Raw genomic sequence first — 576,716 nt, forward strand, 5'->3', positions numbered from 1 at the left:
TATAAAATTGATAAAGAATCAAGTTAGAACCTTTCAAGAGTGGACTTTGAAGTTAACAAGAGGGAACCAGAGAACATTTAAAGGGGAAGATACCTATTAAAACAATGGAACAACACTATCTGGCTTTAAAAGAAATTAAGTCTGCTTGGGAACAATACACTTACTTTTAAAATATCTGCTACTGCTAAACAGAAGCTTTATAAAGTGAATCTATTTGATCAGAGTTAAATTGTATATGTTGTTTCTGATAGTTATTAATGGGTTTTTCTTTTTGATCAGGACTGTATGATGAGGCTTTAAGGATTTGTCTATAAGTGAAGAGTTTTTTCTTTTGTTACATTTCTTAGAGAAAGAAGTTGGTTTATAAAATTGATTTTTTTTTATTAAGGTTAAAATGTATATGTTATCTCTGGTAGCTCTTAATAGAACTTTGCAAATTAGGATTAAATGAAGATTTCTTATATTTTGATTATTAAGAAGGGATGTGATATGGAAAGAAGAGGGTTTTTTTTTCCTTTTTTCCTTATTAGAGAAGATGTTAACTTACTGAAATTGTTTATACTTGTCTGGAGGGGAGGGGGGGTTATCTTTTATTTATCTTCCTTTTCCCTTTTCTCTTCATTTCTTTGTATTTCCTTTTTTTCTTTCCTTTTATATTTTCTTAGTTTGTATTAGTTTTTTATCTTTGTACGTGTAAACTTTAATACAATTATTATTAAAAAAAGAATCAAGTTAGAATCTTCCAGAGGCTTGTAAAGTGGGTAATTTCTTTAGTCTCTGAACAACAACTTCCAAATGTTCAGCCTTTGAGGAATACTTCCAATGTTAAGCTGCTAACTGAGCAAATCTTATTAGCCCCAGAACCTAAAATCTTGCATATTTCTGAGAAACCTCAGGCATCTTCTCGAACAGGAGTTCCCAGCTTTGGAGAGCTTGTTTACCTTCGTCGTTTTATAGATAGGTTGCTACATCTCCAAACAAACACTGGGCTTTATCTGCCCATCATTTTAATTTTGTAAAGAAAGCTTATGAAGCCTGTTTAGAGCCCGAAGACAGCAGTTCAATGAAGGGCAGTAAATCCCTTGATGGAAAGTCAAGGTTCTGCGAAACAGATTCCATATTAAGGCCCCACAGTACAAGTTTCCCATGCTTGATATGAATTAGCTTGATGTGAATTAGCTTCATGTGATTGATCATTTTCATCCAAGAATTTGATTTATAAGGAAAAAAAATGCTATTATGTGATTTGTGCCAGAGTAGTCAATTTGTGCCAAAGGTCTGGAAACATGCCAAGGCTTCTTCCCACCAAAATCCCTTTCTGCCCTCATTCACACATTTACCATCATGTGGTGTGGTTGCTCCAGTTGTACATATTGCCTTCCACTTACTTCTGCACCTGAAATAGCTACTATTACTATGGTGTCAAAATGGCCATCAACATCTTGTTCAAACCCTTTACTCAAAATGAAAAGGACTTCTCTAACACCAGAAACAAAGCTGGACATATTACATCAAGCCAAACATGTGGAAGGATCCTCAGCTGTAGGGCAAGCTTTTAATCTGGGTGAATCTACTTCATGCAACAGAATTCCTCTGTATCTGGGAATTTGTCATCTTTGGTTCTGAATGGGGTTGCACTGCCCCGGACAGACCCGGCACGGAATCTGGGGGTCCTCGAAGAGCAGGTGGCAATTGTGGCCAGGAGGGCCATTGCTCAACTTTGTGTTGTGCATCAGTTACGTCCCTTCCTGGATCAGGAAGCCCTCCAATCAGTCACTCATGCCCTAATCATCTCCTGTATAGACTATTGCAATGCACCCTACATGGAGCTACCCTTGAAGAGTATCCAGAAGCTACAGTTGGTTCAGAATGTGGCTGCATGAACAGTCTTGGATGCCCCAAGGATGGCACATGTAACACCTTTGCTGTGAGAGCTGCATTGGGTGCCAGTTTGCTTCCAGATCCAATTCAAGGTGTTGGTTATCACCTTTAAAGCCCTACATGGCATGGGTCCAGGTTACCTGAGGGACCGTCTCATCCCCATTACACTGACCCATCCCACCCAGTCAGGCAGAGAGGGCATGTTATGGGTCCTGTACATGAAAGATTGTCAATTGGTGGGGCCAGGAGGAGAGCCTTCTCTGCTGTGGTGCCCACCCTATGGAATACTCTTCCCCCAGAGGTAAGGCGGGCCCCCACTCTCCTGGCCTTCTGGAAAGGGGTAAAAACCTGGCTCTGCCATCTCACTTGGGGCAGGAAGTGAGGGAGCCAATCCTGGGGGTGGTTAGCACCTAAAGAGGCTCCATGATTTTACACATTTAAATTAAGAACTGTTAATACTGCCATCTTGGATTTTATATTTTTTATTTATATCTATATCTGTATTCAAGAAATACGGTTTTTTAGTGTATTTTATTTTGTATTTATTTTTAGTTTTATTGTAAACTGCCCAGTCACTTCATGCGAGATGGGCGTTGATGAAATTTGAAATATAAATAAATAAATAAATAATGAAGAATGATATAAAATGTGTAGTGATACCTCTTTGTCTGATGTGATACTGTACACAGAACACAAGACAAGAAAACATATTTGAGTAACCTAGTGCTTAAGAATTAAGGGTCTAAATATCTATGAGCACGTTTGGCTTACAAAATTGGACACCATACCCAGCAATCCCGTTTTTATGGTCTTGGGGATTAACAATCTCCATTACCTCATGGGCAGACATGCAAGCAGGAAGTGCTGCAGGAATGCAGCTCCTCGCCCTTTCTATTCCACATAGAAAGTGTCTACAAAGAACCAGTGATGATTAAGTGCTTTCTACTATGAACCTACCTGTATCCAGATCTACTGAATAAACGTAAGCTATCTCTATTTTTTTATTCATCTAACTACAGTGTGAAGACTGAATTTGTTTCTGAACGTAATTAAGTTTGATGTGCAAGTCCTTTTTTGGTTCACGCTTCTACTCTGCAAGATTGCTGTTTGCTGCTTGCTGCTCTTTTATTAACCTTTAAAGACTCCATCATTTACCACTGGTTCAGTGTCTCACTTTATGTAATACATTTGGGCAATGTAATGCTAGCATAAAGCGAGGGAAGCCTGCATCTATGCTTAGACTAGAATCCAGGAGTTGGAGGAGCCATTCAGGTCATCTAGGCCAAACTTGAATTTTATTTTATTTTTTTTTGCTGTGGGGTCACTTTTCTCAAATATTAGTTTCACTCCTAGATCATGGATTTCTTGCATAGAAAAAGCAGGCTATCCTTTCCTCTTTGGCCTTCTCATGCTGCAATCAGATAACTCCCCGTGTTAAGTTTTCAGAGCAGTTCTAGCATGTTTGTCTACAAGACATTTGTTGTTGTTTATTCGTTTAGTCGCTTCTGACTCTTCGTGACTTCATGGACCAGCCCACGCCAGAGCAACACCCCCAGCTCCCCCAGGGATGAGTCCATCACCTCTAGAATATCATCCATCCACCTTGCCCTTGGTCGGCCCCTCTTCCTTTTGCCCTCCACTCTCCCTAGCATCAGCATCTTCTCCAGGCTGTCCTGTCTTCTCATTATGTGGCCAAAGTATTTCGGTTTTGCCTTTAATATCATTCCCTCAAGGGAGCAGTCTGGCTTTATTTCCTGGAGGATGGACTGGTTTGATCTTCTTGCAGTCCAAGGCACTCTCAGAATTTTCCTCCAACACCACAGTTCAAAAGCATCGATCTTCCTTCGCTCAGCCTTCCTTATGGTCCAGCTCTTGCAGCCATATGTTACTACAGGGAACACCATTGCTTTAACTATGCGGGCCTTTGTTGTCAGTGTGATGTCTCTGCTCTTAACTATTTTATCGAGATTTGTCATTGCTCTTCTCCCAAGGATTAAGCATCTTCTGATTTCCTGACTGCAGTCCGCATCTGCAGTAATCTTTGCACCATTTACTCAAAGATTAATTTCTTTTAACAGTTAAACCTTTGCTTTGGAACTCACTCTTATAATGGCAAGCCAGTTAGAGCCAGGCAGTGGGCATTTTATGTAAACAGGTAATTTTCCCTATACTGAATAAATATGACCAGTAATATTTTTATTAGTGCTATACAATTATTTTACCCATAAAAAATGAAATGTTAAGAAAACTAATTAAATTTCATTGATGCTTATTCTCTTATACCAGTACCTATATTTTACCAAACAAACAAACAAAAATCCTATTATCTTTCTATCCTAGTGTCTTTATTCTTTATTCAAATATTAACTTACTGTACAAATCAAGTGCCAACCAGGAGAGAGTTTGACCAAATCTTTCCATGCAATGTGAGAGGAGAATCACTAACTTTTTTATTCTAGTTTTCTTTTTCTTTTATCCGTTCTATTGTGCCCAATTCTCAGAGACTGCCTGGACAAGTCCCTGCAGTTTTCTTGGCAAGGTTTTTCAGAAGTGGTTTGCCTCCTTCCTAGGGCTGAGAGGGAGTGACTGGCCCAAGCTCACCCAGCTGGCTTTGTGACCAAGGTGCAACTAGAATTCATGGTCCCCCGGTTTCTAGCCTGATGCCTTAACCACTACACCAAACTGGCTTTCATCAGTTTTCTTAGATACGTACAAATAGTAAAATGCATAACATTTTGTAGAATGGTAGGGACAAGAAGATCCAACCAGTCCATCCTCCAGGAAATAAAGCCAGACTGCTCACTTGAGGGAAGGATATTAAAGGCAAAACTGAAATACTTTGGCCACATAATGAGAAGACAGGACAGCCTGGAGAAGATGCTGATGCTAGGGAGAGTGGAAGGCAAAAGGAAGAGGGGCCGACCAAGGGCAAGATGGATGGATGATATTCTAGAGGTGATGGACTCATCCCTGGGGGAGCTGGGGGTGTTGACGACCGACAGGAAGCTCTGGTGTGGGCTGGTCCATGAAGTCACGAAGAGTCGGAAGCGACTAAACGAATAAACAACAACAACAAACAGAATGGTGGTTTTGCTTTATTGAAAAATATTCCTTTCTGTACAAGTCCAGATAACCCATTTTCATTTATAATCTTAGGCCCTTATGTCCCCAACTCCCTAAAGCCAGTTTTTAATTTATTTTGTTATTTAATTTTTATCCCACCTTTATTATTTTTATAAATAACTCAAGGCAGCGAACATACCTAAGTCTCCTTCCTCTTCCTATTTCCTCCACAACAACCACCCTGTGAGGTGAGTTGGGCTGAGAGAGAGTGACTGGCCCAAGGTCACCCAGCCGGCTTTCATGCCTAAGGCGGGACTAGACCTCACAGACTCCTGGTTTCTAGCCCAGCACCTTAACCACTAGACTAAACTGGCTCTCATCATCAGGGGATCTTTAACACAATAATGTAAGTCTGCAACAGGCAGTAATGTAGACTCTCTTGAGCTGAGCTGTCCTCCCGGTGACTATATGAACTGGCAGCAATAGCAAAATGATTTATGTTTGCTTTCTTCCAAGTTTTTTTGTTTTTACTCCCCACTCTGGCCAGAGCTCTGGTATTCTTTGATGGTCTCTCATCTACGTTGCAGTGGGGCACATGAGGGGTGGCTTGAGCACCTACTAATTCCATTAGGGGTCTCCTGATGTCTAGCCAGAACATCCTTCATTGTACTTTTAACCCATTAGTTCTGGTCTTGCCCTCTGAAACAGTAGAGAATTGGTCCACTCCTGTACATAGAGAATACAGGTTTTCCTTGGCTTATGACTCTTCATTCAGTGACCATTCAAAGTTATGACAGTGCTGAATGATGGGGTGGTCCTTATGCCTGGTCCTTGGAGCTCCGGCTGTTGCAGCATCCTCATGGTCACGTGATTGTGATTTCTGATGTTTTCTGCCTGCTTCCCACAAGCAAAGTCAGTGGGGATGCTGGCAGGAAGTCAGAAGTTGTGGTCATGTGAGGTCCTTGCTTAACAATGGCAACTGGGACTACCAGAATTGCTGTTGCTAAGCATGCGGTCACATGACATCACACTTTATGACCATGTTGCTTAGCAAGAGAAATTCCGGTCCCAATTGTCATAATAAGCTGAGGACTACCTGTAACCCCTTCTCTTTAGTTTTGTCCCTCACAGTCTCTAACAATTATGGCAGTAGCCACTTTCACAATTATGGCAGAGTCCAAAACCAAACGCTTACCTCACTTGGATCAGATGGAATATCCAAATGCAAGAAGCTCTGGTGAAATTAATGTATTCAGAGCCTTTGTGAGTTTACTGTCAACACAACCTTCAGCTTTATTGAAAAGCTGTTATTCTGGAATAGTGTCAATTATTAATTAGTAAATTATAAAATCTCTTGAAAAGGATGGTAGATGGCATGGTCCAGCTCAAATTTCCATCTTCTGGATCTGGGTTTGATAAAGACTGAATACAAATAGAAAAAACCCTTTTGAGACATGTAAAATTCTGTAGGGAAGAAAACCATAGTATTACTTTGTAAATGTTAATTAAATGCAGAAATCAATATAAGGTCTCCTAAAAAAGCAAATAGAAAAATATTAGTGGAGAGCTGTCCTCAATTAATTCAGACAGCCAAAGAGAAAAACACACGTTACTATTCTGGCTAATTATTAATTATCTGGATTTTTGCAGTTCAGATATGGTAGCCCACTTTTGAAGACTAGTCTCCAATTGTATGTGTTTTGTTTTCCTCCAGGATAGGCACTAGAGAAAGAAAGCACCAGAGCCAGTATTAAGCAAAGACCATGGGATATGGATCACAACTGCTTATTTCATTGTTTCTAAAATACTTTAATTTAGATAGAATCAAATGTTCCCTGAAGTCAGTGGATCATCTACTCGGTTGAACAATTTTAGAAAAGCATTGTCCTTGAGCTTCTGAGGAAGCTGAACAGAACATCCCCTTCTAAGCAGGATAGTCTATAAGGTACTTCTACCTTACCTAGATAGCAAAAATTAATTAACCACTAGATAGCAAGTGAGTTTTCTGTATCTTTTTGCTGCCTTCTAGTGGTCATCCAGATTTTGCAGCTCAGTTTATCACCTGTAAGAACAGGTGGCTCTTTTTTATGGTTCCTATTTTATAGGGCTACCACATGCCTCAACCCACTTTTTTGCTTGCTAGTGCACACTGAGCTTAGCATAAAGGCTACTGAATTTTGTGTAGGGACCTGTAGTGCATTGCTGCCCCTTGATTCACATAAGGCAGCTTCCCTTATCCTTTTAAACTGCATCTGAGACACAGGGGCATGCAAGTTTAATAAATTAATTTTTTTAAATGTTTCATTATTTTATGTCTGGATAGTTTTCTGCTAATTTATATTATCTTGCATCAGCATGTATATGATCTGGTCATTGATGAAATGAAGTGATTTGATTGTATCATGCAAATGCCTCTAGTGTCTTGTTCCCTCATTATCCCCTTGTTTCCCTTTAGAACAACTTACCACTATAGCTTTCAATTCACTCAGAGCTGGACAATGTTTTGGGGCTATGGGCCTATTTGGAATTTTGAACACCGCACAAAATGGCAGCCATGTGGGGTTCACATTCATAAAATGGCTGCCATGATGGAGATGAACAGTCAGAAAACAACCATTTATCAAGAGGCAAATTAGTGAGGTTGCCTGCCACAGCCATATTTATCCTCCAGAACTATTTAAACCCCTCTTTACCTTTGCCTTTTTTCTCTGTAAAGGGGTCCGCTTCCAAACAAAGAACTTGGCTGTATCCATCCACAATTTTTATTTTCTAAAAATATCTATGGGCCTGGGAAAGTAGAAACTTCTAAAATTAAAGCAGTATGTTTTGAAAATAAAAATTTGGTGGGGAAAGTGGCTATCAAGAGAACTCTCCAAGGCCATATTGGTAGACACAGGGACAACATACAGTATGTATTTATGTCTTATCCATAACGTCTGGAGATTCCAAGTCTCCCAAATGATTTTTAAAATCCCTTTCTTTGAGGAGAAAAAGGTGTTAAGTCTCTCTGTGTATATGATGGCCTCATCCATGCTGTCTTTCTCGTCTTCTCTTTGATAGCAAACAATAATATGAATCCGGCCTTTGTGCATATCAACATCCTCCTAAGGTGCCTTATTAAGCCACATTATGTGCAAAGCAGAGGGAAGGAATGTTTGCTCTTCCTCCACAGGATTTGGTGATTACTTATTTATTACACAGTCTTTTATGCTGCTTCAGTCACCAGATCCTAAGTGACTTACAAGCAACAACAGACCATCTAGAACAATGCAGTAAACAACCGAAGTGTCAAAATTATCAATGCATCAAAAAATACATTCAGCAATTATAATATTACAATAATAAAACTTTGATGCCTATATCAAACAAGCAGACTAATTCCAAACTAATATTTCTACCCATTCTTGCCTCAGTCCTCAAACACACATTGAAAAAGCCATGTTTTAAAACCTTCCTGAATATTAGAAGTGAATCCTGATAGCTAATGGGAGGGTGTTCCACAGAAGGGACTCCCTTTTCATCTCGCTTTGCAAGGAGTGCGAACTCTCAGCAAGCACTCTTTATACACACATCTTAGGTGGGCAGATTCTATATGGAACAAGGACTTTTATAGATAGCAGGTCCCAAGACATGCAGGACTTTAAAGGTGATCACCAGCACCTTGAATTGCACCTGGAAACAAACTGGCAACATACCAAGCTATGCTTGTTAACATGCAGGCCACTGTATTTTGTGCTAGTTGCAGTTTCTGGATGGTCTTCAAGCAGTCTCATGTAGAGTGCACTGTAGTGTAGCCAGCACCTTTTGCTCCAAGAATCCTTGACTGATGCACTAACTGGTTGGACAAAGGTGTTCTTGATCACAGCTTCCACCTCCTGTTAATCAAGAACTGAGAGCTCAGAAGCACCCCCAGATTGTATACTAGCTTGTTCTAGGGAGCAAAACCCTATCCAGAGCTAAAGTTGGCATCATCCCAGAGTTATTTTCTGAACCCTCAGCCCCTCCATTTTGCTAGGGTTGACTCTCAACCTTTTCTCCCCAGCCAAACCCCGACACCCTCCAAGCACCAAGACAAGGCTTCTACTGCATCTCCCAGACGGCCTGGGACAGAGATGTATAACTAGGGTATCATCAGCATATTGATCACACTAGACCCCAAACTGTTGAGTGACCTCCTCCAGCAACTTCATAAAGATGTTAATAAGAAGTTGGGGGGGGGGGATCTCAAGACTTGAGGCACCTCTCCTACTCAATGTGCACTGATTGAAATCACTCACTTAGGAAGGAGCTAAATTACTGAAGAACAGGCCCCGTTTTCCAACCACTGTAGGCACTCCAGAATGATACCATGGTTGATGGTACTGAAGGCTGCCAAAAGCCCTAGCAAGATTAGTACAGTTGTGTTTCCCCTACATTTAAGCCTCACCATAGAGCAACCAATGCAGTTTCCATCCCATGAATATATGATACAGTTCACTTAAATTTTAATTTAAAAGATGGAAATTCTTAAAGTCTTGACTTATGAAAATGTGTTTGGGACCTTCCTGAAAACATGTTCATGATACCATTACTTTAACATTTAACTAAAGTTTCTTTCAGTATTATGTGAAGAATACAAAACCCACAATGACTACATCTTTTAAAGAATTATTTTGATAAATAGCAATGACCCTCCTTATTTGGAGGAGAGATGCAAATGCCTAAATGCAAGAAACAATAAGGATTTGAAAATAATTTTAAGTTAAGCTTTACTTGATTTCCATTACTCAGTGCATTAAATGAGTGCCTGCATTGTAATTCATAGGACTTAAGCACTTACCTTTGTCTGGATCATGCACCCTATTATAATTTAAAAAAATGTTCTTGCAAGGAAGGAAATTAGAAAGCATATGCTACTTCTTTACAGGTTTTGAGTTTGTTTGCAAAAAGAATTTAAAATAGGGCAAGAACAATATAAACAGCGCTTGAACTAAATTCTGCTTCCTAATACTAATTGATGCAACATGGAAATATCTTGCAAGCCTAAGATCCTCTATGAGTTGATGGTTATAATAAAATATCAGTAAGGTGTGGCCTTTATTTCCTACTGTCATAAACTTCAAAATATGATTCAAGCTATGTATTTTAGATAATTACACAGTCTACCAGTTAAAAGGCTGTGTATTATTTTTCTTCCTGGAAGAAGATGAATATTTTGTACCAACATATAACTGAGAATAAATAAAGAGAAAGAGCTTGGTTAAAACCTGAATCCACCCCAAAAAGGAATTGTTATGGTCTTTTTTGGTAAGTACTTGGCCAGTTTTTTTCTTGGTTTAATGTCATTATAATTTGGAAAAGCAAGGATGATGTATCTATTTTGTACACATTTCTCCTTTGGGCAGTTTTAAATATTAAGAATTTTTAGATAGTCCTCGACTTATGACCACAATTGGGACCAGAACTTCGTTCGCTAAGCGATGCGGTAAGTGAGTTGCGCCTGATTTTACAAGCTTTTTTGCCGCAGTCATTAAGTAAATCAAGTGGTCCCCCATTGATTTTGCTTGTCAGGAGCTGGCTGAGAAGGTCAGAAATGGCAATTATGGAAACCTAGAATGATGCAACTATTGTAAATACATGCCAGTCGCCAAGTGCCCGAATCATGATCACGTGACCGTGGGGAACGTTGCAATGGTCATGAGTGCGAGGACTGGCCGCAAGTCACTTTTCCCAGTGCCATTGTAACTTTGAACAGTCATTAAATGAATGGTTGTAAGTTCAGGACTACCTATATTTAAAACTGTTATTCACAAGAATTAGCCAACATGTTCTGTACTAGGAACCAGTGATCAGTCCTGGACCAAATAAAGCCCGACCGCATCTTTGAGGATTGGTGTGGAAGGGTGAACTCACCACCTGGAGTGCGCAGGCATTTTTTTCCGTCCTGGGATCCAGAGTTTGGGTGCTACCTGGGAAGGGGGGTTAAAACTCCTTAACTGGAGAATTTATTTTATAAGAAGGGAACTGAAAGCAAGCAAGTGCAGGCGGATGTCGAGAAAGGAGTTATGCCAGGAAAACAGGAGAGACTCGGGAAAGAGAAACCTCTACCCCAAAGGCAAGCACCTCAGCCCCTCAGACAGCAAGAGCAAACTTCAATTCTTGGAGCTGCGAGACCGCTGAGAGGCAGAACTGAGAGATGGGGGAGGCCAAGAGCCCGACCAGAGTCTGCAGACCTAGCAAAGCCCATTGAGTACAGCAGCAGCCCAGGCCAGGGCAGAGGTCTACAAACTGGCTTGGCTTTTGGAGACCAGCCAAGTATTCCCTTAATTGACATTCACCCCATAAACCCTTCCCTATTTCTGTATTATTTTTTTCCTGCATCAGTGAAAGCGTGAGCTCACATACTCTGGGCATGGACGGTTTTTTTTTTTCACCTCCCCAGCCTTCTACAGCCCTGAGATTCCTTGGAGGGATCCCTGCCAAGTTGTAGAGGCCCAGCCCTGCTCCACTGCCCAGCCCAGAGAAGGTTGGCCGGGGGGTGGGGGGGTGGGGGGGCTGTCCCAAGGCTAAATCCCCCAGTGGCTCTCCCCCCCTCCCAACAAGGAGTTCACCTGAACCTTCCACTCCTGTTGCAAATGCAACACGCCCAGCTATTGCACACCATCTCGGCAGAAGACCGACTGGTGATTTTTAAAGCAGCTGTTAAAGTCACCGTTTCGCTTTTGTGCTTGTTTTTTCGGTCCGTGCGTGCTCAAAAACAGCCAACCGTTCGCCTGTGCCAGCACCCTGTTTCCCACAGGTACCTTCAGAAAATCTATACAATGGACTGGAAGACAAGAGCATTTTCCCGGTAACCTGGGACCGGACGTAGGTAGCAGGGTCCAGCCCGTGACCAAGCTGAATGCCCCGGAGCCCCGAGCGGCTCTCTTTCAGCACCTTCGGGACGCTTTGGCGCCTTTTCCTCTAATTGCTTCTCGGGCTCCGGTTGCCAAGCGCTGCCTCTGCACGTTCTAGGAGGGCTCTCAGCGGCTGCCTCCGCCGCCACTTCCCCTCAGCCCCCTCCCCAAGCCGCGCATCCGCCAATCAGCTCCGGCTTGCAGAAGCGCCTTTCCCTTCAGTGCGCTTCCCCTCTGCGTCCGAGATGAGCGGCGAGCAGGAGCGCGGGCAGATGCCAGGCAGGTGAGTGTGAGTCTCCTGGGACAGCAAGACCAAGTCGACGTGCAGGGCAGAGCTGGAAGCGCCGCGAGAGAACAGAGTTCCCTACGCGGAGGGCTCGCCAGTCCCAGCGCTTTAAAAGTCTCGCCGCTCGCCTGCGAGAAAAGATGTGCCGCGCGCGCGGCTTGTCTTCCTGGCACCGGTTCCCAGCGCCTGGCGCTGCTGGAAGCACGCTCCGCTCGGTGCAACAACAAAGGAAGGGCGCCATTGCATGAGGCACGACAGCGGAGGAGGTTTTGAAAGAAAGAGGCGGGAACCTTTCGTGGCAGCCGGCCCGTCCCCGCGGGGCAAGAAAGACGGTCGCCAAAGACGTTTAGGCCGGGGAGAGGAAGGGGATGCTTGCAGAATAAAAGCAAAACAATCGCCAGCCCCCCGTCCTAGAGATGATGCGCGTGCGTGTGTGTTGACGGGGCGGGGCGGGGCGGGGCGGAGGGGAGGAAAAGCCTCTCTCCAGCTTAGCGTCCCCTTGCACGGACGCGTGGGAAAACTCCCTCTCGTTCTCGACCCCGAGTCGCTTCCTTTGGGATAGGGCGCCTCAGGGGGCTTATTTATGCTCTGAGTCGGGCAGAGAGGAGTCGTTTTTGAACGACGAATTTACAGAAAGTAAACTCTCTTGCTTCTTCGAGGGTTCACGGCCACATCCATGTAATTTTCTTGGCGGCAAAACTAATTTTGCCATTGTCGTCTTCCTGGATTTGTTTTTGTTTTGTTTTTTTACTTTCCTGCTTAATCTGCAGCCTCGCTCGGTGATTTCCTAGCGATCTTCCGTGCAGATTCGACCCTGCTTGGCTTTTGGACACAAGCCTAATTCACTTAATCGACATTCATCCCATAAATCATTCCGTATTATGTTTTTTTTTCCGCATCAATAAAAGCCTGAGCTCAGATGCAGTTTACTGACTGACATCAACACAGTACTTTTAGCATCAGTCATTTCACCTAGAGTATGGCATTTTTAAAAACTCGGATGACTTTTGTAAGGGTTGCTGACAGTTTATAGGAAGCATTTAGAGAATTTGAATACTCCAGCTACTTTTATTTAACTTTTAAAATGGGATCCTTGTTTCACTTGGTATATCATTGTCACTTCCTTTAGGAAAATTGTTTGGAAACATCAAATACATCACTTAAAATACATAGATTTTAGTAGCAGTCTTTGCTTTTCAACTTTACAATAATATCTGAAGGTCAAATTGGTCTTCTCATCCATCACCTTGTTTCTTTAGCCATTCAAACCAATATTAGAGATCAGAAGGAAACCAGATCAAATCTTAGTGTAACCATTTCCCAGTTTCCATCTCAACTTCCATTTTAAAAAACTTGAGAGGGAAAAAGAAAATGAAAGAAATCGTAGTCTTAGCAAAATGCATTCATGAAATAGGAAAAAAACCTTCAAGCAAATACTGTATACAAATTCATGAAACACCTAATGTATTTTGATAAAAATACATATACAAAGCATTACATTAACTGCAACAAATCTCAAATTTCATTACAGTAGCTTCCTTTTTTCTTCAGTTTCACTTCCCTTTCTTCTCATCTCAGCTACAATATTACTACTTTCTAAATTCTCTTTGATGTTTGTGCCATCTGGGCTCAGTAACAATCAAGGCTGGTGGAACCTCTCCCACCTCTATGCTGTGTCCTGCCAAATTTCTCACCTGCTGTGAAATGCATGTAAGTACTCCTGTCATACATACCAAAAAAGCCAAGAACCTCAGTAATGCTTAAAGGTGGGACTGGCACCAGGGAGACCCAGATTCAAGTATGTGTTGGCAGATTGCTAGGAAAGCCTTTGGCCCAGGTTGTTGTTTATTCTTTAGTCACTTCCAACTCTTCATGACTTCATGGACCAGCCCACGCCAGAGCTTCCTGTCGGTCGTCAACACCCCCAGCTCCCTCAGGGACGAATCCATCACCTCTATAATATCATCCATCCATCTTTCCCTTGGTCAGCCCCTCTTCCTTTTGCCCTCCACTCTCCCTAGCATCAACATCTCTACAGGGTGTCCTGTCTTCTCATTATGTGGCCAAAGTATTTCAGTCTTGCCTTTAATATCCTTCCCTCAAGTGAGCAGTCTGGCTTTATTTCCTGGAGGATGGACTGGTTTGATCTTCTGGCAGTCCAAGGCACTCTCAGAATTTTCCTCCAACACCACAGTTCAAAAGCATCTATCTCAGCCTTCCTTATGGTCCAGCTCTCGCAGCCATGCGTTACTACAGGGAACACCATTGCTTTAACTATGCGGGCCTTTGTTGTCAGTGTGATGTCTCTGCTCTTAACTATTTTATTGAGATTTGTCATTGTTCTTCTCCCAAGGATTAAGCGTCTTCTGATTTCCTGCTTCGCACCTAGAAATACAAAGTCTTTCACTGCTTCTACATTTTCTCCCTCTATTTGCCAGTTATCAATCAAGCTGGTTGCCATCATCTTGGTTTTTTTGAGGTTTAGCTGCAAGCCAGCTTTTGCACTTCCTTCTTTCACCTTCATCATAAGGCTCCTCAGTTCCTCTTTGCTTTCAGCCATCAAAGTGGTATCATCTGCATATCTGAGATTGTTAATGTTTCTTCCAGCGATTTTAACTCCAGCCTTGGATTCCTCAAGCCCAGCTTGTCTCATGATGTGTTCTGCATACAAGTTGAATAGGTAGGGTGAGAATATACAGCCCTGCCATACTCCTTTCCCAATCTTAAACCAGTCCATTGTTCCGTGGTCTGTTCTTACTGTTGCTACTTGGTCGTTATACAGATTCTTCAGGAGGCATACAAGATGACTTGGTATCCCCATACCACTAAGAACTTGCCACAATTTGTTATGGTCCACACAGTCAAAGGCTTTAGAATAGTCAATAAAACAGAAATAGATGTTTTTCTGAAACTCCCTGGCTTTTTCCATTATCCAGCGGATATTGGCAATTTGGTCCCTAGTTCCTCTGCCTTTTCTAAACCCAGCTTGTACATCTGGCAATTCTCGCTCCATGAATTGCTGAAGTCTACCTTGCAGGATCTTGAGCATTACCTTACTGGCATGTGAAATGAGTGCCACTGTTTGATAGTTTGCCCCAGGAGAGATCAGAAAAGTCACACACCAGGCATTTCTATAAACATAATTTTATTTACAGAAAGCAAACATATTTGCAGGCTCTCAGTAAGAGCTGCTTAACTCTCTACATGCCTACACAGAAGGGAAACTGAAACTAAAACAAGTCCAGGCAAGTTCTTCTCCCCAGGTGCAAAAATTAACGTCTGAAAAGAGGACAATTAAATTCAACCTCTTCACCCTGCCAAAATGATTAGTTACCATAGTAACCTTAATCTGTAGTAGAAAACATATTAACAGTATGCCCTTGGCCTCAGAAGCTCACTGGAGGACTTTACACACTCACTCAGCCCAAACTACCTCACAGAGTTGATGCTGGGAAAAAATAAACTTTTGAGGGAAGGGGTACTAAAGGAAAAGCAGGATAGAAATCCAAAAAATAAATGAGAGACAAAATTCCTGTGGAATTAAATTTAATTCATTAAATTTCCAGAGAAGATTCTTTCAGACACACAAAGAGGACTAGACTTCAGTAGATTTTATGCAATATGGTGATAAAGAACAATAAACTGGGCTGAAAAATAATCCTAAATCTTGAGTTAGGTAAAGGTAAAGGTTTCCCTTGACGTAAAGTCCAGTCGTGTCCGACTCTAGGGGGCGGTGCTCATCTCCATTTCTAAGCCTTAGAGCCGGCGTTGTCCATAGGACACTTCTGGGTCATGTGGCCACATGACGACACGGAACGCCGTTACCTTCCCGCCGAAGCGGTACCTATTGATCTACTCACATTTGCATGTTTTCGAACTGCTAGGTGAGCAGGAGCTGGGATTAACAGCGGGAGCTCACCCCGCCGCACGGTTTCAAACCGCCGACCTTCCGATCGACAGCTCAGCGGTTTAACCCGCAGCGCCACCGCGTCCCAAAAATCTTGAGTTACTTAGCTAGAATTTATTGAATGAATCATGGTTGGGTTCACTGAACATACTAAGTCACAGGCCATAATTACAAACAATGGTAGGCTTACTGATAATGCTACATCAAAATCAAGCAGACCCCTTTATAGCTTAGGGCGATAGGTGTACCCTGTCCTATACTACATTCCATGAAAATGGTTGTAGTTCTTCAACCAGAGTTAGGAATGTCCTACTGTGGAAGCAAAGATCAATGCAGAACTTTGTAATGGCTTCATTACCACTTTGCATTTATCCGTCTCTCATGGCTGGTTCATATGTTCACAGATAGAATTTAGGTTTGAACAGTTATCCATAGTTATGTGCAGGAACAGTGCAAGCCCCCTTCCCATTGGCCATAGCCACACGGACATCCAGTAAGTATGCTCTTTGTCCCTCAAAGAAAGGAGGCAAGGATCAGACCAATATAATGCAGATGCATATTATTTGCATCACCCATTGGCATACCAGAGGGAAAGACCTTGTGCTAGGTCAGGGCAGTCTGCAGTGTGTGGTCAGAATCAGCAAGGTGACAGATGGAGCATCGCAATTAAAGCCCCATCCTCTTTTCTAAGTGCATGTACATAAGGGGAGGACATTTGATCATAACCTCATATACATCATCTTGCAGATGTTGGCTCACCCCATGGATGCCTACGTTGGGTGAATCAGGTATCCAGATTTATTACCCTTTAAAAAAATCTTCATTTAACATTTAATGGTTACTGTTATTCTCAGCTGAAAACTGATCTTAGAGTCTCTCTTGCTTTTTTTTCAAAAGCTTAATACAGAAAACTAAGGACTTTATTTTGTGACTTGTCCAACACATTTTGTGCATAATATTGTCTATGCTATTCTGTTTCATAGTCTTATGAAACATTTATAAGATGTCTACATATTATAAAATGTTGGTGTATCCAGACATGTGCATAATTTGCTATTAATAATAATAATAATAATAATAATAATACTCAATAATACTGATACCCCATGACAGGCCTACTTTCTAGTTTTCTGATGCAAATACTTAACGTAATGAAACCCTTTGCTTTTTGTTCTGTAGGAATTCATTTATGTGCATGCTTTCACCTATTTGCCTACAGTTTTGGCAAAAATGTAAATACTTTAATATACTAGTATTTCTTGTCCTTTTGGCATATAAATGAATTGGTTATTCAATAGGTATTATGGAAAAGAAGTAAACAGTGCACTGTTTGTATATTGAGAAAAACAATACAGTAATGCACAAATTCAGGCAATATATTCCAGCATAGCAATGTGCAAGTATGAAATAACATTAAAATATGAATTAAATGTTTTATACATTTATTTTATCATAATGTCCTGGTTGCCACATGCCAGATTATGTCATTAGCATCATCTTATCCAGTTTTTGGATGATGGCAACAAAGCTCTAGAAAGATGTCACTATTTCAGCAGTTAAATAGTTACCTGCACAATCCTGTGACTTCAGTAGAAAGCCGGAAATCTACAGCTCTATCCCGCCTGGCTGTAGGTTTATATAGGCTTTAACATGGAACTAAATTTCTGAGTAAACTTGAATAAGATTATAGTGTAAACTGATTAGGTACAGTGTGGAGCATTGTATTATTGTAAAAATAAGAGCCTAAATTAAATCTAGATCCACAGTATTCAAAACAGAATAAACGATATAGTTATAAAAAATGCTTTAGAAAATGTAGTTAGAAGCTGAGGTATATATTTTGTAAAGTTTTAGTATGTTTCTTAACATTAATTCCATTAATAAAATGGAAGCAATATCAACACTGAATTTATATAACAGCACTGTTGCTGAATATTTTGTTTTCTGCAGCTTGTTCAGTTATTATCTCATAGAAACAGTCACACAGTTAACTGAATGCAAAGGAAAATAAAGTGTTTGAGTCTTTTCCTTATCATTCCAAAGTTTGCATAATTTGCACTGTCTTACTCAGCCTGCCTTCAGCAAAGGATCGTTACCTTGTCGTGGTGCTGGAGCTTGAGCACCTCAATGATGCCATGAGCTAAACCGTGAAGGGCCACCCAAGACGGGAAGGTCATGACAGAGAGGTCAGACTAAATGCGATCCCTGGGGAAGGTAATGGCAACCCACCTCAGTATTCTTGCCGTGAAAACTAAATGGATCAGTACAACCAGAGATATGTCGGTATACCATCGGAAGATGAGACCCCCAGGTCGGAAGATGGTCAAAATGCTACTGGGGAGGAACAGAGGATGAGCTCAACTAGCCCCAGACGTGATGACGCAGCTAGCTCAAAGCCGAAAGGACGGCTAGCGGCTGATGGTGCTGGTGGTGAACGGCGAATCCGATGTTCTAAGGATCAACACACCATCGGAACCTGGAATGTAAGATCTATGAGCCAGGGCAAATTGGATGTGGTTATTGGTGAGATGTCAAGATTAAAGATAGACATTCTGGGCGTCAGTGAACTGAAATGGACTGGAATGGGCCACTTCACATCAAATGACCACCAGATCTACTACTGCGGACAAGAGGACCACAGAAGAAATGGAGTAGCCTTCATAATTAATAGTAAAGTGGCTAAAGCAGTGCTTGGATACAACCCAAAAAACGACAGAATGATCTCAATTCGAATTCAGGGCAAGCCATCTAACATCACAGTGATCCAAATATACGCCCCAACCACAAATGCTGAAGAAGCTGAAGTAGAGCAGTTCTATGAGGATCTGCAGCACCTACTGGACAACACGCCTAAAAGAGATGTTATTTTCATCACAGGAGACTGGAATGCTAAGGTGGGCAGTCAAATGACACCTCGAATTACAGGTAAGTATGGCCTGGGAGAACAAAACGAAGCAGGACACAGGCTGATAGAATTTTGCCAGGACAATTCACTCTGCATAACAAACACTCTCTTCCAACAACCTAAGAGACGGCTTTATACATGGACTTCACCAGATGGACAACACCGAAATCAGATTGATTACATCCTTTGCAGCCAAAGGTGGCGGACATCTGTACAGTCGGTAAAAACAAGGCCTGGAGCTGACTGTAGTTCAGATCACGAACTTCTTCTTGCACAATTTAGGATCAGACTGAAGAGATTAGGGAAGACCCACAGATCAGCTAGATATGAGCTCACTAATATTCCTAAGGAGTATGCAGTGGAGGTGAAGAATAGATTTAAGGGACTGGACTTAGTAGATAGGGTCCCGGAAGAACTCTGGACAGAAGTTGGCAGCATTGTTCAGGAGGCGGCAACAAAATACATCCCAAAGAAAGAGAAAACCAAGAAGGCAAAATGGCTGTCTGCTGAGACACTAGAAGTAGCCCAAGAAAGAAGGAAAGCAAAAGGCAACAGTGATAGGGGGAGATATGCCCAATTAAATGCAAAATTCCAGAGGTTAGCCAGAAGAGATAAGGAATTATTTTTAAACAAGCAATGCGCGGAAGTGGAAGAAGACAATAGAATAGGAAGGACAAGAGACCTCTTCCAGAAAATTAGAAACATTGGAGGTAAATTCCAGGCAAAAATGGGTATGATCAAAAACAAAGATGGCAAGGACCTAACAGAAGAAGAAGAGATCAAGAAAAGGTGGCAAGAATATACAGAAGACCTGTATAGGAAGGATAACAATATCGGGGATAGCTTTGACGGTGTGGTCGGTGAGCTAGAGCCAGACATCCTGAAGAGTGAGGTTGAGTGGGCCTTAAGAAGCATTGCTAATAACAAGGCAACAGGAGACGACGGCATCCCAGTTGAACTGTTCAAAATCTTGCAAGATGATGCTGTCAAGGTAATGCATGCTGTATGCCAGCAAATTTGGAAAACACAAGAATGGCCATCAGACTGGAAAAAATCAACTTATATCCCCATACCAAAAAAGGGAAACACTAAAGAATGTTCAAACTATCGAACAGTGGCACTCATTTCACATGCCAGTAAGGTAATGCTCAAGATCCTGCAAGGTAGACTTCAACAGTTCATGGAGCGAGAATTGCCAGATGTACAAGCTGGGTTTAGAAAAGGCAGAGGAACTAGAGACCAAATTTCCAATATCCGCTGGATAATGGAAAAAGCCAGGGAGTTTCAGAAAAACATCTATTTCTGTTTTATTGACTATTCTAAAGCCTTTGACTGTGTGGACCATAACAAATTGTGGCAAGTTCTTAGTGGTATGGGGATACCAAGTCATCTTGTATGCCTCCTGAAGAATCTGTATAACGACCAAGTAGCAACAGTAAGAACAGACCACGGAACAACGGACTGGTTTAAGATTGGGAAAGGAGTACGGCAGGGCTGTATACTCTCACCCTACCTATTCAACTTGTATGCAGAACACATCATGCGACAAGCTGGGCTTGAGGAATCCAAGGCTGGAGTTAAAATCTCTGGAAGAAACATTAACAATCTCAGATATGCAGATGATACCACTTTGATGGCTGAAAGTGAAGAGGAACTGAGGAGCCTTATGATGAAGGTGAAAGAAGAAAGTGCAAAAGCTGGTTTGCAGCTAAACCTCAAAAAAACCAAGATTATGGCAACCAGCTTGATTGATAACTGGCAAATAGAGGGAGAAAATGTAGAAGCAGTGAAAGACTTTGTATTCCTAGGTGCAAAGATTATTGCAGATGCTGACTGCAGTCATGAAATCAGAAGACGCTTAATACTTGGAAGAAAAGCAATGACAAATCTCGATAAAATAGTTAAGAGCAGAGACATCACACTGACAACAAAGGCCCGCATAGTTAAAGCAATGGTGTTCCCTGTAGTAACATATGGCTGCGAGAGCTGGACCATAAGGAAGGCTGAGCGAAGGAAGATCGATGCTTTTGAACTGTGGTGTTGGAGGAAAATTCTGAGAGTGCCTTGGACTGCAAGAAGATCCAACCAGTCCATCCTCCAGGAAATCAAGCCAGACTGCTCACTGGAGGGAATGATATTAAAGGCAAAACTGAAATACTTCGGCCACATAATGAGAAGACAGGACACCCTGGAGAAGATGCTGATGCTAGGGAGAGTGGAAGGCAAAAGGAAGAGGGGCCGACCAAGGGCAAGATGGATGGATGATATTCTAGAGGTGACGGACTCGTCCCTGGGGGAGCTGGGGATGTTGACGACCGACAGGAAGCTCTGGCATGGGCTGGTCCATGAAGTCACGAAGAGTCGGAAGCGACTAAACGAATAAACAACAACAAACAACTCAGCCTGCATACGTGTGGATTCTGACAGTCCATCATGTCAACATGGTTGATAGTCACATTTTTTAAAGTCTACTCTATTAACTTCCTTCTAAAAACACACTGAGACCCAATATGATACCATTATTGAGTTGTTTGCTGAAGTAGAAAGGGTAAATGCTGCATTTTAAGCATTTTTAAAAAAAATCTTGGGTCAGGTAGTCTAAAGTTTGTATCTGTATTGATGTTTTTTCCTGTTTAATACCATATATAACTGGCCTGTGGGATATGTAAGGTAGGAACTGAACCAGAAAATGGAAATACCATTCCAGTGCAGTCTCATTTAGCCATTTACACATCTCCCCAAAAGAGGAAATGCGTAATAAAAAAGAAGGCATATTGGCATTCAATTTGCATAGATATCAGACATTTTTAAAAGAATTACCGTAATTTTAATGGTAACATCATATCAGACATGGTGAGTTTGTAACCAAATGTCCTGTGTATTTGCTTTGTTTGTTTCTGTTGAGGTACTAAGTGGTGATGGTCCTTGCCACGCATTCTTATGATTCTTTAATAGGAAAAGTCTTCAGATGGTACACTTTCCAAAAAGAAGAGTGTAACACAGGATAACTTGTCACAATCTCTGGTACAATAATAATCCTGTTTTGAATTACTCCAGATGCTATATAAAACTATGTGCTATGTAATGTTTGAGTTGGTACCCAAATTGGAATTACACATTCATGTATTAATCAGTCAGCTTTAGACAGAGCCTTGTATTGATCCTGCTGTAATTTGACCTTGGTCTAGTAATTCTTGCACAGAGCTTGGGTCATACTTCTATGAACAGCAGGGGTTGTTGATTAAAGAAACTATAGAACTTTTACTAAAGAAATGTCTCATTCATAGATTTACATAGCAAAGCTATTTATGACATTATGGCTTTATGTGATAGTCAACAAAGAAATGCTTCAGATGTTTGAAGGAATACACTCATTTTTCTTATTAAGATGCATTTAATAATATTTAATATTAGAATGGATCTCATCTATTTAAATGTTAATTGATTTGATTTTTTCAGCGAATCTGATGGTACATCGCAGGATGACAAAGGTAATTAATTTTTCAAAAATCTATAGTTCTGTTCAAACAGCAATGTATCTTTTATTAGGAAAGGTAAATTCATATATTAATTAAATATCATTATTTATTCTTTTCCTGGAAAGCTGAGGAGGAAGAGAAAAGGGAAAGGTGTCAGAAAAAAGAGATATACAGAAAAAAAAAAGAGAATTTAGGGTTTCAGAAAGAAAGAAAATGGTCTCTCCTTAGCAGAGTGGAGTCTTGGTCACTTATGTTTTGTTTACTGGCCTCTGGGAGAGGAGCTAAGATATTTTCGTTGATTCCTCCTTCCCTGAAGCGAGGACTCTCATGCTCTTCAGAGTGTCTCTCCAATCAAAACAAATTTTCACGAGTTCATTGGATGAGTGAATTTGGCAGAAATTGATGCCTTTCCTCTTCCAATCCCATTGTTACAGTTCCTCACTTCAGCAGTCTTGCTTCTCAGACCAATTACAGGTAGTCCTCACTTAACAACCATTCGTTTAGTGACAGTTCAGATTTACAGTGGTGCTAAAAAAAGACGACCAGTTCTCACACTTATGACCACCACAGTGGGGAGCCCCCGGTCACATGATCATGATTTGGATGCTTGGCAACCAGTTCACATTTATGGCCGTCGCAGCATCACGTGGTCGTGTGATCACCATTTTCGACCTTCTTGGACAGCTTCTGGCAAGCAAAATCAATGTGGAACTGCATGTTTTGCTTAATGCCCATGTGGTTCACTTAATGCCCATGGTGATTTGCTTAATGACTGCTGCAAAAAAGGTCATAAGATTGGGTTGGATTCGCTTAATGGCTGCTTCACTTAGCAACTGAAATTCCAGTCCCAGTTATGGTCATTAAGCAAGGGCTACCTGTATTCCAGTTTGGTCTAATGGTTAAGGTGCTGGGCTAGAAACCAGGAGTCTGAGTTCTAGTCCTGCCTTAGGCATGAAATCCGTCTGGTTAACCTTGGGCCAGTCACTCTCTCTCAGCCCAACTTACCTCACAGGGTTGTCGTTGTGGGGAAAATAGGAGGAGGAAGGAGTATTCAGGCCCGCATTTAGGGTCTGTGTCACCTGGGGCAAACATGCATTCCGCACCCATTTTGGCACCACCCCAGCGCGGTGCCCAGGGTACATGCCCCGGTTGCCCCCCCCTCCCCAGTTGTGGCCCTGGGAGTATTAGGTATGTTCGTTGCCTTGAGGTATTTATAAAAATAATAAAGGCGGGATAAAAATTAAATAAATAAATAAATTCCATTTTGAAATGTTCATCTTGTACTATTCCTACTTTTTCAATTACTATTATTATTATTTATCAAATTTTATTACCCTGAAAGGAGGGACTCTGGGTGGTTTACAAAAATAGAATTAAAATTCAGTATCAATATAAATACCATAATAAATATACAATAAGAATGAAGTATAATAAAATATAGTAGAATCCAGATGGCTAAAAGTTGTGTTTCAGTCCGTGAGTAAAAGTCATCCTAGGGTGCTAGCCATCCCCATGAATGGCTGTTCCCCAGCCTGCCCCAGGTATGATGACAAAACCAAGTTTTTGGCTTTTCGTGGAAGTCCAGGAGCAAGGAGGCTTGTCTCACCTCTGGGGGAAGGATTTTCCAACAATTATGATTGTTATCTCCTTTAATACTTTTTTATTTGCCATTCTATTTAAATTTTTCTTGATTCAGATGACTCTATTACTCTTTCCAACATAATAATCAAATTCTGTGGGTCTTGTTTTTGCACACCCTTCTGTGTGTTTGCCATGCAAACTCATTCTTCCCTGAGACTCTTGTTACTTCCCATAATGTTTTGGGAAAGTGATTCAAGTTGTCCCTGACATCTTGTGATTGTTGTGGGATTAAGAATGAAGGCCTGGCCAATTTGCATTGCAGGTTGATGAACAAATGTACAAATGAAGTATAAAGATACCGATTTTTGCTTCATTTTTATGGATGGGATCAGGGTACAGCTCACAAATGATGACCTGGAATCACTCTCAGTTTCACACAGTTGGATCACAAGGATGCATTAAATTTCATTTGTTCCTTTGTTTAAGGAAGGGATAGACATTGTTTTAGAGCAGCCTTTCTCAACTTTTTGACCCTGGAGGAATCCTTGAAATATTTTTCAGGCCTAGGGGAACCCCTGCACATTCAGGCTCAAATATAGGCCGGAATTGTCAAAAGTATTATATTCATTTCATGGATAGCCCTGTATTACAGGCATTCACTGTGTTCTTAAACTAAAAATAAAGAATGAATGTTACCTCTTTAATGTGAAGTTGTCCAAATTTGAAATAATTTTTTTAATAAATTGTGATCTCCCAGGGAACCCCTAGTGACCTCTCGCGGAACCCTGGGGTTCAACGGAACCCTGGTTGATAAACCTGCTTTAGAGGCTGGAGGCTGCATTTAACATTTTGAGGGGGAGGAAGGCTGCAGTGAATGGGCTTTAGTGTATTTTATTGGATTTTGGCAGAGTAGTGTTCTATGTTTTTTAAACTTGCTAATTCAGTTTTAGGCTTACACTACAGTTCTTGTATGCTTCTCATTCAAAATTATGGAAAAATCTTAGCTCCATACGAGTAATGCAATTGTGCTGGAAAGAATCCATTTGCAAAAAACAAAGGTAGTTTGTGGGCCCTTTTCACCTTGGGTTGCCCACCCCTTTTTTAGGGGGACAATGGATATTTAATTTTGTATTCTTTTCCCCCAAATTACATAGCTACACCTGTAACAATAAAGTTGAAGATTTTGCACGAGAAAATGTTTATTTATTTATTTATCAAATTTGTCACTGCCCATCTTCTCTCACTAGAGGTACTCTATATTATCTTCCTGATAATAATGCTACTGAAAACTTCTGCCAAATAAGGAATGTTGTTTTAGGTTTAGTATTTTATGCCTTCATTATTTCTAGTTTTCAATTATTGTTACTTTTAGGAATTGATTATGTCCTCAAAGGACACTTTAGGAATTAGACAGAGGCATCGTTATGATTTATTTTTAACAATTTAAATATTTTGGATTGTATCCAAACAAATTTGAGCTGAAGGAATAAAAAACATTTGGATGATTATTAACTTTTTGCACAAAGTCCAGTATAAAGCTTTTTCCATACCGTAACTACACCAACCAGCTAAGGTCTGAACTAAAAGTAATGCAAATTTTTTTGTTAACATCTTTTTTTTTTTACGTAATAGAACATGTGTGCAACATTGATGCATGGATATTTTTGTGTGCATACTATTGTAGTTTTGGAAGGAAGGGTCAGATCTCCCATTCCCCATATGGTGTGATCCCAATCAAAAGTTTATCTCCAGACTGCTGTTTTCTTTAAGAATTTCTATATCATCATATTTAGCATATGATGGAGTTTACCTTAAAAAAATCATGAGTAAGTAAAATATAGGTTGCAGTGCCCAAATTCTAGTGGGTCACTAAAGAGACTTGAAAATGAGCTCATAGGAGTTTGTACAAATTGGAAAACTCATCATTTTTCCATATACCATTTTCTTATAAGTTCAGTACAGCCATATTTTGAGTGGGCAAAACTTTTTAGATTACACTCTTACGTTACTTTCATTTGTATCATTTTAATCTACATAATTATTTGTCTGTTACTAAGACTAATATGTTTTCATTTTATGAAGGTAATGACAGTTCCAGCAGTGACTCAGAGAGCTCTGAAAGCGAGTCTGGTCAGTAATTATACAGCTACATTTCATGAACATTAAAAATTAATTGGTAATTTTAAGTGGGGGGGAAGCTTAAAGGGGAAACTTCTCCATCCAAATTGTCTTGAGTAGTGATGGTGAGCAGGAGGGGGCCCCTATCCAGGGGGGAAAACACACACGTAGTACTGAGGAGTTAAGCAGCCATTCAAAGAGACACAGATCAGACCCGCCTTGACTTTTGGGGTTTATCTGTCTGGGTTTTCCCACGCTTCTTCAGTTTGTTAGGATTTTCTGTCTAATGTAGCAGTAATAAAACACTAGAGACCTATTCCTTGTCTCAGCGTGGTTCCTGACTGTTAGGACACAAATAGCTCATAAGGAACTGTCAGCCTTACTCGGTAGACCGGACAGGAAACACGACCAGATGAGCTAATTCTACTTTACTGTAAAGCTACATTAACAGAACCTTGCAAGTCTGAAAGTACTGCTCTACCCCCGTCTCTTTTACAGCCCGAGAAACTAGGGAGGGTCTCTTCTGAACCTCTTGCCCTTGCCCCTATCCAGCTGTGGGCTGTGCTGTCTCTTATCTGAGTGCTCCCTAGGCAGCGTCTCTTGGCCAAATCTCCATGGTCTTTCCCACATAGCATTACAGGAACTGAGCATGTTAAATGAGCATAGAATTCTTCTTATTGACCATTTGGGGAGCAAGTTGAAAAATAGAGGAAGGAGAGGAGAAGGAAGTAAAGTATCCTGGGCACAATATGGCTGGCAGAATGGGACTGGAGCATCTAATTCTGCAAGGTTCCACTTACTTACATTGTCTTATCCTATTTTAATATTTTAAACATTATTGAAACAGCATCCAGTAGCTATGTATGTAAGTCAGCCTTTTGCCTCTAACAAAGATAGTACTTTTCTGCTGTCCTTTGTATATGTTGTTCCCATGGTGTTTTATGAGATAAGTGAATGATATTTTATCTCAGCAAACAGTTTTCTATCTCAAACATAATAGTGTACAAATGAGACTCTGTGTCAGGGTGCCACGACAACAGGTCCTTTGAGATTGGCAGGAAAAGTGGCAAAACAGGATGGTCAGGAAAAGAATTGAAGGAAATGGTTGCTGTCACTGAGTGACAGACATAGTTGATGCACATGTGTTAATATCTCTGTACCTATTTTTATTTTAAATGAACAAGTAATCCCAAATGTTTACAAGTCAATAAGTCTTTCTGTCTCACCAAGTCAACCTTTTTATTTGCAGAGACAGATGAGGCAAGTGTAAATGAACCACGTAAGTATATTTAGCATTAATTTTAGTTTTTGTGTGGGAAAGATCTAGCAGAATTGCTCCACAAGATGGCAAGAAGATACTTAGACACGAAGGCAAATTATTTGACTGTTTATGTTAAGAAGGACACAACATAGTCTGAAAACAATTAACAAAGACCAGGGCATGATACTTGCTCATTATAGTTAAAACTTTAAAAAGTATCCCTTGCTGTTTCACTACTGCTAAAGTGCTATTCTTCCTCAGATTAAGAATTGAGGAAATTATGGTTAAGTTGATTAAATAGTAATAACTATAATAGTTGGGTGGGGTTCACATACTCAGATTGCCAGAGATTGAGGATGATAGTATGTCAAGTCTGTTGTGCCTGTACTCAGAACGGCACCCGGGCTAGGAAAAGTGAGTGAGTGAGTGAGTGAGCGAGCAGACTTCTGAATTACAGGAGACTTTGGCTGTAGTCAGATGGGCTCTTATTCTTTAACCATACAAATAGAAATAAATATCTATTGCAAATGTGTAATATTTGACATACAATTTTTAAGATCAAATATGTTTTGCATGTGGTACTCTTGGCAACTAAAGAAAAGGTAAAGGTAAAGGTTTCCCTTGACGTAAAGTCCAGTCGTGTCCGACTCTAGGGGGCGGTGCTCATCTCCGTTTCTAAGCCTTAGAGCCGGCGTTGTCCCTAGGGACACTTCCGGGTCATGTGGCCAGCATGACGACACGGAACTCCGTTACCTTCCCGCCGAAGTAGACCTATTGATCTACTCACATTTGCATGTTTTCGAAATTTCCATGAATCTCTAAATGAACTGAAACTGACACATTGCCTGCATAGTACAAAGTTCAACAAGAGATATTTTGGCAAATTTGAATGCATACTTACTTTTATGTGCAGTTGTTTGTTTGTTTACGGATTCAGATTTTTTTTTTTAAGTGACTATAGCAGACTTTGTAACACTTCCTTTGGCAGAAAGAATAACTTCCACAAGTTTCCATCTAAGAGTCTTCCTAGTCTTCCCCTTCCTCTCATTCTGGTTTGTTTGTTTGTTTGTTTGTTTATTTAATAAATTTATATAACTGCCCAACGCACACACAGTGACTCTGGGTGGCTTACAAAATTAAAATCCACAATATACTCTGTGTGTGTGTGTGTGTGTGTATAAAATCGACCCCCCTCTTCACAAACATTTTATTCCTTGCAACAGACCCTCTGCCATTCTAGCATTTGCAGGCCTTAAAATCTCTCTGTTTTCCCATCTTTAGTAAATATTTTATCAAGGTATTCAAATCACCAGATTACTCTTTTTTTTTGCCATTTATATATAACTTGCAATTGCAATAATTATATTAAATATATTAAACATAACCAAGGGGACATCACATATCCTTATCTTACTCACTGGTCAGTATTGAACCATTTGTGAAGCATTCCATTTATTCTTGCGTAGGTTTTACTTCCATAATATACTGCTCTAATTGCATTCAGTTAGCAAACTTAACTCCATAGTAATGCAAAATGTTCCATAAATCAAGCCTGTACAGTTTACCATACACTTTCTTTAAATAAAAAAGAATACAGTCATACATTTCTTAATGACTTGCTAAACAGCAAATCTTTAGTTTTCTCTGCCTAGTCCTCTGCTCAACATAAAGTTGTACTTCAATTTCCAAATTTTTCTCATAGTTGCTCTTGTAACCTTTCAATCAGAATTCTGCCAAATACCTTTTCCAGTATAAAACTTGATAAACTAATCCCCGCATGGTTTTTGCATTTACTTTTGCTACATTTCTCTTTGTCTAAGGGAATATTAGGAGCATTCTTCCAGTCATCAGGTACTGACATGTACATTAAATAAATTGCACAGCAATTCTATAAGCAAACCACAAGTAAGTTTTAGCATTTCTCCGGTTACAACATCAATTCAAGCAGCCTTACCAATTTGCAACATTCTTACAGAATGTATCACTTCCTTGTTATCAGTTTTTACTAGGACACTAACATTTGTAGCATTCATCTCAATTCCACTCTTTGACATACCATTATAATTCCTATTCAGTTCTCTAAAATATTCCTTCTAGTATTCCCTCACTTCAGTTTTATCTCAAATCATTTTATCAATTTTTTTATATTGCTATACAGGCAGTCCTCGACTTATGACCACAATTGGGACCGGAATTTCCATCACTAAGTGATGTGTTCGTAAAGCGAGGCATCATGTGACCACATTGCGTAGCGACCACAATCCTGGCAATTTCCCTTGACATAAGTGAATTTTACCAGTCGTTAGCCGAGGACCCACCCCAATCTAACCATTCCAGGCTTGGCCTCCTTGCCCCAAGCCTTGGTAAAGTAAGGTGCCTGTCATGTTCACTGTTTCAATGTACACTGTACATCGTAACGTTTCACATGCCATGGTGCTGACGCGCGTTTCTGTTTGGGAGGGAGCTGCCGTGAAACCTTGTACCAAGCTCTGTATCTGTGTTCATTACAATGGAATGTGTTTGGGTTATGTTCTCTGTTCAAGGACTTTTCCCGCAGACCATCAGAAGCCGTTAGGAGCACCTGGGATTGTGAACTTGGGAAGATTCTACGGGGGGAGGGATCTCATTTGCACCGAGGGTTTTTAGTTTGCATTTGGTGTGCTTTTATCATTCTCAGCTTTCTTTGTGATCCTGCATACTATTCTTTAATAAATCAGATATCTTTGAATTCCTGCTCATGAGTCTGATAGTGTTTTAGAATAGGCATTCATTACAGTGCCTCCAACTCCCCCACCCACCTATCTCTCCCCCATTTCTGCCCTTTTGGCCTCCCTGCACTCTGCGTTGTGAGGCAGCAAGCATCCCTACAACTGCACGGCTCTGAGGCTGCTTGCCATGCCACTGGAATCTGCAGCTCAGCCTCCCCAGCCCAGTCCCAGCCAGTCGCCCTTGCCACCCTGCATGTCCTAACAACCAGGAAACATGCTGAGACAAGGAACTGGTCTCTAATGTTTTATTGCTAGTACATAACAGGAATCCTAACAAACTGAAGAAGCATGGGAAAAACCCAGACATATAAAACCCAAAGGTTAAGGCGGTCCCGATCTGTGTCTCTTTGAATGGCTGCCCAATTCCTCAGTGCTACGCATGCGCTTAACAGTCTGGATGGGAGCCCCCTGCTCGCCATCCTTACTCATGACACTGCACTTTGCTGCCCCAGCTGACCTTCACCATCTTCTTGCTCCCATTGCTGACAAGGTGTGCTTGGCCTGGCTGCTAGGCTGGTCTTCGGCTGCGAAAAAATAAAAACCCAAAGCAGCCCTTTTGCAAAATGCTCCTAGGCAGGGCTGGACTTCAGGTTCCAAAAAGAAAAGAAAAAAAAAAAAAGCCCAAAGCAGCCCGTTTGCAGAGTTCCTGGGTGAGGCTAGGCTTTGCATTCCCCCCCTGCAAAAGCCCAAAGTGGCTCTTTTGCAAAAAGCCCACCCTGCTCAGGAGCTCTTTGCAAAGGGGCTGCTTTGAGCTTTTTTTATGCAGCCAAAGACCAACCCAGCCTGGCCCAGCAGCCAGGCCAGGCATGCCTCGTCAGCAGCAGGAGCAGGAAGACAGCAAGGCCAGCCAAAGTGGCAGAGGGCACGGCAGCAGGGGGCCAAAAGGGCATAGGTGGTGGTGGTGGGGGAAATAGGCAGGTGTGGAGAGTTGAAGTGCCCCTGCAGCTGTAAGTTGGGCAGGCTGCTAAGTGCCCAAATTTTGATCACAGGACTGCAGGGGTGCTGTAACTAACTTTGGGCACCGGTCGTAAGTCACTTTTTTCAGCACCGTTGTAATTTTGAATGGTCACTGAACTAATGGTCATAAGTCATGGACTACCTGTAGGCTCCTTGTTTAGCCCTCTTCACCCACTACCACTTCCAAAACTATTTTTTATCTCCATCAAAATTATTTTGCATTTTCCTGGACTCTTTTAATCTCAACCATTCTTTGCTTTCTTTAGCTACATTCTTTTTGCAATTTTGTACTCTGTATATACAGCTAGAGTTTCTCTCTCATCATTTTTGCAGCAGTTGTTCTCTTACAAGCATTTTTTCTCATCCTCGTCCTCTTCCCTTTTGTCATTCCACCAAGTATTCTATTTCATACTTCCTGCTGGCATAACTCCATACACTTCTGTGGCACTCTGTAACAGAATCCTTTTCACTGTGTTCCAAGGTGCTTCCACATCCTCTTTCCTTCTATCCATTTCCCATACTCGGTTGGGAGATTAATCGTATCTTCTAAGATTTTTTTCATACAGGTCTCATAACTTTTTCTGTCCGCAGTCTTGTTACATTCACTTATTTCCTTTTCTTCCATGTCCATTTTTCCCATTATTCTCTTCTGACACTATCTTGAAGAGATCTACTTCACATTCAGAACCTCGTCACCCTTGTATCCTTCAATTGTTCTCTCAATCTCTCATCATAAACAATCAAATAAATTATGTGTTTAGATTTATATTCATGCTATGGCCATGTATATATATGAACAAGTTTATACTTAAGCCACATGTTCAAAATCAACAGACCTTTTTCTGAGCAGATACTCATCAGTCCCCATTCAATTCATTATTGGTATCCACATGGGCCAATCACTTTTTCTGTACTGTCTCATCTCATTCCTATTTGGGTGGCATATGAATTTAATAAGCAAGCAAACAAACAAACAATAATCTATTCCCCTAGAAGACTTTTTTTCTCGTAGACAACATTCATTCAGAATGTCATGCAATTTTTCTGAAAACTTATATTTGGTTCTTACATTTTCAGAATTCACTGGAATGTAACATACTACCATCATCAACCTATGGATTTCTATTTTTATAAGCATGTCCAATACCTAGAGGAAACCAACTTATGCATGTTAACCTTTTCATTCATAATTAAACCTATCCTTTATTTCTCTGCATGTATTTACCAATTCCACTCTATGAGATTAGACCATGTTCATTCAGATTTGTTGTATCTTTCCCTTTTCTCTTAGTTTCACAGTTACTAAACACTTTTTCCTTTCTTTCTTTCCTTTCATTCATTAATTCATACTCTGTATGATTTTTCCTATTACATTCCAGGTTACAATTTTCCATTTAGCATGGTCATTACCAGATATGCTCCTAGATATTGATCTCTGCTGCCCATCATGACATTGGTCAATTAGGGCTTTCACTAACACTTTTACTTAGAGAAGATGTAGACTAGGTTACCCATGTTGCCTGCGGCATTTCCTACAAATGATAAAGACAATTTCTGTTAGTTTTTGCGCGTTTGGAGCAAGCAAAGCCTAATTTTACCCCAAACACGTTTGAACTGTTCTATTCAAACTAGGAGTCTACCTTGAAATCCAGCATACTATCGCCTGCATCTCACCGACTACGAGGCATATGCAGTGTTCTGACATATACTCAGAACTTCATGCCATGCTTGCTTTATTTATCTTTACCTAACCATAATTTCCTATTTTTTTCCACTATTAACCAATGTTCTCTTTCATGTTCTTTTCCTTTTGTCCATGTCTATTGTTTTGCATTTTTCCATTTCTCTTTAATCTTCATTCCCTTTCAGTAGTACTTTACAATCAACATAAGCATGTTAGATATTTAAACCCTAACTGATTATATTTTCTGAGAGCTTCATGGTGCAAATCTGGTTATTAATGTCCAGTGATATAGAGTATGTGATCTGAATCATTTTAGGAAAGGTTGTTGGGGAAATCCATTTAAGGTGAATTAACTAAAACAGAGTGGTGAATGGTTAATGCCAGCCTTTTCTCTAATATCAGAAGTCACATTTGGACTAGAATTCTGGAATTCAAGAATTGTCATCAGCTGTAAGATGGGGAATGGAATGTCAGAGAGCTGCAATTATTAATAAGTTAAGAATATGGTTGCCATTATCATCTCTCACTTTTGTAACAAACTGGAAAATTGATTATATAGGAACAGGTTAGGTCTGTTAGGTCAGGTCAAAGGTCCTAGTAGTTCAATATCCTGTTTCTGTCAGTAGTCAGTCTGATGCCACTAGCAAGCTCACAAGCGAGCTACTAAACAGTAACTCTCCACTAGTGTTTTATCCAGGGCAGCAAGTATTAGCTCATCAGTAAGGAACATTTAACGAACTGTGACGGCTAATAGCTGTTGAGGTCTATCACCATGTTCATATTCTTTGTAGCCAGTTTAATGTGATGGCTGCCATATGATAGCACAGCAAATTATGTAGATTAATTATACTCTGTGAGAAGAAGTATCTTCTACTGCCCTAAAATAATATGAAAACATTGCGACTGCAGAACTTAATTTTGCCCAGAATTCTGGCAAGTGGAGCACAGGCAGTTGATTAAAGTGAAATGCATGGGTGGGGCGGAGTGTGTGTGTTGGGAATCTAAAAGGAAAAAGCACTCATCAAAGCAAACCTGATATGACCTCAAATTACAGGGATCATTCACATATTGTTTTGATAGTGATTTAAATAATCCTATCTGATTCAGTTTATGATTCAGTTTATTTTTTTTTACAGTTGAGCAACCAGAAAAGAAAGAGTTACAGATACATTGTGGTGAATCAGGTACAGACTCTTTCTTAGAACATGGTATATTTTGCAATGTTAGTAAGTTTTAATTTAAAAAATCTAATTTTGTTTTATTGTTTCATTTTAGAAGTTAACATCCAACAATGCTGTAAACACTGCACAGTCCAAGAAGTAGGTGTGGAAATTTCAGATAGGACTTTGCCTTAATTATTATTTCATAAAGGTAGCCCCGATATTTCAATAATTTATTTTTCTTTTCTTTTAAATACAAAGAAGCAACATGAACAAGTCACCCCCAAATTTTTGAAAGGACAATTTTGGTAAGTATTATCCAATATTATTATAACTGGTGACATGCAAACATTTCTGGAATTGTTTTCTTTTTTTATGCCTACACGTACATAATTGTGCAGGTCCAAATTTACATATGCATGCTGCCACTTATTAGGGGAGGCAGGAATGCAGATTGGGTTAGCTGCTGCTGTTCTATATGTTCACTTAAACATTCAACAAGTATTTTGATGGGATGGAAAAAATGAGTGGAAAGATATAGGTTGATACGGAAAAAGAAAGAATATTCATAGAAATTGCTATATACACCTTGTTGTTTCTAGCATACTGTTTTTAGAGGTTTTCAGACTTCATGTATTTCTAAGTAGAATCTTTGCAAGGCAAATTGTATATTCTGATATTATGAAAATGAAGCCTGCTTAATAGAAGATGGAAATTATGAACTTAATGATATACTTTCTAGCTTACTGTTACTTATTAAAAGCACATTAAAATACATTCATTGAAAACATGGAATGTAAGAAACACAGTCTAAGAGGATAGTATTATTATGCACACTAATTCTACTAATTATATTAGATTTGCTTGCTAAGTGTTTTTGTACTGAAAAATAAAATTTGTTATTTTCATCTTTTTTGTATTGTTAAGAAATGGCTTGTAGGATGATACTTTTAAAGCATTTTTAATTAGTATATTATTTTAACCAGTAAAAGCCAACAATGGATTATCTTACTGTTCATAGGAGGAAGAACTTCGCTAGCATCAATATTCCATTTATGAGTTTTTAAATATTTGGAAGGATTAAAAAATGTAGAGAATAAACATCACATGATCCGCTTTGTAATAAACTATATTATAGACTCTTTAGAGTTATCTTTTGTGTGTCACTTGTTTAGCTTGAAGCTGGATGATGAAGGAACTTATGAATGTACAGCAACAGGATTAATTTTTGAAGTAACTGGACCTGTTACCATTGAATATTCAGTTTTGTCTTGGACCAGATATGCTGCTTATGTTAAAGATCCTTGGATTATTGTGGGCCCTATATTTGATATCAAATGTACATCCTCCATTCTTACTTCCATTCAGTTTCCACACACCCTCTGCCTGAATGGTAAGGTTCATTGCGAATATTTTATTTATATTTATGTATTGTGGCACATTATTTAGAAAGATCTAACATTTTGGAATTTGTATGCAGATCATTTGTCTGAGAAGCCCTTCAAAGTATTCCACTTCAAAAAGAATGGTCCAGAATTTGAATGTTCCATTGATCACTCAACCACACATGTCAAATGGCATGTGAGCTCACTATCTCCAGTTGGGCCAGTAATTGAGAGATATGCTCCAGTATATTATCATGGGGTAGTCATTTTATATAAAGTTATCAATGACCATCCTTCCTTGAAGTTCCGTGTGTATATAGCTACAAATAACAATTCATTTATAAAGGTAAGGTCAACTTTTTTTTTAACTTGTATTTGGAAAATATAAATAATATTTGGTTTGAGCCTACAGTACAGTCCCAGTGCCCACAAGAACTGCCAGGTCCTGAAATAAAATATTCTAGCAAGTGGGTAGAGTTCAGTAACAGATTAGGAGGTAGAGCCTGTTTCTATCCAAAGACTGAGCTCACAGAGAACACCTTGTTGATCAAGGTTTACAACAAAAACATGCATTTTCAGAGATGTAATACCTTTCTAAGGAGCAATTAAATTAATTCAAATGTGTATGCAAACTTTTTAAGTTGTCCCAAACCATTCCTCAAGCCAAAAAGTGCTATGTATAGCTATGATTCAGCATGGATTTTATTTTTTTCCCCAGTGCCCATTGCATCTATGATTGATAGACAGATAGATACAGTAGGTAGGTAGGTAGGTACTTAAAGACATGGATGGATGGATAGATGAATAGACAGATATCAAAAAGGAGATAATGCAAAAAGTAAATTCACATTACAAGTCAAGCCATACATTTGCTGTATATTAAAATTTCTTTCATTAGTTGATATCAAGATACCACACAGGTTCTGGACAAGAAGACGTTAACTATGGTATAATTATAATGCATGTAATTTTCATCAACAGCTTGACATAACAGAATGGAATGGATATACAAATAGCCAAATCACTGCTGGAACCCCTATTCCACTGCAATGACAGTAATGAGTTTCACTTCTAGTATTAGCACATAGAGCCATCTCTATTCTATTATACCCCAGTGCTATTTTTTTTTCCTTTTCTCAGGTACAGTAGGTCTTCAGAGGAGCCTTTAATCACTTGATGGCTTTTTCTAACAACAACAAAAAACTTACAATTAATTATGCCAAAATGAAGGTGTTCCTGTCTGCAAAAAGACACTCTAATTGCTAACATTAAGAGCAAATTAACAGCATTAAAACAGAGAAAGTATATCCTTTCAATATCACTTTCAAATCCTCCTCCACATGGAATGAACACATCTGCAAAGTTTCATCTCATGCACAAAAAGCTATGAATGAGATAATTAGATATATATGTAGTAAAGTTAACAATTTTGTCCCTGCAGCAGATAAACTATTTAGAGCTAAAATGATTCTGCTTTATGTTGCACAATTCTGCCCTCATAAAAACACAAAGCTTTTAGAAGCAGTGCTGTCCAAATTTATGAGAAACATTATCCACATCCTTGATTTATCCCCAATACCCTACTGAGACTTAAATTAGGATATACAGTACTTCAATAGCCACTTGGATGAGAACATGCCACTTAAGATAGTGGAACTAATTATGCAAATTATTCATTGGCCCAACTTGTCCTTATACTTAAATGAGATTTCTCATTTAAAAAAAACAACCAAAACAATGATTTCTACCTCTGTGGCTTCTCAGTTCAAGCACTATGATGGGTCTGGGAAAAGCTATCTCTGAGGTCATACAACATATCCTTGATGTTGACTTACAAGTGGGCAAATCTAAAGTTCCAAATTATGCCTCAGGGAACTTTTAGATCTTCTTTGCTACTCCAAACTAGTGTTTTAAGATACTTTTCCCCTCAAGCAGAAGAGTGTTTACATTAGCTGGGTTGAGGGCCCTATCATTGATCTTGATGATGGGGCAGCTCAATCACATCTCATATCTGGATGATATGCTGAGATGCAGTCATCAAAACCATAGACCATATCCTGTTGCACTACTGCCCACCATGTCAAGACTGGCAATCTATATTACTGCATCCTTGTTAAATCCAGGGTCTGGGCCTAGTCAGAATTATATAGTTCTTTCTACTGTAGTGGATACTTAATAAAAAGTTCTAAGAAAGGCACTAGGTTTGGCTGTTGCCATTGCCATTAAAAGTCAATGGATTTAAACTCACCCTACCCTGGATCAGCTGAGTGCCCTTCAGGAGACTGAAATGGGGTTTCCAATGTCCTGCTTTACTGCCTATCATTATTTTATCATTTTACTGTTTGGATTTATGTACATATATTTTATTCAACTCCATGTGTTTTTAATATAATTTATTTGTTTTGTATGTACTTTTTCAGATTTGGTCTGTGATCTAAAATAAAATAAATAGTGGGAAATCTTGCCCAACAAAGGCCAGGCAGATAATTAAATTAAATGCTATGTTTATATGCCGGCCCTACATTGCACAACACTTTTAGGGTTCCTACATATGTGTTCACAACTGGCAAAGTATAATTTCTAACAAAACAAATGGGAGCAAGAACATATATAATGTATGAATTTAAAATGTTGGGCAGGTCTAACCCCTTTGTAGATTGAGATAGGTTGACAAACTGGAAACCTAATATGTCTATTATTATTCTTCCTTTTCTTGATGTGGATAATTCTAAAAAAAATTGGTTTAATTTTAGGATATATCCAAAACTGTAAGACGATCGCTTAATAAATTCATTAAAATTGAAAAACCTCCTTGTCATAAATTACTGCAAAATGGAAAGAAATACAGATTAAATAGTGATCCAGAAGCTGACATAACCCCTGAGGTATGTTTCTCATTTTTTGATAATTGGTTTGTCAACATATGTAGAGTTTGTGAAACATGAAAATTTCATCATTTGTAGTTCCAACTTTAGGGCAGTTTTTATTTTAAGTGTGCTCTGGCCTAAGTTACAGCAAAATGATTTATGCATTCATAAAACTTTAAAGAAGAAAAATATTTTGTCACAGTAAGCAGATTTTTTTTAATATTTCAATATCCTTTTCCTAGGAAATTCAGTTTGGAGATGACTCCACCCTGGCAGAGAAACCTTTCTTTGAAGTATATTTAGAACAGCCAGTGGAACTTATGTTATCTCTGGTGAATGTGGAGTCTGAAGAAGTTGTGTGGAAGGCAAAGCTAAGAGAATGTAAGTGTATATTGAGCACAGTCCAGTGCATGCTGCATACATCTAGAAATTCTATTAAAATTTTAATAATGGATTTGAATCAACAAATCTGCCTACAGTACAGTCAAAATGTGTGCATCTTATGTTATTTTGGGTTTTATTTATTTTTCTAAATAAAATCAGCTTCTAGTTCAAAAGCTCCTACAAAAAACATCCAGAGAATGAACATAAATCTATGTTTTTCATATGAAAAACTAGTTTGGGAATTTTAGGTAACCAGAGATTGAATTAAAATTAAGGTAACAATGCAATACATGAAGGTAAATGTCTATCTGCTGTCTTACACAATCACCAAGCTGTCTTTTGACCTTAGTGATTATTTTAATGTTTCTGTGGGTTTGGTTCATGGAAAAGCCTTTGCAAAAATTTTAGATACAAACACCTATTTGAATTTAATATTATTTTCTATTGACAGAATTATCAGCATGGGACATAGGTATTTTTAAGTGATTGGCAATCAGTCATAGGTAATCTATGGAAAGAGAATTTCAATAAATACTGTATTTACATGGATAGGGCACAAAGTACTTTCCTACCGGACAACCTAAACCTTTACAATCCACCATGAACTCTCAGACCTTCATTGACTTGGAAGGTCTGGCTGCAATCCTAACAGTTAATTCTGTCTTATTTTTAGTGGAACAACTTGCAGCCAGATTTGAGGCTGCCCCCTCCTTCTTTCAGTTTAGGAGTTGCCTTAAAATATTCCTTTTTATTCAAATATTTGAATGGCACATACATTTTTAAAATTAATAAATTAATAGTAAATTCAAGGGCCATGAAAGAAATGGAGTTTTCTCATTTATAATACATGCAGTGCTGACCCAGGTCAGATGCATTGATTTTATTTGATAATAAACTGTTGAATGTGTATTTGGCCTGTGTGCTTAGTTTTGACCTTATCTGAGGTACTGTAATTCCAGATTTTTTACAACAGTGATTTAATCCTGCTTTACTTATGAAGCAATGAAACCAGATTCTGATCTTTCCTGGTTGCTCCTGGGCAAAATTAAGGAAGGGAAATGTCATGGAAGATTTCATACATTCTCATCCCTACCATATAAAGATTAAGAAGTAGCATTTAGTTCCTTTCAACAGTAGTGGCAACATTTGCAGTTGCAGGAAAACCTTTGCTAATGCTGAGTTCCAGACAATTCAGCTGGTTGTGAGCCAGAAATCTACATCCTGCACAAGGGATAAAACTTTTGGAAAACAGACGCATACACTTGACTTCAAGCATTTGGAAAAGCTTCCCATGTGTGGTGGCAGAAACTCCCAACTAAGATAGGTGTGAAAGCAAGGGTCCAGAAATTGCAATTAAATTTTAAAAACTTCCTTTATTTTTGACTGATATTGATCCCTTTCTTCCTTCTTCTCTGAGTGTTTGAATGTGCATTATAATCAGGGTAAGGAAAGCCCCAATTGCCTGAGTTTTATAGGAGGAGGGGCAGAAGTAAAGAATGAGAATCATGCAGTTTTTTTTCCTTCTACAGAAAATAGCTCCTTCTGTTCCTTTGCAGTTCCCTGCATATACCTTACAACTCAGGGAAATGGATTTCTCTCTTCATTGCTTATGTCTCTAAAACAGCCTTTCTCAACCGTTTGACCTTGGAGGAGCCCTTGAAATATTTTTCAGGCCTCAGGCTCAAATATAGGCCAGAAGTTACAAAATTATGATGTTCGTTTCATGTGTAGGTGTACATATATATACATACATACACATACATACATATACACACACATACATACACACATACATACATACATACAAACATACATACACACACAAACACACATGCATGCATTAACAGTGGTCTTGAACTGAAAAGAAAGAATGAAACTTACTTCTTTAATGTGAAGTTGCCCAAATTTGAAATCATTTTTTAAATAAATTGTGATCTCCCAGGGAACCCCTTGTGATCTCTTGTGGAACCCTAGAGTTCCATGGAACCCTGGTTGAGAAACCCTGCTCTAAAAAACTTAGTACAAAATGAAAAATGCATACTCTTCTTTTCTTTGCTCAGGTTCATTGCATTTATCAAAGGTTTTTTGCATCCTTGATATTGCAGGTACCATAGCAAAGGTACCTTGCATTCATTCTTTTCTGCAATGGCTGAAGGAAAATTTCATGCCAATCCTCAGGGCATTCTTTGGATATCAGAAACATTATGTACTTTGGCTTTTTCCATTGCTATCAGATACCTAAATGGTCAGGGCAGCTGGTCCTATATACATAACTAGACCTTTCTGTTTTAGCTAGCTGTTTTTGAGTAGTAGGAAACTCGACTTTTACATTTGTTTTAAATTTCTTTGATTAGTTTCTGCTTTATGAACTGCTTTGAAGGTGTGGGGCACGTATTTTTAAAAGGCATAAAATAAAGATAATTGTACAGTAAATGGCCATTTGACCTGTAACATTCATGTGATAATTATGTATTGCAAATTACCACATGCTTTCATTTTCTTTTGCATTGGACAGGTGACTGGACCGCACATAACCAGAACGATAATGAGCAGAAAAAATCTCTTAACTGTAAGTGTTTGGAACAGATCCACTTGAAACCTGTTTTGTATACCATATATTTATCATTCACTTTCTATGACTTCCCAGTGGGAGCATTCACATGTCTTTGCACCTGTAAATAAAACGTAGGAAAATTGTGGCCATCTATTATTCCTGAGACACAACACAGCCTCATAATAATGTCCTTGTTTAACCTTGTGTTCTGTCTCAGACAAAATATAATCCAGTTACTGTCTATGGACTTTTCAATGTTTTACTAAAGGTGTAGGAGACAGACAAATAAGGTATTTAAGAATCGATACGAAGATTGAGGGAAAAAGATAGTGATGACCATTCCAAATTGGATGGTAAAGCTTATTTGGGGCTGCAACTTAATCCAACACTAATTATTACAAAAGCTTAGCTGTTATAGTCATTGTTTCAACCCACGTTCTCAGGCAGAGGCCTTTATACAGACAGTACCCATCAACTATAAGGATGACACAGACTACTTAAAAGGAACAACCCACCATGAGAAGACCACTACTCCCAAAATATCTTCTCCTGAAGCCTGGTGCTTCCGTGCTTTTAAACCTGACAGCACCTTCACTCTATGCCCATAGCTGGATATATTCAAGGACTACAGTCTCAGGAGTTGTGTATATTAACACCATCCTGACTTCTGCACCAGGACCTGTGCTTTAATTTCAGAGGACTTGAAAGAACCATCCTCTTCTTTTGATGACCCCATGCTAACTGGAGTGCTGCAGGTTGAAGTAACATCATTTGTGGGGCACAGGGTCCACATCCCTAGCTTTGATAATGTTGCTGCTGGACAGATAGCACTTCTACAGGTATTGGCTGATTTTCAGTCCTTCCCGTTGCGGTTCTCATTCCCTGAAAAAGCTGCTTTGGAACTAACTTTGAAGCTAGTTTGTATTGGGGATACATGGGACTGAGAAAAAAGGAAAGTTTCAGCAAAGGCTTCACTCCCTATAAAAGCCTGAGAGTCTTGGGGTGGTACATATATTTAGAAGGCATGAGAGACTGTACACTTTGATTCCATGTTTTTTGCCATGCGTGCTTTAGATCTTGGGAAACGAAAATCTAGCACCAGTCTAACAGGTGAACTTTGCAGTAAGCGACAAAAGACTGCAGACACTTCAGGTAAATAGTTTTTCCATATTGTGGAATAATACATTTTAAAATTAGATAGGTGTATTAACAATCTAAGCTACAGAAATGTAATGTTTGAATGTCTGTGCAAGCACCCTTGTTGTCCATTTTTATGTAATATTATTGTATTTGTAAATGTCCACAAGAGGGAGATCTTTGATTTCTGTTACTTTGATAATTTGAAATGGGTTATAGCAAAGGCAGCTTTCATCAGCACACTAAAATTCTAATTAAGATGATATTAGTTATATTTTCCTTATCTTTGATAATTATTAACACCATTGTTAATAGTGAGCTCTGTCACTGGAATTCTTTCATACCCCTTTACCAGCAGTGGCCATGGAAGGCATATCTACCCTCTTCTGTATAACAAATTGTGTGTGTGTGCATGTGCACGTGTGCACATGCACACTTTCTCCCCAGGGACTAGTCAGGATGGGGACATTCACATTACCTATATGTTTATTTTTTTAAAAATAAGTTTATTAAATATTAGGGTTAGGGTTAATTTTAATAAAAATTAAAAGAAACAAGAGTAGAAAGAAGGAGTAAAAAGTACAAAGGAAAATAAAAATAAAAAACAGAAAAAAGAAGAATATAGTAAAGAAAAAGAAAATAAATATATAAAGAAGCAACTTCCAACCTTCATCACAAGTATAAACAATTTTAGTAACTTTTCACCTCTTCATTTATAACCATTGATCTCTTCATCCCATGTCCCATCTCTTATCTATAAACAAATCCATAAAGCATCATCATTTCAGTCCTGGTGTCAGCAAAAGTCCATTAGGGGTTGCCAGAAATAACAACATGTCTATTTTAACCTTGATCAAATAGACCAACTTTATATTCATTCCTTTTATTTCTAACAATCTTAATATTTAGTCCATTCAAATAAAGTTGTAGAACTTGATTTCTTTTCATTTCTTTTTCCCCTTCTCACAAGATACATCCAAGCTTTAACAAACCTCTTTTGTAAATCCAATATAAAAGAATTACGCAGGTCACTCTCTTGGTTTATTATTTGTAATTCCCTTTTGATCTTTAAAGCATCAACCAATTTCTTTTGTATGTCCAGTGAAGCATCTTTTTCCATGTCATTCTTGTAGTCTGTCATTTGTAGATCCACTTTCAGTGTCAACTCTGTCTCTGTCTTGTCAGATAAAACTTGTTCCTCTTCCGTCATTTCTTCCAAAACATCTTTTGGACACAGTCTATCCATAGAAGCAAACATTGCTATTGACATTGTTGATATTAACTTCTGATTCCATTTTTCAAAAGTGTCCTTCAGTATTTCCAATGTTATATTGTTATTCTGTAGCTGTTAATCAGGTTTATGTGTTCTTCTCCTTTAATTAATATCTTTAGTTCCCTCTAGTGTCCAATATTTAAAATTGTTTTATCTCTTTTATGTTCAAAACAAGCTGACTTTCCCACGGGAAGGATTCTTATAATTAATTCCAAAATCTTATTTCAGATTTATCTGGAACCTTAATCCATTTATAACTTTCTAAAATTAAAGTCTTAATTAGCTTTTTGTTGTTTATTTCACATTTTTAAAGTTCTTAAGCTTGTAGTTAAAATCTTCTTTCATTAAGAATTGAAGGCAGACTCACCCGGTGTTTTCACACTTGTCAATTCAAAGGTTTCTGATAGCTGAAAAGCAGTTAACAAACAATTTCTGAATGTGATTAGACAAGGAAGTATGTGAACTTAGTGTCCTTTTAAAGGTGCCAAGCTTGGTTTGAACCAGCTGGCTATTCCCTCGCCTCCCAGTGCTCAAAACCTGCCAGAGACTGCTGTCTCCTTGTGAGAAGCAACTGTCTGGAGGACTTGTGGGTGATCTCCCGTCCTCTCTTTTTCTGGAGAGCTGGTTTACTCACCGACTCTTCATTCTTTGCCATGGTTGTTGGCTCCGCTTTTTGCAGAACTGTCTTTAGTGTACCATTTCTTCCTCCGGAAGTCCCATATTACCTATATGTTTATATGTGTGTCTATGAAGGCTTAATCAGGTGGGTGCATATGTGTTTTCTTTGAATATGTGCATGTACGTTTCTGTACTTCCTTGTGTTGAGTCTGTGTATTTTTATGTATATGTGGGCATTGGGAAGTATGGGGTGAGTACTGTATACTCTCCTCCGGGTCATGTGACTTGGAAGGAGGTGGAAGGTGCTTAGGGTGGAGTTATCCAAGGTGCTGCACGACTACTTCTCCCAAAGGTATCTGTTGGGATTTTTTTCTTCTGCAGACCCCAGCCTGATCTAGCCCATTTTTTAATGCAAATCTTTCATTTGCTGCTTTCTTCTGCACACCAAACTTTGTTTCGTTTTATCCAGTTTTCAGAGAGTTATCTTGCTGCTGGACAAACAGGCAGACAAACAGGCAGATTCCTGGACCCCATTACATAACTCCCTCCCAAAATTCTGTTGGCTGGGAAAAAAAAGAAAATTCTGAAACGGCAATAATCTTTTTTAACATCCAGTGAGGAATGTACATGCATTGCTGAGTCTATTGTGATAATGGTGGGAGTAATAGAATTGAATAGTCTCCTGTGCAAGACAGTATCACATAAAGGAGATTTTAGCTTTTCCTGCTTTGAAGTAAATGATAACAAGGTTTATTTAATATCTTAATGGAAGAGCACATGCTTTGCACATGTGATACCCAAGTCCAGTCCTCTGGCATTAACAGTCGAGTCACAGGCACAGCTTCTTCCCAGCAAGAGTTTTTACACTTTTAAATGAAAAGGATAGAGCCAGGCTGGTGTGGTAGTTACAGCAGCAGACTAGAAACTGGGTGACAGAGAGTTCTAGTTCTGACTTAGGCGTGAAGGCCAGTTGAGTGAGTTTGGGCCAGTTACTCTCTCTCAGGCCTAGGAAGAAGGCAACAACAAACCACCTCTGAAATGCTGCCAAGAAAACTGCAGGGCCTAATCCTGGACTGACCAGTTAAGACTGACTTGAGGGGATAGAGATTTGCATATTTTTATTTTATTACTATCACAGAACCAGCACTACCAAGAATATACCTTCAGTCTTTAAAAGAAAAGGAATAAAATTTTAAACAATTTAAAACTGAATTAAAAGTAGGATAACAACTATGATCCCTCAGTGACTGCATGGAGTAATCATTAACTTTGGAAACTAATAAACTGGCACTGTGACACAATACATATTTACTTATGTATTTATAGAATAATTTATAGACTGCCTACTTCGTAGTGATTCAAGGTGGCTTACGATAAGAATAAGAAAAAAACAGAGTAACAGTCTGGTTCATGCTGACTTCAAAGTACTTTATTTCTGTCATTGACCAACCATCAGAATAGAATAATACAGCATTAAAGGATAAGATAAATTTTAAAAAAATGAAATAAAAAAGAGAAATTGAACATGACTGGCATAGGTGAAACCTTTTAGTTCACGTAAACCACTTTGAACAGAGGCTGTTAGAGCTAAGCCTTCAGTGAAACCAATAAACCGAAAGCAGTTATTACTATTAATCTTGAAGCAGGTTTAATCAAGTCAAACTGTTCCTAATGAGGTTCTCTCAAATCTTCATGAACTTTGAACTTCAACTGACTAGTTTTGGGGAATATCCCTCTAGTTTGCTTTATGCAAATGTTGTTTGTTTTCACAGACACAGGTCGGATTAGGAGACTGGCTGAACATAAACTTCTCTGAAACAAAGATTGTGAAGTATGTCACATGATTGATTAAATACAGATGACAGATTAATAGGCAGGCAAGAGAGCAAGAGGAATGTTATAAACATCTGGGAATAATTTTTCATGACCCAAGACCATAGTGTGTGCAATTGTCATATGCAATGAATAATGCACAAAACACTGTCTCTGCCACCCTGAGATTTCATCACACAGCCATTATTCCCTTAGCATTATAATTTTAATGCCCAAGTTTTACTTTACTTTTGCTGGACAGAGTACAAGGCTGTGATTATCCCTATTTTTAATATGAGAAACTACAAGTCCCCCACCCCCCAAATTTCTTCAAGTACCCAAATGTAGCACTTAGTTAGACCAGGCGTTTGTGGAAGCTACAGCCTGGATTCTGTTTTTTTGTTTTTTGTTTGTTTGTCTGTTTTTTTGTTATCTGTTTAAATTACTGTTTTACCAAGAAACTTAGCTGTACTTCTTTGGTTGATTCCTTACTTTTAGCCTGGAGGTTAAATGGGTGAGAATTTTTGTCCCCCTTATTATTTAGTGTCTCTGGAATTTAGGTAAGCTAAGGAGACAATAAAACAACAGATTCTAGACATAGACTGACACAGTGATATAAAGCTAGGAGGTTGAAAAATTGGGTTCCCATCACATGCCAGCTACTTATCTTCACTCTGTGGAGTGCCAGAAATTAAGAATTGTATTTCACTGGCAGCTCTGATGCACTGTCAACAGCAGTGATAGAAGGACATTCCAATGAAAGATCACACCTGCCCTTTGGGGCTTGATCAAGTAGAATCTTTAGCCCACATCTTTCTATCCTGCTCTGACTCAAGTCTACTCGTACTGTTCCCCTAGTATCTAAATTCCCAGAGTGCACTGAGAATATGTAAGTACTTTACCATGAGTAGATAGAAATATTCTCCACATACATAAAGTTGCTAAATCCAGCTGGTACATCAGTTATGGGCTTTGGGGATGGAGACTAGAGGGTGATTTGCCAGGCAACCTAGGTGGTGATAATGCTGCTGTGAAGAGGCAACATATATAATTAAATAATTTATATAGATGTTAAATAATCATGGAACTAACAAGTAACGTTGCTCAATACATTTTTATTATGGATCCTGTCTGACAGTTTGCCTCCAGAAATTGACTGGGTATCACCACACAGATTATATATTAATAAAGGCAGCTGTCTGAAAATATTAATTTCACCCAGTGAAATTCAGCTGTATCTCAGTGCTGACTTGAAATCTATCAAAGCAACAAACAGGACTGTCTTAGAAATGGACTTACCTTTTTCTACTCAGTGAGATAGGACGAAAACCTGACTGAGTTTTCTCTGAAGCTTGCTTGCTCATCTACTAAAATGTTATACTGCTGAAATTAATCTTGAGGTTTCAGCAATAGATTCTTGCTGTAGAGTTTCCTTAATAGCTTGATCAGATCTCCCACCCTTTAATAGGAATAATAATCATTAAATCCCAATATTTGGGTAAGACTGTAGTGTGATCTGCGGTAGTAAAAAGTGGTGAATAGAGGAGCCTACCATTCATAAGCCTGCTTTAAGAGTATCTGTGTGAATCAGGTCATTGCCAGAGGCTTTGCAGATTGAAATTGTTTAATCAGTTCAGAGATCTTCTCACTGTAACCAATGGCCAGTCTTTAGCAATTCCCTAGTCAAATATAAAGACTTGGGTAGGAGAAACTTGCAAAGGTGGACCTAGAATAATTTAGCAAGATTTAGCTTCTCCTTTGGCCAGGGCTCTCCCAATCGCTGCCAAAATAAGGCTGGGCTTGTTTTTGGTTTTTTTCTTTTTGTTTTGGCTGTGTAAATTAACTCCTGCCGAACATGTTTCTGCTCTCCCCTCTTTTATATTTTTACCTGTTCTTTTAAACTGGACATTTCTAAATAAGATAAGAGGAGGAAATAGATGGAAGACCTGCATATCTATATGGTTTGCAAGCTTTTAGCAGATATATACTTATCAAGCCATTTTTTGGATGTTAGATTAGAGGCATGTGATATAGAAGCTAAATTAGTGTTTCCTGTTGGACTTTGATCTGTCAAAAAAACCCCCAGGGCATTGATGTAAGACTTTGGACCCCCCAAATCTAGAAATGTTGCTTTCATAACTTGTACATGAATTGGTTTTATAAAAATAACAGTGTAAACAAAGCAGGCAGGTAGAATTAAACCGAACAGCCAGTGTAGATTGCATTAGTGCACAGAGGACCCCTAGTGACATTTATATATAATTTGGTGGAGATCCAAGTGGTATTTCCTTTGCTTGATCTGCCTTTGCCAATGTTTGATTGGCCTTGAGTGAAAAGCTTGGAAGCCATCAGTTGAATGACATCTGTTGCTCAGGACTCCTGAAAAAAAGCCCCATTAAATTTTCCACTTTCAATATAATTTCAGCTTTTTCTTCTTGTGACGGAGTGAATAAAATTTCCATCATAAAGTTTTCATCATGTCCCTTTCTGTTTATTCTCTGCTTTGCGCCCTCCCCCCGCCCTGCCATGCATGAACATTGATTGAGTCTGTCCTTGAAGAAGATCTATCTGCCTTGCTTTATTGGCTAAGATCCTGCTTTATACTCAAACCTGTTTTCTCTGGTAGCAGCTGTGTTTGATGAGTAAACGTTAAGGACTGTCTTTTTGGTATAATTAGATGAAAGCAGCTCGAAGGGAGGATCTTGAAAAACTCGTAAAACTGTTATTTGAAATCTTATAAATTCTCCCATTTTCAGTAGCTTTGTAGATTTTTAAAAGAACAAACAGAATTCTAAACCTTCCATAAAGAGAAAGCGAACATTTCCATAAAGGGAAGGAAAACATTCTAGCACAGTTAAATCAATATATAGTTATTGTTAGATTTTTATAGTTTATTGTTAGTATTAAGCAAGCATACCTAATACTCCTGCCTCCTATTTCCCCCCCCAAATTGGTTTACAAAGCACAACCTCCCTCTATTAATATCATTACTGACTGTCTGCAGAAAAAATGGCTTTAATTTAAGAGAGCTCCTACGTTTAGGCTATTGTGGTTGCTTGGGTAGAGGATGTAGACTTAGAGAAGACCATATGTTCTCACTTCACTTCGCTTCCTTAGATTATATTGCACATGTGCATCAGAAAGCTTCTTCAGATCATCATCTTTATAATACACTGTGCTTCATTGTTCAAGCATAGAAAACATGGTCTGAGTAGTTAGATGGCATTGCTGAACTACAGAATCAGTTACAGGCTCACAGGATATGGTAGACTATTTGCTGGTAGAGTTTGGTGTTCTGCTGCTGGATCTGGGGTAGATAGCATCTCCTCTCCCTTCCAGCCTATCTTCTCATGATTGAATGAGGAGATAGGAACATAACATCCATTAGAAAACTTCACTCAAACCTCATTATTTGGTTTATTTACTGAGGGTCTGGTGGGTGACTGTGGATCAATTCTTAGTTACCTTGCTGCTCTGGTGGAGACTTAAAGAGACATGCTTGTTCCATGACATGTTTTTTCCCCTTGGGTTTAACTCCCATTCCTTCTCAATTACAATACTATCTCAGCACTGGAGATTATGTTCTAGTTGAAAGCGAATCACAGAGCTCGGTAAGATCTCCAGCCAAGACATAACAGACAATCGTAGCTAGACGCAGCATGGAACACAGCTAACTACTAGCTACTCCTACCTTCTGAGTAGATGGGAACTTGTGCTGGTTAATGACTGCAATAAAGACTGCTGCTGAGTAGATGGGAAGGAATATCCCATAAGGTACTGCATTTGTATGTTATCTTATCTTCCATACAAACCGAAGTGCCATTTTTATCCCACACTGCCAGGTTCCTTAGTATAGACAAAGTAAAAGCAATTGCTACTTATAACCAATATCTGCTTTTATGCATTTAGATGGAATGAAAAGTAAACACGTGTTAACTGATCAGCAGCTTATGATTCTTGCAATGAAAATGGGTAAAGACTGGAAAGTCATTGGTATTGGATGCCTGAAGTTGTCCATTGAAGATATCCAACAGATTGAGGCAAAGGAAGAAGATGTTAATATGTATAAATGTATGATGCTGCGGAAATGGAGAGATTCTGAACAGAACAACGGAACAGCGCGTAGTTTATATGAATGTCTTAATGGTCAGGCATCCCATGAGGTGCTAGAAATTCTGAAAGGTACCAGCTGTTTGTATCCTATGTAATCAAGAATTTGTTATTTTTTTGGTATTTCTTACAAATACAGAATCAGGACCCAGCAAAAGAAATTTTAATCTTACACGATATATTCTCATATTAGTGCCCAACTTCTTGATGTTGATATGGAGAACTATTCACCTTTAAGAGTTTGTTTACTTATTTATTCAATTTGTCCCCACTGTAAAAACAATACTCTTGGATCTTCAGAACAAAATGAATGCAGTAAAAAATAAACCCTAAAATCCTCCAATATAAAATAAAATTTTAAAAAACCATCCATACATCAGCATCACCTCAGTTACCGTAGCCCTCCAGAACAATTGTCTCCAACAGTTTCCAAAGAACCACTATTCTGGGGGCCCAACTTGCCCCCAGAAGGCTCTTAGCATGGATTCAGTCCCTGAGAAACAACAGTGGTATGCCTCGTTCCCCCTCCCAATGTGCTAGTTGGGAGGCAAAAGCAGTTTTTCTTGGGATGTATGAGTTGGAGAGGACAATTCCAGCTGGAGAAGGCAATCCTGAAGGTATTTGGTGTCAAGCCATATAGGACTTTATAGATTAAAGCCAGCACTTTGAATTTCACCTGGAAGCAAATAGGAAGCCAACACAGAGCCTAAAGCATTTGTATTATGTGATTGGGATAGAAAGCTAGCCTGGTGCTGCATTCAAAATTAACAGAAACTTCTGAATGGTCTTCAGAGGAAGCCCAATGTAGACTACATTGCAGTTGATCCCAACTAGGATTGCTTCCCAGTTAAAGTCAGGCAAATCAACATGCCACATTCCTTCCTTAACCTCAGTATTGTAAAATGCTCTTCTGTTCAATATGGACCTGAATTTGATACTGGTATTTATAATTTACTACATCTTTTAGACTGTTCCATAACTAGAATAGAACAGCTTTCATCAATCTTGAAAATGTTCAGCAGTATATCCTATAATTCAAATAATTATGATCAATAAATTCAACTCATTCTCTATTTACAGGTAGTCCTTGTTTAGCGACTGCAATTGGGACTGGCAACTTGGTCATTAAGTGTAGTGGTCACTAAGTGAAACTGCAACCATACTTATGATCTTGCTTCAGCTTTCTTTTGCTTTACAGACCTGCAAAGGTCGTAAATGTGAGAGTTGATCATAAAGTTACTTTTTCATCACTGTCATAACTGAATGGTTGCTAAATGAGGCAGTTGCTAAATAAGGACTTCTTGTAATGGGGCTGTACACACTTCAAAAATTATTTCAAAGTAGCAGACCTCACATGAGAATCTTTTGAAGTATATACAGTCCTATTTACCTAAATTCCAAGTATTGCCTAAAACTTTACTGCTTTATTTTTTCCAGGTTTTTTACAGCAAATGTGAGATCATGCGGAAACAGCTTGAAAAACAGGAATACTGGAAATATTCTTCAGTAAATTTTCCAGTCGCGTAAAAGGAATTTTGTTGCAAACTTGACTACACTTTAAAACTAAAAAAAAGAAAATGATGGACCAATTATTGAAACTCAGGGTTAAATATACTATGGGAAGGAAACAAAGTGAGTGGAATTGTAAACTTCTACAAACCCTTTTACCCCTACTTTTTACTCAAGGCTTCCCAGAGACATTTGCACAATCAACCTTCACACCCAGGAGAACTGATGTAAAATGTTTTCAGGTCTTTTTATTTGGATTAGGGTTCTTCCCTTTCTGTTTGGATTAGGGATCTTCCCTTTCTGCCTTTGTTTTCATTCCACACACACATGATAATCACCAACCTGACATAGTGCTGTAAAGACCCTTTTTCACTGTGTGTGCCTCAAGATGGAAACATTCAATCTTTGCCAGCACCCTCAAATGTTCTCATTCTAAATTCTATCCCTACAGTAGCATTCTTGCTGCAGACCTTTTTCTAGATACCATACTTAGAAATGAGATTTGCAGTGCCTTGAGACAAGTTTGGTTTCATATTGTATAATAAACAAAACTTGAGGTTCCTCAGAAGTTTATTAGGAATTCTTCAGTGAGACAAGTAATAATGAAAGATTTGTTTCTTGGAAGATATTATGATTGTCTTCACTGTTCTTCTGCAAGATGCAACTGAAGGGCATATTGGACATATTCTATTTTTTGGGTGGTATTTAAGACAACAATGGACCTTGTTCCTTGGTTTTTATTGAGAGGGCTGGCAAAATATTGTTTAGAAATCCCCTGCTTTCTCCTTCAAAAGTATAGTAAAGCAGTTCAACATTTTCTATGAAGAAAAACTGATCTTCAGGGGATTTGTATATGTAATTATACAAATTTGCATAAATAATACCTGTTTTAAATGGCAATCTGGCTTTAGTGGGAGGTGAGAAGCATTGATGACACCCAGTTGTCAAAATACTGGAAATACTTAACCATTATTTCACCTGAAAAATTTAGTTGGTTCCCTATTTTGTAATTTTGTGTCATGTGCACTCTTAACAGAGTGGCTGCCGTGCTAAACATAGGCAGATTGAAACTCGCCCCCATTTTCAAGAAGATAGAACTGTTGAGGCTAAGCTAAAAAAAAATAATAATTTGCCCCAGGAACTAAAAAACAAGATGTAAGTGAAGTCTGAACTAACACAAAATCACTTTTTATAAAACCACAGATTTCTATTTCAACTCCCATTTTACAGTAATTTCTCTGATGCTCAGAGAAAAATGGCTTAGGCAAGAAACTGAAGACAAGCGATGTGGTTTGTGGGTTGAAAGTTGCTGCTTTTTAAACCACAATGAAATATGAATGATTTCATTCTGTAAAAAACAGAGAAACAAATGTCAGTGCAAAAAGGGTGGGCCCTATTACTACTTACCTCCTTTTAAAATCTGAGTAGTGCCCATGACACTCACTTTTTGCTTTTCCTGGATGGCCAAGGATGTTTAAATGAACTGTTGTTAGGGCAGCCAATGCTGGACTGTAAAATTTCAACTATTAAGAGGGTGCAGAGAGAGACAGAAAAGTCTAACTCTTTGCTGACTTCTAGTGGTTGCCTGAATTTTTGCAGTCTAGATACAGTAACCTTAACTCTTGAGCACAGCACTTTTATATTAAAACAGTACCTTTGGATATAAAAAGGTTACCAGAGATTGACCCTTCATTTTCCATCATGCCACTCTGCCTTTGTCCTTTTTTAAAAATTTCAACAAAAATCAGGAATTCTAGGACTTGGCCTAGAACACTATGTTGGAAATCCTAGGCATGTCTGAATGAATATGAGGACTAAAAATTATGTGAAAGTGGACAATTTTGCACTCAATAATCCTCTGTATTTTTACAAATACTTTTGTAGAATTATTATATCTGTACAGATTTGCTATTTATTTACGTAACTGTTTCCAAAAGTTTTCTTGTATTAGTGGATGCATTTGATGATATAATTCATCACTGCAAGTAATGTAGTGAATACTCCTTTCAATGAATCTTTGGTCCTCAAAATCCTGCAATCATAAAGCCATATTTTGCCATGTAAAACTGGTGTCAAATTCCATGTACCTCTGATTTTTTTTTAAAGAAATCAAGATTCTATTTGTAACTGTGGATAGCACGTACACACTGGTCCCTAACTGTCATATATTTTTTGTGATAGGCATCTATCCTGTACAGAGACGTCATGATATTATGTAGGTTTAAATAGGTTGTATTTTGTATTTTTTTTTTAATTCATTAAAATTAAATACATGTACGTGCCAGTGTGTAGTCTATTTATATTTAAGCAGTGTGAATGGAGTAGCCACTGATGCTAGGCCAACTATGCCTTGCAGTTTCTCAAAAGTTGTATTCCCCTACAAAGAGGCTTCTCTTTTTCTGCCTCACTTTCTGGGTCCTTGAGAAGTTCTTTGGAATTTCTCATTGTAGTACTTTAAGGCCTACTTTATTATTAGAGATAATAGTGGGCTTACTTTATTATTGGGCATAAAGTCTAATCCTAATTTATTGTCTTTAACACTTTTAATATTAAAGCCTTTCTAGCTGTCCACATTTCCCTATCAGAAAAAAAAATCTGTTTTTGTTGCAGAAATACTGCGAACAGCTGGAAATATGATTGTACAACCAAAAAATAATAAAACGTGAGAGTTGGAAGGGATTTGGGAGATCATATAGTCTAACCCTCTGCCCAGTACAGGAACCTGTTACTCCATCATCCCTGACAGATGGCCAGCCTGTTGAAATACTTCCACTGAACAAGAAACTATCACCTCACAAAGCAGTCTGTTCCAGGACACTCACACTCACAACATCTACCTTGTGATTTAAAAAGTGCATTAGCACCACAGTCACTTCTGAGATGTTTATTGTAGGAGCGTTAATTGCAGCATATGTTGGTCTATCCAATGGCATCCACAGGGGCAGTCAAAACAGACAAGATGTCACAGATGTATAAAAGGATGGGGCTTTGATTGAAATGCTGCGACCATCATCTTGCCTGTTTGGTCCAACCCTCCCCCCATGGATGTCACTAGGCCCACTACATATATAGCTACTTGGCCACCAAACAAAATCTCCTTTTTTAAGGATGCTTTAGTGATTACATAATGACATTTCCTCTTCACCTTTGCCTGTGTAATGATTTCCAACCCAGCCACCAATGCTGGATTGGAAGTACCATGAATTCCTTGAGCAGAAGTGGGTGCACTACAACTGTCTATATGTGTCGTTCATTCCATTTATATCCGTCCTCAAAAAAGCATCCCAGACTCATTTAAAAAACACTGAAATTAGAAACAACCCAACCCATGATAATACCACTAAGAAACAAAGCAGAAGTTAAATAAAAAAGCAGTGAAACTGTAGAGAGAAGTAGTGTGGTAGTAGAAGAAACTTGGCAAATCAACTCAATATTAACATTAATGTGGACTGGTAGCATATTTAATTGCCCACAATTTACCTTTTTATGAAGCCTAAAAAGCATTGTACATACAAATTTTACAATCATACTTTTGTTACCCTCTTCATAGGCATTAATATTAAATTTGAGATGAGACTTTTTTTCTATTTTTATAACATTTTATTTAGCCATTCAAATATATGGAGCAAAAAACAATGAAGTGATAAAAATTAATTATCTGTGAGAGAGCAATAAATCTAAATAAGAAAGACAGGGCAAAAATGGGCTAATGAAGTGACAAATACAATAAAAGGAAAAATGATGAATTGTGGGTTAAAATGAACAAATCCTTTTTATTCAGTTACCACTGAATAAATTGATGGAGATACCAACAACTAAACTATGGTTTCACAGCAATGCACCTGAAGAACCATGTCAAATAGGAATGATGAAGGATATCTAACTGAATGCAAGTGTAAAAACAAACAAACCAAAAAACCATAAAACGAAGAATGTCTCTAAGAATATCTAAAATATTTTTCTCTTTTCTTGCCATTGAATAACTGCAGTTTTGCATAGTGATGGTAGATCTGGTTAAGAACGTTAAATCTGTGACTTAATGTCTTAGGGAAGTCCTCTTTAGATGGTAATTTCTTAAATAAACTTTACTTTAAATGACAAAGAATATAATTGTTGGGCTACCGGATCTGGACTGCAAAACTCCAGGTGACCAATAGATGGCAGCAGAGACTCATGTATGGCTTTATGAATCTCTTTGTTGCCATCTAGTGGTCTCCAGCATGTTTGCTTCCGAAAAACAAACAACCCCAGAAATCCTAACTGTTCTCACGTGTGTGACGTACATTTGCATCGGTGTTCCTCCCCTTTGCAATCTCCCATCTCACCCCAAATGTTAAGCATGGCTCTTGGCTATTAGAAAGTTGCACATCTCTGTTACAAAGATCCAGGGGCCTCAGGAAATAAACATTCCAAACATCTTTTAAATCTTAAATGGAATGTCCTTTTATTATAATTGTACATTAGTAATGAAGAAAACACACTATAACTTTAAATTATAATTTATTATATCATAAATATAAATTAATTTAGGAGGTATTTTATAAATTACATATAAATTATTTACTTATAATTAGCCAGTATCATCAAACAACATGCCACTTGGTAGTAGGATAAGCATAAACCTATTACAGATCCAGTTTCTTTATCAAAAAAACTCTTCATGAAAGTACAATATATATTTTTTTCAAATAAGTAAACAATATGATGAAATATAACTAAAGTTTTAGTGCAGTAGACAGAGACAATAATTGCCAGAATAAAGAGCAAGACAATAGCCACTTGGACTAAAATAGAGTCACATTGGAACATTCAGTTGTTTGAAACTGTGAACTTATAAACACTTCCCTGAATGAGTCCCATGGAATCAACTTAGGGCTTAGGAAGAAAAGCATAGAAAAACATGAAAACTATTCTGAACTTTTTTAGCTTATTTTTCTCACAGGCAATATGAAAGTAAGTGCAAGGTATTATAACTTAAAACAGGCCTTTCTTGGTCTATCTGTTGTGATAGTTCATTCATGTATTTGTACACAGATTGTTGATAAGAATTAGGACAGCTATGAATAACATAGCTTCAGCTCCCACAAAAGTCCTGTGTAGACACAAAGCTGGAGAGTGCTCTCAGGAAGCACAGTTTGAATGGTATCAAAAAACAGCAGATGATTGTTCTGGTCTTTGATTGCCAGAAAGAAAGAGGCTGGGTTCAGATTCAGTGGACCCTGACTTGGATAAAAGTCCTGCTTGTCTCTCTTTTCCTTCTGGCAATCAATGGAACTAGAATTTGATGCATCACCTGTGGTATACAAGGACTCAGAAAGATTATTGCAATTACACTGAAACCCAAAAACCAAAATGAAGATCAGATTTATGAAGATGGGGAATGAATGGGAAAAAAAGGCTAAACTCTTGGGAAGCCCTGCTTTTACAATTATAGCCAGGCATTGCAATCCTGGAAAGCTGATATTTGCTTAAAAAGAATTAGCAGGTAAAAAATAATAATTTTGTATATGGCACCCAGGGATTCCTGTATATTAATTCTCTACAGATGGTATTGCCAGTTTTCTGCCTATATGTAACAAAGGACGGGATTGTGTGCATTATCTAGCTTTCCTTAAACCACTGTTCCATCTATATGGCACCGCCCAATTGGTGTCAGCATGAGAACACCTTGTAGGCAATCTTGGCTTCATGAATTTTACTCCTGTGGTTTGCTTGAGGCATGCTGCAGTGTGGAATTATCTGTTATAGATATTACTAATCCTGTGTCAAGGGATAAAGTTGGGAAAGATTGTGCTTGCAGTCTACCAATGCATTTTTTTCTCTCGTAGATTGTTTGAGGATCAATAATTCTTTTAACAGAATTTAAGTTGTCTTCTTTTAGGTTTTCATTTCTTGAAATTTTTGATGTTTGACAAATTCCTGTGGATGGTTTTAAAGAGCTGTGGCAAAATTAGCAAAGTATTGCATTTCTTCATTTGCACTTCAAAACTGTTAGTTAAAGGGTGCTGTGGTGAGGGCAGAGGTTGAACTTGGATGTGACTGTCATTCAAAGCCTGAAAAAGATACATAATAAAAAAGAGAAAGATGAATGCCAAATATTGAAACTAATCTAGCACAAGGCCTGTTTAAAGCAGTATCACCAAGGTTTCACATTTTTACTGTTCAGTGCACTCAGTATAAGTAAGAAAGCTTTAGCAAGAGAGAGAGAACTATTTTGCTTTTGTTTAGATTTGTTTTCTCTAGTATAATCTTTTTGGGGCCGAAGCAACAGAAGGGCGAAACTGAATTTAAACATGAGTGATGCTCTCTCTTTCTCTGCCATCCCTTGTTACTCTCTGAGATCGCTTCATGCAACAATTCAACACTGAGCTACATATATTCTGGATTCTTTTCCTTTTTTCCTGCCCGCCTGGGAAAAAGAGGAAAGGTTATCTGATTTCTTTTGAAAATCCATGGCTGCATGTTGCTTGCCTCTGTGCTATAGCAGATGAGGGTGGCGCAGCAATCCGAATTTGAAAGTGAGAGGATGTTTTGGAGCATGTGGGAGCACTCATGTGGACTCTGGATCATATTTCCTTCTTTGAATCTGGATTACTTCCCAGCTCTATAGGACATCAAAAGGGTCTGAGATTGAAAAGCACCGTGTCTTTGCCCACAGAAATACGAGGTAAGTGGCCAGGGGAATAACAGTTTTATTTTATACAAACAGATGAAGTCACTCCAACGCTCATTCAAAAGACAGGTCCATTCTATGCAACTGTACCAGCTGGAACATAGGCAGTTGCTTTAGGGCCATGGGTCTGTCTACCCAGTTTTGTCAATACTAACCAGCAACTGTTTCCTAGAACAGAATCCTATCAAGAATCTTTTAGTCCCACTTATAAATGCTAGTCATCAGAATTTAGCCTTCTATACGTAAAGCAAATTTAGCCACTCTCTTGCATGAAAGCAGCTACTTAAATACTAAATTATCAGAACATTCTTGTATACATGATAACTCTCCAATATTTGGGATAACGTTATAAAAGCATACCTGCATCATAGCATTCATAGCATTCAAAAGGTCTGGAGAATCCAAATACTTGATATCTGTTATATAGGACATTAGAATTTTATAGATGGTGTCTCTGCAGGAAGTCTGTAAGACACAACAGCAATTAAGACAGGAAGAAATTTTTTTAAAAAAGAATAAAATTCCGTGAGGCAAGAAACATGAAGAAACTTACAAATGTCTGAGAGTCATGATTAATCTGATGATAATTTTTTCCAGAATAACAGTTTTCTTTCGAACAGGCCTTTCTGATCATGGGTTCGTTCCCAGGATTTTCAGTGGGATTGTGTTCCAGGGTACAATTAAATACTTTCTGTATATGAGAGGAGAATATTAATTGGATCAGTACTATTTATATTAATGGCAATTAAAATTATTATTTATGGTCACTCCACATTACTTGGCTGTATCTCTTTACAAATTTCATATAGAATAGTTCTTTCTAAATAAAGGGGAGAGACAATGCAGGTGAGTTCTACTTCTTCAACTCATGCTTGGCAATTTAGCGCACCTTGCTTCTGTACTGGGACATATATATGTTCTGTCCCCATCCATTTCCCTCTCTCTCTATAATATGGAACTTGGAACATGACAACAAAGTGCAGAAAGAGGAAATGTGTGTTTGTGCTTCCTCTCCTTCTACTTGTTCAAATCTTTGAAACTGCTCACAGTGAGATAAAATATTTCTCCAGCCAGATGTTCTCACAGTGCAATCCCATGCATGTTTATCTGGAAATAAACCTAGCATCTTCAGAACACTTAGAAGGAACTTGCTTAGAATCACATCCCATGTTGTTTCTTCATATATTTATATCTATCTATACCTCTCTATCGCTATCTATATCATGTATGTTTTAAAGAGAACATAAAAATTAACACAAACTAATGCAGAGTAAAGAAAACAAAGAAAGAAAAAGCCAGTTTGGTCTAGTGGTTAAGGCTCCAGGCTAGAAACCAGGAGACTGTGAGTTCTAGTCCTGCCTTAGGCATGAAAGCCACTGGGTGATCTTGGGCCAGTCACTTTATCTCAGCCCAACTCACCTCACAGGGTTGTTGCTTTGGGGAAAATAGGAGGCAGGTGTATTAGGTATCTTTGCCACCTTGAGTTATTTATAAAAATAATAAAGGTAGATAAAAAAATCTTTAAAAAGGAAAGGATAAAAGAAATAGAAAGAAGCTTCTGATTTCCTTTGCAGCAAATATTAAGTATGATTACAAAATTATCTCTTACTCTATGACTACAAACAAAAGCTCACTTTTTTCTATTATCCAATTTTTTTTCCTAATCATCAAAACCACAAATCATAAGTGCATTTTTTTTGTTTCATGCAAAAAGTCTATAAGGGGTTTCCAGTCAGCCATAAATGTAGATATTATTTTTTTTCTAATCAAAGAAGTCAATTTAGTCATCTCTGCAAGTTACATCATCTTCACCAACCGTTCCTCTATTGTGCATAGGGTCAATTAGTGTATGTATTTGTATCCAATTTTTTTTCGCTGTTTTACATGTCTACCATACATGATAAAATGTCCCTTTATATTGTTCACATTTCCAGTAAAGATTTGAAGTACCTTTATTCATTCTAGACAATTTCTCTGGTGACAAATACCAACAATACATCATTTTATAAACATTCTCTTTAAGACTAGAACATCATGTAAATTTCAATCCTTTCAACCATATATGGGAAAATATCATTTGTATATTATAGCCAAAAAGTTTAGCCCATTTTATCATATATTCTTTCACTTGTTCTTCTGTCTTATACCAACAAAAGTTTATACATTTTAGCAATAACATGTTAATCATTTGTACACAGTTCTATTTCAAACTCAGTCTTGCATTGTTCAAAACCATAAAATCTTTTATCCACTTTAAACCTTTCTGATAATTGTACATAAGAAAACCACTGACAAGTATATCCTTCTGTTATCAAAACTTCTTTAGATATATTTTACAATCCCCTTCAGAAAATTCTAGAACATCATAAGTTAACTATTTATGTTTACTTATCATTTCTTGTCTATAAAATGCCCCTTGTGCTGAAAGCCACAAAGGTGTTTTCAGGCACATCCTAGGTTTACTCCATACTCTAAGAATGGCCCACCTGACATAATGACTTTTGAAATCTACATTAACCTTAGCTTTATCATACTACAGGTACCCAAATCTCAGATCATGTCCTTCTAACTCCAATAATCTATTTCTTAACAACACCCATTCTTTCATCCAAGCTAAACAACAGGCAGCAAAATATAATTTCAAATGTGGTAGACCTAATCCTCCTCTTTCCTTTGCATCTTGTAATACCTTATATTTAACTCAGAGGTTTTTCCCCTGCCATACAAATTTAGATATATCCTTCTGCCATTGTTTAAATGGTACATCAGTTATCAGAACAGGTATTGTGTGAAACAAAACTTAACATTCTAGGTAAAGATTCATCTTAATCACAGAAATTTTCCCCAGCAGTGACAATTTTACTTTGTCCCATCTTGACATATCTTTTTTAACTTCATTCCATGTCTTAACATAGTTATTTTAAAATAATAGATAATTCATATTTGCCATAGTAATACCCAAGTATTTTACCTTCTTCTCAATCTTAAAACCCATTTTATTAATCAATTTGGTTTGATCTTGTATCTTCATGTTTTTTGTTAACATCTTTGTCTTCTATTTATTAATCTTTTAAAATTTATTTTATTGCTTTTTAATTAATAACAAAAAAGAAAAAGAAAAAAACACAATGATAATACTGATGGAGATACATACATTGTCATAGAAAAGAAAGAAAAACTTAGAAAGTACTTTACAAAAAAGTAGAAGTACACAAAACCCCCCAGAAAAAAACAGTATAATATGTCATTATAGCAGTGAAGGTGAAAGGTCCCCTGTGCAAGCACTGAGTCATGTCTGACCCTTTGGGGGATGCCGCTTTCGCAATGTTTTATTGGCAGACTATAACGGGGTGGTTTGCCATTGCCTTCCCCAGTCGTCACCTTCCCCAGTGAGCTGAGTGCTCATTTTACTGACCTTGGAAGGATGGAAGGCTGAGTTGACCTGAGACAGCTACCTGAGAATCCAGCTTCCGCTGGGATTGAACTCAGGTCGTGGGGAGAGTTTCGGCTGCAATACTGCTGCCTACAACTCTATGCCACACGAGGCTGGTTACAATTCTATATATACTTATCTAACAGAAATATTATTCAAGGATGCATATATTTCTAATACATTTGTATGACTATCATTTTTTAACCTACTATAATTTGTATAAACGAGTCCCGTATTTCATTATACTTGTCCGCAGAAAGTCTATGTCTTTAGGCAATCTGCTCATAACGGGCAAGTGCAATCAGGTCTTCAATCCATTGAGTAAATGGGGCCGTACATTTATCTTTCCAATGCTACAATATCAGTCTTTTAGCCATAGTAAGGGCACGGAGAATCCATTGATATTGTCCAGTTGTTTAGGTACATACTTCAAAAGAGTATTATCCTCTGAAAATTTTAGCTTTTGTTGCACAGTCAGATTTATGTGGTCCACTACTTTCTCCCAAAACTTAGTAAGTATAGGACATTATAAAAATATGTGTTTTAAAGAAGCATTGTTCTTATTACATTTCCAGCAGAATGTTGTCTTAGACAATCCTTTTCTATGCAAATGTACTGGAGTCCAATAAATTCTCAATATTATATTTTGTTGATTAAGTTGTAGTTTAAGGTCCAGCGACACTCTTGCTAAGAGAAGTTAATACATTCTCCCATTGTCCAGACAATATAGGAACCTCTAATTCTTTATTCCACTCATGTCTTAGCATCTGCATATCAAATTGATTTATTGATAGCAAATATCTATACAAACTGATAGTAGTTTTTTTTAGTTTTAAAGGATTTAACAAGTTGTTCTAGCATCTCAGATGTCTCAGAAGCTGAAAATGCTGCTGGCCCAAACAATGCTGTTAACAAATGTTGTAACTGTAAATATGCCATTGAGTTATATCTGGTAGATAATATTTATCTCTTAATACAACATATGTTAAAAATTCATCTTCATCATCTATCAATTGATCCGAAGTCAATATCCCTGCTTCCATCTCATTTTTCCATATTACCATCTTTTCCCTAATTTTTAATGTTGGGTTTCCCCATAAAGTCAATTTAGCATGGGAAAAAGGATTAAATCTTTTTTTTTTATTAAACATTACATTTCATAGCTTTCTAACTGACATAATTGTTTCCAGATATACGAGAGTTCTATTGTATTTAGATCCTAATACTGTCCATCCAACCCTATATATGTATATTCCAAAGTTGCTCAAATCGGAAAGTTAACACCAATTGTTGGCTTCCAGGATTTAATACTGGACAATAGGTAATCTTGATGATACACCTCCAGATTCAAAAAACCAAATCCTCCCTCATTATTGGTAATTGCATTTTCTGTAAATATATACTTGGAATTGAAGAACCCCATAACAAGTTTCTAAACAAAGAATTTATTTTCTGAAAATATTTTCCAGATACTTGAACTGGAATTCCATCTTTTGTTTATTAATCTTAAAACCTGCTAATGCCCCAAATTCTTTTAATTTACTCATTAAAATTCAATTTCCTTTAAAGGGTCTGCCAAAACCAAAACCAAGTCATCTGCAAAAGATGTCAACTTGTATGACTCCTTCTTAAGCTTTATGCACACAATCCTCTCATCTTGTCTTATATCTCTACTCAATATTTCATGTTGTTTCTATGGATGCGCCAGAAGGAATTCCACTGCTAATTCTTCTGATTCTGAGCCACTATGCTGTTTCATAAATACCTGGAAATGTAAAGCTCAAAATGTGCAGTATTTCTATTGCACAGTGTTTCAACCCTCTGTAAAAGGCTGTAGGTAAACAGATGATGCACTTGTGTCAATAACTCTCATCATCACCAATTATAATAGAGACAGGAACATTTTTGTGGTCAGTTGTGGCATTTTTCCAGGCTTCTTTTGGCGCTTTGAGTGGGAGAACCTTGGGGTAGGTGTGTGGAGGAGGGGATTTTAATAAAATCAATATGCTACGTGTAGCAGAGAGTTAATGTACCTATTCTAATGTTTTTGTTTTGAATTAAAATAGTTCAGCTGAAAATAAGTGATTTGGCATTGGGTAGTCAAAGGAATATGACTTGAAGCAACATAAGGTTGTGGATTTATGGGTTAATCACTTCTAATACAGAACATATGTGATAGCATATGGCAAGATAGTTGCCATTGTTACACTGACTTCTCGACACTCATAATACTGTATACGATGCCATTTTTTCATTCTCTAATTTACTGAACATCTAATTCAGGAGTTTCTTACAAACAGAAGACCAGTGATCAACACATTTAGCTACAAGGGCTTCCCCGTTAATATCTGTGTATCTATACAGAAATAGTATGTGCATCAAGGATTGCTCTGTGTATTGACAAGGAAAATCTCAGTCACACGTTCTATGCATACTTCAGTTTAAACACTCAGGGGCAAAGAACAGTAACTTTAGCTTAGATCCATTAGCCTGGAATACTGCCCAACCTTTTGGGATTAATGAACATATTTGGAAATCTGGAAATATGTCTCTGATAAGGTGGGCATACTTTCAAACAAAGCATTGGGCTACAACAACATTTTTTATTTTCTATGAATGAGTCTGGGAGCTATGGGGACCCAAGGGCATTCACAGAAATAAGCATGAGGAATGCGAGTGTGCTATTTAAAAAACACAGAATAATTTAAAAACATGAAATAAAATAAAACTAGGCATGGAAGAGAGCCAGTTTTGTATAGTGGTTAAAGGCCCTGGGCTAGCAACCAGGAGACTGTAAATTCTAGCCCTGTCTTAGGCACAAAGCCAGCTGAGTGGCTTGGGTCAGTCACTACTCTCAGCCCAAGGAAAAAGGCAACAGTAAGTAAAAATGCTGCCAAGAAAACTTCAGGGACTTGTCCATGTAGTTACCAGGAGTTTTGACTTGAAGGGGAAAAAAGGCATACAGCTTCTGTGGCAGAGAGGCATGGAACACTGGCACTTTGTTCAAACCAGCTAACCAGTTTTCCAAGCAGGAAACAAAATGTGTTTTGGAAAACAAAGTTGGCTATTTTGAGTGTTGTTTCAAGTGTTTTGACTGTTCCAAGTACCACAGTAGCTGTTTTGTGGCTTGTGAGAGAGTTGCTTTTTTTCAAACTCTTTCAGGCTTGCCCAGTGCAGCAACAGGGACCAGTCAGGATAATCTGTATCTATAGATAAAGTTAGACCACGTGGGTAATGTGGAACTAGATTATTGAGAGGTAAGAAACAGGCCAGACAAAAGAAAGTTGCATGACTGTCAGACTCCCTAAGTAAGTTACTGCTTTAAAACAGTGATACAACAAATTTAAAGTTCATGGGTGTGGATAGGTGGTTTGAACATACACTGGGCTGTTTTTTATTTTGCAGGCAAGTAGTGCAAAGGTATGTGTGTGCATATACTACTGTACTTCACAAGTAAGTATTGCCAGTGCTGCTGAGGTTGCGCACATACAAGGCTCCTTGTTGATTTTTAAGCTTGGATATACATGTGTTTTCTATGCATGTTTCTGTGCCTTGTTAACATTGAATTTCATAATGCATTTAAAATGCAAAGATTCTATATCAGTTTGGGCTAATTTGTAGAGCTGTGATGTGGTGTATACTTCTGTGTCTTGGTATTGTAGTACTGATGTTATTCATGCAGTTAAGAAGTCCCCATTTTTGCAGCCAGTGGCCTCCCAAACTGCAAGTAAAAGTGTCAGTAAAGAATAAATGAATTAATTTGTTGCTTGATCTTGTAGTATCAGTGAAGTATCAGAGTCTACAGCATGATTCACCCAAGGGATTATTTATCAATAAATAATAAAAACAGAACATCAAGAAAATCCCGCAGAGATTTGCTAATTGAGCAGCAAGTTAGAGAAATTACTTACTCTCTGTGTTCTATAATTTACTGGCTGAGTGACTCAAAGAGTTTATTTAAAAAGAATTAGGCTGAAGAACCAAGCTAGTTAAATGTGGACTGGATTGCATGAGAATTAAGTGGATATATAGCTGACTTGAAAATCATAGTAAAAAAGAACTCATTCCTCTTAAATTGGAGAGAAGTATGAAATGGTCTGTCCTGAGTCCCATACTCTTCAATATTTTCATTAATGTTTTGGAAGATGTGGAGGGAACACATACCAAATTTGCTTTAGATTTAAAACTGGGTGGAGAACAAGTACTATTTAGAATGATTTTGACAGCTTGAAAAAATGAACTGAAAACAATAGATCGACATTTAACAGAGATTAGTACAGATTTCTTCATTTAGGGAATAGAAATGAGATGCATATGTTTAGGATGGGGGAATATTTGATTTGGTAATATACTTGAGAAAAAGAAGTTGGAATTGTTTGTAGCTCAGAAAAGCCAAAGCAAATTTAGCTTACATCAGCAGAAGTAAAATTTACAACTCATGGGAAGTAATTATTGCACTCTACTAGATCCACCCTAAGTACTGTCTCCAATTAAGGATTCAGAGAAAATTGGAACAGGTTCTGAGTAGTACAATGAAGAAGATCACATGACCAGAAACTAAGTCCAGCGAAGAGAGATTTAAGGACCTAGGTGTGCTTAGCCTTGAAAAATGAAGAATGACTGTGATTGCACTCTTCAAATGCCTGAAAGGATACAATATAGAAAAAAAATGTCAAGTCCTCTTCTTTTTTGTACCAGAATTCAGGACATAGAATAATGGATTTAAGTTACAGGAAGGCAGTTTCTGATTGGATGTTAGGAAAAACTTCCTAGCAGTAGCAGCAGTTAGACAGTGGACTCTAGGACTCAGAAAAGTGGTAGACCCAACATATGTCAAGTGGATGCCTTTTGAATCTCAGAACTGGAGGGAATTGTACAAAGTGGGTGATGTCATGAGTGAGGATGGTGAGCAGGGGGCTCCCCATCCAGGCTGTAAAGCGCAGGAGTAGTACTGAGGAATTAGGTGGCCATTCAAAGAGACACAGATCAGGCCCGCCTTAGTCTTTGGGGTTTATATGTCTGGATTTTCCCACGCTTCTTCCGTTTGTTAGGATTCTCTGTTATGTAGCAGTAATAAAACACTAGAGACCTATTCCTTGTCTCAGCGTGGTTCCTGGCTGTTAGGACAGGTGCCAGTAATAGTTAGGTGACAATCTACAGGCTGTGGAACAATTAGCAAGGTTTCTTCCATTATCTCAGCAAATCACACAAGATGATCCATCAGAAAACCTGATTCCCTGGGAAATCATTATTTATTTAAAAAATTATTTCAAATTTGGGCAACTTCACATTAAAGAGGTAAGTTTCAGTCTTTATGTTTAGTTTAAGAATACTGTGAATGCCTGTAATACCGGCCTACTCATGAAATTTTGTAATTTCTGGCCTATATTTGAGCCTGAATGTGCAGGGGTTCCCGGAAACCTGTAAAATATTTGTTCCTCCAGGGACAAAAAGTTGCGAAAAGCTGCCTTAGAGCAATCCCTTTACACTTACAAGCCCTTTGGCCATAAGGGCACTAGAAACAAACAGCAGTAGTTAAGGGAAAGGTCCTTCACACAATCTCTGTGCCTCTCTCTTACCTACTTTACTGTTAGTAAAATCAGTTTTTAATTAGGAGACTAGGGAACTTCCTGTTTATTTTATCTTTCCACTTCTTCAAAATGTCTAGGCTATCCTATCTATGCATTTCTTAACAAATCTACCTTTTATTCATATATAATGTCTGTCAGCAGTGATTGATTGCTGGGCTAAGCCTACACTCTATACCCAAGATCATTTTTGAATGATATACAATATTATGAAATATTATGACCTTTTTTAAACAGGACTTGCTACTTAATACTTGGCATTCTTTTAGCACTCTGTATTTGCTCAGGAGCACATGCTCTCTCAGTGGCTCCTGCTGAACTGAAATCTCCAACACTGTCCTCCAAATCCTTTTTCAGACACAATATTTTCTATGTAAGACCTGTGCTTTAGATTTTTAGTCCTCATACCTTGCAAGCATAACATACAGATGAATGACACCTGCATACAATGTTTCTCTTAATCATCTGATACCATGTATAAATTAGAAGGAGAATGGGACCTTATTGTCTTTTTCAACACTCCCTGGTTTTTAGAAATGATCATTATGAGCTGCTTTAGCTCAAAGTGACAGAAAATAGGAAACAGGGTTAGGACTTCATTAGGAGCCTCCCAACCGTTCTTCCTATTAAAAGAAACCTCCTTAGTTGTCTTTCTCCCTCCCTTCTTTAATTTTACATTATAAGCTCCTCTAATAGGGACTTGTCTTTCTTCTTACATTTCTTTGCGCAGGGCCAAGCAGGGACATTGGATTACACAGCAAATCATTCCAGCAAATGGTTTATTTGCATTTGCATAAAAATAGCTCACTCGCTTCTATCCAAGAATATGTCAGAGATGATAAAAGATTTTCAAAGAAAGGGAAATCTCCCTCCCACCATGACTGAGAACATTTAAATTATTTTGGTTTCTGTCCAAACCAGATTAAGTAATTTAGCTGTGTTTTAAAGTTAGTAACAAAATGACCGACTGAAGTATAAACCCAGGCTTTATAAAATCAGTGGCAAAAGAAGAACTAACAGAGAAAAATAATGATTTGCTGTCAAACACAAGTGTTGGAGTTCACTATCTAAACTTGGCAGGAAGGAATCACTGACAGTTAGTAATTATTCTTTCCTAAGCTGTATGATCTGTTAATAAATGAAATGACTTTTAAAGAGATTAAGTAACAGTTACGTGCATGTTATAATCCTGCTAATCCCAGGTTTCATTCAGGATTATCTCTTATGCTGTTAAACTGCAGATCCATTACGATCTGCAGTGTAAGACATAATGTAGTGGCTGGGTTCACACATTGTCCTAAGCTGTGTTTGCAGTCAGATGGTGCCTAAATCAAATACATTAAATTAAATGTTTTGCTTTGTACCATCCTTGGCTGAATAACTCACAATGGCTAAAGCCAAACCAACCACACAGACAGGGCCTTAAAAAAAAACAAAACTCCCCTGCCTGGCGCCACCCAAATCTCCAGGTAAGACAGGGAGCACCTGCGATGGGAATTTATGGGAGTTGTAGTCCCTGGCAAACAAATTGGAAAGTTGGCTTCCAGTGCTCACACGCCTCTGAACGTGACCGAAACCATCCTATCTCAAAAACGGGACTGCCATGGTGGCGTCTTTTCCTGAGCGGCAATAAATCATTGTGTACCTGCGTGTGTGTTGCGGGCACATGCTTCTGTCAGGAAATAAATGCCTGGCTAGAGATTTAAGGCAGTGTTTTCCAACCTCCTCAGACGTGAAGGCTTTAACTCCCAGAATTCCCCAGTGTGGGAATTGAAGCCCACACATCTTAAGAGTTGCCAGGGTTGAGAAACACCGCCACCAGGCTGCTTCTTCTCAGTTCTCTTTAGCGTGGTCCAGCTCGACCGGCATGACAAACCTCGAGTTCCCCCAGCTTAGACGCGCGCGAGCACCGTGGGACTGGAAGCCCGGTAGGGGGAAGTTTGCCGCGCGCCTGCTCGCTCTCGCTTCTGGCGAAAGCCAGGCCAGTCTCGGGGCTCAGGTTGCCCCCCGAAGCCCCCTGCGAGAGCTGCGCCTTTCTCGGCGGGCGGCGCGGTGCACTGACGCGAGGAAAGGAGAATGCGCCCGAGGACAAACGCGGGGCGGGGAGAAGCTCCGGTTGCTTCTGCTGGGATGCCAACCTGAAACGACCGTCGCTTCCCCGAGTCTTGCCTCCCTGCTTCCCTCGCTCCGCGCTTTACGGAAAGGAAGCCAACGGACGCGGAGGCCGGCAGTGAGTCTTACCTGGGCCACACACATCTCTCGACCTTCTCCCTCCCTCTCGCTTCCCTCGCCGTCTTCCATCGGGTCTGGGAATGTTCCGCAAGGTGTGGCCAAAAAAGTGCGAGCGAACTGCCGCCTGTTTTTTATGAGCGAGCTTTGGTTGCACCGTGGTGGCCGCCAATCTTAACTCTTTTTACCTCACTTTGTGTACCCCCGCTGTTCTCTCCACGCCAGGCGGGTTACCTTGGCTTCTGAATTGTGATTGCAACTGTTCATTTGCACGCTTAATTCTAATTTTGTGCATTTTGATCCCTGTTTCTGTTAATACTAAATAAATAAGTATTCAGGGTTGAGGATGCATAATGGTTTAGAATTATGCGTTAAATCCAGATTTACTCTCTCTATCCTGTTCAGTACATGGGAATAGAGATGCTTGAGGACAAACACTCCCTTTCCCAAGTGTGTATTTTTGGGGGACCAAGGACCACATTGTCTTTAAGGGTTGAATATCAAAAAGTAGTGGATGAACCAAGGTAAAAATAGGTGATTTGATTTCATGAACATTTAAATGAAACAGAATTTATGCAAGTACTTTGCAGTTATTTATTTAATTACATCATGTTCTCTTTCTGTTGCATTCGAAGTTATAATTTGCTAACACTTTTAGAACTATTGGAAGACCTGAAAGACCAGGTTAGGGACAGATTATCATGGACAAAATCTTCGTTGTCGCTAAGAGGTAACAGCTACTTGATGACACATGATAATCAGTCAATCAGTCAAAACACTTTTAGAAGCCTAAAACCTTAGTTTAACAAATATAGTTCAAGAGAGAATTGCTGTGTAATAGACAATGGAATTAGGAGTGATGGCAACCAGCATAAAACTTCTATTTAATCATGAATCACTGTATAACCTCCCTGGAGAAATGTAGCAATGGGTTGGGTAGGTTAGTAGGGACTGCTTTTGAAATGGTTACTAATGTCCTCATGCCAGACACCCTAGATGAATAACCCTTGTCTCAAAAGTATGTCGCGTGTGAGATGGCCACTTGTGACAGATGAATCGCTTGCTAGATGGGCGGTATAGAAATGTGAGAAACAAACAAATAAATAAATAAATTTTAAAAAATGTTAATACTTTTATACAAGGTCCTTCCAGACTTTTTTGATGAATGGAGATCTGTTAAGGTTGTTTTGTGCCTGGATTTTTTTTTTCCAAAGAACGCTCTGATACTGACATATTAAGGGCAAGGTGTTATAGTTTGCCAAGGAAGAATGCCATACCTTGAATTGTTGCAATGCAATCTCTGACATATTCATTAATTGTACAGAAATATGTAACCAGTCATTTACATCGGCTGTGCATCCTTCGGTGCTGGGTTCTTCGGTGCAGATGGAGGCCTCCAAAGGGCTGGAAAGGGTTAGGCAGAGGAAAGTAACCAAAAGCCAGGCATCTGAAACAAAATCAAGAATCGTATATAGGAAGTGGGTCACAAACTCCCTGTGGCCTGGCTCAATCAGTCATCCATCCCAGACTCTTTCCAACATATTTTCTGTTTTATCAGAAACTATACATATTTTTGAGTTTCACCCAACCTACAGATTTTCTTTCAATATATTTCTACTTTTAGTACAGATATTGCAGAACAGTGTTTAGTTACATCAAAAATATTCAGTCGAATAGTAATATATGAAGCAATTACTAAATTTCTGCAAAATCCTCTTAAAAATTAAATAGCTTAACAAATAATAGTGTACCAATCGAAGAGAATATTTGTAGCTCAGGGTTGAACTGACACAATACCCTAATCAGGGAACTATTAACTCAGTCAATCAACCAAGCAACAACAGCCCAATCAAGGAACTCCCAAGAAGAGAACAACACCTTCACCAACACAAACTGGACAAACCACGGTATATAAACAGAGAGCAAGGCCCATTCCCCTTTCGCACTGAAGATGTTGCCTAGTCCGACAATGAAACGTCTGCAAGCAGACAACAAGGCTCAGAGAGCACCAAGGACTCCACAAATAATAATTATTAGATTTATAAATATAAGGCCTGTGTGAACTTTGTCCATGTCGTGAAATGGCTTCAGCCACTTGAGAATGGTGAAACTGCTGTTTTAAGGGAGAGTTTTAGGGCTTTTGTTCAAAGAAGAGCAAGGGTGGGAGGTGGGGCTGAGCAGGTTTGAGTTTTGACCTAGATTCATGGGGGACTCAAGCTCCAAGGCTGCTGATTCTGCTGCCATGGATTTTGACCATGAGACAAAGATCCAGCCCATAAGGTTTGCATGTGGAGGTAAAGAAGTGTTGGGTTGCTAGAAATAGGTTATGCTACAAGACAAATGCAGAACAAACAGGGCACTATCTGTTGTCTCCTACAGCTACAAATTCAAAGTGCTAGACAGAAAAATTGTCCTGATTTTTTTTGCTACTAGTTCTCATTCAATTTAATTTTTCAAAATTCCAAAGGAGAAATGAATTTTTTAAAAATCAAATTGTATGAGAGCTAGTGACAAAAAAATCAGGATAATTCTTGTCACCTTACTTTAGTTGTAAGTTGGTCGATGAGTGTGAGAATGTCTTATCTTTCTTTGTACATTTTTTTCCAATGATGTGCAGCTTTCCTACTTCCCACAATTCAATTAAATTCCAAGGGAAGAGTTCGTGAGGGAACATTTACCACTGGGAATTTTTAGTAATGGTGCTGCTGTCAGTACTAAGAGGAGGTCCTGCCCCTGAAAAACTCTTGTTGGGGAATATTTCTCCTTCCTGTGGAAAAATTTAGAGAAATTGCTCATTCAAATTCCTTCTCCACAAGTTTGACAGAGAATTTTGAAAAGCTCTTCGTGTTCACCTTTAGTTAAAGTCAAGTGATCATCAGTGATCCGTAACCCTGGATAGTAACACTCTCCTTTAATAGTCTATGAATGGTTGATCTTATGCTTGCCAACAGTTGATCTACCAATCTAAAAGAGCTACTGATAAATACATCAGACACTAACACAGTGATACAGACACAGGAACTAAATTTTAAGGAAGATTCAGATAACACCAGTCATAAGTTCATCATATCTTCCAGTGCCTCTTCACCTTATACTTTACTTTTAGATAAGCTGCCAAAATCTGTGTAAAGTAAAAAATGGATACAGATCTGATACTGGAAATTGCATATTCAAAAGCCATTATGAGAACATTTCAAATCCCTAGGTTCAATCTTGGGATCATGAGCAAGTTAGCCATCACTGAGAAAAGACATGGAGATCTGTTTCATTGCAAATTGGTTCCGCTAGAATTCATTACAGGATGTAACACATTTTTGCAGATTAATGAGACTTAATGCGTTAACTGACTTATCAGTGCAAGAATTTCTGTGTTACTTCTAACTGCTGGTTTTTAAAGGTCCTTAGGAATACTTCTGTTTTACTCTTCTGCCCTTCCTCACCTAGAACAGTTGTGTGTGTGAATCTAAAATACACCTTTCTAGGATCTGTTCACTGCATCTGATGATGAAGTGAAGTCCAGGAACATTTATGTTGCAGTACATTTTGGTAGGTAGGTAGGCTGGTAAGCCTTTATGTGGTGTTTGACCACAGTTTATATCTATAAAAAATGGATACAAATCTGATATCAGAAATGGCATATCCAAAAGCATTGTGAGAACATCTCAAATCCCTAGGTTCAATCTTCGGATCATTTTCAGAGACTAAAAATGCCACAGACTAGTGTTCCCTGTGCTGCAGATCAGGGTTCTACACTATGCTGACAAAGTTGATGAGTGACCAAGATTTGATGAAAGGGTGTACTTTGTTCTCATTGTCAAGGCTTGATCTTAGGAGCAGATGATTTAAGGACAAACAGGAGAGCCCCAAAGAAGCATGATCTGAAAGTTTATAAACGTCTTGACAGTGAAGTCCCTGCCATCATTTGTCTAGAAAATAAGCACCTGTTTAAAGCTCTGCTGCTCCAGATCTATGGAGGCAATTCTAAAAGCAGATTTAAAAAAGATGTAACCACCAAGGACCCTTGTCTCTTTCTCTTTCCTGATTAGAACAAGACCGGGGAGGGACAGATGCAGGAAAGTAACAGCCACTCACCTGACGTTCCACTCATGGTTCTGCAGCAGCTGGAGGCAACAGTGGTCCACTGCAGGGCAGAGATTTGGAAATGATGTGCTTGGATCCCTCGCTTTTGCTATCTCTTCTGACCTTGGTTTCTGCCTTTATAGCTGATGAGAAGCCAGGATTTTCCACTCACTCTCACTCTCTCTTTCTCTCTCTCTCTTCCTTTGAAACCCTGCTTGGGCACAGGTATGGTTTTAACATGAGGCAGGGCTGACTCATGTTTCTTACATTGCCACCTTAGGAAACCATTCTTTGTTCACTGGAACCTATTTGCCAGTTCTGTGTTATTTCTATTTCTATTTCTATTTCTATATAGTTTTAAGAACAATAATAAGAACTACAACAAACTAAATCAGAACAGAAAAGGTGAAAAAGAAAAAAAATAAAATGAAAAGCTAAAAGTGCAATAAGAACTGAAAATAGAAGAAAATAGAAAAAGAAGATATAAAGAAGTGGCTTCTGGTATTCTTCATAGCAGTTATAAGTACAATTATATTTTAACCTCTCTCTTTCAAGTTACATCATGACTCTCTTCTTTCTATAATCTATCCTGTCTAATCATCAAAACCAAAAATCACAAGTTCATTTTTTTTTCATTTTTATGCAAAAAGCCCATAAGGGGTTTCCAGTCACCAATAAATGTAGACAGTGTCTTTTCTCTAATCAAAGAAGTCAGTTTATCCATCTCAGCAAGATCTATCAATTTCACCAGCCACTCCTCCATAGTGGATAGTGCCAAATCTTTCCATTTTGTGCATATAATAATCTTGCCGCAGTAATCATACATTGTAATAATCTTCCATGACTCTTTTCTGTGTATCCATCAATCCTAAAAGGAAAAGTACTGGCTTCAATTGAATATTAATCTTTAAAATCCTCTGTATCAATATATGTATTTGAGTTCAATTTTTTAAAGCTTTTTTACATGTCTACCAAGCATGATAGAATGTCCCTTCACATTGTTCACATTTCAACATACATTTGAAGTGCCTTTATAGGTGCTGCAGGAAATGGTCCAAACAAAATTCCTGCGATCAATTTTGGCCGCACCCAACAGTACATCAAATGCCCAGTTAAGGCTCGAGACAAGAATGCCGTCAATCCAGGTGAGGGCCCGGGAGCTGATGATAAATTATTAGCTAATTTAAAATCCAATTTTTCCCAGTTGGTTTAACTCCTTTAGTCCTAGCAGTTAGTTTCTCTTCACCCTGGAAGCAGGCGGTAGAATATAAGCTGGCTTCGTATGGACTCTCTCCTCTATTCTTAACATCATTAGGCTATGATCAAGCCAAACAAATAGTCATCCAAAGAATAAAGGACATGGAGTTCCAGAAAGAACTCAATAGGCTCCCACAACATAACAGAATTTGGATAAATGGGGGCCTAGGGGAACCAGCAAGATATCTCCTAAATTTAACATTTCCTAAGTTGAGAATCTCATTCTTTAAAGCCAGATTCAATGTTCTCCCCTCTGTACTACTCCAAGGCAGATACAACAAAGTCCCCACAGTTGAGCAGATCTGCCCATGTGGTGAAGAGGAAGTAGAAACCATTTTACATGTACTGCTACATTGTAAATTTTATAGGGATATCAGGTCAACTTACATTTTGCCCCTAATAGAAAAACTTCCTGGGTATCCAGATAATTTTTATGTGAACTATCTACTTCAGGATTTAAAACCTTACATTACATGTACAGTTGCCAAATTCTGTGTTGCTGCAATGAAAATAAGACAAATCCAGACAACTCCCTATTTTAAAAAGTACTTTTAAATTTGAAATATTTTAATTGATAAATTGTCAGGGGATATATATTTTAACTTTTATTTTATAAGTTCTTACCAGATAATTTCTAATGTTTTAGGCTCACCCCATAAGGTAACAAATATATTAATACAGTAATAGCAGAGTGAATGCTATATTATTATGTGATATATTTTGTTAGTTTGTAGTTTATTATTGTATTTCCTGATTGTACTTTGTTTTTTTTTTAATTTTGCTGGTCATTGACCGAATAAATAAATTTACTTACTTACTAATACAAACAGCCTTATATTTTTGCTTTCTGTACTGAAATAAAAGTAGATCTTCAAGGTGTGCAACTATTATGTTTTGCTACCCATTACTGGGCCTGTGAGAACAGCTGATTTATTGCTGGTGTGACCAGAACAGCAGGATCCATGGAGGAAATTCAAAACAGGCAAGTTGATGGATGTGGCATTACATTCCAAGCCCAACTTTTTTGTACATGTGTGCAATGTCAACATGTACGAATAGTGTGGCACTTGGATTGCGCTGCCATATCTGTCATCTTGCCTGTTTTGACCCTTCCACAGATACCATGGGGCCAGAGTATATCTTAGAGTTCATCTGTACATCCAATTGTGAAGACACCCCACAAACTGTTGGTTGAAGACATGATGGTGTGATGTTATCCTCCACCTGTTCCTGGCCTGTTGTGAAGACATCCTCTGCCTGTAATTTCTTTTGCTGCACAAGGGGTGTTTCTCACTTTTGCTGCTACAAGCCAAGCTGAGCAGTCAGTCTACAATGAATTCTTCCAAGGTACGTTTAGAGGTGGGGGTCTTTCATGCTCCTCTTGCCATCTGAGTCTGCTGTGGACAATTGGACTTCAGGGCCATTACCTTTTGGAGTTAGGAGAGTCAGAGATCTCCCTCTTCTCCTGCCATGGATGGCAGAAGAAGCAGGAGACGAGGAGAAATTGGTCTTTGGTACCAGTTCTGCCAGCAGCAGAAAGGCCTGCTTCTTGTCCAGAAAGTCTGCCATACTGCAGGTGTGCTGCCTGCACAGGTAGTTCTCCTGTGTTACAGCTGCCTAGTCCTCCATTGCTTAGGTGCTGCTGTGCCTGAACCATGTTTGTGTGGGGTTGCTTTCATACTGCAAGGGCTGTTCTTGACACACGTGCAACAATCTACTGGTAAACCCCTGGACAGGTCTATCAGTAGCTGCTTCCCCAGAGGGCTACCAGCAGAAAAACTTGAAGTTCCCACTAAAGCAGTGCTGTTCTGCTGGCAGTCCTTGGAGAAGCCCATGGACAGTTTCCCTGGGAAACCTGCAGAAGAGAAATGAAGCTGCCCACAGAGCTATTCTGCTACACCTGTAGTAGGTAGCTTGACCACAGGAGGGCCACTTCCAGCCCACTTGCCTTTCCTTGTGGGATGGGAAGCAGATAAAGCAGCTTTTCAGCCACTGCTCTGTGGACTGGAATCCCAAAGCCCTCCTGTGGCTGTTCCTGCCACCCCCAGATGGCAGGAGAAGATGAAAGTGAAAGAAGCGGAGGAGCATGGCTTCTTGGTTGACAATTCTCTGATCCCATTCCCTGGGAATGGTCACTCCCTGGGATCAGAGACCTGACAGCAGAAGACCATCATCACTGAAGGGATTCCATCTACGGGTATCTTGAAGCAGGGCCTTTTCAATGGTGGCCCCCTCGTGGGGAACAGCTTGCCCACTCAGATAAGAACTGCCTTCTGCATTTCTGGAAAGAAGTGAAAACTTGGCTCAGGAAGACACAATCTGGGGGATGTTGAGAGAGAGAGAGGTTACACACACTGCTCCCAGGTTTGCCTTATGGTCACTCGCTCACACACTCACAGCCTATTGAGGCACATGGATCTTGTCAGCCCCCCTTGCTCTCTACCTGGGTTTTCCAGATAGGTGCAGCTTGAGCAGCAAGACACTACTAAGTGGGTGGGGGGTTCCATTTGCTCAGGCCCAACTTCCTTTGTCTGGTTCAGGTGACATTTTTTCCTTTACGACTTGCTTCCTTCCGGTCTACCTCACTGAAAGGATCTTTTAGACAAGGTTCCTCTCTGCTTACGTGACTGCCTCATCTTTAGGTTATGGCAACTTCAGCCTAGTCTCACATATTCCTCCCCTTGGCATTGAGTTAAATAGGAGATGCCACAAAATGGGGCTCACTCATCACCACTCAGAGCATTACAGGGTTTTTTTAGGTATCCTTGCCAATAGGTTTGCTGTCCAGATGACATGGAGATATAATATCTCAGGAAAACAGATTTAACACATTGAAAGATTGAGGAAATTAATATAAAGGCAAATAATACAGCAAGATTTGAACAATTTTCCTTCCCCAGGATCCCAAGTCCGGTAACCAAGATGTGAGCCAAGACCAGTTCCATCCCTCTGGATCTTGGGAGATGTGAGAGGCTAGAATTTTAAGCTTGGCTAGTTTTGCTTCAGTGTAGTTCTCATTGTTGGTTAGGTTAAAACAACAACAAAGTCCCTGAAAGGATTTGCAGCCCTGTCCTGCCCTCAATAGTAGGTAGTCAATAGCCACATGGTTTTGGATGTCTGCAGCCCTGATATCAGTCATTTCTTCAGAACTACAGTGAGGGAGAATGTGAGGTTGACACTCTTAGCTAGGATACAGGCCACTTTTCTTAGGTCCATGTAAGTTCTTTTGCTTAGTGCAGGGACCCCCACTAACGAAAGGGCCAGAGCCATGACTTCTGTTTTGGATAAGAGTGTCATGTTGCTCTCACAAGCAGATGATAGTTCCCGTTTAAGTCAGGTTCATGGGCTTCCCTGCATGGGAGGCAGGGCATATAGAGAGGTCAAGCCCACAATGGCACAAGGCCCCCCTGAACTGTAGGCTGGGACATGAGTATGGGCCTCATGCCCACATAACAAAAAGAAACCTTTAGGTAAAAATAAAGGGGTGGAGGCATAGGAGATGTTATAGACTTTTCACAGGTAAAAACAGGAGAGTTGGAGGGCAGGGGGTGTTTATGATTCCCAAGGTTAGTGAAATATATACATTGAGTTGCATTGGTTACCCCTAAAAGATTCAGAGTCACTCTCCTCTGGTTTGTCCATGGTTCAGGTTCTGGAGAAGATCCAAAGTAAAAGAACATTCCCTCCCACGAGTCATTAGTGAAATTCTTTAAAGCAGTAAGATCTCTTGATGTCTCTAGGCTTGAAGGTTCTATCTATCTATCTATCTATCTATCTATCTATCTATCTATCTATCTATCTATCTATCTATCTATATCTATCCTATCTAATCTATCTCTGATTTCTCTGCCTCCCATCTCGTACCCAATGACTCTCCAAAGAATCAGGTGGATGTGACCCCTCCCACTGTCAAAAGTCACCCTATGCAAAAAGCTGAGCTGTTCATAGCTGCTTGTGCCAGTTCTACAAAAAAATGTATTGTTAGAACTGTGCTGCAGGACTTCTAGACATTGTCCCAGGAGGAGTATTTGGATGTAGGTCTTCATGGCTTGGATCCTGTGGATAAAATCAAAAGGAGGGGGGACAAATAAAAGGGGGGGGACAAAAGAGGGAATGGAAGACAAATCAAAAGGGGAGGAACAAAGAAAAGGGGGAACAAAAGAGGGAATGGAAGAAAATCAAAAGGGGGGAACAAAGAAAAGGGACAAAGAGGGAATGGAAGACAATTCAAAAGAGGGGGGACAAAAGAGGGAGTGGAAGACAAATCAAAAGGGGAGGAACAAAGAAAAGGGGGAACAAAAGAGGGAATGGAAGAAAATCAAAAGGGGGGAACAAAGAAAAGGGACAAAGGGAATGGAAGACAATTCAAAAGAGGGGGGACAAAAGAGGGAGTGGAAGACAAATCAAAAAGGGAGGAACAAAGAAAAGGGGGGGGACAAAAGGAGTGGAAGACAAATCAAAAGAGGGGAGAACAAAGGGGGGGACAAAAGAGGGGGTGGAAGACAAAGTAATCTAGCATTTTTACACAGGCTTAACTTGGGAGCGATGCCACCATCTGTTTGTGTCCAGGTACACTAGGTGGGGTGAAATTACATCAAGGACTGTGTGTGGTCCCTTCCATCATGGTCCCAGGGCTCTTCCTGGTTTTCCTTTTTTCACCATAACTTGATCCCCTGGTTTAATGTCACTTGGGATAACTTTGGATTCTCCAGAAGCAGCATCAGCTTGTTCTAAGGCTTTAGCCATGTCTGTTCTTACTTCTGCTAGGTTTTTAAGCCATTCTGGATTCCAATCTGCATACCCTCCCCTGGTTTCCCAGTACACCCCAAGGTGCATAGGGAAACCAAACAGGATTTCATAGGGGCTGTATGCAGCTGAGCTGGAGATGGAGCTTCTAATGGCTGCTAGAACAGTTGGCAGAAAGTCTGCCCATGCATGTAGGTGTTGGAAACAGAGTTTCCTTAATGCAGTCTTAATGGTCCCATTCAGGCGTTCACATTTCCTACTGCTCTGGGGCCAGTGTGCCACATGCAGTTTGCGCTTGATGCCTAGCTGTGAGGTAAAGGCTTCAAAGAGTTGACTAACAAAAGATGTGCCCCTATCTGTCAAAATCTGTAATGGCAGGCCCCAGAGACAAAAGACCTATTGGTACAACAATCTTGCAGTGGTGTTTGCAGTATTATTGCGTGTGGGGAAGGCTTCCACCCAGGCAGAAAATCCATCTACTACTACTAAGAGATGTTTACAACCATCCCTAGTTCTTGGTAATCCCTACCAAGGGACATACAAGTCCAGGAAAATTGTATGCCTTGGACCAATCTGTCTCTGACCATAAAGTGGGAGTTGCAACTTAGAGTAGTCCCGTTTCTGGACTTGGCATTCCAGGTAATTACCAACAATGTGCTGAGCCATTTGTTGCTGATTGGGCCACGTTGCATCTTGACATGCCTTTGCTAAGGTTTTCTCTACTCCCTCGTGAGCCATGTTGTGCAAGTCCAAAATAATTTGTTCTTTTTCCCCCAACTTACTTATCACTGCTAAGACATGCACCCTTGAGCAACCTCTTTCGTATAGGCATCTGCTTCTGCATTTTTGGAGAAGAACCAAGTCTTGAGACCAGTGTGAGCCTTAATATGGAATCATTCAGGTGCTGCCAGTTATTGTATATATCCTGACATATTTCAGGATGTGCTAGCGATTTGCCTGAAGTGACATTCACTGATCCCTTGCCCAGTATTGCATGTAATGGGTAAATCCCTTTCATAACATACTCCTTCCTTACTCATTTGCCATGCACACACACACCCGACACTAGCAGATAATTTTAATGGTAAGTGGAAGAGATATAGTCTGGATAAGTTGCATTTTTATGGCTTGTCACAGGAAGCCCTCCAGCCTTTGAGATACGAACAAGCCAGGAGAATTCTGATACAACGTGTTCTTGACAATGGAAAGACAACGAGACCAGTCTCTCCTGCCTAGCAGTCAGTCTTATATTGTGAAGTATCTGGAGAGATCCTTCAATTCTGTCATGGTGGCCAAGTTAAGATGAGCTTTAACAGTGGCTCTTCCAGGATCAATTGAAGTGTTCTCTTATCCATGAGTCAAGAGAAAAGAGATCAGATTAGATTTTGCTGTTTCTGTTGCCAGTTCTATTTGTCTCTGTTATAGCCTGAGGACTTTGACTTCATTTTCCAACCTTCCAATAGGTATATCTGGTCAAGATGGAAGTGCCATGGCAGAATAGGGGTTGGAAATAGAGTCAGCAGCTCCTTAAGCCAACAAAACTTCCTGCCAGCTGCTGCAATGGACATGTTGGCTTAAATCTACCCCCCTCCCCTTTGCTCAAAGGTCAACCTCAGTTGTGCTCTTGAACTTGGAACAGGGAGATTCGGATCTGCTTTACACTCAGTCTCAGCAATTCACTGGATGTCTTTGGGCCAGTTGCTCTGTGTTCTTTGTTGCATGCGTAGTAGCGAGAATTTGAGCTGTCATTCAAAGAGACACAGGACACACCCGCCTTGACTTTTGGGGTTTATCTGTCTGGGTTTTTCTGTATGGGCTTCTTCAGTTTGTTAGGATGTTCAAAATCTTGATTTATGGTTTTCTTCCAGGCTCAATTGAAGTGTTCTCTTATCCATGAGTCAAGAGAAAACAGATCAGATTAGACTTTGCTGTTTCTGTTGCCAGTTCTATTTGTCTCTGTTATAGCCTGCGGACTTTGACTTCATTTTCCAACCTTCTCTACATCACCATCATGTGATGATGGGTAATGCCACAACTTTGTCCTGACAGGCAGGAACCACGCCGAGACGAGGAATAGGTCTCTGGTGTTTTATTACTGCTACAGTAGACAGAAAATCCTAACAAACTGAAGAAACCCATACAGAAAAACCCAGACAGATAAACCCCAAAAGTCAAGGCGGGTGTGTCCTGTGTCTCTTTGAATGACAGCTCAAATTCTCGCTACTACGCACGCGTTTTCCCCCCTGGAGAGGGGCCCCCTCCTGCTCACCGTCAGTGCTCATGACAAACTTGCCCCCCTCCCCTTACTTCTGGTGTCCAGATTTGGAGACTTGCATCATCCAAGTCAAGCACAGAGGGAAGGTTGTGTATGCCAACTCCCTCTGTCTGCCATTTCAGCTCACCTCTGTTGTCCAACCTGTTTCTGACCATGTTCAGCATGTTCAAAGGCGTTTTAAGCCTGTTTGAAAGAGGTCCAAAGAACAGGCAACAGCCACAATGAATGGTGGTGGTGGTTTGTGGGATCCAGCTGTCTGCCGCTTCACTGTGCTATGTCAACCACCCCAACTGTCATGTTTGAACCCAGGTTTAGTGCTCTTCTGAAAGTAGTAAATCCATGTTCACAGCAGAGAAAGAGCAGGAATCAGATCAGAGCCCTGATGTGTGCAAGTGAAGAGCCCAGTTTGAAAGAATGGCCCTGGAGGGACCAGGTGTTACCTCTGCGAGGTGGTCCAGACAAAGAAGCACACCCAGGAGGACTAGTTCTATCTTTATTGTAAGGTTACATTAACAGACTCTAGCAAGACTGAAAGTATTTCTCCCCTCCTTTTCTTTTACTCTCTGGAAAACCAGGGAGGGTCCCTTCTGAAATGTTTCCTATGCCGTTCCCCCTTCTGTGGGCTGGGACATCTTTTACACGCCAGTTGTCCAGTCTCCGGCTCTTCCTCCTGTCTCCCAGGGTCATTCCCACATTTCCTTACGCCAGGGCCTAGAGGGGAGGAGGAAGGCTCACACCAGGTTAAAGTGGCTGTTTGGTGCTGAGCTGCTTCAGTATTTAGGGATAACTTGAGAGCATCATCAACAGAATAGTAATGAAGTGCACTTCCTTGTACCTATGGTAAAACATGAATTGGGTGATTGACTGTGTGAGGGAGAAAATATTTTACCACTGAAACAGCTAAGGATGACTTAAGGCTGCCTGACTGGAGTGAAGGCCATGTCAAGGGGATATGGCAGATAAAGGCACTCAACATACTAGGTTTGTACTGTTGTAAGTGGGGAAAGGCCCTTTGTTAGAATGTATCTCCCAGTCTTGTGCTCATTTATTTGCATGTAAAACACAAGGGGAACAGCATGGCTCTATGTTTCCAGTTTCATGTACTAAAGAGAGAGAAAGTTCAAAGAAATCAGATTTATTTCACCTTCACAGTCTCACTTCCATATTTTTGAAATCAGCCCCTTTCTGCAATGACCACTCTGAAGCACAGTACCAGATAGTAGGTGGGAGGAAGTACAAACAAACATGCCTAGGGAATCCAAGCCAGAGTTCTGTATATATTAATATCCATATATGTGAAGTGTGGCATGAAGACAGAGACAGAGCTGAGGGAGAGAAGCAATAATAATGTGACAAAAGATATTGCTACAAAGGCCAATAATTACAGCCTAATTTGGCATCCTGTGACAACATACGGTACAGAGGCAGTGTAGGTGTTGATCATCTGGACAGCCAATTTTGCGCAAGAATTGCTTTGTGCTGATTTTAGTCCAATGTTATTATAGCCTTTGGTCAGCAAAGCTTGTGCTGATACAAGGAAGGAAGGCTAGCTCTTTAAGTTAGGCATTGGGAAATGGCCAGAAGAGATTCCTTATATTGCCTGGCATTGTACTCCCCACTACTTCTGCTCATGGCTCATCTACTTACATTTTAGCCACTTTGGGATGATGCAGCTGGTTGAGGTTGAGTTGGGTCTGTTGATACCAGGTGTTGGTGGGTTCATTCAACTCTGATTCTAATTTAGGACCCACCAATGCCTCGGTGCACTGGTGAGGATGGATAGATGCTCCTTCTCTTAGGCAGCCATTATGGCTGGGTTCACACAAACCCTAATCTAGCATTAACAAAATACAATTGATATTTTCACATAACATGCTTTCTCCAAGCAAAGAAATTCCCTCCCTCCCTTCTTTCCTTCCTTGAATTTATGTGGCTGCCAATCTCAGTCTAGTGACCTCTGGATGGTTAACAATACATAAAACCATAACATAACACAATATACTGTAAATAAACAATAATACAATGCAACTGAGTCGCCTAATAAACCACATCTCATCTCATCATAATACATATCAGGCTCTGCTAACATTCTGGCTCCAGTTCCTAAGGGAAAAGCCTGGCTTTCAAGGCCTTCTGGAAGACTAACAAGAGTTTGGGCCATCTGAATCTCAGGGATGATGATGTTCCATAGGGCATGTGCCACAACAAAGAAAGTACGTATCCAGGGTCCCATTAGATGGCATTTTTTTTTCATAGAAGAGAGCTAGAGCATGCTCACCCTGCTGGAACTGGTGAATGGACAGAGACATTGAAGATAGGTGGTCCCACAAATAACCTGGTCCTATACCAGGCAGGGCTTTACAGGTGACAACTAGTACCTTGAATTGCACTCAGAAACCTACTGGGAGCCAGTGTGGGCTTGCGAAGTAGAGGTGTTGCATAGTTGTACCATGATGTGCCTAAAACTGTATGGGCCACTGAATCCTGGACCAGTTACAGCTTCTGAATGATCTTCAAGGGCAGCCCCATGTACAGTGTATATTTTAGTCTAACATGTACAAATCTAATCTTGTGTTTTTTTCTGCCTTTTCCTCCTGCTCCAGTTTACTTGTTGCTTCTCAAAGTAGGCAAATTAATCTTCCTTGCTTCCCTTTTCTTTATACTGTATGGGCCATTCTCCAGCCTCAAGAACTTCATGGGGCAGAAGGAACTGGGTCAACAAGTTATATAGATATGCACAAGCACACCCATACATAACTGCTCCCTGCTGGGAAGGAGTAGAGAAGGGTTCACACTTCTTCTTAAGAAGTAACAACTATAACATGGGTTTTGTTGCAGAGAAGGTTACTTCTCCCTTACCTTCATCCTACTCACCAGGCTAGGGATAATAGGATTTGTATTCCAAATATCTGGAGAGCATTAGGTTAGGAAAGCCCATCATAGTGCACATACTGCATTGTTGCATCATGGGTTATAGCCTGGCATGTGAGATATGAATGTGCTTGAATGAGAGGAACATGGTCACTTAGTGACAGCTTTAGAGATGTAACTGGGAACATGAAGGATTGTGGCAGAGAGCAGTGGGGCAGAGAAACCTAAGGGAAAATGAAAGAAAGACAGCTGTAAAATTCCAAGGGAGTAAAACAGAAAACTGGGAATGAAGTGCTTTTCTTTCCAGGGAGGGAACAATCACTGATGGAGGTCAGCTTTCAAGTTTCTGGTCATCATTTGTGAACAGAAATGAATCTGTCCTCTTTCCCACTCAGCAGTAGATAGAGATTTACTGGAGGTGGTTTTTCCTCTTCCTAATTTAACATTTAGTACTTGGAATGGCCAACTCTATTATTATGAATAAACTTTGGTGAGGTAGTAGTAACGCATTGGATGGTGCTGATGCAATAAGTTGGTATGCAGCTGAAGATGAAAGTGGTAAATTTTAATAGTTACAGGTAGCCAGTGGCAGAATTGCAGGGAAATGAGAAGGACATTTGGCTGGGATTAAACCCCTCCTATATATGAATAAATGATGCTATGAATATAGGAAGGTAGGATGAATGAGAAGAGGTAGAGGCACAACAGAGTTGAGATAAAAGAGTTTAAAGACAAGGAACAGATAAGTGCCCATAAGTCTCTGGTGTAATGACATCTTTTGCATGATGGCATTGTGACACACATGGTGTCACTTGTTCCCTTTCCCACTCATGAGCGTGCCTAATAAAATACATGTCAGTTGCTCACATACTGAATCATAAATGGACTTCATAGCATTGTTTTGTGTTTTGCTTAGAATGCTCTTCAATCCAGACAATATGGCATCTAAACTATAATTTCATATGCTGTGTAAACCTCCAAAATGGTGTTTTTTATAATCTAGGGTCAAGCAAACATAGCTCAATGTTTTTTGTGTCTACAGCTATGTTTGTGCTCTATAATTGCTTTATGTCCATGTTATTATGGACGCTAGGCTTTGTAAGTTGCTTAGTGGCACAGCTATTAATTGGTTAGATTCCCTCATCAACTCTCCCTCTTCCCAAGACATAGATTATGTGATTCTGACTAATTTGTACATTCCATTTTATGTGCTTGCTTTTGGTTGACAAAGCAAGCATTTATTTGTTAGATTTATAAGAAGCTCAAGATGGTGTACATACAGTAGCACTGCTTCCTCCAATTTTCTCCACAATAGTTTTGGGAAAGTTTTCAACTGTAGCTAGTTCTGTCCATGATATCTTAAAGAAAAGAACATAGTCTAGTGAATTATTTATTCTTATTTGGTTCTTCCAGATTAAGATTTCCTTGTGCAGTTGCTCTGCGTTGTTTGCCTAATTTAATGGAGGTTTAGGCAGCATTCTATCTCCCACTTGGAATCCTCTCATGTTTTCCCATTGCTTCTTCCATCTTTTTTCTCACCACAGAAGATCTGTGAAAGAGAAAGATAGAATAGTTGCAAACCACTCCAAAGCCTTTGGTTTGAAGTATCCTAACTCCATATTTTTATAGAAAATCTGTGGTTACACATCTGCTTTGGCATTTTGGGTGGTCTTATTCCCTAGAAGAACCTGTTTTAAGCATGTTAAATGAGAGGAAGTGAGCAACATTTGTGGGGATTTGAGAACAAAGCAGGCTGTTTTATATTTGTGCCAACATGCTTACAACTTCACAGAGTATTTTGTAGTGAGAATATATATTATATATTATAGTAATTATTTTTGTGAGCCAATTGCAACAAAATTTCATTTTAATGTGCACCTTGGTGTATAGTGGAATGACAATAAAAGTTTATTCTGTTCTGTTCTGTTTGGTTTCCTGTACTTGGACTGAAATCCCTTGGCAAACTGTTCTGCAGTTGAAGGCTGGACACTGGCAATTGCCTTAGGGGACTGAGAGAGGAATGGCTGAATTGTTCCTACTGCTTACTACATGATTTCAAAAGTACCCCACTCCATACTACATGATTTCAAAAGTACCCCAAGCCGGTCTGATCAAAGACAACATGCATGTCTGTGAACTTCAAGAGAAGGGCTTTCTTCTCCCTCAAACAACTGTTTGCCTCTAGCCTACGATGGCTGAATTTCATATGAACAGATACAAATATTCTTTTTAGAATAAACAATGATTCAGTTAGAAGTTTTCAGACATTTGAATTAATTTGCACTGAAATGAGTTGAGCCACATTTTGAATGCACTTCCCATTGCGGTGGGCCCCTGGATCTCTGCTCCAAAGTACTGCTATAAGGAACATTGCAGCTAAGGCAATATTTTTCAGATCAGCTCCAGAGATGTCCTCCCTCCAGCCTTGGATTGAATTACAGTTAGGTTTTGTTCTAAACCCACCAACAGTAAGTTTTTGCATGGAGAAGGAAAGTTAACTGCCTTCAGAAGGCATTTCCTGTGCTTCAGAATGAAGAGTCCCCCATGAGGGGAAGATGGGCGGTGATAAATTTATAAAAAAATAAAAATAAAAGTAAGTGCTTGGCATGCTTTTTGTAAACGCAGGGAAAATTCAGACTTTTTGCATCCGGATATGTCTGTTTTGGTGAAGTCCTTGAGGTGCATTGGGATAAGTGGGTGGAGAACCCATGGTCCTGCAGATGTTGCTGACCTTCAGTTCTTAGGCCCTGGTAGTTCCAGGCAGAGAAGCAAAGGACTAGATAGGCAGATGATTTTGTTGGCTATCATCGTATTCTGTCATATGTTGCAACTGTAAAGGAAGTGGCAGGACAAAATTCTAAAAGTTGGTGGTGAGCTTCCTTCAGTATTACCCCAATCTCTTATTAAAACAATAAGGTTAGGCCTCAGTGCAGGGCTTTATGCAGAGATAACAGGAATAGCCTGTCATGAAGGTCTAGCCTGAGACATTTTGCTCTTCAGGGTGGGGCAATAAATCTACTATTCCCCTCAAGTCAAGGGGCACAACAAACAATGCTAGTCATTGTTGTTTAACAAAGCAAATAATAATAATAATAATAATAATAATAATAATAATAATAATAATAGCTGGACCATAAGGAAGGCTGAGCGAAGGAAGATCGATGCTTTTGAACTGTGGTGTTGGAGGAAAATTCTGAGAGTGCCTTGGACTGCAAGAAGATCAAACCAGTCCATCCTCCAGGAAATAAAGCCAGACTGCTCACTTGAGGGAATGATATTAAAGGCAAAACTGAAATACTTTGGCCACATAATGAGAAGACAGGACACCCTGGAGAAGATGCTGATGCTAGGGAGAGTGGAAGGCAAAAGGAAGAGGGGCCGACCAAGGGCAAGATGGATGGATGATATTCTAGAGGTGACGGACTCGTCCCTGGGGGAGCTGGGGGTGTTGACGACCGACAGGAAGCTCTGGCGTGGGCTGGTCCATGAAGTCACGAAGAGTCGGAAGCGACTAAACGAATAAACAACAACAAATAATAATAATAATAATAATAATAATAATAATAATAATAATAATTTTATCTTGTTGTTTAGTGGTAGAGCCAGCTTGACTCCTCTGTGGTATTTCTCACAGCACAGTAATACTTTTCCTGCAAAAATCGAGAAATTAAGATAACATTTATTTAGTTATAAAATTTATAAACTGCCCACTCCAGAGGCAGTAGGTGATGTACAAAATCGAACACAACAGAGGAAAGAATATAATGTAAAATAAGAAACAATAATGGCACAGATCTTCGCCTGAATGTTCAGTTACCATAGGGTTTCCAGAAAGGCCAGGTTTTAACTATTCTCTAAAAGGCCATAAGAATGGGTCATTCTTGCCTTGGGGGATAGGTTGTCCCGAAATTGGGGAGAAGTCACTGAGAACACTTGCTTTTGGGCTCCTTCCTAGGAGGAGCACGTGTAATAGGAGAGTACTTTCTGCAGGAGCTCCCAAGTTAACTTGGTCGTGCAGGTAGAATTTACTTGGAATGTTTATTTATTTATTTATCAAATTTGTATGCTGCCCAATTCCCAATGATTCTTAGCCATATAGAGCCATAAAGATATCCACGCCCTTAACCAAATAGAGTTTTATAGGCAATAACCAGCATCTTGAAACACATTCAAAAGCAGACCATCAACCAATGTTTCTTCCATGACAAAGGGTTATATGACGATATTGTGAATGTTCAGTAAGTGGCCAGTTGAAGCTTCCAGGTGGTCTTCAAAACCAATTCTTTTGTAGGGCAAATGGCAGCAATCCAGGCATGAGTAACCATCTTCAAGGCATTCTGTTCTAGGTAAGGATACACTAGCCAAAGCTGGGCAAAGGCTTAACTTCCACCTGCTCCTTCCACAGGGGCCATGAATTCAGAAGGACCCCTGATTGTGAGCTTGCTGTTTCAGGGGCAACATATAACCCCATCAATTCTGGTGTCACCTCAGAATCCATTGGCTTCTGAACCAATAGCCACCCTGACTCGCTTGGGTTGAGTCTGAGCCTCTTTTTTCCCATCAGAGCCCAGACAGCCTCCAGGCCCTCAATGCCAATTCAGCCTTGAACTTGGAATGAAAATAAGTGAATCCCTGAGGAGAGTATCTAGGTAGTCATAACCTGCACTTGATGGGTTGTCCTGCCCATCCTAAACAGTGTAGCTGGGTAGCATTCCATAGATGCAATAAGAGGCAGAGAAATAATTCCACTTCTCCACCCAAAGTAAGTTGTAACTTCAGCATGTACCTGTGTCCAGTTATATTTGCTTCTTATTTTATTTCAGCACCACTCCAGGCACCTCTATATTTCCTGAGGCTCTTTGATAAACCAAAGGGCTCCTTGGGGCCTGCAGATGGGGAGAAGCTGCCCAGGAGCAATCCCATTAAGTGCACAGTTTGCTGCCATTGTCTAAAGACTATCTAGATGCCCCACACAACTGCCTTCAGGTTACTAAGAGATTCCCCCAAGTCCCTTTGGATCCATTAGGTGCCTGAATTAAGCCACCTCAATTGGCCTGACCTCCTTGCAGAAGTTAGGGGCTCTGGTTAATAGTCATGATGAAGTGATCTCTCCATCGCAAGGGACTGATGGATATGTGCCCCAGAACCAGATCATGTCTCATCTGCTTCGAGGTGTGGCCAGCAGTGTGGGTCAGGACAGTGATATCCTAGGACATATCCATGGTTGTCATGGGGACTATGAATTCCTGAGTCACCTCAGAGCCCAGAAAAAGGAGGCTGATCACCGAATTCCAACCCAGCAATGAGATCCTGGAGATTGGTAGGGGGTACACATATGCTACTGGGAGAATGGTACAATAGCAGCCCCCCAGGTCCCCTTCAAGCCTAGCCTTACAAATAGGGCCTCACATGCAGCTATGGAACAGTGCTCCTTGGGCCTGGAATTCCTGGCACATAAGTGCTACTCTCCCTCCCCTGCCTATGGGCAAGAGTGAAATTGCTGTGTAGCCAGAATCATACAACCAAATGCTTTGCTCTCCAGTCCAGAATCATCTGCTCTTAAAGAATAAACAGCTCTCTAGAATCCCTGCTGTCTGATTATTTCAATCTGAAATTTGGAGGATTGAAAGAACAATGAGAGGAAATGAAGAAAATAGATATATTAAACACACAATCAAAAACTAGACAGTACAGGAACATTTTTATTGAGAGATTGCATGCTATATTATGTACAGAACAAGGGACAATAGTTACCCATGTGTTCAGTCAAGCTCCTTCAGTCTTTGTCATTTTCCCACAATGCAGTGATTTTAATAGGTCTCAGCTCCTTGGTAGACTGACCCAGAAAAGCTTCTAATGTAGGACCATTTCAATATAACATGTGAAATCAAATATCATGTCATACACAGGAAGTATACTCAATCACTATAGAAGTTCAGGAGATGTATCCACTACCATATATTAAAGGACTTCTCTTCTACTTTGAAAGCAACTTTAGACCATGCATGGTCAGCAGTGCTGGAAAGCCTAGATGATTCATCTCTGATTCAGACGCAGTGCAACTAAAACCCCACCAGTGCCTGGTTTCATGGAACACGGCCACTCTACTTCTCAGTGTGTGTGTATGTGTGTGTGTGTGTGTGTGTGTGATATTCACTTCACCTCTTCCTCCTCCTCCTAGTTCCTGAATTGCAGTTCCTATATAGAAAATGTTAATTCTTTATGCAGATTGAGATTTTGCTTAAGGGATGTGGTTTGAGCAGAATTCTATTTCTGCATTATTAACATCAATAAATATTATTGATTCTATCAGTCACACATGACAATTTTGTACTGCAAAAGCTTCACATATTTAAGTTTTGCATTTATATATTGTTTATGTTTTTATGATACATGTCTTTTTTAATATATTGTTTGTTTTTTGTTGTATGCTGCCTACAAAAAAATGAGTTGGGCAGCCTTATAAATCTAGTAAGTAAGTAAGTAAGCGAGTGAGTAAATAAATAAATAAATAAATGTGATGTTTACATGCTTCTGGGAGATAGCTTGTACAACATGAGAAGATTTCATGAGCTGATGTGAAAAGAAAACGTGTCAGCTTCTGCAAATACTTTTGAGTGCGTTATCTTCTATAAAACATATATCTCCTCAATTCTTCCCCTTCTTTTAAGTAGGTAGTTTCATACCAAAGTCACAATTTGGGAAAAGCTGGTTAAGAAAATGGGTAGTACCAATACTGTTCTTCGGGTTGTTCAGACAAAAATAGTGCAAATACAAGGAAACACCATAATTTCTATTTGGTCCCACTGCCAACTAACACTGTAGAACAGCAAGATAAAAGAAATTTCAGTTCAGCAGATAGAGGAGGGAATACGTCTTTGGTTGGCTTGTTTGTTTCCTTTGGAATTGAAGTGAGCAAGCTGTTGTTCCTTCACTTTGGAAACTGGAGAGAGCTGGAACTTTCTCCTGAGCTGAAGAGCTGAAAACTGAAGAGCTGAAGAACCAGAGGGAGATCTGAAGAATGAGAAAAACAATCACCCAGCAGGAAAAAGCAGTGTCATAGCCATGAAAAGGTCCAGCAGCAGCAGTGGAGTGGCAAGGCTTAGTGGCCCATCAGCCAAGTGCTTCCAAACAGGCTTGTCATTGGACTTGGCCAGAAAGGCCAGAAGAGGCTCAGTGAAAGAGGTCACTGAAGAAGAAGACCTGTGGCACATCACATTGGGGATTTATGTGGCTGAGGAGGCCACAGCAGCACTGTTGGACTTGGTGGGAAATGCCAAAACAGCCTCAGCTGGTAAGGACACCAAGAACGTCTACAGCAGTTAAGGCTCCAGCAGCAGCAGCAGCAGTGAAGCATCAAAGAGGTTAAGCAGCAGAAAGCAAGTGCCAACTGCAAGACAGGCCAAGACTGGCCAGGGTGGGTTCTTGGGAGACAGTGGTATGAGACGGTGGGGCACAACGGGGAGAACTGCCGGGACAGAGCTCTAATCAGGTCCAAAGTACCTAGGTAGCTCTAGCTAGTAGCTAGCTAGTGGACAGAGTTCTTAAAGGAACACTTGTAGACTCTGTCAACCTACTATTATGGAGGAAGAAGAGTTAGGCTGAGTGGAGTTAGTCTAGCAAGGGAAGAAAAACACAACGTAACTGTATCCAGCCTCTAGTGAGCACCCAATTCTTGAGATTTGTCACTCAAATAGATTAAACTTGGTGTTATTCAAAATGAACCCCAAAATAAGCGTGCACAGGATAGAAGCTAAAGGCTGCAATTATGTATTCTCTTACCTTGTTTAAGCTCCACTGAACATTGTGGGATCTACTTTGTAAGTATAAATAAGACCAGACCTTAAGAATATTTTATGGAGATACTTAATTTCTATTTGAGCTTTTGCCATATTTATTTTAATGTTTTTAATAATAATTTTTATTAAAAGTTTTAGTTACAACAGTAAAAGATAATACAAACTAAAAAAGAAAAAAGAAAAGCAAAAAGGTGCAAAAAAGCAACCCCCCCCCCCAAGAAAGCAAGTTCCTACCCCTCATGATGACAAGTATAAACAATTTCATAATCTCCACTTAATTAATGAATATAAAACTCTTCATCCCTTAACTCATTTCTTACCTATAAGCAAATCCAAATACTGTATTTATTGTAAGGTTTTGTCATGAGTAATACGGTAATGGTGATATGACGTATTAGTGCCTGCAGCACTTTACTATTTATAATGCACAACTGATTGAAAGTTGAATGCACTGTATGTTCTAAAATCACAAAGAGATTTCAAAATGTGAACTTAATAATGTGGCTTGTCATACTGAAACTTTGGTCTTCTTCCTCTTCTACCCACACACAGTTACAAGGAAAACTTCATAACATATTTATTTAACAGCATGATTTATGCTTACATACATTTTTGGCCGTTTCTTTTATATCTATCTGCCTCTACCTATTTATCTATCTATCTCTATTTCTAACTTCACTGATATTTTATTTTATTCAATTTGGTGGTGCTTGACTCTAGTATGATTATGACAAGCTTACAGTATAAAAACAAAATACAAATACAGTAAAATGAGTAAGAAATACAAAAAGGGGAAATAACAGAATAGCAATCTAGACACTAATATCAACAAATATACAACCCATTTCAGACACCTCAACAAGGGTGGTTCCATCCACCCTCCACCAAAGCCTGGGAGAACAGTCAGGTTTTCAATGCCTTCTGGAACACCATCAGGATGGGAGCTGTTTGGAACTCAGGGGGGACCTCATTCCAGAGGACAGGTGCAGCAAGAAAGAGGGTGCAGTTCCAGGGTCCTAAAAGATGACACTGTTTAATTGAAGGGACCCAGACAATGCCCACTCTTACCAGCTGGGCAGAAACAGCAGGAGATAGGAGGTCCGTCAAACAATTGGGCCCCATACAATGTAGGGCTTTATAGGTAATAACCAGCACTCTGAATCACACTTGGAAGCAAGTGTCAGCCTTAGGAGGTAGACCAGACAGGAAACACGACCATATGAGCTAATTCTATTTTATTGTAAAGCTACATTAACATAATCTTGCAAGTCTGAAAGTACATCTCTCCTGCCGTCTCTTTTTCAGACCAAGAAACTAGGTAGCATCTCTTCTGAACCGCTTGCCCCATTCACATTCCAGCTGTGGGCTCAGGTGCCTTTTATCTGACCTTGGCTGGGTATCTTCTCCCTGTCTCTTATGTCATGCCCACATACCATTACACAACTGGTGCAGCTTGGGAAGCAGAGGTGTCACATGGGCATGTCAAAACAGATCTACCACTGCTCATGCCACTTCATTTTGGACCAGTTGCAGCTTCCAGTGGTCTTCAAAGGCAGCCCCATATAGAGCACAAGGCAGTAGTCAAGCCATGAGGTGACAAGGGCATGAGTGACTCTCTGTGAGGCTGCCCATCTAGGAATAAGCAGAACTGGCATACCAGGTGGAGCAGAGGCCTTCTTGGCCAGAACTACCACCTGCTCTTCAGTAGGACTCCCAGATGATATATGGAAGGATTTGCTTTTTTTTTGCAAGATACTTGTACAAGATTCCTATTGTTACTGAATCATAGAGTCACAGAGTTGGAAAGGGCCATTTTAGCACTGACACATCCCCTTGCTCAGATCAGGACTCCAAAATAAAGCATCCTTGACAGATGGCTGGCCAGACTTCTCTTGAATACATCCAGGAATATGGAGTCCATCTCAGCCCCACTGTTCAGTGGTCTTTAGTATTAGGAAGTTGTTTCTTAACATTCAGCCAGATCTACTTTTAATTGTGTATTAATTTGTGTCTTTAATCTGGGACAATGAGACTTTTTTGCTGAGACACTTTTTTGCTAGACCCCACACTTGTTTTTCTCATGTCTAAACATATCAGCTTAGTTCAGACTCTCCTTGTAAGATTTCCAGGCTGCTGATCCTTTTCCTTTTCTGGTTGTGTTCTACTAGTTTGAATTAAAGGATGGTATCCAGCACTGGATCTAGGACTTGAGTTGATGCCTAGTGAATGGTGGAATATCTTTCCATTTTATTTGCCTTTTTTTTCTTTTCACAAAAAGTGTGTAAAGGAAAAGCAAGAAGGCAGAATAGTAGCACAATATATTTTCAACAGTAACATTCACAGTTTTGTTTACATGCAATGGTGAAAATAACAATTCACGCTCACTTCTTCATTACACATTGCAAAAGGCAGTAGTGGGCAACTGGTGGCCAAGGTCCTCTTCTTCATGACCCTCGGATTCTGCTACTGAAAATCAATAGTGCAGTTTCTCTGATTTTGAGGCAGGAAGCATATGAAGCTGTCATGTACCCCCTAAGAATAGCCTTCATACAATTTACTGGGGAAAAAAAATCTAAATTCCAAACCTAGATATAAAAGCCCACTCCTATCCACACATTTGAAATAACTATATCCACTTTGCACTCACACTGCTCATTGTGACCCACATCTTTCCCATTTGTTAAAGGTGTCCTCTCCTACCAAAAGGTTGCCCATCCCTGGTTTTAAAGCTTTGCTGGATTTATTTATTTCCTATAGACTGTCCTACATCATTTGTGTTCAGGACATCCTAGAAAAACATCATTGCCCTGCTATGAAAATGAGTGAAATGGTAGGTAGCCACTACAAAATAGACATGGTGCCCATTATGTTACACCTATATATATTTGTGCATTAAAGACGTAGCTTCACCTCTTAGCTCAAATAGTTAATTTGTACAATTTAAGAGCAGGAAACTGATAAATGGCAAATCATTTACTTATATTCATTAACATTTTTTCAAACACAATCTGAAAAAGATAGGGGACCACAATTTTTCAGGATCATGGGTTGGAAAGTAAGGATTGCTGGCTCTCCCAAGCTGAATCCAAAGGAAGGATAGCAACCATTAAATTTGGACTCAACTCAATTGCAGGATTTTGCTTAAAGAATAGGGAATACCAATTTACCTTCCAATGGGTGATTATGAACACCTTGCAAAGAGTTTGTGATGAACGCCTACTCAAGTTTCCAACCAGACTCACACAACAAGCTTATGGATATCTGATTTATTACTGGATAGTGTGCAAGTTCAAGAGCAAAGCTGAGAATGGCAAACATGCGGGTCTTTCAAACAATTAAAGCGTAGACAGTTCCAATCCCTCCCCCCAGAATCAGTAAGAGTCCACTCCCCGCAGCCTGCAGGTGTTCCTAACGGTTCCTGCCGGTCTTCGGGAAAGTGTCCTTGAACAGGCGAGATAACCCAAATAGACATTCCAAAGCCTCTACATCAGTGCCTGGTACAAAAGAACAAGAGCAGCGCCCTCCCAAACAGTAACACCTGTCAGCACCAGCATGGCATGGGAACTGGTTACGATGTTCACAGGAACATTGGAACAGGAACCATGACAGAGTTATCTCCAGAGAATAACACACATAGGGGGCTAGACTTTATTAAAAGCAGCTTAGAATTTACCCTATCACCATCAATTAACTCCAATGTAACTATTGTTATTTTGCACATCCTATATTTACCCAGGAATCAAAATTAAGGTAAACCAAACAGCTATTCATCATCTTCTTAAATACTTTCAGTTAAAGAAGACCATGGCTGATTAACACAATTAATTAAGAGGCCAACTCTGCATCTGCCAGAAACATGACTGATATTTCTCAGGTCACAACAGAACACAGAATCCTGGATTAGAGATCCAGGATGGTTCTACTTAACATATTTTACAACTGCCTTCCCCATCCTGATTGTCATGAGTAAGGATGGCGAGCAGGGGGCTCCCATCCAGACTGTCAAGCGCATGCGTAGCACTGAGGAATTGGTCAGCCATTCAAAGAGACACAGATCGGGACCGCCTTAACCTTTGGGGTTTATATGGCTGGGTTTTCCCACGCTTCTTCAGTTTGTTAGGGTTCCTGTTATGTACTATCAATAAACATTAGAGACCAGTTCCTTGTCTCAGCGTGTTTCCTGGCTGTTAGGACACTGATGTCCTCCAGAAAGCATTGCAGTTCAACTCCCAGAATATCCAGCAGCAGTCTGATGTGGCTGGCTGCTGGTGAAATTATGCCTTGCTTTTGCTCCCTTGCACTACACTCTCCATGGACCCAATATGATCCAGCCTACAAGGTGACATTACACCGAACGTCCATTTCCCTTGGAGTAAATCCATTTACCCCAATAGGGACAATTTCTGATAAATGTAAGATTTTTCCAAAGGAGCGGAGAGCAGGAAGGATACCGACACAAGATCAACAATCCCAATGTGATCCTTCTCCTGCTTTGATGCTAGTCTTGTCTCAGTCACAGGCTATTATTCAAGACCTTTCCAGTGCTCTTCCTTGTACCTTAAAACACTGGCTAGCAGCAAAACAGAGGAAAGACACTCAGGACAAACCATCAGAATGCCAGCATCTTATTCTAGGAGAACCTCAAGGCTTGGGTCCCAATAAGGATCCTTAGTGAGCCAAGGCCCTGGCCTGTGAGAACAGCTGATTTATTGCTGGTGTGACCAGAACAGCAGGATCCATGGAGGAAATTCAAAACAGGCAAGTTGATGGATGTGGCATTACATTCCAAGCCCAACTTTTTTGTACATGTGTGCAATGTCAACATGTACGAAAAGTGTGGCACTTGGATTGTGCTGCCATATCTGTCATCTTGCCTGTTTTGACCCTTCCACAGATACCATGGGGCCAGAGTATATCTTAGAGTTCATCTGTACATCCAATTGTGAAGACACCCCACAAACTGTTGGTTGAAGACATGATGGTGTGATGTTATCCTCCACCTGTTCCTGGCCCATTGTGAAGACATCCTCTGCCTGTAATTTCTTTTGCTGCACAAGGAGTGTTTCTCACTTTTGCTGCTACAAGCCAAGCTGAGCAGTCAGTCTACAATGAATTCTTCCAAGGTACGTTTAGAGGTGGGGGTCTTTCATGCTCCTCTTGCCATCTGAGTCTGCTGTGGACAATTGGACTTCAGGGCCATTGCCTTTTGGAGTTAGGAGAGTCAGAGATCTCCCTCTTCTCCTGCCATGGATGGCAGAAGAAGCAGGAGACAAGGAGGAGAAATTGGTCTTTGGGTACCAGTTCTGCCAGCAGCAGAAAGGCCTGCTTCTTGTCCAGAAAGTCTGCCATACTGCAGGTGTGCTGCCTGCACAGGTAGTTCTCCTGTGTTACAGCTGCCCAGTCCTCCATTGCTTAGGTGCTGCTGTGCCTGAACCATGTTTGTGTGGGGTTGCTTTCATACTGCAAGAGCTGTTCTTGACACACGTGCAACAATCTACTGGTAAACCCCTGGACAGGTCTATCAGTAGCTGCTTCCCCAGAGGGCTACCAGCAGAAAAACTTGAGCTGTGCTGCCAGTAGCTCCAGAATGAAGTTCCCACTAAAGCAGTGCTGTTCTGCTGGCAGTCCTTGGAGAAGCCCATGGACAGTTTCCCTGGGAAGCCTGCAGAAGAGAAATGAAGCTGCCCACAGAGCTATTCTGCTACACCTGTAGTAGGTAGCTTTACCACAGGAGGGCCACTTCCAGCCCACTTGCCTTTCCTTGTGGGATGGGAAGCAGATAAAGCAGCTTTTCAGCCACCGCTCTGTGGACTGGAATCCCAAAGCCCGCCTGTGGCTGTTCCTGCCACCCCCAGATGGCAGGAGAAGATGAAAGTGAAAGAAGCGGAGGAGCATGGCTTCTTGGTTGACAATTCTCTGATCCCATTCCCTGGGAATGGTCACTCCCTGGGATCAGAGACCTGACAGCAGAAGACCATCATCACTGAAGGGATTCCATCTACGGGTATCTTGAAGCAGGGCCTTTTCAATGGTGGCCCCCTCGTGGGGAACAGCTTGCCCACTCAGATAAGAACTGCCTTCTGCATTTCTGAAAAGAGGTGAAAACGTGGCTCAGGAAAACAGAATCTGGGGGATGTTGGGAGAGAGAGAGAGACTATTTTGACGTTTTTAGTGTCTCTTTCTGTTGTATGCTGCTTGGAGCCATTGGGGAATAGAGTGGTATGGAAATACTAGTAATAAATCAGTAAATTAAATTTCCCCACTCTGTTTCTCTCCTCTCCCAACTTCTGGTCCAGATGCGACTAAACGAATAAACTAAACGAATAAAGCGACTAAACGAATAAACAACAACAACAACTGCTAGTTTTGTCATTGCTGTGTATTCTCCAAGTTTAAGTTCCCAATCAGATATTGTCAGTACTATGTCTTTTTTCCAATGTTCTGCAAAGTTTGTTCTCCCAGTTCTGAGCATGTATCTTAATTAATTATGGTATTTTTTATTGATATGTTTTGGAATTATACCTAGGAAAAAGTGTTGGGGGATCATTTCAAATTTGATTTTTAAGAATATCTGAATGGTGTGTGTATGTCTTTCCAATACTTTTGAAGTATTTTGCATGTCCACCACATGGGACAGAATGTTCTTTCTGTCTTGTGGCATTTCTACATTTATTACTGTATTATTTGTCTATTTTGGCAATTATAGATGGAGTTGTATGCCATCTGTAAAACATTTTATACCAGTTTTCTCTTAAATGATAAGTTGGGGTAAATGTTATAGATTTGTTCAGCATTTTATTACTTTTTCCTAAGTGAAAAAACTTTGCTTTGTCTCTGTTAAAATTCATTCTATTTTTAGTTTTCCTCTAAACTGTCAATATTATTTTATATTTTGCTTCTGCCTTCTAGAATATTACTGAACTCACCCAATGTCCTAACTGCCAGGAAACACGCTGAGACAAGGAACTGGTCTCTAATGTTTTATTGCTTGTACATAACAGGAATCCTAACAAACTGAAGAAGCGTGGGAAAAACCCAACCATATAAACCCCAAAGGTTAAGGCGGTCCCGATCTGTGTCTCTTTGAATGGCTACCCAATTCCTCAGTGCTACGCATGAGCTTAACAGTCTGGATGGGAGCCCCCTGCTCACCATCCTTACTCATGACATCACCCTCCCCTCCAGATTCACATTCCATTTCAGCCCCCTCCCCTCCAGAGTCTTGATAAGATTCGCCATCTGCTTCTAAGGTCCCATGGGAACTGGACAACGATGGAAAGTCTTCAAAGGAAAACTCCTCCAAGGACGAATCAGTGCTGCTCTCCAGGTCTGATAACGCTTCTGGCCCAGGTGGCTGCTGCTGGAAAATAGCTAGATAATTAGAAGAGTCGTCCCCCCTCCCCCCTGGGAAATGTAAGCCCGAGGTGGAGGGCTGCGGTTCCCCCACCTCCTCTGTAACTGGAGTCAAGGCTTCAGGTGGGGCAGGGAGGGGCACACTCACGAACTCTTCTGCTTGGGATTCTTTGGCCTGCTCAGCCAAAAGAGGAATCTCGGGTAGAGTGCGAGGCTTGGGTTTGTGAGGAAAAAGCTTATGGAAACGATGAACCAGTGCTGGAGCATGTACATCTCTGGCATTCTCCCCTGTGCGCTCTTCCTCAGGGTACCCTTTCCAGTGTATGAAATATTGGATGCCCCTTCCCCTCCTCCTAGAGTCCAGAATGTCCTCAACTTCGTATTCCTCCTCCCCCTCCACAATTACTGGAGATGGGGGGGGGCAGTTGCGATCGCAAGGCACTTGGGGGAGGGTCTTTGGCTAGCAAGGCTCTGTGAAACACTGGGTGGACTTTCATGGATGCTGGGAGCTGTAAATGATAAGCCACTGGATTTATCTGCTGCGCCACAGTGAAAGGGCCCACAAACTTAGAGTCCAATTTCTTGGAGGGTCTGGTAGAGCTCAAAAACTTGGTAGAGAGCCACACTTTGTCTCCTACTGCAATCGCTGGCCCCTCTTATCTGTGAGCATCTGCAGCCCTCTTATAAGCACTCTTTGCCCTGTTCAGCTGCTTCTTTAACAACTCCTGTGCAGCTTGTTGCTTTTTAAGAAAATCAGCCGCGGCTGGAACAGTTCCCTGCTGGGAGGAGGTGGGCAACACCCGAGGGTTAACCCCGTAGAGTGCCTGGAAAGGGGACATCTTGGTCGAGGACTGTACAGAATTATTATAAGTAAATTCTGCCATGGGTAGCAGGGCTGGCCAATTGTCTTGCTGATAAGTGGTGTAACACCTGCGATACTGCTGTAACCATTGGTTAATTTTCTCGGCTTGCCCATTACTGGCAGGATGATGCGCTGATGACAGGTGGATCTGGACCCCTAATGACTGGAAAAGGGCCCTCCAGAACCTGGAAGTGAACTGTGGGCCTCTGTCACTCACCAAGTGATTCACCATGCCTCTATACCTAAAAACGTGGTCCATGAACAACTGCTCTGTGGCTGGTGCAGATGGGAGGCCCTTGCAAGGAATAAAATGCGCCATCTTTGTGAAAAGGTCCACCACCACCAGTATGGAAGTCAGCCCCTGGACTGGGGGTAAATCAGTGATGAAATCCATGGAGATAGTATCCCAAGGCCTACTGGGGGTGGGTAGGGGTTGCAAGAGTCCTGTGGGCTTCCCTGGGAGAGGCTTGGCTCGTCTGCAGGTGTGACAAGAAGCAACGTAACCCTTGATGTCTGCAGCCATCTTAGGCCACCAGTAGTCTCTCAGAGCTCTATGGAGAGTTTTGAAAACACCTCTGTGGCCTGCCGTTTGATGGTCATGGCAAAGTCTCAGTACTTCTTTCCTCAATGAAGGGGGAATATATAATTGCCCACTATGCCAGAGGATTCCTGCCTCCACATTGCATGGTGAGGCAGTGTCTTGCGGGGCCCTCTGGAGGTCATCCATCCTGGCCCTGGCATACAGGTCTTGTTGCTGCTGAGCTCTGACTCTTGTAAATAGGTCCTCTGCTTGTCTGCCTGCTGCTAAAATCTCTGTCTGGCTCCCCCTCATAGACTGATCAAAGTTGTGAGGTTGTAATATAGTAGCCTGTACCTCCTGGTGAGTGGCGGGGGTTGCCTGAAAGGATCGAGACAGGGCGTCTGCCAAGCAGTTTTGCGCCCCGGGCACATAAGAAATAACAAAATTGAAACGGGAGAAAAACTGGCTCCATCTGATTTGGCGTGGGGTGAGGGATCTGGTGTTTTGTAGAAGCTGTAAATTCTTGTGATCGGTACAAACTTTCACAGGAAGGGTCATCCCTTCGAGCCAGTGCCTCCACTCTTGGAATGCTGCTTTAATTGCCAGCAACTCCTTGTTAAAAACATCATAGTTTCTCTCTGCTGGTGAGAGCAAGCGTGACAAAAAGGCACAAGGAAGTAATGTACTCTCGGTTTTGTTTGTATATTGCAATAACACTGCCCCAATGGCAATATCTGAAGCATCTGAATGCATTATAAATTGCTTTGTGGGATCAGGGTGTCTTAACAGCAGCTGGGATGCAAAGAGTTGCTTAAATTCTTGGAAGGCTGCTTGCTGTCTCTCCCCCCAAATGAATTTTGATCCCTTCTTCAAAAGCTGTGTGAGGGGTCTAGCCCTGTCACTAAAGTTTTTTATGAACCACCTGTAAAAATTGCAGAACCCTAGAAATCTTTGTACATCTTTCACATTTCAGGGGGGTTGCCAAGAGAGAATTGCCTGGACCTTAGAAGGATCCATGGATATGCCTTCTGTTGATACCTTATAGCCCAGGAAATGTAATTCAGTTAAATCGAAGGCACACTTCTCTAGCTTGGTGAACAGCTTGTTCTCTCTCAGTCTTTGTAAGACATTACGTACATGGGTTACATGAGTTGTAGCATCCTCAGAGAAAATTAATATGTCATCTAGATAAATGACCAGATACTTATCTAGTAAATCAGAGAAAACTTGATTCATAAATGTGGAAAATATGGCTCCTCCATTAGACAAGCCAAGGGGCGTAACAAGGTACTCAAATTTACCAAACCTGGTGTCGAAGGCAGTCAGATATTCGTGCCCCTCTTTCACCCGGATCAGATTGTACGCACTCCTGAGATCCAACCTGGTAAAAATGTGTGCCTTCTGTAAGCGATCTAGCAGATCCGAGATTAAGGGCAGAGGATAGGATTCTCTTTTTGTTTGTTTATTTAAAAAACTGAAGTCGTGGACCACTCTCATGGGTGTCTCCTGGGTTGCAGGTGCCAACGGGTCAGGCTTCTTTGGTACGAAGAAGGTAGGAGCAGACGCTGGGGAAGTAGATGGTCAGATAAATCCTTTTTGGAGATTGGAGTCCAAGTAATCCTTTAAGGTGGCTAGTTCCTTGGGAGACATGGGATATTGTTTCCTTGCTGGAATCCTGGCTCCTGGTATCAACTCAATGGTGCAGTCACAGTCCCTATGGGGGGGTAGTGCTGTGGCCTCTTGTTCGCTGAAAACATCTGCAAAATCTGCATACTTGGCTGGCAACTGGACCCCCCCTGCTTCCGTGACTGCGTTGGTTGCTGGAGAGCGTGGAGCGGCTTCCTTAGCTGGGAAGGAGATTGCTCCTGTAGTCCAGTTCAGCAACAGGTTGTGGATCCTCAGCCAAGGCGTGCCTAGGATTACCAGCACATTAAGCGATGCAGTAACATAAAGCTGGATCCACTCAGTGTGGTCTCCCATTGTCAGTTGCACCGGTTCTGTGAGTCTTCTAATCGGCCCTGCCTTGAGGGGCTGGCCATCAATGGTCTCCACTTCTATGGGGCATGGTAATTCTCTGGTCGGGATGTTGAAGTCTTGTACGGTCTGCACATCAATAAAATTTGTTGAAGCTCCGGAATCCACGATGGCCTCTAGCTTGACCTGGTGCTCTGGGCATGATTATGGGTAAGTAGTAAAAGCTTGCCTGGAATCCTTGGAATGAGCCCTTCTTAATTGATTGATGGTCTCCCTGCTGAGCTCTGTGGAGGGAGACCGATGGAGTTTCCCTGGTTGGAAGCAGAGGCGGAGATGGTTCCTGTTTCAGCTGCTTGCCTTGGGGGTCTTACTGAAGTTGCTTGGCCTCTCGCTGGGCAAGCTCTCACCATGTGCCCCTGGGCTCCGCAGTAGAAACAAAGGGCTCTCTCTCTCTCCTTCTCTGCCTCTCAGCCTCGGAAATCAGTCTCCTGCTCGCCCCAGTGTGCATTGGTTCCTCTTGTGCTGAGTGAGTGGATGCTACGGAGAGAGCTGGAAATCCTGGAAACGCTCTGAGGGTCCTGTTTCTCCCCAGCTGCATCTGCCTGAGCTCCTCTAGTCTGGCATCTATGACCACCGATAACTGATATAAGGCTTCTAGGGTAGCTGGTGTTCCCTGGCGCACTAATTCATTCTTAATTTCTTCATCCAGCCCCTGTTTGAATTGGTCTTTTAATGCACTCTCATTCCAGTCCAGATCTCCTGCTAACAACTTGAAATCAGCAATGTAGATTCCCACCCTCTTGTTACCTTGCTTGAGCTTCCGAATTTCCTGGCTGGCCGTGGCCTCTCTGATCGGGTCGTCAAGGTGTGCTCGGAACCCTGCCAAAAAGTTCTGGTAGTCATTGAGAATCGGGTCATTGTTTTCCACCATGGGAATAGCCCATTTGGCTGCTGGTCCCTTTAGCAGGCTTAGGATGAAGGTGACTCTGGTTCTGTCTGTGGGAAACTCTGCCGGTCTGCTGTCGAAAAACATTGTGCACTGTGTGAGAAAGGTTCTCAACTGTCCTGCTTCTCCTCCGAACCTCTCTGGTAGACTGCCCTGGGATCTCAAGACTACTGGCGGGCATGCTGCTGCTGCTGCTGGCGCTGGTTGTGGGTTAAGTGGAACTGGTTGTTGTAACTGCTGTAGCATGGCAGCTTGTAATGTGTTAACCTGTAGATCTACCTGTTGTTGGTGTTGCTGCAGGGCTGCTGCCAATTGTTGGATGGTGAGCCGCATTTCTTGGTTTTCTGAAGACATTTCCAAATGTCTCTCCTTAATTTCTTGTTCCTCCCTCTTTCGATGGGAGTAGGAGTTTGTTAGGATTGATGTCTTAACTGCCAGGAAACACGCTGAGACAAGGAACTGGTCTCTAATGTTTTATTGCTTGTACATAACAGGAATCCTAACAAACTGAAGAAGCGTGGGAAAAACCCAACCATATAAACCCCAAAGGTTAAGGCGATCCCGATCTGTGTCTCTTTGAATGGCTGCCCAATTCCTCAGTGCTACGCATGCGCTTAACAGTCTGGATGGGAGCCCCCTGTTCGCCATCCTTACTCATGACACCCAATTTGGCATCATCTGCAAATTTGATAAGCATTTTCTTCCCTTCTTCCTCTACCTTATTAACAGAAAAAAAGTTAAAGATTGCTGGATCCTTCACCAGAAGTTGTGGCATTCCATTTGACATTACTTAAGTGTGATAAGGAAGTATTGATGAACACTCTGAATATAGTTTTCAAGCCAGCTCTCCGGCTACCTAACAGATATGCCATACAGCCATGCTTAAATATCTTGCTCATTGTTTTATTTATTTATTTATCTAATTTATCCCCGCCCATCTCCTCCTGTCGGAGTTGTTTCTCCGGGTTGCTGAAATCAAGAAATATTATGTGCAGAATGCCCCAAGAGCTTTCTGATTTCTTTCTCTTACTTCTGATATGCCTTCTTATGAAAATAGGGTAATTTCTTTCTGGTCCACATTGAGAAATATAATTTGAACTTTCAAGCTTTCCATGCAAACAGTCCTCTGGGGATTCATTCTCTATTCTTTCTGGGTTTCTTAGAAAGATTGAGGGATATCAGCAGAGCTCTGAAACATTCAGCTCTGCTTAGGTAATTTTATGGGGTTTTGCCAATAATAGAATGGGAATGTGAATGCCAAATTGCTAGGTTTGGGAGATGGCAGTTATAGAACTAGCAACAAAAAGAAACAAAGGCTAGACCCCATTTTTATTTGATTTACTCATCAAAACAAGTTGAATAATGTCACTGTGGAACAGGAGTAGCAACGTAAATATTATTGTTCAATAAAAAGTAGTTGACCTTAGCTGGATTGACTTATTAGGCGTGCAACCTACTTGTGATTGGATAAACGCGTGCTCAGGAGCATTGATAAGGCAAATCAGCCAGGTAGCTCCCTGGAGGCATCCAGGTATTCAACAATGCACAAAGGTCGAACTGAGGTTCAGGCTTATTCTGTCCATCCCCAGAAAGAAAATTTTATTGAAGGATGTGTTTCAGATGTAGTTTTAAGATTTTTTTTTTTCTGGAGCACATGAGGGCACAAACAGAGCTTGCAACTCTGGGCACTTGCATCATTCGCCCCAGTCACATGGCCTGCAGGAACCCAGGAAAAGATGCAGCTGCTTTAAAAATTGGTATGTCCCTACCTGCTCTGAAGGACCTTTTCAGAATTGAATTTAAGTGTTGTACAGTCCTAATGTTAATACTTCTTTAGATGTAAGTTCACCAGAGTGAAATGCTTAAACACAACACATTTCTTAACTTAACTCCTAGAGTTCAATCAGAGTGATCTGTTCACTGTCTGACTGCCTGTTTGCTAAGTCAGTAGAGGGAGAAAGCTACTTTTTAAAATCCAAGTCTGGTTCTAATTAGACTGGGAAGTTGAAAAAAAATATCAAAAGAAGGTCATTGCAAAACAGTTCTGGATTGTTGTGAAGAAAACTACATGGATGATACCATGAAATCACTAAGAGTTGAATGAAAAGCCTCTTCTGAGATTTTGCCTTTTATATATTATTATCTCCATAAGGGATCATTGCAATAGTATGTGATTTCTGGCACTACTGCTATGAAAGTGTTTCCCTAGTTGCAGTCTGCCTGATTTTACTGGCCCAGTGAGGTTGACTCTCGATTGAACGTCATAACACTTTAGCACAAAACATGCAGGAGTACCATATGCAGTTTTAGTGGCCATTATAAATCATCTGTATATGTGAGCATGTTCATGCAGAAATCCGGGATGGACCTTAAAACTGGATCTAGTTGTATTATAAAGAACTGTTGCATTCAGTCTGTCTATGTCAGCCTTTTTCAACCTTCTGATCCTGGAGGAACCCAGGCCTCGCAGAATTTTTCAGGCCTCAGGGAACCTCTGAACATTCAGGCTAAAATATAGGCCAGAAGTTACAAAATTATTATATTTGTTTCATCTGTAGGCCTGTATAACAGTGTTCTTAAATTAAAAATAAAGAATGAAACTTACCTCTTTAATGTGAAGTTGCCAGAAATTAAAATAGTTTTTTAAATAAATTGTGATCTCCCAGGGAACCCCTGGTGACCTCTCGCAGAACCCTAGGGTTCCATGAAACCCTGGTTGAGAAACCCTGCTCTATGTGGTCATTGGGAATCGAAAATGATAGCACATAATCAATCAATCAATTGCATTCAAGATTCCAGCTGTGTAAAAGCCTGGCAAAGGATCTGAGACTCTTGCTACAGGATTAAGGCATAACTCACTTATAACAAATCATGTGCTCTGAATGTGCATTACAAACACCAAAAGAAAAGCACGTAGCAACCACACAATGTGTTTCCTGAGAGGAAACTCTACTTAGATTGCAACAGGCAGGTTTCCAACATGAAATGAAGTCCATGAAACTGAAATGGTTATTGAGAACATCCAGAGGAGAGAATTTATTTCGTGGAATAGTTTGGACATCCACAGAAAAACCAAACACGTGCTAGTTATAGTTTCACACAGATTTGTCTTGGTTCTAACACACCTTTATTGAGATTAGTGAAGTAAATTGAAATGTACGTCTTTCAAACCAGATAAAAATCAGATGAGGTAACCAAGTAAGTCATCACTTTCTGAAAATATCCGTTTGAGTTCTGTATCTGCCTCCTCTGTATGTTGAAAAGGCTTCATTAACATATCCAGGTTAACTTAGATTTATTAGATCATGAAAAGGGCTGTCATTTTACACAACACACATATTTCAAAAGTTGGTGTTTTCCTCTTGTGGTTCATGAATGTTTGGAAGAACTGAACTTCAGGAGAAATGGTAGGTCATAGTGGAAAAGACCGGGGGAAGACACGGCAGTTATAAACCAGGATTGCTTTCACCAAGCTTACTTTTGAGTTTATTAAGCAACTTATATATTGAAACCTTTGGAAACCACTAGTACCTTTACATTCACATCTATGAAAAAGAACTTGAAAGATAATGAGAGAATGCAGCCTGGTCCAGAGAAATTCCAGCACAAGTGTTTAGGCTTAGGTTTAGGAAGATGATATATACAGGGTCAGATTAGAGATCATTCTGTTCCTATGATTGTTATGGCCCTGCTGAACTTGTTTTCTGATAAGGAGGAGGAGGAAGTAGAGCCAGAGACATTGAGGGATAATAGGGTGGTAATAATAGGGGGGTGATGTTGTTGTGTTGAAGCCAATAACTCCCCTCTGGCTGAGGCAGATCCAGCGAACTCCCAGGACTCCTGGCCTGCACCCACTGACAGCCTCTCAGACTCTGAGGTTCACCCACCCAGTCCCAAGCAGAGGCATGCTTGACAGATACAGCAGCAGACGGCTGAGCTCCCCAGGTCAGATAGGCTGGCCAAGAAGCAGGTTGGCAGGAGAATAGACTCCAGTGAGTAATGTGCCTCTGCTGTGCATTTGAGTGGTATCTCAGCATGGCTGATTTATCGGCCTCCCTCCCTGAGAGAAAACACTGAGAACAAGCCACAGCTCTGCCAGGTTTACCTTTCTGTGCCCTCTTTGAACTCTGGATTCCACCTCACTGTGTCTCTCAGCTTCTCCCTTGGATTTGTCACTTGTTTATCTGCTTCTGGCCTCAATCCGTGCCAAGCCTTGACTATGTTACATTTGCCGTCTTTAGCTTTAGGTAAAAAAGACTCTTTGCTTCTAAAATGTGTGCCTGAATTTGCATATCTCTGGACTGTGGCAGGCATCCAGCACTAACTAGTTGGCTGGCAGCCAGCAGTGCTGGCACAGAAAAATCTTGGCCGATTAAATCCCTGCTCTGAGTTTAGTACAGCTTGCTTGGTTCATATCTTTTATTGATTGGCATTTAGTATTAAAATACTAGGTTTCTAATGTTTGTGTGTGTGTGTGAGTGTGAGTGAGAGACAGAGGGGAGGACAGTCTCTCCAATCAAATTTCTGTATGGCTGGGTTATGTCTGCATTCCCCATAATAAACTTTCACTTAAACTAGCTAGCCCCAACATTGTAGTGATTCCTCATAGTGGAGTTGATCTTCCCCCTAAATAATTTTAATTGCCTATTTCTGTACCTTTTCCATCTCTTCAACTTAACTTGTTGAGGTCCAGGAACTAAAACCAGTGCAATTGTGCCATACAGGTGGTCCTTGTTTAACAACCACTCTTTCAGCGACCATTTGAACTTGCAACGGCACTGAATAAATGATACTTACAACCAGTCCTAGAAGTCCTGGCTGTTGCAGTGCCCCTACGGTCACGTGATCATGATCTGGACACTCAGCAACTGGCCTGGATTTCCAACCATCGCAGCGTCCCACAGTCACATCATCACAATTTGCAACCTTCCCTGCTGGCTTGTCACAAGCAAAGTCAAAGGGGAAGCCAGCAGGAAGGTGGAAGTCACGATCATGTGAAGTCCTTGCTTAACGACCCATGCACTCCTCACTTAATGATGGTAACTGGGGCGTGCTGTAGCTGCTGTTGCTAAGCAATGGAGTCACATGACATCACGTTTTACGACCACATCACTTAGCAATGGAAATTCTGGTCCCAATTACCATCATCAAACAAGGACTACCTGTAGATTTAAATACTGTCAGAGTTTTCTAGTATACATAGTTTTAGTATAAATGTTCTCCCTTCTTACAGTTGTGGCACACTGAGCCAATATTTTAATTCAGTTATGCACCATGACGCCCAGTCTTACTGCTGCTGCCTGCAAGATTTGTCACAGGATAGGCCAGCCCAGAGTCCTCTTTTTGGGAGAGATGGGTGGTGATAGAAATTTGAAAAATAAATAAATAAATAAAAATAAATCCGGCACATTCAATATTTGGAAAAACTTATTCATTAAAACTTATGACCAGCAGGGTCTGCAGAGTCAGATGGACAAAAACAGCATTGTGGCATAAACCTTGCCCTTTTTTTACATGAATAATGATGTTGCATATACATTCCAAAGGGGTGGAGCTTGTGGTGTGATGCCTCAATGCTGCTTTGTCATTCTGACGAAAATGATAAGGTTGTACAAATGCTTCTGCTTGTGCCTATGCTGTGTTCTATAGATCTCATTAATAAATCACCTTATTTTTTTAAACAGTTGCTAATTTAGTTGATTCAAAGAGAGTAAGAATTACAGTATTTTAATCCCACAGCCCTCTTTGGGGAATTTAACTAAATACAGGCAGTCCTCATTTACCAACCGCATTTGGAACTGGCACTTCCTTTGCTAAGTGACATGGTCATTAAGTGAAACATGTCAAAACCTGAACCCAGAAAAAAACATGACAATTGTATGAACTAGCCTTTAGCAGGGTGTAGGGAACAGAAACAAAAAGTGAACTTTTGCATCATTTAGGGATAATATATTTATAACGTGTTTTGAGGCCTAACATTCATAGATTGTCAGTGTTTGATGGATGTTGCCCCAATAATGTAATGTTTGAATTCCCTGACATTTAAGCTTATCTGTCTTTCTATAACACTGGCATGTTTTCCCCAGTTTTAATTTCTGTAGGTGTAGAGAGCAAAGGAACCTCTTCCTTTCTCACTTGCTTCAACTGCTAGGAAGAAGTGGGAATGTTTCACTGGACCATAAGAATCACTTTTTGTGGTTTTGACTCATATTTTCTCTGTACTGCCTGTAAGTTGTTGAACATGTGCCTCCACTTTTTCTTTCTTTTTCAAGAGAAATGAAAAGCTTAGAATTGTGGTTTCATTTCTCTTCTTTCAGCAACAGCACCAGACGAGTCATTTCAAACAATGAATTGGAACCAGCGTGGTGATTTTAGTGCTGTCCTAAGAGCCGGGAGGTTCTAGTTCAGCCATATAAGCTCATGGAGCACTTTTGGGACTGTCGCTCTCTCTCCATCCAACCCACTTCACAAGGTTGCTGTTATGTGGACCAGTGGGAGGAGAGAGCACCATGTATGCTGCCTTGAACACCTCTACAAAAGATGGGACAATCAACAACAACAACAAAACCCCCCAAACCCTACTCTGCCAGCAATCAGGGCAGTGATTGTCTCCCAAACTTTTGACGATGGCACACTCTTATTTTTGTTGTTTGTTGTGAGTTCTAGGCATGCTTCCTGATTAAAAGTAGCTACAGAGGGTTGCAAAATGTCGCAGAGCTGTTAGAAGTACTGTCCTCAGATTGTGGGTGGTTCTGGACTGCCTCTGTGTAGCGGCAAGGATGAGGTCTCCAACCTTCTCTCCCAGAAGCCCTCTGCTTTATCTATCCAGGGCAGTGTTTTTCAACCTTGGCCACTTGAAGACGTGTGGCTGGCTGGGGAATTCTGGGAGTTGAATTCTTCATGTCTTCAAGTGGCCAAGGATGAGAAACACTGATCCATCCTGCCTTCCTGCCTGGGTATACATGCTTGACAGGTACTGCTGCTACCACTTATCCTCCAGGGGAGCATCTCACCTGGTGTAACCTCCCTCTAATCTTGGCATGTGAGCAGGATAGGGCCCTGACCGCTTATGAATCTTACTGGGCAAGTAAGAAAGTAAATCAGTGAATGAATGTATGAATGAACAACACAACACAACACAAGAGAGAAATAAATTCCATGTATCATCTTCTGGCTCCTCCTTTAGGACAAAGATCCAACTCAGAAGGTATAAATAGAATCAACCTTTATTTTAAAAAAGCAGGAGATGAAAATATAGAATGACTAAAATAACAGGCGGCCTCTTAAAAGAATCCCCATGTATGTGATATGGGGGCCTGGTTCTTTACTTGTATCATCTGCCTAGAAATGGGAAAAAAATGTTATAGCTCTTCCATCCATCAAGCACCTCAAGAAACCCACACAGGACTGCTTGAACTAAGAAAGCTTTATGTAACAAATTTTATTAAATTTAAGAAGAAATAAAAACTACAAAAAACTACAAAGAAAAAAAACTAAGAAAGTGCAAAAACACAAAAGAGAATTTTTTTCAATTTTGCAAAAGGACAAAATTTTAAACAGCAAGGATATACAAAAATTTCAACTATCAATCTCTTACTCTATATTAAACCCAAAACACCACATTATTTCTATAAATCATTCCACTTTAAAACTTAATAAAAATCACTTACAGTTACTCCTCCCCTTTACATTAAAATAAAAAGAAAAATTTATATAAACCTTAACCCTCTTTCTCCCCTCCAAAAAATAAAACCTATTTAATTAATCCATTCCTATCACTATTCTATACATTTCTGTCTACTATAATAAGAATCAAATTAAAAAGCTTAAGTTGTCTACTATTATACTTAATACTACAGCAATTTTAATAATAATAACCAGATAAACATTCTTTAACCCTAATACAACAGTTTTAGTAATTTTAGTCTTGATAAATCCATAAAAAACAAATTCAAGACAATAAATCCAAACCTTTAAAGGCAAATAGCATCAGTCAAATCCTTGAAGCATACCAAATAAAAACTTTCCAACCCTTATCCCCCTTCATAATAAACCAAAGCAGTTACATATCCCCACAGTATGCACAAAATTTCCTTTTACAAAAATCAACCAGCCCACCTGCCCCCCTCAAAAATTCCAGGTTCTTTTTGTGGCCTTCCACCAGGAGATCAGTTTTACATATGGCTTGCAGATCACTCTCTCCCTTGGTTTTCTCCAAGTCCTTTGTCCAATCTTCATCCAGCATCTCGATAATAATTCCAATCTCAGTCTTAAAAAAATGTTGCTATCGCTCTTAAATTCTTCAGTTTCATCCACCACTTCCCCAACCTGAAGGCACATTTTAGATCTTACATTTTCCACAATGTCCTGGATGTCTTGCATAAAAGCACAGTAAAAGTCAGAAGAAATCTGCTTAAAATCCTGATGAAAATCAGAAAAGATCTGTTTGAAATCCTCCATGTCTCATGCAGTAGATTACAGCACCCCCTAGGTACTTAACCAGCAAAAGTCGAAGATATAGAAGAATGTGTTTAGACTAGCAAAAGTGGAATAAACAGACAATTCCCCAGGGAAAGTAGCAGCAGAAAACTAAAAGTTCAGAACAGCAGATTCAATGTGTAGGAAAATGCTAATATCTTCAAATTTAGCACAAAAATAATAACAGGAAGACAATTGTTTAGTTTCAATCTTTGTTTCCTTTGGAAGGAAAATGAAATCCAAAACTTGAAAGAATTTTTTTATTAAGAAGTAAACCCCAAAATAATGTTAAGCACCAAGAGAGCCAGCTTCTCCTTGCTGTAAAAAGCCTCTCTTGGGGTATATATGCTTAAAAAAAAATTCAAATTTGTGATTAGGAAATGGGGTGGCTGGACTTAGTGTTCCTTTAAGGCTACAGTGCAGCTTGGAAATGATGAAATCCCATGCCTTCCAGCTGATCTTACCAGGTGGATGCGAAGCTCGGTTTGCAATCTTCTGGCTACAATCAGCCATTTTGGAGGACAGATGGGGTGATTCCAGGAATTCTCCTTAGTCTGGAGAACATTTTTCAGCTTCAGGAAGACCTGCCTGAGCCCCAAAAAAGTCACAGCACTGTCAGTTCTGCCCAGTGGATCAGTGGGCATAGCCGTTCAGTCCGCCATTCTCACCAGAAGCCCTGAACTAAGAAAGCTTGAGTACACCAGCTTGTAAAATTTAGTCCAAATTCTCATAATACTTTTCTTGGCTTTTTAAAGCTCTGGATGGCCAGACGAGGAATGAGCCTTCCAAACAAGTTTTGGCAACTTAATTCTTGCTAATTTACTGTAAACAGGAGATGTGTCATAACCAATTTTGATCCATTTCATTATCTCACTGCAAAATAAGTAAGTGAAAGAAAAGCCAGGCAGTTCACCAATGAGAAGCAACAAGGTGTACCTCAGCCTCTGGCAGTCTGATGTATTTGCTATTATGGATTACTGCTGGCATAGAATTCAGAAGGATGCACATCAGAGCTCAGGAGAGAATATGTAGGTGGAATGCAGATATATGTAATCATTACCTTTGATGTTGAAGAATTAGTAATTGCTGATGACATCACAGCTTCTTAGGTAGGAATTGAAACAAATACACAGACAAGTGACTGAACTGAATAGAAGGGAAAGCTTGAGCAAATTATGAATTGATGGAACTGAGGGGGATTTCAGTAAGAGAGAGGTAAGAACCACTCACTAAATAAAGTGGTGTATGGGTGTGGTGAAAACACTAATGATTTGCAGAGTTAGGCATGTATAGTTCTACAGAATGGCATTGACATATATGTACATATACAGGTAGTCCTCGTTTAATGACCACAATTGAGACCGGCAACTTGGTCATTAAGCAAAGCAGTTGCTAAGTGAAACTGCAACTGTGCTTACGCTCTTACTTCAGCTTTCCTTTGCTTTACAGACCTGCAAAGGTTTTAAATGTGAGGACTGGTCACAAAGTTACTTTTTCATCACTGTCGTAACTGTGAATGGTCACTAAACAAGGCAGTGGCTAAATGAGGACTACCTGTGTTTGTACCTTCAAGTCACTCTTGACTCCTGGTGACTGCCTAGACAAGGGTCAGCAGTTTACTTGGCAACATTTTGGGAAGTGGTTTGCCATTGTCTTCTTTTTAGGGTGAAGAAACAGTGACTGGTCCAAGGTCACCCATCTGGCTTCACGCCTAAAACAGGATTAGAACCCACAGACTCCCAGTTTCTAGCCAGTTTCTAGCCAGTTTCTAGCCAGGTGCCTTTGACCACTACACCAAACTGGCTCTCTTTGGTATCTATTAGACTTAGCTGTCCTTCTTTTTTCTTAACTGACTTTTTATTTGGCTTACTCTTTCTTTCTCCTTTTGCTTGAAAACAGAGTGTTATGTTGTTGTGGTGAAAGCTCTTCCTCTTTCTACATGCACACTTACAAAAGGGGCAGAGTTTGTGTTGCAACAGTACAACAGTGCTTTCTTCATTTGCTCCCCCCTCCCCTCCCCTCCCCTCCCCTGGGGATGCCACTGCCTGAAGGTAATAGCATGAAGGGTACGTACACAGGTAGATGTTTGACTTGAGCTTCTAGATTATTTTCCAAAGCGAAAGATTGTAAAGTTCACCTTGCACATTGGGCTATGGATTGAGGCTGTGCATATAGGACTCACAGTCTCATAGGTACTGCTATTTATTGGTGAGATACTAGTGCTCAGGGTTGTCATTCGCTGAGGAACTAATAAAACACTGAAGAACATTCTTCCAAATAAAAGAGTTCTACTCGTATTTGTTAAAGAACATCAGTATATTTTATTAGCAATAACAATGAGAATGAAGGACACAAACATTAAGTATATTTATGTCATACCTATGTAGTGTCAGTTCTTAGGCTTCCATAAGCTGTGCATCATTCCTAGCGCATACCTAATTCTCTTCTCTGAAAGCACTCTTCACAGAGTAAATACTGATACATCAGAGTCCCATTAAAGGGACTGATTGAATATTAGTTACTTAAGTCTTTGAGACAATTAGTACCTGTGTTAATTATTCCTTATACACTCAAGAAGATACAACAGAGGATTATTTTAGCCAACAGCCAGCCAGGACTCCCACTGATGTCAATGGAATTATTGGAAAATATAAGCAAAATTAAAACTACATTATTCAGTCACCTAAAGGTTAAGAAAGCCCAGGGCCTTTTACTGGCAATAACACTGCCACAATGCAGAGTATGATGGAACTTAGTCATTTTGTCTAAATCATCTGATCATCAGGGGGCAGATGCTCATGACCCAAACCTTTAAGCTTAGTGTGTGGTGCAAACACAGCTGCCGACTCTGCATATAGACATTTCAGTTTTAGCTATCACATTTAATTTCAAAGAGCTCTCTATGAATATAGCATTTTTTAAAAAAATAAAATACAAATACCATCAAAACGTTCTGTGGCAATTCATAAATTAAGCACTGAGAGAAGCGTTAGTTATTTGTTTGCTCTGAAGTGACAGCCAATTATTTCTGTCAGAAGACTTCACTTTGCAGTGTGTCTAGATGGTAATTTGTCCACTCACTCTGAATACTGAATGTCATCAGTATTCAGAATTTTTCTATACTTATATGTTTTAGCATCATTAGAGTCGCTTTGTGCGAGATGGGTGGTGACGAAATTTGAAATATAAATAAAAATCAATGAATCACTAATCCTTTAAATAAACTTACCGTCCTATTCTACTTACAAAACATCTTGAGTATACTATTGAAAGATCTCAGTTTCCCTTTCTGCACAGAAAAATGGAGGCTAATACATTGGAATTAATAAACACATGTATGAACATTTGAGGTTAGTATATTTTATTTTTATATCAGAATTCCAAACATTTTGAAGACAAGATGGCCTCTGTTATTACCTCTGAAACATGCTGTTACGGTGCTGGACAATATCATCCCAGTTTTCCAGACTCTGAGCCACTGTTGTTGGTCTGCAGGGAATTGTTACATTTCTAAGCCCAGTTTGCATTTCCCATACAAACACCTACTTTGCATTAAGATAATTCTCTTTGGGGATTAAAGATAGAATCATAACCTGACACATTAGGACAGTGTTTCTCAATCTTGGCAACTTTCAAGCTGTGTGGGCTTCAACTCCCAGAATTCCCCAGCCAGCCATGAAGTCCACACAGTTGAAGTCCATACAGCTTGAAGTTGCCAAGGTTGAGAAACACTGCATTAGGAGAAAGGAAATAGTTACAAAAGGGCAGTGAAAATAAATTGTAACTGTAGAATAATTGTTAAACACAATAGTGCCCTCCTTCGAAACTGTGAGGATACCAACTAGCCAGAAAAAACACTGTATCAGACTCTGTTCCATAATGTGTAGAACTATGGAATTGTTTGCAGATAGTGTTCTTTGTGTTTCATATTAGAGCTAGGCCAGAAATTTCACCTGCATTTTAAAAACCTTTCTAATAAAAATTGATATAAAAACGTTCAGTAGTAGTAGAGAATATACATAGTTCAGAGTTAAACTGTTGGGTTCTTGGAGTTTTCTCAGCATGGTTGTTTTCTTGTAGATGTTTCATTTACCATGCTAGGTAGCAGGCCTGCAACTAGAACCTGTGTCACCCAGGGCAAACATGGATTCCACGCCCATTTTGGCACCCTCCCAGAGCTCATTTTGGTGTCCCCCCAGTGCGGCGCCCGGGGCACATGCCCCGCTTCCCCCCCACCCCAGTTGCGGCCCTGCTAGGTAGCACCATCAGTGCATGGGAGTGTGAAATTTGATGCTGGTTTAGATACAGTTGCTTGCCTTGCCAGTCTTGGTTAGGACATGGTTTATTATTTATTTATTTATTTATTCCTCAATAGTTCCTTAATTAGGGTCTTGTTTCTTCTTTGATCTTTGATCTGGTACTGTTTCCTGCTTATCTGGGTGTGGGCTGCTAGGGAAAATGCGCTCTGGCTGTTTGTTGCCTTCCTTGACTTTTGGTTGTATCTTTTCAATAGATGGAGTTTATCTCTATGTGTCTGTTGATGGCTGATCTGTCTGAATGCCAACTTCCAGGAATTCCCTGGTATTTTTAGATTTGGCTTGATGTAAAATATCAACAGTTTCCCATTGGAAATTGTGGTTAAATGTGTTGAGATACTAAGGAATTTTCATTATGTCTTCTCACTGCCAGTTAATGTTTGGAATGTGCTCTGCCAACCTTCTACCTGTCTGTCCAACATAGTGGCTGTTAAAGAATGCCAGGCTTCCCATCTAAATCCCAAGAGAAAACTTCATGGGCAGCCATGAAGATTGCAACATGATGGAGAGGCCTATAGCAGAACAACAGTTCTCACTGCCATCACAGAATCCTTTTTCAGGGAAAGAAAATGTCAGTTCATATGAAATTGCTTTCCCTCCAACTGCTCATCTAGTCTTTTTACTCTGAAAAGTTTACTGTGGAAGAGAGCAGGACAGCCTTCAGCTGTGACTCTCCAACAACTGGTTCTTGAGAGAGACAAGGTTTCTGAACATGGGGTTTTCCTACAGAAGAAGGGAGGGAAAATTAGATGGCTGGATGGGGCTTTTCTTCTCTCCAGTTAATTATTCATATCCATTGACAAGGTAGAGCAAGCATGGAGAACGTAACTTCTGGAATTCTTTCCAATCCCTTAAACATAGCTCTGCTCACCTGACTGGGAAGGAAGAAGGAGGTAGGCATAGGAGGAGGAGTTGGCAACATTCTCAGCTAACCCCCATGTACTTTCTGGGATTTTATTTTTTGGATTATGATTTTTTTTTCCTCTTCACAATCTCTGGCCAGAACCGGCCCTTTTTCAAATTCAGCCTTTTGTCTCCTCCTCCTCTACTTAATTTATTCCATTCTGTTCAGTTTTGGACATGAACAAAGACCCAAGCCTCTTCATATAATTTATTTCCTACTTTTTGTTGGGCATGGCTGGAAAGAATACAAAGCAACAACAAAACTAAAAACTCCTTGCTGACAGAACAAGCAAAAACATTTTTTTCCCCAATCTATTGGCTGCGGTGTTGGATTTCTTTCAGCAGGGCCTTTATAACATAGATTCACACCAGATGAGAGCATCTAACTAACTGTGGCTGATCTTGAGAGCTGAGCAAGGTTAATCCTGCCATGACTTGAATGAGAGACCTCTTGGGAACTCTAGAGCGGTGGAGTCCTTGGTGCTTTCTGAGTTTGGTTGTTTTCTTGCAGACATTTTGTTACCCGGCTAGGTAACATCTTCAGTGCTAGTGAGTGTGGGGTTTGCTCCCTGTTTATATACAGTAGCTTGTCCTGCCAGTGTTGGTGGGGGTGTGGTTTTCTCCTTGGTAGTTCCTTGATTAGGGCATTGTTTTCTACTTGATGATTTGATGTTAATCCCTGCTTATCAGGGTGTTGGCTGCTGGAGAGGATGTGTTCTGTTCTTTTTGTTTCCTTCTTACCTTTTTTATTGTCTCTTTTGAATGGTGTGTAAATGTGGTTTAGACACCAAACACTCACATGCACTCAGGTAATGAAACGTCTGCAAGCAAACAGCCAAGCTCAGAGAGCACCAAGGACCCTGAGCTACATATATGTTGTAGGATCGGCTGAGGCAGTTGCAGAAAATCCCAGGGTGTTAGCGGCAACAGTAGTGCACATAGTTAGGTGAGCAAAGTATTACGAGGCTGAGACATAACTTCCTTGTATCATTATCCCTCCCTATGTCCCTTGATGTCACTTCCTTGCCTGCTCAATAAAAGGGAGGTGCGCAGTTGTTCTAGGCTCTCTCCCGCCTAAACGAACCGTTGTGCTGAGTGTCATTCTTCCCGTGAGGAGCCCGCCCGGTCAGACCAGGCCGGTTGCGCCATCACCCGTTGGCACCACATCCCGCAGAGGACCCGCAACGCCACAACTGGTGACCCCGACGTGATCAATTCCAAATGCACGGCGTGACCCCTGTCTAGGGGTGCGCTGCCTTCACTCTCATACTACGCACCTGGCATAGGCTCGCGCATCGTAAGTATGGGCTCCGCACTCTCTCAAGTTCAACGCAAACATAGGGATGAACTTCTCTCATTAGTGAAGAAGGCGAATTGTTTACAAAAGGTTAACGGCACAACTGTATACCCCGTGTCAAAGAAAAATCTGACCCTCTTTTTACAATATCTCGATAAGCATTGTCCAGCTTATCCGGCAGAGGGGACCTTTAAGCGTTCCACATGGGAACGTATGGGAGTTTGGCTTCATAAACCGCCTAGAGCTCCACCCGACTTCCTTTGTGTGTGGCGTGCCCTTATGGCAGCCCTCACGACTTTATACCCTGACCCTTCCACCCTGCCCCTATTAGACCACGGGACCTCATTGCCACCGTCCGACTCCTTGTCTTCGGCTGAAGCCTCAAAAACAGTCACCCCTAACCCTCCACCCCCTTATGACCCTTCGGCCTCAGGCCCCTCCACTCTTTATCCGTCGCTACCGCCAGAGCCGGCGACGACACCCACTGCTCCTGCCCCAACCCCGCGTCCGCCTCTAGATCGCCACCCCCCCCCCCGGTGTAGAACACCCCCCAGGAGGGCACGTCTTACAAGCTTTGCAGACCGCTCACTTGGCGGGCGAACTCGACCCCGATGAGTTTGAGACGTGTGCCGCTTTTCCTGTCACTTGGGGGCCCGCCGGGCAGCCGGCCCATTCCCCCTTGAATTGGAAGCAGATTAAGGATCTTAAGGAAGCGGTCCGGAATTATGGTCTTCAGTCCAGGTATTCTTCCGGCCTCCTTATGTCAATGTCTTCCCACAACCGAGAGCTTTGTTTGGGGGATTGGCAGATGCTTTTTAACATGATTTTAACCCCCGCCCAGTATGTTCTTTGGGAGTCGGAATATGGCAAGCAGGTCATTATTCACGTCAACGCTGGCCTGCCCCCCTATGTTACCATTGACGACCTTAGAGGGACCGGTAACCGGTCTACGATAGCCCAACAGCTTATGTCTGCCAGGGCCTCTTTCCCGCTCATAAAGGAGTGTGTCATGGCGGCACTGCGGAAAGTGGATGACGTGCAGTCACGGCCCGTTCAGACCTTTTCCAAAATCATCCAGGCCCCGACGGAAGATTACTCCTCCTTTGTCTCTCGTCTCCAAATAGCTCTCGAGAGGCAAATTGACAACGTGGAGGCCCGCCATGAGTTGCTTTTAAAGTTGGCTTACGAAAATGCCAACTCCGATTGCCAAAAGGTCTTGCAGCCTATTGCTACCAAACCGGGCGTGACCCTGGCTGAATTTTTGCAGGCTTGCCGAATCGTTGGAACTACCGACCACAAAATGGCCACCCTCGCCTCCGCCATTACCACCACCCTGCGCCCGCCTTCATTTCCTGCCGCCAACGCGGCGGAAACGTATCCGGTGACCCGCCCTCCAGGAAATTGTTTCAACTGTGGTAAACCTGGCCACTTTAAGGCGCAATGCAGAGCGCCAGGAGGGGGGGCCAACACACCAGCCCCTAGACAGCCTCTCAAGCCGAAAACAGTTTGCCCGCGGTGCAGGAAGGGCTTTCATTGGGCGAGCCAATGCCGCGCAGCCCCCCCTTCGCCGAGTCAGCCGGGAAACTAGTAGAGGGGCATTCAACCAGCCCCGCCTCCAAGGTTGACCCACTAGAGGGCGCTGTGGTCCCATCCTCCATAGAGATGGTTGCTAACGATACCGTCACTTATTCGTTGCCCGCTCATGTATACCACCTTTTTATTTCGCCCCGCTCACCTCTCACGTTGCCTCCGGGCCTACCAGTCCTCATATTTCCCAACCTGGACCTTGTATCTCAAGGAGTACTTGCCGCGCCGTTTTTGCGCAGCTCTGACTCCTTTTCTGATTTGGCTTTAGCAATTATGATAAATTCCCCGATAACTATAACTCAAGGCGAAGTGGTAGCCACTATGATAATACTTGATCGCCCCGCAGATTGTCTGGCTTTAGAGCAAAATCTGAGACCCACCCGACCTACAGCCACCTTTAAGCTCAACGGCCGCTCTTTTTCTGGTCTTTTAGATACTGGAGCGGATGTTTCGGTTGTTTGCTCGGCTGAATGGCCCGCTGACTGGCCTACCGACCCCGCCCCGGCAGTTCGAGGGGTAGGCGGCACCCAGACTGCCCTTATTAGCACTAACTGGATTGCGGTCACTTCTCCTTCTACTGCTGCCACTGCCTTCATCAAACCCGTTGTGTTGCCACTACACACCAACTTATGGAGAAGGGACTTGATGTCCCAATTTCAGGCCAGACTCATTCTAAAATAGTCTCCCCGTCATGCCTGCCCCCTTTGTGCTCCGCTTGGACCTACTATCTCAGGCGCCCGTTTGGGTAGACCAATGGCCCCTGACCGCCGACAAACTGCGGGCCCTTAAACAAATGGTCCAAGAACAGCTGGATAAAGGCCACATAGAGTCTTCTACAAGCCCCTATAACACCCCCGTGTTTTTATTAAAAAAGAAGTCGGGGAGCTGGAGATTGCTGCACGATTTGCGAGCCATTAACGCCATCATCAAACCTATGGGAGCGCTTCAATGCGGCCTCCCTAACCCGAATTTAATCCCCCACTCTTATGATATGATGATTATCGATTTGAAAGACTGTTTTTTCTCTATTCCATTGCACCCTAAGGATACCCACATATTTGCCTTTACAGTGCCGGCCCTTAACTATTCCCGCCCCACTTCTCGCTTTCAATGGAAAGTCTTGCCGCAAGGGATGTTAAACAGCCCCACCATGTGTCAACACTTTGTGTCTCAGGTATTACAGCCTTACAGGGATGCTTATCCCGCTTTTTTAGTTTATCATTATATGGATGATATCCTGGTCGCCGCACCGGGACCAAAGGGCACTGTTTTTAAGACCTTGCCTCACCTACAACACGTATTACGCCAAGGGGGCCTATTCATTGCCCCAGATAAGATTCAAATTGCCCCCCCCCTTTAATTATTTGGGGCATAAGGTCCTTGCATCACATGCCACCCCGTGGCTGCCTGACATTCAATTACCTGCCACCCCGACCTTATTACAATTACAACAATATTTGGGGTCCATTAATTGGATACGACCCTATTTAGGCCTCTCTACCGGCCAACTCTCCCCACTTTTCGCGGCGTTAACAGGAGGCAAACGCCCGACAGATGTCGTTCCATTGCAATCTACCCAATTGGAAGTTATTAAATTGATTAATCAGGCCCTGCTTACCAAATGGGTAGACCGCATCGAGGATAATGTCCCGTTTTCTTTATTATTAATTAACACCCTCACATTACCAACTGCGGCTCTGGTTCAAGTGACCTCGTCTCTGTTGATCCTTGAATGGATCCACCTCTCGCACATGCCACGGGTGACCTTGACACCCAAGTCCTCTCAGTTTGCCTTTCTTATTAATAAAGGCCATCAGAGGTCAAAAGCCTTGGCGGGCGTGGAACCCTCCGCGCTTTATGTGCCATGTTCACTTGCGACGTGGGAGCTTTTATTCGCTTCCAGTGAGCAACTTCAATTCGCTCTTGTTGACTGGCCCGGCATTGTCTCTTGCCATCCCCCCCCTGACCCACGTCTCCAACTGTTGAAGACCACGCCTTTTGTGTGGCGCTCGCCTTTTTCTTCATTACCCCTTCTGAATGCTGTTACGGTTTTCGCCGATGGCGGCAAGACCTATGGCGCGTGCGCCTGGCGGCAGGACGGCCGCTGGCACACTCAACTTACGCCCCCTCAACCCTCTGCCCAACGTGCAGAGCTTTATGCCTCTCTACTTGTTTTTCAAGAATTTTCTGACCAGCCCTTTAACCTCATATTGGACAGTCTTTATGTCTCTCAAATTCTTTCTCACCTTTATGAGGCTTATTTGTCCCCCTCCATTGAACCCACCCTTATGTCCTTATTTTTGTCATTGCAACATTTTATCTCCGCCCGCATCCACCCTTTTCATGTTTCCCACATTAGAAGCCACCAGCCCTTTCCTGGGTCTATCCAGGAGGGCAATGATGTTGCTGATGCTGCGGCCGCGGCTGCGTCCTCCCTTTTTTGCCTTTCCCTAACCACGGTTACACCATGGGAAAGTCACTCGTACTTCCATCAGAATAAAAAGGCCCTTATTAAACAATTTCAGATCTCTCCAGGAGAAGCGACGGCCATTGTCCAACAATGTCCAGCCTGTAGCAAACAAGCACATTCAATTCCCATGGGGGTCAACCCTCGTGGGACAGAATGTTGCCAACTCTGGCAGATGGATATAACCCAATATGCTTCCTTTTCCCCTTGGAAGTATTTGCATGTTTCCATCGACACATTTTCAGGGTTCATCATGGCCACCCCCCAGAGAGGTGAGGCCGCTAAACATGTGATCAATCACTCTATTCGGACTTTTGCGACGCTGGGATGCCCAAAGCAAATCAAAACAGACAATGGGCCCGCCTACACGGGCGGTGCTTTTGCTGCCTTTTGTCAAAAATGGGGAATCACTCATAAACTTGGCATTCCATACAACAGTCAAGGCCAAGCCATAGTGGAAAGAGCAAATCAGACCTTGAAACATGCTCTCGATAGATATATTGACAACAAGGGGAAAGGGCCCCCCAGCCTCCCAGCGGTGCAAGATATTCTCAATATCTGTCTCTATACTATCAATTTTCTCAACCTGACCAGACAGCCAGCGGCCTCTGCCGCTTCTCGTCACTTCGCATCGCAACCCACTGCTGATTGCCAACGACCACCTGTCTATTATCGACAGCTTCCTGACCTGACGTGGAGAGGTCCTGTGCAACTCATCACTTGGGGCAGAGGTTACGCTGCTGTTCAACTTCCAGACCGTGTTCTCTGGGTCCCTGGACGTCACATTCGACCGTACCTGGTGAAGTCCGCCCCTCGATCACTTCCAACCCCCGACCTTGCCTCCGAGGTTGACACAGGTAACCTCGCCTTTCAAGATGCTCAAGAGGAGTGATGGCCTTGTGTTTGGCCTTGTGTTTCTTCCCCTTCTTTTGTCCGCTTTGGCGCGACCCCCCCGTTCATGAGGCCCACCGACCTGTCAACTATACATGGACTGTGCGAGACTTCCAGGGTGTGTCCCTATTCAGCATTTCAAATCGAACTCTTTGGCCGTGGTTCCCTGATCTCCATTTTGATTTTGCGGAAATGGGCTCTGGTTCCACTGCTTTTATAGATAAAAGCTCCTGTACCCCGTCGCCAAAAGAAGTGTCTCACTTGTATCTTTATTTTTGCCCTGAGCAGCCCGCGACGCCAGCCCGGTCCAACCAGTGCGGTGGCGCAGGCCATTATTTTTGTCGACAGTGGTCCTGCATTTCCACCGGTGACATATATTGGGACCCCCCAACAAAACGGGACTATATAGCGATAACGCGAAGCCATGGTAGACCCACCATGTCTTGCAGGGATTGGCACTGTTGTGGCCAACGAAAAAATCCAATGAACATTACCTTCACGTCCATTGGTCAAGCGGTTCCTCAGGCAACATGGCTTGCTGGCGTGCGATGGGGCGGCAGAAGATGGAGCGGCGATGGTGATACCGGGCAGATCTTTTCAATTCAACTTTCTATCACTCCTGGGTTTTCGCGACCCATTGGCTTAAACAAAGCCTTTCCTTCCAACCCCCTTATTGCTCTGGCTGATCCCCGACGAAACACCCTTTATAAACTTCTCGATGCCTCTTACCACATGCTTAACACCTCCCGACCCAGTCTCACTAATTCATGCTGGCTTTGTCTCACTGCTACCCCTCCTTTTTATGAGGCCTCCGGGTCTTCGGAAGAGATTACCACTAGTACTCAGGACACTGGCTGTCACTGGGGCAACACCTCCCAAACGATTGCTGGCCTGTCGGGCCGCGGGTGCTGTCTCGGCCTCATACCTGCCAACCTCACTCAATATTGTTCCAACTCCTCACGCTGCGATATGTATACATGCTTCACACCCCGCTTCGAAACCTTCAAACCCGTCTGTAGTTGGGCCTCGCCCTGGCGATCCGCCCAGTCAACTGCCAATTTTTCCTCTGCGTTTGCTAATCAATTCTTTATACCAGGCAATGACTCTATGTGGGCATGTTCATTCGGCTTGTCGGCGTGTGTGTTTGCACCAAAACTCGTGACTGATAATCATTATTGTGTACAGGTTTATCTCTTACCTAAGATTTCATATCATACTGACTCTAACATGCTTTCCCTTTTTGCCTCACCTAATCCTACTGTTAAACGTGAGGTGGTCACAACATTAACACTGTCTGTCCTGTTGGGCTTGGGGGTGGCCGGGGCAGCCACAGGCATCGCCGGTATTGTGGCTGGTCAACAGAGCTACCAATCTCTTCGTCTCAGCATAGATGAAGACCTGGAGAAGATCGAGACTTCCATCCTGCATTTACAGACATCCCTCACCTCCCTCTCGGAAGTGGTGCTCCAGAACCGCCGCGGTTTGGACTTGTTATTTCTGAAGAATGGAGGGTTATGTGTGGCCCTTCAGGAAGAATGTTGTTTTTATGCTGACCATTCTGGGGTAGTCCTAGATTCCATGAAGGAGCTCAAAAAAAGGCTCACTGATAGGAAAAGGGAACGTGAGGTACAGCAATCTTGGTTTGAGGGATGGTTTAATATCTCCCCTTGGCTCACCACACTTATTTCGGCTATTGTTGGCCCTTTGATTTTGATTCTTATTATCTGTGCTATTGGTCCTTTTATATTTGGAAAGCTTATAGCATTTTTGAAACGTCGCCTGCTGGCCATAGATACCGACATTACAAAGATTAATTTGCTGCTCAAAATCGAGGCCGATGCGAGGCTCTCCTCGGAAAAACAATCCCTACTGGCGCTCTCCTCTGATTCGGATGACTCAGGGGAAGAGTTCCCGCTCAAAGACAAAGGACCTCAAGTTCTCATGTGTAGCTGAGCCCTGGACTCGGAGGAGGTTTAGCCCCCGGAGACACAGGAATAGGAGGTCTCTAAACAAATAAAAACAGAGGAGATGTTGTAGTATCGGCTGAGGCAGTTGCAGAAAATCCCAGGGTGTTAGCGGCAACAGTAGTGCACATAGTTAGGTGAGCAAAGTATTACGAGGCTGAGACATAACTTCCTTGTATCATTATCCCTCCCTATGTCCCTTGATGTCACTTCCTTGCCTGCTCAATAAAAGGGAGGTGCGCAGTTGTTCTAGGCTCTCTCCCGCCTAAACGAACCGTTGTGCTGAGTGTCATTCTTCCTGTGAGGAGCCTGCCCGGTCAGACCAGGCCGGTTGCGCCATCACCCGTTGGCACCACATCCCGCAGAGGACCCGCAACGCCACACATATATTCTCTTCTGTTGGAAATTCTAGAGCTGTCAGCAAGTTTGGGAAGAAGGCAACAGCAAAGCATTTCTGTGACACTCCTCCCCAAAGTGGACAAACACCATCATTATTCAGCTTTTTTAATCTTTTTTTTTTAAAGCAGAAATTCATAAATGCGACCAGCCATATCCACTGGGACAAGCCAAAGACCATACCTCAGTCTAATAAGGTACAGAACATGTATACAAGGGGAAAACTTTTTTTTTTACTAAAATATATTTGCTCCATGTCTTATCTTATTCTTTTTTACTTATTCTTTTACTTTGCTAGCCAATTTTGACCATTCTTACTACTCCTGAAGATAATTAAATAGCTATAACACCCTGAGCATCTTGGAATTGAATCTAATCCCTTTAACCATCAAAGCAGTCAAACATCAACACTTATATGCTGGACAAAAATCCATAAGTAAAATTAACAACAAAACAAATCCTATCTACTCTATTTATTCCTCAAATAGAAATGAAATCCTGAACTGGAATTTGGAAACAGAACTTTAAAAACAACAAATCTTAATGCTCCCCTCCTCTCTTCTTGAGGAATTAAATAATCAGAATGAATTCCTGCCTTCAATATCTTCCCCCTTCTGAAGTAGCTGTTGTTCTCTCCACAATTTATTCTCAGAGAGGGACGAGCAAGTTATGTAACCCTGAAAAGAATTTACAACAGAGTTTACAGCTAGACAATCCTTACTGACTGTAAAAGCAGTAATTTCTGTCTTTTGAATATTTAACATCTATAAACCAAAGTGTGAACTTCATAAAAACAACTTTTGAAATTTTTGTGCAGAGCGACGCAGACAAGTTAGCAGCACTCACATAAGCTCAAAACATTGGCACTAAGGATCAACAGACCATGATTAGTCAGGAAAAACAAACTAATGGAGGAAAACAAACCAAGGTCAGTAAGAAGGGTGATCAAATACAGGGAGAGCTTTTGGTACTACATCCCGCAAAAGTGAGTAATCTTAATAAGCAGAACCACATTCTTTAAGCAACTCAAATTGCCTTACAGATTACACGATGGATGCTGACTCACCAGAAAAGTTTTATTTTATCATACTTGTCCAACAATAAGTATAAATCTTTCCAACATACCTTCTAGGCATATTTTAATTTATTGGAGAAGGCAAAGCAGTGTTACTATTAGAATATTTCATGAACCAAAATCTCCTGAGTATTAATTGTTATTTTTTAATCACTGCTATCTCTACCTTTACTGACTGCTGCTAAGGAATGCTCCTCTTTGCTTAAGCCTGACTTTCCTTCTGCAGAGTCATTGGGAGTTGGGCGGCATACAGATTTAATAAATAAATAGATATAGATAGATATGTTTGGACATTATTTTGTATTGCAAATTCAGTTGATTTGAGCTTGAGTCCCAATGCTCAATTCTAACATCCCCAAATTTAATGATTCTAATGCAGGAATTTTCCTTCTCTCCAGTTTCAGAACAGGAGTAGCCAAAGTGACCACTGAGTATCCTTACACTATCAATCATTTCTATCCTTTTTCTTCTTTCCTTTATTCATCCCTTCTCCACTCATTCCTACCTTTAGTTACAAGGTTGATAAACTGTTTTCTTTCCACTGCTTTTTTCTGAGTCTTACAAATGTGCTTACGTTATATATACTCGTTTAAAAACTCTTTACTTGATCCTTCTGTATGTTCTAACTTCTCCCAGTGTCTCACCTTCCTGTTTTATCTGAGATTCTTGAAAGCAGAGTTCTTTTTCAGTTCTCGCTTCACTTTTCTGCCAAATCTTATGGACCTAATTGGACCTCTATGGAGTGTTCATTGGCTCATGTTGCTAATGGCATATTATTTTAATTGATTAAGTGTATTCAAGTCAGTGTGGACTCTTAGAGACCACATAGATAGGCTTCCTCCAGGATGAAGTGTCCTCAATTTGGCCTTTTAGGTCTATCAGTGGTGCATTCATTGTTGTGATCAGGTCTATTCACCTTACTGCTGGTTGTCTTCTTCTTTTTCCTTCCATTTTTCCAAACATTATGGATTATGGAAGAGAGCAAGGTCTTCGCATAATGTGTCCAAAATATAACAGCTTGGGCTTGGTCATTTGTGCCTCACGAGAACTCTATGATGTGTTTGTTTTCTTTGCTACTCATGGTATTCTCACGTGTCTTCTCTAACACTCAAAAGTGTCCTACTCTTTTTATCCTGCTTTTTCAAAGTCCAATTTATGCATCCTTAGATTGTCTTAGGAAAAACGACTGCCTACACAATTCTAATCTTCAGATACATAGATATAGGCACATCACAGCATCTGAGTAACTTATTTCTTCACTTTTGTTTATAGATGTTAAATATTCAAAGATAGAAATTACTGCTTGCAGAGTCAGTAAGGATTGTATAGCCATAAGGTCTGTTGAGAAATACTGGTAATACTATGTTGAGCTGAGTTCTTGGAGAGGATGTCAAGATTCAGAGATGTCAATGTGTTAATCTATGATCTGATAATTTGGAATTAACAGTCTATAAAAAATTCTGGGCAAATTGTCCCTGGATTGTTATGAAGATGATAATGTATTCCTGGAAAGAGAGATACCCTAATCTTGAGTTTAATGAAATTTTTCAACTCAGCCTTTGTTTTTAGTTTTGTTCCAATGGATAGGCTGAGTTGGGCAATATGATTCCATATGATATAGGTTAAACTCAGTATTTAAAAATTCAAATTTAAATACTAAGGTTTAGCCTCCCAGAAATTTTGAAAACCTGAGTTATTCTGGAGTGTCCATGGCAAGTGATAGGATGCTCAAGACTTTTTGGGTTTTATGTTATGGCTTATGGTTTAATCTTTATTCTAATCCCTCTGTGGATTTTTAATACAGTTAAGAGCAAAAATACAAATGAGGTAAACTGTAGAGAGTCTCTGTAATTATAGAGGTATACATGTGATAAATAAATTGTACTGATTTGTATAAATACATAATAAAGACTTTTATATTCAAGAAAACTACTGAACTCTCAACATCTTAGATTCTTTTTTTCCTTTGTTTTTAATTTAGGATTTTTCTCTGTTCTTCTGTTTCTTTTTTCTCCTTTTTCACTTAGTCTTGCTTAGGTTTTTTCCCTTTATGCATACAATATTTCCTATAATACTGCTATGGTTCATGTATCTCATATGTGTTATCAATAGTAATGTCTTTATAAAGCTCAATAAATAATTTGTAAAACTTGCCATATCAAATGTGCTATTTAGCATTTAATTCAAAATTTATACATAGTTAAGCAGCAATGTTATTTTAATTATTCAACTTACAAAGTCCTTTTTGCTAAGTTTAAACTTATCAATTTGCCTATCATTGTGAATGTGCAGTGTATGCTGAGTAACAAAATGGCAAATGTTTAAAATGATAGACAAGTGCACACACATTTTTTGGTGATGAAAATAGTAGGACTTCATGAACTTCATAAATGGTCAAATATATGCCATGTGTCATCATATAGTTTCCACTAATCAACAAGAAGGCATCATATGAAAGAAATTTTTAGTTTTTATTTTACATATTTATACATAAAACTTTCAATGTAACTCTTTCAACCCAACTGCATGTTAAATAGCACATCTAAAAATGAACTTCCGGTAGTCAACATTCACAAAATGTTGAAAACTGAGTAAAATATATATATATTACTGAAAGCTACAAGTTCACTACGAGGCAGGCATGTATGTTTTTTCTTTTACTTGTATAGCACCTTCAAATTACAGTCTCTTGTTTAAAACTACGGTGAAATGATAAAAAGTAGTCAATGGTAAAGTACTGTTTAACTTAAAAGTCTCTAAATGAACAAAAATAAAAGTTAAACTATCCTCCTTCTTTTCATGTTTGCAATGTTTATAAGTATTGTACATTTTGTTCTACAATAAGATTATTGAAAAGTCCAATATTTAGTGGCACAAGTAAAAAAAAAAACCCCAAACCAACAGCAAATAAATTAAAAAGCAATTAGGCCAGTCACTGGACATAAAGCTTCAGATAGTAGGGAGCAATTCACCAAGCACTCTTGTGCATCCACCATTGTCTTAAGGAGGGGTTCGTGCAGGGTTCCTGATGCTTGGTAGATTGTGCCCATAATCAATGGCTAACACTGATTTTCTTGTGCGCCAGATGTGGAACATCAGCATTTGTACAACCACAGAAGCAAGAAGTTCTAGTCTGTTCTTTAGTTAGATGGCTTCCCATTTTATTTTGTTGGCATTTTTTCAGTCATGTGCTTCTGCTGACTTTCAGCATGTCTGGAGAGAAATGGAAAAATCGCATTACTGCACAGATAGACAAAATGAAATATTTTTCCATTTTAATGTAAAAAGACTGCACAGAAGAATCATCTTGAGATAGGAAAGACAAAGAAGTTAGTTTAATCTTATATTACTTCTGTTACAATTAAATAGCCCCCTGAAACAGTCTTATCCTATGATTACTGATTGCTTTAAAATGTATATATAGGATGCATTAATGTTAACACATGTTTTGTTTCTGAAGGCTAAAGGGAAAAGACAGCCCTTATTTTCTTCCTCCAGAAATTAATCTTGTTAAGCTATCTCCCTTCACACTGTAGCAGAATATCAATATAGCACTCCCAAACAAAATACAATAAAACTACCAATAATGTGTAGAAGAACATGAGAAAGAAACAAGTGTTAGGGTAGCCTAGTGATAATGCACCTGAAAAGAACTGGAGAAATCCAAATTAAAATTCATTCATTCATGAATCTTTCTGGCTTGTCTCAGCTTAACCTATTTCACAGAGGTAGACAGAGAGAGAACAACAAAATATGCACCATTGTGTGGCCTCAAATGTCACTTGGCCTTGTCATACTCTGCAGAACTTACCTGCAACATGTCTGCCGCCAAACTGAAACTCACCCTGACCCCCCAAAGTAGATGAGAGCATCAAATTGTTCTCGTTTTCGTGAGACTTTCCTAGTCTTTGTCTTCATAAAAGGAGTGCCAACAGAAGGCATTTTCTACTCTCTGTTTCTTCTGCATAAACCCGTTTAAGAGCTGCTTTGACACTGTATGACAATGTTGGGCCACTTCATATTTCAGTTCATCTATAAGGCAACAACCTTCACCCTTTTATCCCTTCACTCAGTGATAAAAATCCAGAGTAAACACTGGGCTATTTATTTTCTATTTCTTTTCCTTCTCACTAACAGTAGCCTATTATAGGACCCACCAAAATTACCAGCAGGGTTGGAATAGCAGCTCCAACAGGTACATATATGGCAAGAGTGTTCTCAAGCCTGTTACCTCTTGCTGCTGAGGAAGTGAATACAAGGACACACACAGAAGTTGTGGGTTTACAGACTGGCTCCCTGATTGTCCAAACCTGCATCAAACATTTTGTGCACGGACTTGTAAACATGAGCACTTCTACCTCAACCACAGGGGAACACACCCTGCGCCTCTAGGGCTGCACCTGTCCTCAGATAACTTCAGGTGTTCTCTCTGGAGTTGTTCAGAAGCTTGGACCATACTGTCATTTTAAACGTGAAAGAAAATTATTTAATTCATGGGAGTAATTGTACTAACTAGTTTCTTTCTTTAATGCCCCATCTTTCTCCTTCATGATTGAAGCCATGAACTAATATTAGAATATACCCCTCAAAACAAACAGAACAAAAAGCCAAAAAAAAAAAATCTATTAAAAGTAATAGAAAATTAATTAACTAAGTCTGATCCTGGCTGGGGAATTCTGGGAGCTGAAGTCCACACATCTTAAAGTTGCCAAGTTTGAGAAACACTGCTTTAGAGCCTTAACATTTAAAATGGATGCCTTAAAACTGTGTCTGGAAAACACATGAACCCTTAATGCTTGCCTGGAAAACATACAACTGTAGCCTAATGGCTGCATTTTGTATTTGTTTTTTAGGAGTAGCTCTAAGTACAACATACTACAATAATCAAGATCAGTCATAGCCATAACAATAGCCAAATATTTAGGAATAGTGACAGGAGGCATACTACTAGCCATATTTGTGCAAATGTGCTCCTTATCATAGCCACACCTTGCTCATTTCCTTATTTTGGAGAGTGAGGGTAGGGGGGAGATAAGAAAAATGCATTACCATGGCTACATCCACCCATCTCCATGCTTTGGCAACAGCAGGTTTGGGAGTCTGTCTCCCTGAAAGTGCAAATCCATGAAAACACAACTATGGTAAAACTGTATTGCGTATGTATTACTTAAATATGTATGAGTAATATACATTTTCGATGCTAGTACTGGCAATAACGTTGCCCTGTTTGATATCAAGGAGTGGAATGAATCAGTGATTCACACTTCTGTGCTGCTGGACTGTAGACACAAAATTTCTCAAAAAAACGATCTGTCTTTGGTGGTCAAGCTTACCCATCCAAATTAAACCATCTCCCAAAACAATGTATTAAGTTTATAACAGACCAGCAAGTTTTTGAGATGTTGTTATTGAGCTCAGAAGTTTTCACATCTCCTTACAGCTAATCTTTAGGACCTAAGTTGCAGGGTTGTATCAAGTCAAACAATTGGTTCATTTAGTTATTTAAAAATGCTGTAGCATTCAAAGATCTCAGGAATAGGTTTCTTCTACTCTCTATTATCTAATCATTTTATCTGATAGAGACTTTAGCTTGTAAATCATGTTATTTTATAATGGAGTTATAGCTCCACCTCATGAATCTGATGCTTTAATAACTTATGGCTTAATAATGTTAGCTCCCCCCTGCCCTGCTTAGCCAACTAGTACCTTGCTAGGTATCTGTCCTTCTAAGCTTCTAGCCTCTCCATATTGAGCTTCTGCTTGGTTTGGTTATAGAAACAGGGTTTCAAGGAGACTTTTACTCTCATTTAAGCAATTGTGAATAAACACTCCCTGCAGACTTCCAGATGCAACAGAGGGCAAGAGATGCTACTGGCATATATAGTCCTAGCTTTCTGATGAATGCTTGCTCCTTTTACCATTTTGAAGCACAACATTTGAACAGAGATATTTCAGGTCCAAACAAGACAGAAGGCAAAAGGCATCATTATAAAGCTCTTTAGTTTTTTTAATTTAGACAGTAGCAATTGCCATCTTAATTTTAACTCTCTAATGGGAACTTGCTTTTTTCAGAAGCTATTAGCAATGAGGGCACTTCTATTGAGATTGCAGCAAGACAATAGAGAGTTTAACCAACCCTTTCCATGCTGCAATTCTTTTAAAAATCAAATCTTCTTAGAGCTTGGTGTTAACTACAAACAGTGAAGTAGTTTCCTAATGATATGCTTAATGTCTATCCACTTTGGTCCTTCATAGCCATATATGGCTGTTTTTTATAACTGAACAAAAATGCATTTCCTACTTTTGCCCATAGAGGGCAAGCAAGCTATTTCTATAGATGGTACCTATTCTCTTTCTCACTATGTACCAGCTTCTTTTTCTCCTCAACTTCAGGAAAAGCTATAATAGAGAATGCACTATCACTATAAAAACTATAAACATATTAATGACAATACCTGTCATGTTCTCATTCTAATGTCTGGTTAACATTGTAACGTTTCACATGTCATTCTCTGTTCCGTGTTCCTTCACCCGGAGTTTTTTTTCATTCTTTCGCCCTCCATTGTTTTGAGGGCTTGGAATGCATGTTTGGGTTTGCGCTCCTGTTCAAGGTTACTTTCCCAGGCGCGTCTAACGGCTTTCAGCACCTGGGAGGGGGAGCGTCCTGACGAGCGACGGGGCGGGACCTGCTCACAAGCAAGGCTTTTAAGTTTGTATTTGGCGCGCTTTTGCTCATTCTCAGCTTTCTCTGTATTTGCATACTATTCCTTTAATAAATCAGTTATCTTTAAGCCCGAGCTTGTGAGACTGAGTATTTGGGTTTAGGCAATCATTACATAAAGCTGAGAATCATTTTATCCATTTTCCGCTAGCCCCATCCAATCATTGGATAAGAGGGAACGCTAGCGATGACAGAACCTCAACCTCGCGCAAGTGAGGGAAGCGAAGAAGAGCGGGAGGCGGCCAAAAGCCGGCCAGTGCTAACTTCAAGAGCGCAAAGAGCAGCACGTCGGGAGTTGCGAGATATCCAATTGGACGAGCTGCTGATATCCATGCAGGAGAGTCTTAGGAGTGATCATAGAACCGTTATGGAAAGAACACAGGGGAGGGGGTCTCCACAATTGACCTGGGAGCACGAAGTCCCCTTGTCACCGAGGGTGGTGGTAACTAACCAACCCTCGGAGGAGCCAGTCACTCCGGCCCGAATGAGGGCATTAGAAGATAAAATGGAGTTAATAGTGACGATCCTCAAGGATCTACCCAAAGAGGATCTACCCAGAGAGGCAGAGCCCAACCTGGAGGATTGGGAGGAAGAGCCGTCACAGTACCCCAGGCATAGTACCATGTCGACCCGGGGGAGAAGCAAGACTCGATCAGCCCGTCAAGGAGGGGAGAGAGAGGCAAGACCTCCTAGGGATCGACCACCCATGGGGGCTCGGCGCACGCTGACATTCGCGGCACCGCCACAGCCAGCTGAGCCGGCAAGAACCTTCCCACCCTTTGGAGTGAAGTTCGATGGGGATCCCACAACGCTCTCCTTCTTTATTACTAATGCCAAGCACTATATAGAAGATTGGGGTCGGAATTTTCGGTCTGGACATGGCGACACCTATTGGAAGGCACTTCAAACCCTTTTGAAGTCTGGACTGACCATAAAAACCTGGAAGCCTTAAGCACCAGTCGGAAACTCAGTCCCAAACAGCTGCGCTGGGCTGAGTTTTTCAGCCGCTTTGACTTCACTCTTAAATTTATACCTGGCAAGAAAAATTTTTTAGCTGATGCACTTTCGCGCAGACCCCAAGATGCTGGCCCAGGGCCAACGGTCCAGGGCACCGTCTGGACCGACAAACAATTAAGTTTGGCAGCTGTGACTCGCAGCCAAACCAGAGCGCAATCAACTCCGCCTCCAACCGCTCCGCCTTCCAGCCGCCCGCCGTCCTTGTCAATTCCCTCCGATTTGCAACAACAGTTACTTTCCCACCTTAAAACAGATACTTGGTTGCAAACCAATAAACACATTTTAACTTTCACAAATGATCTTGCCTGGCGCAACGATCGTCTCTATGTACCCGAAGCAATGCGAAAAACCATACTCCAGCGCTGCCACGATGACAAGCTAGCTGGACATTTTGGCTACGTAAAAACGTTGCACCTCGTTCGCCGCCAATTTTGGTGGCCAACTTTACTTAAAGACCTAAAGGAGTATGTCACTGCGTGCCCTGTATGTGCGGCGATAAAGCGCAAACCAGGCAAGCCCCAAGGTCTCCTTCAACCCGTGGCCACTCCATCTGTCCCTTGGCAGGATATCTCCATGGACTTTATCGTTGATCTACCCCCTAGTCAACGAAAAACCGTCATTTGGGTCGTTAAAGACTTTTTCTCCAAACAAGCTCACTTTATCCCGTGCGCTTCTATCCCCACCGCACAACAGCTGGCACGCCTCTTCCTCATCCACGTGTACCGCCTCCACGGTATCCCCGCCCGTTTGGTGAGTGACAGGGGCACACAATTTACGTCACAATTTTGGCGGGCATTTTTGAAACTTTTGGGTACGAAACAGTCGCTGTCTACAGCCTGGCATCCAGAAACGGACGGATCTACAGAGGCGGTTAATTCTACATTGGAACAATACCTCAGGGCTTTTGTTAACTACCAACAAGACAACTGGGTCGATTTACTACCATTTGCTGAGGTCGCCTACAACAATGCCATTCATCAAACCACCGGTCAAGTTCCCTTTAAAACTGTTTTTGGACGAGAATTTGTTCCGATTCCTGAACTTCCTCATCCTCAACCGCTACCAGCCACCCTCGCTGGCTGGGCAGACTCTCTCAAAGACTCATGGTCTAATATTCTCCTTGCTCTCAGCCATGCCCAAGCTACCTATAAACGACATGCTGATGCGAAGCGTTCCCCAGAACCATCCTTTGCGGTCGGGGATAAAGTTTACCTATCAACTAAGTTTATCAAGTCCCCTCAACCCTCTAAAAAACTTGGTCCTAAATTTGTCGGTCCTTTTCCAATTGTTGCTCAACTGAACCCTGTTACGTTTAAACTTGATTTGCCTCACAACCTTAAACGTTTACATCCTGTTTTCCATTGTAGTTTACTCAAACCCTGCCTGTCGTCAGACCGTTGGCATCCACAACCCATTCCTCCACCTCCCCTCATGATTGACAACCAGCAACACTTCGAGGTGTCATCTATCCTCGACTCCAGACGCCAGCGCTCCGCTTTACAATACCTCGTCCGCTGGAAACATTTCCCTCATCCTGAATGGGTTGCTGCTCCAGACGTGCATTCTCCTCGTCTCGTAGCCCGCTTTCACTCTGCATATCCTGACAAACCGGCTCCCTAATTTCTTTTGGGGGGGCAATATGTCATGTTCTCATTCTAATGTCTGGTTAACATTGTAACGTTTCACATGTCATTCTCTGTTCCGTGTTCCTTCACCCGGAGTTTTTTTTCATTCTTTCGCCCTCCATTGTTTTGAGGGCTTGGAATGCATGTTTGGGTTTGCGCTCCTGTTCAAGGTTACTTTCCCAGGCGCGTCTAACGGCTTTCAGCACCTGGGAGGGGGAGCGTCCTGACGAGCGACGGGGCGGGACCTGCTCACAAGCAAGGCTTTTAAGTTTGTATTTGGCGCGCTTTTGCTCATTCTCAGCTTTCTCTGTATTTGCATACTATTCCTTTAATAAATCAGTTATCTTTAAGCCCGAGCTTGTGAGACTGAGTATTTGGGTTTAGGCAATCATTACAATACCCAATTTTGAAACAGTGCAGTCTAATCTTTCCAAATGTCTATAGATAAGGACCCTTTGATCATCAAGGGCTGCAAAAATTGCAGAGAGAATGTAATGCTCACTGTGTTTTAAAGATAGGACTCCAAAATACATGAAACGTTAATATGGTTCTCTAACCTGGTATTCTTCTGATATACTTGTATTATGATTCTCAGATTTCCTGGCTATTCCTGGCTCCTATATTAGGAATTCTGAGAGTTGTAGTTCCAACATCTTTGAAGAACACCACTATAGATCGGGAAAAGCTAGCTCAGATATTTCATTGTCTTTACAATGTGCATATGCAAGTATTTACTGAGCTCTGATTAACATGGATTCTTTCTATGAATGTACTTCATAATGAATGTCCTAATGAATTGGAGATAAATGTATACTTCACTTTTTTTTCAACATTCACAATTAAAACACTGCAGCCCAAACTTTTAATGCAGAGAAATTATAAATTTGAAAAACATTTTGGTTAAAATTAAGTCATGGTATATGTGTAAAGGGAAATTTATGAACTCACTTTTCTTGCAACCTGAAGTGATTTTTCCATCCAAATATTTCAGATCTTTAGGAAACTGAAGAGTTCAAAACTCTCCTAAGTTCTCAAGTTGTTATGCAGAAAAGTATTGGGAAAGAGAGCTTGAGAAAAGAAGGGGCAATCGACATGCATTTGTAAAATAATTAGTTATCTCTAAATTATCTCAGCCAAACCTTGGCTCCATCAAAATGACTGCTGCTTAATAATGTTAATCAATGGCATGCCATCATAAATAAGCACCAAAGATACTGTCTGAATTTAAATTCCTGAAGTTTTGAAGGTGTTATGTCAGTGGTAGAGCGGACAGACATCACATGGAAGAAAGTTACAAGAAAGACAATTCAGCATATATTGCTGTGAAATTACTACAGAGGCTTTCTTGATAAGACAGTCTGAGAAACATGAAAGTAATCTGGAGCAAAGGACAACAAACGCTTTACAAAAGGGGAAAAGAGAGGGTATATTGCATGAGGAAGGAACTGGATAAACGGAAGTTTTTATTGTATTTTACCTTGTCGGTAGCAATGGTGCTAAATTACCATGCAATTGATAGGGAGCCACACTGTAAGAGAAATATTACAGAAAAAAACATAGTTGGGTTTGCTTTGGCTCAGTTAAGTCTTGGTCCACAGATGATGAACTCTTCCCATTTAGGATTAAAATCTATCACAAACTGAGGAAATCCCAAATGAAAAGTCCAGCAAGAGCAAAATTAATTAATTTCAAGTTATTTTATGTACCCTACTGGTAAGATTCTATGAATTAATCACAGAAGAGCAGCTCATATTATGGAACATGTAATTTGTGAATTTTCCCAATCATATTTAATTCTTTTCAACAAATTCCATCCTCTGATGAGAAAAATTAAAGACTTTTTGGATAAGAAACACGATAAATAGATGTTGGCGCTGTTACTTGTCTCTCCTCTTTAACCACTCAGAATTGGGAAAAAAGTAAAGATGGAGCTGCATTCAGAAGCTTCACTTTATTGACTTTCCTGTAGTCATCTTTGGGGTTATCTTGATTGGTTTCGCTCCCTCAAGTCGAAAAGTTACAAGGTCATTTTCTATGGCCAGCCATGGTTCCATTCTTTAAATAATTAACAGCAACCTTCTGGAAGGATGGACAATTCATTAGTGTATATGTAACCTATCCCATGAAGAAAGAAGTAGGAAAAAAAGGAAAAAGGTAATTACCTTTAAAAAAGGTAATTTAAGGCTTATCCTCAAGTCCTGCTACCTATGGCATAAAGATACCCCACTGTTTTTAGAGAGTATGTCCTCATAAGGTAGCCTACATGTTATTCCCAACTTACTGCAGAAGCGCCTAAATTAATTCTGGCAGCAAGAGCACTTGTAAACCATGCTTAGAAACAGCTTGGGTGACATGTTATTGGTGCAAAGCAGCTCTGTACCAGTGACTCATCACTTGGGCAAATTGAGAGGCAGCTAAAGACTTCATCCCAGGCACTGACTCACACTTGCCCAAGCCTGCCCTCCCACACTTCAAGTAGAGTTATTGGTGGGATCTGGAGAGAAGGTGGTTGGGAGGAGATGCAATGTTAGGGGAACTCACAAATTGCTGCTCTTAAATTGTTCTGTGATAAAACTGTAAGGACCTGATAACCACAAGCCTCATTACTAAGGCAGATTAGAGCTTAACTGTCAGGGCAGCACAAATTATATTGCCGTACTTTTCTGGCAACTGTTAATGCAGCCATGAGAAAGAGCCCTTAGAAAGAGACAGCGGTTAGGAAAAAAGAAAACAGCAGCTAGATGATTGAGAAAGGGATGTGATAGAAGTAGAATCAAACAACAGCTGGAATTCTAGTTAAGAGGAGCATCTCAAAGCAGACTCTAGGATAAAGAATCACTACCCTTCAAGCGATTCTCTGGCAAAATTTACCATTTCCCCTAGCCACAACATCTTCCCAAAGCAAAGGTGGGAGGGACAGGAACTATCTCACTAGAAGTGATTAGAGAAAATACAAAGTGTTGGATTCTAAATTACAGATTGATTCAATGATTCAAGAAGCTCCATTAATAACCAGATAGGGAAGTATAAATCACAAACAATTGTTTTACTGGCAAAATCTTCATCTTCTGATTTTAAAAGACAAAGCCATTCACATCAAATCATCACAAATGAGGCATTCGTATGGTCAAAAATATAGCAGCAAAACAAACAAATCCAGAACCAAAAGCCCTACCAGTGACAGATTCCTTTTACCAAACTAGATGTTTCTAATGTTCTAAACTTTGACTCCAGGAGAACTGAGGGACAGGTGGGTAACTATCTGCCCAAACATTTTCTACAAAAGGAGGAATAGTAGCAGTTCTTTGGTCCAACTGTTGGGTGCTTCAGCTTAATTTGTCTGGCATCAACTGAAGCTAACTAATTAATGCAAAAAATCTCCTGTATTGCATCTTAAAGAAGAGGGCAGCTTTTTTAATCACCCGCCCCCTCTCACCCAGAATTTTATTCCTTCCCATGGTTTTTACTCAACGTTACTCCAGAATAACTTATTACTGCTTATTACTGTATGATATTGATTTGAACAATAAAACAGAAGTAGGCGTCCGAAGTGGGGCATGATGAAATGCACATTGTTATGTAACGGGCTGAGCTTGTGTTGTGACATCATGGTGCATGTTTCATCACTTTGATGAAATCTTGGCTTGCTGTAAATGCCACTGTTGTGTAGCCCTAAAAAAATAAGCCATTTTAACCTGTATACTCACAGGTCTTAGAGACTTTTTGTGGCTTTGGAGATATGATCCAAGCTTGTATTGATGAGAAAGTAGCTTGAAGAATTCTGAGCATTTCCTCTCACCTGGTAGCAGTGACAGGTCACTGCCCCATCAAATGATTTTCAGACAGACCTTACCAACAGAACTTAACAGACACTGATATTAACCTGGTCAAGTCTTCAATGTCTACCAGCATTGCATCCTGCTCTGTGTGCAGTTCATCTCGAATAAGCAGCAGTTGGACCAATTCTTCATTTAAACCTGATTTTAAAAATGGGGAAAAAGAGGTTTAATTAGACTTTATTCTCTTCTGTGCCTAACATTTTGGATCCTGTTAGCCATTGTGGGGCAGACATTCAATAGCTCATTCAAAACAATATAATGGTTTCCACTAATTTTTGGCTTACATATAAATTAGGAAGGATATGAAGTCATCACTTAAGAATAGTAGGTAGCAAAATATTGAAATAATACTCTTGTAGGTCTCATGGGATAATCAAGGACAAATTTTTGAAGCAGCATAGAATCTTAAATTGTTAAGTTGACAGGCAATCTATGGAACATCTGGCTTTCCTTCAACTGAAGGAATTGATGGAAAATCCTCAATACTGGATATATAAGGAACTAAAGCTGCACTTGCCCTCAGCAGATTGCCAAGGACAGAAACTGCATTATCTAAGAGGTCATGCCCCCCAATTGTTTTGGGACCAAATGTCTATGTTTTAATGCCAACCCATCTGGAGCACACCAAGACAGGAAAGACTGATGTAAGATGCTGCCCTGGCTCTACAGATACATGAAAGCAGCTATTGTTCTTACCATAACAACTACTGATTTCATATCAGAAGAAAACAACTAAAACAAATTTCTCACTTCCTAATTAAATAAAGAGCTTGCAGCATTTCCCAACCTGTCACTCTCCATGTGTGTCAGGACTGTAAATAAATGATGGCAAGTTGCAGCCTCACCATATCTAGAAGGTGAACACTTATTTATTTATTTACTAGATTTATAAGGCTGCCCAACCCAAACAATGTGTCTCTGGTGGCGTACAACAGAAAAACAAACAATAAACCAGAAAAAAAACACATGGTATTAAAACATACACAATATATAAATATGATGTATTTATGTATAGCTGCTGGTACTTTAGTGAAATTCACACATTCTGTATGACAAATTGACCCAATCTTTGTGGCCAGGGTGGGAAATTAAAGTAACAGAAAGAAGGCAATGGCAAACACTAACACAATACTGCAGGGATGCAGATTCCAAAAGTTGAATCCAGACTGTCTTTACCTTTTACTCCCAGAAAAAAACCCAAGGTCTTTCATATATTGCTGGACAGGATGGATATTTTCATCTCATGAACTTTGCTTAGAATGCATGTTTGGTTTGGGGACAATTCCATTCTCTCCCCCCTCTCCCATTAACTTGTATAAATATTTTTAGACTCTATTTTCCCACGTTAGATGAGAATATTAATATCAATTTACTAATATCAATTTATTCAGCTGGGATGTTGAAGAAGAACTCTGAGGAAGGATGTATGCAAATGATGAAATAACAATTGTTTCCCAGGCTACTGGGAGGAGTATGGTATCCAATCATAAGATTTATTCTTGCCCAGTATTTCATTATAAACTTGCCATGGAGCAATGTAACCCAATACACTTTGAAATTAAAATACTGTGAATAATAAAGAAAAAATGCAGAAGAGGTATTTTCCACTCACTTTCTATCTGTGAATGAAGATCATTGACTATCACTTGTAGTTGCCCAATTGTCATATCTCTCAGATCTGTGGGTTTTAAACTTCTTTTCATCAAGCATTCACTTATATGAGGCATATGTGGCAGCTAAAAATAACATTAAAACATTTTAGGCATGCATCATTTCCAGCAGCACACCCTTCTTTTGCAAAGATCAACTTCCTTAGCATATTTTCCTATGTCAGAACAATACTAGTGACATCGATAAAAATCCATTTTATATTAAGTGTCCTGAACAGCAGATATTGTGCATATACAGTATAATTTCTCGATTCTATACCTGTATACAGAATATATAGTCCTATAAGTGACATTTAGAACATATGTGTTAAGGAAACTCCCTATGCACCAAAATGGTATATTGATGAAATTCACACTTGCAGCAGAATCATATGGTGCTCCACTTCCTGAGCCACATAAGATTCCACATCCCCACAATTTCAGACTGGAGGTGGAAGAGAATCTCTTCCATGAAACAGGAAAATTTAAAAATATATTTTTGGTCCTAGGGTTACGACGGCAATTGGGACCAGAATTTCCATCGCTAAACAATGCGGTCATAAAGTGCAAGATCATCAAGGGTGGATGTTGCAGTGTGACTGGGCAGGGAGGGTGCTACTGCCTGGTGCAAGTGTGGCCAGGCAGGCATGCACTATGGAGTACAGGCAGGGGGGTATTGTAGGAGCGGGACCGACTTATGTGAGTGATGTGCAACCTTTCCTGCTGGCTTCCCCATTGACTCTGCTTGTGGGAAGCTGGCAGGGAAAGTCACCAATTGTGATCACATGATTGCAGGGTGCTGCAACCATTGTACGTGCAAGCTGGTTGCCAAGAGCCCGAATCGCGATCACATGACTGCAGGGACGCTGCAACAGCTGAAACTCTGTGGACTGGTCGTAAGTCCCCCTCATTCAGCGCCATCATAACGTTGAGCAGCTACTGAAGAAGTGGCTGTAATTCAAGAACTACCTGTATGTCATTTTAAAAAATATTCTAAGTCTATAAAAAACAACACACGCAGTTTAATACATATACACCCCCCCAAGATTATGGAGAGTTGTTGAACCCAAAAATGTAAAGAACTGATAGGCATTGAAAATTTATGTAATACATACAAGGTCAGCTACTGGAGATTTTTTCCTATTCTGTTTTTCCACCTCTACTTGCATTTTGGCCATTGGCTTTGCCATTGCTAGAGCCATTTTGGCTTCAGCTTGAAGTTTCTTTTGTCTTGTGAGAAAATCCATGTCATCCAAGGATTCAGATTCCTCTTCAGTAGTATCTCTGTCAGAATAGGAAGAGCTCTGCTTGCTCTAAAAAAAGGATGTAAAATAAACATGGACATGTCAGTTTGAAGATCCCACATACTGATGTAAAAAAAGGATTACTCTGTAATTAGTCAACATATGAACAAATAAAAAGAACCACACATTTATGTAATTAATATAACTGGGCAGAACTATTGTGTGTGTGTGTGGATGCACCCACACATATGCACGCACAAAATCGCCTTTGGCAAGCGTGATTGAAGCCCCCTTTTCTTCTTTTTTTAATTCCCATCTGGGTTTGTTATCTCTGGCCTCTGTTCTTTTTTTATTTTGGATTGTTTTCTTCTTTTAATTTTTTTTAACAATTTCTGAGTTGTTTAAAGTTGCTGGGAATCAGGCAGCAGATAGATAGATAGATCTCTATCCTTCCATAGGATTTGCACCATGCTCTAAATCGTGATGGATTGCAGCGGGTAGGGACATGTCAGAAAAATTAACAGGGCCAGGAAAATACATGGAGCCACATCCAAAAATCGTTTTAAGAATTAAAACCCCCTAACTGAAAATCCCATGTTTTAATGAGGAATTGAATAATGAAGGAAAAGCATTGAAAAGTTTGAAACATACTTAAACGTCACTGTCAAATTTAGATAGTATATTGTGCATTTTAATTCTAGAGAGCTGCGTAAGGCCTGTCCATTGGTTGCCCAATACAGTTTCAAAACATCCTTCGGATTAGTTTATCGACATCCCAAGCCACTCTGGAGCAGCCTTCCTTGCCATGCATATAACTCCCAGTGACAGTGATGCCATCAGAAAAGTATTCATTATTTTTTATACTGGTGTTTCTCAACCTCAGCAACTTTTAAGATGTGTGGACTTCAATTCCCAGAATTCCCCAGCAAGCAACTGGGGAAGTTGAAGTCCATGCATTTCAAAGTCACTGAAGTTGAGAAACACTGTTTTACATGTCAAACTCCATATACACAAGGGTATTGAAAGTCAGGCTTCAGTTTGCCAATAAACATATTAAAAATATGTTGAAACTATGATGGAAGAAGGTGGCTTACCCTTCCCAACATTTTTGAAGGGTCTAGATGTGCTTATCAGATTGAGAGTAAAACTCACCATAGGAGATAACGGTGTATCTAGACTAGTTTCAGTCTTGCTGTCATCAGCATCGCTATCTTTGTCACTTCCACTGTCATTGACAAAACAAATTTGTAAATTCATCCCACTCTGTAACCTTGAAAAGAGAGAGGAAGAGTGACAGCTATCATTTTCTGCAGGGATACTAGATGCATTTAATCACTGTAAGTAGATTAAACATGGAGTTAAATGTCTTCTGAAAAATTCTATCCTTTACCAGTTAGGATTATTTCTGATCATAAAGTTGAAATAAATGTACTTTTTGCATGTCACATTAGAAAATACAGTTCTGTAGCAACTTTTGGATGGCTTCAGGGGCTATATCTATGTTTCCAAAGGTCACAGCTGGCCTTCATGGGTCCACTAAGGCTTTACAGGATTAAGTATGTCTACTTATCACATAGGAAGAATGCTGATTCAAATACTTAAGACATCCACTTGTAAAAGTAAGAGGAAAATATATTGCACAAATGTTTATACCACAGACTTAGTCATAATATAAAATAATGTGGGATTTCAAACAATGAGAAGACGAATCTGTTTGGTTTCAAGGGAGGTCTGGAAATACTACATTTTCAATGAAATATTTGTTTTTTCTGAAGTTTTGGAAATTAGGAGTTTATATATTCATTTTAAACAATGGCTAATTTCTGTGATTTTGAAATGATTGTTTAAAGTATATATTATGTCAATAAAAACTTAAGATAATGTAATCAATTGTTCTAGAGTAATCAAATATAAATAAGATAGGCAACTGAATTGTAATATGAGATAAGCAATGGAAATTCTACATACAAATGGTTTTAAAACATATTGTGAAGAGGTTTTAACAAACTAATCCAATCAAATCTCTAGAATATTCCCAGAGAAGATTATCTCCTTATTGTTGAAAACCGGATCCGCAAGACCACACATACTATAGTTACAGCAAAATAAAAAATATACCAGAAATCACAGCATATTCAATCTAGGTTGTAAAATCTGTCTAAACAAGAAATGCTTCTATCTTTACAGCAACTCAGAGGCCTCCTTGAAAAGTTAATTGTGCAAGAGAGACACCACAGGGATGGGTCTGCTGCTGCTGAGCCCTGCTAAGTAGCAAAGGTAAGGCACCTTAAATTAAGAAGGAAAGAAGAAGTAGGGTTTTAGTATCTTCTCTATGGGCCATAAAAGGTAAAGAAAGTCACCCTCCAGTTGATCTCAGCTCTTGGTGACTACATAGACACAATCATGTGGTTTGCTATTGTTTCCTGGATGTTTTTCAGCTCTGCAGTCCAGTCTATTTCCTCAGGGTCTCCCGTCCAAGTCCAAACCAAGTCTGGCCCTTCTTAGGTTCTGAGCTCAGACAAGCTGAACTAGGTGTTGCCTCTGCTGAAACTTAGGATCTAAAGTATCCATCTTGAATATAAATCATGAAACGTATTGTTCAAATAAACAAAAATGCACTTTTCTGCACCTAAACCTGGATATAATATAAATATAGGTATAGATAGGGATAGGTCTAGTTTCCAAAGTAAAATTGCTGGACTCTGAGTCAGCTGACAGAATTGTATTTTGCTTTAAGCGTTTATTCATTGATAATCTGCAATATCTATTTTATAAACTTGACAAACAGATATGGCATGTATAATTCTTAGTGGTCTGCTGTATTAGGAGTTAAGTGGTTTAAGCCTGATTACAGGTTAACTGTAAAATTAAAATTAATTTTCCTTTGACTGTAAGACACACTCTCTCTTAGAGGTTTTGGATTCAAACTTGCAGCATTATATCCAGCACTGATGTTGAAGTCCAACACATCTAGAAAGAAAAAGCTAACACTAAATTAGGGTAGTATCACCCTAATACTGTGAATCTGAGTAACTCTATTCCCTTTTTTTTTTTTTTGCCTATCCCTACATCTAAAATATAAGAGATCTCTGCAAGACAAATTACTTGTGCTTTGTTTGAGTTAAAATTATTGAACCTTAAAAAAAGAGGGGAAGGAAGAGAAGTAGAGTGGTAAATGCATGCTTGTTACAAAGATACCTCTAAACCCCTGGTTTAGAAAGAGAAATAATTTACTAGATAAGGGTATCAAATACATTACCAGGCTGTAGATAAGCTAAATCTGGAATTTTAGAATTTGGAATTTTAAAATATTGTCCTAATTTAGACAGAAGGAATGGACGAACTACAGTGATGTTGAAAACAATTTACCTGGTTCAGTAATAAAAATACAGTCGCTTCTTCTTAGGACACAAAATGCAATGCTTTAACCACACATTCCTGGTATATGTGCACAATCTTCTTCTAAATCAATCTTTTGCTCAGCCACAAGGTGGCTTATAGCACTGAGTGCAATTTGCGACATCAATTTATTACATGTCACGAACACATTGCTATGGAATCCACATACATATTAAAGGACTACATTTAAAATTCAATGATCAGACATCTATTTGTGTTTACAGAGAGGCATTTGCTACAGCATTATTAACTTGCATGTGAGGCAGAAATAAGGCAATGTTTTTAAAAGGCGTATTTCAATAATACACGCTGCTGGCCTATTACAAAACAATTGTTCCACAAAAGTATTTATTATGAGGCTGATGCTCTTATCATTCTGGACATCTGGACTTCTATTCAGCCTTCTCATTTAATAAATTCCTGAATTGTGTGATGTCAAGCCATAAAACAGTTACGTATGATATATGGCCACAGAGACAGAGTAGGTTACGTAGAAAGGCATGCTTTTTCCAGGCATATATATGTAATATCTATGTAGTAATCATAATTTATAGGAAAATTATTCCAAATTTGTTATTTCATTAAGAACTTGAAATACAGTGGAAAATGAAAGTAATCACTAAGCAAAGAAGACATAATAAACATATGCTTTGATTTATGTTATTCCTTGATAGCTCCCCCCCCCCATTTAATTTTGTATTACTCTTCATGGAAATGGACAGTAAAATATTACTTTCCATTTACTTTAATGCTTCTTTGGATGCATTATTAATATGCAATATATAATGAATAATTATATGCATACATTTTTATGCCATGCCCTTTTCTGTTGAACAAGGTTTCAGTGGATATTAGATCTAAACTTTAAGCCTTAGGGCATAAATTACAGATACCCAGAGACTGTTCATCTCTTTGTCCTAGCATTGTTTGCAAAGGGAAAAAGACTAATTCCTAGCTTTTCTGCATGAGTCATAATATCTCTGACAAATGCGTAAGCACATTCTTAATTTCAGTTATAGAGTAAGACAATTTTAAGGAAGCTTATCTGTAGTCCTAGTCACTTTTTTTTTAACCTGGAAACAAATTCATAGAGTTTAATAGAAGTTACTTCTAAGTAAGTCCATCTCTTGGATCAGCTCAAAAGGCCATCTATGTAGTTCAACATTCTGTGTAACATAGCAACTAGCAGGAAACTCATAATCATGAAATGAGGGTGTATTCCTCTTCCACAGTTCTTTTCGGAAGCTGTGTTTCTGGAGGTACTATCAAGAAGAATAGTACTCATAGATCTATTCTCCATGTATTTTTCTAGTCCCCTTTAAAACTTACTTGGTGACATCATCAAGTCTAAATTCCATTTTGTTTATTCGTTCAGTCGTTTCTGACTCTTTGTGACTTTATGGATCAGCCCACGCCAGAGCTTCCTGTCAGTTGTTGCCACCCTCAGCTCCCCCAAGATCGAATCCGTCACCTGTAGAATATCATCCATCCATCTTGTCCTTGGTCAGCCCCTCTTCCTTTTGCCTTCCACTTTCCCTAGCATCAGCATCTTCTCCAGGGTGTCCTGTCTTCTCATTTTGTGGCCAAAGTACTTCAGTTTTGCCTTTAATATAATTCCCTCAAGTGAGCAGTCTGGCTTTATTTCCTGGAATATGGACTGGTTTGATCTTCTTGAAGTCCAAGGCACTCTCAGAATTTTCCTCCAACACCACAGTTCAAAAGCATCTATCTTCCTTCTCTCAGCCTTCCTTATGGTCCAGCTCTCGCAGCCATATGTTACTACAGGGAATACCATTGCTTTAACTATGCGGACCTTTGTTGTCAGTGTGATGTCTCTGCTCTTAACTATTTTATCGAGATTTGTCATTGCTCTCCTCCCAAGAATTAAATGTCTTTTGATTTCCTGGCTGCAATCAGTGTCTGCAGTAACCTTTGTGCCTAGAAATACAAAGTCTGTCACTGCCTCTACATTTCCTCCCTCTATTTGCCAGTTATCAATCAAGCTGGTTGCCATAATCTTGGTTTTCATAGTTAAACTAAATGTTCCATTATACTACCAATGTGATGTATGGTTGTGGCTGCTGTTCTTCTGGGTCATCATTTAGCTGACAGATCAGAAAATATTGATATTCAGAGTGTGACAGTGACTGGGAAGATCTATGGGATCCAGAATGTGAACATGAATGAAGAAGCTGACCTGATACGTGTCATCAAAATCTGTCTGGGCAAAAATGTGGGTGTCAATTTGATTTAATAATGACGACCAGGAATTCAAGCACAGAAGGGGAGATATGATGGAGGGAGAAGTGAAATCACAGGATATTGAGCTATCTTGTCTGTTATGTGTATTTGGTAATAGCATAAAGCAGAACTGAGACTCAGTTGTATATTGGCCAACCATCTCACTGCCTGAACTTGTTTCAGAGGCAGGGGACATATCCTTCCCAAATGACTGTGTCTGAGTATTTAATATTCAGACTGAGTCCCCATCATGAGGATCAGCTCAAAATGTCATGGCAAATATGAACCTGTCTCTATTATACCAGACCCTGCATAACCCAATCTAGATTTTTGCAAGTTGGTTTTAGGTCAACCTGAGTAAGCAGGGCAAAAGAACCCCATTGTCATGAACATATCACAATCTGAGTTCAAATTTTCTAGGATACTTAATTAAGGGGTCTGCCAACTGAAGCCATTCAGATGAGCTGGGATTATAAATTGCTAGAATTCTTAATGATTTATCAAGTTGGGGAAGGTGGCTATATTTCTGGAATGCATAACTTGCTTTAGTTACTATTTTCAAATGATGCACTTGAGAGAATGTATTTTGCTAGATCTTATGAAAGCTGCATCAACTCACCCCTGTACCAAGATGTTTGGTGACATTTATTTTATATATAATTATGTCTACATAAGGTTTTTGTAACCATCAAAATTTTAACACAACAAATGACCCCACAACTGGAATTTGAATGTGGCTTACAATATTACCAGTTAGGCAGGAAACTTAACTTCTCATAAAACAAGGCTGATAGAACTTCAGTTATAAACCTTTTAAAATGTGTTTTGAAACCAATTTACCCAATGTTTCTTTGTTAAAGTGACATTTATAAAAGAAAATGTTGAGTCCCAGTTGTTCCACTGAAATGATCAGTCTTCTGTTAACTTTTCAGGGAGTATTAACTTCCTTTGTATCTTACAAGGCACTTGAAGAATACATGATTCATAAGGAAATTATACAACTGAATGAGGGTGGAGCTTTCGGTGATTGTACCAAAATCAGGAGGTCCCTCCAAAGTCCTGGAAATCAGTTGTTGGAAATGTAGTCTCAAACTGGGCTTGGAAGGTGAAAACTAGAGACTAAAGTACAGCAATTAGAAAATAAAGCATTGACACAACCAGAAATCTATAAACACCATCTGGATAAATCAAGAGGCCAATATTATAACAAGGCTTAAAAAACCAACTGCGATATAGCCAATGTGGTATACATTTGTAGGATATATATGTAAATCTAATAAATAAATAAAATCCAGATGCCAAAATTGTAGATCTTGATTCCAGTCTACTTCTTAAGAGGCAAAATAACCTTTATTTCATTTCACAAATTCTATGGCTTATCATTTACTTATAAAAATATTTGTTTCTCAAATGGTTAAAAAAACCCTATGTCATGAAAAAAACACTAAAACACAGATCAACAATAGAGAAAGAGAAAGAGCCTTAGAGAAAGAGCCCACAAACAAGACAGCAGCAAAAAAAGGTCATATAAAACATTCTTCCAAGCTATTTTTTAATTATATATTTTAAAAGAGTAAAAGAAATAGGTAACACAAGCACATTGTAGCATAATTACATGTATACAATTGCAGTCTAAAAATGGTTTCAATTTTTGCTAATTATATTAAGCTGCCAAACATAAAAACGTAAACATTTATTAACAGAAAATCCTCTGACAAGCAAAATACAAGCATTTAATTGCTTGTTGGTTTCTTGTTCTAGAGGAATTCCTGAAACTTGGGGACAATCTAGTTTCAATTCTAAAAATATTCTAGTTTTCCTGGAATAGTAAAAGCCTAGAAGTTACTCAACCTAAAGAAAGTGGTTGTGTGTATGAGGGTGTATGTGCATACAAAGGTGCTCCAATGCTATGTTTATGGCCTTTAGATGTCACTGTAGGAGAGAGCAAGTTACTCATTTCATGCAATGCTGTTTGAAAGGTCAAAGACAGATTACCAGATTGCCTGGGCTGATCCCTTGGCTCTTCTCAAGCAAGTGTAACCTACCTAGATTCAGATGACAAGAACACAGCTCTTGGACAGCAGTGTCTGGGGAAGATCCCCTGCAACATTTTGTGGGAACCAGAAGAAACCAAGTATGATGTCAAGACTCCAGATTGCTATTTATGGGATTAGGTTGAATTAAATCCACCACAGTGGAAAACCCCTGTAAATTCTTTGCATCTGGCATTATGTCACAACCCAAATATCATTTAGTACACAGCAACGTCTTTTCATATATAGTACAATATAGATGTCAAAAGCCTTGTGACCTACATTGGGAGTTCAATTTATATCAGGACGGAATGTTCTGAATATTTTTAGAGCTTTAAATATTGAAGAAATGATTCATAAAATATGCTACTGGCATTTCTTTAAATATTTATATCTTGTCTCTTAAGCTCAAAATGGCTTCTGGAAAAGAATATAGAAGGCATACATTTTCCAACACATATTGAAGAAAGTCAGACCAAATGTCTGGAAAAACTGCTCACATTTATCAAAGTGAAAACACACATGACATTTGCACAGTACAATAAATACCACTAGAAATTAAATAAGTTTAAATGCTCACAAAATGGAACTCAGATACCTGAGAGGGGTCTCTTTGCAAAGCCAACGTTATGATTTTCTCAAAGCACAAACTTAAGCTTTACATATGATTCTGCCATGCTCTAGACTCTTATATGATGAAAGGCATTAAAATGGGAAATGTGCCAAGTGCTGCATTACTTACCGAGAAGAAAGGCTTGGCTTGCCACTTTTACTACAGCTGGTATAAATTCCTGGGCCATCATCAAAGAAACTTCCAAGTGCCAGTTTTTGTCTGATAGATTCTCTTTCATTTTTCTGAGCCTAAAGGGGAAAAAATGTAGTCAAGCTACTGATAACAAACCACATTTCTCTTAATCATGTTTTTAAGTTGATTAAACATCAGCACTCATAATTTAAAACGAGACATACCAGAACAGTTGCAGACAATGAGCTTACTTACTCCCACTGTTCCTTGCAAATACTGAATAAATGTAAAAATAAGCCTAAGTGCTTTAGAGCTAGAGATGCTGAGGCTCAGAAAAAGGGGAAAAATTTGATCCTTTCCCCCTTTTTGTTCCCCAGCCCCCCCCCCACTTTAAAAGGTGAAAGAACTTGGGAAAGAGTTAAAAAAAAATCCTTGAAGTAAATATTTTATTTTAGAATAATGAAGGCAATAAAAGAAGGTGCTCAGATATCACTATCCTTTATTCTCCCAAATTGTTTACCATCAGTTGTAATAGTAACGGTATTTTTATCTATTCTATGTAACTCACTGAGAGTCTCTCTGTATTGTGGTAGCATAGAAATATATTTAATAAATAAAAAGGTAAATAAATAATAGGAAAACTTTTATCTAGAGTATTAGAGCACTATTGTTTCTGATCACAGAAAACCAACAGTGCTGTACAAATCTCTAATCCAAAAGCAAGGTACATTTTGCTCCCCTTCCCCCCAAGCGCTACCATTTTCATCAAAGAAAGAAGAGGATTCATAGAATCACAGAATTATAGAGCTGGAAGGGACCACAAGGGTTATCTAGTCCAATGCTAGCAGTAAGAACTACAATACTGGCAAATGACTGGAAAACACTACAGATAGTCCTTGACTTACGACCATTTGTTCAGCACTGTTCAAAGTTATGACAGTGCTGAACGAAGGGATTTATGACTGGTCCCTGAAGTTACAGCCATTGCAGCGCTTCTGAGGTCATATTATCACAATCTGGATGCTTGGCAACCCATTTGCACTTATGACTGGTTGCCAAGCACCCTGTGATCCTGTGATCGCCATTTGCAACCTTCCTTGCCAGCTTTCCCAGAAAGTCAATAGGGAAGCCGGCAGGGAAGGCTGCGATTTGCTGAAGTCAGTCTCTCCTGCCCCCAACCTTCCCAGCCGCTCTGTGCTCGTGCCGTGCAGCCACTCACACACCCTACCTGACCCACATTGCAGCTCCGCGTGTCCTCACCAAACCACGCAGCATCTCTCACGCACCCCAATGCACCATTTCTGACCTGTGCTGCACCCCTACGCACCCTCCCTGACCTGCATGGCACCTCTTGCGCACCCCCGTGCATCCTTCCCAAACTGGGCCACACCACCACACGTCTTCCCCATCCTGAACAACACTTCTCATGCACCCCCTCCCCCCTTCCCCACCTGGTAGCAACCACTTACCTGCCTGTTGGCCTAGGACTTGCAACTTCTTGCTGGTTTCCCCACTGACTTTGGTTGTGGGAAGCCAGCAGGAAGTTGCTTCACCTAACGACTGTGGAATTCAGTTAATGACAGCAACCAGGACTGCAGAAATTGCCATCGCCAAGTGATGCTGCCACACTTTACGACTGCATTGCTTAGCAACAGAAATTCCAATCCCAATTGTCATCATAAGTTGAGGACTACCTGTACTTTACAACATGGATATAGACTTGTACTTTGAAGGATCTGAAGTCAGCAACTACCAAGAACAAGAGAAATCTGGCAAAGAAAAAACAACTGAGGACAACATTTTGAAGTGCTTAGAGGAGGATACATCTATGCTGAATGTCAGACAGTGACAGAGTTGCAGAGGCTATGGGTAGTAACAAGGAAAAGAGTGACAAGAATTAAGAGGAAGATTTGCCGCACCTAAAGTTAAGTTACTGATGTTGAGATCCCATCCTGGTGACATAAATTCACAGACTTCCCTGAATTTGAAGTCCAGCTTTACTACCCCTACTTATATGCTTTTTGGAAAATACTGAAGCAGCATGCTTCCATGGCACAGTAAGATACAATATATCATTAGCATATATTAACAATTCATGTCCAACTCCACCAGCTGTTATACCTAAGGCAGGACTTGTTTCAAATATTTCCAGTGCACTGTATCAAAAGCCTTTTCTGCATCTAATAAAACCACCACTGATTTCCATTTCTGAAAATATGCTGTATATAACGAGAATGTTAGCAATCTGATATTATCAGATGCTGGGCATTATTTTATAACACCACCTTGTGAGGATGGATAATATCACCTGTAATCTACATGTCAGCATCACTGTCAAGATGAGCTTGCACAGTCAGCAGAAACTTTACCAGCCTTGAAAATTGCTATAAGTTTCACTGAAGAAGTTGGAAAAACATATTTTAAAAGGTTTTATTATAGACCTCCAGTAGAATTAGAGAAAATAACTCAACATATGTCTTATACCACTCAATGAGATAATCATCTGGACTGGAGCTTTCCCAATTTTCATAGATGAAAATTGCATCTTATTATTTCTTGCTGACATAAAAATGCAGCTAAATACAGGGCACAATTATCTGTAATCTTAAGAAAAGCTACATTATGAAAAACATATTAATTTATTCCTCAATTATGTTTGATTAAATATTGTACCATTATAATTAAAATTATAGTAATAAAACCTGCTTAAACTGTGTTTACATGTGTTTGGTTTAGAGCACTGATGATGTTACCTAGTCAGGTAATGAAATGTCTGCAAGCAAACAACCAAGTTCAGAGAGCACCAAGGACTCCACAGTTGAACCCTGAACTACAGAGATTCTCCTCTACTGAAATTGTGTTTAATCTGGCCACTGTAAAATAAGAGAGCCACAAAACCGGGACTCACAAAACCATTTGTATCACCATTCCATTAGTCCAAATTAATGTGTTTATGTACATTTACATTATAAAACAAACAAAACTAAGTATTATCTGAACAGAAAGGGGACAAAAATGATATTTGAACACATAGCAAATGGGAGCTGGTGGTCAACACACAACACTCTAAACAGCTGAAAAGGTGCAGGAACTTTGATTTACACTTAGAAATACAGCTCAGAAATAGAATACAATGATTGCAGTCATGCATCAATCATAAAGTGGTAAGCTTTTAGACAATTGTGTGTAACTTCTGCCTGTTTCTGCAAGTGGCCAGACTGGTGTCACATTCAAACCCCTGATGATGGTTTAGCAATGGTCAAAGTGTGATATCTAAATGCAGGATGCTATTTCACACCACTGCAAACCACAAGGTATTGCTAAATTAAACAAACCTATTGAAAGTAGCCTCCTCCTACTGTCAAACTGCTGGTGAATAAACTGGAAACCGTATCTTTCCCACTGCTGGTAGGAGCCAAAAGACAAGCATGGAGCAAAATGGCCTCTTGTATGTGTGGTTTAGCATCTCAAATGAAAAGCTGATAGGTACTACAGATGGGAAAGATTTCTGGCAGAGAGCTGTTTGAACCCCTTCTTTCATCAATGTTTAGATTCTTACCTTGTTTGTTATAGCTGGAGACAGACACCACCTCTGCATCATCTCAAGCAATTACAGCAAGGTCTACTTGCTTAGTGATTCTGAGCAGCAAACCCTTAGCAACACTCATTAGTCATGTTGCTACATGACTAACTGAAATCTATTCCCCATCCCTTTCAAGAAATATCTGCAGTAGTGCAAAGAGCATCATACATCTGGCATACAGCTTTTCTGTCTCAAAAGGTGCAGAGGCAAACAAACTGCAACATGAGGGAAAAACCAATGGCTTTAAAAGCACATTTGCTGAACTTAATAAGCTGGTATATTCATTTTTACTTCACCACAAGTGCTGCTACAAAGTAAAAGAAACCTCACAGGTCTCTTTCATTGGATATTTTTTTCCATCCAATCTTTTGAGGCTACCATCTGTTTTTCATGGTAAACTGAATTGATGAAGATGGGAAGATTTTTAGGCTGGAAGAATCTATAACATTACGAAAAAAAATCTAAATATAACATCAACTTAAATATAAACTAATTATTGCTAGCATGTTTGTGTCCTTCAAAATATTTTTCTGCCTTCTGAATAATGCTAGACAAGGACATATAAATTTCCTTGGCATTTCAGAAAAGCATTAAGACAACTTCTTTTTCTTAATCTGGTTCCTTTCAAATGATTATTGGTTGGTTTAAAAGCTGCTTTAATGTATTTTTTATCTTGATGTAACATATTTTATATACTACTGTTCTTGGATTTGTTGATGATGAAAAGTGATATTGAATGCTTTTAATAAATGGACAAATTAAATATTAAAGTAATGTACAGTAAATGCAAACAGAACAGCAACAATGTGTTCAAAATGGTATCCAACAAGACAGAAGAAATTAGGATCATTAACATCTTTATAAAATGGAAGGCAGGAATATAGAGCTTTGGCTGTAGCAAGCTTCCTCAAGCAGAAGATGGAAGAGCTATTAGAAAATAATTTTCCATACGTCTTAAAAAGAGAAATGTATATGCATGTATGGCGCAACAATAGTTGGTTTTAGTACTGAAAACCACTGCACTTTTCCAATACTGAACAGTATAAAGCAAATGTTCTATGTGAGTATCAGATATTTGGTAATTATACTGTGAATTTTGGCAGTAAGATCACAGTTAAGTAACCAGGCCAAATCTCTTCAAACAATCTAAATGCCATCTATTATGTCACAATTACAACTCTGCTGGTAATTATTTATATATTGTAAAGTTGTTTCATGGCTCATTTATCTACTTTTTAAAGTGTAGGTATTTTTAATTTCTAGAAGTTTGAGAACATTTTAGCCTCTAAAAGGCTCAATGGCCCTTTGCTATAATGGACCAATCATATGCCAAATAATTATGGGTAAGTTTTTAGATTCATAGATAAAGCCAATGTTATAACTGATGAAGAAGCACTGTGGCCAATGTGCTCAATTTACAATTCAGTATTTGGTTACAAGGGATACTTAAGATCTTTTCCCAATAGTATCAGACCTTGGCTCACATGGAAGCCAAGCAAGTATAGATGCATGTATGAAGACTGTTTTCCTACAGACATATGGGCTCATAACAGAATCAAAAGGGTTTTTAATGTGGCCCGTGGACAATACAATTACACTCAAGATGAAGAGAACATAACCAGCTGGGACCTTTCTCACTATATAGCAGCAGAGTGACCTGTCTGTACCATGATCTGGTACAGGCTCCATTTCTTTCACATACAAAATATAGGTTGTCATCACATTTCAAGTTCTGGAGCCAACCAGATGAAGTTTTAACATCTCCTTAATCAAAATTGTAAATCAAACATGAAACACAGATTGCTGGTTTGGGTAGAATTGCAAAATATGCTTTGCTATGAAAAGCAGGAAGCTAGGGAAGAAGGGAAAATGTCAACTGAGCATGGAATTACATCTTAATTGGACCAAGGCCTTGCCCAAAGCAACCTAGTTGTTTATGAGCCAGATCTGAATCTACTTATAAAGTCATTCATTATCTGATGTCTACATAGTCATTTTAGACAGCTTCCATTATGAGATCTGTAAAAAAACAATTAACTGCCCAGTCACATCATATCAACCAAGAGGGATAGGGAAGTCTTTGTGGAAGACTCATGTAGCCTTAAGACACCCAAAGACTATATATTCTTAACATCCTTGCATTTTCCTCTATAGTATAAATACAGCCATTCAATTTATGAGACTGTACTCATCACGTCCATATCCATATAGAATGGATGTATATATTATCAGGAATATTGATAATATGGAACTGAGAGTAAGTGAACAGATCTGAAAGCACACTGACAGAATCTACAGAGATGCCTACTAGACCTGTAACCCATGGGTCCCTCCCCCAATTTTTGGTGCAGCTTTATTTTCCCTCTTTGGTTAACACCAGTATTTTGATAAATGAGTAAAAATGTAACGTAATAGTTTAAATAAAAGGTAAGATATAATTATGTGGATTGAGAGACAGAATCTACTAAAATTGTGGTTTAAACCACATTTAACCATAACAGCTGCTTTAGTGTGATTTCCTCCTATTCTTAAATTGGCAGGAAAGTATGTGCTTCCCCTATACCTGAGCTTTTCTCCTCACAGTTTCTATTCACAGGAAAGTTTCAGAGCAGTGATTGGTGGATTACCTGCTACCCTTTCCCTTCCTATTCAGCATCATCCACTGGCAAGAAAAACCACCACAACTCAACCTCCTGAAAAGATGGCAAAGAGGGTTTGGAGTACTCTAGAGGTTCCCTCTGGGACTCTTTCAGGATGTTTTTTAAAAAACTCAGCCTTAATTTTCCATATCTTTATTTTGTGCAGTAAGAAGAAAGCACCTCTGCCCTTTGCTCAACTGACAGTTCCTTGCTGTTGGATTTAGATTGTCCATGAAGCTCTGCTGGAAGGAGGAAGAAAACACCTCTTCCAAGCCTGGAAGCTGAAGATGCGTTTAAGTTGCCTCTTCTGTAGGCTGGGGATGAGGTGAAGGCAACATCTTATAGACATGTCCCTCAAAAACAATTAGTAAGGCATCTTCACTTGGGGAAAAGTAGACATGCCTTTCTCTCCTCTTCCAGTGCCCACATGCAGCGTATTAGCTTCCAAAAAGTTACCATGTATAAGAAGCTTTGCTGATTTTATTAAATACTCAGATTTTGTAGTTATCGCTATCCATAACTCATGTTCCTTGTTTGCAGGAATATTAGAGTATGTTTTCCTATGATGTCCTTCATATCCTTGAGGTATCTTACAAAAATGTAATCAGGCTCAAAAGGTATTTTTCTGTTAGCTTTTTTTTCCCAAATCAGAGATGAAGAATTACTCCTGCCATCACATCCAAGGAATACAGTTTCCTAGTTTTCTTGGAAACTGCCAGGAAAACTAACAATTTTATTATGTTTCAAGAAATGAATGTCTGCTTCATCTTTCTAAAAAAATAGGATTTTAGGAAAAGATTGCACCTTGCGTCAGATCAGGAAGTGAACAGAAATTCCCCATATCCAGCAGTGTGTATAGTCTGTCCTATAGTTATATCATTTCCTATCAATCTATTCTGACTTTTTGAACCCTCAGTAGTTTTGATTATCATTGTTTTTACAGTTTTAACAGAATATGAAGTCAAAATAATGTGACTATGTTATTTTGAAAGAAAGATGAAGAAAACTCCAAATATTTTTTTGGCTATTATTTCCAATAACGTTTCTTAATATGCTTCAGATAAAATTTACTGGATAAGTTTTATTTTGCTTTTTGCCATGTTTCAGAAATGCTGCTGACTCATTCCTATCATTTTGTCTGAGCTGTTAAGGAAAGCTTGAGCTCCACAAAAGCTAGCAGGATCATTAATTGATAGCTCACTCAGCAGCAATAATAGATAAGATAATTTTACTGAGACTTTTAAAGTACACTTTATTCCATATATTACCAATAAATGGGTTTTATGTGTTACTAGTGAATACCCCTAATGAGCTTTATACAGTTTTTATGCAGACCATGGAAATATGTCAACATTTATATGAATCTGGCAAGTTTCTTATTGGGAACTATTCCTTGCCTGCAAGTGTTTTTGGCTAGAAGCATTATGTGAATGTTTTCATGGACACATCTCTAAACACTCTACAATGGCCTGGCATTTACAGCATATGGCTCCAAAGATAGAATCAGTCCACAGAATTTAGATCAAGAAAAATTACACAGAATGTAGTGTGTATAATCTGTAATTCAATAGCATTTACACGTTCTTTATTTAAAAACAAATGAACAAAAAACACAATTAGTGTACCTTTCAGCCCTGTGGGAATATGGAATCCATTTAACAAACTGGGAAATTTTTCAAAGGTCTAGACTCCAAACTTATTTGTAAGATATCAGTTCTGAGATTTTTTTAAAAAAGCATTCCTTTTCAGTATCAACATTAGATTACACCCCTACTGTTTTATTCCAACTTTATATGGAAAAATAATTTGATTCCAATATTGTAAATGTGTAGAAATCTCAGTGCAAAGATTACTGCAGATGCTGACTGTAGCCAGGAAATCAGAAGACGTTTAATCCTTGGGAGAAGAGCAATGACAAATCTTGATAAAATAGTGAACAGCAGAGACATCACACTGACAACAAAGGTCCGCATAGTTAAAGCAATGGTGTTCCCGGTAGTAACATACAGCTGCAAGAGCTGGACCATAAGGAAGGCAGAGTGAAGGAAGATAGATGCTTTGGAACTGTGGTGTTGGAGGAAAATTCTGAGAGTGCCTTGGACTGCAAGAAGATCCAACCAGTCCATCCTCCAGGAAATAAAGCCAGACTGCTCACTTGAGGGAATGATATTAAAGGCAAAACTGAAATACTTTGGCCACATAATGAGAAGAAGATGATGCTAGGGAAAGTGGAAGGCAAAAGGAAGAGGGGCCGACCAAGGGCCAGATGGATAGATGATATTCTAGAGGTGACGAACTCATCCCTCGGGGAGCTGGGAATGGTGACAACCAACAGGAAGCTCTGGCATGGGCTGATCCATGAAGTCACGAAGAGTCGCAAGCGACTAAACGAATAAACAACAAATGAGTAGAATAGCAGATTTAGATTTTCTATCCAGAATCATGAAACCACCATATAGTTAGTCAATTAATTAATTAATTAATTAAATTTATATCGCCGCCCATCTCCCCCAATGGGGGACTCTAGTTCATGAGGTCAACAAGTTCATGAGGTCAACAATTCACTGGCCAAGTATTTCATATTATTCTGATTATCAGTCTTTTTTCTGGATCGTTGGTTGTTTCCAGTCTTGTAATAGGATACAGTATATTAGGACCTCAATGTGTGACTTCCTGGATTCTAATTATGTACACCAACTGAAGCTATAACCTCTCCAAGGATGGACAGTATGCGCTATCTGATTTTAAACTGCAGTTTTCTTGCCTAAAACATTTAGCTTATATGTAGACCTTCTTGCTACTTGCACAGTTTTATCTTTTATTATCTGCTTACCTGATTAACAATTCTGGAATAATCATAAGCTTACACATTCTTTTGTGCCATTTTGGTTGGGCTTAATAAAGGTATAATGCATCTATGGAAGGTGACTCAACTTTCGCAAAGACCACTCACCAAGTTATTTTGTTCGTTTATTTTTGGTTTAAATTAGTTTTCTATTAAACCAAGCAAATCTAAGAGGCAAACATAACTTGATGGCATATCATCATCATCAAACCAAGCAAACTCTTTAAAATACCAAAAGATTTTGGTTACTTTAAGACTAACACAATGAATTCCCTGTAAACCAACTTTTCAAGTCACCAGGGAAAGTATATCCAGACAGCGAATACCTGTAAAACCTTATGAGCAGATTTGTAAGAAATGAGTGCTGCTCAGAACAAAGACAACAAAAAACTTTTTGCCCTCTAAGCATGAGGAGGACAAGCTTGTACTTGTAGTTTGATGTCAAGACCTTAGCCATGCAAGTAAAGTTATTTTTAAGTGTGCCTGTTATTACCAGGCATAGAAAATTACTATATTTAAAGTTCCATATCACAGCTGGCATGCTTTTTTCAAGACATGCCAGTATAGCAGTTTATAGAAACCTCCTGTACTCTAGCAAACTCAGTCCTGTTCAGTTTCAAAAGGTTATACTACCTTAAAAGTAGGGAGGGTGAAGGGAAAAGGAAAAGTTCCCCTTGCAAGTCTCAAACATGCATCAAAGCAATATCTAAATGCGCTGTGGAAATTTTTTTAGCAGGCTGCAATCTGCAGGAAGGTAGTCTTAGCAGCTAATCTTAATCCATGCTAAGAACAACTAAGTTCTATGTAGCTTAACCAAAATTTTGAACTCTACTGAGTGTAAATGTCCTGACAATAAAGAGCATTTTGTGGCAAAATAAAGGGACACTATGTGTTTTGCAGCCTTCAAGTTATGTCATGCAAATGGCTCGCTTGCTCCAGCCCTTTGGTGCAAGGCTTTGATTTGTTTCTTTTCTGCAAAAATGGAACTATTGTGCCAAGACAAAAGAGCTCTTTCCTTCTCTTACCTTTTTATAATTCCCCTCCATATCCAATGTGGATACTTCAGTGACGATGTCATCCATTCCATCACTGTCAAAATGCATTCTTTACTTTTTGAAGACCAAAACAGTTAAAAAGAAAATCACTTTTTCCTCCACCTCCTGCATATCTGGAGCAGTCTCCCTTCTCCTGGCTTACTCTTTAACTGCCATAAGTAGGTGGCATATTATTTTTTTAAAAAAGGCCAAGAAATTTAGATGTCTTCTTCATTCAGAGGAACTTTCTGATGTTATTTTTCCACCACGATGGAAGGACAGCTTCCATTCTCCAAAAGAATGTCTCATCTTTAATGATGCTTGAACCAGTCTTAGCTGCTGCTATCACACATCTCTGACTGAACTACGCTGTTAGAATCCACTCCAAAGCAGCCTTCTTTTTGCCTAATAAAGGCAAGGCTGCTTCCTTTAGACTGCAACCAGCTTCTCTGCTGTTTGAACAAGGAAAGCGACGGTCTTCCTCCAGTCACTGGCAGTTCAGGATAAAAATAGACGGAGGCCTGCCTAGCAGACTACACCAGAGCAGGAGGCGGGGGGGCGGAGGGGGGGGAACAAAAGCCCAAATCATAACCTCCTATTTTAAAAGGTACAAAAATCAAAGACGCAGGGAACTTATTTATTTACTTTCTATCCCACCTTTATTATTCTTATAAATAACTCAAGGCAGGGAACACACCTATTACTCCTTCCTCCTCCTATTTTCCCCACAACAACAATCCTTTGAGGTAAGTTAGTCCTAACCAATGAACCAAAGGATATATGCATTTGTAATTACAGAAATCATAAAACAGGATTGTGCTTTCACGATTATATAAACCTGATTCCTAAATCTGTTTTTTTTCCTCCCAACCATCATTTCTAAAAATTAATGGCATTGTTTCCTGCCATTTTTGAGGCAGGAAATAAATAAAGTGTAGTAAGTGTAAAAATAATTTTAGCCCAGTTTAAATTCAGCCTGAGAAGTACACAAAACTGTGGTCCTACCCACAGGTTTGACACAACCCTACCAGTGACTCATCCATATTAAGTGTTAAAACACTGCCCACTTCTGTCCTAAAAAATACACGTAGTTACCTGAAACAGCTGAAGGAATTGTCCCCTCCACCCCGCAAAATCAGCTTGCTTTTATTCATATTCAGAAGCATAGGGCAGTAATTCAGAAGCAGAATACCTGCCTTATATTCAGGAGTGCTGAGGCTTATCTCCCAATTAAAAAAATCTCAGTTGTCTGAGATGTTCTTATCTAAAAAGAATTCCTGTTTTATCTATCTCTTTGGACTGTGATCAGTTACTAGATTTATACCCTGCCTTTATTTTTTAGCGCTCAAGATGACTAGGTCCCTCCTCCTATTTCCCCACAACAACCCTGTGAGGTGGGCAGAAGGAGAGTGATTGGTCCAAGGCAGGCTTTCTGCAATGATGAAGCTTTTCCCCCCCTTTTTGGAAATCCCATTTTTGATAGGTAGTTATTACTGATAATGTCTTAGATAATTAATAGCATAAATAATTAATAGCACAGAAGAGCTATTGGGAAATTACAAATTTGCCACTCCAACTAAAAGAAGGTTTTTCATAGAACATATTTCATAGACAATCTTCCTTCTGGGTCTAGAGTCTAAGTCCTTGGTTCAGGGAGTTCTCAGAATATTTTTTTTTCTTTCTAACATGGTAGTAACATGGCATTTCTGAAATTCAGCTGCACCTTGGAAATACTATTGTTTGGTAGCAAAGAACAATCAATTCATAGAGACAAGAGTCCTCTGGAATGAACAGGTGCCAGTTCCTGCAGTGCTTGGGATTTTGGTTAGTCTGCTTGAGCAAACATTTTGGAGATGTTTTGACATTCTTCACAGCCTCTCCAACTGGACATCTGGAGCTGATTTGGCTTTCCCACAAAACTTAGAAGCAACCCTCTTTGAAGTTCTGCCGTTGGTTAATTTTATAAAAGTAGCTTCTTATTTCCCTCTTGATCTTGTGCAAACTTAACTTTAAATTACCATTAAGATTCAGAAACAGAAGATTACCAAAGCAGAACTCCCTGTGGCAGAAACTTGTTTCATGTTAAATATCATTCCCTCAAATGTTAGTGAATTACATCATCCTGGTATGAAGAATTTGGGCAAAATGATGTGGGCTAAGCCATCTTGAGAGAAATTTAGTTATTAGCTGTTTAACTTTTATCTTTTAATACAGGGTTGGGCAGCCTTTTAGCCTAGAGGCCACATGGGACCTGTTAGCACCACTTTTTAAACAATTGCCACCAACATTTCACTGTCAAAATTCAGCAACAAATTGGGTGGCACAATTATAATGTTAAGTTCTCATACTGATAAAAATTCAGGAGACAGTTATATGAATAGCCAGCTGCAAGCTTTTCCATTATCGGTGAAAATATTTCCTTGTTGATGGATCACAGGAACTTGTTAGAAAGAACATAAAAAAAGGTCACTGCCCGAAATAAAGTGGTTCTACCTGGAAAATCATTCATTTGCCCAAATTCTTGTAACCCTATCTCTTTCATCTCAAATCAATCCAAAGAAGCCTCTTGGATTGCTTGCTTGGAAAGAATTATTTTCGGATTGAGGCAACTGCCAAAAAGCATAATAACAATCTTCCAAGTTTTTGTGTTAAAATAAGCAAAAATATATACTCAAAGAGTTATCTAGTTATCTATCAATAAACAGGTGCAATTTATTATTCAAGTTACACTTTTATGACTTGACTTTTTGGAAAGTTCTCGCTAGCCTCCACAACTGTTTAATTGAGGAAAGCCCTTTCATGCTGTTATCTTTTATTACAGGGGTAGGGAGACACATCACCAGCTTACACTTGAAGTACTATGAGAGGACTTGGAAATATTTTGCTTCAGACAGGGATTGGGAACAGGGGCACTCCAGATGTTGCAAAGCCACCATATCCAGAAACCACTGCCAGCAGGGCCAGGGGTAATGGATAGTGAAAACTGTAATTCAGCTACTTCTGACGGACATGTTTCTTCAACTTCTGCTAGATGTTTCCTCAGACAATTTAGTCAAAAGGACATTTGTTCTTTAAGGCAGCCTTTTTTAAGTTACTACTGTTCAGATGTATTGGCAGAATTTCCAGCTGGAAATTATAGTCCAAACACACCTAGAATACGGTATCAGTTGGGAAAGGTAGTTTCAGTGAGGGTAGTTTAGATGTCCTCCTTGTTCCATGAAGATTTTTACTGTCACTGAATAATGATGGTTGCATTTGGATATACAGTAAATTATATTTTTATATATTACTGGAACTAGCTCAAGGCCAACTTAGGTTCCAGCATGATTGTGAGAAATTCAGAAAAGTTTCCTTTCATTTTGGATTAACTGCAGGTCAATGTTTTGTCTTAAGTCAATCCAAACTACAGTATGCTTTTTTTTTGAAAGAAGCCATTTCTATTTTTCATGGTTTTGAATCTACTTTTTCCAAGGAAACCATACTTAAGATTAGCTGCAGAAAATTAGGTTCAGCAAAATGATATGATCTATTTATTCAGAACTTCCAAACCTGTCCTTCTGTTACACTTAAAGAAAGGAAAGGATTGAGTGACAAATAGTTATCAAGACTTGCCCCTGTAATGGTAAATCATTTTCAGAAAGTTCAGAATGCAATGTTCCTGGCATTCAATCTGTTAGGTCTCATCAGCCACAAAAGATTATATACAGAAGAACAATGAATATGAAGGAAAAAAATGGATACTGTTTTAGGATTTTCTGTTTCTAAGTTTCTAGTGCAATTGAGATTTCAGATATGCAAATGTTGCTGCTTAGCAGCTTTAGATATCTACTTATATCTATTTTAAGTGTTTCAGACCTGAATAAGTGGCTTCCACTGCAATGAGTAAAATTATTTAGAAAAATAATGTGGCTAACCCACTTAGTAAAATAAAATTAATTGTGACATGAATGTTATCTATAAACCAGAATATCAATAAAACCGCTATTAACATTTCCCTTTCAAACCTCCTACTAAATACACAGAAAATATTTAATCCTACAGCACATTTACTACCAACTGTAAAAGACTTAAAATCTCTAGCTGTATGTACTATTCAAAAGTTTAAAATAAGAAGACATGCATTAATATGCAGGGCAAGCTAAATTCAATTATTTTTCTTACAGGCTTCTGTGTAATTACTTTTCTGCACATAGGAATTATGTTAATATGCTTTACTTTTTTATGGCTCCCATCTTCACAGCTGACTCAGTGTGTCATTTCCTAGTGTTACTAAAATTAATTCTTCCTTTTTCCTGTTCAATTACCAGGCAAACAAAAGATAAATCCGTTCATTTTCTGCAAATCCATTCATTTACTAGGGTGGAGATCTAAAATATGTTTTATTAGCTAAGAATGTTAAAATATGACAAAATCTTCATAAGATACCACTGACAACTTTTAAAATTGTTATACACTTCTTTTTTGTGTTTTAGTAAGTATAACGATAGCAGAAAATCATGCACTTTTCTGTGGGAATAATGTATTGTAATTGAATATCCTTGCATCACAAACGAACTTTTATGCCTGTACTGCAAACAACATAGTAAGATTTTAAAATATAATCTTAAGCACGATTCCTTAGAAATATGTTCCAATGAATTTTATGGGACTTTACCTTCCTAGGGTGCTTAAAGATAACCAGTCTTCTGTCTCACAAACCCTTTTGATTCCAAATTATAGCCTCAATATTATTCTATTCCAACTCAATATCATTCTAGGCTGTTCTGACCCATTTAATTAGTGGGACTTAATGCCTTGTTCTATCTCCTCAGTGTTGCATTAAAACATGAACCCCTTCCCCCAGCTGTAAAATAAAAAAGGAGTACATTTTTGCTGTTTCTAGGATCACTGTGATGGTATAATGGTTTCCATGTTTTCCATATCTTGCATGTACAGGGTTGAATGAACCACAGGGCTGAATGAAAAGTAACGCCTCTACCTCCATAACTTTGGTTTAAATAGGATTGTTTTAATAAACGAAATAGGAAATCAATACTTGAAATGAGCTCTTTTGTTACTTGCATTTATTTCTCCACATAAGCATCACAATTCACTCCACACTTCAGCCAGTAATGGACAACAATGGCTTTCTTAAAGCCTTCACAAAAAACTTCACACTTTGTCTCTTCAACAAGGCCCTTGCAGTTCTTTCCACCTCTTCATCTGAGTCAAACAGATGGCCATGAAGGTATCCTTTCAATTCTGGAAAGGTGGAATTCACATGGCACCAAATCTGGACTATACGGCAGATGGAATAAGACAGTGAGACCCAACCTTGCAATTGCCTCTTGGATGGTTCATGAGATGTGAGGGCTAGTGTTGTCATGCTGCAGCAAAATTTCCTTCTTATGTTACTGTGAACTCTCCTTAATCACTGTTTCAAAATTGTGAGTTTTGCAATGTAGTAGTCTGAGTTGATAGTGGTGCCAGGTTCAACGAAATCATGTGAATAACACCATCTGCATCTCAAAAACTGTTAGTACGAGTTGCTTGCTGAAGACTTTTTTTTTCACAATTAAAGCTTTGAGATGATATTCCATGGACTGATGTTTACTTTCTTCATCATAACAATGAGCCTATGTTTCATTGGCTGTTGTTATGCTGTGAAGAAATTCCTCTCCTTTATTTTTGTAATGTGACAACCGCTGGCGAATTTCAGCTCTTGAAATTTTTATCTCTGCTGTTGTCATGCAAGGAACCCTTCTTGCCCAAACCTTCTGATACTGAAGAACATCAATAAAGTAACCCATGTGTTTCTGTGAAATGCCAAGCTTGACAGCAATTTCTCTTTAAGTGATACACTGATTGTCCTTCATAGGTTCATTAACCTTTCTCATGTGAAGCTTGTTGGTTATTGTCACAAGTTGCCCACTTCATTCTTGATAACACTAATCTAAACTTCCCGTTTCACCATCTTTTACATTTTTAGCCTAGTGATGCACAGTACTCATATCAACACTCATCACCATGAACAACATACTTTTGGCAGTGAATTTCAATTGAAGTGACTTCTATTGCAGTCAAAAAAATTAATCATGGCATGTTCCTTAAAACAGACTGATAAGGGTTCACTTCAGGCTTCCATTTCATGTGCAATAGGTTTCTTACAGAAACCTCCTACTAACTAAAGGGAAAGAACAGGTGTTAAAGAACATGTCAGAGCTACTGCCATCTGTTGGATGTATTATTTTTTATTCAGCCCTTGTAATATAAACCTATTTCAGTAGTGAGAATTGGTGCATTAGTTTGTTCATATAAAAAAATCAACCTTCGTGTATGTTTTGATGTGGCTTGGTTCACATTAGGGAAACAACTGTAAGTTGCTTTAATGAGGCATTTCCTACCACAGAATCAGTGAAATCCTTGAAGTGTGAGGATGTGTTTTGCCTCAGAGCCTCACTGATGCTTCCAGTAGCTGCCTGGAAGTGTCAGAAGAGGCTTTGGGGCACATGTGGAGGCTTTTCAGGAATGCTTTCAAAAACCAGTACTTCCAAACATCTTTGGACTGGGTTTCTCACCAAAGTCTGCTAAATAAGATTGGTTTATCTGTAAGAGAATGAAAACTGGGCTAGGAATATACAGAATACTTTGACAATGGACTGAATTAAACAAAATTCCTTACAGCTCTCTCTCTCTCTCTCTCTCTCTCTCTCTCTCTCATCCAGCTGTAAGCTAGTGACTCTTGGTGGCTAACATGGTATGAAAAACATTAAAGCACCTTCAGTAAGTTTAAAATAAATGAAAACAAAATACTGTATTGGGAACAATACCATAAATTATCTGGAGTCAGCTATGAATACCAAGGTATCTATATTTGCAGAATAAGTCTGTGCATGTTTATGTGTGTGAAAAACCAAGTCGACTGTGATAAGCTTCAAAATCATCTTAAGTGTAACACTGGGTCATTCCTACATATCATCAGTCATACACTAATGGATTCTGAATGTGTTGTGATGATGTAACAGAGACAGGACAATAGCCATGAAAATGTAAAGGAGATAAGAATGGTAAAAATTCATCTTAGGAACAATTAGAAAGCACTGAAAATAAAATATCCAGTACAATAATAATTTCAATTTCTCCCGATAGGGTTTAGTTTTTGATGCCCTGATCATCATCATTGCACTAATCCAATTTCTCTGAATCCTTCTTAATGCGTGGTTCCCAGAAGTGGGCATCCACTTGAAATGGAGTTTGGCCAAAATAAAATAGACTGCAAAGTTGTATTTCTATTGATGCAATCTAAAATTGAATATTGTTTTTAGAGTCATAAAAAACTTGCTGGCTCATATTCAGTTTGTAATCAGCTTCAATTCCAAGACTGTTTTTCCAAGTACATTACCAAGCCAGGTATCCATCTGAGGCTCCAGCATTTGATCTTTGTTTGCTAAGTACTTGCTTCTGCTAAATTTCATTTGGTTACTTTTAGTCCATTTTTCCAGGCTACCGAGATAATTTTGAAATTTTGTCTACGAATGGGTTTACACAGTGGACTATGCTGTCTTGCAGTTTGGTATGGATGGCCATGAGGTTTCAATCCAGCCTTTCTGGTTTACAAGAGACCATGATTAAAATAGACTATACTTAGTACTGGAGTGGGCATTAGAAACTTTTTGAAGTACTTTTATGGCTGGACCATAATCACAATGGGTATGTGAACCACAACTTTCAGCCACCCCCTTTTTTATAGAGTTGGATTTTAGGAGGGGAATTTTTCTTTATAAACAATGGATAGGTTATTTTAGGTCTTTATCTTCCAGGTTTTACCTGTTTCCTGTTGAAACTGATTAGAGATGTCTTTGTGACTGCTTGCAATACACCTGTTGCATATCTCTGGCTCAGTGCAAAGCAGGCTTTCTCAACTTTTTGACCCTGGCGGAACCCTTGAAATATTTTTTCAGGCCTTGGGGAACTCCTGCAGATTCAGGCTCAAATATAGGCCAGACATCACAAAATTATTATATTTGTTTCATGAGTAGGCCTGTATATACGCATTAACAGTGTTCTTAAACTGAAAATAAAGAATAAAACTTACTTCTTTAATGTGAAGGTGCCCAAATTTGAAATAATTTTTTAAATAAATCATGATCTCCCAGGGAACCCCTAGTGACCTCTCATGGAACCCTAGGGTTGCAGAGAACCCTGGTTTGAGAAACCCTGGTATAAAGTATGAACCCAGCTAATTTGCTGGCATGTGTCCAGCCTTCTTCAATTTGGTTCTTTCCAGATTTGTTGGAATGTAATTGTCATAATTCATTAGCCATCATTTGTACACCCTAATAAAACCGCTAATAGTATAGTGATTTTATGAAGTCATTTTGGTCCAGAAATCTAGATTCTATATAATATTGGTAGAGAAATTTGTACTTGAACTGATATACTAGTAAACAGAATCTCTAAATTTCTACTTCTGCTAGAACACTCATTCAAAATTCAGAGCAGCACAGGATCAACACTTCTAAACAAAGAAAATAAGGTCGCATTTTAAATTATGAAGGCACATAAGAATCCTTATTTTAAGCTGAATTTATGCATTGATATTGATCTTCTCCTCTCTCATCCCCGCTTGCCAAAAGCAGACAAACTGGAGCAAAAATTCAACAGTTGACTTTAAAATGTTCATTTCCAGTAGTCAAATACATTTTGGAGCTACTGTACATACAAAACTGGTCCTAATGCTCAAAGGATAACTCAAAACCACTCTCATAAACTTATTACATATGTTTGAAGCACTGCTTTCTGCTGGTTTATCCTAGTTCTAGTATTTTCTCTCTTCATAGTTGTATAAGTCTCTGCTCAGAGGAAGAGGCAATTGCTTGGGGTCTGTGAATGCATTTTGAATGTTGCAAACATTTCACAGGTGCTCATACAAAATGGCTGCCCTGGGGCAGGGGTGGTATGTTTGCAAAATGACTGCCATGCCATGACAGTCACAAGACATGTTCCAGAAGTAAAACGGCTGAGTTCTGCTCTCTATCATCCACTCTAGCCCCCTGGTTCCCTTATCTATTTTTTCTGGGAAGGCAGACCTCAAAACAGAACACTGGGCTGCAGCCACCTACCATTTTTAAATTCAACAAACAAACAAACAAACAAATAAATCTAAGAATGCTGAGGGGGCTTCTGTGTAACTCAGCAATCTTGTAAGGATGCAAGCTGGAGACTTGGCTTTGTTTTGCTACATCTTAATTTCCCATTCCTTTTTAAAAATTAAATTAATCCAGAGAAAGCCATGAATCCTAGCTTAATAAACTAGAATGTGCATAAGACCTTTTGCATAGAGGGGCAAAAAGTCTACATGGACCAGTAGACTTTTTGCCCCTCTATCTAAAGAGGGAGAGTTTTGTGTGAAAAAAGAACCTAGGCTAATGATTTACAAGCCAATAACAAGCTTCAGGTTCAAAGCTGGTTTTCTAATCCTGGTTTGTTCAAACAAAATAAAACAACCTCAGGTTTGGACCTCATACAGAATTCTCTCATTTCTGGCTTGTTTGCCCACTTGGCACATAGAAAAGGGCAAAATTAAAGCAAACAGGTGATACGTTATCGAGCGGTTTGTTCACTCTTGGTTATTAAGCCACAATTCATGGATTATGATATATGGAGGAAAACCAAAGTGTGGAAATGTCCTTACTACGTTTATTTTTGGTTCTACATCAACGAAGAATCTAACATTTAAATAGCTTATCTTTAAAAAGGGTGGAGCACTATATTTTTAATAGCACATAGCTGTTGACTCAATGTACCCAGAAATCTCCGAATGAACTTGATGATGCAAACAAGGCATTTATTATCTACCCACAGATGGCAATGATAGCAGCTTTTGAGATTTTCCTTTACCCCACTGAAAGAAGCAGCCTTTACTGCTTGCCTTATGGGAATCTAACCATATTCTCTTCCAATTGGACTCTAAAATCTAGATTCTGTATCACAGTTGGATTAAAAATATGATCTCAGAATTAACATGTATCGACTCTGTTTTTGCCTTTAGTTAACAATGTTGTGCTACCCCCTATGTTCTTTTTAAAGTAACTTTGTTTATTACAAAGATTTTATCTATTAACATGCAATTTATAATCCATATCAGCTTCATTATGCCAGGCACCCGAAGTTGAAATACTGAACTATAAAAAGCTGTTCATTCTAATATCTCTAATGGTGCTCAGTGTACCTTCTGCTAATCAAACTTGCTAAAGAACTGAGTTCTTTTTCAAAAGAGACAAAAGATGACCTTTAACACCAACCAGATTACAAAATATGGCTCTAGAAGAATTCTTTGTGAGCCAGCTGGGGCATTTATTAAAAAATAAAAAGATAGCTGTTGTTTATCCCTACACTGTTCTTAAAATAACATTACATTTTTACATTGCCACCTAAATGATTATATATTATATATCTCATCAACTTTTCTTCTCCATTATGATAGCTTCCCCTACAGTTGCCCATTTCTCTAAACAATCTGAAAAGTTGAAAATGTACATAAAATACATTTTAAAAACAGGGAGTAGCAATATATAGATTAACACTTCTACTAAAACTCCATTGAAGTGTTTCACTGTAAATACACCACAGGAAAATGCTGATTAGAAATGAAAAAAATCTGAGTTTTGTTTGGCATTATATATTGCTTCAACTATAAATCCTTCACACCACTGATCCTTGATACCCCCTTCCAATTACACACAATCTAAACACAATACAGCTCAGTAACTCCTACCGGAGTCATGAAAAGTCCCTGTGCAAAAAGATACAAAATGGTAGAATATCATTTGTCAAAACTGTATGGTACCTACATTTTATATATTTTGTTTTTTGAAGTATCTATGCATATAATGCACATATGAAAACCAGTAGTAATGTCCTTTAGAAAAGAAGTTAGTGACTTCTTTCCACTGAGGTCAGTAACTAAAAAAGTAAATGTAAGTACTATAATCAAAAAACACTATCTTGATTTTAAAGACTAATAACAGTAAATGGTTAAGGCTGATGCAGCATATTTGCATATTTCTCACTGGTTTAAAATACACATATACTGATGCTGCTGACAAGTGTAAAGTGAGCTGGAATGTAATATCCCCATTATAGACATACTTTAACAACACTTATTTTCCACCAGTTAACCTTTTTCTCTGAACATCCTCCACACACCCAATATCATCTCTTATATGGTATAAACTGAAGTCTATACAGTTTTTCATCCCCAATAAAATGCTATTAGGAAGCAGAACTAATTATTATTTTGTCCAGAGTTGTTTTCATTCACTCTAAGCAGGCACATAGATACAGATTTAGCAGATACTTGAAGAAAAATATGGATTATTTCCCCCCCTTGCTCATCATACCCATAGCAGCTACACTGAAAAAAGAGCAAGAAAATATAAGCTTAAAAAAAGAAAAGAAAAGAAAGGAAAAGAAAAGGAAAAGCTACCCAATTTGGCAGAAGCCAAAAAGAAGCAACTTGCTGCATTGAAAAAAGGGCAGGCCTCTTTTCTATCTCATCCGAGAGGGATGATGGAAGATTATGGTAAAAGAGATTCCCTTCTTACCTGGTAAGAACAGTTTTCCTGGTGTACCATCTCAGTGCATCATCCAGAAAAGCAGATAGGAAGAGCTGAGACTGTTTACCGAAGCTGCACGCTGAAAACCCTGCAGGGTCTGAAGAAGAGGAGGACGGCTTTCTAAAGCGAGAAGCTTCCTGCAGATTAAAATGGATGCTGCTTCTGCTGTTTCAACCTGCGCAATGGCACTGCCTTTGCTAGCAAGGCGCTGTATAGCAGAGCAGTTCCTCTCAGGGAACCAGCAGCGAGGCTTAATAATAGGTAGCCAAGGCTGTTCTGGGGGGAAAGGAGGGGGAAGCAGCTCACTCGTTGCTAGCACAATCAGCCAATTATATAATAGGCACAAAGAAAACGATCGGCGTGACGCAAGGGTGATCTTTTGGTGCTTTATGAAGACAGTGAACAGGGGAAATATTCTAGTCCTCATTAAAAAGGAAAAGGAAAGGAAAAGGGCAAATTAAGGCCCTGCTGTGAACTATTTTCCATGCAGTCATTTTTCTTGACAAGTACACTTCAAATCCTACCTGAACATGTAACGCCTACGTTCTAAGAACTTTTTCAAACTCAGCCATCTTAATAAAATACCAAAATGTTGCTTTGGTAACTTTAAAAAAAAGAATGAAGATGAAATACTAAAATCAGGAAAAAGATGTGATCTTTTTCCTTCAGCAGAACCACCATGCAATTCACTAAAATCAGATTCATGTGTTAAAGAGATTTTTCACTACTAATCTCTGAAACAATTGGATTAACAATTTCTAATTAACAATTCGATTTGGTGAACTTTTCAAAAATGGTCTGATGCCACCACAGGATGCACCGCTATCGATTTACTTGTGTGTTCTGTTCAGCTATACTTATCCAAAAGGGAGGTGACTTGGAATGTCAGACAATTTCCTGCATGCAAAGATTAGATAGGAAGAACTCATCTGCTTGTGTTACTGAATTTTAAGACAACCTTTCCATTTTAGAGATTAATTATTTACCTAAAAGAAAAATTAGGTATGGACCAATGTACAGCTCAAACAAGAAACGTTGGCTACTTTAAAAGAAGCTAAAACCTCCAGTTGCCTCTTGGTTGCTCCAGGGAAGAAACTGAATGCGTAACTGAGCATTGTTGCTATACATGTGTCACAGCAGTGGATCCTTGGATGGGCAGCTGTTTTGAAAGTTATAGGCATGCATAACCATGTCACTCTGTTGGTGGTCCTAGTGCAAGTATTGCCTGTGCATGTACATGTATGTGTGCATAGCTGGGAACAGCTTTTGCAGCAGCCTTCCAATGGCTGCTATAATGCTTTGACTTATGCTAATACACTTTGTGAAGCACCTCAGTATGAAGTATTATTGTCTTAATATAAAATAATCCAACCCCTTAAAACAGTTTTTCACAATTTCTTTTCTCCACATTCTGGCTAGAAGTGATGAGAGTTGGCATCCATCGCATCTGGAACCGAGGCCTAACACTTTTTTTAAAGGTTATTTTGTCAGCAACCAAGGTCCGTAAAGAGCCAGGAAATAACAACATGGCATGAGAAGAATTTTCCAAATGATTCTGTATGTTTGATTTTTACTTTTTAAAAAGCATATTATATGTATTAGCCATTTGGTTGGTGTACACATCTTATTTCTTTTGTTCCTGCCAAAAATCAATGGAAATCCTGCTTCTGATATTTGCAGCATGATTTCTGGAAGCTTTAGGACTTGCAAAAAAAGGAATTAGGAACTCAGGAATTCAGTGGTGCTGGTAAAATAGGCTTATAAAAGGAAACTTCTAACATGTTTTAGTGTCATGGATATATCCCTGTTTCTTTTTATTCTGACAGCATAATTTTGAAAGAAAGCGTATTGTACCATTTTCATTGTATTCCTTCAAAATAAAACACAAAAAGGCTAACTGGTTTGTGTGTAGATGCAGAAAAGAAGTGTAGGATGAGTATGAATTTCTACAAAAGGAAGTCCTAAAAATACAATTGCAAACAATTCCAGCAAAGGAAAACATGGAATTTCAGCAAAGAAAAGAATGGAACAGCCAATATGACTGCTCCAGAAATGTAATGGAAATCTGAAACACAAAAAGGTTCTTGGAAGTAGAAAGAGGGACAGCCAAGTGGGAAAAGTACTTCCAAAGGACATGGATTTCTAAGGCTAACGTTATTTATTAATTTATCAAATTTATCACCACCCATCTCCCCTGCAAGGAGGGACTCTGAGGGACAATAAAAATAACCACAATACAATATAAATAATATACAATAATATCAATAAACAGTAAAATATAAATATATTAAAATATAATAGAATCCAGATGGCTAAGGTTCTCTCTCTGTCCACAAGCAAAACAGGGCAATTCTAAGGAGCTAACCATCCCCAAGAGGAACTATTCTCTTTCCTGCCCCAGGCATGTTGACAAACCCAAGTTTTTAAGTTTTTACAGAAGTCCAGGAGCAAGGGACCTGCCTCAACTCCGGCGGGAGAATGTTCCAAAGGGCAGGCGCTATTGCAGAGAAGGCATGCTTCCGCGACCCCGCCAGATGGAACTCTTTAACAGATGGGATCTGTAGCATGCCCTCTCTGCATGCCCGGGTGGGACAGGTTGATGTGATGGGAATGAGATGGTCCCTCAGGTAGCCTGGCCCCATGCCATGTAGGGCTTTAAAGGTCATAACCAACACCTTGAATTGGACCCAGAAGCAAACTGGCACCCAGTGCAGCTTGCACAGTAAAGGTGTTACCTGTGCCACCCTTGGGGCACATAGAATTACCCGCATGGCTGTGTTCTGGACCAGCTGTAGCTTCTGGATACTCTTCAAGGGTAGCCCCATGTAGAGCACATTACAGTAGTCTATATGGGAGATAACAGGTGACTGTCTGAAAGTTAGGAAAGCTAAAGCAAAAAATGAGTTGAAATTGCATGGTAAGAACAAGAGGAAAAAAAAATCTGGGAGCTCCAGGACCTTGCAAACAAATGAAGAGAATTGCTATAGAATTCATGCTTGATAGAAACATTGGAAAGACATAACTATTGACCCTGGAAGAGTTTGAATATCTAGGGCAATTCCTGATGGTGGCGGGGGAATTCTGGGAGTTGAAACCTACACAGCTTAAAGTTGCTGAGATTGCAAAACACTACTCTAGGAATCGATGCACCGCTTCAGAGAGTACTGAAGGAACTCGCTGATGGCCTGATCAATTCTGTTTGAGAAATCCTACAGAATCCATGTAGTATCAGATGACAGGAGGAAGGCATATACCCCTATCTTTAAAAACAGTGGAAGAAAGCATCCAGGTAATAACAGACACCTGGGAAGATTTTACAGCAAAAGGATTGATTTGAAAACAATTCTGTAACTTGTAATATCAGCAGGGATATATTAAGAATAAGTCTTATCAAACTAGTATTATTAGCATTATTAATATTACTTCATTTTTTTAGAGAGTTAACTTAATAGATTCTGGGAATGTTGAGGTCACACTATATCTTGATTTGAACGAACATCTGACATTTGTATGGAACAGATAGCCAAAAAAAAAAAAAGTACCAAGAGTACCCATCAATGGTTTATCATTAAAATGGACTGAAGTATTAACTGAGATGGTTTTGGAACTCTCCAATAGTTTCATAAATAATGGGGTAAGGAGATGGAAGGAACATTGATCAAATCTGTAGATAACACAAACTGTGTTAGCTAATGGCATACAAAACAAAAATAAAATTCAAAATGATATTGAAAGATTAAGAAGCAAGCTGAAAATAGAGGGAGGAAATTGAACAGAAAAATGCAAAGTCATGTACTTAGGAAAAATACGCTGAGAGAATAAAGTACAGGATAGGGAATACATAATTTGATAACAGTACCTGTGAAAAAGATTTTGGAGCAGTAGTTAATCACAAGCTGAATATGAGTCAAAAGTGTGATATGACTGTTAAAAAGACAAATATAATTTTGGGCTGCATAAGCATGTGATAACAGAAGGACCACCTGTACAATTTAATTACTTGGATGAGAATATTTGTGAATAAATTATAAAAAATCTGCAAGGAAAAGTACTTGGTCACAGGCCAAACAAACAAACAAACAAAAGAATTCTAAGAAAAACAGGTTTAAGTGACAGAAATCAACTTGCATTCTCTGTCTTAACTCTTATACTATTATAGTATATGGTTACACCATTATCAGTGGAACCCAGAGCCTGCAAGCACTATAACATGAGGGGGTTTCAAGTCATAAATTCTTTGCTTGATTCTTAGATAGGTAGACAGACTTCCACAAAGGGACAGAGAAATCGTGAAAATACTGCACAGGTATTCCAGAGTATATACTGATATAAACCTATCTTGGGAATTGATAACAAAGTTTAACATATACATACCCCTCACCTTACTCCCTTTCAGAGTAAGCAATAATTTACAGAGGGAAGGAGGAGTAAGAGATAGTAAGCCGAGGAAATTAAAGGTTAGTTAAGAAAAAGGAAAGGAAATATTGCTAAAAGTAGTTTATAAAAATACCATAAATTAGAACCCTTTATCTCTTTGTATCCTCGCAGATAAAACTTGCTTCCACCATGCCCATAGACTAGTTCAAATAGTGGCTTTTGTTCTTTAAACTTCTCATCTCTTTTTCAGATCCTCATCAACTGCATCCAAACACATCTTTCTCATTTTTCCCTTCTTCTCAACCTATTCATCCTTTCTTCTTTTATATCTTTTACCATTTATATTGCTTTAACTATATTTTATGATTATTTTTATTATTTTTGTAACCTAACCAGAGTAGCAATGTGTACATTTTCCAGATAAAGGAATAAATTTATTCTAAATAAATAAAAAGTTGGATTCCTGCATTGATTATGATTTTATTAGGATTATGAAAAATATGTGAGTGTGTGTTTCTCTCACAAATGTCTTTATATATAGTCTCTCATATTATCTATCTCTTCATGACACATATGTCATAAACAATCTTAATGAAATTACTCCTTTTTTCACAAATTTGTGTTATATTAACAGCCAAATGACTCAGAGCTGTTTCACACTGCACAAATTGCTCAGAGCTGTGGCCTGCACTTTGCCAGGTACACCTTTGGTGTAAAAAGCAAAAGAACAGCACATATAACAGCTGATTCCTTTTAAAATGGGCTGACTTTGATTTTCTTTCTGCAGATGTCTTTGTAAGGATCATAAAACTATGGTCTACAACGTACTTGCATTTAGAACCCATAATTCTCAAGGAAATGTAGCCTTCTTGACAGGAAAAACTATCCCACCCTTGTAAATAAAAAACACGTTAAGTGGCTATGAATACAACTGTATAATGGCTATTCAAAAAATTGCTGGTCAGCGATGAACCCAGCAAATTTTTCATACAACTCCACAAACATTTTTTGTATTTCTGTCCATTTCTAGAGTACATGCATCTCTGTGCCTATCTCCCTCATCCTTTCACTGTTATATTCTCCAAGACCCAAGGCACCTGTTGAGAGCTTTTCTTCTTTGGCCACTGCAAAGAGAAATATGGAATTACTGAAGAAGTAAGTCAGATGGAAGATCTAGTCTTAGTTGTAGGGGTGAGTGACGTGAGATAATCTCCTTCCTTGGAAATATTCAAGAAAAAGATTGAAAGGGGAGTTATAAGAAAATATGTTATTTTGGTTTAAGACTTTCCCCTAATTTGATAATATAGTTCACAGGCATTAAAAGTGTCTTGGACTTTAAACCATTTTAAAAGCACTACAATTATTTAATGTGCAAACTGACTAGAAAAGGTATGAGCATGTGTTCAGTAATTCCTCAGTGAGCTCTGAGAAACTATCCCCTCCTCTGCCTTACATTTAGCTGAAAAAAAAGTGAAAGAGCTTTTTAAAAACCGAACTGGGAAACACAAGCTGTTTTCCACTTTCTGGTATAATAGGACAATTTCTTGTAAATAAAGCAGAACATGGGTTGGTGCTTACAGGAAAGGGTTGACAGGATGACAACTGGGAAAATAATCCTTCAGCTAAAGGAAAGTCTCCCTGGACTGAAATTTGACTCTGGTTACTACAAGGGCACACATCCATGTTGTTGGCAACAATATGGAAGAGGCCTTCTTCTGGGAGGTTTTTTTAAACCTTCCAATCTAGTCTACAGTTTAGGGATTTTCTGGTTGGTTAAGCATTTCCAACTCTGCTTAACTTTCAGATTAGCCAAGATCAACTAGGTGCTTCCACCTGCTGTGGCAATATATTGTTGGTATAAAGTGCTCTTCTTACTGTAGAGGGCAGAGGGGATTGCCTTGAGGGACAGGAGAAACAGCCACTACCAAGAAAATGGTCAGATAAAAGAGGACTGAGTCTGGGGCAGGAATGTAACCTGAGTAAACACCTCAGAAAAGACCATCCCTAGTTCTCATGAAGATAAAGGGAAAGGGGGGAAGCGCATTCAGACTTGCAAGATTCTGTTACTATAGTTTTACAATAAAATTAGTACTGACCTACATGACATTTGATTCCTAGTCTGATCTTCCTTGAAGGGCTGACACTTACATTGTTTGGATAATTATTATCATATGCATCAATATAATTCTCTCTCCATACTTAATAGTTGGTTGAAAGATAGCCAATAAAGTCATGGCTAAAATAAGATTTCAACCAGTAACCATCTTCATTTGGCTCACCAAGTGCTGCAGACCACCACCTAGTGGTCAAACTGAAAATATAATTATTTATTGCATTTTTCTTCAGATAATTTTTTTGAGCACAGAGAATGCAAGGATAGCAAAAAACAATGAACAATGGATACTGCTGTATTCTATTATTTTAGCATCTGTCTACTTTGGACAGAATTCTCTAATTACCAGTTAGAACTGTCAATAATAAATTTATACCCCTTCCTCTTTTTCCTCCTTACCTGGATATCCCAAAATCCCAAATTTGGAGTCAATATCTGTATCTCTTTGTCTCGCTCAACCACAAATGCTTGGGAAAACTCGGCTCTAGAAGGAAGAGCTTCATGTCATTTCCTACATCTCTTGAATATGAATTGTGCAACTGGATTTTAATGAATCCCAATGAATACCCCATCATGATTGTTTATTTTTTCTATTAAAAAAGTAGCCAATGCATCAAAAAGAAAGAAAAAGAAAACGAAAACAAATAAGAGATATAACATCCATTTCAAGCCGAGATTTTAAAGTACAGTATATGTTTAGAATATCAATCCAGATAGTTGAGAGCCAACTACTGCAGGAAACTTACTAAATAAAACTAGCAAAAATCACACAAAAAAGTCGAACCTTCACCTTACAGGCCAAATGAATTTCAAATGGTTCTACAAAATAAGGGTGATCATTTAGAAGGTCCACTTGCATGTTGATACCATACTGACCTCAGATTGTAAGGTACAGTTGGATTCCTACAGGAGCATGTAGTCTTTTATGTACTTAGCATCTACGTCATTTAAAACTTTCAAGTCCACAGCCAGCACCTTGAATTGCACCTCTGATTGATCTTTTAAAGCCAGTAAACCTTTGGACCAATTATAGCTCTCAAAGGAACTTCAACAGTAATTTCTGCAGACAGCACTATAATGTAAGAGGTGGCAAGCACATGGATCTCCTGGGACATTTCAGAACTGGTCACAGTTGATATACTTCCCAAGAATGAGGAAACATTCCCGATGCCACAGCAGTTACCTGGATTGTATCAAGGAGCATATAGATAAGCATATATCAATATAGAAAGATATATGAATACATCTGTGTGTGTGGGGGGGGTGTAAAATAGGAAACTGTCAAACTCAACTGCATGATAAAGCACTTAGGAAGTCAGCCTCCCTTAAAAAGAGGTCAAAATATTCTTATCTCTTCCTTCTGTGATGAGTACAAATAACACCTTTCCAGTGCTTAAATTCCTACATGCTTTGAATTCAACAAGCTGGCTGAAATGTTTCACTGCCTGAAGGCTCACTGTTACACCCTATCCTGGCATTTCAGGAATTTCTATGACTTTTAGCACTAATCCTCCAAGCTACTGAAAGGAAAAAGAACAGCTGTAGCTTGAACGAATGTGACTAACACGCATCTATTATTAAATGCCTGTACAATAGAAGCATTTTTACACAAAGTTAATCTCAAGAGAAATTAGTTCCCTTCCCTTTAGTCAGGTAGGAATGGAAGAGCATGTGTCATGTATCAGAAATTATCTTCCATAACTGTGGAATAAAGACGAGACAGACACTGAAGCCCAAGACCTGACATAAGCAGTAATTTATTACAGTAATTTCTTTCTAATTATAAAGAGCAAGCTCAGCTTCTACCTTTTAAAAAAATCAGCCTAGGCATAACTGAAAAAAAAGATGTCTACCAACTCTGAATGGGTTCATCCATTTGAGATAAAAAAATACTGATACCAGTTCAATTATTATAGTTTCAAATAATAAAAAGCAAACAAATAAGCAAACCAACCAACCAACCAACCACAAAGCCTTCTTTGAACTGAGTTTGATTCCTGCTGACCTCATGGACATATCCATGTAGTTTGTCTGGCAGCAATGACAGAAGTTTGCCACTGTTTTCCTCTATGATGTTTTCAATCTATAGCCTTAGTATTTTAGGGGGTTTCCCATCCTCTGGAAGTCCATCTGGCTGTACCCTGTTCAGTTTCTAAGCTAAGCCAAAATCTGCCATGTGGTCTCACCTGCTGCCAAGATAAATCTTAATTAGGTATGTGCAAAATATTCCACCGCTGTAGAGAAAACATTCCAAGCAACTGTGGAACATTCTTTTCTTCAAGTGGACTAGTTGGAAGGTAGTTCAGAGGTAGTTGGGAGTTTTCCTAAAGTAAATCCATATGTCTTCTGGAACACTATAAACCATTCCCTTTTCTAGAAAGTCTACTTTAGAAAACTGCTGGGCCATCTCAAAACAGCTGCTCTGGTGAGGCCTGGAGAAAGAATGGCATTTTCCTGGGTTCCTTGGAATGTCCCATCTTGAATCTACTTAGTTTTAAATTGCATTTGTTTAGAATATAAATCATTATTTGAAATTATATTCAATTTATACTACTGCAAATGTACATTGTTCAAAACCATCAACATGATTAATTAAATAAAAGTGTTTTTATGCATGTGTATGAGTTTCAGCCTATTTTTAGTATGTAAGAAACCAGGAAGCTTCCAAGTATTCTTGACATGGAACATCTAGCTTCTTTGTTCTGATGTCAAAACTAGTTTTGAAGTAGCGATAATAGGTGTTTCTTGATTAGCACTGAGATACATTAATATCTTATGGATTAATTTTTTAAAAGATAAAAGCTCAGCCTAATTCATCTTTGGTCCAGTGAATCAACTCATTCTAGAGAGGTTCTTGAAGTCATTTCTGAGTGAGAGATCTTTCTAGAATAGGGCTGGGAAGGAGAGGGCTGAGAAATCTGCTAAGCATACCATACAGTGGGTTTTTAAAAGTGTTTTGTTTTAACTTAGCTCTCCTGTACTGTGTGTCCTACCCTTGTGCCAGGTATAAAATCCTGTACTGACGGGAATATTGTAGGAGAGTTGTGGTGGTCTATAGTGACAAAAAATCAGGAGTCTGGTAGCACCTTTTCTGACTAACAAATATTATTACAAGGTATAAGCTTTTGTGAGCTGCAGCTCACTTCATCAGATGTATCTGATGCAGCTCGCTTCATCAGGTAATTGATGAGAATATGACATTCTTTCCTAATGTAATGCGATTCCGGAGTCTCGATGGGCGATCAGGGGGATTAGCGCTGATTATCTCTGTCCTCTTCCTGTGTCCAGAGCAGGTGTGTCCCCCATGGTAATGCAGAGATGTCAGGGAGATAGGATGATGGCTTCCCGGGTCAGGGCAAAGGTATGGCTCCTTTGTCCTTTATCTGTATTGTCTTTCAGTGCTTATGGGATTAGCACTGATTCTTTCCTCCCCCCTCCCCTTCACGGGAAAGGCATGTTCCCCGTTGTGATGTATGTATACATCGCAACGGGGGACATGACATACTGCCTCCCCCAAAAAATCTTCAAGGCGCCGGTTTGGAAGGATACACTGCATGGAAGCGTGTGATTAGCCGTTGCGCTGAGACATCCCAGGCATGCACCCACTCAGGGTGGGGGAAATGTCTCCAGCGGACCAGGTACTGAAGGGTGCCCCGTAGCCTTCGGGAATCTAGGACCTCCTTTATTTCAAAGTGCTGCTGCCCATCGATCATGATGGGAGGAGGCGGGGGGGGTTTGTTATGCCACTTTGAGGAGGTAGCCGGTTTCAGTAAGGCACAATGGAACACCGGGTGTATGCGTTTCAAGTTGTGTGGCAATTCTAACTTAAAAGTTACCGGGTTGATTATTTCCACTATTGGAAAAGGGCCAATGAACTTGGGGGCTAACTTCTTTGAGGGCTGCGGAGACTTAATGAATTTAGTGGAGAGGTAGACCTTATCTCCCACTTTGAAGTCTGGCTGCGCAGCCCTGTGGTTGTCCGCATAATGCTTGTAGGTTGCTTGGGCTTCGGAGAGAGCCAGCTGAATGATTGGCCAAACGTTGGCTAGCTGAGCAGCCCAGTCATCTGGGGAACAAGGCGGGGTAGCTGGCTGTGGCAACTCCGGGATCGGGACGAAGTCTCGTCCATGGACTACCCGGAAGGGGGTGTGGCCCGTGCTCTGGTGCACTGCATTGTTGTATGCCACCTCAGCAAAGGGGAGTAAGTCTACCCAATTATCTTGCTGGTAGCTTATGAAGGAGCGCAAAAATTGCTCCAGGGTGGAGTTAAGGATTTCTGTAGAGCCGTCCGTGTGGGGGTGCCAAGCAGTGGACAATGCCTGCTTGGTGCCAATCAACTTCAAAAATGCTTTCCAGAATTGTGAAGTAAATTGTGTACCCCTATCTGTGACCAAGCGGGAGGGGGTACCGTGTAATTTGTAAATGTGATTTAAAAAGAGGCGTGCCAGCTGTTGAGCGGGGGGAATGGAGGCCCATGGAATAAAATGGGCCTGTTTCAAAAAGTAGTCCTTAACCACCCAGATGACCGTTTTCCGCTGGCTGGGTGGCAAGTCTACAATGAAATCCATCGAGATTTCCTCCCAAGGGCGGGAGGGGCTTGCCACCGGCTGCAATAGTCCCTGGGGCTTACCCACTTTTCACTTGGCCATAGCACATGTAGGGCAAGCAGCGACATAATCTTTTACATCCCTCCTAAGTGTAGGCCACCAGAATTGTCGCCTTACCAGATGTAACGTTTTTACAAAGCCAAAGTGCCCTGCCGTTTTGTCATCGTGAGAACGTCTAACCTCTGCTCACAATTGCTCCGGCATGTACAGGCTATTTTGTTTCCAGGCCAAATTATTTTCAAAGGAAACATTGTTTTTATTGGTTTGCAACCATGTAACCGTTTTTAAGGCTTGTACGAACTGCTGTTGCAATTGCGATGAAATTGACATGCGTCTCCCTCCCCTTGCGGGCAGTTGTGCCGGTGTACGCTGCATTCCAGTTTGGCTGCGCGTGACAGCTTGGCAACCCAGCTGTGTGTCGGTCCACACAGTACCTATAATGTCTGATGCCTGACTGGCATCCTGGGGCCGCCTAGAGAGAGCGTCAGCTAAGAAGTTCTTTCTTCCTGGTATGAACTTCAGCTGAAAATTAAAGTGGCTGAAAAATTGAGCCCAGCGAACCTGCTTGGGGCTGAGGTGTTTCGGGGTACTGAGCGCTTCCAGGTTTTTGTGGTCTGTCCAGACCTCAAAGGGGCAAGTGGCCCCTTCCAGGAGGTGTCGTCATGCCTCTAAGGCAGCTTTGATGGCAAAAGCCTCTTTCTCCCATACATGCCATCTCCGTTCTGTTTCGGAGAACTTGCGGGAGAGGTACGTGCAGGGCTTCAGCTGATCATTTGGATCCCGCTGAAGCAAGAGCGCCCCAATTGAGAAATCGGAGGCATCTACTTGGACTACAAAGGGCTTGGTGGGGTCGGGGTGTTGTAGAACCGGTTCGGTTGTGAACAGGCTTTTGAGATGATCAAAAGCCCTTTGGCATTCAGGTGTCCAGTTAAGTAGTGCTCCCGGGTTTCGTGCCTTGTGCGTGTCTCCCAAACCCTTGGTGCGGAGTAAATTAGTTAGGGGCAAAACGATTTCCGCTAGTCCCTTGATGAACCCCCTGTAAAAATTAGCAAATCCCAGAAAACGTTGTAGTTGCCTCCTAGTGCACGGGCGCTCCCATGCCAGGATGGCCTGGACTTTCCCAGGGTCCATTTCGATGCCCCTCTCAGAGATTCTGTAACCCAGATAATCTAGCTGAGATTTATGAAACTCGCACTTAGAAAGCTTGGCAAATAGCTCGGCTTTGCGGAGTTTCCTGAGCACCTGCTTAACCAAGCGTTCGTGCTCCTCTTCAGTCTCAGAATATATCAATACATCGTCTAAATACACAAGGACCCCCTTGAACAAGTGTTCATGCAAGACCTCGTTGATCAATTGCATAAATACACCTGGTGCCCCTGCCAAACCAAATGGTAATACTTTATATTGGAATGATCCCAGTGGGCAATTGAAAGCCGTCTTCCACTCATCCCCCTCCCGTATGCGTATGCGGAAATAGGCTTCTCGCAAGTCCAGTTTAGAGAATATTTTCCCCTTTGCCAGATGTGCTAATATGTCTTTGATTAGGGGCAAGGGATATTTGTTGGATATGGAAACCGAATTCAATCCGCGGTAGTCCGTACAGAGTCTTGATGTCCCATCCTTTTTTTCTCTGAACAACACTGGGGCTCCAACTAGCGAGTTTGCGGGCTCGATGAAGCCTCGTGCTATGTTCTTGTCCACAAACTCCCGCAATGTTGCCAGTTCTTTCTGGGTCATTGCATAAATTTTTGGCTTTGGCAAGGGTGTGTTGGGGACCAGTTCTATTGCACAGTCAGTCTTTCTGTGGGGTGGGAGTTTGTTTGCTTCGTTCTCCCCGAACACATCTGCAAACTCAGTGTACTTGTCCGGCAAGCCTTCCAGGGCCGCTGTAGCCAGATGTGTGGTTGTAGACGCCGCCCTCCCCACCGCAGCATGGGGAATTCGGTCCCCTGTAGGTGCTTGGTAGAAGCCGTCTGCAAACGTGATCGTCCTGGTTTCCCAATTTATGTGTGGGTTCCTTCGTACCAGCCACGAAATGCCTAAGATGATTAAAGGGTGGCCCACCAGTGCCACGACAAATTTCAGTCTCTCCCAGTGGCTGCCTAACTGCAGCGCCACTTCTCCGGTGAATTGGGTGACCGGGCCCCCTCCCGCTGCCGAACCGTCCAATTGCATGAACACTATGTGGTGCTGAAGTGGAAAGCAGGGGAGATTTAAATCGGCAATCACGTCCGGGTGCATTAGGCACCTAGAACAGCCCGAGTCTATTAGGGCCCAGACTTCAACCGACTTCTCAGTGGAACCTAACTTAACTTTTACGTACAGGGTGGGACAGTTGGCACTCACCCAGATGTCGCTGCGCCCATTCTCCTCCTCCATCTGCCCTCTGGCGTTTCTCAGGGCAGGTGGCTGGCGTTTCCCGCCGGTTCTTCCTGGTTGTTCTCCTCCTCTTCACTGGAGTAAGGTAGTTCTTTTGCTCCAATCTCTCCCCTGGCCGCTGGCATCTTTTTGGGCCCTACGGGTGGTTTGCCCGGCATTTTTCCTGGCCTGTCAACTACCTTTGTTTTCGGGCACGCCACCGCTTTGTGGTCCTCTTTCCCGCATTGAAGGCACTGCCCCTTGGCGAACCGTCGCTCCCTCTCCTCTCTCCAGGGTTGGGATGTTGGCCTCATCGGTCCTGCAGCGGTTCGGGGTCCCTTTACCGTCACCGCTTGTTGCGCCGCCCTCTTGGCTTGTAGGAAGGTTTCCTGGGCATTTTCCGCCTTACCAGCCAGCAGTATCCACTCTTGTAGAGTGTTTGGGTCATCTCTGCATAATGCCCACCTCAGAACGTCCAAGTTCAGGCCCTCTTTGAAACGTTCAATTACGGTAGACTGCGACCAGCCCACCACCTTTCCAGCCAGTGCTTTAAACTCCATGGCATAATCTGCTACAGATGGTTGCCCTTGGCTGATTCCCCTTAGGGATCTCTTCGCTCTCTCCTTTTCTAAGGGGTCTCTGAAGTGCAGATTTAGTGCCCAGAGGAACTCGTCGAATTCATCGAGCTCTGGGGCTTCTGCCTGGCATAGCTACACATACCAGTCAGCCGCCCTTCCTTTAAGTTTGTTAGTAATGGCATTAATTTTGCCCTTTTCTGAGCGGAAATATGGCCCAAATTCTTCCATGTAGTTCTTGGCATTTGTTAGGAAGAAGGATAATGTTGCTGGGTCCCCGTCGAATTTGACCCCAAAGTCTTTCACCCCCTGGTGGGCTCCAAACCACATCTGGTCGTCTGGACATACCTTGGGCTGCTGGGGTTCTCCGGTCTTGGTGTGGGGATTCCCCAAGCCGGACTCCGGGCGGCGTTGCCTCAGTTTTGTGCCGGCTCCAGCCTCTTCCCAGTGGTCGCATCTCCAGGGTGGGAGGGGGGAAGATGACCTCCTGGCGGATTCCGTGAGGTGAACTCTGCCCGGTGCTGCCTCAGCCTCCTGCCATCTCCTTCCTCTCCCCGGCTGTCGTGTCTCAGGGGTGGGAGGGGTGGTGATGAACTTCTGGTACCTGGTTCCGCCTCACCCCTTCCTCGGGATTCCCACGCCACCATCTCAGGAACAGCTGTTCAATTGACTCCAGCCTCGCCTCCATTATCCTCAGCCTCTCAGCTGTCTGGAAGCCTTCCTCGGTTCATCCGATCTGGCGCCTTCCCTTGGCTCCTGTGATCGAGGACAGCAGGTCCCGTGGCTTCCTAGACGCCCCAAGCGTCCCTGGCAGGGATCCCGGTGTCTCATCCAGGGTGACCCACTCACCCTGCGACTCTCTGGTGGCTTCAGGTGTCCTGCTCCTTCTGGCCTCCTCCTCCTCCAAGCTTGATCTCGAACCCTCCTGGATTTCGTACCATCTGGGAATAGTGTTCTCACCGATCGCCCGTGCCGTGGAGTCGGGTGCCCCATTGCCGGTCCTCTGGTAGCCACCTCTTCGTGGGTTGAGTCTTTCCATCGCCAGCTTTGATCCCTCACAGACGAAGTCTGGAATGGTGCTAGCGGAAATTTTTTTTTTGATTCCTGTCTTTCTGTGATGGTTGCCTTATTCAGAAAAAACACAGACTCACCAGCCAGGGCTAAGGATATCTGGTTTATTAAGAATAGAATGCAGACACAGAGAAAGACAGGAATGAGCACATGGCGTGTGAGGTAGCCAGTAAATACCCGCGGTGCGGACCTGATCCTTCCCCACCCCCATTGTCCCAAAGTCCTGACCGACGGTGAACCCGGAGTCTCGATGGGCGATCAGGGGGCGATTCCAGAGTCTCGATGGGCAATCAGGGGGATTAGTACTGATTACCTCTGTCCTCTTCCTGTGTCCAGAGCAGGTGTGTCCCCCGTGGTAATGCAGAGATGTCAGGGAGATAGGATGATGGCTTCCCGGGTCAGGGCAAAGGTATGGCTCCTTTGTCCTTTATCTGTATTGTCTTTCAGTGCTTATAGGATTAGCACTGATTCTTTCCTCCCCCCTCCCCTTCACCGGAAAGGCATGTTCCCCGTTGTGATGTATGTATACATCGCAACGGGGGACATGACACCTAATCGTACAAAATTCCCCATTTTTTCCAGCTGGGATGATCTCTCTAAAAACACCAGAGACAGAAAAAAGGCCTTGATGAAGAACATACCTCATGGGGCACCTCATACTCCAAATGGCCTTCAGGTATAAAGTTCTATTATTTCATTATATAACCTAATGAATACATCTGCAACTTAAATTTGCTGATGCTTTTTCTCTTCTATTCCTTTCATTTTAAATCTCACTTTTTGCCATTATTAACTGCCTCAAGGGTTTAGATTGAAATTCACAATAGGATATGAACATAATGCAGTCTCCCCAAATGTACCTGGATGTTCAGTTCAAAATATTTGTAATTGAGATAGAAATTCTGGGAGGTGTGCTTACAAATGGCTGAAGGGCATGTGTTTGGGGATGGATGGCGCAATATGCATATAAATGTGATCCAGGTTTCAAACTGATAAGGCACAAGAATATTATTAATCAGAGGTTCCATGCACCTTTTAATCCAAAAGTAAGCCTCATCATTTATAAATATTTTTCAGGCATATAATCCCTAAATATTTGAGCTCATAAAGATCTGGCAATAATGGTATTCTCCAAGAGCTCCCCCACTATATCATTTTTGTATTAAATAAAAATATCTGCTTGCTGGACTTTTAGCGTAATCCACAATTTATTCTATGGATTAGACTCGCCCATGTGTCACCTCTTTTGTGGGAGCTGCATTGGTTGCCTATTTGCTTCTGGGTCCAATTCAAGGTGCTGGTTATCACCCTTAAAGCACCACATGCCTTGGGTCCAGGTTATTTGCAGGACTGCTTTTCCCCAGTCACATCTACCTGGCCCACCAGAGCAGGGAGGCAGGGCATGTTGAGGGTCCCTTCAGTTAGGGAGGTACATCTAGTGGGAGCAAGGAAAAGGGCCTTCTGCGTAGTGGTTCCCTCTCTATGGAACACCATCCCCCCAGATATAAGACTGGCCCCCTCCTTGCTCCTGTTCTGGAAGGCCCTGAAAACGTGGTTTTGTGAACGGGCCTGGGGACCCCAAGCTGCTTCGGAGCCAATCAAGTGGCTGGTATGAATGTGTTTGCTGCTGCTGGGGGGTCTCTATTATGTTTTTATGGTTTTTAATTCTGTAAGACACCCGGAGTCACCGTGTGTGAGTTGGGCGGCCTTACAAATTTGTTTAATTAATAAATAAATAAATAATGAGTAAGGCAGAACTCTATGTTCCTCTCTAATTTACTGTAATGATGCACATGAGAAATAGTAATAAATTAGTCATTGGCTGGTCCTTTATGAGGGGCCTGAAAACACCTATCCCTTATTTACAGGAATGACACAACACATTTTGTTATGCATTCCTGTCCATTATTAGTCATACTTCTTGAATCACCAGTTTTTGGAATATCAGTTATGCCATTATAAATTCAAGTCTTTCTGAGTCACAGTTAGGGTTAGAAAAATGACATAATGTTATAACATTAAAAATACATATATTGTCTGTCCACAATCTGGAACAGAGTCATGAATGTGAGATGGGCATCTATATACACTGAATAAATAAATAAAATAAACAAGCAGTTTCTATATACAGAGATTTCATACAAAATCACAAACATCAATCTTGCCATATATTATTGTTTGTCCCAATAGAAGCGAATTATTGTTTGTCTCCCAACTAAATTTATATGAACCACTAAGCAGTCAGACACTTATCCACAGTTTATCCTAATCTACCTAAAGCTGTTTTGAATGCATTGCACAGTCACTACTGTACCTTGTTCTGTAGGAAAAAAAAGAAATAAAAAGATTGTTTCAAGAATGTACCAAAACATGAACCTGCAACAGGTGATATTCCAGTGTGGAGGACAACATGTTTTCTTGTTTGCTTTATTCCCCTGTTACCAAAATTGCATGCCTCTAAAAATATAGAATTCCCCTGATGAGCTCTCTTTGGCTCAAGATTCTATGTGCTCTTTCTTAAATAAGCTGGTTTCTGTATTCTTCCACTGCATTTACTTCAGGCTCTTAGCTTCCAAGAAAAAAAAAATGCAAAAAAAGGGTAGATGATGGTAAATGTTTCTCAACCTTGGCAACTTTAAGATAAGTGGACTTCAACTCCCAGAATTCCCCAGCCAACCATTTCCTTCTAGTGGGGAATTCTGGGAGTTGAAGTCCACACAACTTACACATCTGGTATAGATGATTCAAAGCCCTCAGATGAGGACTGCTTCATGGATCTTTTGTCCCAGTGCAGAATTTTCTCCCACATGTTCTCAATAGTTCTGTATCAACATTCAGAGAAGAGTTGATGGGGAACTAGACTTCTTGGCAAAATGGCAGTGAGACTGGGGCCCCTTCCATCTTGTGTTGAGGAAAACTGCAGCAAGAGTTGCTGTTTTTTTGTTACTATTACTACTATTATCACTGAGTAGGCAAGTGAAAAAACAGCTGAGCTGCACAAGACTGAATGGCATTTTGCAAATGCTAGCGTAAGTCTCTGTTTGAGTTGTATCAGCTTGCGGGAAATTAGGGCTTGAACAAATTACTGTTTGTTAACAAATTTTCCTTCTGTAGAGTGGAAACCCAAAAGGCAACAACTGAGGGTGCAATTGGAGGTGTGATTATCTTTCTTTCTCCTGAATTTTAGAAAGCTATTCTTAATGAACAAAGCTATATTATACTTATTTTAAAATATAAAAATAGCAGTAATACAAGTACAAGCCCCACTCATATGTAAAACCATGGATGTACCTATGCATGAATTTACATAAATTGTTCTATGATTTACTTTAACGATTACGTTTCTTATGCTGCTGTCTAAGGAAGGCTTTATTGCTGAAGCCTTTCCTATCTGACATTATATATGCCATCAGCATTCATAGGGGGTTTGCTCTTAAGGAAAGAGAATCTAAACCGCCAGTTGGGTGCCAGACGCTCAGATTGAACACTCCACATCACGATCAAGCAAGCAAGATGAAGTGTAAAGACACTGCAGACCAGCTGGCTATGAGTGAGATATAAAAGGGAGGCAAAAGAAAGCAAAATCCCAGCTACAATATTGTGAACTGTAGCACAGTGAATGTGTATATACATTTGAATTTGATCAGAGCAAAAGTTATTATGTACCCAGTCACTACATATACAGAGTATTACATTAGTAATTTGTAATTGATCACAGAAGCATCTCAAATTCACAGAATGGACCCTCCCCCAATATACTCAAAATTCTAATTTCAATTAAACAGCTTTCACCATTTTTTAAAAATTGTATGGCATAGCAGTTCGGTGGTCTTGCTGCTTTTTCTTGCTGTCAAGTGATAGTTTTGAGCAAACTGATGAGCTGAAGGAAAGATCAGAACTTTGTTTGCATATACTGGGCACTGATATACAACTTTGGGCAAGGGACCCACTCCTCCACAAAGACTACTCATGATGATGCATGAAGAGGTTTTCAATAGTGCATTAATTTTCTTTCCTTCTTTATAAATATAGGATTGTATAAAATGTTTGATTGGTACTGTGATATCCTGAACTTATGACAGTTGTTCTTTACCAGGCTGATCTTTTGACTGTTTTATTGCTTAATTGGTAAAGTTAAAACACTGCTCATCTTTGTTTACATTACTGCTTGGTATTAATAAATTATGAGTCTTACATTGAGAATATAGAGAAAGCAAAGATCCCAATTTGAAGAGGAGTAGTACCTTGTGCTTGAAGAATTAAAACCTGCCTTTATTCCTGACCCACATGAGAAAGTAGCAGAGAAAGACAGAGAAATAAAGGTATGTGAAATTGCTTGATACTTTAAAAGGTCTTTCACATGATTTACAGTCTTTTAGAATGACTGAATTCATGCAGATGCAAATTGCAGTCGCTAAGATACCACAGAACTTTTTGGAGATGAATAGCCACCAAGATTTTGGCTCAAAAAATGGTGGAGTGAAAAACATTAGTGATTTATTCACATGAAAAATATTGTTATGAACAATATGCCACAGACCCTGAAACAGTGTTGACAGCAAATAAATATATTCAAGATGAAGTCACCTGTCTATACGGTCTATTTCATAGAAATAATTTATGATTTTTAAACCTGCCTTACAGAGTGAGCAGCATCAATCTACAGAAAACTTTATGGAGAAATGTATATTTGAGATTATTTTCACAGCCAGAATATATATTGAAACCACTTATTCTGTGGGGTTTTGTTTTCATACAGTATAGAAAACCAATCCTATTACGGTGAGTTTTGAAAATCTTCAGTTTAGGATCAAATCCTGCCTTTATCTCAGCAAGTCAGCAAGTGGGATCTTTGGAATAGAAAGCAAAGAAATTCCAATTTTTTTTTTCAGATATGCATCCACAAATGGTTCAGAAGTGCAAGATCTTTTGTTTGCCAATAAAACAAGAAAAACATTTTTTTCTGTTTCCAGCAATCCATTTTTGGATTTTGCTGCGAAAACGTTTTTTGATTCTGCTGCAGAATTGTATACCGGGCTGGAATAATTTGAAGGAAAGAAGCAGAAGTCTTTTTTATATTTTAACAATTTCAGAATCACCTAGTGATTTTAAGCAGATCACCTAGTCTTGGGGGGGGGGGATAATTCCTGCACTGCATTTTTAGTACAGCCCATCCATAAGTTCCCATATGTAAAGTTATAAAAAGAAAAAAAAAGAGAAGAAAACTAGAGGAAAAACAAGTAACAAAAACAAATGGGTATACATATTAATAGATAAACATCTACATATGCATTTCAGTAAATGATAGCTACATTTCATTATAATCCTCCATAGTTAATCTACAATGATCAGCTGTTCAAACAATTTATTTGTATGTTGCTAATATCACCAACTCTGGAAACTACTGAATACTTGGGGGCTTCCCTGCAAAGTTGAAGAATAGTCTTTTAGCTTTGAACAGGGAATAGAGAACCCACTTTTTTCTTATTCAGATATCTGTCTGTCTGTCTGTCTATCTATATTTTATTTCCGTCCATCTCAGCAATTCTATGCAGTACGGATATAGTTCAGAAGGATTACAAACATCTACAAATATTAAATCTGTATTTCACAGTTAAGTTAATGTGTGTAATATCTTTCTCTCCCCGCCCCCCAAAATATAGGACATATGGTAATTTTCCTACTTTTTTGTTGAAATACAAAGTCTGCCAGGGGTATAAATATTAACAGGTTTTCAAAATGTTTAGTAGAACAATAAATATTTTACAGAATATTAAATGTTTTAATGCCAATTGAAGGCATTGAATTTTTTAAGTATTATGGCCCTACTAAGGACAACCAAATGTTTTACACAGGTGTTTTGAATGTCTTTTAGTTGGGTTGTGGATTAGATAATAATGGCTGGAGATTTTAATCAAGTTTTAGCTCTTTGGTTAGAGCTATTACTCATACTAAAGTTGGTTCTTATACACAGGACAGTGCTATAAGCTTATATGCTAAAATCTCTTTTGGTGAATAGATGGCAATTTTTCGATCCTACAGAGGTAGAATGAGTTTATAACCCCACATTCAGACTTGTTCCCAGCTCATTTATTATCTTGATCCATAGTTGATTGGTGTCATGAGTGCCGTTGAGCTAAAGTCATCAGCGCAATGGCACACATGACAATGACAAGGAAATAAGTGAAGGGGCACAAGTTAAGTAGCCATCAACCCACAACGACTAACGGCTAACAAACAATAGCTAAACGAATCACGGAGCCACCCAAGCCATCAGCGGCAATACAACGGGGATCGCCCAGCTGAAAGCAATCAGCAGAAGAATGGAAACCTGAGGATGGGCGATCCTGGAAACCCTCAACCAATGGCAGGGCAACGCATGGGACAAAGGGGGGTGACGTGACCGTGAGCGAGGGGGCGCTGACCGGCGCGGGGTATTTAAACCCCGCACCAGCGCGCTCCTGTCACTCTCAGCTTTTTTCTACCAACGTTGTACCTGCCCTGAAATAAACCAGAACCTGATTTGCAAACCAGCGTCTGAACGTTATTCAGAGGTAGGCAGCGCATGACATAAAGCTGAGAGTCATAAACTCAGCCTCGCCGAGCCCCACCGGACGACAACGAGCCGCGGGAGGAGTAGACGGCGAGAAGACCAGCAAGATGAGGCCGGAACGGCGCGGGCAAGGAGGGCGAGCCGCGCGGCAAGAGACAGAGGAGGACCGACCGAGGCCAGAGGCACCGCGGACTCCCGGAGCCATGGACGCCCACCCCACCCGACCCGAGCCTCAGCTCCAACCCCAAGGGGAGATGGCGACGGAGGCAACCCGACCGCGGGAGGGAGCAGCACGACTTCCGAAACCAGCGGAGGACCCCGCGCCCCACATCGCACCCCAGCAACGGGCGTGGAGCGACAGCCCCACGGTGCTCAACACGGAGGAGGACGACGGAGACACCCATCAGACGGAGGAGGAAGCGGACCCGCGGCGGAGGGACGATGAACCCCACCGGCAACCCACCCCCGAGGACGCGCCAACGGAACCGGCCCCAGCGGCGGCGCGGGCTGTGGACGAGGAGGCACGAGCTGAACTCGCGGCCATGCGGGCTCAGCTGACGGAACTCCGGACCATGCTCCAGGCGCTTATGCCCCCCGCGCCACCCAACGACGTCCCCGCACAAGCCCACACCCCGAGCGAAGCACCGAACCCACACGGGCCAGCGGAGAGCCAGCAGACGGCACAGGCGGCCGACACCACACCCCGGGAAGCGAGAGGCGGGGCCGCACAAAACGCCCGGGCCCCAAAGGACTTCCCCATCTTCTTCGATGGGACCCCCTCAAAACTCTCGTTTTTCGTTACCAACGCTAGGGAGTTCATGGGGAGGCACGGACACTCCTATGACTCCGAGGCCGACAAGATCGCCGCCGTGGCGATCAAACTCCAAGACAGGGCGGCGGACTGGTACGTCCAACTGTACGAGTCCAGCTCCCCCGCCCTCGCCACCTTCCCTGCTTTCATCAAAGAGATGAAAAACTACTTCGAAGACCCCCTAGCTAAAGTACGGGCGAAAAGCGCACTCCAGAGACTTAAACAGGGCACACGCACGGTCCCTGACTACGCCCTGGAGTTCAAAGCCCTCGCGGGAAAGGTCTGCGACTGGTCTGAGACCACCCTGCTGGAAATCTTCAAAAGGGGGCTCAACCGCGACGTCCTCCAATGGGCCCTCTACCGCGACGACCCAGAAACGTTACACGGGTGGATCCACCTCGCGGGGAAAGCCGAACACGCGCACCGCACCTTCCTTATGACAACCACGGAAGACACAAACTATGTCGGGAAAAAGGTACCCGCACCACACGGGGGGATGGCCGGCCCCATATACCCAAAAAAGAAGTTCAACCGGGAGCCCTGCGGGAGGTGTGGCAAATTAGGGCACAAGACGGCGGATTGCTTCGCCAACCGACCGACCAGCGCGCCCAAGCCCGCCCCGAAAATTAGCCCCAAACCACCCAACCCGGGGCCGCCCCCTCACCGCCGAATGACCGTGGCCACAGCGACACCGGAAGAGGGCTGGGACGCTTACTGGGGGGAAGAGGACAATACCGACCCCGACGAGCCGGCGGGAAATGCTCCCCGCTTGCTCTGAGACGCGTGGCGAGGCAGGCGGTGGGACAGCAACGCGGACCACCTCAACGAAACGACAAAAGCTCCGTAATATTGGCAGCAATCCAACTCTCTGCCGGCAACGGAGCCACCACGGCCGCGGCACTAGTGGACTCGGGGTGCTCAAAAAACCTCATCCACCCCGACCTAGTCGCCAAACTCGACCTCCGCTGCTTCCCCCTCCCCACGCCGCTGGCATTCCACCAGCTGGACGGCTCTACAGCGGGAGGGAAACCAGCCACGCTACAAACCGAGCCGGTCACCCTGCAAATGGGCACTCACACCGAGCGCACATCGTTCGTAGTCACGCCCATCGGACGGCCCATTGCAGTCCTGGGGATGCCATGGCTCGCGAAAAACAACCCGCGGATCAACTGGGCGACCCGCACCTTCACATTCGGCGACGGCGAGTATCGAGCACCAGTACCAGCTGGCAAAAGCAACCCCACGGTAGGACGAGCGGAGGCGACCACACAAGACAACGCCGCTACCACAGCAGACCTACCAGAACAATACGCCGACTTCTCCGAGGTCTTCGGAGAGGCAGAGGCAGACCAACTACCCCCCCACCGCAAGACGGATTGCCGGATCGACCTACTGCCCGACGTCCCCCTACCTAGACCAAAGATCTATTCGATGACCCCGAAGGAGATGGCAACCCTCCGGGAGTTCATCGATAAAAACCTAGACAGGGGATTCATAGAGCCAGCATGCTCACCGGTCGGAGCCCCCGTCTTATTCCGGGAGAAGAAAGACGGGACCCTACGGCTCTGCACCGACTACCGGGGCCTAAACGCGGCTTCCCTGTCCAACAAATACCCCTTACCCCTGGTGAAGGACATGCTCGCCCACCTGTCCACGGGCAAAGTCTTTTCCAAATTGGACCTTCGCGAGGCGTACTATCGCATCCGAATCAGGGAGGGGGACGAATGGAAGACGGCGTTTAACTGCCCCCTAGGCGCCTTCCAGTACAAGGTACTGCCCTTCGGACTCGCGGGGGCCCCTGGGGTGTTCATGCAGCTCATCAATGAGGTACTGCATGAACATCTGTTTAAAGGGGTCCTGGTCTACATCGACGACGTCCTCATTTACACAAAAACACACGAGGAACACGTAACCTTAGTCAGGCAAGTCCTCGACAAGCTCAGAAGGGCGCAGCTCTATGCAAAGCCTACAAAGTGCGAGTTTCACAAAGAGCGCCTAGACTATTTGGGGTATAGAATCTCCGGGGACGGCATCGAAATGGACCCCGCAAAAGTCGAAGCGGTGCTAAACTGGGAGCGGCCCCGCAACAGACGGCAACTACAGAGCTTCCTGGGATTCGCGAATTTCTACAGGTCCTTCGCCCGGGGGTTCGCTGAGATAGCCCTCCCCTTAACGGACCTCCTCAAAACCAAAGGGGTGGGGGACACCCGACGCGCCAAGAACCCAGGCACAGTGCTGAATTGGACTCCCGCGTGCCAGACCGCATTCGACAAGCTGAAAGCGCTGTTCACGACGGAGCCAATCCTCGCGCACCCGGACCCAGAACGGCCGTTCGTGGTCCAAGCCGACGCCTCAGACTTCTCCCTGGGAGCCATCCTGCTACAAAAAGACTCCACGGGGCTCCTGAAACCATGCGCCTACCTGTCAAGGAAGTTCTCCGAGACAGAGAGGCGATGGCACGTCTGGGAGAAAGAAGCCTTCGCGGTGAAATCGGCACTAGAGACATGGCGTCACCTACTCGAGGGAGCCACCCAACCATTCGAGGTCTGGACGGACCACCGGAACCTCGAGGCCCTACGAACGCCTAGACGCCTTAGCCCAAAACAGGTCCGATGGGCCCAATTCTTCAGCCGCTTTGATTTCCAGCTGAAGTTCATGCCGGGCAAGAAGAACTTCCTGGCCGACGCCCTCTCCCGGCTGCCCCAAGACGAAGAGCCCGCCCCAGACACCAATGGGACGGTCCTATCCGCCTCGCAACTGGGGATGGCCGTGACCACCCGAAGCGGCGCACGGAGGCAGCTCGACGCTACGGCGCAGCCGACGGCGGGACAACCGGCGACGGAAAGAAGCCAACCGCAACTACCAGGGGGAATGCGCACGGACCTCGCCGCCGCCCTCAAAACCGACCCCTGGTTCCTGGCAAACCCCGACAAGGTAACGATGGCGCAAGACCTGGCATGGGGGGAAGGCAGAATCTACGTCCTGGACTCGCAACGCCAGGCGATCTTGCATAGGTCACACGACGCCAAGCAAGCGGGACACTTTGGGTTCCTCAAGACCCTACACCTAACACGGCGCCAATTCTGGTGGCCCGCGCTCAGGCGAGACGTAAAAACCTACGTGGCGTCCTGCCCAACGTGCGCTAGGGCCAAACGGGCACCAGGCAAACCCGCGGGGCTATTGCAACGGGTGGCAGAACCCTCCCGCCCATGGGAGGAAATCTCTATGGATTTTATAGTGGACCTCCCACCCAGCCAGAAGAAAACGGCCATTTGGGTGGTGAAGGACTACTTCTCAAAGCAGGCCCACTTCATCCCCTGCACGTCGGTCCCATCCTCACAACAACTAGCCAAACTCTTCCTCATCCACGTGTACAGGCTACACGGATGTCCCGCACGTGTGGTGACCGACAGGGGCACACAGTTCACCTCCAAATTCTGGCGGGCCTTCCTGAAGCTGACGGGGACCCAACAGGCCCTATCTACGGCTTGGCATCCGCAGACGGACGGAGCCACTGAGGTTCTTAATGCCACCTTAGAGCAATTTATACGGTCATATACGAACTACCACCAAGACGACTGGGCTGAACTGCTCCCGTTCGCCGAAGTCGCATACAACAACGCCGTCCACACGAGCACGGGGAAAACCCCGTTCGAAGTAGTCTCGGGGCGCGACTTCGTCCCCATACCGGAGCTACCTCAACCCCCGGAACCCCAGGTGGACGCCAGCGACTGGGGACGGAAGATCGCGGAAGCATGGCCAGTAATCACGGCGGCGCTGAAGGAGGCACAGGCTGCTTACAAAGAGCAGGCCGACAAGCACCGGCGCCAACAACCGACGTTCCAGGCGGGGGATATGGCCTATCTCTCCACCAAGTTCCTAAAGTCAACCCAACCCTCGAAAAAACTGGGGCCTAAGTACATCGGGCCGTTCCGAGTCACGCAAATAGTGAACCCGGTAGCAATACGCCTGGACCTGCCACACAACCTCCGGAGACTCCACCCGGTGTTCCATACCAGCCTCCTAAAACCGGCAACCACCTCCCGATGGCACCCAAGCACGCCACAGCCCGCACCGCTAATGATCGACGGGCAATACCACTTCGAGATCAGGGACATCCTCGACTCCCGCAAGCAACGAGGAACTCTACACTATCTGGTCAGGTGGAAACACTTCCCCCACCCGGAATGGGTGGCGGCGCACAACGTTAACGCGCCTGACCTGACCAGAGCATTTCACCGGGCATACCCCGACAAACCGCAATCAAGGTCAGCAAAACCAACCCCCCCCCCGCAGGCCCCCCCCCGCCTCCCGTGCCCCAAGGGAAAGGGCCCCCCCCAAGCCCGCGACTTGGGTGGACCTTCCCCCCCCCGGGACTCACTCCCCCCGCCCCGGGCCCACGGGGTGGTGACAAACGATCGCCAGCACCCTCCCCCCGCCCCCCGGCCGCGGGGGAGTGGCAAGCAAGTCAACAGGGCAACCTGGGGGCAACGCCCAGGAGACACAACAAAGGCGACGCACTCTAAATAAGAAAAGAAGGGCCCTACCTGGAGCTGAGCAGCACCCGACCAGCCACGCCTCTCGCCTCGCCGAACTGAGCCAAACAAACAGGGTGTGGTTGGAGCATGCGCAAGCCAGGTCAGAACCCGAGCATGCGCACCATGGACACACCCTGGGAAGGCACGCGGTAGAGGGAGGAGCAAAGGGAGGGGCGACAACTACTCCGGCGGGAACTTTGAAAAAAAAAAAAAAAAAAATGTGGCGTTTTGACAGCTCCACGGGGAAAACCAAGAAAACCGGGGGAGAACACTATTCGAAAAGGGGGCAGTATGTCATGAGTGCCGTTGAGCTAAAGTCATCAGCGCAATGGCACACATGACAATGACAAGGAAATAAGTGAAGGGGCACAAGTTAAGTAGCCATCAACCCACAACGACTAACGGCTAACAAACAATAGCTAAACGAATCACGGAGCCACCCAAGCCATCAGCAGCAATACAACGGGGATCGCCCAGCTGAAAGCAATCAGCAGAAGAATGGAAACCTGAGGATGGGCGATCCTGGAAACCCTCAACCAATGGCAGGGCAACGCATGGGACAAAGGGGGGTGACGTGACCGTGAGCGAGGGGGCGCTGACCGGCGCGGGGTATTTAAACCCCGCACCGGCGCGCTCCTGTCACTCTCAGCTTTTTTCTACCAACGTTGTACCTGCCCTGAAATAAACCAGAACCTGATTTGCAAACCAGCGTCTGAACGTTATTCAGAGGTAGGCAGCGCATGACAATTGGATAACTAAATATAACATAGATCCTATTCAGTGTGCAGTCATGTTACTATCTATTATAAGAAAAGCTTGGCCTTGTTTTTTTCAAGATGGTACTTACTCACCCACAAATCATGCCATTTTGTCTTAATATCCAGAAGTTTGTTAAAGAGGTTTGGTTTTGAATGATATATCAAAAATATGAAAATTATCATATGAAGGACTATGGATTTATCTAACATGGGGTATAGCAAAACTAAAATTATTCTTTTAAGATATAAAAAGGGCTACATCTTACAAATTTCCAAGTATTTATAATATTGGATTAACAATATGTGTTTGCTCTCTTCTTTATCAATATAATAGAAAGACAGATCAATATTATTTTGTGTGGTCACAGTTTATAGTATTTAAAACTAAGGTTTTTTTAGTGCATATTTTTGCTTTTTTCCCTATCTATTTTTTTGCATATAATAAAGCAAAATGCACACATATAAGGAATGTCAGTCCTAATGCTATCAGGTACGGTACACCAAGTTCATGACATAAAAGAATGTCACACTGGTGTGCTTTAAAATGATTTGACTTCTAGTTTCCTAAAAGTTGGAAGCAGAACTCCAGGGAGCAGCAGAATACTGAAATACTGACTACATTTTATGTATAATCTTTTTATACTGTAATTTCAATGTCTAGGGCTGCCCACTCGTCAACATTGTTGTGTGGGTAACAATATGCTAAAATCCTTAACACAAAATGGTCATACTGGTAAAGAAAAACTCTTAAACATAAGTATTACATATACATCTTTGACAAAGGATGCACACCATCATAACCTAGGCCGTGGGAAAGAGCCAGGTCTTCAGGGCTCTTAAAGAGCAGCAGGGTAGGGCCATCCAAATCTTGGGGAAAACTCTCTTTCAAAAGTCAGATGCCATGATAGAAGAGACACATAATATGGCACAACATGCTAATCCTCCCTATTCTTATATCATGGGCAGAAATAATGAGAGAGGTGTGGTCCCTCCAATGTCCCAGCCCCCATGCCTTCTTTTTAAGCTGTACTACATGTATTAAACCAGACCGGGACTGGTCTTTAGTCTGGTGCACTGCTTTTTTCTTTTACTTACATTGGTCTGCCTGTGGCCTCTAGATTTTTATTATGGCTCTCAAGAGTTCCCCAATATCATGCCACTGAAATTAGTCAGTTTGATTTTCTGCAGTTTTAAGTGAAAAGAAGAAAGAAGAGAAATAAATACTGGTGTTAAGCCTCCATTTATTTAATATCCCTGGTTTATTTTTGATTTTCAACAAAACCTGAAAATTCTGGCCCCAATCCCTCCAATGTCATCACTATATCCACATCACACTGTCTGCTGGCTCGTGATCACATCCTCCCAGCTGCAAAAAGGTTGCTTACTCATGATCTAGAAAGAAATTACGGTGGAATTCCCTCCATCCCCCATCCAATTTCCTCGGATATTAAATCTGCAAAGCATAGAAGGGAACAAAAGCAATAAACTCCTAGAGGGTGACTTTTCTTCTTCTTTGGGGGGGCGGGGACATAGCATCAGCATGTTAAACATTTCTGCACTAACTAACTTGCCTGAATTCACACATAACAGCTGATTTTTCCCCCACTTTAGCAACTCTCTATATTTCCCCAAACCCTTAGCCATAGAAAAAACACTGATATTGTCCAGTCAAGATAGTTTTCAGTCATTAAAAGGAAAAAGAATGAAAGTGAATTAGATTAGAGAATGCATGCAGATTATGGAATCTAAAAGAGCATCTTCACAATATGGCCTAATTATGTAGTGTGAAATCACTTTTGCAGCCATATTCATGCTGCTATATAAGACAGACTCACGTGGAGTCTGCCAGAGTGAAGCGAAACACATCAGTATCACCTGCAAGATCAAAGGATGCAATGCAATTTTAATCACTAGAGGTCCCTATCACACAGTGTTAGAATACAGTGCTTGAACAGCAGGAAAGAAACAAACAGATTTTAAACTGCTATGTTCCCCAAAGAAAAAGCTATTAAATAAGCCAAATACTGATGCGTCCTTATACAGTTGTTGTTGTTATTATTATTATTATTATTTAATAAACTTGTATGCCTCCTGACTCTCAATGACTCTGGGCAGTTCACAACAATCAAAGAAATTTCAATAAAATCAATAAAACATAAAAGACAAAGATAAAACATGGCAAGCGCAATGAAGCAAGGGGTCTAACTCTCCCCCACCAAAGGCCTGGGTGAAGAACCAGGTCTTCACCAGTCTTCTAAACATTATTATTTTTTTAATCCGTTCAATCATGTCTGATTCTCTGAGACTGCCTGGACAAGTCCTTGCAGTTTTCTTGGCAAGGTTTTTTAGAAGTGGTTTGCCATTGCCTCCTTCCTAGGGCTGAGAGAGTGACTGGCCCAAGGTCACCCAGCTGGCTTTGTGCTAAGGTGGGACTAGAACTCACAGTCTCCCGGTTTCTAGCCTGGTGCCTTAGCCACTACACCAAACTGGCTCTTAAACATTTAATAACATACTACTTTTAAATGGCTTACGGTAATCAATAAAACTTACTCTGATATGTACACCTGTAGGCTTGTATATATTTCAAAAATAAACCTTTTGTCTTCTCTTCCACTAAAAAACTTCATATTAACATTTCACTAGCAGCCAATAGCCCTATTAAAGTCAACAGCTCTAATAAACTGCATTTAAAGCTCAGCAGTCATCTGTTTTTCTAATCTCCTGGGTTTAATCACATTGTCAACCTGGAATTTAGTTGACTAAGAGAGGTGGCCTAATCACATGCCCATGTTGTAGAAATAACATTAAAATGACATGTTGAGATTTGTGTATAAAATTTTAAGCAGTTGAGTAATTGAGGGCCTGGTCAATTTCATTTTATAAAAAGCTTCTCTGTATCTTGGGGTGGGGGAAAGGGAACAGTAGTAGTAGTGAAGTTTATTGTTGTAACCACAGGTCGTAACATAAGAATGCAATAAAATACAATAACATATATTAACATTAAAACAATAAAATGATGAAATTATAAAATAATAAAAGAAGCATTAAATATAAAAAAAGGTTACAACAAAATAGAGCCAGAGCTACAACTAAGAACTTAAATAAAGGGAACAGTAGATACTGCATTTACAACATTACAAACTCCAGGGAGAACAGATATGGAAATGTCAAGAATTTGGGAAGCAGGGCAAGAAAGAAAACCTATTCAGCATTTTGGGTATGTACTAAATTTTGCCTCTATAAAGTTTGGGATGGATGTGTGTATATCAGGCAGTCTATATTTTGAATGTAGAAAATTGACAAAATCAAACTCCAGTATTTACAGGAAATATAATGATTTGACTATAAAATGTATGGCAAAATCAGAACAAATCAACAGACCTGAATGGTCTTAAATTAAATTTTACATTTACACAGTATTCATTCTGGTTGTTCTCCAAGTCTCAATTTAATAAATTCAATACAGAACTCACATTAAATAAAAATATATTTCAACTAAATTTTTAATAATGCATTAAAAGCACTTCTACTCTTGGTAGACCAGAAGCACAGCTGAAACAAGCCATTTTGTATGCAGAAATGGTGGGGGCTTTGGATGTGGTCTCCTTTAGTTAATGGCCAGACTGGTTACATGCTTTTCATCACTCAACCTGGCATTGCTCTGAGCTACCAGCATTCTGTTGCTCCTTTTGCACATTAAAACATGAAGATTTCCATCCATAAAGCTACTGTGGCTACCAAGGTTATTTACTAAGATAAGCAGCACTTACCCATTTTACACAGATCACTTTTCTTTCTGCAACAACTACCTTTTTCAACCTCGTTTGATTTTATAACTGAGTTGGTAGCTTGGTGCCCTCCAAATGAACTTCAACTCTGATTAGCTCCAGCCAGCATCAGTGCTGTCAAATCCTGTGTAAGGGGTTAAAGAGTCTGGAGAGTTGTGATATACTGCTGAATCCTAATGTGAAATGGGATTTAGAAGACTGATGTTTTGGGAGTTCCACTCTCTTCTGAATAATCTGTTTCTGAAGGTGGTGCTGGGGGACACCTACTGAATACTTTGGCTGTGATCCCTTAAGTTTCTATGTAATTTTAACATTGCTTTGATACATCTATTCTGGTTGGGTGGTGTTGCCTAGAAGAGCCCCAGTGATTTATTACTTCTTGACCTTATTGCCAATCAGTACCACCAACAGGCTGATAGGCATTTTAATCCAGTATCAGCTGAGGCTCCAATCTTAGGAACCAGTGAGCTAAAGAGACCCTTAGAGTCATGCAGCAGAATTCTTTGAGTCTCATGCACAAATGTAGGTAGCTCTCAGGCTTATTACAATCCAACTGAGCAATCAGAGTTTATTAGTACTACTACTATTATTTTACTGAGAGCTGAAAACATCTCAAGAAAAACCCCACGTTTTTCTTTCCCCCACATTTTTTTCTTTCAAGGAAAAGAAAAAAAGCTTGTAACTATATATTGCATCGCTTTTGCCAAGGGCTAAGGCTAATCGTACCTTTCACTGAGGGCTGAGTAAAGGTGCTTTAAAATAAGTAGACAAACCATCAGAGTAAGAATGTTGCAGAATAATTTAAGGCTTGAGTTTCAGCACCCACCATCTTGCTAACAGCAATAGGGGTATCAGTTACATGCAACGATCACATGCAAACTGACTAGTTGTTCAGTTCATTTTAAATTTACAATAGAAATAAGGTCCTGATCTTCCTTCTGAAGAAATAGAAATACAGTCCTGCTCTTCCTTCTGTGGAGAGATGAGATGAGCCTGTGTCCATCTACTGATTTGAATTAGGCATGCATCACTGGAAGAGACTGAATAGGAAGGTAATCTTGGAGGAGAGATATTTGCACTGCAAGCAATTCACATAAAAATGAAATAACTTTAATCTGATTGCTAATTGGTATTTGTCTGGGAAGTCCGAAGTGAGTCCTGAAGTAGATGTATTTGTGGCGTAAACCACTACCCTTGAGGGAATCTTTATAGATTCTTATTCCAGAGACAAGAAAAATTGCCAATTCCAAACACTCCCAAAACACTCTAAAGGAATGCTGCTGCCAGATCAGATGCATGTAGCTCAATAGGCAGATAAAGATTAGAGTCACACCATACAATATCTAGGCTCATACAATACACTCACACAATACACTGTGTGAATCCAATCATAAGGGTACTAATTTTCTGACTATACATTTTATTAAAAGGCATAAGTTTTCAGGAGCTGCAGCTCACTTCATCAGAGGCATGAAAGCTTATGCCTTTTAATAAATTTTGTTAGTCAGAAAAGATGCAACTGGATTCCTCCTGATTTTCTCCACCATGGACTAATGTAGCTCTCTTTCTACAATGATCTTGGTAAAATGTAGGGAATTGGCTTCCCCTCCTCCTCCTCCTTGTACTAACTCAAATTCCCTTACTGGCCTTTCAAATTTGTTGACAATGAACCCCCTAATTCAGTGATTCTCAAAGTGTGGTCTGGGGACCCCTGGGGGTCCCCGAGGTCCTTTCCAGGGTCTGTGAAGTCAAATAAATATTTTAAAATGTCTCAGTTTTAATTTATAATACAGTAAATATCAGTAGATATAACCTATATAAATCAAAGGTCTTTGGGGTCCTCAATCATTTTTAAGAATGTAAAGGGGTCCTGAGACCAAAATGTTTGAGAACCACTACCCTAATGAATGTAGCAAATGTGATTGTAATGAATAAGACGAAGAGCCAAAACTTTATATGGCAAGGATGACCTCAGAAAAAAACAAAAGCAGGAATTAGCTGGGGTAGTCTAGTAGGAAAAGCAAACTAAGGGCTGTAAGCAAGTTACATATTTGTTGATTTGCAATAAACAAAGTTACTGTGGTTTAACTGAAAGATCACATGAGATAGATGGATGGATGGATAGATAGAAAACATGTGATTTTCAGTTACATGGTGGCCTTCCAGGCTTACGACAGTTAGCTTGGCAGTTCAGAGAAGCTGAAATCTTGCTAGGCTATGTGGATTATGGGCTTTGTCCAGCTTTACATTCCCAATCTCTGGAAGTTGGAAATTAATATATTTGTGAAGTTGATTATTGGAATAAAATAGCAGTTACAGTAAAATGTTCACCACAGTACAACACATAAACCAGGTTATATAGAGATCAAAGTTTTAAATGCAATTATTAGAACAGTTCACATATAAGGTTAATGATGTAGGATGTTACTAATCTCTACACTATTTCATTTTCTAGGAAGAACAGTTCATAACCATAGCATCTCTGTGTCTACAATGCCAAATGTTATGGAACATAATATATACTTAAAATATACTAGATTTGCATACATGGCCAGAGAACAATATTAAAGTGATGTGATCCATGAAAGTTATTTAACTATCCTGTTCCCTGCTTCAAATATTGCCACTTGGAAATGTTTTGTTTTTAATTTAATATGTAAAACTGAGAATGTACATATCCTAGTATTCTTAAAAGATTGTCACAATTCACTTCCCACATTCTCCCCAAAAAAGGCAAAAGCTGCTTAAATTTCCAATACCACCACTACAATTGGTCTTTGAAGAAGCAGGATAGAAAGAGTATTGACACATTTGAGTCTTGCAGAAGACTCCCAAGAATACCATGGATAGCCAAGAAAACAAACAAATGGATCAAATAAAGCCAGAGATGTCACTCGAGACATACATGATCAGACTTAAAATATTGTATTTTGGAAACATTATGTGAAGACCTAGATCTCTTGAGAAGTCTAATGCTGGGACAGGTGGAAGGAAAGAGAAGAGGATGACCAGCAGCATGGTGGATGAAGTCGATTACTGCAGTTATGGGTGTACCATTGGAAGACCTGATGGGCCAGACTGGGAAACAGATCATCCTGGAAAAGGTCTGTGTGGTTGCTAAGAGTTGACACCAACTTGATGGTACATAACCAATTTTTAGAAATCTATATAGTACTAAAACTCTCATTGGGTTTATCTGTTTGTACCCTCAACTTAGCCCAAATGGTGCATTATACTGCAACAATTTTTGAATCAAGGTACCTAAAATCCACTAATTTAAAGAATGCTTTAAAAATCCAGGATCCATTACTCCTGTGAAATGGAAATTTTTATGATGTTCAGACCAATTTTATTTGCAAAGTTGTGGCCATTGCAGAGTCCCCGCAGTCACATGGTTGTGATTTACGACACTCCCTGCCAGCTTCCCACAGGCAAAGTCAATGGGGAAGCCAGCAGGAAGTCGGAAGTTGTTCCCGCTCCCACTGCTTTTTTGCCCACCCGTGGTCATTCTGTTTCTCTGTTTAGGTAAGACAATATTGACTTATTATTGAAGTTCGTTTGCCACTATAATTATTTTTCTATTTATGATATATACTCTTTTTAGATGATCATGGGACCATCCAGCATAGGAGGAAAAAAATATGGTCAGCCTAAAATTTAACATTCATTCTGGTCACATCAGACTGCACTACATTCCTCTCAAAGGATGACCAAACAGGTCACATGATTGTCTAGTGTAATATAAATTGTTTCAAATTTCAAAAATCAGTTATTATTGTTATATATCTTAAGATATGAACATTTGGAAATATTTTGCCAGAAGATGTGTGGCCTTACATGTGAAATGGGGTACCAGGCACCAGCTAGCAATGATACTGTTGTACCATCCGCCCAGCTGAATAGTGCCATCCCTGCCTGAGCTACTTTGATTTTACTGCAACCTGGTGGTAGGACTGGAGGTGGTTCAGGGTTTCATGACTGCCACGATAACCATATCATGTGGGATACATGTTAGATCTGATCTATATGTTAGAGCATCTAAGATGTGACCTGATGATGGCAAATATATGAAATAGTCCCTTGTCCTGGATAGATGACTTTCTGATAACCCTGAGTTTAAGGCCTACTAAAGAACTGCTCTCCAACCTCTGCTTTTGGGAGAAGGTTGCTAAAAAGATGACAGGGCATCAGATACATATGATGCTGGAAGGAATAGATTATTTAGATCCTTTTCAGACTGGATTCAGGCCATGGCAAAGGATGTAAACTGCATTGGTCACTCTCATGAATGACCTATGGCAGGACTTGGACAAGGGGAGCATGACCCTCCTTTGTCTTGCTGGATATCTCAGTGGGCCTTTGGTAATATTAATCATGTTGTCCTTCTTGAATGCTTGCTTGGGTTGGTAGTGGTGAGATCACTCTTTTGCAATGGTTTTGCTCCCTCCAAAGTGGGCAGTTTCATTCAGTGTGAGGGGGGAAAAGACAGTCCCTTGGGCACCTCAATATGGTGTGCTCCATAGTGTAACCTTTTCCCCTTCTATTAACAGCTACATGAAATTGTTGGGAGAGTTAATCCAGCAACATGGGGAGTGATTTTCATCAATATGCTGATGACACCAACCTGTGTATCTTCACAACAACCCTAATGTGGTGGAAGTGTTGACCTTCACCCAGCTTCAGCTAGCATACCAATTGCAACCTTTCCTGTAGTGTGGGGGGTCATGCTGTCATCTCATGTCTAAGCTAGACTATTATCATGTACTTTTTCATTTTCAGTAGATAAACATTATTTTGTAAAGTGAAGCAGTGCTTCAAGCAAAAGGCAGAAAAAGTACTACTGATAATTAAATGGTACCAATGAACAAAACCTGTATTAGGTCAATACTTTATTAGGCAACCTCAGAGGTCTCAAAAACTTTGCAAACTTCTAAGGTCATTTCATCAAAGAAGAGATGGAGAAGGGGAAAAAATGTCAACACTGTAAAGTTGGCCAAGTTAGAGTTTTAAGACAGATGTGATGGAATACAAATATACTGATTAGGCTCTAGCTGGTACTGAGATAATTTCAGATAAAATTCATTGACAAGTAAGGGTTTGATTCCCTGATTTTACATATAAAGCAAGTTATTAGTATCTATCCACATATTTGATAAGCAGAATGAGGAACTAGGCAATTTTCATATTCAGATAATTTTAGGAAATACATGTATTAGGGTAAAAAGTCAATTAAAAGCCAGCTAGTTTCTCCATAGTTAGAAGGTATGCATCTCCAGAAAATAAATTAATAGTTTTGTAGTAGATTCTAGCGAAGAATCCTCCTAAATTTGATATTTGAATGCCTAAAGTTAGTAATTGCCAAATCACACAGAAAGGAAAGTTATTAGCCATAATAACAATTCCAATGTCAGAGCACTATCTTTATTAGACCAGTTCAGAGATTTTTTTAAAAATATGCCTGTTTTCAGGAACTGATCTTTTTATCAGGTATAGCTACAGAAAGCAGATTAAGAAAAGGAGTAGGGAAAAAACCTCTTACTTGATACTGAAGTCTCAGTCTTCAAATACCTCTACTTTAACCAGCGTTTCCTGACCACCTTAACAATCCTAAGTATATCCCTGTGAAAGGCGAAAGTCCCCTGTGCAAGCACCGAGTCATGTCTGACCCTTATATTGTTTAATATTTGCAAAAAAGAAGAGAATGTGCCTTTAGAGCCAATTTTTTTGCAAGCATACAAAAATATTATTTTATTCTTAAGTTCATAAACCAAGTAGCATTAACATATGGGTGAAGGAAGTGCTATCAGAAGAAATGGAACAAGTGAGAAATATGACCGAATGGCAGACATAATATTGATGGTGCACCATCTCTTTTAATCATTTCTCCCCTACATCCAATCCCATAGATTTCTTAAATTAGCAGAAAAAAGCACATAGAAGCATTTCATGAAATGTGGCTTTCACTGAGATATAAATGTGGCTTTCCCTGTGCATGGGTCATACCACTTCAGACAGCAAATGGAGACTGATATGAATCAATGCTGTTTCACAAAAAGGAATTGACCAACAGATAAATTCAAGCATGTCAGGAACAAAGCTAGATCAATACCTTGTTTTCCTATGTGGGAGAACTTTTTTGTTTTCCAGAGAGAAGCATCTTCCCACAACCCAGCTGCAAGTTCTGCAACCAAGCAAGAGGTAGTCTTAAGTAGAACAACAACAAAATAGGACTGAACATTCCAGAAACTTCCTGGGCCATCCCCTCTCATGCAGTGAGCAGGAAAATCCTCATTGGAATACCGGTTGGGCAATACCTGTATAATATGTGCTGCTGCTGCTAAGAGATAAGAGTTGAGCTGAGCAGCCCCTGTTCCACGGTGTATACTTTTAAAGCCTTTTCCAATACTTTAGAAAGTATCAGGGACATTAGTAGCAGCAGAATGTGGGATATTCTCCTGTGATCTTCTTTGCCCTAACTGAACGATCTTCACTGGCTTCCGGCAAAACACAAAAGGTCTGTAACAGTCAACCCAACACAACCATTGTTATAATTCCAATGTAGTATTATTATAGTCTCAAGTTTTCAGAATGCATCCAATTATCCTATTCTTTAACAATAAGTCTTTCCTGTATTTTTAACGGTAAGAGTATTTGTTGTTTGACAATTGGGTAATGATAATTATGGCATTGGGATGCAACATCATGACAACTTACTCCAGTCTGGACTATAACTCCAGTCCAGAAAATGAAAAAAAAAAATCATCGATTTAAGCCACTGACTTGGCTTAAAGTGTGTTAGCCTGATTGCACTATAAAAGCTTGTCTCTTCCTTTTCTTTTTCCTCAGTGTAATTAGACATTAAGATGATGATAATAAATTGACGGAGGGGGACAATGCATGTCCACTTATTTTTTTTATGTTTGCGGAACAATTATGCATAGAGTATGCAGGTGGTCTTACAATGGGCCACAAACCTTTACACCCATCCATTATGAAGGAATAAATAGCATATATTAAAAACAATTTCAAAACTGCTCAGAAGTTTGGGTCAAGAATGCATACTGGCAAAGTCATATGTTCTAGCCAATAGGTTGCAACACAATTTGTAATCACTTCCTCTGATTCCACCTAAATTGCTCCTTATGGATGTGGGGCATGGTGAATTGTATTTATTATTTATGAGCTTTGTCCCCCTCCCCCCCTCAAAAACCCCTACCGGATGATTTTCTTTCAGGACTCAACCCAGCAGACAGAAAAAAGAAGTACCCTGCAAGGACCAGAGTGGTTCTTTCAGACATTTGAAATGTAAAATATGTGTTCACTCTTGATGTGTACTGAAGCAATTTAGAGGGAAAAGAAACCTTCTGCAGCTGTAGGTGGGCCATGCTGCTTTCCTACCCGTAATATTTATTTTATCACTTTGTGTTAGGCACCTTATGGACGTGGGGCATGGTGAATTGTATTTATTATTTATGAGCTTTGTCAGCAGCAGTTAACCTGTTTGCTCTGGACATGCAATTACTCCCAGTGCAAGAGCAGCCTGGCATTTCAGTGTTGATTGCTACACACAGAAAAAGCTTCATGCTTCGCTGAGCCTACATTTTCATTAAACTTCCCCCAGTTTACAAACGATTGTTTAAAGGGCTGTGAGGTTTTGTATTATGGCAGGTGTCGTGCACATTATAACGCTGCCGCAAGACTAAAAGTTACTACTTTGCTTTTGTACCAAATGTTTCGTATCACCATAAAAACAATAGTTTTATACTACAGATGCTGGTGGAAAGCACTATAAATCCTAATCGTGTTAGGCTTTGTCCACTTGGACTTTTAATGTGCAAAGCAGATGGTTAATTGTGGCAAGTTTACAGAGCCTTCAGATGACACTTTTTTGTATAGTGAATGGCCAAAATTTTACCTCCCTTCCTTCTATTTAAAAAAAAAAAATGACCAGGGACAAGCCTTTTGAGTAAGAAGACAAAACAGAAGAAGCTTTTAATGCTGTGGATGGAGAGGTGGCTTCCCCTTCAACAGTAATTGGTTCAGCATCTCCCAGAACTGAACATGCACCCTTGTATCACACTTATTTTCATGTTGTGCAAAATTCTGGAACATCAATTTCATCCATCCACCCACCCACTCAAATTGTGCGTGCAGGCTGACTGTGTGATTGCTCATAACAGCTGTGAATGGTGGGGAGGGAAGGAGGAAACAAAAAGGAGAAACAAGACATGAAGCTGACCATGACAAAAAATTAGGAAGATAAACATTATCTGCTTAAAAACTGTATTAAGATACAGAAGATCTATCAACAGGTGCAGTATGAATCAGCAATGAAATGTATCGAAGACTAAGAAGTAACATTTTGTAAGAAATAGTTTATTTCTGCACATACATGGAAGATATTAACAGCAGGATGAAAGTTATCTAGAATTCTCTCATGCAGAGCACTGTATATTGTTCTAACTCTTGTCTCCCCAAATCTGTCTTGAAAAAACACACAAAAGACCCATGATCGGTCTTTTGAAGTTTACTTCCAGCAATAGCTATATTTATTCATTATCACTTTTAACTTCGTCTCTTCCCATCCTTGTCCCTACTTTTCCTCTGTCTAACTGGGGCCCGGGATAGGACTTACTTCCCAAAGTAGTATAAAGTATGTACAGGTACAGGAGGACTTTAATAATTTGTTTATTCAGAAAGCAACCTATGATTCAGAGATGTATTCCCAACAGATGTTAAGGATATACTTAACCAGTGTCAGATAGACTTTAGTAATCATGACTAAGCAAGTGGTGTATCTCAAATCTCTACCCTCTAAATATGTTGGCAAATTCTTTCAGCAATACAGTTGATGCTTATTTATCCAGATTGGAGAAGTAGATGATGTTTGTACTATCTTACATTGTAAAGTATACTGATTATGCTGTATCACAAATTTTGATTCCTTATGCAGGGTACAAAAAAAGAATATAATTTGAATAAATAAATAGTTTAAATCAAATTTAAATTCAGGCTTGAATAAATTACTTCTTTATATGCAATTTCCTCAACTTAGAGAGGCATGGGTGAAATACAAAATTATTAATGTTAAATAGAAACTTTTATATCACCTTATACAGCATGGAAACAGTACCTATCACTGCTTCCAGAAAGTAGGATGAATAATCCTGACAAAATATATTCAATTTTTAATGTAATACAGAGCCACCTTTCCATCAATTATTTTAGCAATAACCATAATAATTTCTCTTTATCAAAGCATATTTAAGACTTTTAGTGAAGAACTCAAATAATCTTGTCAAGTCATTCTTCTATACATAATCTTTCACTATATACTATATTAAATTGTCACTTACCCAACGAAGATGAAATGCAATCAACTGATTTGTTGCCATATTGCAGAGCAGAATGATATTGGTAAAATATACTTATGTAGTCATGCTTACCCATTTATACATGTTTAGGTATTATGGAACTCCATAGTTATTGATAGTAAAAGGCTGGCTGTAGTTATATGAGCCAAAATTCTATGATGAATGCCTAAATCACTTAAATTATTACATGAAAATCTACATGGCATGCAACCTATAGGTAGTTTCCAGAAATACGCACCTAAAGAAAACCAGAACCTTGCCAGCCTCATTCAACCTTTGAACTGGGTGAAAACTGGCCAAAGTGCATCAGCATCTACTATAAATAAGTACCATCAAATCAGACGTGTACTCTTAGACTAATAACAACATTCCTTTGTGCTGACATTTAAGAGAAAAATCTTATCTTAACTGTACCAGCAGCAGGAGTGGGGACAGGAGTCATTTCACTTTTAGTGCTCATTTCGGCTCATAAAAAAAAGTGGATTAAAAGTTCAGTTTTGTCAAGATTAAAGATAGACATTCTGGGCGTCAGTGAACTGAAATGGACTGGAATGGGCCACTTCACATCAAATGACCACCAGATCTACTACTGTGGACAAGAGGACCACAGAAGAAATGGAGTAGCCTTCATAATTAATAGTAAAGTGGCTAAAGCAGTGCTTGGATACAACCCCAAAAACGACAGAATGATCTCAATTCGAATTCAGGGCAAGCCATCTAACATCACAGTGATCCAAATATACGCCCCAACCACAAATGCTGAAGAAGCTGAAGTAGAGCAGTTCTATGAGGATCTGCAGCACCTACTGGACAACACGCCTAAAAGAGATGTTATTTTCATCACAGGAGACTGGAATGCTAAGGTGGGCAGTGAAATGACACCTCAAATTACAGGTAAGTATGGCCTGGGAGAACAAAACGAAGCAGGACATAGGCTGATAGAATTTTGCCAAGACAATTCACTCTGCATAACAAACACTCTCTTCCAACAACCTAAGAGACGGCTTTATACATGGACTTCACCAGATGGACAACACTGAAATCAGATTGATTACATCCTTTGCAGCCAAAGGTGGTGGACATCTGTACAGTCGGTAAAAACTAGGCCTGGAGCTGACTGTAGTTCAGATCACGAACTTCTTCTTGCACAATTTAGGATCAGACTAAAGAGATTAGGGAAGACCCACAGATCAGCTAGATATGAGCTCACTAATATTCCTCAGGAATATGCAGTGGAGGTGAAGAATAGATTTAAGGGACTGGACTTAGTAGATAGGGTCCCGGAAGAACTCTGGACAGAAGTTGGCAGCATTGTTCAGGAGGCGGCAACAAAATACATCCCAAAGAAAGAGAAAACCAAGAAGGCAAAATGGCTGTCTGCTGAGACACTAGAAGTAGCCCAAGAAAGAAGGAAAGCAAAAGGCAACAGCGATAGGGGGAGATATGCCCAATTAAATGCAAAATTCCAGAGGTTAGCCAGAAGAGATAAGGAATTATTTTTTAAAAAGCAATGCGCGGAAGTGGAAGAAGACAATAGAATAGGAAGGACGAGAGACCTCTTCCAGAAAATTAGAAACATTGGAGGTAAATTCCAGGCAAAAATGGGTATGATCAAAAACAAAGATGGCAAGGACCTAACAGAAGAAGAAGAGATCAAGAAAAGGTGGCAAGAATATACAGAAGACCTGTATAGGAAGGATAACAATATCGGGGATAACTTTGACGGTGTGGTCAGTGAGCTAGAGCCAGACATCCTGAAGAGTGAGGTTGAATGGGCCTTAAGAAGCATTGCTAATAACAAGGCAGCAGGAGACGACGGCATCCCAGCTGAACTGTTCAAAATCTTGCAAGATGATGCTGTCAAGGTAATGCATGCTATATGCCAGCAAATTTGGAAAACACAAGAATGGCCATCAGATTGGAAAAAATCAACTTATATCCCCATACCAAAAAAGGGAAACACTAAAGAATGTTCAAACTATCGAACAGTGGCACTCATTTCACATGCCAGTAAGGTAATGCTCAAGATCCTGCAAGGTAGACTTCAGCTGTTCATGGAGCGAGAATTGCCAGATGTACAAGCTGGGTTTAGAAAAGGCAGAGGAACTAGAGACCAAATTGCCAATATTCGCTGGATAATGGAAAAAGCCAGGGAGTTTCAGAAAAACATCTATTTCTGTTTTATTGACTATTCTAAAGCCTTTGACTGTGTGGACCATAACAAATTGTGGCAAGTTCTTAGTGGTATGGGGATACCAAGTCATCTTGTATGCCTCCTGAAGAATCTGTATAACAACCAAGTAGCAACAGTAAGAACAGACCACGGAACAACGGACTGGTTTAAGATTGGGAAAGGAGTACGGCAGGGCTGTATACTCTCACCCTACCTATTCAACTTGTATGCAGAACACATCATGCGACAAGCTGGTCTTGAGGAATCCAAGGCTGGAGTTAACATCTCTGGAAGAAACATTAACAATCTCAGATATGCAGATGATACCACTTTGATGGCTGAAAGTGAAGAGGAACTGAGGAGCCTTATGATGAAGGTGAAAGAAGAAAGTGCAAAAGCTGGCTTGCAGCTAAACCTCAAAAAAACCAAGATTATGGCAACCAGCTTGATCGATAACTGGCAAATAGAGGGAGAAAATGTAGAAGCAGTGAAAGACTTTGTATTCCTAGGTGCAAAGATTACTGCAGATGCTGACTGCAGTCAGGAAATCAGAAGACGCTTAATCCTTGGGAGAAGAGCAATGACAAATCTCGATAAAATAGTTAAGAGCAGAGACATCACACTGACAACAAAGGCCCGCATAGTTAAAGCAATGGTGTTCCCTGTAGTAACATATGGCTGCGAGAGCTGGACCATAAGGAAGGCTGAGCGAAGGAAGATCGATGCTTTTGAACTGTGGTGTTGGAGGAAAATTCTGAGAGTGCCTTGGACTGCAAGAAGATCAAACCAGTCCATCCTCCAGGAAATCAAGCCAGACTGCTCACTTGAGGGAATGATATTAAAGGCAAAACTGAAATACTTTAGCCACATAATGAGAAGACAGGACACCCTGGAGAAGATGCTGATGCTAGGGAGAGTGGAAGGCAAAAGGAAGAGGGGCCGACCAAGGGCAAGATGGATGGATGATATTCTAGAGGTGACGGACTCGTCCCTGGGGGAGCTGGAGGTGTTGACAACCGACAGGAAGCTCTGGCGTGGGCTGGTCCATGAAGTCACGAAGAGTCGGAAGTGACTAAATGAATAAACAACAACAAAAGTTCAGTTAAATAAATTAAATAAATTTACAGGCAATATGTTGGGCTGTCAAAATATATAGCAATAGCCCTCAAGTGGTACGTATCATCCAGGAATAAGTACTACTGTTAGGAGGTTGGCAAAGTATCCAGCTGCCCTTCCTCTGAATCTTACCAGCCTGAAACACCTGAGAAATACAAGAGGACAGAAAAGATCTGGCAAAGTAAGGAAAATAAATGGCACCCATCAGGAGCCAGGATTTGTCTTAGAAACCACTATTTCAACGGCCTTTTATTTAAGAGAAAGAAAATCAGATTAAGGACAGTTGGGGCTTTATTTTTATTTCCTCTACATCAAACTTACAAAGCAAATATTTTTATTTCCATCCAACTTTCAGTTTTTGTAGGAAATCCAGTGCACTGTCTCCCAACTAGTCTCCTTGCAAAGTTCTCAAGTTTACATGGAATTTTAAAAAATTAAATAGAAAGCATGTTTCTATAGAAATACTCCTAACAATTTTTGTTATGATGATAAAGTGTGAACATATCTTAAAGAGAAAAGATGGAGATACTGGAAATCAGACATTAAAAAGACTCCCCTATCTCCTGGGTTATTTTCACAAGGAAGGACCAATGAAAATGTACTTCTTTGTACACTTTTCTTCATGATAAAAATGGCTTGGATAATTCAACTCATTCATGGCAGACTCAGATCAGCTATTATCCATGACAACACAAAGAAATATTAAAGTGCAGGGACATTGACAACAAAGGTAACAAGGCCATGGCTTTTCCAGCTGTAACATATGGCTGTTGTTAGACCATCAGGAAGGCTGAACAAAACAAACAAACAAGCAAAACTTTAAATTGTGGTGCTGGAAAATACCTTGGATCACAAGAGCCAGATGAAGTAAAACCAGAGTGCTGTTTGACCACTGTTGATAAGCAGAATGAACTAGAAGGATCTCTGGTGCAATCCATCAGGAGTATTCTAACATTTTTCCACATAAAGCAAAAAATTGTGAGGTCTCACTGGACCACATGTGGCATACACCTCTGTACACTTTAGATATTATAAAGTCTTGCCTAGCCACGAGATCTGGACAACTACCACTTCTAAACAAACATATGGTGACCAGAAAGAACATATAACTATATTCATTACCTCCTGGAAAAAATCTCTGTAATTCACTCAACATATAATCAATAGACTTGATATTCTGTGAAAATGATAACTGTGCTCCACAGAGAAATGATGAGAAGACTGAAGCTAAACCTATTAAAGCTAATGTTGATTTTGTAAGAAATGTTATTGATGTTGAGAATATAAGAGGGCTATTTCCTATTCATAAAAGGCATCTTATTATATCCACTGCTAAGCATAATAAATCATGCAATGACACATTTGCTATTCTGTGTAATATAAGCTAAAACCTGGACCTGGCTATAAAAAAGAAATAATGGTATCAGTTTTCTGCCCCTGAATGCTATTAGTTTACATTTTGTTCCCATGAAATGTTAGAAATAAAGCTTCTTTTCAAAGGTTAGGGTTGAGGTAAGTACCATACATATGCAAGAAGTGATTGCCCTGTCAGTCACAGAACTGGAAGGGGCCATCTAGGTCACCAAGCCCAACTGCCTGCTCAGTGCATGCCCAATAGTTATGCAGCTTCTGCTTGAACACATCCAGTGAAGGGGAACCCACCTGTTGAATTGTTCTTACTGAGCAATCAGTTGGAATCTGCATTCCTGTAACTTAAATCATTATTTTGTATGTTGCACTCTGGCTGATGAGGAGCAACTCCAGACCTACTTCTGTATGAAATCCCTTCAGATATTTGAAGACTGCCATCATGTTCCCCACCCTGCAGCCCTCAAAGATTCCTCAAATTATCTGTCTAGATAAATAGGCAACATTTAGGCAATATAAACTAATACCATTGGCCCAGTCCATTGTAAGTACTCCTCCCAACAGTTTGCAAAATATTATGTGAAATAAGAGACGTGTAACTGTAATGTATCACTGCATTTAACCATAATATTTCAGTCACCCAAAAATTAGTGATATTAGGAAAAGTGAGGACAAGGCTTTGTAATGTTGACCAGCAGGTAGGCAGCTTCCTTAACGTTCAATACCAAATATTACCTTTCTGAAGTGAGCAGATCTGCCTTCCATGCTTTTGCCCAACAAAAGGTGACACATAAATTCTTCTTCACATAAATAGAGATGCAACAGATTTGTTTGAAGCAGCCCATCTTTGCAGCAGCAATAAACAGCTTCAGGGAATTGCTATCACTCTGAGCAAAGCCAAGAATAATGTAGGCTCAACTGTAGCCTTTCCTTTCTTGCTTATCATCTATTTTTGGTTCAGCTCTGTTATTTCAAAACAAGTTTTATGCTGCAGTGTCATCAGGCATAACAAAGCACCTCCTGTAACATCTGCTTATTAAATATCACATGTATAAGCTGAGGAAAAAATGTATAGAATCGCTGAAGTTCAGCCAAGTAAGAAGGGATAAGTGGCATTCACACTGTTGCCCAGTATCTCTTATTTGGCCTTTATCTTGCAATGTTACGCAGAAGTTCTTGGCAGGAACTATTACCGTATCTAGCAGAATTTATTTCCTAATGAAACATTCCTGACTGCGCCAAAATCATAGCAACCAAATACAGGTCCAAGCACCAGGGTTAATGCACATTTTTAAAATGTATTTGAATTTATCCAAATGTAGAACACTCCTCCATGTAGGAATTTTTTTAAGCAGTGGCCAGCTTTCCTTCATGAAGATTCAAGTTAAATTAATATGACATTAATGTTAATTAAGATGTCAGTATAGAGATTTAGTTTCCTCAGATTTAGTTTTGGTGAGCCAGTGGACGTCTACCTGCAAAGATCCTATTATTTAAAAGATTTAATAGAAGGAAGTCATAGGCCCATTATTAAATTCACAAGAAATAACACCTGACCTGCTGCAGATGCAACATTTTCCAGTTAGCAAAGCCTTTAAACTTCACTCTGTGAAACTTCTGATAATTGGAAAGTAGGCAAAATGAAAGAATGCCACTAAGTATTTATTAACCAAGGTAAGTTGGCTTGTTCCAGTAAACACTTCTTTCAGAGACAACTACCTAGGCTCAAAAATCAAGCTAAGCTATAATACAGGTAATCCTCAATTTATGACCATTTGAAGTTACAGCAGCACTGAAAAAAGTGACCAGTGACCAGTCCTCACACTTACAACCGCTACAGTGTCCCTCTGGTCACATGATCAAAATTCAGGAACTTAGCCACCAGCATGTATTTATGATGGATGCAGTATCCCAGGGTCACGTGATCACCATTTGCGACCTTCCCAGCCGGCTTCTGACAAGCAAAATCAATGGGGAACCATATGATTCACTTAACAACCATGGTGATTTGCTTAATGACCACTGCAAAAAATGTTGTAAAATCGGGTGTAGTCACGTGATGCCTCACTTAACAACCACACCACTTGACGAATTTTCTGGTCCCTATTGTGGTCGTAAGTCAAGGACTACCTGTATAGTTCCTTTGTATATTGTTTGAACTCAGCCCTTTTAGTCTGTCAACGTCATGGCTTAACACAATGTCTGGTTCTACTTTTGAGGATGCCTTTAGCGTAGTGCTTTCATTTTTTTAAAAAATGTGCCCTGTATGTTATTGTTTCTTCTTTTATAATGTTGTGCATTTTTATTTGTTTTTTGTATTTAGTTAGTTAATTAATTAATTAAAATGTAGTATTGCAATCAAGTGCTGCAGTCAGGTTGGAATTTATATTGTACTTTTTCACATTTGACTTTCAATAATCAAATGTAAAAGGCCTTTGGAAGCCTTCTGGTAGAATAGTGGGCAATACATATTAATAGAAATAAATATTACAGGTTTAGTATAGGATACTGCAATCCGTGACCCAAGTGTACTTCAGTCCTTAACACCCCTAAATTTAAATTTGTCATTGCTTGCACAAAAGCACTGTAGTACAAAATCTCATCTCTGGCACTAAAAAAAATTAGATGTGATCTTTGTGTCAATGATGCACCAACTTGGCAACAGCATAATGGTAACTTTTTCCTCTGATCGCTCTTTTTGCTCCTGTAGCTCCTCAGATTCTCAACAGATCACACCTTTTCTTTATCTCCCAAGCAAGATAAGAGAGCAAAAGATTGCTCCAAGGTGCTTTAACGTTTTCTTTTCTGAATTTCCTCCCACCTTCTTCTCTGTCTCAAACCCTTTTGCAAATATTTTTGGAAAGTTTCCAGGATTTTTTCTCACTTCTCCCCTATTTGAGTCTATACATATGCTCTGAAACAGTTAAGCGATTTAAAATACCCCATTTCAGCCTTCACGAATCCCTATTTTCTGACAACTTCTGAATATCCAAGATGTTCCAGAAGCGTTTTTTTTAGGCTATTATCATAATACAAGGCATTCTATACTGTCAATTTAAATCTACTCCTGTTCTGTCAAGTACAGTGTGAGTTATATTGCATAGCATTTTCTTACTAAACTTTACAAATTTGTACTGGTTAAAATTAAAGAAAAATCATAGCTTACTGGAATATTTAAAAACTGATGCAAGAGATCAATCCTTCTCAGCTTTTTATTTTTTTAAATCCTGCTAATCGCACTGTCAAAGAACCTGGTCCTACCAAGACAGAAACAAATGGCTCATTTTTTTACAAAATGGACATTTATAACTTTACATCCATTCTGCTATTACAGTTTTTGATTATGACACATTTTAAGTGCCTAAAACATTGCAGTAATACTACTGACAATAATTTTTTATTGCCATAACTGTAAAACACGAAGAGCAGAAATAATTTTATCACCAGGAAAAATGTTATAAAAATTCAAACTTATTAGTAGGAAGCCCGTGAGGCCCTTTCACTGACTAGCATCTCATACAAAAAGAAATCAAATCTCTCTTTACACAGGAATAACACAATATAATAAAATGTTGCTTCAGTCAGAAGAAAAGAAAAACTCTATTGCACTGGAATAGTAAGACTGTGAAGTGCCTGTTGTCTTAGTCAAAGAAGATCTCAGCGTAGCCTTAACCTAACATGGCTGAATGAGGATTTGAACCTGGATCTACTCAGTCCTGGTGCAGCACTATAACATCTTCTGGTCATCAATACAGAGTTGAGATAAAGGGAGCTGTAATCCAAAGCATTTGGAGGACACTAAGTAGACATCTAAATGAGACATATTTTCCCAACTACTGTAGTGGGAAAGCTGTGCCTAGTTATCTTGCCAGCTGCAACACTGCCATCCCAGCCACAAGGTCTTAGTACATTTTACTGGATTAGAGGTAAGCCATGACCTTCCCAAACTAATTCTGTGTATCGCAGGCTGAAAAACTCTTGCAGGTTTAATACTGCATTTACTATAAAGGAAACAAGCAAGTTGGATACTTCTGACAAAAGTAGTTCAATAAATAAATAAATAAATACCACATTCTACAAATAGAACTCACTTCCTATGAAAGCCTGACAAACAAAGCCCCTTCTCTCTGTTCACCGAAGCATGTCTTGCCATGTTTTTACTTAGGAAGTCCTCTTTAAAAATTAGATTTAACCTGTAGGTACTGGCGTGATTTTTCACCAAGCTATGATTCTGTAACTCAAGCAAAGTTTTGAGTAAATACAGTAATGAGTATAAATGCAGAGTAAATAAAATAATGAGTATAAATACATTTAATAAAGTATATATAAATAAATACTATCCAAAGGATAAAATGTGTAAGGTTGGGACGGACAGATCTGAGACCTAATCTTTCCTGTTTACACAAATTAGGCAACCACTGGTTTACCCTATTTCTCTGTCCCCAAGTACAGAAGACAAGTTCCAGTGCTTATTCCCTCCTCTATATCCCACACTTAAGTATATGGTGAGTACAATTATGCTGCAGAGTACACTGGTCTTCCATTGGGAGTTGTCATCCTCTCCTGCAAGAAGTAGAAGAGGTGGGTGAGGTGCTCAGGTTGTCTGGAATGGGAACACAAGAAGTTCATAAGCAGGATGCAGCAGGATGCTCTTCAGAAAGAATGTTTGGGTACTACTCTACTAATAGAGCAAGTCTGTCATTCTATGGTTCTCCAGATTTCCTGGTGCTGGTCATCTGGAGAGGGTTAAAGGCTTTGTAGTGCACAGCACCTGAAGAGCACCAGGTTGTCTACCCCAACCTAGCAAATAAGTCTCTTAATTTTTCATTAAATAAATGCAACTTAGAAATACATACTTTGGTTGATTCACGCTCATAAATATATCAACAGTTATGTACTGTCATCATTCAAGCACTTTCTTCCCTCCCCCCTCCCCACCCCAAAGGCTTTTAAATTACTATTGCTATGACACGTTCACATAGGCAATTGAAACAAAATTTATTATGGACTGAGTTGCTACACAATATAACTTTTCCTTCAAGAGAAAAATCCATGCATCCGGTGGATGACTGGCACTTTGGTGCACTGCATCTCTCGCTCGGCTGAAAAAGAGAGTTAGCCATATTGCTACCAACACCGCATGCTAATTAGACATGAAATGCAACTGAAGCATTTACTGATTTTGCTTAAAAATATCTCTATGAAAAGTTCTTTGCAAGGCCTATTTTCATTAATTACAGTTACTGTGACTGCCTGTGGTACCAAAATGTAAAGTGACCAGGTACAAATAACGAAATCAAAATAAAAGGTATAAAATGTAAATTAAGCCATTTTTCAAATGTGAGTAGAATGTTTGTTAATTGAAGTTTCTGGAAATAGGTAGAACAAATTTGACTGTCTATAGGTTTAGCAGATTCAATACATTAAAAAAACCCTCTACAGTGCTACACCAACTAATGAAAACAGGAGAGAAATACAAGTGTTCCATACTGACAGATCTACCGTTCATAAATTCCTCCTCCAGGTGATTTATGTGCTGCAGCTGAACAACAACAACAAAAAAAGCTTGTCCTCCAGACTGGAGCCTGGATGCTACATTTGTTGTAGGAGAAACAGATTAAGTGGTAACAGGAATCTTGCCAAAGGGACACAGAGAACCACAATCCTTCCAGCACAAGCAACAGAGCAGGAAAAAGTATCAAATTCACTTCTGTAGGACCAAAGAAAATAATAAGCATAACCAAAGAAAATGGGATTTGCTGCTTGAGCCCAGGGTTGGTGCTTACTTCTTCCTTTTCTGATTTACCATTACTAGATATGCAAAGGTCAAGTTTTATATCAAATCTTACATAAGTTGCCCAGGACTTTATTACACTCCAGCTCCTACAGTATGATTGAAGTATCATTCTGAAACATTTTTTAAGTGTTTCAATGGATTCATATCCATTTATTTCAAAATCCTTTTGGCGAATACTCCAAAACCCATATTACAATGCAAGGGAAGGGCTCGCTTTAGGCCTGAACCAGGAGTTTCTCAAAATTCAAATCATTGCGATGTCAGAGCTTCCCCTTGAGCATGACAGTGAATCTCTCCAGGAATGCAAACATTGAGCTTAGCAGTGGAAGATTCAAGGACAAGGCAGAGATAGGTAAGCTGCTGTTACTGCAAATGTGAAAACAGCTCTAATAATGAGGAGTATCTCCTATGGCAGAATCTAGGAATCTAGCCATATGTGTATGTCAGCTCCAGGGCTTAAAACCTGCATTATTTATTACATTTATAAGCTGCTTGACTTGGTCATGACTATGGACAGCATACAGTATGAAGCAACTTAAAACAATAAAGTACAATAATAAAAAAAAGGAACCTCTGGAAAACACAACAACAAAAAAATCTGACAAAGCAATCGTCCCAAAAAGAGTCTGCCTAAGGCCCGGGGGAAGTCTCAGTTTTTAAAGGCTTGTTTAAATAAGACCAGGTTAGTTAGTTAGTTAGTTAGTTAGTTAGTTAGTTAGTTAGTTATCTATCTATCTATCTATCTATCTATCTATCTATCTATCTATCTATCTATCTATCTATCTATCAAATCTGTCACCGCTCTTCTCCTCCCAGCAGAGGGACTCTGGGCAGTTTACAATAAAATTGTAATAGGATAGGGGGGCAAATAGACCTAGGAGAAGATATTGTTACAGAGAGCAGGTAGTGCATCACTGTTTAACTGATGGCTCCCAGAGCATGCTAACTCTATGGATCATATGGGATGGACAGAAACTATGAAAGACAGGCGGTCCTTTAGATAACCAGGCCCTATGCCATGAAGTGCTTTATAGGTGATAACCAGCACCTTGAATTGTACCCAGAAGCTTACTGGTAACCAGTGCAGTCCACAAAGCAGAGGTGTTATGTGGGCATACTGAAGAACACCCGTAACAGCCCCTGGTGCTGCAATCTGGACCAGCTGCAGCTTGCAAGTGGTCTTCAAGGGCAGCCCTGCATAAAGCACATTGCAATAGTCCAAATGACCAAAGGTAAGTAAGCATAATGGCCTTCCTGGTCCAGGTATAGGTGCAACTGGCACACTATGAAGGCCTCTGAATGTGTGAAAGCCTCCCTGGCCATAGTGCCACCTGCTCCTTGAGCAGGAGTTGTGACCCCCAAATTACATACCAGTCCTGAAGGGTGAAGTGCAACTGCATTCAGTACTTAAGATGAAATATCTCCAGACCTGGGTGGTCTAAGAGGCCTGAGCCTCTTCCACTCCATCCAGACCCAAAGAGCTTCCAGATACTGGGACAAGACCTTAACAGCATCACCTGGTTACCTGCATCTTTGTCTCCCACTCTTAAGTGGTGACTGATTTTTTTCCACCTGTTTCTCAGCCTTGGATGCTGACCTGCACAGTGTTCTGAAAACAGTCTTGTTATCATTCTGGCCTTGCCACTTTCAGCTCTCACGTATGGTGAACAGAGGTAGAAATGCTCATAAAAAGCAAATTGTGATGATGCCTAAGCCACTAGCTGGATTCATACATCACATTAAGCCATACAGGTAGTCCTCACTTAACAACCATTTGTTTAATGATGGTTTGGACTTACAACTGTGTTGGAAAGAAGACTTACAATTGGTTCTCACACTTATGACTGTTGCAATGTTCCCACAGTCACGTGATCACAATTTGGGCGCTTGACAACCAGTTCGCACTAATGACCATCACAGAGTCCTGTGGTCATGTGATCGCCATTTTTGACCTTTCTGGCCAGCTTCTGGCAAACAAAATCAATGGGGAACTGTGTGATTTGCTTAACAGCCACATGATTCTCTTAATGCCTACTGTGATGTGCTTAACAACCACCACAAAAAGGTCATAAAATTGGGTCAGATTCACTTAATGACCACTTTGCTTAGCAACCGAAATTCTGGTCCCAATTGTGGTCGTTCAGTGAGAACTACCTGTAAGCAGTTTTATTTGATTTTGGTTTAATATGTTCTATGATCCAGCAATGTGGTTTGCATACCATTGCTTAGCACAATGCATAGAGCCAGCTAGTGAGTTTCTGACTCTTTGCAGCTTTGACAACATTATTAAAGAACCAAAAAATTATCAATTAAGTTATTTCAGATGAAGTGATATAGAGGCTAATCATTTAAATATAGCAATAATGGAAGTACAATTCACTAGTCTTTTACTGATGCTATTGGGTGGAATACCAGTAAAAAATACAAAATCAAGCATTAAGTCAACTTAATGGAAATTGACAAGCAACCAAAAGGTGCAGATGATAAACAGGAAGAACCAAATCTTATTTGGATTGTCATAAAGGATTAACTGAAGAACATATGTAGATACATGCCAACAGCATTGGCAATGGTTTCACCAAAACCTGATTTGAACTGAGTCACTTTCAGCATATTTATGAAAGTTTATTTTATATGGCATCATTGGACCCTCTAACATTTCCAGAAAAACTTTATAGTTGAAATAGAGTCTGGATAAGCTAAAAACTTCCTGCTGCTCCTTGAAAGATGGAGCATACTGGGATGCCAACGTTATTAGATTTATATACCACATTTCATTCAGGAACTCACAGTGATGTATCTTGGTCAATGTATCCCAAGTGAAATATTATGGTTTAAAAACCAGAGCAGTTGTGTGCACACTATACACTGTGTCATATTATAGCCTTGGTTCCACAACAAGATAGAAAAGTAAGAATGAATGGAGGTGAGGATATTAGGTCTAGTCATTTAGCAATATAGAAGGGTTCTCAAGTTGCCCACTCCTGTCTTAGAGCAAGGACTATGTGAACTTTGGCTTGGAATTAATTGTAGAAACTCAGTGGATACCACTGTGAAAAACACTGGCTAGGGATGATGGGAACTGGCATTCAGCAAAAACTGGGATACTACTGTGTATTCTTGGTCTTGACTCAATGTTTGGCATCTATTAATTATTTGGAATTATAATACATTAACAGAAAAGTCCAATTTAACTAAATAGTCAAACAGACAATATTCCATAATTTTGCTTATTGTAACATCTTTTTGATCTTACTCATAGAGGACAGAGAGAAGAATCTCTGATGCTGATCTTAAGCCTGTTACCAGGTAAGTATGAGATTTTGAAGCAACTGAAATGTCTTCAGATTTACTAAATTCATTCCCTTGCAACGCATCAGCTATACACCTTCCAAACAAATTCATAACCAATCTCTTAAAAATCTGTGATGAACTGCATGGCTGAAACATTCAGTCCCAATAATACTTTCATACCACATCTGGTGGACTTCAGAAATAGTATTATTGATTACAGAGACCTCACACTTTCTCACTGAGTATATCTGCACAACATGACAAAACATGTTATAGTTTGGCTTCCTATGCTCTCCACTCAGACCATAGGTTATATTGTGGTTAGGAATACCTTAACCATTATGCATGGTTAGTTGTAAATTAGCTTATCTTATCCATGGTCCATCAAGCTGTATGAACCCAGAGTGAAGGTCTGGAATCTTCTAGGAACACGAGATGCGGAGAGTGATGGCAGAGATGGAGCAAAGCAAAGAATGGTTTCTGTACATCTCTGCCACTCCCAGTGGGCATGTGAGGATTAGTTTTCAAAACAAAAAGTTTTACACTAATCCATTGTTTTAACTATGGTTTGCTGAATAAATCAAAATGACTTGGTTCTTACATCACTCTAAGCTACCTCATTTAAAACCATAGTTGCTGAGTTCACAAAAAATCCTCTTATGGATAAATATAATGCATGAATCAAGTCAGATGTAACATTGGTTTTTTCAACATGAAGATATTTATATATTAAAACTGAATCAATTATTTAGTCCTGATTATCATTTAACTATTTTTCAGCCACAACTTGAACATGTTTACATGTTGGAAGGTACCCTTTGGATCTAGCCATTTGGACTAGGCAGTCCACTTTTCTTGAGGTCCTCAGTGTACAGAAAGGAAAGAGGTTTTCAAAGAAGAAACATTTAATAGTAAATCAGTTAAAGTCACATGTGAAGACTGTCATCAGCAAGTTCTAAACTTCCAACCCGCCCCCCAAAAAAACCTTGGGTAAACATTTAAACTTGGAAGCAAAACTATAATCTTCAAGTCAAATAATCACACTTAATTTAATTTTGTTAAGAATGCTTGTGATTCATTGTGCAGTTCCATGGCATCATTTAAGTAAACACTTAAGTAAGTCTCAGTGTGCCACATTTTGGAAAATATATCTACAGATAATTTATAAAAAAATGATAATGCATTAATGCTTTTTGACAGGCAAAGCAGATTGACTGAGATCTAATTTAACTAGAGTGTTAGGAAACATGAATTGGGCATCTTCTCACAAGTCATTACCAAACACCTGCTAGTCTGAAAGATCTGCAAAAGTGAAAAAAACCAGAGCTCTGTCCATATAGCAGGCACCAAAAAGATTTTGAAGCCTAGAATATAAGTAATGCTTCTTTTGCTTTGCAGAACAATATCTAACTTTTCTATACCAGCAGGATACAAAGCTGGACATTTCACTTATTTCTCTTGATTCTCTTATCTACAGGCAAAATACTCCTTCTGAAATCACATACTCTCTCCAAAAGTACAACATATTTAAAATGCAGTGTCATCAGCATCTCTGTTGAATCTAACATTATTGAAGTTACAAATGCTGGGATAATATCACTGTTTTACTGGCCTTTGCATCTGATCTGTTTTTAGAGGAATTTTTAGATAAAAGAAAAAAAACCTAGAAAGACAGCTTTCCACCTGCAAATCAAGTGAAGATATTTCTTCCCCTTCTATTCAGTATGTATAGATAAAACGTTCTGGATGCAAGGGGAAAAAGGGCAATTAAAACAGACTGTGATACGGAACAGATCTTCACTAGTTCCATCCATCAGGGGAGACACAAAACAAGTCCCCTTTCCTTTGCCCTTCTCTTGCTGGAAGCAGCAATGCCAATTATGCTGAAAAATGAACTTACTTGTCATGCCTTAAAGTCAAAGCGTGTTGCAACCCAGTCCCCAAGAGCCGAAGGCCCTAGATTCTAAAGCTGCATCCTGAGGCAAAAGCGATGCAACGTTAGCAGAGCTGTTAGCCAGATGAAACAAGGCATTTTTGCAGGCCAAAGCGCATGTTAGAAAAATAAATAAATAACCTACCAAAGTCTGCAAGTTTGGCTGTATCTCAGCAAGGAAGTCAGTTGGTAGGAAAACATGCCTCAGATAGTACAAGCCCTTTCACTAGAGCAAATCCACAATGAGACAAGCACCAGCTGGCTAAGATTCCTGCTTACATTTCTCTCCCCCCCCCTTCTCCTCCTCCTCTTAATGCCACCCACATGTCTGGCTTTTCTGAATGCAGCCAGGGGTTCTTCTGATAAGAAACAGGAAGTGGTTCTGGACCACCCACCTCCCAGCCCTCTCCTCCCTTCCCCACACAAAAGGTCACCCGCCAAAGCTCCTCTCTTATGCCCTAGTCCTTGAGGCCACTCAGGCCAGTCAACCAACTCCTTCCTCCCTTGCAGAACAAAAGGGACAAGGAACAACCCTTCTCTCTTTCCTGTCCAGATCAGAGTCCAAGGGAGCCATTCTCCACTCCCCACAACCCACAAATGCACACAAAGTCCGGTCTCCCTGCAAGCCGAAATGCCAGGACATATTTGGAGGGAGAGGTGGAAGCGACCAGCCACCCCAATCTAAGTAATCACAGCTGCCCTTTGGAAATTACCTTCTATGGGAAAAACGTAATAGCCCAGTGCCCTCCCCCGGCCTGGGAAATGACTCACCCGCCTGAGGAACAGCAATTCCACAGACATTAACCCTTTCCTTCTCCTCTCCCTTGCTCTGGATGGGTGAAATGGGGCAAAGGGGAGCCAGGGGAGAGGAAAGGAGACCAACTTACGGAGGTGTAGTTGCTCTTCTGGCTCCGGATCTCCTGCTCTCGGAACTGCAACCCGGCCAGGTGTTTCTCCAGGGCTTCCCAGTCCATGGTGGGCAGCTGAGGCTCCTGCTCTTTCAAGGCATTCCCTCCCAAGGAGTTCTCCACGGGGCGGAAGGAGAGCAAAGGACCTCCCTGCTGGGCTCTCTGGAGGCAGGGGGCTTTGCTGTAGCCCCCACCCCCTTTGTGTCCAGTCCGGTGGCTGGATAGGGGCACCACGTTGGCATTGTGCCTGAGGTCCAGCAGGTGACGGGGAGGCTGGGGATGCTGGGGAGGAGGGTTGCTGCTGGGAGCTGGGGGGGGCATGGTGGCAGTGGGGAGGGTGAGGCAGGTACTCCTCAGCTCCTCCAGCTCTTGGGCTAAACTCCTCCTGGTAGGGGCGGTTTTGGCATGGCAGCGGGCACAGTCCCCATCCTCCTTCCACACATCAATCACTTGCCTCTCGGCGGACTCCTGGAAGTCGTCCTCCTCGTCGGCCTCCTCCCCCTCCCCCTCTCCTTCTCCTTCTTCTTCCTCCTCCTCCTCCTCCTCCTCTGAGTCCTCCAAAGCAGCCAAGTCCAGGCTGGTAGGCGACGGGGAGGATTTGCATTCCGAGCAAGGAGTCACTTTGCTGGAACTGGATCCGGAGCTGGAGCGGCTGCTGCAGGGGTCGCTCCCTAGATCCATGCCATCCTGGAGAAGGAAAACGAGAGCGAGACCAAGGGCATTATCGGGGGGTTGGGAGGCGGGTGGGGGAGCGCGATCGAGAGGCAGCGCAAGAGACAGACTTCTTTTTGTGCTGGGCGGCAGCTGCTTCCACCGCTCAGAAGTACCCAGCCCCACCAGGCACAGCAAGCGCCCGGCGCTCCAGATGCTGCCCGAATCTTAACGGAAGGGGGAAGGGAAGGAAGGGGGGATGCCCCCGCCACTTCCCAAAGTTTCCTGCAAAGCCCCCACCCAGGCACGGGGATCACTTTTCCAGGACGGAGAGGGGAGATCTCCCATAGGACAAGGGATGGATGCCCCTGCTCGCCCCACCTAGACACCCATCGGGCACAGCCGCCCAGACGCCTCTGATAAGGTCGCCTGGTGTGATCGGGGTAGGAACCGGCGGCGGCAGCGAGACAAACGCCGCCAACAGTTTCCACCGCTCCGCCAGCAATTCTGCCCGCAACGGCACCGGAAACTTCCCGGCTCCTTCGCGCCCAGTTGCGAAGACGGAGCCACGCCGGTAGCACAGGAAAGGAAGCGGGCGGGGGCGGGAGGAGAGTGGAAGAGCCGGAGAGCCGTCCCCACGTAAACGGCGTAAAAAGAGGAAAAAAGTCAATGAGAAAACATCGCCCCCTGCGGTATCGCCGGAGAGAGCCCCGCCGGAGAACGGCACGCCGAACGCAGAGGCAGGAAAGTGTGGGAGGCGCGTCGGGGTGGCGGGTGAGTTTAGTTGCCCCCCTCCCTCCAAATTCCAGAATGCCACATGCGTTATCGCCCGCTGGGCCCCACCCTTGTCTCCGCGCTGGGATGCGTAGACACAGCGACGGATTGGGTTTTGTGTCTAGGGAGGTGGGGGGGAGGCAGGGCGGGCAGTCTCTCGCTCTCTCTTTTCCATAGTCTGAGGGCGAAATAACGATTTGAGCCCCCCTTTTTCTCTTTGCATCCTAGGTCAGTGTCCTTTTCCCCATTGTTTTTACTGTCATTAAAACCAGTGGTCCAGGAAACAGGAGTGTCTGTCTGTGGCAAAACCCTGAACAAACACTTGGGGTAATATTTCTACTGATTCGTTTTTACCACCTGGAATGAAAGGTATTAAACATCCACCTGAACATTTCCAACAGAAGACGGTGCTTTGATCGGCTTCCCTCCCTCCATGTGCTGCCCCTGGCCAAATGCCCCCTGAACTCTCTTTAAAAAAAGTCCTTGGTATCACTGGAGTTAAAAGAAAAGTGACCTCTGAACATATGCAGAATGTTTTCTCCTCCTGGCAATCGAGCAGCTGCCAATCAGAGGCAGGGTAGTTTTTATTTCAACCCCAAAGTTATAAAAACTACCATTGATTCATCTTCAACGACATTGTTAAAGATGACCCAGGGGTAGGGGCTGATAAGGAAATCCTGTTGTGCATTTATTTGCACCTTCCTTTCAAACACAGTGAAGTCTGCAAGAGCAATGAGAACTTTTCAGCTTTTGGAGAGCAGCTCGTGTATTCCCTTCGTAGGGGCTTTAATGAAAGCAGTGGTGGTTCTCTTTTCCTTGCTCCATACCAAGAAGAAAATAAGTGCCAATCTTTAAGTCCCTTCATTAAGTGACAGATGCTTCTTACAGATGGTCTGTATTGTGAACTCAGAAGAGCAAGTTTCCCCCCTGATTCTCACTAATATTGGCAATTCTGCAGCATTACAAGCATTTCAGATGTACACAGAAGAGAGGCTAGCTATGTATGGAAAACCATAATACTGTATATGAAAGCTAACTTTCTTCTTGGCACCAAATATAAGATTTGAAGACCTGGGTGCTCGCCCCGGCCTTCGGCGGGGGTGAGCGAAGTCCCCTTGGATTGTGTGGGTTTGTTTCTTTTTCATCCCTGACCAGTTTTTATTGTCTTTGCCATCTTTTATCCTTTTATTTTTGTCAATTTGTGTTTGTGTGTTTAATATTTTTACTTGTAAGCTGCCCAAAGTCATTGGGAGTTGGGTGGCAAACAATTTTTAACAACAACAAAACCAACAGTGACAATAATATACCTACCTATGAAGAGAACAAGTCACAGTGAAGTCAAATGATTTTAATAAACATGCTTAGCCTTGTGTTGCAGAATTCTTTCTGATTTCTGTCATCATCCCTGCTTGAATATCTCTATAGATGAGTCATATTTTGGCACCTTGAATTCAGTCATACCTAACTCAGCCCAGCAACCTTCAGATTTGCTGGTCTGCGCTTCCCTGAATTCCCCAGCAGTATGGCCATGCTGGTTGAGGCTTCTGGGAATCATAGTTCAACACATTTGGAGAGCACCAGGGTACGGAAGATGGATTGAATACGAAACACAAACTAATTGATAGCTGACCTCCCCATCAGTTTCCAAATATGAAGAACCCTGCAGAAGTTGAACAAGGACTCCTTTTATGCACAATGGTTATGCTTGTGCACCATACTGAACCATGAATTGGCTAATTAGTTGACTATAGGATGGTGAGCTTAGAAACTACCTACTGCTTTCTCCAGTCTTGAACTCATGATCGAGTTGGAGAGACTTTCCTTGTAATCAGAATTTCACTGTCCTCTTGAGTCAAGGCCTCAGAAGACACACAACTAATACCACTGGCTTTCATGTGTTTCTCAGAGGAATGTACCTCAGCACAATCTGATGCAAAAGTAAGTGCCAATGTGTTCCGTATTTGCTTTTAAAGTGGCAGTCTTACATTTCATTCTGTATATGTGTACTCAGAATTCAATGTGATGTAACTCCTAGATATATGATTACAAGGCTGATCAACAAAGATGATTATATATAAAACATAGTGAGTAACATTTATTTTGATATCACAAAGTCTTAGCAGGATGCACAAGCCTTCTGTCCTTTAGAGGTCTTCTCCTTTCATTGTTAAGATAAATGAAAAAAAAAGCTAATGAAGATTTTGATTTATATAAATCAATTTTTAGTATATACATCCAGACCTCTAGGCATCCTGCCAGCTTTTTAAAAAATGTCAAACCATGCAATATGAAAAACCCATGTAGATAGGTTAACCTTCATAGAAGTAAAATAAATTCTTCAAACAAATCACAGTTGAAAAAAAATCCACCTTCCTCTGAAATAATAATAGTAGTAGTAAAAGAGGAAACAAAATTATATCCCTGAAACTTCTAACTAGGAAACTCCACTCCCCCCCCCAAACCGCCTGAGGAAATGGATGAGCTCTGCAAGAACCCAGAAGGTCAACAGATTCAAACTTCTTATAAATCAAGGGAAGTTGCACCAAAGACATCTTTGTTGATCACAAAACAGCTCCATAACTCAGAAGCTGCTCTTAACAGGCAGACACACTTGTAACATTCTGAAACTATACAACTGAACCCCAATACATTGATCTCTGTCTGAAAGTAGCTGGTAGGTGGAAATGGCTGTGACTGCAAGAAGAGGTAATCATGGTAAGATATCATTATGGCTGCACGCCTAGATCCTCTCCCCAGAAGTAAGTCCCAGTGATACCAAAGATGATAACTTCTGAGTAATAGACTGAGAGCCAATGTGGTGTAGTAGTTAGGTTGTGGAACTGGAACTAGGGAAACCTAGGCCTTGTCCACCTGCAGCCATGGAACTTCACTGGGGGATTTGGGGCCACACTCCCTCTCCTGGCCCAACCTACCTCACAGCATTGTTGTTGTTAGGGAACAATAGGAGGGAATGCTATGCATGCCCCCTTGAGCTCCTGCATGAAAGGCAGGATAAAAAAAAAATATGTATATGGTTGCCCTGTAAGCAACATGCACGGTGCAGCTTTCATAGGCTGATAGCCAGCACACTGTATGACCCTAATTTTAAAACTGCACATAGTTTACATTTTGCTACTCAAGATCAGGAGCTGATACCATATTCTAGGGGCACTTCTGCCCTATCACTACTTCTACTCTCAAATCTCTGAAAAGCAGTTTGCAGATCTCCTCAAATCTGTGAAACTCACAATGCTTCGTATAGTCATATCCAATAAATGAATGGCAAGAAATCTCAGCAGTTTCTATGAGGAGAAAGTGAAGAGACATCCCAAGTACTTTTCCTTTTGAAAGATCTGAAATAATACACTAAACTTTACACTGGGTTTGCTTTCTGAGTAAACTGCCCAGAGTCCCTCTTTTGGGGGAGAAGGGCAGTAATTAACTTTGAATAATAAATAAATAAATAAACATCCAAAATGTTGCATTGTTTACGATATGCTTCTAAAAGAGAGATATGTTTCTAGTTATATCCTGTCTTCTTTTTATAAGGGAATTCAAGGCTGCATATATAGGGATTCCTGGTGATTTCTAAGATTGCTGCATCATGTATCTTCAGATTATGCCACTTTATAAAAAATATGAAAGACAAATTAGTATCTTCTAAGAGAAGCGTATCAGTCAGGTTACTCTTAAGTGATCATCAGGCATGTGTACTGGTAGTACATACTACCAAAATACTCACTAAAAGATTTACAGCTAGATGGAGTATCATGTCCTATAAATACAGGTGAGAGTTTATGCTAGCTATCTCAAGTGGGAGAATCACCTGGCTGATCTTATCTGGGCCTGGAAACTAAGCAAGGTCAGACCTGATCAGTACTTGGCACAGAGACTACCAGGGAATACCAGGGATGTAGAATAGACTGGAGAATTGAAAAGCATCCTGGAAGAAGACAGTGGTAAACCATACTGTTGCCAAGAAAACTTCATAGGTAAGTCCACAAAATCCCCCAAAACTGAGCTTTACTAAAAAGAAATTTTATCTTTTTTTCTGGCAGCCAGAAAGAGACCATTTCTGCTCTGCCCTGCATTAGAACTGATCTATACTATCAGCTTTTCACAACGTTAGCTATATGTTTTCAGGAATTAATATATTTTTACCTTTATTGTGATATATGGAATGAATGCCATACCATCATGTTCTCTAACGTAAAGGAATGTGTGGTAGACCATGACATTTATGCCTGAGCAGCTATACTTGAGAATAAGCCTCAGGACTTCGAGGATCTGGGTGCCAACCTTTTGACTTGTAGCAATAAAGTAAAATAAAATAAAAACAAAAAGGAACTAGCCAGTTTTAATAGCCACCTGTGTGGAATCCTTTATGACATCTATATACATTTAGAGATTTCACAGAGTAACAACCATGTATCTACAATCATAAAGCATTTTTAAACAGTTTGGATTAGGAAGTACCAAGGTCAGTATCAAAGCAGCATGTGGCATACATCACACACGCATGCCCTTTGCTACGATATGAAACAACAGAACATAAAAGTAATGGCTGGCATTCTCACCAACATGCATTCCGATTAATTTTTTTTTTCCTAGTCACAACTTCTTTTGGGAACTAGCAAGCCTGTTATGGTGATCAATTTGTGAGAATATCCACAACACAGTTGGTCTCTGATACAGTTATTGATTGATTGATTGATTGATTGATTGATATTTATTTTTCAAATTTCTATCACCGCCCATCTCTCCCAAAAAGGGGACTCTGGGCGGTTTACAATAAACCATACATTTGGCAGTATGGAAGTATAATAAATGTCCCTGACACTCCAAAATGTTGTGCAAGGGAGAGGAAGAGAACTCATTCAAATCTGTAGCTGTACAATTTCTTTAACCTCCTCTCAGCAATATGGAATTAATATTATTGGTTCATCTTGCCTGCAGCAATTTAGACCGAATGCTAAACTGGTTTAGTGTTCTGTAAAGAAGCTACAGGTCCATAAGTATGTTCCTCCCCTCCTCTGATATGCTCCTGAATGGAAGCTTTTGCTCACATTTCAGCTGACTGTGATTTGTCATTATGCCTACACTGACTCAAAATATGGTTAATATTATCTATAAAATGTGGAATGCATGATTAATAACATTATTAAGCATGTAGAATGGGACATGATGTAGAGGATATCTATTCCTTCTAGCCCTATATCACTAGTCATTTAGAGCTCTTTGACCATAGGAATGATCAGTATATACTATATTTACTTTTTTTTTACAAAGTCCCTCTCCAAAGATTCATGGTAGCTATAACAGGAGAGGTTCTCTTATGAACTGTTGTAGCTGTTCAAATAACAGGAAAGAGGCAGCAGAAATCGGTTAGTTCTCATAGTGAAAGGTTAAAATGATATAATCACCACCACCACTACCCCTTAAATAATTTATGAAACTGGACTGGTGAGGATGCTTGATGGATCTCCAAAGCCAAGGAATTCCATAGTGAAATGGTCCTTGCTCAAGGAACCACTGCCTGACATTGGAGACATCTTGAATTAGACCACATCCAATGGGAGAGTACATATATGGAAAGAGATGGTCAATAGACATTTGGGTCATGTTTAATCGTTAACTACAGTTAACTGGAAAAAGAAGCAAAACTTTCCAGTTTCCTTACAACCACTCTGGAGGATGAAAAAGTAGGGTGGAAGATACCCAAGCAAAAATCTCATTTAGAGAACAACACTGAACATACAGTATGTGATTTGATTATTTATATGTAGTATGTAATGGGTACATATTAGTTGTAAACAGTCCTGAAAAACATTCCTAAAAAAAATTAACATACAAGGAAATTAATTCTGATGGGTGGTCCCACTCCAATTTCACCTGTTTCAAAATATATTCCAAAGCACGTTAATTTTAATGTTTTTATATAGGCTTCCTGTGAAATATCATTAGGTTTCCTATTTTTTTTAAGTGTAGACTTTGAAGGAATTTTAACTCTGGATATTGCATACAGCTGCACTAGAGGATGTAAATATAGGTAGCTCCACATAATTATAAGTTTACACTAACTTTGCGGTTTATCCAATTTTTTAAATTGCAACTAATTACCAGTAGCCTATAAATATCTTAGTTAAAAAGCTAATCAGCTTTATTATGTCCTGGTTCACTGAAGCTTGCTCTATAGTACAAATTTGTAGTCTTCAAAAAATAGTCTTACAAAGGAAGGCTTTCCATAATGTATATTTAATCAACTTTCAGTTTCAGCAGAAGCAACATTTTCAATGTTTCATTTGCAAAAATAAAGCCATGTGCTCTAACAGACAGTATTTGTCAGCTTTAAATGTGTTGTCTGTATTTATCTTGGAAATATAAAGTTTATTATGAATAAATAGAAAGGACTGTCAAAAGACATTGGACAGCCCACTCTGTTTTTCTGAACTCAGTGCCAAGCTAAGTGGTTTGTTTAATTACAGTAAGCAAATTAATTAGATTTAATTAATTAATTGGGCTAGATGAGCTGATGAAATTCATTGACATTAAGAATGTCATTGTTGTAGCTATTTTAAACCTTAGTTGGCATTTGAAAAATGGGTTAGATTTAAAAACGAGTAGTTTTATTAATCAGTATTTATTTATTTATTCAATTTATTTGGCCACCCTACTTGCAGATGCAACTCTGAGCAGCTAACATTGGGTTCAGACTGGCAATTAAAAAAACTCTCAAAACAATAGAGATAAAAACATAGCATGTCTAACCCTAACCGCCCAGAGTCCCTCCTTGTCAGGGGAGATGGGCGGTGATAAAAATTTGATAAATAAATGTCGGACGCTAGTCTCAATCCAATAACCCCTGAAGACACTCTGGCATGATGCCCAAGAGAAAAACCAAGTTTTCAGTCCTTATGAAAGGCTGGCAAGAACAATGCCATCCTAATCTCAGGGGTATGCTGTTTGCAGGGTAGGTGCTTCAACAGAGGATGCACATTTACTGGCCCATCAGCTGGCTTTGCTCAATAGAAGGACCAAAAGCATGCCTACTGTGTCGGATCTTGTGGGATGGTGGAAATCATCAGAGATGAGATTAGTCTCTCAACGAATCTAGTCCTGTGCCATGAAGGTCTTTATAAATCATAACTAGCATCTCAAATTGTACCTGGAAGCCTAGTGAGTGAGGGTAGCTTGCAAAGCAGTGGTGTTACATGGGTATACTGCAGTGTACCCATAACTACCTGTGCTGCCGTATCTTAGACCACTTTTGGCTTATGAGTGTTCTTCAAGGGCAGTACTGGATAAAACACACTGCAGTAGCCCACAGAGGAGGTAACCAAGGCAAGAATGACTACGAGCATGGCCATCCAATCCAGTAACAGGTACAATTGGTGTGCACAATGGATTTTTGAAAAGCTCTCTTGGCCATATCTGCCACTTGCTCTTAGGCAGCAACTGAATGTCCAGGAGGAGCCCCAGATTACGTACCAGTTTTGTCAGGGGGGAATGCTACTTCAGCCAGAATTAATGATCAAAAAGCCCCAGATCAGGGGACCCTAAGTGGTCTTGCTAGGGTTAAGCTACATTCAGTTTCCCATAGTCTTCAGACACTGGGAGGAAACACTATCCCTTGTCAACCAGGGATAGATGTATAACTGAGTATCATCAGCATATTGATATTTGACACCATGCTGACAGATGTTTTCAGACAGTGCTTCAGGTAGTTCTTAAATAAAAGTGGGGAACCACACAAAGCAGTTGCTAGACCTCTCCCTCCCACCAACAGCAACTGGAGTTGGGCCCAAAGGAAGGAGGAGAACCCAGAGGAAGGAGGAGAACCACCCCAACATTGTGCCTCCCCTGAACCTTGCCACTCCAGAATGTTGTGCAAGAGAGAGGAAGAGAATTCAATCAAATCTATAGTGTACAATTCCTTCAACCTCCTCTCAGCAATATGGAATTAATATTATTAGTTCATCTTGCCTGCAGAAGCATTGATGGTAATAAAGGTCACTAAGAGATCAAGGATGTCCAGGATAGAAGCACCACTACCATCCCAGTACCACTAGTTACCACCAGCAAGTGTGACCAGTGCTGTCTCAGTATTATACAGTACATAGGCTTGAAACTTGACTGAAAAGAGTCCAGGTAATCTATTTCTTCCAGGGACCTTTGAAGTTGCAATCCAACCACTTTCTAAACTGCCCAGAATCCCTCTGGTGGGAAGAGAGGGGAGGTGACAAATTTGATAGATAGATAGACAGACAGACAGACAGACAGACAGACAGATAAGCAAGCAAGCTTTTCAAAACCTTGTCTACCATCATCAGTCCAGCAATGGCTTCTTGAAGAGGGGACAGACCTCTGCTTTTTAAAGTGTCTGTGTGATTCACCCCCTCTCTTGCCCTGACACTGAAGGATGAATTTACCACTGTGTGGATCAAGGCACATGTTGCCTCCCAGGAGTCCCTGACCAACTGAAAGAGATTTGGATCTAGTGGACAGATGGATTTAGGAGACACTTGGCTACTATTACCCCAAGTACCCTCTGAATTCCGACAGGGTCCATTGAGTGTCTGGAGCAGACTGAACAAACAGTTCCTATCTCCCTGACCATAGCTATAGCTTAGGTTCATAAAATGTGCTAAGTTATAGTTTAGTTGTTGTTGTTGTTAGTTGCTGTTGAGTCGTTTATGACTCATGGCGACCCTATGTATAACAGAATGAAATACTGTTAGGTCTTGCACCATATGCCTGACTGTTTCAATGTTTGCATCCATTGTTGCGGTAATTGCATCAATCCATCGCATTGAAGGTCTTCCTCTTTTCTGCTGGCCTTTGACTTTAAAAAACATGATGTCCTTTTCAAGCAATTGGTCTTTCCTGACGATGTGCCCAAAGCATGAGAGTCTAAGCCTAGTTATCTTTGCCTCTAGGGAACATTCTGGTTGTACTTCTTCTAAAACTGATTTGTTTGTTCTTCTGGCAGTCCATGGTATATTCAATAATCTTCGCCAACACAATTCGAACGCATCAATTCTTCTTCTATCTTCCTTCTTTAATGTCCAACTTTCACAGGCATATGTGGCAATTGAGAAGATCATGGTATGAGTCAGACGCACCTTTGTTTTTAAACTGACTTCTTTACTTCTGAAAACTTTAGATAGGTCTTTGATGGCAGATTTTCCCAGTGCACTACATTGCATGGTTTATTGAATAAATCAAAATGGCAGGGCTCACACAACTTACCTACAAACCACATTATATCTTAGTCCACAGTTGAACAACCTGAGTTCCTGCACCTTTTTTTTTTGACATCTCCAATACCCAAACACATTTTGTTTCAAGAAATACCAAAACTGTAGCATAAAACCTCAAAGTAAGTTTGAAAATCTTGTCAAGCCTCTTTCTTTCAAGTCAAGCTCAACTTCCAGTAATTTCATAGACACGTCCATGGAGTTTTCTCAGCAGTACTGCAGAAGAGGTTTGCCACTGGCTTCTTCCAATAATTGTTTTATTATTTTCTAGTCTAGGCCATAGACTTGGAACTCCTTGATGGTCTTCTATCCAAATGCTATCAAGTCCAACCCTGCTTACCTTTTTGAGATCAGCCAGGTTGACTAAATGCTGCCAGTAGGTTCAACTTAAAGTGGGTCTAACATTAAAAAGATCCAACTGAAAATTCAAGAAAATACAGAAATTCTTGCCCTACCCATGGAGCCTACCACCCTGGGCTCAACCCATCATTTTAGATATCGTCCTTCCCCAAAACTTGAAGTATGGCCCTGGCCCATGAAAAGATGGCCCACTCACCTGGTCTTAACAAAGTGAAGGAGACTATGATGGAGAGGTAGGACTGATGACTAGATACTCATCTTCCCTCTTTGCTTCCTATCTCATAATACCTGAATAGGTCCACTGCTTGATCAGATTGTCCACCTCCCTTCTGTTTCAGAGATCTCCTGTACTTACCTAGGGAGGGCTAGACTGCAATAGTACTCAGACCCCAGTGTCTGACTTAGCTCCATGTGTCTATGAAATTACTGGAAGTTGAGCTTGACTTGAAAGAAAGAGGCTTGACAAGATTTTCAAACTTACTTTGAGGTTTTGTGCTACAGTTTTGGTATTTCTTGAAACAAAATGTGTTTGGGTATTGGAGATGTCAAAAAAAAAGGTGCAGGAACTCAGGTTGTTCAACTGTGGACTAAGATATAATGTGGTTTGTAGGTAAGTTGTGTGAGCCCTGCCATTTTGATTTATTCAATAAACCATGCAATGTATCGCGCTGGGAAAATCTGCCATCAAAGACCTATCTAAAGTTTTCAGAAGTAAGAAGTCAGTTTAAAAACAAAGGTGCATCTGACTCATACCATGGTCTTCTCAATTGCCACATATGCCTGTGAAAGTTGGACATTAAAGAAGGAAGATAGAAGAAGATTACTGATAGACAGGAAAGAAGGTATGAAGTGGAAGCTTGTGAGACACTTTTTAAGCATTCCTCTATTTGCCTCAGCTTTAGCTTCCAAGGGTGATGATTTTAAAAAGGAATAAAGGGGTTCTGAGTTTATAATGGTTGTTCAAATGGTTTCCTGATGCTATACTTAAAATCATTTTTGGAACACTATAACACTAATTGCACAATCTCCCAAATCTGTTTATAACATAAAGCAATGGATAGTCATCAGCACACATGCATGCACTGTAGGAAGCAACTTCACTACAATTTGTACTCTGCAATTTAAAGATTGTTGCTTTATTTCTAAATTGTCCTGTCTCTTTATCATGTTATAGATTTGAAGTAAATGTTTAAAATACAGAATAAAAAGTTAAAATGCAGTACACACTCATTTATTCATGTAAATCGTTTCTAGATAGCTTTAATGAATAGATCCAATAATAGCCTTTTTAAAAAATCAGTAAAAGCAAGCAGTAATAACAAAATTAACAATCAATCCAAAAAATACTAAAATCAAATACACAGCTGAAAATAATAACTAGGAATCATCACATTCCAAATATAATGCAACACAAGAAGCAACCGAAGGGAAAAAGGGGTGTTCACTACAGGGCTTTCCTAAAGATTGCAAGGATGGGGCTGAATGTGTCCAAGATGCTGATATATTTCAAACTGTGAACCTCCTGCTGAAGGAATCCTGTTTCAAAGGTGATTAAGGTTCCTCTGCATTCATAGGAAAGAGGACTTCTCTTTTTCAATTACAGAGAGAAAATGGAGCTGGCTGGCCAATCATACATTGCTGGATCATCAGCACTGAAATTCTAGGAAATACATAAATCCCAACCCACTGGGGAATAACAGATTAGGGAAAGTTAATGTGGAATGTGAACCTGGGCTTGTTCTTTGAGTAATGTTAATAGACTACATGGGCTTCTGCAGGGGCCATGAGGTGGGGTCAGTAACATTATTTGTGGATCTGTTTGTCAGTGGATGGTTTTCTGGAACTTAGTTACCTTTTAACTAAGGAAGAGAGGCCACAAAGATTTTGTTCTGCTCTTTCACCTCCATTGAAGACAGAAAGTCTTGTGTGGCTAGGACCCTTCATTTCTCTTAGTAATAATCCTGTTCTATCCCTCGAGCAAACAAGCAAATAAAAGAGAAAAACAATAAAATATTTTCAATTTCCCAAACAGAGAATGCTTGTGAAAAATGTAGAGGACAAAGAGAAACCTTGTGTGATTAATAAGTTTGAACGTATCACATTTTTGTCTTCCACAGATAGCTAGGGAGCAGTTGGGTTTTCAAATAACATCCCTTGGTATTTTTAGACAGATTAACTATTTTCAAAACAAATGGAACTATATGAGGCATTTTAATGTAATATTATTTTCACTCCCCCATAGTAGCTACAGAGAATCTATTTGTCTGCTTATTTTTTGAGTAATGTATGACATCTAAATTCATAATACTAGTTAATAATAATAACAACAACAACAATAATGCCTAGAACAATGTACTTTTTGGACTGACATTTTTCTTAACTGTTACTAAAGATGGCTAAAAGCTCATTTTGAAATGCATTTGTACCATGCATAGTATTAAATTGAAGTAATTGATTTATTGCTGTTAACTATTTTGAGCATTTGACTTGCTTGTCATAGAATTAGTGGTTTTCCAGATGTTTTGAATTAAGAATTTCCAGCAACCCCAGAGTTTCCAGAACAAACAAGTGGCCACAGCATCAGGAACAACAGCTACTGCACCAAGCTATTCTTGGATACTCCTTCAAATATGGAGAATTGGGTTTTTTTCTGTGTCTTAGACCACTAGTTCTATAGCAGTTCTATAAATATAAATATAAATATAAATTCTTGTAAATTTTAAGAAGCAAATTGAGTTTAATTTTAATGAAGACCCTTTGCTTCTGCTAAGTGAAAATGATTAGATTTCTTTGCGTTTAGCTATCTTTTCTTCATCCACAACATATCTTTCTTCTATCAAGGTCAATATTTTGAAGAACCCAAGCTTCTGACATTTGTCCAGAGAACTTTCATTTCCTTTGAACAGTTAAGATCTTAGTCTCAATGAAGCAATATATAATGTTGACACAGTATTCTTTCAGTCTATGACACACGTTTATGCTATAATGACAAAAAATGAAGTCTCTGGAAAAAAAGAAATCCAGAGTATTGGTTGATACAGTGAAAAGGAAGGGTAAATATGTCTCTGTTAATTTTGCTAGACATAAGTGAAGAGGAAAACTTTCTAGGATATGGTCTGAAACAGGTAAGACAACTTTGCTGAAGGTAAGTGAGTCAAACCAATGCCTGGATAGAAGAACTTATATTTCTCTGCATATTGCCTTGATGGTCAAATATGGCATAGTCATTAAAATGTGTTGGACTCAGATCATGGAGATCCAGATTCAAACTCACCTCAACCAAGAACCTCATTGACTGACTTATGGTCACATTACCTCACATTACTTTACCTCACAAAATTATTGTACAAATAAAGTGAGCAGAGACCCTAATTTGTACAGCCTTGAGTTTTGAAGAGGAAAGGCTTGGACATAAATGTAAAAATATATAATACAATTGGAAAATAATTAATATAAAATGAAAATGAATATGAATATGAAATAACTATAGATCAATCTAAAAAGAAAGATATTTAATGGAATGGAATAAATAAAGGGGTTGATGGCAATGTGTATGGACTTTCATATGAAATATCAGTGGAATTATATATCAGAGAATTGTAGAATAATTAAGTTGGAAGGTGCCATTTAACCACTGTATCCATTTCCCTGAGAGTCAGTTTGGTGTATAGGTTAAGGCACAAGGCTAGAAACTGGGAGACCGTGAGTTCTAGTCCTGCCTTAGGCACAAAGCCAGCTGGGTGACCTTGGGCCAGTCACTTTCTCTCAGCCCTAGGTAGCAGACAATGGCAAACCACTTCCAAAAAACCTTGCCAGCAAAACTGCAAGGACTTGCCCAGGTAGTCACCAGGAGTCAACACTGACTCGAAGGCTCCAAAAAACAAAAATCCATTCCCCTGATCAACGTAAGAATCCAAGACAAATGGCTGCCTAGCCTTTGCTTGAACACATACAATGAAAAAGAGACTACCACTTCTTTGGGTAATTGGTCCCACCATTGAACTGCACTTATTATTAGGAAGTTTTTCTAGTCAAAACCTGCTTCCTGTTCCTTGAATCTATTCTTCTATGTCCTGTACTGTAGTGTTTGAAAAGTGCTCTCATAGTCCCCATCAATGCTAAACATATCCAGCTCCTTCAAACTGTATCTTCATAGTTTCTAGTCCCCCTGTTCATCCTCACTGACATTTTTTGGATTTGTTCAGCTGCACTGAATTCTTCTTAAAGTGTGGTGGTACTCAAGAAGAGTCTAATCAATTCAGAATAAAGTAAAATGATTACTTCTGAGATTTGAAAATTATCCTTCTGTGGACACAGCCTAAAACAGCATTTCACTTTTTTGTGGCTGTCATCTCTTTTTCCCATGTGCTTTTTGTTTCCTGAGTGAAGACCCTTGTGATTGTCTCTGTTAAATTTCATTCTGTAACTTTCAGCCCATTTCCTAGTCTAACAAGTCTATTCAATTTGAATTTTATTTCTGTCTTTTAGAGCATTAGCTATCCCACCCTGTTTTGTATCATCTGAAAACGTTCCCCTCATCTCTTCACCCAAGTAATTAATAAAAATATTAAAGCACAGAGATCCCAGGATTGATCCTTGTGGTAACCCACTTGATACCTCTCTCCAATTTTATGAAGAACCATTGATGAACACTCTTTGAACACAAATTTCAAGCCAGAAATATACCCATTTAAATGTCATACTATCTGGCTCACAATTAAGTAGCTAATCAGCATGTGATGGAGTACTTCATCAAAAACATTGCTTTAATTAAGATACGTAATGTCTATAGCATTCTCACACTCTATTAAGGAAGCTATCCAATCAAAAATGAGATAAGAATAGTCTGGTAAGATTTGTTCTTGGCAAATCCATGCTGACCTACATTGAAGTCATCGTAGTCATCCCATCAGGTCTCTGTTATACCTATTAAATTATATTTATCTTTCTGTACTAAGAAGTCAAACTCATCTTCTTTCCAATAATCAGAGTATTAATATGTAGACAATTAGATGAATCAGTGTATTTTCTGATTTTCCAAAGATTGGTTTAAGAAGCCCCATTTTAGCAACACTCCCACTTTTTACACAGTAGAAGTCTATCTCCTGTACTATAGTGTTTGAAAAGTGCTCTCATAGTCCCCATCACTATGGGTCCTTAATTCAGCATTTTTTTATTTCTACCCCACCCCAAATTTAGTTTAAAGCCCTGACAATTAAGCAGACACTTTGTAATTTGGGTTTTATGGGTGTTATATTTTTTGTGTATGTTTTTATTATTTTTGATATTGTTAGCCACCCATAGTTACGTATGTGAGATGGGCAGCCATATAAATCCAAAAATAAAATTTAAAAAAATTATTTTATTAAAATAAAATAAAAACTAGTTTTACTAGTTCTTGTGAAGTTTGGCCCTCTTGTGCCAGCAGTCTGTTATCTGTATAAATTAAGCATAGTCTTAGAAACTAAAGCTTTTCCAGCAACACCATTTGCATTGTCAGTATTCTTCTTTCATTTTCTATTCCTACTTCACGGGCTGGAAGGATGAGTGAGAATATTGCCTGGACCCCCAAGGTCTTCTGAGATTTTCAAACTCCATGATGATATCATTGAAGCTGTTGTTTTGCTCCCGTGTATTTTAATAGGAATAGAATATCAGTGGACTTGTCAGGTCCAAACTGTACAGGTAGTCCTTGCTTAACATCCACTCATTCAACGACCATTCAAAGTTACAACGATGGTAAACAAAGGGGACTTATGATGGGTCCTCGTAATTGCAGCTGTTGCAGTGTCCTGCAGTCACGTGTTCACAATTTGGGCGCTTGGCAACTGTCTCGCAATTGCAATGTTGCAGTGTCCTGCAGTCATATGATTGTCATTTGCAAACTTCATTGCCAGCTTCCAACAAGCAAAGTCAATGGGGAAGCCTACAGGAGGTCACAAATGGCAATCACATGACTGTGGGACGCTGCGACTGCACGGGATTCACCTAACAATATCAACTGGGACTACTGTTGTAAGTCAGTGTGGTCATATGATGTCACACCTTATGACCATGTTGCTTAGCAACAGAGTTCCCGGTCCCAATTATCGTTGGTAAGAGAGGATTACCTGTATACATTCGTTTCAGCTTATTGTAACAGAGTCATCAGCCACTATGACTTCTCTCTTTGACTTCCTATAGGGTACAGTTGTTCCTTCTCAGAATTTAGGGCTCCCTTGTCTTGCTTTCTATTCTGCAGTGTCTGCTTTACTTACTCTGAATGCTCAGAGCCTGACAACTGTTTTTGAGTTCTGTTGGTGCAGAATATCTTGCACATCTCCAGCTTCTGATGGTTAGATGAGTGCATATGCATCTGACTGTCACTCTACCTCAGTGTATATTCTCCTTGCATGCCCAGGCAGTGAATACCTTGTGGGCTACTATGGTAGCAAAATGTAAAGCAAGGATATATGGAAGGTCAAGTAACAATGTTTTCCAAAAAAAGCATAGAGAGTCTTTTCTAAGTAGTAAGTTGAACAGAATTGCAGATGGACTCCTACTATAGGAGTAATTTCTTCTTTGCTATTGGTGACAAGGTATGAATTTTCCCATAGCTCAATATTGCCTGACCATCAGAAAAACATCAACCATCACATACAAAAGCCTTATGCCTCTTAATTCTCTCAAGGTTGCTTCATTCATATTCAGATATACTGTAGATTAGTGCAAAGATAACTGCAGAAATCTCTAGATACGCTTATGTTTGGTGGCTTCATCAGGTAAAGGCAACAAATATGAGTTGTTCATTGTTGCTTCTATTTTGTATGCACTTAAAATATTTAAGTGCATACAAAACACCGGGACGCGGTGGCGCTGCGGGTTAAACCGCTGAGCTGTCGATCGGAAGGTCGGCGGTTCGAAACCGCGCGGCGGGGTGAGCTCCCGTTGCTCGTCCCAGCTTCTGCACACCAAGCAGTTCGAAAACATGCAAATGTGAGTAGATTAATTGGTACCACTTCGGCGGGAAGGTAACGGCGTTCCGTGAGTCATGCTGGCCACATGACCCGGAAGTGTCCTATGGACAACGCCGGCTCCAAGGCTTTGAAACGGAGATGAGCACCGCCCCCTAGAGTCGGACACGACTGGACTTTACGTCAAGGGAAACCTTTACCTTTACTTAAAATATTTAAGATGAATAGTGGGAAGACCACATATTTCCAGTATTAGCCCATGATTATTCTGCATCAACTACAGACATTTTTCATGATGATAGGAAGAGGAAGAGCTGTTACCAAGACAATGGTCATATAAAAGAGGACAGAGTCTGGGACAGGAATGTAATCTGAGAAAGTGTCTCAGACAAGACCCTCTCTAGTTCTCATGAAAGGAGATGGGGGGAAACACATTTGCAAAATTCTATTACTATAGCTTTACAATAAAAGTAGTATTGACTTACACAATATTGGATTCCTAGTCTGATCTACCTTGAAGGGCTGATACATTTTGAACCCAGTGAGACTCCTGGATAGGTTTATGTAGGAAATTAATATTTCTTGCAACATAGAGTATGCCCTACAATTAAGATCTGAGCTCTTTTTTAGTCATAATTGAAATTCAGTGCTCCATCTTTGGGATGCTCACCAGAGACCATTCCCCACTTAGGCACTATGCATTTGCTTGTCAAACTTCCCTCCATGCAGTCTAGTTTAAACCAAGTAGTTCAAAGAACAAGAATCTAATATTTATGGATAAATATATAGTTTATGTACTCATAGCAATTGCAAGCTTTAGTACACAATCCAGTGCTCCCTGAGGCAAGGTCTCTGAGTTCATAGTGTGGTTCGTCTTCCTTCTCCAAAGCTGGAGACAGGGATCTGAGTTCTGAAGAGGAACACATGAGATCCAACTGCCTCCTTGTTTTTTCTGAGGTTGGGAAATGTGGTTTTTTCTGAGGTTGGCAAAAGTGTCACAAGTGTGAATTAAGGGCTGGGCAGGGTGAAAGAGCTAAGATCCCCTACTCTGATCTGGGAGGAAATTTAGGCCAGAATTTTCTTTAAAAAAGACTCAAAAGAAGAGGCTTTTTTCCATTCTCTTTTCTGCTCTGCTCTAACTAGAAGAACTTATGCAGGAATGTTCACACTGGACTATTCCGTAAGGTTGCTCTGTTAGCTACTAGAAATGAAACTAGATTTAAATTTAAGACTTACTTCCAAAGCATGATTCTGTTGTTAACCCTCAAGTTAATCAATTGGCAAGGTAAACAGTTCTGCTTGTTGTGTGCACATTTTAAAGGATGTGTCTGAAATATAAGTCTACTTCTTGGATTTTTTTTTTTTTGTGAACCTATTATTGTTATGGCAAAACATAGCAGTGGGACAGCCTTCCCAAAGACTATGCATTGGCTGTAGAGTATAGGAGCTGAAGTACAATGCTTCTGAAGGTTGCTGGGAAAGGTTGAAATATGGAACATGAACCAATTAGATTTAACCTTTCCTTTTAACACTGAGTAGTAGCTATTGCTTCTTGCAGATTTACTGAAATGTCAAGGTTAAAGAATCAGTTGACTTGTTGATGGTATTTGATTATTAATTACAATTCTGCTTTTGCTGATTATAATAAAAATTGGGTGATAGTATGGACACATGCAACTTCCATCACAATTAAGAGAGGTTCCCATCCAGATAGGTTAATAGGTCCCCAAATGTTTGGAGCCTGTGAAAACCATTTTTGTATCTATATAAAGAGATTTAATATATGTATGTAGGTAGGTAAGTATCAGGGATAGAGAACCTGTGGCTATAATGGAATTCTGTGACACTGGGAATGAAAATGGAAGTTTCCAAAATATTGCAGAGCAAGAACAGATGGGCTCTTTTGTGGCATCAAAAAAGCAATTAGCATCCTCCCCATTAAACCAAGACTCTCTCAGAAAAAGGATGAAAGGCAATAGGGAGGCCTTTAACATACCTACAGATAAATGAGGGCTAAGGCACAAATCAACAGTTTCCATGATTCTGTAACCTAATCCCCCTTTTTCCCTTGCAACAAACCTGCCTAGCTGTGGGAAACTGGCTTTCTAGACTCTCTGGGAATCTGGCTTTCTAGATTGTCATGGGATGTTGCAGATGGAAAAGAGGCCTGGCCATTGTAGCCCTGAACCCCGGTTTCTAGAATCTCTGCATGCACAACACTTCTCCACCCAACACCAACTTTTAGTAGAAAAAAGAAAGGAAAAATGTTGAAATACTAACAAGTCCACCTTCCTTAGAATAAATTTCCACTTTAAAAGGTCTCCATAATCCACCTGCTTGTGTTGCTGAGCAGTAAACAGAAGACAAGCAAATAAAAGCTCCAAAAGGACCCCCTGAAATAGGGAAAGTGAGATTTCTTCTAAAAGTTTATTAAGTGTCAAAGCAGAGATGATTCTGATCTGCTTCCAATCTCTTTAAGAAAAATGCAGAACAAAAACTACAGAAGTGATCACATTTAAAAATAATCACAATACCTCAGAGACTGAAATACATAATTACGAAGCATATATTTATAACAGAATGGCTTAAAAACACATGCCATTCCTGATTTTAAAAACTGCATTTTTAAATATAGAAAGCCCATTTGATGCTAGTCCCATGCATAAATTATCATATTTGCCTGAAAGCTATAGCAGTCCTCATTCTATTTCTGGTGGGTATTTTGCTTGCTTTTTCAGTTTGGCATACATTTAAACAATGAGTTGGAAGCCTAGTATGTATTTATTCTAGGGCTGTGCTTGGCCTGCCTGCCTTGTCTTGAGGCTGGATCCTCAACTTGGAAAGCAGTGCAATCTGCTTTTTGCTACCTTGGGGTAATTTTGTATTTGTTTGTCCTGACATCTGGATTTTGGAACATTGTTCTGGAAACGAGAGCCTAGAGCCCTTCCCTCCCCTTATCTAACATAAATAAACAACTATGTTTTTTGTTGTTGCCCTTTTATTCAGAATGGATTACATTTCTGGAGAAAGTGTCTGAGGTTTCATAGAAACCTGTGGAGTTTTTCAGCTATTTTGTTTATTTGTTTTGAAATACTAGTAATGAAATTTGCAGCAAAAATAGGCCTTACTGTGAGGAATGTCAAACATATGGGTTAATGTTTTTTTTATATGCAAAAGGAAGTTCTAGGGAGAAGGTACAATGGTGCCCCTTTATGAATGAATTAAAGCTGAGTATGGGAATGAAATTTTGGTGAAATATTAAAGGTTGACATTCATTTTTTCCATAAAATAAAAAAATCAGGTAAGACAACTGCAATATGTCTTCTAAGGATGGAGATGGGAGACAGTAGAGCAATTTTACCTCTCTCATGGTCTCTTCATCCAATCCCATAACTTCGTGAGAAGATCATTTAATCACAACGGTCAGTATGATTCAAGGGCAGATAGACCTGCCCATCGCTGAAGCCACTGTTCCTTCCTCTCCAAAGTATTTCAGGGACGTATTAAGGAGTAGTATTTTAAAATATAACAATTTCACCCCTTTCTTGAAGGTGGTTTCTTCTTTCAAGATAGCATGCTGAGCTCTCAGAGGATTTTAAATCAGGGAGAGGGAGAGGGAAAACTACAGATACATGTTCTTCTTGAGTGACTTTTCACATACTTCAAATCCAGGGTTGCCCTAGATTCAAGCCTGAGTTCAAGAAGAACTCTTTTTTATATGCCTCCATTTATATGGTGCTGTCCAGAAGGATAAGGGAATATTGACCTTCAGTACTTTCAATGACAGTGCATTTCTGGTCCAATGGAGTGGTGTGGGATTGGAATCAGCATGCCATCACTATCATGCATGGTGAACTTGTGAAAAAGGGGAAAAAAAGGGTTCAAATCCATACAATGATGCAAAAGATACTGTGGATTAATATTATGATGAAACCAGAATTATTCCTACTGGGTTTTATGGACAAGGAATTAGAAAAGAAATATGGGATATTGTATATGGTAACTGCAGCAATATTATTGTATGCAAAAGTTGGAAAAGCAATGAAATATCTACAGTGTAAGACTGAATTATAAAATAACTGAACTTACAGAAATGGCAAAGCTGACTAGTTTGGTCATAGAAAAAATGGTAAAGACTTTTTGAAAGACTGGAAATCTTATATGGACTTTTTGTTGAAAGAAGAAAATGTCTAATTGATTATTTCAGGATTTGGGAATTAAAGAGGGATGAAGAGGTTGGGGGAAAGATTAAGATGACAATTACTCAATAGAAAGAAGGGCAGAAGGCATAATTGCACATTTTTTCTTTTTCTAATTTCTTTCTTTTCTATTTCTTATTTACTATCTTTGCTTTTGTTTGTAATGTATATTTTTACCACACTGAAAAATTCTAATACACACACACATAAAAGTGTGCCATCACTGAAACAGGTATCTACTGGCAGCTTTTACCAATAATAGCAACTAACTGCCACATTTAGAGACAGTGTGCTACTTAGGAATGATAGGCAGATCATACTGAACATGGGCTGTTGTCAGTGTGTCACTCATTCAACATTAGTTTGCACTGTCAATTGTTCTGTGACTTTTTAAAATCAACAACACAATCTGCATTTGTTGTCATACTTAACATTCCCTAGAATTTGCATTTCATACGTATCTTTCACTAATGTACAGGTGCTTGCATACCTCTTTTCCTACTATCAGTGCTTTTATATGCACAATTCCTAATGTTTCTTTTAGATGCAACTTTTCCAAATATTCACTGGTTTATATTATTGCAATTAAAAATATTTATATATTACTATTCACAAAATAGTAATATATCTGTTAAAAAAATAAAATGCAAACACAAACACTAAAAGCAATGCTATTTAAACCCTGCAATTTCAAATCAATCATCAATAAACCACATACTCTGCTCCTTGTCCATTGGAATGCCACAAGCAAGACCTTCCAAAGATCTTAAAGGATGGGCTGGATGACACTGGGGGAAAATCCAGCCAGAGCCTGCGGCTCAAGACATTTAGACTGTACAAGTTGACATAAATAATAGAACTGATTAGACAGTCAATGCAGATAGAAATGAATATGACTTCAACTTTGCATCTATGCCAGTAACTGGGTGATGGCATTCTGCACCAGTTCAAATTTCCAAATTCTCTTCAAAGCCAGCCCCATGTAGAATAAATTGCAGTGGTCTAGACATAAATACGTAAATACCTGCGGACAACCTATTCTGATCCAAAGAGCCACTTTGCTTCCACTAATAAGATTGAATCCAGGTATGACTGTAGCCTACATACGGTCTTCAGGGGGAATGCAACTCTGACCAGAACAGCCTGACTTCTCTTTACCTGAATATAGAAATTATCTGCTAATAGCACCTCCATCCAGTTTGTCCTTCAATCAACCCATTATATGTCATTGCATACCACTCCATGAGATATATACATTTACGTACACAATTTTTGACCTGGTGAACAGTTCAAAATGGATGCTGTTTGAAATGATGTTTGTGTGGCAATAAATTCCATTTTGGCAGATCATTTCCATGACCTTTTAAAAATATTTCTTTATGATCACCATTTCTTTGTACCAGTGGAAGAAGGCAATAGCTTTCATATCCTGCTTTCAGCTCATTCAGCCAATGTGGAAACAAGTTACTAAAATTTTGCCCAAATTCATGAGGGTTCTTGATATTTTCATGGATATGTCTTTTACTGAAGACAAGTAGAAGGTTAATTGAGATGTATTAGGAGATCTTTATGTGATTTTCAGCAGACCTGGAAAGGTTTCTGATCTGCAATTATTTTTCAAGGAATGTATAAAAAGCTACATCTCACTTTGGCCACTTTAAATATAAAATCACTTGGTACATTATATCTACAGCTGTAGGGTGCAAATGATGCCATTATTATTTTTTACTGTGATATAAGAGCACAAGGACCCAATCTGGATTGCTTGATGGAGCTTAAACTTTTCACTTCCATCCATTTATGTTGGAATAATCCCACGTGTGGGTCTTTTTAAAAACCTGAAGCTGCAAAAAGCATTTTGGTCCATTCAGGATAACCCTTTTCTTTAATTAACTCTTAGCAGAGCCAAGCTTCAGATGTTTTGGGAGTTCTGTTGTATGAACTATCTGATACCATATAAAGGATTGCCATGACAACGATGTTGGCTATATTCCTATATTATTTTTTTCTCCAAGAAGCCAAGGCCAGTGTATATGGTTCCTCTTTTTTTTTAGCTTGTCCTCGTATCAAAATCAGATATGTTAATCTGAGATGCAGTGCCTGACCCAAGGTGCCTTAATAAGCAGTATGATTAAATGGTAATGTTCCCTTTCCTGATTTAACACTATCTCATTGACTATACCTTTGACAGACATCGGGTGTCAATATTCTAGGCTATAAAAAGGAAAGAAAATGATGGCAGGAGTGTAGTGCAGCTTGTTTAGATGGTGTGCAGAAAAATATTTTGCAATTTGATGTATTGAAAAGAGAATGTAATAGGTACCAAATATAATTATGTTATTAAACTGAGAGATTTCCTTCAGTTTTTCATAATCTCATTTAGAGTTTCTGATGTCAAGCTAAATTGTTTTTAATTGCTTTTATGAAAAATATCAGATGCATTAAGATTTTCTGAACTATCTCTCAGAGTGCACTTTTGAGAGACAATGTCTTTTTTCTGCTCTAAAAAGCTTGTTGATGTGCATGTATCAGTAACTGGAATGACTCAGCCAGTAAGAAATCACAGCGTTCTTATCATTAAGGAAAGCACACATTGTCACATCCTGGTAATATTCCTCCTCCACACTGCTTCTTGTTGGACATGGAGGTAGTGTTAAACATTAATGCATGTTTCCTTTGATAGCTCAGCTTAAAATACCTTTAGAGTCAGTGAAAACTACAACAACAGTGAAGCTGTATATAATTAACCTCATACTTTAATGCACTAGGAAGGAGGCAGCATAGAAGCACACACTCTAAAAATAAGATGTGTATAAGGGAAAACCTCATTTTGCAGGACCTCCATGCAATGGATTTTGCATGCAGTAGATCAAATTTTGGCTGCAATTTGCATCATTTCAATAATGACTGCATCATTTACATAACAATATGTGTATCAGTTTATGTCATCTGTGTCATTAAATCATTTTGCAAACTGTCATTTGTGCCAATTTTGTAATGGTTTGTTCTGCAAATGACATAAAATGGTGAATTTTCATTGAGTCACAGAATCATAGAATCAAGGGGTGGAAGATACTTTGGAGATCTACTCCAACCACCTTCCCAGAGGAGGAACCTTCAGACCATCCCAGACAAATGGCTGTCCAAACTTTAGTGGAAAATCTTTACGCTTCTAGATGAACTGTGGTGTGAGCACGATGGAGATGGTGCATCCATCCTTGCTCTTCTGACCTCTCAATGGCTTTCAATGCCATTGACCATGATATCCTTCCGGACAAGGTTGAGGAGTTGGGGATTGGTAGCACTGTTTTGTGCTGGTTTTCATCCTTCCTCTAGGATCAGTTCCTCAACCATTTCTTCCCTATTCATAAGTCCAGTATACCAATTTTCCTATTACCCTCTTCTACCTTTTGGATGATAAATATTGCATCATTTGTCTGACAACATCATCCAACAAATGATGTAAATTCCCATGATACCCTCCTCTTCAGTTCAATGGACATTCCCAAATAATCCCTCCACGCATTAGCCTGTTAGAACAAAATTTCACTGTATAAGCATGCAACCATCACTTTGACATTTTAATTAATTCATGGGCAGTATGATTGTACCTTATCTGGCCATACGTCTTCTCTTGGTGCAACGCCTTCCAGCCTATTAGCAAAATCTCCCCTTTGGACTGAAGCTGAAAATAGATCATCATCCAGCTCATGCAGTGTTCTCTAGGGATGAGGCTGGCTGGTCTACATGTTTGGAACTTATGAGTACCAGACAGCCTACACAGAGATACGGCTTGCTATATGTTTGCCTTCTATTTCTTGTCTCCTCCAGTGTGCTGTGATCCACTCTATCATAAATTTTATCTTCTTTTTCCCTCTGTTTCAAGGCTTTGGCAGGTTACCAAGGTAGCTACTAAGGATGCATCAATGTTATTGGCTTCTGCGTTTTCCCTTGCATAACATTTTCACATTATTAAAGGACTGTTGTGAAGGATTAATATTTTTGTAGATCAATAAGTGCATAATTCAATGCATTATTCCATTTAAAAACATGCACATATAATTTCTTATTTAAAACATTTCAAAGTGGTTTCCAGTAATTACACTTCTGTAAACCACTATCTGTCTTTGCATAAAGTGGTAACTGCACAAAAGGAAGAGAGAGAAATTATTTAAGAAAGATGAAGACAAAGAAAAAGGTTGTTTAAAAGTTATTGCTTTATACATATATAATTATGCTATATGAAAGTGCTAATAGGAATGTGAATACTAATAGCATGAGGATTCTGACATATGTTATCACTATGAAATCTTATTTTTTGCTTTAAAATGTTATAGGTTGTTCTCTAGCAGATTTTTTCCCTGAAATTTCTTATTTGGCAAATGTTTATTTGTCTGCATCACAGACACCACATGCATGGCTTCTGCACCCAAGAGACTGCAAAGAAATGCCTTCAGAAATAAAAACAGAACAAAACACCTGAACTATTAACAAGTAGTAAAGGTAAAGGTTTCCCTTGACATGTCCGACTCTAGGGGGCGGTGCTCATCTCCGTTTCAAAGCCGAAGAGCCGGCGTTTGTCCGTAGACACTTCCGTGGTCATGTGGCCAGCATGACTAAACAGAACGCCTTTACCTGCCCGCCAAAGCGGTACCTATTGATCTACTCACATTTGCATGTTTTCAAACTGCTAGGTTGGCAGGAGCTGGGACTAGCAACGGGAGCTCATCCCGTCACGCGGATTTGAACCACCGACCTTCCGATTGGCAAGCTCAGCAGCTCAGCAGTTTAACCTGCAGCACCACCGTGTCCCTTTTATTAACAAGTATAATACGTAAAAATTGTCTCAGATTCACAGGATTTATATTTAAATCATTTTTGGATACAACTCATTTTTTTCAAGCACAAGCCTATCATGGGTTAAAATAGGCTAATTGTAAAAAAAAATATCAAAAAGTAGATTTGCATTGTATAGCATACTCCTAATTAAAAAATTAACACATTTCTACATTTCTTTTGCTTGCCAGGTCTGAGACACTAGCAAGAAGGGATGAGCTTTCCTGAAATGGCTTTTGCTTAAATTTCTTTTTATATGTTTTTATTTTCTTAACAATTCATGTTACATTAGATAACCTAATACTATATTATTATCTCAATTTTTTTTTTACTGATATCTACATTCTTGAAATAAAATGTAAGTACTCTACCTTTTAATCAGACTTTGGGGCTTTGGGGCTTATTCATTAAATTTATATATCACTGAATCTTGCAACTCATGGTAGTTTAGAACAGTATCACTCTGCATTGTTTTCAGTCATTCTTTTCACAACTTTCTTTTATTAACTGGAGGCCTACTATCTAAAAACACACACATCAATGCCTCTGACAGCCTAGATTTTACGATTCTTTCTAGTGCTAGTTTCAGTTAGCCACGTTCATCAAATGTCAGGCAAAGAAATTCAGGATGGTTTCTGTCCAATTCATTGTGATTCTCTAGTGATAAAATTTTCCTGAATGTCATTTGGCGATATTTGTATGACAAAATATTATTCCATTGAAGATTATAAGCATTTGATTCACCAGTATTCTCTTTCGGATTAGAATATGCTTCCCCTGTCAAAATATTTTTTCAGGAAACTATCTTTCAATAAAGCTTCCCAAGGATATGTGAACTTAAAACTAAGACAGGTCTTGCAATTTCAAAGAAAATAAATTGTTTGCAAAACTCACTTTCTAGCAAATAAACATTAAATTATACTGATCAGCAATTAACTAACGGCCATGAGAATGTGAACCCAGCCAATTATAGTTTATTCACTAAACCATGTTTAAATGAAGCATGATATGACATTATATCCAGAAAGGCTACTGACTGTATTTATGCATCATTAAGCATGAAATGCAACTACTTGTGCCTCATCCCCTCACTTCCCACAGATAACACAGCTGGCAAACAGCCATTGTTTAGCTAGGATTTAATGTGCCATCTGAATATACAGCACATTCTATTTTTGCAGCTGCCTAATCAGAGAATATAACTATGGTTTGCAAAAAGTGTATTTGTGGCAACATTCTCTGGTTAGCAAGAGCAGACATAAACATGTACTGTATATTGTCTTCAGGCAACATGTTAAGCCCTAAACTAACCAGTAGGGGCTGTTTGGTTTGGGGCACAAACTGGGAATGAGAACTGCCTCCAGTCTCTAAGAAGGTCTAAAAAGTCTGGTGCCTAACTTTCAACAAAACCTCTGGCAAGTCCAGAAGTAGACCCTTTGTTCATCTCCACTCCAAAAATGCAAGCCCAACTAAATGATCGTAAATTTCTTTTGGAATCTGCCATAAATAAATCATAAAAACAAGAAAATGAATGTATTAATAAGAAAACAGCTAAGGCTGTTGACTGTATTAGACGTATTACTGAAGTTCTCAACATCAAGTATTTACTTTTCTGCAAGCATTTATGGCTTGTAGCATCTTGAATAAAACTGTTCTGCCCATTGAAATGCCTTCATAATCAGCATTCAACGTGTAGTACTTCAATTATATTAGGATCAGTAAAAATTTAATCCACATCTTGATAGTTATATCTGTTTACTTAATACAGATGTTCCAAGGCTGAAGCCCCATTTTTCAAGAGTCCCTGAATTGCAAATGAAGACAGATTACATATTTTGGAAAATGCAGTCACATTTGCATCTTTGGTAGGAAAACTCTTTCTTATTGATGAGCTGGAGTATATCTTCAAAAATTAACACTCATAAATGAAGTATATTGATTCAGCTTTATATTAATAGTTAGGCCAGGGGTCAGCAAACTATGGCCTGTGGGCTAAATCTGGCCCACCATCTGTTTTCATATGGCCCTTCTGCTAAGAATAGATGGGTGAGAGGGTGGCAGATCACCAGGACTGAGCCTCAGCTGAGCTCCTGGGGTAAGGGGCGGGACTGAGGGTTGGGGGCAGGGCATATTGGACAGCAGCCATGGCCAATCACAGCAGGTTGGCACCATGCGATGGCTGACACATGCCTTGGCCAGCAGTCTTGCCATCTGAGCCTGTGGAGGAGGGATGGGATCTGACTCTTTACAAAAAAAGTTTGCCAACCCCTGAGTTAGACTATAATGTATACAATAAATATGAATGCAAAACCCTACCTAGGAAAAATTATATGGAAGTGTTGCTTCTCTTTTTCCATTTTCTCTTTTTTTTAAAGTATGCATAGCTGCCTAACAATAGGAAGAATGTGCAGTGTGGAAGATGGTATCAGGTACCACCTGTGGGAATAACTAACTCACATTAAATGGTATTTGTTAGATATATATCCCACCTTTCCTTGAGGAACTCAAGGCAGCTCATGTAAGGTTTTCCCTCCCTTTTATCACCAGAATGAAAAAACTCTGTGGAATAAGTTGGGCTGAGATAGAATAATTGGCCAAAAGTCACCCAGGGAGTTTTCATGGCTGAAGGCGAATTGAAGGTGGCTGAAAGTTTATCCGGTCCTGGTTTAATATCTTAACCAGAGGGGTCTGCAGGGGGAGTCAAGGGGGAGAATGGCAAAAGCAGCATTGCGTTGCCATGTCACAAGCTTCATCCCTTTTGAACATGCATTGTGATTTTGCACATATGTACAAAAATGTTGGAGTTTGTGAGGCAACTCTGCTTTCATCATTTTGACAAAAGTGTTGGATGTTGTGGATCCTTCTGATTTAACCACTACAGCACACTGTTTCTCACTTTTCTCTTTTGCAAATGTCTGTTATTTCTTGAACGTGGAAGGAGCAGCTTCTAAAATACCTATAAGCAAAAAACAAAAACAAAAAAACCGCAGAATTATTTTGAAAAAATGCACAGCCAAAAAGTTTGCATAGAGGGAAAATTAGATTTAAATACCTACTACCTTGACCTATGAAAGCAGATGTAAATACTCATCTTTTGGGAAAACAGAATCAAAAGCAAGAAGTTCTGTTTGGACACAGGAAAAATTTCTGAGAACACAACTACGCTCTTGGAACACAGCTATCATAGAAGCCCTAAAGTCATGTCTCTTGTTTGCTTGCTTGTTTGTCATATTTTCATTACCGCCCATCTCCTCCACTCAGGTATCTACCTACCTTGGTACCAGAAAAAGGAAGAAATTGATAAAATATTATGACAAATACTGCCATCTATCTTCTTGGGAAATTGATGAAACAAAGACTGCCCTTTATTCTCATTGTAATTGATATCTACCAAAGACTTGCCAAGAGAAATCCAGTATATTTGAGGGAACAGTGATTATGCCAAGTACATGCTTTCTTGAATAGACCTTTTAAAATACACTTGGTACAACAAAAATGAATCAAGCACACATGCAAACTATCCATTCCTATACATGTTTGAACAGGAACATTACTTGCTGGCATGGTTTAGAGCAGCCTTTCTCAATCTTTTGACCCTGGAGGTGTCCTAACAGCCAGGAACCACGCTGAGACAAGGAACAGGTCTCTAGTGTTTTATTGCTGCTACATGACAGAAAATCCTAACAAACTGAAGAAGTGTGGGAAAAACCCAGACATATAAACCCCAAAGGTTAAGGCGGGCCCGATCTGTGTCTCTTGGAATGGCTACCTAATTCCTCAGTGCTACGCATGCACTTTACAGCCTGGATGGGAGCCCCCTGTTCGCCATCCTTACTCATGACAGGAGGAACCCTTGAAATATTTTTCAGGCCTCCGGGAACCCCTGCACATTGAGGCTCAAATGTAGGCCACAAGTTACAAAATTATTATACTCGTTTCATGTGTAGGCCTGTATATACTGTATGCATTAACAGTGTTCTTAAACTAAAAATAATGAAACTTACCTCTTTAATGTGAAGTTGCCTGAATTTGAAATAATTTTTTAAATAAATCATGATCTCCCAGAGAATCCCTAGTGACCTTTAATGGAACCCTAGGGTTCAACTGAACCCTGGTTGAGAAACCCTTGTTTAGACCAATGTTTCTCAACCTCAGCAGCTTTAAGATGTGTGGACTTCAACTTCCAGAATTCCCCAGCCAGATCCTGGCTGGAGAATTATGGGAATTGAAGTCCACACATTTTAAAGTTGCTGAGGTTGAGAAACACTGGTTAAGGCAACACAAAAACTGTTTCTATAGCTCCAAGGAACCTACAGTAATATTCAATAGGAGAAATAACATTTAACTGCCAAGCATATGCAGCATGCACATAAATTGATCATTTGGGACATTTATGACCAACTCAGTTATTTTCCGGTGTTTACGTTGTCCTCTAGACTGCCTGTTTGCATCCAATGGGCTAACGATCTGCTAAGAGCAATTGTTTTGCCTGCATCGCATGATCTCTGCAATCAGTGATCAAGTTTGGATAATTTCCTACAAAAATTCACAATAAACCAACATTTAAACTAGATAATTAAAATGTCTGGCCATAGGTTAGGCTGAAGACGTTAATATAAAAAGAGTGATAAAAGCAATTGAGAATCACAACTTTATCAGTTTCATACCTTTCCTTTTAATACACACTGAAAATGCATAGTACAAACAGCAGAGTTGCATGATAAAATTTCATTTTCTCTGGTTCCATAATGCAGGCTTTCTGTTTTGCTGGACAGCAAATAAAACCACTTTGTCAAGACAAGCTGGCTGTATTTATATCTTGAAAGCAGGATGAAGTTTTAGTTCTGCGGGGTTTCTTAAAACATAACTGACAGCTGGACCTGAGGAACTATCAGGATGTCAGCAGGCTGTTGACTTGACATAGGATATAAGATTGTGTAGGTGTACAGGTTGCTAGTTTGCAGTGGTTCCCCCACCCCCACCAATTCTTTAAATAGAGAGTTAGAAAATGCAGCAATGATGTTACTGTAGATTATTTCCTGCTAAGAAATTAAGAAGAAGGCACCAGGATACACTGGTCCTGGCTAGATTAACCACTTGGGTAAACATACTCTACTCAGGTGTATTGGTAGGGAGTAAGTGCATCCTGTTAACACAGCTGTTTAACTTTAGGGCAACCTGTCCTCTGATTGTGCTTACTTGGATGCCTGATTCAACAATAGGGTTCATTTAGTAAAGGCCTAACTGTGTTATGTCAGCTGAGCCACATGTGGTTGGAAGGGTTCGAGGACCTCTCCCTTTTCCTTTTCTTAGCAAACCGCCATTTTCAAATGTCTTCTCCCAATTGACGCTTCCCACCAAAAACACTTCCTCAGAATTGGGTAAGAAGTTGGAAGCTCCAGGACAAAAATAGAAGGGAAACGACTTAAACATAAGGATCACAATAGAATAATAGGAGAATACCAGCATGAGCCATAAAGGAACCGCCCGGTAACCTGATCAAATTCCCTGCAAGCCGATCAGGTCAGGAAACTGAGAGGACAAAGGCAGAGAGACAACACCTTAGCATAAGTAAAGGACAAGGGGCTTCCCCTTGGAATAACAATAATCTGAACCCAATGGGCCAAAGCCACAGCCCTGCAGAAAGCTTAACTGACTAAAGAGCAAGAAACCGCAAAACAATAGGGGGCGCCACCACAGGAATGCCTCTGATCGTTAGTCAATTACACCCTCTCAAAATTCATAGAGAGCACCCCCTTCCAGGAAACCAACTAAGTGTGATCCAGCTAAGACAAAACATCGTCTTTCGCGCTCTTTCACTAATAATAATAAGACCTGCGTCCCTATATAAAGGGCTGGTGGGGAAATACAAGTGTGGCCACCTCCGACAGCTGACTCCTCTGTATTTCCACTCTCAGATGGTAAAGCAATCACCTCTGTTCAAGCAACGGCCTGTGTATCTTCATTCCTGACTTGGAATGGATCCTGGTAAGATTTCCTTCCAAATGCCTGAAGTGACACATAAAGGACTAGTCTTACCCTAGTAAGCTGCATGATCACTTTGCTGCAAAGAGAGAATCATAGAGTTAGAAGTGTCATTTAGGCTATCTAATGAGCTAGTGTGAAGAGCTAATGTTCTCCAGAATTAGCTGTACCAATTGCCTTGCATGGGATGCATCAACTTGCTGGTATCGCCCCTTCAGTAATCAGCAAATCTCTCTTTACAATAGGATTCAGGCAAATATGAACTATGCAAATGATGAAATATAAATTACCTTTCAGATAAGATTGCAACCATCTCAGACTAAGGGAGCTTTGTTCAGGGTTTGAAAGAAGGGGTGTAGGGAAATCTCAGATTGCAAATTGTATGTATATATTTCACATCCATATAACTAGTCAAATGCATCAGATATTCCACACAGGGCTTGGTTACTTTGATTTCCCTAAATCATATTGTCAGGGACAGAGACACCAATTGATGATGAGAGCTGCTTACAAATCTAATTAGAAAAGGCCACTTTAAAAGTCTGTTTCCTTTTCATTCCTGGCTCATTTAATAATGTCTCCTGATTTTATAGTCTGTATCATTGACCCTGCATGCACAGTGAAAAGAAAAGCAGGAGCCCTAACTTTTTTTTAAAAAAAAAAGAAGAATAAATCAGTAATGCCAATGCCGGTTAGGAATCCTAGGATTTGTAGTCCAACATATCTGGAGGATGGTTGCAAAAATGATATTGGAAATTTCTAATGATACATGATTAATGAGTCATTTTTTGTAGATGTTTATAATAAAGAAGCAATTGGAGATTACTTTGATGATTTAAAGACAATCAGGGACCTCACGGCATTGCTCTAAAACATAATAAATTTATGCATGCATTTTGCCTTACCCACATCACACCCATTCCACATATTTAGTCCCCATCATCATGGGGAAGCTTTATAGAACCCATTGTTTATGTTTACTTGAACCCAAGGAAAATATGATCAGAAAACCTGATTCAACTTCTTTTACTCTTCCAATGAGCTTGATCAGAACCCAGGAAAATCAAGGACCAAATGTGTGGGGGCACTGGGAATAAAGCTTGTATTTAAGCCCTTGTCTCCACTGTCTTAGCACTCATATAAACAGGCTGAACAGATGCAGCAAGTTATTGTCATTTTTTGCTGTAAAACAAAAATGCTTAATCAAATTGAAGCCTGCTTCATATAACACATTCAGAAACATTGTTTGTCTGATTTTGCCTTCGCATGATCAGCATTACTGATTGTAAACTGTGGTTTACAGCAGAGTGCCTTTTGTGTACCCAGCCACTTGTACTTCATTCAACAGAAATTATGTAATTAACTGGGTGGAGAAGTCTCCTTTATCCTGCAAGGCAAGGGAGGGTTCTCTCTTTCAGTCTGTTGGTAGGCTTTCGACTTCAGCTGACACCCCAGTGATTAGACTTGCATGAAGGAGGGAGATCTGCTAATTAACACTCCTCCTCTTACTTGGATCTGCCACTCTCAGCATTCTGGAGGCAAAGCAGGGATTCTAATAGCCTCACATCTACTTCTTGCAGCATCCCAGTAGGCTCCCTGCTTAGATCTTGGATCCTTCCAGTGCCTGGAGGGGAATGGAGCCTGGTAAAAGAAAAAACGCTAGAGAGGAGCCAATGAGTAAGCCCTGTTCACTCTCTAATCATTTTAGGGTAAGAAGGGTTGCATTTGTGACTTACGGCTCTAGCTATCACACAGTAATCTAGTTTACACAACATGTCCAGACATACAAAGGCTTTTGGCTTAATGAATTGGGCAAACTTAGCTGTTGTGGCTTATAAACTATGGTTTATTGCTTAGTATAATGTGTGAATCCAGCCAATTGTGGTTTATTCCATAAATGGTCAAACCAACAATAGCTTAATACAAATTGTGAACTGAATCACAGACTTCATCAACCTCAGCACTCTGTTTCTGACAGTGACTGAAGAGATGCTTTTGGGAAGCTCAATAATATGGTGTTAAGGAAAAAGCTGCTGTTTGCCACAAAATCTCTTACCTAAGGTTAACGGCATTCTGAACATAAAGGTTATATTAAATTATCATACTTAATAAACTGATTGCTGTTGATAGGACAAAACAATTAGCCATTGCGATGCCCATCTCTTCTGAAACTGCTATGCAAATTTCAGTGTCTGGTTGTTTCTTGCCTCCTTTTGAGTATATTTTCCCAGCCTGTACAGGCAGATTCTGAGCACATAACTGTGCCCATTTTAATATCAGATTTCCATCCACTCTCTCTCCCTCTAGGTTTTGTCATGGCACAAACTGTTCTTTGGCATTTTGCATGGGCCAGTGAGACTCCAAATGGGCAAGAAGATGAATGGGTGATTTCACATTCCCTTCTGTTGTCCTTTGGCAACTCTATAATGCTGCCTTTTTATTATCACAATTAAAAAGACAGTTACTCAAGCTTATCACAATGAATGGAGATGTCGGGTTCTATAGCTTCCCAGAGGACTGTCACTCTCACATGGTGGGAGGGTTTAGTAGCTTCATTGATCCTGAGAGCAATGCTGATGGGAGTGGGAGTTCCTGGTAGGGTCATCTTGATCAGGTGTGAGTGGACCAGCCTGATAAAGAAAAAGAACTCCAGAATCAAACCTAGAAGAAAGCATCAGCAAATCATTTCTATACTCTTGTCAAAAAACCTGTATGGACATGACTCAAACATTTAAACAATTCTGGGCAACAAATGTTAAGTCCTGAGAATGGAAGATGCTTCCTTCATTACTGAGGAAGAATGTCAAAATTTCATGAATAGACCTAGAGACCTATGTTTAGACCAAAACTATAAGGAATTCAGGGCCCTCGTTGATGATGCCAGTACTGAAGATGTTATTTCATATTTTGTATGGACACATATAGTACAATTGGGTCATGGAATGTGAGAAGTATAGAACAAACAAAACTTGAAATTATCAAAGCAGAGTTGAATGTTTAGGGTATAAATAATCTTAGTGGTCCAGAATGGGTTCATTTAAATCATCTGATTACAAGATTTACAGTTCAAGGCTTGGGATCATATGAGGAAATAGGCTGGCAGTGATACTCAAGCAGGTAAGTCTTGGCTGTAATCCAGTGAATAAAAGGTTCATGACTATTCAAATCAATGAATATCCAGTGAGCATCAGAGTTATAAATACCCTTACTACAGATTCACTGGTGGAAGACACTGAAGAATTTTCTGGCAAATTGCAAGAACTGCTAAATGCCATGTCAGAGAAGAACATAGTAACAATAAAGGATGATTGGATTGCAAAAGTTGGAAAAATTAAGAATCCTGGAATTATAGGAAGGTTTAGATTGGCTAAATGCAGTAAGGCAGGAACCAGTTTCATAGAATTTGTGAAGAGAATTATTTTGTTCATTTTTTTAAACATCTGCTTAAAGTACCACAAGTACAATTCTACACTTGTACATTACTGAATGGACATTAGACTCAATTATTCTAAAAAATGAAGATGGAGAAATGTAATCCAGTCAACCTGTACATTTCCAGATGCAGATTACAGAACAGACTATGAATTACTGGTGTCAAATATCTAACACAGAATATTAAAGACAGTAGGAGTGCCAGCAAGATTTGACCTGAAGGATGTATGTTCACAATATAAAATCAGTGTAAGGAACAAATTCAGTATGTTTAACTTACTAAAAAGAGAATCTTATGGGATGAGATAAGTGACACAGTGAAAACTGAACCAGAAAAAAAAATCTCAACATTTCTAAAAGGAAAAATTAAGTGACTTTCAGAGCAAGCTGTCATGATAGCTAGTGAAGGATGGAGAATAAAAGCCTTGAGCAATGAGATGGGAAGTATGATGACTGAACATAGACTTTCAACATCAGGCAAGAAAAGACAAGGCAAGATACAGTGTCTCAGTCAAGAATGTCAACAAATAAAAATAACAGGAAAAGGAAAATAAGGGATGTTTTTAAGAAGTGAAATCACAGCTCAGGTAGGACTGGACAAGAATAATCAAGGACGAGATCTAATAGAGGAAAATTTATTCATTTATACATCTATTTGTATGCTGCCTTATCCAAAGATTCTTGACAGCTAAGATCTAATAAAAATTATAAAACATACAGTAAAGCAACTACAATCCATACATCATATCAACTACTATAAAAATAATCCCTGCCCAATAGTTGTTTCTAGTTAAGTAGCATCCTCTACTGCTGCTGCTGTGAAAGCTGGATATTGAGAAAGAGAGCAAAGATAGAGGACTTCAAATTATGGATTTGGAAACAATTACTAAGAGTACCAATAGACTGCAAGAAGAAAAAAATCAATAGGCCTGGGTGAAGAAGCCTGATTGCTCCCCTGAGGTGACAATCAGCAAGCAAAAACTGAGCTTATGAAGGGCTAGAAAAAACAACTGTGATTGGCAAGACTGAGGAATGTAGCACATATACAGTGGATGGATAGTAGAATCCATGACTGGAATGTTGTTGGAAAAGCTGTGGATTATCACCAGGGAGGGGTCAACATGATTGGCGTTTGTCCATACAGTTGCTAGGGCTTTGCCCTGACCTGATGGCACCTAAGTATGGTATACACCAAGATATGCAGCATTATCAGGTTTTTTTCTGGATTAAGTTTCAAAGCTTTGATACAGATTGGTGTTCAAAGCTCAGTTGGTTAAAATCTATAATGTATAGACATTGCTAACCTGGGAACAGTGTAATCCAATCAATATCAAGCATCTGTAAATTACACTGATTCAAATACTGCAGGTGCTCTTTCCCTACTACATATTGAGTAAGAGGTCAATTTAGATAATGTGTTATGTGTTTTGCATCTGGATTTTTTTGTGAACCCAGCTTATCTTTGGTTTGCACTTCATCCTATACCATAAACTATGAGTTACAAACCACAGTGGCTGGGTTTGTACAACATGCTAAGCCAAAATCAGACATGCCAAATAATAGCTTAATGTGACATGTTAAACCAGTCATGGTCTTGCAATTATTCTACTACACAGAATTGTGCTGCCAGGTGAATAACAGTTAAGTTATTTCCTTCAGCTAGAATCTATAGCTCTAGAACAATATCTATCCCCTCTCTCTCCATCCATCTACCCAATGAATAAATGAATATTGCATTGGAAGGAAAAGTCTAATATAAAGCTATATATGCATACTTAGGAAATAAAAATCAAATCCATAGGGATTGGATGGGGTGTAACTGGCATGGTAATGGTATTTGTGAAAAAGGTCTTAGAATTGCAGTTAATTGCAAATGGAATATGGGTCATCAGTGTGATGAGGATGCAAAAACTTTATCTGCTATGGTTGGACTCTTCAGTATTATGTTCAGTTCTGGGAATTAACTTCAAGAAATTGATTCAGAGAAGATTCAGAGAAATTGAAACTGGTTCAAAGGACAATGACAATGAAATCTTATGAAGAGTAAGGAACTAGGTATTTTTAACCTTGGGAAAAGAAGACAGGGAAATATGATGGCACTCTTCAAATATCTAGAAGAATGTCACATACAAGGAAGTCAAGACCTATTTATTGTTTCAGAGTGGAGAACACAGAATAATAAGGTTAAGTTACAGAAGAGCAGATTTCAATTAAGTATTGGGACAAAATCTCTACACAGTAAGGACAATTTTTTAGTAGAACCAAAGGAGGTGGAAGACTCTCCTTCTCTCATTGGATGTGTTTAGGGCAAAGCTATTTAACTGTCTCTTAGGAATGCTTTAATATGAATGCCTACAATGAAAAAGGTGTTGGACCTGACCTAAATGGCTCTTTCCAACTTTATTATTTAGAACCATTGCTTTTCTTAATGTATAACATTAAAAAAAAAAAAAACCTATCACACCCCCCCACACAAGCGTTCTACCATTTTTCATGGAAAAATAGAAAATACCCTTGCTCATTCACATAGACCTTGCTTTGTTTGAATAAGTACTCATAAACTGAATAATAAATAGCATAATAATTAAGGATGTAAATTAGGAGATGAAACATTTCTAGGTTCCACTCTTCTCTTTGCCATACATTAACTGGTTGTACGTAAACTCTCATTCTCCTATCTCTTGCGGTACTGAAAAAATAAGAGCTGAGGACACTGCCTTCATTTTGTCTCATGGAACCACAGCCCAGTGCGTTATACTCAGACAACCAACTCAGAGGGTATTTTTAGTGGCATTTATTTTTATATTTATAGATTGCTAAATGAAGAGGTCTTTTGTGGGGCAGGAAAGGAATCAAGATTTCTCCTTGAATCATCAGATCCTATGGAAATTAAGCTTACTGACACATGGAACTAAAAGCTAATACTGTCTGAATGGATTTCAAAAGACAAATAATCCAAATAGCAGGCAGTGATTCATGTGAACACACACAAGCTGATCTATAAGCACATTTCCTCTGATGAACTGTGAAGCTAATTTTTAAATGCAAGTTAAGTATAAATCAATTATATATCTAATTAGCTACAGTGGGGTGCAAAACTAGCTGGAAGTGAGCATTATGGTTTTGATTTGGACCAGTATAAATCTAGCTGAGTTGCATTACCCAGTTTTGTTTTCTATACCAAAATGGCAGGATCACAAAGCAGTCCATCTGAAATGGAAAATCTAGAGTTTAAGATATTGGGCATACCCAGTACTTAGAAACAGTATGAGTAATAGAAGAGATCAATCCAGCTGAGAGAAGCTCATTTAAAGAGTCATTTAGGATTTACCCCCAGATGCATCTTGCGGATATTCTGTTTGTTCAAACTGTGCTTAATTTTTAGATTTCCCATTCTAACACAGTTTTGCTCTGTAATTATCAGTCGCTCTTCTGAACAAGCAGAGCTGGAGGATTTTACTTTTTATTTATTTATTTATTTTATTTAATCTTTATCCCTTTATTATTTTTATAAATAACTCAAGGTGGCAAACATACCTACTACTCCTTCCTCCTCCTCTTTTCCCCACAACAACAACCCTGTGAGGTGACTTGGGCTGAGAGAGAGCGACTGGCCCAAGGTCACCCAGCCGGCTTTCATGCCTAAGGCGGGACTAGAACTCTCATACCACTCCTGATTGGCTCTTGGGCTGAGAGAGAGGGACTGGCCCAAGGTCACCCAGCCGGCTTTCAGGCCTAAGGCGGGACTAGAACTCCCAGTCTCCTGGTTTCTAGCCCAGTACCTCAACCACTAGGCCAAATTGGCTCTCCTCTCACTTTCCTACTTGTCAAAAGTGACAAAGCCTGAAAAATGGATTATGAATTGCACCAAATCATAGATTTGCTATTTATTTCCTATCTTTAAAGAAGCTGAAAAAGCTAACTAGGGTATGTTTTTTTATTGGCCACTTTAGAGATATGAAATTCTGAAAATAAAATTGCTTCTTGCAGATTAGGTACTGCTGTGATACGATTAAGGAGTGCTAAATCTGTAACAGTTCATCAGATTGTGGATATTATTTGTTGCCATATCTTAAATTCCCTTCAAACCCTGAGCTAAAATATATATAGACATACTAAAAAACAAAGCCAAACCAAAGTTCCATTCCAAAGGGCTTGACTAGTCCATGCACAGTTTAAACAATTTGCTTCTGTGGCTATTGTCAGTTCCAAGGGAAATTTAAAAAAAGCATTATTATAGCCCAAAATGATGTGAAAACACCATTCTCTCTCCTCTCTCTCCCCCCCTCACACACTTTAGCAATACTCACATTCATCTTCTATAAAAAGACCTTCCCTTTCAAGCCATTTTGTAAAGAATTCCAGTCATTTCACTGGAATAAATAGAGTCCTGTTCTTGGTATGGCTGCCTAGAGTATTGTTCATCATCTCCCTTTCCTTTTGATAACCATTCCTTTAGGATATGGAAGTTGAGTTCAGAAATAGACTCCAATTCACTTGGCATCAAACATGCAGACTTGGCAGCTGTCGGGCTCTCACTGAACCCAACCTGGTGCCAATAGATTTCAATGCAATCTTTTCTTGGAGTGACGAGCTGGTTCGTTATGTTGCATGAACTTGCCTTAACCCTCCAGATGGATGGTGATCTTTCAGCAGCGTTAAAAGAATATAAGCTGATCTATCTTAAAGCCTTGTCTTTTTCATTCATCAACCTTGCAAGACAGACTCTGAGTCTCTTTTGAATTATTCATGATTCCTTCCCTTTCACTATTTCTAGTATATTCTTCAAACTACAGTATTTAATATGGCATGACTTTTGCATTACAGCTTTTATAAAAATGAGAAATCTGTGACAAAGTTCAAAGGCAGTAAAATGTATGTGTATTTTAAAATGTATGTAAATATGTACACAGGTATATGTGTGTTTTATACCACAGGAGGCCATCCTATGCATGCTTATGTAGAAATAATCCTCACTAGGAAAATGACTAATTTTGGGGTAAACATTCCTAGGATTGAGATGTCAGGATAATAAAATCTATTTTAAGAAAAAAGATCCTAAGTTTTAAAACAAATTAAAAATTAAAACCCTCTTTTGAAATGATCTCACAGAGTCCCCACCTGTGAGACATAACAAAATCTATAGTACTTCAAAGAAACATAATATGAAGCTTCAGGGGATTTTACTTTTGTGACCTTTATTAATAAACACTATAGTTTATATTATCTATTTCCTTGCATCCAAAAGGCCAATGACACAGCAAGAATGTATGTACAACTGTACATATGTAGCTTCTTTCCTCAAATTCATCATGATTTGCAGATATTGCTACTAGCAGAGATGTTTCACAATAAAAGCCAAATATTCATGAACATCTAGAAAATCTTTAGCACAAATATAATACTTATTCAGTTAACCAAAGAATTTTATTGGAAAACCTATTCTAGGTGTGGATCTGTATGCAACTTCTTACTCTACCTGGTAACCCATAATGCAGGTAGATAACAAAGTTTCTAGAATACCATCAGTGATGTAAAAAAGACTTCATTTTTCATGGTGTGTATTCATTCCAGATTTTTCAAGGTGAAACAGTCTGTATTCAGGAGAAAACTTGTTCTTTGAAAACAAGAAAATTTCAAGGACAATTGAGTGTACATGTTTGGGCATAGTTACTGTATATTACTTGAGATGAAATATATCACAGGTTAAAAAAAACTAGATGAAATGTTTCACAAGATCCTTGATAACTCCTCTGCAGACATTTAGCCTGTAAAAATATGGTGGGAGCATGGAAGTACATGCAAGACATGTCTCCAGGCATGTAGATCCTTTAAATCAGAGGTGGGCAACTTGCAGCCCTAGGGCTGCATACAACCTCAAGTTCCCTTTTTTGTGGCCTTTGGAATTCTCTCACCATGACTGTTAAAAACTGGCAGCATAATTCTTTACCATTTTAGATAGGAAACTTGAAAACTGTTGTGCATCTATATGACCTAGAATTTCTCACTGTTATGAGGAGACAAACATAAAAACTGTACTGTCACTTCCATAGGTGAATAACCATTAAAAAGCAAACAGAATTCCCCAAATATTATCAAAACCCCAGCCTTGCCCACCTGTGCAATGTGGCACCATCTATTTTGTAGCCTTCAGGTTCCCTTAAATTGTTATATGCAGCCTTTGGTCTCTAAAAGATTGCCCACCGCTGCTTTTAAATAAAGACTGTAAAGACATTTGCAAACTCCTTCCCCAGTATCTCTGAGAGCATGGATACTTCAGAAGACCTTTGAATATTAAGTACTAAGATCTGCATAGGGTTGTAATGTATTGTGTATATTTATAAGACTCACTCATTGTGATCAAAGCCCAGCCTTGTCAGAATTCACCTGAAGGGGCTTACAGACTACCTTTAGATCCTCCTGCTCAATTCATGATGACCTGCAGAACAGCCAGGCATATGTAGATGTTGGATTGTGCTTTGTACCGTTTTCTGTCCCATATCTTAAACTCTCAAACCCTTCTGCATTGAGGCTTGGAGCCAACATTGGAAAAGAAAGTATGGTAAACCAGGGATAATTTCATTTCATACTGAATTCTATGGCAATCTGCTTTTAAAAGTTTCCTGCAATATTTTCCTTTTTTTCAGCAACTGGTAATCTGTATAAATGAGAATGACATGATTGAATCAGTTTCGGGGTCAGCTTGTATTGGACATGGAATGGAAGGGAGGTTTTTTCACTTGATAAAAATATTAAGAGTTTAGATTTATATAGTGAAAGCAGTATCCATATATGGTAGGATTTTGGATTTACTTTCTGACTTTTCGCCTAGGCAGTAATCATAAAACAGAATTACCTTGCCTAAGGAATTCCCTGAAACCACCCACACAAGAATCTTTTTAACCTATATTTCCTAGAGAATAGAAACAATCACCATGGCAACTGCATCTGCATTCTAAAGCTTGTCTCTAACGGGCTATAAGTTGTTTATATATGGATGGCACTTATTAATTTAAAACAGAATCTAACAGTTTACCTACAGGAGGCTAATGCCTCATCCAATCCCTGCTGCTCAGCTTATGACTAGACTGTTTGAGATGTTGGCCATGTGGTTTCTTTCTTTCTTTTTTTTGAATTGCTAAACAACATTTCATCAGCAGGGAATTCTTTTGAATAAAATAACAGTGCAAAATTACAGCTTTTTTATTATCAATTACTGTATATTACATTTCTGTCCTAGATGTGGATTTATTGCAGGTTTTTTTGTGTTTTTGTAACATCAGTTTTTTTAAAAAAATATCCTGATGTAATCCCAGAATGCTGTAACTTCATTAGAAAAAATTGACAAGAAAGGTTTGCTGAACCTGTCACATTTGAGGAACATCAGAAGCACCAAACACATTTATTTAGGACATAAAATAAATGAAGCACAGACAGCAAATGGAAGTAACACTTGGGGAAGTTTTTGTGCAGGCGAAATGTGACCCACAAGGCTAATTTAGGAGCCAATCTTTCACAAGAGTTCTCTGATGTTGGTCTTCACTGATAGGAGATTATTAATTAGAAATGAACAGGGATAACTGCTGGGAATGTAATAATTTGAGAATAATGAGTACTAAGTATTAAAGGATCTTGAACATGATCTCCAATTACAGTATATATTTTAAAATAAAAAAAAAACAAAAATGTACAGCAAGTTGTATCCAATATTAGTAAGAATCATATCTATTAGATTGAATTAAAACTTTAAGAAAATGTGTTCCTGTTTAATTTCATACAAGAACTGTAGAGAACAGAGACCACTTTAAAAAAGGCATTGCCGTACTGTATCTATTTTGCCCAGAATGACTCTTTTATAATGGTAGCATACATTTATCACTGAAAGGTGTATCTTTAAAAAACTTTTTCCTCTGAAGCTTTTTTATTTTATTAATGCAGATGCATGGTACAATCCTGTATAATGGATATGTTAGAGGTAACTGGGTTTGGGATTATACAATCCAACTAATCAGATGGATTAGAGGTAACTGGATTTGGGATTATACAATCAACTAATCAGCTAAAATTTATGTGAATAAACAAAAAGGTTCTGAGAAATGTTAACTGTCATGGATTTAGTGAGTTGCAGACCGGCTGGTAACCCTGTTTTACAACTCAAAGATTCATTTTTCCAATGGAAGGAATGATGGTGAGATTCAGACTCAGAGGTGGAGCTAACATTTCTGTGTGGGCTGTATGTCCTGAGATCAGCAAAGACCATAGGAAGCAGCATCCTAACAGAGCCTGAGACTCAGTCCTGCTGCCCAAAAGTCCTGGGTGAACAATCCAGTAAAGTAAAATTGGCAGGGAAAGCACAGGCAGAAAGCTCAGTGGAGGTGTATTTATTCTCAGTGTTACTTGCTCAGAAGTGTGGTTTTATGTTTGTTTACCTTTTCTTATGTTGTTATATAAATTTCCTTGCAAATACTTTACAGAAGCCAAACAATACTGAAAAATCAGCCATGGGCTTCACTTTGGTTTCTGAGTCCTTCTCATCTAAGAAACAGCTGAATAATTCCAAACATCACTGCAGACCCTATTCAAGAAGGCTTAATTGCTAAAGAATAGAAAAGAACCCAACACAAAAATGATATTCCAGGATCCACGTTCTTTATGAGTGAAAAATAGATTTCCCAAAGGAGATCTAGAAGCATCAATCTCCAACACTGGGTAGACTTACTCCTCTGAGGAACTGACTCTGTGAATTTGAAGTTAAATTAACCATCCTCCATATATTAAATGAACCCCAACCTGAATCCTACTGCCTCAGTTCTGGAACTTTATATATGCAAAGCATGACTTCTTATGACATGTGTATTTCCATTTTTTAAAAAACCCCAAACTCCCAGTTCTCAGGTTTTAGAAATTTCATTGTTTTGCTTTGCTCACATTCTTTCCGGAGAGAAGTCTTTTTTATTCCTTCTTCCCTGTCCTGATATAACAACCATTATTAGTGCCATACGTCCATGGGGGAGAGCAATCACAAAGTGTGCATGGTGACATCAACCGATACATGCCATGACTTGTGTACTTATGCCAGATCTTGGGGCACAAGTACAGAATTGCTGTATGTACATATCATCATGATTTGCTGAATATGCTAATGTTATGTAAGTGCCGAAAAGGTGTTGCGAACACCTGCTATGTGGCTTTTCACAACAGAGCATCTCTTCAGCTGCTCATAGACCTTACTTCTTCACCTGCCCCAGCCTGTTCCTCTTGCTCCATGTTCTTGACCCTAAAAACTCTTCTGATTTTCTGATCCTACTTCCCCTTGCCAGGCATACATATACATACATACTAGTTCATTCTCACCTTGACGCTTGAGTGCCTGGCAATAAATCTTGTTCTACCTCCTTGTCTCAGCACTCTTAAAGGCTTCATTCTTCCAGCCACGTAGTCAAATCTGGGGATACTTATTATTCTTATGTATCAATATATATATATATAAACTTGCAGTAACGAGGCTGTCCTGTTAATTAAGGTATGCTGGTGGTTAGGAAAAGAACACAGGACATCTATGACTATATATATCGATAACTCTGAAATGATTACCCCCCCCTCCCTCAGTTTCCTACTTTCTGTAATAGTACTCCACAACCTTGGTTCATAGCTTCTTTAAAGTCCACAGTTTTGTTATCTTCTTCTGGAATGCATGCTATCAGCTTTTTCTCCCCACAGCCTTTTCTACTCTGAACTACCTTGCCTATCTTTGCCTTCCTCTTTAGAAGCCAGCATTTCTCCTGTGTCACGTTAACTCTCTGCCTTCTAACATCATGTGTCATTGTGACTCTTCAAAAATGCTCATAAACTGAGAACACAAACTCAGCTAATTGTGGCTAAATGGTCTTGTTTTTCCAAGTTTAACAGTTGGGGCAGTCAACCTTTTTGAAATCAGGGGATTAAACTGATTTTTTTTTTCCTTTGTCCCTTAGGAGGTTTGGCTGGAACTGCATCCCCCCAGAGATCACTATGGTTCCCACCCTGATGACATTCAGAAAGTCATAGAAAACTTGACTATGCTCCCAGGCCTTTGGGTAGAGTGGTGGTTGAGCCCCTGTAGGATGTTTTATGGTTATGCAGAGTTTGCCCTCTGGATGCTTGTGATCTGTTTCTTTTTAAATTTGTTCTTACTTCAATAAATAAACAAATAAATAAATAGAAGCCAGTCAGAATCCTCTGGAGTCAGGCAGCCTCTAAATTTAAATAAAAAATAAGTGACATCATTGGAGGAGGTGGGGATGATGTTTTGAATTCATTTTTCAAACATGGAAGTGGTCTTAAAAAATCAGCAGGATTGCATGAAAACTTGTGAGTGGCAGGTTGCCAATTCCTACCTGATGGTATATATTAGGTTTTAAATATTAGGTTTTAAAATGAAAATATATTTGCATAACAGCATCTCTGATTCCAGACTGTCAGATGTCCTCATGGCTGTTTTTCCTTTGGTCCACACTCCCCTTGATTTGACTGCACTACCCTCAATGACCAATGGGAGAATGCTAAAGACAGCAACTGGACAGTGCCTGTGTGTCATCCATATTTTTCTGTAGCTACCTATGTTTTCTATGGTGAGCAAAATAAAACAGAAAGCAGCCACTGTGTGTGGGGCTGCCCTTTGGAGTTACTGAAACAATAAGGGAATGGAGGCAAAGTGCTATGGCATTTGTTATTAGGAAAGAAGAGAGAAGTCTGAGGAACTGGGAGGCAAAGCCAGGTAGAAGTTCCATCTGATGGTAAGCTGCCCACCAGGTTGTTCCAGAGAAAATACTTCTGCATGATCTTTGCAGAATTTCCTCTGAAGCAGTAGCTGAGCTGGAAATTTATTTATTTATCATATTTTTATCACCACCCATCTCCCACACAGGGGGGACTCTGGGTGGTTCATTTGCTCAGAAAGGACTGTAAACTTCTATGGATTGTACATATCTCAGAAATCATCTATTCTAAATGAACGACTGGATAACTAACTGTTAGGATGCAACTACAGATCTTTGATGGATCGCTATCCAGCCTCTGCTACTGGGTCTGGCAAATCCATCACTAGGTGATGCGGTTGTTAAGTGAGACATAACATGACTGCAACAGACTTATGACATCAGTTCTGCTGTGATCGTTAAGCAAATCACCTGTGGCCATTAAGTGAATCATCACATAACCACAACTTGTAATTTTACTGCCCGCTTCTCCATTGGCTTTGCTTGTTGGAAGCCAGCTGTGAAGCTTGCAAATGATGATCACATGACCACATGACGCTGTGACAGTCGTAAGTTCAAGGATTGGTTGTAAAATTGCTTTTTCAGTGCCATCATAACTTCAAATGGTTGCTAAACAGGGCAATTGTTAACCAAGGACTACCTGTATATTATTAAACAGTCCTTATGATTAAGGCATTACCCTTACTATTTTGTCAAATTCTACTTCCCTATAATTCCAAGCTTTTGGGAGAATAATGCTAGGACTTTGGCACCATGGTTTATGATAGGAAAGTGTAAAATGAGGCATTTTTTGTCTTCTCCATCCTGGTCTCCCACTTTCTGCAGGGAATTATTGACAAAAAGTTGACAATAACATACGCAGAGAACAATGCTACCCTTTTCTATACTTTCAGAATCGCTATTCCTTTTTTTCCCCTAGTGGAATTCCTGTGCTTTTAATAGTTGTATAGAAATAAGTTATCATCAGGTGAACTTTTGCATGGTGCTTCAGGAATGGGAGAAAAAGGATCTCCTGCCTGTTTTTGCCTTGTGACCATCTCATTATGAGGAAGAAATATAATCAATTAATATTGGCGAACCAACAGCAGCAGTAGCTTAAAGGCATTGTGGAAAGATTTGGGTGCATTGTTGCCATCATGAGGCAACCACATAATCCCACTTTGGCATTTTGTCCAAAAGGCAATGAGTTGGATCTCCCCACAGTTGACTCCATATACTTCTCCCAGCTAGAACACCCACATAACCTTTTTCAAGAGAGTAAAAAGCTGTATTTCTAACTCTGTACCCACCACTGGCCATGCAATCCCATCTTTTTGAAGGCATATAATAAAGATAGCTAAAAGGCCAGACAGTCAAGGGTGGCAGTATTGCATGCCGGCTTCTGCTCTTCGTTCTGCTTGTCAGATTTGTAACCCTGGATAATACCTGCATTGAAATTTTGTGTGCACATATCTGAGAGGAGATGACATTTCATTGCTGCTATTACTATGAGATTAAGCTTCAGAAATCCTGACTGATCTACTGCAGTGTTTCTCAAACGTGCTGCTGGGGAATTCTGGGAGTTGAAGTCCACACATCTTAAAGTTGCTGAGTTGAGAAACACTGATCTACTGTAAATCATCCGTATCTATTTATCTATATTTATCTATCTATATCACAGGGATATTGTTTCCTACTTGATTTCCCATAAACTTTTATGCCTGCTACTAATATAATTCCTAGTTTTGATGCTGAATTTCCTTTCTTTCTGGTTGTAACACCAGAAAGTGTTACAAGTGGTACCCTAATTTATTTTGGGTTAGAAACAACGTAGGAGCCTTATCTTTGGTATATCCTATACATGGAAAAAAGACAGCCCTCTTGCATTCTCCTAGACTGTGTTAATGTAACTCATTCGTACTCCTCAGATAGATGATTTCCACTGTTGGCAGCACCCAGCTGAAATTCCACACAACCTCCAAGAATGGCATTGCACGAATGCTGGGGCTGGCTACATGGCTGGGTAGACGTATTTAGAAATGTCATAGCTTTAAACGTAATAGCTTCCTAGGCAAAATTCTTATGACTTTAGGGGCACACAATTAACATTATTATTTAGACTGATACAGCTGGCCAGCACATGATACACTCCCTATGCAATAGTAAAAAGAAGCCTATTTTAGTTATTTAAAAAAAAAAAAACATTTTCATAACAATCCCCTAATTTAACATTAGAAACCAATGTGCTGGTTCATCATTCATCATTTAGAGAGGCTAATGAATACATTATGTCTGATGCACTTAAAGGCAGAACTCAAAGAACTGAAATCAATTGCCAGCTGCTAAAAGTAGAAACAGCAGCAACTGACTCTTTCATCAAAGGAATCATAGTTTAGCTACTTTAGTGTCACACAGAGGTGAGGAAAGCTGGGCAAAAGTACTGAATGCTAAGGTCAAAAGGGAGGATGCTAACAGGGAGAACGTAGCTAAATGTTAAGTGTAGATTACCTTGGCTGTGGTTGCAGAAGGAGCCAGATAGAGAAAGCTGTTTTAAATGTTCCTCATTACGGGAAGCAGGGCGAGATGGCTGGGAAGCTAACCAGCTCTTTGAGTTCAGATTGTGCTAAGCACTGATTTGTTTTACTAAGGGTCATTATCTGGATTCACAATGCATTAAGTTCTAAAATGTGGTATGCAAAACACAGTGACTTGGTTTATGCATTGCATTAAGCTACAATAAGCAAACTATGTTAGGACTAAGCACGATGGGTGTGCCATTGCTTTCACAGGGGTGCCCCCTAGCTTAAAACTACATATATTAATCCAAATGAAAGCCTTTAGAGTTTTGAAACAGTAGCATGGGAGAGCCAGGTAGGTGCTGATTAAGATCTCCATTCATTTCTCAGCAGTTTTTCTCCCACTGAAAACTAGCCTAATTGTCCCTTTCATCACATTTACAGCACCTGAAGAAGGAGATCAAAGTAAGGATTCACTACTACACATCTTTCACTCATTTTCCCCACAGCTGTTTGTACTGCAAGATAAGCAGACTGCACAGGTCTTCTACATCACATCTAGTTGGGTCCCAAATAGCTATACTGGCTTGTTTATTGATCTGCTGCAAAGAGAGAGAAGCACGCTTAGTTATCTCAATTAGAGCAAATTGAATAATCTGGAGTTAATAATTTATTAGAAGTGTTTAAGCCTTTTCTGCTGTGGGAAGTGGAATATTCAGGAACAATTTGTGATTTCTTTCTTTCCTTCACTGATTGGGATGAATGATTTAACTCAGTTTCCTGAGTTCCATTTAGTTGTGGAATAATTGCCAATACTTAAAGATTTGAGGAGTGCTGCATATTTGGAGGACTTCAGTATCTATTGATTTCTTTTTCTAATTTTGTGAGAAAAGGCAACAGATAGTACTACTGAAATGAGATAATTTCCGACTATCTACAATGTTCATTTATTTTTACAACGGTCCTGGAAGATAAGATGGCTGGGATAGCACAAGGTTAACAAGTAAGCTTTTATGTAAGCAGGAAGTTTAAACTCAAATGTGGAAGTCATATTGCCTTAGTATGATGTCTTTGTTAAAGTATTGGTCAGGGAATAGAGTCCCCATTTCATGGATGACAGTGGCTGGCAAACTTGTCATTTACTGAGCATCATATGATTTTGCATGATGGTCCCCAAACAAACAAACAAACATCTCACTTCAAACTCTCATGAGATTTCAGCATTCTCATATCAAAATCTTGTGAGATTTTGGAATACTTGCCTGAAATCTCATGATAATTTGGTTTTCTCATCTGAAATCTTGGGCAAGAATATTATCTTCTGAGATGTGATGGTTTTGCAAGATTTCTCATATCTATCTATATATAGTGGGAGGGGTAGGGGTAGATAGGTTGGTTCCATGGACACTGTGGGAATACTGTTACAAATATTACAGTGAATTAAAATTTTTATTTATCTTCTATCCTGTTTCCTTTTTCAGCATAGGTTACATGCTTGGCTAGGAGAGGAGAAAGCAAGGTAATTTGGAAACAGATAATGTCGCCATATCATTTAATAAATATAAGCAATCACTAAAAGCAAGTGTTTTGGGTTTTTTTGTTTGTTTTTGGTTTGCCTTTGAGTCAGTCTTGACTCCTGATGACCTCCTGCACAAGTTTTCTTGGCAAGATTTCAGAAGTAGTTTGCCATCGCTTTCTTCCTGGGGCTGAGAGGGAGTGGCTGGCCCAAGGTCACCCAGCTGGCTATGTGCCTAAGGAAGGATGAGAACTCATGGTCTCCTGGTTTCTAGTGCCTTTAATCACTTCCCCAAAGCAACTCTTTGAAGAGGGCAAAGCTATATCATACCCAGGTTGTACTTTGCAGTCTATTTTACATACCAGGTACATGTGTCTGTAACTAGCTTGATATATCATGCTAAACTATGGTTTAACTTAACAATTATTTATTAAATAAGCCACAGTTTACTTGTTTTGCACAAAATGATTAGTCAAAATGTTTTGGTTCAGCACACAATGCATCTTACTTTTGGCTGTGAAAGAACAGTGTGTTTGGGGAACCTTGAATAAATCTGAATTTAATCCTGGATTTAATCCTTAATCCTGCTCAACAATGTCATTCAGCTCCAATCCTCTCATTTAAGAACTAGAATTTTTGTACCAAATAGTTGCTGTTTTGATTGATTTGATACAAAGTCATTGTTTATGTATTGTGCTAAGTGAAAATTTCCTTAACTATGGTTTCTTGTATGAGCCACAATTGGCTGACTTCATACCTCATGCTAAGTCATAAACCATGGTTTCCAAACTATGTGGCTAGGTTTGCACAACACTAAGTCAAGATCAAATCAACCATGTCATGGCTTATCATAAATTGTAGATCCTGTACAAAGTCCCACTCAGTGGGCTCTTCCTCATGGATGCTTTAATATGTTTTCTTCCTCTCATGAGTAGGGAGGAAACTATATCGAGAGACAATTCACTGCCTCCATTACCTGCTTTGATTGAGCTCTAGCGGCAATCCCTGACTAAGGAAGGGTAGTTTCAGACTTCCATTGTCACCTTTTCCCCTCCCATCCAGCATCACCTGCTGGTGAGAAAAGCAACTCCCAATACTTTCCTGGACAAGGGCAGGGCATGGCTGGGGCTATTGGGCATTCTCTTCCTGCTGTCCCTGTCTCTCTTATGTTCCCCAGCCAGTCTTCTGAAATATTTTGTTTTTTTGTGTTTTGAAAACTCAGGATCAATATTATTTTTTTATTTACTGCCATGGGAATACTGCTCTCTGTCTCCTGGAAGATTAGCAGCTTGTTATTCCCATGACAAAAATAACCTGTATCTTTCAAAGCTGAGACACTGAAACCCCTGTGAAGCTTTGCCAGACCTTTGCCATTTTCCCTCATCGCCTCTTGGAGCTGAACTGCGTGTCTTGGTGGCCCTTCACTGGCTTATCCGGACTTCACTCCCACCCCTTCAGCCACTGAATTCCTCCTTCAGCAGCCAGGTGGCCTCCTACCAGGCTCACATCTATGATTTCAGTGCTGATCTATCTAGCCTTCTCACACTACTGACTGCTGCCTTTTTATGGAACTAGCCCTTCCTGCACCAGAACTGGGACCTAGTCTACCCATTTGCTTGTGTGATTTGCAATTACTCACCTGCTCTGCTAACTTTGACTCCTGGTTAAGCCACGTGTCCAGACTGGACTCCTACCTTGCCTCAAAGAAAGGTGGATAGATCAATGAGTATGCTGGTCTATAGCCATAATATTGATTAATAAATTGATTGATTCAATGTCTCTTGGACAGCAGCTGACAGAAGCCTCTCCACTCAGTCTAATTACCTCTAGGAGGTAATTAAGAAGGAAGTACAGTCTGGATCCTCTTCTCTTGGATTTGAGAAGAGCTCTGTCACCATGTCAACAGGCCTATGTGACTTTTTGAACCACACAGCATTTAGAAATCAAAGCCATAACATAGTCCACATTGAAAAGAAATGTAAGAAGGCCAAGTTAGCTATATAAATATGGTGATCCTTCTCAGTTATGATTTTGCCACAAATTATTGTTTTACAAGATAAATTACATCTTCTCTTTACTGGAATGCCATAAGGATTGGGTTAATTAAATATTTCTAATGCATGCTATTAACAAATCAGGATGAAAATGTTACAAGAGTGCAAAGCATTGCTTTTTTTTCTGCCCGAGGCCATAAATCAGAAAGGTTTGCTGAGCTCCAAAGGTTACAAATATAAATAACAAGATAAACTCTTGCAACCAGAATGTTTTAAAAGAATTCAAGCTCCTGAAATTCAAAAGGAAAGTCTAACAATTGTGCTGGAATTTGTAATCCTCCCTATGAAGGTAACTACCTATGGTATTACTTGCAGCCCAGCAGCTTTCTCTTAATTTTTCTCTTTCACATGAACAGCTTTGATCTTCTCTCCATATCACTGTCATAGATAAATCTGATGTGTGAATTAAGTCACAATCACAGAAATAGCCAAGGCTTTTTCCATGATCATGGTGCCTGGGAAAAAAAGTGCTATATTGTGTGAACCTCATTTTTGATCACATAATTCTTGATTCAGTCCTATGCCTATTAACTAACAAGACCCACAGTGGGGCTCAGTTTGCAGGTACACCCACTCCAAGACTAAAGCACATTGTGCTAAACCATGGTTTGTTGAACTTTAATTCCACTGTATTTTATCTGTTATTTAAATCTTTAATAAGTCATCATTTAACTTATATTGTTGTATTTTTAGATCATTTTATTTTATTTTTTTATAAGCTGCATTGAACATTTTTTTGAAAAAGGAAGATGAACTAAAGAGATTTCAAATAAATAAAATCTAAATTAAACAATAGTATCCTGTATTCCATGCATTCGTATGGAAAAGTTAGCTGCCCTTTTAATTTTAAATCAAAACTATATAATTCAGAAAAGGTGCTTCAGAGTGCACCTGACTACAACTCTTTAAAGCAGCTGTATCTTTCCCCAGGATCACACAGTTACCCTCTGTAGCTATCACAATTCCAGGAAAAGATGTGGCTGCTTTAAAGAGTTGCATATGGATGTCATGTACATGCCTCTCATGCTTTGAAGTACCTTTGTCAAGCTGAATCCAATTGCAGTGGCCTAAAAAAAGCAAACCCTTTTGCTATTATTCCCTATTTTCTTTCTCATTGTTTCCCCTCTACCTCTCTTTTTGCATAGCATTTAACTCTGTTACTTTTCGTTCTTTTATAATAACTTGGATGATTATCATTGTATAGGGATGGTATAATGAACTGGAGAATTTCACAGTGTTATACAGTATAGCCAATCAGATATATCTTTGTGATTATACAACAGGGAGAATCGAACGAAGACTTAATTTTACAAGTTTGTGAAAAAAATGGCCAAACAGAAGCAAACAGAAGCAAAATATTGTATGTTTGTTGTTTTAATTGATTATTTTATTGTAAACCACCCAGAGTCCCCCGATGAGAAATTAAATAAATAAAATTAAAATTAAAAAAAATTATATTCAGGTGAAAATGTTAAAAAATTGTACTGTGCGCTCATCTGAAATCTCAAGCAATTTATCTCTTTTAAAAAGAAAAAAATAATGCTATTAGCCATTTCCTCAGATATTAATAAGAATTCCCTTTTGGAGAAAAGAATGTCAGGGGTAAGGCTTAATCTTTCTTTGAATGCTGAAGAGTTTTTACACAATCATATAATATGTGTTAAATTATTACTGAAGTTATAGTAAAACACAAATTATTTTCAGGGTCTTACTAATGAAAAAGTCATTGAGCAAAGTCATGGCTCTGTCATATAAGAGATTTGCTACAGTAATTCATGCCTGTGTGCTTATGCAGGATAAACTAGCTAATGTTTTATGAAGATATGCAGTGACAGCAGTGACCAGATATTAGTCAGCTATAAATCTCCATCCATATTTTGCTTAAGATACTATGATGCAATTAACTTAGCTCTCTATGCATTTGATTAGCTAAGAGCCAACATGCAAAAGACTGAAAGGTCATTTGGCTTTATTGGGAACAAGTCTCTGCTTTCCAATCAATTTACTATCATATGTTTCTATAACTTCATTTTTTGTATTGTTGAAGACTAAGTATTGGTTATACATACCTTTTTGCACTTGTTATTAAACAGAATGGCAGTATACATGCACAGCAAAGGCCTTTGATACTTTTCTTACACATTATCTTCTTTTCTGAAACATCACTTAACTGAAAGAGTTTTCTTGTTTTGATTTGTCACTCATAGTTATGCTTACAAAAACCATGTTGAGGATGCAAGAATGGCAGCAAAAGGGAGACACACCTAAAGTCTCATGTTATAAAAGAGACAAGAAATAGCTGAAGAATAATGCATGGTTAAGAATACTAAGAATACTGATTTGGCCAAAATTGTGAAGGATGAATTGAGGCTGAATTTAACAAACCTTTGGTGCATGTGAGTGCACCAAAGTCTCAGTTCTGAATTACACTTCTGGCAGAAGATCTGCTGTATTTTGAAAAAGATTCACAGAGTGGTTCAAAGCCTGTGCTAATATTCTTTTGATCCTCCCGTCAGTGAAGATAGAAACAAGTATGGAAAACATAGAGAGGAAGACATCTTTTCTCAAGAAGATATCCACATTGACCACACAACCTCAAGCAGCTCTATAATCACCTTTCTCCAGCTGTGTCTTCGGGTCAGAGACACAACAGCCACTATTGCATGTTGTATGGGAAACTGCCTTTGGAGACTAATAGGGCTCATCCACACTGCCTGCTTACTGCTGCGGCAGGCTGAATCTGGTTCAAGGTATAAAAGTAGTCTCTGACTCTGACAAATGAAACCATTAAAGTAGTTCTCTCTGAGAAAATGGAAGGAGACTTTCCATCCAGACAATCCATTGAATCTGGAAAGGGGGGGGGGCTAAGCCTTCCTGCCCTTGGGAGGAGATCTCTATGGACTTCATTGTTGATTTACCTCCTAGCCAGAGGAAAACTGTCATTTGGGTTGTGAAAGATTTTTTCTCTAAACAAGCCCATTTCATCCCATGTACCTCCATCCCATCTGCACAACAGCTAGCCCGCCTCTTCATTGTACACATGTACAAAATTCACGGATGCCCCGCCCGCTTGGTGACGGACAGAGGTACACAATTCACGTCCAAGTTTGGTGGGAATTTATGAAATTACTGGGTACTAACCAAACATTGTCAACTGCGTCGCATCCGGAGACTGACGGAAATACGGAGGCGGTCAATTCTACCCTTGAACAATATCTGTGTGCTTTTGTCAATTACCAGCAAGACGATTGGGTCGACGACCTACCATTTGCAGAAGTTGCCTACAACAATGCTGTTCATCAAAGCACTGGCCAGGTGCCGTTCCATACCGTTTTTGGCCGTGACTTTGTCCCGATCCCAGAACTGCCTCAGCCAGCCTCCCCCCATCTTCACCTGCTGATTGGGCTACACGTCTGGCGGCTGCCTGGCCAACAATACAACAGGCGCTTGCTGATGCTCAAGCCACTTACAAACGACATGCCGATTCCAAACGATCCACCTCACCACCTTTCCAAGTGGGTGATAAGGTGTATCTTTCCACCAAATTTATCAAGTCTACGCAACTGTCAAAAAAGTTGGCACCTAAGTTTATTGGCCCTTTTCCTATTGTTGCTCAAATTAATCCTGTTACTTTTAAATTAGATTTGCCTGCAAATCTTAAACGCTTACACCCTGTCTTTCATTGCAGCCTGCTTAAGCCTTTCCACGAATCAGCCCGCTGGCATCCACAACCTCCACCCCCTGCACCTATCATGATTAATGGTCAACAACACTTTGAAGTCCGAGAAATCCTGGATTCCTGACAATGTCGTTCTGTCTTATAATACCTGGTTCACTGGAAACATTTCCCTCATCCTGAGTGGGTTGCTGCCCACGATGTTCACTCCCCTATTCTAGTTACCCATTTCCACGCTGCTTATCCTGCTAAGCCTGCTCCGTGATGACATTTCCTTTCTTTAAGGGGGGTGGTATGTCATGTTCATCGTTCCAATGGTTTGCATACATCGTAACGTTTCGCATGTCATGGTTCTGATCCGTGTCTATCACCTGCGGGGTGGGGAATTCCAGCCCTGCCAGGCTGTTATCTTGTGTTACCCTGAAGGAATGTGTGTTTGGGTTATGACATGTATTCCTTTCTGTCTCTGAAAATTTACGGGAGAGGTAAGCACATGGCTTTAACTGTCCGAGGTTGTCCCTTTGCATTAACAGAGCTCCAATTGAGAAATCAGAAGCGTCCACCTGTACCACAAATGGTTTGTCAGGATCAGGATGCTGCAGAATGGGTTCAGACGTAAACAGCTGTTTAAGGGTCTGAAAAGCCCTCTGGCATGCCGGTGTCCATTTTAGCAGCGCTCCTGGATTTTTCACCCTCCGTGTGTCCCCCAAACCTTTAGTTTTGAGCAACTCAGTGAGGGGTAGCGCAATTTCCGCGAACCCCTGGATGAAGGGCCGATAAAAATTCGCGAATCCAAGGAGACTTTGGAGCTGCTTACGCGTGCGTGGCGGCTCCCATGCCAAAATGGCTTCAATTTTAGCGGGATCCATTTCAATTCCCTTATCAGAAATCCTATAGCCCAGATAATCAATATGCGACTTATGAAATGCACGTTTTGACAGTTTAGCATACAATTCTGCCTTTCTCAGTTTGCTCAGAACTTGTCTGACTAGAGATATATGTTCCTCCATCGTTTCAGTATATATTAAGACATCATCTAAATATACCAATACCTCTTTAAATAGGTGGTCATGCAAGACCTCATTGATAAGTTGCATAAAAACCCCTGGCGCCCCCACCAATCCAAATGGTAGTACTTTATATTGAAAAGCACCCAAAGGACAATTAAACGCAGTTTTCCATTCATCCCCATCCCGTATGCGGATACGGAAATATGCCTCCCTCAAGTCCAGTTTAGAGAATATTTTCCCCTTTGCCAGATGTGTTAGCATGTCCTTTAATAGGGGCAAAGGATATTTATTTAATATCGATACTGCATTGAGCCCACGGAAATCTGTACACAGTCTCAAAGTGCCATCCTTCTTTGGTCGAAACAGTACAGGTGCGCCTACTGGAGAGCTGGCCGGTTCAATGAAACTCCTAGCTAGATTTTTGTCAATGAACTCTCGTAGTGTTGCCAGCTCCTTCTGGGTCATAGAATAAATTTTTGGACTAGGCAATTTTACATTAGGAACAAATTCTATGGCACAGTCAGTTTTGCGATGAGGCAGCAGCCAATCTGCCTCTTTTTCACCAAACACATCTGCAAAGTCCTGGTATTGCTCCGGCAGCCCTTCCAGCGGCTCGAGGACTTGCAGAGAAGTGGTTGCTGCCCGCCCCACCTCATTGTCCTCTAGTTGGTCTTTTGCAGGGGCTTTATAAAATCCATCTGCGAACGTCACCGTTCGATGCACCCAGTTTATGGAGGGATTTTGCCGTACAAACCAGGGCATCCCCAAGATGACCAAAGGTCCCCCTACCGGTGCCACAATAAACAGTAATTTTTCCCAATGGCTGCCCATTTGCAAGGCAACCATCCCGGTAGAGTGGGTAACTGGTTTCCCCCCTGCCATTGTCCCGTTCAACTGGGTAAAGATCATTGGTCACTTTAAAGGGAACGTGGGTAACCCCAATGCAGTAACCACGTCGGGGTGCATCAAGGACCGTGAACACCCTGAATCAACCATGGCCCACAGTTCTATGGTTCGGGTGCTGGACCCCAACTTCACTCTAACGGTCGGGGTAGGGAAATCCCCACTCACTGAAACATGGTTGCGCCCATCTTCTTCTTCTTCCACCTGCCCCACGGCGCCCTTCAAAGCAGGTGGCTGGCGTTTCCCACCGGCTCATCGGTCTCCTGTCCCCTCTCTTCTCCAAAGAAGGGGATGCCTTCAGGTTCCGCCTCAGCCAGGGCGACTTTCATCTTCCTTGGTAGGGATGGCGATTTCCCAGTCAGTTTAGCTGGGCGATCCTCGGCTTGTCTTTTTGGGCACGCCGCCGCCCGGTGCCCTTCCTTCCCGCAGCGCAGACATTGCCCCTCAGCAAAGCGATGCTCCCTCTTCTCTTCCCACGCACACTGGCTGGGTCGTCCTGAAGAGATCGGAGTGCGGGCGCTTTTGATGGTTTTGCCTTGCTTCACCGCCTTACGATGTGCGAAGGTTTCCAGGGCATTTTCAGCGCTGCCCGCTAGTTGAATCCACCCATACAAAGTCTTTGGGTCATCACGTCCCAGAGCCCACCGAAGGACCTCAGTTTCCAGCCCGTCTTTAAACAGCTCTACTAGGGTGGACTGGGACCAATCCTCAACTTTTCCGGCCAGTGCTTTGAATTCTAATGCGTAGTCTGCCACTGAAAGCAACCCTTGGGCCAGATTCTTCAGAGCCCGTTTCGCTCTTTCTTGTGCCAGAGGGTCCTCAAAGTGTTGTTTTAGCGCCCACAGGAACTCCTCGAAGTCTTCTAGCTCTGGGGCCTCTGCTTGATACAGCTGGATGTACCAATCCGCCGCCCTCCCCTTCAGCCTATTTGCAATGGCATTGATTTTCCCCCTCTCGGAGCGGAAGCTCTGCTCCCAATCCTCCATGTAGCTATTAGCATTGGTAATGAAGAAAGACAGCTTCGTAGGATCGCCGTCAAACTTCACAGGAAAGGGGGGGGGGTCTCGCCGCCTCCAGCCGTTCGGCTTTTCCAGTCACGTCTAGGGTCCTCCTCCCTGTCGCTGACTGTTGGAACCGAGTCCGACCTCTTCTCCGCGGAGATGGGGGTGGTGACTCCGGGTTAGCGCTCTGATCCCTAGTGCCCTTTCGTCTTCCCTCAGCCACCCCTGACTTCCCACGGTTTTCCCTTAGCATCACCGCCAAAGACTCCAACTTCTCCTCTAAAGCCTTCATTCGCGCGGGGGTGACCGATTCTTCGGCCACACCGGTTACCACTACCACTGTAGGTGACAACGGAGGTCCTGGTTTCCGGACCTCTTGGGCGTCCCCTACAGCGGAGTCCTCGTCCTCGTCCCCCGTTCTATATTCGGCCCCTGACGTGCCTGTCGTTTCCGACGTTACCTAACCCTTTGGGAAATTTATCTCTTAAATGGAGGATTGTATCTACAGAAACAACCATGTATATATAAGGGACCCCTAGCTTTAGGTATTCATGTTAGGTACAGTTCAGAGCAGATTTGTTCTCTGTTTCAGTAAAGGACCCAGCACACAGTATGACCACAGGAAGAAATTTCAAATAAACTAAGCATTAGGACAAGTTTTGAAATTATATAAGCTATTTGACAGTATAAGAAACTATCTTGGAAGTTTGTGGCATTTCTTCTACCAGGGATATTTAAACAGAAGTTACATGGGTAATTTGGCTATCAGTTCATCTCTCATTGTGTTACCTGGAATTTTAGGCTTCACGATTAGCTTTTAAATAAAGGAGATATTAGCATTTTAGAATGGCAGCCGGGCCTGCTTTTGAAGTTCAGGAAACCATGTTTTATCTTTTAGTCAAAACAATTTCCTTTGTTGTGCAAAAAACTAGCCTATTCAGAAACTAAACAGGGCTGTATTCTGATGTCCCTGAGTGTTGCAAGTGTTATAAAAACAAGTCTGGGTGGGGAAGGGGAAGATGCAACATATTTTAAGGGTGTCTGTCTTTTCTCACATCAAATCAATGCCTTTTATTGTTTGATATGTTACTTTCTGACATGTCACATATATCCAGTGTATGTTTCATTTGTTTCTGAACCCTATATAAAGACGTGACCCCCTTTAATAAAATGCCTTTTGCTTTGCCTGAAGTACTTGTGGTTTGTATTGTTGGCAGTGAAAGGGCAAAAAACCCACTTTGCAAAGGTATTGTTTCTCTCTCAAATTCAGCGACTAGGCTTTTTCCAGCTCCACGCCACTCAGGTGCCCGAGTTTCATAGGCAACAATTGCAGAACTTGCCCAGACCATGTTGTTGTTGTTAGTTGCTGTCGAGTCATTTACGACTCATGGCGACCCAATGTATAACAGAATGAAATATGGTCTTGTGCCATATGCCTGACTGTTCCAATGTTTGCATCCATTGTTGCGGTAATTGTATCAATCCATCGCACTGAAGGTCTTCCTCTTTTCTGCTGGCCCTCGACTTTACCAAACATGATGTCCTTTTCAAGTGATTGGTCTTTCCTGATAATGCGCCCAAAGTTAAGCCTAGTTATCTTTGCCTCTAGGGAACATTCTGGTTGTATTACCTACTATATTCATTGCAAAAGATAAAACTTATGCTTAATCTCTCATTGAAATTAGTAAGTTTTACATAGGGTGACTCATAACCCCAAATGATCAGTTTCTATCAGAAGAAATACTAAGAAAAAGAGAGAAACTCAGCTTGTAGAAATAATACTCTAGAATTAACCAGCTCATTTTGCATGTAAAGCATTACTCTAAAAACTCTGGACAGTCAAGAAATAAAATGCCTGTAGGTCTGATTTCAACATAAGAAAGGATGGATATATGGAGCACCAAACTGCAAATGAACCAGATGCAAATGAACACAAAACCTAAAACATTGGATCAGAGGTACATTAATCTTAGCAGCCCAACTTCTGGCAAATATCATGGCAGCTGTCACATCCCCTGGAGTTCTGTATATGGAAAATCTGACATCTGATGAAAAAAGTTCCCTGATCTTTGTTGTTCTGAGCCAGAGAATGCAACAGGAATGATTGTGCAACTCTATTTAAAAAAGCTTTATTGAGTACCATGCCTCTGCCCTCTTTTAGATCAGACAAAATGCAAGACAATTTATTTTTGACATAGCCTCAATGTTCTGGGAAATTACTTCTACTATGCCATTACTGGAGAAAGTTAAGAAGAAATATATGGTGGATGAAAACAGTTTCCTAGAAGCTCAGACAAGAAGTAAATGATGGACCTAATAACTCCAATGTATTTTATTAGAGAACTTTCTGAATAAGATGATATCTTAACTACTTTTGGTAGCTGATGAAAATGTACCCTGTGAATGAATTTCCAGGTTCACATAACTTTTTAAAGTGTCTGAATAGATTAAGAACATAAAAACATAAGAATTCTACAAGGCCAAGCTTCTATGTAAGCCAGTATCTTCTTTCTCACAGTGGTCATCCTGATGCCTCTGAAGCCCACAAATGGCAAATGCTAAAATTCTTCAGCAGCTGGAATTCAGAAGCATGCAAGTGTTCCCCATCCAACAGCAAATAGCACAGACCAAATGGATTTCTTCTTGTCTAAGCAGCTATAAGCAACACATCATCTGTCTGTTTTTAATCAACCAATTTGTACCCAGAGACAGTCATTGTAGATCCTATGGCTTGCCAGCAATTTTTAAAAATATTTTTACTTACCAACAGTTCCTCACAAACTGTAAAATTTATCTCTCATTCTCCCTTAGGCAAAGCTTCTCTGACATCAGAACAATCAAGCCAATGGGAGCCAAGGGATTATAAATACCTCTCAGAGGGTCATGATGACATGAGAACAAATCAATTTCTTCTGTTGGAGCTATGCTAGCAATAGGTATGCATTCTGAACGTAAAGAAAGTCAATAGGCAAGGGTAGTGTCAAAGCAAATAAACCAGGCGCCAGGAATTTGTTTCTTTAAAGCTAATGTTGAAAATATTCATGTGAGTAATCTAGCTGTGTGAAAAAGAAATGCTGTGAATCTCTTACAATGTATGTACAGAGATGTTAAAAAAAAGAAGGCAATGCATATCAGAAATACCTGTACTTCATAGTGCGAGTAAACGTAACTTATATTTTTACACATATAAATCTGTTTGTAGCATAACTGAAAACTCCCATAGTCCTTAATTCTGTCATGAGTGTGCTTTGTTATGTTTTCGGACAAATGCTCCAGGGTCTCTCTGTAAATCATGCCTCAAATAACATTTAATTTTCTGAAGGAAGATCCCCACAACTGTCATAATCCTGCATATGTGGCTTATGCTGGCTTCCTATTTTGATTTAAGTATTGCTGACATGCAGTTTAACTTGACATTTCCCCATTACTTATTATATTTTAAAAAATCAAAAGCACTTTCAGATCTATTTAGAGAATGGGGAGAGAGAAGGGAGGACCAAGTTAACACTTCTCCCTACTAGTTAGTCCTCCAATAAAATAACCATGTTTCCACCCCTTGAGGAAAGTGTTTTTAAGCAGAAAAATACTTCCCTCTTCTTTCAAAGTTGCTTTAATATTTAAAAAATGGAATCAGTTACATCTGACTGCATATATCTACTTTAATCTGTCTGTCTGTCGACTTACCTGCCTACCATGTGATTTTGTTCCTATATGGAGTAATCATAGGGCATTTAATTATTTTTATTTGAATGTTGTTGTAGAAGTATACCAACAAATTGATTTATTTAATTTATTCATTTAAAATATTTCTATGACTGCCGATCTTACTGTAGAGCACAATTCTGAGCAGAGCAAACAACAAAATTACAAAAATAATAAAACCATAAAACAGAAACTAAAAACCTGGTACCATAATCATTTCCCCAGGATGCTCCAACAACCATTCACAGGATTCCACCACTCTATCCCAGTGCCTGGGTAAAAAGACAGGTCTTGATGACCTCCCAGAAGGTTAAAAGGGTAGAGGCCATTTTAAAAGATGTGTTTTTATTAAAACAGCCTAGATCCTTGGATTGTAGGCTAGGAATAGGATTCTATTATATTTTTGGACACTTCAGACATGTTAAAAATGATATATAGATTGGCAACAGTTTTTACTGTATTTACTTTGCTTATGCTAATCATTTTTAAATTTAATTTTAAATCCAAATCTTAAACAAGGATTGATTAGGCAAATTATATCCCAAAATGCCATCTTCTCCAACTTCCATATGTTTTGGGCTACAAGTCTGAGTGCTGGCCAGCATGTCCAATGGTCAAGATTGTGGGCATTGTAGTCCAAAACATCAGTCAAGCAACATGTTGGAGAAAGCCATTGAATGGCTATACTTCAAAGAATAACTCCCATCACCCCATCTTGTTAATAATTAAATCAAATACATTACAGAATATCAAAGTCTTAGCACTTCCCACTTTGTCAACTGTAGGAGCCAGACCAGATGAAGAAATTGTCCCTCATTGTTTGGACTTAAACAATGTTTCCTTTTTTGTTGCTTTGGAAACAGATCTTCTGATCTTCCTTCTGTCCATCAAGGTCATCCTATTTATTCTATACATACTTGATACATCTAACAAACAAGAGTTGTGCTTTAAAGATGACCATAGTCCTGTCTATGGGTTCAACACATAACCATGTTAATATTGTTTCCTCCCATCTTTTACCATGTCTCAGCAACAAGACTGATAGTGATGCTATCCCCACATCTTTCTGAATACTATGAGTGAGACTCCAAAATGAAATTCATATCATGTGTATCATTCCTATCTGCATCTATTGAAGGATAAGCAAAAATGAAATTAAGTGAATCCAGTTCAATTCAGTTGTCTATTTAGCCTTCAGTTAATGCTTTCATACCTTATGCTGAAGTTTTGGAGCAGTAATATGGTAGGATTAAACAGTTCAGCTTATCTCTAAAGGAACTCTTCCCTTCTTTCCATGAATGTGCTGATCTGGCCCCATGTTTTGCTGGAAAAACTGTAGCCACATCCATTGCTGACCTTGTATTATCAAGAAGTCTCATATGAGGAAAAAGTACCTTTAGATGAAAAGTGAGCAGAACAGACATTGAGGTCAGAAAACGATACTGAGAGATTCTTGTCACCTTAATAGCTGTGTGTCTGAAGATGAGCTCAGAATGAATCTTGAACTGGAAGCAGATTGATCTCAGGCAAGGAAATGATATACACCATAGTACTTAGCTCTTCCCAGGATATCAGGAACACTGAGCAAGGAAACCAAAAGACCAGAATAGATCGGGTTATATCCCTTAAACCATCAAGACACCTCAGGCTTGCTGGTTGGACTGAGGAACTAGATGTTCTGAAGTTTCCTTTCTTTAAGGTTCCTGACTACCAAAATTTCTTTAATCAAAATGAAGGCATAAAAACAATTAAAAGCAACATGAAAATAACATTTTAGAAGACATGTTTGTATGGTCTTTTAAAAAGACAACAAAGAGGTGAGGTCCCTCAACTCACTAGGGACCCCATTCCAAAGAATTGGGGCCAAACCATAAGTTGCCACAAGAGACTTTATCAACTGGAGGCAGATCTCCTTAGATGAGTCCATGAGCAGAGAGATTATCTATGAAGTAGTATTCTCCTAAATAGACTGTGATATAAAGCTTAAAAAATAATAATTAGCTCTTTGCATTTTCCATTGAAACAAACTGACAGATAGTGAAAAGCTTTTAGGACAGGTGCCATGAGGTTTTTAAAAGTTTTTCCTGAAACATAACCTGGCTGCTGAATTTTGTACCAGTTGGAGTTTCTGGACCAGATGCGAAGCCATATATAGTATAGCATGTTACAAATGTCTTGCCAGTGCCTAATTTCAAGCAAGCAAGCAAGCAAGCAAGCAAGCAAGCAAGCAAGCAAGCAGTTGGCTAATATTTATTATGCCTATTGCTTATTCAACAACAACAACAAGAATGGAGAGCTAATCTCATATTCCTCTTTCTAGTTGGGATTACAGACTAAGATGTTCTCATACATTTTGTGGCTGAAATATTAAATGAGGTGTCCTCATAAGAGGATGCTGATGCTCCAGTCTGTACTCTGGAGACTAACTTGTGAATATGAGAAATGGATGTACCTATTGTTTACAGTTATGTTTTAAATCCTTTAAAAAACTGTTATTTTTTACAACTACATATTATAAATTTGAATAAATTCGAATTAGAATAATGGAACAAAATAATACAAATGCAACTACAATTTTAACAGATGATAAAAATAGATAATGCAAATAAAAAACCAAATATAAACAGTAAAATAAGGGCAGATAACTTTAAAGTTTAATTGGTTAACACAACTGGAGTCACTGAAGAAAGAGAAAGAGAAAGAGAGACTATGGGTGATAATATATTAAGACAATAATATATATTATATGTAGACTATATATCAACTTAACAATAAATTCTAAACCCTGAATTTTGGATGTTGCACAACTGAGTACATAAAATTGTAGTCTAAAAATGATTTTTAAATACAGTGGAATTCTACATCAGATTACTGTTTAAATATGAAGTTATTCCTGATATTGAAGCATATGCCCACAATTTGGTTAGCCATTCTTCCACAGAAGGGATCAAAGATCACTTCCAATTTTATCTCTGTTTCTGTTTCTGTCTCTGTGTCTATCATCTCTATCTCTATCTCTCTCTACGTTCTTGCAGCTGTTAACATATACAATGCCAATTCTGTATCTTTTGAAGGAATGTATGGCTGAATGAAATTTAATAAAAGATATGTCAGAATGAAATGAGATTACAACTGTTCCATTCTGTGGTGAATTAGTTTCCAGTATTGTTGAGCTTTACAACATTGCCACCACATGTGGAAAAAGGCTCTGATCTGTTCATTACATTTCTAGCATTTTGGGGAAAAGGAATTACTCATTTTAGCAATCAAAACTAAAACATCTTACACTAGTTCTGGTGTATAATATTCAAGATAAATTTAATGTTCTTTTTCCATTGAAATTCCCACTGTTCCATCTTTATAACTATACTCAAATTCTGCATCCATTTAATCATACAGTGTTTGACTTGTTTTGGTTCTGAGCCTTATTTCACTAATAAATTTTAAATTGTGACTAATAAATGTTCAGCAGTATGTGTTATAAGATTTGCAAATTCAGTCAATTTTCTTACTATCCCCCCTCATTTCAGCAATTCTTTTGTTGCTGTGCTGCTTATTTCAAAATATACTGTTCACAGTTAAATTAACATTTATACACAAACCCAATCAGAAATGTATGCTGTTTATCTTTAGGAAGGAATAGGACTGGGGAAACCAAGCAAATGTTTCCCTTTCCTTTGGGCTTATCTTTCATTATTGAAGTGCTCTAAAACGTCAGATTATAAAAACTGTGTAGAAAGGGTAGTGTAGTATGTAACAAGGCTGAATTTAATATAGAACATTGCAAGAGGATAGGACCAAGGTAATAGTTGGAAGGAAAAAGAAAACACTTTATTAAATCATTTTTCCAAACAAATCTTTAAGAGTACAGAAGGAATAGCCATGGAAAAGAAAAAATCAGAATGCTTGTCTGAATGCTATTTTATTTATTTATTTCATTTATTTATCAAACTTTATCATGGCCCATCTCCCTCCCAAGGAGGGACTCTGGGCGGTTTACAATAAAAACAAAATTCAAATTCAAAACAATTATAAATACCATAAATACAATAAAAATAAAAATGTGATGGAATCTAGATGGCTAAGAGTTCTTTGCCAGTCCGTAGTGTAATAGGTCCACTGAAAATCACTCTAGGGGGCTAGCCATCCCCAGGTGTGGCTATTCCCCCTCCTGTTCCAAGCCTGCTTATTTAAGTTCATATGGGATGCTGCTTGGGCAAAAGACATCCCAGTTAGAAATGAATGCATTACTTTTACTTTCTCTCAGTCTTGTCATTTTCAGTTTTTTAAAATAATGCTCTATGATGCCATCTAGAAGTATGCTTGGTGGTGGTTGCTTTTGCCAATATTATAAAATTGCCAATTTTGAAGAACTAGGTTTCAGTCTGTTTGTTGATTCAGATAACAAAATTGAGGAAATTAGCATTCAGTTGGAAGCCCCAATCCTGACTCCTATTTCTACTTGTAAACCTCCTGGCACAGGGAGATTGTTATGTTGACACAATAAGAATGACTGTTCAGAGACTTGAAGTACAACTATTTTCCTAACCCCTATTAAGGAAGAGTGGGGGGGGGGGAAGGGGGGAGAGGGAGGAAAAAAAATCATAGAAGAAAAATATTTCCCAACTTTCCTATGTGGAAGGAAATGCAAATAGCAAGTGAGCATCTGAAGGCTGCCCCTTCATCTTCCTGTTCCTCTGAGGAGGAGCAAGGCTGTTTTTCATTCCTAGCATTCCTCAGAAGAGATTTTCAATTGCTAATACCGCTCCCGTGTTTTAATCAGACTTGAATTAGAAGGTGAGCCTGCTACTTGCACTCTGTCTGTGTTCCTGTCACAGAGGTATCAACCATAAAATCCTGCCATGGAACAACAAAGAGCACCGATGTTCTGTAACTGATGGTCTTAACAAAGAGGAATCACTGTCCTCTCACCTTTCAGAGATTAACCTCTGGGGATTTACAGTGCCTTTTCTGCAGCAACAACATCCCCACAGCTTAGGAATGGGCTGCATTCTCTATGGTAGAGCTCTGCCACGGGAGAGGTGTGGTGGTTGTGGTGGTGCCTGAACTGTATGAATTTTTGTGCATTGCACACTGAAGGAAGAATCTACACGGTCCAAGGATATGGCTACTTCTCTAGTTATAAGTACTGAGTATGGATATTGTGGGAAATTTCACCGCCCCTTTACAGGTACAATGGGTGACACTGACAGGATTGAAAATGGGCCCACCCACTTCACCTTCCATTATCCTTTTCTTTCATTCTCTGTCGACACTTCCATCCACATTTCCATATAGTTTGGGCTTTCCTGATATGATGGATATGTTTCTCTAATGTGCGGCTGCATAGAAAGACTTTGTTGGATACCCAAAATACCCAAAAGCAGAAGTCTTAAAGGAGGACTGTGGAAAATTGCCCCTTCAGTCTTGACTTAAAAAAATAAATAAAAAAGCTCTGTCCAGCCACCCAGCTGTCTGAAATGGCAAAGGGTTTTAAATTAACCATCTATTGTAACTGTGGGGAGGCTAAAATGTTACTCTTTGTATTCTATAGATGATAACCAGGTCACTGGTCACCATTCGAAGCTTTATATGACAATTCAGATACGGCATAATTTTGGACTTGCAATTCCAACGTATCAAGAGAATATCTTGATATCTATTGCTAGGTATGTCCCAGTGTGAAAATTACAAAGTCTTGTTGCTGTTGATAACAGAAACTCTGAAAAGCCTATTTACTAAAACTATACAAGGACCACCATAACACTCAAAAGGTAGTTTGTGCTAGTTTGGGGGTTATCTTATCCTGATTCAATTCCAGTTGTTAAGATTTGTGATAAAAAGAACTTTGTCTTCTCATTATCTCTGAGAAAAACAAAGCTGTTTAACAGTGCCAGCACTTTCTTTTCCTCAGAATAGGACAAAATTAGCAGAACATTTAAAATGTTATGAAGGGATGACTCTTTTAGGTGAAAGGTGTTTTGAGTTCCACTCCTTTACAATATGAGTTATTAAAATGCCCATTACAATTATCCTTTCCAGTGGAAGGGATGAATTGTACAGAAAAATAAGAATTTTATACAAGGATGATCTGTGTCTGATTTCATAGAAGTCAGTCTAGGGTTTCATCTTTGCCTATAGCAATTGCTTGCTCAGACCACTTCTAAAGTATTTTATGTAATCCTTTAGCTGGTGCAGAGACATCTGTCCCCACCTATCTCCAGTTTCTCAGTGGCCTTACTAGTATACTAACATACATGCACACACACACATATGTACACATACATATTTCTGTCTATCAGTTGAATCAGAATGGGATGGAAAGCAGATACTGTTTACAAGAACAAAAGACTGGAAAAGGACAGACACTCGGATTAAGCTATTTGTAATTATTTATAAATTAAAATTTAGAAGCTAATATAATACATCATGCTTTGCAAGAGGAATAAATGAATGGGGACTGAAAAAATAGTTAAAGAAAATAAAAGATTGGAATATGTCATGAGAGGAAGGATGGGGCAGGAAAGGAATGAAAATAGGATAAACAGTCTAAGGAGGATTAATCAAATCAATATACACACAAAATTAACCTTTCCAGTGTGAATTCATCTGCTGCCCTTTGAATTCTAATTATCCATGAATTGGGGATAGTGAAACATATAAGGTTTAAAGCACTTCTCTAAATTCTACATATGAAAAATAGTGGTTGCCTCTTTATAAAATGATTATTTAAAACTGTAAGCTATATTAAAAGATTTGAAGAAAAATGATGCTGTTAGGAAAAGTCCCAGTTGTAAAACTCATGTGGTTCAATTGCTGTCCAAGTATGAGAGAATATTTTCTGATACATACCATTTCCTACCAGTGCAGTGGTGTGTGGGATACAATTTTCAGCTATTACCCCTTGTCCTGAAGTCTCACCTCATCAGAGAATTGGGGACCATTCAAAACAAACCCCCTCTTCCCAGTTTGGTTGACAAAAGTTTCTGCTACATTTAAAAAATATGTGAGAGCAGCAATACACATTGATTATAGTCTCATGGTTACAACCGATAAGTACAAGTACAAAAACCTTACCCACTGAGTTCTAATTTAGAGAAAAACATCTGTGAATGAAAATCAAGATGGCAGAACATTATCTTGTCCAAGAATGAAAGCCGATCAAACAAAATCAAAGCATATTGATAGATTGTGCTCAAACAATCCTCTTATGTCGTAGACATCTCCCTTAGGTGCTGAATGGTCGTGCTAAACAGTCAATAAACATATGATAATAACAGCATATCAAGAGCACTGGGAAATTCAGTGGCAGAGCATATACTTTGTGAGCAGAACAGCCCAGTTGGGGTTGTTACCCCTGGCATACCCAGTTGAAACAACCAAGTTAGCTGGCAACCTCTGACTGAGATCTTGGAGAGTACTGGGTTAGACTAAGAAATAAGGCAACTTCCTATGTTACTAACTGCTCATTATCTTTCACTGGCTTTTGGGGCGCCCTTTAGATGTAAGTTTCCTTAATGCTTTAAACCTACCTGGAACAGAGTTATCATATATGGACTGCAAAAATCTGGGTGGTCACTAGATGGACAGTGAACTATCTGTCTCTTGGCTGCCATTTAGTGATTTTCTGGATTTTTGCAATCCTGATATGGTAGCCCTAATTCTGAGATGTCCACAAAATTCTAGACTATAAATCTGCTTAACTAAAAAATGGCCAGCCACCTCATTCTCCATTGCCCTCCATGCCATCATTATGTAGTCAAATGTTATTGATGCTAATTCTGTGGTGTCATCATATTATACACAGCATTGCGAAAACCTCTATTCTTCATATGTGATCATAGCTAGATTCACATATCATAGTACAGCATATTGTAGTTTGTTTGATTTTGGTTTATCATGACATATGGACCCAGCCAAAATAGCTTGTAAGTTTGTTTATGATTTAGCTTTATATATGAAGTGGGTCACAGGCTTAACAAAATATTGTCCAAATTATGGCTGAGTCAAATGTGAGTAGATGAATAGGTACCGCTTCGGCGGGCAGGTAACGGCGTTCCATTCAGTCATGCCGGCCACATGACCACAGAAGTGTCTATGGACAAACGCCGGCTCTTCGGCTTTGAAACGGAGATGAGCACTGCCCCCTAGAGTCGGACACGACTGGACTTAATGTCAAGGGAAACCTTTACCTTTTAGGATGTGTAAACACCTGCATAAATAGTTGACCAGAAATAATTGCTAGTTGGGAGGAAATGGTGTGAAATCAACAGTAGCCTGGGAAAAAGATAATGCAGAACAAACCTGAAAAATACATGCATAAACAAGATCTTAGAGAGAATGCTCTACCCCAACTGAAAATCAAAGAAGCTATTGATCTTAGCTAGAAGCAATCTTATGCATGACATTTTCTTTTAGAGTTCATTAGCAGCCATTGTGCATGACAACACTAAAAAAATATCTCCAAAGCATTTTGTATTGTTTGTTTGTTTTTTACATTTATCTCCTACCTTTCCTCCATATAGGTTCCCTATTCTTTCCCTTTGTTCTCAGAGCAGTTCAAGACTTTAGGGAGATCTATGATCATCTCCTCAGCCCTAGTCCAATTTTTTAACATTTGTGTTAAAGAAATCTTTTAATGTTTTAACTTCTAATAGAAGAGAATATATGTGGTCAGGGTTGAACTGTTGGATTTTTGGTGCTTCGAGTTTGATTGTTTTCTTGCAGACATTGCCTTACCAGGCTAGGTAACATCATCATTATGAAGCTGTACATATATATTGTACCTTGCCCTGCCAGTCTTGGTATCGCTTCCTCCTTGACAGTTCCTTGATTAGGGTATTGTTTCTTCCCTGATGGTTTATATGGTGCTGTTTCCTGCTTATCCGGGCGTTGGCTGCTGTAGGGGATATGTTCTGAGGTGTTTGTTTCCTTCCTAGGCTTTTGATTGTACCTTTTAAAGAGTTTGTAAATGGTTCATCTCATGCTGTTTCCTGTTTATCTGGGTATACAGGTAGTCCTCACTTAACAACCATCCATTTAGCAACAGTTCAGATTTATGACAGTATTAAACCTTACTAGTGACCGGTCCTCACGCTTACAACTATTGCAGTGTCCCCACAGTCATATAATTGCAATTTGGGTGCTTGGCAACTGATTCACATTTATGACCATCACAGTGTCCTGTGGTCACATGACCACCATTTTCAACCTTACCAGCTGGCTTCTGGCAAGCAAAATCAATAGGGAACTGCATGTTTAATGACCATGTGCTTCACTTAATGTCCATGTGATTCGCTTAACAACTATCACAAAAATGGTTGTAAAGTCGAGTTGGATTCGCTTAACAACCGCAATGCTTAGCGACTGAAATTCCAGTCCCAATTGTGGTTGTTAAGCGAGGACTACCTGTAGCGATATTTCATCCATTGACATTGTTTGCAGTAAAACCTCAATTTAACAGACAAACCTTTGATTTAACAGACATAATCTGTTATGTTTGGAGGTGAAGTATGAACCCAAACTTTGGCTGCTGGACCTGAACTCCTCTAAACCGAGATCTATTAAACTGAGGGTTTACTATGTACACTAATTTAGGTTATAATTCAGAATATGAAATAATGACATTAGGTTTCCCGGTTCAAATATACCTGCTGACAAAAAGCAGTTTTTGTTTGCTACAAGTCAAAGATCACACAAATCTAAAGAACAAAATTATATTTTTGCTCCAGAAGTTAGATTCCTGGAGGCTGGGCATAAAGGATATTTGAACGAGTCTGAAAAAGTGATTGAGCAGACTGTCAGCTAACCAGAACATTTCAATCTCTCCAGTGCTGTCAATCCCTCACTTCTCATAAGCAGCAGGGGGAAAGGGTGGAAGAGTTCCAATGAACAGCAGAAAGGTTAGGACAGTCAAATGTGCACCACTGCAGAGGAGGAGGAGGAGGAAAAGCGGGAGAAGGAATTCAGAATACCAAGAGGAATTGCTGCTTGTCTTAAACCGGAGACTTTTCTCTCAGTGTGGCACATTTTTAACATCTTGCCTTCATTCTACTTAAAAAGTTCAAATAAAAAATGCATGCCATAGCAAGCCACACAAAATAAAGCATGTGATATATAGCAGTTTAAAACTGAAGGTCTTTGCAGTCCTGACCTGTCATAAATTGATAACTCAGACTACTTGCCCTGAAGTAATCTGCATATACATTTCATCAAGTCACCTCTAAAACTGCTGAAACAGCACTGTTTGCTTTCTGTTGTTAAGACTATATACAACTGAGAAAGTTCAGGATGACAGCCTAGAAGAGTACTAAATATTGCAAAATGTCAATCTGTTCTGTCTATGTTTTGTTGAGATCTGCTCAGAAGGGAAAAAGTAAAAGCCCAAATAAAATGTTGATATATTGTCTAGAGAAGCCCAACAGAAGCAAATTGATACCTTGAGTATCCCATCAATTGGAGTCCCATATTGTGCTAAACCATGAATAGGGTACAACTGGTTGGGTTGCTATCACAAAACCAAACAAATGACATGACAGTTTAGCATACTTGGTGAATTAAGCCACTGAGTACCATATTAGATACTGGGGAAAGTGGTACTTCAGGCCTCTTTTTCTGTCCCCAAGGACTCAGTTCCCATTGCCCTCATTCAGCCAGGTCTCCTTTCTTAATATATCAAGTTGGTGCACTGTCAAGTACCTTCCTTAATTATATTGAGAAAGCCAGTTAAAACTGAGCTTTTCTATAGAGCTTTCAATTAGTGTTAAGTATTTATTATATTTAAAATTGAGCATGATCGCAGTTATGGATACAAAGCTAGTAAAGTTGTTTTTTCATGGTTTTATGTCAGGTTTGTACAATTTTGGGAGTCTATGTGGAGTTGGCAGTACATAAATATGATAAATAAATGCAAATAAATAAGTTCCAACCAACTTAAGCATTGCACATGACATCTATTTTAGCTATCCTTATGAAAGAATTGCTGGAATTTGAAAATATACATCCTTTGATTAAATTTGGTAGGACTGTTGGGAGCCAAATGATGTTTCTTCAGAGGCAAGATTTGGATTCATAGCTGCTTGTTGCTCAGACCAGTCAATGAAATGTTAAAAGTATGATTATATCATTGTAGCTTTAGTCAATGATATAGGTGATTTGCTTCAATTTGTCATCTACTCAGTTGTCAAAATGATAAATGAGAAAGAAAATATGACATACAGACCCAAGAGAACTAAGCTATTTACTATCCCATTGCTGAACTGCAGAATTTAGGTCTAGATCTTTTTAATGCTATCAAAATACATATTGTGCTTATGCGGGAAACTGAAAAAACAAAGGTTAAGAGCAAGATTAGAACTGATTTTCACACAATAATAGTTATGTATTCTAATAAGCAGGTAGCAGGTTAATGAACAATTATCTCTTGAAATTTGGTTGTGATCCTTTAACTTTCCTACAGAACTTTTCCCATAAGGGAACTACAGGATCTATCTTCTAGCTCAAAGGTTATATGTTAGGGATTAAGTGCAGAAAGCCAGCATGTCAGGGGTCAGATTAATCAGTGCTTTGTTTCTAAAGGTCTTATCTGAAAGACTTTCAATCATGTGAGACACAAGGTTATTTGCTTAAAAAGAGCTTGAAGGGGCTAGAAGGGGTCAGTTGACAGTTTACAAATATATTGTTTCAAGCTCAGCTATGCTTTGAAACTGACATTTCAGATATCAAGTAGGTCATACCTGAAGGAATTCATTTTACAAAGCTGGAAGACTGTACAGATTTTCAAGTAATAGCTAGCACAACTTCTGCCTGGTATACTTTAAATGCACACTGTCCAACATAAATCAGCCAGTGCATTAGTTAGTTTCTACTTAGAAAAGCACTCAAGGCAGCTTACAATATTTAAAAGAAAAATACAAAGTTTAGAACATAACAATAAAATCAGTGAAATTAAATATCAATTAACAATTGAAAGCTTAGTGAAAGTCACATATGCTACCGTGTTTCTAAATACTTGAGACAGTGGGGCTGAAAATAGGAAGAACATTTCATAACCTGGGTCCCACCAAAGAGAAGATCCTTGCCCACATACCAGACAGATGAGCCTCGGGCAGCAGGGGGCATCTTCAAAGGACCATCCCCTGCTGATTTAAATTATTGGATAGATTCATAGTGTGGGAGGTGGTCCTTCAAACAGACCCTAAGCCATTTAGGGCTTTAAAGATAAGCACTGACATCTTAAATTCTGCCTGGTTGACAATGTCACCAGGATGCTCTTTCTCAAAGTGTGGAAAAGAGGATGGCAGTTTGCAAAGTATCACAAGAACAAAGAGGGCCATCAATGTGTGTATGTGTATGTTTGGGGGGGGATATGTCAAAGAATCAAGATGGCAAGCACAACCATATGATCGAAGCCTTACTTCTTTTTTAAAATGTATGACATGCATGTAAAAGGGAACAAAACTTAAATTTTGCAATTGTGCACATCATCTTGACTTTTCTGACCAGCATGCTGGCCTTGAGTGTCAAACATTTGTACATTTCCCTTTTATCAGGAAAATGAACAGCCACTTCACCAGTGCATGAAAGGGTGCTTAGCAAGAGGAACAAGAAATCTCTGCCGTAAGGAACTTAGAGATAAATGAGGGCCAAAGTAAACATATTCAGCTGACATGATTTCTGTAACGTAGTCACTTTTGCTTTTAATAAATCTGGTTGAAGAAATCTCATTGAGACTCTGCTTTTTGGTTGTGACTAAAAAGGGCTTGACAGATGCTTTTCAAGGGTAAGTAACCATCCATAAAGTGGACTGCAATAGTCAGAACAGGATAACAGTTACTAAGTTCAACTGATTCAAGTGATTACAACTGGCACAGTAGCAATTAACTACTTTCCTTGTCATAGCCACTGCCTAGGATTCCTGTGTCAGTTGAAGATCAAAGACCTGTTTTGGGGAACGTACAACTCTGTCCAAAACAGATTTCACCCCAATCCTTGATTCCAGTTTTCTCTTTACCAACAAGAGGCATCTTGACTGGATTTAATTTTATCATGTTTTCTTTAACCAGATAATGATCAGAACTGGGCAATGTTCAAGGGTGGGGATTTCTCCCTTAGACTTAGATTGCAGGGAACAGTAGAACTGGTCCAAACCTCTGAATGACAGCTCCAGTGGTTTTGTATATATGTTAAACAACATAGTATGAATACCAAAAAGAAGTCAATATGTGCTTCATTAATTATAGAAAGGCCTTTGATTGTGTTGATCAATCTGTGGAATTGCTTAGAACTGCTTAGAAAACTGGGAATTCCAGAACATCTCATTGCCCTCATGTGAAACCTATGCACAGGTCAGAAAGCCATTGTCCAGACAGAACATAGAAAAACACACTGTCTAGAAAGGAGTAAGACAAGACTGTATACTCTCCCCTAATTTATTTGCAGGACTGCCTCTCCCTGAGGGTATCTACCCTTCCCACCAGGTCAGATAGGGTTGGTGGGCTCCAGGACCCCTCGCTTAAATGCTGTTATCTGGTGGGACCTTGGAGACATACTTTTTTAGTAGCTGTCCCAACCCTTTGGAACAGCCTCCCCCCTGAGATTTGGAGCCCCCTCCCTAGGTTTCAGAGGATTGTGAAGACCTGGCTCTTCACCCAGGCTTTGGTCTATGATAGAAGTCAGCCTAGCAAATGTAAGAGCATGGGGAGGCTACATGATGTTACAGAACTTGCATATTTCCATCAAGGTAATTTTCCTTACTCTCTGCATCACCAACCTGATGGCATATAATCAATAAAAAGCATGGTGGATAAAGTAGAACCTTGGGGGCCATCAATGGTCAGTGATGGAGGTGTCAAATGGTAGCCTAACATGAAGGACCAGAAGCACTGCAAGAATGCTCCAAAGTCCTACCAAACCAGAAAGACACCATGGCTGATAGTATCAAAAACTTCCAGGAAGTGCAGGGGAACTACCATGGCTGTACTGGTGTATATTTGGTGTACTGTATATTATCCATGAAGGTGCCCAAAGTTTCAGCATCATTTCCAGCCAAAGCCCCACTTTGACAAAGTTCTAAATAATCAGTTTCATGTAAATGTATCTAGAGCTGTGAGGCCACCATGTTCCCAATCACCTAGCCCCAAAATGGAATATTGAAGAACTTGCCTATAGTTGCAAAGATTTAGGGGATTAAGAAAGGACTTGAAAAAAATGCAGTTTGTATAATTGCCTTTCTTAAGCATCCAGGACTGTGTCCCTCCCCTTAAGGAGGCATTAATCATCTTTTAACTAAGGAATCACCAGTCCTGTCTTGCCTTAAGTAATCAGCCAGGAGAGAAAAGGGTTGAACAAACAGGTGATGGCTCTTATCTCTCCACATACCTTGTCTGCATCCTCAAGATCTACAAACTGAAAAGAATCCATATGAATAGGACAAGTGGTTGCCAAGGTTACCTCCCTGTGACAAAGCAACCCACTGTGTGTCTTTGACCTTCAGACTTGAATACTACTGCTTATTAACCTTTTAATCATATCATCCATCATACTTGGCCACCAAGTGATGGACTGAACTAGAAAAACTTGGGTATTTTTCTATAAGTGAGAAGTGGAAAAAAAATGCCTTCTATGATATGGAGAAGATATTCATTAATTTATCTAAAGGACTTTTAGCCTGCCCTTTTCTGTATATAAATGCACATACACACATACATGTTCAAGGTGTTAAGTAAATATAGAGGTTCAAGTATGGGAGGGAGGAATTCTATTACAATAAAATCAAAACTACAATAACTATTTAAAAATAATGTGTAAAAATAGCAGCCATATTAAAAGATAGTGCTTTAAAAGGTTGGTAAATTAAAGAGAGACCTCAAAAGACGAATAACAAAGCCACAACAGATTCCCTTTTGCAATATGTTGGAATTACTGTCAGAGAAGATTACATTACTCTGAACTACCATGATTTGAAGGACAATCATGTTGCATACATGAAATGGACACAAATACTGTTAAAAGTATTTTCATGCTGGTTTAATCATACTATGTGCATGATGCAATCATGCAAATGCCAGAACTTCTATATTTGCATCAGATATAAGGATGCAACTATGTAATCATGGCATTTGTGTGATGATGTCACCATGGGCATGCTGTTGTCACAGTTTGCTACTCTTTCTTTTAAGAATGGCTACCCTTGATATTGTTCTTGCAATAAAAGAGTAGACCAGGTGTTTCCTACATACTTGGAATAGATGTATGGTAAGACGTGCATGAGAGAGACAGCGTATGTGTGCCTTTGAGTCAGTATTGACTCCTGGAGACTGCCTGGTACCATATAGTAAAATAGCTAAGGGGGCACTTTAAGTGCACTTGGAAACAGATAAACACCTCTATTTATCAAGTAATTTTGCCCAAATATATTCCTGACTTGGCTTCAGCTGTTTCTGTCATGAGCCTAGTATCCAGCTTTACATGAATCTTATGAGTTATTTGCTCACATTCTGTGCCCTTTGAAGGATAACGCTAAAGAGTGCTAAAAGCCTTTCAGTAAAGCAGGTAATTGGGTAGACATTACTTAAAGCAAGCAGATAGATCAGTTCATGTATCAAGAGAGAAAGATTAAAAACCTTGAGAGCTATAAAATATCCTCATCAAAGAAATTGTGTTAAAGGAGGGATGGGAGGGAAAATATTCCCAAGATTTCTATCTAATTAGGGAAGTTTGCTTTTCAGAGGAAAAAAACATTAAAGCTGGTGTTTGTCCTACAGAGAAACTGAGTTTACACACTATGCTAACCTACAATGTGATTTAATTACTTATGTAGTTTATGGCATAGCATGTTAAGCCCTGTTAATTGTGGTTTATTCTGCGAACCATGCTTGGGCAAAAAATGACACAGAATAACATATGAACCAGATCAGTGTGTTAGCAAAGACTCAGTGGAAAGCAAATATCATGGAAGTTGTTATCAGAAATACACCTCTCCCTCTGTCCTCCTGAAGGCTGGCAATACTGAATGTGACTGAAGGGCAAAATTAACTATGTGGGATATAATCATATTAATTGCATTTAATGAATTGAATTGAATTTCCATGAAGCTTAAATTAACATTAAATTAAAACACATTTAGAATTTATTCCAGACCTACCTATTGCTTTGTCCTGGACATGTCCATGTATTTGACAGCAGCTCCTGGCATGTCACTCAAATACCAAGTGTATCCTTTGGACCAAAAATAATTGCATACCCTTTGCTTTATATAATTAATAATTGCTCATATAAATCAATCTGATGCATACCTGTAATTTTTATAGCCCTGTTCCAAGCTGCCTTAAGCTCTGGCAGTGCACGCCTGCAATCAAATGCCAGTTTTGCTGAAGACTGAAACAACTGCTTCAGTGGCAAAAAAAAATCCAGTGCAAATTTTTAAAATAAAAATTATGGAATTAATTGGGTAAGTCTCCTGATACCTGAAGGCAAGGGAGGTTTCTCTCTTTCAGTCTGTTGGTAGGCTTTCAACTTTAGCTGACATCCCAATGATTTGACTTGCATGAAGGAGGGAGATCTGCTAATTAACACTCCTCCTCTTACTTGGATCTGCCACTCTCAGCATTCTGGAGGCAAAGCAGGGATTCTAATAGCCTCACATCTACTTCTTGCAGCATCCCAGTAGGCTCCCTGCTTAGATCTTGGATCCTTCCAGTGCCTGGAGGGGAATGGAGCCTGGTAAAAGAAAAAACGCTAGAGAGGAGCCAATGAGTAAGCCCTGTTCACTCTCTAATCATTTTAGGGTAAGAAGGGTTGCATTTGTGACTTATGGCTCTAGCTATCACACAGTGGTCTAGTTTACACAACATGCCAAGACTCAGTGGGCTGTCTGAACAAATTTGTGTTGTATTCAGTAAACAATGGGGTAGCACAATGTATAAGCCCAGTCAATATTTTATAACCTTTGGATCATTTAAAGGGCATGTATAAACTTCGTGAATAGTTATGCAATATTACAATAGTATATGGGGAAGTGGGCTAAGGATCCTTAACAAAGAATTCTTGTACTTTCATTGCACTGTAATTTCCAGGATTTGGGCAAAAACTCCAGGGACGGGATAAAATGTTCCAAATAAATTTTAAAAGAGAATAAAGCAACACAAAGTCTATACTACCTGTAAACATGGCGTTCAGATGACACAGTTAATTGAACTATAGAGTTTCAGGTTTTAGTCTCCACTGGGTTATGACCCTCCAGTCTTTATAAGGAGGCTTTGATGAAGGGAGATGTGGTGGATTTCAGTAATGCTGCTGGTTCTTGAGAAGGAGGGAGCACATTCCAAGGAGGAGGACAAGATAAAAGGAGACACAGTCCAGGAAGCAAATGTGAGAAAGCTAAGAGGTTCAGAATAGCCCCGCCCTAGAGCTTTCCCAGGTTATTTCTCCTTAGGTTAGGTAGGGTAGCTTTAGTCTGGCAAGAGTCTGTCTACATGGTGTGAGCAAATAAAGAACTGAAGTTTGGCTGGACTGATTCTTTGTCATTCTTGGGCTGGGCCTGACAGGAGATGGGGAATGGAAAGAACCATGTAGGAGGGAGGGAAATTTGGATACTAATATGCAATCTTAAAACATACTTTATGGAATCTTAAACCTTACTTCTGACTAATATGCCTAAGATTTGAAATGCCAGGTAGAGATCTGGTGAGAACTGAATCATTGCTTAATCTGGAATTTAAATCCAAAATCTTCCTTAAACAGTTTTAAATGAAGAATTTATGCATTAATGCAGATACAGATACTAAATTACATCACACTTAAGGATTTGATTTCAATGTCTGTTCTTAGAAAGTAAGTGTCTATATGCAGTGGTATTTCCTGCCAAATTATTGACAGTTCTGATATATTTTACTGTAGTTGTGTTTAAACTAATTTATTTATTTATATTTTGAATTTAGTCACCACCCATCTCACTCAAAGAGTGACTCTGGGTGGTTTACAATAAATAACTAGAATAAATAAAGATTAAAATACAATAAAAGCAATAAAAGCAACATTCTTAAGTAAAAATATAAAATCCAAGATAGAGATGTTAAAAACTTCTTAATTTAATTCAATTCACGAGAGCCTCTACAAGGCGCTAACCACCCCCAGGATTGGTTACCCCTCCTCATGCTTGTGGAATTGGTGGAAGGAAGGAAGGAAGGAAGGAAGGAAGGAAGGAAGGAAGGAAGGAAGGAAGGAAGTTCTTGTTTCTGCTAACATCTATTGCAAAGGAATAGCCATGTTAGTCTGTTGCAACTAAAATAACAAAAAGCGTGTGGTACTTAAAGACATATTAATTATGGCATTTAATGGATTAGTCCAGAAGAGCATATATTTCAACTTTGTTCATCTTCAGTGTTGTTCCATGAGATACTTCATGCTTTTGTATGAATCTTATTAGGCTTTCTGTGACTATGAATGTAAATTATGCACTTATTCCCCATAGTCTGTAGCACATTCAGGCAATTATCGCAACCCCATATAGGTATAGATATTAATTATTTTGAATTAATGAATACTCAGAAAATTATTGACATTTTATTAAAGTGGCATAAATTGTTGGGATATAACTCACACAAAAATAAGAGTTGAAAAGATCATCTGTGTTTTATAATTCACTCTAAAATTTATTATTTTAAAATAAATAAATACATAAAAGTATGAATCAGTGCTTTCTGTAAAAATATTCCTATTTATAACCAATAATTTAACCATAAATAAGAGCCAGTTTCGTCTAGTGGTTAAGGCTCCGGGCTAGAAACCAGGAGACTAAGAGTTCTAGTCCCGCCTGAGGCATGAAAGCCGGCTGGGTGACCTTGGGCCAGTCACTCTCTCTCCGCCCAACTCACCTCACAGGGTTGTTATTGTGGGTAAAATAGGAGGAGGAGTGAGTATTAGGTATGTTTGCTGCCTTGAGTTATTTATAAAAATAATAAAGATGGGATAAAATTTAAAATAAATCAATAAAAATAAATAAGTATCCTAAATATGAACTATCCATAACAATTATAAATGAGTATCAATTGGTACCGTTTTCCATTGGAATATACATATCAAATTTTCTGGTTCAGATATTAAGGGGAACATCAGATATCCACAGTGAGACAGGGCCTGTTAGATCTACCTGTGTCCTAACAGCCAGGAACCATGCTGAGACAAGGAATAGGTCTCTAGTGTCTTATAACTGCTACATTAGACAGAAAATCCTAACAAACTGAAGAAGCGTGGGAAAAACCCAGACAGATAAACCCCAAAAGTTAAGGTGGGTCTGATCAGTGTCTTTTGAATGGCTGCTTAACTCCTCAGTACTACGCATGCATTTTCCCCCCTGGATAGGGGCCCCCTCCTGCTCACCATCAGTACTCATGACAACCTGCTCCAGGCAACTGATGGGCCCTGTTGAGTTTCAGAGGGAGCTTGGGGTTTTCCCCGAGGATTCTGCTGGGCAATTCAGCCAATGCCTTGCTTACAGGCCCTTCAAACAGTCAGTCATGCCCTGATCACCTCATGATTGGACTACTGCAATGTGGTCTACATGGGGCTGCCCTTGAAGACCATCTGGAAGTCACGGCTGGTACAAAATGCAGCAGCGCAAGCAGTAACAGGCTCTTCACACTATGCTCATGTATCACCACTGCTATGTGAGCTGCACTGGTTACCAATAGGCTTCTGGTGCAATTTAAGCTATTGGTTGCTGCCTATAAAGCCCTTCATTGCATAGGGCCTGTTTATCTGAGGGACTGCCTATCTCCAACTGTTTCAACCTGCCTGCTATGTTCGGGGAGAGTGGATCTGCTCCATATCCCTTCAATTAAATGTTGACATCTTGTGGAACCAAGGAAACACACCTTCTCTTTCACAGCTCAGCATCCCCCAAGAGATATGGACAGCACCCTTTTCCTGGGATTCTGGAAAGCCCTTAAGACCTGGCTCTGTTCCCAGTCCTGAAGTTAGTTGTGGTTGTTATGTATTGGTAGGGCCCCTTTTATACTTTTTGTACTGTTTAGTGTTCTAGCTATATTAGTCTTGGCTGCCTATTTATGTAGGTTTTAACTGTTTTAATTGTTTTTATAGCTATTTTTGGATTTTGTAATCTGCCCAGAGTCTTCTGGAGTGGGTGGCCATAACAATCTAATACATTAAATTAAATTAAATTAAATTAAATAAAAGTTTCAGGTAGAACCATGTTTTCAAGTTAGAAAAAAAATTGTATGTAGATTTGTATAGTTAATCTCTGAGTTCTAGTTAATTAGCTCTTCAGCCAGGGGTGAAAGCAGAAGTAGCATTTATGTATTACCAAAACACAAATCAGAACAAAATACATCCCTAAAAAGAGACAAACATTAGTCTTTTGAGATAGGCTAGGTCAGGAAACAGATTCCACAAGAAGTATTGGAAATCTGCTTTGCTGATATAGGGTACTGTAACAGAATCTTGAAAGCCTGACAGTGTTTCCCTTCCTCTTATAACAAAGAGAGTTAAGGCAAAGCCAGTTTAAGTTTCTTTCTAATATTGCCTTCTTTTTCTGGGCTTAAATTTCATTTTGCTAACGAGATCATTTCTTTTCCAAGGTTGTCTCTGTGATTTTCTATAACAAAAGACATTCATTTACATAACATTTGTATAGGCTCATTTAGAGCTAAATATATTTTTTAAAATGTCAAAATTATAGACACAATGCTTTTTACACTGTGGGAAAGTCTTGGACTTGGGTTCCTGCCCTGTTACCTGGGTATATCAGCCTATGACCCTTTAGGTCTGTTTTTAAATGATTCCTTACCTTTTTATCTCCAGACAGCTTTTTTCGACAAGGTTTCAGGTCAAAAACTGTCCTCTGACAGTCTTTCAATCTTTCAAGATGGTTGTATTTTGTAAAGGCAGGCACATGTCCACCCTCTGTAGCCATGAAAAACATTTATTTTGGTAACAAGTTTCTCACTTAGCTAATTCCCTTTATCAGGTATTATATGGCAAAACTCCTAGAATTGGCTGTCTGGAGAATTCTGGAAGTTGAACTCCACATATCTTAAAGTTGCCAAGGTAGAGAAATACTGGTCTAAGTACTATATGGGCAATCTTTGAGGCCAGAATTCATTATTTATTCATTCACTTTATACAACCACCACTTTACACATTCTTCCTCCTCCTCCCCAACAGCACTATTATGAACACTCTGGTAGGAGATGGGGGGACTTTTTAAATTATGTTTTATAGGTTCAAAAACCCTATAGGATACTTACTTTGTTTTGTAATCTGCTACCAATTTTTGCCAGTGTTCTGGGGAGGGAGGGAGGGAGCTCTGAGGGCATTGGTATCTGTATGAGCTGCACATGAGGCAAGTGATGTCATGTGCATTATGCAAATAGCATGAATTACATACTGTACATCATTTGCACCATGATTCCATGAGGTGACTGATACAAATTTCATAATTCTTATCAGTTTTGTGACAGTGGCTTTTACCAGTTAGCTATGCTCATGGGGATAAAATAAAGGGGACTGGGGAACACCTGTGGGCTGAGGCATTGGTTGCTTACCCTAGCTTAAAGGCTAATGGTACTGTGCCATCATGCCATCTTATAATGTGGTAATAATACTCAGTATGTTTCAGAGCCAATTCAGAGAAATCTTGCAAATGTTATGCAGCAGAAAATGAATCAAAGAGAGATCATTTTGTGGTAAAGCCTGAGGATCTGTTGTCCCAGGAGATCCAGGCTTCTTATTTTACAAATTAAACTTTGCAAAGTGCATGTTTACAGTATTCTGGCATATTCAGCAGGCACATATGAACCATGAAGTACATCTCTGACAAAGGCAACTTAGCTATAGAAATGAAGATAAGGGAAATATATTAAAATTAATGTACTCCTATAACAGAGATGCAGATCATATTTATCTAATGAAGGGGGATGTTATCAGCTTACACAAATCTAGTAGGATACATATGTTGTGAGGGTTAAATATTTAATCCTTGGGAGATTTGAATTATACAACCATGTTTATTGTAAACTGCCCAGAGCAGCTCTTTGAGGGAGATGGGTGGTGATGAAATTTGTAAAACAAACAAACAAACAAACAAATAAATAAATGTTTATTCTCAGCCTGTTTTAAACTGTATATGTCTCCTTAATTTGTATCTCTTTTGAACTGCTTTGGACTCAGAAATATCTTTTCTTCCTGAAACTGGGATTACTGTAATTCACTTTAAGAATTAGCACAAATACTATGTTGCTGTTTTGTTCCTCAAAATAGACCACTGTAGAATGAACTAAGTAATTTTTAGCTGCGTTAGGATATAAAAGTATAACCCCACCCCCCACATATCAGTATAAATATACCTCAAAGTATAGCTGCTGCTGTTTTTTTTAAATTAAGTAGGTTCTATGAAATGCTTGGATTTACATGCTCTTAAAAATTTACCATAGAGGATTTAAATATGTAGTAGAAAATATAAAGTCAGAAGTTGTAATCACATAACCTACCAGTTAGGGGTACAAAATGCTGAGATACATATACTGTACTATTTTCACATGGAGACAGAATTTTACAAACATTACTTCTTTGGAATTTATCCCACAAAAATACAAAGCTGAGGCAGCTGCTAGAGCAAAACATTTTGTATTAACAGGTCAACAACATTTCTTGTATTAATAAGTCAAGGACATTTCATAAACTTTGGGCCAAACTAGATGCAGTTTGGTATCCTTCCATATTTCGAGACTCACTTGAAAGTTGCCAGGTTTGAGGCACACCTTTTACTATTTCAGGTCAGAGTACATGAAGATTACATGTCACCACACATATTTAACAGAGGCTTAATAAAGGTTCTGACAGTTGTTGTTGTTTTTGTTTGTTGCCATTGCTTGGTAAGATTTAGTGGATGATGACTGGAGAAAGCACTTTTCACTGAAAGCATCCCAACTATGAAACAAGAGGTTCATTAGCATCTAACTTGACTTAATTCGAGTGCTAATTATTTTCCCTTAATTTATTCCAAGAGTAATTAATTTGGTTTTATCACTTATTTCTATGCGGCATTTATGTGCTTTCATGCTGCTTTGTTTTACTGCATTGTATTGTATACATTTTAACTTTTTGCTTTTATTCTTATTGAAACTTGTGATTGCAGAGTATACAATTCTATTAAAAAAGTATTTGTCCCTTTTCAGATTTTCTGAATTTTTGCATTTCTTTGGCACTGAATGTTACCAGAAACCAAGTTTACAGTCAGAGGCATTTCTGGAAATGGAGAAGATAACAATGAATCTTCTCCAAAGTAGCTGGCCTGTCAAAGCCATTCCAAGAGGAAAGCATAAAATCATCCAGGAAGTCACAAAGAACCCCAGGGCAATAACTAGGGATCTGCAGGCATGTCTCCCCATGGCTTAAGTCAGCATTCATGATTCTACCATCGAAAAAGTATTGGGTAAAAATGGAATTCATGGGAGAGAAGTGAAGCCAAAGCCATTGCTCACCAAGCAGAATACTGATGCTCCTCTCAAGTTTGTCAAGAAGCATCTGAGTGGGTCATGAAGCAGAACAGTGATCCTGAACTTAAAAGCAAATCTACAAGAAAATGGATGAAGAAAAACCAGTTCAGTATTTTGAAATGGTCAGGTCAAAATCAAGACCTAAATCCCATGGAAATGTAGCAGGCCCTGAAATGAACAATTCATGTTGGGAAACCCTGAAATGTTTCTTAGTTAAAGCAATTCCCCATGTAGGAACTGGCCAAAATTCCTATACAGCAATGTGAGAGAATGATTGCCAGTTACAGGGGTTACCGTAGCTTGTGTAACTTGTTGTGAATCTAAGGGGTTGTTGCTTTTTCGGATTGGCACAGTAAGGTAAAGGTAAAGGTTTCCCTTGACATTAAGTCCAGTCGTGTCCGACTCTAGGGGGCGGTGCTCATCTCCATTTCAAAGCCGAAGAGCCGGCATGACTAAACGGAACGCCATTACCTGCCCACCGAAGTGGTACCTATTAATCTACTCACATTTGCATGTTTTCGAACTGCTAGGTTGGCAGGAGCTGGGACTAGCAACAGGAGCTCACCCCGTCACGTGGATTCAAACCACCGACCTTCCAATCGGCAGGCTCAGCAGCTCAGCGGTTTAGCCTGCAGCGCCACCGCGTCCCATTGGCACAGTACATGTTGGATAATCTTGTTTATGAAATAAATGAAACAAGTACCAAACTCACAGACCTTACGTGAAGTTCTGATAACATTCTGCTGCAAGTATATATAAAAATTCAGAAATCTAAAAGGGGGCAAATACTTTTTCACAAAACTGAAAATGCCTAAAAGAGACAATGAAATGAGTAAACCTGAATAAACATTATCTTGAACCATTAAGTGATGGTCATAGGGAGAGGTATGGAGTGCATAACAAGGGGATGTTATTTTCACTCTCTTTCTCAAGATCTTCCTTTTCAAATAAAGAATATCCCTTTCCTCCAATTTACTCTACATCTATCATCAAGCTTTAATTTAAATCAGAAATTAATCTGTCAATTGTTCTTATTATGTGTATTGTATTGACAATGGACCCTCCTAATTTCCTGTTTTTACTGGGATTCCATGACTGAAGAAATACCCATTAAATCCATTTAAAAAAAAAAAAAAAATGCTTCAGTTTGAACTGACAGTACAAATGAATATAAAAAACAGCTGCAAAGCAGTTTGTTTACTACTATCCTGGGCACAGGGAAATATACCAGAGAAAAGCTGAAAAAAGTACTAAAAGGATTACACAAAGCCTGGTTTTTAGATAGGAACAGAAAATTAGAGCAGTATCTATTCATCACATCTTCCATCATAACTCAAAGCCACTTTAGATTTTATGCAGCACTCACATTTGCTACAGGTGTAATGGTACTCCCCACATGAAAGCAATAAAACTGTGAATGGGAATAGTCTTACAACCAGGAGAATTAGTCTACTATCTAGGAAGCAATGATTGTCTATCCTTCATACTAAACATGTTTATTATGGAATTGCCAGTACAATAATGGTGTAACTGTATATAAGTTAAAATGATTCTCAGAGCATAAAATCTGGCATCTGGCTGGTTTTAAATAAGTTTCTAGCTGTTGTGGGTACAGAGATAAACTTGAACACATGGACAGCAGAGCAAAATTGGAGGAGGCAGTTAGGCATGACTGTGCCAGTTGTCAAACAGTGGGGATTAAATGTTTTACAGTACTGCCCATGGTAATTAGAAGGAGAATATGCAGCCATATAAAACATATTTATTCAGATGGTATAATCCAGTTTCATTTCAATCAGAATTTTGGATATGTTGCACAACATTTCATGAGGTACTAAAAATTATTTCGGAGCTATTCCAGTACTGTTGATGCCATTTGTGAATATTGCTCATGCAGAATAGATTGTGGAAGGGGAGTGTTCATTCTCAGCAAAGTATATTTTACAGTACGAATGTGTGTAAGAAGTGATTTAATTCTTATGGCCATTATCTGAAGCAGTGATTTGTCTATTTCAAAGCAGCTCACTTTTCGAAAAGGGATTAAACTAGTGTTTTTAAATGTAGACCTCTTGTGCACTAGTTTTTACAAAATACTTTCTCTTTTTCATAAAGTCAATTTCTTTTTAATCTGTGCAGAGTACACAAAGTGTATACAAGGTCAGATTATTTGTCCATTTAGCACAATATCTTATGTATATTTAATTTCTCTAAGTGGCAAAAAGTACCAATGGCTTACTTATTCATTGTTCCTTTCTCCAATGGGAACTAAGGAGATCACAGAAAGCTAACTGACATTTGGTAATATTTGGATTTATAAATATTCAGACTGTAGACAGCTGGAGGCACAAAGTCTAAACTAGGGATCAACAATTGTTTCAGGCGCTGGGTACTATTGTGTGTATATGTGTGCAGGTGTGTTTTACATGATCGTCAAATCACATGACCTTTTGGCACTTTTATCCCTTCTTGCTGAAAGTTGTATGCAATTGGGGAATTTTATGAGGTGACTGCCATTTAACATTTCTACTTTTATTTGTTTTGCAGACCTGCAAATATCATCTGGGGGTATTCTGGCTGACATGGTGTTTGCAGATCTTAACTTGCTAACTTCTGGTTTAAATATACGAGTTGTCATGTGCGCCGTTTCAATGTCTTTGATGCATCGTAACGTTTCGCATGTCATTAATTGGATACGTGTTTCACTTGTCTAGGGAGGATGGGAACGATTATCTTTTGGCTTTGCTTTGGAATGTATTTGTATTATCTACTGCGCTCAAGGTTACTTTCCCAGGCTAGCAACTCTGACGATTGCTAGCACCTGTGCCGGGCGGGGCTGTTACGAGGGAGGCGGGATACGTTTGAAGCAAGGGTTTAAGTTTGTATTTGGCGCGCTTTTGCTCATTCTCAGCTTTCTCTGTATTTGACTCTAGTACTTTAATAAATCAGATTTCATTCAGCATCCTCTTGTGAGTCTGAGTATTTGGGGCTAGGGCAATCATTACATAAAGCTGAGAATCCTAAGTTCCTAACTCCGCTGGCCCCTGTCCAGGAAAGACAAGCGTCTAACCCTGTGAGGGAGAGAGCCCGCGATGACTGAACCCGACATCATGATGATGGAGGAAGGGGAACCGGACTCGACCGTGAGGCAGTCCGGCCGACCGTCCCAGGGTGGGGAGCTGTCAGCCATCCGAGAGGAGGCGAGCTCCGAGTCGGAGAGTGAAGCCGGGGGGCTGAAAACGGCCCCAGAGACCACCGTAACTTCGCCGGGCGAGCTGCTCACCTGGGATGAGACACAAGGAGATGCCACGGCAACGGGGGGTCCCTCCTGGAGGCAGAGATACCCATTATCCCCCAACGTGGTGCAGGTGCAGCCAACGGAGGGCTCACCCACTCCGGATCGGATCCGAGTGTTGGAGTCCAAAATGGATTCGTTGGAAGCTATATTGAAACAGCTGAGCTTGGATGTGACCTCGTTGCGAGAGGTCCGAGAAGAATCAAGCCAAAGGCATTCAACCCCCTCTTCCCAGGGGCTGTCCCCGGAACGGCGACGGGTGGTGCGGAGGCGCGAAGGGGACCAGTCGGTCCAGATGGAAATCGCAGCATCGCCAGGGCGATCGCCCCGGGGCCCCGTACCGCCCCGAGCCAGGGAAACACGAGCCGCGGCAGCACCGGTGGTGGGGCGCAGCGCGGTGGGAGGCGGCATGCGAGACTTCCCTGTCAAGTTTGATGGGGATCCGACCAAACTCTCGTTCTTCCTGACGAACGCGAAAGCCTACATGGAAGAATGGGGGGCGTTTTTCCAATCGGAAAAGGCAAGGATCATCACCATTGCCACCAAGCTGAAGGGGAGGGCGGCAGACTGGTATGTCCAGATGTGCCAGTCGGAGGCGCCTGAACTGGAAAGTCTCGAGGAGTTCCTCGGGGCGTTGAAGCAACACTTCGAGGACCCCTTAGCAAAGGAGAGAGCAAAGCGAGCCCTGAAGGAACTCAAGCAGGGGTTCAGATCAGTGGCCGATTATGCTTTGGAGTTTAAAGCGCTAGCTGGGAAGGTGGATGACTGGTCCCAAGCAACCATTATCGAGCTCTTCAAGGATGGCTTGAATACCGAAGTGCTACGCTGGTCCCTGGGGAGGGACGACCCATACACGCTGTATGAGTGGATCCTGCTGGCGGGGAGGGCTGAACATGCCCAAGAGATCTTTGCCCAGCGGAAGACCGCCAAGTCGGGGCGGGAGGTGAAGCCCAGCCGCCCATCGACCACCGGGGGGAAACCGGGACAACGACCCTGGGACGAGGAGCGGGAGAAGCGATACGCAAAAGGCTTGTGTCTGAGATGTGGTAAGGAGGGGCATCGAGTGGCAGCATGCCCAAAAGCGAAGGTAGAGGAACGGCCCGGAAAACCGCCAGGAAAGTCCCCTGCATTGCCGAGGAAACAGAAAGCTGCGGTGGCTGAAACCGAGGGAGACGATGTGATGTTCTTCGAAATTGAGGGGGAGACCGAAATCCCGCAGCCGGCGGGAAACGCCAGCCACCTGCTCTAAAGGGCGCCGCTGGGCAGGTGGTAGAGGACGGGCGCGAGCCTCCATCGGTGAGTGGCACTTACCGCATACTCATGGTGAAATTGAAATTGGGCTCCCAATCCAAGACTGTGGAAGTATGGGCCATGATTGATTCGGGGTGTTCCCGGTGTCTTATGCACCCCGACGTGGTGGCAGCTTTGGAGCTCCCCACGTTCCCTTTACAGCGACCCATCGCTTTTACTCAATTGGATGGGTCCGTGGCAGGGGGCAAACCGGTCACCCATTTTACAGGGCATGTAGCCTTGCAACTGGGCAGTCACCAGGAAGGGTTATCTTTTGTAGTGGCTCCGGTTGGGGGACCATTGGTGGTGTTGGGGGTACCCTGGTTGGTGCAGCAAAATCCCCAAATAAACTGGGTCTACCGAACTATCACGTTTAGGGATGGATTTTATCAAGCGGCAGAGGGGAAGGGTGCCCCAGAGGAGATGGTGGGGGTTGCGGCAGCTGCGACTCCGCCTTACCCGGCCTCTCCTCTGGAAGGCTTGCCGGCTGAGTACAGGATGTTTGCTGATGTATTTGGTGAAAAGGAAGCTGACCAGTTGCCTCCCCATCGAAAAACGGACTGTGCCATAGAACTGCTACCCAACACTCAATTGCCTAAACCAAAAATTTATTCCATGACGCAAAAGGAACTGACCCTGTTGAGGGAATTTGTGGACAAAAATTTGGAGCGCGGATTTATTGAGCCGGCGAATTCACCCGTGGGGGCGCCGGTTCTTTTTCGCCCAAAAAAGGACGGCACATTGAGACTTTGTACGGATTTCCGCGGATTAAATGCCGTCTCAATTTCCAACAAATATCCCTTGCCATTGATAAAGGACATGTTGTCACATCTGGCCAAGGGCAAGATCTTCTCTAAACTGGATTTAAGAGAAGCCTACTATCGTGTACGAATCAAGGAGGGTGATGAGTGGAAAACTGCATTCAATTGCCCGTTGGGAGCCTTCCAGTATAAGGTGTTGCCGTTTGGGTTGGCTGGGGCCCCTGGGGTATTTATGCAATTAATCAATGAAGTTTTGCATGAACATCTGTTTAAAGGTGTATTGGTGTATTTGGATGATGTATTGATTTATACGGAAACCATGAAAGAGCATGTAGCTCTGGTAAAGAAAGTCTTGTGTAAACTCAGATCTGCTGAATTGTATGCAAAGCTATCAAAATGTGCCTTTCATCAGACTCAAATTGACTACTTGGGGTATAGGATTTCTGATAAAGGTATAGAAATGGACCCTGCCAAGGTGCAGGCTATCCTGGACTGGGAGAGTCCCCGCACCCGCAGGCAACTTCAAAGTTTCTTGGGGTTCAGCAACTACTACAGATTGTTCATCAGGGGGTTCGCTGAGATTGCCTTGCCCCTAACGGAGCTGCTTCGAACAAAAGGGGTGGGAGATACTAGGAGAGTCAAAAATCCCGGAGCGCTGTTGAGGTGGACGCCCGCTTGTCAAACGGCGTTTGAGCGGCTGAAAGCAGCGTTCGTCAAAGAGCCCATTCTACAACATCCTGATCCCTCCAAGCCTTTCGTGGTACAGGCAGATGCCTCCGATTATTCTATTGGGGCATTATTGATGCAAAAAGATGAGGCAGGATGCCTCAAACCCTGTGCCTATCTATCCCGCAAATTCTCCGAGACTGAGAGACGCTGGCATGTTTGGGAAAAGGAGGCATTTGCAGTGAAAGCTGCATTAGAAGCTTGGCGGCATCTATTGGAAGGGGCAAATCATCCCTTTGAGGTCTGGACTGATCATAAAAACTTGGAGGCTCTTAGTACCCCTCGAAAACTGAGCCCTAAACAGGTTCGTTGGGCTCAATTTTTCAATCGCTTCAACTTTCAGTTCAAATTTATTCCAGGGAAAAAGAACTTCTTGGCTGATGCCTTGTCCAGGCAACCTCAGGATTCTGGGGCGGCGCCAGATGTGGTGAGCACCCTCTGGACGGCGCCCCAATTGGGCATGCAGGCTGTGACGCGAAGCCAAACACGCGCGCAGCAACCGCCTACCACAAGCGCTGCTCAACCAAGCACTTTGTCAATTCCCTCCCAATTGCAACAAAAGTTTCTAAAAGAGCTAAAAACGGATACTTGGTTGCTTGCGAATAAAGATACTGTTACTTTTGACAGAGGCTTCGCTTGGAAATCCGACCGCCTCTACGTTCCTGAAACCCTCAGGAAAGATGTGTTAACACGTTCCCACGATGACAAACTCGCAGGTCACTTTGGGTTTGTGAAAACCCTGCACCTCGTTCGGAGGCAATTCTGGTGGCCCACATTACGCAAAGATGTCAAAGATTACATTGCTTCCTGCACTGTCTGTGCGATGTCCAAGCGCAAGGTGGGCAAACCCCAGGGACTGCTGCAGCCGGTAGCAACCCCCTCTTCCCCTTGGGAAGAAATTTCCATGGACTTTATTGTAGAGCTTCCACCCAGCCAACGCAAAACGGTCATTTGGGTGGTCAAAGACTATTTTTCCAAACAAGCTCACTTTATTCCTTGCGTGTCCATTCCGTCAGCACGTCAATTGGCCCGCCTGTTCCTTGTACACGTGTACAGGCTACACGGATGTCCTTCCCGCTTGATTTCGGACAGGGGTACACAATTTACCTCACAGTTTTGGCGGGCTTTTCTCAAGCTGTTAGGCACGAAGCAAGCCCTGTCCACGGCTTGGCATCCTCAGACGGACGGGGCCACTGAGGCTGTTAACTCTACTCTGGAGCAATACCTGCGCGCTTTTGTGAATTATCAGCAGGACAATTGGGTAGACCTCTTACCATTTGCTGAAGTGGCTTACAACAATGCAGTGCATCAAAGCACTGGACAAACTCCGTTTCGAGTGGCTCTGGGTAAAGACTTTGTACCTATCACTGATCTCCCCCAACCTCCTGCCAGTGCAGTCACTACAGATGATTGGTCGACACAACTGGCTGACTCGTGGCCAATGATTCAACAGGCATTGGCTGATGCACAAGCAGATTATAAACTCTATGCTGATCGAAAGCGTGCCCCACACCCTGCATTCCAAGTTGGGGACTCGGTCTACCTTTCTACCAAGTTTATCAAATCTGCACAACCTTCAAAGAAACTGGCACCTAAGTTTGTGGGTCCTTTCCCGATCGTTGCTCAGATTAACCCTGTGACTTTTAAACTTGACTTGCCTCATAACCTGAAACGCTTACACCCTGTTTTTCATTGCAGCTTACTCAAACCGACTATTCCTTCTGATCGTTGGCATCGGCAACCTCCACCCCCCACCCCCATCATGATTGATGGTCAGCAACACTTCGAAGTTAAAGAAATCCTCGACTCTAGACGCCTTCGCAATACTTTGCAATATTTAGTTCGTTGGAAACATTTCCCTCATCCTGAGTGGGTCGCTGCACCAGATGTGGCTTCCCCGGTTCTAGTGGCCCGTTTCCACTCCGCTTATCCTTCGAAACCTGGTCCATAGGGGTATTTTTAGGGGGGCGGTATGTCATGTGCGCCGTTTCAATGTCTTTGATGCATCGTAACGTTTCGCATGTCATTAATTGGATACGTGTTTCACTTGTCTAGGGAGGATGGGAACGATTATCTTTTGGCTTTGCTTTGGAATGTATTTGTATTATCTACTGCGCTCAAGGTTACTTTCCCAGGCTAGCAACTCTGACGATTGCTAGCACCTGTGCCGGGCGGGGCTGTTACGAGGGAGGCGGGATACGTTTGAAGCAAGGGTTTAAGTTTGTATTTGGCGCGCTTTTGCTCATTCTCAGCTTTCTCTGTATTTGACTCTAGTACTTTAATAAATCAGATTTCATTCAGCATCCTCTTGTGAGTCTGAGTATTTGGGGCTAGGGCAATCATTACACGAGTAGACAAAAGTCCATTGCTCCTATATCAGATTTCTAAAGAAAGAGCCAGCATGTGTTATCTTCCAGAATCAAATAACTCAATTCTCTTATTTTCATCTTCAACATCTGATTCAGAATTGTCACTGATTGCTCTTTTAAATAAGCAGGCACGTAGTTAGACTCATTTTGTTACAGTTATCTTAATTCCTGTGGCTGTATATTACATTTGCTTCATTTATAAATCACCCATGTAACAATGCTCTCTTGTGATTAGCAATACTTAATAATTAAGAGAGCTCTAAATGTAGCTTTAAACCAACTGTCAGTGTGAGGAAGGAAGGAAGGAAGGAAGGAAGGAAGGAAGGAAGGAAGGAAGGACACAAAATATTAACCCAGTGAAGTTTGAATCTTGAAACAATCTTAAAATATATGAGAAAATATAAATGTCTTCATGTGGGGTGCAAAAGTGAGATCCTTAGAAAACAAGTGAATCTGTCAGGATAGCATTCAATAACTAGGGAGCTACCATTACAAGGGCTGTTTTTCAGGTTGTTGCTTGCTGTGCCTCATTGGATTGGAGCCCTTAAGATGGACTTTTAAAGCAGACTGGGCAGAATGAGGTAAAATTAATCACTTGATTTAAAATGCCCTAATGCAGAGATCCCATCAAAACAGTCTTGAGCTTACTGAGAAAAAGCAGGATATAATATGATGGCAATGATGATAATGGTATTTAGAGACATGCCATAATGCTAAGGTAGATAAACCATTGGATATATCTGTGGCTAAACCATAGTTGGTAGTTTTCTTGTATGAATTCATTCAGTAGAAACAACTAGCAGTGACTGTCCACAGTTAAAGGTAAAAGTCTTCCTTTTACTCCTTTGTTGTTGTTTATTCGTTTAGTCGCTTCCGACTCTTCGTGACTTCATGGACCAGCCCACGCCAGAGCTTCCTGTCGGTCGTCAACACCCCCAGCTCCCCCAGGGACGAGTCCGTCACCTCTAGAATATCATCCATCCATCTTGCCCTTGGTCGGCCCCTCTTCCTTTTGCCTTCCACTCTCCCTACCATCAGCATCTTCTCCAGGGTGTCCTGTCTTCTCATTATGTGGCCAAAGTATTTCAGTTTTGCCTTTAATATCATTCCCTCAAGTGAGCAGTCTGGCTTTATTTCCTGGAGGATGGACTGGTTGGATCTTCTTGCAGTCCAAGGCACTCTCAGAATTTTCCTCCAACACCACAGTTCAAAAGCATCGATCTTCCTTCGCTCAGCCTTCCTTATGGTCCAGCTCTCGCAGCCATATGTTACTACAGGGAACACCATTGCTTTAACTATGCGGGCCTTTGTTGTCAGTGTGATGTCTCTGCTCTTAACTATTTTATCGAGATTTGTCATTGCTCTTCTTCCAAGGATTAAGCGTCTTCTGATTTCCTGACTGCAGTCAGCATCTGCAGTAATCTTTGCACCTAGGAATACAAAGTCTTTCACTGCTTCTACATTTTCTCCCTCTATTTGCCAGTTATCAATCAAGCTGGTTGCCATAATCTTGGTTTTTTTGAGGTTTAGCTGCAAACCAGCTTTTGCACTTTCTTCTTTCACCTTCATCATAAGGCTCCTCAGTTCCTCTTCACTTTCAGCCATCAAGGTGGTATCATCTGCATATCTGAGATTGTTAATGTTTCTTCCAGAGATTTTAACTCCAGCCTTGGATTCCTCAAGGCCAGCTTGTCGCATGATGTGTTCTGCATACAAGTTGAATAGGTAGGGTGAGAGTATACAGCCCTGCCGTACTCCTTTCCCAATCTTAAACCAGTCTGTTGTTCCGTGGTCTGTTCTTACTGTTGCTACTTGGTCGTTATACAGATTCTTCAGGAGGCATACAAGATGACTTGGTATCCCCATACCACTAAGAACTTGCCACAATTTGTTATGGTCCACACAGTCAAAGGCTTTAGAATAGTCAATAAAACAGAAATAGATGTTTTTCTGAAACTCCCTGGCTTTTTCCATTATCCAGCGGATATTGGCAATTTGGTCTCTAGTTCCTCTGCCTTTTCTAAACCCAGCTTGTACATCTGGCAATTCTCGCTCCATGAACTGCTGAAGTCTACCTTGCAGGATCTTGAGCATTACCTTACTGGCATGTGAAATGAGTGCCACTGTTCGATAGTTTGAACATTCTTTAGTGTTTCCCTTTTTTGGTATGGGGATATAAGTTGATTTTTTCCAGTCTGATGGCCATTCTTGTGTTTTCCAAATTTGCTGGCATATAGCATGCATTACCTTGACAGCATCATCTTGCAAGATTTTGAACAGTTCAGCTGGGATGCCGTCGTCTCCTGTTGCCTTGTTATTAGCAATGCTTCTTAAGGCCCACTCAACCTCACTCTTCAGGATGTCTGGCTCTAGCTCACCGACCACACCGTCAAAGCTATCCCCGATATTGTTATCCTTCCTATACAGGTTTTCTGTATATTCTTGCCACCTTTTCTTGATCTCTTCTTCTTCTGTTAGGTCCTTGCCATCTTTGTTTTTGATCATACCCATTTTTGCCTGGAATTTACCTCCAATGTTTCTAATTTTCTGGAAGAGGTCTCTTGTCCTTCCTATTCTATTGTCTTCTTCCACTTCCGCACATTGCTTGTTTAAAAATAATTCCTTATCTCTTCTGGCTAACCTCTGGAATTTTGCATTTAATTGGGCATATCTCCCCCTATCACTGTTGCCTTTTGCTTTCCTTCTTTCTTGGGCTACTTCTAGTGTCTCAGCAGACAGCCATTTTGCCTTCTTGGTTTTCTCTTTCTTTGGGATGTATTTTGTTGCCGCCTCCTGAACAATGCTGCCAACCTCTGTCCAGAGTTCTTCCGGGACCCTATCTACTAAGTCCAGTCCCTTAAATCTATTCTTCACCTCCACTGCATATTCCTTAGGAATATTAGTGAGCTCATATCTAGCTGATCTGTGGGTCTTCCCTAATCTCTTTAGTCTGATCCTAAATTGTGCAAGAAGAAGTTCGTGATCTGAACTACAGTCAGCTCCAGGCCTTGTTTTTACCGACTGTACAGATGTCCGCCACCTTTGGCTGCAAAGGATGTAATCAATCTGATTTCGGTGTTGTCCATCTGGTGAAGTCCATGTATAAAGCCGTCTCTTAGGTTGTTGGAAGAGAGTGTTTGTTATGCAGAGTGAATTGTCTTGGCAAAATTCTATCAGCCTGTGTCCTGCTTCGTTTTGTTCTCCCAGGCCATACTTACCTGTAATTCCAGGTGTCATTTGACTGCCCACCTTAGCATTCCAGTCTCCTGTGATGAAAATAACATCTCTTTTAGACGTGTTGTCCAGTAGGTGCTGCAGATCCTCATAGAACTGCTCTACTTCAGCTTCTTCAGCATTTGTGGTTGGGGCGTATATTTGGATCACTGTGATGTTAGATGGCTTGCCCTGAATTCGAATTGAGATCATTCTGTCGTTTTTTGGGTTGTATCCAAGCACTGCTTTAGCCACTTTACTATTAATTATGAAGGCTACTCCATTTCTTCTGTGGTCCTCTTGTCCGCAGTAGTAGATCTGGTGGTCATTTGATGTGAAGTGGCCCATTCCAGTCCATTTCAGTTCACTGATGCCCAGAATGTCTATCTTTAATCTTGACATCTCACCAATAACCACATCCAATTTGCCCTGGCTCATAGATCTTACATTCCAGGTTCCGATGGTGTGTTGATCCTTAGAACATCGGATTCGCCGTTCACCACCAGCACCGTCGGCCGCTAGCTGTCCTTCCGGCTTTGAGCTAGCTGCGTCATCACGTCTGGGGCTAGTTGAGCTCATCCTCTGTTCCTCCCCAGTAGCATTTTGACCATCTTCCGACCTGGGGGTCTCATCTTCCGATGGTATACCGACATATCTCTGGTTGTACTGATCCATTTAGTTTTCACGGCAAGAATACTGAGGTGGGTTGCCATTACCTTCCCCAGGGATCGCATTTAGTCTGACCTCTCTGTCATGACCTTCCCGTCTTGGGTGGCCCTTCACGGTTTAGCTCATGGCATCATTGAGGTGCTCAAGCTCCAGCACCACGACAAGGTAACGATCCTTTGCTGAAGCCTTTTACTCCTACTTGAAGATATTGTTATAACCTACAACTACAAATCCTTCAGTTTATTTAATGTTACCAGGAACTGGAGTAGCTGTTTTATCATCAGAACACACGCTCTGCCATTAATTTGTTTTTCCCAGCTTTTTAAGTTTTTGTCTTCTCTTAAGATTAGGTGAGACATTAGCATTTGTGTGTGCATTCATTTACTTCAACATTTACTCAGTTTTTATATAGTCAGGAATTACCGTACATGGAGCCAGCTCTTCAGAATGGCCAGCTTACAAACTACTGCCGTTGGATTGGGCGTGCAAGTGCTTTTCTGGATTCCTAACACCTAAAAATTATGTTGCTGATGAAGAAATGTTTGGTAATCATTCTCATAAAGTGATCTTTCTGACACATACCTACATCCCCACACCAACAGATTTATAAGTATTTCTTGTACAAAGGCAAGAATGATGAATGCAAGAATACAGTTTTGACCTTTGTAGGTAGGCTATAACTTCAGGGCCACACATGGTCTGAAGAGTTTTTATTTTATGAAGTTCCACATACCTTGATAGCTCTCTACCCAATGGAATAGTCTCTCTAATATGTAGCTATGCAACTGTGTCCTAAGGCAGAGGTGAGCAACTTGCAACGTGTTGGCCCTCAGGCTAATTTCACATCTAAGCCCCTTATGACAAGGTTAGTTTAGAACTCTGGTAATAGCTTTCTGATCTTTTCTCAGTGCTCCCTTGGAGGGTAATAAGATGGCCTCAGTTGCTGAAAAGAGAGGGTTTTATTTTATTCCCATTCATTTTTACTCTGGCCTCACCTGCTACTTGCTTCAGTTCCACCCACTATATACAGCCCCTACAGATCCTCCCTGAAATGTCCTTCTTCTCAGGCTTGGAAGTAGCAACAAAGGGAAACCCTCTTTAATTGTGGCTTGCTGGTTCTCTCTAGTGACAACTGCACATCATCAAGCTGTCCTTGCTGTCTGTGACACAAGAGTTGTTGGTTCATTCAGCCATTCAAAATATTTGAGTATACCTAGTATTTAAGATCTGTTTTAGTCCCTGTAGAGTGCTTTAATTTTTGTATGTGCTGATAGAGTTAGGGTTTTGCACCCACATTTTCTTTTATACTGTGTTAATATAAGTTGTTTTATGCTGTTTTATATTTTTTCATAGTTACGTTGCATTTTTGTTCTTTTCAGAGTATTGTTTTTTTAATTCTACAATGCCTAACAAAATTTTATTTGATGAGATATTTAACAAATATAAAATATATAAGGATGGAAAGGGAGTGGGTTGGAAAACTGAACTGTTTATTCATTCAGTTGTGCCCAGGGTAGAACGGCCCAGGCCCACAGACCTCAGGATTATTTTGCTTTTATCTCCATCTGTTGGCTTTCTTCTGTCAGTTCCCATTGCCATCCATATGTGAACAAAAATAATTACTTTGCAGAATATTTGTGTATGTGAATGGAGCAGGGCTGTTGACAGCCTCCTCAACTGGCTTCTGTAAATATCTTGTTGGGATGTCATTATTTCCTGTAGGGATCAAAAGATCTATAATTTTCATTCAAGGAGTTGATAACTTTCTCTCAATGAAGCATTTAGAACCTCCTTGTTGTCTATATGGCATGTATAATGCTTGTGAGGATGCTGAAATGTATGTTGTGAAAACTGTCCGGGGTTGGCTGGCCAGTTGGTAAGGCAGTAGGGTATTGAGCTTAGACTCCTCTAACATTTACAAAAACAAAGGCTTTTTTCCTCTTTCTTTCAGAGGGAAAGACTATGTTGTCTATATTTGAAAGCATTTCTTTTTATTGTTGACAGAACAACTTGTTTGTAAATCCTGTATGGCTACGGATATGAACTGGATCATCCACAGGAAACAAATATATACACTTGGCACCAATCAGACAACAATATATCAAGCATGAAATCTGGGGCAAAAAAAAAATCATTCCCATTTACCAAGTCATGCAGATTTGCCTGAGGATAAAGTTCTTAATCATTCATATCAAATAAACGTGCATCTGAATAAAATGGAGAGAACAGGTAGAAATATTTTTTTAAAATCTGTCCTGCTCTTATAGATTACTAAACCTCTCTGACATTTCCAGACTGCAAAAATAGGTTTGAAACATCTTGGGAGATTTTGTCATGTTTCCAAGTTACAAATACCATCCAGTCTGCTTCATTTCAGATATTTTTAGGGCCTGGTTGAATTGCAAATCAAGAGAAATCTATAAACCCAAAAAAACTCAGAGGACCTGAGGATAAGCTGACTAGCAGTCTCAGCTTTATGTAGATGTCTATAGGGTGTTTTGCCAAAACCTCTTAACAAATTAACTAATAATCATTGCCCTTTAATGCATCCAGTGGCAGCTGTCTGAAGTGGCAGCATAATATTAAGTAGAAGGGGGAATCCAACCTTTAAACAATTAACTGAAGCTCAGCTCAGCTCAGCTTCTCAGCTCAGTGGTTATTCTAAGCAGTAATACGGGATAGTGAATAGTTTCACTTCTCCCCAATACTTCTTGTTCTTCTGTTTGTCCCACCATCTATCTGGCTGGAACTCTATAGCAAAATATAGGACAAATAGAGAAACAATATATTATGGCCATCACTTGAAGTATTTTAAAGTGTGTCTGTCAGAGCAGGTGAGTCTCTTGACATAATTAAAGGAATATTTGGCTTCACTAATAAAGTTAACATTCATTTCCTTCCTTCTCTATATATTCATATAGCAACATGCTCAAATCTCTAACAATGTTTTTTGCCATCCATTTGCTCACTCAAACAAGCTGTTCTAGAGTGGCTGCTAACGCAGGTTGAAGAAATTAGCCATCCCTGAATAGGACAATGATTTAGAAACCAATTGAACTGGACATCTTTCTCAGTCGTCTGTTTTCCAGAATTCCCAGCATACATTTGGGAAAAATTTAATAGTTATTGTACCATTCAAATAACAGGAATAAAATCTGTGACTTATATTACCTCTTGGTATAGCCTTGCAGATGAATGCTAGCCTAGAAATATAGAAGGAAAGATAATGGAATATTCTAGTCATACCTTAAGCAAGAGAAAATGCATTTTAATCTCCCATCCCTCTGAATATTAGCATTAGAAAAAGCAAATAGAAAATCGAGTTATGAAGGACAATGATTCTCTTTATACTCATTCATCTTTGATAATTAGCCATTTAGCAATGGTACATTTATTTGATTTTGAGCCAAATATTCCTAAAGTTTGATGGCGTACAAAGGTTTATTGTTAAAATTATTACCTGTTTAATTCTATGGTAAGAATAAAATAGTAACTAATCAGAAAAAGAAATTCTGCATGGAAATTATAGAGTCTAGACACTTAAGTAGTTTTGGAGGAGATACTAGAGAAAGTCAGCAGAAGAATTAGAGATTGGGGTAGAGATTGGGGTGGTTAAAACTGTGAATCATTTATAGATTGAACCCAAACCTTCAAGATAGTTCAGATGTGCTTTGTAATAGATTCATCCAGTCTCAACTGTCCCTCTCAAAACCAGTACATTGATACTGCTATAACACTCTCCTGCAATCTGAACATTTTCACATTGGTGTGGCATATGTATTGGTATTTGTGAGTCGCTATATAGGTGCACACACTTCTTCACAAAAATATTCATACATCCCTGATCATTGAACCAGAATCAGCCCTACCCTTGCCTGAGGAAATGGAATTGTACCATGAGCATCATTCAGTGAGTTAAAAAGATGAGGGAAGGGAAAAGGTAATCAGGAGCAGCACTTGGATAGATGGAGGATAAATCTAGAAAGGAAATATATATAAACATTATCATATAATGAAATCAAAATTAGACTGTGGTTGATGGCTAAATATCTGGAAAGACCGAAGACCAGTGATGGGAGTGCTAGGTCATCGCAGATAATTATAAAACTATCCAAGTATGATTAAAAACAAAAAAAGAATTAATTTGCCTTGCAAACTGTGCAAAAGCATTTTAGTGTCTCCTGATTGTTTCATGATCAAACCTGCTCATTGGGACAGATACTTGAGAGAATTCACATATCTCTAAATTGTTCCCTCCCATTTATTGTTTGATAACAATCCAGGCATAAAGCTGTATTTAGGAGCATCCACATCTGTAAAATTAATTCTTCAAAAGAGCACAATCCAATGCAAAATAAATTGAATCCCTATTCCAAAGTCCAGAATTCTAGTTTTATCTTCCAGTTCAGTCTCCTCACTTGTCTTTACCTAGGTAAAGAGGAGAAACCTGAAAAGTTAGACATCTAACTATTTATACATAACAAACTTGGAATGAGTTTGTATATAAATTAAAATAGGAGCAAAATCATAATAATTTACAAGTTAGAGCAATCGGGAAAAAGAAGCAACTTTTACTGAGAGCAATCTATCTCTGCTAACCACATGCTTCTCAATTTCTGCTGTCATTGCCTTTGCTGGATATTTTTAGAACAGATCATTTTTCAAAATTGTCACTTAAAAAGTTCAGTGAGAAAGCAAACTCTATAGAAAACTTAGTGCTGTTTGCTCTCAAATTGCTTGGCCTCTAAGAAATGCAGTATTATCTGTTAAAAAAATATTTTGTAGGATTATGACAATACACAGTCAGATGAGCTAATTGCATCCTTCACTTTTATTATACATACCCACATTTTTGAAATATGCCCTACAAAAATTGTACACTAAGATGCATGGCAAAACATCTTTGACATAGATTCAGTCTGCTTTCTGTGTCAAGAATGATGGAAACCCATCAAATCAGCAGTAGCTTCCAGACAATTCTAAGGGCTCCTGGCAAGTTCTCTACAGCTGTATCTACACTGTAGAATTGTTTAAAAAAACTTTCCTATTAGTGTATCTGATACTCTTTCTTCAAGATTCATGTTTGCTCTATAAACAGCCTAATAGGGTGCCAGCTACCACTAACATTATTTTTAGCATTGTGTCATTCAGCTTTGCTGGAAAAAAATTGCACAGCGTACCATCTAATGCGTCACTCTGCAGTCTGTCTGTTTTTCTGACATTATGAGGAAAGAATATGTGCATGTGTGTACATGTGTGCATGCTAATCAGTGTGAATTAAGTCTTGAAGTGCAAGAGATGTAGGAATTTAGGGAATGGGCTGCCTCTGCAAGTTGTAGTATCTGGAGCAAGTTCAGGAGGAATCTTGACTTGAAAATAAAAAGGTAATCAAGTTGGGCTGGGCTGGCTGGAAGCAAAAACACAAACACAAACAAATATATATACTAAAAGGCAATCTTTTTATTAGGTTAGTACAAAGTTAACAAGTTAGTTTGATTTTTTTTTACTTACAAAAATAAATCAGCTAAGGGGGTTCAAAATCCATAAAAATAGGTAGGGAGGTATACAGTGTTTTAAATGCCTGGCCTTGAACCCATTTTTCTTGCCCTATAAAGAATGTTACTAGAGCTGAACTGTCTCCATTCTGTACTTTATAACTCTGGAGACAGCCTAATAAGGATAGTATTGGCTTAATATGAACTTTGGGTGATAGAATACATGTTTAAAATTAAACTTAGATCGAGTCATTTGAAACAAAGGAAGTTGAGATACAAACTGAATGAATCAAACAGACTAACTAAATAAATATGTACCAAATATGCATCTGGTACATATAGCTGTTTGTCTCAGAAAATACAAGCTAAAGAACAGCAAAATTTGTACTAATGTGTAATAGAATCTAATATCTTCAGTAACTCTATATTGGTGCAGTAGTTTTGAGCAGAATCGTCTACTTAAGAATATAGTCTTCTTCCCTTGTCCAAAACTATATTATTCTATTCACAACATCTTTAATTTATGGGCTGAGCAATAGAGCAGACTAGGATTTAGGGGATGTAGTACATTAAAACTACAAAAAGCAGCAGTCACCATCCATCATGCCAAGAGTACACAAACTAATTAGTCTCTAGGAAATAGGTGATATCAAGGTAATTTTTCTTGTTAGTTAAGTTTAGTTTCTCCAAGACTTCTGTGCCTGTCCACATAAATGGGTCTGATCCTCCCTTCCAGCAAACTGAAGATTGGAATCAAATAGAACTGTGATGCTGTCACTCCCACTGCATAAAATTGCTGGCTGGCTCACCTGCCTCAATTATATGCATGGCTGAAACCAGATAATAGAAAGAAGTGGTGCATCCTGAAATCCCTGATGAGAATGCTCTGGAATAAGGAGCATTACCACCTCCTAAAAACCTTCAGGGACAAAAGCCTTCTTCACACAAGCTCGGCTTCAGAGTGAATCTATTCCTCAAAGTAAATGTGGGGGACACAATCTAGATTTGGACCTAGATATATGTTTATGTTTATGTGGAGGTGGAGGTATTAGGAAGATTTCCCCACCTGTTCTGCTCCAGATTCAGAACAGGATCCCTAAAATTTAAATAGAAAAAAAAATCCCCATTAAGAAAATGGAAGGTTCCCCCCCTCCGCTAATTGCAGTCTTAGAGGATCCAATCCAGATGCTCAACAGTGGGGATAAGCCCTCCATTTTGATATGTAATCCAGCTGCATAACCTGGTAACCTTGTTCACATATCATACTAAGTCTGGTTATAGCTTAGCTCATTATGTGAACCTGCCCCATTGTAGTTTATGCAATAAACCTTGTTCAAGCAAACTATGGCTTAAAGCGGTATGTGAGCCCAGTCATAGTTTGGCCCTTAATGTTTAAATGCTATTTTCTACAAAAATAGATGAAGACTATTTGTATTTCCGTCTATGGGCAATATTATTAAAAAGCGAATAGCAGAATGTTAGCCTAGATTAGATTAGGCTAAAATGGACTGGGTAATTTATGATTCAGCATATTTGTGGGAATTCAACCATTCTCTAAGCAGATTGTGTGAACCAGGTCATCATGTTAACCAACAATATGGTTTATTTGTTTGGGCAGAATTGTGCAAACCATGGTATTCCCTGTGACATTCTATGAAAGTGAAAGTTGGACTTTAAAACAGCAGGATAGGAAGAGTATTTATGTGTTTGACCTTTGGCGTTGGAGAAGACTCTTGAGAATACTGTGGACAGCCAAGAATGCAAGCTGATGGATCATCGAACAAATCAACCCAGAGTTGTCACTCGAGGCACAAATGACCAGGCTCAAATTATCCTTCTTTGGACACATTATACGAAGACCTAGCTCTCTGGAAAAGGCTGTAATGCTGGAAAAGGAGGAAGGAAAGAGAAGAGGATGACCAGCAGCAGAGTGGATGGACTTAGTTACAGTGGCAATGAGTTGGGAGACTTGAAAGAACAGGTTAGGGATAGATTGTCATGGAGAAGATCTATGTGGTTGCTAGGAGTCAAAAATGACTTGATGGCACAATATCAATATCATGTTATGTGAACATAGCAACTGTGTTTTGTTAATCTCGATTTATGATTTATCATGTTGTGTGAACCTAGCTGTTAAGTGTTCAAGAGAGATCTCTCTTTATTGGTGGCTCTTATAGAAAAACATACTGCAACCAACGGTTTTCTAAACAGCAAGACAAAATATAATAGATGTTCTCCAATCTGGCCATCCTCCAGTGAAGCATTCCCTTTAGAGATATTCATTTATTTTCACATTCCACAAGCTACTACAAAAGCCTGACAATTAGCAATAAAAATGTCTTCTCAAATACGCAGTGCATGCTCTTTAGAATTGCCGCAGAAATTTAAATGAGAATCCTGGGACAGTTTTTCTTCATCACCAGGTTTCCTGGATACCACTGGATACAGCTTAATATATATATATATATATTCAGATAATGCTGCTATTGTGATGGGCAGACAAAAAGAATTTAAGGTTTAAAATGAAATCACCACTTGGTTTGCTGTGGATGAGTGCAGTTATGAATACATTTACAATAGGCTTAAAAATATTTCACTGGACAAAGAAAATACTGAAGAGAGGGAAAGGTTCCTGGAGTTGCATACCACTCAGAGGCTAGAGACTGCCAACTCCTGTTTCAAATGAGGGCTGTTAGGAAAGATAAGGAGGTTAGGACCTCTTTGTAATCCAATTCTATTTTAACAACACTTCTTAGTGCCAGGAAGAACAATTTATATTTTTCCAGATGTATCTGAACTGGAACCTCCACTATTGTCACCCTTTGATATTCTTGCTGGATTGCTGGGGGATTATCCTAGCTAACATCTGAAAAGTTAAAATGCCCTACCTATACACTTTATATCCCAAATGATATAGGGATGCTTGTATCCATATGAGTATCTAGAATAAAGTTGATCTCTAAGACCCTCCTCATAGATTTCTCATCAAGAATGTTAAACTAAGGCACTAGAGCTAGAACTTTTTTCAGTGGAAACCTTGTGATTATTTGATTTATTTATTTGATATAGATAGCTGTCCATCTGACATTCGTGAATCTGAGTGGCTTATGAATGTCCTCTTAAGGAATGTACATACAGCCTCAGTTTGACAGTGCTGATACTTTGAACTTCTCATTTTGGTCTTATATTATTTTATAATACTTACAGTGTTATGTATTCCATAATAGTATATGAGGAAATTTACTATATGGGGAAATTTATCCTTCTATTGCTTGAGGCAAAGTAGGACACAGCCTCAAGGAACCTCACTACCTGGGCTGCCAGTGATTACTGCAAGTCCTTTGTAAGTGCTCACAGCAGAGTTGAACAGTATTGTCTTCCAGATGTTAGATTTCAGCTCCTATTGACCAGTTGGCTAGGACTGTGAGAACTTGATTTCAACACTCCTTTGCTGCTGCTGTAACACTTGGTCAATATTTTCGTGCTCTATTGATTGTGCTCTTACATGTAAAATTATACTGTAAGACAGCTTTCTTTTAAATTAATGTGCTCCAAAACATTGGCCAATGATGTACTGATCTGAGACGAATAACAGTGATAACAACAACAATGCCTTTCAATTTGCCAGAGAAATGCTGAGTGCTTTTGATTCTATCACTTAAGACTTTCCATGGCAAAGGATTTATTATGTTGGTACTAATAAACCTTCCTTTGTATACCTGTGAGTTTCTTCCCCATTTTTTCCTTCTATGAGTACATCTGGAATCTGAAGTGGGTGGCATTTAATTATTCAAAAAGGGTCTTCTGTATGATAGTCCGTTCCCTTAATGGACTTACATTCTATTAACCTTAGGAATGGGCAACATATGGTCTTCCATATGTTGTTGAATTACAACATGCATCAGTAGAAGCCAGCATGACTCAAGGTGAAAAATCATGGACGTTGCACACCATTGTTACCTAGAGAGCCAGACACTAAGTATTTTGCTCTAGAAAATAATGTATAGTATTGATGTATCTTCAAAATATGGAAAGCCAACCATGGTGCATTTAGAGTTCTCTTACAAATTCTGCTAAACCAGGTCCTTAGTCTATTGAATTCTCACATTCTTCTTCTAAAAGTAGCTATTGTGTATATTTATTTTAATCTGCTTAAATGGATTTTAGGCAGATTTTTTTCCTGTCACCCAACATACAGAGAATGCTAGCACTGCTAATGAGCAGGCGAGTATGTCTCTTCCTCTACAATAGCACGTTTTGAAATTTTTCTTACCTTAAGAGTATCTAGTAGATTGGTGACTAGTTTCTGATTCCCATTAAGATTGTATGTTGGAGAATCTTTCTGTTTACTTACTTGGCATCGTGTTATATCAAATATCAAACAGGTTTGCTAAACATTTTTTCTTGAAGTTTTCACTAGAATATAGATTCCTTGTGAGCTGGAATTCACAGATGTGAAGATTTGTCATTTCAAAGAGCACTGACATATTTATTTACAGAATGGCTATTTTCTTGTGGAACCTCATTACTGTACATTTCAAGGTTGAAGTTAAGACTTGAATGCTTCATACACAGCCTTTTATTGCTAATGAGTTCCAGGGCAATGGTTTATCAAGTCAATGTGTCAAAACTCTGTTAATGCTCTTGTTTTTATGTGTTGGTGTTATTAAAAAGCAACATACATTTAGTCCTCTTGACAGGGTACATGGAGGGCTATCAGTAACAGAAACCTAAAATATGAACAGCTGGCCTGCTGTTAATGATGCATTGTTGCATTGTTAACATAAAGCTGTTATATGCTTTGGTAAGCACATAATGGGTCTCAAGAAATTAAGAGAAAATTAAAATGTAAATGTTTATACAAATTCTATTATTGTCACACCTGCAACCCAAGATGCAAAATTTGCCTGATGCTGTCTCAGCCTGCATGAATATCTTAATAGATCAAATAACAAAAGGTGATGAAAAAAACTCAGAAGCCTTGGGTACATCTGGATATGCCAGTGCAAATGAGAACGTACTCAGTTTTGGAGGAGATGAAGGGAAACTATCAGATGTGACAGAATCTGCCTTGGAAATGAGAGATGGGCATGATCTCAAGCTGCTTTCTACTTTATTATCTAAATGGAAGAATGAGCAATGGGAGAGGGGAGGGGGAAGAGCCACATTCAGTCATGTAGGTAGGGACAATATAAAGTAATTGGAGCTCAAAAGAAAAGGCAGAGGTAGAAGAGACATAAGAAAACAATTAATAAATAAAAGAAACAAATACATTAAGTTTGGTCTAGTGGTTAAGGTGCTGGGCTAGAAACCAGGAGACTGAGAGTTCTAGTCCTACCTTAGGCAGGAAAGCCCACTGGGTGACCTTGGGCCAGTCACACTTTCTCAGCCCAACTCACTTCACAGGGTTGTTGTTGTGGGAAAAATAGGAGGAGAAAGGAGTGTTAGGTAAGTTCACCACCTTGAGTTATTTATAAAAATAATAAAGGCGTGATAAAAATAAACAAACAAAATTCCAGCTCTTGTCACATGTTGTAATGGTCTGTGAGCAGCACCTTGAGGAACAGGAGGAAGAGCTACAACCAAGAAAATGAAGTCAGATAAAAGAAATCGAGTCCAAAGCAGAAATGTAATTTGAGAAAACATCCCAGACTTGACTCCCGCTCATTCTCTTATAGATAAAGGCAGGGAGGGGGAAGGCGCTTTCAGACTTGCAAGATTCTGTTGTTGTAACCCTATAATAAAAGTAGTTTTGGTATTCATACCTTTGGTTTCCATGTCTGGTCTACCTTGAAGGGCTGACACATGTCTAGTCACAGGTGTCTTTTTCTGTGGTTGCCCCTCTTCTCAGGACTGACCTCCCTCTTGTTATACAACAGGCCCCAATTATATTCGCTTTTAGGAAAGCCGTTAAGACCTGGCTCTTCTCCCAGGCATTAGGGGCCAGCTGAGTGGGAGTTCTCCTCTGATGGTTTTGTTATGTGTCCGTGGCCATTTTATTGTTGTATGGGTTTTTCTTTTTCTTTCTTCTTTGTTTTACTGCTTGTTTTTTATACATTGCCCAGAGTCACACTGGTTGAATTGGGCAGCCTTGTAAATGTTATAATTAAATAAATGTTTGTATGAGGTCCAGGAAAAAGGGCATAAAAGCCTTTTGCAGTAGTGGCAAAATCATACGTAGCAGCATTCTGTCATATCTATTATTGTCATTATTTTCTTAAAGTGATTATTAACTATTCCAAACTAATTAGATACATATTAAAGTACACATATAAATAAACATTCCATTTTGTCATTTTGAATGAATGGGAACTGTGGAGTATGTGAGGAGGGCATTCCTTCTGCCAGATGTTTGACTCTGGAAAATCCTGAGTGAATCAAAGAGATAGGATGTTTGGGAAAAGAAAAAGTTGCAATGCAAAAGATAAAAAAGCCATTCAGAATAGCAGAGGAGGTAATCAAGATAATTCCAAGAAGTAACACTAAAAATAACCTGCCTCTCCGTTCTGCTGAGAAAAACCTTCACTGAGCCAAAGAATCTTTTGCCAGTAAGGCAGAGGTTCACAACCTGGGCTCCAGATCTACCCATGTCCCTCAGGACCTCCTGAGTTCCTCCAAAAGTTCTCACCAAATTGTAATTTTAATGCAATCAAAAGACGAAATTATTAATGATTATAATAATGATTATTAAAGGCAAAACTGAAATACTTTGGCCACACAATGAGAAGACAGGACACCCTGGAGAAGATGCTGATGCTGGGGAGAGTGGAAGGCAAAAGGAAGAGGGGCCGACCAAGGGCAAGATGGATGGATGATATTCTAGAGGTGACGGACTCATCCCTGGGGGATCTGGGGGTGTTGACGACCGACAGGAAGCTCTGGCGTGGGCTGGTCCACGAAGTCACGAAGAGTCGGAAGCGACTAAACGAATAAACATAATAATGATTATGGGAATGATTATATTAATTATATTAATTAAATGCAAATAAAATTAACATAAATTAGACAGAAATGAAATGAAAAATGAAATGAAATAAAGTGAAATTCATAATTTGTTTTGGCTAACCATTTTCAATCTGGCCTCACCTTCATCGGAAGCATGTCTCTTCGTAAAACCAAATTGACATTTGTTGATTTTTGTATCTTTCCTGGAGAATAAAAAGGAGAATAAAGGGACGCGGTGGTGCTGCGGGTTAAACCGCTGAGCTGTCGATCGGAAGGTCGGCGGTTCGAAACCGCGCGGCGGGGTGAGCTCCCGTTGCTCGTCCCAGCTTCTGCACACCAAGCAGTTCGAAAACATGCAAATGTGAGTAGATTAATTGGTACCGCTTCGGCGGGAAGGTAACGGCGTTCCGTGAGTCATGCTGGCCACATGACCACGGACGGGTCTACGGACAACGCCGGCTCTAACGGCTTAGAAACGGAGATGAGCACCGCCCCCTAGAGTCGGACACGACTGGACTTTACGTCAAGGGAAACCTTTACCTTTACCTTTACCTATGGCCCATAATGCCCCATCTGACAACCTGATTGGCTTGAACACCTTGGCAGGGGAGGAGAGATCATTTGCTGCTCTGCCTCAAGCATCACAATGTCGTGCACACTACACATTCTTGTCAATGGAAGCACATTACTCAGTTAATAGGATCACCATAGCAAGCTTTTCTGCCTTACTGTTCCTAACTATGCAAGCATTTACTGAGACACTTCCGTCTGGTTAGAATAATATGGAAAGTGCTCTTGGATCTGTTTATATGTTCTGTACAGCAGGATGCATAATATTTTGGGATGAAAGCCTATATTTGGTCTTTGAGTGGCATGCCACTTTCAATAATTTATCAGCACTCAAAGTAATGGGTAAGGGCTGGAAGAATTAATTTCATTTAAATATAATCTTAACTGAAAACAGCTAAATTAAATAGATACAATTAATATGATTACTCCTTACATTAAAACACAATTTGGCTACACATTTTAGATGAGTTCTGGGTCCATACCTATGGTTTTGAGAGCACATGAAGCCCTGGAGCCTTAGGTTGGGATCAATACTGTATAGCAAACAGCAACTAGCATATATTAGCTCAAGAACCCCCAACCTGGTGCTCCCCAAATGAGTTATAACTCCCTTGCCTCCCCACAATCATGCTGAACAGGCATGCTGAGTCAGAATTCTGGGAACTGTAATTATAAGAACTTTGGGGACACCATACCAGGAAAAGCTGTGCTAGACAATAAATAAAAGTTAAATATTGTTTGAAATACTGTTAGTAACCAGCTGGTTAATAAATGTTCCCTTTTGCTTTCAAAGTGTTCATGCTTCCTTTAATTTATTAAGCAAAAATTCTTCATCAACTAGTCTTTGTTAGAACCTGCCACTTCTGAAACAGCACATTTCTCTCCCTACCACGCACACCATTTGAAATTGAAAAAGGTTTTCAATTGTAATGCTGATGACATGTAAATTATGCGCTTTGCTTTCATAAATGTTCTCCTTAACCAGAATGTCTAATTCGTTTACAGAGGAACATGGATAATCTTTGTTAATCCATGAATTCATGTGGATTAGGTCACAAAATTGATAATATTTAATAATTCGTGTCAAGAGGTAAGTGAATTTGTGCCTGTTGGCTTTTCTTCTCTGCCTTATTTTAATTTAGTACATTTTAATAGCCTTAACATATTTGCTTCCATCATTAAAGCTTTGATACCTGAAACTGATAGTTGCTAATTTCTTACTAATCCCTTCCAAATGTTTTACTGCAGCCAATCAGAAATTTCGTATTTTAAACACTGGATTTTTTCAACAGTGACATTTTGAATGCCCTTTGCTAGTAAATGTCACTGACAGGGCCACATAACAAAGATCATTTGTTAAGACAGAAAATTCATTGTGGCCTTTAGGGAAAAATGCCTAGTTAATTGGAAAGATTTAACGTATACATCATTTCTTGTTTCTTTCATAATCCACAAAAACTTAGATATCACTGGAAAAGCAACATATAATTTAATTACTAGTACATTTCACTGGATTTGACCACAGTTTTAAATGTGTACATATTGAAGCAGCTTCATCAGAAAAGGGTATCCATGCAACCAATCACAACACAACCCATGAAAAGGATAATTCTGTCATACCTTAAAAACATCTTAGAAACCACCAACAACTCCTTGGCTGCACAGTTGCCCATAAACCAGCAAAAACCATCTAAAGCGCCCTAAGTTAACCCAAAGACCCAACATCCAAAGAAGCAAAACAGGAGTCATTTACCACTATGTACGGCAGACTGGCAGAAGACTGGCAGAAGACATCCACGAACATGAGTTGTCAGGCAGAAGACATGATGAGCTATCTTTAATTTCACAACACAATGACAAATTCAAACACAATTTCAGCTGGGAAACTGTAGACATTTTAGGCAATGCCAGATACAAAATTCAAGAGAATTCCTAGAGGCTTTGCACTCCGACAAATCAGCTATTAATAGACACACTGTAATAAGCACCATCTATAAACTATTGAAAAACAGGAAACAACCAAAGCTGAAGAAAAGGAACAAACAGTCCAAGCATATCCTTCCTCATCACACGCCAATTAACCAACACCAGAGAAGGAGGAACCAGCACCAGATAAACAATAACAATTAAGGAAGAAACAATACCCCAGTGAAGGCTGGTTCGGACAAGCACAATATACAGTAGATTCTCAGTTAACCAGAACTCAAGCAACCGGCACTCTCAAGCAACTGGCAAAAAAAAAAAATCTGTATCTCTCTGCTGCCATCTAGTGGGTATTAGGGTTTAATAGTAACTCTCACTTCAGCAAAGGATCGTTACCTTGTCGTGGTGCTGGAGCTTGAGCACCTCAGTGATGCCATGAGCTAAACCGTGAAGGGCCACCCAAGACGGGAAGGTCATGACAGAGAGGTCAGACTAAATGCGATCCCTGGGGAAGGTAATGGCAACCCACCCCAGTATTCTTGCCGTGAAAACTAAATGGATCAGTACAACCAGAGATATGTCGGTATACCATCGGAAGATGAGACCCCCAGGTCGGAAGATGGTCAAAATGCTACTGGGGAGGAACAGAGGATGAGCTCAACTAGCCCTAGACGTGATGACGCAGCTAGCTCAAAGCCGAAAGGACGGCTAGCGGCCGACGGTGCTGGTGGTGAACGGCGAATCCGATGTTCTAAGGATCAACACACCATTGGAACCTGGAATGTAAGATCTATGAGCCAGGGCAAATTGGATGTGGTTATTGGTGAGATGTCAAGATTAAAGATAGACATTCTGGGCGTCAGTGAACTGAAATGGACTGGAATGGGCCACTTCACATCAAATGACCACCAGATCTACTACTGTGGACAAGAGGACCACAGAAGAAATGGAGTAGCCTTCATAATTAATAGTAAAGTGGCTAAAGCAGTGCTTGGATACAACCCAAAAAACGACAGAATGATCTCAATTCGAATTCAGGGCAAGCCATCTAACATCACAGTGATCCAAATATACGCCCCAACCACAAATGCTGAAGAAGCTGAAGTAGAGCAGTTCTATGAGGATCTGCAGCACCTACTGGACAACACGCCTAAAAGAGATGTTATTTTCATCACAGGAGACTGGAATGCTAAGGTGGGCAGTCAAATGACACCTCGAATTACAGGTAAGTATGGCCTGGGAGAACAAAATGAAGCAGGACATAGGCTGATAGAATTTTGCCAAGACAATTCACTCTGCATAACAAACACTCTCTTCCAACAACCTAAGAGACGGCTTTATACATGGACTTCACCAGATGGACAACACCGAAATCAGATTGATTACATCCTTTGCAGCCAAAGGTGGCGGACATCTGTACAGTTGGTAAAAACAAGGCCTGGAGCTGACTGTAGTTCAGATCACGAACTTCTTCTTGCACAATTTAGGATCAGACTAAAGAGATTAGGGAAGACCCACAGATCAGCTAGATATGAGCTCACTAATATTCCTAAGGAATATGCAGTGGAGGTGAAGAATAGATTTAAGGGACTGGACTTAGTAGATAGGGTCCCGGAAGAACTCTGGACAGAAGTTGGCAGCATTGTTCAGGAGGCAGCAACAAAATACATCCCAAAGAAAGAGAAAACCAAGAAGGCAAAATGGCTGTCTGCTGAGACACTAGAAGTAGCCCAAGAAAGAAGGAAAGCAAAAGGCAACAGTGATAGGGGGAGATATGCCCAATTAAATGCAAAATTCCAGAGGTTAGCCAGAAGAGATAAGGAATTATTTTTAAACAAGCAATGCGCAGAAGTGGAAGAAGACAATAGAATAGGAAGGACAAGAGACCTCTTCCAAAAAATTAGAAACATCGGAGGTAAATTCCAGGCCAAAATGGGTATGATCAAAAACAAAGATGGCAAGGACCTAACAGAAGAAGAAGAGATCAAGAAAAGGTGGCAAGAATATACAGAAGACCTGTATAGGAAGGATAACAATATCGGGGATAGCTTTGATGGTGTGGTCAGTGAGCTAGAGCCAGACATCCTGAAGAGTGAGGTTGAATGGGCCTTAAGAAGCATTGCTAATAACAAGGCAACAGGAGACGACGGCATCCCAGCTGAACTGTTCAAAATCTTGCAAGATGATGCTGTCAAGGTAATGCATGCTATATGCCAGCAAATTTGGAAAACACAAGAATGGCCATCAGACTGGAAAAAATCCACTTATATCCCCATACCAAAAAAGGGAAACACTAAAGAATGTTCAAACTATCGAACAGTGGCACTCATTTCACATGCCAGTAAGGTAATGCTCAAGATCCTGCAAGGTAGACTTCAGCAGTTCATGGAGCGAGAATTGCCAGATGTACAAGCTGGGTTTAGAAAAGGCAGAGGAACTAGAGACCAAATTGCCAATATCCGCTGGATAATGGAAAAAGCCAGGGAGTTTCAGAAAAACATCTATTTCTGTTTTATTGACTATTCTAAAGCCTTTGACTGTGTGGACCATAACAAATTGTGGCAAGTTCTTAGTGGTATGGGGATACCAAGTCATCTTGTATGCCTCCTGAAGAATCTGTATAACGACCAAGTAGCAACAGTAAGAACAGACCACGGAACAACAGACTGGTTTAAGATTGGGAAAGGAGTACGGCAGGGCTGTATCCTCTCACCCTACCTATTCAACTTGTACGCAGAACACATCATGCAACAAGCTGGCCTTGAGGAATCCAAGGCTGGAGTTAAAATCTCTGGAAGAAACATTAACAATCTCAGATATGCAGATGATACCACTTTGATGGCTGAAAGCGAAGAGGAACTGAGGAGCCTTATGATGAAGGTGAAAGAAGAAAGTGCAAAAGCTGGTTTGCAGCTAAACCTCAAAAAAACCAAGATTATGGCAACCAGCTTGATTGATAACTGGCAAATAGAGGGAGAAAATGTAGAAGCAGTGAAAGACTTTGTATTCCTAGGTGCGAAGATTACTGCAGATGCTGACTGCAGTCAGGAAATCAGAAGACGCTTAATCCTTGGAAGAAGAGCAATGAAAAATCTCGATAAAATAGTTAAGAGCAGAGACATCACACTGACAACAAAGGTCCGCATAGTTAAAGCAATGGTGTTCCCCGTAGTAACATATGGCTGCGAGAGCTGGACCATAAGGAAGGCTGAGCGAAGGAAGATAGATGCTTTTGAACTGTGGTGTTGGAGGAAAATTCTGAGAGTGCCTTGGACTGCAAGAAGATCAAACCAGTCCATCCTCCAGGAAATAAAGCCAGACTGCTCACTTGAGGGAATGATATTAAAGGCCAAACTGAAATACTTTGGCCACATAATGAGAAGACAGGACACCCTGGAGAAGATGCTGATGCTAGGGAGAGTGGAAGGCAAAAGGAAGAGGGGCCGACCAAGGCCAAGGTGGATGGATGATATTCTAGAGGTGACGGAATCGTCCCTGAGGGAGCTGGGGGTGTTGACGACCGACAGGAAGCTCTGGCGTGGGCTGGTCCATGAAGTCACGAAGAGTCGGAAGCGACTAAACGAATAAACAACAACAGTAACTCTCAAGCAACCAGAAACTACATTTATCCGGCATCTACCAATCCCCATGGGTCCAGTTAACTGAGAGTCTACTGTATAAGCAGAAAACTTTACTCCCCCATGCATTGGTGATGTTGCCTAGCCTAGTAACAAAAAATCTGCAAGAAGAAAAACAAGCTCAGAGAATACCAAGAACTCAACAATGTGCATTATGAGTCATAAGCTACAGTTATGCTTAAGTTCCAATGAAATCCATGTGCCAAATTATGACTAAATTAAGTCTTATTCTTGCCAAGGTGACACATGTCAACAACACTGTCTTATTCTACCTTTGGCAAAGATAATTTAATTGCATGATCTACTGAATGAGTTAATTTGTCATTGATGAATTATGCAATTCGATAATAAAAAACTTAGTTTCAAATATGCTAAACACATTTCTTTCCTTTGTTATGAAACATTAATACTGCTTCCATTCCATATAATTTTTACTGAAGAGGAGCTATCATGTCTTAATTTTCCTCTGGTGTCAAAAGAATGAATTCTTTGTAACATCCATAGGATTTCAGACAGAAATACTAAACCTGCTAATTGTACTTATAACTTTAGTGAACTGGCTGCCATGAAATATGGGGATGGCCACCAATTTAGATGCTTTTAAAAGAAGATGAGACAGATTCATGGAAAATTAATGAATTGAGAGCTGTATATCTTGCAAATCATAGGCAGCTGTGGTGGAAAGTAGAAGTCTGCTGAGCTTCCCAATAATTTAGTTAGCTGCTCTATTATGTTTGAATTAAAAGGACTCTGGGCCTGATTCAGCAGGCCCCTTATTTTCTTAGGAAGCAACCTTTATGCCTTCCCTAAGGCAGAATAGGGTACAGTAAGAGGACACTGAGGAATGCCTGAATGTTATTTAGCTACACCGTTCAACAATTTTCTTACATGCTTTGAAATGGGGAAGAAGGAAGGGATTTCCTGTGGGCTTCCCTAAATAAGACCCAAAGAATCTTCATGTCGGAGTTTAGGCCACACAGTTATCAAACAATTCCTTCAACTTTTAAAGGGGGAGAAATAGTGGAAACTGCTACTAAACAGCTCAGATGATCTCATCTCCCTTTTCAGTTTCAGAACTGAGAGGGAAGCTGAAGGGTAGCACTGAAAGACATTTGTTGAAGGGCTGAGTCTTGGTGCCACCACTGCTTCATTTGCTGGTTGCTCAGTTATTAGCATTGTGGAAGTCAGGATATTTATCAGGATCTTGGCTAGCAAAGCAAAAGATCTCCACCTACTACCTCCTGTTTAAAAGAGAACATATGTGTCTTGTGCATGAGAGACAGAAAATCTGTGAAAAATGTATATGAATGTATATGAATGGATTGGGTGTGTGTGTGCTGGCCCTAATAACTAACCCGTCACCCATATGACTTTGAGCATACCATGCCTCCACCCTCATGTAATGTGGTCACTAACCTTTGCTTGCCCACTTTTGTTAAAAATCGTTAAATACCTTGCTATGGTTGCCCCACTGTCAATAGGGTGAAGTATTGGCAAACATAAATGAACAGAATCCCTAGACTTTTTATAATGCTGGCATTCCTGGATGAATATATTTATTTGGAATTAAGTCTCATTTACTTCATCTGCTAGCTTTTCTTCCTTGTATAAGGAAGCCTTTCTTCCTAATAAGTTTTGCTTAGGATTGTTTCTTCAGACACAACTTGTCACAATGTTTACTACACTGCTCTTCAAAGAATGAAAATTCACTTTATCTTTTATTTACTGCACCAGTCAATTATCTTTTATTACTCTGATGCCTTGTTCAAATTGGTATTTACTACCAAAAATAAATAAAAAAATCCACCCACAGGGAAATCATAAAGACTTTTGTATAGTGGCACTGAATGATAAGACTTGATAGTCACTTCATGCCTACACATTCCCATCTACACTGCATCACCTCATAAAAAGTACTGGAATCTGTAGGAAAATGAATAGATATTTAATGTACCACAGCACATACCCTAGGCTGTCCATGTCATGTATGTGAGGTGACCAGCTATATAAATTGAACAAACAAATAAATAAAAAATAAAATAACCGTCCCAGTGCTGATGACACTTCTCCTTTTATCATGAAATGTCATCAGCACTGGGGCATGGACAGGCTGGGGCACACAGCATTGAAAAGTCTGAGTTCCAGCAGAATGGGACTTAGGGATGTCTCCAACTGAACGTAAGAAGGGGCATAGCATAAGTGAGTAGAAAAAAAGGCATTTTCATTAAACAAATACTGCATATATGGATTCAGCTCTTGCTGAGCATGGATTTAATCAATTAAAGAAGGAGTTTCCCTTCCAGTTCCAAGAGTTTCACAGATCAGTCAATCAATCAATCAATCAATCAATCAATCAATCAATCAATCAAATCTTTATTTCAGTCATAAACCAGCATAAAATATGACCAGGAACAATTGCACCTGTTTCAATAATAACTCTGAAACTTGTAAGAGATAAAAAAAATAACAAAAAACTGGGATTGCTAACCCCATACTATAATATTAAAACACTAAGATCTCTCCAGAAAATGCTTAATATTAATACTAATCCTAAAGTATTAAGTATAGTGAAGGAGGTAGTGATATCTGAAGGCCAGAAAAAGGATGTAAAAACAGATAGATAAAAAAGGAGGAATTTTCAATAAGTTTACCTATGGCCAGTACCCTTAATTATCTGTTTGTGAATTTTAATTGTTGTCAGGCAAAATTTAGTGACATTGTATATCATAAATGGTTCCTTGTTTGAGAGGTGAAAACCAAGAAGAAAATTTTCATTATGAAGTATAACATGTATCAGTAAAGGAAAAATTAAAGTTTCTATAAATTACCAATTTATAGTTACACATAGAATAATTCAATTAGTAAACAAATACTTAATTTTGATTAATTTTTGGTACAATTTTTCACTTTTTCAAGGCCTTTAAATTTGGGAGGGATAGGAATGATTACAAAACAGTTACAATCATTGTTATCCATACAAAGACAAGAACTCTGCTGAAGCAGGTCCCTTCAGTTAGGGAGGTACATCTAGTGGGAGCAAGGAAAAGGGCCTTCTGCGTAGTGGTTCCCTCTCTATGGAACACCATTCTCCCAGATATAAGACTGGCCCCCTCCTTGCTCCTGTTCCGGAAGGCCCTGAAGATGTGGTTTTGTCAATGGGCCTGGGGACCCCAAGCTGCTTCGGAGCCAATCAAATGGCTGATATGAATGTGTTTGCTGCCGCCAGGGGGGATGTTTATTGTGTTTTTATGGTTTTTAATTCTGTAAGTGGCCTGGAGTCACCTTGTCTGTGAGTTGAGTGGCCTTATAAATCTGTTTAATAAATTAAATAAATAAAAACTCCAATGTTCTTAAAGACAAAACACCAGGTAGTTCACTTAATTGGGTGCTCCCCACACTTTCCAAACATTTATTTAGTGGTCCACAACTGCAAAAAGTTTGAGAAATACTTCTGTACCTTCTAGGGCAGATAGAATGAACAGCAACTAATAAAATTGAGAAATATCAACATTTGTAGAACACTTAAAGAGCCATGCAAAGAAGGTCAGAGTCTCATGATTTCCCTAGCAAAGGATGAAACTCCACTCACTCATGACAAAAGACAAAGACTATTGCTAAAAGATGAAAGTGTAAGGGCAATGTATGGACAATAAATGTGCAGTAATTATCCACCCTTGAATGGAATGCTGGTTCTTAAATTGTACATGCTTTGCTAAAGATGACAAAAAGATGAATTCAGCCTAAAGGAATAAAGCAGTAAAGGTTTTAATAAGCCCAACTCTTCTTCTGCCACTAAGTGAAAATTGCATTCACTTGAATTTTGTTACTCAATTTTTAATATTCTTGCTGAAAACACCTTGAATGTAGTTCAATAAAAATGAATTTTCAGTGCTGAATACAGTCAGGAGATAAAATCTTAAACAGCTACAGAAAATCCATCTTTTTCCATTTACAAAGTTTACATGAACTAGCAAACATTTTTCTTGGCTCCTGCTCAGTAATGGATAAAATAAATCAAGGCCTGATTGTCTATTACACTCCTGAGATTACATTAGAATGAAGTCTACCAGGAAAACGCTTAAGCTCAAAAGGAGTTCTTGACATAGCTAAGGAGGAATCATTCAGTTGAAATGGTGTTAACATATAATAGTATATTTGAAAATTCAAATATACTGTATATTATACTGTAAATTCATGTCTAATTATTAAATTGTAAGGTTGAAACATGGACATTTTTTTTTAATTCTGTAGTTGATTTTCCTGGAATATTTGTTAAATTCAGTACAGATTTAACTCTGAAAGGAAGGTAATTAGAATAAGAGTCAAATATATTTTTACCAGGCTTACAATTATGGAGTAGGTTGTTATGTATGATAACAGACTCCCAGAATTGGAGGGATTTGGGTTGTATACAAATTTAATAAAATAATAATGAGGAAGAGGAGGAGGAGGAAGTTTGTAAGATATAGCCAATTAACTTGGATTTTATGTCTACATAATCCAGAAATTGCTTTCAAAAATGGAAAATGCAGATCCCAACAAGATCATAAAATCATCTAACTGGAATACTTTTTTTAGAAGATTAGCAGTATCTTGTAGCAACAAAAATTATTAATTGGCTTTTTGGTCTATGAATTTTTTAGGGTTGCTAACCTTTAATTTCTGGCTCAAGATGGAATTCAGACAGAAGCATGTTGTGAATCTGACCTGAATCTGGAGAATGAAAGGTGTAGCTGTTAGTCCTTTTGAAATTTTCATTCTCAATGTTTGAGAAAAAAATTACAATAGTTCTGAGCAGGCTGGTAAGATATTATATAAAATGCAGTCATGTAAAAGTGGGGCACATCACTTAACTAAAAAAAACAACAGTGTCCTAGCCATCTGTCAGATGAGCAGCTTTTCTGAAACGTTTCTATGACCTGTGACTCCTGTATTCCTCTTCTTGAGAACAGAAGCTAGCATAAATGCCACAGAGAAAGTTCATATTAGTCAAACAAGTGTTGAAAAAAATAATCCTTTTGGCTGCTTTTAATGTCATTAACTACTTTGTTATAACAATTTTTAAAAAATGACCATATGAGAGTGAAATGTGAAACTTTAATCAGGCTTTCTCCATGGCATAGATAATATCCACAGTGTCAGGGGGGTGGGGTTTGTCTTGGAGTCCATGGGGGGTTCAGACTCAGAGTTAGAGTCAGACAACAAGGACTGGTGGCCAGCCTCTGATGTAGAGTTGGAGGGAGAGCAGACAACTCTAGATAAATGGCTGCCTGAGCAGACAGAGGAGGCGGGGCTGGTCAGTGAGCAGCAGGCACAGGCGCTGCTGGTTAGTGAGGATGAAGACTCAGAGCTGCTGCCCCCTCCCAGTGCTCGAGAAAGGAGACCCGAAAGGAGAGAGGAACAGTGGAGGTTGGCGAGGCTACGTGCAAGAAAGTAGCCCCGCCCTCCTAAATAAGCTTCACCCAGGTCTGCCTCTCTAAAAAGGGAGCTGCAAACCCAGATCGATCATTGGAGACAACCGTCTGCTTACCAGACTCCATGTGCCTTGACTTATCGGAAACCTTGTGACCTGACTCTTGACTCTTGGACTCGCTTGACTAATCTTGTTTTGAATGTGAAACTCCCTTAAGGCAAGCTTGCGGGACTTTTGGGGCTTATTTCTGTAGAGTGTGTGCATTTGCACTCTCACTTCTTTGCCACCCGTTCGTTACCTCACAAGTTTACCTCACCAGTTTCTCAGTAAAGTTTTACAACTGCCTCCCTAGTGTGTTGTGTGTGATTGGGCTGGGACAGGACACCCAGATAGCTGGCCAGTGGTCCTTTTTAAGGTAATCCATTCCCTATATGGAGAAATAGGATAGAAAAACATCAATAGGGCCACTGTGAAGACTCTGACAGATAAAATTGCTCAGATCCACTTCAAGTTGGACTCTACCTAGGTAGATCCAGTTGAGACACGGTCTTACTCACTTATCTAGAAAAAGTTTGATCCTGTAACTCCTGAGGAAGTGAACAGTTTGTTTAATTCATGTCACTCCTGGTTGCTCCATGTAGTTGGGTCCATGCAGTGGTGACTTCATCTCTAAGGATGTCAGTGGTTCTGCCTGCCATGAAGGAGGCAATGAAGACTTTGCCCACCTTGCCAACTTTTGCCCATCCTCTAGGGTAGACAAAAGGGTTGTTGAGAAGGTTGTCAGTCTGCAGCTCTAGCAGGAGCTGGATGAAGTGGATTATCTGATCCCTTTTCAGCAGATTGAAGGCCAGCATTGAGATGGCATTTATCAATATCCTCTAGCATAGCTGGGATGGAGATGGTATCACAGTCCTGACTTTCCTTGATATCTCAGGAGCCTTAAATACCATTAATGATGGTATCATTCTGGACCGACTATAAGCATTTTGTGAAGGGGCATGTTGTTGTGGTGATTTTCCTCTTTTCTCCATGTCTGGTTCCAATCAGTGTTAATGGAGGAAGGGGAAGGGATTGAGTCCAAAGCAGCTGACTGGCCTTGCTACTTTTTGCCCCTTTAACATATACACGAAGTTGCTGGATGAGGCATCTATCAGCCCATGGTCAAGTATCATCAGTAAGCTATATACCTTGACCCCTTGCCAACTGAGAAATGCTGTCAAGGTCTTGCCCCAGTGCCTTGAGATTGTGAGATTCAGGCTCAAGCCTAATATGAGTGCTATGCAACTTCTGGATATTGAGACTTTCCATCTCTAGATCTGAGTGGAGTTGCACCCCACCAGATGGAAGTGGTGCACAATTTGGAAGTCTTCCTAGGCTCTCAGCTACCAGGAAGATCTTTGCACTTATTGGTCTTGTGTGCTGAGCCTGTTCCTTGACTAGGAGGCCCTTCTCATAGCCATTCATGCCTTGGTTACCTCAAGTGTTCACTATTGGAATGCACTTTATACAGGGCTGCCCTTGAAGACCATTCAGAAGCTTCAGCTGTTCCAGAATGTGGCAATATGAGCTATTATGGGTATGCCATGGTATGCAAAACACACCTGCTGCAAGAACTGCACTGGCTATTGGTAGGCTTCTGGGTACAATTCAAGGTGCTGGTCATCACCTACAAAACCTACATAGCACTGACATACTTACTTGAAGGACTGTCTCTCTCCCATTGTTTCTTCCCATCCTATAAGATCAGACAGAGTCAACATGTTCTGGATCTTATCTCTTAAGAAATGTCATCTGATGGTACCCAGGAAGCCTGCCTTCTCAGAACAGCGTGTCCCCAGAGACTTGAAAAGTCACTTCCGTGCTGTCCTATTAACAAGCCTTGAAGCTCTGGCTGTTTTCCCAGACTTTGGGCTATGGCAGGTTATGGGTTCCCTTAATGTCTTTTCCACTGGGGTAACCATCTTCCTTTTCTGTTGTCTAATGTTCTTCTATTTCTTTGGTTTTCAACTTGTACGTACATTGCCCAGAACTGTCAAGAAGTTGGATGGCTTTAGAAATATGGAAAAGAAACAAATAAAATCAAGTGCATATAGAGCTCTCTCAGGAAACATACTAAATGTCTGGAATATCATTAAATATCAGGAAAGGGCTCAAGAAGGCAGCCAGTAGTTCTCATGAACCATCTGCCTTTGAGACTAGATACAGCTCTATCCCTCTGAACAGCATCTCTCCTCTAGGCTGGCATCGTTTTTAATCAGCGTCTTTCAAGAAAATCACAATATCTCCTGCTGGGCACCTTCTGCTCTATCTATAAGATGAACACCTTACTCACTTTAGTACAAGCAATTAAAGTCTGCAAAGCTTCCTTTGGTGAGAAACCAGAAAAGAATGCTCAGCACACTTACAATAACAGGAGATCATGGCAAAGTTGCTGATTAAAATGTGAGTAATATATCCATATTTATTGTTGGTGGAAAATAGTTTCAGAGAGGGGAAAATAAAGAGGAAGAATTACTTGTTTAACTTGTAGCCTGGAAGTTTAAAAGTCAACTTAGCCTTTGTATTGCTTACAAACAAAGGAAGCTGCCTTATACTAGATCACATCATTGATCCATTTAGGTCACTATTGTCTACACTGATGAGCAGAGGCTACTCACAGAGTTTTACAGACACAAACAAGACTCAGGCACACTCTATTATATAATTTTATTTATTTATTTATTCGATTTCTATAGCCTTCCATCTCAGCAAGTGACTCTGGGCAGCTATAGAAATAATTTTCCAATATTTGCAGATGAATTAAGATGAAGTTGGAAAAGAGTAGCTTACTAAAATCACCAGAACTCCAGAAAAAGGGAACAGACTGCCTATAGAACATCTAAATGGATACCCACGCAACTTTATCAAAAAGTGCCTGACCACTCAATCCACTACAGCAGAACCAACACAAGCTATGAAAAGGATAACACTGCCATACATCAAAAACATATCAGAAACAACCAACAGACCATTACAACAATACAGCATCACCATAGCACATAAACCAACTAAAGCCCTCCATTTTAAGTAAATCAAAAGGCCCAGTAGCCCAAGAAGAAAAAAAACAGGAGTCATCCACAACATACAGTGTAAGAACTGTCACAGCCACTATGTAGGACAGACAGAACATTATCAGAGCGCATCCACGAACACCAACTGGCAGTCAGAAGACACAATGAAAACTCCTTAATCTCACAACACCTGAACAGACTCAACCATAGTTTCAACTGGGAAACTGTGAGCATCCTGGACCAAGCTAAATCCAAAACCTCTAGGGAATTCCTGGAAGTTTGGCATTCAGGCAAATCAGCCATCAATAGACACACAGAGATAAACCACGTTTATACACCATTCAAAAGAAACAACGAAAAACCTAAGAAGGAAACAAAAAAGATCAGAACACATCCCCTCCAGCAGCCAACACCCTGATAAGCAGGGATTAATGCAAGACAAACAATCTAGCAAAAAACAATGCCCTAATCAAGGAACTACCAAGGAGAGAACCACACCCCCACCATCACTGGTAGGGCAAGCTACTGTATATAAACAGGGAGCAAACTCACTGGCACTGCTGATGTTACCTAGCCAGGTAATGAAAGGTCTGCAAGCAAACCACCCAGTTCAGAGAACACCAAGGACTCCACAGCTCAACTCTGAGCTACATGTATTCTCTTTTATTGTCACTAAAACCACTCAGATTGGCCCTAAGTGACTTGACTTTACAGACAGTAGTTCTATCAGAACAGATATCACAGGACAATCCTAAGTTTTAAAGTCTTTATTTGAAGGACTGCCCAGAAAACCCCCCAAAGAACAATGATGTCCACAGGGAAAGTAAAAAAAATACTAAGATGATAGCTGTAACTGGGCAACTGAATCCCCACCCATTTTTAAACACGCATCACATGTGGGGCTTCAGTCATGTCTTGATTTTGTGGTCCCTCCTTGCAGATGCTCCAGCTAAGAAATGATAGCCAAGGGGTTTTCAAATTGCCATTCAGTGCTTAGACAACTAAGTGAGCAGCTCTTGGGGCCACCACACTGAGATGTGCTGTATTTCTGTTTGAATGATAGCAATTATTTTTAAATGTGCATTTTAACAAAGCCTATACAAGTGTCTTCTATGTAACATTCTTAAGATTACTTGGTTTGTTCCTGTACAAGCAATTATTAACAGTCTTTTTATCCATGTTCAAATTTGTGATTGATTGGAATCACTTCCGGATTTAAGTCAGTGTCTGCCTTGCAATTGACAAATTGGTCCACACAACCAACAAACCATAATGTGTTTTCAAATAGGATCCAACTCATTATGGTTTATTACTATTTGCAAACCAAGCCATTAAAGCCCATTTAACAAATCTGACTAAAAATATCCTATCCTATAAATATAAAACAATATCCTTGTTTCTTTTATGTATGATTTCCTTTATGCAGAAGAGAGATCCTTCTATTTTAAAAACATTTTCAAATGCCAATGCTCTTTGAAGTAAGAATGATAGTTCACAGAATCATAGCCTGTAAGTAAATAAGCATCCCTAGGAAATTCCATCTTCAGGTTCTGATAACTACCTATTGGAACTTCTGTCCTCTGGGTTTATGGTGTGGCAAAGGGCTATTAACGGAATTAAAATCTTGTGTAATATGTTCGCTTATCTTGTATGCTGCAGTCCATTGAAAGGAATTTCAGGGTTTTAAATTAAATTGAAAGAAACCACTCAAGCTAAGCTGCATACATAAAAAATAATAGATAATTAAACCTCAAATATCTCACTTGCAGTCTTCCTACAGATAGACTAATGTGTAGTTTGTTAGGGAAAGAAAGCCATTTAGGGTAACGAGAAAGCCATACTTAGGTATAAAATTCTCTCAGGGTGGCCTAAGATTTCTACAGAAGCTGGCCCACATGAAATATTTTTTATGTCATTCCTAGGGTACCATAAATAGAATCATGCAGAGCAGATGAGGTGAGGAAAACACCATTCAGGAACTATGAGAAACAAGGAGTATTAGAAAATGAAATCAATATGATGCCTTTGAGCATTTGACTGATATCTATCCATCTATCCATCCAGTGTGGTACAGAGGTTAAGGCACCAGGTTAGAGACCATATGTTCTAGTCCTGCCTTAGGTACAAAGCCAGTAGAGTGACTTTGGGGCACTTCACTCTCTCTCAGCCCTAGGAAGGAGGCAATGGCAAACTACTCCTTGGCAAAGCCTTGCCAAGAAAACTGCAGGGACTTGTCCATGCAGTCACCAGGAGTCAACACTGATTTGAAGGCACAATAATATTTATTTATATTTCAAATTTATATGGCCACCCATCTCACAGGAAGTGACTCTGGGCAGTGTACAATATGTATACAGTATATTCCTTTGTCCTCCAGGTGACAAGATTTATTTTTATTTTTAATTTTTTAAATTTCAATTTAGGCATCACCCAGAGTCAGTGTGAAGTCAGGCGGCACCTTAATTGAATTAAATATAAATAAATCTTGTCATTTGGAAGGTAATGAGGGAAGCCTCAAAATGAAGGATGAGTTGTTGTTTTATTATTTTAGCAATTTGGATTTAATATTTATTTATTCCTACTTGTATTTGCATGCTACCTAGAACTGTTTTTGCCCAATGTGACTGGGAATTATCAGAGATGCTGTCCAAAACAACTGGAGGATGCTGCATTGAAGAAAACAGATGCACTTAAGTACTTTAGAACCAATATTAATAATAGCAGAAGCTGCAGGTTGCTCAGACCTTTTGTTCTGGTAGAATTAGACTAAAGAGGTGGAACCCCACAAATCCTCAGCTTTTTGTCACCTCACTAAAAGTATATTCCTTTCCCTTCAAGCTCAAGTGGAGTTGGGGTGGAGACCTCTGGCCTCTAGCATTCCTGCTTCTTTGAAATTTTCTCAAAAGTGCACAGCTGTCACTTTCTAAAATGTTTACATTAGTATGGAGCTTGGATGCTGTTCTTGATAACTGCTCTTCAATCCCTACTAAATGCTTTTTTTCTTTGCTTCCTATGTCTCTTTTCCATCATACCCAGCAAGTTTAATTGTACAATGCTAATTGGATAGAGATTTCTGTTGACATACTGTCTTAGAAATAAATAACACTCTGATCACATAACTTTTAATTGCTGTTAAAAGTAGTAATGGAATAAATGGGACCTTGGCAATGAAGGAGGAACTTATTCATATTTTAATCTGTACCACTTTTCTAACGTACCCAAGCCTGCTGAATTAGTATCTACTTGATTAGGAAAACATATGTACATATATTTTTCCTAATGGAGAAATGCTAGCTCTTGGGGAAGTTAAACACTCAAGAAAACAATTCAATAACTTTTATGCCTTATGGTTTTCTTTTTCTGACTACTTATTTCCAATCTGATCTCATTTGCATTTGTTTGTTACAAACCACTTTAAACTGTATTCTAGCTTGGAAGCATTGCATAGAATGCATCTCTTAAGATCTTTTTTCTATAGATAAAATGTCCTGTCAGATGCATTCCAAAAAAACATATATATCACCTAAGACAAGGCAACTTTAGCATATAGGAAGTAAAGACTAGAAGAGAAATGGATCAGGTAAGTTTAACATATTTTGCAAAGTTGAAAAACCAAACACCCCCTTCCCCCATTCTCTATTGAACCCCATAGAATAAGATCTGGCTATATGCATCTGATGATTCCCAATAAAACGAAACTAGACATATGCCGCCTCCTGGTGGTTAACATTCCTAGTAATAAGAGCAATTCAAGAATAGAACCAGTTACTCAGGGAGAGGTGAGCTCCTCTTCACTGGAAGTGTTTGATTGGAAAGTGAATACCAGTCTACTAGAAATGCTTTACTTTTAATTCCTACACTGCGTAGATGGCTGGAGTCCAGAGCCTAATTTTTCTTCCCAACTCTATGATACTGTAAAAACAAAACAAAATATTCTCAAAGTAGGGGGAAAAAGAATTTGAAAATCCTGACCCTGTCACCTCTAGTTCTATCTACGTCCTGCCAAATACAGATTCCCAGCTACCAGGGGCATTGGGGGTAAGGGGGTAAAAAAAAAAAAGTCAAGATGGCAGGTAAGACTGTGTGATGAAAGCCTTGTCTGCCCTTTTAATGCATGTCATATGCACTGTTCTCACATTAAAAAGGGGTGGGGCTTCAACTGCATGGTCCTGCTCACCATCTTTTGTTTGTTTTTCTTACCTCCCAACCTGTCCAACTTTAGCAGAAGATGCATGTACAGGCTCAGTCAATCAAACCTGCAGTTGTTTCTTAGAGTCTCTGATCATTTGGTTTGCATATATACACTGATCACCCAGGATGCAAGCCTAAGGCTCAGGAAACTGTTCAAACCTTTACTCAGGATTTATGCTTTGTATGTTTCAGTCAGAAAAAGCAGTGGTTTGGTCAGAACATTTGGATACTGAAACAGCTCTTCAGCCATTACAGTATACCAATAAATGCCTTAGGAGGCTTTGAACAAAAAGCAAAAAGCACACTATCCACTCCTCTGGAGTTATTAATTTGGAGGGCAAATTTAATAAAAGCAAAGATGGCAGAAAATAATTTCAGGATTTTCTATAATTAATTTTGTTGTATAGAATGTAATAAGAGTTGCCTGTGTGAGATGTGCAGTGATATAAATTGCATTAAATAAAATAAACATTTTGTACTACCTGGTTTGTTTATATGTTCTGATACCTTCTAATAAGTTATATTAAAGGACAAAGAAGAGATATGTTGCCTGACATAACAAAAGCACCTGGAAATTCTGTGCGTTGTAGGACGATGATTGCAGTAGTTGAGGAAAAACTTGTTTTTCCCATGCAAAGGAATTTTCTTACTTTTCACACTGAGAACCTCTTATGGAAAAACTGTATTGGATTTTTTATTAATTAACAGTGGAGTTTTTAAAAAAAACCTGTAAAACTTTTGAAGTATGAATTTCAAATGCATTACAACTTTTGTTCTATTCCCAGGTAGCCTGATGACATAGAATATTATAGCTTCTATTTTACAGATCATAAACTATAAATGAAGCTTCTGAGAGTTCATGCATGGTAAAAATATTAGGAGTTTGGCTTTTAGCCTTTGTGCAATCATCTCCAGCAGTAGTTTCTGCTCAGTGCACCAACATTAGGAAACCTAAGCTGGAGAACACACCCTAGGCATAATTTCTGGTATTAGTTATAACACTAGCCTGGCTATATCACTGACCTCTCCACAATAGTGGAAGAGATAGCATGGACTCTCTTCACCAGGAAGGAATATGTCTGTGAATATACACATCACACTGAAACAAACATACAAGTTGTGATCAGTACAGGAGCTGCAATACTTGATGAGTCTAGACCATGCCTGGCAGACGGCCAATGCTGTGCATCAATACCTCTGGAGATAGTATCTGACAGCTGTTGTGACAACTGAACACCTTTTGCACAGTTACATTTTTTCCCCTAGCATTCTCTCAAAATCTGCAATTGCAGATCTTAACCTTGTCTTCTGGAATAACAAAGAACAAATCTGCCCAGCCTTCTACATAACAAATTTTGATGTTCAAGGGCAACTATTACATTTATCCAAAAGGAAGATGACCTTTTACATGATGCCCAGCAAAATATAAGAGAAGGAGAAAGAAAATCACCTGGCTTCATTACCATATTCTCAGCAAACCCACTCCCCCATTTAAAGGTAAATCATTTGGGGACAATCTAGTCTTTCTTAGTGGTACATACATCTCTTTTAAATACTCTCTTTTAAGCATATCTTCTCTAGGCTAACTTACTCAGCTCTTTCAACTGTTAAACAGAGGATTTGATTTCCAAAATCTTCACTGTCCTTGTGTGGGTACTCTTTTCAAAGTTTTTCTTAAAACTCAGAATTGGATGTGTAATCCAGATGTAGCCTGAGTAAAGTATTACTTCTGGTGAATTAGTGAGTGCAGCTTGTCAGATTTATTCTCATCCTGGTGGGTGAATTTATACTAGGTTCCTACTTGTACAAAATACTGAAGAAACATTTAAATTTTCTTTATACATTAGAGCTCTTTCCTACCCATTTATTGTATATGTAAGTAGTGATTCGGAGCAGGCACCAATACTCACAATATGCATATAGAAAATCATGTCTGCATATATATATCTGCATTGTGGGGGCTACATGTGACATTTTATTGATTTATTGATTTATTTATCTAATTTATCCTCATCCATCTCCTCCTGTCGGAGGCCTCTGGGCGGTTTACAACAAATGATTAAAACCATCAGAATAATAAAATACAATAAAAATACTATAAATAAAAATAAAAATAAAGAATAAACATTTCCTGGTCAAGTTGTGATGGGGAACTCTTGTACCCATGGAAAACATTTCATTTAATTTGTTCTTAATCATGTGGATGGGGGCAGAATAAAACATAGAGCATACAGTGTTACATACAGAAAGGAGCCTTAACTTACAATGAGAATATAGTTTGCCATTGATCCTGTTGTTTGCCTAACTACCTTAAAACCTGAATTAGAACTCAAGTGGAAAAACCTGATTGTTCCCTGGTGACTAAGAAAGCACAGCTAAATACAATTTCTCTGCCTTTCTGAGACTCATTCATCTGTCTTAGAAGGATGCAATTAGTTCCAGTTGCTGACCTTCTGACTGAAGATTGGATGCTGAGACAAGAAAGAATTCAAAACCCAAGTCCTTCAAAAACTGAATTGAGGCAATGCAGTTCATTTTAAAGGACAACAGCATTATGTCAGGGCTGAACTCAAGAACACACAAATTGCTAATCATCCTGCTAGCACCCCAGATACTGATTTAATCATGTGGTGTATCTAACCTCGCTAGGTAAACCAGACTAGGAAATAAACTCCACAGAAAGGCTGAAACTGTTGAGATGGGCTATAATCACAGAATCTTGAAAGTCTTATATTCCAGTGAATAGGGTGGTATCTGCCTGACCTGCTTCAAAATACTGTCAGAAGCAACGTTCCTTTTTCTCCTAGTCCCTTTTGCCTAAGTAACTATTCTTACATATTTCCATCGAAGTCTTCTTCCTTACCCTCTAAATCAGTATTTAATACTGGGGAGTTCTGGGGAAGCCAGCACTAGGGAATTCTGGTAGCTGAGGTCCATACATTCTGAAGTTGCCAAGGTTGAGAAATACTGCTCTACATCATCCCAGTTTGATCAAAATAATCCAATTTGATCAGAATGGCCATGCATAAAGTCTAGTCTTTTCTTCTACAGTACCCTATTTTTTTAAAAAATCACCCTTATTTCTTTATAGTAAATATGAGAATGCAGGTTGAGATTTAAATGAGTAATTTAACTAATTTAAGTAAGGTGCTACACCCCAATATCTGCCAATTGCTTCCAGAAGGGTTCGTTCCAGCTTCTTATCTATCATCTATCATAATTTTGAAGTTTTGTAAAGCTTTTACTTTCGCCAGGCTGGACACATTGCCCTCAGCAGTCCTTTTCGGATGTTTTAAGGGTACTCCCATGCACCTTTGGCTATGTCCATGTGGAGATGGTTCAATAGAAACCCTAAGCCATATGCTATTATATTGTTCCCTATATAAGGACTCTAGACAGAGCCTTATATATCCATTACTGAAGAAATTTCCAGGTAGGGAGAGTGACTTTTACCTAATGCTACTTCTTTCAGATAAGGACCCGAAAATATCCTCCCAGGTTGCCCAGCTTTGTGCTACCATCTGCACAATACGCCGCACCATCCCTTAGATTTGGAATTTTTAACACAGTATTTTATTTAATTCATTTAGTATTTTTATTTTTAAACAAATTTTGGATCATAGTATATTGATTGCTTTTGTTTTTACATACATATATGTATTAATGTAAGATTGTTATTATGTATAGTTTTATTGTGTCTGGCCTTAGGGTTGTAATAAACATGATTAGTTGATTGAGAATGCAAGAAATTAGAGTAAAAAAACTTAAAAATAGGGAGGCTTTTTTTGTGTGTAATATCAAGAAAGCTCCTGGAAGTGACAGTAACTCATGACATTGCCTTCTGTTTACACAGGGGGTTGTTTTGTTACTGGTTTATTTCAATCATGCCTACTCAGAAAGAGATGGAGAATGAGAATGGAAGAGCCCTCTGTAGGTACATCTGTTTTACTGAAATGTTATGGGGCATAGCTTCCACTCTCTCCCCCCACTGTCTTGTTCATTAGTCATTTAATAAGACCATGGTTAGAAGGCTGCAGTTGGAAATGACTTTTTTCAGAATAGTAATGATTCATCTGGTGTTAACCCTAGTGCTGATTTTTGCATATCTGGGTGTTAATTGCTGGTGAGGAGGTGTACTGGTCTTTTGGCTTTTCTATTGTCTCTTTTGAAAGGTATGTAAATGTTGTTTACCTCTCTGTGTCTGTTGATGGCTCCTTTGTCTGAGTGCCAGGCTTCCAGGAATTCTCTGGCGTTTTTGGATTTGGCTTGGTCTAGGATGCTCACAGTTTCCCAGTTGAAAGTATGTTTCTCCTCTGTCCTTCATTCCCCCTGATATGTAAGGGTGAAGCACCCAGTCGCAATTAGCTATTGCTTCTGGGTTCTCCATCCTTACAATCTCACAGGGGACAGTGAATATTCTATCAACTCCCCACTACAGTGCCTCCAGAAGATCAAAGACCTAAAAATAGAAGAAGATGAAATTATGGTGTCATTCAATGCCACAGCTCTCTTCACATCCATAGACCCAGCACTAGTGAAAGACTCCACGGCAGCAGTTCTACGCAACACACCCGACCTAGTCAAATACACTAAGGTAGAAATACCCAGAATCATGGACCTATCGACCTCTGCCTCACTACCTACTTTCAGTTTGATGGACAAATATACCAACAAATCAAAGGAACACCCATGAGATCACCACTGCCAGGACTCAGCAGAGATTGTAATGCAGCGTCTAGAAAGGATAGCACTCCCATGCATACACCCCAAGTATGGATCCAGTATGTAGATGACACCTTCATCATAATAAAAAAGGAACAACTGGAGGAAACACATGAAACCATCAACAACATATTCAATGGAATAAAATTCACAAGGCAAGAAGAAAACAACAACACACGACCCTTCTTGGACATTCTCATCAGCAGAAGAAATGATGGCAAGTTAGAAACACAAATCTGCCAGAAAGCTACCCAAACTAACCAAGTGCTCCATTACCAAAGCAACAACCCAACCTCCCACAAGAGGAGCTGTGTAAGAACATTATTCAGACAAGCACTTATGCACTGCAGCAACCCAGAACATCAGAAAAAGGAAACAGATCACCTATACAGCATCTTCCAGCAAATGGATACCCTCTCAACTTCATCAAAAAGTGCCTCACCACCCAACCCACTACAACCCAACCAACAGAAGCTATGAAAAGGATAACTCTGCCATACATCAGAAACATCTCAGAAACCACCAACAGACTGTTACAACCACACAGCATCACTGTAGCACATAAACCAACCAAAAGATCTTAAGTAGCCCAAAAGACCCAGTAGCCCAAGAAGGAAAAAGGAGGAGTTATCTACAACATACAGTACAAAGACTGTAACAGCCACTATGTAGGACAGACAGGCAGAAGACTAGCAGAGTGCATCCACAAACACCAACTAGCAGTCAGAAGACACGATGAGAACTCCTTAGGCTCACAGCACATGGACAGACTCAACCATACTTTCAGCTGGGAAACTGTGAACATCCTAGACCAAGCCAAATCCAAAAACGCCAGAGAATTCCTGGAAGCCTGGCACTCAGACAAAGCATCAACAGACACATAGAGGTAAACAACATTTGCATACCATTCAAAAGAGACAATAGAAAAGCCAAAAGACCAATACACTCCCTTGCCAGCAACCAACACCCAGTTATGCAGAAATCAACACTAGGATTAACACCAGATGAACAATCAAACAGCACAATACACCTTAATCAAGGAACTATTGACTCAGTCAATCAACCAAGCAGCAAACAGCAGCCCAATCAAAGAACTCCCAAGGAGAGAGCAACACCCCCACCAAGACAAGCAGGGCAACCCACTGTATATAAACTGAGAGCAAGGCCCACTCCCTCTTTGCACTGAAGAGGTTGCCTAGTCTGGCAATGAAACATCTGCAAGAAGACAACAAAGCTCAGAGAGCACCAAGGACTCCAGTACTATAGCTTCACTAAGTCCTTCTTTTCTCTCCCTTTGCAATGTACACAGTTGTTTATCTAAAACAAGATATTATCATAATGTGTGGTTTCTTGTTCTCGTTATTAGCCACTGCTGCTCAGATTGGAGAAATATTCAGTATGATGCCATAGCATGGAATAAATGATTCTATCTTATATGGAGGACTGCAAAATTCAAAAATGTGGTTTTTTATAAGAGTCTTATATTGAGAATTAGGAATATGTGGACAGCATTTCAGCCTGCATTGGGGCCCACTTTACAGATAAGCCAAACTCTCATTTTCCTGTTTTGTCTAGAGAAGCTGGCTTATTCAGGCAAAAGCTGGAAAGCATATCCAAAGCATCAAGGCTCAGAGAGCACCAAGGACTCCACAGTTCAATCCTGAGCTACAAATATTCACTTTGATTGGTACAACTTCCCTTCCCCCAAAAGCAACCTTTATTTAACAATTCCCTTCCTAACACTGTTTAATATATTTCTCTCCACTATAATAAAAATCAAATTATAATATCATATAAATTATATACTTTTATAACTAATAATACAACAATCTCAACCTTATTAAACCTAAAACCAAACAATTATTATACCTTATAACTACCTTGTAAATCTTAAAAATCAAACAAATAAAAAAAGACCAGTAAATCTTAATCCAAGTCGTTAAAAAAGAATTAATAAAAACCTAATTATCAATCCAATTAAACATTCTTAAATATTTACCCCACTTCAAAATAAACCAAAAAATTTAAATAACTCCATTTTGCACATAAGGCATTTTTCATAGAGAAATCAAACAGCCCAACTGCCCCCTTAAAAGATCAAAGTTCTCAACAAAAACCTTCCACAGAATAAGACCTGTACTTTCCCATAACAATCCCACAGCAAAACAACTCTGTTAGCACTTTGCTGTCCCTTTAACCCCTTCACCACCAGGTAATCTTCAGTAGAAACTTTCTTTTCTCTGGTAAAATCTTCATCTACTTCTAAAACGTCTTCAGCCAGATGACACATTTTAAAGCAGATGTTTTCCATAATGTCCCGAATATCTTGCAAAATAGCTTGGCAGGAATCTGACAAGATCTGTTTGATGGTCTGTTTGCAGTTCTGCACAAGCTCACAATGGAAATCTGAAAGAATCTCCTTGCAACCCTCCATTTTATAGGCAGTAGATTATGGCACCCCCTAGATACTTGACTAGCACAGATAGGAGTTGATGAGTTAATAGAAAAGATCCAAGTGAAATTGGCAGGAGAATGTGCATCAACAAGCAAGTTCCAGTGAAATTGAACAGAAAACTGGAGATTCTAAACTGCAGATTCAACCTGTAGGAGAATATTAAATCCTTCAAATTCAGTACAGGAAAAAAAAATAGTAGGAAGGCAAACATTTATTCTTAGTCCTCCTTAATCTCTAAACGGGAAGCCAAGCCAAAATGTAAATTTTTTTTTGAGAGTTTAATCCAGAAATAATTATAAGCATCAAGAGATTCTGCTTCTTCTTGCTGTAGAAAGCCTCTCTTAAGGTACATAAACTTAAAAAAGAATATAAACTGGGTGATTTAGAAGTGGGTGGCTCGACCTACTGTCCCTTTAAGGCTACAAATGTGGCTTGGAAATGATGGCGTCCCCGCCTCCCATTGTCTCTTACCGGATCGTCATGAAAGCTGACATTCTCTGGCTGCATGATGGTATTTAGGAGAGCAGATAGGGTGATTCTGAGCTTTTTCTTCAGATGAAAAAGCTCTGGGCTCCAGGAAAAAGCCTGTCAAGCCTTCCCCCCACCAAATCACATGTTGCCAGCTCTGCCCGCAGAACTGTGGACACAGCTGCTCAGTTGGCCATGTTCCCACTGGAAGTCCTCTCATCCAGCCTCTTGTTCTTCATGGTGGCCAACCAGTTACCTCCAAAAAGTTCATAAAGGGGCATGAAATTCATAAGCAGGAAGCAATCCTGAATGTCAAGACTCTGTTTTTGGTCATCCTGACTGGTAGCCACTGAACAATACATAGCTGAATGCAGGATTGTATGCAATTTTAAATTTATTTTTGCATTATCTTGTCATTCAATCTTAAAAAAAAATCCATTGATTTTACGAGGAATTTAGGGTTTTAAAGCAATTACAAAATAAAGTGAGCATCTTTCTATACAGCTTAATCAAAGTATAAAAATAATTAGTGTTGTGCTTTGCCATGCATACAAATGCAATTAAAATACTACATTAGTTCAACAGTTATGAATTTGGGTAATAAGTGTGCAAAAAAAAAAGAAATAAGAAAAAGAAAGACATTTGTGAGGCATAACTGGGTCCATAATTGCTTTTTTATTCAAGATTAGCTTTATTACCATGGGAGCTGTATAAATGGCAGCACAGATATCACAGTCAAGCTAATTACTACGACAAGGGCCCCTTATTAAAATTAAATTTAAAAATGGAATTTTGTGACCTCAAGTGATCTTATAAGGAATGGTTATTTTCAAATATTCTATATTCCAAAAACCAGAAGGGAACATGTTAAAAGCATTAACCTTCTGTTGACACATCCAGTTTCTATCAGTTTTATCACACAAGCTACAGTGCTTTGCATGCTCACCTGGAGTTTACGCCCAGCATGACTGTTCCTGAACCACTTGCCTAAGATTATAGCATTAACCAAAATGCTATATTAGCATTTTGTTGACCAAATGTTAAACAATGGGCCAGAAAGAAAGATAGGTTTGGTTTTTAAAATTATGAAAAAAGAAATCAAACATTTTTTTATTATTACGTGAGACTAGTGTTTGGATTTTAGATCATGATGAATTAGCACATGATCTCATCCAAATACAATCCAAATAAATAATCAGAATATATAATTTTCCTTCTATTTGGACCAAAACCAAAGTCTGCAAACCAGTACAAGATTACTCTAGTCGGAGGCATCTGATAACTGATTATGTCTGAGGCATCTGATTGTTTCAAAATACGGAAACTATATAACAGGAAGTATGGAGATAATATCTTTTCTAAAACAATATCTGTGTGTGCTGAAGATAGTTTCTGAGTAATGTATAATTCTTGTAACCTATACTTTCCTAAGTATTAGTATTGAATTCACAATATTCAGTAGGGAACCTGAATGATACAGCTGTCAAAAGGCAACAGTTATTATATAATCAACACACAGAAAAGTTTTATTATCTTACTTTGAAGGATTAATAAAATTTCTAAATGATACATTTTTCTGTCACAGAAAATCACTATGATTAATATCATGCCATTTAGTCATTATAGGATTATTTTTACTCTGTTTTCATTTCCTGCAGTGCAACATTTTCTTTGACTCATTGATTTTGCTGTAATCTAAACCACGTCCTATATTTTTAAAGCGCCAAAGGACAATAAAATGGCTTGTTTTCTTCCATTCATCATATGCACTACACTTTATTTTTGCTGGTATTGAAATTTTTAAATGCTGATCATTTGCTGAAATAGCACTGGTGATATTATACCAAAACATCTTGATTATGTCTGCCAATGCTGTAGCTTAGCGATAGATCACATCCTTAGTCTAAGGAATGCCCTAAGTCTGTAGCCTTAATCTGTCCACTTATGGAATAGCAAAGCTTAGAAAGCCATTGGAGAACCATTACTCAGTTAGAAGGATGTATATTGCAGGAAATCAGGGGGAAGACAAGTGGGTCCAGTCTGTGGGCACAGTGCTGCAAAACCTCTGGAAAACACCAGATTGCCTATTTCTGACCGTATAAACTATGACAGCCACCAAAAGCTGATTCCTTCCTTACACAAGTTCTCACATAGTTTTCATGGTGCACTGGTTCTTGTCCATACAGGCTAAAGAATAGGAGCATAATACTTAGAGAAGAAAGGAACTCAGTTTCTCAACTATAGACTAAATCATGGCTACTTGGAGTAATACTGATTAGTCTTCCAGTACATTAATAGAATTGGACAGCATTACCTTCTTGTGTTGATTTTTTAGTCTTTAACTTTTTTACATTGCTTTTGCTTTCTTATTCTTTTATATTGTATATTAAAGTTGTAAAGGCAAAGAAGTGCATTGGTATGAAATAAGTGCCTCTTCCCGAAGCAGTTGTGCCCTTTGGAAGACTCAGTATGGGTGTTTTAAGGGCTTTCCTTGGTTGTTTTACATATGTGTGCATTTATAGCCACTCCATTGAATATCCAGGAAAAACATCTTCTTTCAAATATATCCCCTCACAGAAGCTGTCTCTTTATCCTCAGCAGTTTCTAAGGGTTTACTTTCCTGAAGCTCTCTTAAAGCCTAAAACTACTCATCTGTACATTCTTGAGAGTCTCCTTCCAAGTCTTAGATATGCCTTTATTATGTTCAGCTCATCAAATATACAGAACTCCTCAGTTATAAATTTTTCATTCTGAAGGGCAAGCTTTTATCACAAAGCTCTTTCCAGTTTAGCTAATCATGATCAAACTTCTCCTTTTCTCAAAGATAAAAGAAAGATACAAGAAAACAAACAGCTAATCACAATATGTTAATACAGTTTCCCCCCCTGAATGCAGTTGCAGTATCAAAATGAAGAAATAATGACTTATGAAGAGATGGTGTCAGTATAACTTTGGATTAGAAGGCATTCTAATACTATCATCAAAAGGAAAAAAAGCAAGCAGGAGACCTCTAGGTCTCATAGGAAAGCCGCTCAGTTACAGATAATTTCTGTTTAATTTGCTGGCAATGTTTGTGTAGGGCATTCAGAGAAAGAACTTGAGTGTAAAATCTCACACACTTGGATATGAAAGTGGTAATTGCAGGTCTAATTGGGATAGCAATTACAAATGCTTTGCTTTAACAGTTGGTTGAACTTTAAATCTGAATTTTGAGTAGAAAACTTAATGTAACATTAAGCGTGGGTTCTAGAATTAGATACTGCCTTTGAAGAATACACAGTAAAACATATACTAAACATTATTTTTGGTTTCAACAATAATTTTTAGATCTTTCTTTTTAAATTCTGCCCCTCGGATATCGAGATATGTTCCTTTCTATCTTAACAAAGGATATCTGGTGGGCTGATGGAAAGATATTTTGCTGTACTGTCTACAAGCCTATTCAGTGCCAATTTTAATCATTTCTCAGTTGTTTCTTGCTGCACTCAGTTCCAGATGCAAGATGTGAACCTTGTGCCACTTGCCAAGATTATCTGCAGTGAACAGATCAGTGAAGAACTGTCTTCAGTGAAGATTTTAAAGACACTTATATAATAATTCACCACTGATAATGAAAAGGTAACTATGCTATCTTGTCCAGTGTTCTGTTCCCAAAGTGGACCAACGGACATGCACTAGCCTGTCCCGGACATATTCTCCAGCAACAATACCAGTAAACGCCAGGTGCATTCTTTATGCTTTGGAAAAAAGTAAATATAATATTCACAACTTATGATGACTGATTTTTTCCCATCAGTTTGTCTAACAGAACAAGTTTTTTCTGGAAACGGTATGTGTTATAAATATTTGCAACTTGTTTTGTATAGTGCAAAGATTTCATTTCAGTCTTTTATAATTTCAGTCCTCTGATGAAGGGATATTCCTTCCAAATGCATGGGGATTTTTGGGATATAAAATAATTTAATAATTATTTTCAAATTTGTTATAGCCACCCAACTCTGATGGACTCTGGGCTGTGTACAAAACAAAACAAACAAACAAACAGAAATCCATAAAAACAGATAAAACATAAAACCACACAGACAGCCCAGACTAAAACAATCTTACAATCTTAAAAGAAACTCATAACAAATAAAAGAAAACAGCCCCTCCCAAATACAGTAACAACAACAACAACAACAACAACAACAACATTAACCCGAGGCCTGGGACAAAAGCCAGGTTTTAAGAGCTTTCTGGAATCCTAGGAGAGAGGGTGCCTATATTGGGGTGGGGGCAGGGATGCTGTTCCAGAGACTACATTCTTTGTGTGAGAAAGAATATATTTATCCCACTAGCACTGAAGTCAGAGCAGGGAAACCAGTTTCAAATTCTCCCTTTAAGCAACCAAACTTGTGGGCGAGTTAAAGGACTCACTTTCTGTCAGCTTTATCACAAGGGTTCTTGAGAGAGTAATATGAGGAATTCATTGGATGAAAGGTGCTAGATAAATCCAGTTTCATATTGGGTTGTTTCTAACAAGCCATAGTTTAATCTTAGCAATAATCTGCTAGTTAGAGCATGCAGAGGTTAAGCAAACCTGGTAGCAAAACCTTGCAAATCCCTTCTGTTTATTGTTATTGCAGAGGTCTAGGAGTGTGGGCAGTCTGTCATCCTAACACTACCACAGAGGGGTTACACATGCTGGCTGAGGAATTCTGGGAATAACCCATCTTAAATTTGCCAAGTTTGAGAAATATTGGTCTAATGGAAGCAAAGTAAAAAATTTTTTCTTTACTTTTATTTATATTATTTATTTTTATATTGTATATTTTGTGATTGTTGTTTTAATTGATGGTTGTAAACTGCCCAGAGTCCCCCAATGGGAGGAAATGGGCGGGGACAAATTGGATAAATAAATAAATTAAATAAATAAAAGTGTAAACAAGCAAACAAACAATCTGAGCATACATTTCATTAACTTTTAAAAATATTATTAGTTGTTCCTGAGCCATAGTCTCAGATTGTGGTAATTAAATCACTGCACTAATATAAGCATTATAAAATCACTGATGCACGCTGGGGACTAAATACCTACGACGGCCACATTCCTATGCAGCTGGAATTTTTAAGATGTTGTAAAGCATGTCATGAAGCAATAAACATGATTGAGAAGCTTGTTTGTAGGAACTGATCAAATGTTCTTGCTTTACTGTGAATAACAAAAAGAAAAGCTGCCTTAATTTGCTGTGTTATGATTATCTGAGAAACTAGCTAGTAAATTAAAAACAAAACAAATTACAGTGCAACATTTTCTTGAATTACAGAGTAGTTGGGGGGGAAGTCCCCTAATTACCAATTCTGATTTTGATGCTAATTGGCTTCGGGGTTCAAGGAAACATATATATATATATGACTACAAAAGACTTCCTAAATCTTAAGGCTGTAATATACAGCAGACAGGGTTTCTTCTGGGCTTTTGGCCAGCAGTAACTTTCATTCCTCACTTTTCTCTCCCTTCCTTTCTTTAACACTGAACCAAGAAAAAATCCTATGAAATTAAAAAGCTAATGACTCCTTTGTGTGTTTCTGCTTCAGTTTGACCTAATAAAGGTAGTACTATCACTTTTCACATTTGGATTTTTTTTCTCTCTTGTAGAACAGTTTTCTCACTGATCAGCACCTGGACAACCTTAACTGATCCTGAAAAAGCTAAGTAGGGTTGGGCCTAATTAGTATTTAGACAGGAGATCACCAGAAAATCCCAATGTTATAGATTAGACTAGAAAGTGAAAAGAGGAGGAGGCATGGGCAAGGCACTTTTTTGTTGCAAGAAAAGAATAGTACGGACAAGTACATGTAGTTACAAGGAACCAGCTTGACTTAAGAGACACTTTTGCTTTATTTAATATATTCTGGGAAAAGATGTAACTACTTTAAAAAGTTGCATCATGAGCTATGTCTTCAGTCCTGTGCACTCTGCAATCCAATCCGAAGGAATGCTTAACATGGGGCTAACATTTAGCAGCAAGTAAGACAAGGAGGTGCAATACCCTCTTGGTTTTTAATTTTATGGGCATTATATAAGGAATGCTTGTGATGAGGTGTGTTCATTGAGGATGTGAATGTATGAACATCTCTATACAGATGATGCCATGTGATGGCCAAGAACCCAAATAATTTGCCATGAATGTTAGAAAGGTTATATGATGCAATGAGGAATATGGATCTGAAAATTACTGTATCACGGACCAAAGTAGTTGTGACTGACAGGAAAATGCAGGGAACAATTACAAATTATACACAAATGGTGAATTATTTGATGAACACTCATATGCTTTTTGAGTTCATGTCTATTTATACACACATTCTGAAAGGAAGTTTGAGTCTGCACAATTCCTGAACTTATTTTGGGGTGCTTTAAAAATAAAGAGAAAAACCTAGCCGCCAGAAACTAATAAACTTCAAAATGAAGCAGGCATTTTGAAATCAAACAACAACAATAACTAATAACAGCAGCATTATTTACCTCTCTTCAAGAATAGCTGAATAAAAATATTACTTCTTTGGTTCAGAGAATTTTCCAAACTGTAAACACAAACCTCTTGGATGGATTTGTCACCCAGAAGATGGAGCTGACTATCTTTCTTGTGCTAGAGCAGCATTTCTCAACTTCAGTAACTTTCAGATATGTGAATTTCAACTCCCAGAATTCCCCATTGCCCAGGCTGGGGAATTCGGGGAATTGAAGTTCATGCATCTTAAAGTGACTGAGTTTGAGAAACATTGCTCTAGAGGATAGTTTCCATCAGTTGGTAGAAATAGCAGGGCTGCTGATTTCTTTAGTTTTCTTAGTGGCAAAAATGTTCAGTAGTGAAAGTGACTGACTTAGTTGGAAGTCCATGTAGTAGAGACACTGTAGCTGCATGCTGCATGATCAAATAGAAAATAAACAGTGAATGAACTAGATGACCTCCAAACTATTTTCTAACTCTAAAATTCTATGATTATAGATTTCTTTTGCAGAGAGAATGTAGTAAAGAGTGCCTACCTGCTTTATCATACAGGTAGTCCTCGCTTACAGCTGCTGTGTTTAGCGACCATTCAGTTACTGTACTTCTGACAAGCAGAGTCAATTGAGAAGCCAGCAGTAAAATCACAAGTCACGGTCACATGATGTCTCACTTAATGACTGGAAGTGATTTGTTTAATGACCATGGCAGAAGTGAGATTGTAAACCTGTTACAGTCATGTGATGTCTCACTTAATGACTGTTACTTAGCAACAAAGTTGCCAGTCCCAATTGTGGTTGTTAAGCAAGGACTATCTGTATAAGTACTATACTAAGCTTTTTAAAATGAGTAAAAATAATGCAAGCTTCCCCATCTCTGTATGTATCTGATTCTATTTGAAATACATTTTTGAGATCTTCCTCTCTGCTGCACTACCATATTAATTTCCTGTTTTTAAAGAGACCACAGACAGGTTTAACCCCTGCAATAGTCTCCTAAATGCAGCCATTTCCCCCCTCTATTATATTGGTAGTGATTACTAGATAGGTATAGATTAAGGACCATGCCCATCTAACACTAACAGGACAGCATGTCTCATTGTACTGCAAAAATGTCCAATGTCTGTAAAAAAAACTGTACAAGCCCACAATATCAATCTATTGGTAAGTATTACACATAGATACCATATAATGCTTAAATAGCAACAGAAATCAATACACAAATGATCCATGGAGCACCTAGTATCGAATTTTCGAGTTTAATTTTCTTCAAGTTGTTATAATCCAAAAGAGAAGAACTCCATTCAATTAACTTGTCCATGTTGCATTTTTCTAATTGTCTTGACTACACATGTTAATGTTAACCAACAAATTATTGACCAGGGATTTGTGGGAAGACAATGCTTGTAAAACATGATAGCAAAAAAGAGAACTATGCAAATAAATTTGTTTTTATGCAAAGGAGCCATGTACATGAAGTTGTTTGCCTCTTCTTCCACTGTTGTCTCTCAAAAGTGTTGTTCAGATTTAAAAAACACGTAGGTGTGGATACAGTGAGGAAGAACTAAATCCTTTTTACCTGCATTACTTTCCACTTCTATTAGAAAAAGTCCATGTGATCTAGAACCCTGATTTTCCAGTGTTCTGCTCCATAAGGCAAGCCTTCATGGATAAAAAAAGCTCTCACCTTCAGATAGTCACCCATACTTATGATAGGTGATGGAGATATGCTTAGATCCACTACCCATCTTCATATATATAACTTAAGACATTTTTAAAAGATGTTTGAAGAAGGTTAAAATGTTCTATATTTTTAAAAATAGTAACCACCAGACATAAATATATTTATTTTCCTCCTTCGCACATTATACGTGTCATAAAATCTCTGTACAGTATGAAAAAAACAGTTATAACAGTACTCACAATTTCCATTTCTTTTCCCTGAGATACAGATGCATCCATCAATCTACATATGAAGATTTACATTGATCCCTTCACTTAAGTATTTTTGTACTCAATATTTTTCAATAAATACATTCTTACTGAAATACTTGAGCAGGGAACTGCATTGCAAAATTTAAAAATGACATTCTGAAGAGCAATCATGAATCAGCAGGAGAAGAATGAGAAGGCCTTTTGCAAATTTTTAGTATGAAAAATGAAAATATCACAACGTCTTCTGATTAAGGTTCAGCATTTCTTGAGATGGAGATCCTGGAGCCTTTGCTCTCTAATTTCTCCTGTCCTGCTTCTCATTTTCCTCTCTTCTGGTGTGCACACTAAGTATGCATGAGGCCTCTCCATTCTTCTCCCACTGCATTCTAACATGGTCTTCACTAAAAGGAATCATACTCTCTAATCTCTTCTTCCCCATATGCATTTTTCCTCCACATATATTCATTCTGTACCTGTACACTCCACATACTTCCCCAAACTTCCATATGTTAGGGAAAATAGCATATAAAATTTGGTGAGGATTTTTTTAAAAACAAAACTGTTTAAAAATCTGTTTAAAAACTTCATAGATTAGAATTCTGCATTTCTAGAATTACTACTATGGATTGTAAACTGGATCAGCTTGTTACTTATCTGTACTTGTTGTCTAGCTTTGCTTGCTTTGTCTTGGTTGCAAATGGCACATGCTTTCTTGGATTTTGCTGCTTAGATATTACTCATTGTCAAATTGTTTCCCAGTGTCCTGATACTGGTATGTTGAGGTCTGCTGCTGTGATTCTATTCTGGAATCTATGCAGTGTTCACTGAAGGAATGTAGCCTTTCATGTCATTAATTTCTCATGTTCAAATCTTCATTGTCTGAGTCTGTAAATTATGCATGATCTGATTCAGTTATTGATTCAATTTGACAAATGCAATTTATTCAAATTGAATCAATGCAAATTGTCCATTTGATTAAAAAATAAGTATGCACATGCAGAAAAGTCCAGAGTATCATTAGATTGATTTAAAAGCATCCAATCTGATTTGACATATTAAAATAACTTGGCAATATGACTTGAAGATTTAACGCAAAGTGGTGATTCAATATGGAAGGTTCATATAGCCCTTCTTCATAGCATTTGGGACACTTTATCTCATTTACAATTGGTCACTGACATGTCTGAGAAGACAATAAAGATTCCTTGTTTCTAACTTCTGATGGAAGCACAATGTATGAGATATATTCCCTAATGTTATGGATCTCCATTTCAAGCTTTTGGGATAAAAGCGGTATTCTCTGCTGGTGCTGAGATTGGTGATTGATGTTCCATTGATTACTTGCGAGGAAGACAAAAGAAGAGCTTATTCCAGCATCCATCAGGCTGAGCAAACATTACAAAGCTGTTTTTGTTCATATTTGAATGCAACATGCAAATGATTCTTCATGTGTCTTTTAATCAGTACTCATGAGTGTGCAACTCATTCATATTCTAGAATGAGTTGCACACATTCATGGCCTAAATAAACTACACAAGCCATTCAATATTTTCCCTGAACACTTGGCAGAGAACTTCTGATATCTAGCTTAATTTCTTAAGGCAAGTTGTATTATCTAAAGCAAATTCAGGTATTGTTTCATAGAGACTATCCTAAATCAATTAGCAAGGTATTGATGTATTGTATTGTTGCTTTCATATTATCATGAATTTATTTAATTAGACATTCACAGTTTAAAAAAGTTTATTGCCATTTTAATACTAGACCATTACATGAGTTAATTAAAACCATGGTCATAGGCCATGGCAATTTAATGTGCAATGCAATGAACTTTTTTTTTTTCCAAAGCAACATTAAAAAAACCCTTCCAACTTATTTAAGAAGGACTTTTACAATAGATGATGCTATTAGCTTAAATTGTATAATTACTATCACGAGAGGATATAAAAAGATATCTCAGAGAAAAATATAATTACAATTTTCACCCCTTTAGAGACATTGTAGGAGGAGAGCCATGCTAGTCTACGGTAGCAAAAAATCAGGTAGCACCTTTTCCAACTAACAAATTTTATTAAAAGGCATAAGCTGTCATGAGCCAGTCTAGCCACTCTATGCATCTGATGAAGTGAGCTGCATCCCAGAAAAGCTTATGCCTTTTAATAAAATTTGTTAGTCAGAAAAGGTGCTACTGGTCACCTGATTTTTTTTTTTTCAGCCCTTTGAGATAAGCCTGGCTGGTTAAACTAGAATTGTCTAACCTTGTGTAATGGGCAGTAGGAACAACCTTGAGGAACAGGAGGAAGACCCACAACCAAGGCAGTGGTCAGATAAATGAAACCTAAGGCCGGGGCAGAAATATAGTTTGAGAAAGTGTATCAGACAGGACCCTCCCTAAGTTCTCATGCAGATAAAGGGGGAGGAGGGGAAGCACATTCAGACTTCCAAGATTATGTTACTGTAACCTTATAATAAAAGTAATATTAGCATTCATAACTCTATGTCCTAGTCTAGTCTACCCTGAAGGGCTGATACCTTGGTTGATATATTACAGAAACATCTCATAAAACTGTGTTCTTCACTGGGTCTCTAAAACTTCTATCACACCTAGATTCTTCTAGCCTCTAGTTTCTTGCACATGCTTAATAGGTACAAAACAAATTCTTATTCTATATATAAACAGGAACCTATGAAAATCCAGCTACTATCGGCAACAATAATTTTATCCCATGCCATTTTCTTTCCAAGGAATTTCTCAAAGGGATTTCTACTTCTTTCCAGCTAGAGTTACCCATAGACAACCATGCTGAGGCATTCTTCTGCTGCTGACTCACCAAATCTTCTGTGCCTTCAGCCCTAAGTAGTCAGATTTGGCCTGATCTCATTGCTTATCTGCTGGCTTCACCTATATTTCATCCACAAAATTCCTATCCAACCATATCACTGAGACGTTAATTTCTTTGAAACATATGGCTTTCATGTGTCCAAGCTGTATTTCCACATGGCAATAAAATATTCAGTCCATGCTGTGGAGGACTTTATTAAGGCAGAAAAGCTGAGGACCTTTCATGTCAGTGTTGCATTTCAGAATGACTGAAGTCTACTTTTTGTAAGCAGGTAGATGTGGGATAGATGGAAACCCATAAGCTAGACATAGGAAAAAAAGATCCATGCCAAACTGCACATATACTCAAGCAATCTGTATCTGCAGGGGCCATTCAGATTTTCTGAGAAGACTACAAGCAGTGCAATAGCATATTCCCAGATAGACCCTCAAGCCAACTTTCAGTGTTATTATTAACCCAGTGGATTAAATTCTTGATAAATCTTGATTTAACTGAAATATATTAGCGCTCTTCCATGAATTCTGGTTCTTGTGGAACATTTTTCACACTGTAGCTTTATAATGATAAACATGGGAATAAGGAAGATATGGCTATAACATAAACTCTCCTGGGCCATTAAACCAGTTTAAGTAAAGTCTTGCACGTAACTTAGGCAGATGCTTTTTCATTGAGTCAGTTCATTGGTCCATCCAATTCAGCATTATTTCATAGATAACAGGCATTACAGTACTGTAGTGTTTCAGAATGTCAGGAAGAACTTTTGTCTCCATAAACTCAAAATGGAAGCTGTTTCAGATACACAATAATCCTCAAATGGCTAAAGTGCAATGTTTCATGAAGGATAAAATGGCAGCATGCACACTTTTATTAACTAGCATATCATGCAAGTCCAGCTGAATGTAAGTGGCTTTATAGGTTTATAGATTACACCCAACATGTGGCTGATTTACAGTACTATATTGTACCAATTGTATCATTACCAGGGACTCCCACATACAGCATAGCTAAAGAGCTCACAGAGAATCTTGGGCATCTCTGTGAGGATCTTGATCTTAAGATCTAAATCCAGAAACTCACAGCACAAGCCACAATGGATATGCAAAGTTCTTTGTTAGATCTGTATCTCACTCCCTTAAAGCCACAACTGGGTTCTCCTTCCTCCTGCCTCCCTCTTTAAGCATCCCGCCTTTTCTTTCTCCCACCCCTTCCTCTTGCTGCTTTTGATGACTTTCTTCTGTGACAGTTTGCATGGTGGTGGCTTCTTGAGCCCTCAGTTGTGAGTTGGATTGTTGCTAGCTGTTCTCCTCTCATCCCTTGCATCTCCTCTGTTTCTCCTCTGTCCTTCATTCCCCCTGATATGTAAGGGTGAAGCACCCAGTCGCAATTAGCTATTGCTTCTGGGTTCTCCATCCTTACAATCTCACAGGGGACAGTGAATATTCTATCAACTCCCCACTACAGTGCCTCCAGAAGATCAAAGACCTAAAAATAGAAGAAGATGAAATTATGGTGTCATTCAATGCCACAGCTCTCTTCACATCCATAGACCCAGCACTAGTGAAAGACTCCACGGCAGCAATTCTACGCAACACACCCGACCTAGTCAAATACACTAAGGTAGAAATACCCAGAATCATGGACCTATCGACCTCTGCCTCACTACCTACTTTCAGTTTGATGGACAAATATACCAACAAATCAAAGGAACACCCATGAGATCACCACTGCCAGGACTCATAGCAGAGATTGTAATGCAGCGTCTAGAAAGGATAGCACTCCCATGCATACACCCCAAGTATGGATCCAGTATGTAGATGACACCATCATAATAAAAAAGGAACAACTGGAGGAAACACATGAAACCATCAACAACATATTCAATGGAATAAAATTCACAAGGCAAGAAGAAAACAACAACACACGACCCTTCTTGGACATTCTCATCAGCAGAAGAAATGATGGCAAGTTAGAAACACAAATCCACCAGAAAGCTACCCAAACTAACCAAGTGCTCCATTACCAAAGCAACAACCCAACCTCCCACAAGAGGAGCTGTGTAAGAACATTATTCAGACAAGCACTTATGCACTGCAGCAACCCAGAACACCAGAAAAAGGAAACAGATCACCTATACAGCATCTTCCAGCAAATGGATACTCTCTCAACTTCATCAAAAAGTGCCTCACCACCCAGCCCACTACAACCCAACCAACAGAAGCTATGAAAAGGATAACTCTGCCATACATCAGAAACATCTCAGAAACCACCAACAGACTGTTACAACCACACAGCATCACTGTAGCACATAAACCAACCAAAAGATCTTAAGTAGCCCAAAAGACCCAGTAGCCCAAGAAGGAAAAAGGAGGAGTTATCTACAACATACAGTACAAAGACTGTAACAGCCACTATGTAGGACAGACAGGCAGAAGACTAGCAGAGTGCATCCACAAACACCAACTAGCAGTCAGAAGACACGATGAGAACTCCTTAGGCTCACAGCACATGGACAGACTCAACCATACTTTCAGCTGGGAAACTGTGAACATCCTAGACCAAGCCAAATCCAAAAACGCCAGAGAATTCCTGGAAGCCTGGCACTCAGACAAAGCATCAACAGACACATAGAGGTAAACAACATTTGCATACCATTCAAAAGAGACAATAGAAAAGCCAAAAGACCAGTACACTCCCTTGCCAGCAACCAACACCCAGTTATGCAGAAATCAACACTAGGATTAACACCAGATGAACAATCAAACAGCACAATACACCTTAATCAAGGAACTATTGACTCAGTCAATCAACCAAGCAGCAAACAGCAGCCCAATCAAAGAACTCCCAAGGAGAGAGCAACACCCCCACCAAGACAAGCAGGGCAACCCACTGTATATAAACTGAGAGCAAGGCCCACTCCCTCTTTGCACTGAAGAGGTTGCCTAGTCTGGCAATGAAACATCTGCAAGAAGACAACAAAGCTCAGAGAGCACCAAGGACTCCACAGTACTATAGCTTCACTAAGTCCTTCTTTTCTCTCCCTTTGCAATGTACACAGTTGTTTATCTAAAACAAGATATTATCATAATGTGTGGTTTCTTGTTCTCGTTATTAGCCATTGCTGCTCAGATTGGAGATATTCAGTATGATGCCATAGCATGGAATAAATGATTCTATCTTATATGGAGGACTGCAAAATTCAAAAATGTGGTTTTTTATAAGAGTCTTATATTGAGAATTAGGAATATGTGGACAGCATTTCAGCCTGCATTGGGGCCCACTTTACAGATAAGCCAAAACTCTCATTTTCCTGTTTTGTCTAGAGAAGCTGGCTTATTCAGGCAAAAGCTGGAAAGCAAATCCAAAGCACATTTGACAAGGATTGGGCTTTGCATACACAGGCTTTCTAAACAGTTTTTTTTAGGCAGAAGGATGGGTGGGGTAAATGTGAGTCAGTACCTTAGCTCTAATTATATTGAGATTAGGGGCTGTGACTGAAGCACCTAATGATGAATGTAATTTCTACTAATTCATTTTAATAGAACTTAATATGAGTAACTCTGGTTTGTGGATGGAAAGTTCTCCCAATTGTTTATATGTACATATGCCTGTTAAGCTCAGTAGGACTCAAAGAACAAAAAAGTATATTACATTAACCCAATTCTAAGCAGAAATGTGACCAGTGAGTTTAGGAATGCAGCTAATGATCCTTAACTAGTAAAGAAAAGACCTTAAAACTGTTTAATTATCTAATTGTCTACCACATCAACAATATTAAAAAGGGGGAGGGGGGTGTTAAAGGAAAACATTTTGATATTTCTCTACAAGCTCTCATACTTTCACCATCTCATATTTCTCTTTATGTCTTCTGTTCTCTGAGTAAAACAACCAGGATGAACTTTTTAAACCTTTTTATTATCCAGAAATGCCAGGCAGCTTAAAGGGAATTCTTTATATGGAATATTTTTATCAGTCTTATATTCTAAAACCCTTTGGAATTATTTTGCATTTTTCAAGGGTTTCAGTTTAGTTAATTTTTATTATTCACAGCAGATTGCTGAATTTCTGATATCAACGTGATGAGAAAGGTCACTCCTACTTGAAAATTTAGTAGTTCATACCATCATTAAGTTTGAGATCTCCTGACTTATTGGTATTGTTGTGATTTGCTGTGTTTTTTATCTTTGCTGAAAAGAATACAGGCTTTATTTAAGACATGTTATATCCTGATTAATTATTTTCATATTTTACATTCTGAAGAGTTAACATGATGAATTATTGCTGGAATTGCTTGTTGCTTAATTTAAATAATGTCTTTGCATGTGGACTGGTGTAAATCATTTGTGTGATAATGGCATGAAATCAAATATTAGTCCATTATGTCAAACTTTCTGTGAATAATTGAAAAGGCAACAAATCTAAATTTGTTTCATATATAATTTCCCCTAGTATATACATGTATATGTATATGCTTCCTATGCGACTTTATCAAATAAAGGTTTTCTTTTGTATTCAGCTTCTCCAGATATAAGCTTCTTTGTATGCAGTTTTTGAGCCAGGAAATATTTTGAGAGACACCAGCAACCTTCATGAATTACATGTCTACCATGAAGCAATATATTCTGCTTTAGCGGATCATATCATTTCACTTGAAAAGAAATCTATTATGGATTTCTCTGATAGTTCTATCAAGAGTTGTGTCTACTACTGTCCTGTTAAGTCAAAGTTCTCCACTGCTCTATTATATCCTGTAGGTTCTATTATATACAGTAGGCTCACTTCAAAATAATTTAGAAGACATGCTTTGGACCTTGTATAAGAGCAACACCTCTCTACTGTACTTTAAAAAGTGTACCCATCTTTATTTCAGGGTTCCTTGCAAAACAGCAACTGCATTTTGAATTAGACTCTTAAAGCAGCTGCATCTTCTTACAAGCTCATGCAGAAGCCTGACAAAACATGTGTGTGGTTTAATTAATAACAGGGAGTCCTGAGTTTATACTATGAAAGTTTATACTTTCAGTTTATACTGAAACACCTATGGTGAATTATTTTTGAAGCATTAGCACCTGCTATCCTTGGGCAACATTCACAGGGTCAAACCATGGACATCCACTAGACATTTTAAAAATACTATGGGTCTATCTACTGTTTTAATTTTCCACAGTGTTCCAGAATGATGCTATATTAGGTGGAAAATCAGAATGACAGTTTTGATCAGTACTACTTGTGTATGCTATTGTTTCTGCTGCTCTGTGAGAACAGCAGTTGTTTTCTAATGTAGTAGATACCCACCAGAGAGCTTTTTATCAGAGCTTCTGGAATTGCTCCTGACTACAACCAGACTATGTTAATAATATGAATTAATATATGGTGAAACATTTGCCTAAGGTAGGAACTAGCCAAGCAGGTCCTAACACCCTGTTTAGTCATCCTTCTTAACAAGTAAAGATTGAATGGGAAAGACCATCAAGACTGTATCCACTACAAATTGTTTCATGTGCACAAACTGCTGTGCTAATCTGTGATGATGACATTTTCAATAGAAGTGGTAGTCTCAAAATGCTCCATACCTTAATGAAATGAAGATATGGCAAGTATGGCTTTGGAGCAAAAAACATATGAGTTGGTTGTGTTTTGGTTGTTTGTGGTTTTTTTGAGGCAGTATAGGACTTTCATATTTTTGTTCTTTCTACTACAGAAGACTGCTATATATATTTTACTTTATTTTAGTAAGTATTTAACTTGGTGTAAGACTATAACTATACTAAATAAGGAAATTCAAATGGTTTGACCAAGTCTTTTAAAAACTGAGCTTAGCACTTACTTATGCACGTCTCTTTTAACATTTCTATGTGGAATTTTTATAAACTGCATTGCATTTCTCCGCAAAGAGTAGCACAGATGTAACCAGCAGGTGTAAGCAAGGTTACAATCATTAGAGCACCTCTCTACCAAAACTTTTATTTCTGAAGAGATTAGAAATTATCTGCATGGCTGGGAAAATGCTATTTCAAAGCAGGAAACCCATTTTAACAGCATCCCATCTGACCACTATTACAAGCAAACTTAAGTTAGAAAAACATCCTGTTGCTTTTCAAGTTTACAGCAATTATAACCATGTACTACACACACACACACACACACACTGTATAGTATTGCTAAGAATCTGGAAAACAGATTGTACAATAAACCTTGGAAAACAACAGTACAATAAAGATTAGAATCCAACTGGTATGTTATATTTACAGCACCATGCTAAAACTACAGTATATGGTATTTCTTTGGGAGAAGGAGAGTATCTCAATAGAAAAACACCTCCTTTGCATGCAGGGGGTCCAACAATCAATGCCTAATAACTTCAGTGAAGTCATTTAGGTAGTAGGTGATGGAAAATACCTTTTTCGCTGAGAACCTGAAGAAGATCAGCTTTCCCCAACCAGTTGTCTTCAGCTGTTTTACATGTTAATTCCATGTTCATTAGCCAGCACAGCCATTGGCTAAGGATTATGGAAGATGAAGTCCATCCTAGTGGAAGGTTGTATTAGACACCCAGTAGTAGAAGACTGCAATATGCAATACACTAATGAACAAAGAGTCTCACTGGGGTACCTGAGAGTTACATACATACATATATGTGTATACATGTATGTGGGTTTGTATACATATATACAAACCCACATACACATTCTAAATTAAAATATGGACATGCTGGCAGCTGGTTCTACATGTATACATACCCTTTAAAGGAAATTAAAGTTAAATTGGAATGCAAGGAATCAGTTTTTTGAGAAGTGGACTAAATTCTATAGCTGTTCCTCTTGTCAACGACCTAGAATAGAGGAGGTCTAACTTCGTATTAACTTCTGTTAAATAAAGGAATACAGCTTACTGATGTGTTCTAATAAAGAATTGCTAATATTTAAAGCATAATTAACATTTGGAAATGAACAGTGAATGTTGTTCAGGAACAGAAGGAATTCTTTTCTAGATAAGTGCTGTGGATTCAGCATTCTCTGCAAAAGCCTGAGCAATCTAAAATGCTTAGTGGTCTACCAGAAATGACCAGTGGTCTATTACTTTCTGTCCTACAGGACTTCATGTTTTCTGTGTGCTAATTTGCTCTGTACACTCTCCACCCATCCATCCCCCACACACATGAGAGAACACTCATAAATGCATTCCTGATCCAGAGGCTGAAGCAATAAAGTCCAAGGAAAGTTGTACTTACATATGAAGATTAGTTATTAGAATATTCCAGCTCTGGATTGACTGTTAAGCAAAATAAGCATATGCTTAGGATGCCAAGAGAAGAGGGGTACCATAGAGTGTTTTCCCCTAGCTATCATGCTCCTAACTCTTTCACTTCCACATTCCACGTTAGTAGAATTTTTTATAATTGTTCTTATCTGCCATATTTCACTTTCATCTGCATTGTTAAAAATGTTTTCTTTGGCATGGTGAGTAATTAAATTTTAAAAGTTTGGTTTGTAGAATTTTCAGAATTGAAAAGTATGCCCTTAAGATCATGTGATTTCAGTAGACATTATATCAGATCTTATTTTGCCTTATAATCTTTGGGAGGGTGATTAAAAATAGTTTTCAATAAATGTTTGTATTTGCTTACCGCTATTTAGTGTTAATATATTTTTAAAAAGTTTATATTTAATATAGTTGTGGGGTCTGGCCTAGGGGATAGCCTGGAAGAAAACTGAATTTGTAATTTCTTATTTCACTTTCAGCACTGAGTTTTAATATGTCTTGTCGGTTAAATAATGGAAGGGCAGAAGGGTACCATTGTTGGGCTGTGCTTAGGGCATCAGATGTCCTTAATCCAGCCCTGGAATGTTTCTACCTTTCACATAGTGGATTCACAATGAACACACATCTTTCTAATAGTTTTCAGCTTTCTTAAATTATTCCTCAACAGAAGGTTCAGCCTAGGCTGCTAGATCATATCCTTTAAAGAATCCACTTAGATAGTTCTTAGAATGAAAACAGGGTTAATCTGCTTTATCTGTGTTTAGCTCCACTTGTTGAACATAACTATTCAGTATAATATGCTTCACTAAACTGAGCATTTATGAAAATGGAGTCAGATTATAGAAAATTATTTTCCCCCATACAAGATATCTAAGAATTCACATTAAGTATCTTAAAAGCAATAAAACAAATGTATGTCTTCCATTTTCTGCCATTTGCTATCAACTGGTAAACCTTTTATCTCCTTATAGGAAAATGAAATCAGGCTTCTTTAAAAGGTAATACTGGTGCATTTACAAAGACCGCCTTTCACCAAGCAAAATTAAATGACAGTTTAATGGAAGATTTGTATTGAGGTAAATGGATTGTGCTTTCTTTTTCCTTTGCACACAAAATCCTGTGTGGGGATGAAATAGTCAGTATATAATAATGAACAGTGATAGAATTTGATGTTGGCAGGGGGACTCTTTCTTTTTTCCTGATGGGGCAGTGATATTTTTCTTTCTGAGAAAGCAATAAATCATAAACGCAGTTTTTTGGGAATAAGCCCACCAAACTCTAAGGCTTACTTTTGAAAAGTCCTATCTAGGATTATCTTGCTAGTATTTGGAAGGCAGGAAGAGTGAGAAATTATGTGATTAATAGGAATCAGTTTCTAAACTGTTAGGATTGGAATGTAACCAGACTTGAGAAATTAGTACTTTGAAGTAAATATTTGAAAGCAAAACACGTAAGACATGCAGATCTGCCTCTTTTCTAATCCAAGAAAGGCTGTGGAATCTTAATGGGTTTTCTGGAGATGAAGGAAAAACAATAAAAAAAAAAGGAGGGGGCTAAAATTTAATATCAAAAAGTTAGAAATTCTGCAGGTGAGGAAAGCTAAATGGAGATTTGAAACTGACATTAACTAAGGCTTTACTCCCTGTGAAGAGCCAAATACCACATTACCTCAGAACTGTCTGAGGTGGAACAACTGTAGAGACTGGGTCAGATGACTGAGGATAGGGAGAAGGTTGGACCAAGCAATGTTGCAAAAAAGGAAGTGAGGCTGAGGAGAAATTGCTGGCCTTTTCTTGCCCTCCTTCTCTTGGTCCTAGGGAATGCCAGAGAATGGAAGAATGCAAGGCAAGATGGAGGCAGAGGCAGCTGAGGCAGAGGATTAGTAACTCTCCCACAGTTTCAGGCAAGAACAAAACCTGGGGTCCAAAGTAAATGCTGCTTACACTCTTTAATTCTCTGTGCCACATCTCTCAGAGTTGCTAGCAACTGCAATTATTGGTTTGGTCATGTGTCAGTCCTTGCTGACATGCTCTCTGTGGGATTGCTTCTTATGACTCAGCAGAATCTTCTGTGTGCATTATTTTAATATAACAGATTGATTGACTGGCTAATCTGGCTCTGACCTGATTTGGTTTGGCCAACATTACATTTTTCCTTGGCTGTTACTGCTCCCATCTATAAGCAGGACATCAAAAGGATAATTTATGAGTTCCACTGGACCCAGTTTCAAAAGCCATAGATAAATTGGAAGCAGGTGATTTGCAGGTCCACGGGCATTTATCTGAATCTGCTTGGCTCCATGATCAGCCACAGTAGCTCTGCTTTCATATACATATGTTGTCAGACTCCACAATCAGAGGATTGTTGAATCTTCTAATCGTGTTTGTCTGCAATGATGGATCAATGCGTGTCAAGAAGGAAGATGGGAGGGGGGAATTGCAAGGAGTGTGAATCACTGTTGTTTGGGCTGGAAAAGGGGGAGTCAAGGTTGTATGGCCAGAGACATCTGCTGCTGGTATGGCTGACCATTAGAGGTTGGGTGAGAAAGAGACAGGAGGGGGGAATTGGAAAGTTTAGTGAGTTTAGGCAGGAATCTTTTAACTGCAGCTTTCTTTTGTTCTGTACACTTGTTCTCAATAAATCTGAATTCTGCATATTCCAATTGTGCATGAGTTGGGTCAATATTGGACTAATGGTGTCAGTTCTTACATATGTTTAGGCTGGTGCTGATAGGAAAATAAGTCTTTCCCAATGAATGGATATCTTCATAATGTGCATGTGTGTCTCAGCCAATTCTTTTAAAAAGGTTTTTAAAAATCTGGGTATAACAGTTGGCTTTTGAAGGAATGGATGCTCATTTTTATTTTATATGCTGGGATTTTTATAGTTGTTATTTTAAATGTTTTATACTGCTGTTTCAAATAACTGCATTTGATTGTTCTAAAATGGTGCCTCATAAACTGCCTTGAGATAAGTTTTGCCTTGAAAGGCTTGAAAATATGAAAATATTTTAAATAAATAATATCTAACCCAATTATTATCAACTATAAATTGAACTGCAACTGTGTAATTCCACTATTGACACTATTATCTTGTAAGAGCAACTATTTTGCAGTAAGACCGAAAGAATAATTTAAAAAGGAAGAGAAAAAAGAACAGATAAATAATGAATAATCTGCACATCTCTCAAGACACTGATCTTTTCCCCTTCTCCAAACCTTCTCCAAAAGGGGCTTATTTGAATGGGGGAAAAGGCAATTGATCTATGATATTCCTGAATAAATTAATCTGGAAATGTTGACCTGTTGATGCCAGTCAAGGAGGTCAAGTGGCAGATGACTTCTTGCGTATATAAATCTGTTATTTTATTGACATAAGATTTGAGTGAACTAGCTGTTCTTTCCCTTTCTTTTATGCTCAGTGTTCGTTTTGCTTTCAGCTTCTGTAAACATGAATTCTTTTTAGAAGAAGCTTCAAACTCCTGAAATAAAGCTTGAGGGAAATATTGAAGCCTTACAAAACAATGGGAGGCTTGGTTCAACCATCTTTCCTTTAAAAAGCAAGTCTGTCTTAAATACGCTGGGGGTGATGGAAGTCCTGACAAGCTGATAAAAATCTAAAGGCTACTGCTACAAATCCAACATGAGGCTAGAGATAATGTTTGAGACAAAAATATATTTAAAGTGATAATGGTGATAGTGGTGATAGTGTGAATATCAGTTAATAGCATTTCTCTTTACTTTTATTTCAATATCTCCTTGGCTTTCAGTACTCTGTAGGTAAGCAGAAAATTCTAAAGTTTGGTTCAAACTCATCTAATCTTGGAGTTAGCTACAGCCAATGCTAACCTTAGTAGGTTCTCAGCAGAGTGCAAAGTATAGTACTTATTATTTTCAGCAACAGCCTAGATTACTTTTTCATAAGTAGCAATCAGTTCCCTTCTATTCAAAAGTGAGTACCAAGTCAGTAGCTGTATTTACTTAACCCCTCATCCTTGATGTTTTTACCTATCAAACAATAGATTACCTTCCCCTCATCCAAAAATGTCCTTGTCAGTTAACATTTTATGTAGGATTGGCTTTTGTCAGAGGCCTTGTCTGGCATTTTAGTGTGGGCTGCTCTCAAGTGGAAATCATTGTGACTTAAGAGGACTTCAAATGTGAGGATTTTGATAGGAAACTGGACTGGTCATCAAGTAAGAAAAGACTGTGTATTGTGGACTGTGATTCTGCTTATCTTTCCATGGGTGAGAGCCAGGGAGAGGGGCTTTGGATCATTGGGTGTCAGCGCCAACCCAAGAACAATGTTGAGTCAGTGTAATCCAAACTCCAGTTCTTTATTGCTTTCACCATTCAGACAGACTAAAGCTACTCTAACTGACCTAAGGGTAAATAACCTGGGAGACTCTAGGGCGGAGCTACCTTGAACCTCTTAACTTTCCCAGCAACAGTCTCCGGACTGTAAATCCTCTTAACTGCCTGGAATGCGCTCCCTCCTTCCTGGGAATCAGTGGCAGCACCGAAATCCACCATATTGGGATTGTAAATATCTGGGTGCCTAATCAGTCTGGTGGGAGGGGACTGACTGAAGGCACTGTATGATGGTATATGGAAGTGAGGGGGGTCCCTGGTTAACTGGAGGTGCTGAGTGTTCTGCAAAAGTGCCTCTGGACTTAGGGGGACCTTGGTTGGTTGAGTGTTGGCTGTGTGAGTAAAGGGGTGTGTGGGCCTGGGCAAGGACCAATTTGGGCAGTGGGGGGAAGCCTCTAGAGGGATGAGGGAGGCTATAACTTCTCGGTAGGGGGTGATATGTTGGGAGACGGGAGGCAGGTCACTCTCAGGGACTATGCCACAGGTATATTGTTCCTGTGGCAGGTTTCAGCCTCCCAATCTCACTCCCAGACCTTGCTGCTGTTTTACATTGAGAATTTTTTTTTTAATCTGTTCAATCGTGTCTGATTCTTGGAGACTGCCTGGACTGGTCCATACAGTTTTCTTGGAAAGGTTTTTCAGAAGTGGTTTTCCATTGCCTCCTTCCTAGGGCTGAGAGAAAGTGACTGGCCCAAGGTCACCTAGCTGGCTTTGTGCCCAAGGCAGGACTAGAACTCACGGACTCCTGGTTTCTAGCCTGATGCCTTAACCACTACACCAAACTGGCTCTCACATTGAGATTAGAGATAGCCAACTGTCTGAAGCCCATTGGTTACAAACTACTATTTAGAACTGTGTGGAACTGTGAACTCCTTCCAAGAAGCAGCAGTAAGTCAAAGTAATGTTTCAAAATGCTGTATCAGAGGAGCCACCCTGTTTCAATCCAGATCCTAAAAGGGGTTTCTGTGCATAGTAAACTGGCCAAAGCAAGTAGGCATAGTCTGACACTTCTATTCAAGGCACTAAGGTGAAGCAACTCAATATTTTGAGGTTAGGTGCTGCCTTGAGCAGTATGTACTCACCCAGTGCACACAAATTGCTTATGCCAAATTGAGTAAATGGGTACATATAATGATCATGCCTGCTTCTGAGATTCAGATGCTTCTGATTGGCAGGAGCAGTTCTGAACATTTTTTTTCAGGGTTGCTTTGAACAGTTTCCTTGCCTTGATCTTGGGAGCCACTTTATACTTTATTATGGGAAATACACCCACTTAAATAAGGAACCAAAGTATTTGGAAATAGTTGCAATATAGTATCTTTTATTGGTAGGCACAACTACAGTGATCACTGAGCTGCCAACCAAAGAATGCAAAAGACCCCTGGTTTAGCAAGGTATACAGTATAGCCTTATTGGCAGCATGGATGGTGCAGCAGTTACATTGGACTGTCCTTTCAATAATACCACTGTTTTCCTATTGTGTTGCTAAACTGGAAATATGTTCCTCTGGGCCCCCAGAAAATCTTCTGACCTTTTTTTCCATCTCCTGCCCTAAAAGAGAGTCCTCGACCTTTGGAATGGTAGTAGGGGCAGATATATACATAACAAATTCCTTTGAGCCAATTGGAAGTGCCAAAATGGGAACTTCTGTAGAAGGCTGACCTATGGAATGCTCCTGCATCCTTTGTTCTTCCATGATAAATTTGGTATGGTTGCTGTTTTCCAAAAGTTCTACTTGATTCTATTCCAGAAGATCAAAGGTGAGTGGGGTACAGTGCTTGCTTGCTCTGCTTCTTCCAGAGAAAGTAACCATGTTATTAACCTGTAATGTAGAATACCTTTTCTAAGTAATAATTGTTCTAAGACTGATTGATTGATATTTCATCAAGAGATTCTAGGTGGCCTACCCGAGAGTTAAAAACATCAGGTTAAAAATCAAGATAATAAAACAATAAGTTGATTTTGATTATTTAACTCTGCAGATTTCACTGCAGAGTTAAATAATTGGCAAGACCCATTATTACTAAGCATGAATTCAGAGTTATTTGAAAGAGTATTACTTATATTTTAATGTGCCAACATGCCTGTAAGTTAGCACCTTTCTTTCCTAAATTTCAACAAGTGAAGTTATCAACAGTTTGCAATGCTTTTCTAAATGAATTTTAGTCAAAGACACATTTTCTCAACATATTATCTGAGTGCATGGCAAGAGAACTGAAATATCATGAGAATATATCATGTCCCACCATCTTTCTAGCCACTGTTGACGTAGCCTCCTTCTTGCACTGGTCAGTGCTGCTAACTTGAATTGCTTACATTTGATCCATAGAACTGTTCTTTGTAAAGCAAGTTTCAAACCTCAAAAAAAGGGTTGGAAGGAACAGGAAAACATTAAAATTCATGTAGTATTACATTTCAGAAAAGAGTAAAAGGAAGCATCTTTGGCATACACTTTATAATTCATCTAAACAATTTGAAACAGCTTTGCCATGAAATTGAAAGACCATGTCATTTGGAATGGATGCCTATTTCAGTAAACCTGTAGAAATCTTATGCTTTTTTGTAGTTCCATAAATATAGTAGTCTGAGTGATGAGTGTCTTACTTCATTTACTGTATGTGCATCTGCTCATATTTCATGCCTGTTATCACAAATTATCATATAGGTTGCCAAGGGTGATGAAAAATGCAAGAGTGTGATTTAAAATGTGTTTTCCAGAGAAGAAAAGTTAGACCTATAAATTCATCAGTGCCATAACGGCATGTGAGGATATGATTACTGAAAGAGGAAGTTCTTGGCTTAGTTTTCATTAAAAATGCTATGGATGTGGCATATCCCAAACCTTCAGCTAATTGCCCTCAATGCTTTTTAGCAAATAGTGATCAAATTCTCATCCTTGCTGCAACTCCCCATTTCATTTCTTAAGCAACGTTCACTTGACGTGTACAAATATTGTATCTCATGGAAAAGGAAAGTTTAGGGGAAGTATCCAGTTTAGAGAAAATATCTAGGGCAGCTTTCTTTAATTTAGTGCTCTCCTAGGTAATCTGGGTTATAATCACCATGCTGGTTTGTGAACTAGGACTTGTAGTCCAATACATCTGGAGGGCATCAAGGTGAAAAGATGGATTTGGAATATAGTAATTTCTAATTGGAAATTAAATATATTCATGATCAGAGGCTATTAGATACTGGTTCTAATTTGGAGTTCATAATACACTCCATTTAAGGGGCTCTCAATCATGACAACAGTGACAGAAACCTGTTTTAAAGAATAGCCATTCATTGCTAGATTTGTGATGTAGTGCTGAATTTTACTTAACAAGAGAATAGGAATGAATGTAATTATTGCTTATGCTAATTAAACATAACAAAATAAGGGATTTGATGAAGCTTAACAGTTTTTAATATCTACGCTCAGCAATGTGTGCATTACACTGCAAAGTTACTGACATAGTACAATCCTGTGTATTATACAATGAGAAGCAACCACTAACACCAACAAATCCAAGCTCCTGCTCACTATAGGAACCCAAACCAAAACATTCTCAACAGATGTCTCCCTAGCTTCTATCTGAACATATTCAGTGAAGGGGAGCCAACCAACTCTCTGAATAATTGTGTTCACTCTTATTGTTAGGAAGTTTATTCTAACATTTAATCGAGAAATCTTCCTGTAAATAAAATGGATTATTTTATGACTTGCTGTCTGCAGGGCTGAACAGGTGTTCTCTTTCTTCTGAGTGACACCCTTTCATCTATCTGAAGAGGGCTCAGTCTTCTCAAGGCTAAACATTTTCAATTTCTTTTCATAGGATTTCAAAGAGGAGCAATGGGGATGATCAGGAGACTAGAAGCTGTTTCAATTTGTCTTAAACCTTCTAAAAGTGTAGTATCCAGAACTGGAACCAATACGTGAGGTGGAGTCTAACACAGAAAAAAATTGAAATGATTGTTTCCTGAAATTTAGACATTATGTTTTTGTGAAAGAAGCCTAAAATAACACCTGCCTTTGTTACAGCCACATCACACTGCTGATTCATATTCATTTTGTAATAAACCACTATTCCAATTGTCAAGGATGCAAAACATGGAGTTCAACTCTGAGGAGGAAGATCCCACCATATTGAAAGCAATGATCATTGGTTCCATTTTACAGAAGAAAGGGGAACCAAGAACAATAGAAAACTAAGGACTTCTATAGAAGTTTAAGAGTGGGAAATTCTAAGGCTCTGATTCACCGACAGGTTTCTTGGGAACACAGAGAACTGGATTGTTTTGTCCATGTAAACGGAGGTGGTTTGAAAAAATGAAGATCAAGCCTTTTGGCAGAGGGAGCACTGCTGGAAATACACTTTATTCCTTTGTTAATGAGCAGTGGAACTTTGGGGAGATTAGGTGTGTTTCCTCAATTTAAAATGGAACATCTGTGGTCTTCCACCCAGCTATACTGATGCAATTCCCTTCTTAGGTCTGCTGCTAGGCAGTTGCATGAGATGAGTCCTCACTGTCTTTTCTTGGTTTCATTCCAGTAAGTGATAATTGTTGGGGTGGGTGGGCCTGAAAGGATTAAGGGCGGCATTGTTTAGGACAGAAATAGTTTCTAGATAGGATTATATAAAGGTGGGGGAACTGAGCTTGGCCCAGTGTCATTCACATGGTCAGAGGGAAGTGTCCTAGAAGTGGAACTCCATTTTAGTTTGCCACAATACAGTACATTTTCCCACAAGGATTATTACCAAACCAGGCTATAAGTTTAGGAGCTCAAGGCAGCATATATAGCTCTTCTTCCTTCAGTGTTCCCCACAGTCTTGTTGTCCTAGTATCCATCCTAATTCAACACCTTAAGGACTACCTGATACCAACTTTCTCTTTCATTGCAGGCTCAGTAGTTGTGAAGGGAAGCACTGCATGGCTCAATACAACACCACTCATAGAATCACCAGAGAGATAACTCCAGCTCAGCCTGAGCAGATGATCTGAAGAAGCAGCAAAAAGTTAGAGAAGTTCTGCATAACTACTTTTCCAGGTTCCTCTGTCTGAATGTCTTATCTCATTGAATAGCAATACAGAATGCACTGTCTTCTCCAGAACTGGACCACTAACTAGCCTTTGAGCACATCAGATGCCTCTGATCCTTTGGATTTTGATCTGTCTGCTGAAGAAGTACATCCCATCTCTTGGGCTGGATAAGATCAGTGGCAATGACTTTGTTTTGTATTACCTTTTTGTAGGTAAGAGTGAACATTTACTGATTTCAGTGTAAATTCTTTGTAAATAAAATTGCCATGATTTTCTGTATACAACCATGGAAATGTAGCATAGTGTGCATCCATATTTCCTCCACCCCACATTTCTATTTCTTATGGAGAGACAAAATTAATACTGAAGTTGTATGTTGGATACAGAGATGCTAGTTAGAGGATGCAAAATTCCAGTTTATACATATACATATTAAAGATTAGGCCGTGGAAATTACTTGATTTACTATACCAATACAGGTTTAATAATCTGAATTAATTTATTAGAATTATTAACAGATTAACTGAGGATGGAACCTTGAATATACATTTGGTTTACCATTTACCACTACAGCAACATTTACCAGTTCAGTAACATCTATCATTTAATACGGATAGCTAGCTATATAATCAGCCCAAATCAATCCACAGCAGGATGAAGGCCTCTTCATTGAAGGTTATGAACTGTAATCTATCACACTGGTCCATTTTGAGCTGGGTGGTATAAAAATACTTGCACTTATATACATGCATGCATGCGTGTGTGTGTGTGTGTAAACAATATGACAAAAATGTGAACAATTTGATCAATAATATGTTTAATTCAGGATACTGCAAGATAACAAAGTTGCTTCTCTAAAAGGACATCTACTTCAAAAATGGCAAGAATATCTACTCTAATGCACAATGTAAATGCATAACAGTTAAAACAAATTATTTAACTATTCCTTCCTTGTCCTTACATTCATCATGTTGACTAGTCAGACACTGGTTATTCATAAACTACTTGGTAATTGAAAAGTCATTTAAAGATGAGAGAACAATTTCAATTGATTACAGGATTCTGTACCAGAATGTTTAAATGGAATTATAATAGAGGCAGAAGGAAACATGTCAAATGTACAGGCTGATATACTGGCTGCAAAAATCAGGACTTCCTTCAGAAGGCAGCAGAGTTACACAGAAAACAGAAAGACAGAAAACCTAGTGGTGATCTGGATTTATGCAGCCAATATATGACCCTTCTCCACCCCCACCCCCCCAAAAGAAACCCCTTGGTCCTTTATGAGGCAGCCAGACAACTTTTAAAAGAGTTTGGAAGAATGGGCAAGGAAATTTTATAGTGATATTTTGGAATATTCAACAAAATGGAACTTGGCCCCAGCTTACATTTAAGTTTTAAAATTGACAGAATGTTCATTATTATGTAAGATGAACTAATCTATCCTTTCTAACGACGTTAGCTATGATTGGACATGGACCACAAATGCTCTTCACTAAATGTTATTCTATTGTGGGTTTTGCTTGCTTCATTCCACTGTGATTTCTCACCTAGACAAAAGAACATCAAATTAAGATTCAAAAAGGAGATGACATTCTAAGTTGTTTTCTATCTCAAATTAAAATACAAGGCAGGCACTTTCTCCTGTCTTAATCATCATCCTCTTGTCTCCCTACTCAGGTAGTTAGTCCCTAAAACACATTCATCTTTCTGTGCACGCATATACATATACAAAATAGTGATGAGGTCTTGAGGAACCCCAGCAATTGTTGTCAAAGCTTCCCTCTGGACAGTTTATGGTGCTGGTTTTCCAACTTCTACATTCTGATATATCAGAGCAAAAGAAAGCAGAGAACAAATACAAAATAACCCCCCCCCCAAATTAAACAAGAAAAGAAATAACCTGAAAATATACAATTTCTATTACCAATATAATTAAATAATGGCATTGTCATAAGTAAAATGATAATGTACTCATTGTTTGCTTCTGCTGCCCTGATGCTAAATAAGCATCATTTTATTTCATAAAAATCATAGCTTGTTTTAAAGTAGAAATTTATTTTTATTTATTATTCAAATTTCTATCACTGCCCATCTGCCCCCAAAAAGGGGGACTCTGGGCGGTAATAATCAACTATATATTTGTAATCATGTGATTACCAGCTGCCTCCCTGTAATCTCCACTATCCAGGTGGTTTTTTTGAGGGCCAAGTGTATCTTCATTTTATTTTAGCTCACTGTTTAATAATAGATTTAGTTCTGAAACAGACAAACTAACCCATAAGGATTATCTCTGGTGTAAGCCACATTGAACATTAATGAAAGCTTGACAGTTTAAACTCTAAAGCAAAGTATGGAATAAACAAAATGATAAGAGTGGAAAAAATTTTGAATCTTCAGACATTGTTGAACTGCAGCTACTAGCATGTTTCAACAGTGATCATAGTTGTCGGAGCTGCTAGGGATTATTCTCAACTTTGACCCCAACCGGAGGCTAAAGAGGAAAAAAACATCACAGCTCAAATCTAAGCATATCTACTCAGAAGTAAACCTATTAGGTTCAATTATAAAAGGTAAAGGTAAAGATAGATTTTTGTAAGTGTGCACTCTTATAGAAGTATACATATGAAAATACTTCTATTTAAATACTTGGATAAAAGTATTCAGTGCTAGAAAATCAGTTATTTGAACAAATATACTTCCAGTGTAAGACTTGTTGAAAACGATTGATCAAAGTAGATTCATTCAGCCTAATCATTATGTTCTAAGCCTGAAAAGTTCATTATTAAGTGAGAAGTGAAAAGTATTTATAAAGAGAAAGGGCTGTAAATTGGAAAGCAATTTATTTGTGACATCAAGAGCCATCACATTTTTAAAGAGCTGCACTATATCCCAAAGATTGCAGCTCTGGCTTCTGTACAATTAAATTGCTATACACTATAATACACTATCGAATAAGACTGGTTTAAAATCCAGATTATTCATAGAAGAGATCTTTTCTAAAGGTTTGCAAGATTTTTTTGTCAGAAATACTCAAAATACTCATATACACAAACTTAGAAGTTCATTTTATGTGTTCTGCTCATCACATGTATTAGTAGAAAATAATTGGAAATGTATTATCATCTTTCATAAAGACGTATAAAGGTAATATCCATGAGGGAAACTTGAAACTGATTATTATATTGTAGTAAACACTGTATTGTAGTATTATTATATTGTAACAAAAAAAGAATTCTGGTGCTTTCAATTTCTGAGCCCTTGATTTAGCCCATATGACAGCTTTACAAATTGGTAGTCTCCAGATGTGTAGGGACTGCTGTTCCTAGAATTCCCTGTCACCATGACCTGAATTCAAAAACAGGAGAAGATGGATGGATGGATGGATGGATGAGATATAAGAAAGCCAAACACAACACATCCTGCTGTCACTTTTCTCTGTGCTAGAGAACATTATTTATTTATTTTCATCCCACTTTTATCTGGTACACCTCAAGGTGATGTACATAAATGCTCCCTCCTCTTATTTTTCCACAACAACAACCCTGTGAGGCGAGTGGGGGCTGAGAAAATGGGACTGGCCAAAAGTCACCTAGCCAGCTTCCATTCCGAAGGAAGGAGTAGAACTCACAGTATCTCCGTTTTTTAGTCCAGCACCTTAACCATTACATCAGAGTAATTGCTGTCCATCTCCTCAAGTTTAGAGAAAGGAATTACTGTATGTCAAAAGTCATAATTTAATGGAGGACTGATATCAGTTTATTCAACTCCATTCCTACTTCATTGGCACTACTGAGGCTATAGGTTGGGCTTCAGGTTAAATGCAGTGCCCCACTGCTGCATTAGGACCTCCTGTCTAGCCAATTTGATACATCCGTTTGTTGCAAAAAAACTTTGTCTTTTTCCATCAGCAACATCCCAATGAACATTCCTCAGAGGTCCACTTGGTACCCACTTTGCAATCTTTTCAGCACCAACCTAAACTACTTCAGTTAAATGTTACTTCCAATTGGTTTGAATAATTTAGGATTCTACAGTACTTTATGACTATATCTCAGCTGTGTAATTATTGCCATTTGAGATTCTAAATAGAATGGTGATATTGAGGTGTTTTAATAGATTTCAGCTGCAATTTTTATGAAAAGTTGTGAGATGTTTCTTTCTCAACCTCCCCACAAATGAAGAAAATGTTTTTCCAATTATTATTCAGACCATTGTTTGATGATGGATGCCATTCCTCTCTACATACACATGCACACACACAATGCCCCTGAATGACATTAGGTCTAGGTATTGTGGGAGATGAAAAATGGTGCTGAGGCTGTCAGTGTAGTTGTTAACCATTATTAATTCTATAAGCAACAGTAAAAAAGATAAAGGATCATTAAGAAAAAAAGGGGTTGCTATGCTACAGTCACTGCTATTGCTAAGCCTCAGTCTGAAGAAACGATTGAAGCTCTTTCATTTTCTACTTTCTTTCCAAACTTTCTTCAAAAAGTTTGGGGCAAGTTTTCTCTCCTCTAGGGCAGAATTTCAAAGGGCCAGTTATGTACAACTCAAAAATAAATATCCAAGAGTTGTTAAAAGTTCTCTGCTGTTTTGTGCTGGAACCTTAGAATGCATTGCCTATTTTTCTCTGTGTGCATGAAGCTTACATTAACTGATTGGTTCATTATTTTTGTTGCCATTCGAGGGAAAACTAGTAATGCTTTCAGGGAGAGCATGCTTCATTCTGCACATTCACATCACTTATCATGGTCCATAAAACAACTCTTCTGCTCTAGCTGGCAACTACAGTGTCCTGGGAGTCAAGTGGATGCCAATTGCTGAGATGAAAAACAATGATATAAACTGGAAATATAGCCAACTAGGTGTGCCTCAAAACATTCATTTTGGAAAACTAAGGAAATGGCGACTACTCTTTATCTGATCATCATATAAAGAAAATGGAGAGGAAAAGGGATGATGCAGAATGTTCACATATTGTATACATACAAGTTGGAGCAATGATTTCCAAGCTGGGGAGACTGAGGTTGAGATCCTCACTCCATTTTATCCAATTTGTTACATGGATTTTGAAGCTTTCTTCCTAGGAGGAACTATGTCTTGGCTCATTTCTGCTCTGCCAGTAAATTGTGAAAAGATCTGGGTCACCTAGGACAGTCCCCTACTGTGTCTCCTGCATACAACTGATTTACTCTGGAAAGGTTGTTGAAAAGATAAGCAGCATGGGAACCTTCTTCCTGCAATATTCTTTGGTGGAGCAGAAAGGAAGATCTCATACTGTCAGAATAATTATATCTTGCATGCTGATTCATATTTACACTATTATTTTAAACAAACTTCACTGGGTTTTTTCATATAGTTATCATTATTTTATTATAGTCTTTGACCAGTGTAAGATGAGAATATTACCCAGTGGAGCAGAAAGAAAGATCTCACACTATCAGAATAATTATATTGTGGGTACTGATTCATATTTACACTATTATTTTAAACAAACTTTATTAGGGTTTTTTCATATAGTTATCATTATTTTATTATGGTCTTTGATCAGCATAGGATGATAATATTACCCAGTCATAGAAAATTAAATAAATAAATTAGAATATAGTTTAAGAATGCTATATAAAAGAAAAATAACTTCAAGTAAGAAAGAAACTATATTTGATATTATAGTTATCAATTGCAAATAGAACAAAGTGAAGTATTTTAGTAACATACCAATAGATATGTACTATACACCAGTGTTCTGAGTATCGTACATGCTGCTGAATTCTGCAATACTATATGTTATAAAAGAATTACTGTCAGAAAGATACACACACACAGTTGGCCTGAGCAACCAGGCATTCCAATCCAAAATGGAAAATTAAGGGCACTACAAACATCTTTATAAAATTGTCAGTACAAAGAACATTGTCAATTGTCTCTACCTGTCCATCATGACAGGCACAATATATCTTCCCTCGAACAGACTCGTTAGAGGGTAGACACTGTTAGTTGCATTAAGTAGCACACAATATTCCATACCTTATACTTGCCAGTGTCATGAGTGAGGATGGCGAGCAGGGGGCTCCCATCCAGGCTGTAAAGCGCATGCGTAGTACTGAGGAATTAGGTGGCCATTCAAAGAGACACAGATCGGGCCCGCCTTAGCCTTTGGGGTTTATATGTCTGGGTTTTCCCACGCTTCTTCCGTTTGTTAGGATTCTCTGTTATGTAGCAGTAATAAAACACTAGAGACCTATTCCTTGTCTCGGCGTGGTTCCTGGCTGTTAGGACAGCCAGTAAAGGAAGATTTGGGGATCTACTTAAATTAGACTGCCATTCTGTGTCCATAATGCTTAAGAAATTACTGTTATCTGGTCATACCCCTGAGAAAGTTGATTTGTTGTTTATTCATTTAGTCGCTTCCGACTCTTCGTGACTTCATGGACCAGCCCACTCCAGAGCTTCCTGTCGGTCATCAACACCCCCAGCTCCCCCAGGGACGAGTCCGTCACCTCTAGAATATCATCCATCCACCTTGCCCTTGGTCAGCCCCTCTTCCTTTTGCCCTCCACTCTCCCTAGCATCAGCATCTTCTCCAGGCTGTCCTGTCTTCTCATTATGTGGCCAAAGCATTTCAGTTTTGCCTTTAATATTCCCTCAAGTGAGCAGTCTGGCTTTATTTCCTGGAGGATGGACTGGTTTGATCTTCTTGCAGTCCAAGGCGCTCTCAGAATTTTCCTCCAACACCACAGTTCCAAAGCATCTATCTTCCTTCTCTCAGCCTTCCTTATGGTCCAGCTCTCGCAGCCATATGTTACTACAGGGAACACCATTGCTTTAACTATGCGGGCCTTTGTTGTCAGTGTGATGTCTCTGCTCTTAACTATTTTATTGAGATTTGTCATTGCTCTTCTCCCAAGGATGAGAAAGTTGATAAGAAGGTACAAACCCAAGCAAGGACAGCTTTGATATATTAAAAAATAAAAAACTTCTTCTTGGATTGAAAATCAACTGCTGAAGTTAAGAGGGCAAGGCCTACCGGGATAAAGCAAGGTCGAAGCCAGTACTAAAAATACTCTTCACCAGAGTCTGGTCTCTACTCTCATCACTCTCATCTCAGAAACATAGCAGGGCACCTAAGTATTGCTCTAGGAAATTTGATGAATAAGCTTGAGAGGACCCAGAGAAAGGACCCAGCTGTGCTCCAGACAAGAGCTGCACTATCAATTTGGCTGTTAGTAATTTGACAGCTGCTGACACATAATAACCCCTCTTGTACAGAAAAATGTATGGATAGCTGTGGCACTCATTTGGGGATTCAGAGCTACATATATATACTTTCCAGAAGTAAAGAAAACCACCCCTGGGTATTTATACAATGATACTTGTTTAGTTTGTGCTCATTCATGCACCATGTATGAATTTTTGGCCTCCTTGCAAAAAAACTTAACATCAATTTTATTAGAATTGATCTCCGATTGGTCTTCCTTGCAGTAATGTAGCAGGAATGCAAAGCTCTTCTAAGGCCTATAGAGTGCCTTGACAGAAATTATTGCATCAGAAGGATGATGATCTGCTTATCTGCCAGTTTAGGAGGATGAAAATTCAGATTGCCTAAACAGCCCACCAGGGCATTGATCTGAACAAAAGTGGAGCGAGGCTGCAGCCTTGTTTAATCCCCTGATGGGCCAGAAGGGCATTTGATAACCTGATCATGTACAAACATATCTGCCAGCACTAAGCATTGATTCACTACAAATAAACAAAAATGGGAAGAAGGGGAGGGAAGAAATTATGTTGTTTGAGAGAAAGTAACAGACCAAGAACAGGAGGCACCAGAGCCAAATGCATATTAGCCAGTTCCTATCATTTATAGAAAGGCATACTGTATCACTACCCTTGAAGAAATTATAGTAAAAAGTAAATTATATAGGCACAATTTTGCTCATTCGTTTGGGAGACATTACCATTTTCCTCCTTTCAGTGTTTTATCAATGAACAATATAACAGTAACTAACATTTGGTCAAACAGAGCAACTCCTACAGACAAAAATGTCAGAAGGACATAAAAGTTATTAGAGAAGAATCATTCTTAAGGATCCTCTTTTTTCCTCTCTATAGAAAATAATTCAGAAATCTAGAATTTTAATGTAGCTTTTGTAGTCAGGTAAAATATGCTTTATTAAAGATAACAGTATAAGTTTTTATGATCTTCTAACTTATTTTATTTGCCCTCTAAATGTGCTTTGCCCTTAAGGTGCCAAAATGTGCCATCCGATTTCCCAACATTTCCCCCCCTTGAAAAACTGCCTTCTCTATTTGGATGACTTTCTTAAAGCAATTTAGAGTTTTTAACTCCCTATTCTGACCTTACCTGAGGAAATGTTGAAGGTGTTTTTTGCCTAAATCTTTCTGTTTTGCACCTTTCCTTCACTCCCAACTGCTCACACTGAGAAGCCCAGGTTATATTGTAATATCTTCCCAAGGCTTTAACTGAAATATAGGAAGCCAAAAAGGCTGCACACTCTCGAGCAGTGTTTCTCAACTTTCGGAACCTTAAGATGTGTGGACTTCAACTCCCAGAATTCTCCAGCCAGCCATGTCCACACATCTTAAAGTTCCCAAGGTTGAGAAACACTGTTTTAGACATTATTGTACAAAAGAGACAAGATATTCTGCCCCAACTACCCATACTCAAAATTCTAACTCAAAATTAAGGCAAGCACAAGAACTCTGCATGATCATAACCACCAATGAGAATTCCACTAAAATGTTCTTATTTATTTATTGTTATGGTTGATAACTAGATAGCAAACTGAATAATATGTGTATATCTATATATCTTTATAACTATATCTATATCATCTATATCTATATCTATCTATCTATATCTACCTGGTTATGAACCACAAAAATCATTATCAAACCACTGCGTTAGAACCCTGAATTTCTGCTTAATAGTCCTCAAATGCTTCTTGAAAATATCTCTCACCAAGAGAATTATTGAACTGTTAGGTTGTTATTAATATTACAGGCTTCATCACACTATTTCATATTTAGAGGTCTATCACTGGGTTTTCTGGCTTCATTGTGGCCAGACTTAAACATCATTCATCATCATTATGGTTTGTATGTGACTTTCCAGGGCTGTTTGTTCTCTCTCATCATTTCTAGCTTTGTTTCAGAATTGCACAGAACGGAATAGGGTCAAGGCTTCAAGGCATTTTATAGTTTTAACCCCCATTTTGTTGTGTTTAATAGAAGCTAACTAACTCCAGTGAACCTCAGAAAAGGGGTAATTGTGTGTTTACAATGCCAGTGGATTATTAGTTTTTCATGAAGTCTTTTCTGGCTTTTTTCAGTTCAGTATCTAGGACTAAGAGTCGGACGCAACTTAATGACTGAACAACAACAACAACAAAGTAGGACTAAAGTTGGTTATACATGTTATTCTGTTCATGTCAGCTGGTCTCCATAGAGGCTATGTTATCCCTGTGGACCAAGATAAATATGTTGTTTATTAATTCATTACTTGCTGGGATGACATAACTGAAAAAGCCAGGATGTTCTCGAATCAAATCTTCCCAATGGTTTTGCAAGGTTGCCTTTTACTAGCAGCTCTAAGTGTTCTAACTTAAGTCTAATCTTAACAATGATTATGATTAAGCCATGAGAGCCATGGAGGCCAGGAACTCCTCAGCTGTCAAATCATCCTCAGTATGAATATTTAGCCAAAGGCTAAAATTCATGGGCCAAACTCCAATATCCAGGGTCCTTTGCGTGGGGGAGATGGGCAGTGATAAAAATATGATAAAAATATAAATAAATATTATCTCCAAGTCAATTCAGCCAGTGATTCTGCTAGGTAACAAATGAATCAGAACATGGACAGAATTCCTACCTTCATCTGTCCAATCAAAACAAAAGACATACTCTCAAAAATTGCTAACTGTCAGAAAGAGACCCTGGAAAAAGAGATGGAACCCTTATGGGCAATAGAGCCCCATGTCCCTGACCACTAGGATTGCATCACTTCCTGACAGAATACTTGGCCAACAGAAGATGAGCCTTTATGAGGCTCCAATCTCATCCTGTGAAGCACTTGTGATAAGCAGCAACTCAACTCCTTGATTTATTATAAAATTACAGATGTTATCATTTTTATTGGAGACCAACTTGGTCTTCAGTAGAAGCACTGTCAAAATCTGTGCTTGGTTGACCTAGCTTCCCAGCTTTCTTAATGAAGAGTTAAGGTAAGAACTGTATAAATGAACAGAATGTACCATGGCACACATAGCTTCCTGTTCCCTTTCTTCTCCTTCATCGGTATTTCTTGGCCACCTTATTTACAAAGCAAATGCAAGAACTTTACAGTTTACCTAAAAGGATTTCACTGAAATTTTCTTCTCCTTTGGGAGAAAAAAGTAATTTCTTTCCATCAAATTGGATAGGAATGACTGTTAAAATTTACATAGCGTTAGTTGGAAAATTAACTGACATTCTGCCATATTTCCAGCTACAATGATCTTGGGCTTTTTTATCCCACTTACTCATATTATTTTATAGGGTGATGGCATTTTTCAAATACTCTACTAGCTCATTTGCAGACATGCCAAAGTTATTTTCACTGCTAATTATTTATGTATTTATTTACTGCATTTGTATTCCACCTTTTTCAAAGAGTTCAAGACAGCATACATGCAAGTCACACAGAATTTTATCTCTGCAGCAAACTCCCTGAAAAATAAATTGGGCTAAGAGGAAAAGTGACAAGCCCAAAGAAATCCAGGGCAATCCATAAGCAAGGGAATTCCACTACCCCTAGTCCAAGCCAAACAAGTAACCATTATACCATCTCCTTCTCTCTCTCTCTGCCTCTCTCTTTCTCTCTTCAGCTACAGCATAAATACTTTACCTTATATTTTGCTTTTAGTAAGCAAACACATTCTGAAATACTGTTTTAAGCCCCACCAGCATCTTGCAAATCAGTTACAGCTCTAAATATCAACTAAAAAAACTAGAAGTAGTTATTTCCCATAATTGTGAAAGATATAGTTAATTTTATGCATGGCTAGTTAAGAAACCAAGGGCTATAAAATCATAGGATAATGAAAAGAAGAGTCCTAATAGCTTTTATTTATTGCCTTTGCTATCACCAAAGACCACAACCACTATTATAAATGTATAAACAATACCAATGAAGGCTTAATGCATTATATCACCAATTTCCATTGTCTGGCCCCTGCCGAGAAGAAGCTTTGTGCTCAATGTATTGTGTAATTAAGATCCTCTTTACTGGTTAGTAAACCTAAGACTTACCAAATAATTTATGTAGGAAAGGAGCAGCAGTGAGTGCAGTAACACACAATGTGGCAGTAAGAATCCTGTAAATATTAGACAGTCATATTAATTGTTATCATAAGCAACTAGGTAAGCAGCTAAGATAGAAAATGATGATCACCCCAGCTGGTGTCTTGGTGACAACAAGAAACATGATGGAATGGTGGTAATCAGATAACAATATTTGCCACTACTCAATTATTTCACAAGGGTCAGCTCTTTAGGAAAAAAAGATGGTCTGAAGCACTTAGGAGTTGTGTGTTGCAGGCTAACAAATTGGATCACTTTTTGGTGCTATACTCAGTGACATCAGATGGGCTGTAACAGCAACAGAGCTTTGGTGTTAAAAAATCATTTTCTCCCAAAGAACAATCCCTCTGGTCTTCTTCTAGGGCCAACCTAGACCCTACCAAAATTGTATGGATCTTCCTTCTGAAAATTAAAAATTAAAAAATTAAAAAGCAGGTGGATAGGTCATTTACAATGCTTAATAACCTCCTCTTTAGTTCCTTTTCTTCCCCAAGAACTTTAGACAAGGCTGTTTTGAAATGCAAAACAATAGAATAAAGATTAAGCAATCTGTTTTGGCCAACCAATCCCAACAGGGATAGCATCAATATCTTCCAAAACTGCATCATGCAAAATTCTGAAATTCAAAAAGTTGAATTCAAAACCCCTTTTTTAAAGATTTCACATAAAAAAGAAAAAATATTTCTGAATTATTGAAGCATATTGAATGTATCTTCTATATAGATAGTAAACTCATATTGCCAAAATGTTGCTATCCACACGAGGAAGGTATCAGCAGGTCAAGTTGGGGTTCTGGGATGGTTCTCTTTTCTTCTACTACCCCCTTAGGATTTATTTCTGTATTTCAGTGGAATTCTTAGAAGTAGAAGAAAAGAGAACCATCCCAGTGAAGACCAAGCATGCTGCAGAAGAACAGAAAGCTAGCTGACTGACTGTTGTCATGGGGGAGGACAAGAGGGAAATGGAATGGATTAGCATGTAAAAGGACTTGGTACCATGAATAGGAGCTTCTACACATTTTCTTGCAGGTGCCACTAATCAGGGTGTAAAATAGATTTTCAAAGAACTGGCATTTCACAAACAAATTAAGGCACTTCAAGAAGCTAAATGCATATGAAAAAACATCAATACATCTTTTCTTATTTAATCACTTACTAGCCTGTCATTAAGGAATGATTATCAGAGTTTGTATTTGTCTCCATTAAAATGTGTCTAATATACAGTATGCTGCATCTAAATCCACTGCATACTCTCATATCTTGATCAGAAAATCATAGCTCACAATGAAATACTGTTAGTTATCTTGTGTGCACTGCCATCATAAACCTGTAATTTACTTATTTGTGAACTATAATAGGAACTTTTGCCTTTCAGTTTTTCAACTGAATAAGAAATAGCAAGGAGATGAGCAGATTAAATTTTGTTTTTGTCCATACTTCAGGTTCTTCATAATCAGACAAGAAACACAGACTAAGCATTATCATTTCCTTTGAACTGTTGTTACACTCCCATTTAAAATCTTCCCATTTCACTTCCAACTCAATTTTCTTAATTTAAGCTTCTCACAACTTTGGTTCAATTAGCTGTCTTGTTCTAATTAACGGTTTGTACACTTGAGAAATAAAACCTCTTGTTTTAAGAGTAATGACTCTTATTCCAGGTGCCTACTTAATTTGTTCAGTGTCAGAGAGTATGGAGATGGTAGCTTTTAATTACAGGAAATGGTAGGTTCTCCTCCTCCATGAGCAGCAATTATTTGAATTTTCTTTGAGCAGAAAAATCTTCATGGCTTACCCTAATGAAAAAATATAATTTGCATGAAGCTGTTGCAAGTTATATTGGTATATTCAGCATGTTGCTGAAGACGTGGTTTAAACTTTTTTTCCCGCCAAGATACCATGACAATACAGGAAGTCCATGGCATGGGAAGGAAATCAGAGATATTCACCAACCACAAGGTCCAGTCTGGCAATTTATTATTTATTATATCAGCTTTTATGCTGCTGTAATCTATTGGCTCTCAGCATCTTACAAAACCTCAGTAGGGTGGTTAAGCTTGAAAACATACAATAGAACCCCAAGCAAATAATCTCAACCACCAAACAAACAATCTCAACCATAATCTCAATTAGGCTGCTTTCCAAACTGGGAATGGAATTAACTATAGAAGAGAATAGGAGAATAGTTAATTCCATTCCCAGTTTGGAAAACAGCCTAATTCAGAAGCTGCCAGTTCAACTTGGGCTCAAACTTGAAACAAAATTAGGTAAGTTTATCTTCATGGTTTCCATGAACAATCATGGAAAATCCACAAAACCTTTTATCTAGCAATGTGTGGGGCCATCATATACTGTATATTCATCGAAAGAAATGCTACTAGCTGACTTGCTGCACTGAGATAGCAGCTAAGAAGACAGCTCACACAGGCAGATGATGATATAGGCAGTAAGTGTCCTAACAAGCAGGAACCACGCCATGACGAGGAATAGGTCTCTAGTGTTTTATTACTGCTACATTAGACAGAAAATCCTAACAAACTGAAGAAGCATGGGAAAAGCCATACAGATAAATCCCAAAAGTCAAGGCGGGTCTGTTCTGTGCCTCTTTGAATGACAGCTCAAATTCTCGCTACTATGCATGTGTTTTCCCCCCTGGATAGGGGCCCCCTCCTGCTCACCATCAGTGCTCATGACAATAAGGAATGCCAAATACAAGTATGCCTTTTGCCAGAAGTATGCATAGGATGAGATCTTAGGGCTTCATGCAGCCTTTGAAACCTTGGGATGACTTGTGAATTTCAGCCTCAGACTCTCAACCTACTGAAGTTCTCATGGATTTTAGATACAATAGCAAGGCCCAGTTCTTCCCAATTTGTCCAGATCAATGCTGCTCTTGGGTCACTGATCCCCATGAATTTTCAAGTCCTGTCTGGTTTCCACTCTCCCTGAGGATAGGTCTTCTGCACGAGCATCATGATGGACTCCAGATACCATCTAAAACTTGCTGCTAAATCACAATTTTTAATACGATAGGGTGGGGGGAACCAACAATATAACCCTGTAAGCACACAGAGAGTTGTCATATTGACTATATTTAATCCAATACTTTAATTCTAATTAAATTTAACTAAAAAAAATAGTGTTTGTTCTGGGCCACCTTTTGCCCCTGGCCCCAACTACCTTTTGTTAAGTGGCTTCTGTTATGCCATTCCTTGGGCAGTGAGATTATTAGCACAGGAGCAGAAAACATTAAGACATAGTAGAACACAAGAGAAGGGACAAAATTCTGCAGTTAAAAACTAGAAAGGAGACATAATGTCATTCTGTGGCCCACAGAGAATGGGGTTTTTTTTTAAATGCATAAATGCATTTTGAATCAAAGCACCAGTCCCTATATATTCCTCTCTATTACATTTTCTGTCAGTTCCATTTTACCCTTGTGCAGAAATATTGACAGATCTTACATATGGTATTCACTGCTTCAATGTTTTTCAGTATCTGCAAGTTGAACACCACAGTGGCATACAGTGACAGTAACAAATAGGGTGTATTTGTGTATACACACATGTACACACACATACACAGACAAACCCTATATTTTGTTTTAAACCTTCTTTTAGTCAAGAAAGATGACCTTAGGATTATAATGGGGCCATATGACTATACACAGGAGAGAAAACAAATGTCTGCTTGGCATCCATTCTTGGCATTCTGCCCAAAATTAGAAATTATAATAACTCACCTAATCAAAAATATGTGAATACCCTTTTGGAAGAAGAGAAGACTCAAGGTGGCCTTTAGTTTATTTAGTAATTTAAATTTAGTTATTTAGTAATACAGACTGCTTAGTCCCCTCGACATCTACCTTTTCAAGCATGAAAAATAACAAATAAAATGGCAATGCTTTCATGATTTTAAAAAATATTCTTATTAAATGAGTACTGATCAGACTTCATTAAAATATTGTTTGGGGGCTCATTATTGTAATTTTGGTTGTAATTATGATCCTTCGGTTGGTGCTGAGTTATTCCTAGCACATTGTTCTGAAAATTACCCCTGTTTATCCTTTATATAATTCAGTAAAAGGTCACTATCACATTCCAAAATACTAATATGTTGGAAAGGTCTTTTAAAGGAATTTTTCACTTGTCTGTCTGTAGAAGAAGCCATTACGTTTCATGACTCATTTACATTTTTGGGGAACTGAATCCATGGACATGGCCACATAGGTAGATAGAAACTTGGATCCACATTGGAAATACTATAATCCCATACAATATAAACATTCACATCTTGCTTTCTCAGATCTGCTCTGTGAGTTGTTCCAGTTACTCTGTGAGTTGTTCTGGTTAAAAATACAGTGAAGGACATTTGGGGAGGGTTAGTACATGATCTAAATGTTTCACGCTTCAGTGCATCAGCTCATTTGTGTCAAATCCCCCCTCCCCCACAAAAGACTCAATTGTGTGGTACAATTTTCAACTACAATCTTTCACGTGCATTAAATCAATTAGCTCTAATATTCTAAGAAAGCTCTGTTCTTGGTTTCTTATTTGAGAATTATTTGTTCAGTGCTATAATGGTAGTATTCAAAACTGAACCAATCCTCCTAGAATATGTCAGTTAATTTAGTGTAATCAAGGTGTTATTCTATTACTCACATATTTGGCAGGCAGATTGTTTATGTGGCTCTGCTACTCATTTCTTCCATTAATGTAGGAAAAGATGGCTTTGATTGGTTACTATCCTGATTGTGACTTGAGGCAGATTAAGTCTGAATTTTGATGAATCACACTGGATCTGATATTGTTCAGTTAGAATTCCTTGTACTATTTTTCATTCTAAGTGCTGTTTGAACAGAAGATTTGACAGCTTATTAAGATTTTAGTATCACTTTGGAAACATTTCTTCAAGCTTTTGTTATGTTTATCTTTAGAATATGGATAGGTTAATTAGTTTTTTCTCCCTTCTTCTCTCCATTAAAATCATATATCTAGATCTTTATTTGACAAAAAGTATAAACTCTCAAGTATGACCTTGTTTATTTCTCTAGAAGTACATTATTAAATTCAACTAGAAGGAAGGGTTTTTTTTAAAGAAAAAAACAATAACAACAATGCATTCTTTGTTATTTGAACTTTGGGGTAATTATCCTTTAAATTTTTAGACTTGCATGTTTTATGACCATGGAATTGCTAATAGCAGCAGCTGAGTCTGAAACATGCACTTTAGAGAAAATGCTCAGAGGAAACATAATGCTGTTAAGTCTTTAAAACTAGCAGGTTTCTTTCAGATCAGCACCTGAAAAAAGACAAAATGACCAGGAGACTCATAAAAATAAGAAACACTGGGATATATTCAATGCATGCTCGCACAATTCTACACTGCTGTAATTGCCAGTTTAAAGTTGATTTGTCACCAAATTTTTCATAATCCATAGAGTGAGATGGGGCTTGCTCTGAAGATGGTTTCATTGGAAACATTCCTTCAGGAAGTGCTCTATCGTTCATGCAAATTTAAGATGACAATATTCATGATGTCCTGGGACTGTAAGCTGCTATAGAGGAATGATGTATGTACAAAAATATGCTAAATACTCTGTGTTATAAATGACACCAGAAAGCAGAAGGAACAAAGCCAAAGCAAAATATAAATGGTATTTTTGTTTGAAAATCGATAACTTGTAACAGAGGAAACAATACTAATGATGAAATGTGTCCTGATAAAAGTTCTAGCCAAAGACATTTGCTATCTGAGACAAAGAACATTGGCATTTCTTTGTGGTACAAAAACCAAGCAACCTGGCAATTAAATCTCTAGCACTGATATTGGGATGGCTGAAGGTAGCAAGCTAGCTTGGGATGCAGATTAATAGCTGCCTCCTCTAGAATCTTGCTGCTCTTTTGCAGAATCTGCCACTGGAGGTGATTATTTCACTTTGCCTAATGATAGGGTTCTTCAGCAAAGGATCATTACCTTGTGGTGACTACATCCTTTGCAGACAAAGGTGGTGGACATCTATACAGTCGGTAAAAACAAGACCTGGAGCTGACTGTAGTTCAGATCACAAACTTCTTCTTGCACAATTTAGGATCAGACTAAAGAGATTAGGGAAGACCCACAGACAGCTAGATATGAGCTCACTAATATTCCTCAGGAATATGCAGTGGAGGTGAAGAATAGATTTAAGGGACTGAACATAGTAGATAGGGTCTCGGAAGAACTATGGACAGAAGTCCGCAACATTGTTCAAGAGGTGGCAACAAAATACATCCCAAAGAAAGAGAAAACCAAGAAGGCAAAATGGCTGTCTGCTGAGACACTAGAAGTAGCCCAAGAAAGAAGGAAAGCAAAAGGCAACAGTGATAGGGGGAGATATCCCCAATTAAATGCAAAATTCCAGAGGCTAGCCAGAAGAGATAAGGAATTATTTTTAAACAAGCAATGCGCAGAAGTGGAAGAAGACAATAGAATAGGAAGGACAAGAGACCTCTTCCAGAAAGTTAGAAACATTGGGAGTAAACTCCAGGCAAAAATGGGTATGATCAAAAACAAAGATGGCAAGGACCTAACAGAAGAAGAGATCAAGAAAAGGTGGCAAGAATATATGGAAGACCTGGATAGGAAGGATAACAATATTGGGGATAGCTTTGATGTTGTGGTCAGTGAGCTAGAGCCAGACATCCTGAAGAGTGAGGTTGAGTGGGCCTTAAGAAGCATTGCTAATAACAGGGAAGCAGGAGACGACAGTATCCCAGCTGAATTGTTCAAAATCTTGCAAGATGATGCTGTCAAAGTAATGCATGCTATATGCCAGCAAATTTGGAAAACACAGGAATGGCCATCAGATTGGAAAAAATCAACTTATATCCCCATACCAAAAAAGGGGAACACTAAAGAATGTTCAAACTATCGAACAGTGGCACTCATTTCACATGCCAGTAAGGTAATGCTCAAGATCCTGCAAGGTAGACTTCAGCAATTCATGGAGCAAGAATTGCCAGATGTACAAGCTGCGTTTAGAAAAGGCAGAGGAACTAGGGACCAAATTGCCAATATCCGCTGGATAATGGAAAAAGCCAGGGAGTTTCAGAAAAACATCTATTTCTGTTTTATTGACTATTCTAAAGCCTTTGACTGTGTGGACCATAACAAATTGTGGCAAGTTCTTAGTGGTATGGGGGTACCAAGTCATCTTGTATGCCTCCTGAAGAATCTGTATAACAACCAAGTAGCGACAGTAAGAACAGACCACGGAACAACGGACTGGTTTAAGATTGGGAAAGGAGTACGGCAGGGCTGTATACTCTCACCCTACTTATTCAACTTGTATGCAGAACACATCATGCGACATGCTGGGCTTGAGGAATCCAAGGCTGGAGTTAAAATTGCTGGAAGAAACATTAACAATCTCAGATATGCAGATGATACCACTTTGGTGGCTGAAAGTGAAGAGGAACTGAGGAGCCTTATGATGAAAGTGAAAGAAGAAAGTGCAAAAGCTGGCTTGCAGCTAAACCTCAAAAAAAACAAGATTATGGCAAGCAGCTTGATTGATAACTGGCAAATAGAGGGAGAAAACGTAGAGGCACTGAAAGACTTTGTATTTCTAGGTGTGAAGATTACTGCAGATGCTGACTGCAGTCAGGAAATCAGAAGACGCTTAATCCTTGGGAGAAGAGCAATGACAAATCTCGATAAAATAGTTAAGAGCAGAGACATCACACTGACAACAAAGGTCCGCATAGTTAAAGCAATGGTGTTCCCCATAGTAACATATGGCTGCGAGAGCTGGACCATAAGGAAGGCTGAGAGAAGGAAGATCGATGCTTTGGAACTGTGCTGTTGGAGGAAAATTCTGAGAGTGCCTTGAACTGCAAGAAGATCAAACCAGTCCATCCTCCAGGAAATCAAGCCAGACTGCTCACTTGAGGGAACGATATTAAAGGCAAAACTGAAATACTTTGGCCACATAATGAGAAGACAGGACAGCCTGGAGAAGGTGCTGATGCTAGGGAGAGTGGAGGGAAAAGGAAGAGGGGCCAACCAAGGGCAAGATGGATAGATGATATTCTAGAGGTGACGGACTCGTCCCTGGGGGAGCTGGGGGTGTTGATGACCGACAGGAAGCTCTGGCGTGGGCTGGTCCATGAAGTCACGAAGAGTCGGAAGCGACTGAACGAATAAACAACAAACGATATGGTTATCCTGCCTTCAGATCAGTTGCATTCATATTTCTTTCACCAATATAATTTGAAATGTAGATTTTTTGCTTAAAGGCAGGCTTTCTCATGCAAATTAAAAACTGGATTTCTTTTATCCTAGGTTGCTCCAACAGGCTTATGGACAGTGACCACTGAATTAAGATTGCACAAAAAGGAAAATCAATTTAACATGAATTTAATTGGAATAATAGGCACACTGGTGACATGTCATATAGAACCAGTGAAAACATGCTAAAAGTGATTTTTACATTTAAAGTGTAATAAATGAAGCAGTGGTAATGCAATTGACTGCAATGACAAAATCATAATAAATAGTAGAACAGAAACTACTTTAGACCTAATAAATGGCAAAACAATGTTGATTTGAATCTGGAGATATTTACTGAATTCTAATCTTTGTGAACACTTTTTCCAGTATAAGCATACTTAAGCATTTTAAATATTGAAGCATAAAGAAAATATTACATCTAGTACTCTTGCGATGTTTTTGTGCTTTTTGTTTTGTTCTTTGTTTTTAAATGTTTTTAACAATTTAGAAATGGCCCAGAGTCACTGGGAGTCAGGTGGCATATAAATTTAATATATATTATTATTATTATTATTATTATTATTATTATTATTATTATTATTATTACTACTCCAGTGGAAATTCAAATTTCTTAGATAAGTTTCAGGTGCAAATGAAGGATCCAACTGTATAGAATTAAGAGTTAGGAAAGTTCTGAAAAGTGTTCTTGTCAGCTAAAGAAATACTGGAATGTCCCACCTCTTTTGCCTCTATCAACAGATTTATAGACATCAGATGATTTGGTCAACTATTATGCTCCATAATTTAAATTTCATTGCTCACTTTTTTTCTGAATTCCCACTGATTGTTGGTAATATAGTAGAGCTAGTTTGGTGCAATGGCTAAAAATACCAGCCTAGAAACTGGGAGACTGTGAACTACAGTCTTGGCTTAGGCAGAAAGCCAGGTGGCTTTATTAATGTTACACAGTTTTACTCAGATTAAGTACATATTAACTGTCAATAGTCTTATATTTTTTGCTTAATTTGACAATGCCAGATATTCTTTCTCTTGCTGAGACTTCAAATGAAAAGTACAGTTTGATCAAGGCAATCCAATGGGTAATAATATTCATTTAAAAATTAAAAATATATCAGCACCACTTACCCCTTAGGTCCGGGACAATAAAATGTTATCACAATTACAGTAAAAAGGGCACCAGGAATACATCACTGGGAAAGGTATACCAAAGTCAAGGGCTTACCACTGAAAGCACACTTGCTGTATCTCCCTGCAGGAGGGCATCTGGAGGAGGCCCCCTGAAAATAATTTAGGGTATGGGTAGGAACATATGGGAAGAATTATTCCTTCAGATACTGTGGTCCTCAGATGTAAAGAGCTTTTTGGTTAACTCTGGCAGCCAGAAACAGAGAGCCAGTGGGTATCTGACTATTGTGGTACGTTCATAATAACCAGTTCCATTAGTACTTTTGCGTTTGGATGAGCTAAAATTTCCAAACCAGCTTTAAGGGCACCCCACATGTAAAGTAATCTAAAGGAAAGGAAAGGTTACCAGGAGTGGATTGCTATGCCTTGGTATGGCTATACCAAGACTCCAAGTAAGCCTTTTCAGTTCAGAGATATCCTGAATCAGGGTTCATCTGATTTAGATTCAGTTCTCCAACAGGCCTTTATTTTTAATTATTTATTTAAAATATTTATATAGCTGCCTGTCTAATGAAACATAACCCTGGATTATGTTTGAAATTCTGAAATGCCAGGAAAAATTCCAGCCTGCAGTCACTACTATGTGGGGTGATGCAGGGCTTGGTGCTTTCGCCTCTCCTGTTTAACATCTACATGAAGCTGCTGGGTGAGGTCATCTGACAGCTTGGGGTGAGGTATCTTCACTATGTGGATGATACCCAGTTATACAGTATATCGCCTCCCTGTCTTGGTATTTGGACACTGTGGGGGTCTGAATGGGGACAGCAGGTTTCAACTCAACCCTAGTAAGACTGAGCGGCTCTGAGTTTTAGGATGCCCTGGTTCTTGGGACTTTCTATCTCTTGTTCTGGGTGGGGTTGCACTGCCTCAGACAGATCCTGTGTTTAATTTGCGGGTCCTCCTGAACTCACAGCTCCTGCTCAGAAAAAGGGAAAACAATACTCCAAACCAAACTTCTCAAGCTCAACCCCAAAGCAAAGAAGTACATGAACCCAAATGGGTAGTCAACATGTCCAGTTGCCTGCTATCCACTGCATAACATAATATCCCCCAGAAAGGTCTCAACTATAACATAGACAATGCTAATCAGTTAGAATTCTTTTCAGCCTTAGAAACAGCTCTGATACCATAGAGCACTGTAGTCTATATAACAGGTCTGAAGCAAGGAAGGCCTGTTGCTGGACAGGAAGGCCCTGCTCAGGGGCACTCATGCCTTAGTAAACTCCCAGTAGGATTACTGTAATAATCTTTGCATGGGGTTACCCTTGAAGAGTATTTGGAAGCTTCAGTTGGTGCAAAATATAGTGGCATGGGCAGCTATGGGCATCTGTCATTCAGCATATGGGACACCTCTGTTCCACAAGATGCACATATGCTTCTGGGTACAGTTCAAGGTGCTGGTGGTTACCTGTAAAACCCTTCATGGCGTGTGGCCAGGTTACTTACAGAACTGTCTCTCCCCAGCAGGATCTAGCCATCCTATCAGATCTGGCAGGAAAAGCATGCTCTGGGTCCAGTCCATGAAAATGTGCCATTTTGCAGGACCCAGGAAGAGAGACTTTTCTGTCATGGTACCCCTCTCTGGAATATCATCCCCCTAGAGATCAGATTTGCCCTGACCCTGCTGGCTTTTTGCAAGGCCTTAAAGACCTGGTTTTGCTATTGAGACTGTTGCCCTGATGGTGTGGGTGAGCCCGTTTCTTGGTTGTGTTAACTGGGATGATAGTGTTGTTGTAGGTTGGTTGCTCAGCTGCTATTTATGTTATTTATAATTTAGTTTATTATTTTTACTCTTATAAAACAGTGTCATCTATCAGGACTCAGGAAGTGTGCCTTCTCTGTCATGGTGCCTACCTTCTAGAACAGCATCCCCACCCCCAGATCCATATGGTTTCCCACCATGATGGTGATCAGAAAGTCATTGAAAACTTGGTTCTCCCAGGCTTTGGGGCAGAGTAGTCATTGAGCCCCTGTATGATGTTTTATTGTTATACAGAGTTTGCCTTCTGGATGCTTATGATCTGTTTCTTTTTAAAATTGTCCTTTCTTTTTTTTAAATGTAAGCTGCCCAGTGTCATCTGGACTTGGGTGGCCTCTAAACTATAATAAATAAATAATGATGATGGTCAGCATAAAGAAAACATTGACAAATGTTAATATAAAGCAAATAGGCCTTCATTTACATTTAATATATTGTGCTAGTGAAGCATTGCAGAAGTGTAACACTAGTTACAAATAATTGTATCTTGACCATTGATTAGATGCCATTATGTACTCATGTCCAAAACTTCATGAATATTCCTTAGCCAGTGTCTATAGAAACTGAAATCCAGCTTTTTTGAGAGAAAAACAGTGTTCTTTGATCATGTGAAAATATAACTTGACAAGACAATGAATGTTTTTCTGATCAGCCAATTCCTGGTGTTTTCAACACCAGAATAATAAGTCAAGGCTATTCAGCAATAGATATTGTATAGTGTTGTTGCTTTAAGGTATCATCAATTTGTACTATATATCTACTCTATATCTTAAATGTTATAAAATAAAATGCTTTTTTTCTTTAAACATGCATTTACTGCTTACATTAAAAAATATTACATTCACATTGTGGAAATATGAAACACTTATAATCCTCCATCATCTTCTTATCCTATCTGATGTTGATGTTTGATTTTTCCCCAACTAGTATATTGGCCCCTCCCTGAATGTTTAGACTGCTACAGGCTTGATGGGATTTTGGTCATAACTGCAAATACATATTAAGTATAAAAACAATATATCAGAGCCAGAATGGTTACTTTCTCCATTTCTGTTGTTGTTGTTTATTCGTTTAGTCGCTTCCGACTCTTCGTGACTTCATGGACCAGCCCACGCCAGAGCTTCCTGTCGGTCGTCAACACCCCCAGCTCCCCCAGGGACGAGTCCGTCACCTCTAGAATATCATCCATCCATCTTGCCCTTGGTCGGCCCCTCTTCCTTTTGCCTTCCACTCTCCCTAGCATCAGCATCTTCTCCAGGGTGTCCTGTCTTCTCATTATGTGGCCAAAGTATTTCAGTTTTGCCTTTAATATCATTCCCTCAAGTGAGCAGTCTGGCTTGATTTCCTGGAGGATGGACTGGTTTGATCTTCTGGCAGTCCAAGGCACTCTCAGAATTTTCCTCCAACACCACAGTTCAAAAGCATCGATCTTCCTTCGCTCAGCCTTCCTTATGGTCCAGCTCTCGCAGCCATATGTTACTACAGGGAACACCATTGCTTTAACTATGCGGGCCTTTGTTGTCAGTGTGATGTCTCTGCTCTTAACTATTTTATCGAGATTTGTCATTGCTCTTCTTCCAAGGATTAAGCGTCTTCTGATTTCCTGACTGCAGTCAGCATCTGCAGTAATCTTTGCACCTAGGAATACAAAGTCTTTCACTGCTTCTACATTTTCTCCCTCTATTTGCCAGTTATCAATCAAGCTGGTTGCCATAATCTTGGTTTTTTTGAGGTTTAGCTGCAAACCAGCTTTTGCACTTTCTTCTTTCACCTTCATCATAAGGCTCCTCAGTTCCTCTTCACTTTCAGCCATTAAAGTGGTATCATCTGCATATCTGAGATTGTTAATGTTTCTTCCAGCGATTTTAACTCCAGCCTTGGATTCCTCAAGGCCAGCTTGTCGCATGATGTGTTCTGCATACAAGTTGAATAGGTAGGGTGAGAGTATACAGCCCTGCCGTACTCCTTTCCCAATCTTAAACCAGTCTGTTGTTCCGTGGTCTGTTCTTACTGTTGCTACTTGGTCGTTATACAGATTCTTCAGGAGGCATACAAGATGACTTGGTATCCCCATACCACTAAGAACTTGCCACAATTTGTTATGGTCCACACAGTCAAAGGCTTTAGAATAGTCAATAAAACAGAAATAGATGTTTTTCTGAAACTCCCTGGCTTTTTCCATTATCCAGCGGATATTGGCAATTTGGTCTCTAGTTCCTCTGCCTTTTCTAAACCCAGCTTGTACGTCTGGCAATTCTCGCTCCATGAACTGCTGAAGTCTACCTTGCAGGATCTTGAGCATTACCTTACTGGCATGTGAAATGAGTGCCACTGTTCGATAGTTTGAACATTCTTTAGTGTTTCCCTTTTTTGGTATGGGGATATAAGTTGATTTTTTCCAGTCTGATGGCCATTCTTGTGTTTTCCAAATTTGCTGGCATATAGCATGCATTACCTTGACAGCATCATCTTGCAAGATTTTGAACAGTTCAGCTGGGATGCCGTCGTCTCCTGTTGCCTTGTTATTAGCAATGCTTCTTAAGGCCCACTCAACCTCACTCTTCAGGATGTCTGGCTCTAGCTCACCGACCACACTGTCAAAGCTATCCCCGATATTGTTATCCTTCCTATACAGGTCTTCTGTATATTCTTGCCACCTTTTCTTGATCTCTTCTTCTTCTGTTAGGTCCTTGCCATCTTTGTTTTTGATCATACCCATTTTTGCCTGGAATTTACCTCCAATGTTTCTAATTTTCTGGAAGAGGTCTCTTGTCCTTCCTATTCTATTGTCTTCTTCCACTTCCGCGCATTGCTTGTTTAAAAATAATTCCTTATCTCTTCTGGCTAACCTCTGGAATTTTGCATTTAATTGGGCATATCTCCCCCTATCACTGTTGCCTTTTGCTTTCCTTCTTTCTTGGGCTACTTCTAGTGTCTCAGCAGACAGCCATTTTGCCTTCTTGGTTTTCTCCATTTCTACTTAGGCTGAAAACAGAGAAGAATTTGAACAGAGAAGGGCCACTTACTAAACAAAGTCTAAAATCAGGCCATATAAAACCTATGAAATTCTGTTCCTGGGAATTTTTTGTATTATGATTGTCATGAGTAAGGATGGCGAGCAGGGGGCTCCCATCCAGGCTGTAAAGCGCATGCGTAGTACTGAGGAATTAGGTAACCATTCAAAGAGACACAGATCAGGCCCACCTTAGCCTTTGGGGTTTATATGTCTGGGTTTTTCCCACGCTTCTTCAGTTTGTTAGGATTTTCTGTCAAGTAGCAGTAATAAAACACTAGAGACCTATTCTTGTCTCAGCGTGGTTCCTGGCTGTTAGGACATCAATCCTAACAAACTCCTACTCCCATCGAAAGAGGGAGGAACAAAGAAATTAAAGGGGAGACATTTGGAAATGTCTTCAGAAAACCAAGAAATTCGGCTCGCCATCCAACAATTGGCAGCAGCCCTGCAACAACATCAACAACAGGTAGATCTACAGGTCAACACATTACAAGCTGCCATGCTACAGCAGTTACAACAAGCAGCTCCGATTAACCCCCAACCGGCGCCAGCAGCAGCAGCAGCAGCTCCGCCAGTAGTCTTGAGATCCCAGGGCAGTCTACCAGAGAAGTTTGGAGGAGAAGCAGGACAGTTGAGAACCTTTCTCACACAGTGCACAATGTTTTTCGACAGCAGACCAGCAGAGTTTCCCACAGACAGAACCAGAGTCACCTTCATCCTAAGTCTGCTAAAGGGACCAGCAGCCAAATGGGCTATTCCCATGGTGGAGAACAACGACCCGATTCTCAACGACTACCAGAACTTTTTGGCAGGGTTCCGAGCACACTTTGACGACCCTATCAGAGAGGTCACTGCCAGCCGGGAAATTTGGAAGCTCAAGCAAGATAACAAGAGGGTGGGAATCTACATTGCTGATTTCAAGTTGTTAGCAGGAGATCTGGACTGGAATGAGAGTGCATTAAAAGACCAATTCAAACAGGGGCTGGATGAAGAAATTAAGAATGAATTAGTGCACCAGGGAACACCAGCTAACCTAGAAGCTTTATATCAGTTGTCTGTGGTCATAGATGCCAGGCTAGAAGAGCTCACACAGATGCAGCCAGGGAGAAACAGGGCCCTCAGAGCGCTTCCAGGATTTCCAGCTCTCTCCATAGCATCTACTCACTCAGGACCAGAGGAGCCGATGCAGATCGGGGCGAGCAGGAGGCTTATTTCTGAGGCTGAGAGGCAGAGAAGGAGAGAGCCCTCTGTTTTTACTGCGGAGCCCAGGGGCACATGGTGAGAGCTTGCCCAGCGAGAAGCCAAGCAACTTCAGGAAGACCCCCAGGGCAAGCAGCTGAAACAAGAGCTATCTCTGCCTCTGCTTCCAACCAGGGAAACTCCATTGGTCTCCCTCCACAGAGCTCAGCAGGGAGACCATCAATCAATTAAGGAGGGCTCATTTCGAGGATTCCAGGAAATCCTTTTACTACTTACCAGTAATAATGCACGTCAACCCAGAGCACCAGGTCAAGCTAGAGGCCCTCGTGGATTCCAGAGCTTCAACCAATTTTATTGATGTGCAGACCATACAAGACTTCAACATCCCGACCATAGAATTGCCATGGCCCATAGAAGTGGAGACCATTGACGGCCAGCCCCTCAAGGCAGGGCCAATTAGAAGGTTCACAGAACCAGTGCAACTGACAACGAGAGACCACACTGAGTGGATCCAACTTTATGTTACTGCATCACTTAATGTGCCTGTAATCCTAGGCACGCCTTGGCTGAGGATCCACAACCCATTGCTGAACTGGACTACGGGAGCAATCTCCTTCTCAGCTAAGGAATGCCAGCACCACAAGATTCAAGCCGCTCTCCGCTCTCCAGCAACCAACGCAGTCATGGAAGCATGGGGGGGGGGGTCCAGTTGCCAGCCAAGTATGCACATTTTGCAGACGTTTTCAGCAAACAAGAGGCCACAGCACTACCCCCCCCCCCAATAGGGACTGTGACTGCACCATTGAGTTGATACCAGGAGCCAGGATTCCAGCAAGGAAACAATATCCCATGTCTCCCAAGGAACTAGCCACTTTAAAGGATTACTTGGACTCTAATCTCCAAAAGGGGTTCATCTGACCATCTGCTTCCCCAGTGTCTGCTCCTACCTTCTTCGTACCAAAGAAGCCTGACCCGTTGGCACCTGCAAACCAGGAGACACCCATGAGAGTGGTCCACAATTTCAGTTTTTTAAATAAACTCACAAAAAAAGAAACTTACCCACTGCCTCTAATATCTGATCTGCTGGATCGCTTACAGAAAGCACGCATTTATACCAGGTTGGATCTCAGGAATGCGTACAATCTGATCCGGATGAAAGAGGGGCACGAATATCTAACTGCCTTTGACACCAGGTTTGGTAAATTTGAGTACCTTGTTTTGCCCTTTGGCTTGTCTAATGCAGGAGCCATATTTTCCCGATTTATGAATCAAATTTTCTCTGATTTACTAGATAAGTATCTGGTCATTTATCTAGATGACATATTAATTTTCCCTGAGGATGCTACAACTCATGTAACCCATGTACATAATGTCTTACAAAGACTGAGAGAGAACAAGCTGTTCGCCAAGCTAGAGAAGTGTGCCTTTGATTTAACTGAATTACATTTCCTGGGCTATAAGGTATCAACAGAAGGCATATCCATGGATCCTTCTAAGGTCCAGGCAATTCTCTCTTGGCCACCTCCCCGAAATGTTAAAGAAGTACAAAGATATCTAGGATTTTGCAATTTCTACAGGTGGTTCATAAAAAACTTTAGTGACAGGGCTAGACCCCTCACACAGCTTTTGAAGAAAGGATCAACATTCATTTGGGGGGAGAGAGAGCAAGCAGCCTTCCAAGAATTTAAGTAACGCTTTGCATCCCAGCCGCTGTTAAGACACCCTGATCGCACAAAGCAATTCATAATGCATTCAGATGCTTCCGATATTGCCATTGGGGCGGTGTTATTGCAATATACAAACAAAACCGAGAATACATTGCTTCCGTGTGCCTTTTTTTCATGCATGCTCTCACCAGCAGAGAGAAACTATGATGTTTTTAACAAGGAGTTGCTGGCAATTAAAGCAGCATTCCAAGAGTGGAGGCACTGGCTAGAAGGTGCAACCTTTCCTGTGAAAGTTTGCACCGATCACAAGAATTTACAGCTTCTACAAAACACCAGATCCCTCACCCCACGCCAAATCAGATGGAGCCAGTTTTTCTCCCGTTTCAATTTTGTTATTTCTTATGTGCCCGGGGCGCAAAACTGCTTGGCAGACGCCCTGTCTCAATCCTTTCAGGCAACCCCCACCACTCACCAGGAGGTACAGGCTACTATATTACAACCTCACAGCTTTGATCAGTCTATGAGGGGGAACCAAACAGAGAATTTAGCAGCAGGCAGACAAGCAGAGGACCTATTTACAAGAGTCAGAGCTCAGCAGCAACAGGACCCATATGCCAGGGACAGGATGGATGACCTCCAGAGGAGCCCGCAAGACACTGCCCCCCCCCATTCAGTATGGAGGCAGGAATCCTCTGGCATAGTGGGCAATTATATATTCCCCCTTCATTGAGGGAAGAAGTACTGAGACTTTGCCATGACCATCAAATGGCAGGCCACGGAGGTGTTTTCAAAACTCCATAGAGCTCTGAGAGACTACTGGTGGCCTAAGATGACTGCAGACATAAAGGGTTATGTTGCTTCTTGTCACACCTGCAGACGAGCCAAGCCTCTCCCAGGGAAGCCCACAGGACTCTTGCAACCCCTACCCACCCCCAGTAGGCCTTGGGATACAATCTCCATGGATTTCATCACTGATTTACCCCCGGTCCAGGGGCTGACTTCCATACTGGTGGTGGTGGGCCTTTTCACAAAAATGGCACATTTTATTCCTTGCAAGGGCCTCCCATCTGCACAAGCCACAGCTCAGTTGTTCTTGGACCATGTTTTTAGGTATAGAGGCATGGTGAATCACTTGGTGAGTGACAGAGGCTCTCAGTTCACTTCCGGTTCTGGAGGGCCCTTTTCCAGTCATTAGGGGTCCAGATCCACCTGTCATCATCGCATCATCCTGCTAGTAACGGGCAAGCCGAGAAAATTAACCAATGGTTACAGCAGTATCTCAGGTGTTACACCATTTATCAGCAAGACAATTGGCCAGCCCTGCTCCCCATGGCAGAATTTACTTATAACAACTCTGTGCAATCCTCTACCAAGATGTCCCCTTTCCAGGCACTCTACGGGGTTAACCCTTGGGTATTGCCCACCTCCTCCCAGCAGGGAACTGTTCCAGCCGCGGCTGATTTTCTTAAAGAGCAACAAGCCGCACAGGAGTTGTTAAAGGAGCAGCTGAACAGGGCAAAGAGTGCTTACAAGAGAGCTGCAGATGCTCACAGACAAGAGGGGCCAGCAATTGCAGTAGGAGACAGAGTGTGGCTCTTTACCAAGTTTTTGAACTCTACCAGACCCTCCAAGAAATTGGACTCTAAGTTTGTGGGCCCTTTCACTGTGGTACAGCAGATAAATCCAGTGGCTTATCGTTTACAGCCAGCAGCATCCATGAAAGTCCACCCAGTGTTTCACAGATCATTGCTAGCCAAAGACCCTCCCCCAAGTGCCTTATGATTGCAACTGCCCCCCCACCTCCAGTAATTGTGGAGGGGGAGGAGGAATACGAAGTTGAGGAAATTCTGGACTCTAGGAGGAGGGGAAGGGGCATCCAATATTTCATACACTGGAAAGGGTACCCTGAGGAAGAGCGCACGTGGGAGAATGCCAGAGATGTACATGCTCCAGCACTGGTTCATTGTTTCCATCAGCTTTTTCCTCACAAACCCAAGCCTCACACTCTACCAGAGATTCCTCACTTGGATGAGCAGGCAGAGGAATTCGTAAGTTTGTACCTTCCACCCCCGCCTGAAGCCTTGACTCCAGTTACAGAGGAGGGGGGGGGCCCACAGCCCTCCACCTCAGGCGTGCATTTCCCAGGGGGGAGGGGGGACGACTCTTCTAATTATATAGCTATTTTCCAGCAGCGGCCACCTGGGCCAGAAGCGTTATCAGACCTAGAGAGCAGCACTGATTTGTCCTTGGAGGAGTTTTCCTTTGAAGACTTTCCATCGTTGCCCAGTTCCCATGGGACCTTAGAAGGAGACGTCGACTCTTATCAACCCTCTGGAAGGGAGGGGGCTGAAATGGAATGTGAATCTGGAGGGGAGGGTGATGTCATGAGTAAGGATGGCGAGCAGGGGGCTCCCATCCAGTCTGTAAAGCACATGCGTAGTACTGAGGAATTAGGTAGCCATTCAAAGAGACACAGATCGGGCCCGCCTTAGCCTTTGGGGTTTATATGTCTGGGTTTTTCCCACGCTTCTTCAGTTTGTTAGGATTTTCTGTCATGTAGCAGTAATAAAACACTAGAGACCTATTCTTGTCTCAGCGTGGTTCCTGGCTGTTAGGACAATGATACTGTATATTGCCATCTTCTAGAATCTTTAAAAAATCATAACATTAAGCAAAACGAACGAATTCACCAGTGGAGAAACCTGGAACCATATCATTCATTCTTTGTCAATTTTTATCTTTGCTCTCATAATTTACCTTATGGGCCATATTTGCCAATTAAAAAACATACTGTCCCTATCCTCAGTTCATAACAACCTAGTGTGACATAGGCTAAACCTATTTATGTTCAGGTTTGGAACATATTTTTCCTGATTATTTCTAACACTGCAGCTGACTGCCTTCCTTATGGCATACATGAACTTTAGATAATGTAGGCTTAAGGAACCTGTGACTATCATCAGACCCATTAAATGGTGAAACATGCTGGAGGTTGTAATTCAGCAACATCTGGAGATCTACAAGATAGGATGTTCTAACCAAAAATCTGGATTTCTTATAACCAGTTCTACAAATAATCTCTAGATTAAATCATACAGTCCAATGTAGTAATGCCTAGAGTAGTTGATTAAAACTGGGTGGATCAAGATTTTATTCACTGCTCACAATTCAAAATGAATTTAAGTAACCTTATGTTAATGATTAGAACAACACAGTTGTGTCAGTATGCAGATGTTAGGGGCCTTAAAGAAGCACAACACATTCAGCTTTTATGTCCTTTTGATGCAATATGTCTATGAAAGCTGAGCAGCACCTGATTTCTGGAAAAGCATATTTTGCTTTCACTACAAGTTGTCTAAATAGGCTCCCGCCCCCCAAGGAATAGATACATATAATTCATTTTCATAATGCCACTTGTCCTAGCCTAGTGTCCTTAACTTCTAGAAATCCCAGTCTGCCTGGAGAATGTCAAAATAGGGAAGGGTAGCTCTGCTGGATAGAGGCCAGATTTGTTTATTATCTCTGGAAAAATCGACTTTAAATATCAAATATGTGCAATTTTCATAGCTCCACTTTTTCACCTCCATACTCCTTTATGAATTCCATAATTTGCTCACTCAGAAATCTGATAAAGCATTGTTAAATATCAAATTCGCCATGATTAACAGCAAAGTCTGTACTATCTAGCCATTATACAATATTTTTAATGCATTGGTTTTATTTTGTTTTTTTTAAAAAATCAAACATTAACATGAATGATATTTTGGCAAATATTTCCCAAGATGGTTGGAAAGCAGAGAAGCAGTCTGTTTTGCAATTTCACAGTTCCTTGGCTTATTAAATTTTGAATAAGCAATCAATTTGGAATACAATGTAAAGGGTTTATGTTTCATAAACATAACATACTTATGCAAATTTTTAGGCTTGGAAGAGGCTGCCAGATGGAAAGGCAAGAGTTGTAGATTTCTTCCTGGCACATTTAATAGAATGTACAAAGCTGAATAGTTTTATGCTAATGTTTTGCACTAGAATTCATAGTTTATTGCTACTTTGATATGTAAATTGTGATAGTTAGAAAACCTTATTACTGGGAAATAAACTAGTATGTAAAGGGGTAGTTAGCAATTTTACTTACAAAAGTATTGGTAGTTTAGGGTAATTAGATCTATTATACCTCATGTCTTCAAATGCCATCTGAATGCAGAGTTTGGCCTAGCATTGCAAACTGCACTGGAGTTCATTTGCTCCTGTATGAAAGAGCTGGCAAAGCTGAGGCTAACAAGTTTGGATTTTTCTATGTAAGAGGAGAATCCTACATTTTCTTTTACCAGTATCAGGTTTGGTAACACACACATATCAATTACATGTGTGTATTACCAAACAGACATATTTCCCCAAGTTCAAGAATGTCAGCCAATGATTACCTAGCGAAAACAATTCAGCCATCCATAAGAAAACTATGTACTTTTGTAAACACAGAAAAGGAAATGGTCCTGCAAAGCTGCTCCCTCTCTAAATAGGGTGAAAAAAACTGTAAATGCTTTACTGAATTATTTTCAAGGGTCCTTGGCCATGCTTCTTTAGTGGAAAGGTTTCTCCTCTTTGAGGCATCATTTTTATTTGAGATGGATCTGACTCAGCTGATAGCATAATAATCAAGACATTCAAAAGTTATAGGCTAAGGAACAGCTGGTGAAAACATTTCTGAAGCTCTGAAAATGTGGGAAAGAGTCCACAAAATACCCTTAGATACAGCTTATGGAAGAAGTAGCCATCATAAGTGGCAATGTACCGTCCCCCATTCCTTTTAATTTATACATGAAACTACTGGATGAGATTATCCAGCGTTTTGGGGCTAGGTATTTATTTATTTATTTATTTATTTAATTTCTCTGCTGCCCATCTCACACACAATGACTCTGGGTGGCTTACAAATACTAAAAATAGCAAGTCACTAAAACAATTCAATATAAATATATAAAAATACAAATACAAAGTCTAAAATATAAAATATAGCATATAAAACATACAATTCAAGATTGGAAGCTCTTAATCTTGGCACCCTCATGGGGCCAACCACCCCCATGAATGGCTGTCCCCCCTCCTATCCCAGGCCAGGTGGCATAGCCATCTGAATGCAGATGATACACAACTTTACATCTGCACCCCAAACCTAACAGGAGATGTGATGGAAGTCTTCATCCCCAACCTGAACAATGTAGGGGACTAGATGGAGTGGAATAGATTCAGACTGAATTCCATCAAGGCACAGTTGCTGTTGGTAGAGAGGCCTTCTGGCTCTATGGAAATTCCACCTGTTGTTCTTGATCAGATTTCACTTCTTCTGAAAGAGCAGGTATGCAAAAATTTCCCTTTGGCCTATGGCTCTTGTAGGAGCTGCAAATAGAGGCTATGACAAGGAAAGCGTTGGAAGCCGGTCTACCAGTTGAGACCTTTTTTTTTTATAAGAACTTTATTAATTTTCAAAGTATAGTTAAAATACAAAATATAGAATATAGAGAAGCTAAAGCATAGAACTAAAGAAAAAAAAACTATAAGAGTGCAAGGCAGACAGAAAACAGAAACAGAAAGTAACTTCCGACTTTCTCCAATACAGTTATGAATAAATTTACAAATATAATCTCTTACCATTAGTTAAACCTTAGTAACATTATTTCTATCAAAACAAACCATTTAATCACTAAAACCCAGAATCAAAACTTTATTTTTTTCTAGCACAAGCAAGTAGTCTACAAGTGGTTGCCAAGTAGAAATACATCCAGAAACAGTATTTTCTCTTATTAATGCCGTTAACTTAGCCAGTTGGGCCAACTCTATCAGTTTAATAATCCAATTTTCCACTGTAGGTATTCCGTTGAGACCTTTCTTGAATGAGGAGGTGCTGAAGGCAGTCACTCATGCCCTTGTCATTTTTCAACTGTATGCAGTAAGTGCAATTTGATTTACATGGGGCTGTCTTTGAAGATGATCCAAAAGATGACCCAGCTGACACAAAACACAGCTGCTTACTGACCCGTACTATCCAGTTCAGTACAGTAACACATACCTTGCAGGACGGACCTGTGTTGGTTGCCATTAGGCTTCTAGGCTCAATTCAAAGTGCTAGTTGTTACCTATATTGCTTGGGATATCAATATCTGCAAGACCAGCTGCTCCAGGCGGAACCTGTTTGCACGATATATCTAACCAGGAGCAGGGACTGGGGGAACCCATTCCCAGAAAGATCAAAAGGGCAGGGACCCATAAAAAGGCCTTTTCAATGGCATCTCATCCACTATGGATTATGCTGCTGCCAAGACCACGGTAGCCTCACCTATCACATAATCATTTAGGGAGGTGGTGAAAGCAGTTCTTTTTCTTAGGGCCTTTGTAATGGAGAGTCCTCAACAGTAGTGGGAGAATTTTTAAAAAATTTTTTTTACTGTGTTTATTACATGAATTCTATGTGTAAGTTTCTAAACATGTAACCCACAGTGTAAGTGTAATCCTCCATTCAGTTATATATACAACCTATGTAAGAAAGTAAATAAGTAAAATAAGGTTTACTACTGAAAAGGATGAAATCCATTTGCCAGCATTGCTGGAAGTTGCTAGCTGCTCCAAAGAAGATAAATTAATTAAGTCAAGAGAAGAATCCAAATAAAGATGAAGAAAATTTGCCTTAGCAAAGACTAAGCCTGTTCCTGTACTGCTGCTAATGTAGTACGCAGAATTAAGGGGAAAGAGTGGGAACAGTTGTTTATAATTACAGTGCAAAGCAGCTCCTCAGCTCTAGAAGGTTCCTGATACATGCTCTAGGGAGATATGTAGCCCATACATGTGATGCAAGGGGTCAATACAGGGAACCCCTTCTTCTTTCCTCGCCACCCAGATATTTCTTTCATTTAAAAGGAATAATTTGTCAAATCATTTGTCCGTAACAAATGCAAAACAATGTATATCCAATAAACTTAATCTAATCAGAAAAGAATCATGTTACATCTATCACACTAGAATAAATTAGGATCACCATCTGGCAGAAAGAGTTCTCCTATTTTAATTGAAATATGTTTTAATTAAAAACAAGCATGTTAGGAAGCTCTGGGTATCTTTTTTATTTTTTTGGTCTAACTATTTTCCTCTTATTTTGCTGGAGGGGAAAATATAATGGGTTTCTCTTGGGCAATACCATCAATTCATCATGAATAAAAAGCTGACACGTGTATGCTCATTCTAAAGCTTACTTAGCATAATTCAACCTTGACCCAGCTTCCACAGATACCACAAGCTTATGTTTGTTCATTCATGAATAATTTCCCCCATGTTCAATGGGTCTGACTTCCTAAATTGGAACACCGTGCTGTATTAATGCACACTGGCTCTTCATTTGTTCAGTTCTAAACATGAACGTATTGCCTGAATAGAACTTATGAAAAATTTCTTTCTTTCATCTTTCTTCAAATCATGGACAATAGAATAGCAAATGAGTTCAGAGCATATGATGGTGCTGATGTGAATAAATATACTGTATACTCATAGAATATAAGCTGGTGGTGACTATCAAAGAAATAGTTCTTGATGCTTTAGCAAATAACCTGATGAAAAAAGAGACACTTCATATTAGAAATTTGCTGACAGGGTTTGGAAACAAAACCCATCACCACAGGAGCTTATGCACATGTATGTGTGAGTGATACATATTTGATACACTTTTCAGCATAACCCTGTCAGCAATCTTATTAATCGTGAAGGCAATTAAAAAAGCAAGTGGGCAATATGCAAAGCCTTATATAATGATGTATAATCGATCCACCTCAATTGTAGCAATCCCTTTTAGGAGATTACTTAGGATTGGCTAAGTCTGGGGGCTGCCATTTTACCCAAACCACCTCCTTAGCTGGGTTGACTGAAATGCGCTGGAAATGTTGGGCTCGTTTACGTATATATTTATATGGTTGTCTATTTCACACTTCAGATAAGTTTTTAAGGGAAGGGGGCACACCTTTTCCCTTAGATTTGGAGGGAATCAATTCTTGTTTTAATAATGCATCTGTAAAACTGTCTGACCAAATATTTTATGGTCAGTATCTCAGCAGAATAACAAATATTTGTAAAACATCTTCCAATAGTTACCTATATTTAGGTTCTGTAAATATGTTTAAATATTGCATTTATAAAGAAATTCAATAAAAAACAATGTGGTGAAAACTGACTAATTTTTTTAAAAATGTGGTGTTTCAAGCATTTTTTTTCAATTTTTGTTAGGGAATATTAGATGGACAGATGTAACTGATCAACAGATTATGATACTTAACTTCATGGAATATCATTAAAAGAAAAGAGAAGAGATTTAAAAATCCACAATATTCTACTCATTTGATGTAGAATGAAATTTTCAGAATTGAGTTTTAAAATGCAGTTCTTCATTTTGTTATTTTCTAAAATAAGCATTTTTATATCATCTTTCAAATAAAACAATTGAGACCATAGTTTCTTTAATGCTTCTGTACTTATGTATTAACTTCTTCAATAATGCATAAATTACTTGTTCATTTGACTGCAATATAATTTGTCTAATATAATAATTGATTAACATGTTTCTTGTTTAATACACTCTTTACAAGCAAAATGTAGAAATACCTACTGAATAATGTTTTATGGTGCCGTAAAAAGCTTTGATTTGGAGATTAGATTGAATTATCTCCTTAAAAACATTGTTTTCAACATTATCATCACATCTGTTTTGATAAGCTGAATTGAATCAAAGCATCTTACATCCAAAACTTATTAAAGAAGCATCTTGATCTCATTTAACTTTGCTCATGTATTAAAATATAATTGGAATAATAACATCCTGTGATCATGTTCAAACAGTATTATTCGTTTGATTTAAACATTTATATACTGCTTATATACCCACAGATTGTGTTACAACCCCTTAAATTTGCATTACATTAATCAGTCGTTTGTATTGGAGTATTGAAATCAAATTGGTACATGTTATAGTACTAACTGGTTTAGTTACTCCTTTCAGTTGAAATAATTTGAGGAAATTGGGAAAATGCATCTTTAAGAATTAACATTAGTGTAACTTTATTGTCTTTTATTCTAGGACATATAAAATGGTGCAGCACAAGAAAGTGATTCACTTTCTTTTTGGTTATCTGGCAAATTTGCTATATGAAAAGTCTAGAAAACTAAAATATAGCTTCTTTCATATCAATAGCATTTTAAAATGTGGAAATTAGCAATGACTATAAAATTATACAGCAGCATGGAACCTTGATAAATGCTTTAATTAAATATTAATTTATTAGTGGCCTCCATTTTAGCAAAGTAATTCCCATTAGATTATCTCAATCTACCTAAATGTTTTTGGATAATAATACTGAATGTTGATACTTAAAATTTTGAATCTGACCTTAAGATTATATAGTATATGTGCTTCCCAACTATACTTTTTAAAGATTTTGTGGTATTTCCTGTTCAGTTTTGTTGTTGTTGTTGTTCCCTGGGTTTTATATATTAAATCTTTTCTAGATTATTAAATGAAATAGATTCATCCCGCTTTCATTCACTTTCTTTCAGAATCTCTTTTCTAGCCAGGCTGATGCCCACATAAAAAGTTAATTTAATTAAAATACTCATTGAAATAAGGATCTGAAAGTTGAAGTTTAAACTTTGTCAGTGAAAAATCTTGGAAGGAAGGAAGGAGGGAAGGAGGGAAGGTGCAGATCATGTGGAGAACCGCTTTTGTAATAAAAATAAAATATAATGTATGGCAACAATTTCTTTTGCTTCTGCTAGAGCTCTTTTATTTCTCTTGCCTCTTGTATCTACTCCTGTTCTGTTCATCAGTTTACTTCTCTGCCATTTAGTTGGGTCAGCCACTAAAGTTGTGTTAGAAATTAAATATTTCCAGTAGCAAGGCATACGTAGACAAACTTAAACAAATCATAAGCATTAATTGGTGTAGATAAACAGCAGGTTAAAAAAACTGCTATTTTTTTGGTTGGAAAGAACTCTGGGCTGCATATATGAGTAATACCACATGTTTGTATTGCACTATGAATAATAGTGCTTTGATTGCTTTTTTTAATAGCGTACTGTATGCACAAACCTTTCTTTTTAACAAAAGCAGGGTGTAGTAATGTCGACTCTATCAGGACGCACCAATCAAAAATATTGACATACTCTATTAAAGGGTTCATCTATCAATATTTTCTGCTTTCATAAAACCTTTAACTTGTCTTTGCAAAAGAATAATTTCCTATCTAATTCATAAAAGAATTCGAGAATAAGATGCATACACCCACAAGATAAGAATTTATATGGTGTTGATGGAATAATTGGAATACTATCTGAGATATGGAGCTAAAAGATTTACTTCCAATGTGTCAGGCTGAAAAATGTAAAATGTCTTTGATTCCATACATGGGGGAAGATATACTGGCAACATGTTCTAAAGGGAGGAAAATTAAATTTCTATTTTGGTCATGGGAGATAATTGCATAGAGTTTTCTTTTTTGTCTGTTTTAAAGTGTCCTTTTTTATTTCATAGTTGTGGTTTTATTTGTCGCATTTTATTGTTGAATTATAGTTTTGATTGTCTTACAAGCCAACCAGAGAATGCTTCTTATAAGACAATTAAAAAAAAATCCTTTATTTATCTTGCTTTTTCTTACTAGTATTGTATTTTATTTTCTCTGTTAAATTGTGAGCTGCCCAGAGTCATTTTGTAGTTGGATAGCCCCTAAACCAAATAAATTAAATTAAATTTATAAATTGAGTGTGTGTATGTATGTATCTATAAATAAGTAAACAAATATATATGAATATTATCCCAGAACAGATGGAATTCCATGGAATCAGCTTCTGTACTTGCTGTGGCTCAAGACCAAACTGCATTCTGGCAGCTGCAGGCCAGGGAAATGTCTCCTCTGGCTGTGAGATTCTAATTGCTGGAACTGAAGCTGGAGAACGATAGGCTGGGCTTTACCTAGAAGCTGGCAAAGTGATAGGATGAAGTGTAGAAACTGATCTATCTCCCAAGCAAAGGAAAATAAAACAGCCCCTCCTTTTTTAATTTTTCTTGGTAATTAGAACAATTATGACAATAATCTGGTGGATTAGTGTTAGCCCTTTGAGGTAGTCCAGACAAGAAGCAGAACTATGAGTACTAATTCTATCTTTATTGTAAGGTTACATTAACAGAATCTTGCAAGACTGAAAAGATTTCTCCCCACCTTTCTTTTTATTCTCTGGAAAACTAGGGAGGGACCATTTTGAAACATTTCCCATACCTTCCCCCCTTCTGTGAGCTGAGACTTCTTTTACATGATTATTGTCCAGTCTGTGGCTCTTCTTCCTGTCTCCCAAGGTCCTTCCCATATATAATTACAATTAGGGAATAATTCCATTGTATCTATGTACTACTAAAACTCTTGTGTCTGTTTGTAACTGTCAATAGGGGGAAACAGTGTATCATAGGACAACAATTTTTGAACCAAAATGGGCTAATTTACGTGTCCAAAATCCAGGACCTATGGCTCCTGTGGGACTGAAATTTGGCAAAGTTGTGGCCATTTCAGTGCTACCACACTGCCACAGTCAGATGTGGTCATGTGATCATCATGGGCGTATCCCCAACATCTTTCTCACCTCGGTCTGGCCCCTGTGCCCAATTGGCTGGCGGCAAGGCCCAATGGGTTACTGGCGATTGGCTGCTTTGGAACCAAAGCTGAAATATGAAACCTCTTGATGGCAGTGGCAAGGGAAGGACAAGGGAGCAACTCAGTTGCCTGCTTGCAAGGTAGGTTTGACTGGGGGGTGCTGGCCATTGACAGGTGAGCCATCTTCCTCCCTGGAGGGAGGTCGCCCTTGGGGACATGCCAGAATGGGGAGTGGGGGTGCAGTTTTCCCCATGATCCATGGCTCCCTTGGTTCCCCCTTTGCCCAGCAAAATGGCAGGCAGTTCTGCAGGTCAGCTCAGGAGGAGGCAGCTTCACCAGGGCTCTGCTGAGGGTCATGAGGGGAGGGGAAACAGTGCCAGCCTATATTATATGTGGAAAGAAGCATGCTCCCTGCCAGCTTTCCACAAGTCAATGGGGAAGCCAGCAGGAAGTGTAAACTCTTCTGAGGTGATAATGGCACCATATACCTCAGGGACTGAAATTTGGCAAAGTCAGAGATGAAGCTGGCAGAAAGCTGCAAGTCATGGTCATGTGATGTCTTGCTTAACAACCTGCTGTGATTTGCTTAATGTCTGCTGTCAGAACCGATGTCATAAGTTGGCATGGTCAAGTGATGTTGCACTTAACAATCATGCCACTTAGCGATGGAGTTGCCGGTCCCTGTTGCGGTTGGTAAATGAGGACTACCTGTACTATGATCTTCCTAATCCAGTTTGTATCATTATGCTTAGAGTTTATGAGGCTGAAAGTTGGAATTCATAAAAAAAATGGTTAAAACATTAGCTGCAGCAGCTAATCCATAAAGCTGGAGGGAGAAGGAACAATATATGCAATGGATGGTAAGGCAATTAGGTGGCTGTAAATCATACCTGCAGGCTTGGCTGAAACCAATGCTACTTTTGTTACATTGATCAGAAGTTTGAAAAAAAGAGAAAAACAAACAAACCCTGGGATGCTATTTGTGCTGTCTCATTCAGTCAAATTCTCTGAACTTATATACACACTCTCTGACAGTCAGCTACATGCATCTTGCCCTGTCATTTCTCCTCAGCCATTGCCTGAATCCTGCTCCATCAAACCTCCTCTGCAGCCGCTTGCATTTTGCCTTGCCGCCTTATCTTCACCACCACTGCTTGAAGTTTGCCTCACCGTTCCTTCTGCATCGCAGCTTGTATCCTGCCTCACCACTCCTTCGCAGACGTCTTCCGAGGTTCTGTCTGGTCACCTCTCAACCCCAGCCGTTTGAATCCTGTCAGGTCACTTCTCCCTCACAACCGACTGAGTTGTCTTTCCATCTCTTCTTCTTTGTATCATCATCTACAGAGGTCTGTACTGTTGTGTGTTTCCAAGTCACCACTAAGTCCTTACCTTGACGTGATCTGGCTTCAACCATGAACTCCTATTCATTCTTACCTTGTCTAGCCTTGCCTTGCCTTGCCTTATTTTACTTCATCTTGTCTTGATTTGCCTAGCCTTGCCTTGTCTTGCTTTGTCTTGCCTTGCATTGTCTTGCTTGACTTACCAAGTCTTAATCTGCTTGTCTGAGAACCTCCTAATTGCTGACAGCCAGTAACTACTATTTGTAGGAGCCTTCTGGAATTGTAAGACCTGAATCACTGAATTCAGAATCCAAGGTGATTGCAGTCTATATTGTGTAAATATCTGTAAATATTGTAATAAATAATATAAAACCACCTCTTCATGGGTCAAGCATTAGTGAACCAGAACACTGGGGATGACAAAAGCGCAAACTTATATTCATTTTCTAACAGATCTGCTGAATAAATATGAATTATCTCCTAGAGACCAAGAGGTTTAAATTAAACATTTGAACAGAACACTGTACAGAACTGAAAATGAATATATAATACTGGGATGATGATAATATTGAATTAAAGTATTACTAAGGAATTGTGCATGTCAAATGTATGATATTTTTTTCTATGAATATTTTTCTACTTAAGAATTGAACATTTCTATATGCCCCAATATGACAAAGTTGTTGATACAATGCAACGGCTTATAAGAGCATACTAAGCAGCCATAGAAATACTATGTGCATATTAAATCCATGGGGATACTAGTGCACAAAGATGTTCAAAATGCATTGCTATAATTCAGGCTACTGAGAGTATAAGCTGAAGAACAAAAGAGAATCTATAGAGAGGCCAAGTATAATGAATGTGTCCTGTATCTCCTCTGATTTATGTCTGTAGTGTTATTCTGTTGTGTGAGCCAAACTAAATGTATACATCTGTGTGAGTAAAGGTCAATGAAAACTCAACTGGTAAATAAGACTCTTACTAGGTTGTTGTGGAAGTTGAATAATAGTGTGACATAATTATTGCTTTGTAGATTCTTGTATGCCATCTATTGAACAGAAAGACGGGCCAAATAATGACCTCATTATACACAGATGGATCCATCATAATTTCAAATACCATATTCTAAAGGTCATGATTTTGTATGAATTGTGAATCGTGTGGGGACCTAACTGACAAATGAAAAGGATACGCTGGTCACAGAATGTTACAACACAGCATCTGTTTTAGCAGATTAAGGAATATGGAATTTGATCTGAAGTTTAAACATATTTAAAGAAAACCTATTAAAATCAGCAGCACTTAATCCAATCACAGATATTTAAATCTATTTATTCTAATGGGTCTTGATTTGGCCCATTTTAAGTCTGTCCTCATATAGATACTTATGTGGTGTTGGTCATACTTTGGAGAAGACATGTATAAGGGAATATGATAAGTAATAAGGCTGTATAAAGATCCAGGTTCAAAGGGCAAAATACGATTTAGAGTGCCCATGGGCACCTATCATTTAAACCAAATGCATCTTTTTCCAGGAAAAGTTCCCCAGAAAAGGTGCTGCTGCTTGAAAGTGTTTTCCCAAAATGCTACATATGCACCTACAAATGCCCCAAATCAACTATTGCCCTTTGAACTGAATCTCTGCACAGCCTCTTAGCCAAATATTCTAATGCTTGACATCTTTGACTATGTATAAAGCTCTTTTAAAAATAATGAATAATGTTTTCTTTATAAAATATAAATTAATTATGTGTGAATCTCTGAGACAATCCTCTAACAGAAAAACTAGAAGAAATGTTACTTGTGCTTACAATCTTGCATTCCACAAAATATGCCATCGTTTTTTTTTAAAAAGCCATTTCCTTGGAAGTATTGGGAATTATCCAGCTATTAGAAGAACAAGTAAAACCAGTAACTTAAATTCCTAATAACAGTACAAAAGCTAGATAGGTAAATAAGTAAGTAAGTAAGTAAGTAAGTCACGGTAGAATATTCAAACACTTTTTATTTCTCAGTGTTATAAATTCTTTCCTAATCTGTTTATAAACACCAAAATAAATATCTGACTCCTTTGGTAACAAATGTGAACAGACTGGATTTTAAGAGATGCAGTGAGCTTTGCATAAGAGACAACACAAAAATGATGCAACCTCCTTGCAATGTTGGTATGGCAACTAGTATAATTAGAAAGAAGCTTTTTTAAAAAAAATAGAACTGTGCTAATAAACATTTGATCTCAATTATTAAAAACTCAATGATGCAAACAGTATTTCCTTATTGGGAAAAATGCATTGGGTGAACATTTTAACATTTTATTGGCTAGTTCACTCTCCTGATTTGTTTCCAGTGCTAGACAGTCACTAATGTATTTGTGTGAGATTACTTAATTAAAAACCAGTTTAAAAGCTGCTGGTTGTACCTGGACTTGCAAATAGTCCTTTGTGTTTCTTGATTTCCTCAAGTACAATGGTTTCAAAACTAAACAAGACAGGAGTCAAAGCTGTTTATAGCAGATGACTATCCACTCATCAGTAGCACACAGGAGAGTTTTTTTCCCTAATCTTAACCTAGCTATCCTGTTGAACCCAGAAGGTAAAAATAAAAATAACTTTTATTTGTGCAAAGAGTTTATGTCTCTGTGAAAAAGAATTCAAGAAAAAGTGGGGGAAATGTCTACTTACCTGTCCTAGGTTAGATTCCTGTTTGTCAGGCACAAAATATCAATATTGTTTGTTTGTTTGCTGATTTATTTATTTATTACTCTGGACTTTTCTTAGTATCTACTTAGCTCTATTACTGTGTAGCAGTATGGGTGAGCCTGTGGGCCATCACCTAACTTTTTTGAGAGGGGACACCTGACCTAGCATCTTCCTCCTAATCTTGTTGTGTGAAAGAGATGAATGTATCCCAACCTGTGCTGAATTTCTGGTAAATTTAAATGAAAAAGTGAGAACATGAGACTATGTTCAACAAGCAGATTCAGCCTTTCTTCCCCCTCTTCTTTGGGAAATAGACCAATCTCACTTGCAATAAATAAAACCAAACTTAATTTTTTAAAAATGGAAAGAGAGAATGTAAAAATCCTTTTTTAAATGTAAGTACAGGTAGTACTTGATTAACTACCACAATTGGGACCGGAATCTCAGTGGTTGAGGGAATTGGTCATTAAGAGAGATGCCCATGTGACTGCTTCACTCTACAACTGCAATCCCAGCACTCCTGGTTGCAGTTGTTTAAGTGATCTCCCAGGTCATTAAGTGGATGGAGCAAAAGAGCTGCCTGCTGAAGGGTTTTGTCCTAACAGTCAGAAATCATGCTGAGACGAGGAGTAGGTCTCTAGTGTTTATTACTGCTACATAAACAGAATCCTAACAAACTGAAGAAGCGTGGGAAAAACCCAGACATATAAACCCCAAAAGCTAAGGTGGGTCTGATCTGTGTCTCTTTGAATGGCTGCTTAATTCCTCAGTACTACGCATGCGTTTTCCACCCTGGATTGAGGCCCCCTCCTGCTCGCCATCAGTACTCATGACAGGTTTCCCCTCTCCTCTGTGCAGGTCCATTCCTGCAGCCTGCCAAAGGGTTTCCCCTCCCCTCTGTCCCCCTCACTTGCAACCTTCCCTGCTGGCTTCCCCATTGACTTTCAAGCCAACAGAGAAGATTAATATTTTTAAAATATTATTATGGTTTTAAGCAATCAGCATGACATTTGGAATTAAATGGATGTGAAAACCAAATGAGTATTTTTTTTCCTCTAACATATTTACAGTTACGTAACTGAAGTTATTTCTATTTATTTATTTATTTATTTATTTATTTATTTATTTATTTATTTATTTATTTAATTTATATCACTGCCCATCTCCCCCAATGGGGGACTCTTTGAACGAAGGATATGAAAGTTAGCCTGAAATTTTATTTTTCCATATATTCTCATGGTGTTTGGGACTCATCATAGCTGGCATGCTCTCTTTCAGAAGACCATTAGGTGCAAGGAACATAAAACACTGTTCTATCTCTGGCTATTCTGTTTCACGTGGCATCACATTCCACGACACCACTTATCACACCAAGTTCTAAAAAGGTTTTCCATTTCCATTCATCCTAGATTCAACCAAGGATACAAGGTGACCCATTTTTGTCACAAGCCTATTTGCTGTTATGCTTAGTGATAATAATATGAAAATAACATGTATGTGAATCGTGTGGCCAAGGATTGTATGAAGTGGATATTAGAGTGATTAATAATATAGGAATATTAGCCATAATTACGCTCCATGTCTGCAGGCCACACATAAACTGAAGCAAGCTGCAGCATCTCAAGGAACAGGTGATTCCAAAAGTAAATTCTCTATTCCAGCTGTGATGAATCATTTAAAATATGCAGTTGTTAGTTCATGCTGTATTCAGCAAATAATAATGCAAAACTGAGAGTCCCTGAAACAAATAGGGAATTCCTGGGACTAACGTAAGTTCTAGTGTTGAAAAGAGAAGTCTAAACTCATTTACATGCAGTCACTGATAACTATTAACTATAACTATCTTGCCCAGGACTTCTTCTTTTACCTTAATAAGACCTTAAAAGTCTGCCTCAGTAGCTAGATTGTTCAACCAGTATCTGTCAATTTTATTATGTGTGAAATTGAATTCAATTTCTTCACCTTCATCTGGACACAGACCATGAAGTCCAAAGGGCCTGGGCTGTGTGAATACAATTAGGGAAGATTCATATGAGACATCATCACATACTATTTTCTTGCAAGCTCCACCCCTTCTACCTCGGCTACAATCCTGTTCTGCATCTCAAAGGGGCCTGCTGTGAAACAAATTCCAAATGGTCCTGTTATCTCTTGACAACTTGAAAAACTTGATAACAAGATGGCTAGTTCTTCAGTATTGTATCAGATTTTATCTCCTCCTGTCTGTAAAGCAAGAGAAATACAATACATAAACTTAACATCAAAAACTAAGCTTCAAACAGAAACCCCAATTCCAATAACCTTTGGGCAAGAGATTTTTGTTCACAGTGTTATATATTATATGCTGCATTTGAGAGTTTGTAACCAGTTCAAATTAATATTAAAGACTGTTTAAGACAGGGAAAATCAATTTTTTATGGCCAGAACTGTTCTTAATGTTTTTAGGAGGCCAAGGGGTGCAGTGGGCAGACTAATGATACAAACTGGCTGAATCATATTATACAAGGAAGATGCCACAATTTCTTCTGTTTACATCAGTTTGAGAGAACTTTTGGATTTTAAAGCCATATTAAATTTAATTTAGTATGTAGCTACACTTTCTGTAAGGGATGCGGTGGCGCTGCGGGTTAAACTGCTGAGCTGCTGAACTTGCCAATCGGAAGGTCAGCAGTTCGAATCCACATGATGGAGTGAGCTCCCGTTGCTAGTCCCAGCTCCTACCAACCTAGCAGTTTGAAAACACGCAAATGTGAGTAGATTAATAGGTACCGCTCCGGCGGGCAGGTAACAGCATTCCATTTAGTCATGCCAGCCACATGACCATGGAAGTGTCTATGGACAAACACCGGCTCTTTGGCTTTGAAATGGAAATGAGCACCTCCCCCTAGAGCTGGACACGACTGGACTTAATGTCAAGGGAAACCTTTACCTTTACCTTTACACTTCCTGTATGCTTCCCATCTCAAAATGATGGAAAATCATGCCACTTATTTTCTACAGTTGCGATTGGAAGGGATCCTGGGAGCTGGTCTTCAATACCCACCCAATTATCAGATCCCCATATCTTCCAGCAAGAAAGTATACATAGAAGAAACAGGGCAGGCACTGAAGACCAAGTTAGCAGCACACCAGAAGGCACTGAAATACCAAATTACTGAAAAAAAGTGGAACCTCTAAACACTGAAGTGTTGCTGCAGATCACACAGAAGACACAACAATCACATATTTTAAGTCAATACATACAAAAGGAAGATCCAAGAAGCAGTCAGAATGGAAATAGCCAGCCCATAAAACTTAGTATAAAATGAACTTGGAAGGACAAGGAATACTGAATTCCTGAGATGATTTCTTTAAAACTGCAGTCATGTGACACCTCAAAGAAAGAACAATCATGTGACCTATTTAGTTAAATGGCCACTATTTTTTCAGCCTGATTACAATAATCATCTTATTACTGAAATGTTATATTTTTTACATTATTTACAATTATGTAAAAATCGTAAAAAATGTAAAAAATTATGTAAATTGTAAAAAAAATCTTACTGAAAATAGCCAACAAAGCAGATTCAAGCAAGATTAACCAAAAATCACAAACATTCTGTTCATTATTATAAACTGTGTGTACTCTAGATAGGCATCTCATCCTGAGTTATACACACTGTGAACAGAATTTTTAAAAGTATGGAATATTACTTCACCAAAGTGTTTATAAAAGACATATTCCCGCATAAAGTGGCATTGTCTGGAGCTATCCATGGTACTGAAAGGATCTAAAACTTCCCATTTGAAAGTTTCGCCACATTCCAAATTTACTGCTTTAAAAGACACATCGAGCAACTAATTTATTACTCTAATACATTCAATAATAAATCTTTATGAAATTCAGGAGAACTTATCTATCAATTTATTCTTTTCGATAGATAATATTTTATCTGAGACCAACAGCATCAGCAGTACACTAGATTGTCTACAAGTTTAATCAACCTGTCACTTTTCAGTCTGGTCTGAAGTGCTACTGTGTCATAATCTACTGTTAATCTAATCTACTATTCAGTTCTAACAGAGAAATGCTCTGGTTTGTTGCTTTTCCATAGCATGACATATAAGTGTGTGTCATCTGAAGCCATGGCAATTACAAAGAATGATTATTCCATATAAATAGGCATGCCAATTCAGCATTATGAGGTTTAAGTTAAATCTATATACTTTCTGATCACCCCACAAAAACAGCGGCTATCTACCCTTCCCTTTAATTTTACTAACAAATTCTTAAATCCAAAATATTTTTCTATAGCATGCAGTAATCAAAGTAAGAATGAGAGGGTGGGGAATATTCCTCTTTGTTCATGTCATTTTGAAATTGCTGACATGATTTGATGAATACTCCTCATTTTTTCAATATCTAAATAAAACTTATAACAGACACAGGAATTATCTCTTTAGAGGTGTGCACCATTGTTGGTCCAAGGGCTGTATTTGGCCTTTAAGTGGAATGTAAAGGGCTGGCTATATTACCAAAAATAAAATGAAGCCAACAAAAAGATGGCTAGAGCCAGGTCAAAACCTAAATCTGATTTCACTTACATTGCAAATTATTTACTATTACATAACTGAACTGAAAAAAATCTCAGAAGGTGATAGTGGCAAATCAGCTCCATATTGTTGCCAAGAAAATTATATAGGCATATGCACCAGGACTTGAGTTCAACTTGAGGGAGACTTATTTTTGATATGATAATGCATTCAGTAATTTTGCCTATCATATTAAAAATGGCAACTTTTGGTGACAACTACTGCAGGAGATCAGGAGGTCACACCCAAGGTTTCTGGGGGCTTCATGCAGCTCAAGGCTTTTAGATCAATGATTCTGACATCATTAACACTATACCTACTATACAACATTTTTAATCTCTCCTTTTGTAGCCCTTTCACAGTTCTATCCACTCAATTCTCTGCTCTCCCAAGAATATATTTCTCACTATAAAACTGAATCTGTATTACCCTAAATACATATGAAACTAGTTTTTCCATCTACTACATTTGTAAACTGTTGCATTTGTTTTACTACATAAGCATATACTACATTGACCATGATTACAGTGCTTTAAACAATCTTTCCACTTTACTCCAGAAAAAACAAGATGTGAGAAAGAATGAGGACAAAAGTGTCAGGACAGAAAACAAAAGAATACCTTTCCTACCATCTGTTACTTATCAGCCAGCAAAGTAGAGACAATGTGCACTGGCAGATAAAAAAGCCCAAATGTTGCTGAGGCAAGAAGCCTCCAAAACCCAAAGCCAAAAGCCAAAGAGAGGTTTGGGAGATTTGAAGATGTCACAAGGATTTGGCCATTACAAAATAATAATGCATTTAATTTGTGGGTCCTGAGCATATCATCTGTGCAATGATTTCTGCAGGGGCTACATAACCTTGTTAGTCCACACAATAAAAAATAAAATCCAAACCCATAATTAGATAATATGTTTATTGGGACCAACTTCAGAACTTTTCGTCAAGCAGAATATTACAAAATACCTTGGGTGGGTTTTTAAAAGGACACTGATGACATATATCTGTGTTGGGCCTGCTGTGATAAATCATTTAAAATATGCAGTTGTTAGTTCATGTTGTACTCCGCAAATAAGAACGCAAGAGTGAAAAGTCCCTGAAAAGAAATATGGGATTCATGGAATTAACACAAGTTCTGGGTTTTTTAAAAGGATACTGATGACACACATATCTGAGTGTGGCCTACCATATTAGAGACATTAGATCAGTCCAAAGACCAATCTCTCTATTGCTATTGAGCAGCAAACTGAAAGCCAGAGAGAAGGATCTCTCTCTCTCTCTATCATGGCATAGTGCCAGGAGTTTGAAGGACCACGTATCTCCCATGGGTTATGCCCAGCTGGTAAGAGCAGGCAGAACTGATACACTCTGGGTCCCCTCAATTAGGCAATGCCATCTATCAGGACCCAGGAAGCATGCTTTTTCTATCAGGTGCCTGGAACAAGATCCTTCCAGAGATCTGTATGGCTTCCACCTTGATGGAATTTCCAGCTGTTCTTGGGGTAAGGTGGATGGGGCCCCCTTATTAGATGAGTCTTGGTACATGTAATGCATTGAGTGGTTGGAAGTATCTTGTTTATTTATACAGTACTGAACAGGCAGTCCTCACTGAACAACCTCAATTGGAACTAGAATTTCAGTCACTAAGCGAAGCAGTCATTAAGTGAATCTGACCTGATTTTACAACCTTTTTTGCAGTGGTTGTTAAGCGAATCATGCAGTTCCCCATTGACTTTGCTTGCCAAAAGCTGTCTGCGGAGGTCAAAAATTGCCATGTGTCCACAGGATGCTGTGATGGTCATAAATGCAAACTGGTTGCCAAGTGCCCAAATTGTGATCATGTGACTACAGGGACAGGTCATAAGTTGGTTTTTCCAGCACTGTAGTAAGTCCAAACCATCATTAAATGAATGGTTGTTAAGCAAGGACTACCTGTACTGTGTTTTTTACCTTGTTGTTTGTTAAATAATGTGAGCTGTCCAGAGTCAGGTGGTGCCTAAATACAGTCATTAAATAAAGCTATCTATCTGTCCATAAAATTTCTAATGCTGCCCAACTCCACAGAGACATTAGATGGTGCAAAATGTTAAAAAAGAGAAACAGGACAATATAACAGATAAAAAGAATGATAAATATCTGTAAAGAGCAATAAAACACATCAAACTTTCCTGGTCATCAAACTTTCCCATAAAAAGCCTGCCATGCACCTTAACCAGGGGGAAAAGTTTTTAGGGGCCATTTAATGAGAGCAGGGTTGGGGCTGTATGAATCTTTGGTTCCCATCAGATGACACCATTTAGTTGATGGGACCCAAAGAGTGCTAACTCCATTTGTATAGGATGGGCAGAAACTACAAGAGACGGATGGTCCCTCATATAATGAGACCCTATACCAAGGAGGGCTTTATGGGTAATAACTAACACTTTGCATTGCACTCAGTAATGAGTGAAGCTCATAAAGCAGAGGTGTTATGTGAACGTACTGTAGCATGCTCATAACTATCCATGCTGCTGTATTCTGTACCAGCTGTAGCTTCCAAGCGGTCTTCAAAAGTAGCCTACTGTACCTCGCATTGCAATAATTCATACACAAGTAGCTGTCTGAAGGGCACTTGGGTGCAACTGATGCACAAGATGAATCTGTGCAAAGGCCCTCCCTGGCCACAACTGCTACCTGCCCCTCAAGCAGGAGCTGTGACTCCAGAAAAGCCCCCAGATTGTGCACCAATAAACTATCACCTTGAACCCGACTCAGAAGCAGAGTGGCACATGCATGACAAAGCACTTCAGTAAGTAACACAGCCAGTACACTGCACCAGCTTTAGCTTCTGAATCAGTCCAAGGACAGCCCAAAATAGCAGGCATTATAATAAGCCATTTTTGAGGTTATCAGTGCATGAATCATTGTGGTCAAGGAACAGGTACATAGATAGATTTTCTGTTCCTGACATGATAATCTGTTCCTAACCTGGTCTTTCAGGTCTTCCAAAGATGCACTCATCGCCATTGTAACTGAGTCCAACCATGTGGTTTTCTTGGTAAAAATACAGGGTGGTTTACCATTGCCTTCTCTTGCACAGTATGAATTGATGCCTTTGCCATTGTCACTAAAGTGATCATCTGCCTCTGGCATCTTCCTATATTGCTGCAGCCCAATATACGTGCCTGCTTGCTTTAGCTGGGCAGCTGGGATGACCTTCACACCTTGGGTGACCTTGCTGGGAATATATACTCTTGGCATACACTCCTGACGTTCTTCACCCATCCCTCCCAGGAACACACCATCACAAAAAGGCAGCACAGCAGGATTTGGGAGGATTTATGGAATATACCTATTACAATGATATATAATAAAATGTTGACAGGTGCTTCTACTTACCACAGGATTTGTGATCCTAGTTAACAAGTGAAACTTTGACTCTTTTCCATTTGTCTTAGCAGAGCTTGATGACAAGAAAAATGTAAAATGAGGGGAATTTTCCAAGATTCTCAACAATGACATGATTTCCCAGGTTTGAAGCTAGTAGTTGTCACTTTATATAGCAAAGATAATGTTAATTTTTTCTGAATGTAGGTAGTAGCTCTAAAACATGTTTTTAACTCCCTGCTGTGCAACAGTAACAATGATTTATCGGGCAGAAGAGGTTTGTGGGAGAAAACTACAGCAACACAGTATTGCTTTGTAGTCTCTCAACAGGAATAGGGTTAGATCAACTTTTCTCTATAAAGCTGCCTACCTTCAAATAGGCAGTAAATCACTGCTTGCTTGCTTTTTTTTTCTTTTTGTGCAAGGACCACACCAGAAGGAACATCCCTATCACTCTAGATAATGCATCAGTGAGCAAATGAATGATTACATGTCGGCCACATCATATTGGCTAGGGGGAAATTCAATTTTAGTAGCTCTCCCCAGCTCATGAATTCCTAATAGCCTTTAAAAATCCATATAAAATCATCCAAATGAAAACGGTGATATGGCTGACTAACACAAAAGTCAACACTCTGAATAATGGCTCAAGCCACCAGTTTCAAAGGAGTAAACGGAAGGTGATCCACATGTTCCCTGACTATCTTGGAGATGTGATTTCTTTTTTTTTAAAATGGGCAATATGTGAGTAGGGCCAGATGGAAGCAAGCTACCTGGAGAACCTGGAGGTTTTAAACAAACCACTAAGCATCCCTTTTCCTGATATTTTCCACAGGGGTACTCAACCGTAAATATGCATACTTACATCAATTATAAAACACAGAGGCACAGGCTGTGTGGTACAACAGAGTGTTAAGAATCAGATCACAGACATTTGGGATCAAATCTCACTGAGCCATATTGGTGATTTATACTAGGTATAAAATCCCATTTTTAAAATTAATAATGGTGATGGCAGACAAAGATAGCTTTCCAAATGCACTACTACATGAGTAAGTGGAGCAATGTTTTTGCTTATACAGTATTATATACTGCAGAGATTTTCTATCTTGGAGAATTCAAACCACTTCACTAGGATGCAAGCAAAGATGTAACCAATTCCACAAAGCAGGCAGGACTTTGAATTTGGGTTCCATGCTGTCCAAGAAGCTGTTTTTGAGATGCAGATTTTGATATGGCATAGAGGCCCTTTGTTTTAAAGGAGCATGTCAAAGGTTGCCGTGATCATACATGAGATTTTGCCCTACAGTGGCCATATAGCCAGTCTGCTGCCTCTGTTTGCCAAAAGAAGCAAAATGTTTCCCTACTTTTACCAAGAAGAAATAGAGCCTTAAAATGAGGAAGGGGAAGGAGAATTTCAAGGAAACACTAGACAAACAAAGACATATGAGAAAGCTCTAGTTTCCTGCAATAAAGTTATTAGACAGTGTTAAATCTGGAACTGAAAGTACCTTCAAATTTTCCACAATATTTGAGAAGGGAGAAATGTGTAGAATATTCTTTGATGTAATGAAAATTTCTAAGTATGTGCAATTTTTTTTTAGCAGTGCTGGTCTAGAAAATGATTAGTTATAAATAATTTCATTTTCTGCAAATGTATTTCTAAAACTGCGGTCACTCCATCCATGCTTTTGGAAGAAACCTGAATCACCAGCAGATATGTCAAGTAATACATTTATCAACCAGTGCATTCAAATATGTTTCAAATTCTGTATTTGTTGCCAACATAGATATCGACTGTAAAGTATGAAATGAACAAGAAGAAAACTTGGAAGTCTTAATAAGGAGTTGTAATAAGGCCATTGATTTCTAGATCATTAATATCAGATATTTATTTTTCATAAAAAAAATAATATGTAGGAATTCTGAATGCAAAATGTAAGAGAATGATGTGCATAAACTATACTTTACTGAAGTTACTGGTAATACTCTAGTTGATACAGCTCTGGGATGAAACTTTCTCCATCATCAGCAATGCAAATTGAAAAGTCTTCCTCAAGTCCAGCAAGTCTCTGTACTTTTCTTGGGAACAATGCAGAAGTGAACTTTGGGGAATATTTTTTTGACTTCCCAGGATAGCCTACAGCCCTGGGCCCCCAGGACAAACCTTGTTTTGCTTCCAAGCCAAGATCTTTGCTTCCAAGATCCAAGATCTGCCAGGCCTTTACCAATGGAAACTTATTCTTTTTATTTTATACTCAGCCAAACTATCTGTTTCTATGGTGGAAGAAGAGAGACCTCTTGTGGTATTTCTTTTATTTATTTATTTATTTATTTATTTGCTCATTCATTCATTCAATTTACTGTATATAGCCGCCCATCTCAAACCAGTGACTTTGGGCGGCGACACACACACACACACACACACACACACACTCCAATTAATTCCATTTTAAAAAAAACACTGATTTCACTTTTTAGAACAAATCATTGCAACCTAAAGAAATAAAGAAGTAAAGAGTAATAACTGAGATTAACAAGCCGTAAGTTATTAAGAGTAAACAAGAGTAAAGCAAAGCACACTATCGGATAACTATGGATGGAATCAACACATCCAACTAATGTGTCTAGGGATACTAGCATGGAGAGACTGTTAAGATTATTCTGCCTAGTGGTAGGGTCAATGCTAACCTATTCTCTTCTGTGGGAAGGTAAATATGAGATACTTATTAAATATATTACATACTCACTGTTATATACAAGTGTCCTGCTTACTTTTCATCCAGTCTCGTGAATAGATTGCCATTCTCACTTCAGGTCAGATGGACTTCTCAGGTATTTTGTCAAACATAACCTAGAACTTTTGCTTAGCACAGTTGCATTCTTTCTCCCAAATTCAGCAGATGTGAAGCTAAGGTGACTTTAGGGGTAAAAAAAAACCTACGAATTTCCAGCAAAAAATTCCAAAATAGCAGGATACACTTGCCAAATTCTACATTCCAATAAATTCTATAAACATCCTTTGATCTGAAACTGGATGAGTAACAGATCATTTACTTGTAGCAGAGGAAGAAATGAGATATCACCATCAACATAGCTAGAGTGAGTATGTGTGTGTGTATTTTATTTTACTTTATTTTATTTTTTTAGTGTTATCAGATCTGACTACATCTTCATGCCAAATAAGAATGGCCAGAAAATATTGCCTTCACTCTGAAAGTTTTTCAGATGTTTCTGAAAGCCAGTGAAATCTATCTATGCACTGAAGCCACAAAGCCAAACCAAGTCAAAAGCAATGTTTGCTTTCCTCTTCCTGAACAGGTAAAAAGTTTTGCTCTTTTTTTTAAAATCTCTTTAACAATCCTTAAAAGAGGAGCATGCTTTGGAGAGAGGATCAAATTACTCTCAGTGTTCACAACAATTCAGTAAACAGTGGTCCTATAAAGAAATAACTTAGCTAGGGTCAACTGCAGCTAAATCCATTCACAAAATATTTTTATAGTTTAATAAATGCTAGGCCACTGTAAAAGTAGGTCTACCGATGTATGAAATGTATATCACTGGGGGGGGTTTTCAGAAACACGTCTCCAATAAGGTCACAACTATAGGGTTTCCTTGACAATTCAATGCTTTCTCTTAATTTCTGTTTTACAACAGGACCCAGTTGCTGACTTAATTACCCCATTAGCTTAATTTTTACATTTACATATTACATTCTTACATAGCAATTACGTTCATATTTGGGGGAAAGAAACAGCCCTTATATAAATATAAGGATCCTTTATAACAGGAGTTTCAACTGACCCTTGTAATATTAAGATAATACAATTTATACATGAACTTAATGTAGTTTCTAAACTATGATATGACTCTGAAATATCTCTATTTCACTAAAAAGCATTGTATCCATAAGTTTGTCAAGCATGAAATCATTAGGACAACTTGAAATACAAATCCATGATCTGATCTGGCCATGTATGTAAAGAAAGTAAATTTTCTCTGCCTCCATTATCTGTGTAGAGACAATCTGTCTGTGACCTATGCATGTGTGACCTATGCACACATGTAGGCTTCATTTCGATGGGCTGATCCAATGGCATCAGTGAGATGCTACTTCCAGTCACGAGGCCCAATCAAGCCTATGAAGTATTCAGGCTAGTCGATTTCTGTTTTATCCATGCAAGCCATTCTTTGACAGTTGCTTAGTGATAAATGCATGTGTGAGAAAAAATACAATCTATTTTAAGTAAGGAACAAATAGTTACTTAAGGCTGATTGCTACATTGTAATCTGGGCCCATAGTTTTAAATATGTAAAGCACAGTAAGGGACATCACTATGCTGTTCTATTCCAATTTCTAACTAGGGTTTCATATTTGTTCTTTAATTCCATGAAAGATGATTTACTTCTTTGGTATATAGTAAAAGTAAAATATGGACATAGCAGTAGATCACTGAAGAAAACAAGTTGTATGTACTGTAACCTGACTTCCTTCAACATTTGACTTAGATCATCAGAGTGTTGATAGTCACAATACAGACACGGCAATTACTCTCCCAGAATATGAAACATCAGAAGACTCAACAACAGAAATATTGTATTCATGTATACAAGATTCCTGCTTTTGCATGACCACTGTCACTAGCTTAAAGCTTGAATATAGAGTCAACTTTGCAAAATCTGCAGATATAACAAATAGCCATAACATAGTATGAAAGCTAATGTACTGTGAGAAGTGACCCTGAAGCAGGCATGTTAAGATTTTTAACGCTGAAAGGGAAAAACGTACTTACAGGTGTACTGTCATCTGAAAAGATGTTCATACTGATAGAGCTACTCATTTTGCCAGATGACAAGGAAGGCGGTGAAGGACTGCGCTTTTCCAGATGGTTCTGACTCTGCATGTCTTGACGTTGTTGATATTCACGCCATGCTCTTTGAATGCTATATGAAATTTGAAATATGGATGAATATGAGCACACATTTTCATGCATCTCTCTAGGCAGTCATGCTGAAAGGCAATCCTTGCTGGAACTGAAACAAGATTCTGCATAGTATGGAAATTTACTTTTATAAAAAATGTCTCTTTCGAATGCAGCATTTAAGACATATTTTCCCCAAAAAAGGTTCATCCAGTAATGACTCCTAGGTGGTATTTTCCCCAGTGAGAGAGGAGTAGTTGTTCCAGAACAAGTCTCTGGGGCAAAAGTTCATGAGCCTAGCTTGTAAAATGACCAGGAGAACCTGCAGAGGGAGCAGAGCACTCTCTCCACAATTTGAAATAAATGAATGTATTTTAAAATTGAAGTCCAGTATTTAAAATTATATAATTAATGTATATCACAATGGGAGAATTAATCACAGACATTAAATGTGCAGTCTAAATAGGAGGTCCCAGAAGCAAGAGTTACTAAATTCAATTGCAGTTAACTTCAGATAAGATATCTAGTGAACATTTCTGTTTGTTTTCTTGATGAAGTGTTCAAGCAAAAATCTTAACCTGAGCAGACAGAAAAAACAATATGCTGGATTAAAGTAAAAGCCTACCTAGTTCAGCATTCAGTTCCCACAGTGGCTACCAGATGCTTGTAAAAGCAGAATGTGAGCTGTAGCATCTTCCCCTAATATTCTCCAGCAGCTGGTATTCAGAGGCATAAAGCCAATGATAGAGCAAGTAATATATGAGGGTCAAATGAAAAGCAATGCTTACACCTCCATAACTTTAGTTTAAATAGGGATATTTTAATAAAGGAAACCAGAAAATAATCCTTGAAATGAGCTCTTTGCTTGCCTTCATTTACCTCTCTACATAATCACTACTATTCGCTACACACTTCGGTCGAAGATGTTCCTAAAGCTTGAGTGGGTGGCTTGAGAGATGTGGCTTGAGAGGTGTGAGACCTAGCATTATCATTTTGCAGAAAAATGTCCTTCTTGTGCTTCTGAATCAAAGTTTTGTAGTACTGAGTGATGTCATGTTCAAGGAAATCCATGTGGATAACACCATCTCATCCCAAAAAACTAACCATGAGTTTTCCTGCTGAAGCCTGGATGATGATGATGATGATGATTGTGAGTGAAGCTTTGTGATGATATTCCATGGGCTGATGCTTTGTTTCTGGGTCATAAAGATGAACCAATGTTTTATTGGCTGTCACAATTCTGTGAAGAAATTTCTCTCCTTCATTCTTGTAGCTTGACAAAAAATTACTGGCAATTTTCTATTCTTGAAGCTTTTATCTCTGTCATCAGGGTGAGAGGCACCCATCTTGCACAAATCATCCAATATTGAAGAACATCAATAATGTGACCCCATGTCCCTATAAAATGCATTTTGAGTAATTTGTTGATTGTCAATTCATCAACCTTTCTCATGTGAAGCTTATTGGTTGCTGTCACAGTTTGACAGCATTGTTGATCGAACAAATCAGTTCTTTGTGGTTCACTATCTTTACATTTTTTGGCCCAGTTGACAGTACTCATAACAACACAGTCATCACCATAAGCAACCTACATTTGGTGGTCAATTTCACTACTTTGGCAGTCAAAAATTCTATCACAACACATTGCTTAAAGTGTACTTCAGGCTTCCATTTCACAAATAGCGACACAATCTTTTATCACAGCAACTTCCCATCAACTGAAGTGAAAGAACAGAGGCTAAAGATGTCAAAGCTTTTAGTCTGTCAGTACTGCCATATCTTTGCAACTTATAACCCCGAAGGCATTACTTTTCATTCAACCTTCATATAACCATCACAACTAGGAACCACTGATACACTGATACTGAAGATGTTGCCTAGTCTGGCAATGAAATGTCTGCAAGAAAACAACAAGGCTCAGAGAGCACCAAGGACTCCACTGATACTTTTATCTTCCATGAGATCATGTGGATTTACAAACTTTTCAGCAAGGAACATTTGCATGATGTTTCAGCTTGTGCACCACCATTGTTGCTTCTACATTTCTAGAGCCTTGATCAGACAAAAACCCGCTCTTTCCCAAATGATATAGAACGAACTGTTTTGATTTTGGACAGAAAAAAAAAAAAAAAAATTTCTATACAGTTATGTAAAATATAAACAAAAATATAATATGTGTTTTCTATTTTTTCTAGTATTTTTGTTACCCTTCTTGCTGTTCTGTTTCACAATGTGAAAGAGGCTTCCAATCATTAAAAAAAAAGTTTTAGTACAAACTCTTACAGTGCTCAATGGTAGATGTATAAACACCAGATGGCAGTGTAATATCAAATAAGGTCTGGATTTTGAATAGCTTTGTAAGAAGTACGGTAGTTAATTAAAAACATTTGTTCTTTACATGACAACTGAAGAGTTCTTTAGACCTCCTAGAGAATAGCCTCATGATATTCTTTTAGGTTCTTACGCCATTTCATTTTTCTCTCTTCAATAGATTTTTCTTTCTCTGTTACTTCTTCACGGCAAATAAAGGGTAAAAAAATAGGCAGAGCAGTCCTAAATGAATTGGAAAGAGTATCTTGTAAAAGGCGATTTGTGACTTCCGGAGCCAATCGCTTTCCCCAGTCAGGAAAGAAATGCTTTCCCAGCTTATTCCCAACTAATTTTTCTCTAAAAATTCTCATTGAAAAACAATGGAATGAAAAAAAGTTCATGTTTATATCTTTCAGAAAGATATTTATATCTTTCTGAAATTAGTGAATCTGAGGGCTCAGTCTGGGAATATGAATGAGGGGATATAAAGATCCAGTGGAACCAAATCAAAGCCTCCCCACCCCCCCATGCCCAATATGCCTTTGATCAGTGTTTGCTTCCTCCAGTATGTTTCATGTTTAAACAAACATCCCTTCCCTCTCTATTGTTTTGTAAAAAAGCCCAGAGATACTTTGAGAGAATAACTGTCCAAATGGGGAATGAGGGGGTATTGTTAAAAAATATATGATGATGATACCCAGTTGTATATCTCAGCCTCTGACTGGCCAAGCAATGTGGTCGAAGTCCTGACCCATTGCCTGGAGGTGGTGTGGGTCTGGATAGAAAGCCACAAACTCAGGCTATGCCTTTTTGCTCCCCCACCTCAGATCTGGAGGTATTCCATCACTGACTTCAGTGGGGTTGCACTTCCCCATTTTAGATTTTTGTGTAATCTGGGGATCCTCTTGGACTCTCAGCTCTTGCTCAAAGAGCAGGTGGAAGCTGGCCTAAGAGGGCCTTTACACAGATGCACCTATTGTGTCAGTTGTGCCCTTTCCTGGATCAGGAAGCCCTTCAGACAGTCATGCTTTAGTCACCTCACAATTGGGTTACTGTAATGCACTCCCATGGGCATCTGGAAGGTTCAGCTGATGCAGGCACTGATGGTGATGCCGCATTATGCATGTGTCACTCGACTGCTTTATGACCTGCACTGGTTACCAGTTGGCTTCTGGATGCAATTCAAGATGCTGGTTTTCACCTTTAAAGCCCTTCGAGGCATAGGGCTGGCTATCTCAGGGATTAGCTATCTCTGGTTGTTTCTGCTTCTCTGGTTCACCAGGGTGGGTGTGCTCCAGATTCAAGAAAGTCATCTCGCAGGACCAAAGAAGCGCACCTAGTCTGTTGCAATTCCTGCCCTTCAGAATTATCCCCTCCTAGATATTTGTGTCACTCCCACCCTTATGTCATTCAGGAAACTACTGAAGACCTGGTTGTTCCCCTAAACCTTGGGGACAGGGTGACTGTGGAGCACCCTTTTGTCCTTTTGTTTTGAATACTTTGATCTTCTGATCAGTTGTATCATAGATGGATGGATGGATGGATGGAGATGACATAGATACATAATGACAGAGATGATAGAGATATAGACATATAGTTACAGATATAGGTTCTTAGTTGTAAGCCATCCAGAGTTGTTTGGGAGTTGGATGGCCTAATAAATAAATAAACAAGAGTAAATGTACCTTTAGATATTAAACATGCATAGATTTTATGTGTTAACAAAGACAATGTTAATTCTTTTTACTAGGAATCCTGACACTTAATTGGTGTCGCTATACTCTGCCAATCTCAGTGAAAGTATTCTGACATGAATTTCCAATGTAGATATGTTTTCTAACTTTTTTAGCGTATTTAGAAAATAATTGAAATAACTTATTTTTCTCCACTTGCTGTTATTTTGACATCATTAGGAAGTGAAGCTTCCAAGCACTGGCATTCTTCAGAATTGTTTTCTTTGGCATTCATTAGAAAGTCTTCAGTTATTTTCATTATCCTTTCATACCCTAAAGCAGCGTTCCTCAACCTTGGCCCAAGTAGAGGCATGTGTGACAGATACAGCAGCAGAGGGCTGAGCTCCCCAGATCAGATAGGCTGGCCAAGAAACAGGCTGGCTTGAGAGTGGACTCCAATGAGTAATGTGCCTCTGCTGTGCATTTGAGTGGTGGCTCAGCATGGCTGATTTATTGGCCTCCCTCCCTGAGAGAAAACACTGAGAACAACTTTTCAAGCCACAGCTCTGCTGGGTATACCTTTCTGTGCTATGCTTTGAACTCTGGATCCTATCTCACTGTGTGTCTCAGCTTCTCCCTTGGATTTGTCACTTGTTTATCTGTCACACATGCCTATCTATTGATCCATGTAAAGCCTTGACTATGTTACACTTGCTGTCTTTAGTTTTAGGTAAAAAGGACTCTTTGCTTCTAAAATCTGTGCCTGAGTTTGCGTATCTCTGGACTGTGGCAGGCATCCAGCTTGCTATCTTGTTGGCTGGCATCCAGCAGTACCGGCACAGAAAACAGTGGTTATGTTCATAGAGCAGGGAACCAAATATTTTCCTCCAGTTACTTACTCATAAATACCCACGCCTTCAGCCTGTCACATGATTTGCAAGTTGGGGAGAAGTGTAATTTTCAAAAGGTAATATCTTGCTTTTCCCTCATCAAAATCCCAGGACTTCCTCCCACTGAAATTCTTATTTTCAGTGGTGTAACAGTGACTTCCAGCCCCAAAACATAACAACAAAGTATTATAGGGACTAAAATATGTTTAATATAGCCAAACATGCAAATAAATTCCATGGGAGGGGGAAGGAAAGGAAAATCTTGGTGATACCCATATTTGGTTGTGAGGCTGTCAAAGGATTTATTTACTTCTTTTTTTGCCTATCACCCTAAAAAAACTCCAAATGAAATAAAGAAGAGATGGAGGTAGAAATGGTCATACTACACACCACTGTTCTGCATGGCAACAGATTTATTGCAATTGAGGGTATATTTAAAAAGAAGCCACAGCTGCTCCTAGATCTCTGCAAACTCTACCAATGAAATGGGTTCTTTTCTGCAACAGAGAGGAGTGATTATCCTTCTCCCCCCCCCCCCCGCTCCAACTCAGCTAAAAGGCATTGAGACATGCCTCAGAAAAGATCTGGGGGGATTGGGATATGGTATGAATAAAAGAAAGGGAAATCCTACATAAGCAGGATTCTGTTCATATGATATTGGGTTTCATCCAAGAAGCCCTTCGTCTCATCTACATTTCAAAATCTTATGTTAAATGTGATTTGTGAACCAGCTCCACAGAGTCAGAAAAAGAAGAGAATCTCTTTCTTTAAAGATGGGAAACACTCTTTCTGGTCTTTCCCATCTTTCACAGTTTACCCTTTCTGTGATAGCTATATTAAAAAATACTTTTCGATATTGTATGATCAGCCTCCCTGTGTTAAAATGCAAGACACGGCTATGTCTTAGCCAGTACCATACTGACTATGCTTTTTTTTTCATTCAGAAATCTATGAACCATTCAAAATCTCTTTCTAAATTGTGAATTGCATTATCACCCAGATTGGTTAGTTTATGGAATTTGAATAGGCCCCAATATGCTGTCCTTGCCATTTTTGGTTTACCTTATATTTAAATAACAACAATGAAGGCACTAAAATGCTCAAGCCAATCAGCCATACAAACAAGATATCTTAAGTTCAAGTAATATTATTGTATTGTTCAAGTAACGGTAGAACTATTTTAGGTCACTTACACTTTCACTTTTGATTCCAAGGGCTGTAAATTGATATGATATTTCTCAATATTATTCTCCATGTCCATAGCAAGCTGATGGCTATAGAAAAAAGAAGTTATCCATTACAATCTATTTCATTGTCACTGTCACCACAAACATTCACCTACCTTGAAACAAAACATTTTGCACATGCTTGCTCTAAAATAGCTCTCCTTGGCACAAGACGTGAGGGGAAGCAGTTAGGCTGCCCTAAAACACCGGTAAGAGCAAACTAATTTGCCCATCTTCCGATGACATGGACCTTCTCTTCTGACTTATTCAACACTCCTGCTTTAATGAGGATGGCTTGGACTATTTGTAACATGACTGCTAAACTGCTGATGACTGTACAAGAAGTAACTTTAGTTTGCCTCCAGCACTGCCATGAAAATGACACTTTTATCAAAGAGTGCACTAGGGATTCTGGGGACTGTATAAAAGCCTCCAGCAGGATGCAAGCAGCCTGTGGACTGTGGGTTGTGCACCCCTAATTTAATCCTTGAAACTCTTCCACACTAGTGATGTTCCTAAATCCTTACTTTGGCTCCATGTTCTCTAAACTAGTTGTCCCTGTCTTGAAGCTTTGCGCCTTCTCACAGTTTTCATGCTTATATTCATATATTCTTCTGTTGCCAATGTTAGTTTTGTGAGCTTTATGGCTTACCATCACCTAAAGGTCTCTAATTCCTTAAAATTAGAGACCTTTAGGTGATGGTAAGCCTTTTCATTTTTATTTCCCTTTATGCCATCCAAAGCAGATGCATGATACATCTTCCATTAAAATTCAACAAATTCTTCCTTAAGACCATCTTCTCCATGGAGCCCCTGGCACAACCACCTTTTTGTTCCTCACTGGAATTACAGAAATAGTCACACAGTCTTCCCCTGCTTCCCACTGCCTCATCTTCCTTTTTTCCTATGCTGCTTCCCCTGCTTAATTTTTAGATTGCATTGGGACAGGGATCTATCTACTCTATAAACCTCTCTCACACATTTTACACACTGTGTGTATATAAACACATATTCATTCCTCCGTTCATTCATCCGTTCATTCATTCATTCATTCATTCATTCAAGAAGGAAGTTACAGTTGCTGTTTTGCATGGGAGTAACTTCCACCACAAACATGTGACATCAAGGAGGTAAGTTTACATCATATTAAAGCTTAATTCTATCTTATTCTACAAATTAGATTTTGACACTTATTCATGCTGTAGTTGAGTAAACTGTTCCTTAAACTAAACAAAGGTTAATTAAAACTTGTGCAGGCCTTTAATTTGGAAATCTAAAAATGTACTTACTTTTCAAGTAAATATTTCCCATCATTAACTTGCTCCAAGGTATGTTGTAGTCTTTTGAGTTCTTCCTGCAGAGAAACAAACGCAGCAGATACTAAAGCATTAGCTTAATTTAGTAAATATTACTCTCTAATTTACTACATTAGCTTTATTTCATAATTATTATCTTCAGAAGGACAGAAGAGTCCAACTGTCTGGATTAGTATTTTGTGTAATATTTGAATAAAAAACTAAGAGAAAGGGTTAAAGGAAAGTATTCCTTCAAACATTATAAAACTCTGAAACTTCCTTCCCAAAAGTGATTATGAAAACTGCCCAGACTCCCTCCTTTTGGGGGGAGATGGACGGTGATAAAAATTTGATTGATAAATAAATAAATAAATAATCAGTCCTCAGTACTTCAGTATGCTTTAGTTCTCTTACTCAGTATATTTTAAAAAATGGCAATAACATTGCAGTCCATTACAGATTTGTTAATAATGCCATTTTTGTTCCACAATTGCTCCAGAAAGCTGATCAATATTGTAATAACTTTTGTGTAAAGCAGTCAGAATGCCTAGAATGTTTTCCAAATTTTTCTCATTTTCTGAACCCATCCCCATTCTTGTTTTTCAGTAAAACAGCTTAAATGTTATGATTTTAAACACTACCATTCTCAATTTAACAGCTACTTGAAAAAATCCCATCTTTACATTCATCTTTCATTCCAACCTTCTTCAAAAAAAGTTGCTATCTATTCCTCCTTTTTCCTTCTTGCATGTGTAAAACTGAGATAACTGCCCAAGTTTTCCTGAAAAATTACTTTCCTATAGTGTGCTTGAATCTAAAAGTAACCTTTTCCATTTTCCAAAGCACTCTAGGGGTCAATTTTGTTTTCAGTATATCCCAAAGCAACATAAGGTAATTTAGAATGTGGAAACAATTTACAATTGCCTTTTTATATGGCTAAAGGTAACAAAACTTGCATGATTCTCATAAATCATTTCGTGAATGTGTTTGACATTATTTTATATTAACCTAAGGCTAAATACTTAACAAAAAGTTTTTTTAAGAGTCTGCAATATTTTGGATGCCATTCAATCATTCATTTAAATATTATTGGCTTGTTATTTAGGGGAAACTGTAATAGGGTGACTACAAAAAGTGCTACTAAAGTTTGCATAATTTGGAAGAGCAGAAGACATAAAATCTATACTAATTTCAGTTTTGCATCATTAAACATGAAGTATTGATTATTGCTTCTTGCAACAAAATTTATGAAGCAAGCTATGTTGCTGTGTCCACATAAAGTGTTTCTGATGTTTTGCCCTGAGTCCTTAAGGCCCATAAATGATACTTCCTGGTGACAAACTATGGCCAGAATGCTGTTACTCCAATTCACAGCTTTAGGAGATGCATCTAACAGATTATGCTGGGAGTTACCCAGTTGCAAACTTTAACTTCAGAAAACTAAACTAGAAGTGATCCAAACTTCTGTTGAAATTCATGATGAATTATGATACCTACATAAATGTGTTATAATGTAATTTACTGTAAAATTCAGTACAGTGCTCTTTCTTCCCATCCTGACAGTTGAGAATGGATGTTAATAGTTAAAAGAAATTAAGGTTTGAAAATGCAAGCTTGCTTTTTGGAGTGCAAGAGTGTTACTCATCTCTTGTGTATGTGCCTTAGTCTTCTCTACAAAAAGAAGTATGGATCTGAAATTAATGTATCATTCAATCTCTTCTACATTCACAGGAAATCATTTGGCATTGGCTGGATACAAAAATACACATTCATATCCACAACCAACCTATCTACACCATCACCATCGCCATCATCATTTGCAAGTCCAGTCACTTCATCACATGCTTTCTTTACATCAACAAACATGGAATAAACTTACAGTACTTTATCATGTTTATAAATTTCTCAGTGACCTGCTAAACTGTAACAGTCTGCCATAAAATCAAAGTGCGTTTCCAAAATTTTGCTCATTGTAATTTCTCCTACTCTTTCAATCAGAATTCTATCAAAAACTTTCCTATCGTACTTAACAAATGAACCCACCTTTGTTCATCCTTTTTTTGGGGGGGGAAACTAATATTTAGAGCATTCATTTCAATTCACTCTCCAATGAACATTCCCATACAGATCTCTAAAACACTTACTTCAGTTTCATCCCAAATAATTTTGCCTCCTTTATTTTTACTTCCATTTGCTCTTCACCCAGGCCTTAGGCAAGGGGGAGTGAGACCCCTCACTTGATCATTCTTGCCATCTTTTTTTTCCATCTTTTATGTTTTATTAATTTTATGGTAATTACTTGGTTTGATTGTTGTGATCTGCCCAGAGTTGTTGAGAGTCAGGTGGCATATAAATTTAAATAATAACAATAACAATAATAATTGAAAGATTATGGCATAAACTGGCCAGAATGGTCCCAGTGCCATACCAAAAAGCCTTGGACGACACTTAGAAAATCTGTGCATTGACAAAATTTCCATCTGTCAATTACAAAAGGCCACACTGCTTGGATCCACACATATACTATGCTGATACACTCATCCTATGTTCTTGGGAAGAACTCAGTGCAAATGAATGCCAACACCAGCTAAAGAACTGGCAGCTGTGATTTCATGTTGTAGAAATAATAATAATAATAATAATAATAATTTACTGGTAGCTCCTTGTTCATACCTTTTCACCCATTTTCAAACTTTTTTTCCTAATTTCTCAAACTGCTATTTTTTCTCTTTTTATCTTAGCCATCCAGTGCTTCTTTTGACCACAGTCTTTAGAACTATAGTTTTTGTCTTTATATACATTATACAATATCTTTCTCTTGTCTTCATTTTTGTATGGTTTTTATATGCATTTTTCCCCCTCATCCACAGTCTCTTTCACCTCATCACTCCAGCAAGCATCCTTTTTCATACTTCCTATTAGCAGAAATCCACACACTACTCTGTCACTTATAATACAATTATTTTTGCTCTATTCCAAGCAGCTTCTGCATCATCTTTCCTCTCCCCCACATTCCATTCATTCTGCATCTTATTTTTTTCATTCAAGACTCATAGTTTCTTTTCTTGCAGTCATGTTACTTTCATATATGTTTCTTTCACTACTTTCCTCTTCTTCCATGCCCATTGTTTTCAGAGATCCATTCTTGATATTAACAAATAACATGATTTCACACATTGAAAAACCCTTCTCACCCTCATATCCTGTGCAAGAATGGCCTTGCAGCAGTCAGCATGAACCCATCCTTTCGTTTTTCTTTCCTTCCCCTTTAGGATTTCAACACAGCTAAATTAGCTGAACCACACCAGTATTCCAGCTATAAAAAGAAAATATCTTCTGTACCTTAGGTGGCATGTATGCTTACTTTTGTGTTTGAAACAAATATACCTTTTCCTAAGCAGATCCTTACCAACCAGTCACCATTCCCACTCATTTTTGGCTCTCTAAATGGCTGATTCATTTTTTTCTGTACTCTCACAACTTGCTTTTACTGATCTATTCATGCCACTTCACATGCTCATGCCCAACCCATTATTGGTTGGATTCCATTGTGTACATTCTCAGGTCCACATTTGGGTCTATCTCATACTGCTTTCCAATCTTTCTCTCCAAAAGGAGCTAGTGGGTTCTTTCGATTATTGTGCGGCACAGGCATACAGACACTTTTGATTTTGTTCTGCCTCTTTGGTTTTACCAGATGTTGTTTGTGAGATGGATTCTGAATAGCATCTCTCAGCAAAGATGTCACACAGGAATACTGCTTCAAGCTTTTTCCATTCATTATGACCATCCTTCTTATTTTAGCTCACTGTTCCTAGATTGGTTTCTGTTTGCATCTGCACTAAACAGCTGTTAGATATTACATTTTAGAGTGTTCTCTGTAGAGAAATAATAATTCATTTGTATAAGAAAAGGCAGGGGAAAGAAAACAGTGAAGGATAAAGAATAAAAATAGAAACCCTTGATTCAGTCCTACAGTGCTTCAGCTAACAATAATTAATATATGGTTGGTTTTCTAGGTATCTCTTAGCTAAAGTAATCCAAAGACAGAATGCCCTCATTATTTTCATGATGGGGGAGTTAGTTTTCCATGGCATCACTTCAGAATAACATTATCCAATGGAAATTGGCTTACATGTAAAGATTAAGGTTGCAGTAATACTAACTGGATTGTTATTTACCCAATAACACTAGAATTACAGGTAGTCCTTGACTTACAAATGCAATTAGGACCAGAATTTCTGTTGCTAAGTGATGTGGTCTTCAGGTAAAACTTCACATGACCACATTGCTTAATGATGGCAACCCCAGCAATCCCCATTGCCATCGTTAAGCAAATATCACCGGTTGTTAGCCGAGGACCCACCCCAATCCAAGCCATTCCAAGCTTGGTCCCTCCCAGCCCCCAGCCTCAATAAGATAAGGGACTGCCTCCAACTCCCCCCACCTGCCTATTTCCCCCCCCCCCCATCCCTGCCTTTTGGCCACCCTGCACCCTGCCTTGTGGGGCAACAAGCAGCCCCAGAACCACGCGGCTCTGGGACTGCTTGCCACGCTGCTGGCTAAGGGGCTTCTTGGTGCACCGCAGCTCTGGGGCTTTGTGCTGCACTGAGACACTGGGGCTTTGCAGGAGGAAGGAGAAAGCCTCACGAATTGCCAGCAGCTCACAACACGAGCTACAAAACATGAGCTGGAAGTGCCTGCAGATTCTCCAGGGGCTGCACAGCTGCAGCAAAGCCCAACCCAGCCCTGCAGCGTAGCACAAAGGGACTTCTTGGGATGCCACAGCTCTGGGGCTACAAGCAGCAGCCCCTGAGCTGCAGTGCAGCACAAAGCCCAAACTCAGCCTGGCCCAGCAGTGCAGTGCAAAGGGGCTTCTTGGTGCAAAGGACCAGGCTGGGTGCACCTTATCAGCAGAGGGTGAAAGAAGATGGCAAAAGTCAGCTGGGGCAGCAGAGCGCAGGATAGCAGGAGTCTCAGAGTGCAGAGCAGCAAGGGCAGCTGGGATTGGCTGAGACTTCCAGGGGCAGCTTTGTGCTGTGCTGCAGCTCAGGGGCTTCTTGAAGCACCAGAGCCTTGGCATGCCAAGAAGCCCCTGAATTGCAGCGTGGCAAGCAGCCTGAGAGCCACACAGAGTTGAAGTACCCCTTCAGTCGTAAGTGTGGGCAGGCTGCCAAGCATCTGAATTTTGATCACATGACTGCAGGGGCACTGCAATGGTCATAACCTCAGGGACCAATCATAAGTCCATTTTTTCAACACTGTCGTAAGTTCGGTCATTGAACAAATGGTCATAAGTGGAGGACTACCTGTATAGGTACACACAATCTCATATCAACTTTAAGAGTACAGTCTTGTACAAATAATATGCACATAAATGTGATTGATTTCCATGACGGTATTGCACATCAAACAGGGATTTTGTTTGTTTGTTTATTTGTTTAGTCACTTCCGACTCTTCGTGACTTCATGGATCAGACCACGCCAGAGCTTCCTGTCAGTCGTCAACACCCCCAGCTCCCCCAGGGACAAGTCCGTCACCTCTAGAATATCATCCATCCACCTTGCCCTTGGTCGGCCCCTCTTCCTTTTGCCTTCCACTCTCCCTAGCATCAGCACCTTCTCCAGGGTGTCCTGTCTTCTCATTATGTGGCCAAAGTATTTCAGTTTTGCCTTTAATATCGTTCCCTCAAGTGAGCAGTCTGGCTTTATTTCCTGGAGGATGGACTGGTTTGATCTTCTTGCAGTCCAAGGCACTCTCAGAATTTTCCTCCAACACCACAGTTCCAAAGCATCTATCTTCCTTCGTTCAGCCTTCCTTATGGTCCAGCTCTCACAGCCATATGTTACTATGGGGAACACCATTGCTTTAACTATGTGGACCTTTGTTGTCAGTGTGATGTCTCTGCTCTTAACTATTTTATCGAGATTTGTCATTCCTCTTCTCCCAAGGATTACGCGTCTTCTGATTTCCTGACTGCAGTCAGCATCTGCAGTAATCTTTGTACCTAGAAATACAAACTGTTGCTACTTGGTCGTTATACAGATTCTTCATGAGGCAGACAAGATGACTTGGTATCCCCATACCACTAAGAACTTGCCACAATTTCTTATGGTCCACAGAGTCAAAGGCTTTAGAATAGTCAATAAAACAGAAATAGATGTTTTTCTGAAACTCCCTGGCTTTTTCCATTATCCAGCGGATATTGGCAATTTGGTCCCTAGTTCCTCTGCCTTTTCTAAACCCAGCTTGTACATCTGGCAATTCTTGCTCCATGAATTGCTGAAGTCTACCTTGCAGGATCTTGAGCATTACCTTACTGGCATGTGAAATGAGTGCCACTGTTCGATAGTTTGAAGATCCTTTAGTGTTCCCCTTTTTTGGTATGGGGATGTAAGTGGATTTTTTCCAGTCTGATGGCCATTCTTGTGTTTTCCAAATTTGCTGGCATATAGCATGCATTACCTTGACAGCATCATCTTGCAAGATTTTGAACAGTTCAGCTGGGATGCCGTCGCCTCCTGCTGCCTTGTTATTAGCAATGCTTCTTAAGGCCCACTCAACCTCACTCTTCAGGATGTCTGGCTCTAGCTCACTGACCACACCGTCAAAGCTATCCCCGATATTGTTATCCTTCCTATACAGGTCTTCTGTATATTCTTGCCACCTTTTCTTGATCTCTTCTTCTGTTAGGTCCTTGCCATCTTTGTTTTTGATCATACCCATTTTGGCCTGGAATTTACCTCCAATGTTTCTAATTTTCTGGAAAAGGTCTCTTGTCCTTCCTATTCTATTGTCTTCTTCCACTTCCGTGCATTGCTTGTTTAAAAATAATTCCTTATCTCTTCTGGCTAACCTCTGGAATTTTGCATTTAATTGGGCATATCTCCCCCTATCACTGTTGCCTCGGATTCGCCGTTCACCACCAGCACCTAGCCATCCTTTTGGCTTTGAGGTAGCTGCGTCATCACGTCTGGGTCTAGTTTAACTCATCCTCTGTTCCTCCCCAGTAGCATTTTGACCATCTTCCGACCTGGGGGTCTCATGTTCCGATGGTATACCAACATATCTCTGGTTGTACTGATCCATTTAGTTTTCACGGCAAGAATACTGGGGTGGGTTGCCATTACCTTCCCCAGGGATCGCATTTAGTCTGACCTTTCTGTCATGACCTTCCCATCTTGGGTGGCCCTTCACGGTTTAGCTCATGGCATCACTGAGGTGCTCAAGCTCCAGCACCACAACAAGGTAACAATCCTTTGCTGAAGAAACAGGGATTACAGTCTAAAAATATATTTAATTGCACCTAGGCTTATTTAATAACATGTTCAAGGATGATAATCTTATACTGTTTACTATAAAGCTCTGAACATGGTTTTTGAAGGGCTGTTCATAATTATGAATTGTGTTTTGCATTGATGGTAACCATACACAAGATCAGATTTCAACAACTTTATTATGAATGGAACCAATGTTTTCAGTTATAGGATCTTTAGAGAAAAGAACCCCTTTGTCATTGTAGCCTTGAAACTAGACAAAGGAATTAACCTAGGGCACAAGAAACCAAGTTTCACTTAATCTGTTCACATAACCAGTTATAGCAATGGTTAATTGACTGACCAATTACATTTTTATAGTACTGGTGCTCATTTTAATAAAAGAGCCATTAAATACAGTTATTCAAAATTAAAATGCAGCTCAACTATATAGAAGTTGTTGTCTTGTACTTAGCATTTGTTCTATAACATAAGCACTATAAGGATAATGTGCTAACTTTAACTGAAAATAGCTCATAGTGAAAAAAATGGCATATCTGAAATCACTGAAAGGATTGGGACATTTTATTTGCCAGTTAACCGTAAGAAGTATTAACCAATGCTAAAACTTCCATTATCAAACTAGAGTGAAAATAACTAAATGAAAAAAAACTATTATAGAAGAGTTAACTGAAGTCATAATGATGGAGATCTTTTCTTAATATGACACTTTATCTTGGATATAACATTATATCTGGGACCACCATATCTGGACTACAAAATCCAGATGATCAGTAAATGGCAACAAAAATATTCAGCCTTGACAAAAGACAACAAAGAGAGTGGTTAAGGCAACAGGCTAGAAACCAGGACACTGAGAGTTCTAGTCCTGCCTTAGTCATGAAAGCCAATTGGGTGACTTTGGGCCAGTTACTCTCTCTCAGTCCAGCTCACCTCACAGGGTTGTTGTTATGAGGAAAATAGGAGGAGGAAGGAATATTTGATATGCTCTCTGCCTTGAGTTATTTATAAAAATAATAAAGTCAGGATAGAAAATAAATAGATAGATAGATAGATAGATAGATAGATAGATAGATAGATAGATAGATAGATAAATAAGGTGCCTGAAAGGATGTTACATAGAAGGTCAAGCAACAGTACCCATGGAAAAGCAAGGAGAGAGGAATGATAAAGGCAGCATTATGCCCTTTTGATTCAAGTCTTGTCCCTTTTGTGCAAACATAGTGACATTGTATACAAGTATGAAAGAAGCAGAGCTTTCAGTGTGGTGATACAAGTAGTCCTCACTTAACAACCATTCATTTAGTGATGGTTCGGACTAATGACAGTGCTGAAAAAACTGACTTACAACTGGTCCTGATGGTCCCCACAGTCATGTCATCACCATTTGGGCACTTGGCCAGTTCACATTTATGGCCACTATAGTGTCCTGTGGTCATGTGATCACCATTTTTGACTTTCCCAGCTGGATTCTGGTAAGGAAAATCAATAGGGAACTGTGTGATTCACGTAATGACCACGTGGCTTGCTTAATGATGCAGTGACTCACTTAACAACCATGTGGCTTGCTTAATGATGCAGTGTTTCACTTAATGAACACAGCAAAAAAGGTTATGAAATCAGTTCAGATTTGCTTAATGACCACTTCACTTAGCAACCAAAATTCTGGTCCCAATTGTGGTTGTTAAGCGAGGACTACCTGTACAATGCTATTCCCACCATTTTCATGAAAATGGCAATGGACATCCTTATTCTCCCTCATTCCAGAGTGCAGGGCACAGAATAATTTCAGCTACAAGAAAGCAGATTCCTACTGAATGTTGAAGAAAACTTCCTAAACATAAGGATTATGTTCAGCAATGGAATCAAATACCCGGAGAGGTAGTGGACTTCCTTCATTGGCAATGTTTGAGCAGGGACTGCACAGCCATCTTCCTGTGCTGCTTAAATTTGGATTCCTGCAGTGAGGATGGGGTGGGACTCACTGGCCTAAATGGTCCCTTCCAACTCTATGATTCTGAGTATTAAACTATACAATAAGAAAAAATGTGGATGAGAAAATAGTAATATAATTTCTATTGAGAAGCTATGGTATGTGTATGTAATTCTATTTTCAGAATCAAATGACCACTGATGGTCTTGAAAATAATGAAGTATCAATGTGGGGAGTGCTAACGTTTAGGATATTGCCTAAGATTACAGTCTCCTGTTCAGACTGAGCTGGAGGCACACCCGGATTGCATTGAAGCGAAGCGACGAGGCTTGGAGCTGGACGCAAGACTGTGCTTAACAGGAACGGTGGAGAGAGGCTCTACTGGAGCAACCCAAGCAGAAGGCTGCTCTGCGAAGGCAGAAGGCACTGGCGCTGGTTCCACGTTGGCTACAGGCAAGGCTTCTGACACTGGTAAGGATTCTTCTGCAGGTGCTGTGAGCTCAAAGGAGTGGTTGTCTCCAGCAGCTTGCTCTTGGCATGCCTGCCTTTTTATTTGTTCCTTTTCATGCAGTTTTCCCTTATCAGCCAATCACACTTCTTTTTCTTTCACGCGCTTCTCTGCTCTCCTCTCTTGAGCACTGATTGGAGGCTTCAAATCTCCCTTCAGAGTTTGTCCAATCATCTCCTGCAATTTATCCTGCTCTGCTGAGTCACTTCCTGGATTAGATTCTTCAAGACCTTGCTGATAGGTTTTGTTTTCCCCTTCTGACTCTGAAAAAGTTCCGTTTTCAGAGTCAGAACAGGCTCAAACCTCACATACAGCAATTGCTTTGGCACTAGACCTGTGATATCTCAAGGGTTTTCTTCCCCTTTGAGTTTCACTCCTGCCATATTTTAAAATGTCCCTGAAACTCCTTTCCCTTTCAAAGTTATGTACCATAAGAGATTGAATTATCTTTGGTTCTAGGCCATCCTTCCTCATCCCGTATCCTCTCTACACCGTTGAAGAGCATCAAGTTGGCTAAGGTTGAAATGACTAGCTGAGCCAGATAGTGCTAGGATTTGACTCTCTGTACAGCTGTAAAAAACCATTCATCTATTTCCAAGATTTCTAGTCATCTACCCAAAGCTCTGGATTGTTTCACTGCAACAGTTAGATGTATGACTATCGCTATATAACAACAACAACAACAAAAATGCATGTCAAAGAAAAAGGAAGATTAGCATCTGCATTCTTCCAGACTAACTTTGTGATGCAATGACTCTTTCCCCCTTCTTCTATCACAGGGAAGCTTTCAAAGTTTTGATTCTCCAGCTAATATATAGAGCTCATTAAGCTCTTGATAGTACAGTCAGAGGGACGCGGTGGCGCTGCGGGTTAAACCGCTGAGCTGCCGATCGGAAGGTCGGCGGTTCGAAACTGCGCGGCGGGGTGAGCTCCCGTTGCTCGTCCCAGCTCCTGCACACCAAGCAGTTCGAAAACATGCAAATGTGAGTAGATTAATTGGTACCGCTTTGGCGGGAAGGTAACGGCGTTCCGTGTCGTCATGCTGGCCACATGACCCGGAAGTGTCCTATGGACAACGCCGGCTCCAAGGCTTAGAAACGGAGATGAGCACCGCCCCCTAGAGTCGGACATGACTGGACTTTACGTCAAGGGAAACCTTTACCTTTACCTAGTACAGTCAGTGCTAAATATGTGTTTCGAACTGTACTAGTGTTCTTAACTATTCCCTGTGAATAGTCACTAGTAAAATACAGTAGAACATAGATGGAATTGTAGCATCTACCAGAATCAAGAAAAATGAAACAAAAGGCAACAAACAGAATGAGCTAATTGCTTAATGGGTACGGCTCCCATAAGTATATTCCACTTACTGGATGGGTATTTAGAAATCTTGTTTGCTGTGTCATCGCTTAACCATTTCCACTGAGCATCCACAAAGCTTTATGTTTGTCCCAGTTGTGTTCTAATTAGCAGTTATATCTCTGTACTTTGAAAAATTCCAATTATTCCTGCCCTCTAGCTGCTGCTCTTGGCTTAATATCTAAAGAACACGACACCTTCTTTTGTTTTGACTTTCCCTAGCGTTGGCCTGAAGTACATTGTTTAGCAAGATAATACATACATGAATAGACCCAAACATGGTAAACTACATATTAAATATATATTAAATAATACAGCAACAACAATATTGCAAGATCGCCACTCAAAGAATAAGCAAGCTTTAAATGCACCAATTCATGGGAAAAGAGTTTTGCCATTTCCTCTCCTGGTCCTTTTGTTTGCTTCTAATGCATTAGTAGTAGGAATGTCCAGATCACTCTAACAGTGCATTAGCATTTCAGCAGGCTTTTTGGGCTACTGGGTATATTTGAAATTTTGAGAGAAGGCCTCCATGATGAGTGTAGCAAGTCACAAAACATTCAGTTACCAAAAGTAAACTGCATGAAGCTGTCCCCACCCATAGCTACAAAGAATTCAATTTATCATCACAGGTAACACACATGGAAAGCATTGGATATTAGCTGCTAACTGTATTTTAGGAGGATCAACAGCTCTTTATTATTTTTACTGAACTATCAAAGGGGGAAAAAAGACTTATTACATCATTTTCAAATGTTGAAGTCTTACCTGAAATTTATCAGATTTTACCATACCCTATGATATCAAAGCTGCTACTATTTTAGTCAGAACAAATTACTCTGTGTGAGAGTGGCTGCATTTATTGACCTCACTGAACAGTAGAATGCACTATAGCATCCTGATAATGTGGAGTCTTGTCTAATCTGGTACCTTCTAGATGTGCTTGGATTTCCTGATCAATCTGAGAGTTCCATATATTTGGAAAGCATCATTCTGGAAAAGATGCCAGTCTGCTGAGGAGACTTAAACAAATCCTAAGTTTGTTCACTTCTCCTTGATTTGATTAGATTTGCCTTCCATAGGCCTCAGAAAGGATGGCAAGGTGTTAACCAGCATGTCATCATTCTTCCTGAGATCTATTCCTCAGAAGATCTGAACTGTCTCTTCCTCTGAATCCCACGACATGTCATAGATAGTACCACAAACAGCACAAATTGCTAGAGTTTCCTGGCTTGTTGAAGGTTTTCTTGCACTTCCAGGGCGTGGGTTGTTCATTACCATCATGATGAGCTATAGCTGACCCTGATATTATGTGTGGCTCTGAAGAAATGTCCATGTATGAACTCCTGCTACACTATGGGTGGTTGATTTCAACCACTAGCCTTGATGTCCAATATATAGGGTAGGAAAGCTGCTTTTGGAATAGGAATTCTGTACTCCAGACTAAATTAACACATTTTCTAAACCATAGTGGCATAACCATGATCTTTTTAAAAAAAATATGCCACAAGAATTCATACTTTTATTTACAAACCATAATGGCTGGATACATTCAGAATCTGGCAATACATAGCACCTGCTTACTAGCTGATGGGTCACAGGCATCTACATTGCCTTTAGATTAGAGATCTAGGTTGCATAGAATCTCATGAGTATACTTGGAGTAAAGCTTGGCTTTGGTTATTCTTGTAGCATACTGGCCAAAAGAAGCCTGAATAGTAATGTTAACAGAAGCAGGGGAAATGCATGCCACTTTTGGAAATAAAACAAATGTTTTGGAAGTGGGTGAAAATAACCAACTAAGAATAAAGGAGACATAATAAGGTGGGATGAAACAAGTGAAGAGACAGTGGCAGAAGTATTTTAAATATGTGTATGGGAATTATAATTGAATAATTAAAATGAGTACTCTAAATATTAGTTCCAAGAAAGAATGAACTTTAAGTGTGAGTGGAAAGGTGTTTGGTAGAATTCTGATTGAAAGGGTGTAAGAAATGAGAACGAGCAAAGTTTTGGAAGTGCCTTTTGGTTCTACAGTGTGCAGATTAAGACCTTCATCTTAACCTTTTTAATTCACCCCCACCCTATGATGCCCCAGTTTTGATTTTATGCCAGGAAGGGTGCAGACCATATTTTTGCTCTTAGGTAGACTATTAGGAACTGTATGAATATGACAAAGTTCACAGCGCATTTGTTGGTTCAGAGGAAGTTTGAGAACTACTTCTGGCAAGATCAGGAGCAACAGCAAACAGTCTGAAACCAAGCTAGTTTCTTACCCTAACCAGGCACAGGTGGAAGTTCTTCCTCCTTCACTGAGGCAAAAGACATCAAGCTCATTGTACCATGTGAGCAGAAGAAAGAGGTGCAAACATTAAATACTGAAGTCAATACATGTAGGGTTTGAACCAGGCAGTCACAGGTATTATTTTTAATGGCATCTACAGTTCTTGCAATTAGTGTACTCGTAAGAGTCTCAACCAAGAGAAACCTAACAGCAAACATATGATGAAGTCAATCAAATTCTTGACTTACAGAATTTGTTGTTTATTCGTTTAGTCACTTCTGACTCTTCGTGACTTCATGGACCAGCCCATGCCAGAGCTTCCTGTCGGTCGTCAACACCCCCATCTCCCCCAGGGACGAGTCCGTCACCTCTAGAATATCATCCATCCATCTTGCCCTTGGTCAGCCCCTCTTCCTTTTGCCTTCCACTCTCCCTAGCATCAGCATCTTCTCCAGGCTGTCCTGTCTTCTCATTATGTGGCCAAAGTATTTCAGTTTTGCCTTTAATATCATTCCCTCAAGTGAGCGGTCTGGCTTTATTTCCTGGAGGATGGACTGGTTTGATCTTCTTGCAGTCCAAGGCACTCTCAGAATTTTCCTCCAGCACCACAGTTCAAAAGCATCGATCTTCCTTCTCTCAGCCTTCCTTATGGTCCAGCTCTCACAGCCATATGTTACTACGGGGAACACCATTGCTTTAACTATGCGAGCCTTTGTTGTCAGTGTGATGTCTCTGCTCTTAACTATTTTATTGAGATTGGTCATTGCTCTTCTCCCAAGGATTAAGCGTCTTCTGATTTCCTGACTGCAGTCAGCATCTGTAGTAATCTTTGCACCTAGGAATACAAAGTCTTTCACTGCTTCTACATTTTCTCCCTCTATTTGCCAGTTATCAATCAAGCTGGTTGCCATAATCTTGGTTTTTTTGAGGTTTAGCTGCAAACCAGCTTTTGCACTTTCTTCTTTCACCTTCATCATAAGGCTCCTCAGTTCCTCTTCACTTTCAGCCATCAAAGTGGTATCATCTGCATATCTGAGATTGTTAATGTTTCTTCCAGAGATTTTAACTCCAGCCTTGGATTCCTCAAGGCCAGCTTGTCGCATGATGTGTTCTGCATACAAGTTGAATAGGTAGGGTGAGAGTATACAGCCCTGCCGTACTCCTTTCCCAATCTTAAACCAGTCCGTTGTTCCGTGGTCTGTTCTTACTGTTGCTACTTGGTCATTATACAGATTCTTCAGGAGGCATACAAGATGATTTGGTATCCCCATACCACTAAGAACTTGCCACAATTTGTTATGGTCCACAGAGTCAAAGGCTTTAGAATAGTCAATAAAACAGAAATAGATGTTTTTCTGAAACTCCCTGGCTTTTTCCAATATCCAGCGGATATTGGCAATTTGGTCTCTAGTTCCTCTGCCTTTTCTAAACCCAGCTTGTACATCTGGCAATTCTCGCTCCATGAATTGCTGAAGTCTACCTTGCAGGATCTTGAGCATTACCTTACTGGCATGTGAAATGAGTGCCACTGTTCGATAGTTTGAACATTCTTTAGTGTTTCCCTTTTTTGGTATGGGGATATAAGTTGATTTTTTCCAATCTGATGGCCATTCTTGTGTTTTCCAAATTTGCTGGCATATAGCATGCATTACCTTGACAGCATCATCTTGCAAGATTTTGAACAGTTCAGCTGGGATGCCGTCGCCTCCTGCTGCCTTGTTATTAGCAATGCTTCTTAAGGCCCACTCAACCTCACTCTTCAGGATGTCTGGCTCTAGCTCACTGACCACACCGTCAAAGCTATCCCCGATATTGTTATCCTTCCTATACAGGTCTTCTGTATATTCTTGCCACCTTTTCTTGATCTCTTCTTCTGTTAGGTCCTTGCCATCTTTGTTTTTGATCATACCCATTTTGGCCTGGAATTTACCTCCAATGTTTCTAATTTTCTGGAAAAGGTCTCTTGTCCTTCCTATTCTATTGTCTTCTTCCACTTCCGTGCATTGCTTGTTTAAAAATAATTCCTTATCTCTTCTGGCTAACCTCTGGAATTTTGCATTTAATTGGGCATATCTCCCCCTATCACTGTTGCCTTTTGCTTTCCTTCTTTCTTGGGCTACTTCTAGTGTCTCAGCAGACAGCCATTTTGCCTTCTTGGTTTTCTCTTTCTTTGGGATGTATTTTGTTGCCACCTCCTGAACAATGCTGCCAACCTCTGTCCAGAGTTCTTCCGGGACCCTATCTACTAAGTCCAGTCCGTTAAATCTATTCTTCACCTCCACTGCATATTCCTTAGGAATATTAGTGAGCTCATATCTAGCTGATCTGTGGGTCTTCCCTAATCTCTTTAGTCTGATCCTAAATTGTGCAAGAAGAAGTTCGTGATCTGAACTACAGTCAGCTCCAGGCCTTGTTTTTACCGACTGTACAGATGTCCGCCACCTTTGGCTGCAAAGGATGTAATCAATCTGATTTCGGTGTTGTCCATCTGGTGAAGTCCATGTATAAAGCCGTCTCTTAGGTTGTTGGAAGAGAGTGTTTGTTATGCAGAGTGAATTGTCTTGGCAAAATTCTATCAGCCTATGTCCTACTTCATTTTGTTCTCCCAGGCCATGCTTACCTGTAATTCGAGGTGTCATTTGACTGCCCACCTTAGCATTCCAGTCTCCTGTGATGAAAATAACATCTCTTTTAGGCGTGTTGTCCAGTAGGTGCTGCAGATCCTCATAGAACTGCTCTACTTCAGCTTCTTCAGCATTTGTGGTTGGGGCGTATATTTGGATCACTGTGATGTTAGATGGCTTGCCTTGAATTTGAATTGAGATCATTCTGTCGTTTTTTGGGTTGTATCCAAGCACTGCTTTAGCCACTTTACTATTAATTATGAAGGCTACTCCATTTCTTCTGTGGTCCTCTTGTCCACAGTAGTAGATCTGGTGGTCATTTGATGTGAAGTGGCCCATTCCAGTCCATTTCAGTTCACTGACGCCCAGAATGTCTATCTTTAATCTTGACATCTCACCAATAACCACATCCAATTTGCCCTGGCTCATAGATCTTACATTCCAGGTTCCAATGGTGTGTTGATCCTTAGAACATCGGATTCGCCGTTCACCACCAGCACCGTCGGCCGCTAGCCGTCCTTTCGGCTTTGAGCTAGCTGCGTCATCACATCTGGGGCTAGTTGAGCTCATCCTGTGTTCCTCCCCAGTAGCATTTTGACCATCTTCCGACCTGGGGGTCTCATCTTCTGATGGTATATCGATATATCTCTGGTTGTACTGATCTATTTAGTTTTCACGGCAAGAATACTGAGGTGGGTTGCCATTACCTTCCCCAGGGATCACATTTAGTCTGACCTCTCTGTCATGACCTTCCTGTCTTGGGTGGCCCTTCACGGTTTAGCTCATGGCATCATTGAGGTGCTCAAGCTCCAGCACCACGACAAGGTAACGATCCTTTGCTGAAGGACTTACAGAATATTTTATGCAAATATGGAACTGAAGATTGGTTGGTGAATGTAGTAAGAGCAATAGGATGGAAATAAAACATGTGTGGGAATAAATGGATACTTTGCAAATCATTTGATATATAGGAGACAGTAAGACAGATGTGTGATGTGCCATTTCTTGATTTATTTATTTTTTTTAGATGCATATAAGAGATGGTTGAGGAAAGTTGGTTGCAGAAATGAAAGTGAGTGTACTTTTCTATGCAGATAATGCCATATTGGTATTAGGGGTTGCAATAAATGTTAGAAAGACGGAATAAAGATATAAATTTGAATATTAATGTATCAAAGATCAAGGTAATTAGGAAAAATTGAAAATACAATTGCAAATTTTGCAAATAACAGCATGTACATGAATTTGTATACCTTGATAGAATTCTTACCAAACAGATCATCACTGGGATCAACCCATCCAAAATTAGCACAGGTTATGGGTGACATGTCAGCTCGTCAAGGTAGATCAGACTAGGAAACCAAAGTCATGCAGTAAAATACTACTTTTATTATACAGTTATAGTGACAGAACCCTGCAAGTCCGAATGTGCTTCCCCCCCACCCCACCCCTTTATCTTCATGAGAACTAGGGAGGGTCTTGTCTGAGATGTTTTCTCAGGTTACAGTTTTGCCCTGGATTCCAGTTTCTTTTATCTGTCCATTGACTTGGTAACGGCTCTTCCTCCTGTCCCTCAAGGTCATTCCTTCTGTCTATTACATGATGACAGAACCCACATCTGTGTCATTCTTGGCAAGTGGAAGTAAAAGGAACACACTGCAGTTTGTCCCGCTCTGTATCTGCATTTTGTTCTTGCTTTATCATAGCATTAGAGGGCGAAAAGTAAAGAAAGCAAAGAGCCTCTAGAATAATCAGCACCTAGAATAATGCTCACTCCTAGGCCTCTCCTCTACCATCTATTGCTGGATTCTGCTGCTACTCAGTCAGTCTGCCAATATATGAAGGAGCCATGGACTGAATACCACAGAAAGTCCCTTGTTCATGGCTCTTTGAAACCAAGACTATTGACTATTTGTGCAATTAACATTTATTCCAGAAGAGTTTCCATAAGAGAATGATGCACTAGATCGTTTTCTAGAGAACTTCACAATGACCAAAGTAATAAAGAGACTATCCTGAGACGCTCTTAACTATAGTAACTCTATGGAGTAGAATATAAGTATAATATGGAACCATACTAATTAGGCATGCCATAAAGAGACAGAGCACGGCAATCTCACTGGTTAATAATCTAATCTTCCCTACACTCCAACTCTATAGTTAATCACTTGATAACAGTCGTTAACATTATTGTTCAATCCACTGTGGTCTCTTTACAACCTGTGTATAATTTTACAGTACCATTTAAATAGATAGCTGGAGTTTAGACTCAGAGGCAAATTAATGCACTCTTCAGTTTCAACTTCTAACATCTCAGCTGCAGTGAAAATGGGTTTAAGAAATAGCACATGAAGTAACAGGTTGAGGAGAAAACATGCTGTTGAAAGGAGCCATCAAATTTCCAATATAATTTTATTTATTTGTAATGTGGTAAGGCACACTGTTCTGTGCAAGGAAACTGCAAGTACTGTTCCCTTTCCATGAATAGCAACAAATTACAAGCATTCAGATATACAAGAATTTTTGATTAAGTTTAGGTTGAGCTGCAGCACCCTAATTGCTTAGGTCATATTTCCACTGTAATTAAGTAGAAAAGTATTTTCCATTGTTCAGGAATGTCCATTAATCATTGTTTAAGCATTCATTCTTTTCACAAAAACAGAAAGGATGAGATTTTTGGGTAATCTACAGATGTGATAAGGAGGGAGATTGGCAGAAATCACAGGTAAACATAAAAATGCCTCAGGATGCTCTCCAACCTCTAGTTGCTTGAGAATTTTTGCATAGAAACCTTGCCAGAGGTGACCAGATTAACATCTAGCAACATCACATTATTTATTCCAATTCTTGAATGTTCATTGCATAAAGCAGATGGGGGCAAGTGGGTGGATTTGCCCTGAAGTTCATTTGTAGACAAGTTTTTTTAAAAATCACCATAGATTAACCAACTTATACTGAACTCTGAATGGGTATTAGCAAATAAAAGTGTCCCAGTTTGTGATTTGGGGGGCAGGCAGAGTTGACTCTAAAATAATCCAAAATGCAAGCCTCATGATGTGCTTATGAAGATCAACATCTAGTTGCCCAGCCTGTCTCCAACTTTCCACCCAAGGTCTGCCAAATATATCCTTACAAAAGAAGCAGTGAAAGAGTAACTGGGTTTGAACTTTTTGTAGATATCCACCAGAGGGTTAAAGTGCAGTGGAAATGACGAAGCATGAATTGTGACATTGCAATACAAACCACATGAGTTAGGTATTTGCATCCAATGTCAGAACGCAATTACAAAAAGATGGAATTTGCACTGTGATGAAGCAGCATATGTTTCATTGTTTTTCATCACTGCAATTTGCACAGACACCTACAGTTGTTTTCCATGCCATATCACCTGTATTTTAAATTCACCTGCAGTCTAGGAGGTAGAGCACAGAATTCTAAGTTTCAGGTGATTGCCTTTAGGCTTAAATGACATGAGTCTGGTTCAAAGGCTGTTGCCTGGAGTGCAATTTGACAGAAACCAAGCTAACATGGAGACTGCTAGCAGCAAGTAGAACAATTTCTGTCAAAGAAGAAAGAACAATGCTTGGACAGACAAGAATTTTGATACTTACAGGACAAGAGGGAGCATTTTAATACTGTTACCCATTACTTTTGCTATAAGGATAAAAGAACACCAACTTCCCTCTAGCAGAAAAGATCTGATTCCAGCCTTTGTATGTCCCAATGGAAAGTTCACTCACACTTTTGCAAAGTAACTAAGCTTTTAAAATGACAGGTATATAAAATAAATTACTTCTACCCTGCCCTCCCACCTCCCAAATCCTTAGGATTTTACCAGTGTCCCCATGTAAAAGTAGCAGTAGTAGTAGTAGTAATGTTTGTTCGCTCAATGACCAGCAAAATTTAAACATATATAGCATAAAAGTAAAATCAAATGGGTAAGATAAAATACCAACATAGGGAGCCTCTATAATAAAAGTATAACATAACCTACTATAATCTTTGGGGATTTCTGGAGACATTTGAAATTTTGAGAACATATTATGGGTGCTCACATAAAATGGCTACTATGGTGGGCAGGATCAGCATAGTAGCCAGAAATGTCCATTGACTGCAAAGTACCCTGGCGAGGGTCTGTCTCCTGGGCCTTTTCTATCTTTTAGGAGTGTGTTTCACCCCCACTTATAAGGGATAGGGCAGTAGGTGGGACCTGGGTGGTCTTTCTCCACTGAGATTTGCCCCTCCAAGACATCTGAGTGCTTGGGCAGGCATGGATAGGGGTTGTTGAGTTCCCAATGCAGTGGGGTGGATTGTTAGGGCATTGGGTTATGCATGTTGGGGGGAGGGTTGGTGCAAAATTGTGCATCCCTTGGCCTGGGAGGAGGAGGCAGAGCAGGAAATGGGAAGCTGAGAAGCAGGCAGGACCATCATGATAGTGATGGGCAGAGGGAGGTATGGCACGATCCCATATGGCTGCCATTGGGACCACTGGGCCCACTTTGTGAAAGTGGTTCCATTGTCCAGCCCTCATTTTCCACCCTCTGTTTCCGGCTATTGGATCCTCAGTGGTCCTGGGCTCCAGCTCCTGCTTTGAATGCCAGGATGGTATATAATAAAGTTGCCCTAATTTATGATCTGATCATGGGTGAGATCACCAACATGGCTTGTTTAATTGAGACCTGTTTGGGCTTGGATGGTGTTCCCTTCTCAGAATTGTGCCCATCTGTTTTTGGGTTTTGTACCACTTAAGACCCCAGGGGAGGGATGGCTGCTGTCATCCATAAGTTGTTATGGCTCTCAGAGGCTCTTCTTGGCAGATAACCAGATGTGAGATGTTCTGGTTGAAGTTGGGCTTAAGGGAACACTTGGGGTTGCTGTGGTGAACTGTCCTCTCTGCTTCCCAGCATCATCTCTGCCTAAGCTGCTGAGCTAGTGTAGGGTCCAAATCTATTAGTGCTTAGAGATTTCAATCTGCTGCCTAGTGGTATTGAGTCTGGGGTGACTCAGAAGTTTGGAAGTTTAGAGCCTCCATGGACCAAGGCAACCATGGACCTATCCCAAGTAATTGATGGCCTGATGCATACCTATGCAATGATCCTGGGGTGCAGGAGGAGTTCTGGAATATGAACCACCAGAATCACCAGAAGTGTACCACCTGGTGCACCTCTTGAAAGAAGATCCAAACCAAGTCTGATGAGACACAGGTGAGAGTCCATATTAGAGATTACCACTATTTCTCTCCCCCCCGCACCTTACCGCATCCTCTAATAGCTGTCCAGTACCCCTATTTAGGGTAACGCAGGCCCTGCTGGGCAGGGAAGGCCCCCAGGATCATCCACAGGGCTGCTAAGAATATTCAGGCTATCTGGAGGATAAAGTTGCTCAGGCTCACTCCAACTTAGACTGACTGGGCAGGTCCAGCCAAGGTAGGGGCCTGGTCTTCTGGTGTGAACTTGGATGAATTTGAACCAGTGACTCCTGATGAAGTAGACAGGGCTCTCTGTGCTGTCAGTTTAGTTCCTCCTTATTGGACAAAGGCCCATTCTGGATCATGAGAGCAACCAGGAAGATAACCTGTGGTTGGGTCCATGCTGTGGCATTAGCCTGTTTGAGGAGGAGGTGGTAGAACCAACAAGAACCAACAATTTAAAATAAATATTATCCTGTCTCCAGTGTTCCCTTGATTGTATTTATAGATGATCTGTGACAGAGCTGGGATGGAGGCAGTGCATCCATCTCTGTGTTCATTAATCTCTCAGCAGCTTTTGATATCATCGACCCCAACATGCTTTTGGACCAGCTTCAGGAGTTGAGGGTGGGAGGCACTGTTTTGTAGTGGTTCTCCTTTCTCTGTGGCTGGTTTCATTGTTGACACATGGTGAGAGATCTCACCCATGGCCACTTCTTGTGCTGTAGGGCTTAATGCTCTCTCCCATTCTGTTTAATATCTACATGAAACCACTAGGTGAGGTCATGCACCAGGGTTGGAGTTCAATATCATCAATACACTGATGGTACCTGTCATGAGTAAGGATAGCGAGCAGGGGGCTCCCATCCAGACTGTCAAGCGCATGCGTAGCACTGATGAATTGTTCAGCCATTCAAAGAGACACAGATCGGGACCGCCTTAACCCTTTCAAACACACTGAGACAAGGAACTGGTCTCTAATATTTATTGCTAGTACTTAACAGGAATCCTAACAAACTGAAGAAGCATGGGAAAACCCAGACATATAACCCCCAAGGGTTAAGGCGGTCCCGATCTGTGTCTCTTTGAATGGCTGAACAATTCATCAGTGCTACGCATGCGCTTGACAGTCTGGATGGGAGCCCCCTGCTCGCCATCCTTACTCATGACAGTACCCAATTATATCTTCCAACCCTAGGCCAGTCAAGTGAGGCTGCCAAGGTTCTGTTAAGTGCCTGGAGGCAATGAGAGTTTGAATGGAAAGGTGTCAGATCCCCCCAATCAAAGGTTTTACAGAAACCCTTATTGGAGCATCTACCATCATTTCCTTCTCCAAGGAATGGAATCTGTGTCGCTAGATGGGAGGGGGTGTGAAGTTGGAGTGTGAAGTGGTTTATTATGGCTATGGAGGACATCAAGGACATGGGGTTGAGATATGCCAGGAATACCATCTGGATGGGAGGCTAGGTGACATGGTTTCATGGGAAAGGGGACTAACTAAGGGAATGTAGTTTTTAAGTTAGGTTTGAGCAGGAAATCTTTATTCACAGCTTGCCTTCTGTACAGTTCATTACACTTCATTAAAACAGTTAAAGGAATCCCAGCCTCCTGACTGTGATTGCATGAATGCTTGAATGATCAGGTGCTGACAAAAGGAACCATCTCCAACTCACTCCTACCAAGACTGAGTGGCTGTGAGTGTTTGGGCCACCTAGATCTGGGGATGTTCCATCTTTAAACTTGGATAGGGTAACACTTCCCCATTTAAGGGTAGTGCACAATTTGGTGGTCTTCCTGGACTCACAGCTCCTGTGCAATGAGCAGGTGGCAACTGTGGCCAGGAAGGCCTTTCTACAGCTTCATCTGGTACACCAGCTGTGTCCTTTCCTAGACTGGAAGGTCCTTCAGAGAGTCACTCATACCTGAGTATGACATATGACAGCTCTGCTTTGCAAACTACACTGTTTGCCAAATTGCTTCTGGGTGCTTTTTAGGCATATAAAGCCCTACATAGCATAGGGCCTGGTTAATTGAGGGACTGGCTGGCTAGTTCAATTTGACAAGGTTGTCACACTTTGGATTTCTTCAGTCAAGCAGTGCCATCGGTCAAGACCCCAGAAGTGTGCCTTCTCTGTTGTGGAGTTTGCCCTCTGATCCAGGTGGCTTCCACTCTGATGGCATTCTGGACAGTGTTACAGACCTGGTTCTTCTTCTAGGCTTTGGGCTAGGTTGGCTGGAGCCCCTTGTTGGGTGTATGACATGCTGCTGTTGACCAGATTTGCCATCTTCTCTATTGCTATATTGTCTATTTGGACTCTATATTTGTTATATTGCTTTTATGCCATGAGCCAATTTAATCTAAGCTGAATAAATATGATATAAAATAAAATAAAATAATAACATAAATAATAAAATAATAAAATAAAATAATAAATCTGGTCAGGTTTCTCACCACTACCTTCTCTAGATTTTCTAGATGTTTTCTACCACCTCATCTTACTTCTTTCTTTTTCTCAAACTACTGAGCCTATTTCCAAATAAAACACTACTACTCCTTTTTATTTTCTAAAAATGCCTTTGGGTATACACAAGACGGGATTCTGAAAATAAAGTTTAAGGCTGAGATTATTTTGCTTTGCAGTGGGCTAAAGGTAAAGGTAAAGGTTTCCCTTGATGTAAAGTCCAGTCGTGTCCGACTCTAGGGGGCGGTGCTCATCTCCGTTTCTAAGCCTTAGAGCCGGCGTTGTCATAGACACTTCCGGGTCATGTGGCCAGCATGACTCACGGAACGCCGTTACCTTCCCGCCGAAGCGGTACCAATTAATCTACTCACATTTGCATGTTTTCGAACTGCTTGGTGTGCAGGAGCTGGGACTAGCAACGGGAGCTCACCCCGCCGCGCGGTTTCGAACCGCCGACCTTCCGATCGACAGCTCAGCGGTTTAACCCGCAGCGCCACCGACATCCCATTTATTCAATTAAAAGATTATTCTAAAAAATAAAATTAAGCAAGGGCATGGAACCTGCTGGGTGCCAAAGGAAGTTTCTGCAGACACATTAGCACTCCTAAGTGTCATATTCAGGATGTTTGGTGTGTTTTATTACTGATGTGAAAGGAAACACTGTTGATCAAACAAAAATAAAATTAGGATGTTACCAGCTTAAATGAAGCATGTCCATTATGTCTGGATCTATCTGCCCAAGGCTTCTGATTTTCACCAATCCCTCCTACTCACTGCATCCCCTTTTAACTCTGAAAAGCTGCTTCAAGAATTTGGGGGATCTTCAAGAAGTATACAGGATTTGCAAAAGAGTCGCTGCATCACCAAAAGCAAATAAAAGGGGCACATTTTGCTCACACAACATTGTAGACAATCATATATGTTAGTCACTGATGTACCTTTTCTACTCTGGCATGAAGAAATTTGTGCACTGTTCTCACTGCCATATTACATCCTACTACAAAAGTTAATGTTCAGCTGGGGGCCAATTAATGGAGAGGCCCTTTGATATTTTATTAAAATTAAACAAGATCAAAGCAAAACTGGTAGGACTTCATCTCACTTGGAAATAAAACCACACACTTTTTAAGGCTCCTCGTTTGTGTAACTTATGATTGAAAAATAACAACAAAGAAGGGAAGGGAAAGGCACTTTGACAACTGTTTTTCCCTCAGTCCCCCAAGAGTTAATCTAATCTATCTCCCACTGCTAATATATCACTGGAAAATTTTTATATGGTTGCGTAGCAACTTTGTTCTGCATTACTTGTTACAGGCAGCTAAAATTTTTCACCTGCAGGAGATAAATAAATACCAATTAAAATATTTTATAGCTCTGAATAGCATCATAGAATATCAAATATCACATCTGAGGCTGACTGAGAAGCTACCATTCTTTACTTCCCCAAAAAGATTTAGGAAAGTGTTTCATTAAATAGAATTCCCACTGTGGGGAAATGGAAGGAGAATCAGTCTCTCTCTCTGTGTTAGATGAGTAGCATTATGTTTTTGAAGTGGGCAAAAGCATCTAATGAGATCATGGAGGGGCTTCTGGGGTAGGAATTGTGGCTTTCTACAGTGTTATGTAGATTGTGCTGGCCTTACGCTGGCCAGGCAGGTTGAAGGACAGGAGCAATTTCTCATGCCTCCCTCACCAATTTTATCGGTAGCAGAAGACATTATTCCAACAGCCTTTCTTTTCTCTGGGTTCCTCTGGATGCAAAACACATTCTTTATAGGTAGGAGGAGTGATTAACATTATACCAGATCCATTATTTAATTATTTCAGAAAGCCAAAATAAAAGTTGGGTAAAAGCCATCTTTCTGAAAGAGGGGAGAAAAAGCAACAGCCGGCTGGGTTCTCATGCTCAGGGGCTATGGAATGCTGACTGTTAGGATAAAGAAAAATGGGAGAAAAATAAATAGGGGGTGAATTAAATGCAATGCATTAGGGAGAACAGAATGGCTGGCTGATTGAGCAGAAAGTGAAATGTTTCACACAGTGTAACATTTTGTTAAAAGTCTCACTTGTACAATTAAATAATAACAAACTCCTAGATGGCTCAGAAGGGACTTCAGATCCTAAACCAGATTTGAAAAACTTCAGAGTAAGAGATTCCTTAGACGCTGCATTATAGCACCCAGTGTTCCTTCTGTTTTAGAAATTAAGGAATACATATTTCTCTTCTTCTTAAGAATCCACCATAATGACAACTATACTCAAACAGGAAGTGATTAGTCTGATTTGGGCATACCCACGGAAAGCAGAAGTGCGGGGGGGGGGGGAGCCCAAGAGGAAATCCGCCCGCCCTCCCCAGTAAGGTCTGAAAATGTTCAATAGTCAAGGAATATTGACTGATTAATGGGAAGGTGGCTGGAGTCCCAGCTGGGAGAATATTATGGAGGAGACTATGGCTGATCGATAAGAAGAATGAACAGGAGCATTTCACATTACAACGAATTTTCTGTTCATACTAGTGAATGGCAGAAGAATTGAGTTTTGTGGCAGCTGTGTAGTTGAACGAGAGAGCCATCCTGTTAGAAAGCTGTAAATGCAAATAAAAAAGCAGCATAAGAAGGCATGTGATCGAAGCTGGTAGTATTCAACCTCTAAAAGCCCAGAGCACATATGAATAATTCAAAACTGCCTCCAACAAATTATCCTGGGTCTATCTGGAAACCAAATCAACCCTCTGGAGTCTCCCAGTCTTCTTATGACAGCCCAGTTCTCGCAGAACATTCTTTCCTCTGGGTTTTTAAAAATGTTTTTATAATAAATGAGTGTTCAGGCATGATATGCAGATGATAACATTTTACAGCTAGACCTTACAAGAGAAAGAGTTTGATTTGAAATTCATTTCTGAGTTGTTAATTATTCACTACCCTGGTTCATGCAACTGGATAAAAATTAAAAACTAGCAAATTAATTTTCATTTGTCCACATAAATTATTTAGCGTTCCTCCCTTTTTAAAGACACATACTGTAGGGATAATTTGAAGCTCGCTGCACATCGGGAGAGGGATCTGCACTAACTAGTGCAAATTATTACTGCAAGATGCTGAAAGAAAATTTAGAAGATTAGGATACTCTAACCCGACATTTTTTTTTACTTATTTATGGCAAAAAGAGGGAGAAGATAGACTGCCACTATGCTAGCAAAAAAAGACACCGTATCCTAAATATGTTCAAACTGAGAGAGGAGGGATATTCTACCCAAAAAGTAAAGTAGACCCATTCACAATAGAAATACTACTCAGTGCAACCAATGAGGAATTGTTCTGGGGATGCTTGTTACACATGATGTCAATGAACAAGCTAAGTGCTGCACTACACTTCTTATATTGCCACACACAAGGAATATACTACTGGTTCATTTGGGCACCTAAAATTGTTATACCATACTGTATGGCATGATATTTATCTTTAGATTCAACAGTATAATAAGCCATCCTTCCACAAAAATTTGAAGCCCTTCAGCCAGTAGATTTTGAATATAAATTATATCCTAAGTTTTAAAAATGCTGTCTTAGATGAATTATGAAAAAGAAGTCCATTTGCAAAGGAAGAGAGAAACTACAATATTCATTCCTTTCACCTATTAAATATTGATGCATTCTTCCTAAGTCTATTTCTCCTCAATTTTAATGCAAAAGCTTTGTGCTGTCTTTCATGCCAAGAAAAGTTCGCCAGAAAATTTGGATTTCAAGTTGAGATTAGTTCATTGTCTTACACATGGTACAAGCTTCACTTATTACATGTTGCAGGATTTAGATTAACTTTATTAAATCAATTAAAATAATAATAATTTGATACTATCTATAATAAATTGTGCACCAATATATTGTGGTGGCTAAAGTAAAAGAATGAGACTTGGGTTCCAATCTCTAACATGAAAATCATTGAGCAACTTTGAGCCAGTTGTAGCATTTTAGTGTAACCCACCTTGCAAAGTTTTATGGTGATAAAATAGAGGGTGACAACATACAGTATAAATCACTCTGAGTTCCTTGAAGGTAGATCAAGATTAAAAAGCTGTAAATAAATACAAATAAAATATCCATATACATTTGTGGTTCTTCACTGATTTTGAAGAGCAGAAGCTATTGAACATAAATTCATCATGAATTTGAGAAATCCTATCTTCACTCTGTACATTTTTGGAGCTGTACTGAAAGCACAAAGGACATAAAACTACTAATTCATCATTGGCCTACAGCAGTAATATCAGAAATGAGTAGAAATATAGGGTGGCATTACTATCCACTTTATTCTACAGGTAGTCCTTGCTTAACAACCATTCATTTAGTGATGGTTCAACTTACAACAGTGCTGGAAAAGCCAATTTGTGGCCGGTCTTCACATGACTGTTGCAGCGTCCCCATGGTCACGTGATCATGATTTGGGTGCTTGGTGACCAGTTCACATTTATGACCGTTACAACATCCCGTGGTCATGTGATCACCATTTTTTACCTTCCCAGCCAGCTTCTGGCAAAAAAATCACTGAGGAACTGCATGATTTGCTTAACAACCATGTGGTTTGCTTAATGCCCACAATGATTCGCTTAACGACCACTGCAAAAAAGGTTGTAAAATCAGGTCAGATTAGCTTAATGACCACTTCCCATAGCAACCAAAATTCTGTTCCCAACTGTGATCCTTAAGTGAGGACTACCTGTAAATGCATTACAGTATCTGAGAGGGCACATGACTGGCTATGCACTTGATTTACCTTTTTCCAACAACAGAGATTGAAAATTTTGCTCAGGACCATGGAATCAAACTTTATCTTAAAGCCTAGAGTTTTAAAAATTATAAATCCCAATTTGTTTATGGTAAGAGTACAAAAGAAGGAAGTGTCATTAAATGAGTTATGCAGCCAAAGAGCACTGGCAAAGCAGGTATTGATAGGGACTCCCTGTCTGTCTTCTGTGACCATACGAGCAGTCCTCCAACAATGACTTTTGAATTGTATTCACAAGCTGCAAAGGAGAAGCAATTCTTTCTCTCCATCTTTGCATCTCTCTCTCTCTCTCTCTCTTTTGTGTCAGAAGCACCTACCAAAATGCTTCTGTATTGAAAGGGTTTGCCAGTGACATCACTGTTGCCCGGGGAATGCCCAAGGGGGCTCCTTTCATGTCTCTGTTATTTTCCCACCGAAGTGGTACCTATTTATCTACTTGCATTTGCATGCTTTCGAGCTGCTAGGTTAGCGGGAGCTGGGACAAGTTGACGGAGTTCACTCCATCACACAGCTCACACTGTCCGGTTTCGAACTGCTGAGCTTCCGACCTTAATGGTCCTCTGACTCAGCATCTTAACCACTGAGCCACTGCAGCCCCATCTCTCTCTCTTCCACCCAGAAACATTCTATTTTATTATTCATTCCAAAGCGAAGCAGTATATAGTTTAATATTACTTTTTTTTAATATGGTATGCACTTACATCTAAGTAGCAAAACAATAAAAAATCACAATATAGTAGAAGCCAGTGTCCAGAGTATGACACTATAATTATTTTTGCCTAGGCAAAAGGCTCTTCCCCCTTAGCACATGTTTGTGTATATGTGTGTGTGTGCTACATCTTTTAGATTTCTCTTTTTCTTTGCTGTGTCACTGACTTTCTTTGCTGTGGTTATGCCTTTCTGTCTTCTTCTTCTATACATCAACACCATGTATCACTTCTTGATCTTCCCCAATTTTCCTGTCACATTGTGAACTCCTACTTCATCTTCATTTTGCTGTTTAATGTACTACTCTCTGTATAATTTTCTCCCTTTGAACTGAATAACATTATACATCCTCAAAGAGTATTAACTCTATGAGTATTAACTCCTTATTTGATTGCCCTGAATATAATTAATCTAAAATACTATTTGAATAAATGATTTTGATTGATTAGCAATTAGAATTTCATTTCTGGGCTTCCAGAATGCATAAGCCTATTTAATAAACTATAGTTTTAAGCTCCCAACTGAATTTGCACTGTGGAAGGCCCCAGTTTGCAATACTGCAGTCATCAAGACTAGAAGCATATTTCTCATTTTAGGTTCTCAATAAAATAACATTTTAAATCATTTTTCTGATTTGATATTCTCATCCATGAATGCATGATTCTTGAAACTGATGAATTAATTTTATCATAGGAATTTCCACAAGTCAAGGTGGTAACACTCTCTTTCCAAAATATTCAAGAAGTCCTTATACAAATTTCTAAATACAAATTTACAAACCTAAGATTGTTAAAATCAGTTCTGGTCTTGGACCAAATTTCAAGTGGTACTTGAGAACTGTATAGGCAACTGATTATCTATTTTGCCCGGACCTGCTGTCTATGTTGGAATATCAAGCTGAGAAGATTCATCTAATTTATACTGCAAGATAAGGAGAAATTTCAAATCCCAGCCAGCACAGAGACCCTGAAAATCCAAGGGAAGAATAAATTCTTTAGAGAAGGACATGCTATTACTGATGAATCAGTGAAGCTGAAACATAAGGAGTCATAATTTGCAAATGATTCCATTCATATAATAGTTACCTGAGGTTGAAGCATTATAGGAAATTGTATATAGACAAGCAAGCATCAAGTGTCCTGCCCTACAGGATAAAATCACTCAATTTGCAGCGATAACAGCTGTTGACAAGAAGGAATTATTATGACTATTAAGGCCTAAATGAAAAGATATATTACTAAAATGTACTGATAAATTCTAGTGGAAAAAATTTACATTGGAGCTTCCTTTTGCAATTCTTTGGTTGAAGAATAATGACTTTCAGATCAACTGAAGAATATCTCAGTATTGAATGACTGCAAAGTTTTCTCACTAGTTCCGTATATTATCACTTTTTAAGTTAGATTTCTATTTATTAATAACTACTTTGGGCTAACCTATTGCTCCCATGTAGACATCAGAAAATAATTGTTGGTATATTCATATGAATACTTATAAGCTTATTGAAATTAATAATTTTCTTCATAAATGAGGGGATGCCTAGAGCACTGCTGGTGAAAAATAAAGAGCAAATCAGTAGGTGCTCATATAAGAGGCTATGCTGTGGTGATAAGAGTGGTGAAATGTAAATATATTTCCATTCTTGTTGCATCCACAGAATGCTAGATAATATCTCTTTTTAAGGTCCTTTCAGGGAAGGATAGGCTAGAGGAACATCTCCAGGCCACTGTGAAGAATTCTCCAGGCATCTGGAGGGTAAAATCACTCTGCTCTGCAGGATGGCTGCAGTTTCAAAGAGTCCTGGAGGAAACAGATTCTTTGGATTCATTTAAGTCTGGTTTCAGGCCTGGGTATAACAATGCTACCTTGACTGCACATGTGGAGGGCCTTCCTTGTAAGACTAGGAGTGAAGGAGTACAGTATTAGTATTGCTGCATTACAGTACCCACCATTTTTTTTTCTGATAGACTTCTTACCTTAAATAGAATGATAGCAATCAACTATATGCTACTCTATTTTAGGTATAGCAGTAGTTATTAATTTTGGTCAGTACAGATCGATGAGAATTTTTATTTGCTTACATTTTGATAGAAAAATATGTTATCAGGAGAAAAGAACTTGAGATTTACATATTATTATTTTTATTTAAAATAAATTTATGTCGTACATGTATCTCCTTCATTTGTGACATATTAGATGTCCTGTTCTTAAGCAGTTAGAGGTTAATACCAAAACATTAATTCCTGCCAGATGTAGATCTTTCAGTAATGTTACATCAGCCATTACTTAGTACATTTCAAAGCAGCTTGTTGCTATGTTTTGCATTAAAAACAAAGAAAAAATCTGACAGATTCATCCATCTTTAGGAAGGAACAGGCATAATTGGGTCCTCTCTACATTTCCTATCTTTCTGGACTACATGGAAAGAATTGATACCTGTTAATAAAGAGCTTCCTTCCATTTCTCATATTTAAATAGTTTTCCACCAGCTCTGATCCCTTTATCTTCTGTCATTTATTCTCTACTTTTCTCATCTGTTTTCTGGGGAAGTTTTCAAAATTCTTCACAGAAAGTTATAGTTAATTTGTGCTACCCATCAAATGGAGAATATATTGGGTAACCATGATCTTAGCGAAACTATTTTCTAGTGTTCCAGGTATATGTGCCAAGAAGGCACAATCTGCTACATTTCCTTCTATAGATTTTTACATTTTTTCCAGGGAGTAAAAATCAGGGATAGGTGTGGGACTTCATTGTCAGCTAAGATATCTTTGATAAGCAGATAGTCTATTTATTGCTGTTGAAGAATGGAGGCTAGTTTGTATTTATTGGGACAATAAATTAATCTTCTTTTCCTCATCTATGGCTTAGTATGCTCAGGAAATACAAAATAATAATTTTAAGAGAAAAATAAGCCCAAGTGAAAAGTTACTGTGTTGCATTATGTATTCCTAAGTATAGTCAGACACAGTGGTTCACAGTAGTTCACCTCAATGCACAAGATCTTTTTCTCTTTCCTCTTCTTCTACTACTACTAATACTACTACAACCGCCACTACTACTGAATAAGGGAGCTGGAATATTACTTAAAGATTTTTTCCCTTTGAATGTAGCAATGTACCCTATGAGGCAAATCAAAATGGGTGTTTTGTTTGAAGCAGCAGGACATATCACAGTTCTTTCTCTAAACCTTTCATGAAGGAGAACCTGCAAAGAAAACTATAACCTGATTTTTCAAACAATTTTTTAATGCAAAGTAACTACTTAGCATTCATTTACTTCTTTGGAAATGCATGTTCCTTCTGTAACAAACCTTGTTGTTTCAATATCACAAGAAAGTCAATGTCAGCAAAGAGTGGTGATTTAAATGGAAAGTGGGCCTGTGTAAGCAAATCATTTACTAATCAAACAACACATTGGTTCACCTCCCAGAGTCTTGCTACGTATGAAATTGGTAGCTTTTATTTATAACCTTCAGTAGCAAATAATTCATCTTTCAAAATTGTACAAGAGTAGGGATTCATGCATATTATTTATTTATGATAGGCAGCATTATACAAAGCTTGTGGTTTCAAACTAGTTGTTCCTGATTAACCTTGTTTGTTGAAAAGTTAGTGCCATTTTTCCTCTGATCTAAAAAGATTCAGATTTTAGGAGCAGAATAGGTCAAGAGGTACTACTTACACATCGAGTTGTATGTGAAACACCTCTGTAAAAGGAATCTACCTCCCTTTTTGTTTTTTTCCCCCAGATTCTTTTGTACTTTGGTATATCTTAGAATTCCTCCTTCTTGTGGTTTTGTGGACAAATTTTTACTGTGGCCCTGAAACTAAGTTCAGCATAAAAGGAGATAGTGTGATTATAGAAGAATGGGTCATTAATGCATTCTGAAAATCCCATCCCACCTCACTTCTATAAGCCAATCTTTTTGTTCCATCTTCTTTCCACTGAGATCTCAAATGGAATATCTATACAATAATGCAGGTATTCTCAAATTGTGGGTCCAAGGTGGAGTCAAGGTTTGTTAAGTTAATCAAACTTCTTAAGGCAAAGCAATGAGTAAAGTCTAGAGCAAATTTTGATTGTGCTCTTGCTTAGCCAGTATAAGACTGCTTGTCTGATCAGGCAAAGCAGCAGCACTGTCCCAACTGTCAAGGCCACACCAGATTTTCACAGGCAAAGAATGGAGCATAGTCTAGAGGGAGACAGTTTTGAAAGATGGTTAAGCTGTAAAATCCATCTGCCAATTAAAACCATGCTGTGATTGGGGGTTGGCTTTCTGTTGACTGGTGATTTCCAGTGTAGTTTGTAGTAGTGTATCCATAACTATAGACATGTTTGTAACTATAGTCATTTTCGAGATGGGCAGTGGAAAAATATGATAAATAAATAACTAAATGTTCATAGGGTGAAATGTTAGTCAAGTTCAATATTTTTATCTGTTATTTTAAATTTCCAGCTTTTCAAAATCAAATAGTTTTACTGGGTTGTAAGAGAAAAGCTAAAAATCACTGATTTATCAATGATGCTGAAAAAAGCAAGTTGTGTATCTTCTAGTAAGTATTTATTTCTTGCCTGGTCCTAACACCAATGAAATCAATAGATTTATTCATATGTGGAATCATATAAACTCATAGATCATTTAGAAGGTGTAAACAGAAGAAGTAAGTTCAAAGTCCTACATTCCTCTTCATTGATACAAACTATTGATTTTCTTAAGGACTGGAAGGTTTTTCAGTAAAAAGACAGGCAATAGTAAGTGGAAGATAATTAAAATAGAATAGTCTGGCTATGATCTTCCTTAAAGCTGAATAAGGTTTCTTTGTAACTTAAATTAAAAATCATTACATTACTGAATCAATAGATAGAATTCTAGGAATAATTTTCTTGCTGAACACCTAATAGTCCATGCAAAATCTACTGTCCTCTTATTTGTCTTCCTAACCCTTTCATTGTATTTTATGCCACTAGGTAATTTCCACAGCAACTATCCAAAACAAATTTATTCAGCTATTATTTTTCTGGATGCCACTGCTGTTTTGAGCAATAATCCAAAGGAAAGTTAATTGAAGACTTCCTTTTGTAAGAAGTGTTTTAATTTTCTTTTAATCTAACTTGACTTCAAGAAAAATATGAGAGGGGATTATATATTATAACTTTCTTGTGTAATATCTACTGACTATTGATGTGAATTTTCCCTACTGATTTTTACTTATATAAAACTTCAGTATATCCATCCTTTTCTTAACAATTAATATTAAGAAATGCAATTACTATAAAACTCTGGGTTTCAAAGGGAGGCAAATGGAGAATTCCAAACTGTCAGTCTACAAGAATTGATTGGTTGAAACAAAATGCCTCCAATGTTATAAATTGCCAACAGATGGCAATGTTGAAGCTTATTCTTTGGCATCTGTTCTTTCACTTCAATTGCTGTGATTAAAGGCTGTGTTGTTGTCTAAGAAATGAAAACCTACAGTGAGTACTCATCAATGAAGTTTATGACTGATTTTTTTAATGGTTAAATGACTCCTTCCAGTTGAAATTAATAACCAAATGCAGGTTATTTATGGTGATCTCTATGTTGATGTGAGTACTGTGCATTGCTGAGCCAAAAAATGTAAAGATGATGAACTGGGAAGAACTGATTTATGTTATCAAGAATGAAGTGGATAAACTGTGACAGCAACTGATCGAGTTAAATATGTGAAAGGTTGATGAACTGACCAAGGACAATCAATGAGTTACTCAAAGGGAAATTTTTGTCATGCTTGGAATTTCACAGGAATGTGTGGGTCACATTGTTGATGTACCTCAGTATTGGAAGTTTTATGCAGGTTGAATTCCTTTATGCTGATGGCAGAGGTAAAAGTGTCAAGAGTTGAAATCACTCCATGGAATATCATCACAAAGCTTTATTTGCAAAATAATAATAATAACAACAACAACAACAAGTGACAATACCTTTAAACAACAATATCTGCCTATTCCAAGTCCATGGGAACGACACAATAGGTAGACAAAAATGCCAAATATCTGGCTGACTGTGCAATCAACCATAATAATAATAATAATAATAATAATAGTAATAATTCAAAAACCTGCCTTTGGCAGGAAAAATAATTAGTTTTCTGGGGACATAAACTTTCATGAACCTGGCACCATTATCACCTCAGGGCAGTATATTCAAAACTTTGATTTGGAAGCACAAGAAAGTTTTTTTGCTGCAACATGACAACACTAGGCCTCACCCTCATAAGCCTTAAAAGATGCAGTTGAGAAGTTCGATCTCACTGTCTTACCCCATCTGCCATATAGTCTAGACTTGGCATCATGTAAATTCCAGTTTTTCCCAAAATTGGAGGTATAGTTTCATGGGCATCTATTTGACTCAAATGAAGAGGTGGAAAGGTCTGTCAGGACAAAGGGTTTGCTTCTTGAGACTTCCTGTGGGAATATGGCAGACTGAGCAGCTGTGCCCATGAGCTCCGCAGCAGAACTGGCATTGTGGCAGTTTTTCTGGGTTCAGGCTGGTTTGTCCTGCAGCCCAGAGCGTTTTTCTGGGTTAAGAAAAAAGCTTGTAATCAACCCATTTGTCCTTCAAATGGCAAGTTGCAGCCAGGAGATAGTGGACAGCATGCTCAATCGACTGGTAAGACTTCACCGGGACACTGGGATTTCACCATTTCTGAGCCATGCTGCAGCCCTTACAGGGACAGTAAGTCCAGCCACCCCATTTCTAAAACACCTAATTTACTTTTTTTTACGTTTTGTATCCTAAGGCTTTCTACAGTAAGAAGCAGAATCTCTTGGTGCTCATCATTATTTCTGGATTAAATTTTTTAAATTTTATAAAGTTTTGGCTTGTTTTCCCATTTAAAGATTAAGGAGGACTGAGAATATATAATTGCCTCCTGTTACTATTTTTATACTGAATTTGAAGGATTGAATATTTTCCTACATGTTGGCTTTGTCAGCTTTCTGTTCACTTTCCCTGGGATCTGCTTGCTAGTACATTGTTTCATGTTTCAATTTCATTCAGAAGTTTTGCATTAACTCATTAACTCTTTCTATGCTAGTCAAGTATCTAGGGGGGGTGCCATAATCTACTGCCTGAAACATGGAAGATTTCAAAGAGGATTTTTCAAAGTTCTGTTATGAGCACAAGCAGTCCTTCAAAGAGATCTTTTCAGAGTGCTGTCAAACTATTCTTCAGAATATTCTGGACATTGGGGAAGAGATTTTTTCTAAACTGTGTCATCTGGCTAAAATTGTTATGGAGGAAGATAAAGATTTTGGCAAAGATGGAGATGTTCCTGCTGTCAGTGAGATTGAAGTAATGCCAGGCAAATACACATTTTGGTGCTGAAGGGATTAAAGTGACAGTCTGAGCTGCAGATTAGAGTTGTTTTTCTGGGGAAATGTTATAGCTTTATGAGGAATTGTTATGGGAGAGAAGAGAATATGTTTCATGGGAGTTTTTTGCTGAGAAGTCTGAGATTTTAAGGGGGGCAGTTGGGCTGTTTGACTTTTGTAAGAAAAATGCCTTATGTGTAATAGGGAGATATGTAAAGGCCCTATATTTCGAAGTGGGGTAAAAAAATAAGAATGCGTAACTGGATTGATAATGAGGCTATTATGATTTCATTTCTTTCTAATGACTTGGATTGAGATTTACTGGACTTTTTAAAATATTTGATTGATTTGTAAGATTTATAAGGTATATATAAGATGTAATAATAATTCTTTGGTTTTTAGGTTTAATAGGGTTAAGATTGTTGTAATTTTATTCATTATAAAAGCAGACAATTTATATATTTTTATAATTTGATTTTTATTATAGTGGACAGAGATATATAGAATAATGGTAGGAAGGAAATAATTAAATGGATGTTGTCTTATGAGGAAAGGAAGTTGATTTAGAAATATAACAGGAAGGAGCAATTGCATTAGTGATTTGTATATGTGCTAATTGAAGGATTTATAGAAATAATGTGATCTTTGTTTGAGATAAAGTAAGGGATTGATTGATCCCATAACAAATTGTGGCAAGTTCTTAGTGGTATGGGGATACCAAGTCATCTTGTATGCCTCCTGAAGAATCTGTATAACGACCAAGTAGCAACAGTAAGAACAGACCACGGAACAACGGACTGGTTTAAGATTGGGAAAGGAGTACGGCAGGGCTGTATACTCTCACCCTACCTATTCAACTTGTACGCAGAACACATCATGCGACAAGCTGGGCTTGAGGAATCCAAGGCTGGAGTTAAAATCGCTGGAGGAAATATTAACAATCTCAGATATGCAGATGATACCACTTTGATGGCTGAAAGCGAAGAGGAACTGAGGAGCCTTATGATGAAGGTGAAAGAAGAAAGTGCAAAAGCTGGCTTGCAGCTAAACCTCAAAAAAACCAAGATTATGGCAACCAGCTTGATTGATAACTGGCAAATAGAGGGAGAAAATGTAGAAGCAGTGAAAGACTTTGTATTCCTAGGTGCAAAGATTACTGCAGATGCTGACTGCAGTCAGGAAATCAGAAGACGCTTAATCCTTGGGAGAAGAGCAATGACCAATCTCGATAAAATAGTTAAGAGCAGAGACATCACACTGACAACAAAGGTGTTCCCCGTAGTAACATATGGCTGCGAGAGCTGGACCATAAGGAAGGCTGAGAGAAGGAAGATAGATGCTTTTGAACTGTGGTGTTGGAGGAAAATTCTGAGAGTGCCTTGGACCGCCAGAAGATCAAACCAGTCCATCCTCCAGGAAATAAAGCCAGACTGCTCACTTGAGGGAATGATATTCAAGGCAAAACTGAAATACTTTGGCCACATAATGAGAAGACAGGACACCCTGGAGAAGATGATGATGCTAGGGAGAGTGGAAGGCAAAAGGAAGAAGGGCCGACCAAGGGCAAGATGGATGGATGACATTCTAGAGGTGACGGACTCGTCCCTGAGGGAGCTGGGGGTGTTGACGACCAACAGGAAGCTCTGGCGTGGGCTGGTCCATGAAGTCATGAAGAGTTGGAAGCGACTTAATGAATAAACAACAAGGGATTGATTATGGAAATTGCTGTATATTCTTGCTGTTGAAAGTCAGAAGTCACCTTTGTAATCTTAAAAATTCTTTTTTCTTGTGTTTCACACTTTTTTAGTTTTCTTTTTTTCCTCTTTTTGTAGTTTTTTGCTTTTTTGTAATTTTTATCTTTGTTTTAAAATTAATACAATTCTTATTTTAAAAAAGGATAAAGGATTTGCTTCTTAATGTATGCATTTGTGGAAATAATCATCCTTCACTCCTTACCTCCTGAACCCAGTCACTGTAGTAACATACAGCCTTGATCACAGCAACTGAAAAAAAGTGCTCAGCTGCAAAATTACAGGATCTAACACTATAAATTAAGTCACCACTTTCTAAGTTTGATTAGTAGAAGTCTGTTAAATCTTTAAAGCTTGGGTCTTTGGAATGCCCATAATTTTTACCAAATAGACCTTAATAAGAACAGAGTAACAATCCACTTTCAAAGAAGCCAACAAAATAACTTCCTGAGACTTGTACAGCTTTATAGACTAGTTTAATATACAGTAGATAGAGGTGGGTTGAAGAAATCACTAAAGATACCTTTCTAGATTAATTAAACAAGGTTATAAATCACTTCTCATTTGACCCTGAGCTCATGATCATCTTTGAACTTGCAAAAACAACTTTCCCAAAGGAACTGAGGGAATGAGACAATGATCTGCTTTTATTTTATTTTATTTTATTTTGCTACTCAACTCCAATGGACTCTTCCTCATTGATGCATCTGACATCAGGAAGTGTTCCTTTATTATAGAAAGAGCACAGGTGAGTTTCAGAAACAGCCTCCAATGACCATGAAAGAAGATGAGGAAGATCATCCTGCAGATATTATCCTAATATGTAAAGGTGATCTTTTCTCAATTAGCAATGATGGGCTTTTCCCTAAATACATAGCTTTTCACAACTCTCACAGCACTCTCCAAATGTCAACTCTGAAGTTTTCATGTGTTTTCACTTCAGAATGGTACACTGGTTGGAAGCAGGGTCATCCGCAGGGAGGGGCTAAAAAAAGCAAAGATGACAGCCACACGCATGTGATCAAAGCCCCACCATTTTTAATGTGTATTGTGATGTGTGTAAAAAAGGGGTGGGGCTTTGATTGCATGGTTGTGGCCACAATATTGTTGACCCTCCTGGGAAAGTTAACACCATTGCCACCATTTTGAAGTGAAAACACATGAAAACTTTAGAGTAATCCCTGAAAAATGGCTTTAGACAGTTTAAAAAACAAGCAAAAGGAATCTCCCAATTAATCCCAAAGCTGGGGAAGTAATGTGAAATCCCTGCTATCCAGATGTGCCATTTAGAATCATTCCATGTCCACCAAAGCATTGCTCATCCCTTGGTTATACTGTAACTTCATAATTCCTGCCAGTCTGGCAATTGCTCAGGATGAGGAGACATAGGTTAGATCCCAGCAACTAGAAGGTAGCAAAAGATGGATCTCTGGACCTGGCTTTATTTAAATGCTGTCACCAATTTACCTTTTCTAATGTCAAATTCTATTTCATTATACAAGTAGTCCTTGAGTTACAATGGCAATTGTGATGCAGTCTTGACAGTCCCGGTTGCCATCGTAACCCCAGGACTGCCTGAGTCGTTAAGTGGGATGAGGCGGGAGTCCCAGGCAAGGAGTACGGGAGGGTGCATGGGTGCCACAGGGGGTGCGCAGGTGCTGCAAGGGGGTGGGGTAATGCGGGTGAGTGTTATGGAGTGCAGGCAAGTGGGGGCCCTGGGCAGGCACTACAGAGTGCAGGTGGTCACTACAGAGCATGGGCAGGGTCACGGGTGCCATGGGCAGGTGGGGGGTTCTGTGGGTGGGCACACATTATGGAGTGCAGGTGGGTAGTGATGCTATGGAGTACGAGATCCCTGGGATCTCCCTAGGATCTCGTGCTCCATAGCAGGGCTCCTCCGAAGAAAAAGCAGTGACAGCGACTTATGGGAGTGACTTGCAACCTTTCCTGCTGGCTTCCCCATTGCTTGTGAGAAGGCAGCAGGGAAGGTTGCAAATGGAGATCATGTGACTTCAGGATGCTGCAACCATTGTAAGTGTAAGCTGGTTGCCAAACATCTGAATCAGGGTGCTGCAACAGCCAGAATTTTGAGGATTGGTCATAAGAACAACTCATTCAGCACTGTCGTAACTGGATGGTCACTGAATGAGTGGTTGTAATCCGGGGACTACCTGTAATACATAAAGGCATAAATGGGAGTGGGATTTTTAAAAAATAATATTATTGTAACTGAGTCAAGCTCGTAGTCAAAATATTTCTGACGCAATGTGGCAGCATTTCAGACTGGAAATCTGGTGTCTAATAAAAAATATTTTATGATCTGGGTTTACTAGCAGAGTCATATCTATGTTTCTGACAAAATGTCTTAATGGTTAACAAACCCACTTCATATTTAATTCAAACAATTTCATTCCTTGTATTTATAGTTATGATTGCAAGTTAGTAAAGCTCATTTATATAATCTTTCAATGTTCTTCAGACTAACTTCTTTATTTAAATAAATACTATTACACAAGACTGTCAATTTTCATCTGTAAATGAAGAAGAATTATCTCCAGTGCAGAAGTTTTATGCCGTAGCTTTGCAAATTGGTAATTACAATTCATGACATTATAATGAGCATTTCTTCAGCACTAAAGCTTTATTTAACAGAATGGAACATTCAGAGATAACCTTTATTAAGTTCCGCACAGTGGATATAGTTCAGTTGGTTCCAGCCTCACCTGGGACATTTATCTGAAGATGACAGCAGAAATGCAGAAAATGTGAACATACCTCCTCCTTTAGTAGAAGCTGCCAGCACTCAAGATAAAAGGAAACCTAAGTCTCCTTTTATAGCAAAGTGTTAAAGGTGTGAAATCTGAACAGACATGAATTTTGAACTAACTTTTCCACTTGCTCAGAAGCAGTCAACTATCTGTTATGGCTACTGTATTGGAAATTGTACTGAAAATAAAATAAAAGCATTGTTTCTAGCCATATTTGCCTATGCCAGTGTTTTTCAAACTTGGCAGTTTTAAGATGCATGGAATTCTGGGAGTTGAAGTCCACACATCTTAATTTGCCAAGTTTGAAAAACACTAGTGTGTGCCTCTGAAGAGTCTACTGTTGTCTTTGTCCTGGTCTTGGAAGAGCCTGACTAGTCTGTTCCAAACTTTCTATCATCCTGTAAGGTCCTGTCCTGGGAGTTGGGGGAAGCTGTCTCAAATAGGGCTTGCAGGACTAAGGAGTCAGCACCCACCTTGATCCTCACCCCACTCTTCCTTGACTGAAATCCTGGGTAAGTACTGCAATGATAGGACATTTCTTAGGGCAGCAGCAATCATAAGCTGATCACAAGGGTGGACCATCTTTTTTCTGACAAGGGCTGCATTTTAGTTTGAATTTTAGGGAACACATAAAAATGGTGGGAGAAGTCACTGCCCTCCTTTTTCATCTGCCCTCTTTCTTTTACTTCTGTCCCTCTCTAAAGAGAAGGCAGGGATAATTTGCTTTTACCAGAAGACTGAATGTTGTTTGCAGAGTGCTTTTGAAATTAGTCATGCCTAATTATATAAAGACACATAGCTTCAAGGCTGGGGTATTATTTATCTGTTATTATTCATGTCTTTATTATTCATATTTTTCTTACTTATCTATCATCCTTTCTCTTACGTTCAAGGGAACGTGCATGGGATCAGACCTCATTTTATCCTCACAACAAGCCGGTGAGATCAGTTGGGCTAAGAAGTAGCAACTGGCACAAAGACACACATGATCAAGGCTGACACAGCTACTATTAGATGGGTAGGTAAAGGCCATGTCCAGGGGAACTTTGCCCAATTTTGTTCTTGGTGCTGCCTTTAAACACCACCCAGAAATCACAATTGGTTGAGAATATAACAGCCCACCTACTGGGAAATGAGAATCAACATAATCATGTGATGTATGTGTTACAGACTCTGCATTCATGGCAGATTGGTTTCTGAGTGCAAATCAAAGGGCTGGCTTTACAATCCTTTTTGGTTTGGGTTCTAGGTATCTTCAAGACTACCTTCTCCAAGTAAAAACAAGCTGTCCAGTGCATGGATCCCAGTATAAATTTTAATGGTCCCCCTGTTCAGCAGCTCAGAGGCAGAGACCCATCATCATCATCATCATCATCGTCGTCATCATCATCTGTGTAGTTTTGTTCTATGGAATATCCTCCCCTTGGGGAAAGGTTGGTGGCCACACTGGTGACTTTCCATAAATTGATGAAAACTGAGCTCTTCCAGAGAGGTTTTGAAAGGTGAAAAGCCAACACCAAAGAGGTTCCCCGGAAAATGTAATGTTTTAAACTTAGTTTTCATGGATGCTCTATACTTCAGCTTTCTTATTATTATTTCTATGATCTTTAAAAGGAGACAGCTTTGATTGCATTAAAATTGAAATGCATAAATTTCACCAGAGTATTATTTAGGCCATGAATACTTTGGAAACACTGAAATTTATTTAACCAAATTGTCAAGAATGTCAAGGATTCTACAATAGAAACTTCATGACTGATTCTACATCGAAAATTTGAACATTTGGGGGAGATAGTGCTTTCAGTGAGTTACAGGTATTTGTATTAGATATTATAGAGATGGATGGATGGATGGATGGATGGATGGATGGATGGATGATAGATAGATAGATAGATAGATAGATAGATAGATAGATACAATCATATATATACATACACACACAACCAAATCTTCAAAATAAAAAAAATGCTTATTGCATTGTACATTTAGTATTGAAGTGTCAATGCTGTACACAGGCAGAATAAGTGTTTCTTTGTTCAGAAAAAGAGTTTTAGAAAGAAATTATTCCATTTTTTCTTGCTGGTGGAACAGCTGTAAAATATATTATAATGGATTTTTTTCAGTGTATGGGAGATAAAAAGGTGAGAGTCCAACCAATAGCATCAGTCAGCAAACAGAAAAGTAAATATGTGAGAAGCAGAAAAACTAATTTCAACATGCACTAGGAAAGTCCTTCACTGCTGAATTTAACAAGATGAAGGTCTAAAAGGAAAAAAAATAAAATATGTTATAGCAATCTTCCCCAATTTTACAGATACTAATCTTGTTACTGTTTCAGGGCTGAAAGAAACATTTACCATTGAGAAATATCAATAACATTTACCACTGAGAACAGCCTTGCTGTAGTCAGTAATCCCTACCATGTTGCAACTTACATTTCTCCACTTCCCCTCCATGACCATAAAAAATAACTTAGATTTTAAGTTGAAAAAGTCAAATATTTGAAATCATGTTCTAGACCATACAAATGAAATCATGTTCTAGATCATACAAGTGAAACAAACTTTTTTGCAGAATGCTGAAGGCCATACTGAGTTCCTTACAGATTGTTCCATCCCATTTCCACTCCCTCCTGGTTTTCTACTTTTCCCAACACTCAGCCAGTATTCTGAACCCATTGAACATGCTCAGTCTTTACTGGATTGTTTTGCTTATCGCCCTCCCCCCACTTTTGTATGTCTGAAAGATTGTCCCAAACCTACTGCTCCCAACATCTAGTGATGTCTGTTTGGCTACTTAAGGATATGTGTTTTGGTAATTGAGTTTATTATTTTTAGTAATAGTATACCTCCATGAAAGGGCTCTGGATGTTTATGTTGATCACTACTCAAACATGAGTTATCAGTGTGATATACCTGCTGAAAAGGGAAATGCTGCCTTAGCATGGATTAACAGAATCAGAGAGTCCAGATCACAGGAAGAAATTGTTTTACTCTACTCTGCCCTGATCAGATCCTAGTTGGAATATTATGTCCAATTCCTGGCACCACAGTTCAAAAAGGACTTGATGTTATATAATCAATCAATCAATCAATCAATCAATCATCAATTATTTTGACTGATTATGTGCCATCAAGTCATTTTTGACTCTTTGTGACCACACAGATAGATTTTCTTCATGACAATCTATCCTTAACCTATTCTTTCAACTCTCCCAAGAGTGCACTCATTGTCACTGTAACTGAGTTCATCCATCTTGCTGTTGGTTGTCCTTGTCTTCTCTTTCCTTCCACCTTTCCTAGCTTTAGAGCCTTTACCAGAGAGCTGGGTCTTCACATAATGTGACCAAAGTAGGATACTTTGAGCCCGGTTATTTGTGCCTCAAGTGAAAACTCTGGGTTGATTTGTTCACTGATCCATCAGTTTGTTTTCTTGGCTGTCCATGGTATTCCACATAAATTTCATTTCATTCTAATCACATTTTGATGTGAAGCAAACAAGCTCCACCTTCTTTCTCTGAGTAGTTTACTAAGATCTATAGAACATTAATCTACTTGTTCCCAAGGGCTGCTGCTTCTTCTTCTCCTTCCCAGACTTACACATCAGGCCCATCAAGCAAAGCCATACTTAACCAAACTAGAAAGGTCACACAATGTTTAAAAGATGTAATAAGCTTCTACTTATTTAATTTTGGGCCAGAAGAAAAGAATTATATCATGTCTATTTAGGTAGTAACATGACATCTGTGATTTCATCTTGTGTGGTCAGATTCTAAAAACAAATGACTGAAGGTGTTTCTGTTTCATTCATATCCAGAAAGTGGTGATTGTCATTCAGACCACATTATTTCTGTCATGTAAAAATCCACCTTCTCTCATTTGTACATGGAGTAGAAGATCATAAACCTTTTGATAAAAAACTAAGTGATACTGGGAAAGTTATGCCTTACAATAATATTGATCATTCACAGTGCTTCAGAAGGAAATGCAGCTGAATTGTTGCCAGGAATGAGAATATAATTACCCCTAAATTTAGAACAAATACAGTAAAACAGTTGGAAAGTTAATTGTTTTCTATTTAAATCACAGGGTTTCCATTCTACTGTATTACCAGACAAGCAAAAAGTGGAACAGTATATTAAAATCAATATGTTCTATTCCTATTGTAGCCTAATTATTCATATTAATATTTGGTAATTGTTCATTCTCAACCAGTACATTAAAGATCTAAAATACATTTTTAAAATTTCTTGACATGGTGAAAAAAATATAAATAATAAAGCCACTTCTTCCAGAATGAGTCAGAAAGAGGAAAGATAGAGGAAAGAAGTTAGGGTTTACTCTTTCCATATGCTGGTTAACATATATACAAATACTCACTTAGGCTTGATCAAAAGTTAGTTTAGAAAAGTCATCAAAAGAAATAAATACATAACAGACTGGCTTTAAAATACAAGGATGACACCCATGCAATCCAAACCTTTATAAGTCTCAGCCCTCCAAGATAGATCAGACTAGGAAACCAAAGTTATGGATGCTAATACTCCTTTTAGTATAAGGTTATAGTAACAGAATCTTACAAGTCTGAATGTGCTTCCCCCCTCTCTCCCTTTATCTTTTTGTGCACTAGGGAGGGGCTTGTCCAAAACATTTACTTTGGTTATATTCTTGGCCTGGGCTAAGGCCCCTTTTATCTGACCATTGCCTTGGTAGCAGCTCTTCCTCCTGTCCTTCAAGGTGCTCTTCAAGGCACTCCTGTCCTTCAAGGAGCTCTTCCTCCTTTCCTTCCTCAGTCCTCTATAGTAAGATAGTGTTTCAACTGGGCAGAAAGCCTCTTAGCTAGATCTGGTGGAGAGCTCAGTCAGCCTCAAGGAACAATGGAGTCAGTAAATCTTAAATGGCTCAACTAGGTAAAGGCAGTTGGACAGATTAATGCATTACAATAGCCTTTCCATTTTGATATTCTTCTGTTTAGACTATGAGGCAACCCGAGGAAAGTAAAATGGAATTCTTTATTTACCATACAACTATATACAATTGGTCATTGTCTCTTGAATAATAGTTCAGTTCAATTCAAGCCCAACTGGGCAATGGCAGAGTGCTTGACAAGACAGTGAAGCTAGGTTGAGCTTGAGAACACGCAAGGCGGCTGGGCTGAACTCGACTGGGAATCGTGGCAAGGCAGCAAGACAGGACTTGACTGGGGACTGTGGTGAGGAGGCAGGACAGGACTGGGCTAGGTGCAACCGGAGTTCACAACCAGGCTGCACAACAGAACTCAGCTGGCGATGGCAGCAAGACAACTTGACAGGACTTGATCGAAGATGGTGGCAAGGTGACTGAACCAGCCTCAGCTGGAGAACACGATAAGACTGAAAGGCAAAACTTGGCTATGGATTGCAACAAGGTGACAAAGCTAGGCTCGACTGGACTCCGTGGCAAGGCAGCAAGCCTGGACACAGCTGGATCTCATGGCAGGGCAGCAAGACTTGACTCAGCTGGGTTCCATGAGGAGATGGCAGGACTTGACTTGTCTGAACTTCATGGCAAGGCAGCAAGACTTCATTTGACTGAGCTTTGGAGTAAGGCGGCAGTTCTCGACTCAGCTGGACTTCCTGGCAAGTCGACAAGGCAAGGCTCAATTGGGGCTCACTGCAAGGCAGCAAGGCAGGACTTGGGAGGCCGGGAAGGATCTGGTTCCATAGCAGCTACAGGGCAAGGTTCCGGCTTTTCTTGTCTGCAAGAAGCCGTTAGCTCAGCGGAACATTTGTCTCCGGCAGCCCGGTCCTTGCGCTGGCTCCTTTTTATTTTGTTCCCTTCGCGCTGTTTCTCCCCCGGAGCCAATTGAGCTTCTTTTTGCTTGGCGCGCTTTTTGGTTCGCCTTTCCCTTGTGCTGATTGGCGGCTTTGGATCCAGCTCCTGATTTTGTCCAATCAGCTGCTCAGGACTTTCCCACTCTGCTGAGTCACTCTGAGTTTCGATTTCCCCGTTTTGCCTAGCACAGGCTTCGATTTCCCCTTCCTCAGCCTCAGAGTCAGACTCGACCCCTACAGATAGCTTAAGTCCCCAAATCAAACCTGCTTGGCTTAGAGATATCTGGGAATTTTGGAATTGCAGTTCTGATATATTAGTCATTATGATATTGCCCTTTATATTAGAAGCTAGGATATTCAAACCCTTGGAAAGAGTTGCTTTTGGAATGTGGAGATGTGCATATGAAGCTGCACCTTTCCCAAGCTCACAAGGCTGCTTCAGAAGATGGTTTCTTACGTGTGCATGCACAGCCACTTTGCTTCGCTTTTTCCCAACAGAGGAAATTGGTTGTTCATGCACACTCATAAGGATGCCACTGAAGTACAGCCAAACAGATTTCAGTAAAAAAAACTCAGTACAATCGGTTTTACAGATACAAAAAGTATTCCCTATTTCCAGCAGCTGTTAACAGACAAACTGGGTTACAGTAGCAGGCACTGCATCTCTATAGAAGACACAATTTCTATAACTGTTTTTTTTTCTTTAATGACAAAACATGTATGGATGGATTTAAATGTTTGAAAATAAAAATGTAAGCAATTAATTCAGATGAAACAAAGCAGCTGCTTTTATACTGGTAGAAACCGGCTAATTCAAATCTGCTCTAATTTGCCTCATCCGTCTATCAGATAATGTTTGTTGTATTAGGGTTGCTAAAAACCGGCTGTGATACTCACTCTAGGGATTCAATCTGGTGACAAGAGTTCCTTGCAGGAAGTCAATTTCCTGGGGTGATGAGATTAATTGAGATGCATTTCTTTCATTTCTGCAGTGCAGCAGACGAATACACATTTTATAGCCACATCAATGCTCAGATATATATAGCCATTGCTTTTTTAAAATTAAAATTCCATGCCTACTGAGTTAATCCATAGGTGCTGGCCTTAGCCAGGCATTTAATGGGGCTCCAAGCTACATGGGGCTGGAGATTGGGCAGAGGAGTATATCATCAATCATTGTCAAGCAGCTCATGCCTAAATAAAAGCAGTCTCGTGACAGCCAAGTAAGGCCTAAGCAAAGGTTTCATGAAATGCCAAACAGCTTTTTTAATAACATGAAATTTGATGTAATTTAAACATAAGCACCATGTGATCAGCCCTTATCAGTCAAGCCATGATAGTTCATCCCACATTTCCAAATAAAAGATTTAAATTTTGCCTGCTTTCATATAGGCCTGGTAAGTCTTGGCCCAAAAGTCCTGGACGTGATGAAGCAGAAGGAACACAGCCAAATCTATTTTAGAAAAAGATCCTGGGAAATCAGCCCTTCTGTGCCAAATTGGACAAATACCTTGATCAGATTACTGTTCGCAAATACCAAAAGGTGTTTATGTCAGTGTATTTTAATATTATATTTTCTATAACCTTAGAGGACAAGAATAATAAAATTCCTTATGAGAGATGAGTAGGCTCCTTTTCTATTTTATTACTCTTTGCACAGAAGTTTATATAATGAAATTTTAGGTCTGTTTATAAAGGATTAGGACAATCTGGTAAACATTGTATTTGATTATTTCTCTCTGATAAAGATTATAATTTAGAGCAGTGTTTCTCAACCTTAGCAACTTTAAGATATGTGGACTTCAATTCCAAGAATTCCCCAGACAGCATGAGTGAGGAATTTGGGGAGTTGAAGTCCACATGTCTTAAAGTTGCGAAGGCTAAGAAACACTGATTTAAAGCAACATCTTATGCTATAGCAAAATCTTTGTAAAATGACATTAGATCAACCAACAGATGAAGTCTGACTTCACCTATTTTATCTAATAAACATTGAAAACCCTAATAAGCTTTGAAACCTGTACAAATGTTGGCTGGAGCTGATTATAGTTGGAGCAGCAACATGTAGAAAGCTACAGATTCACCAGTCTAGAGATCTGCTTGATAATACAGCATTGACAAATCAGGAAAATATCTACTTGTTTTCCTCTTTCACTTTCCTTTAAGAATTTTGGGAATATTGTGTATGGGCATAGCATTTGGAAATTATGAGTAAAATATATCAAGATGCAAGCTCTCAGCTATTACCCTTTCTCTACCCAATGGCTGTGTTCACATGATATGATTAACTGAACCAAGGGGGTCAGAATATCTACAAACACCATAGTCTATAATCATAGGGGTCAGAAGGGGTTGACTTTAGGTCAAAACCTCTTCCAGATTATTTAGGGTTAAATTTACCTTCTCTGTCAGGAAACGATTGAAGACCTGGTTTTGTCACCATGCTTGGAATAGGGAAAGAAAGAGCCACTTTTGGGGTTGGTTGGTTCCCCAGTCCCGCCGAGGCCAGTCTTGTCCCGCTTTGGGTGGTATTAGATCTGCCATTACTTGGATCGCATTACATTTTATATTTATTTATTGATATTGATATTTATTGATGAATGATATTATTTATGATTTTTTTGAATTTTAGACTGTGTTATTGTGAACCGCCCAGAGTCCCCCGTATGAGGGATATGGGTGGTGATAAAAATATGATAAAATAAACAAACAAACTTGGATATAAGCATTAATAGAGGGTTAATGCTGTTTCCATGCTGTTGGCAAAGAGACCAATTCCAAGAACAGCTCTTCAAAAATAGAGCCACTCAAAGTATTCCCTCTTGCTGCTTATTGTACTTGTCACCCACCTGTCTAGCCACACAGTAGTGTGTGAATGAAGAGCTGAAAATGATAGGCAATGGGCAAGCTTAACCCCAACCATCCCATGGAAATTCTGTCCCAGATCAGATTACCATTAAAAAAAATAAAAACTTTAAAAAAAACAAAGCATCAAAAAAGGACAGCATCTCAGCTACTTTTGTTTCACTGGGACACTGGTAAACAGCAACCTTTCATCTAGAGCTGTGGAAAAGGATGCTGGGAATCCAGAGATGTTTCAGCCTCCAAGGACTGGAGGAATCTGTGAGAAACAAAAAGCTAAATTCAGATTAGCTAGAGGAAAATGTGGGAAATGGGGTGGAATAGTCTGAATCTGTTTATATATTAAGACTTCATGATCAATCAGCACTGTTCATTTGTCTTAATTGGCTGCTAATTCATTTGCAATAAAGCTTAGTTCTTAATTGGCCCTATAATTCCTTGAGAAAGTAGTTGCAGCTGAACCAAGACTTGACATTTGTGGCTATTGGAAGACCATCCCACATAGCTGTAGTTCATTTAACCAGAGCATCTGCGATTATGCACTACTGCACATGGAGATATTTTCCTCAGCAGTTGACTATGTCAGTGAATCATACTTGATATTACAATCACATCAATATAATATTCCACTTTTGTTTTATTTTGATGCAGTGAAGAGTAGGAAATGGACAAAATGGAAGTAAAAGCTATAGCCAATCACATCTGCTGAATGCACCATATGAAATATAAATATATAAAATGATGAATCTGTCTTAGTCATTAGATTAAGTAATTTGCAATTCCAAAATGCCATGAGAAGAAAACGGAATTACTTCTGCAGATACGGGCACTTACAGTTGTCTAGCAGACAAATAAGCACATTCCTCCTACATGTTAGTTAAGCCCTGTGTGAAAGTTGCTGGGTAAGTCTCTGCATTAGATATATTCAGTAGATTGATTAGAGTCAGAAAGGGAGAGCTTCTTTGTTAATCAAAGTCAACAAACACATTGCTGGAGTATTTCTGAATGTAAAGAGATGTATACTAGCAGCATAATTTTGTATCTACTCAGAAGCTAGTCCTGTTGATTTCAGGGAGTTTATTCCCAGGTAAAGGTATACAGGAATTGTAGTCTAATGTGTGGCCCTTTCATCTTTGGTCAGGAACTGAAAGATTCTGACCAATTTCCCCCTTAATTAATAGCAGAATGTTGGAGGTATGATAGAAAAATCCAACACACCTCCCAACTTTATTCCAGTAGACAAGTGACTGAAAATGAGAAAAAAAATATTGTGTCCTAGAGCTGACACAGTAAATTTCTATTCCATAATCATAAAATGGGGAGAGAGGAATAGCAGAGAAAAACTCTGAGCAACGTTAGAAAAATGAGAAAAGACTGCATATGCTTCACCTTTTACTATGACCAATATAAGCCCAATCCTTCATCACCAAACAAGATTTCTGTGTGAATAACCTTGATCTAAATGCTAGATTACTGAATGTCCTATATTCAAGTGCATGCCTGAACAACAGACTATTTATTAAATACTTCATTTTCCTTTATTAAACTAATTTACATAAACTTCACCAAGCATATGCTTGGTGAAGTTTACTGGTGTTTCTGCAAATGCTTTTTTTTCCCTTTCTGCTTCAAGAACAGAATTTGCATTCAAATTAATATGTTTGGCTCACAGTGGGGGACAGGGGGGGTATACAATTCTTCTGAGCATAGTCCATCAAAACGTGACTAGAACTTGTACAAGTACAAAGATGTGGAAAAGTATTTAAAAGTAGCCCAACCAAGAAAACAAGGAATATATTATTAAAGGCATACATTTAAGACTATTTCCCATATAACGATTTAAAAACAATCTAAAAAAAAAAAAGAGCAGGTGGCAGTTGTGGCTATGAGGGCTTTTGCACTGCTTCATGTTGTGTGCCAGTTGTGCCTGTTCCTGGATCGGGGGGCTCTACTCACTGTCATTCATGCCTGATTGGACTTCTATAATGTGCTCTACATGGGACTACCTTTGAAGAGTATCCGGAAGATTCAGCTGGTGCAGAACGCGGTGGCATGGGCAGTTATGTGTGCCCCTAGAATGGCACATGTTACACCTCTTGTCCGAGAGCTGCATTGGTTGCCAGTTTGCTCCTGGGCCCAATTCAAGGTGCTGGTTTTAAACTTTAAAGACCTTCATGGCATGGGGCTGGGCAATCTGAGGGACTGCCTCTCCCCGATTACATCAGCCTGCCCTATTAGATCTGGCACAGAGGGCATGCTGCGGGTCCTGTCCATCAGGGAATACGCTTGGCAGGTCCCAGGAGGCACGCCTTCTCTGCCTTGGTGCCCGCCTCATGGAATCGTCTCCCCCTGGAAGTGAGGTTAGCTCCATCCGTCTTAATGTTCCACAGGTCCCTCAAAACCTGGCTATGCCTTCAGGCCTAGGGATCCCAGGGGACCAGGGAGATCTTGCAATGGTGCCCTTTCTGTGGCTAACATCACCTTCTCTTGTTGTGCTTTTTTATAATTTTTAAAAATGAATGTTTTTATATATTTATTGAGTTTTTTAATTAAGTGTTGTATGCTGCCCAGAGTCACTTTTTTGTGAGATGGGTGGCCATAAATAAATTATTATTATTAATAATAATAATTTTTCCCATGGTGTTCTTTTTTCCAAAGTAAACATACCTAGTATCTCCAACCATTCCTCATAAGTTTCCGTTTCATGACCTTTATTATCTTGGTTGGTCTCCTCTGGACATGTTCCACTTTGTCAATGTCCTTCCTAAAATTCTGTGCCCAGAACTGGATGCAATACAATATTTTAGATGTGGAATGACCAATGCAAAGAGAAATAAAAATGATTTGTTTTTATACTGAGACTATACTTGTGTTGATGCAGCCTAGGATTGAGTTTGCTTTGAGTTGCATCACACTGTTGCTCATGATCAGTTTCTGTTTCACCAAAGCAGCCAGGTAGTTTTGCATATTCTACTGCCAGGTCTGATTCTTCTCTATCCTCTATCCTTTGATTTTTTTTTTTTCCTTTCCAAATGTAGAATTTGTCCCTGCTGAAATTTATTTTGCTGACTTCTTGTTCCAGCTTGTCAAAATCCTCCTGAATCCTGATACTGCTGTCTAAGGTATTTATTTTTCCCCTATCTTTCTGTCAGCTGCAAATTTGATATTTTAATTCCTTGTTTATAAGTCCTTATAAGTCCATTCTAGGCACAGTGCCTAGAATGGAGCCATGCTGTATTTTGTGCAACACTTCCTTCTAGTTTGAGGCAGAACCATTTACACACACTTGTTATTTATGATTGTTCAAACAGTCCTATAGCCATTCAGTGGTAGCATAGTCCAGCCAACATTTTTCCATCTTCTTTATTAGGATCTTATGAGAGACTTTTTAAAATGTTTTGCTGAAGTCAAGGTATAGTATGTCAACCCCATTGCCATGATCAGCTAAACAACTCACTCTATGAAAATATGAAGTCAGGTTGGTCATTCTTGATAAACCCATGCTGGCTCTTGACAAGCAATATATTCTTACCAAATTGTTCACAGTTCACCTACTTAATAATTTATTCCAGCATTTTGCATGGTATCAAGATCAAGCAGAGTGGTCTGTAGCTACCCAGGTCCCATTTTTTTCCACTTTTTTCCCAATCTTCTGGCATTACATCCATGGTTTCTCAAAGATCACACCCATCATCCAGTTCCCATACATGCCCATTTTAACTCTTAGCACCATCAAAAGTTTCCTATGCATCTACAGTGGTTTCCTAAGCCCCCCCCCCTCCACTATTTTTCTCCATGTTGGAATGGTGTGGAATTGGCTCAGAGCTAGTTATTAACTTGATATTGTCTACTTCAGCCTTCCACAACCTGGCACTCTTCAGTTATGTTGAGTCTTCAAATCCTGACATCCTCAGTAAGCATGCTAGCTGGAAAGCCTGGGCATCTTGTCTAAAAACATCTAATTATGGAAGTATAGTCCAATATGTCTTAGGAGTGCCAGTTTATAAAGGTTATTCTCTTCTGAGACTAGGCAGAGATTTTTCACGTCACCTGCTTTACAGTTTTTTTTAACAGACATGCATACCCATTATACAATTCCCTTTAAGAGTAAGCAATGTGATGCAAAACTCAGAAAAGGACTAAGGAATAGTAAACATAAAAAATTAAAGGCATGAGGTAAACAAGGAAGAATATATAAATACATTTTCTTTACTCCAAGTTTTTTTAGAAATGCCAGTGATTCAGCCTGGATGTTTTGCCTGTAAATTACATTCTCTATCACTGAAATGTACTTTTCATTACATATAAGAAGATCCATGAAGTAGCTGGGCATTATTCATGCCTTTTTCTGAAATAGTTCTTCCTTGACCTTTCCAGTAATTTGCAACAGAGCTTCAGTAGTACTTGCAAACATTGGATACTAAAGATCACTGGCTAAATTCAGTAGAAAATCATTGAATTTTACTGCCATGATTTTCTACTTATTTTTAAGCAATATAATACTTGGGTTAATCCTCTAAGAAGCTTTTATATATATAAAAACTCAACAGTTACAAAACATCCCTTCATATCACCAGTAGAAGACATACAAGTTCTTGTTGTATGGAAAAATATACTGCAAAATACTACGCATATTAGGAATTGTTATGCTACAGCAATTATTTGGGCTAATATTCTGCCAGTTTGGTCTAGTGGTTAAGGCAACGGGCTAGAAACCAGGAGGCTGTGAGTACAAGTCCTGCCTTAGGCATGAAAGCCAGCTGAGTGACCTTGAGCCAGTCACACACTCTCAGCCCAACTCACCTCACAGGGTTGTGGTTGTGGGGAAAATAGGAGGAAGGAGTATTAGGTATGTTCCCTGCCTGAATTATTTATAAAAAATATATAATAAAGGTGGGATAGAAAATAACCTAAACAAATAAATAAAAATAAATTGTCATGAGTACTGATGGTGAGCAGGAGGGGGCCCCTATCCAGGGGGGAAAATGCATGCATAGTTTAGAGGCTTTGAACTTTCCTTCTAAGAAACTCAGAGCAGACCTGCCTTAATTTTTGGGTTTATCTGTGAAGATTTCCCACAGCCTTTCAGTTTGGCAGGATTTTCTGTCTAGTAGAGTAGGACAATAAACACTAGAGACCCAAGATACCATCTCAGCATGGTTCTTCGCTCAAAGATAGGATATAAATAAATATATTATGCTTTCAGAGCAGTGGAAGCAAGGAGCAAAGTGACAGCCAATCAGTTTCAAAGCCTTGTTAAGAAATCAAAAGTTTTAATCAGGGGTAGGAGATAATTCCATCCTAGGACAGGGTAATCACCTATTCTAGCTACAATCTGGTATGGTTAAATGGCTAGAAGACCCTACAGCTTCAGTGTGTGTGTGTGTGTGTGTGAATTCTGGATCCAGGAGGTCCAAGGCCATCCGGTGTATCACAGGAATGGCTCATCTCAGGACCTGTTCTAAGGGGGAGGGGGAAGGGGAAAGGGAGGGGGAGGAAAAGTCCTCTACCTAAGGATCCTTCTATGATAGTGAACAATGCATATGACAACTGCAATTTTATTATCCTTTTTAAGGCATAAAATTTGACAAAAAAGAACTAATACTTGAATGCATGCTGAACTGATATGAAGCTGATGGAGACAAATGTTTATTTAGAAAATGAAAGAAAATAGTACATTCCTTTACAAGTATACAAAATGATTCCCTCAGGGTTTAAAACGTTTCCTTGGTGCAAAATAAGGTGCATATATATATTAATAAAGAGCTTGAACATTCGTGTTTCTGTTTATTGACTGCCAAGTAAATTTTGTATAGTGCAAAATAAATGTTACCAAAATGAGACAATTTTTATATACTGATTTATCTAGCCTTGGTACATATACTACCCTAACTTTATAGGTATGAAGGGCAAAAAAGAACATGTGTTCATTCAGAATTTCAGAATGTAATGTAATTCACATTGGAAGTTACAGAAGAGCATTATAAACCAATCCTAAATATTTTGCCTTTAACCCTTTCATCACTTTCACCTACAACTATCCACAGAAAAGTTAGCAATATTACTTAACTAACCTACCAGATATAAATTCTAGCTTAGATTCTACAAGTTAGTATTATCAGGTTAACTAGAAAACCATCATATGAATATGAATATGAATATGAATGAGATGGTTTTCTAGTTAACCTGATTGAGTATATGTATATGTATATGTATATGTATATGTATATCTATATCTATATCTATATCTATATCTATATCTATATCTATATCTATATCTATCTATGTATATATATAGAGAGAGAGAGACAGAGAAACACACACACACACCTCAATTTAATATTTTTATTTATTTTTATTTTTATTTATTTATCTAATTTGTCCCCGCCCATTTCCTCCCATCAGGGGAGATTGTTTTGCTTTGTTATATAATACTTGTACATATATTTATTCTGTATTTTACACAGTAACTTTCAGGGACTGATAATGCAGTTACCCCAGATGCTAAAGTACTTAATTTTTCCCAACAGGTGTCCTTGCCCATGTAAACTACCACAATTTTGAACAATCTCTTGTGAGAATATGAAGGTATAAAAAATTCATGGTATCGCAAAAGAATGCTGAAATCTCATGACAATTTAACAGTCTCACACAAAAGCTAACGAAATTTTATCAAGTTTTGCTGTGATCATACAAAATCTATCTGAAATCCAGGAAAGGTTGCAGTCTTTTAATCCTTTGCCTTTAATCCTTTCAGCACTTTCACCTACAGCCATGCACAGAAAAATTCGAAATATTACTTAAATAACCTATTAGATACAAATTTGAATTAGTACACCAGCAACAATTTATTTCCATTGCATACGTGTGAATCAGCTCATGGCTTTAACCCAACCTCCCCCAAGTAGCCCCTTTGGACATAATGGAATTGTAAATCCTAAAACTGATTCTGAGAACTGCAGTTCCCAACACATTTGGAGGGTACCTAACTGAGAAAAAATGAATTAATTAAATAAGCAGGAGAAAAAATTCACCACACGAATTGATCTTATGTGATAAGTTAATTGTAAAAGGCCAATCAATATTAAAAGTTACAAATTATCTCAGTACCAGACATAATGTTGTGGAAGGAAGGAAGGAAGGAAGGAAGGAAGGAAGGAAGGAAGGAAGGAAGGAAGGAAGGAAGGAAGGAAGGAAGGAAGGAAGGAGAACCCTCACCATATGAATTACAATTTATATATAAACAAAATATAAATACTATCTTTAATACATAATATAATTTTCAGAAGTAAGGTAACCAGACAGGTGAGCTAAAATGAGGGCATAATTTCGTGGGAACAGGCTGTTTAAGAAATCACTGAAATAAAGGGAAACAAGATATAAATACCTAAACAGGTTTTGTGAAAATTTAATCATTTTTCATTTAAACTAACAGTTTTAGTACCACCAGAAGAAGTAATTATTTGAATAGAGCACTGCTAACTTGGATAAGCTGCCTCTACAAAATATGGTGATGACCACAAAATTAGATGGCTTTGAAAATGAATCAGGAAAATAATAAGTGCTACCCAGTCAAAAATAGAAATAATTAGAGCCAAAAGATATACTGTATGTCTGGTTTTCAAGTGGTAATAGAAACTATTAACTAGAATAGTTTCATCTATTATTTTGGTTGACATTTACATTAAAACAGTCCTTTCAGATGAACACAGAAATCATACTTTACACTCCCCAATACCTGAAAATTGTTTCACAGCTCAAGGAATGGGAATATTGTTTGATTGCTGAAGTGAAAAAGTTAACAATACACTCCTAATTACAGGCACAAAAAGTTACATCTTTTTGTAATTTTTGTAATAGATCTAGATCTATGGACATATTTTCAGATTTTATTAATTTCTCATAGGTTAAAAAACACTTATTTAAAATAAAGGATGAAATTCTTAATTCTAGAATAAATTATCATCTACTAAGCCAGCAAAACTATTCATCTGTGGTGTATTTGTGAGAAAGTGGTAACTGTTTATAGCCCCATATTGTGGCACAAAGCCACATGAGCCACAGACAGGCTGATTCTTGAAACTTGATATTCAAGTATAGATATACGGAGGAAAGAAATTGAATGGATTAATATGACTCATTTTTCAGTCCTAACAAAATCCTAACAAAACACCAAAAACAAAATGCTTAAGCAAAAACTGTGGGAGTTACATTGATAACTAGAGTTTCTCAGGCAAAGATGTCAGTTATGTCCACAACAAAAAGTTGTCTACCTTGAAGCCTATCAGAACCATGTGGTCACCCAGTTGGACCAACTAGCCTAGATTATGAAAACCAGCTAGCTAAGCGTGTGGAGCAGCATCAGCCAACACAACAACACATAGTCCTTCCTCCAGACTCAGCAGCAGATGACAGAGCAGCTATAGCTGCCATCACCATAACCATCTGATGCTGATTGCAGTTTCATATCAAACAAATGCAATGGGAATTCAAGCAAGTTTATTGCTTTCTTCAAAGTCAAAATGATCTGTAGACCAGAGTACATCCCACCAATTGAGCCCATGTAGCATTTTTAATAAGCTAAGGGAGCTACAAAGTGAGCAACCCTACTTCTGATTATGACCAGTCCTGATCTGGAGAACTATCCTCCCTTCCCTTCCCTTCCCTTCCCTTCCCTGCCTCTCTCTTTCTCTCTTTCCCTCTTTATAGCAGTAGATGCAGCAGTTATTAAGTAGCAAAATCTGGGAAAATGCAAGAAAAATACTTAATGCTGGTTACAGTATCTTCAGGTATGTATATTTTAATATTTCAACTTTGTAAATGGCATTACTTTAAAAAAAAGTATTGTAAGAATTGATTGATTGATTACGTGCCATCAAGTTGTTTTTGATTCCTAGCAACCACATAGATTTCTCCATGATGATCTATCCCTGACCTGGTATTTCAAGTCTCCCACTGGTGCACTCATTGCCACTGTAACTGAGTCCATCCAACCCGTCCATCTGTGTTGATTGATTTGATGATCCATTTGTTTGTTTTCTTGGCTGTCCACAGTATTCTCAGGAGTCTTCTCTAACACCAAAGTTCAAAGATGTCAATACTCTTCCTATCCTGCTTCTTCAAAGTCCACTGTAAGACTTACTCATGGAAAAGAAAGTGATTGAGGATTCTTTTTGTGGTACAGGTGGGAGTAAAGAAGCAGGGAAATCTACCAGTTGGGGCCATGTTAACTGCAGTCTAGATAGAATACATAACTATGGCCTAAGTGGAAGAAGGGGCTGAAATCCAGAAATTGATTTCTTAAGCTGTCTTCAAGACTGATGGGATAAGGAGCTTCTGCAAGGGACTATGTGGCCTCCCTACTCTCATACATTCCAAACAGCACTGCCTGGTGGTCCTTCTACCACTTTTATGCAGAACAGCTTTCCAGACCCCCAAGGACTGTCCACACTTGCTCCTTCAAGCCATATCTAGGCAGATGGTGTATGCCAGTGCTTCCCCCCTACTAACTCTGTGAATGTCAGCCAAGCTTGCGTGCAAGTGGGTGGCAAGAGCTCAATCATCCTCACTTTCAAGCAGTTGATAGCTGAAGAGTGCTGTGGGGTCTCATAAAGGGTCTCACTGCTTGCATCATCTCAGCCATCCCATCCATCATTGTCATTGTGGTGGCTGAGGTAATGTGGTGGGGTATGAGACACTGAAGAAAATGAGCTTGCATCCAGAGCTGGTGGACTCCTGACATTGGTGGGGAAACTGGGGAGGAGAGTTTCTGGAATCTCTTGGACCATTGGCATGGTTAAAAAAATCACCTGAAAGCAGAAATGCTTTCTGACAAGGCATTACTGGAGGATATGTGCAGTACATAAGGCAAAATATCTATATATACAGTACATATATAGAAAGGTCCCTGAGTCATTTACTGAATCCTTGGGGGATGCCGCTTTCGTGACTGTTTTCTTGGCAGACTATAGAGCAGGGTGGTCTGCCACTGCCTTCTCCAGTCATAATTACCTCATGTGTAATACCTTGTGTGTAGTACGTAAGCCTCATGTGGCGCAGAGTGGTAGGCGGCAGTATTGCAACCGAAACTCTCCCCACGACCCGAGTTCAATCCCAGCGGAATCTGGATTCTCGGGTAGCCAGCTCAGGTCGACTCAGCCTTCCATCCTTCCGAGGTCGGTAAAATGAGTACCTGGCTTGCCGGGGAAGGTGACGGCTGGGGAAGGCAATGGCAAACCACCCCACTCTAGTCTGCCAAGAAAATGTCACGAAAGTGATATCCCCCCAAAGGGTCAGACATGACTCAGTGATTGCACAGGGGACTTTTCACCTTTCACCTCTCAGTGTACAGAAGGCAAAATATCCATGGGAAAAGTAGGAAAAGAAGCATCATGATTAACTGTCATAGTTATAAGATGAATCTTCATTTTGTGTTTACTGAGAGCAATCGTAGTAAATGGCTTCATCCTAGTAGACAGCAAATGTTCTTTTCTAGCCATGCTGTGTTAAGCGTCTGAGTTCCTTCTGCCTAGTCTGAGCCCTGGAGCCTGATATTAAAATTATTTTTCTATATATAATAAAACCTTTAGAGGGAAATAAGCAATCGTTGGAAAAGGCACAAATGCCTAGTTCTGTGATATGCTTTTAAGAAATATACACTTAATTCTACATTTTACATCTATACATGAAACCTAAAAGGAATGTGAATACAGTTTGCTTGGCTGAAGATGCTGCTTCAAGTTAAAACTGCTTAAACTGTCCCACCTTGTACCTCTGAGTTACAGGACACCCATAGACAGTGTTATGATCTTGCAGGCATTCTTTTTCACCCAGAGAACCATATCCAACGATATTATTATTTTGACATTAAAAATAAATACTTTCAATTGCCCAAATCCTTCTGAACATCTTTTTAAATATTCCCTTTGTTAAATTGCACCATAAAATGTTATATATTGTAAACCTAACCTAATATAAAAGCTTTATCGGATCTCCCTCTGACATACATAAGTAAGAGAGACATATTTGCTAAGCATCTTTGACCAAACTTGTACAGTAATATACAGAGTCATTAGAAGCTCCATCATCCTGACTGGTGATTTATTTATCTCTTCCCTCAATCAGCAAACATGAAATCACTCAGCTTAATAAAGAATGCTATATGCTCACTGAAGCTAACAAGCAAAAACTATTAATTATAATCCCTAAATTTAGGGGGGGATTGCAAATATAATTTTTATTAAGAATTTTAATTACAATAGTAAAAACTAACATAAACTAAACTTAGAGAAAGAGAAGAGAATGGAAAGAATAAAAAGTACAAGAAAAGAGAAAAAGAAAGAAAAAAAACAGAATATAATAAAGAAAAAAAACAAATATATAAAGAAGTGACTTCCAACTTTCATCACAACAAGTATAAACAAAATTAATAACTCTTCACCCCTTCTAAGATTAAACAGATATCTCTTCATCCCATATCCCATCCCTTATCTGTAAGCAAATCCGTAAGATATGAACTGTTCAACCTTGGTGTCAGCAAAAAGTCCATAAAGGTTTGCCAGAACATTGCAACAAAATGTCTTATTTTAACCTTGATCCAATAAACCAATTTTATATTCCTTCCTTTTACTTCTAACAGTCTTAATCTTTAATTCAATGAAATATTGTCGTAGGATTTGATTTCTGTTCAGTTCTTCTTTATCCCATCACATTGATTTCTTCAAGGCTTTAACAAGGCTCTTTTGTAAATCCAATAGGAAAACATTTTCCAGGTCATTCTGTTGGTTTATCATTTGTATTTCCTTTTTAATTTTTAAAACCTCAGCCAGTTTCTTTTGTACTGTACATCCCATAAAGTGTCCTTTTCCAAATCATTCTCTTGGTCTATCATTTGTAGTTCTACATTCTATACTTTATCTTATCAGATAAAATTTGTTGCACATCTGCTATTCTTTCATTAACTTCTTTTAGTCATAGTCTATCCATAGAAGTAGACATTACTGACAGTGTTGATATTGCAGTTACTAACTTCTGGGTCCATTCTTCAAAGATCTTTAATATTTCTGATGTTATAACGTTTTGTATCATTCTGTAAGTCCAAGTATTAACTGACATAAGGCTTTGTATTTTTTTCCCTTCTGCTTAAAATCTTTAGTCCCTTCTAGTGTCCAGTTTCTAACATCATCACTTATCTTTTATGACTTGCAATTGCCAAGAGTCTGTTTCCCCCAAGAAGTTGTTTATTTTTTATAGTTAATTCCAAAATCTTATAGTAAAAGTCAATATTCCAAATTTATCTGGACCCTTAATCCTTTTATAACTTTCTTAGATCAAAATCTTATTTAGCCTTTTGCTGTTTATTTCAAATTCTTTAAGTTCTTAAGATTGTAATTACTTTTTTCTTTTGTTCAGAGTTGAAGATAAACTCATGTGATGCAGACTTTTGAAACCTGTCATTCTGCAGGTCTCTAATAGCTTTGGCAGTTAATAGGCAATTTCTGAAAGTGATTAGAAAGTGAGGTTTGTGAATGTAATGTCCTTTAAAAGGCTCCCCCATGGTTGTGAGCAAGATGGCTGATCCTGTCATCTCCTGGTGCTCAAACCCATGGCAAACTGCTGTCCTGCAGTCTCCTTGTGAGGAGCAGCAATCCAGAGCACATCTCCCATCCTCTCCTTATGTAGAGAGGTTCCAGGGAACCAGTCTACTCACTGGTTCCTTGGTCTTTGCTGTAGTCGTCAGCTCCACTTTCACAGAGCCATCTTCAGTTTGCCATACCTCCCCTGGAAGTCCCATAATCCCTAAATTTAGTGATATATACAAAGTTGACATTTATGAAACACACTGAGCCCAAGATCCATGGCAGCCAGTACAACTTCTGCACTATAAAAGAAAAGGTAAGAAACTAGCAGCCTATTAGATAGCCAGAAATATCATTATTCTTACTCTTTCTGTAGGAAATGGTAAACAGCAAAAGAAGAACACTGGAGTTGCCTATCCTGACTTAAATGAAGTAAAGCTTTGGGTATTTTAAAAAGGAGCAGAAGAGGAATCAAAAGCAATTTGTACTTCCTCTGATTGCATTTTTAATATAGTAAAATCTCAATATAATGGGTCAATTGAGGGAAGTTGGTGTCTATTAAACCTGAATCAAATTTTCCAACCACAAAAAACACACACTTGTACATGGGAAACATGGCATTGCTTTGCTTTGCTTTACTTTATTCATACATTCCTTATTTATATTTTATTCATACGTTCATGAGATATAGTACAGTACATGAACAAAAGAGATCACGCTAATGCATGGACAGAAGTATTCACTGTCTGGGCCACTGTTTCTCAACCTTATCAACTTTAAGATGTGTGGACTTCAACTCCCAGAATTCCCCAGCCAGCCAAGTCCACACATCTTAAAGTTGCCAAGGTTGAGAAACACTGCTCTAGGCTTTTCCCTCACATAAAGCACTTAGTCCATTATTTCATGCAGAAGTCCAAATTCAGATTTTCTTTCTTGCATCTGAAGTGTGCTGAATGGCTTTACTAATTAATATTTCTAAATGAGTATGCATGCTGAGATGTGTAACTAGTTTCTCCTTCCACACAAACTTTCTTTGGGATCAGTCCCATCACCGAATGTACCTCCAGCTTCTGCTTCACTTCCCATTCTTGCTCTTGCACATACTAATGCAGGGGATGTGGCTGTGGGTACAGCAGTAGGAATGGGGTTGTCCAACATAACGTATCCTAAATTGTAGGGCTGGACTCATCCCTGGCCTCAGGAATCTCCAGGAGTGTCTTGGGATTCCTTTTAAAAGAAGCATATTTAAAATTGTTGTTCTACCACTATTGTATTGTTAAATTTATGTGAAACCTGTTCTATAATTGCTTTCATTGAAGACTGGAATCTTCTAAGAGAAAATTCAGAATAAAAATAAAACTAATAATAAAACTAATCATCATCATCTTCCCTACTTTTCCTTCTTGCCTATATACTCCTTTTTCAAAAATCCATTTAAACATGTCCAATCCTCTGAGACTGCCTGGACAAGTCCCTGCAGTTTTCTTGGCAAGGGTTTTCAGAAGTGGTTTGCCATTGCCTCCTTCCTAGGGCTGAGAGAAAGTGACTGGCCCAAGGTCACCCAGCTGGCTTCATGCCTAAGGCAGGACTAGAACTCACAGTCTCCCAGTTTCTAGCCTGATGCCTTAACCACTACACCAAACTGGCTCTCTATATAGTCTAATATAGATCATATTTATACTGCCACCTATTATATACCTCATCTACAGTGTATTTTTTCTGCTTATACCAATGCCAATAGCTGCTCCTGCATAGGAGTAGAACACAGGTGTGCCTAGGCACAAGAGTTTGCAAGAGTAAACAGTGAGACAGTTGTTGGAGAGTCCAAGAAGGAAATGCATTGCAAAGCCCTTGTCGCCACTATTCTGGAGGACAAGAATTGCAGGTACACAAGTGAGACTAGTGAGTGAAAAAGCATGGTCTTGGAGATGCTCTTTGTGGCCCTGTTCCAATTCCATTGTCTGGAATAAGAATAAAAATAAGAACAAAGTAGAAAGTGAAGCAGAAGCCAGGTATGCATTCAGCAACAGTACTGGACCCAGAAAGAAGAACAGTGTGTGAAAGGAAGGAAACAGGGCTGCAGAACCCCAGATATCCAAAAGCAAATGGAATTTTCTGAAAGAGATAGCGAGAGGGTATTTTTTGCTGCTAACGCTGCTAGAAACAGGAAAAGAGAAACAATTAGACTCTCTGTATATGAGATAAATAGCTCAATCTGAGCATGAAGTACAATGGCTTTGGATGGGCAAGCTTTTCATCACTGCCCCTTCATCTTCCTCTGTGTGGGCCAAGGACCACAACATGGCATATGATGGAGCGGGGGCAGATTCATATTTGCAACAGGGCAAGATATTGTTTGTAGCTCCTGGAATTCCAGAAATCAGAACTTCTGTCCCATCAGAGAACAAGAAGAAAGGTCACGACAGTATGAAGGAGAAAAAACCACATTGGATTCTAGCATAAGACATCTATCTATCATCTATCTATCTATCTATCTATCTATCTATCAATCAATCATCTATCTATCATCTATCTACCTAATAAATTTATATGATTTTCCATCTTATATACCGTACATGACTCTGGGCAGCTAATAATTAAAACAAATTAAAAACAATAAAGACAACCAAAATTAAAAACAACAGAAATAGCATGAAATAGCAGCTGAGAACTCTCATAAGACACAACCTAACCATGAAATGGGCTCACCCATACTAGCAGAGCCCCAGGCTTGATGGTAAAGCCAAGTTTTCAATGCCTTGCAAAAGGCCAGCTGGGTCAGGGCAAATCTGATTTCTGGAGGGATGGTGATCCAGAGGGTGGGCACCATGGCAGAAAAGGCTCTCCTCTTGGGTCCCAACAGATGACACTCTTTCACAGACTCTAATCTTGATCACATGTAATTATATTTAAATAAAGGTGTGCTCAAAATAGATAATGTTTTCCTGACTTAGAATGAGACCAGATGTCATCTAAACTGCATGATTTGTCATCAGAGAGTGTCTAGTGGCCTTCAGGGGCACTGCTCTACAGGTAGCTGGTTGTGAGACCCTATTTTTCAAGTTGGGTGCCCAAGAGCAGTTGGGAGTGTTGCTGCTGTACCAGCCTCCCTGCTGCATGGCAACCTCCCTGCCTGAGCTGCTGGAGGCAGTCTCAGGGTTGGCGGTGGAGTTCCCCAGGCTTATGGTTCTGTGGGACTTCAACTTGCCATCCCTGGCGTGGGCCTCGGAGGCAGCTCGGGAGTTCATGGCCACCATGGCAGCCATGGGCCTGACTCAGATTATTCGGGACCCAACTTGAGACAGCAGCCTCACACCAGACTTAGTTTTCTTGTCAGAGCAGTGGCAATGTGATCTGAGGGGAGAGTTACATCTTTCCCCTTTGTCATGGTCAGATCACGCCCTGGTGACCTTGGGATTCTCATATGCTACCCCCCTCCGCAGGGAGGCAGGACCTATTTGATCAGTCCGCCCCCAGCGACTGATGGACCCGGTAGGGTTTCAGAGGGAGCTGGGGGTTATAGTCGAGGATCTGCTGCATGGTCCAGAGGAGGCCCTGGCTGCTGCCTGGAATAGGGAGATGACTGGGGCCGTGGATAGGATCGTGCCTGTGTGGCCTCTCTTATCCTATCGAACCCGACACTCCCCGTGGTTCACGGAGGAGCTGAGGGTTCTGAAGAGGATTAAGAGATGCCTAGAGTGCCGCTGGAGAAAGACGAAGACCGAACCCGACCGGACACAAGCTAGAGCTGCGATTAAGGCCTACCTTGTGGCAGTAATAGCAGCAAAACGTCAGTATTTCTCCACTCTTATTCCATCTGCAGAATGCCACCCAGTGGCCCTGTTTAGGATCACCTGATTCCTGCTGAGGAAAGGGGACCCAGAAATCGTTCTTCAGGAAACGATTGAAGACCTGGTTTTGTTACCATGCCTGGAGTGGGGAGAGGAAAAGCCACTCTTGGGGTTGGTTGGCTCCCTAGTCCTGCCAAGGCCGGTTTTGTTCCACTTTGGGTGGTATTAGATCTGCCATTACTTGGATCTCATTACATTTTATATGATATTATTTATGATTTTATTGAATTCTAAGCTGTTTTATTGTGAACCGCCCAGAGTCCCCCATATGAGGGAGATGGGCGGTGATAAAAATCTGGTAAATAAATAAATGATTTACACAGTCCACATAGATTTCTCCATCCCTTCTGCTTTTCTTTTTTTCATATTATGGTGAGTATAAAAATGGACAGGTCTAACTCTAGCCATGTTTGGGCTGTGATACTACATTCTCTAAGAATCGGTATCTCTGCAGTTTTCTGATCAATGTTATGGAAACAATTTGTTATTGCTTTTTTCAACTTATATTTCAACTTCAGCTCATAATTCCCCATGTAGGTGCTAACCAGGGCTGATCTTGCTGAACCTCTGAGCCCTGACACATACAGCCAGGTATTATCACAAAAGCAGATAGCCATGAAGGATTATTTATTCTGTAGCACACTTCTACAGCAATGCCAAAATCAGTCATAGAATCACACATGCTTTGACCAGTGTAGAAGTGTAATAAAACCATTTACACAATGAAGATATATGTGGTTTCATATTTGGCATAGGGAAGGAGGAAGAACATTGAAGGAAGGACACAACTGAATTCTGCAGCCATCCAGGGCAGTGAAAGCAGGATCAACTTGGAAGTGCTGTGATTACACCCATTATTGATCCCAATAAGCCAGTCCTTTCAAAGATTTATGCCACTGAAACCTGGGCCAATGCTCCCAAATTCAAGTATTTTCAGCTCCCTTCTGCCATCCAATGTTTGCTACCCATCAGTGCCAACTCCAGCGGAACAAAACCAGTCTTTCGACTCCACTGGTCTCCAATGGTCATGCTGACTGAGAATTAAGTGACTCTGAAAGGCACTGGGTTGGAAATGCTTACTTTTGCAGCCAGAGGTTGCTATGGAAGCTAGCTAGGCTATTATAATGTGCCAGACCTTCAATTATTACCCCACACTTTGAGTTGTATTTCCTTTTATGGTGATTTAGATAGTAGGCCCCACTAGTAACTATGTTGCCCTGCTTTTCTTCTCCATGCCCAAAACACTTCCACACACTGAATTTTACAAAACTTGTCTATCACTAATCTTGTTCCTGGGCTTATGATATGAACATGAAGTTACTCAAAAGGACAATAAAACTCAGTTTTTAATTTAAAATTCCTGTAAGGATATTCATAGCCATCTTTGTGACAAGTGCTGTCACCAAGGTCTATATTTAATTGCTTCTTCCACCCCCAACCCAAGTGAATATGTTTGCTGTCCTAATGATAAATCTACAACTGACCCCCTTGCCAAAGAAAAATTGCTCAAGCTTCTCAGTATGCTGGCTCTGCAGGTCACATCTATCATCCTCAGGCCCCTGTTTTACTTTTAATTACAAAACTTCACTCACAAATGTTACTTCCATTCCTGAAATCAAGGCAAATGTAGGTTTTAATTTGCAGAGCAGCAACTTAAATTTTCAACTGAGGCATTAATTTGCTGATACAAATCAACCCCAATAAAATGTGTAATTTAGATTTTCATGAAAGGCCTTATTGCAATTCTGTGTTACAATCTATATTTCCCACGCACATATGTTTTCTCAAAATAGTGAAACATGCCCATCCCATTGGAATTAATGATATAACATTTCATTAAGCTCAGGAAGAGTTTGAGGGACATGTAATTCTTCCTTTAAGCTGTACTGAATGCCGTTTTATGGAAAAACATAGAGAGAAAACAGCAGCTGTGTGACCAAATCCACAGAAATTACACTGATATTTTCTAGAATATAATCTTACATCTCTTAGAAAACTTACATACAATTATAAATTCTGTATTCCACTTAGTCATCCTGTTGAGTGGATCCATGACTCTCTCCCCTTGTACAGTTCAAACATATCACCAGAAGTATACCTTAGCTGCCTGATTACTGTAAGTCAAAATTAGAGACTGAAATAGTTTCAGTGCCACATGGTAACATTTCTAAGATTTGCTATGTTTTATCATCAAATTAGAAAGTCATGAAAATGACAGAAGTATCTTTGAAGAAATCCAGAAAACTTCAGGTGTTTTTTTATTGAAATGTATTTATACTGTACATCACGCCACACTGCTCTAACTTGACACCACTCTTCCCCACATCCTATGCAATCGTATCTAAAGGAATTTAAAATAAAAACAATTCAAATACAAAAATAAAACAACAAATTAAAACTGTGTTCATTATGAAAGGATTGGGGGAAAAGAGAAGAAAAGCAGAATGGAACATCTACAGCTACAGAAGGAAGGCAGAGGTGCTGACAGGTGTCCTACTCAGCAACCCAGATGCATAGCTGTAGGTTCCATCCCAAGAAAAAAGACAGCCCACATACAATGCATTCTTGTGATCCAAATTTGAAATTACAAGTATGTGAGAAAAATGGCAAGTTTATCCCTACCCAAGAAAGTTGGTATAACAACCGAAACTGGAGATAAGCATTTGTAACCACAGAATCACAATGGCCTCCAATGAGAGGGGTAACTCTAGAAACACTGTTCTTGGTGACATTCATAACAAGCAAATGCCTCAATTTCCATATCTAGGGACTATCTACCCATAAGAGTTCTCTATCCTGCCAGGATTTGGTCTCAGTTAATTGGCCCTCATCACTGTATCCAACGTTGATTTAGGACATGCACAGTCTCTCGAGATTCTGATGCTATGGAAAAACACAGCTGAGTATCATCATCATTCTTGACAAACCTTTTCCTGGATGCAGAGCCAACTTCAGATCAGCTACTACCTAATCACAAATGTCCTTTACATGCCTGCAACAAACTGCAATAACACCAAAAGGACAACACGTGTGAGGTGACATCATCTTGCCAATGATGTCATTATATACTTGGCTGCCAATGTCTTGCATTTACATGTTGTACCTGAGACCATGTGATAGATTGGACAGCTGCATCAGTCCAATCAGACATGTATCAGGTTTCAGAAAGTGAATACAATCATGTTAAATCCCTGTCATGGCTACTTTGGTCTCAGGTAAATTCATTTTTATGAACAAAGATGCTGATGGAACTTGTTAACTACCCACTGTCTAATTTTGAAAAGTCATTATTTTGCACAAACCAAAAGTTGAAGATCAAAAATTTACACATACATGTAACTGTTGAAACAACTTTGGGAGTCACATTTCTGCAAGAAATTGGATGTTGATAAAATATGGCAGTCCTAGTCGGGGTTTGTGGAATTCTTCAAGGAATTATACCTTATAATTATACCCTATAAAATAATAATGACAACAATAACAACTTAAATCCTACAAATTGCCTCCCAAATGGGTCATGCAGCCCTATAGATTCTTTAAACCATGCTGGTATTCCTCAAATGGATGGAAGTTATGTACTTCTCAGTGTGTGCAGAAAAAAGTCCTTTGGGACCGGTCAACATTTATATTGATTTTTTTTTTTTCTGTTATTACTGTAGGCATTTAAAAAAAATTACTGAGTACTGTCATTTTTTATTCTGCTGGGCTAGTCTCTCTGATAATTCTTTTTGCATTTTATTGTATAATCATGGCTTTAAAATACCACTTTCAATTAATTAAATAGGATACCCATTTTCAAACTAAATAAGACCTCTGATCATTTTTATGATCCACAAGAGAAGGTGGTTATCATTGCATGCTCTGTTCAAAGACAACTCAGTGCTAAGAGTTAACTGTTATCAATAACAGTTGTCAAAGACTGCAGAGCATGATAGAATTTTTTCCATTTAGAGACAGATTTTGAGATCAATAACTATCACAACAGGATATTTTTATTCCAAGACAAATTGCATGGTAGAATTCCCTACTCTTGCTAGATTTTTCTTTTAATATATTTTCTAAGTAAAAGCACTGCCAAGTAAGTTATAGCATTTTAACAGAATCATGGGAACTCAGATATGATATTAACTTTATTGGAGGGGAAGTAGTAAATGGCAGATAAATTCTATTCTGAATCTCTTAGGCATAAAGCTATATGTGAATATATAAAGGTAAGAAATACTGGCTGTTTTATCCATTATTTGTAAATATCATGTTTAATCAGAAGGATATCCTCTGTGTTTTCAATGGTGCTTACCCCAGGAAAGTATGTTCAGAACTGAAATGGAAGCAGTCATGTGTATACTGGACCTTAGATCTTAAAAGGACAAACAAAAGCTTAAATAAAGTTTCATAATTAGTTACTAGAAATAGACATAGACAGCTGTCAGCCCAGATATTATTCTCTGTAACCACATATAGCCCAAATAAATTGTCTACTATTGTACCAATACTTGGGTGAGTTTATGCTAGAATGATATATGAATATATGGTAGAGTTGGTTTAATTAGAGGATGGACAGATGTGAGTTTAATCTTCTAAGAGTTCAGATAGCCTTCCCATACAACATTTGTGCAAATCCAGCACCAATTCACAAGAGTGAGGGCAGTAATATGACCAGCTTCAAAACACTTTGAGGGACTTTGGGGATTGGAAATGATACCATGTGGAACTGCCCTAATGCAGATATCTGCAAGCAAGCAAAGTTGGTTTGCACAACTAGTCCTCCCTTTGCCAAATCCTCTGTCTTCCCATAACAGTATTTTACACACACACACACATGTATATACAGACATTCATTCATGCTTATGGCTGTGTAATGTGTGGTGCAAGGAAGGAATTGGCAGAAAATGGCAGAGGCTGTTGAGGAAATGTTGGGATGCTTCTCATCTTCCAATTTCTAGTGGAACAACTATCAAGTCTTTATCTGGTCTTTGGATTTTCATCTATCCCTTTTCTCTGTAAGAATCTATTATTAAACAAACATATTTATATTGGGTTATTCCAGGATAATTCTTGAATAACATGAATGCTGGAGGTGTTAACTAGAAATAAACAATATGTGAAAATATAATGAAGGCTGCTGTTATCAACAATAGAATAAAGATGGTTATATAGATTCAGAGGAGGCATTTCAGTCTGGGTTCTGGCCAGGTGCAGTACTGAGATGGCATTGCTCACCCTTGCAGATGACCTTTGGAGGGCTTGGTGGTGCAACCATCCTGGCTCTCCTGGATGTCATGGTGAACTCAGACTCAGGTGAAGAGACCAACAGTGAGCAGCCAGTTCCAGAGTTGCCGGATGAACCACCGTCTGAGGAGCTGCAGGCAGAGGAGGCTGTGCCACTCGGTAACCAGGAGACACAGCCACCACCAGTCTCTGAAGATGAGGGGTCTGAGCTGCCTCCCCCTCCCAGGGCAAGGGCTCACTGTGTGGAGAGGAGAGGAGAGCAGAGGCGGTCTGTAAGGCTGCTTGCAAGAAAGGAGCCTCACCCTTCCAAACGAGCAACGCCGGGGCTGCTTCTATTTAAGAAGAGCAGTGAGCTCAAGCCTCTCCATTGGCGACAACCATTCATTTACCCAGACTCCGTGTGCTCGACTCCCGACTTGGAACCTTGTGACTTTGACTCTGGACCTGGACTGGCTGATGAACCTTCTGCAACGTTTGGAACTTTGGACTTTGCTTGACCACTCTTGTGCCACTATTTTGAATTGGAACTCTTTAAGGCAAGGTTGCTGGACTTTTGGGGACTTGTTTCTCTACTGTGTGTGTGTGTGTGTGCACGCGCGTGCGCATGCATTTGCACTCACATTTCCTTTGTTATTTACTTCACAAAACTTATCAGTAAAGTTTGCAACCACCTCTCTGTGTGCTTGGCCTGGGACAGGACAATGAATCTCTCAGCAGCTTTCGATACACTCAACCATGGTATCCTTCTGAACCAGCTTTGGGGACTGGGAGTAGAAGGCACTTTTTTGTGGTGGTTCTCCTCCTTTCTCCATGACCAGTTCCAGTCAGTATTTGCAGGGAGGGGAGAGGTAAAGCCCTAGGCCCCTGCAATGGGAGCTACCTCAAGGCTTGGGTCTCTTGCCTCTCCTCTTTAACATCTACATGAAACCACGGCATGTGGTGGATTTCAGTGGTGCTGCTGGTTCTCAGGAAGGAGGGAGCACATTCCAAGGAGGTAGAAGAGACAAGAGGAGGCACAGTCAGGAAGCAATTGTGGGAAAATGAAGAGGTTCAGAATAGCCCCACCCTAGAGCTCTCCCAGGTTATTTCCCCTTAGGTTAGGTAGAGTAGCTTTAGTCTGGCAAGATTCTGTCTATACAGTGTGAGCAAATAAAGAACTGGAGTTTGAATGGACTGATTCTTCATTGTTCTTGGGCTGGGCCTGACACTGCGTGAGGTCATTTAATGGCACAGGGTGTAGTATCATCCCCAGTTATACATCTCCACCCCAGGCTGGGCAGGTGATGCTGTTGTGGTGCTGACCAAGTACCCAGAGGCTGTGAGAGTCTGGATGGGGAGGAACAGACTTTGACTCAACCCTGGCAAGACAAAGTGGCTTTGGGTTTTTGGGCCCACAAGGTCTGGCAATATGTCATCTTTGACTCTGAACAGGGTTGCACTCCCTTGGACAGAGCTGCTGTGCAATTTGGGGGTCCTCCTGGACTCACAGCTCCTGCTCAAAAATCAGGTGGCAGCTGTGACCAGGGGGTATTTGCACAGATGTATCTTGTACATCAATTGCACCCTTTCCTGGACCAGGAGGGCTTGCTCTCAGTTACTTAAATATTACCTAAATATACCTAGGTCACTTCCTCCTTGGATTACTTCAATGCACTTTTCATGGCCCTTGAAGACCACCCAGAAGCTACAACTGGTCTAGAATATAGCGAGGCATGCAGTGTTGGGTGCTCCTAGGTTTGCCCATATTGCAGCCCTGTTGTGCAAGCTGCACTGCCTCCCAGTTTCCTTCTGGGTGCAATTCAAGGTGCTGATTATTACCTTTAAAGCCCTACATGTCATGGGACCAGGTTACCACCTATCCCACTAGATAGGACACTGCAGGTCCCTTCTCTGAAATAGTGCTATCTATTGGGACCTAGGAGTGTGCCTTTTCTGTGGCTGACCCTACCTTGTGGAACACCCTCCACCAGCAATCCAGCTGGCCCCCACCCTTTTAGCCTCCAGGAAGGCCATCAAGACCTCGTTCTTCATCCAACCCTGGGGTAGAGTGATGGGAGCCTATGGATGGTTGCTGGGGCATCCTAGAAGGATGACTGAGGCACTGGATTTTTAGTGTTAGTTTTATGATTTTGTAGTTTTACTGCTGTTGCGAGCTGCGAGTTGTGGTCTAAGATGGGTGGCCAAAAAAAAAATATTTTAAATAAATAAACAAACAAACAAATGGTGGTCTCATCTCCCCTAATTGCACAACAAATTTCCCTTGATTCTCCTAAAGGGAATCTAATCTATCCCATGACCTCTGTACTGTATTATGTCCAGGGCCAACAGAACTGGATGGGAGAGGAGGAGAAGGAGCTGGCCTTCCATGAAAAAGGGTTCAGTTGCAAAGTATGCTAAATACTCAGTAACCTTTTGAAAAGATTAATCATGTTTTTCAGTCATAAGAGGAGGAGGATTGATAGTTAGGTCACAATCTACTGAAATATCTTACCAAAGAGTTTGTACATTTTTAACTATTTTTATATGCATAATTATTTCAGTTACAAAAAACACATATTAATATGAAGCAAAGTACTTTCAAGATGAATTCAATTGTTCCCAGTTAATTTATTCAAAGTAGTACCTGAGTAATATATTCTAGAAGGTGGCTATAAAGCTTTCCAAATGAAATATGCCCACAAGGCATCACAAAACTCATCTCTAATCTTATTTTAAACTTCCCTATTTGTTCCTAGGGAACAAAAAACAACCTTTTTGAAAGAATGAAGGAAATTGCATTTAAGTTCACATACTCTTTGGAATATAACTATTTGATTTTCCCAACATATTGACAAACAGAAATTTCAAAGTACTAAACATTAAACTGAAAAGGTCCACATCTATGTTACATACTTACTCCTGAGCTCTGGACTTCATATTTAGAGGAAAATAAGGTTGGAATACCACATATCTCATGTAAATTTCACTTAAAGCCCATTATGCATATGTGAAAATATCAGTTTTGACAACATTTTAAAATTGTTAATTTTTAACCTAAGCATGCATGCAGATAAGCATACAACATTTATTTGTTTGTTTGTTTGTTGCATAGGCTGCCCCACTCAGTCATGACTCTAGGCATCTTATTGTAATCCCTTCATATCTCATTTAATTCCCAGGGTTTAAAATAGATTAAGGATTATCTGAGTAAAGGCATTATATGTTCTTTCCCACACATACATCTATAAAGGAGACGGTGGGCCAAGACCAAGACCAAGAGGAGTTGCAGTGTAAGGATTATGGCTGATAGGCTAAAGATTCTGGGGGGACATAAGATCCCAGCACACCGCACAAAGCTCCTGAACCACCATTTGTACAGCTATGTTCTATATACACAGTAATACCATCTTCAGTCATACTTTCTCCCAGCTTACCCAGGAGAGGTCATTACAGGATAATTAACCTACAAGGGCTGTAATTTTCCTTTTAAAAAAAATTCAATAAGAAGCTCAATTTCAGGAACAAATTGCATATTTTTATTGCTCGTCAAATCATTTTCCTTTCAAATTCTTTGAGAACTCTGAAGTATCCATACAGATACACCCTTTGGCTTATAGCTCCGCTCTAAGCCATGGCTACATACCACTCCCATCCCCTTTTCCAGTCATATTCAAGGGATGTCTTCTTGGCTAAGCAATGTTGCTCTTCTCAGGTAAGCAGCAACCACACTATTCATGCAACTGTTCTACTCTGGATAGGACAGGAAGTTCTGTTTCCCTTTTAATCTTAGAAAAAACTGATAGGCCTAACACAAAAGGAACTGCTTACGGGTCTAACGATCAGAGAACAGCACAGTCAACTCTGCAAAAATAGATTTTTAATAGAACAAACCTAAACACATCTAACCAACAATATTAACCTAATTCAACTGTCTGGACACGGTACCCCTTCTTGACAACAATTCCTGAATTTCCATTATGAGAGTACTTTGATTAAATATACCTCAACTGGAGTGGAATCTGCCTCACTTTTCCTTTAACCAGTTGTCTCATCAGCTAATTCCCAAAAGGCCTAAACAGCTAACCGTCATCCTTCAGAACTGTTTTTTTCATCACTTCCTGCTGGGGAGGGATAATTTTAATTCTTTAGCAGAGGTCAGCTACATGACCAGCGGTACTTTCATGTGCAATGTTTCAATGACCTCTAGAATTTCTTGCTGCTGTTTCCTAGCTGCTGTCATGTACAACCTGACCAGATTTCCATGACAGTTGATGGCTGCCCTTGACCGACAGAAGATTTTTCTGTATGTGATTACATATGATTTCATTGTCTGTTGAGTCCTTCCGGGTGCCACAAAGAAAGCTGGAAGCTGACACTTCTTTTCCAGTTTCCCATTTTCTAATTATTATTCTGCCAGAGTGACCGCAGACAGGGCACAGACCATTCTCAGCCTCCGCCCCCATTTCTGCCACGTCTTTGCACACCTCCAGGGTGGCTGAGGGCCTTGTGAAAACCTAGGGTATTCTCATCTGTCTGTTTCATATAAAATGGTTTAATTAACAAACACATGCACACATACAAACATCTATACTATTTAGACTACATAACTGACCGGCAGGGAGCTACCTTGACGACGTAAAGTCCAGTCGTGTCCGACTCTAGGGGGTGGTGCTCATCTCCGTTTCAAAGCCTTGGAGCCGGCGTTGTCCATAGGACACTTCCGGGTCATGTGGCCAGCATGACTCACGGAACGCCGTTACCTTCCCGCCGAAGCGGTACCAATTAATCTACTCACATTTGCATGTTTTCGAACTGCTTGGTGTGCAGAAGCTGGGACGAGCAACGGGAGCTCACCCCGCCGCGCGGTTTCGAACCGCCGACCTTCCGATCGACAGCTCAGCGGTTTAACCCGCAGCGCCACCGCGTCCCACTAAGGTAGTTTGGAGCTACCTTAACCCCAAACAAAACTTATGATACATTGGCAAGGTCAACTTATACAGTTTTCCTATTTGTATTTACTAATTCAACCACCACTACCCATAAGTTCAGCACTGTCTGTGAACTGAGCTGCTTCCATATGAATAAGTCCCATTGAATTCACTGGAATTTAATTCAGAAAAAAATATGTGAAGCATTGGTCTTCAGATGTCCTCTGAAGTTGATGCAAATGTGACATATGTTTATACATCACACAGTTACACAAATTCTTCCCCAATAAGAATGAACACAAATAATTTATTCCGCCATTCAACTATTTCCTTGTTCTCCTTTAATAATCCTTTCGTGTATCTAACTGACCACCTGTCTGCCTCCCTTGATTTCTGCTTCAGATTTAAATAAATATTATTTTGATATATTTAGTTTTATATGGGTCATTTCCCCCCTGTTCTAATAATGTTTGCTAGGCCACAATTTAAGAATCTTTTAGTAGCCTCTTATAAGGCATAGTATTGTTGATTCCACTTATTAGGTGTCAAATACATGGGGAGTTATCTAAGCTTCCATTATTGCAAATTTAAAGAACCTCTGATTAAGAATGCATCATTACGTTCTTATTGGATGCATATTGTCAAATGAGAGCTACATTGCACAAATTTCAGGCAATTAAATTTGGCAATTTGCTTACTGTAGTCTCTCAACGCATTTCTGCTGATATTGTACATAACTGCAATAATTGTTCTCATTGTGGATTTGTTGAAAAATACCCTACATTTACCTGTTGACGTATCTTTCCATATTTTTCTTTGCTGTAATGTAATCCTCCAACAACTAGTTTTCTGAATAGCCTCAGAAGTGAGTTAGTGACAGCAGATCTTGGTTTCAAATTTTACTTCTTAAAGGTGATGCTCCCAGATGCAATTATCCATTCTTCTGAGTGATAACATGAAGCCTAAAGTGAAGTGGGCGTTCCACCTGACCCATTCCTCAAAGCCTCAGCAGGACTGGTGAAATGCAGGACTTTTGGGATCTTCCTTCATTATTTTTTTAAAATCAGGTAAAATTGACAAGAGTTCTCCAAGTGTCAAGCCCAGCCCAAGATTGACAAAGAATCAATCCAGCCAAACTTCACTTCTTTATTTGCTCACACCGTATAAACAGAATCTTGCAAGACTAAAGCTCCACTACCTAACCTAAGGGGAAAAAATCTCGGAGGCTTTAGGGTGGGGCTGCTCTGAACCTCTTATTCTTCCCACATTCTAGCTCCAGACTGTGTTTTCTCTTATCTTGCTCCCTCCTTGGAATGTCCTCCCTCTTTCCTGAGAACCAGCAGTGTTACTGAAGTCCATCACATCACCTCCCCCTTCAGAAACACATTCCATCACAGCCAGTTCCCCTTACAGCCCAAGTGATAGGAAGAATGGTAAAATGGGGGGGGGGGTTCTTTCTGTCATATCAGTCCACCAATGGATGCACCAGATAGGAAGGTGTCAAATATAAGGGGAATTGGGGAAGGAGGGTCATACATCAGGTCTCTTAATGGAAACCACATCTTTTCAAAGTCCATCAAAAGGAAAGCAACTGGTACTTGCTTTGCTGGCACAGGAGCTAGAAGGAAAGAAGCAAGGGAATCCATAATTAGGGGCCATGGTGTGGTCTAGACCAGTGTTTCTCAACTGTAGCAATTTTAAGATGTGTGGACTTCAATTCTCAGAATTCCCCAGCCAGGAATTCTGGGAACTGATGTCCACACATCTTAAAGTTGCTAAGGTTGAGAAACACTGGTCTAGACAGAACACTGAGCCTTCACTGTAGCCATCTTCTGCATGGGAGTCAAGCAGCTTAAGACTGAAGTGGAAAGAGCCTTAAATAAGAAATGGAAGAGGTTGGCTGGTGTTATTTTACAGCACTGCTGTTGTTAATCTGTTGTGTTTTTTTAAGCCATCCTGGGAAAATTTTAAATAAAAACAGAAACAGTCAATAATTCTTGTCTAAGGAGGGAAGAAAAAGGAGCTAGGAGGAACAATATGATGATAGTAAGAGTTGTTAATGATCCATTTTCTTTTCATAGCCATTTTGCATTGATTAAACTGCACATGGCTACTACTGTAGCAAAAAACAGTAACTCACTGTAGCATTCTCACTTCTGTCCACCTGAATTTGTAGTTAGTTTTCTTCGATTTTATCTAGATATGCAAGACACAGGACAGAATGTCTTGGCTACAGAGACTGATATTAAGCTGGTAGAATTAGAAGAGTTTTATCAGCAGTGAAAGAACAATTAACATACTAATGCAGGCTATACCCAGCCTTGTATGTGTCACACAAAGCCTTATGCAACAGCTTGCTCATCAACTTACTCACACAAGGAACAGTTTACAAAGGGCTTCTATTGGATTTGGCACCCGCTCAAGAAAGAAAAAAGAGTTTCCACAAATTACACCTATCTCAGACCTTTTCCAGTGATTAAAAACATAGCGCAGGGATATCCTGGGGAAAAATGCTGTCCAGTGAAGAGGGGGTGGGACTTAGAACTGTTTGTTGTTTATTCGTTTAGTCGCTTCCGACTCTTCGTGACTTCATGGACCAGCCCACACCAGAGCTTCCTGTCGGTCATCAACACCCCCAGCTCCCCCAGGTACGGGTCCGTCACCTCTAGAATATCATCCATCCACCTTGCCCTTGGTCGGCCCCTCTTCCTTTTGCCCTCCACTCTCCCTAGCATCAGCATCTTCTCCAGGGTGTCCTGTCTTCTCATTATGTGGCCAAAGTATTTCAGTTTGGCCTTGAATATCATTCCCGCAAGTGAGCAGTCTAGCTTTATTTCCTGGAGGATGGACTGGTTTGATCTTCTTGCAGTCCAAGGCACTCTCAGAATTTTCCTCCAACAGCACAGTTCCAAAGCATCGATCTTCCTTCTCTCAGCCTTCCTTATGGTCCAGCTCTCACAGCCATATGTCACTATGGGGAATATCATTGCTTTAACTATGCGGACCTTTGTTGTCAGTGTGATGTCTCTGCTCTTAACTATTTTATCGAGATTTGTCATTGCTCTTCTCCCACGGATTAAGCGTCTTCTGATTTCCTGACTGCAGTCAGCATCTGCAGTCATCTTCGCACCTAGAAATACAAAGTCTTTCACTGCTTCTACATTTTCTCCCTCTATTTGCCAGTTATCAGTCAAGCTGGTTGTCATAATCTTGGTTTTTTTTGAGGTTTAGCTGCAAGCCAGCTTTTGCACTTTCTTCTTTCCCCTTCATCATAAGGCTCCTCAGTTCCTCTTCGCTTTCAGCCATCAAAGTGGTATCATCTGCATATCTGAGATTGTTAATGTTTCTTCCAGAGATTTTAACTCCAGCCTTGGATTCCTCAAGCCCAGCATGTCGCATGATGTGTTCTGCGTACAAGTCGAATAGGTAGGGTGAGAGTATACAGCCCTGCCGTACTCCTTTCCCAATCTTAAACCAGTCCATTGTTCCGTGGTGTGTTCTTACTGTTGCTACTTGGTCGTTATACAGATTCTTCAGGAGGCATACAAGATGACTTGGTGTCCCCATACCACTAAGAACTTGCCACAATTTGTTGTGGTCCACAGAGTCAAAGGCTTTAGAATAATCAATAAAACAGAAATAGATGTTTTTCTGAAACTCCCTGGCTTTTCTCATTATCCAGCGGATATTGGCAATTTGGTCTCTAGTTCCTCCGCCTTTTCTAAACCCAGCTTGCACATCTAGCAATTCTCGCTCCATGAATTGCTGAAGTCTACCTTGCAGGATCTTGAGCATTACCTTACTGGCATGTGAAATGAGTGCCACTGTTCGATAGTTTGAAGATCCTTTAGTGTTTCCCTTTTTTGGTATGGGGATATAAGTTGATTTTTTCCAGTCTGATGGCCATTCTTGTATTTTCCAAATTTCCTGGCATAGAGCATTCATTACCTTGACAGCATCATCTTGCAAGATTTTGAACAGTTCAGCTGGGATGCCGTCGTCTCCTGCTGCCTTGTTATTAGCAATGCTTCTTAAGGCCCATTCAACCACACTCTTCAGGATGTCTGGCTCTAGGTCACTGACCACACCGTCAAAGCTATCCCCGATATTGTTATCCTTCCTATACAGGTCTTCTGTATATTCTTGCCACCTTTTCTTGATCTCTTCTTCTTCTGTTAGGTCCTTGCCATCTTTGTTTTTGATCATACCCATTTTGGCCTGGAATTTACCTCTGATGGTTCTAATTTTCTGGAAGAGGTCTCTTGCCCTTCCTATTCTATTGCCTTCTTCCACTTCCACGCACTGCTTGTTTAAAAATAATTCCTTATCTCTTCTGGCTAGCCTCTGGAATTTTGCATTTAATTGGGGATATCTCCCCCTATCGCTGTTGCCTTTTGCTTTCCTTCTTTCTTGGGCTACTTCTAGTGTCTCAGCAGACAGCCACTTTGCCTTCTTGGTTTTCTCTTTCTTTGGGATGTATTTTGTTGCCGCCTCCTGAACAATGTTGCCAACTTCTGTCCATAGTTCTTCCGGGACCCTATCTACTAAGTCCAGTCCCTTAAATCGATTCTTCACCTCCACTGCATATTCCTTAGGAATATTAGTGAGCTCATATCTAGCTGATCTGTGGGTCTTCCCTAATCTCTTTAGTCTGATCCTAAATTGTGCAAGAAGAAGTTCGTGATCTGAACTACAGTCAGCTCCAGGTCTTGTTTTTACCAACTGTATAGATGACCGCCACCTTTGGCTGCAAAGGATGTAGTCAATCTGATTTCGGTGTTGTCCATCTGGTGAAGTCCATGTATAAAGCTGTCTCTTAGGTTGTTGGAAGAGAGTGTTTGTTATGCAGAGTGAGTTGTCTTGGCAAAATTCTATCAGCCTATGTCCTGCTTCATTTTGTTCTCCCAGGCCATGCTTACCTGTAATTCCAGGTGTCATTTGACTGTCCACCTTAGCATTCCAGCCTCTCGTGATGAAAATAACATCTCTTTTAGGCGTGTTGTCCAGTAGGTGCTGCAAATCCTCATAGAACTGCTCTACTTCAGCTTCTTCAGCATCTGTGGTTGGGACATATATTTGGATCACTGTGATGTTAGATGGCTTGCCCTGAATTCGAATTGAGATCATTCTATCGTTTTCTGGATTGTATCCAAGCACTGCTTTAGCCACTTTACTATTAATTATGAAGGCTACTCCATTTCTTCTGTGGTCCTCTTGTCCACAGTAGTAGATCTGATGGTCATTTGATGTGGAGTGGCCCATTCCAGTCCATTTCAGTTCACTGACACCCAGAATGTCTATCTTTAATCTTGACATCTCACCAATAACCACATCCAATTTGCCCTGGCTCATAGATCTTACATTCCAGGTTCCAATGGTGTGTTGAACCTTAGAACATCGGATTCGCTGTTCACCACCAGCACCGTCAGCCGCTAGCTGTCCTTTCGGCTTTGAGCTAGCTGCGTCATCACGTCTGGGGCTAGTTGAACTCATCCTCTGTTCCTCCCCAGCAGCGTTTTGACCATCTTCTGCCCTGGGGGTCTCATCTTCCGATGGTATACCGACATACCTCTGGTTGTACTGATCCATTGAGTTTTCATGGCAAGAATACTGGGGTGGGTTGCCATTACCTTCCCCAGGGATCGCATTTAGTCTGACCTCTCTGTCATGACCTTCCCGTCTTGTGTGGCCCTTCACGGTTTAGCTCATGGCATCATTGAGGTGCTCAAGCTCCAGCACCACGACAAGGTAACGATCCTTTGCTGAAGAAAAATGCTGTCCAGTGAAGAGGGGGTGGGACTTAGAGCTGTTACCAACAGATAATAAAGTTTACCTTAGTAAGTGATAGGATCCTAATTCCTTGAAATCAAATCTGTCTCAAAGGAAGGCTTTTGTCACCACTGTTATTGACAGTATTCGCAGAACATTTAGCATGTGATAGAATTCACCATGGTGAACGAAAATAACCACATGAGATAAAGCAAACATAGTGCATTCTCATTTATTTAGCCAGTGGCCTCTACATAAATAATTGCAATAGCTTGACTGTCAAACAAATGAATAAATAATATTGTTGTTTACTGAAATCTCCATGCAGAATTATCACAACAAAATTTAATATCCATCTTTTTATTAATCATTAAAGCTAAGAACATGAACGTTCTTACAGTGTAACAGAGGCTCCATGTTACGAAAATCTAATAATTCCAAAAGGAAAGCAACTGGTATCAAATTAACAAGCAATGTTTATGCCAATGTCAATAACACTGTAACCAATTATAGGAACAGGAAATAGCAAACTCTTCAGTTTCAGGAAAGTAGATGACTTATGCTTGATCCTATTCTAAATATAATGACAATTTTTAAAAAAAGAAAGATGTGCTTGGGATCACTGCCAATAGAATTTATGCTACTCTTTTCAACAGAATAATATCTAAAATATATGTTTGTAAATCAGGAGAGAGGGACATTCAATCTTTGTCTGAGATTACCAATAAAGCAAACCTCAGTATACTATCTAGTACTACATAAATGTAACATGGGAAAGTGGACAGATCCTTACATAAATAACTTCTTCATATAATGATATATAACCTTTCAGCAATGAAGTATGCTGACTCAGGAAATAATGTAATCTATCAAGACACTACTCAATCCCCATCTCGTGGTCTATGTGTTTTGCTATTCAAATATGCAATATTCAGATACTGTAGAAGAAATCCCTGAAAAATAACTGCCACTCAAGGCAGCTGGAGGTAGTCATGGTGAGAATTATCCAGAGAGGCAGCCACTGTCATTCAAATAACAAGGGTCATTCGATGTGAATGCAAATATCAACAATTCAGCATGACAAGTGATAGAAGTTAATATCGTAGGTGAATTTGTTTGCATTTGTACTGTATGCATAGGCTTTATGATCCTTTTTTAAGTTGATATAAAGAGTGGGATTCTCCCCCCTTCCAAATTGCCTCCCAAATTCCACAGGTTCCAAGGAAAATATTGGTTATGTTTCTTTGAAGTCATGCTACAAGTTTTGATGATTGTATTGAAAGAATAGTGGATCATCATGTTATCCTTTTTAATTTTACTCATCTATTCCCTACAGAGAGAAACTGGGGTATTTTCTCCTCTCCAACACAAGTGATATTCCCTTTAAACACTTTTAAAATGTTAATTGGCATGTGGAAAATATAAATCTGTGATATATAACCTTTGAAAAACAAGGAACTATTCATCCCATTTATCTCTGTGTTTTTAAGGTACTGTAGATCTCCATTTTATAATCTTTCCAAATCAAACATTTTCTCTTCTTTTCCGGTTTAGTGTTTCTTTAACTAAAACAGAACTATGCATAGCAGTTGTTAACTACCCTGGTGTCTAATCTACATTGTGCATTAATGTGATGATTAATGGCTTTACTTAAGATTAGTTAAAATGGATGGCAATAAACTCCATGGCAATAAACTCATAAAGACGAAACCAATAGTGGAGAGGAAATACTAGGTTCTAGGAAAAAGACAACCCTTGGGAATATGTAACGTGAAATATTTTGGAATTAGGTACTTGTATATTACTAATACATTCTAGTGCTAGCTGCATTCAATTATAAGTGCAAGTGAAAACTTACAAAAAGTTACTGGAAATCTCATGACATTAGACTTAACAGAGATGTGTAGGGCATTCATCTTTTAAACATTATTAAGCAAGACAGAAATCCTTGACAGTTATAAATTTAACTGTGTGATGCGGCAACCAAGTACATGCAAAATGTTTGAGAACTTTGTCCATGAATAAATTAGAACTTACATAGATAAAACATATAAATGCCTTTGAAACTAGCTGTAGCACTTTATTATCTTATAAACAAAAGTTACACATGATTGGCCAAGGTTAGTAGGATAAGTGCATGGAGACTGTTTCATTTGACCAGTTTTTTGATGGCAGGTAACTTTGGAAATGACCTTATGGCAATTGCTAAGTGTCATGGTTTCACAGAAATATTTTAAAGAATTTTTCTGGATTATTTAAAATCCACTGTGTTTTAACTCAAGCCCTTCATTTACTGAAAACGATTTCTAGTTTAAACCTTGGTTAAACCACTTTAAAGCATGCCTACAGATGAAGTGATCTACCTAATATGAAAAGGGAGGAGGAGGAGGAGGAAGAGGAAGACTTCTGGATTTTTCACAGTGGCAGTACAGCCAACTTCACTGTACATTCTTGCAAAGGCAAGAGCCATGCCCAAAACTCTACAAAATGAAATTAGGCTATAGAGGAGGAAACTTCATAGTGTCAACGCCTTGCCAAATAAACCTGATATTTACAGAGTGAAATGCCAGAGTATCTGTACTAATTCAGTAAGGCTAAAGAATATTTAGGGGAAGTCCCATAAAATTAGATTGTTTAAAAAAAAGATAAAGTAATTGATAGGAAAAAAAACAAATGATAGTAATGTACACGGAGAGTATCAAAAAAGATATCTCACTACTTAACATGAATGAAGCTCTAAATTTAAGTCTGTAAGTGCATGGTCATTTCAACTGCCAAGAAATACAAAGTTCATGCTAATATTATTATTGTCTCTGTTATTTTATAAGAACCTGTTCCAGATGGTACCTAGCCAAATGAGTTTGGCAGATATTGAATTTACTGTTTGGTATAATCTAGAAACCAAAGCTCTGATGATAGAGGATTTGAAATTGCAGATTCATACCAGGTATTTTACAGACAACAAAATTGAAGAATATTTTAGAAGCTTGATTTATAATACTTCTGATATGCACATTTGTTGATTTAGAGATCATTATGAATGGTTTGAATTAACATTTTGCACAAATATACAGGTGAAGGTTGCCTATCAAATGTAATAAATGCTATATGTAAAGGAAGCAAAGCATGCATTAGAATAAAGAGAGTGCTTAGCAAATGCTCAACACTGAGCAGGAAGTCAGACAAGAATATGTGATGTCTACTTGGTTGTTTAATGTATCTAAATACTATTAAAACTGTCATGTCTGTTTGTAACCGTCAATTGGGCGAAACAGTGCAACGGTTTTTGAAGCAAGGTACCTCAAATGGACTAACTTAAAGAATGTGTCCAAAATCCAGGATCCATTACTTCCATGGGATTGAAATTTGGCAAAGTTGTGGCCCCTTCAGTACTACCACGCCTTCCGACTATACTTCCTAGAAACCCATAGGTTGCATGGTACAAGGGAAGATGGGAAGGGCATACCTCTGCCCTCTTTCCTGCCTCCCTCTGTCCCCTGCATCCAATCAGCTGGTGGCAAGGTCCAAGGGGCAAGTGGCAATTGGCTGCTTTGGAACGGAGGCCAAAATTTGAATTCTCTTAACGGCAGTGGGCTGTGAGGGAAGGATGAGGGAGTGACTCAGATGCTGCTGGTGAGGTAGGGCTGGTTTGGGGGTGCCTTCTTCCTCCCAAGGGAGGAAGGCCCTTGGGGACACACCAGGATGGGGAGTATAGGTCGGGTTTTCCCTATGGTCTGTGGCTCTCTTTGCTCCCCCTCACCCCGGAAAAGTGGCAGATAGTTCCACAGGTTAGCTGAGGAGGAGAAGGAGTGATTTGCAATGCTCCCTGCAAACTTCCCACAAGCAAAGTCAATGGGGAAGCTGGCAGGAAGTTGGAAGTCGCTCCCGCTCCCACTGCCAGCTTGTGGTCGCTCATCATTCTGTTTAGGTAAGAAATATCTCTGAAAGGATGACCCAAAGGGGTCATTGGGTCATGGGTTGTCTAGTTTATAAAGAAATGTATAAAGAATGCTTGTAGTGATGTCAGAGGAGTGGTGGTTGGAGATGTGAACATGTGGGTACTTTTGTCTGTAGATGATACCTTGATGCTGGCTGAGATGCTGAATGTTTTGCAGTGAATGTTAGATAGATTGTATAAGGCAACAAGAAATGACTCTGCAATACAAGTTAATGTATTGAAGACCAAGCTGTGTTTTATGGGGAAAATGGAGTAAACAATTATACATTATACATAAATGGTGCAAAATGAAAGCAAGTAGATTGATTTATGTATTACATTAATGGGATAATGTTTATTAAAGACGGGAAATGCATGGAGAAATACTGAAAAATAGTAGTGTATAATGGGTAGTCTGGTCCAAGAAATAAATGTTTGGCTAAAGAAACAAGAAATGACTGTATTTAGTAGTGTACTTCTGCCCACTTTGTATATTGAAGTGAAAGTTAGGTGTACCAGAAGGAACATGAAAGTAAGTTGAATGTAGTAGAAAGGGGTTATTTATATATGGTTACTTATACATAATATAATAATATGAAATATATGGGGAATATTCAAAAAGACCATATTTAATTTGATTTTAATTAAATTAAGTTTAAATTTAGTTTTATTTTGGTGTCATCCTCTTTAATAGAATACAGGTAGTCCTCACTTACCAACCATTCATTCAGCAACCATTCTAAGTTACAATGGCAACTTGAAAAAGGAGACTTTTAACTGATTCTCAGAGTTGTGGCTGTCACAGCATCCCTGCAGTCACATGATTGTAATTCAGGCGCGTAGCAACCAGCACGCATTTACAACAGCCGCAGTGTCCCGCAGTCCTGTGATCGCCATTTGTGACCTTCACGGCTGGCTTCCAACAAGTAAAGTCAATAGGGAAGCTGGCAGGAAGTTGCAAGTCATGGTCATGTGACATCACACTTAACGACCTGCAGTGATTTGCTTAACAACTGTAGCCGGAACTGACATTTTAAATCAGCACAGTCACATGATGTTTCACTTAATGACCACATCCCTTAGTGATGGAGTTGCCAGTCCCAACTATAGTTGGTAAGTGAGGGCTACCTGTACCAGAATGTAAGGATAGGACATAACTTTGGACATACTTCCTTGCCCAGTATAGGAATCTATCCTTTTGAATACAGTTCCTTGGCCTTCACCATTCAAAGGCCAAGTAGTTGCATGCCAATATTTAATATAAAGGGTAGACAGCCCATGGCCCATAACCTACACACTGGCCTGGCTGCTTCCATTAGCCACTCCCAAGACTGTGCTGCCAAAATTCAACAGCAAAACAGCCAAATATTTGCTACATGATTTCAAGTTCTTCATTGTTGTTCTTTTTCATTAGTGTTGTGTCTGGGTGATGCTACAGTAGAAATAGTAGTAGTTTACTTCTCATTTCTAAAGGGCTGCCACTTTCTAGTAGCATCAGTCGTCCATCTCCTGGGGGACCACAAACATGTCCCCAAACCTTTCAAATCTTACCCACCCTTGTTTTAAATCACCTTGACCATGTATGTACGTATGTATGTTTTTATTCATAACATTTATACGCTGCCCCTATCAAAAGTTCTGGGTGGCTCACAGATTCATAAAATCAGTTATGTCAGGCACCACGCTGGGTGGGTGCCAGAATGACATGGGGGGTGCCAAAATGGGTGTGGAATCCATGTTTGCCCCGGGTGACACAGACCCTAGTTGTGGGCCTGCTCCAAACCCCTGCCCCTCTAACAATTTCAGGGGGAGAATCTGTATCATATTATCTCAGACTGCATTCACAGGACAGGAAAATGTACCTCAGAGAAGATAGTCCTGCACATAACAAGGACCTAACATTGTAAGTCAAAACCTGTACTTTGAATTGTACCTGGAGACATATTGACAGCCATCCCATGGCTATTGTCCTGCTGAAGTACATCTCATCTGCCAGCACCAGCTGAATCTTCTGAATAGTCTTCAAAGGCAGCTCCAAATAGAGATCACTGCAGTATTCCAAACCTGAAGTGATGAGGTCTAAGTAACTGTTGCCAAAGCTTCTGCTCCATAAAAGATTATAACTGGTCCACCAGCTAAAGCTGGGTGAAGGCTGGCCTAGCCATGGCCTACACCTATTTTTCAGGTAAGAGCTGCAGATCCAGAAGAACTTCCAGAATACAGGACTGAGACTTAACTGAAGGTTGATCCTACCCAAGAGTCAATGTCGGAGCTAACATGAGCCAGATAGTTTCTGAAAACAGAGCCACCCAGTCTTGATGTGATTCACCTTGAACCTGTTTCATCTATCCAATCTATCACAGCTTCCAGACCTGCCCAGCTCCAGAGTAAGATATACAGCTGAATATCACCCATGTACTTGTGATACCTGAATCTGGGATCCATTCAGATCCTGCCAAAGGTCACCCATAAGACTGACCATTTCCTTCCCATACCCAGGTCTGAAACCCAACTGATAAAGTTCGAGATAATCTACTTCAGATACAATCCCCTGCAGGTGTGACCCTATCACTTTTTCTACAAACTTCCCTAAAAAGAGGAGATTGGAAACCAGACATAAATTGTCCAGCACAGCTAGATCAGGAGGGGTCACACCACCTCACTGAAAAAGGTTGGCAAATCCTCGTCGCAAGAAGCATTCAATATTTCTCAAATCCAGACAGGGGGGAGAGGCAAGGTACCAGCCCACAACTAACAGATAGACAAGCTCACGGTGCAGAGAACCTTGCCCACTTCCTTGAAGTCTATAGGCTCAAAGGAATTCCAGCTGACAATGCAAGATAATGTCCCAGTTATCTAATTCTGCCCAGCTAGTATCTTACTCTTAGGGTGCATGAATAAAGTTGCATGGATGTGCTCATATAGTCACCAGGAGTTACGCTCATCTGAAGGAAGTATGTACCTATACAAATATAGCAAATATTAATATGCTATTTATATCTAAATACATTTTCTATTACATGGATCCAAAGCATTGGTCTCTAGAATTTCCACTCAGCTAGTATGACAAATACCTTTTGAATCTCTCCAGACCACTCTTTATAAATACACCAAGAAGCAGTAGGTAACTGCAATTGTATTGCAGCCTGCTGAGCTATGTTAAATACTAAGGTTTATCAGGGAATTTCAAAATTGGCTACATTTCGGACTTCTTGAAAAGTCAAGAAATTGCTGCATCTGTTTAAATCCATCCTATTTATTAGATAGAGCCATTCTGGTGTAGTGGTAAGAGCACCAGGCTAGAATCTGAGAGACAGTGGAAAATAGTGGCAAACTATTTCTGCAAATGTTGCCAAGAAAACTGCAGGGACTTGTCTGGCAATTGCCAGGAATCAAGATTGATTCAAAGGTGCAAAAAAAAAAAAAAATGGATAAGAGATAATGGAAATACGATATTGGAAATGTTATTCTTCATAGATTAGAAGAATGACAGTGGCTTTAATTTTAGACCGAGTTAGAATCACACTGAAGGTTGAGTCAGTACATATTTACAAATGCTTTTTTTTACACAAAAGCCACTTAAATTTATTTGCATAAATAATAAAATATAAAGTGAGAATCATTTATTTGAGAAGAAGCATTGCTCTCAATGGGATTCCATTAGGACACCCAGGTTAAGTATTGCAACCTCCAGAAGATTACAGCCACTTAATTTTAGTAACTTACAAGAAGCAAAAACTTGTATGGGTCAGCTGGTTGCAGGTAAGAGAAACAGGATGAATGAAGGCGAGAAAAAGTTTTCTTACATATTGGAAATTTAATAGCTTTAAGAACAAGGGTGCCTGATTTTATATGAATGAAGTAGGCATTTCTCAGCTGTATTCAGAACTGCTAAGCATAACACATCTGCTCACTTCTCTTTTTCTCCGTTAATTCTGCAGTTATTCATGGACAACTCTGCAAACTGAAAAAAAAAAATGCCACATGTACCCACAAGCTCTTTTCAAAACGTATCATGCAATTCTCAGTACTCATTCTCAGTATCAATTCCATATAAGCTAGAAGACACTGAAAGTGTTTGTAATACTCTACAGCAAATGGGAGCATTTGCAAACCCCAAAATTTATTGATAGAAATTCTCATCTTACTTGTTTAGGTAATTCTTCAGATGTAAAGTTCATTATATTCTTGTTTTGGTACACAGTATATCAGAGCTTATTTACTGTATTCACCCTCACAGTTACTTTATGAGAGGTCATTCCAGTGTATACGTTTTAAAAGCCAACAACCAGCAAGTTGGCTGTTTAATGTAAAGTAATAGGTGAAATTATTCCCTGATTCCAAATTGTCTAACAATTTCTTCCAATTCCATCCTGTCCCATTACGGATCTATATGTCAATTTATTGCTATGCTGTAACCATTGTAACCTTGCTTCTGGCTCCTCACCATTAAGATTCTCTACCTTTGAGGATCTCTTCACAATCCTCCTTCAACTTGCCCTCATTGACCTGTGTGAGTGGTTAGCACATCTTCTCAAACCCTCTCTCATAAAATTTGACAGCTGGGCTGAAAATATTCCACAGTATTTGTTCTCTAATTACATGGAATGACTGAAAACAATCTGTGCCAATAGTACAACTCAAACAATAACTGATTTCGGAGGATTCACCAGCACAGGAAAAATTAAGCATAGATAATTATCATAGGTGTGTTTCTTTTATGCACAACAAAGCAGAATATCTTGAATTGCCCTTTTTCCCCCCTTTTGACAGCTGTGAAAAGCTGGCTAGAAAGAGATGTAACTGGCAAATAGCTGAGCAGAGATGTGAATCATTTCCGAAGACCACCTCTTGAACCCATTTTTTATGTGTTATCTCCAGGCCTTGTAGAGTTTTCAAAAATATGTATGTCATGTTTATGGGCAAAGAAAGATTACATTGCCTCTTGTACAACAATGTAAATTTCCATTTATTTAAAAAAAATCTATATGAAAGTCACCATTAATAGTTTTGCCACAGTTGTTATTTAAATGTAGCATAAAAACCAAAATAACAGAAGCCTCAGATGTTTAAACTAAATTAAATTGTAAACGAACAGTGCACAATTATAGTATTTTCTGCCACTAAGGTTACTTTCAAATAAATTATGCATTCACTATGTAATTAACTTCCAAAGTTGGCAGTTTGTGTATAGTGAGATTTCTAATATATGGGCTACCATTATCACATGGAAAGCTCTGGCTGGACAATGGGAAGAAATCAAAATCTAAACAACTTTGGATAACTTAATCATCACAAATCAACATGTACGTTTGTATGAATTAACAAAATAGTGTGCAATTGTCTAATAAATTTGTTAGAGGATACAGAACCTTGGACCCAAATTAGTTCTGCATACCCAAATACATTATTTCAAGCCAAGATGCACTGCAACAGCATTCTTATAAATCAAGAAACACCTTTAAATAAAAGAAATAATTTGAACAAAAGTTCCCTTAAATATTAGCAAATATTTTGAACAAATGCAAAATTTCAACCTGATAATAATGGTATCACTTCAATATTAAGTAGTATCAACCACTAGCTGTATTTACATGCTGTGCTAAGTAGGATTTTTTAACCATGGTTTGTTGAACATAGATGTGTAGAAGCCAAAAATGGAAAAGAAAAACTAATTATGCTAAGCATTATGTGCAAATCAGGAGATACCATGGACATTCTATCAAATGGAACCTTACAAATATTGTAAAGAAGAATAAAATTGGTTAGGAGAAAACTGGGAAGTACAACTCAGAGCTGTAACAACATATGGGAAGTTATCAGGCTGTTTTCAAAGGACAGAAGCCTGTAAGGGTCTTTTTTTTTTAACTTTAAAGTAAAAAACACATTCTTATAACACCTTATGTAGCTTTGGATATAAGGAATTCTCAATTGTGCTGCATGGTTTATTAGCAATGTGTAAGATCTTCACAATATAATATGTATTAATTTCAAATGCCAATTTCTACAATTTTAATTCTGCATTAAGGCATGAATCAGAGGCAGACAAAATTCCCATGAGACATGCCCCACCTTTTTCACATACATAGAAAATTGTGCATTCACTCAGTCTGTCTCTCTATCACCTTATGGTTCATTTTTCAAGTATCACTGCTTATGTGATGGTGCTTTGACATCTGTCTGCAGTAAATTAGGAACTGTTACAAGGAACACAGGTGCAAAGTCATGATGTCACTCAATTTGTGTCACAACTGGATATGCCAATATAGCAGAACATTGTGGATAAGGCTGTAATACATCCCAGAAGGGAAGGGATACGCTCAAAGGAATCACATAATGAAATAAGAATAAGTTTACAAAAGAGAATCAACTCATCCACTCTTGAAGCACATCTGGACTTGATAAGAAACTATTCTCTATAAAATGCAGCCATTCCCTCTTATTTCGTAACTGCCAACTGTATTAAGTTACTCAATAAAGTAATAACATTCAGAAGAAGTCTATACAAACTTATAAATAATAGTATTAGATCTTTGTTCCATGTTATACTGATGGGGACTCATTTAAAATGGCAAAATTTGAAAAGAGTTTGTCAGTTATTTCTGTTAGAAGGGAATATAGTAAAAATTAAAAGATAGGGGTTTTATTGTAAACGATTAGTTATTTATGCAATCCAACAGCACCATCCTATGAAAGTTCATTCAGGTTTCTATCCCATACTGCCAAGTGAAGTTTACTCCAAGGCCAGTGTAAGGAGAGGAACATAAATAAATGTTTTATATTACACCTGTCTATCAAGAAATACAGTTGGGAGTCTATAGCTGGGAGTAATATTTGTACAGTTTTAGTACATTGATGCTTCTTCTCTTCTAAGATAATTTATAACTGAATCATCAGATGGTTGTGAACAAGTCATGTTGGTGACACTGGTCTTTCAAATTCTTCTAAAAGCCATTTAAATTGAATGCTTCCAAAACGGCTTTATAATTAAGCTCAAAGTCCTAGTGCCAGCACAATTAGACAGATCACACATTAAGAGTATTACATGGCTTTTTAACACAAATGTGTGGGCACATGGCCCTTGGAAAACAAAAACAAACCAACAAAAATGGGGAAACAACTCAACTCTGGCTTCAGGATCCTATTAATATTCACGATTCCATTTTTAGGATGACCGTAATGCTTCCTGAATAAAGAAGCTGAGAAACCCTGTCAGATTTCTTGGAAGTATGCACAGCACATTTTTCCTCCGATAGCAGTTCCAGTAGAAATATAAAAGACAATTTTTAAAAATCTACAGAAATAATGCCATAGCAGCAAAATCTTTGCTATTTCAGAGTTTGTTTGAGTCCCTAGATATTTATTCAGCCCTGCTTTGGTTCTACGGCTGTCAGAGAAGTATCTCATCACAGAGCTGACACACACGGGTATGAACAGTAGCTTTAATTTTGATTTGCTTTGAAAAACTTAACTCGTTATCAATTGCTTGTTCCCTAATCTATGCCTGCCCAAGCACTGTGCAGTAAGGAATTTTTCCTTGAATAAGAATCTTTTGCATAGGGACTTTATGTCCATTCAGTCTTAAAATAATATACATAATTGTGACTGCACATACACACACAGACATCTATAAATACACACACACACATATACATCAATAATTCAATAAACACCATCTTCTTATTCAATTCACTTGGAAAATAAAGCTTCAGAAAGATCAAAGAAAACAAGCCTGAATGCTTTACTTAATAAAAGGTATACATTACCAGATGCATTGTGAAGTTGCTAGATCACCTGCAGAGGAAAAAGAAAGGCTAGGAATCAGATACTGCCACAATATTCTTTGGTATTATACAGAGCGTGATCTGACTGTTACAGAATACCAGGCAAGTGTGAGACTGCAAAACCTTTCAGTTGAGCTTACTCTATAGGCATCAGAAAGCCTCAAAGTGAAGCAGGCGGGTGGGGGGGGGAGAGAGAGAGGGGTGCAGCCTACAATAGCTAAATGAAAAACTTCTGGCATCTTTCCAGCTCAGGAATGAATTCCCTGTAATTTGGAGACATATACTAAAGGAAATTAAAGGCAACTTTGGTTTACAGATGGATTTCTTCCTGTTTAACTGACTCTGCAAATATGTACAAGCATGATCTCAGCTTTTTTTTCAAAAAGAATGCTGTTCCAGAAACAATACTGAACAAACCTGATTCTTGTCCTTGTGTCATACACACAGACCACACACACACCACAGCAGTTTTGATCAGCTTTATGGGAGATTGGTATCAACCTCAAAGAGATCATTTCATCAACTGTTGGCTGTACATGTTATTAATCCCAGCACAGAGCTCTAGCAGAAACACCCCATTCTTTCTATGCCTCAAAGTGGATCCATAGATTTTTATACTGCACTTTAGACGTACAAGCAGATTTACTCAGGACCCTGTGCATTTGAGATAGAGGCTAGAAGCTAAAACAGAGTTGCCATCCCACCCAGCCTCTCCTTCATGTAGACATTCTGCAACAATTCTGTGAAAATTGGATCCCTAAAGAATTGGTAAGTGCTTATACAATTACACCTGAAATTACAGGAACTTCTGCTGGTTCAGTTTCAAGTTTAGACAGATTTGTCAAGCTGCAGACACCATAAAAAAGATAATTTCAGTAGAAGAGACCCAATATTGTGGGCTTTTGTTCAGGCAGGGAATTTTTCTCCCCAAGTTGCCATCCTCCCTCCCAAAACCTCCATGGTCTGCACTGGAGCAGGAATATAAAAGAAATTCAACGTGGACTTCAAAGGCAGTGGACTGGCACAATCTAGCAAAATGTTTTGCCAGGGTACACACTGACAGCAATAAATGGAGTCATTTTCATCTTAAAATATATTTACAAAGGAGAAAACATTATACAACTGCCTATATAATGATATAAAATTGATCATGAAGCAATTGGGTTTTTAAAATGCAGAGAGAAACACACACACACACACACACAAACAAGGGATAGTTGCCTTTTTAAAATGTACATTAAGGAAAGTGGAAAATAATATTATATGTAGGAGGAAGGTACAGACTTTCCATCACTTTCAAAACTGTAAAATATTTGATGAAATAGAATGTATGAATCCTATGACACTGACATGGATTGAGACAGATCCACAAACCTTTATCCTGGAGAGCCTCAATCTTTAGAAGCAGATGTTGAGGGCAGGTACAGGAACAGTATAAATATAGGTACAGGGAAGAGGAAGAATTGTCCTATTCCTGATTGGGAAAACAATCCACCAAAGGCTTAACTGAATTTAACCCAATCAGTTCCAGAATGCATCAAGCTTCAGTTCTACTGAAATTAATGGGCTTAAATTCATCGCTGCGTATTTGTTCCAGTAACTTCAGTGGGAGTGAAGAACCTTCACAGCCTGCATCCACTCCAAAATTCTCAGCACCAGCTCACCGTACGGATGGTGTCCAGGATGAAAAAGATGACACTAAAGGGTAACTAAGACTGGCAGGCTTCACCCAGTGTACAAAACCATGATTTGTTATACCATGGCTAGCATATAGGGCTAAGCCATATATTTTGGTTTACAAGCACAATGGTTGGATTCACACTAATACCAATACTATACAACTATATGGTAGCTTAGCACAATGTGTGGACCCAGCCAAAGACTAATTCAATCCAATATTTTAACAAACCATTTCTTTGAAAAATATTCAATGCCCCTATTCAGGTAAGCACTTCAATATGAAAATCTTGTCATATGTTCAAACAAAAAAACAAAAACAAAAACAAAAACCAGCTGATTATTAAATGCATATTCATCTACAGTATCTCTATATAGAGACAGATACAGAGACCCTTCAAAAAAGTAACCAAGATAATTCAATTGCTATTTCCAATGTTGCTCTTCTTCCTGTATACAGTACCCTAAGGCTGAATTCACACAACTGCATTTCCCCCAGCATGACTTTGGTTTGGTTTGGCTTTCTGTCACCTCATAGTGAAAACCTGTGTTAGACTGAACACTGGAAATGCTCCAGCAAACATTCCATTCCCAGGTGCAATACCTAAACTTGATTGTTTGTTTGTTTGTTTGTTTTAAGGATGATGTGCCAAGAGCTAAATGAGTGATGTATTTAACTCTCTGCACTCAAGAAATGGGATTGTTTCTATTATATCTAGAATATAATTAGATCTATTATATCTAGATGCAGCATTGTTTCGTGTGTGTGTGTGTGTGTGTGTGTGTAAACACACACACATATTCATGGAGAAAAAGATGTGTGTGTGTGTGTGTGTGCACATGTGCATGTATATATGTGCATGGTTTTCTTCTCAATGGAACAATGTTTCAGATAAAAAGAAATTATATTTTTAAAAGCTATTGCAGCTAGAAGTTGTATTTGGATAGGGCAAGCAAATCTGGACTGCAAAACTCAGGACAACCACCAGAGAGCAGGAAAAACCTATGGAAATCTGTAATTCCTTCCTGCCATATAGGGGTCATCTGGATATTTGCAGTCCAGATTTAGTAGTCCTGGTCTGATTTCAAAATAACTGGATTAGACCTAAATATCAAATGAAGAGGTCTACTTTCTATGAAAGAAGTCCATCATGTGAGAAATCCTTACATCAGATGAAGAAAAGCTTTGGGTACAACTCTCTGCAACATCTCATTGATTGGGAATAAAATCTCCCTCCAGGTGGTGGGTGACTGAGGATGCTGCAAGAATCTGGGATGTATTGGGATTTGGGAGCTTGTAATTCATAGCATTTCCATTCTATAGGATTTACAGCTATGAATCCCTCTGGTTGCTGCAAACACATTTTAGGACCCTGATCTATTCTTCTAAGATTTTTCACATTTCATTTATTATTTTTAATGATGTGTCCAAATTTTACTGTTTCTACTGAGGTCTGTAATATATTAACAATAACCTTTATGGTGACTTTTTTGTTCATATCAATAAGTGGAGGTGGAGCCCAAATTCTTTTTCTTGTTAATTTTTAGATTTTCAGTCCATGTGTGTTTTCTCACTGATAGCTATGTTATTCTTTCTTGTTTTTGTTTCTTCTGCCATCACCTAGAGCTTGGTAGACAGCTGAGATGCCACACAGGATTACTTATAATGAACCAGGATCGGAGCCTAAACACATGTTTAAAATGATGCTTTATAGACATTGACTGAGCCAGTTTTCGGAAACAACCTTCATTTAATGTATTTTTAATGTATTTTAACATATTTCAATGTATTTCTTTTTTTTTTTAATTTGTAATTCTGGTCTGTGACCGTATTAAAGATTGATTGATTGATTGATAGAAACAACCTCCATTCCCCCCACCCCCAAAAGTTTATTATTTACATGCTCCTTAAGCATAATAGTCGCAAGACAGATAATTCATTTCAGTCTGAATTAAAATTTGAAACAAATTTGCTTCCTATGATGGCTACAATTTCAAAGCAGCTTACTGGGGTTACCGTTTCTGCATTTACCATTAGAGTTTTCTTGATTAGTATGTTTTATTTGCTAACAACCATAAGTGTAAACTGTGCAAAGATTAGAAACTCAGTTTGCCATCCTAAGTTTCATTCTCTCTTCAGTTTTGAACGCTCCTGATTCTACACTATTCAGCCTGGCTGGTATCTCTTTAGTGCCCTGGCACAACCAAGGCCATACCAACTTCACAACAGATCTCTCAACCAAATCCTTCACTCACTCACTCGTCACCTTCAATGGACTTGTTCACTGACCCTCATGCTTAACATTCTAAAGAGTTTCTTCCTGGCAGCTCCTCTCAAGCAGGGGTAATTACATCACTCCCTCTCCAGTATATTTATTCAAATAATGCCAGGCTGGCTGAGGGAAGGAAGAAAATAAAATGGGAAATAAAACATAATAAAATAAAAGTACAGAAAAGATCAACCAACAGGAGGGGGGCTCTTTTGAGGGCTTAAGAAAAGGAAAGGTGGAGTATGAGGAAGGGAAGGGAAGGGAAGGGAGAATGTAAAAGGCAAAGAGGGAAAGAATGAACCAGCAACTTCTAAAAACCACAGCCATCACTACAAAATAGGCCCCAATGCAGAATAAGCATCAAACTTGAAAATCAGGTTTCCCTTAGTCATCATACCAATAGTGGTCTCACACCATAAAATGAATTCTTACATGTTTGTTGAGTTTCTTATTATTATGGATATTCACATATTCACTTGTTCAATAAAATAAACTCAATGGTTTTAAATTCATTGTTGTGGTCACATTTATTTATTTATTTATATTAGATTTATGTGGAGTCCTTGGTGATCTCTAAGCTTGGTTGCCTGCTTGCAGACATTTCATTACCCAACTAGGTAACATTATCAGTGCTAGTGAGTGTGGAATTTGCTCCCTGTTTATATACAGTGGCTTGCCCTGCCTGTGTTGGTAGGGGTGTGGTTTTTCTCCTTGGTAGTTCCTGGATATTGCTTTCTGCTTGATTGTTTGTCTGTTGTTAATCCCTGCTTATCTGGATAGTGGCTACTGGAGGGGATCTGCTCTGATTTTTCTGTTTCCTTCTTAGCTTTTTTGTTGTCTCTTTTGAATGGTGTGTAAATGTGGTTTGTCTCTATGTGTCTGTTGATGGCTGATTTGTCTGAGTGCCAAGCTTCCAGGAATTCCCTAGCGTTTTTGGATTTAGCTTGATCTAGGATGCTCACAGTTTCCCACTATGGTTCCACTATGGTGGAAACTATGGTTGAATCTGTCCATGTGCTGTGAGATTAAGGAGTTCACATCGTGTCTTCTGACTACTAGTTGGTGTTCATGGATGTTCGCTGCTAGTCTTCTGCCTGTCTGTCCTACATAGTGGCTGTTACAGTCCTTGCACTGTATGTTGTAGATGGCTCCTGTTTTTTCTTCTTGGGCTACTGGGTCTTTCGGGTTACTTTATATGTTTTGAAGAGTTTCAGTTGGTTTATGTGCTGCGGTGATGCCATGCAGTTGTAACAGTCTCTTGGTGGTTTCTGGGATGCTTTTGATGTATGGCAGTGTTACCTTTTTCATAGCTTGTGTTGATTGTGCTGTAGTGGGTTGAGTGGTCAGGCACATTTTTATACAGTTGCATGGGTATCCATTTTGTTGGAAGATGCTGTACAGGTGGTCTGTTTCCTTTTTATGGTGTTCTGGGTTGCTGCAGTGCGTTTGTGCTCATCTGAATAATGTTCTTACACAGTTTCTCTTAGGGGAGGTTGGGTTGTTACTTTGGTAATAGAGAACTTGGTTAGTGTGGGTTGTTTTTCAATAGACTAGTGCTTCTAATTTGCCATCATTTCCTTTGCTGATGAGGATATCCAGGAAGGATAGTGTGTTGTTTTCTTCTTCCCTTATGAATTTTATTCCTTTGAAGATGTTGCTGACAGTTTCATGTATCTTCTCTAGTTGTTCCTTTTTTATTATGATGAAGGTGTCATAATGTCATTATGATGAAGGTGGTGAGGCAGAGGCTGATGAGGTCCATGATTCTGGGTATTTCAATGCTAGTGTATTTGACTAGGTGGGGTATGTTGTGAAGTGCTGCTGCCATGGATTCTTTCACCATAGTTATGGATCTATGTACATGAAGAGTGTGGTGACATCGAATGAAGCCATAATTTCATCTTTTTATATTTTTAGAAAATAGAAAAATAATCTTTGATTTTCTGGAGGCACTCTAGTGGGGAGTTAATAGATTATTCACTCCTCTCTGTGATATGTCCAAGCTTTTTTGTAAGTTCTTTGACTATGTTGTATGTTGGGGTCCCTGGTAATGATACAACTGGACAAAGAGGTAAGTCAGACTTGTGTATTTTTGGGTGTCCATAGAAGCATGGGAGGGCAGGTCCACTGCTTTTCTTATGCCACTGTTCTTCTTTTGTGATTTGACCTTTCTTGGTTGGGTCATTGAAGGTTCTCTTGATCTGGTTGTCCAGTTTCTGTATTGGGTTATTGTTTACTGAGATGTAGGTTTCTTTGTCCTCCAGTAATGGTTTGGCTTTCTGTATGTACTGTGTTCTGTCCATGATAACCATGGTTCAGCCTTTGTCTGCTGGGAGGTGGGATTGCAGCTACTGTAATGATTGCCTAAACCCAAATACTCAGTCTCACAAGCTCGGGCTTAAAGATAACTGATTTATTAAAGGAATAGTATGCAAATACAGAGAAAGCTGAGAATGAGCAAAAGCGCGCCAAATACAAACTTAAAAGCCTTGCTTGTAAGCAGGTCCCGCCCCGTCCCCCGTCAGGACGCTCCCCCTCCCAGGTGCTGGAAGCCGTTAGACGCGCCTGGGAAAGTAACCTTGAACAGGAGCGCAAACCCAAACATGCATTCCAAGCCCTCAAAACAATGGAGGGCGAAAGAATGGAAAAACCCCGGGTGAAGGAACACGGAACAGAGAATGACATGTGAAACGTTACAATGTTAATCAGACATTAGAATGAGAACATGACATATTGCCCCTCCAAAAGAAACTAGGGAGCCGGTTTGTCAGGATAGGCAGAGTGAAATTGGGCTAAGAGACGAGGAGAATGCACGTCTGGAGCAGCAACCCATTCAGGATGAGGGAAATGTTTCCAACGGACGAGGTATTGTAAAGCGGAGCGCTGGCGTCTGGAGTCGAGGATAGATGTCACCTCGAAGTGCTGCTGGTTGTCAATCATGAGGGGAGGTGGAGGAGTGGGTTGTGGATGCCAACGATCCGACGACAGGCAGGGTTTGAGTAAGCTACAATGGAAAACAGGATGTAAACGTTTAAGGTTGTGAGGCAAATCAAGTTTAAACGTAACAGGGTTGAGCTGAGCAACAATTGGAAAAGGACCGACAAATTTAGGACCAAGTTTCTTAGAGGGTTGTGGGGACTTGAGAAATTTAGTTGATAAGTAGACCTTATCCCCGACCGCAAAGGATGGTTCTGGGGAACGCTTTGCATCGGCATGGCGTTTATAGGTAGACTGGGCATGGCGGAGAGCGAGTAGAATATTAGACCATGAGTCTTTGAGAGAGTCCGCCCAGTCAGCGAGGGTGGCTGGTAGCGGTTGAGGATGAGGAAGTTCAGGAATCGGAACAAAGTCACGTCCAAAAACTGTTTTAAAGGGAACTTGACCAGTGGTTTGATGAATGGCATTGTTGTAAGCGACCTCAGCAAATGGGAGTAGATCGACCCAGTTGTCTTGCTGGTAGTTAACAAAAGCTCTGAGGTATTGTTCCAATGTAGAATTAACCGCCTCTGTAGATCCGTCCGTTTCCGGATGCCAGGCGGTAGAAAGCGACTGTTTCGTACCCAAAAGTTTCAAAAATGCCCGCCAAAATTGTGACGTAAATTGTGTGCCTCTGTCACTCACCAAACGGGCGGGGATACCGTGGAGGCGGTACACGTGGATGAGGAAGAGGCGTGCCAGCTGTTGTGCGGTGGGGATAGAAGCGCATGGGATAAAGTGGGCTTGTTTGGAAAAAAAGTCTTTGACGACCCAAATGACAGTTTTGCGTTGACTAGGGGGTAGATCAACGATAAAGTCCATGGAGATATCCTGCCAAGGGACAGATGGAGTGGCAACGGGTTGAAGGAGACCTTGGGGCTTGCCTGGTTTGCGCTTTATTGCCGCACATACAGGGCACGCAGTGACATACTCCTTCAAGTCTTTGAGTAAAGTTGGCCACCAGAATTGGCGGCGAACGAGGTGCAAAGTTTTTACGTAGCCAAAATGTCCAGCTAGCTTGTCATCGTGGCAGCGCTGGAGTATGGTTTTTCGCATTGCTTCGGGTACATAGAGACGATCGTTGCGCCAGGCAAGATCATTGGTGAAAGTTAAAATGTGTCTATTGGTTTGCAACCAAGTATCTGTTTTAAGGTGGGAGAGCAACTGTTGTTGCAAATCGGAGGGAATTGACAAGGGAGGCGGGCGGCTGGAAGGCAGAGCGGCTGGAGGCGGAGTTGATTGCGCTCGGGTCTGGCTGCGAGTCACTGCTGCCAAACTTAATTGTTTGTCGGTCCAGACGGTGCCTTGGACCGTTGGCCCTGGGCCAGCATCTTGTGGTCTGCGCGAGAGTGCATCAGCTAAAAAATTTTTCTTGCCTGGTATAAATTTAAGAGTGAAGTCAAAGCGGCTGAAAAACTCAGCCCAGCGCAGCTGTTTGGGACTGAGTTTCCGACTGGTGCTTAAAGCTTCCAGGTTTTTATGGTCAGTCCAGACTTCAAAAGGGTTTGAAGTGCCTTCCAATAGGTGTCGCCATGTCTCTAAAGCTATTTTTACAGCATAAGCCTCTTTTTCCCAAACATGCCATCTTCTCTCTGTTTCCGTGAATTTGCGAGAGAGGTAGGCACAGGGTTTTAAAGCGCCCGATTGGTCAGATTGTAATAGAATAGCTCCTATGGAAAAATCAGAAGCATCGACTTGTACAACGAAGGGTTTAGAGGGGTTTGGATGCTGTAAAATTGGTTCTGTGGTAAAGATTTGTTTGAGCGCTTCGAACGCTTGCTGACAGGCTGGAGTCCATTTAAGGAGCGCGCCTGGGTTCTTTGAACGTCGCGTATCCCCCTGTCCTTTAGTTTTTAACAGTTCAGTAAGGGGGAGGGCGATTTCCGCAAAATTTTGGGCGAATGCCCGATAGAAATTAGAGAATCCAAGGAAACTCTGTAATTGTCTCCTGGTACGGGGAGGTTCCCATGCCACGATGGCTTCTACTTTTGCAGGGTCCATTTCAATGCCCTGAGCTGAAATTCGGTACCCTAGGTAATCAATTTGCGACTGATGAAAGGCACATTTTGACAGTTTTGCGTACAACTCTGCTTTTTTCAATTTAGCCAGTACCTGACGCACCAAGTGGATATGTTCTGACATGGTTTCAGTATAAATCAATACATCATCCAAGTATACTAGTACCCCCTTAAATAGGTGGTCATGCAAGACCTCATTGATCAGTTGCATAAAAACCCCAGGTGCCCCAGATAAACCGAATGGTAAGACTTTATATTGGAAAGCCCCAAGAGGACAGTTGAACGCTGTTTTCCACTCATCCCCTTCCCTTATGCGAATGCGAAAGTAGGCTTCTCTCAAATCCAGTTTTGAAAAAATTTTGCCTCTGGCCAGATGTGATAACATATCTTTGATCAGGGGCAAAGGATATTTATTTAATATTGAGACCGCATTGAGCCCGCGGAAATCGGTACAAAGCCTTAATGACCCATCCTTTTTTGGCCTGAATAGGACAGGAGCTCCTACCGGGGAATTTGCCGGCTCAATGAAACCCCTAGCCAGATTTTTGTCAATGAACTCCCTTAGCGTGGTAAGCTCTTTGGGAGACATGGGGTATATTTTTGGGTGAGGCAATTTTACATTTGGTAAAAACTCAATGGCACAGTCCGTTTTTCGGTGGGGTGGCAAGCGATCCGCTTCCTTTTCCCCAAATACTTCAGCAAAATCTTGGTACTGATTGGGTAGTCCCTCAAGAGGTTGAAGCGTTTGCACAGTGGTATACGCTACCCCTCCACCCTCCATGTCCTCCAGTAGGTCCTTTTCGGGTACTTTGTAAAATCCATCTGCAAACGTCACAGTTCTATGCAGCCAGTTGATAAAAGGGTTTTGTTGCACAAACCAAGGCATCCCCAAAATTACCAGAGGACCCCCCACTGGAGCTACCACAAATGGCAGCTTTTCCTGATGGGAGCCCATCTGCAAGGCGACCAGTCCCGTGGAAAGATTGACTGCTTTCCCTCCCGCCATAGTTCCATCCAATTGGGTGAAAATCATGGGTCTTGGCAACAGGAACGTGGGCAGTTCCAGAGCCGCTACGACATCAGAGTGCATCAGGGAACGGGAGCAACCCGAGTCTAGCATGGCCCACACTTCCACCGTTTTGGTTTTTGAGCTCAGTTTAACTTTAACAGTCAGTGTGGGGAAATTTCCACTCACCGAATCATGGTTACGCCCGGTTTCTTCCACCTGCCCTAGGGCGCCCTTCAGGGCAGGTGGTAGGCTTTTCCCGCCGGCTGCTCGAATTGCAACTCTTCCTCCTCTTCTCCGAAGGGAAGGTCTGGGGGGTCCAGTTCCGCGAGGGCTGCCTTCAGTTTTCGCGGTGGAGCAGGAGCAGGTGTCTTTACCGTGGGTTTCGTCTGTCGTTCCTCTGGACGGCGTCTTGGGCACGACGTGGCTCGATGTCCTTCTTTCCCACATCTGAGGCACTGACCCTTGGAGAACCGTTGCTCCCTCTCTTCTTCCCAGGTTTTTGGTTTGGGGCGGCTGGCAAGTCCAGATGTGCGCGCTCCTCTAGCGAGACGTGTTTGTCTAAGCTCTTTGGTATGGGCATAGGTTCGTAGGGCATTTTCTGCGCTGCCCGCCAACTGAATCCACCCATATAGCGTTTTAGGATCATCTCGGCCCAGAGCCCATCGAAGGATTTCGGGTTCAAGCCCCTGCTTGAACAATTCGATGATTGTTGGCTCAGACCAGTCTTCCACTTTTCCTGCCAAAGCTTTAAACTCCAACGCATATTTGGCAACTGAGAGGGACCCTTGGTAGAGTTTCCGCAGGTCATTTTTTGCCGTTTCTTGAGCTAGGGGGTCTTCGAAATGCTCTTTAAGTGCCCACAAAAATTCATCGAAGTCCTCTAACTCAGTTGCCTCAGCTTGGCATAGTTGCACATACCAATCCGCTGCCTTTCCTCTCAGCTTGTTGGCAATGAAATTGACCTTGCCATGTTCAGACCGAAAATTTCGACCCCAATCTTCTATATAGTGCTTGGCATTAGTAATAAAGAAGGAGAGCGTTGTGGGATCCCCATCGAACTTCACTCCAAATGGTGGGAAGGTTCTTGCCGGCTCAGCTGGCTGTGGCGGTGCCGCGAATGTCAGCGTGCGCCGAGCCCCCATGGGTGGTCGATCCCTAGGAGGTCTTGCCTCTCGCTCCCCCCCTTGACGGGCTGATCGAGTCTTGCTTCTCCCCCGGGTCGACATGGTACTATGCCTGGGGTACTGTGACGGCTCTTCCTCCCAATCCTCCAGGGTGGGCTCTGCCTCTCTGGGTAGATCCTCTTTGGGTAGATCCTTAAGGATCGTCACTATTAACTCCATTTTATCTTCTAATGCCCTCATTCGGGCCGGAGTGACTGGCTCCTCCGAGGGTTGGTTGGTTACCACCACCCTCGGTGACAAGGGGACTTCGTGCTCCCAGGTCAATTGTGGAGACCCCCTCCCCTGTGTTCTTTCCATAACGGTTCTATGATCACTCCTGAGACTCTCCTGCATGGATATCAGCAGCTCGTCCAATTGGATATCTCGCAACTCCCGACGTGCTGCTCTTTGCGCTCTCGAAGTTAGCACTGGCCGGCTTTTGGCCGCCTCCCGTTCTTCTTCGCTTCCCTCACTTGCGCGAAGTTGAGGTTCTGTCATCGCTAGCGTTCCCTCTTATCCAATGATTGGATGGGGCTAGCGGAAAATGGATGAAATGATTCTCAGCTTTATGTAATGATTGCCTAAACCCAAATACTCAGTCTCACAAGCTCGGGCTTAAAGATAACTGATTTATTAAAGGAATAGTATGCAAATACAGAGAAAGCTGAGAATGAGCAAAAGCGCGCCAAATACAAACTTAAAAGCCTTGCTTGTAAGCAGGTCCCGCCCCATCCCCCGTCAGGACGCTCCCCCTCCCAGGTGCTGGAAGCCGTTAGACGCGCCTGGGAAAGTAACCTTGAACAGGAGCGCAAACCCAAACATGCATTCCAAGCCCTCAAAACAATGGAGGGCGAAAGAATGGAAAAACCCCGGGTGAAGGAACACGGAACAGAGAATGACATGTGAAACGTTACAATGTTAATCAGACATTAGAATGAGAACATGACAGCTACTGAAATTCCTAGTAAACATAGCCTTGGACTGTATTACATAATTTGGTCCTCTTTTTGAAAATTAGCTGCAGAATGGATTAAAAGAGGCTACAAAATTTCATTACTCAGCTGAACAACTGTATTGTATAATCCATGTCCCTCATTGCTTAAGTATTTCTACCAATCAGCTGAACAACATGGGGTGGGGAAAGGCAACATGGGGAACAGCAAATGGAGAAGAACTTAGCTGTGGGGAAATAACTGAATTTTGAGAAAATAACTTGGCAGTGGGAAAATAACTAAGCACTGTAGGGGAAGAGCTGTAATTGGAGATGGGGAGATATAAGTGAGGGAAGGTTGAAGTGTAGTTAGCAAATCAAGCCTACAGTCTCAAGGCTAGCCTTGTTCTAACTCACCTTTCCTTGCTTTGAAGGTGCAATTGACTACTTCTCTTCCCAATTTTCTATTGTTGAACACTCACAATAAACATCACAGCTTGGGTGGGAGGAATTAAGTATGGCCATAGAAAACCTTCAATTGTGGATTTATTTGTTTTAAGAACTTTATGCTGCCTTAAAAACTGAGTGTGCTGAACATTCAAAGTTATCACAAAAGCAGCAGGCTTTCCCTACAGTGTACCATTCTTCACCCCACTTACCACAAAGACCAAAAGTTAACCTGCCTAGAAACACAACACTCTGGAAAAAAGGGTTACAAAAGGAGAAGTGACATGGAGTAAAGCTTCATGAATAGTTCATACTTGAAAGTATTCAAGATTACCTGCTCCCTATTGTCCAAATTTATGGCAAAGTGCATATATGCACATTTCCTTTAGAGCGCTTAATAAAGTGACTTATTATTATTATTATTATTATTATTATTATTATTATTATTATTAAATTTTACAAATACATCAAAAAAAGACAAGAGAAGACTAGAGAAAAGGAAAAACAAAAAGCAAAAGCACAAAATAGAAAGGAGATTTACAAGCATCATAAAATTTGCTATAACATTTCAAAATAACCGTGATTTAAATCTGCACATTAAATTGCCTTATATTGAAAGTTTGAGTCAGACTAAAGTAAATGAGTATTAAAATTAAATTATTATACAATAATTAATATCTATGACAATATGACTCAAATTATAAATTATATGCTGAGACAAGTGTAGTAATTTCTGCCTAATGTAGAACATTTAGCAAGTTTAAAAATCATTTAAAAAATAAATAACTATTATAGTCTTCTGTTAGGAAAAATCAAAACTTTGGGTCAGCCGTATAAGGTAGACCAGACTAGGAAACAGACACCGTGCAGACCTAAAGCTATTTTAACAGAATCTTGCGAGTCTGAATGTGGTTCCCTTCTTCCCTCTTTTATCTGCACGAGGAGCGGGGTGGGAGTGTCTGAGCTGTTTTCATAAACTACTTTCTTGGCCGGGCTCAAGTTTCATTTACCTGATCATTGCTTTGATAGTGGATTTTCCCTCTGCCTTCCAAAATCATCCTCTTTATTCACTACATTATTGATGTGATATGAACCTCTTTATAAAACTGTAATCCCAAAAATGGATTCCACATTGAATTAAATTCTATATCAGATTTATTTTTCAGATATGAAGTTAGTTTTGACATCAGTGCATACTCCCATAATTTAATTTGCCATTCTTCTCCTGAAGGGATTGTTTTAATTTCCAATGAGAAGCATGAAGAATCCTCACAGCTGTTGCTATGTACAAAGCCAGTTCTGTGTTACTGTAGCAATAGAAGATTTAGTAATATTTAATTTAAAAATAGCAGGCTGAAAAGAGAAATCTACCTGTAAAGTTTATTTCATTCTACTATAAATTATTTTCCAAAATCGTGGAGTTTTCAACCTTGCCACCAAATATGAAAAAAATGATTCAAATGGATCATTGCCTTTTCAACTATTTTTAGAAAATAAGTTGTCTATTTTCAAAATTAATACTGGGGTAATTTACCATCCACAGAACATCTTGTACCAATTTTCTCTAAGAGTAGCGTTAACCATAAATCTGAAATTTTTCTGTTGTACTTAAATTGTTCAATTTAATTCTGCATCCATTTAATCACACAGTCTTTGACCTGTTCACATTCTAAATTGTACTTTGAAAGCAACTTATAAATAAGCCTCAATAAATGAACTGAATCAGGGAAACCTCTTTCATGTTGTTTTTGTAATTCCTTTTGGACTATTCAACTTATTTGTATGTATTGAAACCAGTGAAGTGATTCTGACCATTCTGAGGTGTGAATTTCAACAGATTGTATCTTTGCCTTACAGGTGGTCCTCACTTAATGACCACTCATTCAGTGACTGTTCAAGCTTGGCACTGAATGAGCGGTATTTATGACCAGTCCTTGAAACTCTGACTGTTGTAGTGTCCCTGTGGTTACATGATCATGATTCTGGTGCTCAGCACCCAGCTTGCAATTACAACATTGCAGCATCCCATGTTCACTTGGTCACCATTTGCAACCTTCTCTGCCAGCTTCCTACAAGCCAAGTCAATGGGGAAGCCAGCAGGAGGTTGCAAATGGTGACCATGTGACATCCTCACTTAATGACCTGCAGTGATTCACCTAACAATGGCAACCAAGAAGTACCAGAAATGCCTTCACTAAGTGATGCAGTCATGTGACACTGCGCTTTATGACCGCATCACTTAGCAATGAAATTCCTGTCCCAATTGTTGTTAACTGGGGACTGACTATATTAATTATTAAGTCTTGCAATCTATATGACTAATAGAATGACTTTCTGTAGATATGTCAGATGACCAGCCATTCTGTCAGCCAAGTTCTCTTTTTCCAGAGTTGAAATAATGCAAGGCATGAAGGGGCTCTTCTCACCATTTTAGTTGCTAGGTGGTTCCAGACACTTCTGTCCTGGGAGACTACACTGCATCTTGAGAACCAAGAGCAAACAAGGCATTGTTTGACTGTTATTTTATTTGTAAACCGCCCAGAATCATTGTGTATGAGATGGGCGGCAGAGAAATTTGACAAATAAATAAATAAATGCCCTTTCAAGCCAATAGCTGAGCATAGATGTTTCAGCCAGAGCTCAGCTATTGTCCAGCAACTGTTGTGCAATCCCAGGACAGAATGGTCTAAGGCAATATTTCTCAACCTCAGTAACTTTAAGATGTGTGGACTTCAACTCCCAGAATTACCCCAGCCAGCAAGTCCACACATCTTAAAGTTCTGAAGTTGAGAAACATTGGTCTAAGGAACTGCACACAGGTACTATTTTCACATGCTCACACGTCCTGAAGCTTTTTTTTTTTTTTTTGCCTTTGAATCTGACATCCACACAGCCCTACTGCATGCCTTTATTCATTTCCTCAGTTTTTTCCTCTCCCCCCAAAAGCAGCAGTTTGGCTCCTTTACCTAGCCTTACTCTTACCAGAAGCTGGGAGGTGGCATGAATCAGGTTTCTCTTCCAATGTCCAAATAGGCCATCTATGCAAATCTTCAGAGTGAAACAGCAATTTCTGTAATGCTACTTGATGACTACAAAAGAAAAAATCCTTTTTTGCAAATGTTTTCCCTTGACATTAAGTCAATGAATGTCCAACTCTAGGGGGGGGGGGGTGCTCATCTCTGTTTCAAAGCCGAAGAGCCGGCGTTTGCCCGTAGACATTTCCATGGTCATGTGGCCGGCATGACTACATGGAACGCCATTACCTGCCTGCCGAAGCGGTACCTATTAATCTACTCACATTTGCATGTTTTCAAACTGCTAGGTTGGCAGGAGCTGGGACTAGCAACAATACAATAAAATTAAATGAGTGTGGCTCCAGCAACAGACAGATAGGACTAACCATGTTAGAAAGGACACATTAGCAATATTAACTGATCATTAGGATACTCAATCTACTCTGCAAGCAAATTAGAAGTCATATATATAGTAGTGCTCTGTGCATGAAGCCAGTTCTGTGTGGCTTCAGATGCAGTAACAACTCCAAAACAAAACTCATTAAAAATTGTCATTCATGAGAACAAAAAAAAGCAGGGATAAGGAACAGAAAGCTCATTAAAAGGTACTTAAATTCCATTGAAGTTAGTGGAGCACAGAAACATGCTTGTTTTCCCCTAGCTTGTATCATTTCTTTATGGACTGTACTATTTGTACTAAAACTATCTATAATTGGTGTTACAAACCATGAAATGAAATAAAGAATACACATATAAGCCACTCTTTTGTGGATGGCCTGTGTAGCCCCTTAGCAACAGGATCAGAATTCAATACCAAAGCATATCTATAGAACACTAGAGAAGTATGCAAAGAGAGTAAATGTAAAGCTAGAGATTGTCCAGACTGACAGAGAAATAGAATATTATTATTTTAGTTCATAACTGGAGGACAGTCAAATCATATTCAGCAACTGCATATGCAGACAATTCCCACTATACAATAAAAAAGAAAAGAAAACTCAGGTATGGGCAAACCAATACAAAATGCATGAGTTTTGTATAAAATGTAAAACAGCATATATACATAACATTCAGTCTCTCTCTCTTTCTCTGTATAAGAAGCAGGATTCTGCTTTATTCCTCTGAAGCTTTGGAGAGACACATTATAAACATATACCGAACTTTCATGTTTGTTAAGAAGACTATTTGTTTTGTTTTTTGATTAAACTCACCCTTCAAAAACATCTCTCCATAATTTGGGGAAAAATAAAAGGAAAAGGAGGGACTCAGACCTCGGCACCCACGAATTAGAGAGGAAAAGTCAAATGGGGTTGATCAATAGCTAACACTCCAACTACAGTGCCCTAAATGATAGCGGTCAGATGCCACTGATTTTTCACAAAGGATATTCTATTTGAAAATAAAAATTGCATATAGTTACAAGATTAACTTCATGCAAAAATATGCCTCTTGTTTCATTTTTCTTGTAACATTTGCTGATTTTAATAATGCAGTTCGTCCCTTGATGCTTTTGATTCCTGTAGCATATGTTCTGGGTTCTTGGCATCAAAAAAATTAGAAAAGAGCATAGGATAATAATTGCTGTTTCTAAGCACACCCATGAATGTTAAAATAATGCACTCCTTCCTAAATTCCGATTACTCAGTCCTCGCTGTGTGTACTCCATCCTGTCATAGGACTGTTCTGGCATCTGCTTAAAAACAAGGGCTTCACAGATGAAGAACTATTGCTACAATGCTGCCCTACTGACATACCACTCGGCTTAAATAAGATTGATTTTTCATGCTCCAACTAGCACTGAGTTTCATGCAGCAAAAATATAAGGGTGAACTAGGGAGATGTAAGGACCATCTCACCTGCTTCATGGCTAGATCCCCTGCTATGATAGCTGTGTGTGCGCAAGTGTGCAGGCACATGCATGCATGCGTGCAAATCAGGCCACATTATCTTGTTTCTGATTCTGGAACATGAATCAGGAAAAAATAGAATTCTGGACTTCCATTTTCTACGATGGAAAACATGAATTCTAATGGTACTTACAACTTTTTCATTTTGATCTCCACAAACTGAAATGTGCAGAAATTTTGACCATTATGAGGAGAAGCCACCCAACAAATTTTGCCAAACTCAGTAGAGATGTTTAGCTTATAGTCTTTTGAGGTTAGCAGCTACTAGTTCAGAGCACTGCTGCAGCATTGTCAAAGCTCCTAGTAATCTCTTGCCAGTGCAGTTAAACAGAACCCTGCCCATATCATCCCCATCCTTGATCTCTCCGGTGATGTTGCCTAAGACACTATCGCATGCATACCAAAATGTAGGACTAAGATGGAATGAAGGAAGCTGGCATAATCAAAGGACAGGGTCACAGACCTATACTTGCAATTTCACAAAGACAAAAAAGTGAGTGAATGGTTTGTGGGAGGGATAAATGGGGGAGGAAGAAAGATTAAGTAACAAACAAAATGAAAAATTATTATCACTGAACAGAATTAGAAATTGGGATATATCTGTTGTGAAAGGGTGAGAGAGGAGGAAGAGATGGAAAAGGCGAGGTGTGGACAGTTACATAAAAAACCAAAGGAAGGAGGGTCAAGTGAGATTGAGGATGATGGGTTGTTCATAAGACAGTGTCAGCACACTCAAAGAGAAAACTAGGCAGTTGAAGTGACAGTGAAGGTACACTTCTACCATCCCACCCATGCCTACATAATCTTGCCAACCATCCAAACAGTGGAATTTGACATCCTATCCCAAACTCACTCTTATTTGAGGACATATCTATTGTTAATTCCAATGCTACCTTCACACCACTCACTATCAGGCATTTTTCTCAAGTGAAACCCATAAGAGTTTCTTAAAGAAAAAAGAAAAAAAAACTTCTGAGCTTCCAAATTACCTATTGGAGGCAAAGCTCCACAAGAAACTTTGTGAATCAGAAACAAGGTGAGTAGACATCTCCATTATGCCTTGAATATGTTAAAGGACACCCCAAATTATTCCACCACAAAGCATTTGTTACCAGGCTCAGGCTAAATACCAAGTGCAAACTTCATCCCATGCAGATTAACCAGAAAACACATAAATATTTTCACATGTAAGCAATCACTGGATACTTGTAAATGTAATTTGGAAGCATAATGATCATGAATAAAATCAATTTGATTTATTTTTTAAAAAACAAAAACAAAACTGTTTTATAGCAGCTTTCCACAACCTGTAATCCCTCCTGAGTTTTCAGAGAGCTGGCAAAAAATTCTGGATTTGTAGATACAACACATCTGGAAAACGCCAGGTGGGCAAAGCATTATTAACAGAATTTCAATAAGCTAGAATGCTTCAGCTGTTTTCACTGACACTAAGGATGTTCATCTACCAAAGGGTGTCTGTGCGTGATTTTTCAGTATAGTGTAGTGTAGTGTAGTATAGTCCCTCAATTACTATTTTATTTCTATAAAATTGTGATGCATTTGTAAATGAGATTTTCTCTCTTATATCTGTCTCTCTTATGAGGTCATAAATGGTACAAAAGGACAAAGTGTATCTTACTGTTGTAAGTGTACACTGTTTCTTTTAAAAGATACCCACTTAGTTTACTAGCAAAGCCACAGCTTTACTACTCTCACTAGAGAGCTAATTCACATTTCAGAGTAATAAATTGTATTGTTAAGCTGCCACATAAATTTATGAAATCAGCTGTATTGGCCTGGTCTGGGAATCTTTATTGTTGGTAAGAATGTATGGAAATATTTTTTAACAAGATTCAACAAGCCTGTAACATTTAAATTTAAGAAAAATCAGCTACTGATTTACCCGCAAAAGTATTTCATCACTGAACTATCTTATCTAGATTGACATACTAGTACATTTTCTCCATGCAAGGATATTTTAGCATTCTGTACATTAAAACATTTTTACAACCATAAATTTTAAGCAACAGAGTTTACCATGATAATGCAAAGACGAAATTGCCCTACCTGTTCAGAGGATTCGGCTCTCCTTAACTTAAATTCCAGTAGGATTATAATAATAGATCCAGTCAGGGTGGTGAGGTGGTTAAGGTGTTGGACTAGGATCTGGGATATGCAGCATGAACTCTATCTCTAGCCACAGAAGCTCATTGTATGACTTTAGATCAGTCATCCTCTTTCTCATCCCAACCTACTTCTCAGGTTTGTTATCGCAAAGAAAAAAGAGGGAGAACTGGGCACTATGTATGTTGCCTAGGATTCGTTTCCAAATGTTTTGGCAACTTTTGAGATACCCTTTCCTCATACACAGCAGGTACCCACATTAAGAGGATGCCAAAACATTTGGAGTTGAAAAGAATTACATTGCACAATCAGAAGAGAATCAATTAACTGTAAAATATGGAATTATAAGATAACTGATTGGGCACTAATTATCTTTGGACTGAGGCCTCTGCTTTACTGATTACCTATGTAAAAATTATCTCTTTTACTTTAAATGAAGCATATACAGATACCAAGTACAAGACAAAGTTGGCCATGGCTCTAATTAGCTAAACCAGACTTGGCTTATCACACACAAACACATAGCTGTCAAATAGGATTAAGTTAAAAAACAAGAGTTGTGATGTAGTGGCTAATGTGGTTGAGTAGGAGTAGGAAATCCTGGTTCTAATTCTCATCCTCCCCCCACCCCCCACTACACAGAACACCTGGCTCAGTGGATCTCTCTGAGCCCTTCACTGGGAAATCATAAGACATCTATTTACCAACCTGTACTGGATCAGCACGGTAGATTATGGGCCATAACTTTCAAATAAGAAGTCTTCATCCTGCAGTGATTCAAGCTGATAATTCAATATGTACGTCTGGGTATGGCCAGCATCATATACAGACATACATCTCCTATCAGTGTGAAGCTATAGGAATAATGGTTGATAGTTGTGCATTATGAAAGGCCTTCCATTTCTAAGCCAAGTGCATTTAGAACACCTATTTATACCAGGCCTATTGGTGCACAATGCAGACTTTGCCTGGAATATGCAACAACTGCCATAATCCGTTACATTTATGTACTGTATAGTGTTCAGGAGTAGACTAAACTGCATCAGGAAGGTTCAGTATGTGACTGTTAGCATAGCAATAGATTTTATGAAGAACCATCTATGTTCAGTTTAAATTACATACAACTATGTAAGTATTACACATTCTGTTGGAACCTTTCCTCTTAATTTATATTTTGTATACCTATGACTGAAGAGAGTTCATTACTAATAGGCACAGAAAAGTGGTAAAGCTGATGTAAGTATTTTTTTTCTTAGAGCAAAGGTAATTTGAACATATTTCAGTGGTTTCCTATTTGCTTTATGACGGCCTACTGCACATATCAGTTTAGTTCATATAAACAACAATGTATACCAGAACAGCCATAATTTATGACTTATAAACATCTCCATTTATACTGAGAGATGATTATTTTCCTTAAGCTAGCCATAGAGAGTGCAAGACAGAGAAAAGGGATACCCTTCTTGGAAACATACCTAATATTCCTGCCTCCTATTTTTCCCATTCATGTATTCATGTATGTATGTGGAGTGGGCCCTCCATCACAACAATGGATT

The 576,716-nt window shown here is 39.6% G+C and overlaps 3 protein-coding genes across 8 annotated transcripts; 2 read left to right on the forward strand and 1 right to left on the reverse strand.

The window, feature by feature from the left end:
• The first annotated feature begins 12,064 nt into the window (after positions 1-12,064).
• On the forward strand, positions 12,065-42,059 carry LOC134500438 (NACHT, LRR and PYD domains-containing protein 1b allele 5-like). Its single transcript, XM_063307771.1, has 11 exons — positions 12,065-12,102; positions 33,885-33,949; positions 34,041-34,084; positions 34,187-34,233; positions 35,101-35,318; positions 35,406-35,656; positions 38,064-38,195; positions 38,420-38,558; positions 41,077-41,130; positions 41,384-41,405; positions 41,792-42,059. The coding sequence occupies exons 1-11, from the start codon at positions 12,065-12,067 to the stop codon at positions 42,057-42,059; spliced, it is 1,278 nt and encodes a 425-aa protein (XP_063163841.1).
• LOC134500539 (THO complex subunit 1-like) lies at positions 42,018-51,829 on the forward strand. Its single transcript, XM_063307875.1, has 3 exons — positions 42,018-42,267; positions 49,865-50,137; positions 51,503-51,829. The coding sequence occupies exons 1-3, from the start codon at positions 42,165-42,167 to the stop codon at positions 51,520-51,522; spliced, it is 396 nt and encodes a 131-aa protein (XP_063163945.1). The 5' UTR covers positions 42,018-42,164; the 3' UTR covers positions 51,523-51,829.
• Positions 51,830-129,712: 77,883 nt separating this feature from the next.
• Positions 129,713-460,647, reverse strand: LOC134499708 (schwannomin-interacting protein 1-like). Of its 6 annotated transcripts, XM_063306502.1 has the most exons (10): positions 460,567-460,647; positions 454,372-454,522; positions 231,257-231,964; positions 152,065-152,183; positions 144,802-144,919; positions 143,521-143,718; positions 142,369-142,492; positions 140,801-140,894; positions 138,395-138,445; positions 129,713-130,767 (listed from the first exon to the last, which is right to left on the reverse strand). In XM_063306502.1, the coding sequence occupies exons 1-10, from the start codon at positions 460,632-460,634 to the stop codon at positions 130,716-130,718; spliced, it is 1,683 nt and encodes a 560-aa protein (XP_063162572.1). In that variant the 5' UTR covers positions 460,635-460,647; the 3' UTR covers positions 129,713-130,715. The 6 variants fall into 6 exon arrangements, with proteins under 6 accessions (XP_063162572.1, XP_063162573.1, XP_063162574.1 ...); XM_063306503.1 differs by lacking the exon at positions 138,395-138,445; XM_063306504.1 differs by lacking the exons at positions 454,372-454,522; positions 460,567-460,647 and adding an exon at positions 232,310-232,487.
• Positions 460,648-576,716: the final 116,069 nt, after the last annotated feature.

The sequence above is a fragment of the Candoia aspera genome, chromosome 6, assembly GCF_035149785.1.
Source record: "Candoia aspera isolate rCanAsp1 chromosome 6, rCanAsp1.hap2, whole genome shotgun sequence".
NCBI lineage: Eukaryota > Metazoa > Chordata > Lepidosauria > Squamata > Boidae > Candoia > Candoia aspera.

Bases quoted from the DNA above. Each gene is read 5' to 3' on its own strand.
- LOC134500438 (XM_063307771.1), top strand. From the start codon at position 12,065: ATGAGCGGCGAGCAGGAGCGCGGGCAGATGCCAGGCAG. The intron at 34,085-34,186 runs GTAGGTGTGGAA...TTAAATACAAAG, and splicing joins AACACTGCACAGTCCAAGAA to AAGCAACATGAACAAGTCAC. The intron at 35,319-35,405 runs GTAAGGTTCATT...ATTTGTATGCAG, and splicing joins ACACACCCTCTGCCTGAATG to ATCATTTGTCTGAGAAGCCC.
- LOC134500539 (XM_063307875.1), top strand. From the start codon at position 42,165: ATGTTTTTTGCCATGCGTGCTTTAGATCTTGGGAAACGAAAATCTAGC. The intron at 42,268-49,864 runs GTAAATAGTTTT...TTATGCATTTAG, and splicing joins AAAGACTGCAGACACTTCAG to ATGGAATGAAAAGTAAACAC. The intron at 50,138-51,502 runs GTACCAGCTGTT...TATTTTTTCCAG, and splicing joins GGTGCTAGAAATTCTGAAAG to GTTTTTTACAGCAAATGTGA.
- LOC134499708 (XM_063306502.1), bottom strand. From the start codon at position 460,634: ATGGACATGGAGAATAATATTGAGAAATATCATATCAATTTACAGCCC. The intron at 152,184-231,256 runs GTAAGTTGGTCT...TTTCCCCTTTAG, and splicing joins AGAAGAGCAACTACACCTCC to GCTCAGAAAAATGAAAGAGA. The intron at 138,446-140,800 runs GTTAATATCAGT...TTTCTCTTACAG, and splicing joins GACATTGAAGACTTGACCAG to TGTGGCTCCCTATCAATTGC.